The 576,716-nt window shown below is 43.9% G+C and overlaps 3 protein-coding genes across 3 annotated transcripts; 1 reads left to right on the forward strand and 2 right to left on the reverse strand.

The window, feature by feature from the left end:
• The first annotated feature begins 910 nt into the window (after positions 1-910).
• EPB41L4B (erythrocyte membrane protein band 4.1 like 4B) lies at positions 911-253,665 on the forward strand. The gene is made up of 16 exons (XM_069730489.1): positions 911-1,979; positions 94,844-94,948; positions 132,727-132,769; positions 136,976-137,054; positions 154,983-155,027; positions 160,940-160,992; positions 176,099-176,219; positions 178,338-178,425; positions 180,085-180,173; positions 184,791-184,860; positions 184,957-185,126; positions 189,448-189,557; positions 195,199-195,232; positions 214,275-214,308; positions 222,969-223,036; positions 250,791-253,665. Exons 1-16 carry the CDS (start codon positions 1,692-1,694, stop codon positions 250,936-250,938), a joined length of 1,545 nt encoding a protein of 514 aa, XP_069586590.1. The 5' UTR covers positions 911-1,691; the 3' UTR covers positions 250,939-253,665.
• On the reverse strand, positions 111,798-117,503 carry LOC138642266 (uncharacterized). Its single transcript, XM_069730330.1, has 4 exons — positions 117,471-117,503; positions 113,267-113,408; positions 113,019-113,169; positions 111,798-112,589 (listed from the first exon to the last, which is right to left on the reverse strand). The coding sequence occupies exons 1-4, from the start codon at positions 117,501-117,503 to the stop codon at positions 111,911-111,913; spliced, it is 1,005 nt and encodes a 334-aa protein (XP_069586431.1). The 3' UTR covers positions 111,798-111,910.
• On the reverse strand, positions 149,692-151,902 carry LOC138642370 (uncharacterized). The gene is made up of 3 exons (XM_069730491.1): positions 151,714-151,902; positions 151,381-151,543; positions 149,692-150,627 (listed from the first exon to the last, which is right to left on the reverse strand). Exons 1-3 carry the CDS (start codon positions 151,808-151,810, stop codon positions 149,880-149,882), a joined length of 1,008 nt encoding a protein of 335 aa, XP_069586592.1. The 5' UTR covers positions 151,811-151,902; the 3' UTR covers positions 149,692-149,879.
• Positions 253,666-576,716: the final 323,051 nt, after the last annotated feature.

Here is a 576,716-nt window from a genome sequence, read left to right on the forward strand (position 1 = left end):
AACTGTGGTTTAGTGAGAGCTTGCAGCAGAAGGTCTGCGCCTCTAACTCCATTCCATGGAGTCTTATAAGAACTAACTGCTTTCTTCTATCTCAGTAATGGGAAGGTTTGTTTCCACTGAATACAGATTTTACCTCAGAAGTGAAGGAGGAAGTGGTGGATATCTTTGCTGCTACAACGCTGCTTATTTCCGTGTGTACTATTAAGGCCTCTTTCACATATCAGTTTTTCGCCGTTAGGCTAAATCCGGAGAATTGTTTGAAAAACGTATCCGTTGCAAATGGTGAAAAACTGATGTGACGGATCCGTTTTTTTTATAACGAGAGAGAGCAGAATGGAAAATGCATGATTTCAATGGGAAAATGCATGAAAAACTGACGTTGGGGGCCGGATTCATCATTTCACCTCACGCTTCATATGTTTTTAGCCGGATCTGTCGCTGGGCGTTTTTTCGCGCGACAGAAAAAAAACGTTCCTATGAATGTTTTCTCCGGCCACCGGAAAAATAATTTTCAACGGATCTGGAAAAATACGGAAGAAACGTGAGGCAACCCGTCACAATCCGGCGCTAATACAAGTCTATGAGAAATAAAACGGATCCGGTGGAAACTTTTGCTGGATCCGTTTTTTTTTTTCAAAATTCGCTGGATTGTGCCTGATGGCAAAAACCTGATGTGTGAAAGGGGATTATGGAGCCATGAATTGCAGGACACACTCCATGCAAGAAGCCAACGTCAGCCGTGTCCTCCCCAGCCTGCGGCGCTGACAGGGTTAAAACACCTGCTGCCTGGTCACCAGAACGGCTGGGAAGGGAGCCAAACTCCGGTGAGGGAGGAGACACACGACACTCGGGAGAGGAGGAGGCCGAGGAGGAGGAGGAGGAGGAGGGTGCGCGGAACAAACCCGTGTCTGTGTCATTCCAGTTCTGTGGGAGACGAGGACACATCCAACAAGTGACTGCCACAGGAGGTGCGCTGCTGGGGAAGTGGCCGGCGGCAGCGGTCCTCTGTGCTGCACACTGCTGGGGAAGTGGCCGGCGGCAGCGGTCCTCTGTGCTGCACACTGCTGGGGAAGTGGCCGGCGGCAGCGGTCCTCTGTGCTGCACACTGCTGGGGAAGTGGCCGGCGGCAGCGGTCCTCTGTGCTGCACACTGCTGGGGAAGTGGCCGGCGGCAGCGGTCCTCTGTGCTGCACACTGCTGGGGAAGTGGCCGGCGGCAGCGGTCCTCTGTGCTGCACACTGCTGGGGAAGTGGCCGGCGGCAGCGGTCCTCTGTGCTGCACACTGCTGGGGAAGTGGCCGGCGGCAGCGGTCCTCTGTGCTGCACACTGCTGGGGAAGTGGCCGGCGGCAGCGGTCCTCTGTGCTGCACACTGCTGGGGAAGTGGCCGGCGGCAGCGGTCCTCTGTGCTGCACACTGCCGGGACACGGAGCCGTCGTCTCCCCGGGATGCTGCCTGCACTCCACGCATTAGAACACGCACTTGGCATGTCCGTGGCGGAGTGACGTGACCGTGAAACTTTCCTCACCGCCGTTCTCCGGGGCTGACACTGCTCCCCGTGCACCGGGACACTGCGCTCACCTGCTGCTCACTCCCTGGAAAGCTTCCTATTGATTGCTCAGCGCTGAGCTTTGGTATCCAGGAAGAGCAGGAAGGGTTAAAGAGGGAGGAGGGAAGCCGGGAGGTGGTGAAGGATGATGCTGCGGTTCCTGCGGAGGACCTTTGGCCGGCGGTCGATGCAGCGGCACGGAGGGAGAAGTGCAGCCACAGTGCACGGTGCCGGTGGCCGGGATGAGAGGGATGCAGGAGCCATGGTGATGAGAGCCCCTGCCGGAGCGCTATACCCACACCACAGCCCGCTGACGCCCCCAGTGGTCGGTGGAGGAGCCACAGTTCACATCCCTGCGGCCGGGGACAGCAAGGCGGTGCTGACCTGTAAGGTGCTGCTGCTGGACGGCACGGACATCAGCGTGGAGCTGCCGGTAAGTGCTAGGGACTGTGTGAGTGTGACCGCTGCAGGCAGTGTGACCGCTGCAGGCAGTGTGACCGCTGCAGGCAGTGTGACCGCTGCAGGCAGTGTGACCGCTGCAGGCAGTGTGACCGCTGCAGGCAGTGTGATGTGTAAGGTGAGCAGGTCTCGTCCTCACACCTGGCTGCGCCGTCCGGCACTGGCCTCTGCCCCAGGCATCATTTCCACTTATTGAAGTCACTTTTTGCACCAAAATGTTGTTCACATTTGACAAATTTGACTCAGTATGAAAGATAAAATGCTCTTTAGTTTTCTCTTAAACATTTTCCAAGACTTTAAAAAAATTGTAAAACCCGTATAATGATTCCTCTTTTCTAGACAAGTTAAAAAAAAGTCTGTCAGAAACCTCCAGACTGAGACTGGGGACCGTGCATCAAAAATGGGGCCTCAGAAACCTCACTCCAGGCTCAGACTGGGGACCGTGCCACAAAAATGGGGCCTCAGAAACCTCACTCCAGGCTCAGACTGGGGACCGTGCCACAAAAATGGGGCCTCAGAAACCTCACTCCAGGCTCAGACTGGGGACCGTGCCTCAAAAATGGGGCCTCAGAAACCTCACTCCAGGCTCAGACTGGGGACCGTGCCTCAAAAATGGGGCCTCAGAAACCTCACTCCAGGCTCAGACTGGGGACCGTGCCTCAAAAATGGGGCCTCAGAAACCTCATTCCAGGCTCAGACTGGGGACCGTGCCACAAAAATGGGGCCTCAGAAACCTCACTCCAGGCTCAGACTGGGGACCGTGCCACAAAAATGGGGCCTCAGAAACCTCACTCCAGGCTCAGACTGGGGACCGTGCCTCAAAAATGGGGCCTCAGAAACCTCATTCCAGGCTCAGACTGGGGACCGTGCCTCAAAAATGGGGCCTCAGAAACCTCACTCCAGGCTCAGACTGGGGACCGTGCCTCAAAAATGGGGCCTCAGAAACCTCATTCCAGGCTGAGACTGGGGACGGTGCCACAAAAATGGGGCCTCAGAAACCTCAATCCAGGCTCAGACTGGGGACCGTGCCACAAAAATGGGGCCTCAGAAACCTCAATCCAGGCTCAGACTGGGGACCGTGCCACAAAAATGGGGCCTCAGAAACCTCAATCCTGGCTAAGACTGGGGACCGTGCCACAAAAATGGGGCCTCAGAAACCTCAATCCAGGCTCAGACTGGGGACCGTGCCACAAAAATGGGGCCTCAGAAACCTCACTCCAGGCTCAGACTGGGGACCGTGCCACAAAAATGGGGCCTCAGAAACCTCACTCCAGGCTCAGACTGGGGACCGTGCCTCAAAAATGGGGCCTCAGAAACCTCATTCCAGGCTGAGACTGGGGACCGTGCCACAAAAATGGGGCCTCAGAAACCTCAATCCAGGCTCAGACTGGGGACCGTGCCACAAAAATGGGGCCTCAGAAACCTCAATCCAGGCTAAGACTGGGGACCGTGCCACAAAAATGGGGCCTCAGAAACCTCACTCCAGGCTCAGACTGGGGACCGTGCCACAAAAATGGGGCCTCAGAAACCTCATTCCAGGCTGAGACTGGGGACTGTGCCACAAAAATGGGACGTTTAGTGTTGTGCATTTCATGAATCTGTCCAGGTAAAAGATGACAAAGAAAAAAAAAAAGACACCTGAAAAAGTGGTGCGAATTCTAAAGGCACTAAAAAGGAGCAAAGTCCCCGAGGGAAGTGGAGAAACTGCAGGGATGATTCAGGGCTCATGTTTGAAAAGCATCTGTATGACTGTAGTCAATCTATTCCGATCGTGCCGTATGTAGATAGGTATAAACACATGGATCTATATGGGTATCCAGCTACAGATTCTACAGCAGTTGTGCATGTGTATATGTATGTATGTATGTATTTATATAGATAGATTCACAGAGACAGATACATATCGATACTGTCTATAGATAGATATATATTATTGTGTGTGTATATAATATATCTGTGCATATAGATTGTGTGTGTGTGTGTATCATAGACATATCATATATCATAGACATATAATATGGCATGATATGACATATGTCTATATCTGTCTGCCTATATATGTCTATCCATAACATATATATATATATATATATATATATATATATATATATATATATATATATATATATATATATATATATATATATATATCTCTCAAACGCGTGTATATATGTGTGTGTTCATATATAATCGTGTGTGTATATATATATATATATATATATATATATTATTATTATTATTATATTATATATATATATATATATATATATATATATATATATATATATATATATATATATATTTTTTTATTTTTTTTTTAACCCGTTCTACGCCCGGGTGGCGAGCATTTCTATTGGTGTATGGTCTCCATCCTGGTGTGTGCTGCTCCCATCTTGCGCCCCCATCCTGTCATGAGCTGCTCCATCCTGCGTCCCCATCCTGTCATGTGCTAGTCCATCCTGCGCCCCCATCCTGTCATTTGCTGCTCCCATTCTGCGCCCCATCCTGTCATTTGCTGCTCCCATCCTGCGCCCCATCCTGTCATGTGCTGCTCCCATCCTGCACCCCCTTTCTGTCATGTGCTGCTGCCATCCTGCACCCCCTTTCTGTCATGTGCTGCTCCCACCCTGCGCCACCATTCTGTAATTTGTTGCTCCCATCCATATGCCCCATACGCTTCTCCATAAAGGTTCATGGCCCCCATAAGATGCTCCATAGTATATGCCCCAGTACACTGCTCCATTATGGTTGATGGCCCGCATAAGATGCTCCATTGTATACGCCCCGTACACTGCTCCATTATGGTTGATGGCCACCATAAGATGCTCCATAGTACTGTATATGCCCCCGTACACTGCTCCATTATGGTTGATGGCCCCCATAAGATGCTCCATAGTATATGCCCCGTACACTGCTCCATAAATGTTGATGGCCCCCATAAGATGCTCCATAGTATATGCCCCGTACACTGCTCCATAAAGGTTTATGGCCCCCATAAGATGCTCCATAGTATATGCCCCGTATGCTGCTGCGATATATAACTAAAAAAAAAACATTCTCACCTATCGTCGCTGGGCGCCAGGTGCTGGGGGGCCTGAGCAGGCGGGGACACCGGCGCGCTGTGGGGGTCACCTGTCCCGTTCCAGCGCTGCGCGCCGCTACATCTTCCGGATCCTCTGGCTGTGACTGTTCAGTCAGAGGGCGGCACGCATAAAGCGCGTCATCGCGCCCTCTGAACTGTGAACGTCACAGGCAGAGGACCCGGAAGATGGAGCGGCACACAGCGCTGGAACGGGACAGGTGAATATAGCTCCACCCTCCTGGCGGTCCATGCTTCTCCGTTGGAGATCGCGGTGTGCGTTCAGTGCTTACGCATACCGCGATCTCCTGGGCTGCGTCACTCTGTGGGGTCCAGACTGCGCTTGCACAGTCTATAAAGGGTTCGGACAGAGTGACGCTCCCAGTGTGTGTGTGTGTGTGTGTGTATATAAGCTTAGACGTACCTTCTCATTTAAATATATATTTTTCTGTATTTTCATGACTATGAAAATTGTACATTCACACTGAAGGCATCAAAACTATGAATTAACACATGTGGAATTATATCCTTAACAAAAAAGTGTGAAGCAACTGAAAATATGTCTTATATTCTAGGTACTTCAAAGTAGCCACCTTTTGCTTTCATGTCTGCTTTGCACTGCTTTTCATTCAAACTTTTGGTCTATACTGTATATGATACAGGGGGTGCGTCTTAGAAAGTGAACATGCCTTACCAGGGGGTGTCCGGGTGTCCGGTTGCTGCTGGTGTCTGCGGTGCTGCGTGGGTGTCCCGCGCTGCCCGGGGCTCTACCATCATTTTGCGACAGGCCAGAGCCCCGACACTTCCAGGGTTCCACGTGCGCTGGTCTCCAGTAATATGGCCACCGCCGGGCGCATGCGCTGATGGTGATCTCGAGATCAGGATCTCGAGAGATGAGAGTTCAGCGCTGGATTGCAATCTAATCCATGTATATTGTTCTCATCTCTATCTGTGCATTACATTGCAATGGAATACCACATGGAGCTCGTGCAAGTGCACAAGTACCGTAATTCCATGTGACTGCTCTTGGACAGCACAAGGACATTAGTCTAGAAATCTTTTCACATCTCTATATCATTTATTTATTTATTTGTGGATAGACAGTCTGCCGAAAAAATAAACTGAAACATATCCTACTTTTGGTTTGAAAAAGAAGTTAACAAAATACGTTCTGGAAAGCAGACGATATATGTCAAAATTAAGATTGATGTATACAACACATATAAAGCGAAGAAAGGTACTGAAATATCTGCTACATAATGAATGGTAGACTACTCTGAAACATAGTAGAACCAAAAGAAGAAACATTGAACATGTGGTCATAAACCCAGATCAAGGCAAGTCTTGCCACATACCCCAGTATTTGATCATTGTGCTGATTTTGCAAGTTTCCCCATCTACAAAGAATGAAGAAGTCTGTAATTTTATCGTAGGTACAATTCAACTGTGAGAGACAGAATCCGGAAAGAAAAAAAAGAGAAAATTGCATTGTATGATTTTTACATAATTAATTTGCATTTTGTTGCGTGAAATATATGTATTTGATACCATAGAAAAACAACTTTAACCCCTTTCTGACCTCGGACGGGATAGTACGTCCGAGGTCAGATCCCCTGCAGCTTTGATGTGGGCTTTGGCGCTGAGCCCACATCAAAGCTGCAACACGTCATCTGTTTTGGACAGCTGACATGTGTGCGCAATAGCGGCGAGTGGAATCGCGATCCACCCGCCGCTATTAACTAGTTAAATGCCTCTGTCAAAAGCTGACAGCGGCATTTAACTACCGCTTCCAGGGTCGGGGGTTGGCGGTGCGTCAGGATAGTAACCATAGAGGTCCTTGAGACCTCTATGGTTACTGATGCCGGTTTGCTGTGAACGCCCCCCTGTGGTCGGTGCTCATAGCAAGCCTGTAATTAAGCTACATAGGAGCGATCTGATGATCGCTGCTATGTAGCTGAGCCGATCCACTTGTGCCAGCTTCTAACATGCCAAAAGTAAAAAAAAAAAAATGAAAAAATATAAAAGTTTAAATCACCCCCCTTTTGCCCCATTCAAAATAAAAATAAAATCAAATATACACACATTTTGGTATCGCCGCTCTCATAATCGTCCGATCTATCAATAAAAAAATGATTAACCTGATCGCTAAATGGTGTAGCAATAAAAAAAAAAAAAATTGAAATGCCAAAAATTACGTTTTTTGGTCGTTGCGACATTGCATTAAAATGTAATAACAGGCGATCAAAAGAATGTATCTGCACCAATATGGTATCACTAAAAACGTCGGTTCCGCACGCAAAAAATAAGCCTTCACCCAGAACCAGATCATGAAAATTGGAGATGCTACGGGTATTGGAAAATGGCACAATTTTTTTTTTTTTTTTTTTTTCTCTTTTTAGCCAAGTTTGGAATTTTTTTTCACCACTTAGATAAAAAATAACCTAGTCATGTTTGGTGTCTATGAACTCGTAATGACCTGGAGAATCATAATGGTAGGTCAGTTTTAGCATTTGGCGAACCTAGCAATAAAGCCAAATAAACACGCATTGGATTGCACTTTTATTGCAATTTCACTGCACTTGGAATTTTTTTCCCATTTTCTAGTACACGTCATGGTAAAACCAATGATGTCGTTCAAAAGTACAACTCGTCCCGCAAAAAATAAGCCTTCACATGGCCATATTGACGGAAAAATAAAAAAGTTATGGCTCTGGGAAGGAGGGGAGTGAAAAACGAACACGGAAAAATGGAAAATCCCAAGGGCATGAAGGGGTTAATATTTGGTACAGAAACCGTTGTTTGCATTTATAGAAGTCAGATGTTTCTTGTAGTCCTTGACCAAGTTTACACACTCTGCAGCAAGGATTTTGACCCACTCCTCCATACAGATCTTCTCCAGATCTTTCAAGTTTTGGAGCTGTCGCTGAGTAACAGATTTTGTATTGGAGGCTGGCTAGGCCACTCCAGAACCTTAAATGCTTCTTACCGAGCCACTCATTGGTTGCCCTGGCTGTGGGCTTCGGGTCATTATCATGCTGGAAGACCCAGCCACGACCCATCTTCAATGTTCTTACTGAGGGAAGGAGGTTGTTTGCCAGAATCTCTCAATGCATGACCCCATCCATCCTTTTTTCAATACAGTACAATCGTCCTTTCCCCTTTGCAGAAAATCACTCCCAAAGTATGTTTCCCCACCATGCTTCACGGTTGGGACAGTGTACTTGGGGTATTGCTCATTCTTCTTCCTCCAAGCACGGAGAGTGGACTTGAAAGAAATTTTTTTATTTTGGTCTCATCTGACCACATGCCCTTCTCTCATGCCTCCTCTGGATCTTCCCTAGATGGTCATTGGTGAACTTCAGACTGGCCTGGACATATTCTGGTATGAGCAGGGGGACCTTGTTTGCCCTGCAGGATCTTAACTTCTTAATCCCATATGACGTACTATCCTGTCGAGGTGACCTGGGACTTAATTCCCAATGACAGGATAGTACGTCATACGCGATCGGCAGCGCTCACAGGGGAACACGGCTGATCGCCGCCGGGTGTCAGCTGATTATTACAGCTGACATCCGGCACTATGTGCCAGGAGCGGTCACGGACCGCTCCTGGCACACAGCGATCAAAGATGATCGCAGTATTCCGGCAGCATAGGGAAGCATCGCGCAGGGAAGGGGCTACCTGCGTGCTTCCCTGAGACCCTCGGAGCAACACGATGTGATCACGTTGCTCCGAGGGTCTCCTACTTCCTCCTCCCTGCAGGCCCCGAATCCAAAATGGCCACGGGGGGGGGCCTTCCGGGTCTTGCAGGGAGGTGGCTTTCAAGCGCCTGCTCAGAGCAGGTGTCGGGAAGCCTCCCTGCACTGCCTGTCAGATCGCTGATCTGACACAGTGCACTGCAAAAGTGTCAGATCTGCGATCTGATAATATATAGTGATGTCCACCCCTGGGGGAATGTAAAAAAAAAAATTACATGTGTTAAAAAAAATATATATATATTGTTCCAATAAATACATTTCTTTATCTAAATAAAAAAAAACACTAAAAGTACACATATTTAGTATCGCCGTATCCGTAACGACCCGACCTATAAAACTGGCCCACTAGTTAACCCCTTCAATGAACACCGTAAAAAAAGAGGCAAAAAACAACACTTTATTATCATACCGCCGAAAAAAAGTGGAATAACACGCAATCAAAAAGACGGATATAAATAACCATGGTACCCCTGAAAACGTCATCTTGTCCCACAAAAAATGAGCCGCCATACAGCATCAGCGAAAAAATAAGTTATAGTCCTCAGAATAAAGCGATGCAAAAATAATTATTTTTTATAAGTTTTTATCGTATAAAAGAGCCAAAACATTAAAAAAAATATAAATGAGGTATTGCTGTAATCGTACTGACCCGAAGAATAAAACTGCTTTATCAATCTTACCAAACATAGAACGGTATAAGGGCTGCCCCAAAAGAAATTCATGACAAGACAAATTCAAAACAAGACCTCACATGACTCTGTGGGCCAAAATATGGAAAAATTATAGCTCTCAAAATGTGGAGACGCAAAAACTATATTTTGCAATAAAAAGCGTCTTTTAGTGTGTGACGGCTGCCAATCATAAAAATCTGCTAAAAAACCCGCTATAAAAGTAAATCAAACCCCCCTTCATCACCCCCTTAGTAAGGGAAAAATAATAAAATTTAAAAAAATATATTTATTTCCTTTTTCTTGTTAGGGTTGGGGCTACAGTTAGGGTTAGGGTTGGGGCTAAAGTTAGCGTTTGGATTACATATACAGTTGGAATTAGGGCTCGGATAAGGGTTAGGGGTGTGGTTGGGATTAGGGCTAGGGCCATTTTCGGGTTAGGGGTGTGATTATGGTTAGGGTTGGGATTAGGGTTAGGGGTGTGTTTGGGTTAGGGTTTCAGTTAGAATTCGTGGGTTTCCACTGTTTAGGCACATCAGGGGCTCTCCAAATGCGACATGGTGTCTGATCTCAATTCCAGCTAATTCTGCGTTGAAAAAGTCAAACGATGCTTTTTCCTTTCCAAGCTCTCTCATGCGCCCAAACGGGTTAACCCCAACATATGGGGTATCCGCGTACTCAGGACAAATTGGATAACAACTTTTGGGGTTCAATTTCTCCTGTTACCCTTGGGAAAATACAAAACCGAGGGCTAAATAATAATAATTTTTGTGGAAAAAAAGGATTTTTTATTTTCACGGCTCTGCATTATAAACTGTATTGGAACACTTGGGGGTTCAAAGTTCTCACAATACATCTAGATAAGTTCCTTAGGGGGTCTACATTCCAAAATGGTGTCACTTGTGGGGGGTTTCTACTGTTTAGGTACATCAGGGGCTCTGCAAATGCAACGTGACGCCTGCAGACCAATCCATCTAAGTCTGCATTCCAAACAACGCTCCTTCCCTTCCGAGCTCTGCCATGCGCCCAAATGGTGGTTTACCCCCACATATGGGGTATCGGCGTACTCAGGACAAATTACACAACAATTTTGGGGTCCAATTTCTTCTGGTACCCTTGGGAAAATAAAAAATTGGGGGCGAGAAGTTCATTTTTGTGAAAAAAATTATTTATTTTTACGGCTCTACATTATAAATTTCTGTGAAGCACTTGGTGGGTCAAAGTGCTCACCATACATCTAAATAAGTTCCTAAGGGGGTCTACTTTCCAAAATGGTGTCACTTGTGGGTGGTTTCAATGTTTAGGCACATCAATGGCTCTCCAAACGCAACATAGTGTCCCATCTCAATTCCAGTCAGTTTTGCATTTGAAAAGTCAAACGGCGCTCCTTCCCTTCCGAGCTCTGCCATGCGCCCAAACAGTGGTTTACCCGCACATATGGGATATCAGCGTACTTAAGACAAATTGTACAACAACTTTTGGCATCCAATTCCTACTGTCACTCTTGGTAAAATAAAAGAAATTAGAGCTGAAGTACTTTTTTTGTGAAAAAAAGTTAAATGTTCATTTTTATTTAAACATTCCAAAAATTCCTGTGAAACACCTGAAGGGTTAATAAACTTCTTGAATGTGGTTTTGAGCACCTTGAGGGGTGCAGTTTTTAGAATGGTGTCACACTTGGGTATTTTCTATCATATACACCCCTCAAAGTGACTTCAAATGTGATGTGGTCCCTAAACAAAAAAATGGTGTTGTAAAACTGAGAAATTGCTGGTCAAATTTTAACCCTTATAACTCCCTAACAAATAAAAATCTTGCTTCCAAAATTGTGCTGATGTAAAGTAGACATGTGAGAAATGTTACTTATTAAGTATTTTGTATGACATATCTCTGTGATTTAATTGCATAAAAATTCAAAGTTGGAAAATTGCTAAATTTTCAAAATTTGCCAAATTTCCATTTTTTTTCACAAATTAACGCAAAGAATATCAAAGAAATTTTACCACTATCATGAAGTACAATATGTCATGAGAAAACAATGTCAGAATCATCAGGATCCATTTAAGCGTTCCAGAGTTATAACCTCATAAAGGGACAGTGGTCAGAATTGTAAAAATTGGCCCTGTCATTAACGTGTAAACCACCCTTGGGGGTTAAGGGGTTAATCCATGGCTGCATAGTGTTACTAACAATAATGTTTGAGACTGGTCCCAGCTGTCTTCAGGTCATTTACCAGGTCCTCCCATGTAGTTCTGGCCTGATTCCTGACATTTTTTAGAATCATCCTTACCCCACGAGGCGAGCTCTTGCATGGAGCCCTAGGCCGAGGAAGATTGGCAGCCATCTTTTGTTACTACTTCCGTTTTCTAATAATTGTGCTAACAGTTGTTGCCTTCTCACCAAGCTGCTTGCCTATTGTCCTGTAGCCCATCCCAGCCTTGTGCAGGTCTACAACTTTGTTCCTGATGTCCTTAAGTCGGTTTCACACGTCAGTGGCTCCGGTACGTGAGGTGACAGTTTCCTCACGTAGACACATTAAAATCAATGTGTCTCTGCACATGTCAGCGTATTTTCACTGTGTCCGTTTGGAAAACACGGAGACATGTCAGTGTTCGTGGGAGCGCACAGATCACACGGACCCATTAAAGTCAATGGGTCCTTGTAAAACATGTACCGCACACGGGTGTTGTCCGTGTGTAGTCCGTGTGCCGTGCAGGAGACAGCGCTAATGAAAGCGCTGTCCCCCCCCCCCCCCCCCCCCCCGTGTGTGGTGCTGAAGCTGGAATTCATCCCTTCTTCCCAGCAGCGTTCTTTTTTTTTTTTTTTCCCCTTAAAAATAAAGTTTGTGTGTTCTCTCCCGCCTCTCATCCCCTGTGCGCCCCCCCCCCCCCCGCTTGCCAGGAAATACTCACCGACACCCAGCGATGTCTCCTCTCAGCGGCTGCAGCCTGTGCTGTGTGAGCTGTCACGTGGTCCCGCTCATTACAGTGAGGAGTATGCGCATATTCCTCACTGTAATGAGTGGGACCACTTGACCGCTCACACAGGGCCTGCTGCCGGCGCTGAGAGGAGACATCGCTGGAGCTGGGTGATTAAAATACTCACCTAGCTTCCGGATCTCTTGCCGCAGCGTCCTCTTCTTGCCGCATCATCTCCTGTATGCGGTCACGTGGGGCCGCCGATTACAATCATGAATATGCGGCTCCACCTCCCAAAGGGGCGGAGCCGCATATTCAGTACTGTAATCGGCGGCCCCACGTGACCGCATACAGGAGAAGCTGCGGTCAGAAGAGGATGCTGCGGCGAGGGATCCGGAAGCTAGGTGAGTATTTTAATCACAGCTGGGGGGGCGCACAGGAGGTGGGAAGGGGGGGGACCTGGATCTGCATTTTAAACACTAATATTCGTATCTTCCCTGCAGCAAACCTGCTGCAGGGAAGATATGAATGGGGCTTCAGCACGATGCCGGGGACAGCAATAAACTTTAGCACTGTCTCCGGCACGCTCCGTGTGGTACCCAGTGGGCACACGGGCGGCACACGTGTGCCACACTGATGTACCACAGAAACGTAGGGCACACGGACACGGATAATTCCGGTACTGATTTTTTTCCGGTACCGGAATTATCTGGACGTGTGGGACTGCCCTAAGCACACGGACACTGATAATTCCGGTACCGATTTTTCCGGTACCGGAATTATCTAGACGTGTGGGACAGGCCTTAGACAGCGCCTTGGCCATGGTGGAGAGGTTGGAGTGTGATTGAGTGAGTGTGTGGACAGGTGCCTTTTGTACAGGTAATGAGTTTAAACAGGTGAAACTAATACAGGTTATGAGTTCTGAGTAGAGGGCTTCTTTTTGTGCCACCTTCTAACCAATTGACTGTTTTAAATAAAAATTATTATTTTTTTTTTAACTTCAGAATTCATCTTACCTTGATCTGGCTTATGATCACATGTTCAATGTTTTTTCTTTGGATTGAAAAATAAAATCCTCCAAAACCACACACGATTGACGTCCGAGTTTCCGCTATACGCTGTCTTTTTCACTGCCTTGGTAGGAGAAGCTGAAGGAAACTTTCATCGGGGTGTTTTTTTTTTTTTTATCATGGATGGCAAATGTGGCCACAAAGATTAAAAATGTATGATATAAACCGATTCCGCACACTGAAATAGGGTCTATTCCTTTCCAGAAATGAATGATCTGGGTAAGGCCAATTTGGCAGAAAACATGTGATTTCAGCACATCTAGCCTCATAAGTGGCCTTGCTTTTGAGTAACCGTCATTTTATTTTTTTCATAAATCAATAGTACAAGAAAAAATAAACTTTTTAATATATTTTATTAGGGATATCTACTTCTGTCTTCTGGACTGATGTTTGCTCGCAATTCATCTGCTTTCGGTAACGAAAGGTCTTCAGCTCATTGAGGCATAAGATCACATTTGCTGTTTATAGAATCTATGGAGAGGGGAGACTAATGAGCCATGGCCAGAAAGTAACAAGTTTGTTGGCATGATGGCTATATATTAGACAATCCTGTATGTGCTCAGTCCGCTGGGATCATCGCCTGTCAGTAGCTCTGTGAGATGGGTGGCAGCGTGCATGCCTTTCATATAGTGGTATCTCTGTGATGTACCTACCAACTTATCCATTGTACTCTAGGCCTTTTTGTCATATTGAATAAGTTTCTGTCTCTAATATTTCTTGCTGCTGTAAAGTATGCTGGCCTAACTCATCTGCAAGATTTTGTGACCTTATTGTTCATTCTTAGTGTACACATCAATCCCAGGCATAAACATTGGTTACTGGACAGTACCTGGTGACTTTGTAGCATATCTTTGTCATATCTGGCTTTTGTCTGTAGAAATAAAAAAAAATGAAAATAATGTAGGAGTTGTGTGGGGTCTATATAAATGGCTCTATGACTGGTAATCTGTGCTCAGACAGCTTTGCATCCATGATTTGCAGCTTTTTAATGCAGATGCACAATACGGACGAGAAAATGCTCATGTAGAAGTGGTCAAAGATCATTTAATATGTGACAGATAAGACATTTCTCAAAAAAATGTTTTCTGTATTTGTAATCTTTAATTTAAGGAATCTATCAGGTGTTTCCTGCCTCCCAAACCACGGGCCGCATGAATCGTAGCCTCACTGCGCAATTGTTCCCTGAAACGCTTTGGCATTTCACAGAAAATGCACTGAAGATTCAGCTGGAAACATGCGATGGAGCGACCTGGTGATGGGAAGAAACGGTCAGGGTCAGAGCTGGGCTAGTCTCGTTTTGGGCTGTGGTTCCTGTGTTTATTTTATATTTTACATTTGTAGAGTGGCACAAAAATGATTTTTGGGACTCTGGTCTAGTGGCCACATCAGTAGTCCATGGTCCAGCAAACCTTCTCCAACCTGCCATCATTCCTGGCACTTCTTCCAATTAGTTGGTCCAGCGTGCCGGTCATATGTGCCTCACGCTGCAATAATCCCACCTTGCTGACCGACTAATCAGAAAAGGTGTGGTGGATGATGGAAGATTCGCATGGCTTTGGTTTTGTACTTAGACTGCAGCTGTGGCCGCTAGACCAAGGCCCTGCAATTGTTTTTGCTGAACTCTTTAATTTTGTAATAGGGTTATTCCTGCAGGAAAAATGGATTTCTGATAGGTCTAAAAAAAAAGGAAGTACACACGGCACTCAAGGCTCCTCGGTGTTGCACAAGTCAGGTTTCCAGCCCGTCAGTAAATAATAACAAATCACTTGGCACTCAAAGATTCTTTTGCAAGATGAAGATGAACATTTCGTTTATTTTGTGCTTCCAGTTCAAAGATTTCCCGGGTACATTTATGCGCAGGCCTTCTGGGCATATATACCGTGCTATTTGGCTTCCAGTATTGTCAAAGATGTTTCTGATGAAGGTCTTGTGATTAGACCGAAAACGTTTAAATCTTTGAACTGGATGCACAAATAAACAAAATGTTCATCTTCATCTTGCAAAAGAATCTTTGAGTGCCAAGTGATTTGTTATTCTTTTCTGATGGGTCTAGTCGGATGAATGGGATATTTACTAAAGTGTCTGTAACTGGTCTGCCATGTGGCATGTTGGTCTCATAAGCATTAAGGTGTCATACATTGGAATTAGTCAATAGTTAATCTTCATATATAGGTTTACCTTTGTGAAGCTGTTGCTGGCTGCCTATGGTTTAGTACGCCCACAAGGCTGCAGTTGGGTGCTTACTGCTATTGAATTTTGCAGTATTTATACTTGTTTGCACAAACTATATTTGTCTATGTTTTGTTTTTATAGCAACTGTTGTGAATGCGTACAACTGAGGGACGTACTGTATGCAAAATAACATGTTACATGCTACAAGTCACCTGTCGGCACTAAAATGGGTTCAGGCGAGCGAGTTCATGAAAAATCGTCTGTTTTTCATCCAGAAAATAACTATTTTCATCTCTCTTCCATCTGTATCACGCCTGTTTTTGTGGCACCCCTAGGGGTATTTGCCACAAAAATAGTTACTGACAGTAAGTACAAATACTAAAATAGCAAGACTGCACTACCACCTCCGGCCAGAAGGGGGAGCTCCAGAGACTCCCCTTGATCCATTCTGGTCTGAGAGAAGAAATGGCAGTTGGGCTAAGGAGCTGATAGTGAGAGGTCATACAGTTGAATCTCTAACAGCCCTGTGACTGTTACCAGGCCTAAATCACCGGCCTGAGGAGAAGAGGGATAGAGAAAAAGGACATTGTGAGAACCGGGTAGCATTAATCACTACCCAGAACAGGCGCAAAGACGGATACCGGATCCGTGGCTGTATTCATTATATATAATACAGCAACCGGAAAAACGTGAGGTGATATCAGCTTCACTAGGGTCGGATGCAGCAACAGACACAGAGTTCAGCGGTACTCCCAGAGGGGGTAAACCGATAAAAGGACTCGGGTTGCCCGTCGAACCAGGACCCGGAGGGGACAGATTGGGCCGGCAGCCAGTTCACATACAGCAGCAGGGCCACACAGAAATTGCGCACAATAAGAGGCGAAGACCCCGGCAGGGTCAAAGTAACTCAGAGTTCCCATACAGACTCCGGTGACAGGACTGGTTGTAAATCCTTTTATGTTAAAGTAAACTGGTTAAACGTTTCAGTGCCTCAGTCTTTCATTTGGACAATAGCCATCTATCCAGGATCGAGATCGTCACCGCTGGGAGAACCTGCTGCTGATCAAGTAAGTGCCTGTCCCCTCATGATACCCCTTACACTGTGCATTGCCTGAGGCCACAGCACCGGGTCAAGCCACCCGTGACATCCCCCTCAAGAGACAGACTCCATTGGTCCGGTGCTGGGTATCCCGGTCTCCTGGGCGTCACATTTTTATACAAAACTGTTCAGGCCCAGATGTTTCCTAACTTAAAAATTGCAATGTCTTAAGTGTAGTGTAGATGATGAATAGCAAATTCATTTTGACTGTTTTTTGTGTGACTTGAATAGGTGAGTCTAATCTGAAAAACTGAAAAGAATAGTGCGGCTGCGTCCTTTTTTTTTTTTTCTTTTTTTTTCTTTTCTTCACTCGGCCCTTGTGAAGAAAAAAAAAAAAAATGTTAACAGCCCAATTCAGTAACACAGCTTTATGTATGCATGTACGATCTGATTTTAACACAAGTGTGCATAGGTGTAACAGTTGTGGGAGCAAATAGATTACTCCCTAACATGCAAGAGTTAAATGTGTTTTTATGCATTTACGTGTGGTAGAGGTACAATATCCCCTGGGGCTGCAGTTAGGTAGGACAGGGTTAACTAAATTGGCCTAGGCAGTTGGGAGGAAGAGCTGAGTGTTAGTGACCAAGGCAGGAAGTGTCAGTTCAGCTAATGCAAGAGCAGCAGTGAGTAGGCAGCAGAACTTTGGGCTGCTAGGGACAACATGAGCCTAATATTCGGGGCAGTGGATTGCCTCAAATACCTATCTGTGTGATTCCGTCTAATGGCCAACGGCAGCCTTGAGTTGGATGTCGGGGGCCAGGATCATGCTCAGCTTGTGATGCTACAGGAAAAAATGGACTCGGACCATATGGGGCAGAAGGTATTGCAATCCAGATGTACTGCTAGAGGTGTGGAAGATCCCCCAAGGGCTACGAAAGCCAGAGAGGGGGATATGCCACTTATCTCAAGGACCAGGGCTAAAGTTCTATCCGGTACCTGTGGGAAAGATGACAACCCGTTGGGCCTTATCTTTTGTACCTGCTTGTAAATACTGTACAGACTGCCATTTTCAAAGTAAAAGTTTTTTTTTTTTATTGACCACGTGTCCCCTGGATTATTTGCTGCCCTGGTTCCAGAAGAAGGATTCCTGGAGTCAGAAGAGGCCTGCAGGCCAGAAGTAAGATGGACGCACCATATACACAGCAGCACACTTTTGTCTGCAGAATACCAGAATGAGTGGGGACCAAAGCTCACCCACGACTACCTCGCTTGGGCGTCTTACATTTGTACAGTGGCTGCAAAAAAAAATCTTTAAAAGTCCAATGAAACAGCAAAATCTTTATGGAGCGCCCCAACCAGGGAGCGGGGTACTCAGTACCGGGTCCTGTCTTAAAGTGGATGTCATGGTGGCTGTGACGCGGTCCGTGGCCCTGGGCGTCAAATTAAAAGGGGGAAGGTCTTTTAAGGGGAATTGTGGTAAAGTCTGTCGTGATGCCACCTGTGGTGTTCGGTCAATAGTGGGACCGACGCTGCGTTAAAGGGACCCTGTTACCCCCAAAATTGAAGATGAGCTAAGCCCACCAGCATCAGGGGCTTATCTACAGCATTCTGTAATGTTGTAGATGTAGATAAGCCCCTGATGTAACCTGAAAGATGAGAAAAAGGTTAGATTATACTCACCTCGGTGGGCGGTCCGATCCGATGGGTGTCGCGGTCCGGCCCGGGGCCTCCCATCTTCATAGGATGACGTCCTCTTCTTGTCTTCACACTGCGGCTCCTGCGCAGGCCTACTTTGTCTGCCCTGTTGAGGGCAGAGCAAAGTACTGCAGGTGCCGGACCTCTCTGACCTTTCCCGGCGCCTGCGCACTGCAGTACTTTGCTCTGCCCTCAACAGGGCCGACAAAGTACGCCAGCGCCGGAGCCGCAGCATGAATACAAGAAGAGGACGTCATCGTAAGGAGATGGGAGGCCCCGGACTGGACTCCGACACCCATTGGACTGGACCACAGTGGGACCGCCCCTGGGTGAGTATAATCTAACCTCTTTTTCTCATCTTTCAGGATACATTGGGGGCTTATCTTCAGCATTGCAGAATGCTGTAGATAAGCCCCTGATGTCGGTGAGCTTAGCTCATCTTCGATTTTGGGGGTGACAGGTTCCCTTTTAAAGGGGTCCCTAAGGTGTGTGGCAAGGTGGTGAATGCCGTGTGCCGGTAAATGAGTAAAGGACACAAGTTGTAAGTCTTTACCTTGTTTACTGTAGTTAGCAGGCCACAGTCCAGGATACCAGGCACGGATGATGGTATGGTCCCGCCGGCCCAGAGGCCATAGAGCAGTGCTCCCCAACTCCGGTCCTCAAGAGCCACCAACAGGTCATGTTTTCAGGATTTCCTTAGTATTGCACAGGTGATGGCATTACTGCCTTTCCAGGTAATGCAATTATCACCTGGGCAATACTAAGGAAATCCTGAAAACGTGACCTGTTGGTGGCTCTTGAGGACCGGAGTTGGGGAACACTGCCATAGAGGGTTCCCTTGTTCCAGCAGAGGTCTGTGAGCCTTTCCAACTAGCGCTTGCTGTATGTGACGTCCCTGCTGCCTGAAGCTTCCTGCAGAGTCCTCTATTCCCCCTGTCCTGAGACAGGTACCTGCATGACGGCAGCTTGAGCCTTTTTACAGGTACTCTATCATGCCCCGGTCTCCTCAGGTGCCGCTGCGTCTCAGGTGAGGTGTGGGCAATGTCTGTATGATCTTATGCCCTCCGGTTCTGCCAAGTGTCGTACAGTTCCACTAAGGCCTCGGGCTCCCGATACCTGGCTTCTGCGCTATGGCTCTGAGGGTGCCCGGTCACAGTTCCCCTCTGAGCCCTGTTCTTCTCCTTTGCTCCTTCCCTTCCGGCTCCTCCACATTCAACCCCTCGGGTCTTTCTCCTTCCAGAGGCTGCAGCTCCCTCATGGCTGCCAGGCCTCTCTGTCTGCACTCAGTTCCAGAATCCTTCTACTTCAGTGTCTCTGAACAACTAACTTAGCTCCTCCTCCAGGTCAGGATACATATAGCTTAGTGAAGCATAGCTTAGGGAAGCTTCCCTGAATCCGGGTCCTCCGCTCCCCCTCCTGGCCTGGTTTTGGAATGTGTTGTGTGTGGGTGCCTTACCTGTGAAGAGAACTCCATTGCCTCTGAGCATGACATTACTCTCCCTGAAGGAAAGGCAATATTACTGCAGCAGCCGGTCACCTGGGGTGCTGCATTTACATATAACTAATCAGAGCCCAGCTATCATTTTACAAGAGCAGTATGAGAAGTGAAAGTGATGAGCTTTGATTGGTTCCTATAGGCAACTAAGCCAGGTTCGCTATTGGACAGTTCTTGATTATCTCCTCCTTAAGAAGTGAAATAATGATGCAGATTTTGTAAAGTTTGTTTTTTTCTTTTTTGATAGCACTGAATAATACTCATCTGATCGGATGCCTACACTTATTTTATACCTCTGCTCTTTCTAGGATTGTCGGTCCTGTTAGTGACTGGCAGCCTTCCTTGTATAAGAGTGCTAGCAAACATAGCTGGACTGAAAATTATGGAAAGAGCAGAGGATTACATGATTAACCCCTTTCTGCCATTAGATGTACTATTCCGTCCATGTGGGGTGGGCTTTAATTCCCAAGGACGGAATAGTACGTCATAGGCGATCGGCCGCGCTCACGGGGGGAGCGCGGCCGATCGCGGCCGGGTGTCAGCTGCTTATCGCAGCTGACATCCGGCACTATCAGAATAAAGCGATGCAAAAATAATTATTTTTTCTATAAAATAGTTTTTATCGTATAAAAGCGCCAAAACATAAAAAAAATGATATAAATGAGGTGTCGCTGTAATCGTACTGACCCGAAGAATAAAACTGCTTTATCAATTTTACCAAACGCAGAACGGTATAAACGCCTCCCCCAAAAGAAATTCATGAATAGCTGGTTTTTGGTAATTCTGCCTCACAAAAATCGGAATAAAAAGCGATCAAAAAATGTCACGTGCCCGAAAATGTTACCAATAAAAACGTCAACTCGTCCCGCAAAAAACAAGATCTCACATGACTCTGTGGACTCAAATATGGAAAAATTATAGCTCTCAAAATGTGGTAACACAAAAAATATTTTTTGCAATAAAAAGCGTCTTTCAGTGTGTGACAGCTGCCAATCATAAAAATCCGCTAAAAAACTCGCTATAAAAGTAAATCAAACCCCCCTTCATCACCCCCTTAGTTAGGGAAAAATAAAAAAAATTAAAAAAATGTATTTATTTCCATTTTCCCGTTAGGGCTAGGGTTAGGGTTAGGGCTAGGGTTAGGGTTAGGGCTAGGGTTAGGGCTAGGGTTGGGGCTAGGGTTATGGTTAGGGTTAGGGTTAAGGCTACAGTTAGGGTTAAGGCTACAGTTAGGGTTGGGGCTAAAGTTAGGGTTAGGGTTTGGATTACATTTGCGGTTGGGATTAGAGTTAGGGGTGTGTCTGGGTTAGAGGTGTGGTTAGGGTTACCGTTGGAATTGGGGTTAGGGGTGTGTTTGGATTAGGGTTTCAGTTATAATATGGCGAGTTGTTAATGCCAAAATTTTTGTCTCATCAGACATGACTAGCACCTTCTCACAATCACTCACACAATCATCCAGGTGTTCATTGGCAAACCAGACTGGCCTGCACATGTGCCGTCTTGAGCAGGGGGACCTTGCGGGCACTGCAAGATTTTAAACCTTTACGGTGTAATGTGTTACCAATGGTTTTCTTGGTGACTGTGGTCCCAGCTGCCTTGAGATCATTAACAAGTTCCCCCGTGTAGTTTCAAGGTGATTTCTCGCCTTCCTCGTGATCAAGGATACCCCACAAGGTGAGATTTTGCATGGTGCCTCGGATCGGTGTCGATTGACAGTCATTTTGTATTTCTTCACTTTTCTTACTATTACACCAACAGTTGTCTCCTTCTCTCCTTCTTCTTTTGTAGCCCAGTCCAGCTTTGTGCAGGTCTATGATCTTGTCCCTGACATCCTTAGAAAGCTCTTTGGTCTTGCCCATGTTAGAGTCTGACTGACTAATTGAGTCTGTGGACAGGAGTCTTTTATAAAGGTGACTATGTGCTGTCTTTTAGGCTATGTGCACACGTTCAGGATTTCTTGCAGAAAATTCCTGAGAAAAACCTGAAATTTTCTGCAAGAAATCTGCATGCGTTTTTTGCCACGTTTTTGGTGCGTTTTTGATGCGTTTTTTTTTCCGGACATTTCCCAATGCATTTTATAGTGAGAAATCCGCAAAAAAACCGCAAAATTAATGAACAATGCTGCGTTTTTACCACGATGCATTTTTTTCGTGGAAAAAAAAAAGCATCATGTGCACAAAATATGCGGAATTCATTCTAAATGATGGGATGCATATTGTATGCTTTTTTTTTTTTGTAGTTTTATAGCGTTATCGTGAAAAAAACGCGAAAAATCAGCAACGTGTGCGCACAGCCTATGCAGGTGACAAGTTGATTAGGAACGTCTGTAGGAGCCAGAACTCTTAATAGTTGGTAGGGGATCAAATACTTACTTCTCACTGCAAAATGCAAATACATTTACCGGTATGTAATTTATACAATGTGATTTTTCTGGATTTTATTTTTGATATTCTATCGCTCATTGTTAAAATTAACCTAACCTTTAAAATTATACACTGTTCATGTCTTTGTCAGTGGTAAACTTACAAAATCAGCAATGGATCAAATAATTATTTGTTTCACTGTATGGTTCCCTTTAAGCTATACATTGGATATCCATAAGCTAAAAATTCAGACTGAAAATCTTTACTGATATATTGTAAATTGTGTAATTCTTTGAAAATAGGATGAAGAAAAAACAACCAATTGAGGCTAAGATTCCAAATTTATTCAAAAAACAAAAGAAAAAATTAAAATCACAGTTGAATCCAATATGCATGAATTTCATCACAAAAACTCATAATATGACTCCGTAGTGGGTATAGCCCCAGCTTGCCTATTTGTGCTCTCTATAGCATCTGCTCCTCCATGAGAAGACGGATGGTGTCCTGGGGAATATCCTTCTAGAACTTGATCGGGGCATTGGTCAGGTGGTGGAGATACTTAGCAGTGTTGGATGCACTGACGCATATTTTGTAAAGGTTCTCAATTAGTTTTGGATCTGGGGACATAAGGGCCAGTCAATCACATCCACACAATTCCTACACATTTTTTGGCCACATGAGTGCGGGTATTGTCCTGCACAAACTGAAACCAAGAACCTACGTCACCATTCTAATGCCTGAAAATGGCTCTGAGGATTTCATTCTTAGGCCAGCGTCACACTAGCGTACTGCATCCGATGCGAGAACATCGGATGCAATATGCTAATGACACTCGGCTCCTGCTCGCAGCAGAGCAGGAGCCGAGTGTCATGCGTCTGTGCTCCGATTCTCTCGCACAGGGAGGATCGGAGCACAGCTGCGGAGGAGGCGGAGAAATGAATTTCTCCATCTCCTCCATTGCTGGGGTCCGCTTATAGCGCACATCACTCGGATGATATCCGAGTGGTGTGCGCTGTCTCACTCGCACCCATAGGCTTATATGGGTGCGAGTGAGCCGAGAGTTTTCCTCGGTCCGAGACAATCGCAGCATGCTGCGATTGCCTCGGACCGAGGAAAACGGCCGACAAAAAGTCGGCTGGTGAGAGCGGCCCCATATGGTAACATTGGTCCGAGTGCAATGCGATTTTTTTTTTTTTTTTTTTTTTTTTTTTTTTTTTTATCGCATTGCACTAGTGTGACCCGGCCTTATACTTATCACGAGAAGGTTTGTATGACATCTAAGGATATGCCTCACCAGGACATTCCTTGTCCGTTTTCAAACCATTCATGATGTTGCAGATAACATAACTTTCATGGCTAAAGCTAGTGTGAATTAATTTGCATGTCTCACTCCATCCACCACAACAAGCAGTGGTCTCTGGACGCTGGAGATGGAGTAGTGCCTTTTAACTGCTGACATTCTGCCTCTTTTTAAGTGGCTTGAGCTGACATCATCATTGTGGCGTGATGCACATGTGACGTTACGTCGGGCCAGTTAATCAATAGGTATGCACTTCAGCTAATCAATAGTTATGCACTCCTCAGATTTTCAGCAGCCACAGACAACCGTCATGGCCAAAGTAGCCTGGACTGTTGAGTCGGGAGTCGGCTTCCATTTTGGTGGCATTGAAGTCAGTATAAAATGGACCGACTCGAATTCCTAAGCTATATAATAAATGGAGTACAGTAGTTCAATGCAGTATGTGCTGAATATATTTTCATAAAAATTTGGGAAAGTTATGAAATGCTCTATAAACGACTATTCTGTTCCCGATCTATGGTTCTCTGCTTATTAGTTGAGATGAATTTGTTCTACACTTTATGTGTATGCTCAGTAGTGAAGCATTTAAGAGGGAGTTGGGGAAATTGAGGAGTCGGGGAGTGAAAGGTTTTGCTTACCAACTACACAGGCCTGAATGTAACACACCTGCTGTTTAAGACCTCTCCAGACTTTAGTGTTTGTCACAATCGGTGTGAACCTGCTGTCGTCTGTGAAGAGAACGGATTGCCAGTTGTAACACCAGAATTGGCAAATGTACAAGTGCTTCTCACTAAATTAGAATGCCATCAAAAAGTTAGTTTATTTCAGTTCTTCAATATAAAAAATGAAACTCATACATTATGTAGAGTCATTACAAACGGAGTGATCTTTTTGAAGTGTTTATTTCTGTTAATGTTGATGATTATGGCTTACAGCCAATGAAAACCCCAAAGTCATTATCTCAGTAAATTAGAATACTTTATAACACCAGCTTGAAAAATTATTTTACAATCCAAATTGTTAGCCTACTGAATTGTATGTTCAATTTCAGTAAATGTGCTCAATACTTGGTGAAGGAGCTCCTTTTGCATCAGTTACTGCATAAATGCGGTGTGTCATGGAGGCAATCATCTTCAGCTCAATTGCATTGTTGGGTCAGGTGCCTCGCATCTTCCTCTTAATACCCCATAGATTCTCCATGGGATTAAAGTCAGGCGAGTTTTCTGGCCAATCAAGCATGGTGATGTTGGTATTTTTGGCAGTGTGGACAGGTGCCAAGTCCTGCTGGGGAATAAAATTTCCATCTCTGAAAATCTTGTTGGCAGAGGGGAGCATGAAGTGCTCTAAAATTTCCTGGTAGACGGCTGCGCTGGCTTTGGTCTTGATAAAACACAGTAGATGTACACCAGCAGATGACATGGCTCCCAAACCATCACTGATTGTGGAAACTTCACACTAGACCTCAAGCAGATTGGACTGTGGCCTCTCCACTCTTCCTCCAGAATCTGGGACCTTGATTTCCAAATGAAATGCAAAATTTACTTTCATCTGAAAACATCTTGGACCACTGAGCAAAAAATCCAGTTCTTTTTCTCCTTGGCCCAGTTAAGAAGTTAAGACGCTTCTGGCATTGTCTATTGGTCATGAGTGGCTTAACACAAGGAATGAGACACTTGACTTTTGGGTTTTATTTTGCTGTAAGCCATAATCGTCAACATTAACAGAAATAAGCACTTGAAATAGATTACTCAGTTTTTAATGACTCTATATAATGAGTTTCACTTTTTATATTGAAGAACTGAAATAAATTAACTTTTTGATGATATTCTAATTTTGTGAGAATCACCTATATGTTGCTGATAAATAACGATTAAGATGCTGCTGTCATTCACTTATCGGCATTTAAAGTGATTGCTGGTGCTAATGGGTTATCATAGGAGCCAAGGGGCCTGTTATATTGGCAATCCTTTGTAACGCACCCACAGGCTGAGCTTCAAAGGACACCATAATTTACACCATTTACTATGATATTGCGGTATAAAGAGCAAGTGATCAAGGGATTGCATGCTAATGTCCCCTAAAGAAAAAAGTAAAAAAAATGCATTCTTTCCCAGGTTAAAGTAAAGAATTGTAAATGTGTTTTATTTATTGGAGTTCTGGAATCTTAGTTTCATCTATGACAATCTAACATCCTTATGATGCAGAAGATTTAGATATTGTTGGACATGCATGCAATCCATGTACTAAATGATGTTTGTCAAACAATTAGAGAACCTTCAGACATATTGCATGTAAGTCATGAGGACAATTTACCAGAATGGTGCTGTAGAGAGCATCGGTGCAAAGCCCTGGAGGTATCCTAGGTTCAAATTCCAAAAGGACAATATTTGTAAGGTCTCCTCCCACATTCCAAATGCCTATGGATAGAAAATTTAGAATGTGAGCCCCAATGGGGACAGTGAGGATGTTTGTAAAGCTCTGTGGAAATTAATGCCACTATAGATATGAGTAAAATAAAATCATTGCTGCATCCTTAAAAGATAAATGTATCAAAATGAGTAATTAACCAATACATTAAAAGCCATACAAACAGGAACAAAATGCATTGCCACAGACAATACTGGTCCACACCTTCCTTTCCTGGCTTTTCCAGCACCGCTCTAAGTGATTGAATGGTCTCTAGCTATGTGTGAAATCTATTCATCACCTTCAGCATTGATGGGAGAACTCATCCGAGAGCGAAAGCTTTGTGGACTTTGAGGTATCTTTTGGGATCATTCTCATTTTGATAGATCCAATGACACTCAAGCTATAGCTCCCTCAAAGAAGGCATGACATTTTCTCTTGCTTACTTCTTGCCTTACACATGCTGCAAAGAAAGTACCGTAAGTCATCCCCACATCTTCACCTAGCCAACAACATACTTCCCTGTAGGTAGGATTCTTTTTTCAGAACATACGCTTTATTCCTCCTCTACTAATACTGCAGATCCATTAGCCCAAAAAGTGTGCCAGTTTTGTTTCATCGCTCTACAGATCAGGATTCCAGAACTTCTATGACTAATTGACATGGTTTTAGGCAATTTGAGCTAATTCTTCTTGATCTTTTTGGTGTATTTCTAAATGTTTGTGGCTGGAGAACTTCAACTTTTAGTAGTTGCACCCTGAAACCACAGATGCTTTGTCCAACAAGGTTCTGCTGCAGATATTTTGCAGTCACTCAATGGTTTTTGACCACCTGCCTCTTCAAATATCTGGTGGCTTCCAGAGATGGCATCCTTTTTCTGCCAAGACCAGGTAGTGTATCTAGTGTTCCCTTTAAATTTGAACTTGAAAATTGTGCTCACAATTGTTTCTCATTCAATGGCATTGCTAACTTTTTCTATCATTATCATTATTTGTGCACGTTACTGACCTCTCCTTACCATTTTTCATCATTCTCTCATCAACCCAATAAAGTTAATGACCTGGAGGTCATTTCCCATGAAGAATGGGAAAAGATTTCTCAAACACTTCTAAAAGTTTGAATCATGTTAGCAGAATGTCATAAGACAATGTTCCACTTTACACTAAATTAATGTGTGTAATAAAAAAAAAAAAATATATATATATATATATATATAAAGAGGAACAGCATCAAAATATTACCTTAAAAAGACGTGCAAAGCTTTCCAAACCACTGTTGTAGGTGGTAAAAATATAAAAAGAAAAAAGGAAAACAGCACAACAAAATGAAAAAAAAAAAGTGGACTTTATTGCCTGAACGGCGTGGCAACGTTTCAGATATACTATCCTTTCTCAAGATATATACACATACACACACGGCAAGTGGGAAGAGCTGGGCAAAGCACCGGAACTGGCGCATCTGCCTTTTCTGGGGTGGCTGCTTGCTGCTATTTTTAGGCTGGGGGATCAATATCCATGGCCCCTTACCATCTTTAGAGTACCAGCCCCAGCTGTCTGCTTTAGCTTGGATGGTTGTCAAAAATGGGTGGAGCCCCACTCCGTTTTAAATTATTTAAATAAAAAAAGGCATATGGACTCCTCTATTATTGATAACCAGCTATGATAAAGCTGACTGCTGAGGGTTGCATTCCGCAGCTATCAGTTTTGCCTTTGCTGGTTATAAATAGTAATGAGCGAATATACTCATTACTCGAGATTTCTTGAGCACGCTCGGGGGTCCTCTGAGTATTTTTTTTTTTTTTTTTTTTTAGTGCTCGGAGTTTTAGTTTTTCTTCCTGCAACTGAATGTTTTACATCTGATAGCCAGCATAAGTACATGTGGGGGTTGCCTGGTTGCTAGGCAATCCCCACATGTAATCAAGCTGGCTAACAGATGTAAAACATTCAGCTGAGGTGAGGAAAACTAAAACTCCGAGCTCTAAAAAATACTCGGAGGTCACCAGTGCGTGCTCGAGAAATCTCGAGTAATGAGTATATTCGCTCATCACTAGTTATCAACAATAGAGGGGAACCCACTTCATTTTTTTATTTATTTAAAGTCCAGGTGCTAGTTGTTAAATACTTCCATCAGCCGGCGACATCAGCAGGCGGATGTTCCGGCCCCCATTCATCTGAATGGAGTGCCAGTGCGGATTCTGTTCTGGTACACAAACCAAACTTTTTTTGTTTTAACGGTTAGGTTGAACTCTGGTTCCAGTGCAGTCATACTTCCAGTTAAGTGACAACTACAGTGTCAGTTATGTTGGTTAATAGAACACTGCAAGATGTTGCTGACACTCTAGTTGGCACATGACAGCAAGTGTGCAAAGCGAATACTTGTGGTTATGCGATAACTAGGGTTGAGCGACTTTTCTTTTCATAGGATCGGGTCGGGTTTCACGAAACCCGACTTTCTCAAAAGTCGGGTCGAGTGAAATCGGCCGATCCTATAGAAAAGTCGGGGTTGGCCGAAACACGAAACCCAATGCAGTGCATTGGGATACTAATGGTTCCCAGGGTCTGAAGGAGAGGAAACTCTCCTTCAGGCCGTGGGATCCATATTTAAGTGTAAAATAAAGAATCAAAATAAAAAATATTGATATACTCACCCTCGGACGCGCCCTGGTTCTAACCGGCAGCCTTCCTTCCTAAGAATGAGCGCCTGAAGGACCTTCGATGACGTCGCGGCTTGTGATTGGTCGCGTGAGCGGTCACATGGGCGGTCACGCGACCAATCACAAGCCGCGACGTCATCTAAGGTCCTTCAGGCGCTCATTGTTAGGAAGGAAGGCTGCCAGTTAGAACCAGGGCGCGTCCGAGGGTGAGTATATTCCTATTAGGAATATACTCACCCTCGGACGCGCCCTCGGACGCTTCCTTCCTAAGAATGAGCATCTGAAGGACCTTAGATGACGTCGCGGCTTGTGATTGGTCGCGTGACCACCCATGTGACCACTCACGCGACCAATCACAAGCCGCGACGTCATCGAAGGTCCTTCAAGCGCTCATTCTTAGGAAGGAAGGCTGCCGGTGAGAACCAGGGCGCGTCTGAGGGTGAGTACATCAATATTTTTTATTTTTATGCTTTATTTTACACATTAATATGGATTCTGATACCGATTCCCGATATCTTAAACATATCGGAACTCGGTATCGGAATTCCGATACCAGATCAGAAGATCGCCGACCTCATGGCCGACCCCACACAGGGATCGGGTCGGGTTTCATGAAACCCGACTTTGCCAAAAGTTGGCGACTTCTGAAAATGACCGACCCGTTTCGCTCAACCCTAGTGATAACTGCTGGAGCCAGCAGAGCAGAACATATATGTAATGCTTTACATCATATGTCTGGTATCTGTATCATCTGGTATCTACGTTATTCATTGTCTGTGTAACTGATGGAAATAGCCGAGCACAACGCTCAGCAGCTCTAAAGATAATGCATGCAGATGCACGAACATATACTGTACATACACATATGGTACATATACCAATCACACACACTGGACAGACACACACACACACACACACACACACACACTTACAGTGGGGAAAATAAGCATTTCCTACACTGCTGATTTTGTAAGTTTTCCCACATACAAAGAATGGAGAGGTCTGTAATTTTTATCATAGGTACACTTCTACTGTGAGTCTGAGACATAACTAAACTGCTCAAAAAATAAAGGGAACACTTAAATAACAGAATATAACTCAAAGTAATTCAAACTTCTATGAAATCAAACTGTCCACTTAGGAAGCAACACTGTTTGACAATCAATTTCACATGCTGTTGTGCAAATGGAATAGAAAACAGATGGAAATTATTGGCAATTATCAAGACACACTCAATAAAGGAGTGGTTCTGCAGGACAGGACCACAGACCACATCTCAGTACCAATGCTTTCTAGCTGATGTTTTGGTCACTTTTGAATGTTGGTTGTGCTTTCACACTCATGGTAGCATGAGACTGACTCTACAACCCACACAAGTGGCTCAGGTAGTGCAGCTTATCCAGGAGATTTGGAGGGTGCCATAGACCCAGCAGCAGGACCGCTACCTCGGCCTTTGTGCAAGGAGGAACAGGAGGAGCACTGCCAGAGCCCTGCCAAATGACCTCCAGCAGGCCACAAATGTGCATGTGTCTGCACAAATGGTTAGAAATGGACTCCATGAGAATGATCTGAGTTCCCAACGTCCACAGATGGAGGTTGTGCTCACAGCCCAACACCGTGCAGGACACTTGGCATTTACCACAGAACACCAGGATTGGCAAATTCACCACTGGCGCTCTGTGCTCTTCACAGATGAAAGCAGGTTCACATTGAGCACATGTGACAGATGTGACAGAGCTTGGAGACGCCGTGGAAAGCGATCTGCTGCCTGAAACATCCTTCAGGTGGCATTTCTTTGGAGGGCCGCACAGCTCGCCAGAGTTTGCCTGACTGCCATTAGGTACTGAGATGAGATCCTCAGACCCCTTGTGAGACCATATGCTGGTGCAGCTGGCCCTGGGTTCCTCCTAATGCAAGACAATGCCAAACCTCAGGTGGCTGGAGTGTCAGCAGTTCCTGCAAGATGAAGGCATTGAAGCTATGGACTGGCCCATTCCCCAGACCTGAATCCGAATGAACACATCTGGGACATCATGCCTCGCACCATCCACCAACGTCATGTTGCACCACAGACTGTCCAGGAGTTGGCGGATGCTTTAGTCCAGGTCTGGCAGGAGATCCCTCAGGAGACCATCCTCCACCTCATCAGGAGCATGCCCAGGCATTGTAGGGAGGTCATACAGGCACGTGGAGGCCACACACACTACTGACCATCATTTCCTTGTTTTGAGGCATTTCCACTGAAGTTGCATCAGCCTGTAATTTGATTTTCCACTTTGATTTTGAGTATCGTTCCAAATCCTGGCCTCCGTGAGATATTAATTTTGATTTACATTGATAATTTTTGTGTTTTATTGTTCTCAATGCTTTCCACTATATGTAGTGAATAAAGATTTAGAAGTGAAATATTTTATTCAGTGATATGTAGGATGTGGTATTTTAGTGTTCCCTTTATTTTTTTGAGCAGTATGCATACATACTATACATGCATACATACATATAGATGAACTTGTCTTTCTGTTTGGGATAACTTGTTTTTAAGAGGCAACTATAGGCATTCTCTGGTTATTGCTCTTAAAATCAGTTGTATTGCAGTTGTGGTACAATATAGTCGTTCCATGTGGTAAAGGAGAAGAACATTTCTCCAGTTAATATTTTGAAATATATTGTGTGTTCAGCAGAACTAGATTTTTATTACCTGTCCTGCCAACAAAGGCGATACTATCAGTTGTGCGGTGTTTCAGATGGCCTGTAATTATCATGTGATTCATTCAGTTTATTATACGTCTTTTATCACATAGAAACTGAACTTTGCTCTTACTCTCCTGGTCTTAATTTAAAAATATGACTATGAAAAATATAAAGCTGAACTTTTATAATCCAGCATTTCATCTGTTTGGGCAGTGTCCTGGTGGTCTGGAGTTTTCAGAGTCATCAATGTATGAGAGAAGTCCTGAGTGTATATATGTGTCTATATTTTTAGCTATTTATATTTTTTACTTATGACAATTATAATGCTGGAGAATTCCATTTTAAATAATCTCATGGGCCCTGACTGATTCATTCGCTTTTTATGTCACATTTTGTCTTGTTAGTTGCCATTTGTGGTGCCAAATTCATCACGTGATTCATAAATTTGGCACAAAGCCAGAAATGGGCTTTCCTCATGTCTTTAGCTGTTTATTTGTGACTTTTAGCCCCAAGTAGCATGACGTATATGTCTTTTCCTAATTCTAGATGTTCCTCGTCGAGTAGTTTCCAATACTCTGATATTTAAAGGGATTGTTCATTCCTGAATTTTCTTTATAACATGGCCAACATAGTGTGAAAGAAAAACTAGAAAACCCCCCAAACATTTTCCTTTTAAAGATCCTTGTCACTCACTTCTAATCTTGTCCAGATACCTTTGTAAATTGGTCACTTTGCTTCCAGTTCTGGCCGGCGCTGGCATGACAGCACATCACTGTAGCAGCCAGTCTATGAAGCACACGTGAGAGGTGGGGAACCTGGGAAATGCTGGAAGAGCAGCCGCTGAGATCAGAAACACTAGGATTCTTTCTTTCTTTAGATTGCACCATGCTCATGGAAACCTTTTTACTTAGATGGAGAGTGTTTGTGTCCGTGTATTGCAAGGAACAAGTTGTATACCGTGATTGTCATCTAGAGGTTTACAAGCTTTTAATATCAAATATGGCCTGTGTTAAAAATTGCAACTGAATTGATGGAATTTGCTAAAGCAAAATAACCTGTGTGACCATGTACTGTATGTATGTATGTATGTATTAGGTCTACAGTATATGGTTTTTGCTAATGGTCCTCTTTCTCCTGACACTGTAACATTTAATGGCAAGCCATAATTCTAGCAGCAGTAATTTGTGGTCTGTTTCACGGAGATGAAGACTTTGGTAGCAGACTTGCAGTAGTTTCTCTGCCACCTTGCATAATGAAGAACATGACTTTCTTCTAAGTCTCCTTGTAAGCGGTATGTCCCTGCTCAGCTGTATGGTTTCTCTTATGGGTCGCAGGAGAAGGGTGCGTGTGGCCGACGTCAGCAGTCATTTGTATCCTCTGGACATGCAGTCTGGCAGGTTCGGTCAGCGACTAACCTTCTGGCCTTTCTGTGCTTGGCTTTTCAGTAAAATTACATAACCATTTGTTTGTGGTTGTTAAATAAACGTGGCAGGCCTTCGGCAGATCTATGAAGCTCTCTGAATGAATGCTTAAGCCATTTTATGTGTGAAGTCGAACTATGAAGAGAAAAGGATTATGTCTATCCACATCAAAATGATTTTTCCAATCTATCAGTCGGACGGTAGCTGTAGCATTGCCAGTATGGTCAGGCGGCGTTACATCTCTCTGCACTGTAGGCCGGGGTCACACAACCGTAGAGTCTGTCTTCCAAGAGAATTGGGCCCATTATGCTAATTGCATTCCGAGTTTGATTACAGTGTTAGTACAGTATGATCCGAATCTCGCACACTGTGAGGAGAAGATGGAGAACATGTTTTTGTTTTTTTACATGTTCTTCATTCTGTCCACAGAAATCAAACTGCATTTGGATGTTCTCTGAATGCAGTCTGATGATTTCCACGCTCCATATACTTGATTGGGTGAGTCTCATCTGATTTACGCGTCCAATCAAACCATGCTACAAGTTACTCCTCATGACGAATCCGTACGAGAAAAACCTTCATCACCACTGCCCCATTACATACCATTGGTCCAAGTGCTGTTAAATATAATGAATCTGATGGCACTCGTCCGAATAATACGGTGGTAGGAGAGAGCTCTTAAAGGAATTTGGATGAAGAGACTTCTAATTTTGAGTTATTTTAACCGTGACGTGAAGAAAGAGCTATCCCCAAATATCCTTATGGGGTTCTTGGCCCAAATCTACGTGACGTGGTTTCTGTTTATTGCTGATACAATAATTTTGCTATTCTTATTGTTCAGCCCTGTGATTGTATTGTGACCTAGAAACACCCATGTTTTTACATGCGTTCAGGTTTCATGATATTATTTAGGGCAACATCTGTCATGCAAAATGGCAGTGTCCCAAGTTTGTTTTTCAGTTGGGTGGTTCCAGTTCTGTTCTGAATTTCCAACAGTTGTTAAAAATAAAAGAACATTACATGTGCAGATAACCTTATTATACTGTGACTAAGGGCTAAAGATTGCCACTTAGTAATCATTCCAACATATACATACGGTAAATATTTTTCTGATAGGCTCATTAGCTGCTTTTTAGGTCTGCATGTGTAAGCACAAAACCTATTACCGTATTCGAATAGACAATAAAGACTAATTCTATCTTGATTAGGACAAACAAGGCCCCGTACCTTTTTATAGCACTGGTACATCGAATGTATAACCTGCTGAAAATATATATATATATATATATTTAAAAAAAAAAATTTTTCTACCTTTTTACCTTTCTTCAATAGTCCCCTTAGGAGACTTAAAGGCGCGGTCTTCCAGTTGTGTGTGTTGCATATAGCAGGGCATACATTTTTCAATTTTCAGTCGATGAGGCTGTGTGAAGGCTTATTTTTTGCGCCCTGAGCTGATGTTTTTTATTACAATTTTGGAGAACACGTGTGATGCTATTGTGATGGCCAAAAAAACTGCGAACTGGTTTTACATTTTTTTTTTCTTCTTGTTATGGTGTTTACTGATTGGTAAATTTTATATTTTGATAGACTGGACTGTTGTGGATGCAGCAATGCCACTTTTTTTTTCTAATGGTGGAAAAAGGAGGCGTATAATTTGAATATTTATTTTGAAATTCCATTTTTTTTGTTAAATTTTGTATTTTATAGTCCCCTTACGGGACTTGAACCTGCAATCTCCTAATTGCTTATACTATGCGCAGCAATACTACAGTCTCCTAAAGGAGACTCCAAGTAGTTTGACTTTAACAGACAGTTGAGTTTTTCGCTGACCGCCAGGTTTCCTTGCAACCCATCAGCACCCTGCGATCTCATTGTAGGGGGGCGGATGGGGGGTTAGAACAGTGTTCCCTGTTGCTGATCTTTATAAATGCTGATGTCCTTGATTGACAGCAGCATTTCACAGGTTAACAATCACAGCGGAGCTGTTTGCATCAGTAAAGGTGTGGCTGACATTATCTTTCAGATGACAACGTGACCATGTAAACAGTTTGTGGGGAGAGCGTTCTGACAGATTCCATTTTAAAAACTGGTTCAAAATAATAGAAAATCTAATCCCCCTGACTGATGCCCTGCAGGTCCTGTCACAGTATGTACCCAGGCTCTTCTAGTCTGTGATTTCTGGTGTGGAGGGCTGGACTGGGAAGCCCATGCCAATGGTGGATTGCTGAGAGGGAGTATCATGTCTTTTCTTTTATGCACATTCTCGATTGGCGGGTAAACCATTTATCCCTGCTCTGTAGTAACAGCACAGGCTTTCTTGTAAGCCTTTTCTTTTCTGAGCCACACATTTTCTCACTTCAGTTTATGACAGTAGCAGCTGCTGTCTTCCATGGAATCAATATCCAGGCTGCAGAAAATCCTCAGTCTGTGTCACATTGCCCTGACAATTAAGTGCTGTAAGACAACCTTCGCCATGTAAGAAGTGCTTGATTCAGTCTTCACCGGGAACTGCTTTTTTGTGTTGAGCTTTGAGTTTATTACGTTATTGTAAAGTTTCTCTACATTTTCAGGTTTTCTTTGCATTGTATAGTACCGTAACTATAAATGTGTATGTGGTGAATGGTGCTGAATGGACGATCCCCTCCTAGTGAACTAGCCGCCACTATACTTGTTTATTTATCTTACTCATTTATTCCACAGCGCTTTACAGACATTATCATTGCTGTCCCCGATGAGGCTCACAATCTACATTCCCTATCAGTAAACCTTAGAACCCAGAGGAAACCCACTCAAACACGGGGAGAACATGCAAACTCCTTGCAGACGTTATCCTTGGTGGGATTTGTACCCAAGACCCCAGTGCTGCAAAGCTGTAGTGCTGACCACTGAACCACCGTGCTGCCCATTTTGAGCAGTGTTATCCATTGATGAGAATGATATAGTGGAAGAAAGTACGGTATTTGATATCTAGGTTCCCTGATATAGAGTTAAGTCCATATATATTTGGACAGAGACAACATTTTTCTAATTTTGGTTATAGACATTACCACAATGAATTTTAAACAAAACAATTCAGATGCAGTTGAAGTTCAGACTTTCAGCTTTCATTTGAGGATACCCACATTAAAATTGGATGAAGGGTTTAGGAGTTTCAGCTCCTTAACATGTGACACCCTGTTTTTAAAGGGACCAAAGTAATTGGACAGATTCAATAATTTTAAATAAAATGTTCATTTCTAGTACTTGGTTGAAAACCCTTTGTTGGCTACGACTGTCTGAAGTCTTGAACTCATGGACATCGCCAGACACTGTGTTTCCTCCTTTTTGAAGCTGTGCCAGGCCTTCACTGCGGTGGTTTTCAGTTGCTGTTTGTTTTGGGGCCTTTCTGTCTGAAGTTTACTCTTTAACAAGTGAAATGCATGCTCAATTGGGTTGAGATCAGGTGACTGACTTGGCCATTCAAGAATATTCCACTTCTTTGCTTTAATAAACTACTGGGTTGCTTTGGCTTTAAGTTTTGGGTCATTGTCTATCTGTAGTATGAAACGACGACCAATCAGTTTGGCTGCATTTGGCTGCATCTGAGCACACAGTATGGCTGTGAATATCTCAGAATTCATTCGGCTGCTTCTGTCCTGTGTCACATCATCAATAAACACTAGTGACCCAGTGCCACTGGCAGCCATGCATGCCCAAGCCATCACACTGCCTCCACCGTGTTTTACAGATGATGTGGTATGCTTTGGATCATGAGCTGTACCACGCCTTCACCATACTTTTCTCTTTCCATCATTCTGGTAGAGGTTGATCTTGGTTTCATCTGTTCAAAGAATGTTCTTGCAGAACTGTGCTGGCTTTTTTTTGTTTTGTTTTTTTTAGCAAAGTCCAGTCTAGCCTTTCTATTCTTGATGCTTATGAGTGGCTTGCACCGTGCAGTGAACCCTCTGTATTTACTTTCATGCAGTCTTCTCTTTATGGTAGATTTGGATATTGATACGCCTACCTCCTGTAGAGTGCTGTTCACTTGGTTGGCTGTTGTGAAGGGGTTTCTCTTCACCATGGAGATTATTCTGCGATCATCCATCACTGTTGTCATCTGTGGGTACCCAGGTCTTTTTGCATTGATGAGTTCACCAGTGCTTTCTTTCTTTCTCAAGATGTACCAAACTGTAGATTTTGCCACTCCTAATATTGTAGCAATTTCTCGGATGGTTTTTTCTGTTTTCGCAGCTTAAGGATGACTTGTTTCACCTGCATGGAGAGCTCCTTTGACCGCATGTTTACTTCACAGCAAAACCTTCCAAATGCAAGCACCACAGCTCAAATCAACTCCAGGCCTTTTATCTGCTTAATTAAGAATGACAGCTGTAGTTATACTGAGAATAAATTACATACAGGTAGACTCAATTTATTAATTATATGACGTCAGGAGACAATTGCTCACTGTGAATTTTATTTAGGGTTATGAAACTGAATACAAATACTAATTTGTTTTGGCATAAGGCTTAAAGTCCCAATAAAATATTGCTGTGATGTAGAAGGGTTAATGTTTTTCCTCTCTGTTCTACATTTTGCTTAGTAGTAACCAGCCTTATAGTCTCATAGTCGATGTTTTCCTTCTTCATCTAATGCTTTCTTATCTCATATGCAATGTTTTTTGAGGTTCTGCAAAAATTCTGTTATGGGTACATTATGAATAAAAGTTATCAGACCAGGGTAACAGAGGGGCGGCGGGTGGAGATTCCTAAACGAGTATTAGGACTATAAATGGTATAAGGAGAAGCATTCACAGACGAATAAACAGAATTGTTTTGCTGACAACAAGTGTGCATTCGTTTCTCCGAGCGCTCGTTATTTGCAAGGACTAATCTCTTAATTCAGCTCCACTGGTGATTCGGCATATCTGACTTTGGATCAGAGCAAAACGGCTACAACAGCTGTCAAGCGAAAAAGGTGGAAAAGTTAATGGAGTATGAATACTTTGTGCACTATTTGCACACAACAATGATATTGTTGTTTTTGCATCTACTATATCATGACCAGTTTAACTTTTCATCATGCGGTACTAGCATTATAATATTATAATCAGTGGCGTAACTACCACGGTCGCAGCAGTCGCCACTGCGACCGGGCCCGGGGGAAGTCAGGGGCCCCGGCAGGTCAGATGCACGCCGACACCAGCAAAAAGTTAAAAACTGTTGCCGTGCAGGTGATTCCTCCCGCACGGCAACAGACAGACCGGCCCTCCACCTGACCTGCCGGGCGCACACATCAGATCAGCAGCCGACGCCTGATCTGAAAGGAAGAGCTGAAGATCCTGTGGTGACGTCATCACTATCATAGGGCTTTCACCATTTATCAGCTCCGCCTCCTGATCACATGACGATGACGTCACCACAGGTCCTTCAGCTCTCAGCAGCTCAGTCCTGGTTGTGTGCAGCTCGTGTTCTCTGGTATCAACCAGCAGCAGATTTCCGGTTCCTGCTGTTCTGGTGAGATGTGGAGACAGGGGCAGAATGTGGAGACGGATGGGGCAGAATGTGGAGACGGATGGGGCAGAATGTGGAGACGGATGGGGCAGAATGTGGAGACGGATGGGGCAGAGTGCGGAGTCGGATGGGGCAGAGTGCGGAGTCGGATGGGGCAGAGTGCGGAGTCGGATGGGGCAGAGTGCGGAGTCGGATGGGGCAGAGTGCGGAGTCGGATGGGGCAGAGTGCGGAGTCGGATGGGGCAGAGTGCGGAGTCGGATGGGGCAGAGTGCGGAGTCGGATGGGGCAGAGTGCGGAGTCGGATGGGGCAGAGTGCGGAGTCGGATGGGGCAGAGTGAGGAGTCTGATGGGGCAGAGTGAGGAGTCTGATGGGGCAGAGTGCGGAGTCTGATGGGGCAGAGTGCGGAGTCTGATGGGGCAGAGTGCGGAGTCTGATGGGGCAGAGTGCGGAGTCTGATGGGGCAGAGTGCGGAGTCTGATGGGGCAGAGTGCGGAGTCTGATGGGGCAGGAGCATGGGCAGGATGTGGATTTGGGTGAAAAATATTTTGGCGGGGGGGGCCCCATTTGAAAGTTCGCACCGGGGCCCATAACTTTGTAGTTACGCCACTGATTATAATCATGTAGTACATACAGTATATACACATTATGGAAGAGTGGCATGAAGAAAGCCATTTTTGAAAGCAAGCCATAAGAAGTGCAGTTTGCAAAAAGCCATATAGAGGACACAGCTAGCATGCTGAAGAAAGTGCTCTGGTCAGATGATACTTTTTGGCAGAATAATGATACTTTTCTTCAGCAGGGACCATGAAGCTAGTCAGAGTTGATGGGAAGATGGATGGAGCTAAATACAATCTTGGAAAAAAACCTGTTAGAGGCTGCAAAAGACTTGACACTGGGCCGTAGGTTCACCTTCCAACAGGAAGCAAACATACCGCCACAGTTAGGCTATTTTCACATGTGGCGTTTTTGCTACCTTTTTTTCTGCTAACAAAACCTGCTCTTGACAGTAAAGGAGCTGCTTACTAAAAATCACTTTTTGTTGTTTTTTGGTGTTTTTTTTTTTTATTGCTGCGTTTTTGTCTCTTGTACAAGGTGATAAAGTTTAGTGGCCCCCCCAAAAAAACATGATCTAACTTCCTTATGTTTTTGCACCAAGAATGCAGCAGCGCTTTTGCACTTAGCCATTGTTTACTATGGGTGAAAAAATGCTTCTAAAACGCAACGTGTGAACATAGCCTTGTGATGCAAAGGCTTAGATTATTATTATTATTATTATTATTATTTATATAGCACCATTGATTCCATGGTGCTTTACATGAGAAGAGGTTACATACAAGTTACAGATATCACTTACAGTAAACAAACTAACAATGATGGACTGATACAGAGGGGCGAGGACCCTGCCCTTGAGGGCTTACATTCTACAGGATTAGGGTTGAGCGAAACGGGTCGAAATTTTTCAAAAGTCGCCGACTTTTGGCAAAGTCGGGTTTCATGAAACCCGACCCGACCCCAGTGTGGGGTCGGCCATGAAGTCGGCGATCTTTTGAATCTGGAATCGGAATTCCGATACCGATTCCCGATATGTTTAAGATATCGGGAATTGGTATCGGAATTCAGATTTAAGTGTAAAATAAAGAATTAAAATAAAAAATATCGCAATACTTACCCTCTGACGCGCCCTGGTACTAACCGGCAGCCTTTCTTCCTTAGAATCAGCCTTCCAAGACCTTCGGTGACGTCGCGGCTTGTGATTGGTCGCGCGGCGGTCACATGGGCGGCCGCGCGACCAATCACAAGCCGCGACGTCACCGAAGGTCTTGGAAGGCTGATTCTAAGGAAGAAAGGCTGCCGGTTAGTACCAGGGCACGTCAGAGGGTAAGTATTGCGATATTTTTTATTTTAATTCTTTATTTTACACTAAAATATGGATCGCAGGGCCTGAAGGAGAGTTTCCGCTCCTTCAGACCCTGGGAACCATGGAAACCCAATGCACTGCATTGGGTTTCGCGTTTCAGCCGACCCCGACTTTTTTATAGGATCGGCCGATTTCACTCGACCCGACTTTTGAAAAAGTCGGGTTTCGTGAAACCCGACCCGATCCTATAAAAGCAAAGGTCGCTCAACCCTATACAGGATTATGGGGAAGGAGACAGTAGGTTGAGGGTAAAAGATAGATGAAAGCATATTCGTGTGTCATGTGTATGGCTCTCCGGCTACTTATCAAGTTATCAGTGAGAAGAGATGTTGTGTAGAAGCTGCCAGTGAATCAGTAGTGGTGCGTTCACATCTACATGTTGGAGGTATATTCACAATGTAAGCCAGCAACATATCCCACTGTACAGTCAGATTTGGTGCTATGTAGTCCACTTCGCCCTTTCACAGTTATTCAAATATTTTTTGCTTAAAAATCCTGGAACAACAAAGCTCTTAGTGGTTGAGTTGCCCATGTCACCTTCACCTCTGACACTAGTCCTCATTTCACCCTCTTAAGGCTACTTTCACATTTCCATCGGTAGTCGGCCGTCACAAAGCGTCGGCGCGACGTACCGGCAGACGTTTGGGAAATGGTGGCAGTGGATGCAGTGTTTCAACGGTCCGCTGTCCGGAATGCTAAAGTCTAAAATCCCAGGGAGGGGAGAGAGATTTCCTGCCGGGCATGTGCAGTAGGAAACACAGGATGCAACGTTTTTAGCAGACGACGGTCCGCCAAAATGCACATGGTCCAGTAAACGACGGACATAACGTGTGCCCATACGTCGCTAATACAAGTCAATGGGAAAAAACTGGATCCTGCATACAAATTTGCAGGATCCTGTTTTTTCACAAACCGATGTATTTCGACGTGTGGAGGAAGACGAAAATGTGAAAAGCCTAAGGCAGGGTTGCGGAACCTCAGGCCCGCCGGCCGTTTATGGCCCCCCATGACCTTTTATCCGACTACCGAGACAATTCCCGGGGACTGCAGTGCTTGGGCCGGCAGCTGTATTTTGCTGGCCGCCAGCCCATTAATATCTGCTTTCTCTGTGATAACGCAGGGGGCATGCAGTGAGGGGCGTGCAGTGAAAGATTGCGTACCGACTCCAGTGCCAGCGCCAGGATGTACTTTGTAGGTGGAGTTAGTGCACAATTTGTATGGCACCCAAAGGATGGTATAAATATTCAAATGGCTCGTGGAATAAAAATGATTTCCCTCTCCTTCCTAAGACAGCTACACAGTCAGGTATGATGGTGGGAGTGCCTTCCTCCAAGGGACTGGTTGGAGTATCGAGTAGTACTGCTGGCCAATGGAAAGTTTCAAGTATTACTACTTAGAAATTTAAATAAGATAGATATATATATATATATATATATATATATATATATATATATATATATATATATATATATTTTTTTTTTTTTTCTTTTACATGGAACATGACAGCTAATCCATTCTGCCTGATCCCCTTGTAGCATGTATCAGACGCTAGCTGTATGATTTCAGTCATATGTCTAACTGAATGCTGTGGCGTTTCAGAGGAAAACCTAGTTTAATAGCTGCAGAGCCATACGGGAGTCTAATCGGATAGGCGAGTATTCGGCGGCTTTTCCTCGCCCACTCCCCTGGAGTAACAGGTCTGTTCCTATACATGCACACAGGGAAAGACTTGTCAGTCACCGGCAGCAGGTGGAAGAAGCCTCCGGGGACCCGCCTGTCCAACTAGTCTCTTGTGGATAGAGATCATGTAGCCCATCTCTGATACATGCGTCCGATTGGTCAGGCAGCATGTATCATTTCAGGTTCCCTTTAGAGAGTCTGTCACCCCACATTTATATTTCAAACTAACTAAATTGCCTTTAAGGAGTTGCAGCAACAGTAAAAATATATTTTTTGTTCTTAAATCCGTTCCTCTGTTGCCCCCCAAAAGCTTAATTGTAATTAGCAAATGAAGGTGCTCAGTGCCCCCTTGGCATGGCTAGATGAATCCGCATACCGTTTCATCTACTTGTTTAGATTACTGCCACGCCTTCTGTGCTGATTGACAGTGCAGCTATCCTAGGGCCAGCCAGATGATAATCCTCTGTTATGTGATCACGGTCCCTGTGCAGGAGAGGGCACACAAATCACTCTCTCCTCTCTTCTGACATTGTATGCTCTGCCCTGCTCTGTAGTGATGGTAGAGAGGAGATGGGCAATGTTCTTTCCTCTGCACAATAATGGAGGTTTATCTTCCGACAGCTGGCACTGTAGACAAGGCTGGGCTGTGTACGAATCTAGAAAGGGTGTCTGTAATCTACATAAGTGGTGGAGTGGTGCACCGAGACATTTAGCTGTGCTGAGCACCCATATTTCCATATTACAAAAAAGGTGTTCTTGAGACCGTGTAGGAACAAAGAATGAGTTTATTGCGATACAGATGTTTGTTGCTGCAACCTGAGTCTGTGTGATTAGTCTGAAGTGTAAGTTTGAGGTCCCAGAGTACCCTTATTTGTGCTTCAATATTTTCTACCAAAAGTCAGCTAAAACTTCGATTGAATAACACGTCTTTGAAAGTCAAAATCTTCTGAAGCAAAGCCGCTTGATTTACAAGCATTTTAAACAAGCCAATCTTACCGTTTCCACTAATGTGAGGTTTATTAGAAATAATTGCTGCCGCTACGATTCTAATTAACAGGTCTGCATGAAGATTACTTAGCTGCTTTCCCTAAGAACAGAGTTTAGAATTATTAAAATATTTTAATCACTAACCTTCAATGCTGGCAGACTATGTAGTGTGCTTGAAATGTGTTTTCCTATTAATTATTTCTTCGATTACTTCAAGAGCTTGAATTTGATTGGCACTCACCACTAAAAACGTACATCTGTTTCAGCTGTTTGATTCGTAGAAGGAAAATGTTGCTCTTCAGTTTATGCCCCTAAACTCGGGGGGAGTTTATACATTGTATAACCTAGGGGTCATATATCTGGTACACCAGTGGTTTGGGAGTTCTTTTCCCCTCCGGTATATATTTCTACAGTGCAGAGCTTAGAATGCAATTTGTTTCTTCAGAAATAATTGAATAGTGTGATAACTTACTTGTCCAAGTAGTATCTGTTGGAAAATAGTAGCTGTCATCAGGTTTTTACCATGTAGTGGTAGAGATCCTGATTCTAACAGTGTGTCACTTACCGAGCTGCTTGCTGCAGCTTTGGTAAAAACGAAGTCCCCGGGTAACCAGGGTAAACATCGGGTTACTAAGCGCAGGGCCACACTTAGTAACCCGATGTTTACCCTGGTTACCGTTGTAAAAGTAAAAAAACAAACATTACATACTTACATTCCCGGTGTCTGGCCAGGTCCCTCGCCTTCAGCTTCCAGCAGTGACTGAGCGCCGGCCGTAAAGTACAGCGGTGACGTCACCGCTGTGCTCTGCTTTACGGCTGACCGGCGCTCACCAGTCAGTGCGGGAAGCTGAAGGCGAGGGACATGACCAGACACCCGGAATGTAAGTATGTATTGTTTGTTTTTTTACATTTACAACGGTAACCAGGGTAAACATCGGGTTACTAAGCGCGGCCCTGCGCTTAGTAACCCGATGTTTACCCTGGTTACCAGTGACGACATCGCTGAATCGGCGTCACACACGCCGATTCAGCAATGTCAGCGGGAGATCCAGCGACAAAATAAAGTGCTGGACTTTCCCCAGCGACCAACGATCTCCCAGCAAGGGCCTGATCGTTGGTCGCGGTCACACATAACGATTTAGTTAACGATATCGTTGCTACGTCACAAAAAGCAACGATATCGTTAATGATATCGTTATGTGTGACGGTACCCTTAGTCGGGAGGGGGTGGGGGCAATAACCATGGTCCCTCTCTATGCTATTAATATCTGCCCTCAGTCACTGGCTTTCCCTCTCTGGCACAGAAGAATTGACAGGTTTTTTTTTAGTGAAAACATTCTTTTATTTAAATACATACAGGTCCCAAATTTTACACACATACTACTAACAGTATTAGTCACTGACCTAAATAAATCTAAAAGTTCTGCAATGGTTTACTGTATGTAAACCATGTCTCCTATCCCTTCGGCTTCTGCAATGATTTTGCGTAAGCTCACAAATGAATCATCGGCTACTCTGCTACATATTATATTCTAACCTATTCTATACTGTATGTGGCATCTGCCAGCTTTTAATGTGTGTGTGTGTGTGTGTATGTATATATATATATATATATATATATATATATATATACATACATACATACATACATACATACATACATACATACATACATACAAAAAGGTTTGGGCACCAATCTTAAGGTTAAAAGGACTCTGTCACCTGAATTTGGAGGGAACAATCTTCAGCCATAGGGGCGGGGTTTTCAGGTGTTTGATTCACCCTTTCCTTACCCGCCGGCTGCATGCTGGCTGCAATATTGGATTGAAGTTCATTCTCTGTCCTCCGTAGTACACGCCTGCGCAAGGCAAGATTGCATCCCCTGCGTAACTTCAACTTTGTCACTGATTCATGAACATTATTGTCAAGAATCTGCTGATACTGAGAGGAATCCATGCGTCCCTCAACTTTAACAAGATTCCCGGTGCCAGCATTGGCCACACAGCCCCAAAGCATGATGGAACCTCCTCCAAATTTTACTGTGGGTAGCAAGTGTTTTTCTTGGAATGCTGCGTTTTTTGTCCGCCATGCATAACGCCTTTTTGTATGACCAAACAACTCAATCTTGGTTTCATCAGTCAACAGGACCTTCTTCCAAAAAGAAATTGGCTTCTCCAAATGTGCTTTTGCATACCTCTGCCGACTCTGTTTGTGGCGCGCTGGCAGAAATGGCTTTTTTCGCATCACTCTGCCATACAGCTTCTCCTTGTGCAAAGTGCGTTGTATAGTTGACCGATGCACAGTGACACCATCACAGCTCTCTGGAGGTGGTCTGAAGATTGTCCTTGACTGATCTCACCATTCTTCTTCTCTGCCTTTCTGATGTTTTTCTTGGTCTGCCACTTCTGGCCTTAACAAGAACTGTACCTGTGTTCTTCCATTTCCTTACTATGTTCCTCACAGTGGAAATTGACAGGTTAAATCTCTGAGACAGCTTTTTGTATCCTTCCCCTGAACAACTATGTTGAATAATCTTTGTTTTCAGATCATTAGACAGTTGTTTTGAGGAACCCATGATGCCACTCTTCAGAGGAGATTCAAACAGGAGAAAAACTTGCAAGTGGCCACTTTAAGTAGCTTTTCTCATGATTGCATACACCTGGCTATGAAGTTCAAAGCTCAATGAGGTTAGAAAACCAAAAAAAGTGCTTTAGTAAGTCAGTAAAAAGTAGGTAGGAGTATTTAAAACAAGAAAATGATACATTTTCTGTTAGTACAATAAACCTCATTTCAAGGCAGAAACATTACTGTGTCCAACAGTTATTAGATATATGAAACTGAAATAGCTGTTGCAAAAAAACAATTTTTATAAAACATTAAGCTTAAGATTAATAGGGGTGCCCAAACTTTTTAATATACGGTATATTCAGATTATTTGTTTTTAAAATTGTGTACAGTTGTATTTTACGATGTGATTTTTAACATTAGCTTTTACATACAGAGAATAGCTTTTACATACAGAGAATTGCTGTATGTCAAACCACATGTTATAATCGCATTGCATACGCATTTCATATGGGTGTTCCGTAGAAAAATTGCACTGAAATCGCATTACACTCGCATAACCCTCGCATGACACTCACATAGCGCTCGTCTGTTTTTTTTGGTCCAGAAATTGGACCGTTTTTATTTTCTCGCATGCGAGTATGAGCCCTAAAAGACTTCCAGCTAACACACAGACTATAGAGTAAGCTAGCTAGTCGCAATTGTGGTGATGTCACTCAGAATAAAAAAAATATTTATGGGCGTTCTTATCTTAACCACCAAGCATATTGCATCACTTATTTACTGTAACCATCAAGCCTGTTGTGCTTCTCGCTGAGAAAAACATTATTTTCTATTAAAAAGTGCCCCCCAACATTTCCATTTGGGCATAGCCTGACCTCCGCATATATCCATCAAATTTCTGTTACATAGGAAATTCTTGCTGCTCTTTACTGTAGTTTAAGTTAGACAGGCCAAACACAAATTCTGAAAGTATTTTATGCCAGTGGTGTTGCTTCCTATTCATATTGGGCATGTCAGTCTGGTGCTATAAATATAAGTGGTCTTTCCTGCTGCTTTCAACATTCCCATCAGACAGTGAGTGATCAATGAGCGGAAGGTGGGGAGTTCTCCTTCAATGGAAGTCTTCAAACAGAGGTTAGACAGACCTCTTTGGGAGATGTTTTAGTCAATCCTGCATTGAGAAGGGGGTTGGACATGATGACCCAGGAGGTCCTTTCCAATTCTAGCATTCTACGATTCTATGACTGAGCTAATGTTTGCACGCCCCGCTTACTTTATTTCCTGGTGATAGTCTCTTAAATTGAATAACTTTGCCCTGACTAGCAAACAACCACTTTCATATCTGGAAGACCTGCATACCTGCAGTATAAAATCAATTAGCATACTAGAGAGGCAATTACTTTTCGTTCGATTTTCATGTGTTTATTTTTATGTACATATATCAGTAAATCTCTTTTCTATTGTGTTCCTGCTATTCTGATGAGAATGATGAGGATGCAGACTAAAACAACCTTGTTTGGATGCTAGGTCACTTCCTTAGTATCTGTCACTTGAAAATACTGGACACATGAAGATTTATGGATTCAATTACACAGATACCTGTTTTATGTGCAAAGTGGATTTCAATATCTTATGACATGACCCTTAGAATTAGCGCTCTGTAGGATTTTACAATTCCGTCCTGTTGTATTAAAGAATAATGTACACCAAATATGCATTTTTATTTTTGATTTCTTTATCACTGAGGAAACGTCATAAAATTCTAAATAAATGTAATGGTCTGTTTATTCACTGGGTGACTCGTGTGTCAGATACAAAGGAATACAAGACTGTGTGTAGTATACAGCAGAGGTAAAAGCATTTTATTAGATTGGTAGAGAATGAGAAGCGTGTTTAAACACTTGGAAGCAAATTGCTTGTGGGATTTTATTTGCAGAAGGATTAGCTGAAGCACCTGGGCCCTAATACAAAATTTGAGTACCCATGGTCAGGTGCAACTGCTATTTCTGCACCTGCTAAGGGTATAATTCTGGCGTTATGTTAAAGGTTTTGTCCATATTAAAGCGAACCTGTCACCTGAATTTGGCGGGCCCTTTTTTCGGTGTGATGGGCGGTGTTTTCGGGTCTTTTATTCACCCCTTCCTTTCCTGCTTGCCGCACGCTGGCCGCAATATTGTCTTGAAGTTGAATCTTGCCTTGCGCACGCGCAGTATGCTTTGCCCAACTGCGGGCAAAGCCGAAAAGCATTAGTGCGCATGCGCCGGCGCACTATGTCCCGGAAGTATTTCGCTGTGTTCCGGGACATAATGCGCCTGCGCATGCGCAGTAATGCTTTTCGGCTTTGCTGTTATGTTTGCTAATGACAGGTGTTATGAAGGCAATCCAGAAACACAGTGTGCTTGGCGATCAGAGCGCACACAGTGATCTGACAAATACCCAAAAATACAAGAACGAGCTCTGAGACGTGGAAACTCTGTAGACTGCACACCTGATCCTATCCTAAACACAACTTAAAGCGGCTGTGGATTGCGCCTAACAACTACCTAGGCAACTCTGCACAGCCTAAGAAACTAGCTAGCCTGAAGATAGAAAAATAGGCCTGACTATTCCCCAAAGGAAAAGGCAGCCCCCCACATATAATGACTCTGAGTAAGATGAAAAGACAAAACGTAGGGATGAAATAGATTCAGCAAAGTGGGACCCGATATTCTAGGACAGAGCGAGGACAGTAAAGCGAACTTTGCAGTCTACAAAAAACCCTAAAGCAAAACCACGCAAAGGGGGCAAAAAAAACCCACCGTGCCGAACTAACGGCACGGCGGTACACCCTTTGCGTCTCAGAGCTTCCAGCAAAACAAAAGACAAGCTGGACAGAAAAAAAGCAACAAAAAAGCAAAAGGCACTTAGCTATACAGAGCAGCAGGACACAGGAACAATCAGGAGAAGCTCAGATCCAACACTGAAACATTGACAAGGAGCAAGGATAGCAGCATCAGGCGGAGTTAAGTAATGAAGCAGTTAACGAGCTCACCAGAACACCTGAGGGAGGAAGCTCAGAAGCTGCAGTACCACTTGTTACCACAGGAGTGAATTCAGCCACAGAATTCACAACAGTACCCCCCCCTTGAGGAGGGGTCACCGAACCCTCACCAGAGCCCCCAGGCCGACCAGGATGAGCCGCATGAAAGGCACGAACAAGATCGGAAGCATGAACATCAGAGGCAAAAACCCAGGAATTATCTTCCTGAGCATAACCCTTCCATTTAACCAGATACTGGAGTTTCCGTCTAGAAACACGAGAATCCAAAATCTTCTCCACAATATACTCCAATTCCCCCTCCACCAAAACCGGGGCAGGAGGCTCAACAGATGGAACCATAGGTGCCACGTATCTCCGCAACAACGACCTATGGAATACATTATGTATGGAAAAGGAGTCTGGGAGGGTCAAACGAAAAGACACAGGATTGAGAACCTCAGAAATCCTATACGGACCAATAAAACGAGGTTTAAATTTAGGAGAGGAAACCTTCATAGGAATATGACGAGAAGATAACCAAACCAGATCCCCAACACGAAGTCGGGGACCCACACGGCGTCTGCGATTAGCGAAAAGTTGAGCTTTCTCCTGGGACAAGATCAAATTGTCCACTACCTGAGTCCAGATCTGCTGCAACCTATCCACCACAGTATCCACACCAGGACAGTCCGAAGACTCAACCTGTCCTGAAGAGAAACGAGGATGGAACCCAGAATTGCAAAAAAATGGAGAAACCAAGGTAGCCGAGCTGGCCCGATTATTAAGGGCGAACTCAGCCAACGGCAAAAAGGACACCCAATCATCCTGGTCTGCAGAAACAAAACATCTCAGATATGTTTCCAAGGTCTGATTGGTTCGTTCGGTCTGGCCATTAGTCTGAGGATGGAAAGCCGAGGAAAAGGATAGGTCAATGCCCATCCTACCACAAAAGGCTCGCCAAAACCTTGAAACAAACTGGGAACCTCTGTCAGAAACAATATTCTCAGGAATGCCATGCAACCGAACCACATGCTGAAAGAACAAAGGTACCAAATCAGAGGAGGAAGGCAATTTAGCCAAGGGCACCAGATGGACCATTTTAGAAAAGCGATCACAGACCACCCAAATGACTGACATCTTTTGAGAAACGGGAAGGTCAGAAATGAAATCCATCGAAATGTGTCCAAGGCCTCTTTGGGACCGGCAAGGGCAAAAGCAACCCACTGGCACGAGAACAGCAGGGCTTAGCCCTAGCACAAATCCCACAGGACTGCACAAAAGTACGTATATCCCGTGACAGAGATGGCCACCAGAAGGATCTAGCCACTAACTCTCTGGTACCAAAGATTCCAGGATGACCAGCCAACACCGAACAATGAAGTTCAGAGATAAGTTTATTAGTCCACCTATCAGGGACGAACAGTTTCTCTGCTGGACAACGATCAGGTTTATTCGCCTGAAATTTTTGCAGCACCCGCCGCAAATCAGGGGAGATGGCAGACACAATGACTCCTTCCTTGAGGATACCCGCTGGCTCAGATGAACCCGGAGAGTCGGGCACAAAACTCCTAGACAGAGCATCCGCCTTCACATTTTTAGAGCCCGGAAGGTACGAAATCACAAAGTCGAAGCGGGCAAAAAATAACGACCAACGAGCCTGTCTAGGATTCAAGCGCTTGGCAGACTCGAGATAAGTCAAGTTCTTATGATCAGTCAATACCACCACGCGATGCTTAGCTCCTTCAAGCCAATGACACCACTCCTCGAATGCCCACTTCATGGCCAGCAACTCTCGATTGCCCACATCATAATTACGCTCAGCGGGCGAAAACTTCCTGGAAAAGAAAGCACATGGTTTCATCACTGAGCAATCAGAACCTCTCTGTGACAAAACCGCCCCTGCTCCAATCTCAGAAGCATCAACCTCGACCTGGAACGGAAGAGAAACATCTGGCTGACACAACACAGGGGCAGAACAAAAACGACGCTTCAACTCCTGAAAAGCTTCCACAGCAGCAGAAGACCAATTAACCAAATCAGCACCCTTCTTGGTCAAATCGGTCAATGGTTTGGCAATGCTAGAAAAATTACAGATGAAGCGACGATAAAAATTAGCAAAGCCCAGGAACTTTTGCAGACTTTTCAGAGATGTCGGCTGAATCCAATCCTGGATGGCTTGGACCTTAACTGGATCCATCTCGATAGTAGAAGGGGTAAAGATGAACCCCAAAAATGAAACTTTCTGCACACCGAAGAGACACTTTGATCCCTTCACAAACAAAGAGTTAGCACGCAGGACCTGAAAAACCATTCTGACCTGCTTCACATGAGACTCCCAATCATCTGAGAAGATCAAAATGTCATCCAAGTAAACAATCAGGAATTTATCCAGATACTCACGGAAGATGTCATGCATAAAAGACTGAAACACAGATGGAGCATTGGCAAGTCCGAACGGCATCACTAGATACTCAAAATGACCCTCGGGCGTATTGAATGCAGTTTTCCATTCATCTCCTTGCCTGATTCTCACCAGATTATACGCACCACGAAGATCTATCTTAGTGAACCAACTAGCCCCCTTAATCCGAGCAAACAAGTCAGATAACAATGGCAAGGGATACTGAAATTTAACAGTGATCTTATTAAGAAGGCGGTAATCAATACACGGTCTCAGCGAACCATCCTTCTTGGCTACAAAGAAGAACCCTGCTCCCAGTGGTGATGACGATGGGCGAATATGTCCCTTCTCCAGGGATTCCTTCACATAACTGCGCATAGCGGCGTGTTCGGGCACGGATAAATTAAATAATCGACCTTTAGGGAATTTACTACCAGGAATCAAATTGATAGCACAATCACAATCTCTATGCGGAGGTAGAGCATCGGACTTGGGCTCTTCAAATACATCCTGATAATCAGACAAGAACTCTGGGACCTCAGAAGGGGTGGATGACGAAATCGACAAAAATGGAACATCACCATGTACCCCCTGACAACCCCAGCTGGATACCGACATGGAATTCCAATCCAATACTGGATTATGAGTTTGTAGCCATGGCAACCCCAACACGACCACATCATGCAGATTATGCAACACCAGAAAGCGAATAACTTCCTGATGTGCAGGAGCCATGCACATGGTCAGCTGGGCCCAGTATTGAGGTTTATTCTTGGCCAAAGGTGTAGCATCAATTCCTCTCAATGGAATAGGACACCGCAAAGGCTCCAAGAAAAACCCACAACGTTTAGCATAATCCAAATCCATCAGATTCAGGGCAGCGCCCGAATCCACAAACGCCATGACAGAAAACGACGACAAAGAGCATATCAAGGTAATGGACAGAAGGAATTTGGACTGTACAGTACCAATGACGGTAGACCTAGCGGACCGCTTAGTGCGCTTAGGACAATCAGAAATAGCATGAGTGGAATCACCACAGTAGAAACACAGACCATTCAGACGTCTGTATTCCTGCCGTTCAACTCTAGTCATAGTCCTATCGCACTGCATAGGCTCAGGTTTAACCTCAGGCAGTACCGCCAAATGGTGCACAGATTTACGCTCGCGCAAGCGTCGACCGATCTGAATGGCCAAAGACAAAGACTCATTCAAACCAGCAGGCATAGGAAATCCCACCATGACATCCTTAAGAGCCTCAGAGAGACCCTTTCTGAACAAAGCTGCCAGCGCAGATTCATTCCATTGAGTGAGTACTGACCATTTCCTAAATTTCTGGCAATATACTTCTATATCATCCTGACCCTGGCACAAAGCCAGCAAATTTTTCTCAGCCTGATCCACTGAATTAGGCTCATCGTACAGCAATCCGAGCGCCAGGAAAAACGCATCGACACTACTCAATGCAGGGTCTCCTGGCGCAAGAGAAAATGCCCAGTCTTGAGGGTCGCCGCGCAAAAAAGAAATAATAATCAAAACCTGTTGAATAGGATTACCAGAAGAATGCGGTTTCAAGGCCAGAAATAGCTTACAATTATTTTTGAAACTTAGAAACTTAGTTCTATCTCCAAAAAACAAATCAGGAATAGGAATTCTTGGTTCTAACATAGATTTCTGATCAATAGTATCTAGAATTTTTTGTACATTTATAACGAGATTATCCATTGAAGAGCACAGACCCTGAATATCCATGTCCACACCTGTGTCCAGAATCACCCAAATGTCTAGGGGAAAAAAAAAAGTGAACACAGAGCAGAAAAAAAAAAAATGATGTCAGAACTTTTTCTTTCCCTCTATTGAGAATCATTAGTATGGCTCCTTGTACTGTTATGTTTGCTAATGACAGGTGTTATGAAGGCAATCCAGAAACACAGTGTGCTTAGCGATCAGAGCGCACACAGTGATCTGACAAATACCCAAAAATACAAGAACGAGCTCTGAGACGTGGAAACTCTGTAGACTGCACACCTGATCCTATCCTAAACACAACTAAAAGCGGCTGTGGATTGCGCCTAACAACTACCTAGGCAACTCGGCACAGCCTAAGAAACTAGCTAGCGTGAAGATAGAAAAATAGGCCTGACTTGCCCCAGAGAAATTCCCCAAAGGAAAAGGCAGCCCCCCACATATAATGACTGTGAGTAAGATGAAAAGACAAAACGTAGGGATGAAATAGATTCAGCAAAGTGGGACCCGATATTCTAGGACAGAGCGAGGACAGTAAAGCGAACTTTGCAGTCTACAAAAAACCCTAAAGCAAAACCACGCAAAGGGGGCAAAAAAAACCCACCGTGCCGAACTAACGGCACGGCGGTACACCCTTTGCGTCTCAGAGCTTCCAGCAAAACAAAAGACAAGCTGGACAGAAAAAAAGCAACAAAAAAGCAAAAAGCACTTAGCTATACAGAGCAGCAGGACACAGGAACAATCAGGAGAAGCTCAGATCCAACACTGAAACATTGACAAGGAGCAAGGATAGCAGCATCAGGCGGAGTTAAGTAATGAAGCAGTTAACGAGCTCACCAGAACACCTGAGGGAGGAAGCTCAGAAGCTGCAGTACCACTTGTGACAACAGGAGTGAATTCAGCCACAGAATTCACAACACTTTGCCTGCAGTTGGGCAAAGCATACTACGCAACGCAAGATTGCCTTGCGCACGCGTGTTCTACGGAGGAAAGCAAATCAACTTCCAGACAATATTGCGGCCAGCGGGAAAGGAAGGGGTGAATAAAAGACCCGAAAACACCGCCCATCGGACCAAAAAAAGGTCCCGCCAAATTCAGGTGACTGGCCAACCTTCCTTAAAGGGAACCTAACGCTGTGTAAAATAACAATTTTAGCAGGTACTCTCCCTGGGTTCAGTTAAGGAGATCTTCTGCCGCTCTAATCTTGGTGTTTTCATAGCTTTTTAAGGTTGAAGGTAGGCAAAGTCCATAGAGATCAAGCTGTAGCCTAACATGTTGATCTAGAGCAGTGTTTCTCAACTCCAGTCCTCAAGACCCTCCAACAGGTCATGTTTTCAGAATTTCCTTAGTATTGCACAGGTGTTAATTTCATCACCTGCTCAAGCAATAATTCCATCACCTATGCAAAACTAAGGAAATCCTGAAAACCTGACCTGTTGGTGGGTCTTGAGGACTGGAGTTAAGAAACACTGATCTAGAGGAAAGCAAAAATTCCATGAGGCAAGTGCTGAGAGCCCCATATTAGAGGAAATAGTTCTTGCCAGCTTGACACATAGCAATCAGTCTAGTTCCATTGATCAACATCCCTTTCCTCTAGAAATAGGTATGAAAAGATCATTAGAAAGATCTGTTTTGTCCCTTCATTTACTTCTACATTATAATAAGCATTTGTATTTTTCAAACTGAATAACCGCAAGTTTGAAGTTTAAAGTTCAAAACCTTGTTACCCTTTTGCTCGTCAGTGTACATCACATAGGAGACACCGATACTGTTGTCTATACATCACATAGGAGACATGGGGCTGCGGCATAAACCTCACAGGAGATGTGAGGTCTATACCGTAGCCCTAGCAGGAGATGCTGGGGCTGCGGCATAGACCTCACAGGAGACGCTGGGACTGATATTGTTGATATAGGTATATAAAATGCTTCAGATATATTGCAGACTTCACCTTTCGCTTTGCAATGTGTAAAAGTGGTTTATGTGGATAGAAATCATTTTTGTAAGCCTAAATCAGGAGTGAGACAAACAACAAGTACAATAAACCTCTTCTAAATTTCTGACCCATTCCTGATTTTCGCTTAGAAATACTGTGAATGTGGCCTTAAAGCGATAATCAACACCTGTAGGTGAGTGTAGTGGTTGAGTTGTGGACACTGTTCTTCCATAATGAAGTTATGTCTACAGGGAGTTTGAGATGGTCCAGAATATGGTCTTCTTCAGTACATGGAAACTTTGCTTTCAAAAGGGCAGGCTAGATAGGGTTATATACATTGTGGTCTGGTCATATACATCGTGGTCCGGTCCTCCATCGTGGTCCTCCAGTTCATGCTTTGGGCCACCGTGCATATAGCTTAACCCCTTTACCCCCAAGGGTGGTTTGCACGTTATGGACCGGGCCAATTTTTACAATTCTGACCACTGTCCCTTTATGAGGTTATAACTCTGGAACGCTTCAACGGATCCCGGTGATTCTGTTTTCTCGTGACATATTGTACTTCATGATAGTGGTAAAATTTCTTTGATATTACCTGCGTTTATTTGTGAAAAAAACGGAAATATGGCGAAAATTTTGAAAATTTTGCAATTTTCCAAGTTTGAATTTTTATGCAATTAAATCACAGAGATATGTCACACAAAATACTTAATAAGTAACATTTCCCACGTCAACTTTACATCAGCACGATTTTGGAACCAAATTTTTTTTTTGTTAGGGAGTTATAAGGGTTAAAATTTGACCAGCAATTTCTCATTTTTACAACACCATTTTTAATTTTAGGGACCACATCTCATTTGAAGTCATTTTGAGGGGTCTATATGATAGAAAATACCAAGTGTGACACCATTCTAAAAACTGCACCCCTCAAGGTGCTCAAAACCACATTCAAGCAGTTTATTAACTCTTCAGGTGTTTCACAGGAATTTTTGGAATGTTTAAATAAAAATGAACATTTAACTTTTTTTCACAAAAAATGTACTTCAGCTCCAATAATAAGCCCTCACAAAATAAAAACAAGCCCTCACATGACTCTGTAGACCAAAATATGGAAAAATTATAGCTCTCAAAAAGCGTCTTTCAGTTTGTGACAGTCCTGCATGCTGTGCGGAAACATGTTTCTGTAATATGAAGTCAACAAGAACGTAAAGCCAGCTCACCACCTTCCAGGGGCACGGGAACTCCGTCCTGAGACGATATGTAGCAGAGAAAAAAAAAAAAGGTCTCTGTTCCAGCTCCTTAGATAAAATCTTCAAAATTTATTTAATCAGTTAAGGCTATGTGCACACGATGCGGATTTTGCTGCGGATTTTTCCGCAGCGGGTTTTGAAAATCCGCAGTGCAAAATCACTGCGGTTTTCACTGCGAATATTCACGCGGTTTCCTCTGCGGGTTTTCAACTGCACTTTCCTATTGGTGCAGGTTGAAAACCGCTGCGGAATCCGCAGAAAGAAGTGACATGCGACTTCTTTTTTTCCGTGCGGAATTTTCCGCATCATGTGCACTGCGGTTTTTGTTTTCCATAGGTTACCATTGTACTGTACACCGCATGGAAAACTGCTGTGGATCCGCAATGTCAAATCCGCTGCGGATCCGCAGCAAAAACCGCAACGTGTGCATAAGCCCTTAAAGATGACAAAAGACATTCTCCAAGACCGCACCATGTGCACACAGAAACAGCAGGTGACACGTTTCGATCGCAAGAGCGATCTTTATCAAAGCTTTATCAAAGACCTTTTTTCTTTCCTGTAATAATCACTGGGCTATGCCCACCATGCGGGAAGTAAGCAGATCATGTGCGGTTGGTACCCAGGGTGGAGGAGAGGAGACTCTCCTCCACGGACTGGGCACCATATAATTGTTAAAAAAAAGAATTAAAATAAAAAAATCGTGATATACTCACATTCGATGGCCCCCGGAGTCTTCCTGCCTCTCAGCGCTGCACGCGGCCGTTCCTGTAAATGGTGTGTGAAGGACCTGCGATGACGTCGCGGTCACATGAACGTCATCGAGGTCCTGCACACACACCATCTATAGGAACGGAAGCCGCTGAGGAGATCGGCTGTTTGCGGTAGGTGAGTATAACCATTTTTTAATTTTTTTTAATTATTTTTAACATTCTATCTTTTACTATTGATGCGGCATAGGCTGCATCAATAGTAAAAAGTTGGTCACACTTGTCAAACACTGTTTGACAAGTGTGACCGACCTGTCAATCAGTTTTCCAAGCGATGCTACAGATCGCTTGGAAAACGCAAGCATTCTGCAAGCTAATTATGCTTGCAGAACGCTAGTTTTCTGCGGGAATGTGCATGCCAATTCCGCATGCGATATACCCGCGGCAGGAGGCGCAGAATTGCAGCGGAAATTTCCGCGGCATTTCTGCAACGTGTGCACTTAGCCTTAAACTAGTGCAATATGGGACGGGAAATATATGGTCAGGAAAAAGTATTCAGGTAATGAATTCTTTTGAGAACCTTGTGATTAGAAGTGGAAATAAAGAACAAAGACAAAAATTCTAAAATAGAAGAGAAACATTTGTCTAGACACATTTTAGAACATGGGAAACAAACCAGGAGAATTGAATCTGCTAACACAGGAAGAGATATGTCATAGGCATCTCTTAGTTTTGGTGGGATGATGCACATGATTTGGAATACAAACCTTGAAGGCTACGACTTATTTATAAGAAACAGGCTTAACAAGAGGGGAGGAGATGTTGCATTGTATACTAGGAAAGTGTATATATCCACAGATCCCAGCTTCAGGGAATGGTGGAAACTGTTTGGGTAAGAATACAAGGAGAGAAGAACACAAAGGACACTATTGTAAAAAGTATGACATTGTGATAATGGAAGTTTGTAACTATCTAGCTATTTGGAAAATTTATATGACAAAATCAAATTAAAATATGGCTATTCTAGATCGTATCCTGCTGCAGCGCAGGCACCACCGCTTGCATGATGAATGTAATATTTTTTTTCAAACAATAAGATATACAGTATGTAAAATAGGGGCAGGTCACTGAGGGATCAGTGACCTGTCATAAAGATGAATATCTAAGTAGAGCAGCACAAAGACCCCACCCACGGGCATGCCCTGAAACACGAGAATCTCATTAACTAAAACTACACATAAAAATGAAATAACCACAAGATGGATTTCATCATCCAAGGTAACCCACTGTCTGAGCACAAATCTGGTGACAGGTTTGCTTTAAACAATTGGTAAAAGAGAAAAAAGAAATGTATATTAAATGGAAAGAAGGGGGCATATCTAAGGCCTCTTTCACACTTCCGTCTTTTCAGATCCGTTACAATCCGTTGATTTTTGAGAATGCATTTTCCCATAGACTTGTATTAGCGACGGATTGTGACGGATGGCCATCCGTTTCATCCGTCGTGCACTGGATCCGTTGTGGGCCGTCGTGCAGAGAAAACGTTCATTGTAACGTTTTTTGTGTACATCAGAAAATCGGTCAGCAACGCATCCTGCGCTGCCCGTCGTCGGCTACAATGGAAGCCTATGGACGCAGGATCCGTCACTAACCGTCACATACAGGAATCCAGCGACAGATCCAGTTCTGAGCATGCCCGGAAGGATTTTCAAGTCCGGGAAAAAGTCTCTCCCTCTCACCCTCTCTCTCTCCGTCTCTCTCTCTCTCTCTCTCTCCCTCTCCCTCTCTCCCTCTCCCTCTCCCTCTCCCTCTCTTTCTCCTTCTCCTTCTCCTTCTCCCTTTCCCTCTCTTCCCCAGACATTTGAATTCAGGAAATTTTCCCCTTGACAAATCCGAACGACGCATTAGTCATTTCACAGGATCCGTCGCACACGTTTTCCACTATTTTCATGACGTCCGTCGATACGTCATTTCACTGCACGTCGACGGAAACCAAAAAGCGCAAGTATGAAAGTAGCCTAAAGAAGAATATAATGCGGTCTTCATGGAATGTAGGACAAGCGTTATGAGAGCTAAACCAGTAGAAGGCCAAAAGCAATAAAAAAAGGATTTGGGGGATATGTCAAAAGCAATAGAAAAGTAAAAAATTCTATAGGATTTTACAGGATGAAAAGGGTGAAGTGGTAAAAATGATGTTGAGAAGGCCAAACTTTTAAATTCCTGTTTTGCATCTGTGTTCTCGAAAGCAAATCTAGCATCTACTGATCTTTACGGTGCCATTGAAGGATTAAAAGAATCCACACTATCTAATAACAGAGAGATGGTGAGGGAACACTTAGCTAATTTAAATTAATTTAAATCTTCTGGTCCAGATTAATTACATCCTAGGTTACTGAAAGAGTTAGCAGATCAAATTGCAGAACAGTAGCCAGAATCTTTGAAAATTCCTGGAGAACAGAAGTCCCAGAAGATTGGAGAAAGTCTGTGTCCCTGAGTCGCCTGTCAGGAACATGGGGTACTTGGTACCAAGTCCGTTACTTAAAGGGACGTGTCACGGCGGCAGCGACCCGGTCCATGGCCCTGGGTGCCCATGTTAAAGGGATAGTCTTTAAAGGGGTTTTTGAAATCAGGAAAGTTTGTGACGCCACCTGTGGTTCTTGGTCAGAGGTGACCGCTGCTTAAAGGGGTCCTCTGAGGGTGATGGTGCTGCAGCAAAGATGGTGTCCCTTCCCCCAGGTGAAGCGGTGTCCCCAGGGCTCCCGGTGTATTTGGCAGGGATGGTGAATGCCGCAAATAATTTGAGGACACAGGGTTGCAGTCTTTACCTGGTTTACTGAGATGGTATTCAGCCTCAGTCCAGGGTACCGGTAACAGGTGTAGCTGGAGTCCAGGCAGCCTGAAGACAGGTGGAAATCCCATTGACAGGTCAATTTGGGAGCCTTCCACTATACGCTGGTCTGTTGTCCCTTGCTGCCTGTAGCTCTCTAACAAGGCCCTCTTTCTTCCCTGTCCAGGGACAGTACCTGCACGGTAGGCAACTTGAGCCATCTCTTTTGGGTCTCTGTTCACGTTGACTCTGGACCCTGATTGCTGCTGTACCTCAGGTATTATGTGGGCAAGTCCCTTTCAGTTTCCTGCCCTCCGGTTCTGCCGTGGGGCTTGCAGCCTCAGGCTCTCGGTACCCGGTTTCTGTGCTCAGCTTAGAGAGGCCCAGTAGCAGTCTTTCTCTAGCTCCTAAGTACCTCTGTGCTCCTTCACTGTCTGCTACCAACTGTCTGCCTAGCAACTGACTCATCCTCCCGACCATAGAGCGCAGCTCCCCTCAAGTCGGGTGTAGAGCTCCCCCTTATGGCCTGGAGTCAGAATGTGTTGCATGTAAGGTTAAATGCCAAAGGGATTCCTCCTGTCTCCAGGCATGGCATTACCCTCCCCGAGAGGAAGGCAATACCACTGTGGTACCTGAACTCCTGGGGTGCCACATCCCTATCTTCAAAAAAGGAAAGAAGACAGAGCCAGGAAGTTACAGGCCAGTGAGTCTTGTCTCTATACCTGGAAAGATCTTTTATTGTATACTCCTTTGTATACATCCAATTATTTACATGCCATAAGGTTTCATCTGGGATACGTGGGCGGCTGATCTGACTTCCTCTTCATGTTCAATTCATACGAAGGCAGGGACTGTGACGCCAGCATTAATTGGGCTCTGGACTCACATGTCACAATAACCACACGAGAGCCCCAGGAGTACGAGTGCTGACACCACTGTTGCATTTATTTTATCGGGGGCCAAACAATTAGATCAAGAAGGATTCTGAGCTAGAAATGGAAATTTTAAGGACTAAACTCAGGGAATGAGGGGTTTCAAACAAACATTTTAAGAAATACCACTGTTAGACCTGCTACAAAATCAGAAACCTATAAATAAGGTATAAACTGAAATAGTGGATGTACCTATCATTTTGCAATATAATGTCCTTGCTAAAAACCTAAAAACTATTGTAACTAAATACTAAACTATACTACGGAATGACAAGACAATAGGAGAACTTTTACCCGCATATCCACAATTTATTTATAAGAAGGCTCGCACTTAGGTTAACCTTCGTACCTGGACTATCCCTGAGGAAGGAAAGCAATTGTTTCCTAAACGCATAGGAATTGGTTCCTTGCTGCTGCCATGCCATGACTGCTTCGCTGAGGATAATCTACAAACTCCCGTAGTTATTTCACCTGCGAGTAAGCGCTACCGGCCGGAGCACCGCTTGAGTGAGACTGATAGTCGTAGACTCGCATACAAAGTAGTTCACCTCTGACCAACAGGTATGAACATTATTATATTGGACTACCATATATACTGCATGTCATCGATTTGCACTCTATGTGGAGTCTATATGCATAGGCCACCCCCTATGCAGGTGATGCATCCAATTATTTACATGCCATATGGTGTTACTTGGGATATTATTTCAACATTTTTTTGCAAATTGGATGTATACAAAGGTGCAATATACCGTAATTGAATGAATTGGCATATTTGCTCAGTTTATCAGATAGTTTGTTTTATTTTATGCATTTAACTTCAAATTGTTGTTTTATTTTTTTTTAATATCTATATAATTAAAATGGTTTCAGGAATGCAGCAGCCTTTCTGATTTAGGTCACGATCACACATTCAGTATTTTTTTTGCTCACTATTTTATCTCAGTATTTGTAAACCAAAATTAGGAGCCTGGAAGAAATTTTTAACATAAAAAAAAAACTGAAAGTGCATTTCTCAACATCTACACCGCAACTATGATGCATACAGGTAAGACTGGTTTATCCATTCTATTACCTGTATGCCCAGAATAATAGCTTAAAAGCATCCAGGGGGTGAAAGATTCCCTTTAAAAGGATGTGGTTTGCTCTTTGTCTAGTCTCTTGAGAAGGAATATATTTTCCTTGTGTTTTTCTTTTTTTTTTTTTTTTTGTATGGTTTCTTGCACAGACATTGAATTTAATCATAGGCTGATGCAATCTGTATAGTTCTGTTCTGCTTTTTCTCTTTAGCTAGGGGAATATTGGAAATAAAATGACCAAGAAAATATGTTTGGATAGAAGGAGCAAAATAAAAACAATTTCTGAACTGTAGCAAGGTGGACAGAATGTATTAGCGTGGTATACACAAAGTATGTATGCAAAGGTGATCACCTAAAAATATTTTAATTTAACATAACTACAGGTGATAAGCCACAAAGAAAGATTGAAAACAGCTAAAAAGACCATAAATGGCCAGAATACAAAAACACAGACCCAGTCTGAGACTATGATCTACCCCGAACTGTCCAAAAAAAATTCTCTCTAGTAGGTGAAAAGTAGGTATAATAAATAAGATAAGGGTGTCAAATACAAACGGATACTTCAAAATGAAGAAAAATAACCTGTGGTATGCTAGTCAATGTACAATGTACATAAATAGCATGTGCTCCTGATGAAACCGCATTGGTAGCGGTGATACGTGTGGGGGATCACCCCTACTCTCCTAAACTCTTTCTCTGGGCTTTTTTGGTCTTGCTGCTAGCTTTACTAGGGTAATTCCTACATGCATGTAACCTAGATTTTTCATACACTGTTATGTCAATTTGCCACAGCCATATGTATATCTGTTTGCACTTTATATAATTATAGAGCAAAGATAAACTTACATAAATACATTGTTGATATTTGTATACATTGAGTAGCATACAAGTTATTTTTCTTCATTTTGAAGTTTCCGTCTGTATTTGACACCCTTATTTTATGTGTGTATAGCTACATTTCAGCTTATAGAGAGATCATTTTTGGGGGCAGTTAGGGGTAGAGCCTAATCTCACAATAGACTGGTTCTGTGTCTTTGTATTACTTAAATGTTTTTAACCTTTGTTTGTGGCTTATCACCTGTAGTTAGTTACATTAATAAAATATTTTTACGTGATCACATCTGTTTTCTTTTGTGTATTTTGTACAATTTTTGGTATGTCATGGTAGATCGCTACATATGTGGGAGTGGTTCCCTCCACTAATCTTAGTTTAACTTGTGGTGTACACAGTAGAAAACTTTTAAAGGGACTATCCGATAAATATAATGAATATGTATTTTTATTAATCCTTATATGTGTTATTTTTACTTTCATTTCTGTAACGATTCCTTTATGGGATTCTCAAACGGGATGTTATCAGTAAGATGGACTCTGCAGTTGCCTCCCCCCAGCTTTTATTATACCCCACTACCCTCTTATCATTGAAACAGGTCACTAAGTGACTGCAGTGCCAGCCCTGATCACATCTTGTATAACTGCTGCATTCTGCTGTTGTCTGAAATCAATTGTGGAGATAGAAGCAGAGAATTGACCACAGTGTCGCCACACGGATCGTCATCTAGGAGGGCAGCACTGCTGTCGTTCGCCCTGTGTGGTAACAGATGCTGGGTGGCAGTGCTGTGGTCTCTGCTTTTCACTGCGATTGATTGCGGACTTCAGCAGAGAGTAGCAGTCATAGAAGATGTGAAAAGTGACCGAAGCGCTGCCCCCGATTTATTGCAGAACTGTTTCTGCCTGCCCCATTCACTTAAATAGGGGTTGAAGAAATCCATACACATGCTGCCAGAACAACTCTATTCAGATGTATGGAATGAGTTACGTTGCAGAAAATTCCGCACAAAGCCGTGTGTGAATTTACCAAAAGATAACCCAGAGTGGAGTGCTCACTAAGGGTGGTACACAAGGCTAAACACTGTAGGTACAGTCGGAGTACAGTTTATGTTGCATGGAGGTGTGGAGCGCTCACTAAGGGTGGTACACAAGGCTAAACATTGTAGGTACAGTTTGTTGCATGTAGAAGTATAGGCTACGGGAGGTGTGGAGCGCTCACTAAGGGTGGTACACAAGTCTAAACACTGTAGATACAGTCGGAGTACAGTTTATGTTGCATGTGGAAGTATAGGCTACGGGAGGTGTGGAGTGCTCACTAAGGGTGGTACACAAGGCTAATCACTGTAGGTACAGTTTATGTTGCATGTAGAAGTATAGGCTATGGGAGGTATGGAGTGCACACTAAGGGTGGTACACAAGGCTAAACACTGTAGGTACAGTTTATGTTGCATGTAGAAGTATAGGCTACGGGAGGTGTGGAGTGCTCACTAAGGGTGGTACACAAGGCTAAACACTGTAGATACAGTTTATGTTGCATGTAGAAGTATAGGCTACGGGAGGTGTGGAGCGCTCACTAAGGGTGGTATATAAGGCTAAACACTGTAGGTACAGTTTATGTTGCATGTAGAAGTATAGGCTACGGGAGGTGTGGAGCGCTCACTAAGGGTGGTACACAAGGCTAAACATTGTAGGTACAGTTTATGTTGCATGTAGAAGTATAGGCTACGGGAGGGTTGGAATGCTCACTAAGGGTGGTACACAAGGCTAAACATTGTAGATACAGTCGGAGTACAGTTTATGTTGCATGTAGAAGTATAGGCTACGGGAGGTGTGGAGCGCTCACTAAGGGTGGTACACAAGGCTAAACATTGTAGGTACAGTTTATGTTGCATGTAGAAGTATAGGCTACGGGAGGGTTGGAATGCTCACTAAGGGTGGTACACAAGGCTAAACATTGTAGATACAGTCGGAGTACAGTTTATGTTGCATGTAGAAGTATAGGCTACGGGAGGTGTGGAGCGCTCACTAAGGGTGGTACACAAGGCTAAACATTGTAGATACAGTCGGAGCACAGTTTATGTTGCATGTAGAAGTATAGGCTACGGGAGGTGTGGAGTGCTCACTAAGGGTGGTACACAAGGCTAAACACTGTAGGTACAGTTTATGTTGCATGTAGAAGTGTAGGCTATGGGAGGTGTGGAGGGCTCACTAAGGGTGGTACACAAGGCTACACATTGTAGATACAGTCGGAGTACAGTTTGTTGCATGTAGACGTACAGACTACGGGAAGTGTGGAGTGCTCACTAAGGGTGGTACACAAGGCTAAACCCTGTAGATACAGTCGGAGCACAGTTTATGTTGCATGTAGAAGTATAGGCTACGGGAGGTGTGGAGCGCTCACTAAGGGTGGTACACAAGGCTAAACACTGTAGATACGGTCGGAGTACAGTTTGTTGCACGTAGAAGTATAGGCTACGGGGGTCTACAAATTACAGGCTAAAACATGCCAGAGATTATCCACATGTCCCACAGCACTTGCCAACCGCCTAAGTACTGCTTGTTTTATGTGGGACTACTGGGTGAATACACATGTCCTTTTGGTAATGCTGAATATATTTATAAAGACCTCTTTTAGGCTAGTTTCACACATCAGTTTTTTGTTTTCAGGCTAAATCCGGATAATTTAAAAAAAAAAAAAAAAATGGATCCAACGTAAATTGTGAAAAACTGATGTGCCGGATCTGTTTTTTAGCTGGATCCGGTCTTCTTTAATACGCATGGATTTTTTTGACTTCCCGGTTTTGGGGGAAGAGAGAAAGAGACACCAGAATGGAATATCTGCATGATTTGCATGGAAAATTATCTGCATGATTTGCATGGAAAATGCTCTGAAAACCGGATCCGTGCGCCGGATTATTGTTTCACACCTCCGTTTCATGTGTTTTTGGCTGATTCCGTCACTGTGCGGTTTTTTCCGCCGGACAAAAAAACGTTGCAGTCGACATTTTCACCATCCGCCGGAAACGACTATATGGACGGATCCGGAAAAAAAATGGATGAAACGTCTGGCCATCCGGCGCTAATACAACTCTATGGGAAAAAAACGGATCTGGCGTAAAAAGATACGGATCCGTTGTTTCCAAAAATTGCCGGATTGTGCCTGAAACAAAAAGCCTAATGTGTGAAAGCAGCCTAGCCCCTTCATAATGAGGCTAATTTCTGTTTTTACTTTTTTTTTTTTTTTGTCCTCTTATTCCCATAACTTTTTTTTTTACTGTCCAAATGAAGGGTTTATTTTTTTGTGAGTTGAGTTGTACTTTTGAATGACATCATTCATTTTACCACATAGTGTACTGGAAAACGGGAAAAAAATTCCAAGTGGGGAGAAATTGTGGGAAAAAAATGACATTTGATTTTGGGGAATTGTTTTTACAGTAACCATTTTTGTGTTAAAAATGACCATGTAATATGATTCTGCTCATCAGTACAATTGCAGTGATACCAAACACGTCAAGTTTTTTTTTTTTTTTTTTAGTGGTGAAAAAAAGTCAAGTTTGTAACAAATTTTTTTTAAATGACTTGAAACTGATACATAAGTAATTTTCAGTTTCAATTTACTGAGTTGTGGTTTGCAAGAAATATTAAAAGTGCAAAAACAAATAGAAATGGCTTGGATAAAAATCTTGGTACCCTTAGGCCTCTTTTCCACTTGCGAGAAAAACGGACGAGTGCAATCCGATAAAATGTTATTCAATAGGTGACATTCCATTTGCAATTTTTTTTTTCTCAGCTGAAGTCGGACTGAGAAAAAAACTGCAGCATGCTGCGATTTGCTGTGAGTCTCGCCAATGCAAGTCAATGGATGCGAGAAAAAAAAAAGCGTGGAATACGGACCATCCATATTCTATCCGTTTTTTAGGGATACCTTACCATTCTTTGGCATAGAACACTGTAAATAGTCCTGTAAATGATTGTATAAAAATAGTAGCAGAGAAAAAAAAACGGATTGCATACGGATGTCATATGGATGTAAAACGGATGGTGCGATTAAAAAAATCGCATTGAACTCGCATGACAAACGCATACTTTCCATCCCTTTTTTTCGGTCCAGATTACGGACCGTTTTTTTTCTGTCAAGTGGAAAAGAGGCCTTAACTACATTTTTTAGTTGCACAACATTTTGAGGCAATCGCTGCAAATAGACAGTTTCTATACCTCTCAAAGAGACTTCGGCACCTGTCCAGTTATTTTGGCCCACTCCTTGTGAGCAAACTGCTCCCGCTGTCTCAGCTGTGAATGGTGGCTTCTTGGCTTCTCCAGACTGCATATTTCAGCTCTTTCCACAGATGTTCACTTGAATTTATATTGGGGCTTATAGAAAGCTACTGAAGGATAGTTCAATGTTTTGCTCTAGTCATTCTTTGTCGATTTTTAGGTATGTTTTCGGTCATTTGAGTCCTGTTGTAGGACCTGCAACTCAGATCGAACTTTCTGAAATTGGGCAGTACATTTCGCTCCAGAATGCCTTCATAGTCTTGAGATTTCATTGTACCCTGCACAAATTCAAGACACCCTGTGTTGGATACAGTAAAGCAGCTACAAAACATAACCAAGTCCCATCCATGTTTCACAGTAGGATACATGGTTCTTTCTTGGTAGGTTTCATTTTTGTGTCTGTGAACATAGACCTGATGTGACTTGCTTAAAGCTCAAATTTGGCTCATTTGTTCAATGGACATTCTCCCAGAATTTTTGTGACTTGAAAGTATGCATTTTGGCAGATTCCAGTGACTTCCTCTTCTGTTACCTTCCATCAAGTCCACTTTGGCCAAGACTGTGATGGATGACGTGATCTGACTCTGATGTACCTTGACTTTGGAATTCATTTCTAATCTGTTTTGAGGTTGTAATGGGCTCTTTCGTTACCCTTCTTAATAGCCGACTCTTCAGTTTGTCATCAATTTTCCTCAAGCGGCCACGTCCAGGGAGGTTGGCTACAGTCCCATAGACCTTACAATTCTGAATATGTGCAACTTTTAGTAGCAGGAAACTCAAATGTTTAGAGATGGTCTCTTATCTTTTACCTTTTAACATGTTTGTCTATAATTGTTGTTCTAATCTGAGACCGTTCTTAACTTGGCTTTCTTTGGTCCATCTTCTGTGTGGTACACTCCATAATATCAAACAGCACTGTGACTACTTTTCACACTTTAAATAGGTAGACTGATTACAAGTTTGTAGACCGTTGTGATTCCATTGGTCAACTTACCAATCTTTCATAGGGGTACCATCATGTTTGACTAATTGATATTCAGTAAATTTGTGTTTCTGTTTTTTTACTCTAACAGAATATTAGATGTATTTAATATTTTAAAAAACTAAACTGTACCAAGATTGTAAGTTATCCCCAATCCACAGGAGAGTATAACTTCCTTATTGGTGGGGGTCAGGGGTCTCATGATTGCTGGGTGTTACAGCAGTCGGACTCATTGTGATCATGAAGTTATTCCCTATGTGACGAATAGAGTAACCAGTCTTGGCACAAACTTTTACCACTGTAAATTTTTTTTTTTTTTTTTAGGAGACTGATAGCAAATATCCAAACACTACCTGATCACAGGTCTGATAATACAATTATCAACCATAATATTTAAAGGGACCCTCCTAAGCTGTTTATATGGGCATCAGATCATACAAGGTTGAATAAAATAATGAGTTTTGCAATCCGATATCTTGTTCCAGAAAACTCCACATTTTTTTTTCCACATTTTTCTGTGTAAATGAGCTATTAAGATCTATGATATTTGTCATAGACACACTTTCTTTAATAAGACACAGAATTACAGATATCAAGGTACATTTTAGTTAAACGCATCTGGTTGTGGAATTTATTATTATTCAAAGTTATATCGATTAAAATTAACTTTGTTCATTAGTAAAAATTATTTAAAGGGATCCTGTCATGAGAAAAAGCTCTATTATACTACAGATATGTGGTTAATCTGCAGGTAATAGCGTTACTTAGCCGAACACTGCAGGGAGAAAATGAACTTTATTCTCCCGGCAGCGTTCCAGATTGTCATGTGGGTGGTGTCAGCGCTTACGCTGACACTCGCTCTGTATCGGGACTGGCTGTCAGTCTGTGCCGGGGCGCAGTGACAGCCGACTATCTGTATTCTCAGAGCAGTGACTGAACCTGAGTCAGCGCCGTCCCCGTGACTGAAATTATTTCAAAATAAGTTCAGAAATATTGCAGTTCTACAGAAATTGCACCAAAAATAACGTAACATGTGAATGCTGTCTCTACAAGACCACTTGCCGTGTTATATGGTTTCTGGCACACAGACTTTAGCAGTAGAGTCTTATAGGGGTTTCCACAACAATTATATTGACCTATCTGACTTGATCAGCTGTCACCATCCTCTGCTGCAGTCACATGTAAACTAAGCACTTAAATTAAATAAGAATTAGGATTCAAAGTTGTCAAAAAAAAATCCTACTTGGTTCTCCTGCACCCACTGTTTCCACCTTGACAGGTGACAGTGTTTTTCACCACTCTTGACAATGTTATAGGTAATCTTCTTGCCATTCCCATTATTTATTTACAGCCTTTATATTTCTACAGTAGGATAAACTTGGTTGGCAGCTTAAATCCTAAGCAATGTCTGGATTTAGTTGATTGGAATGTTAAGTAATAACACATGAAAGGATTACCGATAAAGTGCTAAAATGTAGCTGTACAGTATTGATTCTACTTGATGTGCTGCATACATTACATGTTTTATGTTATTTTGCTTATAATAGAGACACAAAGATAATTCCTACTTATAAACTTATAATCTGTCACAATGACCGGAAAGTCCTCTTGGCACTCGAGTTTGACACATTGCTGTTTGATAGATTGCAGGGACTGGAGAAAACCCAGCGGTCAGGGTGCACATTGGCACCGATGACAAAGTTAGAGGAAGGTCCTTAAAGCGGTGGTCTGAAGGCAAAGCACTTTTCCCTGTCTATCTATTCCCATAATCTAAGCTTGTTTTGTAATATACTTTAAAAATTCCCTACCGTTCCCCAACTACACTATCTAACTACTTTTGTATTTCCTCTCTACTTCCTGTCTGATGACGATTCTTTTGAGTATCCCTACTGCATGCTGGGATTCTCAAACAACGCATCATCATGGGGCAGAGGATGCGGTCACTGTCATGCGCCTGCCCCCTTTCAGAAAGGAGGTGTCATCCGTGCTGCTTGTTTCACGGGCTGTCTGAGTGTCTTCCACATGCACAGTCTCCCCATGTGCAATGTGCTCGGTGTTCACTCTGTTGTCTGGCTAGATGAATAGCAATGAGCCGGCAGCAGACAGCCAACCGGATGCCATGCACATCGCACAGGGCACTGAGGGAGACATTTGGGGACAGGTCAGAACCAGCCCATGAAACGAGAGACAATGCAGATGCTTTGTTTCAGGGAGGGGGCATGGGCTGTTACAATGATCGCAGTCTCTGCACCCCGATGATGCTTTGATTAGGTATCCCAGCATGTACTGGGGAGACTCAAACGGATCCTCATCAAAGAGGAAGTAGAGAAAAATACAAAGGCAGTTAGACATTGTAGTTAGGGAACGGTAGGAGATTTTTAAAGCCAGTATTTTGGAAAATAGCTTAGATTATCTGACTAAATAGGGGAAAATGCTTTGCCTTCGAACCATCCCTTTAAGAGTGATTTAAAGGATTTAGACCGTAAGCTTAAGGCAAGGGGCTCCAAAGGTTATATTTTCTAAAATTCTTTTTGTCTCACAAAGAAACAGTGGGAGATTAGGGAGGTGAATAAGTGGCTCAGGAAATGGTGCAGGAAGGAGAGATTTGGGTTACTGAAGAAATAAGCCAACTTATCTGTTGGCTACTTGCTCTATGCCAGGAACGGGCTGCACCTCTGGGGAGGGTGCAGCGGTGCTGGGAGAGAGAATGGCAAGAAGGCTGGAGGAGTGTTTCATCCATGTACTGGCTGGAGGCAAATGCTGCATAGGAGGGGAAGATAGTGTAATTAATTCCCTGGGCTTAAATAATGAAAGGGTGGAGGAGTTAGAACAGCTATTACAGAGATGCTAGTGCCAGAAGCCTCTCAAAAGATAGAGGAATTGAATTTAATAATATTGGTAGAAGATTCTGATATGGTGGGGATAATGGGGACCTTGCTGGATGACAGCATTAAGTGGGCTTTTAACTTGCAGGGCTATAGGCTTTTTAGGAATGACCGTACACATAAGCGAGGGGGAGAGGTTTGCTTATATGTAAAATTTTCCCTAAAATTGATCTTGCATGATAATATATGTGAGGCCAATGAAAATGTAGAGTTCCTATGGGAAGAAGGGAATGGAGAAGCAATCAAAATATTGAAAGGGGTTTGTTCTAGGACTCCAAGAATAATGCAAGAAGCAGAAAATCTACTCATAAAGCAAATGGATGAGGCAGTGAATAAGGGAGAAGAAATTATTATGGGGGACTTCATCTAACATAGAAAAAACTCAGAAAAAATATATACCATGAGATTCGGCCTTCCCAAAACCCTGTCTGATGACAAATGCACACTTAGCAGGATGCAGCAGGCCTCCACTGATAAAGGCTAGGAGCGGCACAGGTGCAAACTACTTGATAAAAACAGCCACCCCAACCACACATTGCAGGGGTTGGCTGCCTAGCAGAAAAAATGCACATTGATATAACTCACATAGGACGCCAGTCACACTGATCAGTGCGGTGCACAGTGTCTGTATGCAACCTATTGATGACGCCCCTTGTATTAACAGGCGGGCTGCCCAGCACTATAAAATGCAGCGCACAGTGACAGACGCCCCAGAAAAACCTAGCCAACATAAAGAGGCCTGGCCACATCCTGCAGAAAAGGATATGATATAGTGCAAAAAAATGCATGGGACTTCATCTACCCTGATATAAATTGGGGAGCAGAAACCTGCAGGACCAGCAAAGATGATGATGAGATAATTATCTTTCCCAACTGTTTCAGAATCCCATAAGAGGAGAGAGTCTTCGAGACCTAATGTTAGCCAATAGCAGACAGCATATCAAATAGAAAGGCTAGGTGTTAATTGGGGTCAAAATAACATGGCTGTGAAATATCATAAACTGGGACAATGCCCTGAGAAATTAAAATGCACAAACAAAATCGAAACTTTTTATAAGCATCCTGAATTGGACCTGTGCACAATATATACTCCATGGCAGGGATGTCGAATAACAAGGGCCAAAATTAAAAGCTTCTACAAAATCGCAGCCATTTGATAATTGTTAAAAAAGTCTACAATTGTGAAAGTTTTTCCTCATAAAATATAATGATTAAACTTTCTCATATGGAAAAAAATTTAAATGGGTTGTCCCACAAAAAAGTGCATTTTAATTAAGATATTGGAATAATATAATGTTATGTAAGAGCAGTAAAAAGGATATGGCCCAATAGCCCAAATTAAATATGTAATAAGAATTTATAAAAAACCTTGTATAATACAGAAAATAAAGTATGATGTAAATAAAAGTACCCCCAAACACAGTATGATACCCCCACAGTGAATATCTTCCACAATACCATCTACACAGAGTATGATGCAACAACTGTACCACCCTCCCTCAATCCCCCCAATATACTCTGCTCAAAAAATTAAGGGAACACTAAAATCCCACACCCTAGATATCACTGAATAAAATTTCCAGTTGTAAATCTTTATTCATTACATAGTGGAATGTGTTGAGAACAATAAAACCTAAAAATTATCAACGTAAATCACAACTAATATTCCACAGAGGTCTGGAGTTGGAATAATGCTCAAAATCAAAGTGGAAAATGAAGTTACAGGCTGATCCAACTTCAGTGGAAATGCCTCAAGACAAGGAAATGATGCTCAGTAGTGTGTGTGGCCTCTATGTGCCTGCCTGTATGACCTTCCTACAATGCCTGGGCATGCTCCTGATGAGGCAGCAGATGTTCTCCTGAGGGATCTCCTCCCAGACCTGGACTAAAGCATCCGCCAACTCCTGGACAGTCTGTGGGGCAACATGACGTTGATGGATGGTGCGAGTCATGATGTCCCAGATGTGTTCAATCGGATTCAGGTCTGGGGAACAGGCGGGCCAGTCCATAGCTTCAATGCCTTCATCTTGCAGGAACTGCTGACACACTCCAACCACATGAGGTCTGGCATTGTCCTGCATTAGGAGGAACCCAGGGCCAACTGCACCAGCATATGGTCTCACAAGGGGTCAGAGGATCTCGTCTCGGTACCTAATGGCTGTCAGGCTACCTCTGGTGAGCACATGGAGGGCTGTGCAGTTTGTGCTGGCACATGCACATTTCTGGCTTGCTGGAGGTCATTTTGTAGGGCTCTGTTAGTGCTCCTCCTGTTCCTCCTTGCACAAAGGCTGAGGTAGCGGTCCTGCTTCTGGGTTTTTGCCCTCCTATGGCCCCCTCCACATCTCCTGGTGTACTGACCGGTCTCTTGGTAGCGCCTCCAGCCTCTGGACACTACGCTCACAGACACAGCAAACCTTCTTGCCACAGCTTGCATTGATGTGCCATCCTGGATGAGCTGCACTACCTGAGCCACTTGTGTGGGTTGTATAGTCCATCTCATGCTACCACGAGTGTGAAAGCATAACCAACATACAAAAGTGACCAACACATCAGCCAGAAAGCATTGGTACTGAGATGTGGTCTGTGGTCCCCACCTGCAGAACCACTCCTTTGAGTGTCTTGATAATTGCCAATAATTTCCATCTGTTGTCTATTCCATTTGCACAACAGCATGTGAAATTGATTGTCAAACAGTGTTGCTTCCTAGTTGGACAGTTTGATTTCACAGAAGTTTGATTTACTTGGAGTCATATTCTGTTGTTTAAGTGTTCCCTTTATTTTTTTGAGCAGTGTAGTATGATGACCCCATCACAGTATGATTATCCAACTTTTATCCCCACACAGCCCTCCATACAGAATAAGGGCCCCACATAGTGCTCCATAGAGCAGGGGTGTCAAACTGCATTTCTCGAGGGCTGCAACCAGGTCATGTTTTCAGGATTTCCTTGGACTGCACAGGTGATAATTTAATCACCTACACACATGATTGCAGCACCTTGTGCAATGCTAAGGAAATCTTGAAAACACGCATTGTTTGTGGCCCTCGAGGAATGCAGTTTGACACCCCTGCCATAGAGTATAATGGCCCCACATAGTGCTCCATAAACTATAATAGCCCTACCAAGTTCTCCATACAGTATAATGGCCCTAGAGTGCCCCATACATATAATGATACCACATAGTGCTCCATGGAATATAATGGTCCCACATAGTGCTCCATAAAATGTAATAGCCCGATATACTGCTCCATACAGTATAATGGCCGCACATAGTGCTCCATACTATATACTGGCCCCAGATAGTGTTTCATTCAATATAAAGAGCCCCACATATAATACCTCTGCCCGTTCCCCTGCTGCTCCGATTTCTTCATGGTTTCTTTAGATCCAATGCACATGTTGGTACATTTTGTAATGACATAATCGCACCCGCTGTGCTCAGACGGTAGAGGCAGAAGGGGAATTATGGGAGACGGACTGTCAGCTGACGTTTCCTCCATCATTGCTGCAGGAAAGTGCGATGCTGGGTGAAAGTACTAAGCCGTGTGGGAAACCAATCTGATACCGCGGGTCAAATAAACTTGATGGACCCACTCAGCATCAAAGGCCAAATTCACTCACCCTGTGGGCTAGAGTTTGACATATGTGACGTATAGTAATAAACAAGCTAGAAATGGGAGAAAACCACTATGCTAAATAGAGTTGTAAGGGTTGTATTAAATGGCAAAAAGAAATGGTCTGCAATACCAAGACGGGTCATAAAACTTGGGCTTGTTCAGTTTGGAAAAACAAAGGCTTAGGACCATCTTATTAAGGCTGGTGCCACACTTGTGATTGCAAACTCGCCCGAGTCTCTGGCATCAATGCCTGGCGCTGCCTCTGGCACTCAGGACTAGAGCGTGTGGCTGCATGTATCTCTATGCAGTTGAACGCTTCAGTCCCGAGTGCCGGCAGCAGTGCCGGGTATTGATGCAAGAGACTCGTGCGACCCTGGCCTAAAATGTGCAAACATATGAAGGGACAGTATAGAGATCTTAATTTTTTTGTACCTAGGCCGGCAAAGATGACAAGCAGCCATCCTCTACATCTAAGGGCTCATACTCACTTGCGCGAGACTCCGATGAGTCTCGCTTGTTAATACCCGGCGCTGCTGCCGGCACTCAGATCGGAGCGTGCGGCCGCATAGTAATACATGCAGCCGCACGCTCCGCTCCTCTGTGCCAGGTGCAGTACCGGGGTATTGCCGTGCTACACTCATCCGAGTCTTGCGCAAGTGAGTATGAGCCCTAAATCGTAATCACAAACGTGGATTCTTTACTGTAAGAGCAGTGAGACTATGGAACTCTCTGCCACATGACGACGTAATTGTTAATTCATTACAAAAGATCAAGGAGGGCCTGGATGCCTTTCTTAAAAAAAAAAAATTAAAATATTACAGGTTATGAGTACTAGATTATGTGCTGGGACAGTGATCCAGGGAACTAGTCTGATTGCTGTATGTGGAGTCAGGAAGGAATGTTTCCCCTAATATGGGCAACTAGTGTAAGCCTCTGGATTATCATGTTAGGTTATAAGGTGATGTTTTTGTTTTTTCCTCAACCTGAAAACTAACACTATGAATTTCCCCAAAGACACACCCCTGTCAGTGTTTTTTAAATCAGGAATAACCTTTTAATAGCAATCTTAGCAGGTTACCAAATGGATGGAGATAATAGAGTACATCATTCGGCTATATCCGGCAGTCCGCTGGGAAACTGAGCTCTGTTTTTGAGATCTTCAGGGGACCTAGCAATTAGCAGGTTATCAAACGGAGTGTGATTACTTGCTGAGCTGGGAATAACCCTTTTTAAGCTTTCAATACATCCACCATGTGTCTGCACAAATAGGCCATCCGCTTCTAGCTCTTATTGTGCACGGTAATGCTATGTAGGATATTTGCCCCAGGTTTCCCCATAGTGACACCATCTACCAACTCTCACAAATCACTACAGATTACCAGTTCCTTGCGTTCTGTCAGATGACTGTACCATCAGCTCACATCATCCATTGAGGATGGGCTTTCCTCACAAGTTACCAAAAGTTTCACCTCTCTCCTATACAAAGCATAGGGTTACACTACTTCCAGAGAAGATGCACAAAGCATCCTGTCCTGTTACCATAGCAACATAATAAAGAGAACCAAGTGGCCCTGTCTAGCTCTCCTACACATACGCTTCCATACTTAGAAGCCAAACACATCACATCTGTCACTGACAGTACAGAAGCTCCACAGCCAAAACGGTACTTTCTGGACAGACGTGTTGGCACACATGCACATTACACCTGCGTTCGCTTTTGACATCTTTATATAACATGTAATCCATAAGCATTAAAATGGTTGTTCCAGGCAAAATGAAAATCTCACACATGGATTCCAGCTATATAATAGTAAGCTCCATTTATCCCCACCTGGATGACGAGCTGCTGAATTCACTTGATGTCTGTAGCCAATCACAGGCTGCAGCGGTCCTGGTGCCATCTCCCCTCCTGTGTAACCCCATGGAGCGGCCTGCGCTGTATCCAGCAGGCGAGTACAAGCTAGTTTATTACTCTCTACAGCTGCAAGCTGCATGTGACATTTCCATCTTGCTTAATATGAAGATGTTCCACCGTTTGCAGCTATAAATGTTATGTGAAAGCCTTCTACAATATTTTAAGTGTCTGTGGGAATTTTTGCTTATTTATCCAGGGCCAGTATTAGCCTAAGTGTGGCTCTGAGCAAAAATGAAAAGTGGGGCCCAAAATAGTATGTTGCACTATGGCACAAAAACATTTAGGGTGTTTTTAAGAGCAATAAAAGCACTGATTGACTATTTTTATTCATCAGGGATATTGAAACTTGTTTTAGCAGTCTCTCTACAGAGGCTGACAAGAATGATGGGGCCAGAAAGATTGCCGATATGCTCGATCTGGAAAGGAGAAGGCAGCAGGGACCAGAAAAGATTTTACCCCAGAAATCTGCATGGGTTGGGCATGAAAAATAGGTAAAAAGGCAGAGATTCTTATCTGCCCAGGCCTCCAAACAAATGCACTAACAGGATGCAGTGGACCCATATAGAGAAGGCTAGTTTCACATTTGCGGTAGAATCCGCAGCGTTTAATCCGCATCCACAAGTGCAGGAAAAAACGCATAGAAACACGTACAAATGCAGCGTTTTATAGACGCATGCGGGGAACGCATGCGGTTAAAAAACGCCGCGTTTGTACGTGTTTCTATGCGTTCTTTTCTGCGTTTGCGTTTTTGGTGCGCAGGGTGAAAAATTTAACAGGAGAAAAATCTAGATAACCAGACAGCACCAATGGGACTACAGAGGGCGTGTATTATGGTATTTCTATATATAGACCCTTGAACAGCTGAAATCTTCAGATTTTGCTCCTGTATGCTGTGTCATAATGGATCTTCGCATGGAGAGCTTTTATTTCAACCTGGATTTAAGCATCAAGCTGTTTATTGCCTGTGCATTTGCTTGGGAGCAAGACAGAAATCACGAAAGATTGAGAAGGAGACAGCGTAGATGTTTTTGGAGACACCCCATTATTGAATTATGTGAGAGAATTGGAGCCTATCACACTGTATGGCGAGCTTAATGCCTACCTGGAGAAATTCCAAGAATATACAAGGATGTCGCAAGACTTGTTCTGGGATTTGCTTGCTCGTGTCCAAGGAACCATACGAAGACAGGACACCCAGCTCCGTAGAGCGATTCCACCCGAGGAACGTCTGCTGGTTACATTAAGGTATGTTCCAAATCTAAACCAATGACAGTCCAAATTTTGGGTGTTCAGACATGTATTTTTTGGGTATTTTCCTTTCTGTCTTTAGCATAACCACACCATAAATAGAATAGATTGTAAATTTCTTTTTTCTTACAGATTTCTGGCCACCGGAAAGAGTTTATCATCCCTCCGCTTCCAATACCGGCTTGGAATTTCCACCCTGTCTGGAATAGTTGCGGACACCTGTCAGGCTTTGTGGAATGTTCTCCGGGATGAGTTTATACCCCTACCCACCTTGGACATGTGGCTTGAAATTGCGGAAACATTCTGGAGTGTGTGTGATTTCCCCAACTGTTTGGGAGCGGTTGATGGAAAGCACATCCGCATTATAAAACCAGCCAGAACAGGATCGGAGTACTTCAATTACAAAAAATATTTTTCTGTTGTGCTCATAGCAATAGCTGATGTGGACTGGCGCTTCATTGCCGTGGACATTGGAGCTTTTGGCCGTGGCAACGATTCCCAGACTTTTAAGAACGCTGATATGGGCCACCGTGTGTATGGCAAAAATTTTAATTTTTCACGGACACAACCGCTCCCCAACACTCAAGGTCCACCGATGCCATTTGTTATGGTTGGGGATGAGGCCTTTCAGATGTGTGAAAACCTACTGAAGCCATATTCCAGTTGGGACTTGAACCACACTAAAAGGATCTTTAACTACAGACTGACCAGGGCCCGAAGAACAGTAGAGTGTACCTTTGGCATTCTGGTTTCAAAGTGGCGCATTCTTGCATCAGCCATTAATCTAAAAATGGAGACAGTCGACGAGGTGGTCAAAGCCTGTGCGGTTCTGCACAATTACATAATGGCTAAGGAGCAACCCAACATTGAACTGGATGAACCAGATGAACCAGTTGCACACCCACTGCCCGATTACCATCATCACCCGCTGCGGTCAACTGCTGAAGTTGGTCACATGCGGGACCAATTTGCCGCCTTTTTTGATTCTGATATTGGACGTGTGTCACGGCAGGACAATGTTGTGTAAATGTCCTGTTGTAATTTTATCTGTACCAATAATTTTCTTACATGTTAATAATATTTCTCATTAATAAACTTTATTTTTTGTTGTCTTGACCATGTCTATGTATTTCCTCTACAAACCAAGGCTGTCCTCAAACTAGCAGTATTTGGTCTGTATTTAATATCAGTATTTGTAATCCAAAACCAGGAGTGGGTGATAAAGGCAGAGGTGCAAGTTATGTTAATATTATAATTTACCTCTAATTGTTTCACTCCTTGTTTTGGCTTACAAATACTGATATAAAACACTGACCACATACTGCAATTGTGACGTCAGCCATGTTGCTTTACTGGTAAGGTTGACGTCATTGCGTCCTGATTCTGTTCTGCTATGCAGTATCCATTGGACACAGACTGAAGAGACAATGACTGTCATACAAAACAGATCTATACTCATCAAGTCAGGTGTCAGAAATAATGAATTCATGATGCACATATAATTTTAAGGGGATTAATAGGGCTAGGGTGAAGTTGAACAGGGCGGTTGCAAAGTTTGTATCCAGGGACGAGGGTATAAGTGTTCGGCATTTTGATTTGGAAGCGAGTGTGGGTAATTATTGGAGGGAAGACGGGGTTCACCTGAATGAGATTGGCATTGACTTGTGGGCCCTGTCAATACAGGAAGGAATTGAGAGAGCTGTGGTAGCGTTGGGGCACTCACAAGCCTGAGGTGTTCAGGGCTGTGAGTTTTGTGGCGGGGGGTGGGGTTCTTGGAGTTGATGCGGATTCAGCGGGGAAGGAATTTGAAGGAAATTCTGGACAGTTAAATGGGTTTATTCTGGCATTTTGGTTACAGGCTCTGGACGGGGTTTTACCCTGGGAGCTGGTGGTGGTTAATTTTTTCCCCGGAACGGGAATTATGGTGCCCTAGAGCTGGTGGTACGGCTGAGGGTAAATTGAGGTGTTTAAGTTCTGTTTTTGGTTTTGCCAAAATATTTTAAGCCAGAATTTATTCCCGGTGGTCTCCAAGAACCCTCCCCTCAACTTTTTGCATAAATGTATGTTAATGCTTAAAGTAAATGTTTGTTATTGTTTTAATAAACTGGACGCTGTGGCCAAAATTATCCAAAAGAAGCTATTGTGTTTCGTTTTTATTTAAAGTTTGGTGTTTTGTGTACACGGGTTAGTGGGTGACGGTTTTATAGGTAAGAAGGAGCCATATTGGCCATACACGGTCAAGCCCCTGTTTTCTGCAGATCTAGCAGTTCTCTGTTCTGTGTGTATGTGTGCGCATCGGTAGAAAATGCTGATTAGTGGGGATGCGGGGTTACACAGCATGAGGACTACATGGCACGAGGAACTAGTCCTCTAGTGATTATTTTCTGCTAATAAAACTACAACAAGCAGCGCTGTAAGTGACTCATCCCTGGAATGCACTAAGATTAAATAGCAAAATTCCCATTTTAGGGATCTATATAGTAATGGTTATTTAAATTGTGATCTCTACTTTAAAGAAAATTTATCACCTGATCAAAAATGTCCAGTTTTTCTTATTGTATCCAACTGATCCTGTTTTTTTTTTTTTTCTTAAATCCGCTCTGGGCATTTTTATTTAGTGCTAATTTTTATGGCCTTTACCAAGACTGCATTGGTCAGAGTACTAATGGAGAATAGCTTAAAGGGAACCTGTCACCACCCCCCAGGGCCTATTAAAGTAAAATAGACACCTTCAGAAGCACTAATGCTGCATTCTGTGAAGGTGGCTCTTATGTTTTTTATCCCTAGGAAAGCTCAAATAATGACTTTTATAAATTTCCCACCATACCTCTATTGAGTCAGGGAGGTATGTTTTCTCCCCCGGTGTCAATCGCCTCCAGCCGTCCATTATCCAGCTCTGTCCTCCGTTCGCCACCTCTTCTCTTTCTTGTGACGTCACAGGCGCCTGCGCTCTGCAATCAGTTCTCGGGCATGCGCCGTGCGCGTTGCCCATGAACTAACATCAGGTGCCTGCATCTGCATGTAGCGGAGCCCCCACATCCCGCCCCGCAGTGTATTATGATGCATTCACACTGTGGGGCTGGGAATCTGGCGCCTGCACAGTGGAGCGAGTCACCGTGCTCCATTCAAGTTAGTGCCGATATGTTGTGAGATTTCTGAAGTCTCGCGAGACTACGACACTTCTATCGAGGAGCACGGTGACCCGCTCCACTGCTCAGGTGCCTGATTTTCAACCCCACAGTGTGAATCCATCATAACATACTGTGGAGCAGGATCTGGGGCCTCCGCTACACGCAGGTGCAGTCACCTGATGTAAGTTCGCGGGCAGTGCGCAAGAAAGCGAGGAGGTGACGCACAGCGGACAGAGCGGGATGATGGACGGCAGCGCGGCGGTTGAGTCAGGGGGATAAAACATACCTCCCTGACTCAATAGAGGTATGGCGGGAAATTTATAAAATTCATGATTTCAGCATTCCTAGGGATAATAAACATAAGAGCCACCTTCACAGCCTTAGTGCTGCTGAAGGTGGCTATTTTACTTAAAAACACCCTGGGGGTTCCCTTTAAAGATAGGCTTCAAGGAATCCTATGAGCCATGCTCCTCTGGGCCATATATCTGGGACTGTAAGGCCAACAAAAAAAAAAAAAAAGAGAAAATTTAATATTTGGGAGCAACATAAATAAAGAGCAAACTATGTTGATCGGGTGACTGCTTCCCTTTAACCCCTTAATGACCAGTTTTTGAATTTCCTTTTTTTGCTCCCCTTCTTCCCAGAGCCATAACTTTTTATTTTTTGTCAATATGGCCATGTGAGCGCTTGTTTTTTGCGGGACAAGTTGTACTTTTGAATGACACCTTTGGTTTTAACATATTTTGTACTAGAAAATTGGGAAAAAAATTCCAAGTGCAGTGACATTGCAAAAAAAGTGCAATTCCACAGTTGTTTTGTATTTTTTTTGCCATGTTCACTATAGGCTAAAACTGACCTGCCATTATGATTCTCCATGTCATTATGAGTTCACGGACACCAAATAGGTCTGTTTTATTTTGTAATGGGTGAGAGGGTTGATTTGTACTTTTAATATATATATATTTTTTTTTTTAAACTTTTTTTTTTCTTTTTGCATGCTTCAGCAGTCTGTTTGTTTGCCTGTGTGTAGCAGAGGTGGTCATCAGATCACCTGTGTGTAGCACAAATGCTCACTTGCCATGAGCACCGACCACGGGGCGGCGATTATAGCAATCTTGCAATGACAACCATAGAGGTTTGCTGCAGACCTCTGGTTGTCAAGCCGACCTGCGATCACGTGTTGGGGTCACCGATGGGTGGGATTAGTGACGTACTTCTGTAAGCGTGAGTTTAACTAGTTAACAGTCATGGGTCGATCGCAATTTCACTTGCGGCTGTTGCCCGCACATGTCAGTTGTATAGATCAGCTGTCATGTACCTGGAAAGGTGTGGGCTCAGCACCGGAGCCCGCACCAAACAGGAGGAGTCCAACATAGGCGCACTATTACATATAATGGGGCTATGTTATTGAATAGCAGACATTATCAGCACTGCCCGCATTGTGGCTCACAATCGCAATCCCGATCAGTACGGTATGACTATGGAGTGTGGGAGGAAACAACGATAACTGGAGAAAACCCCTGTAAACACTGGAACAACTCCCTGCAGACATTCTCTTCGTTGGACTTGAACCCAGGGCTAACCACTGAGCCAATGTGCTGTCCCATCTAACTTGTCCAGGCTTTCACTACACTACCTGGGTGCCGTGTGGTAGGCACTGTACTGAATTCAATATTTATTCTAAGGCTTGGGTCCCATTGCGTTAATGGGAACGCGCTAACGGACAGCGTTGCACGGCGAAATTAACGCCGTGCAACGCGTCCGTTAGCGCGCCCATTCAAGGCAATGGGAACGTGCAGCACTAGCGCGTGCCATGTTCGGCACACACTAGCGACGCGCCGGTGTTTCCTGGCGCGCCGCGGACGCTGCTTGCAGCGTTCGAGGCGCGCCCGCGGTCCGTTCCCCGCTCTCGCAGATCGGGGATCTGCGAGAGCGGGGACGTTACCGTGACCCCGGGACGCGGCCCCATTAAAAACATTGCGTTAGCGCAACCCCGCTAGCGCTAAACTCATTGCAGTAAGGCAATGTGACCCTAGCCTAATAAGTGGAGCAACAGACAAAGAAAAAGGCATATTTCCTGATGTACCACTTATGTGAGGACTTTCTGAAAACATCTGCTGTAATGTGGTTGTTGGTAAAATAATGAGCAGAGTTTATGCCATACGTACTTTAACGTGCTTTTATCACAAGAGCGCTGCTCTGAATGAAAAGCTGCTATGTTTTCCGAATGGAGACAAAAGATTGTCTGTAACCTATGCAAATGATGGCTACTTCTGCCAAAAAATTGGAAGGTGATTGGAAGGTGATGTTCTTACTGTTTTTTTTAATATGTATAATTAGAAATAGTTCAACCAGTCATCAAGATATCCTAGCCTTTCAGACATGTTTTACAGACTATATAAACTTGTGTCTGTATAAAGGGTCATTTGGACAGAAGTTCTGGAATATCAGATAGTGACACTATGACAGCGTCTTAGGCCAGTAAATTCAACCGTCAGCACTCAGCTTGAAGGATGCACGCTCCAAGGTCCAAGGATCCAATTAGACCAGGAAAACACCAAAGAAGAAAAGAGAGCAGCATCCACATCAGGTGAAGAAAATATCCAACAGGTGCTTTATTCTGCCATAAAGTGTTACTATGACAGCGTCTGACTGGAGCACCTTGGACCCACCAGAGAAAATCATTCTTAGGGCCCACTATGTAGCTACATAGATATAGATACAAGACCACCAATTGTGCGGTAAAAAGCGCTAATATCAGGGTATAATATAAGGTAGTTCACATCTTAATTATGTAGCAAGGGTTGGGGTAGCCCCCTCACAGAATATAATGTAGCCCCCTCATAAAATATAATGCAGTCCCCTCTCATAGAATATAATGCAGCACCCCACAAAATATAATACAACCCCCTCAGGTATAACGTAGTCCCCACCATAGAATATAATACAGCCCCCTCAAATAGTAAAATGCAGCCCACCACAGAATATAATGTAGTCCCCTGAGAGAATGCAGTCCCACCACAGAATATAATGCAGCCCCCCATAGAGTATACTGTAGCAACTTTATATAGTATGATGTAGCCCCCCATAATATAATGTAGTGTAGTCCCCTGAGAATAATGCAGTCCCCCCACAGAATATAATGCAGCCCTCTCCACCCCCATCATTGTCTTCATCACCACCTCCATCATTGCCTTCTCCCCCTCCACCCCTATCATTCTCCCCACCACCTCCATAACTAGACTATTGAAGCAAATAAAAAAAAAAAAAAAAAAAAGTTTGTTAACCCCTTCCCGACCTTTGACGCCACGTAGGCGTCATGAAAGTCGGTGCCAATCCGACCCATGACGCCTATGCGGCGTCATGGAAAGATCGCGTCCCTGCAGACCGGGTGAAAGGGTTAACTCCCATTTCACCCGATCTGCAGGGACAGGGGGAGTGGTAGTTTAGCCCAGGGGGGGTGGCTTCACCCCCTCGTGGCTACGATCGCTCTGATTGGCTGTTGAAAGTGAAACTGCCAATCAGAGCGATTTGTAATATTTCACCCATTATAACGGGTGAAATATTACAATCCAGCCATGGCCGATGCTGCAATATCATCGGCCATGGCTGGAAATACTAGTGTGCCCCCACACCACCCCTCCGATCGCCCCCGCAGCCCCCCGATCTGGCCGGTACACTGCTCCGGCTCCCCTCCGTCCAGTGCTCCGCTCCCCCCCGTGCTCGTGTCCGCTCCCCCCGTGCTCCAATCACCCCCCCGTGCTCCAATCACCCCCCCTGCACTCCGATCCACCCCCCCCCGTGCTCCGTTCCACCCCCCGTGCTCCATTCCAGCCCCCCCGTGCTCCGTTCCACGCCCCCCGTGCTCCGTTCCACCCCTCCCGCGCTCCGATTCCCCCCCCCCGTGCTCCGATCCCCCCCCCCGTGGTCCCCCCCCACCCTATCATACTTACCGATCCAGCCGTGGTCCCGTCCGTCTTCTCCCGGGCGCCGCCATCTTCCAAAATGGCGGGCGCATGCGCAGTGCGCCCGCCGAATCTGCCGGCCGGCAGATTCGTTCCAAAGTGCATTTTGATCACTGAGATATAATCTATCTCAGTGATCAAAATAAAAAAAATAATAAATGACCCCCCCCCCCTTTGTCACCCCCATAGGTAGGGACAATAAAAAAATAAAGAAATTTTTTTTTTTCCACTAATGTTAGAATAGGGGTAGGGTTAGGGGTAGGGCTAGGGTTAGGGGTAGGGTTAGGGGTAGGGTTAGGGTTAGGGCTAGGGTTAGGGGTAGGGTTAGGGGTAGGGGTAGGGGTAGGGGTAGGGTTAGGGCTAGGGTTAGGGTTAGGGTTAGGAATGTGCACACGTATTCTGGTCCTCTGCGGATTTTTCCGCTGCGGATTTGATAAATCCGCAGTGCTAAACCGCTGCGGATTTATGGCGGATTTACCGCGTTTTTTTCTGCGCATTTCACTGCGGTTTTACAATTGCGATTTTCTATTGGAGCAGTTGTAAAACCGCTGCGGAATCCGCACAAAGAAGTGACATGCTGCGGAATGTAAACCGCTGCGTTTCCGTGCAGTTTTTCCGCAGCATGTGTACAGCAATTTTTGTTTCCCATAGGTTTACATTGAACTGTAAACTCATGGGAAACTGCTGCGGATCCGCAGCGTTTTCCGCAGCGTGTGCACATACCTTTAGAATTAGGCTATGTGCACACGGTGCTGATTTGGCTGCGGATTCGCAGCAGTGTTCCATCAGGTTTACAGTACCATGTAAACATATGAAAAACCAAATCCGCTGTGCCCATGGTGCGGAAAATACCGCGCGGGAACGCTGCGTTGTATTTTCCGCAGCATGTCAATTCTTTGTGCGGATTCCGCGGCGTTTTACACCTGTTCCTCAATAGGAATCCGCAGGTGAAATCCGCACAAAAAACACTGGAAATCCGCGGAAAATCCGCAGGTAAAACACAGTGCCTTTTACCCGCAGATTTTTCAAAAATGGTGCGGAAATATCTCACACGAATCCGCAACGTGGGCACATAGCCTTAGGGTTAGGGTTAGGGTTGGAATTAGGGTTGTGGTTAGGGTTAGGGGTGTGTTGGGGTTAGGGTTGTGGTTAGGGGTGTGTTGCGGTTAGGGTTGTGATTAGGATTATGGCTACAGTTGGGATTAGGGTTAGGGGTGTGTTGGGGTTAGTGTTGGAGTTAGAATTGAGGGGTTTCCACTGTTTAGGCACATCAGGGGTCTCCAAACGCAACATGGCGCCACCATTGATTCCAGCCAATCTCGTATTCAAAAAGTCAAATGGTGCTCCCTCACTTCCGAGCCCTGACGTGTGCCCAAACAGTGGTTTACCCCCACATATGGGGTACCAGCATACTCAGGACAAACTGCGCAACAAGTACTGGGGTCCAATTTCTCCTGTTACCCTTGTGAATCTAAAAAAATGCTTGCTAAAACATAATTTTTGAGGAAAGAAAAATGATTTTTTATTTTCACGGCTCTGCGTTGTAAACGTCTGTGAAGCACTTGGGGGTTCAAAGTGCTCACCACACATCTAGATAAGTTCCTTTCGGGGTCTAGTTTCTAAAATGGGGTCACTTGTGGGGGGTTTCTACTGTTTAGGCACACCAGGGGCTCTGCAAACGCAACGTGACACCCGCAGACCATTCCATCAAAGTCTGCATTTCAAAAGTCACTACTTCCCTTCTGAACCCCGACGTGTGCCCAAACAGTGGTTTACCCCCACATATGGGGTATCAGCGTACTCAGGAGAAACTGGACAACAACTTTTGGGGTCCAATTTCTCCTGTAACCCTTGGGAAAATAAAAAATTCTGGGCTAAATAATTATTTTTGAGGAAAGAAAACGTATTTATTATTTTCACGGCTCTGCATTATAAACTTCTATGAAGCACTTGGGGGTTCAAAGTGCTCACCACACATCTAGATAAGTTCCTTTCAGGGTCTAGTTTCCAAAATGGGGTCACTTGTGGGGGGTTTCTACTGTTTAGGCACATCAGGGGCTCTGCAAACGCAACGTGACGCCCGCAGAGCATTCCATCAAAGTCTGCATTTCAAAACGTCACTACTTCAATTCCAAGCCCCGGCATGTGCCCAAACAGTAGTTTACCCCCACATATGGGGTATCACCGTACTCAGGAGAAACTGGACAACAAATATTGGGGTCCAATTTCTCCTGTTACCCTTGGGAAAATTAAAAAATTCTGGGCTAAATAATTATTTTTGAGGAAAGAAAACGTATTTATTATTTTCACGGCTCTGCATTATAAACTTCTATGAAGCACTTGGGGGTTCAAAGTGCTCACCACACATCTAGATAAGTTCCTTTGGGGGTCTAGTTTCCAAAATGGGGTCACTTGTGGGGGGTTTCTACTGTTAAGCCACATCAGGGGCTCTGCAAACGCAACGTGACGCCCACAGAGCATTCCATCAAAGTCTGCATTTCAAAACGTCACTACTTCACTTCCGAGCCCCGGCATGTGCCCAAACAGTGATTTACCCCCACATATGGGGTATCAGCGTACTCAGGAGAAACTGGACAACAACTTTTGGGGTCAAATTTCTCCTGTTACCCTTGGGAAAATAAAAAATTGCAGGCTAAAAGATCATTTTTGAGAAAATAATTTTTTTTTTTATTTTCATGGCTCTGCGTTATAAACTTCTGTGAAGCACTTGGGGGTTCAAAGTCCTCACCACACATCTAGATTAGTTCCTTTGGGGGTCTAGTTTCTAAAATGGTGTCATTTCTGGGGGATCTCCAATGTTTAGGCACACAGGGGCTCTCCAAACGTGACATGGTGTCCGCTAATGATTGGAGCTATTTTTCCATTTAAAAAGCCAAATGGCGTGCCATCCCTTCCGAGCCCTGCCGTGCGCCCAAACAGTGGTTTACCCCCACATATGGGGTATCAGCGTACTCAGGACAAACTGGACAACAATATTTGGGGTCCAATTTCTCCTATTATCCTTGGCAAAATAGGAAATTCCAGGCTAAAAAATCATTTTTGAGGAAAGAAAAATTATTTTTTATTTTCATGGCTCTGCGTTATAAACTTCTGTGAAGCACCTGGGGGTTTAAAGTGCTCAATATGCATCTAGATAAGTTCCCTGGGGGGTCTAGTTTCCAAAATGGGGTCACTTGTGCGGGAGCTCCAATGTTTAGGCACACAGGGGCTCTCCAAACGCGACATGGTGTCCGCTAACAATTGGACCTAATTTTCCATTCAAAAAGTCAAATGGCGCGCCTTCTCTTCCGAGCCCTGCCGAGTGCCCAAACAGTGGTTTACCCCCACATATGAGGTATCGGCGTACTCGGGAGAAATTGCCCAACAAATTTTATGATCCATTTTATCCTACTGCCCATGTGAAAATGAAAAAATTGAGGCGAAAATAATTTTTTTGTGAAAAAAAATTACTTTTTCATTTTTACAGATCAATTTGTGAAGCACCTGAGGGTTTAAAGTGCTCACTAGGCATCTAAATTAGTTCCTTGGGGGGTCTAGTTTCCAAAATGGGGTCACTTGTGGGGGAGCGCCAATGTTTAGGCACACAGGAGCTATCCAAACGCGACATGGTGTCCGCTAACGATGGAAATAATTTTTCATTCAAAAAGTCAAATGGCGCTCCTTCCCTTCCGAGCCTTACCATGTGCCCAAACAGTGGTTTACCTCCACATGTGAGGTATTGGTGTACTCAGGAGAAATTGCCCAACACATTTTAGGATCCATTTTATCCTGTTGCCCATGTGAAAATGAAAAAATTGAGGCTAAAAGAATTTTTTTGTGAAAAAAAAGTACTTTTTCATTTTTACGGATCAATTTGTGAAGCACCTGGGGGTTCAAAGTGCTCACTATGCATCTAGATAAGTTCATTGGGGCGTCTAGTTTCCAAAATGGGGTCACTTGTGGGGGAGCTCCAATTTTTAGGCACACGGGGGCTCTCCAAACGTGACATGGTGTCCGCTAAAGAGTGGAGCCAATTTTTGATTCAAAAAGTCAAATGGCGCTCCTTCCCTTCCAAGCCCTGCCGTGCGCCAAAACAGTGGTTTACCCCCACATATGAGGTATCAGCGTACTCAGGACAAATTGGACAACAACTTTCGTGGTTCAGTTTCTCCTTTTACCATTGGGAAAATAAAAAAATTGTTGCTAAAAGATAATTTTTGTGACTAAAAAGTTAAATGTTCATTTTTTCCTTCCATGTTGCTTCTGCTGCTGTGAAGCACCTGAAGGGTTAATAAACTTCTTGAATGTGGTTTTGAGTACCTTGAGGGGTGCAGTTTTTAGAATGGTGTCACTTTTGGGTATTTTCAGCCAAATAGACCCCTCAAACTGACTTCAAATGTGAGGTGGTCCCTAAAAAAAATGGTTTTGTAAATTTCGTTGTAAAAATGACAAATCGCTGGTCGAATTTTAACCCTTATAACTTCCTAACAAAAAAAAATTTTGTTTCCAAAATTGTGCTGATGTAAAGTAAACATGTGGGAAATGTTATTTATTAACTATTTTGTGTCACATATCTCTCTGGTTTAACAGAATAAAAATTCAAAATGTGAAAATTGCGAAATTTTCAAAATTTTCGCCAAATTTCCGTGTTTATCACAAATAAATGCAGAATTTATTGACCTAAATTTACCACTAACATGAAGCCCAATATGTCACGAAAAAACAATCTCAGAACCGCTAGGATCCGTTGAAGCGTTCCTGAGTTATTACCTCATAAAGGGACACTGGTCAGAATTGCAAAAAACGGCAAGGTCTTTAAGGTCAAAATAGGCTGGGTCTTGAAGGGGTTAAAATATTAAAAAAATAAAAAATATATAACAGTTCAAATCACGCCCCCCCCTTTCGCCCCATTCAAAATAAAACCATAAAAATCAAATATACACGTATTTGGTATCCTTCATTCTATCAATATAAAAAAAGAATCCAATCGGTAAACTGCGTAGTGAGAAAAATTTTTTTTTCATCTTTTGGAACAAGTGTGCCAATACTTTCGGCCATGACTGTATGTATAAAATGTCCTTCAATCATATTTGACAATGATCCCTGGGAAAAATCAAAGTAACTGTCGATATCCATAAACGTTTTCATTAGGAAACTTCCTTCTGCGGTGGTGATCAAAATGTGATTTTTGTTAGAGGTATCCATTTCATACTACATTTCTTTAATACATTTTTTTTAATGAAGCTGTCATCAGAGAATGACCTTATGTTTAAATTCATTTTTTTCATTACCTATATTTAAAAAAAAAAATAAATAAATATATATCACATTCTTTTATTTAGAAAAAAAAGTGATCCAAAGCAGGATTAACGTAGAGAAAGATGCTCCACTGGACAAGAACTGCTTCGTCACAATACATGACATTGTGGAACTCCGTTCTTCAACCTTTGAAGCTTGAGTAAATTATGTTGTTGCTTATTGTTCTTTGATTTATTATTTTAATATTGTTATATATTATAATATTTTTATATTTTAATTATTTTTTTTGTCATTTGCTTTTGATCTTTTTTTGCTTTGTCTGTAGGAACCTTGTATTATCAGTGTCATTGGTTTTGTAAGCAGCTTATGTACTATGTATGTACTATCGTAGCTCCTCTTTTCCCTTTCCAGTCTAGACTGTACCTGTAACATTGCATAAACATAAAGTACACAAATCCAAAGTTTAAGAATACTTTCTGCAGATGTTGCCAGAACAACCTCTAAAGCCAAACAGAGGAAACAGTATCAACATTCAGTGAAACTGGAAAGGTGACCACAGAAACTAAAACAATGTACTTTGCTTTTTTTTAAGTAAATGTAAACACAAATGTACAATTTAGGTATTTTTATAAATTGTGATAAGAGTTGTACAATGAGCAACTTATATCACCTATTGACTATATTAGGGTCCGATTTTTTTTTTTTTTTTTTTTTTGAGCATAATGGTACCGTCACATTAAGCGACGCTGCAGCGATCCAGACAATGATCCCGATCGCTGCAGCGTCGCTGTGTGGTCGCTGGACAGCTGTCACACAGACAGCTCTCCAGTGACCAACGATGCCGGTAACCAGGGTAAACATCGGATTACTAAGCGCAGGGCCACGCTTAGTGACCCGATGTTTACCCTGGTTACCAGCGTAAACATAAAAAAACAAACACTAGATACTTACCTTCCGTGTCTGTCCTCCGGCGCTGTGCTTCTCTGCACTGACTGTGAGCGCCAGCCGGAAAGCACAGCGGTGACGTCACCGCTGTGCTCTGCTTTCCGGCTGGCCGGCGCTCACAGTGCAGAGAAGCACAGCGCCGGGGACAGACAGCGGAAGGTAAGTATGTAGTGTTTTTTTTTTTTTTACGTTTACGCTGGTAACCAGGGTAAACATCGGGTTACTAAGCGCGGCCCTGCGCTTAGTAACCCGATGTTTACCCTGGTTACCAGTGAAGACATCGCTGAATCGGCGTCACACACGCCGATTCAGCGATGTCTGCAGGAGGTCCAGCGACGAAATAAAGTTCTGGACTTTCTGCTCCGACCAACGATGGCACAGCAGGATCCTGATCGCTGCTGCCTGTCAAACTGAACGATATCGCTAGCCAGGACGCTGCAACGTCACGGATCGCTAGCGATATCGTTCAGTGTGAAGGTACCTTTAGTCACACATGCTGTATGTGCAATTGGTGCTATTGTTTTTGGGACTGATGGTGATAACTAGTGTGTTCTCCTCCCAAAGTCCATGAATTGAGCAGTAATGTGTCTGTATGGCTGTTGTTCCATTCAAGAGGAGGGGGCATGGGATCCCCATTATTGAAATTGATGTAAGTTTCCTTGAAAGGGAACCTGACTTTTTTTTATTTTCATCCTTTCAACCTTTCAATGGGCAGCATGACAGAGCGATTGACTCCCTCTGTACAAAGAAGAGTGTTCCGCTCTGAATTTGGGCAGCATTTGTGATAACCGTTTTAGAATGAGCTGGCCAATGTATAGCGTTCTGCGGGTGTCCCTCTCTGGTTCACCCCTCTTATTTAGGTTTTATTGGCAATTCTGTACTACATCATTCTGAAATGCAGGCTCTCTGGCTCAGCGAAAATGGTCTAGCTAAGAAACTATTGTATTCACTTGTAACACAGCTGCTAAACAGGGTCCTCATTCGTTCACAACAAAGTTAGTTTTCATAAATAGACAAAGGGAAATATGATGAAAGCTAGAATATTTGCTTGTGAAACCCCCATGTTTCAGCACTAGCACCCTGGTACTCCCTGCTGTTCTCAGATTACTTGACTGCTGCTTTAAGTAAGCCAGCCAAACGTGATCACTGCTGTCAATTACTGTTTGTGCTGTACAATGATGAGGCCAGTGATTGGCTGCAGCAGTTACATGTGAAGTCGGCATGTCATTCTTACAGCCAAGTAATCCTCCCCCCCCCCCCACCAAAAAAAAAAAAAAAACACAGTGGAGAGGATCAACATGGCAGCATTAGATCTTCATAGCTTTTGACAGCAAAGTACTGTATCTTTTATTACATTACCACTTTTCTCCCTCTTACGTTTTTTTTTTTTTTTCAGAAAGCACAAAACTCCATTTCTAAGCCACTTGTTAAAATGTACTGAAATTTCCCTTGAACTGGTTTGTCACTGTCTGCTACTGGTTCTATCTGCCTGGCAGAGGATTTGGCAGGTTACTGGTTCAGGCAGTGAAAACAGATGATAAATGATTCCCTTCATTCTCACTTAACCGTTCGCTTGGCAATGATGGTTCATATCAAAAACTACCGATAGTGAATTGTCAAAGTACCTTCTTGACTGCCAGCAGAGGGCATGACAAACATTGGTTGATGTATGGAAAGTGCCATCTTCCAGCAGGTAGTCTGTAGTGCTGGTTGTCAGAATTCAATCTCCAAAGGGGGGGAAATACTGCACAGATAACTGAGAAGGTCCAGGTACAACGAGTGCTGTATATATTACTTTTCCATGGCTGGCTCCAGGCTGAATGTAACAGATTTGCTTGATTGATCAAATGACCCTAGTTCTGACTATAATGCAGAAACAACACAAGGATATCGGAAGGAGATATAAAAGGGGAGACAAGGGGCGCAGAGTCTAAGTGTAGGTGTATATTCACAGCAAGAAATATATATTGTTACACTCACCCTTTGGATGTCTTGTATGTACATTCAATTGATCCACGATGGATCCACGATGAATTGCAAATAATTTAAGTCGTTCTTTGCCTTAAAAATTAACCTAATCACAAAAAAATAATTTCAACTCAATTTCAGCCCTGCCACAAAATGATCTGCTTGCGTCATTTCAGTGATCTTCTTGTTAGATGAGGAGAAAGTGTTAAGGAGGGCAAGGCAGCTGATATCAGTTAACTGATAAGAGCAGATTGGTTACTATAAAGCAGGGATGTCAAACTCAAACAGAGGGCCAAAATTAAAAGCTTGGACAAAGTGGGGGGGTCAACCCTCCTCCCTAAATCTACCCTACAAAGAATGGTGACTCCATCACAGTATGATTCTTAAGGTACCTTCACACATAACGATATCGTTGCTTTTTGTGACGTAGCAATGATATCGTTAAGGAAATCCTTGTGTGTGACAGCGACCAACGATCAGGCCCCTGCTGGGAGATCGTTGGTCGCTGAGGAAAGTCCAGAACTTTATTTCGTCGCTGGACTCCCTGCAGACATCGCTGGATCGGCGTGTGTGACACCGATCTAGCGATGTCTTCACTGGTAACCAGGGTAAACATCGGGTCACTAAGCGCAGGGCCGCGCTTAGTAACCCGATGTTTACCCTGGTTACCAGCGTAAAAGTTAAAAAAACACTACATACTTACCTACCGCTGTCTGTCCCTGGCGCTGTGCTTCTCTGCACTCCTCCTGCACTGGCTGTGAACGTCGGTCAGCCGGAAAGCAGAGCGGTGACGACACCGCTCTGCTTTCCGGCCGCTGTGCTCAGTCAGTGCAGAGGAGTGCAGAGAAGCAGAGCGCCGGGGACAGACAGCGGTAGGTAAGTATGTAGTGTTTGTTTTTTTTTACTTTTACGCTGGTAACCAGGGTAAACATCGGGTTACTAAGCGCGGCCCTGCGCTTAGTAACCCGATGTTTACCCGGGGACTTCGGGATCGTTGGTCGCTGGAGAGCTGTCTGTGTGACAGCTCTCCAGCGACCAAACAGCGACGCTGCAGCGATCGACATCGTTGTCGGTATCGCTGCAGCGTCGCTGAGTGTGAAGGTACCTTTAAACTGTAATCCACACACAGGCCCCCATACAATCTAATGGACACAAAAAGTGCTCCATACAGTATAATGACCCCCAGAGTGCTCCATACAGTATAATGGCCTCACATTGTGCTCCACACCAGTGTAAGGATGTGGGATTATGGTGCCATACAACTCAGATTGCACTGAGTCGTAGCACATTTCTGTGAGTGTTTTCAAAGTATGCCCTCTGTTCTAGAAGAATTGCTAAATTATAGAATATGTATTCTGATGCATAGGCTTAATCTGAAGTAAATAAAGCTTGTTAGAAGTATAAAATGTCTCAAAGATTTCAATATTGTATATCTAATGTTAATGTAATTCTTTCCTTGTTTCCTGACCTGATCTGTAAAGTGAAAGTTAATGCTGTGTACTGATCTCATTAGATTGGAATCTGAGTTTCACCTTCTGCTTACATCTGCTTCCTGCGCTCGTTTTCCTTGCTTTCTGTGTCTGGACAAATCTACCTCATTACTGAAATTAATTTGATTACTTTTCTTATTTTACACATTTTATTAATAGATATAATGGTGTGTCTATGTGTATATGTGTGTACTAGTGGCATTACTATGGGTTATCTCCCTGTATAACTGCCATGATACTGCTTCACTCCTTCTACTCTCCCTTATTTTATGAACTTTAACAGAGAAGTGAAATTGACAAATGTGTTGTGATAAATGTTATAGTATAAGTAGAATACAACTTGTGTTTATCAAGCAAGGTAAATTCCTTATCTGAAGGTCTGGAACTCCTGAACATCCAACCACCAAGTGGTATAGCCAGTAAGGAAGTGCAGTGAAGGGTGAACATATAAAACCCAAACTAGAATGAGAAAGGATAAACTAAAAAGGGAAAATGAGAAACATGGGGAGAGAAACAAACCAAGAAGGGAAATCAAAGTATATTGAAACCATCAGAATTTGGACAGGAAAGAATGGGTAATGGCTCAACAGACAGGGGAACCGACCACTCAGGAACAGGTCACAGAATTCCCACACCTTCCCATGACATCCATAATACAGGCAAGTTTTATGAAGCCGTAATATGATGCCTGCAGACTTCAATAGCACTCATACTGTATAAGCATATGTCTTATTTCATGTAGGTTTTAGTTTGTCAGGTTCTGTGCAAAATCCCACTGAGTTGCTTTTGTTTGCTGTCTTTTTTAAGGGGATATTTTCCCCCAGAAACATTGATATCTACATAATATATTATAGAAGCATCATATGGTACCATGTATGGGGGCCTTGTACCTCCTATATGAGCTTGCTCTCCATATGTTTGAGTATAAAACTTTATAAAGAGTGATTTTGAATGTGGATACTCCAATATTCTGTTGTTGGACAGGTTCAGATATGAAGTAAAATGACTAGACTATTAAGAAACAAATGATGTACTAAAGTGTGCTCTTCTTTGTTTTAGAAACAAGCCAAAGGGCAGGATTTATTTGACCAGATTGTATACCATTTGGACTTAGTGGAAACTGATTATTTTGGCCTTCAGTACATGGACGCTGCCCAAGTGCCGGTATGTATCTTCCTTATCACTACACGCTACTTTTACAAAAGTACATCATGTTGAGAAGCCACTGGGATTTGTGATAAAAATACAAATTGGAACAGGAATGTTCAAGAGGCTGCATTTCAAAATTAGAATTTAATTAATAATCAGTTTTTCAGTCTGTTCTTTTTGTTGTGTCACAAAGTCATTATATGCAATTTTCTACATAATTACAGCAAATATTTTTTGGATGAGTCTAGTTGAATACAATGGTCCCAAGTGTAAATGAAGCTTTATTTTCTTATTTGTTGATACCTAATTTTCATATATATCATATATTGATTTATTGATCTATAAGCTGCTTATTTGTATCCCTTAGTGGTAACGATTGTGGTAGCTCACCGTTAGAGATTAGTTTTCATGAATGGATGTGAAGCCATGCAAGTAGATGATTTTCAGAAGGAAATCTAGTGCATGAGCTAAAAGAGCTAAAAACAAATACGGTAGTTAAAAACCACATGGTCTGTAGTCCTAGAACGGCCTATGGGTATATGTTCCTGTCTGGGGACATCCTGTGAAAACTGTTAATAAAATTAGAAAAATATCAGGTAGTAATCATTGTAGGATTTAAGTAAAGATACAAATTACTTTATCATAAGATTCATTATGTACATAGCCTATTTCAGTTTTAGAAATGGATGTAACATACTGATAAAGTATGACAGTGAAAAAAGGTTCTTCTTAAAGAGGTTGTCCAAACCAGAAATCCAAATTTTGTTTTGGAAAGTTAGTCTGTCCTGTATTGTAAGAACACCCCTATAAATTTTGCTTTTTGTTTCTATCTTGCGTTCCTCCTGAATTTCTGCATCCACTTTATTTACATGCAGCTCTACCAAACTTGACAGCTCACTGTGCTTTATTATCAAACCTGACAGCCAGAGCTGATACCGCCGCCCATCCTCAGTATCCAGCCACGCCCACTGCGCACTCATTGGCTGTCAGTAATCTGCCCCTGTGCTGACCTGTATGATCACAGTATTAGAAATGGGAGAGGAGTGTCCTGTGTCCTCAGCTGTGGAAAGCAGCACAGTCACTGCACTCCACAGCGCATCCACAGTGGTGATAGAGGGGCGCCAGTCCCCATAATCATATCCACAGTGGCATCACCTGTCCCCATATCACATCTATAATGGTGATAGAGCGTCACCTGTCCCCATATCACATCCATAGTGGTAATAGAGCGTCACCTGTCCCCATAATCATATCCACAGTAGTGATAGAACGTCACCTGTCCCCGTATCACATCCATAGTGGTGATAGAGCGTCACCTGTCCCCATAATCATATCCACAGTAGTGATAGAGCGTCACCTGTCCCCGTATCACATCCATAGTGGTGATAGAGCGTCACCTGTCCCCATAATCATATCCACAGTAGTGATAGAGCGTCACCTGTCCCCGTATCACATCCATAGTGGTGATAGAGCGTCACCTGTCCCCATAATCATATCCACAGTAGTGATAGAGCGTCACCTGTCCCCGTATCACATCCATAGTGGTGATAGAGCGTCACTTGTCCCCATAATCATATCCACAGTAGTGATAGAGCGTCACCTGTACCCGTATCACATCCATAGTGGTGATAGAGCGTCACCTGTCCCCATATCACATCTATGATGGTGATAGAGCATCACCTGTTCCCATATCACATCTATAATGGTGGAAGAGCGTCACCTGTCCCCATATCACATCCATAGTGGTAATAGAGTGTCACCTGTCCCCATAATCATATCCACAGTAGTGATAGAGCGTCACCTGTCCCCGTATCACATCCATAGTGGTGATAGAGCGTCACCTGTCCCCATATCACATCTATGATGGTGATAGAGCATCACCTGTTCCCATATCACATCTATAATGGTGGAAGAGCGTCACCTGTCCCCATATCACATCCATAGTGGTAATAGAGTGTCACCTGTCCCCATAATCATATCCACAGTAGTGATAGAGCGTCACCTGTCCCCGTATCACATCCATAGTGGTGATAGAGCGTCACCTGTCCCCATAATCATATCCACAGTAGTGATAGAGCGTCACCTGTACCCGTATCACATCCATAGTGGTGATAGAGCCTTACATGTCTCCACATCACCTCTGACACAGGAGAATTGTGAAGTGAAAATCTATAATGATGTGTGTGCAAGAGTGTAACTGTGTGTGTATATCTACATATATACCGTAACTCATAATAACCTCAAAATACACCTCACTGCTACATAACCTTATTATAGACCTCTCAGATGCTGCAGAACCTCATTATACACTCCTCAACTTCTGCAAAACCTCAAAATACATTTTAGGCCTTTTTCATATGTATGCGTGAATATGTGACACGGTCTGTTTTTACTATCTGTGTGTACTGTATTTGCGACACGTACCGGAATAAAATGCATTCAAAAAATGACTGACTATTATGTGCTAAAACGGAACCTGTCACCAGAAAAAAAAGCACTATGTTGATAATCTGCAGGTTGATAGCATTGTTACCCTGCCCGGAGCCTGCACTTAGGCTGGTTTCACAGTAGCGTACGGGAGTACTGCGGATGGCAGCGTACTTCCTCCCTTCTTCCTCCCTGAAACCACGCCACCTAAGCCTCCTGCGGTGCCCTGCGTACCTATCTTTATCATTGGGTGCGCAGGGACGTACGCTGTTTGCAGATGCCTCCTCATGCGCTATTTGGACGCTGCGCCGATCGCAACAAAATGCTACATGTTGCATTCAGCGCAGTTCGGCGCAGCGTCCAAACTGCGCATGTGGAGGCATCCGCAAACCGTGTACATCCCTGCGCACCCAATGATAAAGATAGGTACGCAGGGCACCGCAGGACGCAAGGAGGCGTAAGTGTGGTTTCAGGGAGGAAGAAGGGAGGAAGTATGCTGCCATCCGCAGTACTCCTGTATGCTAGTGTGAAACCAGCCTTAGCCGAACTCTGCAGCGAGAAAATTACCTTTATTCTCCCCGGTAGCATTCCGGGTTCAGTCTCTGGGGCATTGTTGGTTGAGTATAGAGAACCTGACACTGGCTCTGCAATAGGGCTAACTGTCAGTCAGAGCCGGGATCGGGAGCGCGGTTACAGTCGCAGTTCTATATACTCAGAGCTGTGACTGAACCGAAGCCGCCCCTGTGACCGAAACCGGAACGCTACCGGGAAGAATAAAGTTCATTTTCTCCCTGCACTGTTCGGCTAAGTGCGGGTGTCAGGAAGGGTAATAATGCTATTAACCTGTAGATTAACATATTTGCAGTTTAACCCCTTTACCCCCAAGGGTGGTTTGCACTTTAATGACCAGGCCAATTTTTACAATTCTGACCACTGTCCCTTTATGAGGTAATAACTCTGGAACGCTTCCATGGATCTCGGTGATTCTGACATTGTTTTCTCGTGACATATTGTACTTCATGATAGTGTTAAAATTTCTTTGATATGACTTGCATTTATTTGTGAAAAAAAAACAAAACAGATATTTGGCAAAAATTTGGCAATTTTCCAACTTTGAATTTTCATGCCCTTAAATCACAGAGTTATGTCAAACAAAATACTTAATAAGTAACATTTATCGGTCGTCCATGACAGCACTACGGAGAGAGGGGATCCGCCCTTCAGGAACAGGAAACCTACAGATACATAAGGGCGGCACCTCTCCCACGCATCAGTTGGTTTCCTGTTCCTGGTGGACAGGATTCCCTTCAGATACGACTTCATTTCACCCATCAATACCCAGGCCGGCTGTCCGACCCAGGTAGCGAGGGGGTCTCCTACCTCGGGCAGTGCGGGCCCCTGGAAGCGCCACGGTGCGTCTGGGTAGGACTCCACGATAGTGAGCGGTGCAGGGGAGAGCGGCGTCTGGAGGAGGTCCGTCCCCAGAGGCCAGCGAGGTGAGTATGCCCCCCCGGGGTCCGTTCACCCTCCTGGGCCTCGGTCTTCCCCGCCTCTGGTCCTCATCGGTGCGGTGCAGGCTTCTGCGCTCCTTTCGGTTCGGGGGACCGGGGGTCGGGCACCAGCTTCTGCCGCGATCGCCGTCGTGCTGCGGCCGCAGGCGGCGGTGGTATGGCGGCGGGCTGCTGGGGGTCCGGTGGCGCCGTCCCCGGCTTCTAGGCGCGTCCCTGAGCGCACTGCCGGCTTTTTGCTGAGAACGCCGCTGTCCTGCATGCGGCGGAGGTGGGGGGGGGGGCGATTGCAGGCGGAGGAGGGTGGAGCAGGGATCTGCACGTGGGGGGGTGGATTTGGCCACGCACCTGCACATGTTCCGGATCCGGGGGAAGGGCTATATATAGCCAAACAGAACGCTGCAGGGCTGCTTGTGAGCCCATCTGCAACTATGGATGAGCCGGAAGCTACCGTCGGTCTGCTGGAGCAGGAGCAGGACAGAGCCTCGGAGAGGTCCCATGCGAACCCCCAGCCGAAGACCCACGGATGCAGTGATCAGCCCAGTCGCAGATCTAAACAGAAGGATCTGGACCGACCCCCCAGTAATCCGGTACCTACCGCTACTGCCTGGGTAAGAGGTCTTCGTGAACGTACCCTGATGCAGTCTTTTCCTATGTTTATTTCCTTAGGGGAAAAAATGCGCTGGTAAGGTAAGAAGCAAGGAGTGCGCACTATGCGCTTGCCCTTTGCCGGACGCCTACCCTAAAAGACTTTGTCAGTCGTGTATGCGTCAGACGGTAGGGAATAGATTGATAGGAACACTGTATAGCAGTAGCACCGGATAAATTACATAGCCTTTTTCTCCGCTCCCATAGGTGGCGGAAGAGTCTCCTGATTTTACGTCAAACCTTAGGGAGATTATCAAGAAGGAGGTGAAAGATTCCCTGAAATCCCTGTCCCGGGGGAAGCCTTCTAAAAGAAGAAGGGAGCCTAGCGCCTCAGATTCGGATTCGTCCGCTGGCCCTAGAAGGGAGAATGATTCAGAAACCTCTGTCTCCTCATTCTAATCATTTCTGTTTCCCGCTGGACCAGATGGACAAGCTGATCAAATCAGTTAGATCCACCATGGGGGTGGCTGACGAAAGGCCAGAACTTTCAGCGCAGGACCTAATGTTTGGCGGTTTAGACCCAAAAAATTGTAGGTCATTTCCGCTTAATGACAAGGTTCAGAACCTTATCAAAAGGGAATGGAAAAAGCCAGAGAAAAAAGGCAGCTTTCCACCGGCCTTTAAACGTAGATATCCCTTTGAGGACCCCCTGGTGAACACATGGGATAAGGCACCAAAATTGGACGCAGTGGTGGCTAAGGCATCTAAAAAATCTATTCCCTTTGACTACATGGCTTCCTTAAAGGATCCTCTCGATAAGAAGGCTGACTCATTTCTTAAAGGGACATGGGAGATGTCGGCGGGTGCGCTAAGACCTGCAGTGGCTGCGACATGTGCAGCCAGATCAATGATGATCTGGCTGGATCAACTAGGGTCCAAATTGGAAGAGGGAGTCTCCAGAGAATCTATGTTAAAATTCCTGCCAACAATTCAGAATGCCGCTGCCTTTCTCGCGGACGCATCTGCAGATTCTGCAAGAATGGCGGCTAGAGCGGCAGGATTGTCAAACGCAGCACGCAGGGCCCTATGGCTGAAATGTTGGCCGGGTGACCTTCAATCCAGATCTCGTCTGTGCTCTATCCCATGCAAAGGGGAATACCTGTTCGGTCCAGTCCTAGACGAACTGCTGGAGAAAGCCGGAGACGAGAAGAAGAAATTTCCCAGGCTACCGACTACTTCTTACAGGCGTCCCTTCGCAGGGAAAAGGTTCTTTTGAGGGAGACCAGCTAGAGACCAGAGCAGATGGGACGATAAAAAAGAAAGGTACTGGAATTATGTTTGGAGGAGGAGGACGTCAGAAGCCATCCCGTGAGGTCAAAAAACCACCCCAATGATTAGTCGCCCCGGTAGGAGGTAGACTATCTGCCTTCTACCTGGCCTGGTCCAAAATCTCCAGTAGCGATTGGATTTTGGGAATAATAGCTACGGGTCTGCGGCTAGAGTTCTCCTCTATCCCTCAGAATTTTTTCAAAATTACGCCACTCAGGTCCTCTCCAGTAGAACAGGCGGCCCTGGAAACGGAAGTTCACGACCTGCTCAATAAGAATGTCCTATCAGAGGTTCCGGAAGGAGAACAGGGTAGAGGATTCTACTCTCCTCCATTCCTGATACGTAAACCTGACGGCTCCTTCAGAACAATTATTAACCTTAGGGCTCTTAACAATTTCCTGACCGTACAATCATTTAAAATGGAGACTATTAACACCGCAATAAAGCTACTGTTTAAAAACTGCTTTATGGTAGTATTGGATTTTAAGGACGTCTATTACCATATCCCCATTTATGCAGGACACCAGTGATTCCTGAGGGTGGCGGTACGGTTGGATGGGGTTGTCAGACACTTCCAGTATAGGGCCCTCCCCTTTGGTATATCGGTCGCCCCTCGGGTGTTTACCAAGGTAATGGCTGAAGTTATTGCACACCTACATGAGTCTGACATTCTAATAATCCCCTACCTGGACGATCTCCTTATCGTAGGTAAAACGGTGGATCACTGTCTGGAACAGTTACATAAAGTAATGTCGGCCCTGGAGCATCTGGGGTGGATGCTAAATGTTAAAAAATCATGGTTACAGCCCATGACGGTGCAGCGATTTTTAGGCCTGACCCTGGATTCCCAGGTTCAGGAATGCTGTTTGCCTCACGAGAAGATTGATCGCCTGCACCTTCAGGTGCTAAACGCCTCTAAAAACCCCACCATGTCCCTTAGAAGAGCCATGTCCCTGTTAGGCTCTCTCTCATCCTGTATTCCAGCGGTCCGATGGGCCCAGTATCATATGAGGATACTTCAGGGCGAGGTGCTATTACAACAAAAAAGGTTGGGGGGGATGTCTGGAGAGCCTGCTAACCCTATCCCAAGACGCTATTGTATCCCTCGAATGGTGGCTAGACCAAGAGAACCTGTCCACGGGGGTCCCCTGGGAATATAACGTAACTCGTATAGTCACCTCAGATGCTAGCCCTTCTGGGTGGGGGGTTCACATGGGGGATATTTTGGTACAGGGGCTTTGGGATCAGTGTCAGATGGAAATGTCCTCCAACCTGAAGGAGTTAACAGCAGTGGAACAGGCAGTTAACACTCCTTGTCTATCTACAGGGCCACCACATGCGGGTATTCTCGGATAATCGGGTCACCGTGGCATATATAAACCACCAAGGCGGGACCCGTTTCAAATCCCTAATGTGCGTAGCAGATCGTCTGTTCCAGCTAGCAGAGCAACATCTTCTCTCATTGACGGCTCTTCACATAAGAGGAGCAGAAAACACTATGGCGGATTTCTTAAGCCGCAACACGTTGAGGCAGGAAGAGTGGTCCCTGAACGGCTCCATCTTCGACCTCATCGTGGAAAGGTGGGGTCAACCGGAGGTAGACCTGTTTGCCACAAAAGAAAACAGAAAAGTGACACAATTCTGCTCTGAACCCCAGAGAAAATCCTCGGTCAGTAGACGCCCTCCTCATAGACTAGAACTTCAGGCTAGCTTACGCCTTTTCTCCCCTGTCTCTACTTCCTCTGGTGGTGAGGAAAATCAGGAAGGACAAGGCCACAGTGATAGTAATTGCCCCCTTCTGGCCCAGAAGGACGTGGTTTCCATGCCTAAGGGCTATGTCAATATCCAACCCATGGGTCTTGCCAGACATCCCGGATCTCCTATTCCAGGGCCCAGTCTACCATCCTCGGGCGGTTGGCCTTCATCTGACAGCGTGGATTTTGAGCGGGTGCTGTTAAAGGATAGGGGGTTCTCTCCGGGCCTCATTAACACTCTGCTGAAGAGCAGTAAAAAAATCACCACAAAAATTTATGTCAGGATCTGGAAGAGATTTCTTCAGAACTCGGGGGTAATAGCTGGTCAGTCAATACCGATAGACCAGATTTTGGAATTCTTACATAAGGGGTTAGATATGGGGTTATCCCCAAATACTCTTAAAGTGCATCAGCCTCAGGGGCCCTCTTTGGCTGCAACATTGCTGAGAATTACTGGGTTAGCAGATTCATCAAGGCGACAAAACGGTCTAGGTCAATGGTGAAGAATAGGGTCATGCCATGGGACCTGAACCTAGTCCTCTCAGCCATGACAGAGGCCCCATTTGAGCCAATTTCTTCAGCCTCTATTAAAAATCTATCTCTTAAAGTAGCCTTCCTGGTGGCCCTAACATCGGCACGTAGGATAGGCGACATCCAAGCATTATCCAGGGTTCCCCCTTACATGCAGCTTAGGGATGATAGATTAATACTGTCCCCTGATCCAGCATATCTTCCTAAGGTTGTGCCAAGATACCACAGAACACAGGAAATAGTTTTTCCATCTTTCCTCCCCAATCCTACTAACGATAAGGAAAGGAAGCTACACACTTTAGAGGTAAAAAGATGTATCCTGGAATATCTAGCAGTAACCGATCCCTGGAAGATATATAACGCCATATTCGTGTCCTATCAGGGTAGTAGGAAAGGTCATAGAGCATCGAAATCTACTTTAGCTAGATGGGTCAGGGAGGCTATCTCGCTGGTATACATCTCAAAGGGCAAGCCGGCGCCTGAAGGTCTAAAAGCGCATTCCACTAGAGCTATGGCGGCTTCGTGGGTGGAAAGATTGGAGGTGTTGATCGACCAAATTTGTAAGGCTGCTACTTGGTCTTCTCCAACACATTCTATAACCACTATAGATTGAACCTGGGTGCCTCTTCTGACCTCTCTTTTGGTGTAAGGGTGCTGCAAGCTGTAGTCCCTCCCTAGTTAGTTACTCTCTGTAATTCTCTCCGTAGTCCTGTCATGGACGACCGATAAAGTCTTAGTTACTCACCGGTTAACGGTGTTTCTCGGAGTCCATGACCGCACCTGTACATACCCTCCCGTCTTCTTACGTTCTGGGTGTACACCTCTTCCTTTATTTATATAATTCACGGGTAGTGAATAGTTAGTTATTGTATCATTGTTTATTATGTATGCTATTAACCTTGGTGGTCCTCTTGTGCTCTGTAAATCAACTGATGCGTGGGAGAGGTGCCGCCCCTATGTATCTGTAAGTTTCCTGTTCCTGAAGGGCGGATCCCCTCTCTCCGTAGTGCTGTCATGGACTCTGAGAAACACCGTTAACCGGTGAGTAACTAAGACTTTCCCACATGTCTACTTTACATCAGCACAATTTTGGAGCCAATTTTTTTCTTTTGTTAAGAAGTTATAAGGGTTAAAAGTTTAAACAGCGATTTCTCATTTTTACAACACCATTTTTTTTAGGGACCACATCACATTGGAAGTCACTTTGAGGGGTCTATATGATAGAAAAGACCCAAAAGTGACACCCTTCTAAAACTGCACCTCTCAAAGTGCTCAAAACCACATTCAAGAAGTTTATTAACCCTTCTGATGCTTCACAGGAATTTTTGGAATGTTTTAAAAAAAAAAAATGATCATTTTAACTTTTTTTCACAAAAAAATTACTTCAGATCCAAATATTTTTTTATTTTTTCATGGATAACAGGAGAAATTGGACCTCAAAAGTTATTGTGCAATTTGTTCTGAGCACGCTGATACCCGATATGTGGTGCTAAACCACTGTATGGACACACGTCAGGGCTCTGAAAAGAAGTAGTGATGTTTTGGAATGCAGACTTTGATGGAGTGGTCTGCGGGCATCATGTCACATTTGGAGAGCCCCTGATGCGCCTAAACAGTGGAAACCCCACACAAGTGACCTCATTTTGGAAACTACACTGTGTGCTGAATTATTAGGCAAGTTGTATTTTGATCACATGATACTTTTTATACATGTTGTCCTACTCCAAGCTGTTCAGGCTTGAGAGCCAACTACCAATTAAAGGGAACCTGTCACCGGAATTCGGCTGGACCGGTTTTCGGTCATATGGGCGTAGTTTTCGGGTGTTTGATTCACCCTTTCCTTACCCGCTGGCTGCATGCTGGCTGCAATATTGGATTGAAGTTCATTCTCTGTCCTCCGTAGTACACGCCTGCACAAGGCAATCTTGCCTTGCGCACACGCAGTATGCTTTGCCCAACTGCGGGCAAAGCCGAAAAGCATTAGTGCGCATGCGCCGGTGCACTATGTCCTGGAAGTATTTCGCTGTGATCCGGGACATAGTGCGCTGGCACATACGCACTAATGCTTTTCGGCTTTGCCCGCAGTTTGGCAAAGCGTGTTGTCTGCATAGCCTTTTCTGGTAAGTATAGGGGAATCCCACGTCATTTTAATAGCCAGTAAAGGTTAATTATACAGCTGTGACCTGATATTAATAGCCTGGGAAGCTCCATGGGTATTACCCTCTTCCCAGGCTATAAACATCTGCCCCCTGCTGTCGGCTTTCCCTCTGTTGGTTACAAAAATTACGCAGGAGCTCGCGCCATTTTCTTAAACATAATCTTTTATTAATTAAATACATGTACAGTAAGCTGAACTCACACTGTACTAATTGTATATGTCACTGACAGCTATATTTCTACCTATTCTATGTGTATTTACTGTATATAATCCATCTATTCTATCCTGTCAGCTCCTGCTGTGATTTTACACTACGCGGCTGAATTGCTGGCTTTTATTCTATCTAAAATGTATATGTTTTGAAGAATATTTCCTTTGAAAATGATGTTTAAATAACTTAGAGAATTTCTGTATGTAAAAGCTCATGTTAAAATCGTATTGGAGTCAGATGGCAATCACACTGCATTCGGACGTAAATCAGATGTTAGGAGTGAAAAATCAGATTGTACTCGCGGGAAAAAAGCATGACACTTGCATTACACCCGTCCGACTCGCCAGCATCAAAATCGGACCAATTTTAAAATCACTAGTGTGACTCCAGCCTAACAGTTGTCTTTCAATAATGGATAACGTTCAGACCACATTATTTAAATAAAGTTGAGTTAATTTTATTTGGCTATCCTTTTATATGAATAATATCCAGCTGAATCTTGTTCATTTGCATATCTATCTACTAATCAATTTTCATTGTTAGAAAAGAGTAAACTTGTACAGTACATGCCAACCAAGAACACTCCTTTGGCATACATTTACCCATGGAAAAAAGCTATGCATATAACCCAGCATACTTTAGAACAAACTAATATTTCTAATGTATGAGGACAACCTGGAGTGTACATAACATTAGTATCTATATATGCATACATTTTAACAATTTATTGGCAAAGTTTGAAGTCTTGTTCGCTGTTAAACTTTTTTTCAGCAAGTCTCCAACATGGTGTATAAATAGAAAAACAAGTCTTATTTTCCTTACTAATACAACTACCTCTCCTCTTCTATTGCTTCCTGGGTCTTTCAAGAGTGTGTGTATCCAGTTCTTTTAGAATGGACTTGTGACCACTGCAGTCATTCACCGCTACAGCAAGTGATTGGTTGCAGTGGCCATATGCTCATCCTGTCGTAAGAGCACACCAGCAGGGAACAATGGAAATATCTTTATAGTCATCAATGGTGTGTACTATAAGTTGAAGTTATCTACAGATAGCCTTTATTCAAATATTGTTCTTGTGAAACATGAAACCTAGAAGTATGCAGTGTGTAACCACTCCAGTTTTTCTTTGCTGAATTTTTAAGAACTGTTCACCACTGAGAATAAAGATGGGTGGAATTAAAGGAGATGGTGTTGTAGATTCAAACTGTAGGTTTTGACAAGGGCTAGAAGGGGATTAATTACCTGGTAGTTAATTATTACCAGATTTTATTATTTGAGTTTTCATTTGTATTATTTACTTTTTAACTTTTACCTCTGATATTGATGTAGTAGAACAAAGACATAGGCTAGGGTCACATTGCGTTAGTGCAACCCGTTTAGCGCTAGCGGGTTGCGCTAACGCAATGTTTTTAATGTGGCCACGTCCCGGGGTCGCGGTAACGTCCCCGCTCTCGCAGATCCCCGATCTGCGAGAGCGGGGAACGGACCGCGGGCACGCCTCGGACGCTGCAAGCAGCGTCCACGGCGTGCCAGGAAACACCGGCGCGTCGCTAGCGCTGCGCGTTCCCATTGCTGTGAATGGGCGCGCTAACGGACGCGTTGCACGGCGTTAATTTCACCGTGCAACGCTGTCCGTTAGCGCGTTCCCATTAACGCAATGGGAACCAAGCCTAAGAAGGGCACAATTCTTCATTTGCATTTTTATTCTTCCCCCATGACTGCATCACGGAGAGAGGGGATCCGCTCTTCAAGGACAGGAAACCTACAGATAAAAAGGGCGGTACCTCTCTCCCGCATCAGGCATTAGTTGATTTCCTGTACTTGATGGGGGACCTACAGTCGACGTACCTACAAAGGAGGCATACCTGGGTGCCAGAAGAGATCATCGTGGGATGCCAGGCCCCACCAGACCGATCCAGGCATCAGGGGTTCCTTGCCACGGCTGTCGCGGTGTCCTGAGGTGCCACCGCCGGGGTCAGCAGTTTAGAGGATGGAGAGGGACTCGGATACATCCGAATCATCATCATCATCATCATCATCTTTATCCAGGGACTGGGAGTGTCCCTGGAAACAGCCTCGTCAAAGCAGTCATGGCCACCATCGGGCCCTTGTCCAAAAAGATCAGTTCAGGACATAATGTTTGGAGGACTTGAACAAAAAAATAGATCTTTCCCCTTAAATGAGAAAATCCAATCCCTAATTAAAAAAAGAGTGGAAGAAACCAGAGAGAAAGGTCTTTTTATCTCCAAAGAGGAAATATCCATTTGATGACCTGGCATTTTCTTCTTGGGAGAAGGCTTCAAAGTTTGACTTGGCAATTGCCAAGGCTTCCAAAAAGTTTTCCCTTCCCTTTGAGGACATTGAGGTATTGAAGGATCCCATGGGCAAAAAAGCGAATACCTTCCTGAAAGCTTGATGGGAGGCCGCCCAGGGGTGGGACTAAAACCTGCATTAGCTGCCACTTGTACATGCAGGTCACTGACTGTCTGGCTAGACCATCTGGAATTGCAGCTGAGATAGAAAACCTCTAGTAACACTATACTGGACTCCATCCCAGTAATGAAAGGAGCTGCTGCTTTCTTTGCTGATGCACCGGGGAATCAGTCAGACTGGCAGCCAGATCGGCAGTATCTTCTAATGCAGCCCGGCGAGTCCTCTGGCTTAAATGTTGGCCAGAAACTGATTCCCATAGGGAAAAATGATGTACTAGTCCATAAAATTACCATAAATCTTTATTTAGTACATTAAAATACAAAAAGAGAAACATGAACCAGGTGCGTGTCAGTTGACAATAAGAAAACAAAAATTACACCAAGGGCCCCACCCCCACCGGTACCCCACCATAAGGTGCTAAACTATTACACCTTTTACCAGAGTAATCCTATAATAAACAATATTCCCATATCTATTATAAATCGTAGTTATGGTCCGCTGTACACAGTCCCTCTAGGAGAACCTGTATACATTATTATTGCACCTCCTAGTACCGGCCCAAAGTACCTATCTCATCTAAACCGGCGCAAAGCGCCCGGTCACATTAGAATCCCCGGGGAGAATCTCCCTTCAGGGAATAGGGTCCGGTATCAGACATCAGGGGTGCCAACCTAACAGGCCTCTTTGCCAGGAGAAATAGCTCTGATACTTACATAATTGCAAGGTGCACAGCAGGTGGGGAACCAGGGGGGGTGAGTGCCCGCCCCAACGCGCGTTTCGGTCCCGTCCTTCGTCAGGGGGCCAGGAGATCTCCAGACAAAGTCAAGAGTATGCTCCATTCCTTGTGAGGGTGACTTCTGTTTCACCTTATGCTTGATGATATTTTGGATAAAGCGGGGGATAACAGAAAAAAGCTTCCTATCATCTCCAGAAGCTCTTACAGGAAATCCTTTCGGAGTAGGAAATTTATCCGGAGGAAGCCCCCCAGGAACCAGGATAAGTGGGAGGATAGAAGGGGAAAACCAAGGCTTTCTTGTTCAACAGGCCCCCCCCTCAGTGAAAACCAGAAGACATCCTAATCAGGGTTTTCCCCAGGTGGGGGGAAGTTATCTCTTTATGTTCCAGCCTGGGAAAAAAAACGGTTGAGATTCACACCCACATGGTTCGTGCTGAAGTTTGTACCATCTATGTTACAAGTTTGTGAATTAAGAAATTTTATCTTCACGGATTCGGTGGAGCTGGACATTTTTCTTCTTCAAAATTACATGGTTCATGAATTCTCTTTATTTTTGTCTTCAACCATTTTGTGACTTGGCAGATCACACAAATAAGATGACTTTCAATTTGTAAAAGTTTCAGACTCGCAAAATGTTACTCTGTGCGACTGCAGTACATTTCTGGAAAAAATTATCAACATTTCAAAAAGTCACAACTGATGGATCAGCGACAAACCTCTGATTACCAAGAAAGAAAACCCAAAATAGTGAACTTGCAAAAAAGGAGCCAATTAAAAGAATTTGGGGCAAGTAAAAACCAGCTTAAAATAGGGAGAACTAAACAAAAAGAAGGTACACATGTAATAATAAAATGGGTCCATGTTTTCTTTTTTATTTATTTTAACTGATTGGAAAAAATTGCAGTAACAGACATGGAAAAACTATGACATAAGACGGGGGTCATCTTATACGCCCAGTCATCTTAGGCTATGTGCACACATTGCAGATTTTCCAGCTTTTTTTTCTGCACTAAAATCTGCAGCTCATAACAGAAAACGCAGGTGCGTTTTTGGTGCGTTTTTGGTGCGTTTTTGGTGCGTTTTTCAGTGCGTTTTTTAGTGCGTTTTTTAGTGCAGATTGTCTGCGTTTTTTACCTAAATAAAGCTCTGGAAACTTGACAAACTTCAGTTACAAAAAAAAAAAAATAATGATGTCATTTCCTTGTCCATCCCCTTCTTCTTTCATCCTCCATTTTGTGCAAACATGAGTGGAAGTTACCAAAATATGCCGCAGGTACACGTCCGCAGGCCGCACCGGATACTTATGCTGGGGTTGCTGCTGCAAATCTTGAATATGCATAGACAGCAGGTAAGCTGAAGTGCATTTTTTTTTTTTTTTACGCTACACATATTCTACAGCGCTTTACCGACATCTTGATTTTTCTTAATTTTCACAGTGTTGTGTTGTAAAAAAAATGTATTTTTTTTTATTTTAGAGGCAGCAGCAGGAGAGAAGACGGAAAAGACTGTGGGTGCACCCGCTTGTTGCAGAACGTACACAAAAAGGCCACTGTTATGTGCTTTATAATGATTTGCGGAAGTAAGTAGAAATTCATGAAAATACAAAGTAATGTTTTTCCACAAATGTTATGATATGTTATGTAACATTTTTTTTTTTTTTACATTTTCAGATACCCGGAAAAGTTCGTTTCATTTTGCCGTCTGCCAATCCTGGAGTTCGACCAACTTCTGGCAATAGTTTCCCCCCATCTCACACTGCAAGACACTTTTATGAGGAAGGCCATCTCTGCTGAGGAAAGGCTGCTCATCACCTTGCGGTAAGTAAATAATTTTTGGGTTGAATGTTATTAGGGCTCTTTCACATGTCCGTGTGTCTGGTATGTGTGATGAAAGTTTTCACATGTCTCGGAGACACTGACAAACTAATAAAGGTACCGTCACATTTAGCGACGCTGCAGCGATCTAGACAACGATGTCCATCGCTGCAGCGTCGCTGTGTGGTCGTTGGAGAGCTGTCACACAGACCGCTCTCCAGTGACCAATGATGCCGAAGTCCCCGAGTAACCAGGGTAAACATCGGGTTACTAAGCGCAGGGCCATGCTTAGTAACCCGATGTTTACCCTAGTTACCATTGTATAATTGTAAAAAAAAAAAAAAAAACATTCCTGTCGCGTCCCGCAGCGTCAGCTTCCCTGCAGTAAGTGCGCTGGACGGAAAGCAGAGCGGTGACATCACCACTGTGCTCTGCTTTATGGGCAAATACTTTACGGGCAAATGCTTTACCGGAAATATCATGTTTATAACACGCCAGGAAAATGTAAACATTTTTGTGTGCTACCAGATGTGCCCACTGTATTTTATGCCTTATCTACAGAATTCTATAATTTGGGCCCTGGGTCAGTGGAGATACATCATACCCGTGTGTGTGTTTTGTAATGTTATCCCATCTTGCTGTGTCCAGTTTGTGCGCCTCCCTTCTTGCGATACCTCTCTTCTGCGCAGATGTACTTTCTGGTCCTGATGAGGATAGAGCAAAGTGCGCAGATGTGCATGCGCTGGGCCTGTCTCCTTTTCTTGCCTTCGCTCACTGCAGGACTTACTTCTGCCCTCAACAGGCCGGATTAGTGCGTTGAAGGAAGTAGGAGGGTGGTGTCGTTGGCTAAACATTGGAGTGGCTGGACACGGACCTGCAAGTCCCTTCTGATGTGACTGGTGGTTTATTTATTGATACCCTTGTGTTGTGCCGTGTTACTAAGGGCAGCATTATAGAATACTTTAGATAAAACATGAAAGGGGCTGAACACATATTATAGCGCCCATAACTGCTGACATGTTTTATTGTATTTTTGTGTGACATTTCTAATATTCATTTTTGTTTCTTTGCAGATTTTTGGCCACAGGAGAGAATTCAACATCGATATTCAATTTTGTTTGTTGTATTTTTTTGGGGAACAAAATAATTTGTAATTTTTATTTATGGTTAATAAAAAAATTCTTATTTTAATTTGGTTGTTTTTGGATTGAATAAGTATTGTATATATAAAATTCTTAACTAAGAATTATTCTCCATCCCATTGTCCAGTGCGCATACAGCCATCACACTATGTCCATCCCATAGTCCAGCCCCCATATAGCCATGACACCGTACACCTGTCAGCTAAGTATGTAAAGTATCTAAAAATCAGAGATGACATTTGATCAACATTAATTTATTTAACAAGCAACTAAATTTTTCCAAACACTTGAGAAAAATTTTTTCAATATGAAAAACTGAACTAACTTTTTCAAAAACAATTGCATCTTAATGCAAGTAGGTGTATTCCTGGGAACACCCATATGAGCTACTTGTGTCAGTCATGAAAGATTGACTTGCTGATGGTCCCAGGCTTGTGTTTCCTCCTCCAGAAAAATTCTGTGCCGGTTGGGTGTAGGAAGACACTCTATAGTGCGGTTCACTGGGTTTCGGTCGTGGGCGAAAGAGTCCGAAAACCCCCGTCAAAACCTTCTCGTATGACTCAATTGGAGCAGGGTCCTCCAGAGCGGTGAGGGATGTTTGGCACAGAGACATGAAGAGAGACTGCCTATCCGGTGGCAGTGAGCGTGCCTTTCGGGCAATGGTCAATGCAAAAAAGTCACACTGGTCCTCACTTGAGGATTGTTTCAGTAAATCAAGTGTGTCACTGGCCATCTTCTCAGTTTTATCCTCATTTTTTTTTTTTTTTTTTTTAATGGACTCTCCTGCCACCGGATAGGGAGCTCTCTTCTCTGTTACCACAGCTTCTGACGAACCAGATGATCCAACAGCTGCTGCAGTTGATGTGCCTGCAGCAGCTGCTGGACATGCGGCCTCAGCAGAAGCTGTGGTAAGAGATGGAAAAATTGTCCCTCCCGCTCCCGAGGAAGTGCCTGCTCCATCAGTGCCTGCTCCATCTTCGGAGTGGTCATCCACAGGAGGCGGGTTGGAAAGGTTTCCCTCAGTCCTGTGTGAGAAAAGGAAAAAAATTATTAATCATGACCGCTGCGGAGGAGCAACATTTTAGGAACAGCATAAAGGCCGATTACTCCTAAACGCAGTTAATTTTTTTGCATGTGTGCTGATAATGCATGTTTTGATTTAACACATGCGTTATCACAACATGCTAGCCAAACAATGTGCTAGTTATCTTGCGCAGTCAAAGTGCCAACACAAGATAAATAGACACGGTGTAGTGCCATACCTCTCACAACTCCATCTGTTGAATCATAGCGCAGACAGGATTTTGGAAAATGCTCTCTTCACTATGGTATAAATTCTGGATGCTGTGTATTGAACGCTGCGGCAGGACACAGGGTTCAATACGCAGTCAACTGTGCTACACCACATGGCAACATTGATGAGGCTACATATATATTAGTGGTTTATAACCTACCTCCGCAAAGTCCGGCTTGTGAGCAGGAACTGCAGTTCATCGTAAAAAGGAAAGGTTATTCGACTTGGAGAAGATCCACTCCGGTCACATGTATTGATGAATTTATTGTACCGGTCACGAACTGACCTCCATCTCTGCTTGACATTTTTTTCTAAGAAACAAAAAAATATATATATATTTTTCAAAGTAAATGTATCATAAACTCTAATAATAATAATATTAATAATAATCGGTAACAATATAATTACCAATTTCCAATTGGTTTGCAATGGACAGGGAATCCCACTCCGGATAGAGGTCCCTCACAATCTTGGTCCAGCAATGGTCTCGGAAATATTTGTCCTTGTAGGACACATCAGCGGCATCCCATATACAAGGTATATCGCGAACCTACAATGAATAGAATAGTGTCATTACATACTATATCCAAATGATAAGTAATCTAAAAGGGAACCTGTCACCCCCAAAATGGGAACTGTAGATAAGCCCTCCATGTTTCCTCTAAGATGATCAAAAGAGGTTAGATTATAGTGACACAGGGGCGGTAACGGACCGATGGGCGTTGCTGTCCGGTCCATCCTCTCCCATCTTGTTGTTATGATGTCCTCTTGTATTCACACTGCGGCTCCTGCGCAGGCGTACTTTGTCTGCCCTGTTGAGGGCATTACGTTGCATTACTGCAGTACGTTGCTGTGCCCTCACCAGGGAGATGAGCCACAGCGTGAATACAAGAGGACGTCATCATAAGAAGATGGGAGGGGCTGTACCAGACCGCCACGCTCATTGGACCGGTACCGACCCTGGGTGAGTATAATCTAACCTCTTTTAATCATCTTTGAGGATACATCGGGGGCTTATCTACAGTATACCAGAATGGGTAGATAAGCCCCTGATGCCGGTGGGCTAAGCTCAACTTCCATGTTGGAGTTAAGAGGTTTCCTTACAGCACAAATGTTTAAAAATTTGACATTGCATTTCACACGTCAGTGGCTCCGGTACGTGAGGTGACAGTTTTATCACGTACCTGAGACACTGACTCACGTAGACACTTTAAAATCAATGTATCTCTACAGATGTCAGCGTGTTTTCAAGGACCGTGTGTCCGTTTTCAAAACACGGAGACATGTCAGTGTTTGTGGGAGCGCACGGATTACACGGACCCATTAAAGTCAATGGGTCCGTGTAAACACGTACCGCACACGGATGTTGTCTGTGTGCCATCCGTGTGCATTTTTTCTGTCATAGTGTTAACATTGAAAAAATTGTTGCAATGCAAGGACACAGACACAAAAGCAGACACACGGACATCACACGGATCCCTCCAAAATAAAAATACGTAGGGTCCCCCTATATTTTTAGGCCTGAAAGGCTAGGCAGACAGCCGTGGGCACCCTAACCCTAAAGGGATCCTACCCCTAACCCTACCCCTAAAGGGATCCTAACCCTAAAGGGATCCTACCCCTAAAGGGATCCTAACCCTACCCCTAAAGGGATCCTAACCCTACCCCTAACCCTAAAGGGATCCTAACCCTACCCCTAACCCTAAAGGGATCCTAACCCTACCCCTAACCCTAACCCTAAAGGGATCCTAACCCTAACCCTAAAGGGATCCTAACCCTAACCCTACCCCTACCCCTAAAGGGATCCTAACCCTAACCCTACCCCTAAAGGGATCCTAACCCTACCCCTAACCCTAAAGGGATCCTAACCCTACCCCTAACCCTAAAGGGATCCTAACCCTACCCCTAACCCTAAAGGGATCCTAACCCTACCCCTAACCCTAAAGGGATCCTAACCCTACCCCTAACCCTAAAGGGATCCTAACCCTACCCCTAACCCTAAAGGGATCCTAACCCTACCCCTAACCCTAAAGGGATCCTAACCCTACCCCTACCCCTAATCCTAACCCTAACCCTAAAGGGATCCTAACCCTAACCCTAACCCTACCCCTACCCCTAAAGGGATCCTAACCCTACCCCTAAAGGGATCCTAACCCTACCCCTAACCCTAAAGGGATCCTAACCCTACCCCTAACCCTAAAGGGATCCTAACCCTACCCCTAACCCTAAAGGGATCCTAACCCTACCCCTAACCCTAAAGGGATCCTAACCCTACCCCTACCCCTACCCCTAACCCTAAAGGGATCCTAACCCTAACCCTAAAGGGATCCTAACCCTAACCCTACCCCTAAAGGGATCCTAACCCTACCCCTAACCCTAAAGGGATCCTAACCCTACCCCTAACCCTAAAGGGATCCTACCCCTACCCCTACCCCTAACCCTAAAGGGATCCTAACCCTAACCCTAAAGGGATCCTAACCCTAACCCTAACCCTACCCCTACCCCTAAAGGGATCCTAACCCTAACCCTACCCCTAAAGGGATCCTAACCCTACCCCTAACCCTAAAGGGATCCTAACCCTACCCCTAACCCTAAAGGGATCCTAACCCTACCCCTAACCCTAAAGGGATCCTAACCCTACCCCTAACCCTAAAGGGATCCTAACCCTACCCCTACCCCTACCCCTAACCCTAAAGGGATCCTAACCCTAACCCTAAAGGGATCCTAACCCTAACCCTACCCCTAAAGGGATCCTAACCCTACCCCTAACCCTAAAGGGATCCTAACCCTACCCCTAACCCTAAAGGGATCCTAACCCTAACCCTAAAGGGATCCTAGGGTTAATGATAGGGTTGCTATTGTAAGGTGGCATTAAGCACGGTTAATAATGGAGAGGCGTCAATAAGACGCCTATCCATTATTAATCCTATTAAAGGGTTACTATAATATATGTGGACCCCCTAAAAAAAAATACATAGGGTCCCCCTATATTTTTAGGCCAGAAAGGCTAGGCAGACAGCCGTGGGCCAATATTTGAGGCCCGGGAAGGGGTTAAAATACCCATGGCTGTTCCCAGGCTATGAATATTAACCCACAGCTGTCTGCGTAGCCTTTCTGGCCCTAAAATATAGGGGGCCCCCAAAAAAAAAAGTGTTGGGGTCCCCCTATATTTTTAGGCCAGAAAGGCTAGGCAGACAGCCGTGGGCCAATATTTGAGGCCCGGGAAGGGGTTAAAATACCCATGGCTGTTCCCAGGCTATGAATATTAACCCACAGCTGTCTGCGTAGCCTTTCTGGCCCTAAAATATAGGGGGCCCCAAAAAAAAAAAGTGTTGGGGTCCCCCTATATTTTTAGGCCAGAAAGGCTAGGCAGACAGCCGTGGGCCAATATTTGAGGCCCGGGAAGGGGTTAAAATACCCATGGCTGTTCCCAGGCTATGAATATTAACCCACAGCTGTCTGCGTAGCCTTTCTGGCCCTAAAATATAGGGGGCCCCAAAAAAAAAGTGTTGGGGTCCCCCTATATTTTTAGGCCAGAAAGGCTACGCAGACAGCCGTGGGCTTATATTCATAGCCTAGGAAAGGGGCCATAGATATTTGCCCCCCCCTGGCTACAAATATAAGCCCGCAGCCGCCCCGGAAAAGGCGCATCAAAAAGATGCGCCAATTCCGGCACTTAGCCCCTCTCTTCCCACTCCCGTGTAGCGGTGGGATATGGGGTAATAAGGGGTTAATGCCACCTTGCTATTGTAAGGTGGCATTAAGCCCGGTTAATAATGGAGAGGCGTCAATAAGACGCCTATCCATTATTAAGCCAATGAAAGGGTTAAAAAAAAGACAAACACTTTTTGACCATAATTTATTGCACGCTTAAATCCGTCCTGAAGACCCTCGACCTGAAAAAAAAGGCAAAACAAAAAAACAAATTCATACTCCCTGGCCCTGTCCGCAGAAATCCATCGAGGGTCCCACGAAGATCTTCCATGGAGAACAGACACATCCAGAGATGTGTCTGCTCTCCATGGCTGCAGCAACACACTGACAGGAGCCATAGTTCCTGTCGGTGTGTTACTGCGCATGCGCGAGCGAGTTTACCGGCGGTCATTGACCCCGGCACTCTCGCTTACCGGCAGTGCTGCGTGGGAAAGTTCAACGCAGCTGTACTGCCGGTAACCGAGACGCCGGCGCCATTGAGCTCCGGGACAGTACGCGATACACTGCTAGGAGCTTCGCTCCTGGCAGTGTATCACCGGAGAGCAGCCGATCGTCGTGGGACAATCGTTTTATGGATTCTGCGGACAGGGAGTATGGATTTGGTTTATTATTTTTGGATTTTTTTTCTATGGACGAGGGCTTCGCCTACAAGTGTGGTGTTGGTGAGTATATACTCTATGTTTTATGTACTGTGTGTCATGTATGTCACGTTTATTGTGTGTGTATTGTGTGTGATGTGTGATGTGTTTTGTTTTACCGTACAATTGTGCTAAAGTCGCCGGACACAGGGACAACTCTCCCATCCTAATATCGGATGGGAGTAGTAGTCCCATACGGTGATTTAACACAATTGGGTGGCACTATCGTCGCATGGGGACACACATATACACATACATACCAAATCGATCAAGCGACCGACATCGATCCCCATGCGACGATATGCCTCCATCATGACAGCCACACTCCGCCCACGCACTTCCGCCCACGCACTTCCTCCTGCTTCCCCGCACTTCCGGCTGTAGCGGTTTCTGCACCACCAAACCGCAGAAAACCCGCAGATATTTTTTCATCTGCGGGTTTTACTGCGGGTTTGACCCTCACAATGGAGGTCAATGGGTGCAGAACCGCTGCAGTTCCGCAAAAAGAAGTGACATGCTGCGGAATGAAAACCGCTGCGTTTCTGCGCGGTTTTTCCCGCAGCATGTGCACAGCGGTTTGCGGTTTCCATAGGTTTACATGGAAATGTAAACGCTGTGGAAACTGCAGCGGACCCGCAGCGGCAAAATCGCTGCGGTTCCGCGGTAAAAACCGCAACGTGTGAATATAGCCTTATACGGCATGTGGTTCCCAGGGTCTGGAGGAGAGGCCCGCGACGTCACTGAAGGTCCTTCACTCACCGCATTCTAAGGAACAGAGGGAGACGCTTGCAGCGCTGTGATCCAGGGCCCGTCCGAGGGTGAGTATATCCATGTTTTTTATTTTTATCCTTTAATTTTTAACATGAATATGGATCCCAGGGCCTGAAGGAGAGTCTCCTCTCCTCCAGACCCTGGGAACCACACGCCGAAATGCAGGATCGCTCCCTGCACACGCTGTACCCGGCGTATAAGACGACCCTCGACTTTTGGGACAAGTTTTAGGGGTCAAAAAGTCGTCTTATACGCCGGGAAATACGGTGTGTATGTATATGTGTGTGTGTGTGTGTGTATATGTGTATATATATATATATACACACACACCGTATTTCCCGGCGTATAAGACGACTTTTTGACCCCTAAAACTTGTCCCAAAAATTATATATATAATCAGTCCATCACTACTTTAGACAGGATGGGCAGTCAGTTTGGAGATTGCTAGAACCTTGAACGTATCTTCAAGTGCAGTCCTGGAAACCCTCAATTACCGTGATGGAATTGGCTCTCATGGGGACCGCCTAAGGAAAAGGGAGAGGAAAACAAAGAATTACCTCTGCTACAGAACATAAGTTCATTATCCTCAGAAACCATTACTTTACAGGACCTCAGATACAAGCAGTCATAAATGATTAAATGCAACCTGACCATTGTCTGTAGGATCACAGCCAAGTATGTGTGACTCTGAAATGCTGCGGCGTTTCAGAAAAAAACATACATTCATAGCCATCTGTGACTGATCAGTGTGCAACGCCCCAGAGTCCTGGTCGTTGCAGTAATATCATTCTCCTCTAGGAGGGAGTGATGTTACGTTTGGAGGCAATAAAGGAGATCTCTTACCAGGTAACACAAATATACAACACATTTCATACTCCAGTCCACCAGGGGGAGCTATGCTCCTATTTATTAGGGCACTCTTCACAATTAGGTAAAACTGGTGGCCTGGATAGGAAGTTAGTCAGAAGCTGGCTGAGCTTTGCTCAGGCAGTTGCTATCTGACCTCCGCTCAGGTAGTGGGTCCCTGACAGGAGTGGGATCCTGTCAGAGGCCTAGACGGAGGGACACAGAGCTGTGCCTGCCCCGCGTGTGGCAGTTCCTAAGAAAGGACACGAACATGTATAAGGACATGTACATGTAAGAACTGTATTGTAGAGAGTGAGAAGAAGTCATAGCAAAAGGAGTGGAAAACCAGAAGGAGTTCTGCCCTGCACAGGATGCCTCCTTCTGAGGTGCAGGATCCGGTAGCTGGAACACCGAGGGAGCAACAGTCCTTTTATGCCTTGCTCCAGAGACCGGCAGGACAGCTAATTGCAAGTTACTGATCTGCCATATACCCAGGAGGCACGGTGGCAACTCTCGGAGGCCGGGGCATGCTAGAGTCCCTGTAAAAAGCCTCAAGCCACCAGTCATACGGGTTTGTCCTATCCATCTGGGGACAGAGAGAGACATAACATCTAGAACAGTTGTGAGGACCTTATGAGAGGCTCAGCAATAAGGTTCTACAACACCCAGGCGCTAGAGAAAGGCTACTGATTTCCACCTGGATAAGGGGACTCTGGATTTGCCTCCAAACCGGCCGGACTCTGCCTGCCCTGTGATCTGGTGCTCTGGACTGTGGATGCTTAAGCTTTCAGTAAAGGTGAAGAGACTGCAACCTTGTTGTCCTCTTTCTTCACTGCGCCTCACACCATCCACCATCTACACACTGGGAAGCCCTGGGGACACACTTCACCTGTGGGAAGGTATACCATCTAGCTGCCATAACCTCACCCCAGCGGACCCATAAGCAGTGTCGGTCACCCTGACCGAATACCACAGATGGCGTCACGAACATTATCCCTTTAAAGACCTTTCCCTTTTTACACGGACGTCCCAGGGCCACAGACCGGGTCAGTCACCGTGACATCCCCCTTTGAGAACCAAAGGACCCGGTACCGAGTACCCCACTGCCCTTGGGGGCGATCCAAGTGCTCTGTACTAGTCAGACACACTGGTCCTCAGCAGCTTCTTCCAGCTCATGTATAAACATGTAGGCAGAGATCTGTCATTCAAGGTCAGCGGGCTGTCGGGGACCCGCCGGTCTGACTAGTGTACAGTGCGCCTCGGTCCCCGGCACTATTAAACTTGTTTTTTTTTTCTGAAAAACTGGGGTGTTTCATAGTCAAATATACCTGTCTGGTATAATACAGCCAGTGGCTGAAACAAGAAGGGACTTGTGTGAGCTAAGCAACACAAGAACTGGACATTAGTCAGTGGAAATAAATACTGTGACCGAGGAATCAAAATGACAGATTTTTGGTACGAACCGCTATATCTTTGTGAGATGCAGAAAACTAGCATGTGTGTAGCCCACCATGAAGCATGAAAGGGGTTGGTGTGGTGATACGGGGGTGCTTATCCCAAACCATCAAAAAAGCCATGCTGGGTGAGTTAAAGCACAGCGTGAAGACAAAGCAGTCAGCAAGTTCTCAGCATCTCTGGGAACTATTTCAATATTGTTGGAAAGCCATTCCAAGTGACTAGCCTGATGAAGCTGTTTCAGTGAATACCAAAGGGATGTAACGCTTCCTTCAGAGAAAAGAGAGTACCGGTACTTTGAAATCTAAGGTTAAATACACATACTGTTTGTGTTAAACCTGTTTTTTTTTGTAATCCTTATTTCTATATTTAAATATACCGTATTTTATATGTATGTGCGAAACTTTTGACCAATACTATATACTCTATTTTTCACAGTGCAGCTTAGATGTACTTGGACTATGGCTTGGAGTCAGAAGGAACAGAAATGGGAACTTGTTAGGGCAGAGACAGACTTCCGTATTTCTTGTGCGAGAATTGCATGGTAAAACTCATACTGGCTGTGGGCTCTCCTGACCTGAGCTTGACAGCTGCATAGTAATCCATCCTGCTGTCATGCTCAGGTCAAGAGAGGTGCCGGCCAGTCCCTGCAGTGCATGCGATTCTCTCTCACGAAAAATACGGCAGTGTATCTCTGCCTTTAGACCAAGTTCTTATAGCACCGCTAGGAGCAATCCTTGTTATATTTTCAAACCGAACAAGAGGTTCAAAAAGAATCAATGACTCCTGCCTGTAAAGGGTTATATGTATCACTGGTCTCCTCTTACGGGGGAAAATGTACTGTTTTGGCCTTCTTTGGCTCTGAGACTTGGACACCTGCATAACCTGTTCACCTATTATAGTACATGACCCTGGGGTTAACTGTACTCCAAACTGGCATCTAATTTTTTCTTCTTCTTTTTTTTTTTTAAGAGGAATTGGCATTTGTAAGAAAAGATTAATTTGTGCTCCATAAGCTTTGGAAAGCAAAAGTGAAAAGTCTGGAACTACTGTTGTCCATTTTCTACTGATTTAGTGTATTTAATTGAATGCAGACCTCAGGTTTCGGGCTCTTAACAGAAAAAGTGGTTCAACTGGTTTATTGCTCTTCGTTTCATTCACTAACAAATCTCAGCTAGTTTGAGAACAAAATTTTGCAATAACGAGTGTAAACCTGGCAAAGTTTCAAGGCTCGTTCCCACATTCAACCTTTTCATATAACCATCAAAATTAATTGTGCAAATTTAAAGTGTTTTCAGCATTGATATTGTGGTTACTCACAATGATCATATCTATTAAATATAAAATTTGGTGAATTATGAGTGCAAATGCTAGCCCCAAAATTTTATGGGATTTACCATCTGTTAAGGACCTTTTTCTATTTTTGTATTTACACTGAGCATCTTGTACTATTGCTACTGGAACTGTTTTTCTTTTTTCTGTGACCCTTCTTTTCAAAGTTATTATTGATTCTAGTGTTTAAAAAAGCCAAAAATGTCTTTTAAAAGGAGACTGTCACCATGTGAGATCACCATCACCATCTGAGCGCAGAATGGAGTAGGAGCTGTCAATTATTGGGTTTTGGGATTCTGTTTCAATAATATGAGTGTTTCATCAGCAGGAGATAATCACTTTCTGACTAGCTGCCTCGTGCTTGCTGGTCCAGCCATGCCCCCACCACTGATAGCAGCTCTTTGTCAATATGCAATGTACAGAAAAAGCTGACACAGTGGGGTTGGCAGGGCTCAACATTCAAGCTCTGCTAAATATGCAGCATAGAAACTGTGTTTCTGTCATAATAACTGTAAGTTGCAATCACTGTCTCTCTCTGTATCAAAATAATGTCAGATTACATAGCAAAAATGAGCTGACAGATTCCCTGTAAACCAGCTATATGTATAACGATTATTTCTGTGGGCATTTGATTTTTCTCCTCTAATTCCAAGTTCACACTAGGCATTTTTGCTGCAATTTTTCTGCAGCAAAACCTGCACTCTTGGCAGAAAACAAGCAGTGTCAAAACCACATGTTTTGGTGTGTTTTTGGTGCTGTTTTGGTATGGTTTTTAAGGATCCCAAAGTTCAGCTTTGCTTCCATCACAGAAGTATGAACACATGTCCCAATACAAGACATATGTTTTTGAAAAAATATACAAACAAAAGTAACGGCTGAGGGAGTCTTGAATTAGTGTGGAATAATTTACCTAAGACCCTGGCAGTGCATTGAGTTTATAGGACACTGTTTACTTTTGCGCATCGCTAATTTAATTCAACTGTACTAATCCCAACTGCCATCTAAGGTGACAAAGACAAGTAAATCTGGAAAAATCACAAAAATAAATGGGTGTCATTTACTGCTGCACTTGCGTTTTTTCATTTTGTCAGCATTTTTTTTCATCGCCTATTGCTTTCAATGGGTGAAAAAAACGCTGAAAGAAATGACATGCTCTATGTCCAAAAAAAATTGCAAAGCACAAAATACTGATGACAAAAAAGTGTGTGCATGAGATATCTGAAATCTCATAGGCTTTGCTGGTACTGTAAAACGCAGCTGAAAATTAGCATAAAAAAGCATAAAATAACGCTGCAAAAACACCTAGTGTACCCTTAGCCTAATAGGAGTTTTGTGGTACACATCCAGTTGGTTGAAATGCAAATTTGCTTCTTTATTTTCTTAACTAGCTGAGAGCCCGGCGTTGCCCGGGCATAGTAAATATCTGTAGTCAGTTATAGCACCTCACTTCTCTTATTTTCCCATCACGCCTCTCATTTTCCCCCTCACATTTCTCATTTTCTCCCGCACTCCTCTCATTCTCCCCTAACACTTGTCATTTCAACTTCACATCTGTCATTTTCTGATCACTCCACTATTTTTCCTCACTCCTCTCATTTTGCACTCACACCTTTTCATTTTCACCTCACACCTCTCATTTTCACCTCATCACCTCAGTATATACATGTTTGTCATCTCCCTTATATATAGTATACATCTGTATGTCATCTCCTGTATATAGTATATACCTGTATGTCATCTCCCCTGTATATAGTATATACCTGCTGTCATCTCCCCTATATATAGTATATACCTGAATGTCATCTCCTTCTATATATAGTATATACCTGTATGTCATCTCCTCCTGTATATAGTATATACCTGTGTGTCATCTCCCCTGTATATAGTATATATCTGTCATCTCCTCCTGTATATGGTATATACCTGTATGTCATCTCGTCCTGTATATATATGTACCTGTATGTCATCTCCTCTATATAGTATATATCTGTGTGTCATCTCTCCTGTATATAGTATATACCTGTGTGTCATCTCCTCCTGTATTAGACCTCGTTCACACGTTATTTGCTCAGTATTTTTACCTCCGTATTTGTAAGCTAAATTGGCAGCCTGATAAATCCCCAGCCAACAGGAAGCCCTCCCCTGGCAGTATATACTAGCTCACACATACACATAATAGACAGGTCATGTGACTGACAGCTGCCGTATTTCCTATATGGTACATTTGTTGTAGTTTGTCTGCTTGTTAATCAGATTTTTATTTTTGAAGGATAATACCAGACTTGTGTGTGTTTTAGGGCGAGTTTCGTTTGTCAAGTTGTGTGTGTTGAGTTGCATGTGGCGACATGCATGTAGCGACTTTTGTGAGATGAGTTTTGTGTGGCAACATGCGTGTAGCAACTTTTTGTGTGTCGAGTTGCATGTGACAGGTTAGTGTAGCAAGTTGTGTGCAGCAAGTTTTGCGCATGGCGAGTTTTGCGCGTGGTGAGTTTTATGTGTGGTGCCTTTTGAGTATGTGCAAGTTTTGTGTGAGGCAACTTCTGCATGTGTTGCAATTTTTCCGCGTGTGCAAGTTTTGCGTGTGGCGAGTTTTTCCATGAGGTGAGTTTTGCACTTGTGGCGAGTTTTCCATGAGGTGAGTTTTGCACTTGTGGCGAGTTTTGCAAGAGCCTAGTTTTTGCATGTGGCAAGTTCTGCGCGTGGCGAGTTTTGAGTGGCGACTTTTGTGTTTCGACTTTTATGTGGCGAGGTTGGTGTATGTGTGGTGAGATGTGTGCTGTGGGTAATATGTGTTCAAGCACGTGGTAGTGTGTGGCGCATTTTGTGTGTGTGTTCATATCCCCGTGTGTGGTGAGTATCCCATGTCGGGGCCCCACCTTAGCAACTGTACGGTATATACTCTTTGGCGCCATCGCTCTCATTCTTTAAGTCCCCCTTGTTCACATCTGGCAGCTGTCAATTTGCCTCCTACACTTTTCCTTTCACTTTTTTCCCCATTATGTAGATAGGGGCAAAATTGTTTGGTGAATTTGAAAGCGCGGGGTTAAAATTTCACCTCACAACATAGCCTATAACGCTCTCGGGGTCCAGACGTGTGACTGTGCAAAATTTTGTGGCTGTAGCTGCGACGGTGCAGATGCCAATCCCGGACATACACACACACACACACACACACACACACACACACACACACACACACACACACACACACACACACACACACACACACACACACACTCAGCTTTATATATTCGATTACATAACTTTGGAACATAGGGGCACAGGGAAAGGAAGATGATATTCTAGAATCAGTAAAACAGTGGTATTTGAATGAAATACCTGTTTAAATTAAATTTAAAATCCAGAGACTGTCCTTGTTTAACCCCTTCACCCCGAAGCCCATTTTCACCTTCCTGACCAAGCCAAGTGACCACTGTCACTTTATGAGGTCAGAACTCTGGAACGCTTCAATGGATCCCACAGATTCTATGATTGTTTTTTTGTGACATATTGTACTTTGTGATAGTGGTATTTGATAAGACTTGTTTATTTGTGAAAAAATTGAAAATTTGGCAATTTTCAAACTTGTATTTTTTATGCCCTTAAATCAAAGAGTCAGGTCAGACAAAATAGTTAATAAATAACATTTCCCAGATATCTATTTTACATCAGCACAATTTTTTAAGCATAATTTTCTGTTAGGAAGTTATAAGGGTTAAAACTTGACCATCGATTTCTCATTTTTACAACAAAATTTACAAAATCATTTTTTTAGGGACCACCTCACATTTGAAGTGACTTTGGAGGGCCTATATGTCAGAAAATACCCCAAAGAGATACGTTTTTAGTTTCACATTGGTAACAGGAGCAATTGAACCCCAAAAGTTGTGCAATTTCTCCTTTGTTTCTGCAATTTCTCGGATACCCTATATATGTGGGAAAACCATTCTTTGGGCTCAGGGCCAAGGAATGGAGCATCGTTTTTACTTTTTGGTCAGAATTGAGAGTGGACGCCTTGTTGCACAGACCAGGATTGTTGGAGAAGGAGTTGCATTGATAAGTGGTGTCCTTGCTTATCCACTTCTGTAACACACTTGGCACCTCTTTTGCGACCCTTTTTTTTTTTTTTTGTGCTCTGATAGACCTCCATGGGGAAATGTTGGTCTGGTATGATAGGAGCACCTTCAGTTTCGAAAGTACTGGAGGGGCTTAATCACTACCTTCTGGAACTCAAGGTACAACATACATGGTTTGGCCTGCACATCGAGATAGCACAAAAGCATTGTACATTGCTATCTGTAAGATGTGCACAACCAGCTTGTTTTATCACACCTTGGCTTTTCTCATGGCACTGCATGGCTGGAGGACTTGAACATAGAGATCAACTCCCCCCATGCTCTTATTGTACTCCACTACACAGTGTGGATTGTGGACCAGTGTAGAGGTACCTTGTACAGTTCTGGGAATGCTACCATCACCATGTGTGGTGGTCAAGGAAAGGACATCCCTCTTGTATTTGAACAGCAGCATGTTATTGCTACATGGAGCTTTCTGTCACCCTTTATGAGCAGCTGCCAAATTAGCGTCCTAGGGAGGCCTCTCTGATTTTTGCGCACAGTACCACAGGCTGTTGTGGCTCGCGAAGATAGGGACTTGAGCAGTGGGCGCTGGTATAAAAGCTATCTACTTAAAAGCAATAACCTTGATCCAGCAGTGGATACACCAAATCCCACACAATTTTCCCACTCACTCCTTGAGCTGGGGGGCATTTTGTTGGGTTCAGTCCAGGAGTCTTTCCTTTCATAAGCCCTTAACTAGCTTAATTCCATACCTGACCCTCTTCCTGGGCAGATATTGATGGAATTTGAGCCTCTCTTTGAAATGGATTGGGGACTCATCCACGCAGATGTCCCTTTGGGGCAAGTACACCTCAGCAAACTTTTTGTTCAAGTGCTCAATGACCGTCCGAACTTTGAAAAGCGGTCAAAGTTGTGATCAGGACAGACATTGTTCATTATCATTGTAATGCAAGCATTTCTCAAGGTTCTCAAAATGTTGCTGGTCCTGACCATGCGGAATGGTGTAGTGCTGTATAAAAAATCAAGACTCCAATATTGCCGAAGTCTTGTTTTCTTCACAATCCTTATGTGAAGAACCAGGCCCCAAAAGCTCATCATTTCTACTGTCTACAGGAGTCCAGTTAGAAAATGATGAAGGACGGATTTTGTTCCTGAAATTACTGGGCATACATAGTTAGTAAGGCCAAAAAAAGACATTTGTCCATCCAGTTCAGCCTATATTCCATCATAATAATTTCCCAGATCTACGTCCTTCTACAGAACCTAATAATTGTATGATACAATATTGTTCTGCTCCAGGAAGACATCCAGGCCTCTCTTGAACCCCTCGACTGAGTTCGCCATCACCACCTCCTCAGGCAAGCAATTCCAGATTCTCACTGCCCTAACAGTAAAGAATCCTCTTCTATGTTGGTGGAAAAACCTTCTCTCCTCCAGACGCAAAGAATGCCCCCTTGTGCCCGTCACCTTTCTTGGTATAAACAGATCCTCAGCGAGATATTTGTATTGTCCCCTTATATACTTATACATGGTTATTAGATCGCCCCTCAGTCGTCTTTTTTCTAGACTAAATAATCCTAATTTCGCTAATCTATCTGGGTATTGTAGTTCTCCCATCCCCTTTATTAATTTTGTTGCCCTCCTTTGTACTCTCTCTAGTTCCATTATATCCTTCCTGAGCACCGGTGCCCAAATAGTAACATAGTTACATAGTTCAAACAAATTTGTTTGAAATACAATGAGGTTTACAAATTCCTTAGAGCAAAAGACTTTCTGTGAGGCTGATGTCAAATTTGATTCCTGATTGCGCCACAAAATCAGGAATTGGTGGCTCATAATCTTCAGAGGGTTGGGTCCTTACGAGGTCAGTAACGGTTGGCGCTGGTTGATTTTTTGTCTTGAGGCATCTGTGTGGTGGATCAGTATCATTTGAGGAGGAGGAAAAATAAAGGAGGGTGGGATTCTCTTATCGGTGTTGGAGGCAAGGAAGGTGTTTGCTTCCTCCACTGAATACTGGTTTGGGATGAGCGGGGAATTTTTTTTACCTATGTGTGGTGTTTGTGTGAGTACAAAATTTTATTCAGGTGTGTGTGTCCTTGGTGTACACTTTTTTTAACTTAGAACAGAAAGATAATGATGAAAGAAAAAAAAACAACCACCAGAGGTTGATCAATGATGTGCGATTGTAGCTGCTGTGATTGAGGCCGGTTGTTAATCAGGGCTGGGGTCGTGGGTAACAGCCACGGTTCTGTATTGACTGAACGTGTGTGTGTGGCAGCCCTAAAAGGCGGTGGCCACATCTTATAGCGGCAAAATCTGCTGACAGGTTCCCTTTAACTGCATATCTGCAGATTAATAGCCTTATTTCTGGTGACAGGTTTCCTTTAACATAGCACAAAAATGTACCAATGAAAATGCTTGCCAACCGGGCGTAATACGGGTTCACTAGCTCGTCCTGGTATATGGTCCCCCATCCTTGTATATTCTCCCCCAGCCTGGTATATGCTCCCCCATCCTATTACAACCCCTGACAAAAATTATGGAATCACCTGTCTTGGAAGATGTTCATTCAGTTCTTTAATTTTGTAGAACAAAAAAAAGCAGATCACAGACATGGCACAAAACTAAAGTCATTTCAAATGGCAACTTTCTGGCTTTAAGAAACACTAAAAGAAATCAAGAACAAAAAATGTGGTAGTCAGTAATGAATAAATTTTTTTTTAACCAAGAATAGGGGAAAAATTATGGAATCACTCAATTCTGAGGAAAAATTATGGCATCATAATCATAAAATCATAAATCAAACAAACAAAAAAACACTCCAGCACATCACTAGTATTTTGTTGCACCTCCTCTCGCTTTTATAACAGCTTGCAGTATCTGAGGCATGGACTAGAGTGTCAAACAGTACTTTTCATCAATCTGGCTCCAACTTTCTCTGATTGCTGTTGCCAGATCAGCTTTGCAGGTTGGAGCCTTGTCATGGACCATTTTCTTCAACTTCCACAAAAGATTTTCAATCGGATTGAGATTCAGACTATTTCCAGGCCATGACATTGACCTTATGTGTCTTTTTTCAAGGAATGTTTTCACAGTTTTTGCTCTATGGCAGGATGCATTATCTTGAAAAATGATTTCAAAATCCCCAAACATCCTTTCAATTGATGGGATAAGAAAAGTGTCCAAAATATCAACATAAACTTGTGCATTTATTGAAGATGTAATGACAGCCATCTCCCCAGTGCTTTTACCTGACATGCAGCCCCATATCATCAATGACTGTGTAAATGTGCATGTTCTCTTCAGGCAGTCATCTTTATAAATCTATTTGGAACGGTACCAAACAAAAGTTCCAGCATCATCACCTTGCCCAATGCAGATTCGTGATTCATCACTGAATATGACTTTCATCCAGTCATCCACAGTCCACGATTGCTTTTCCTTAGCCCATTGTAACCTTGTTTTTTTCTGGTAAGGTGTTAATGATGGCTTTCGTTTAGCTTTTCTGTATGTAAATCCCATTTCCTTTAGGCGGTTTCTTACAGTTCGGTCACAGACGTCGACTCCAGGTTCCACCCATTCGTTCCTCATTTGTTTTGTTGGGCATTTCCTGTTTTGAAGACATATTGCTTTAAGTTTTCGGTCTTGACACTTTGATGTCTTCCTTGGTCTACCATTATGTTGGCCTTTAACAACCTTCCCATGTTGTTTGTATTTGGTGCAGATTTTAGACACAGCAGACTGTGAACAACCAACATATTTTGCAACATTGCCTGATGATTTACCCTCTTTTAAGAGTTTGATAATCCTCTCCTTTGTTTCAATTGACATCTCTCACGTTGGAGCCATGATTCATGTCAGTCCACTTGGGGCAACAGCTTTCCAAGGTGTGATCACTCCTTTTTAGATGCAGACCAACGAGCAGATCTAATTTGATACAGGTGTTATTTTGGGGTATGAAAATTGACAAGGTGATTCCATAATTTTTTCCTCAGAATTGAGTGATTCCATAGTTTCCCCCCTATGCTTGGTTAAAAAAAGTAACCATTCCTGACTACCGCATTTTTTGTTCTTGATTTCTTTTAGCGTTTCTTAAAGCCAGAAAGTTGCCATTTGAAATAACTTTAGTTTTGTGCCATGTCTGTGATCTGCTTTTTTTTCCCTACAAAATAAACAACTGAATGAACATCCTCCAAGGCCGGTGATTCCATAATTTTTCCAGGGGTTGTATATGCTCCCCCAACCTGCCTGTGCTGCTGTTGTTCAGTACGTACATACAAAAAAAATAAAATAAACACTCCTACTGACTTTTTCCCCGCTCCCCTGCAGTGCATCGTCTGCGTTAAATATTTAAATAAAAAGGCTGGGCCATAGAATACTAGCACTTTTTACTTATTGTGTCTCAAATATTTCCCCAAACACTGTAAGCTTGTGAGCAGGGCTCTCACTCCTGTAACTGTTGCAGTGTCACCCTGTAAGGTTTTATATTGCTTGCACATGTCCTCTCTGAATTGCTATGTGAATAAATGTATTTTTACTAACCTTAAAACTATGAAATTTGTCATTAAAAGATACATTCTAGTACTGCGAGCAGATCAATAAATAATGCTCATTCATTACCTACCGCCGAAGATTTGTCACGAGCATGGCAAGATAAATAAGCTATTCTCTTTTGTGAACATTTGCCATCATTGTTTTTATTTTGATCAGTCCTCTATTACAGTTTGCACTGGTTAGGTGCAGTAAAGAGAAATTAAATGTCATAGCAATTTACTGGTGAGACATAAATTGGCTGGAAAAGAGTGTTTGCCACAGGATTCGAGCTGTCTGATCTCTTGAAGGCTAGGTTCACATCGCGTTAGGGCATTTCGTTTAAGGGATCCATTAAACGGATGCGCTAGTAATAGAGTTCAATGCTTGCGTTCGCTGTGCGTTCGCCGTAACTTCCCTGAAAATGCTGTAGTCCATGATCGAAGGTGCCTCACAAAGTAACGGACTGTCGCTAACGCATGCCAATTTTGACATGCGTTAGGATGCGTTACGCTAATAGAAGTCTATGAGCGCCTTTAACAGATCCGTTACATAGCATTAGTGCCGCTTAGAAACGGATCCGTTAAACAGAATGCCCTAACGAGATGTGAACCTAGCCGAAGGGATTACGGATCCAGTAAATGTCCAGGAATTGTTTATCAGAGGTATGATTAGCAGCAGGAAGGCTACACTACGTCACAGCAGAGAAGCTGAACTGAACCTTCATCAGTGCCCGGACATACCAGACCGAACATCCCAACTGGCATCACAAACCTTTTTATTAACCATATTATTAAACCCACAATTGACAAAGACTGGCGCACGCCTCCGGTAAGATTGAGCCAGCACTCGCAACTGCCGTGGTCCAGTACCGTTACCGCAACGGCCCAGCCGGTGCTGTACAAGTGTAACAGGCCTCGTTCTGTTGAGGAAATAAAGCAGAGTGGAACTTGCCATCCCTAATTGGGCTGCATACGTCGGGGTTGATAGAAACCAACCCAGATGCATATCAAATGCTAAGAGAATGGGGCACCTATGGTGGCCCACCCTAAAACAGCTACACCAACTCCAGAAAACATGGCAAATAGGAGAAAAAGGAGTACCAGGTGATAAATTTACTAAAAAACAGTAAAAATCTTTATTAAATATCAAAAAGAATAAATAAACCACATTAAAGAAGGTAACCTATACTCCACGGAGGTACAGAAAGGAAGAGAGGTAACCACCTCAGCAGTGCAAGGTATCAAGCATTACATTATAGTCATGGTGCAAAAACAAGACCATGGAAAAAGGAAGCCCACATATTAATTAAACAAACACACATCACACAGGATAACACCTAAAAAGTGCAAGGGGCCAAGCTTACCCAGGTCTGTAAGAAAGGTGGTCACCCCAAGGACTGATGTCAGCCCCGACACGCGTTTCGCTGGCACAAACGCAGCTTTCTCAAGCCCATTGCATGAAAGGTCTGGAGAATAGGAGTGGCACTGGATATGCCAGGGCAAGGCGAAGTGCGTAGGCCATGTATAATAATAGTACTCTGAAGAGGGTAGAAGAACTTGTCTTAGCACTTCGGAGTATAGATCAACCTTACAGCAAATGTCAGCTGCTTGTTCAGTTCCCGTAGTTAATGAGTGCCCTCTTTTTTAGCATTGATGGGACCATACAAAACCTATTGAAATCAAATAAAAATCATCTGCCTTAACTCATTTCGATCTTTTTTATGCCTTATCTCCACATTTCTGATATATCAACAAAGGCAACCAAATGCCTAATGTCGTTTTATTGTGATGTGATCGTTTGACTGACGTAATCCTAAAAATGATGCATGTATGAAAGCAAAAAATACGGTAGATTTCCTTTTCTCCCTCTTTTAACGATTGCATTTACAGAGCAGCTACTGGGCTGCGTTGCCTCCTGCACACAGTAGTACCATGCGTACGTTCTGCTCATAAGCATGAGGCGTATAGAACCTCCATACCGGGAATATCAATCCAGACCACACAATCCTTCTGCTTTTCAATCATTTCCATTCATTTTAAGGGAACAGAGCCTTATGGCTTTGTGCTGTTGAGGTGTTTTGTAGCAATGTCAACCTTTTTATATATTTGAATATTTTACAAAAATGTTTAAGAACAAAACCGAAGAAAGAAACCACAATTAGCATATACCTTGTAGTAAGTAAATAAGCCAATAGTAGTAGTCCATGTAAATATCTTGGGCTACTTGGTTATAACACTATTTTCATCGAAAAAGTGTAATAGCCATCCCACCACGACAAGGTTATCTTGGGTTTTGTCTGTAAAATGGCCACAGTGTGAATGTGCTTCTTCACATTGCACGTACAACAACTTGTGCTCTGGCTCATTTCCGTGGTTTCGCTAAATATTTATGGGTATTAATTTGTACCACAAAACTTGAGCAAGTATATTGATATAATGTTATATAGTGGTATTCACACAGTTAATCGAAATGTGTTTTTTTTTTTCCTCACCAATTTTAGCACTGGCTGGATCATACAAAACCTATTAAAAAACAAATAAAAAGTAAGTACCTTTTGCATGACATATATAACAAATAATCTCACTTTAGGTGATATTTAAAGGACCCCTGCAGGTTTTGTCTTATTTCCCCAATAATGTATGTGCAGTGTATGAATTCTCAGTCTTACCGGACTCTGTCTTCTGCCGTTTGCAGCACTGCTGCCGACCTCTTCTCGTTCATATGACCAGCCGACTCACACATATTTACAATGAGAAAGTGACATCCAGACCACACAGAAATGTTGTTGTGAGGCGGCTGGTCACCGCTGTGGTAGCATGATACAAAGGTGGACTGGACCGAAGCTGCAAACGGCAGAAGCCAATGACAGATGTTTTAGCGCACTCACTGAATTTATTTATTTCTTATGCTTATATAGCGCTATCATATTCCACAGCGCTTTACAAAAATTATCACTGTCCCCATTGGGGCTCACAATCTAGAATACCCAGTATGTCTTTGGAGTGTGGGAGGAAACCGGAGAACCCGGAGGAAACCCACGCAAACACGGAGAGAACATACAAACTCCTTGCAGATGTTGTCCTTGGTGGGATTCTTTACTGATGGCAACTTGTGTACATACAGATATATAGAGGTAATTTGCAGGTGAATAATGGTTAAATCCTGTCTGGCAGGCTTAGTGGATCAGCCATTGCAGGGTAAAAATGAAGTTTGGGGGTGGTGCAGGGAGCTGTTACAGTCACCACTCCCTACATAATGACATAATGAGCATAGTGTCATCACTACACGACACAAGGATTGCCTGCCCACTCTTCAGTGTGATCACAACGCAGGCTGTCATTCAATGTGGCCAGGCAGTGATCTCGCTGTGCAATGAGCAATGACTGTTACCGCTCCCTTCACTACCCCGATGACTGGTAGCAAGTGCCTGCAGCGAGAATAGAGCTTCATTTTCTCCCAATAGCCGCTGCTCCAGGAAGACTGCCAGTCATGTTTTAAACGCCATTTACCTGAAGATTACTATGTAGCTATAAGTAACTAGCGGTTCTGAAGGTGACTGGTTCCCTTTTAAAGAGACTGCCTGAATTAGGGCACATGCATAGGACAGTGTGCTGCAGCTATATCTGGGGCCATCCAAGTGTGGTGTATACAGTAAATGAATTTTGTATTTTTTTATGCAATGGCTGAAGCGGTCGAACTCCCTTGTTGCCTCTTGTGTAGGCCTTGCAATGGCATGTCTGATGTCAATGTGAGATTGACTCACAAGTACAGTCATGGCCAAAAGTATTGACACCCCTGCAATTCTGTCAGATAATACTCATTTTCTTCCTGAAAATGATTGAAAACACAAATTCTTTGGTATTATTGTCTTCATTTAATTTGTGTTAAATGAAAAAACACAAAGAGACTTGTCCTAAAGCCAAATTGGATATAATTCCACACCAAACATAAAAAACGGGGTGGACAAAAGTATTGGCACTGTTTGAAAAATCATGTGATGCTTCTCTAATTTCTGTAATTAACAGCACCTGTAACTTACCTGTGGCACCTAACAGGTGTTGGCAATAACTAAATCACACTTGCAGCCAGTTCACATGGATTAAAGTTGACTCAACCTCTGTCCTGTGTCCTTGTGTGTACCACGTTGAGCATGGAGAAAAGAAAGAAGACCAAAGAACTGTCTGATGACTTGAGAAACCAAATTGTGAGGAAGCATGAGCAATCTCAAGGCTACAAGTCCATCTCCAAAGACCTGAATGTTCCTGTGTCTACCGTGCGCAGTGTCATCAAGAAGTTTAAAGCCCATGGCACTGTGGCTAACCTCCCTAGATGTGGGTGGAAAAGAATAATCGACAAGAGATTTCAACGCAAGATTATGCGGATGTTGGATAAAGAACCTCGACTAACATCCAAACAAGTTCAAGCTGCCCTGCAGTCCGAGGGTATAACAGTGTCAACCCGTACTGTCCGTGGGCATCTGAATGAAAAGGGACTGTATGGTAGGAGACCCTGGAAGACCCCACTTCTTACCCCGAGACATAAAAAAGCCAGGCTGGAGTTCGCCAAAACTTACCTGAAAAAGCCTAAAATGTTTTGGAAGAATGTTCTCTGGTCAGATGAGACAAAAGTAGAGCTTTTTGGGCAAAGGCATCAACATAGAGTTTACACGAGAAAAAAAAAAAACATGGTGGAGCTTCCCTGATGTTTTGGGGTTGCTTTGCTGCTTGTGGCACTGGACTGCTTGACCGTGTGCATGGCATTATGAAGTCTGAAGACTACCAACAAATTTTGCAGCATAATGTAGGGCCCAGTGTGAGAAAGCTGGGTCTCCCTCAGATGTCATGGGTCTTCCAGCAGGACAATGACCCAAAACACACTTCAAAAAGCACTAGAAAATGGTTTAAGAGAAAACACTGGAGACTTCTAAGGTGGCCAGCAATGAGTCCACACCTGAATCCCATAGAAGACCTGTGGAGAGATCTAAAAATGGCAGTTTGGAGAAGGCACCCTTCAAATATCAGGGACCTGGAGCAGTTTGCCAAAGAAGAATGGTCTAAAATTCCAGCAGAGCATTGTAAGAAACTCATTGATGGTTACCGGAAGCGGTTGGTCGGAGTTATTTTGGCTAAAGGTTGTGCAACCAAGTATTAGGTTGAGGGTGCCAATACTTTTGTCTGGCCCATTTTTGGAGTTTTGTGTGAAATGATCTAGGTTTTGCTTTTTGCTTCATTCTCTTTTGTGTTTTTTCATTTAAGACAAATTAAATGAAGATAATAATACCAAAGAATTTGTGTTTGGAATCATTTTCAGGAAGAAACTGAGTATTATCTGATAGAATTGCAGGGGTGTCAATACTTTTGGCCATGACTGTACTTGTGGATGTAATTTCTGTAATTATAGTTTAGCGAGATATCACCCACTGATCTCGGTGAGATAGGATTGTGTAATGTAGTCATTAAAAATGCCTGATCACATCTGCAGTGGATTAAACCGACCAATGCAAACTGTATTCTGGATTCTGTTCATGTAAAGCATGATATGGCGACTAGTTGTCCTCAGCAACACAAGATCCCGATGTTTCCCATTCAGTTGTGATCAGCTCCTCATTCCTCATTCAGCTGAAACCATGTAAACAAGTTTGGATTTTAAAAGGAATCTGTCACCTAGTTTTGCTGCACCCTCTGAGAGCAGCATGATGCCTAATTTTAACAAAAATGACTTATCTGCTTTAGATCTGCCAGTTTTCAAATACTGAGCTCTTTATAACCTCACCCACACCACTGATCAGTAGCTTTCTGTGTGCACTGTCCATAGGTAGAAAGCTGCCAATCAGTGGTGCAGACGGGGTTCTACAGAGCTCAGCATGAAGAGAATCGATATATTTGAAACAGCGGTTTCATAAAAACTGCAGCAATCGGCCCGGTAAGCGACATATTACTGGATTCAGGGTCTCTGTGTCTACATTATGCTGCTCTTAGAATAGGTGGAAAAATATGGTGATAGATCCCCTTTAAGACGCTGTATCAGTCACATGACTACTTTTTAGTAGTATGGTTAGTTGATGACCACATCCACCATTAGAGACTACGCATGTAATCCTTTGTTTTAGGCTGCTTTCACACATCAGGTTTTTGGTTTCAGGCACAATCCGGCAGTTTCAGGCACAATCTGGATCAGTTTTTTTCTGATGCCTGATCCGTTTTTTCCCCCTAGAGTTGTATTACTGCTGGATTGTGCCTGAAGGACATCCGTTTCATCCGTTTTGTGCCGGATCCGTCCCTTCAGGCTTTTTTGCTGGATACAAAAAACATCTCCTGCAACGTTTTTTGTGTCCGGCGAAAAAGCCTGAAGGGACGTTTCCAGCAATAAACGCATGGAACTGATGTGTGAAAGAACATTTCCGGCGACCGAATCCGTTTTTAACACACTGAGCATGCCCAGAAGCTTTATTTTTGATTCTAGCACGGACAAATATCTCTCTCTCTCTCCCTCTCCCTCCCTCTCTCTCCCTCTCTCCCTGTCTCCCTCGCCCTCAAAAAACATGCGCAGTACATAGAGCCGGATCCAGCTAAAAAAACGGATCCGGTGCATCAGTTTGCATCCATTTTTTCACTATTTACACCGGATCCGTTTTTTAGCACATTTGCCGGATTGGGCCTGAAGCAAAAAACCTAATGTGTGAAAGCAGCCTTAAACTATTATTATGCACTGTAATCATTTTTTTTATCACGCTCTTGTATTTTTAACAGTTGGCCCTCCATATACTTTGCACTTTCGAATTAAATATTATTCCTCAGAACCAAACAATCTACATGAAGAGTTTACAAGGTATGTTTTGTGTGCATGTACGATGGAGGATGGCATAGCATTGTACTACTGTCACAGTTTTAATAAGATTCAAATCTATTCCAATCACCGACTAATGACTCATGTTTACCTCGAGCTATCTTCACATTTATTTCATTGAGAACTTTCCCGGTACAAGCCATACACCTAAGCTGTCCAGTGTATGAGGAGTATATGAGTATATATGAGGAGTATACTGGGTGAATGGTGCCCGATGGGATGAAGCTGGTTTGTTTTTCTGTTCTTTATAGCTTGTATAGAATGTAAGCCATATTTTCAGTACCACTGCACTCAGGCCACTGTTATGCCATAGGTCTGCTCAAATGATGTTTTGTTTGTTTTTTTTTACACTGAATGTCCATGTGAAAAAAAAATTGCAGAATGCACTAGTCTTTATCCTATTTCAGATAAGACTCGCCTACTCACCGTGGTCCCAAATAAATCATCTTTGCAGAATCCAAGTATTATGCATACAAAGTCATTAACACAGAAAACTGTATTTGGTATTGTAAATTTTATTAACTGCTGATGTATAAAAAGTATGTCCTATGAATGCCAAATGGATGTTTTAAAAATAAAAATACGGATCACAATATAGATGCAAGATTTTTTTATACTCTTGTGAATTTACGCTGTAGTATAGCTTAGCCTTAGGCTATATAGTCAGTGGTATATATTGCAGCCTAATGTTGGAGGTATATGTCCGGAAATACTCTGCACATAAACTATGCTTACAAATATTGGACAATTTGCAGTTTTGTTGATTAATTTTATTATTGAACAACTACAGTTCTGCCGGTCATTAAAAAAGGTTAATAAACCAGAATATTTAAATAAGTAACAGTGAGGTTTTGTCTTTCTTAGGCCGGTGTCACACTTGCAACTGCAATGCGAGAAACTCGCACGAGTCTTTCTCTTCACTACCCGGCACTGCCGCTGGCACTCTGGATCGGAGTGTGCGGCTGCATGTATTTCTATGCCCTGAATGCTCCGGTCCAAACCGCCGGCGGCAGTGCCGAGTATTGAGGTGAGACTTGTGTGAGTTTCTCGCATTGCAGTTGCAAGTGTGACACCGGCCTTAAGGGAACATCTGTGCATAATTATTGGGCAAATGTTAGTGTACATAATTATTATGTAACTGAATGAAAAACGGAAATTTTCTTATCTCAATTGTCTGTTTTCATCTGTAAAAGTGATAATAATAACCAAACAATTAAAAATGTAGAAAAATTATCTTGGACATTAAAAAAACACAGTCACCAATATAGCTTCCCCTTCGTTTCAATAACATTCATAAGTCTTCATTCCATAGAGTCTGATCTGTCAGTTTCTTAATCTGTTGACAATCACCATGTTTGGGTAGCACCATCCACAGCCTCCAAGATCTCAATATAGTTTAGGCCAGGTGAGAAAAGGGCCATGTCATTATTTTTTCATCTTTAAGGCCTTTGCTGATTAGCCAAGCGGTTGAGTATTTTGATTCTTGTGATGGAGCACAGTTCTGCATAAAAATCATTTTCTTGAAAGATGCAGACTTTTTCCTGTGCCACCCCTTGAAGAGTGTTTTCTAAAAACTGGCAGTAGGTTTGGTAGTTGCGTCCATATTCGACCTGAAAAAGTCCAACTATCTCATTTTTAATAATACCAGCCCATAACACTCAGTGATTGACAAGATCACCTTCTCTGAGCACTAATTTCACATATCTTTTTACAATTATTGTTCATTCAGACTGCAAAAAATACAGTGGAGCTGGGAGATATTTCCTTGGAACAACGGAAATTAATTCTTGAACTAATTCCAAGGATATCTCCTTTTTAATCTTAGACTATTACAAATATGTCTTGTCCCATATGGTGGAGCCCAGAAGATGTATACTGGGTCTTTTGGGGGAAAATATAGACATAGACTGTCCAATGGCTCTGGGCATCTCAAGGATTCTTTTTCAGGCACGTAAACTGCTGGCGTATCATTGGTTAGATTTAAACCCTCCAGCCTGACCAGAATTGGAGAGTAAGATGAATTTTCAAGGATATCATTAACACACCACCTCTTCTTCTCACCCTCTATCTGTTAGTGTCCTCCAAGGTTCAGTTCTAGGACCCCTGCTCTTCTCCATCTGTACCTTCGGCCTGGGGCAGCTTATAGTCCCATGGCTTTCAATATCATCTCTATGCTGATGATACAAAGATCTACCTCTCGGAACCTGATATCGCCTCCATAATAACTAGATTCCCACAATGTCTGTCCTAAAACTTAAAGAGGTTGTCCACTGCTTCTACATTGATGGCCTGTCCTTAGGATAGGTCATCAATGTCTGATCGGAAATTGACAAACAGAATTTATCATCTTTCCCCCATCTCACTCAGTTTCCCCAACAGACTTATCCCTCAAAGTCAATGACTCCTCATTCTCCCCAGTAGCTTGCTGCTTTTGGGTAACCCCTGACTCTCTCCTTCAAACCACATATCCAACCCCTTTTCACCTCTTGCCGACTCCAACTAAAAAATATTTCCCGGATCCATGTATTCCTTCACCAAGAATCTGCCAAAACAACTGCATTCCCTCATCTCCCGTCTTGACTACTGCAACTTCCTGATCTGTGGCCTCCCTTCTAACTCTCTCGCACCCCTTCAATCTTTCCTAAACTCTTCAGCCTGACTAATCAACCTGTCCCTCTATTACCCAGCCTCTCCTCTCTGTCAATCTCTTCACTGGATCCCCATCGCCTAGAGACTCCAGTTCAAAAAATCTAACCATGACATATACGAAGCTATCTGTAACATGTCTCCTCCATACATCTGTGACCTACTCTCCCAGTATTTACCTGCATGCAACCACTGATCTTCACAAGATCTCCTTCTCTACTCTCCTCTTATCTCCTCTTCCCTCAATCGCATACAAGATTTCTCCCTTGTATCCCCTCTACTCTGGAACTTTCTAACACAACATATCAGACTCTCGCCTACTGTGGAAACCGTCAATAGGAACCTGAAGATTTACCTCTTCCAACAAGCCTACAACCTGCAGTAACCCTCATTCCACTATACTGCTGCACGACCAGCTCTATCCTCACCTACTGTATCCTCACCCATCCCTTGTAGACTGAGCCCTCACGGGTAGGGTCCTCTCTCCTCCTGTATTAGAAGAGAAACTGCATGTGTGAATGAGTCAATGTGGGGACTCTGGTTGGATATTCCCTATATGTCTTTTTACATACTGATAAGAGGGATCCTTTTGGTGAAGAGTATGAGGGGGATTTAATGTCATGCACATCAACTGTATCATATCTGAGATTACATTTCTCCTTCAAATTGTGCAGCTGTAGCAGGACACATGGCTCAGCAGGTGGTCCAGCCTCATCAGCTTTAAAAAAAAAAAAAAAAAAAAAAAAAACACCCCCAGCAATTTAACTTGTACCAAGGATCTCCATACAGGATTACTCCCTGGGGTCCACACTGTGTAACTGCTTCATTCTAACTTCCCAGATGAGGGTTTCATGATTTTTAAGGAGAATATGAAGTTATGGTACTTCTTACATGTACAACAGTTATATTTTTGATATCTCTGAAACGGCCTGACAGAGTCCCAATCCGCTCTATCACCCCAGAGTGGGGAGATACACAGAACAGCTAGCAGAAGCCAGGTAGAAAAGCAGTGTCTTGTCTCCAAGCATAACAGGAGCCCAGCCGGATTGCTTGGCACCAAAACTGCCGCCCTCTCTCACTCCCTGTGCCTCCCTGCGGCTTTATGGAGAAGGGGCTGTCTGTGTAAAATTATGCTAAGCTGACCTTGTGTGTCTTGCGGAATGTCACATTGGTGAAAATGGGGAGACCGTACCATGTGATCCCTCTGACATAATAGTAACATCAGGTGGAGGTGTGGTTCATCACACTTTCTTTCTTTTAAACATTTCTTTATTGGGTTATATAACACAAATAAACAATAATATAAAACTACATAACAGGGTGTGTGTGTTTTTTCAATAGAATGTTATCAAAAGTTCTTTCATTAGGTCGTCACATAGTACATGTTAAGATTAATCATAGTAGAAAGTACAATCTTTCATTCCACAAGTTTGTCTTCATTTTCCTACTTTTTTATAAGAAAGGAGTCTAACCCAATGTGTACACACCTATAGATCTTAAATTATTACATTGATGTAGAGAGACGGATAGAAAAAGTAGGGTGGGGAAAATCAGATGAAGGAGAGGAGGTAGGGGAGGGCAGGGGAGTACTCCATGTAAGAATGGATATTGGTATAGGTGGTTAGTGCCTTACAGCGTCATGAGACCTATGTAACAAGCATTAATCTCTCATGAAAGCCTGTTAGTTTTTAGGGTGGACGCCAGATCTTCATTCAGTCGCTGTGTGAGACTGCTGACTCATCATCCTTAAGTATTCTTCCGATTCTCTATACAGAACCCATGGCTTCCATGTTACCCCAAACCTGTCTCTTGAGAAGTTTGTGAAAGCTCCAATTTCCTCTACATAATAAAGATGATCAACTTTTTGGAGCCAATCAACAACGCTCGGGCTACTCTGAGAGCACCATTTTGTGGAAATAATTACTTTGGCCACTGCTAATAAAAATAAGAGTAGTGATTTGAACTTAGTCTGTGAAATATCGCTAGACCAGTTCAGAAAGATGAGGTTCGGCCGTGGGGGGTTTGAAAGTTTGCACAACTTGGTAATAATTTTCAAAACACTATTCCAAAACGGTCTAATCTTATCACGACCACCAAATGTTCAGGAACTCCCCTTTATCTTTATTACATCTCCAACAGGCTGGGGGTATGTCATCAAACTTTCTATTATGCGTCCTCTTACAGTTAGGCCTTGAAGTAATAAAAAAAAGAAGGAATAATTGAAATTAGAATCCTATGACAGAACAGTGAATGAGATTCAACTCTTGGTTAGATGAATATTGTCACTGGTGAAGTCACACATAGTCCAGAGTAACTCTGCTGCCCCATTAGTGAGTGGGTCGTGTATCCCACAGGGATTTCATCTGGATCACGTATTTTGTAGATTTAGATGGAAACCCCGATGTCTGTGCTCAGTATAGCGCACAAAATAAATGTAAACTGATCCCAAATGTTTTGTACCTTAAAATGCCACCAATAAACGCTTCTACTCAACCCACAAAAAACAAACCCCCACTCTGATCCATCATCTGTTAACAGAAATATAGGGGGTGTCCATGTTACTCTGGAAAAGTGAGATGGCTTCCACCAAAAGAAATTAAGCGAAATCTGTGCTCACAAATCCAAATATCCCCTTCCTTCTAAGCTCAACAGTGTCTAAGCCACAGTTAGTATTCACTTGGCATTACTGCAGTGAGGAGAGCCCACTAAATTTATAGGGTGTGTGGCTCTAGAAGCACGAGCTGGGAACAACATACGGACACTACAATGTCATATTTGCATCTTCATTCTGCAACATTCATTGCTGCTTGTTTCTTGAAAACACCAATGGAATCCAAATCATCAATACACCCATAGATGAATTTCCAGAAGGGTGTAATTTTAAAATTGGGGTCATTTGAGGGGTGGTTTTGCTCTTCTGGCAACTACGGGCACTGCAAACAGTCTGCAAGCTATTCTAGGAAATTCTGCACTGCAAGGGTCAGATAGCGCGCCTTCCCTCTCGGGTTTGAAGTGAGACCAAACAGTACAGTACATCTGCATGTGGGGTATTGCCATATTCACAAGAAATTGTCACAAATTGTGGTCACGTATACCCGTTTCCCAAACATTTAAAATTTAATAACATTTTAGTGGTAAAAATATAATATTTTTTTTCACCTCCCAATGGTATAACATTTAGTGAAACACTGGTGTCAGTATGCTCACACACCACTAGATGATTTCATTAATAGGTGTAGTTTGTAAAACGAAGTAACTTATGGGGGGTCTGCGTCCTGACACCTCAAATTCTCTGTCAGAGTGACATGGCAGCTGTAAATCTGAGATTTCCATTGTGCCAGAAAAGCAGTTTCCAAATACATATATGGTGTATTGCCATACTCGGGAAAAATTGCATAACTAATTTTGTGGACAATTTTCTCCTATTAGCCCTTTTGAAAATTTGGGGCTAAAATAACATTTTTGTGGAAAAAATGAAATTTTACATTTTCACAGCCCAGTGTTAATCAATTCTGTGAAATACCTGTCTGTTTAAAATGCTCACTTCACCCCTAGAAGAATTCTCAAATAGGTGCAGTTTCCAAATTAGGGTCTTTTGTGGGGGTTTCTTCTGTTATGGGCATCTCAGGAGCTCTATCAATGTGACATGGTTTCCACAATCTGTTCTAGAAAAACTTGTGCGCCATATGTTAAATTAAATGTGCTCCTTCCCATGCTGAGCCATGCTGTGCGTACTCAGGAGCAATTGCACAACAAATTGTGGTCCATTTTCTCCTGTTACCTTTTGTGAACAATAAAAATTTGGGGCTAAAACATTTTTTTGGGGAAAAAATTTAATTTTTATTTTTCATAGCGCAACATAATAAAATCTTGTGAAGCACCTGTGGGTTCAAAATGGGGTCAATTCTAGGGTTTTTCGGTGTTTAGACACATCAGGCGCTCTGCAAATGCGATATGGCGTCTATCTATTCCAGCCAATTTTGCGTTTCAAAAAGTCAAATGATGCTCCTTCCCTTCCAAACACTGTCTTTCACTCAAATAGTACTTTTTCACCACATACGAGGTATCTATTTACTCAGGGGAAATTTCACAACAAATTGTATGGTCCATGACTGCAGTATTTTAGAGGCTTCCCTCCAACTTTCCCTTTTAACCCCTTAGTGACAGAGCCAAATTTTTGAAATCTGACCAGTGTCACTTTGTGGTAATCACTCTGGAACGCTTCAACAAATCCCAGTGATTTTGAGACTTTTTTTTCGTGACACATTATACTTTATGATAATGGTAAATTTGTGTTTATTTATAAAAAATATCAGAAATTTGAAAAAAATGTTAAAAAATTTGCAATTTTCAAACTTTGAGTGATTATCCCTTTAATCCCGATAGTCATACCACAGCAAAACATTAATAAATAACATTTCCCACACGTCTGCTTTACATCAGCACCATTTGCAAAACGTTATTTTATTTTGTTAACATTTTAGGAGGTTTAAAAATGTAGCAACAATTTAAATTTTTTTCAAGGAAATTTGGGGGTCCTATATAAAGGGAAATCCCCACTAGTGATAGCATTTTAAAAACAGCACCCCCTGACATATTGAAAACTGCAGTCAGGTAGTTGGTTAACCCTTCAGGTGATTTTCAGGAATTAATGCAAAGTGGCATGAGAAAAATTTAAATGTGTATTTTTACCACCTAAATGTCACTAACTTCTGAACAGAATACTATAGCCATCAGACTCTAAGGCCGCTATTTGGTAGTTAATTGCTATGACAAACATCAGGACCACGCAATCATGATCTGAGACCACCAATTGGGATAAAGAGGAAGCCCCCCCACTCTGATAACCATTTATAATGATGTAGTCACTACTGACAGCAGCATCTAAGGGGTTAAATACATTTGGACAATACAAACACTGATCATGGCTGATACAGCAAGTTGTCAGCTATAGTGTACAGCTGACAGCTGCTGGATTGTCACCTGTATGGGGATATAAGTCTCTTATATCTCAGGTCAGTTAAAAGGCGTATTGGCGGTCACTAAGGGGTTAAACATCCCCCCAGAGGCGTAGCTAGGGCTTTGCTTCAGGGGGGAGTGAAACCGGTGAAACTGGCCCCTAACCAGATAACCTTTATTACAACTGGGTGACACACCCTAATAGTGGATGTAGGAGAACCTCAGCAAATGATTGCACTGTAGATATATCTACTAATAAATAATCTCTATATAAAAACCAACATGGATATTAACCCCTTATGGTCAGTGGTAAATACCAGTCCTACGGAACATATAAGAGATTACTGCACAGTTCTAGATGGTGACTTACAGAGAATGTTCTTTCTGATGCAATCATTCACTTTTCCCATCTTTTCCATCTGGCCCAGACCGACATGACAACTTCTTCCAGCCAGGACTCGGCTGCAGAGATTACAACAAAGATGCATTTCACGTCTCATATTTTCAGCACTGTCCACATCTATCCCCAACCTGCACAAACTCCTTTTCCTGCTGATACCCCAATGCTGAGCCACTTCACCTACTGTGTGGTACTCTGTGCCCTCTAAATTCTAAAGCAACCCTCTAGAATATAGTAATGCCGGATGCAAATGCCCTAGAAAACGGTGCCCACATTTTGTCCCCTAGAAAGTAATAATGCTCTGTGTGCCCCTTTGACAGTCACAGTAACCTGAGTTCCTCTATAACAAGAAGTTCCTACTTTAGTCTAAGTTCACATTTGCGTTGTGCGCCGCAGCGTCGTCGCCGCAACGCACAACGCAAACAAAAACGCACCAAAACGCATGTACAACGCAGCGTTTTGCGCCGCATGCGTTCAACGCATGCGTCGCAAAACGCTGCGGGTTTTTGAAACGCAGTTGCGTTTTTACCAAAAAACGCAGCGTTTTTAGACGCATGCGTTTTTAGTGCAGTGAGTCATTCATCATCCCCCACCCACAATAAAAAGTGTCTACACAATAGATAAAGAACCACCAATGGCTAGAAGAGGGTTGGTGTTAACAAATGTGTATATACCCTGGCAGAGATGAATTCCTCCCATTTTGCTGGTATTTATGATGGAGCGAACCATGAACAGTATCTACATGGATATGGAGATGGAATTTGCCTTGGCTCATGCCTATGCTGTTGCCTGTTTTAATAAAAGGGAAAGGGAAAAACGGAGATGGAGTCGTCGCCGCTTTTGGATCCACCCTATAGTTGAAGTCCGTGAGAGTCGTGGAGCATACCATTGCTTGTTTGGCGAACTGAATGACAACCGGGAAAAATATTTCGAATATACCCGGATGTCACAGGAGAGCTTCCGCTATCTTCTGCGTCGGGTGGAAGGATCCATTAGCAGGCAGGACACGCAGCTCCGGAGAGCTATTTCCGCAGAGGAACGGCTGCTGGTGACTCTACGGTACGTTGCTGTTTGAATGACTGTGATATGTATTTACTTTTTATTTTATTTTATTAATTTTTTTCAATTGTAATGGTCAATGTACTTTTATAAATTATAATGTGCTTTATTCTAAATTTCTTTATCTTCTTTGCAGTTTCCTGGCTACCGGAGAAACGTTGAGGTCACTTCATTTTCAATTCCGGATTGGAGTCTCCACACTTTCAGGAATTATTGCAGAGACATGCCGCGCTTTGTGGGATAATCTCCGGGAGGAATATTTACCTGTCCCTACAAGTGCAATCTGGGAGGCCAACGCACAGAAATTCAACCAAGTGTGTAATTTTCCAAACTGTATTGGCGCTGTCGATGGAAAGCACATTCGGATTACCAAGCCTGCGAAAAGTGGATCCCTTTTCTACAATTATAAAAAATACTTTTCAACTGTTCTCATGGCAATTGCCGGTGCGGACTGCCGTTTTCTCGCAGTGGACATTGGTGCATTTGGGCGTGCAAATGACTCGCGCACATTTACAGTGGGGCAAAAAAGTATTTAGTCAGTCAGCAATAGTGCAAGTTCCACCACTTAAAAAGATGAGAGGCATCTGTAATTTACATCATAGTATAATAGCTATAATTTGTAAAGCGCTGCGGAATATGTTGGCGCTATATAAATAAAAATTATTATTATTATTATTATTATTATCATAGGTAGACCTCAACTATGGGAGACAAACTGAGAAAAAAAAATCCAGAAAATCATATTGTCTGTTTTTTTAACAATTTATTTGCATATTATGGTGGAAAATAAGTATTTGGTCAGAAACAAAATTTCATTTCAATACTTTGTAATATATCCTTTGTTGGCAATGACAGAGGTCAAACGTTTTCTGTAAGTCTTCACAAGGTTGCCACACACTGTTGTTGGTATGTTGGCCCATTCCTCCATGCAGATCTCCTCTAGGGCAGTGATGTTTTTGGCTTTTCGCTTGGCAACATGGAATTTCAACTCCCTCCAAAGGTTTTCTATAGGGTTGAGATCTGGAGACTGGCTAGGCCACTCCAGGACCTTGAAATGCTTCTTACGAAGCCACTCCTTCGTTGCCCTGGCAGTGTGCTTTGGATCATTGTCATGTTGAAAGACCCAGCCACGTTTCATCTTCAATGCCCTTGCTGATGGAAGGAGGTTTGCACTCAAAATCTCACGATACATGGCCCCATTCATTCTTTCATGTACCCGGATCAGTCGTCCTGGCCCCTTTGCAGAGAAACAGCCCCAAAGCATGATGTTTCCACCACCATGCTTTACAGCAGGTATGGTGTTTGATGGATGCAACTCAGTTCTCTTTTTCCTCCAAACACGACAAGTTGTGTTTCTACCAAACAGTTCCAGTTTGGTATCATCAGACCATAGGACATTCTCCCAAAACTCCTCTGGATCATCCAAATGCTCTCTAGCAAACTTCAGACGGGCCCAGACATGTACTGGCTTAAGCAGTGGGACACGTCTGGCACTGCAGGATCTGAGTCCATGGTGACGTAGTGTGTTACTTATGGTAGGCCTTGTTACATTGGTCCCAGCTCTCTGCAGTTCATTCACTAGGTCCCCCCGCGTGGTTCTTGGATTTTTGCTCACCGTTCTTGTGATCATTCTGACCCCACGGGGTGGGATTTTGCGTGGAGCCCCAGATCGAGGGAGATTATCAGTGGTCTTGTATGTCATCCATTTTCTAATTATTGCTCCCACTGTTGATTTCTTCACTCCAACCTGGTTGGCTATTGCAGATTCAGGCTTCCCAGCCTGGTGCAGGGCTACAATTTTGTTTCTGGTGTCCTTTGACAGCTCTTTGGTCTTCACCATAGTGGAGTTTGGAGTCAGACTGTTTGAGGGTGTGCACAGGTGTCTTTATATACTGATAACAAGTTTAAACAGGTGCCATTACTACAGGTAATGAGTGGAGGAAAGAGGAGACTCTTAAAGAAGAAGTTACAGGTCTGTGAGAGCCAGAAATCTTGATTGTTTGTTTCTGACCAAATACTTATTTTCCACCATAATATGCAAATAAATTGTTAAAAAAACAGACACTGTGATTTTCTGGATTTTTTTTTCTCAGTTTGTCTCCCATAGTTGAGGTCTACCTATGATATAAATTACAGACGCCTCTCATCTTTTTAAGTGGTGGAACTTGCACTATTGCTGACTGACTAAATAATTTTTTGCCCCACTGTAAAGAGTCGGATATGGGCCAAAAGTTATATGGAAACAATTTTAATTTCCCACAGCCACGACCTCTTCCCCACACCGAAGGCCCTGCGATGCCATTTGTTGTGGTAGGGGATGAGGCATTCCAAATGTCTGCCAACCTATTGAAACCCTACTCCAGTCGGGGCTTGGACCATACAAAAAGGGTTTTCAATTACAGACTGTCCAGGGCCAGAAGGACTGTGGAGTGCGCCTTTGGCATCCTTGTTTCCAAATGGCGGATATTGGGATCGGCCATTAATCTTAAAATTGAAACAGTGGATGAGGTGGTGAAGGCTTGTGTGGTTCTCCACAATTTCATTATGGCCAAAGAGAGAATAAATGTTGAACTGGATGAACCCATAGCCAACCCCTTGCCCGATTACCATGATCATCCTCTGAGGACAAGTGTGGAAATTGCGCAGATGCGTGATCGTTTTGCGGCCTATTTTGTGTCAGATGTTGGCCGTGTGTCATGGCAAGATCAAATGGTGTAGTAATGTTACTTTTGGACTGTCTTCTGATTGTAACTACACCAATAATACCTCTACTGTGACAGTTAGAAATATATTAAAAAAAAATAATTTTCCGTTAAATGTGCAATAAAAGTTCCATTTAGGTTGGTTTGGTATATGTCAAATTGTGCATCTAAGTATAGTTCACAAATTTAATGTTCCTATAAAAACTTGAACCTGTTGTTTTTAAAATATTAAATAAAAAAGTTTTTAAATTCTATACCGATTCAAATACAATTTTTATACCATAATATTACATATACTTGTTTGTCTGATCGACCTGTATCTTTGTGTTTTACCTGATAAGCAACGATAACAGCGATGTTTTCCAATTGAAACCAGGGTAAATATCTGAAGCGTGGCCCTGCGCTTATCAACATGATGTACGTGGGCCTCTGCATCGTTGTTCGCTGGAGAGATGTCTGTGACAGCTCTCCAGGGACCAACCAGCGGACGCTGCAGTGATCTGCATCATTGTCTGTTTCGCTGCTGCATTAAGTGTGAACACCTCATACAGCAATGAGAGACACCCAAAAAAAGGCAAACTAAAAATTGAAAAAATAGTGTCTGACATTGCATATATGAGGTGTTTGAAGCACAAAATATGTGTAGACAGCACATGGCGTGATTTGCCGAGATAAATTATGGAAAATAATAGCATAAATAATAACAAATAGTGTTTTTTTTAAATAAAATTTTTTATTGGGGGAAAACAGAAAACAAAAAGGGTTCTTAAACTTAGGGGGTTTCCACCTGTGCCACCAGGGGGGAATGGTAGGTGTCTTCTCTGGAATAGTGAGAGCAATGGGAGGATGATGGAGAAGATGACGATGATGGCGAAGATGAGGATACATAGTCAAGTAGACTTGATGGGAGATCCAAACCCTCCCCAGGGTATACTGGGGAGGAAACCGCCACCTCTGTAGGGGAGGGAGGAGGCAACACAAGCCTTGTTTGGCCCTGGCTGCTCCTACTGCGACTCGAGCCCCTACGGACAGTTGGTGTTGTCACTGGAACAGCAACCAGAGCCTCTGTGTGTGCCCGTCTGTGTTTCCTCTTTTTTTTTTTTTTTTTTTTTTGGGTCCTGTGGCAGGTTCCCCAGCATGATGACGCCTACGGGAGGATGAAGGCATGGCAGGAGCAGGAGTCGGCGGCACTATGTTATGGTGCCTGTGGTGGCGTCGCTCGGCACGTGGACCACGGTGGGGTGGCTGGAGTGGCTCTCCAGCAGGAGTGGGAGTCATGCTTGCCAGCGACGGCACTACTGCCATTGTCGCTGACTGCATGACCCCAGCCTGCTGGAGAGCCCTCACGTAGGAAGTGTTGCAGGACTGCATCACTGAAATCTGTAGTTCCGGCGTAAGGTGTTCCACCATGCCCTTAGCAATGGTACTAAAAAAATGTTTTGCCGGATTTGAGAGCTCGGTTTCAATTGTTTCAAGGCGCCGGTCGATATTGGACAGACGAGTGTCCATGTTATCGCTCAACGCCTTGAAACAGTTCTGGAAAACCGTGCTCAAATGCAAAAATTCGGGCATGGTTGGCCTGTCCGAGGCCCGCTGGCGCTGTCGGGAATACCCAAACGAAGGTGCGCCAGAGGCCTCGGCCAGGGGAACACCTGATGTACCGGCTGCCGGTTCACCAGATGGTGGTGCAAGCCTGCTGTCGCTGTGGGAGGGCTGTGATGGATCAGATGGCGATTCATGAAGGACCGCTTCTGCGGGGCGAGCTCTCTCGAGGGTGCTGCTGTGTGTCCTGTGAAAAGATAATGAAAAAATTAGTCTTCAATGAATAACCTCTCCCATACGCCAACTCCTGGAATAAAAATAGCATTACATTACACAATAATACAAATCCTCGGTCTCACAGTCTGTGTGGCCAATAATTAATTTCTGATTGTTATCGCCAGCTGACCGTTAGGGCCGACGATAACAATCATGAACATTCCCGCTGTCAAAGCATTTTGACCGTATACCACTGTGGGTATAAAAATTTTGTAATCGAAAACTTTCTGCCTATGCCACAAAAATAGTTGAAAATTTAATGTCAAGATAAAAAATTAAATTAAAAAAAAACCAGTGATTTCACTGATCTGATTGCAGGAACGACCATGATGTTAGGATCATGTGATCGAGACTTCATCATTATTCCTGCAATCAGAACTACCCTGACTCAGAACTTAACCTGTCATGGACTACAAGGACTCACGCTTAACCCAAAAAATTAACTAATGGCCTATATAGCATTTTAATAGGGATACATTTACGTGGATGGCCAATATGTTACGCTGACTACATGGATGGGCAATACGTATGTGCCTGGGAAATATACTATGTGGATACGTGGCTAGAACGTGTGCTATGTGGCTGCGATATTGTTACCTGCCAATATACTATGTGGATGCACAATGTACGTGGCTGGGCAATGTACTATGTGTTTGTGCAGTAGGCTATGTGGCTGGGCACTGTAATGGGGCTGTGCAATATGTTTTGTGGACAAAATACTTACTGACGGCGGCCAAGGACTGGTCTTAAGAACTGTAAACATTTTGAATATTTATAGGGCACAGACTTGGCCGCAGCAGCACCACTCTTCGAGCGCTCCTCCTCTGCCCGTAGCCCCTTATTGAAACTGTCCTTGATGGATCGCCATCTGATCCTCAACCTTTTAACTGTGAATGCAAAGGAAAAAAAAGGTTACATATGTAGCATTTGAAATGGATAAAACAACCGTGTGCGATGCAAAACTTTAGGCGTTTATTGCATCACACACGGTTGTGTTTATCCTGGAAAGATGGTGGGTCATAGCAACGTATCTGCACGGCGTATCAGCAATACTCACCAAAGTTGGCTTTGTCCTTTGCAGGAGCTATGTCAAAGCCCTCCCACAGCGACTTTGCCACCTCTACCCACAAACGCCTCAACACCACCTGGTCCATGTGCCGGGAGTCACGGCTGTCCCACAACGGGCCACGCTCCTGGATGCTTGATATGAGGAGCTCCACATCAATGACTCCATGGTCCCGTTGTGAAACCTAGAAAAATTACAAACAGAAAAGGTTACAAATATGCAAATATTAACAAACACCAGCACCTGTCATGATATGTACCTTGGCCCTATCCTTTGTCATTTGATATATGTATATTGATGGTTTCTACACCTGTATTTTTGAATGTTTTGGTTGTTTCACCTTTGTTACCTTCCCCCAATACTTGCTACCCTGAAAAGTTTGAATGTAAGCTTACTAAACATCCCTAGTGAAAGCAGGATGCTAATCAACAAAAAAAAAGAAATTGTTTAAAAAAAATACTCACTCGCCGTGCTGACGCCACACCTTGGCCCTGACCTCTCTGCTCCCGCTGACTTCCTTCACCCTCACTTGAAGAAGCCTGTAAAAATTGTATAAAGAAATTATTTTAAAAACTACAAATGACTGCGAATAGTAAGGAAATTGACATAATTACTCACCACGCTCCCCTGCGCCGATTGGCTCGATTCTGACACAGTGGCCATTCTAGCACGTTTGTTCTGGCATGAAAAAATGAAAAAAAAAAATCAAAACTAAACCTAAATATGGCACATACAATAAAATATGCCCTAAATTTTTTACAACAACCACAATTTACTTTTGACTGATCGGACAAAGCAAAAATAAGAAAGCGACACCACAACGCCATACATTGCAAGAGAAGACAATCAATAGAAGAAACTATACAAGAATAGACCCAAACCAAAAAGCAAAAATAGACACCTATGTCCAAAAATGGACATATCAAAACTTTCGGAAAAAACATTACAGGCACAAAAATACAATGAAAGAGCAAAATAATGAACGCAATACTTTACAATTGCAACAAGACATGATCCTAAAAAACAACATCTTGTGACATCTAACCACAGAAAGACAAAAGGCAATAAAAACCATTCTAGATAACAAGCAATAAACATTACGGGACAACCGCTGTAAAAATATACAGCAACCCAAAGATAAACCATAGCCAAATAGAAAAGAAAACACATGGAATTTTTAAAAAAGGCCACCACCAAAAATAATATAAACAAATAAAAATTATACTACACACTTCGCAATGCAATCAGTCAATGAAGGAACATATATGCCATACGGAAAACGACGTAAAAACATCAGCGATATTTTTTAAAATAAAGAGAAAGTACAATTGAAACTATAATGGCATAGCAGCAGCACGGAACTATACAATACAAAGACATCATAAATGTTGCCCCCCCACCAGCAAAAAAATACACTCAAGGAAAGAAAAAATAAAGCCAACAGCATAATCCAAAACACAGCAAGACATGAGCCAAGAAAATGCCACACAGTTACCACCAACAATAGAAACTAGAAAAACATGCACCAGAAATTTTACAAGACAAAATGAGCAAAAATCAATACATTGAACAACCACATGACACAAGAACAAAACACATAACCAAACACAAACTAACGTAAAAAAAAAAATAAAAGAAAAAAAAACAAAAGAAAATAAATGCAATCCTATTAACCCAGAAGAACATCAGAACCAGAAAAACAATTTTTCAATAACAACCCATAACCGTAATAGCACAGACCAAACATTACAAAAATATAGACAAATCAAGAAATAAAACACAGAATACAAAATGTGCAAAGAGAAATATATACTTACAAGTTTGGAAAGCAGATTCTCCTCTCAGTCTTGTCTTGTGTGATGACTTGTGAAAGACAATGGCAAACCCCTCGTTTCTTTATATATATAGGTTGTTTTTTTTGTGTCTAGACAAAGTCTAGACAATGTTTTGCATTTTTTATTGGAAAACGCATGCGTCGTACAACGCACCACGACGCAAGTACTTGCGTCGTCTGCGTTGTCAATACAAGTCAATGGGAAAAAAGGCGCATCGACGACGCAAACACGACGCATGCGTTTTTTAAAAGGTCAACGCCGCCAGAAAAATGCAACATGTTGCGTTTGCCGCGCCCAGACAGGTGCGCCCTAACGCCGCATGCGGCGTAAAACGCAACACAACGCATGCACATGCGGCCCCATGCGGCGCCAATGTTAAAGATAGGGCCGCACGACGCATGCGTTTTGTTGCGGCGGCGACGCTGCGGCGCAAACCGCAAATGTGAACGTACCCTTACATATACTGTAATAATGTCTTGAGTCTCCCCCCTATACAGCTCACCTATACACAGTATGATACTCTTATACACAGTATAATGCCACCTCACAGTATATATACTGACCTCTTATTAGTATAATGCACTATGTAGTATAATGCACTCCCCATAGGCAGACTCTATATAGTGTAATGCACGCCCCATAGGCAGACTCTATATAGTATAATTCACTCCCCATAGGCAGACTCTATATAGTATAATTCACTCCCCATAGGCAGACTCTATATAGTATAATTCACTCCCCATAGGCAGACTCTATATAGTATAATTCACCCCCCCCCATAGGCAGACTTTATATGGTATGATGCACCCCCATAGGCAGTCTCTATATAGTATAATGCAGCCCCTCATAGGCAGACTATATGGAATAATGCAGCCCCCCAATAGGCAGACTCTATAGTATAATGCAGCCCCCCAGAGGCAGACTCTATATTGTATAAGGGTATGTGCACACATTGCGGATTCCATTGCAGATGTTTCTGAGCGGATTCTGCTGAATCCGCAGGTAAAACTGGACATTATTTGGACACCTCTGCTGGATGCTATCCATTTTTCAAGGAAAAGTTTGATTGATAGTCTGAATGAGACTGAATACTTTCTTTTTTCATTTAATATTCTTGTTCTGCATATTTCCCCCTCTCAATTCTATATTATTTAACATTTCTACAATTCTAAACTTAGTCTACCTTACGTTCGCTGTCACAGCTTTAGTTCAATGGACTGTTATAGTCTTTTCCCATTTATCATGCCAAGCCAGGTTATTAAAAAAAGAATGAGAATGGAAGATAAAATTTGAGAACTGAAAAAAACATACTATTAAACTATATCCTTATTTATTTAAAATTACTTATATTTTTCTTCTCATTAGGAAAAGAATGACATTGTACTGTTCTGAATAATTTTTTTTCTTCAAATTTTTTTTTTACAGGTACTTATTTGTATTACAGCTTAGACAAGACATCTTATCGGGAAAGTAAGTAACTTTTTAGACTGTTTTGTAATATTAAATGCGTATGTAATGATCAGGCCATGCATTCCCTGCTATCCACCCCCATGCGGTGTCCGCAGCCGAAGGAATTATTACACACACTGGTCTCGGGGATAACAGTTGCTTTTACTTCAGCAGGAATGGGAAATGTAAATTGGAACAAATAAGAAACAGTCTCGTGTGAGTAGTCCATGGCGAATACAGTTCACACGTAGATGCGGACACAGAATTTAGGTTCCGGAGCTTTAAGAACCTGTATTAGTTAGAAGCGGTACTTGCAGGTAACTAAAAGAGGGTTCAAAGTCTTTTGGGGCATATAAGTAGTAGAGGAAATATATAGTAAGGGTATTTACAGACCTGGTGTCCTGTATCCATTTCACAGCTTGTCGCGGTCTGTGCAGAAATATACTTGAAGTAAATAATGGATAATTTGCTCTGAGGCGGGAGACCCTCAATTTCCACAACATGCGGGGCAATAGGTTCTTCTGTGCACTTCAGTGCGACCTAAGTCTTTAGGCATCTTGGATGTAGAAGCCAATGGAAAAATCCTAGGAATTAGGCCTGGCTGTAAGTCTTTAGATGAATAGCATGAAGAGAAGGATGAACTTCCAGGCATGGAGCCTGGAGGGGGTAAGGAGACCCCTCAACTGAGGTCTGCTCTGAGTCACATCTTGTACCAGACTCCCTGAGGACTTTTCAGATCTCCGTCTTGTCTAGACGGAGACTTGAGGTCGCTCCTCTTATTGAATCTTGGTGACAGGGTCACTGACCAATAGGATCTATACCCAATTCTGTGTGAGATCATACATTGTGAGAATAATATAAATCATACATTTCACCAGCAAATGGTGCTAGAACACAGCAAATGAGAAATACTACTGAGGAACACCTTGAAATAAAACACACATGAGAGTTGCATTGAGTCTAAAATGGAGGAGACTAGATATGGATAATTACAGCTCACTCACAAATGCAGGGAATTAATGTAGAGTGACAGCTAGAGAGTGAGCTGTAGTGTACAGTCATGGCCAAAATTTTTGAGAATGACACCACAATTATATTTTCACATGATCTGCTGCTGCTGGTTTTTTATTAGTGTTTGTCTGATGTTTATATCACATACAGAAATATAATTGCAATCATAATATGAGTACCAATAGGTTATATTGACAGTTAGAATGAGTTAATGCAGCAAGTCAATATTTGCAGTGTTGACTCTTCTTCTTCAAGACCTCTGCAATTCTCCCTGGCATGCTCTCAATCAACTTCTGGACCAAATCCTGACTGATAGCTGTCCATTCTTGCATAATCAATGCTTTGCATTTTGCCAGAATTTGTTGGTTTTTGTTTGTCCACCCGTCTCTTGATGATTGACCACAAGTTCTCAATGGGATTAAGATCTGGGGAGTTTCCAGGCCATGGACCCAAAATCTCTATGTTTTGTTCCATGAGCCATTTAGTTATCACCTTTGCTTTATGGCAAGGTGCTCCATCATGCTGGAAAAAGCATTGTTGGGTGCCAAACTTCTCTTGGACGGTTGGGAGAAGTTGCTCTTGGAGGACATTCTGGTACCATTCTTTATTCATGGCTGTGTTTTTAGGTAAGACTGTGAGTGAGCTGATTCCCTTGGCTGAGAAGCAACCCCACACATGAATGGTTTCAGGATGCTTTACAGTTGGCGTGAGACAAGACTGGTGGTATCGCTCACCTCTTCTTCTCCAAATAAGCTGTTTTCCAGATGTCCCAAACAATCAAAAAGGGGATTCATCAGAGAAAATTACTTGGCCCCAGTCCTCAGGAGTACACTCCCTGTACCTTTTGCAGAATATCAGTCGGTCCCTGATGTTTTTTCTGGAGAGAAGTGGCTTCTTTGCTGCCCTCCTTGAAACCAGGCCTTGCTCAAAGAGTCTCTGCCTCACAGTGCGTGCAGAAGCACTCACACCAGCCTGCTGCCATTCCTGAGCAAGCTCGGCACTGCTGGTAGTCCGATCCCGCAGCTGAAACAATTTTAAGATACGGTCCTGGCGCTTGCTGGTCTTTCCTGGGCGCCCTGGAGCCTTTTTGACAACAATGGAAGCTCTCTCCTTGAAGTTCTTGATGATGCGATAGATTGTTGACTGAGGTGCAATCTTTGTAGCTGCAATACTCTTCCCTGTTAGGCCATTGTTGTGCAGTGCAATGATGGCTGCATGTGTTTCTTTAGAGATAACCATGGTTAACTGAAGAGAAACAATGATACCAAGCACCAGCCTCCTTTTAAAGTGTCCAGTGATGTCATTCTTACTTAATCATGACTGATCACCAGCCCTGTCCTCATCAACACCCACACCTGTGTTAATTGATCAATCACTAAAACGATGTTAGCTGCTCCTTTTAAGGCAGGACTGCAATGATGTTGAAATGTGTTTTGGGGATTAAAGTTCATTTTCTGGGCAAATATTGACTTTGCAAGTACAGTCATTGCTGTTAAGCTGATCACTCTGACATTCAGGAGTATATGCAAATTGCCATTAGAAAAAATGAAGCAGTAGACTTTGGAAAAATTAATATTTGTCTCATTCTCAAAATTTTTGTCCATGACTGTACAGAAGCTACTCCCAGTCCAGAATTACTTAAAAGAATAAACACACACTCTGGATCTGGTCACTACACATATCTTATGCATATCTCATTGTGTGTCCTATCATTAGTGTTTGTCATAATCTAACCTGAAGTTCTTCCACACCAAAGTCATTCCTTTATATTGCACAGGAGAAGAGTCATGCTGAAACCGAAAAGGATTGTCAATATCCTTAGTTGGGTGCTTTATGAGAACTTTTCAGTCCAGAAACAGATAACACTTGAAGTAGAGAAACCGAAAATATGAGGACATGTCCTCCAATAATGAAGACAAGTGAGCAAAACATTCACTGCAGAACCATGGGTCTGCATTATTGGAGATCCTGTCTTTATATTTTTGGTTTTAGGACTGAGTAAAACCCTTGGACCCTTGGAATTTATACTACTCTGCTACCTGTGGTGGCGAGAGGGTGTGAGTTATCAACGTTATCAATATTGAATGGTCTTTGTTTCTTGACTGGAAAATCCACTAAGTTCTCATATTGCGCTTGCCTATTGATAAATGTGACCATTTTCTGCCTGACTAGTTTTTTGGGGTTTGCAGCAAGGAATACTTTACTATTGTATCCGTATTTACCTTGTGGATAAAAAGAGGGCCATCCCAAACTCTAATGCTTCTGCAAAACAAGACATTTTGTATGCTTTTAACACTTAATCCTTGAAATATATAGATATCCCTAACCATAGGTAATAACTCGTGGATTGTTGGAGGTCCACCTGCTCTGACTCCTAGTGATTCTGAGATTGGGACTCTGCTCCCACAAGAATGGGGCTTTCCACTCCCATACTGAAAGACATGAAAGTGCTCGTGCTTGGCCTCCGCTATATCCATTTTCTATGTGACTGCAGAGTACAGCACTTGGCTATTTCCATAGGCAATGAATACAGTGGAGGTCTCTAGCATGTGCATCTGCACTCCATTCAGTATGGGGCTGCGGAGCCCTGATCTCGAGATTGCTGGTGTGAGCGGTCAAACTCTGTGATCAGCAAGTTGTCACCTATCCAGCACCTGCTTAAAACACTTTATACAAGCTTGACTTAAGGAAATCTGTCAGTAGTATCAATCCACCCACCTAAGCGGTCTATCTCGAAATGTAGGTCACAGAAAGTTGAATAAAGTGATACCTTGATATCTACAATCCAATGTCTTAACAACTCATTTGCATGTAAGAAAACTTGATTTTTTTCTGGATTAAGATCTGTTTGTAGAACACTGTTCTGTATGAGAAACTGCCTCCAGAAACTTATTTAAAATCTATCTGGACTTTACCATTGTGAGACATGTAATAACTGACACTTTTCTCTGTTAGTTCTGGTCTCACTGGAAAGTGGTGTGTGTTTAATACAGTACAGTAGAGCTAACAGTACAGCAGAAGTGAATGTTGTCTCATTATACACATTTACAGCAGCCTGTGTTCTCTTAGTGGTGGCAGCTCTGCTGCACAGCTGTGTCTGATTGTAACTGGCTCAGTACAGCATAGTTGACATTTGTCTCAGTACAAACACAATATGAACTTCTGCAGTTTTCTCAAAGTGCTGTCAGTCCTGCTGTATTGCCTTCCCCCACACTGGCTGGCTGTGAGATAGAAGCTAGAACACTGTGAGAGGACAACTGCAAATGTTTTTGTAATGAGAGATACGTTGTAGACTGTGTGCGAGTATGAAAGCAAAGTGTCAGTCATTACATGTCACGGTGGTAACACCCTCATTAATTTAAAATCAGCTCTGGGGGCATATTCTTGGGGACATCAGTGTCCATCTTATAGATCTTAACAGCTCATTTCTACAAGGTAAATTATGGCTTTCTTTGGGATAGGACATCCGATCACAGATCATTCTACCCTGCTCTGCCAGTGAGCAGAGGAGAATGATGAGCGTTATATTAAAGTCTGAACGACAACAGGTGGGGGCTTTTGGGACTCTTACCCCCATCATCCGACACCTGCTGCCACTAATAACAGTGACAGTAGGTGCAGATGATCGGGGTATTCCACAGCTGCCGGCTGCGATCTAAGGAAAGAAATTAATGGAAAAACCCGACGTGGGCATTTTCTTGAACCAAACAGACAAACTTCCCAGCTGGGGGCTGCAACCCCCAGATGTCAGCTTCTGCAAAGTTGATTATCAAGAAAAGAGGGGTCCCCCACGCTGTTTTTTTAATTAATTAAATAATAAAAAAAAACAGCGTGGGATCCCCCATTTTGACAACCAGCCTTGCTAAAGCTCACAGCTGGGGCTGCTATTCTCAGACTGGTAAGGTGACAGCTGACATCAAGCCCACCTAATTCCCCGACGCTCTCGATCTCCTGTAATAAAAGTAAAATAATAAACCAACAATATACCATACCTGTCCGTCGTTGTGTCCCACGCTGTAATCCATGTCTGGGGGCTAAATAGTTTTCAACCAGGACAGTGCCAAGATGCGACCGTCCTGGCTGAAAACCACTGGTGAAATAAGCTGCTGAGAGCGCAGCATCATTCACCAGTGGTGACATCATCGAGGCCGGGCTGAACTGCGCTGACCTCAGGAAAGTGGGAAAAAGCCGGTGATATCACCGCTGGTGAATGATGCTGCAGTGGTTTTCAGCTTTGGAATACCCCGATCATCCGCACCTACTGTCAACTGTCACTGTTAGTAGCGGCAGAAGGTGTCAGATGATGGGGGTAAGAGTCCCAAAAGCCCCCACCTGCTGGTGTTTGGACTTTAATATAACACTCTTGATTCTCCTCTGCTCGCCGACAGAGCAGGGGAGAATGATGAGAGCCGGACTCCGCACCTGCCGCCTGGGAAGAGCACTTACTGTAGTTCATTTGAATGGGTCTACATGTGTACGTGCCCCCGGTACATGTGAAAACTGTTACCACACGTACCCGAGACGCGGACGTGTGAAAGAGTCCTTAGAGCGCGTCCACACATTATGGCCCCAATTTTTCTTTTTCTTTTTGGCAATGACCTTTTTGCTGCAATTTTTTAAAATCACATCAAAATAGTACATTTCTGCTGCAGTTACTTAAAACAGAACATGACTGCAACATGTAAACATAACCTTAAAGAAAACAGTAGAGTTGGATTTGCGTTGATTGCAAGCATCATGATTTTTTAATATTAAATATTTAGTTGGCTTTTGACGTACGGCAATACTGACTTTTTAGCTAAACTTGGGTTCAAATGTGTTGTCCAAAAACACCACCTCGTGACATGCTTAGTGAGTCTGAACTTACACTTATCTCATTTACATCTTACATGAATATTTGTGCTTTTTTTCTTGTTTTATAGATTGAAATGTCCGTATGAAACTTCCGTAGAGTTGGCCGCTTTCTGCTTGCAAGGTAGGAGTATAGAAATAAGTATATGGAATGCCACAGTTTAAAATCTACTATATAATTGTCTAAGGTCCACTTCCGTCTTTCTGTCTGTCTGTCTGTAACGGAAATCGCAAGTCGCTGATTGGTCGCGGCAAAACAGCCACGACCAATCAGCGACGGGCACAGTCCGGCAGCAAAATGGCGGCTCCTTACTCCCCGTAGTCAGCGCCCGCTCCATACTCCCGTCCAGTCAGCGCTCACAGAGGGTTAATGGCAGCTTTAGTGGACCGGGTTATGCCGCGGTGTAACGCACTCCGTTAACGCTGCTATTAACCCTGTGTGACCAACTTTTTACTATTGATGCTGCTTATGTAGCATCAATAGTAAAAATCTAATGTTAAAAATAATAAAATAAAAAATAGTTATATATTCACCGTCCATCGGCCCCACGGATCCACAACAGGCCTTTCCCGCTCCTCGCGACGCTCCGGTGACCGCGCTATGCATTGCGATCTCGCGAGATGATGGCGTAGCGGTCTCGTGAGACCGCTACATCATCTCGCGAGACCGCAATGCACTCTTGGGACAGGAGCGCGCGAGGAGCATCGGTAAACGCTTCACCTGGATCCGGGGGCCAACGGAGTATATAACTATTTTTAATTTTAATTCTTTTTTTTTTTTAACAGGGATATGATGACCACATTGACTATATACTATGTGGGCTGTGCAATATACTACGTGGGCTGTGCAATAGACTACATGGGCTGTTCAATAGACTACATGGGCTGTTCAATAGACTACGTGGGCTGTGCAATAGACTACGTGGGCTGTGCAATAGACTACGTGGGCTGTGCAATAGACTACGTGGGCTGTGCAATAGACTACGTGGGCTGTGCAATAGACTACGTGGGCTGTGCAATAGACTACGTGGGCTGTGCAATAGACTACGTGGGCTGTGCAATATACTACGTGGGCTGTGCAATATACTACGTGGGCTGTGCAATATACTACGTGGGCTGTGCAATATACTACGTGGGCTGTGCAATATACTACGTGGGCTGTGCAATATACTACGTGGGCTGTGCAATATACTACGTGGGCTGTGCAATATACTACGTGGGCTGTGCAATATACTACGTGGGCTGTGCAATATACTACGTGGGCTGTGCAATATACTACGTGGGCTGTGCAATATACTACGTGGGCTGTGCAATATACTACGTGGGCTGTGCAATATACTACGTGGGCTGTGCAATATACTACGTGGGCTGTGCATTATACTACGTGGCTGTGCAATATACTACGTGGCTGTGCAATATACTACGTGGCTGTGCAATATCCTACGTGGGCTGTGTTATACACTACGTGGGCTGTTATACACTACGTGGGCTGTGTTATACACTACGTGGGCTGTGTTATACACTACGTGGGCTGTGTTATACACTACGTGGGCTGTGTTATACACTACGTGGGCTGTGTTATATACTACGTGGGCTGTGTTATATACTACGTGGGCTGTTATATACTACGTGGGCTGTGTTATATACTACGTGGGCTGTGTTATATACTACGTTGGCTGTGTTATATACTACGTGGGCTGTGTTATACACTACGTGGGCTGTGTTATACACTACGTGGGCTGTGTTATACACTACGTGGACTGTGTTACCTACTGCGTGCTTGGGCTGTTATATACTACGTGAGCTGTGTTATATGCTACATGGGCTGCTATACACTACGTGGCTGTGTTATATGCTATGTGGGCTGTTATACACTATGTGGGCTGTGCTATATACTACGTGGCCGGCCGCAAACAATCAGCGACGGGCACAGTTTGGCCGCGAATTGGCGCAGGATTTGAACCATGCTTCACTAATTGGTCGTGGCCGAATCCTGTGTATTCAATGTATTATTCTAAAATCTTCATAAATAAACTACATACATATTCTAGAATACCTGATGCGTTAGAATCGGGCTACCATCTAGTAAATATATAAATATACATATTGTAAGGAGGCTGTCAGACACATAATGGATTTAGGACATTTAGGGCTAAGGGATCAATCGGCCACGAAATGCTGATTGTGAGCAGCTTGAAGAGTTGGGAGATGGCTGCTCACCATGTCTGGGTGTGGTTCCCTTTGTAAAATGAGGACGATTTGTCTCACATATGTCTGTGTATATAGAGGTGTGCAGTTATCCTGGATTGAGTGCCTTTGCTGAAAGGACTAAGAATCTGGTCTCTAACCCTGGCGGGGAAACCTCCACTGTTGTATGGATTTTTTTTGCTTTTTAATTTACTCTGTGCCATACAAGGGCTGTATTTGAGTTTTCCTGTGATATGATTTATGAGGACTGAAATAAACCAGATGAACTTTTAAATAAAAACTGTTCCTGTGATACCTCATATCGCTCCCAAGTGAGTAGCATTGTTACAATATATACAGTTCTTTGAAAAGTATTCATACTCCATTAACTTTTCCACATTTTTTTCACGTTACGCCCATGGATTTTAAGTGATCTACCAACACAAAGTATCAATAAAATCCTGAGTGATAAATTCCTTCCAGAACTCAAATAGCTGGCAACTTGAGTCCACCTGTGTGTAATATATTGCCAGTCTAACTACAGCTGTTCTGTGAAGGCATCAGAGGTTTGTTTCAGAACATTAGGGATCAAACAGCATTATGAAAAGAAAGAAACACTCGAGATAGGTCAAGGATAAGGTTGTGGAGAAGGGTAAACCAGAGTTAGATTCTAAAAAAAATATCCCAAGCTCTGAACATCTCATGTAGCACTTTCTAAACCAGCATTCAATAATAGGAGTATGACACATCTGCAAACCTACCAAGACATGGTCGTTCACTTAAATCGACATCCTAAGCAAGGAAGTCACTAATTAAAGAATCAGCTAACACCATGTTCACTCTGGGGGAGCTACCGATAATCAAGCATCGGGGTGCTCAGGCACGCTCGTTACTCGAGTATCGTGAATGCTTAAGCGCCATGCTAGAGTCCCCACTCCGCATGTTTCGCGCTTGTTAACCAATGAACATGCAGAGATTGCCCACCATACATCATAATGCTGTGTGTTAAGGAAGAGTTGTTAAAGGAGGGAGCGCATATTATACGGCATGATATGTCAGGGTTTAATATTGCTATTGCAGTACTTTTATACTACTGCTGCAGCATTAAAACAATCCTGGTCAGGGCTAAATATTTTCCTTTCTGTAGTAAAACTGCTGTTAGCTGCATTCAGTGGAGGGAAAGTCTATGATTAGAGGCATCTAGGCAGGGTTTAATATTGCTATAGCAGTACTTGTATACAGCTGCTGCTGCATCGTTAAAACAGTCCTTGTGAGGGCTAAATATTTTATTTTTTTATATTAATGCCAGAGAGTTTCCAGGAATATATACCTAATTTAAAATGCACAAGGCTTGCAGTAAGGGACAGGAAGTGAACGTGCTGCTGATGGTGCAAGCAGAGGCAGTTGGCCAGGTTAAACCGTGCCTGCTGCGGAAGCCCAACAAACTTTGCAGGGGGAGCGTGGAACACCAATCTTGAAGCCAGAACAGTGTGAACAGCTGGTCGGCCTGATGGCAGATAATGCTTCCAGAATGTTCCCCAGCACCACACCCTGTCTTCCACAAAGTCCTGTCTCATTAGCCAATCGTCAGGACCACATAATCCTCGCCCTGATCCTCCTTCCACCCACCATGGCGAGTCCAAGGAGACATGGGATGCCACATTCGGACACTCTAAGGAGCTCTTTACATTTTCGTTTATCAATTCTAACCTCACACCGCACATTTCAAGAGGGACATTAGGAGCTTTTGTGTAGTGATGACCAAATATTTGAGCAGCCATGGTCAGAAGAAGATGATGGTGGGGAATGGCAATTAGTGTCTTGAGGTACATTATGAAGAAACAGATGCCAAAAAGTAATGTTAAGTCAACAAGTCAGGAGGACCAAAGAGCTTAAGTGGAAGGTGAGGTGGTGGACGATGAAGTTACTGACCCAACCTGGGAAGGTGTCATGTAGAGCGAGGCCAACAGCGCAGAGTCGGAGGGATCTACAGCACCTAAACAGGCAGGAAGAGGCAGTGGGGGTGGCCAGAGGGAGAAGTTGGACAACTGTTCCCCAGAGAAATCACACATGTCAAATTCACAGGCCAAGGGTTAGGTATTTCCTAGTCCCCCAAACACTAATCGGGCACATTTCCAGACTGTTTGCCCAGAAAATGTTGCAGTTTAGGCTTGTAGACACTGAGGCTTTCCGCAGCCTCATGACTGTGGCCATCCCTTGGTCCCCATTACTTGGTAGGTCCAATTAACCACCTACACATGGACAAGTTCTTGTGGCTAGATGCACTACATTTCCCTGACGGCACACTGGGTGAACTTAGTGGAGGCCGGGACCAGATCGGACCCTGGGACAGCACACGTGATACCGCTGCTGAGGATGGCGGTCCCTAATTCAATCCGGGTTACCTTCACCTCCTACACCAGTTCCTGCACCCCTTCCTCCTCCTTCATCTCCGAATTGTCATCTCAAAGCATGCCATAAATGTTAGTCACAAGCTGGAAGCACTGCAGCACTGCCTCAGGAAAGTGGCAACAGGCTCTGCTAAAACATATTTGTGTAGGTGACAAACTGCACACTGCCTTAGAGTTGTTGCAAGGTGTAACATATTAGACAGATCTGTGTCTCTCGCTGCTGAACCTACAATCAGGCACGGTGGTGAGTGATAATGGCCGTAACCTGTTGGCGGCTCTGAAGCTTTGCAACATGCCTGGCTCAAGTGCTTAACTTTGTGGTTTAGCGTTTTCTGAAAACCTACCAATATTTGCCTGAGTGACTGGTGAAGATGCTCCCTGTGTGCGCCTTTTTCTGCAAGTCAGCTGCAGCCGCTGCTGGTCGTCTGGCAGTGCTGCAGCAGCTCTTACAAATGCCAGCTCACCTACTGGTGCGCGACATTACCACTCGCTGGAACTCCACATTGCCAATGTTGGCAAGGCTTTGCGAGAAGCACAGGTCAGTAGTTGAATATCAGCTACAACATGCCAGTCGATATTCTGGTCAGCATCTGCACATAACCAATGAGAAGGCATGGATATCTGACATCTGTGAGTATGGCACACATGGCTGACTTTATATCCCGCTGCCTTTCCTGCAACCCTTGCATTTTATGTAATTTAACAAACACTGATTACTGGTTGTTCACTCTTCTCCACCCACGGTACAAAGAGAACTCTATCTCTCCTTTCTGCAGCGGGGAGGGCTAGTAAAATGGTGCAATAACAGAAGGCCCTAACCTAACAATTCGTAAAGAAAAAAAAATCCCATCTGACCTGCCCTGCCTCTTGTGTTTTGTCAGAGCGGGTTTTTAGTGTCGCCGAGGGCATCGTATATTATAGGCGCATCCGCTTGTCAACTGAAAATGCTGACAGGCTGACTCCTATCAAAATGAACTAGCACTGGATTGGCCCAGACTTCTCAATCTCACCGGATGACAGCAGCAGAATGTAAAGCCAATTCAAATATAGGGTCATCAGGCGGCACTCACTCAAAATCTTTATAGGGTCAACAGGTGTCCTTCACTCAAAATCTTGAGGATCATCATGTGACCCTCGCTTTTAATCTTGCCAGGGTGTGTATGATGCCCTACTTAATAATTTGCACAGAATGTGTATGAGGACTACCTCTACAATTCATATGTTTATATGTATGTATGTATACCCCTTCACCCAACCAGGCTAAATGTTTTTGAGCGCTTACACCTAGTGCAAAGGCTTTATCAGTCTAGGAGTCCCAATCCTTAAAAATGGGAAAAGAATGTTTTCTGATGCCCTCCTCTATTTGTCTTTCAGGGTGTATTGCAGTTTTTTCTTCAAATTTTTGGCAGCCCTTACACTTATTCAATAGGCTTTACTCCCACTACCTAACAATTTTAACACAATGTGGTATAATACCCTCCTTTATATCTAATACAGGATGTATCGGAGTCGCTCTTCCTTCTAAATTTTGACTGTTCTTGGATTCTATACATAGACTTTGTGAGTTTGAGACCCTCCTTAATAAATTTAAACAGGATGTGTCTGACAAATTCATACACACCACCAGGATGGATTTGATTTAAATCTAACTGATTTAAATCACGATTTAAATCACGATTTAAATCACTAGTCAGTAAGGCTTGATTTAAATCAGTGATTTAAATCAAAGTTTCTACCTAAACTAGTTCTTGCTACTTTAACATGCAAGTAGATGAAGATTTTTAGAATCACTTACTTTTTTCTCCCCAGTTTAATGGGTTAATCATTCATATTTGGACACCACTGTTCTGTTGTACTTAGGAAGGAGAAAAATAATCCTGACCTTAATAACAATTTAAATAGATTTATTCAACTGAAACAATAACAACATTACAGCATAAGTTATTTGCTTAAACAAACATCCATGTTTGTTAACTAATTTGGCTAAACAAAATATATATATATTATAAGAAACTTAGACTGTCAGCCCAGCCGACACATGAAAAACTTAAATACTACTGTCCCTGCTGTCCTCTGTAGCTCACTTGTCGTCATCTTCATCATCATCTTCTTCTTTGTTCCTATTCATAATCTGGAAAAGAAAAACAAGCTTTCCTGCTTTATTGGGTCCCAACCGATTTCTCAATTTAGAATGAATGAGTCCAAAGGAAGAGAATATTCTTTCATAGCCTGCAGAAGAAGCTACTGCTGTTAAAAGTGAAATCATTACTTGAACAGTCTCTAAATCCAAGCGCTTAAGTGACTTCCACCAGTTTACTGGTGTGACCTTCCTTAAAATATCTTCAGCAAACATATATTTCTTGAATGGTTCCCCCTTAGCTCTGAAGTTTATTATAGTTGGCATTAAAGATGGATGATTGCTGGATACCCATGTCATAGTTAACTCCTCTTCCTCAGCACTTAGGTTTTGACCCTGATATTGGATATTGACAATATTTGCCAAAAAATGAGCTGGAGTCAGTGCTTGTCCCATTCGTTTGTTTACTGCTTGTAATTTAATTCTGTCCATGTGTAGTTCTGTTTTTAAGTGTTCACTCAGTTCCTTCCAAATTTCAACAGCGTCCGCAATAAAACAGCTATTTTTCTGTATTTTGTTTAAAGCTTGAGAGATGGGTTTCAGGAAGCTCAGCATATGTTCAACATTTCTCTTAAGCCCAATGTTGAGGATTTTGGCCGTGACAGCGCCATCTATTTTATCTCGATTTTCTTCACAAAGTGTCATCAGAATAGGACAGTTTTTGATATACAGCTCAAAACAGTCCACCACAGAGTTCCATCTAACATCTTGTGGGAGCGTTAGCTTGGTTCCACCCATCCTTTTCAGAGCTGCTGCAGCAAAATGATTATTACGGAAGTATTTAGCAATTTCAACAACATTAGCCTTTATTTCTGGAACACTTAAGTCTTTGGCTAGGAGGTGCAGCAAATGAGCACTGCAACCATATGTTATTAGCAGCTTTGTATTCCCTCCCTGCTTTTCTAAATCTCTTCACATCTTGGATACGTTTGCAGCATTGTCAGTGACCAAACTGCATACTAGACATTTGAATTTTTGTTCACATGTCGTTATAGCTTTTACTGCCACTTCTTGTAAGTATTCTGCTGTGTGTGCATTTCCTGACGTATCAGTTGTTTGTGCAAGGAAGACTTTACCTTCTTCTGTTGTTATACAAGCACATACAATAGGATCATTGTGGACATTAGTCCACCCATCAATACTTAGGTTAACAATTTTACCCTCCAGAGCTGTTGCACATTGCTCCATTTCTCTGTCATACACTTGATCCAGCAGTTTCCCTGCAACATCAGCTCTGCTGGGTGTACTGTATCCTGGTCTCAGTGACTGAACTATATTAATGAAATGTGGGTTCTCAGTCAGACGGAAAGAAGAGTTCGTTGCATAAATAAACTGGGCAATTTTTTCATCAATCAACTCTTTTTCTAATCTGCTAGTTCTTATCGCAAACCTATCTATGGTGGTTCCAGGAGGTAAATGTTTTTTCTTCCTTTTCGGTGATGGTGATATGTGGCTGTGGGTGTCTGATGATGATGCTGCTGCTGCTAATGAAGCACTATCCTGGATGGATAACTCTGAAACTGTAGAACAGGATGATGGTGATCTTGAAGGTGGATAGTTTCCAGAATCCATGAATTCCCCTAAACAAAAAAGTCAATGCTGTTATTTTATTGTTTATACAATTTCTGCTTATTGTACACAACACATCACTGCCCCTGCCCCAAAAGGAATATTTGTTTTTCTTCATAACTGTACCAAATGACAGTAACATGCAGTAATAATAAGAAATATAATTTTTCTCACACATGACAGTTCAGTCTTTAGAAATAGGATTCAATAAAAATGTTTACCAACCTGAAGATCCTGCCTGTTCAGAAGTGTTTCTTTGGTCATCTTCATCACCGCACTTCTCATGATGTTGCCTCATTCGCGCCACCAGGCCTTGCATCTCTTTGTTGCATCGTTTGCATTTTGCACGCATGTCTGCCTTACCGATAGGCGAAGGAGCTTCATTAAAATATTCCCAAACTGGGTCTCTTTTACGGCCTGCTGCCATTATAAGGAAAGAATGTAATAAACCTCAAATCATACACACAAACAGATCTAGACTTGTCTGTCTGTGGCTATGCTGCAGTATTGTGCTCAAAGTTTCACTTTCATTTTCTTGTCTGTTTGCCCTTCCTCCTCCTCACACTTAGATTCACATTCTTCTTGTGTTGTGCAGATCTATTCCACTCCAAACAATCAGAAACTTATTGTCTAACTTCTTGGACTTGGCACTGAAGGGGTTGATTCTGTATTCATAGGTTTGTAGAACAATAGGATTAAGGTCTTTTTCTCAACTCTGTTCATGTTGTAACATTTTTGCCGTGAAGAAGAGGCTGGGACCTCTGCGGAGTCAAATTCAGTTTTGAGAACTGCGTAAGTAAAGCGACCGTCTGTGATAATATAGGAGAGAAACTGCCCACTAATCCTACAGAAACCTCTGGTAGAGCATGGCATTGTGAATGTTACACATATACAGCCTTTATTCTACTGAGTTAAACAACTCAGCTTTATCTCATGATGGAAGAACCTTTGGATGGTAAAATATTTTCCTCAAAAAGCAGTTTATTGAAAAAAATCCGATTTAAATAAAAAAAATCTGATTTAAATAAAAAAAATCCGATTTTTTTTATTTATTTATTTTTTTTGAAAAAAAACACATTGATTTTTATCCACCCTGCACACCACACCCTGCCAGATAATGTAGTAAAATTTTAAAATTACATTGTCCTGTGACTACCGGCAGGGGTAGTTTTATTTCCTCCTCTGCTGTGTCATTTACTGTAGGTAAATGGTTCAAGGTACGTGACCCCTGCGTCTCCACCTTTCTGGGTAATCCGAGGGACAGGGATAGACTAGGACCCTCCGTAGTTTAAGGATCAGGTAGGCGCCCACCATCCCTAGTCACTAGTTAACAGTGGATCATCATGAAGACCAGATTAGTAGCTGATGTGCTGTGTTGTGAATTCTGTTGTCAAGCTCCCTCCTGTGGTCATGAATGGTACTTCGGCTGGTTCTGTCCATGGGCTTCCTCTGGTGGTTGTGAGTGGAGCTGCGGCTTCTGAGTTTCCTTCCACAGGTGACGAGGTTAATTCATTAGCTGGCTGCTCTATTTAACTCCACTTAGATCATTGCTCCATGTCAATGTTCCAGTATTGGTCTAGTTCTCTCCTGGATCGTTCTTGTGACCTGTCTTCCCAGCTGAAGCTAAGTTCCTGCTTGTTTTTCTCTGGTTTGCTATTTTTCTGTCCAGCTTGCTATTTTGATTTTTTGTCTTGCTTGCTGGAAGCTCTGGGACGCAGAGGGAGCGCCTCCGCACCGTGAGTCGGTGCGGAGGGTCTTTTTGCGCCCTCTGCGTGGTCTTTTTGTAGTTTTTTGTGCTGACCGCAAAGTTACCTTTCCTATCCTCTGTCTGTTCAGTAAGTCGGGCCTCACTTTGCTAAACCTATTTCATCTCTGTGTTTGTAATTTTCCTCTTTACTCACAGTCATTATATGTGGGGGCCTGCCTTTTCCTTTGGGGAATTTCTCTGAGGCAAGGTAGGCTTATTTTTCTATCTCTAGGGCTAGCTAGTTTCTTAGGCTGTGTCGAGTTGCATAGGGAGCGTTAGGAGCAATCCACGGCTATTTCTAGTGTGTGTGATAGGATTAGGGATTGCGGTCAGCAGAGTTCCCACGTCTCAGAGCTGGTCCTATATTATTAGTAACTATCAGGTCATTTCGTGTGCTCTTAACCACCAGGTCCATTATTGTCCTTACCACCAGGTCATAACAGTGCTGCAAGGACAGCATCATTAGTAGGTTTTCTATCTGGTGGCAGAAAGACCCTCTGAAAATGGCAACTGCTATCACATGGAGATGTGTGCATGCAGCCATGCACCTTTCCAGGAGCTAAAAAATAAGTGTTGTGATGTCACATCCGGGTTGTATACTGGAAATGACTTGGCTGTGGTTGACATTGAATGGCACTGGGAAGACTCTAAGGGTATGTGTCCACGTTCAGGATTGCATCAGGATTTGGTCAGGATTTTTCATCAGTATTTGTAAGCCAAAACCAGGAGTGGAACAATTAGAGGAAAAGTATAATATAAACATATGCTCCACTTTTGCATTTATCACCCACTCCTGGTTTTGGCTTACAAATACTGATGAAAAATCCTGACCAAATCCTGATGCAATCCTGAACGTGGACACATACCCATATGGTGTTGGAGCGGTATGAGTCCCAGCCATGGTGTAGCATGGTTGGCAAAGAATGGCACTGGGGAGATGTGTGGTTCCATGAACAGGAAATGTCTTAAGCTCATAGTGACCTCATTTCCTTTTAATGGCCAATTGATCTGATTTGAAATCAGTCTCCTCTTCCAGAAAATTATGACCTCCTTTAAAAATCAGTCTGAGAACCCAATGATTGTCTTGTGTAAACAGATATCCGAGACATCTCCATTGTAGGGAAAGAGGTTTTTTTATTAAGATGATTACAACAGCTGGAGACAAGAATGTCTTTCATTTACCTGACATTCTTCTGCTATTTCAGTTCTTGTGTTTTTGTAAATATTTGAAACCTAGTACACCTACTTAGTTGCTTGTGACAGTTAACTGATTTTGTGCCATTTATATATTCTGCTCTTGTACTTCATGTAAAAATATCAGTGCAGTTATTTGCAGAGTATATATGGCATACAAAGTTGAAGGCCGCACAAACTGGAGACAGAAGAACAAAGACAACTATTATAAGTTATTATAGCAATTCTTTAAACCTTGTGATTTCTGCAGAATTTAATAGGTCATATGGCATGTAATTGTGTAAATAAAATGCCTCTTAGTAGAAATGACAAATATTGTATTGTGTTGTTGTCATGGGAACTGGTGCAAGAGACTAATTTTTCAATGGTAAACATTGCTATCTGTTGCTAGTTTCATTGTGGATTATAGACTGTATGGACATGTAATATTGATGACCTATTCTGATAGGTCATCAATATCAGATCAGTGGGTCGGAGCGTTGCTCTCTGCGCTGCTCTCCGCCGGCGCCAGACTGCCCTGCTTCGCGCAATTTTTCCTCTTATACTTCCGACACTGCGTGCTCTTAACAGGATCTCCCCACCCTCCTGGGACAGCAGGAAACTCCGTCTCACCAGAGCTTCCCCCAGGCTGCAGGGGAAGGTCTGCCTCCTCACAGCTTTCCCCCATGAAGAGAGGATGCAGCCCTTTTAGTTCCGTACCCGTGGTCCGGTCAACCTCCTTACATATGCATGGCTCCTCATCCCTATCCTCGTATGCCTGGCCCCTATGAGCAAAGCATAAAAAAAAAAAAACACATCCTACTTTCCTTCGCTGCGTGCCTTCGCTGCATCTTGTTCCGGTGCACACAGCTCCAGCGGCCAGGCGATCACATATCCCCACTCATTAAGATAATGAATATTTACTCTACTCCACGCCTATGGGAATGGAGAGATGTGAATATTCATAACTCTTAAGTAGCGCACACCCGTGATTGCCCGGCAGCTGCGGCGGACATGGTGTGCACTAAAAGAAATGAGTCTTCACTGCCAGAGCAGTGAATATTATTTTCTCTTTGGCAGCGGGCACAGGCTTTAGCCAGAGCAGCCAACTCCTGCCTCCTGTGACCCGCCTCTCCTCCTCCGCCGTCTTCTGGGACAATGACTCGAGTATAAGCCAAGGGAGGCGTTTTCAGCACAAAAAATGTGCTGAAAAATTTGACTTATACTCGAGTATATATGGTAACCACTTTGAGTCTCTGCTAATTCACATTATTTAAGGGGTTTATTCACTTGCATCTGATACCTGATGTTAACCCTTATAATTAGTTATACAGCTACCATTTACATCAGACCTGGGCAAGATGCGGCCGCGGGCCGCATCCGGCCTGCCTGATGATTTTAAACGGCCCGCGCAATGTGAGCAGCAGAGCCGGGTTGATCACCTGTTTATCGGTGGTGGCGGCCATCTTCCCGAGGCTGCGCGTGCGCAGATGGAGTGCTCTGCTTCATGGGGCTTCAGGAAAATGGCTGCGGGAGGCCGCATGTGCGCAGATGGAGATCGCGGCGGCCATTTTCCTGAAGCCGAGTTTGCAGATTTAGATCTCGGCTTTAGGAAAATGGCCGCCGCGATCTCCATCTGCGCACGCGCGGCCTCCCGTGACCATTTTCCTGAAGCCCCGTGAAGCAGAACACTCCATCTGCGCACGCCCAGCCTCGAGAAGATGACCGCCGCCACCGATATTCAAGCCGGCTCTGCTGCTCACATTGCATTCCGGGCCGCTGCATCACCTCACCGGTGGAAGGGACCCTGCGCATGCCATACTGCACCTCTGCCGCCGCACCACCACTGCTGCAACCCCCCATGGACACCAGGCCATGGCGTCGCCCACCTAAGCAGGAAGGGACCCTGCTCAGGTGCATGCCACACTGCATCACCCCACCTCTGCCGACACCATGCCTCCTGTGACCCTGCTCTGCCACCGCCAGCCCTCAGGTAAGATACTGTAAATTCGGACAATAAGACGGACCCCCATCTTATAAAAAATCTTTTTTTCTGCAATTTTCACTCCAAATTTGGGGTGCGTCTTATAGTCCGAAAAATACGGTAATTATATTAGTCCGGCCCTCTAAAACATCCCAATTTCTCATGCGGCCCCATGGCAAAATTAATTGCCCACCCCTGATTTACATGATTTGAGATTGTTTGTAAGACTGTGTTGTGATTCTCAGGTGATTTTTCTCCTAATGTTCCCAATAAAACTTAAAACTTTCACCTACTGCATATTGGGATAGGATCTTTAAAATGGAAATACCTCCTGAACCCCTTTGATTTTTGCATTTTCATTTACTTCTTGTCTTGTGTTGTTTGGATTTAATAATTATATATTTACATGGAAGATTTTATTCCATACCTCTGTGTTTAGGTTGTATTAAATTGTTCTAGCATTTGGGAACACATCACTTCAGTACATGTTGATGTTTCTTAATTACACGTCGGGCTAAAATACTTTTATCTTTAGTAGCTTTAGCGTAGATTCTTTACCAGTTCCTTTATAGTTTGCATTTTCTTTATTGCATCTTTTTTTTTTTTTACCTAGTTGAAGTTAACAAAATGCTTAATTACGGTACATTATTTGTATGAAATGCATTTTACCATGTGTCATTCAGTTCCCTATTTTTTTAAGGAGTTTTTCAATTTCTCATCAATCTCTTAAATTCTTCAGTGGTTATTTAGATTAATAAATTTCAGAGTTTGGGGTGGGCAATTATTGTGGGTAGTATATTATCAGAATAAATAAGCTTTTGGTGAGTTTTTGATGTTATAGATTCTCTGCACCATTTCTGCAACTATTAAGTAAATTAGGTTATTTGCATTTTTTCATTGCATTTTGGAATGCGTTTCTTTATGTGCGGTTTTATTTCATTTTTGACGCTGCAGTTTTTATCTTTTCTTGGTGTCATGTTTTACATTTTTTTTTATACTTTATGGTATTTGGCTTTGAAAAAACTTTGATATAGTCATGTGTGGAATACATGTTTTATAATGCGTTACCGCCAGATGTTTGTACCTGTGGATTTTCCCATATTTAATGCAAGTCTATGGGAAAAATCTGCACATGAATCTGTGTACCCGCAAGAGAAATTGACATATTTTGGATTTAAAACATTCACCATTGGTCAGTTTACCCAGAGTAAAATAAAACCACAGTGGGCATGAGATGTCTAGAAATCCCACCTACTTTGTTGGAAATGTAAGCCAATGCATTTTTTATGCAGCAAAAATACACAGTGCCAAAAGCTTATCATGGGACCACAGCCTAAAGATCTTTCAGAAAGTTTTAGTTTTTTTATAATTCAAGTCTCATTTGCTGTGTGTGCTAGGTGTAAGCTGAGAGCCAGCGGTCTAGAGTACAGCTGTCTTACCAGCTTTAGGATAGTCTTTTTGTTATTAATTTGAACTGTATGCCGGTGGGTTTTCAAAGGCCGCTTCCAATGACTAACAGGTATCTTCCTGCCTGCGTATGTAGGGAGAGACATGTCACTCTAGGGAAGTGGGCAGAGAGAAGCTGCTGAAGATCCGCCTATCCAACGAGTCTCCTGGGCATCTTGTTACTGATTGTATTTACACCTTCAAAAACTTCCAACCTGGTCTGTGTGTGATTTATATGGAACTTGCTTTAGTCATCTCATGTTTGACCTTTGTGGTTGTAGAATATCTTCAGCTAGTCACACATGGCCTGGCTTTTCTGATCAATCAAACTAGTGGGCAGATAATGTAAGGGATCCGTAAACAAGCATTTTTCAATATTTGAACGCTACATATTTACTCAAATGAGGTTTTCAGCATGTATATTTTTTGAAGTTCTTAAACAATTTTGTAATTAAAAGGGAAAGATTAACATCACAAGGGTTCCAAGGCTTGTCAAAGTCTGATAAACATTCTACAGCATTGAATGTCCAGATTTAGATTTTACGTTAAGTCTGATAAAGTTTTATCATGTTACAGCTGAGCTTGGCGAGTGTGAACATCCAGAGCACACACCAGAACTGGTGTCTGAATTTCGATTCATTCCAAGCCAAACTGAAGCTATGGAGCTTGACATCTTTCAGAAGTGGACAGAATGCAGGTATATAGTAAAGCTGCTGCTTTTTTACTTCACTGTAGCTGTGCCTCATCGGAATAGCTGCAGAGTATACAAAGTTTGCCACACGATTAGCACACAGAGAAATGACTCTTTCCTCCAGGATTGGATGGTTATAGAATACAAAACCAGCATTGTATAATTGCCCCAAATTAATATTGGTAGGAGGCGGTCCAGAGAGTAAATTTAAGTATTTTCCCCCTTTCCAATTTCTTCAATTTTTTGCTCGTTTGTCACACTTCACTATTACAGATCAAACTATTTTATTACTGGTTCAGATTATTTCCCTGATCTGCGCTGCTCCTCCATCCTGAGTCTTGTATTCCCTTGCTGGTCTTGGAACCTAACAGTGTCCCTTGAATGCTGCGGCAAACCTGTGGCCTCTAATCTGCTGCAGTCTTTCCAATTCCTTTGAACCTGGTTCTCCTAAATCTTGTGGCTTTTTTTTATTATTTGTTTTTCTATTAATTCTTGCACTTTTGTTCTTGAAATATGGACCAAACCTTAGTCAGTGGACATTAAAACTTTCACACTCCTTATTTACGAACTGCACCAGTATTTACATCCTCAACCATTCTCCCCTTCCGGTGGATAGTGGGGTAAAACTTGTTGGATTTAAGTCACCTTTGTATTGTCTGTTGACATCAAGCCCACGGATTAGTAATGGAGAGGCATCTACAAGACACCTATTCATTACTATCAGAGTCAAGACAGAAAAAAGTCAAAACCGCACCCTTTTTTTTCTTTATAAATAAAGGTCTCAGCGGACACAGGGGCGCACGTCCAGAACCAGGGAGCCCATCCCGGACAACGTAACAAGACTTCAAAGAAAAAAGACAGTGCCACAATGGATGGTGAAAAAATAAAAACTTACATTTATTCTGCCTTCTGTAGCGACATTTCGGTCAACAAACCTTTATCAAGCATGATTGATAAAGGTATGTTGACCGAAACGTCGCTACAGAAAGCAGAATAAATGTAAGTTTAAATTTTTTCACCATCCATTGTGGCGCTGTCTTTTTTCTTTGAAGACCTATTCATTACTAATCCTATAGTTTGTATGGTAAATAAAGACACAGCAAGTACAGTATAAAGTCTCTTATTTCAAATGAAAACAAAAAACACATTTCCATGTTTATTTAAAAATAAAAAACACAGCTGTACTCACCTAATGCCCATTCCATTGAAGCCAACGTCTCCTGTAATAAATCAAAAATAAAAACAATATTGGTTACCTGTCCGATATTCTGTCCCATGCCGTAATCCATGTCTGGGGATTCATAGTTTTTCAACCTGGATGGTGCCAAGATGCGACCATCCAGGATAAGATCCACTGATGAATGAGCTGCTGCGAGCGCAGCGTCAGTGAGCAGCAATGATATCATTGAGGTTATCGCTGGTCACTGAGGCTGCTTTCCCATTCGGGCTGAACTGTGGTGACCTCAGCACCATGACAAAAAGCCACTGAGTTCACCGCAGTTCAGCTCAGCAAGTTGACCGCAGATCTTTGATCTTTGAATACCTTAAAAAAAAAAAAAAAGCGCAGGGGCCTGTCTATTCTTGACCTGCCTTGCTTGAGTGTTGCAGCCCGCAGCTGTGAGTTTTGCCTGGCTGGTTATCAAAAATATAGGGGAAGCCATGCTATTTTGTTTATTTACAGCACAGTTGGAAGCTAATGAATATTCCCATCAGCCGCCACCTGCTCTCGCTGTTATTAGCCGCAGTAGGTGTAGGCTAATGGGAGTAATAGTCCCATCAGCCACCACCTGCTTTCGCTTTTATCAGTTGAATATAACTCTCAACATGTGAGCGGTCATCAGTACCCGGCGCCGGGGAACAGCACTAACTTGAATGGGTCTACGTGTGAAACCTAATCCCGTGTGTGTGAAAACTGTCACCACACGTACTGGACACACTGACGTCTGAAAGAGCCCTAACATAGTACAAATATATTATTGATTTTATTACAACTAACCATAATATTTTGTGAATTTTTTTTTTAACCCAAAGAGACAAGTTCTTGAAAGGGAATGGACCTTTTATATACAATTTATATACAATTTATACACAATTTTTAAAAGATTTTCATTTTCTTTTACTTAGGGGGAAAACACCAGCACAGGCGGAGCTCTGCTATCTGAATAAAGCCAAGTGGCTGGACATGTATGGTGTGGATATGCATGTAGTAAAGGTAAATGTTATAATATTTTTTTTTCTTTCTTTCCTTTTTAGTTTTTCTCTTTTATAGAAGAGAAGAAATACTTGATGCCATGTATATTTTATTAGCCCCTCCAGGGCGCACCACTTTTTTTTTTTTTTTTCATTTTTGCACTGGAAATGTTTTGGGTACATAGAATATTAAGTTTTCATGTATCTGCACAACCCCTTAGAGTGATTAGACCTGAATGACCATTTGATTTTTTTGCAGTTTGTGCCTCTCCTGTTCATTTTCATTTTATTGACATGTCTGTATGAGGCTTTGTTTTATGTAGAATAAATTAGAATATTCTTAGCGCTGTTTTGGTGTACATATACATTTCTGTGTAATTTTATGTATGGTATTTTTTTCCAGTACAAACCTATATAAAAAAGCATTTTTTTTCATAGTTTATTATTCATGTTCCCAGTTTATTATGGTAATATGCACACTCGTTACTCGAGATTTCCCGAGCATGCTCGGGGGTCCTCCGAGTATTTTTTAGTGCTCGGTGTTTGTTTTTCTTGCCGCAGCGGAATGTTTTACATCTATTAGCCAGCTTGATTGCATGTGGGGATTCCCTAGCAACCAGGCAACCCCCACATGTATTTAGTGCAGCTGGAGTGATATGCCTTCTTTTAAGAATTGTATTTTGCACATTTCTTCACACTCATATTTGCATTTCAGAACCTCCTCCCCCTTCCCAGCTGGTATCTCTAAAGTACCCATACACATTTGATGGATGTTTTCTAAGTTTGCCAAATTCCACAGAGCAGATGACCATCCAGCTGTTTAGTGGCAGATGTCAAAGTGTAAATCTAGTTTTGTTTTTCTTCACTTTAAAAAGATGTCTGTACAGCCTTGAAACCCATTGTGAATAAAAAGCCTTTTCCTCTTCATCTTTTCTGAAGAATTGCTACACTCCAGCGGCGTAGCCCACCCCCCAAAGCATGCATGGTTTGGTTCGGAGAAAAACTTGTTACTTGAATGAAATCTTGCCAAGTTATGTCACTTTAAAGGCTCATTCACACTTGCATCTAAAACGGATGAGTGCAATCCTATATAAAATTGGATTGCACTCGGACCAATTTTTTCAATGAGGCCGTACAGATCTGCATATTTTTTTCTCCTCTGTATTCAGCATTAGAAAAATTTTTAAACATGCTGCGCTTTCACTCTGGAATCAGACAGTGCGAGAAAAAACATTGCATGCCGTACTGACCATCAGAGTGGCATCAGATTTTTATGGATACATTATAATTCTTTAGGGAAGGAAGCTGTAGCTGCCAAGTAAGAAAACAAATTGTATACGAACAGCACACGGGCAACAAGTGAGAAAAAATCGTCTCGCTCTCCTGCATGAGAATGGGACCTATTTTTTATTATTATTTTTTTTTAATACATACATTAGTGAGAAACAGCCCATATACTGTGAAAATAGAGAGGGGAATGCAGAGAGAGAGCTGAAATGGCTAGGAGCAATGTGCTGTCAGATCTATGTCAGGAGCAGCAGGAACATTGAAATGCAGACTCTGCAACAATCATATTGAAGAAAATTGCCTGTTTTTGCATTTTAGAAACAAATAAAGAATGTGGACACCTTTGCATGGCGTTTTCATTCTCAAACATGCTAATCCTGTTTTTATTTTCTAGGGTAAAGATGGCTGTGATTATGCGCTTGGATTAACACCAACCGGAATATTAATATTTGAAGGTTCAAACAAGATAGGCTTATTCTTTTGGTAATCGTCACCCCTTTACTTATCTTTCATAGTTTTAAAGATTACCAGTTGTTTTAATTTTCTTTTTACATATAACATAAATTAGTAATGTACGGAAAAATAAGAAATTTTGTAATACCTTACATATATTTGTTTCCTTTTTCTGAACTAAACTTTCATGTTTAATATTTTTAATGCACGAGTAAAAAAATGTCTTCAGTGAATATTGATTTGACGGTGAGTTCTCATAAAGCTGGGGAGTAGCTAGAGGCATGCACAGACATCCTGCTGCACTTAAAGGGAACTTGTCACCTGCAGGATAATAGCGTTAGTCATTACCCTTCCCGACATCTGTGCTTAGCCGAACACTGCCGGGAGAAGATGAACTTTATTCCTCCCGCAATGTTCGGGTTTCAGTCACAAGAATACAGAGCCAAGCCTGTAACCGCACCCACCTCCATGACTGCCAGCCGGCCCCAAACGCAGAGCCAGTGTCAATCAGGGCCGTGGGTGCGGTTGTTCCCTCCGTTCTGTATACTCAGAGCTGTGACTGAGCCCACACCGCGCTCGTGACTGATACCGGAATGCTTCTGAGGGGTAATAAAGCCCATTTTCTCCCCACAGAGTTCAGCTCAGTGTGGGTGCCGAATCACTTATAACGCTATTAACCTGCAGATCAATAACATATCTGCAGATTAATAGCATTTTTTGACCCAAAACTCATTCACTGAAGCTATGACTGAGCACAGTGAAGATGATGTCAGTCATTTTGAGTAAGCCCAATTACAGCACCTAATGCCAGCATTAGTCAGAGAAAATAATTCCCGCCACATTGGCATATCTCGAGCAGAGAAGCAAGTATTTTTGCTGCTCCTATCTCCAGAGCTTTCTCACACCAGACACTTGATTATAACACATGGATAGGGTTCTAAATTATATTGGTGGCGTATGCTACTGAATAAGTTCCCTTTAACATTATTTCAATAGAGAGAAAGGAAACTTCTCGACCACAGAAAGAAAAATAAGAATTTATTGTACAGTTGAGAGACTTAGCTTTTTGTTGAATTAATTGCCAACAGCTGTTTTCTGTATGGCTGACTTTGAACCAAACCTGGGCAAACTGCGACCCACGGGCCCCAACCGGCTCTCTGGCTGTTCCAGTTCAGCTTGCAAACAGAGACTGCCGAAGGGCTGAAAACAGTGACCCAATGTTCACCCTCACCATCCTCGGGATGCAGATAGCGGTAAATATAATGGTGGAGTGGTGGCTAGTGGGTTCTTCTTTCACCATTCTGCATGAGAGAACAAACGTGATCATGTCTCCTGTGCGGAAATTCAGTGCACATCAAAGTCTGGAGCAAAGCGCTGGAGGAACAAAATCAAGGTGAGTATGTGTTTGTTTTTTTTGTGTGGAATCTATATGTGTATGGGGATCTATGTGCGGGCTTCTACTGTATATAATAGAGCTATGTGGAGCTTCATGCTGTATATGGGGAGCTATGTGAGGGCTTCTACTGTATATAATAGAACTATGTGGAGCTTCATGCTGTATATTGGGAGCTATGTGAGGGCTCATCCTGATACTGTACATACAACCTGGAATGTCACTTTTTTTGTTTTAGGGTTTCCATAATTTTATGTAAGGAACATGCCTACAACTGTGAAAATTTTGGTTTTCTTTTTACGGTAACAACTGAAAGTTTCAGTGTGTGCATGACTACAGTTGTGCTCAAACATTTACATACCCTGGCCCAATTTTTGCTTTCTTGGCTTTTTTCAGAGAATCTTAATAATGTAATGTCTTGTAATGTCTTCACTTACTGTTCCGTCCAGATGTGTCCGGATCCTAGAATTCCAAGCGGCAGAAGTTCACCAACCTCCATATTGGGACACCCAAGTGATGGGTGTCTCAATATGGTAACTGATGGTGGTACCAGCCTTATGCACGGTACCACCAGCGGAACACCATCATGCACCACACACACACACACGCACGGTATACGCCGTATGCACCACACATACTGTATACGTCGTATGCAGCCTCTTGCGCGGTACCACCAGCGGGACACCGTCACGAACACACTGCCGCCGGGATCGGCTGAATGATTCACTGACTGCTACCATCTTTGTACAGGAGGAGCGAATGCGCAGTTTTAATGTGACTGCTTCTATCTGTCTGCACAAAGATGGCGGCGGTCTGATTTACTGCGCGAAATTCGGCTGATCCCAGCAGCAGATGCACAACGTGTCTACAGGGAGAGGAAAATGGTCACATTAAAGAGGTTTTCCCACAAACAAAGTTAATTTAAAAAATTGTGTCTGAGTATATCTACGGAGTATATCTACTGGGCAGGCCCGACAATACTGACATTACCCCAGGGGATCGCAGAGGATTTCTTTTGTCAGGTAAAATATTTCACTGACTGTTTTTAAACAAACAATATTTTACCTCACAAAATGTATCCTCTGTGATCTCCTGCTGTAATGTCAGTATTGTATTTGCTTCCTCCCCTACCCAGGAGCTGTGGTATGTTCTGTACACTGTCAGACAGACAATTTTTAAAATGAACTTTCGCTCGTGGGAAAACCCCTTTAAAAAGCAAATATTAACGCCAACATGGCTCATATGCCAATGACAGTGAAAGGAAAGCAGCAAAGGCACAATGTCGCACATGAGGTTCACAGGTCAAAGAAGAGAGCACAGATGGGAGAAGTCATCACATGAGGAAAGAGAGAGTGGATAGGTGGGTGAGCACATGGGGGAAAGATTCTCAGCACTGCAAAGCCTGCCCCCATCGTGACATTACCGCCCTCCTGATGCGATATCATCGGGCCTCCATCTAGTATGAATGATGGCACCAAAACACTTTCTCCACTCATAATTAGTGGTTGGGAGAAGCCATTTATTGTCAAACTACTGTGTTTTCTCTTTTTAAATCATAATGACAACACAAAATATCCAAATGACCCTGATCAAAGGTTCACATACTCTGGTGATTTTGGACTGATAACATGCACAGAAGTTGACACAAATGGGTTTGAATGGCTACTATAGGTAACATCCTCACCTGTTTGCTTGTAATCAGTGTGTGTGTGTGCATAAAAGCGGAGTGAGTTTCTGGGATCCAGACAGATTCTTGCATCTTTCATCCAGCCACTGACATTTGTGAGTCATGGGGAAAGCAAAAGAATTGTCAACGGATCTACGGGAAAAGGTAATTGAACTGTATAAAACAAGAAAGGGAAAAAAGATATCCAAGGAATTGCTAATACCAGTCAGCAGCGTACCGGGGTATGTAATCTTTTGAGCACAACTGTATATAAAAATGTATCAGGTTTTTTACATTGATTAAACCGATTAGTATATGGGTTTTCCATCATTTAGCTCATTATGTCATGGTATTTTGTGCTAATATGACACTGTTTTCATTATATCGTATGAATTAATGAAGGGCTTCTTATTATGTAATTCACTATGTCATGATATTTTGTACCAATATGACACTATGTTCTCATTGTATGGTATAAGTTTCTATTTTATTTAACACATTCTAACTTCATCTAGCAGTGTATTACTTAAGACTTTTTACTCAGGTAATAACCTCTTTCTCCTGTATTTGTATTCCTGTTTTTTTTTTTCTACATATTTACTTTTTTTTTAATCTATTGTTATAAAGATGTTTTTAGCCTTCTATAAAAAGCCTAATCTCTCTTAGTGTTGGTTTTAGATGTACTTTTTTGGCCTAATTATTTTGGATTGAGGATATTGGTGTAGCTAATTTACATATTAAAAATGTGGATTTCTCAGGAATTAGTAAGCTGATTGCATCTATCAAGGTATCATTTTATTCCGCTTTCTATGAACTATATGCCCACATAGACGGTTTAGGAGGCTTGATACTACTGTCCGATCTTGGAGTAGTGGCTACAGAGCTGAAAAACATTTTTATTGTTTATTTCTCCTCTTCGTTGCACAGATTTAGCTAGTAAAGTTTAGGTTCTAGTTGATAAGCCTAACTGGTTGTTACCAGAGATTCGTGTCTTGTGGGCATCTACTTTTCTTTTTCAATTGAATGGGACAGTTGTAGATTTCTGAAATAAAATCAGCCATGTCATTGTGTGCATTCACCCCTAGAGTTTTCTGTTTCTCAATAGTAATTATTTTCTAGCGCTCAGGAGGTGCCAGTAATTCTTTATGTAGCTTTTCAGCCAGTGCTGTGACAAATAGGTCACCTAGCTTTTAGGCCTCCTGCCCACAGCCGAGCCATGGACATAGAATCTTGATGCTGGAACTGTAGTCATAGGCTAGTAAAGCCCTTGGAAGAGGATACATAATACAGCAATTTCTGTTTCTATAGCACCAACATATTCCACATCGCTTTACAATTTTGAGGTAGCTTTACAAACAAAATATGGCATGACCGTTACACAGTGAGGGGTGAAGGCCCTGTTCCCAAGCTTACAATACGTCATAAATGCAGAACACGGTTGCTTCTGTTGGATTGTGTGAAACAGAAAGAATGCTACATATCATGAGAGAAACACTTGGTAGATACAAAACCTAATCCTTCAGACTTCATTGCGTTGCTATTTTTGAATGTTACTTTCTGTTTTAGAAGTTTTTCTTTGTTTTATTAGGCCTAAAATCACCAAAATGGACTTTAAGAAAAGCAAGTTAACCCTTATTGTAGTAGAGGATGATGAGCAGGTAGGCATAATATAAGTTTGTGTATGAAGTAAAGACAAGCTATCTGAAGAATGAGTTGTAATATCACACCTTTTCTTTTTTTTTTTTAAATTGTAGGGTAGAGAACAAGAACATACATTTGTTTTCCGCCTGGATAACTCTAAAGCCTGTAAACATTTGTGGAAATGTGCAGTGGAGCATCACGCATTTTTTAGGCTCCGAAGTCCAGCAAATACTAAACCAGCTCGACCTGACTTTATTAGATTGGGGTCAAGATTCCGATTCAGGTAAATGTATGATTTGTAAAAATAAAAAATAGTATTTGTAGCTGTAAATCTGCAATTAAACTGGTTGAAAGAAAGCATAATTGCTGAATAAAGATTTTCATTTTGTGTGTTTAATGCACGTTGGTTTCCTAGTATAAGGACACTTTAGAATAGACTAAAAATTTATTTGCCACTTTAAACTATATTTTTAAAGTAAGTTGGTTTTTTTTTTTCAACATAAATTTCAGTTTTTGTCGTGTTAAGTTCTGACAAGGAGTTTTTGGTCAGTTTTTGATGTTTGACGCTAGATATTTTTATTATGCCAAAAACATAGCATCATACAATTCCAGCAAACTATCTAGGATTTATAGAAATTTCATGTCCACCGTGCTTTTTCAGTTTTGTTGTACAGTGTAAACTGACCTGCGGTGCATATTTGAAATCTGCAACACGTCAATTTCACTTGCGGGTTTGCTGAGTTTTATGTGTGGATTCTCCATATAAAATTGTATTAGATGCAGAAAATCCACAAGTAGGAAATGTATGTAAGCCATGCATAACTGTATCACTAAAGTTTTGTTAAAGGCAAATACCAGAAAGCATAAAAAATAAAGCTGCTTTAAAACATGACATATCAAAGAGTCAAAAACTCAATATAAACACATGTAAACAAAAAACCTCAAAAATACCACTAACCAAACTTCCAAATTTAACTGAAAGATTTTGAAATGTTTCAGAAAATGTGCAACCATAAAAATGCCACCAAATACTCATCATAGGAATGCAGTTTTAATCGAATAAAAAAAGTTTTTTTTTCAAACAGAAAAAGTTTAAATCATTAAATTAATTAACTAAATAATAATTAGATAAATAATAATGACAATGAAAAAAATTGTATTTATTTTTTAAACCTGGAATTTTTACATGTAGGGCTCATATCCATCACCCTTTAAAAAATCGGTTTGATGTTGTTCCTGAAAAGTCTGACAAGTGTCATGTGATTTTTATCACCTATCATCATGACATGTGAATGCAATCTGTATGCAATGCCATTTTAACATGAACTTTTACATAGAGTAATTATCTGTCACTTCAAAATAGTTTTCCAAGGAAATATTCTTTAATATATAATCTATACATATACCGTATATACTCGTGTATAAGCCGAGTTTTTCAGCACCTTTTTTGGCTGAAAAAGACCCCTCTTAGCTTATACATGAGTCACGATTCCACTTGCCTGTTCTCCAATGCAGTGCAGAGGTCCCTGGTGTCTCCGGATCGTCTGCGCTCCCCCCTGCAGCCTCGGTAAGTATTCCGGTGGCTGCTGACAGGGTCGGCATTGTCATTGGGACAAGTGCCTGGGTCCTGAGCAGGTGTGGACACCGGCGTGCTATGGGGGCCAGGTGCCTGTGGCACCGCTTGCTCGTGCCCCTGGTACTTGCGATATTCACCCGTCCCCTTCCAACGCTGCGCTGTCTTCCCCGTCCTCTGGCTGTGATGTTCAGGTCAGAGGGCATGATGACATGATTAGTGTGTGCCCTCTGCCTGAACAGTCACTGCAGAGAGTCGGGGAGGTGAGTATGTAATTTTTTTTTTTATTGCAGCAATATAGGGTACTGTATATGACCAACTTAAACTGCATTCTTGAGCATTATATGAGCATCTTATATGGCCCATCATATTTATGTAGCATTATATGGGGAATATTTTTGTATGGAGCATCTTATGTGGCCCATCATCAACTTTATGGAGCGTCATATGGGGCATAGTTTTGTATGGAGCAACTTATGGAGCCCATCATCAACTTTAAGGAGCATTATAGGGAACATATTTTTTTATGGAGCATCTTATGGGGCCCATGTCTCAATCAGTGTAATTTTATTGGTATCTATTTTTATTTTTGAAATTTACCAGTTGCTGCTTCATTTCCCACCCTAGGCTTATACTTGAGTCAATAAGTTTTCCCAGTTTTTTGTGGTAAAACTAGATGGTTCGGCTTAAACTCGAGTATATACGGTGTGTGTGTATGTGTGTGTATGTGTGTGTATGTGTGTGTATATGTGTGTGTATATATAGATAGATATAGATATAGATATATATATATATATATATATATATATATATATATACGTGTTTCAGATATATAATCAGTGCTTTGCATGTGTAGCTTACTGTAAATGTATTGTAGTATTTTATGAAAAAAAATGGCGTGAGATCCCCCCCCAAAATTTTATTAAACAGCCGAGGGAAAGCTGACATCTGTGGGCAGCAGATGTTTAAAACCTGGGAAAGGGGTAATACACATGGAGCTTCCCAGGCTGTTAATATCCGCTCACAACTGTATACTAAGCCTTTACTGATTATTAAAATGAGGGACCCCCAGCAAAAAATGATGTAGGGTTCCCCTATAATTATTAACCAGCAAAGGAAAGGCAGACAGCTGCGAGTTGATATTAATAGGCTAGGAAAGGGCCATTGATTTTGGCCCTGTCCCAGAATAAAAACATAAGCTTTCAACCACCCCAGAAATGACGCATGCGTCAGTTGCACCAATTTTGTCACTTAACCTCCCTTTCCCACTTGTCCTGGTGCACTGGCAAATGAGGTAATAGTTGGGAGAGTTGATGTCTGCTTAGTATTGGCCGCTGACATCAAGAGAAGGGGTTAGTAATGACGAGGTGGCTATAAGACGCCCCCATTATTACTGTACTGTAAATAAAAAAACACCCTGAATAAAGTCCTTAATTTGAAATAAAAACACTGACTTGTTTAATATAAAAATAAAAAAGCAAGCTTATACTCACCTTTACGCCCAATCCACGGATGCCCATGTTCCCTGTAAAAGAAATAAAATAATAGACAACCATATCCTTCACCTATTCATGACTTGAAGATTATCCTCTGATGCCCTGCCCATGTCCCCTGTAAAAAAGTTAAAAAAAATAAGGAATAGTGATGGAGCGAGTGTACTCGTTGCTCAGGTTTTCCCAAGCACGCTCGGGTGACCTCCGAGTATTTGTTATTGCTCGGAGATATAGTTTTCATCGCCTCAGTTGCATGATTTACGGCTTCAAGATATGCTGAATACATGTGATGAATGCCTGTTTGTTAGGGAATTCCCACATGTATTCAGCTTATCTGGAAGCCGTAAATCATGCAACTGAGGCGGTGAAAACTATATCTCCGAGCAATAACAAATACTCGGAGGTCACCCGAGCAACAAGTATACTCGCTCATCACTAATAAGGAACCATGTTCTTTACCTCTCCGATGAGAAAATAATAATCCATTTGTCCATAAATGACTCTAGCTATGCTACATCTTTTTGCCATGCTGAACACTGCCATGATGTGAGCGTTCAGCATGTTAGGCAGCTGAGACACTGAGCTGCACGCGCTTGCACGACAAGAAGGTGAGCAGGGTTCATATCTGATGAACTCTGTTCCCCTCACTGACGTCACCTTGAGCATGAGAAAGTTCTCACGCTCGCGATGCCATGAGAAATGTCAGCGGTTTTCATATCCAATGAAATCCGTTCACCAAAATGACTTCAGCTGTGAGAGTTTTCCCACGGCACACACGCTGACATCATTGAGGTGAATGGAGTCCATTGGATTTGAACCCAGCTCATCTTTTTCCCCATCACCGCGAGGTACTAATTTTTTTTTTCAGTCCGATCTGCGCAGAGAAAAATTGCAGATGAGAAGGGACTCGTAGATTAACGTTAGACAGAGTACAATCCGATTCTTTATTGGATTGCACTTGTCTGTTTTTCTCAGACAAGTATGAGGCCTTTTTCATATATGCTTAGACCATGCAGCAGCACACTGCGATCACTGAATACACGAACTCCACTATTGCTGTAAACGTTAAAAATGCACTTGGCATTTTTTTTTATCAAAGAGCACAAAAGTCATCCAACCATTTCAAGGTCTATCTAAATATGGATAGTCCCTATCGCTAATGTCCTACATCTCTGTGCCAAACCAAGCCTCATCTGAATGGGGAAATGAAAGAAACCTAGGCAATTAAAACCTTGTATGGGAAAGATGGGAAGATAAGAGTGCTGAGCTCTGGAGGGGCACACATGCGCTATGTGGCTAATATACTAAAGATGTGCTGTATTCTTTTTTTTTATTATTATTATTATTTTGTAGTTTCTTTAGACTCCAACTCCAAAGCCCTGTTTTTTTACTTTTAATAAAATGTATTCTTTTAAAATGTAGGACGTATATATTTTTTTTTTTTATAGTTCGTCATGATTGTAGTCCTTGAGTAATATTTTCTTAAATATGCAACACCTTTTGAAATAACCATTGTATCGTTTTTGTTTATTTTCAAGTGGGCGAACAGAATACCAGGCAACCCATGCTGGTAGATTAAGAAGAACCAGTACATTTGAAAGGCGTCCTAGCAAACGATATCCTTCAAGAAGGCAATCTACATATAAAGGTTTTCATTCTTTTTATATATATAAACTAGAGTAGCAGCACGCCTTCTAAACCCCAATCCGCCAGGACAATTGTTTCACAATTTTGATGCTTGATGCAGATGTGTTTTCCCCACACCTAATACTTTGTGAAAGACACCAGGCAGTTGATAAACTGCCATCACTTTTCAAGCACTTGTGCCTTAATGCAATTTTGCATTAACCCCTTCATGACATGCGCCATATATGTAGGCGTTAAGGCTCTGGGAAGAAGGGGAGCAAATAACGGAAATGCAAAAATGAAAATGGGCTGTGGCATGAAGGGGTTAAAGCATAATGTTTAGTAAAAAATGCATAAACCTTTATGCTTGTGACTAAAATTCTGAGCCTAACAAGAATATAAGAGGCACTACAGCTCCTAAATATCAGTCTGTTTGCATGGTTTGACGCTCTGACAATATGACCGCCGATGCGTAAACTTTTACCGATCGGTGAGCGTTTGAATCCTTGTTTGCACAGGCAGGCCAAAGAAAAACGTTGCGCATGGATCGATATATATTAGATCGCTTAGTGTACATAGGCTGCCATAGTTTTTGGAATAACAAGTCCTGTTAGCACAGAACTATACACTGCTAAGAGGGATGATCTTTTATGCTGCACAAATGATTTCACCTGATGAATGAGCTTTTTGTTTATTTATTGGTTGATCAGTTACCTGTTTAAACAGCAAGAAAATTGTGACACTAGTGTTTTCAACAATGCTCGATCACAATTATTTTGCAGTATTTAATGTCCAGATTCTAGCTCCTCATTAGAAAGCACATATCTTCTGTCATTGACAGGAGAGAGGTGATAAGATGAAGAAAAGTTCCTTTACTTCTCCCCGGGCCATTGGAGGCTGTACAGAGAGACAGTTCTGTCCATTTACACTGCACAATTATCATGAACGAGTGTTCCTGACACTGGTCATACAATGAGAATCATGCAGATTAAACAGGCTGCCCATGGACAATCAAAATGTTCATTCACTAGGTGAAGTGATCGTTTGCACAAAAGATCTTTGCTCTCAGCGGCACTTGTCCTGTTTCCACAGGGTGATGAGCTGCTGAGAACAATGTCAGACATCAGACTCTGTACAGAACCATCTATTAGATTGTTCAATGTACACTGAAAACCGTGTATTAAACAACTGCCGATCAGCAGTCATATTGTACTAAGCAGACCCTTACAGTTACTTTCTAATATCACTTGTTCTTTTTTCCTCCTCCGCTCACAAAAGACTACAAAACATTTTGGGTTTAGCATTTGTTTGAAACTGGGAAGCAAAGATTTTGTGCTTGATTATAATATCTAAGCGGTACACTTATTGTTTTTACCACAGCAAGCGTTAAAAGTCTGCGCTTTTGTCCTTGGTTATGAAAGCGTTAGTTGGGTTTTCTATTTTAATGATAATGATCAATCCTTAAAGAAGCCTCCCACTACATTTTTATTATTCTATATGTGTGTATGTGCATGTAATGTAGTGTGAGTGTGTTAATAAAGTCATCTACAGCTACTCTCTCCGGTGTCCAGCAGCGTTCTGCTCTTCTCAGTGACTTCACTGCAAATAGACTATCCGGCCCACTCTATGCTCTATGCGCTCGCTGGAAGTCACTGTTACAATGAAGGCCTACATAGCCGTTTCTGACACTCCGTAGACTTACATTGTAAAAGCCATTCCCGGGTGACGCAGATCGCAGCATGACCCGAAGGAGACACCAGAGAGGTGACGTCATTCAGAAGAGCAGAAGACCATCACTGGATCCCGGAGAGAGCAGCGGTAGGTGAGTATATTAATACACTCACACTACATTACATCCACACACACACGTAAACAATACAAATGTTTACAGAAACCTTTTAATTAAAATGTTTTGTTTCCACTTTTTTAGGTATTTGTGGTGTGCACAGTTCAGATGTTGGTGCACAAACTGATGGCTTTTTTCTCCATTCATTGGAATCTGGTCCTCCCCTGCACCATGTAACCACCAATGAGATGAGCTGGATCATTCAGTGTGTTCTGTGTTGTCAATAATATTCATATCGAGGTTCTTATAGAATTGCATAGACCCAGCTTGTCCCATTGGCAATTGTGTGGTGATGAAAAGGACCAGACTGGTGTTGATAATTAAAGAAGGCAGCAATCTGTAGATATATATCACATGCACTTAATTTTTACCCTTTATTCCCAATTTTCATGGGAGTACTTCCCTTTCTGATAAGTAGATGTTCAATCTTCAGAGACCCCCACCAGTGACCAGAAAGAATGGAGTGCAGCTGTCCGATGAACGTTTATCCAGGCATAGTGGCAGAGTTGCAGTACTTGGCATATACTGTACATACAGTACAGACCAAAAGTTTGGACACACCTTCTCATTTAAAGATTTTTCTGTATTTTCATGACTATGAAAATTGTACATTCACACTGAAGGCATCAAAACTATGAATTAACACATGTGGAATTATATACTTAACAAAAAAGTGTGAAACAACTGAAATTATGTCTTATATTCTAGGTTCTTCAAAGTAGCCACCTTTTGCTTTGATGACTGCTATGCACACTCTTGGCATTCTCTTGATGAGCTTCAAGAGGTAGTCACCGGAAATGGTCTTCCAACAATCTTGAAGGAGTTCCCAGAGATGCTTAGCTATGTTGGCCCTTTTGCCTTCACTCTGCAGTCCAGCTCACTCCAAACCATCTCGATTGGGTTCAGGTCTGGTGACTGTGGAGGCCAGGTCATCTGGCGTAGCACCCCATCACTCTCCGTCTTGTTCAAATAGCCCTTACACATGCTGGAGGTGTGTTTGGGGTCTTTGTGCTATTTAAAAATAAATGATGGTCCAACTAAACGCAAACCGGATGGAATAGCATGCCACTGCAAGATGCTGTGGTAGCCATGCTGGTTCAGTATGCTTTCAATTTTGAATAAATGCCCAACAGTGTCACCAGCAAAGCACCCCCACACCATCACACCTCCTCCTCCATGCTTCATGGTAGGAACCAGGCATGTAGAGTCCATCCGTTCACCTTTTCTGCATGGTGGTTGGAAACAAAGATCTCAAATTTGGACTCATCAGACCAAAGCACAGATTTCTACTGGTCTAATGTCCATTCCTTGTGTTCTTTAGCCCAAAGAAGTCTCTTCTGCTTGTTGCCTGTCCTTAGCAGTGGTTTCCTAGCAGCTATTTTGTCGTGAAGGCCTGCTGCACAGTCTCCTCTTAACAGTTGTTGTAGAGATGTGTCTGCTGCTAGAACTCTGTGTGGCATTGACCTGGTCTCTAATCTGAGCTGCTGTTAACCTGCGATTTCTGAGGCTGGTGACTCAGATAAACTTATCCTCAGAAGCAGAGGTGACTCTTAGTCTTCCTTTCCTGGGGCGGTCCTCATGTGAGTCCAGTTTCTTTGTAGTGCTTGATGGTTTTTGCAACTGCACTTGGGGACACTTTCAAAGTTTTCCCAATTTTTCGGACTGACTGACCATCATATCTTAAAGTAATGATGGCCACTCGTTTTTCTTTAAGTAGCTGCTTTTTTCTTGCCATAATACAAATTTTTACAGTCTATTCAGTAGGACTATCAGCTGTGTATCCACCAGACTTCTGCACAACACAACTGATGGTCCCAACCCCATTTATAAAGCAAGAAATCCCACTTATTAAATCTGACAGGGCACACCTGTGAAGTGAAAACCATTCCCGGTGACTACATCTTAAAACTCATCAAGAGAATGCCAAGAGTGTGCATAGCAGTCATCAAAGCAAAAGGTGGCTACTTTGAAGAATCTAGAATATAAGACATATTTTCAGTATTTTCACACTTTTTTGTTAAGTATATAATTCCACATGTGTTAATTCATAGTTTTGATGCCTTCAGTGTGAATGTACAATTTTCATAGTCATGAAAATACAGAAAAATCTTTAAATGAGAAGGTGTGTCCAAACTTTTGGTCTGTACTGTACATTACATATGTAGTTGCTGGATATAGCAGTATTCACTGCTTATTGGAGTGCCACGGCCCTTTCTTTGTTAACAAGTGATAGTTCAAATGCCCACCATTCACATGTTACTACTTTCTAAGGATATTCCTCAGGAACCCGGACGTTCCTACAAAATGTGGCATTGGAGACAGCGAGGACCCTTTAGTTGAACATAGTGTGAAATGATATATTATGTTATATATTTTTCATAAGTGTAGCGTTTGTCCTTTATTCATCAGAGTTTTTGCCAGATTGCTGGAGTATAACACTCAAAGCTGCTTAGCCATTTTGCAATTTTTTTGCGTTTTGACCACAGTTTGTACCAGGTCTGCCAAAGTGGGCATTTCTGGAAGCACATGCCAGTGTTGAGATGTTCCTAATTTATTATGTGGCAAAGTGCCTCTTAATAAATTAGGTGCTTCTTATCCCCCCACACCCATCATTAAGATTGGCGTACTAAACACCAGTATTAACCCCTTCACGACATGCACCGTACTAGTACTGCGCATGTCGTGTCTCCCCCTTTGATGTGGGCTCCAGTGCTGAGCCCACATCAAAGTCGCGACATGTCAGCTGTATTGGACAGCTGACATGTGCGCGCAATAGCAGCAGGTGGAATCGCGATCCACCCGCCGCTATTAACTAGTTAAATGCCGCTGTCAAACGCTGACAGTGGCATTTAACTACCGCTTCCGGCCATCGGGCCGGAAATGCACGCATCGCTGACCCCGTCACATGATTGGGGGTCAGCGATGCATTGGCATAACAACCAGAGGTCTCCTTGACACCTCTATGGTTGTTGATGCCGGCTTGCTGTGAGCACTTGGAATTTCTTTCCCATTTTCTGGTACAAAACATGGGAAAACCAATGGTGTCGTTCAAAAGTACAACTCGTCCCTCAAAAAATAAGCCCTCACATGGACATATTGACGGAATAATAAAAAAGTTATGGCTCTGGAAAGGAGGGGAGCGAAAAACGAAAATGGGCTGCGTCTTGAAGGGGTTAATAAATCTATCCCCTTTTTTAAACAATATTTGATGCCACATTATTTTATTTTTTTATTGTTTACTGAGAAATCTCTTCAATAAAGGGTATTTCATGAAGACAACTCATTTTCATCTGCTCTATGGACATCATTATGATATCAGAGTAGTGGGGTCCCCTGCTCGAGACCACCCTGCAGAAGTAAGGACAGCCTTCTGAAGGAGCTGTTTGTATTTTAGTGGATTCCAGCTATTCATGTATTACAGAGGACATACCTGACTGGTCAGTTCCCCACAGAAAAATCTATTTGCTTTGAGTGCCAGAAAAGTGATGGCCACCACATTTTAATGATATGTTTCAGTTGAGGCCAAAATCTATTTTTTGACCCTGCTCTTCTGCTGTAGGTTGTATCATGGACCTCAATAAGTTTGCTTTTCTGTTTTTAAGATGCTGTGTTTTTCTTTTTTCTTAAATGGTGCAGTTTAAGGTAAAATGTAATTTAAGATGGATATACACCTTTTTTTTTATTATGCCCCCACATCCCAGGATAAGCTATAGTTCCAGAAAACCCATTCCATAAAGTTCAGTCATTATTTTGAAAAATAGTTCACCGTAATGTACAGTATATGAGAAGTAACATCTATTTTTCTTTTTGACTGTAGCTAGCAACCCAATGATGAAGGCTCCTCAACTTAGGTATGTTGCTACTACGTTTTCTTTATGTAATATAGTGTAACGTTATTTGACTCATGGTTAAAAAAGGAGGTCAAAGTAGATTTGCTTAACAGCTGATGTCTTCCTTCTGTAGATAGTAGTATGTATCTGTATATGAACTTAAATAATTTAATATATATTTGCTGGTCATTTGCTTGTGTTAATATGCTATTACTGAGAAGACAGAATTGTTTCAGTGTATATGCAGACAATCAGGAATTATTAGCGCTATGGACGCAGCGTATGTCCACTGCCGGCCAGTTCTGTATCTAGGGCCATTCATCCCATTGACATGATGCCCCTCAGCCATAATTCTCAGCAGCTCTTTGCACGCTTTGCTTCATAGAAATGCACTAGGGTGTCTGTGCTTGTACGGAAGAACAAATTTGTACTGAGCAAAGATGAAGGTAAAGGTGTACTGCGCTTGTGTGACCACTAAATCACAACTGTGCTGGGGTACATGATGGTGACTGCTCTCTTAAACAACTTTATAATGCTGTAATTTGCAGAAATGAATTTTTTTGATCTATGATTTTTTTCCCCTGGCATCTGTGAAATAAGCCATCATTAGATGAGCAAAAAATCCTTTTAATATTAGATGAAGGAAGAGTCTATCCCACGCAATTCTGTGCCAGAGCTTGTCCAATACTTTTATCACATTTTTATGAAAGTGAAGCGAGATGGCGAAAAAAATGTTTCCCGTCTGGGAATAGTACAGGACAGATGTGACTTTTCTCTATTGGATTTAAAAGGACCATATGTGCTCTGTATTTTCTGGGTTACTGGGGGCTTTAGTTTAACAGTGTGAGTAGCATATTTCTCTATGCCTTAGGGCAGCATTACGGCTGATAAGTAAAGTGAAATATGCTGGCTTGTACATCGATGACAGCATGGTGGTCATTTTAAGCCACATGAAGTACTAATGCCATGCTTGAAATCTGTAAGATCTGCAAAATAGATTCCTTTTGAAGGTATTAAAGATAAGTGTTATGGGCAGAGGGTAATTCTTCATGTAGTACGTCTGCTGAATGTTAAAATGGCTGGTATAAATTGGGCTTTTGACTTGAGCCATGTCATTGTACATTACTAGAAAAAGATATGCATATTCTGCATGTGAAAAAATTGCTCTTACATTTATATGTTTAAATGTTTTCAAAAGGTTTTGATTTTGCTTGTTTCCCCTCTTTTCCTCCTCCGCTTCCTTTTCCTTCCGGTCTACTTTATAAAACGGGTTTTCCAGGTTAAACTTAAATTGCTGCAGTCAGCCTGCCTGCAGATTGCCAAATCCTGAGAGTATGCCATATGCACATTCTGCTGTCTTCACGTGACTGATCCTTTGTGATTTGCATACAGAAATAGGCGGCATGTGACTGCCAGAATGCATATCACCTAATAGATGTATCGTAACTACTGTTTGAGAAGGAACTAAAAAGAAATCCTAACAGTGGACATACAGCACTCACTGTCAGGATTCCCCTTTGTTGCCCATTCAAGCAGCTGTCACGTGAGCAGTCACATGTGATTGCAAACTGGAACATGACTGCCAGTATACAAATTTTCCCTTTCTTCTCTCAATAGAATTTGAGTCAATTTGCAATTCATATATGAGCAATCAGTCAACTGCTCAAGGAGCAACACAAGGGAATCCTAACAATGTTCACATGGCGCATGGTCAGGATCCGGCAATCTGCAGTAATGTAGACTAAGGCTACAGATTGCCAAATCTTGACAGTCTGCCTTGTCCATATTGTCAGGATTCTCTTCTGTTGCCTGTTTCAGCAGTTGTCTCATATGCACATTGCATAATGAAGGTCACATTCTGTGAAGCAGGAAACATTGCAAGTTGGCATGTGACCACTGAAATGCAATTTGGAATCTGGCGGTCACGTGACGACTGCCGGAGTAGGCAACAGAAGGGAATACTGACAGTGTACACATGATACATTTAGGATTAAGGCAATCTGCAGTCAGTGACTACAGAAATTTAAGCTTAACAAAGGTGACAGGAGGAAAGGTAGAGAAACTAGCATAATTAAAAAGGTGTATATGTGTTATTCATACTGCCGTCCAGTGGGCGCAGCTGAGCCCCATACACTCCAGTCAGCCACACCCAGTGGACTGCCGCGTCACTAGTGGAGGTGAAGCCTTGTTCAATACAAGTGTATGGCATGAGGCACACCCACTAGACAGGCTCTGGCTGGGAGTATGTATAACGCATACATACCCTCCGGTCCCATCTCAGAAACCGGTGAATTCCCGCGGCGCACAGTGCGTGCACTGGGGGGGATTCAGAGTGCAGAGTTATCAATTTGGACCCGACAACCCCTTTATGTTTAAAAAACCTTTTAATGATTAGCTGATGCCTTTTTAGTCTAATTGATATAACCTTGAAAAATGATCATTTTTAGGCGATCAAAAAAGATTGAATGTTCAAATTATTTATTTTTAAAGAACCTTTTAATTCCATGGTGGTGTCCATGTGAAGAGGGTTTACATACAAACTACATACCGCATATGAATTACAGTGAATAAAGGAACAATGACAGACTGAGGGATGTACAGAGGGATTGAGGACCCTTCCCTAATGGGCTTGCTATTTACAAGATATGGGGGAAGAAAACTAGGTCAGGGGGTTGCAGCTGTTCTGGCAGTGATGAGGTGGCAGTGCTGTTATTGTATGTAGGCTTTTCTGAATAGATACGTTTTCAGGTTGCTTTTGAACGTTTCCGTGTCAATTGTGGAAGACATTCGGATATGCTGAGACATTGAATTCCATAAGATGTAGAATGCTTAGGAAAAATCTTAGAGTTGGTTAGGTGAGGAGGAACGTGGATATCATTCATACTCTTGTGAGTGCTGTGCGTTGTCACTCGCATCCATAGACTTATATGGGTATGAGTGAGCCAAGACTCGGCTGAATCTCTGTGCCAGTCGCAGCCTGTGAAATGATGACATAAACAACATTTTTTTTTTTTTACTTTCAAATCTCCCCCAAAATTTTCATCTCTTCACCCCTTTACAACCTTGAACATATAGTTACGGCCAAGGTCGCCTCCCTCCCTTTGATAACGGGCTCTGTCGAAGAGCCCGCTACTATTTTGGTACATGTCAGCGATCTACTATATCTACACCAAAATGGTATCCATAAAAGTCAGCTAAGCACGCAAAAAAGAAGCCATCACTCAACCCCAGATCACGGAAAATTGGACACTACGGGTCTCGGAAAACGGCGACTTTTCTTTACAAACTTTTGGATTTTTTTTTTTCACCTCTTAAATAAAAAAAGAACGTAGACATGTTTGTTATCTACGAGTCATAATGGCAAGTTAGTTTTAACATTTAGTGAACATGGTAAAAAAAATAAAAAATAATTTGGAATTGCTCTTTTTTTTGCAGTTTCACTGCACTTCGAATTTTTTCCCAGTACATTATATGGCAAAACCAATGGTGTCGTTCAAAAGTACAACTAGTCCCGCAAAAACACGAGCCATCAAAAAACATAGAATCTTCTGGGAATGAAGGGTTTAACCCCTTCCCGACCTGTGACACAGCGTATGCGTCATGAAAGTCGGTGCCAATCCGACCTGTGACGCATATGCTGTGTCACAGAAAGATCGCGTCCCTGCAGATCGGGTGAAAGGGTTAACTCCCATTTCACCCGATCTGCAGGGACAGGGGGAGTGGTAGTTTAGCCCAGGGGGGGTGGCTTCACCCCCTCGTGGCTACGATCGCTCTGATTGGCTGTTGAAAGTGAAACTGCCAATCAGAGCGATTTGTAATATTTCACCTAAAAAAATGGTGAAATATTACAATCCAGCCATGGCCGATGCTGCAATGTCATCGGCCATGGCTGGAAATACTAATGTGCCCCCACCCCACCCCTCCGATCGCCCCCCCAGCCCCCCGATCTGTGGCCCGCTCCCCTCCGTCCTGTGCTCCGCTCCCCCGTCCTCCTGTCCGCTCCCCCCGTGCTCCAATCACACCCCCCGTGCTCCAATCAAACCCCCCCGTGCTCCGATCCACCCCCCCTGCACACCGATCCACCCCCCCTGCACACCGATCCACCCGCCCGCACACCGATCACTCTCCCCCATGCTCCGATCCCTCCCCCCCCGTGCTCCGACGCCCCCCCGTGCCCTGATCTCCCCCCCCTGTGCCCTGATCTCCCCCCCTTATACTTACCGATCCTGGCGGGGTCCGTCCGTCTTCTTCCCCGAGCGCTGCAATGTTCCAAAATGGCGGGCGCATGCGCAGTGCGCCCGCCGAATCTGCCGGCCGGCAGATTCGTTCCAATGTGAATTTTGATCACTGTGATATAATCTATCACAGTGGTCAAAATAAAAAAACAGTAAATGACCCCCCCCATTTGTCCCCCATAGATAGGGACAATAATAAAATAAAGAATTTTTTTTTTTTTCCACTAAGGTTGGAGTTAGAACTAGGGTTAGGGTTAGGGTTAGGGGTAGGGTTAGGGGTAGGGGTAGGGTTAGGGGTAGGGTTAGGGGTAGGGGTAGGGGTAGGGTTAGGGGTAGGGTTAGGGTTAGGGGTAGGGTTAGGGGTAGGGTTAGGGGTAGGGGTAGGGTTAGGGTTTCGATATGTGCACACGTATTCTGGTCCTCTGCGGATTTTTCCGCAGCGGATTTGATAAATCCGCAGTGCTAAACCGCTGCGGATTTATGGCAGATTTACCGCGGTTTTTCTGCGCATTTCACTGCGGTTTTACAACTGCGATTTTCTATTGGAGCAGTTGTAAAACCGCTGTGGAATCCGCAGAAAGAAGTGACATGCTGCGGAATGTAAACCGCTGCGTTTCCGTGCAGTTTTTCCGCAGCATGTGTACAGCGATTTTTGTTTCCCATAGGTTTACATTGAAATGTAAACTCATGGGAAACTGCTGCGGATCCGCAGCGTTTTCCGCAGCGTGTGCACATACCTTTAGAATTAGGCTATGTGCACACGGTGCGGATTTGGCTGCGGATCCGCAGCGGATTGGCCGCTGCGGATCCGCAGCAGTGTTCCATCAGGTTTACAGTACCATGTAAACCTATGGAAAACCAAATCCGCTGTGCCCGTGGTGCGGAAAATACCGCACGAAAACGCTGCGTTGTATTTTCCGCAGCATGTCAATTCTTTGTGCGGATTCCGCAGCGTTTTACACCTATTCCTCAATAGGAATCCGCAGGTGAAATCCGCAGTAAATCCGCAGGTAAAACGCAGTGCCTTTTACCCGCGGATTTTTCAAAAATGGTGCGGAAAAATCTCACACGAATCCGCAACGTGGGTACATAGCCTTAGGGTTAGGGTTGGGTTGGAATTAGGGTTGTGGTTAGGGTTAGGGGTGTGTTGGGGTTAGGGTTGTGGTTAGGGTTACGGCTACAGTTGGGATAAGGGTTAGGGGTGTGTTGGCGTTAGAATTGAGGGGTTTCCACTGTTTAGGCACATCAGGGGGTCTCCAAACGCAACATGGCGCCACCATTGATTCCAGCCAATCTTTTATTCAAAAAGTCAAATGGTGCTCCTTCCCTTCCGAGCCCCGACGTGTGCCCAAACAGTGGTTTACCCCCACATATGGGGTATCAGTGTACTCAGGACAAACTGGGCAACAATTACTGGGGTCCAATTTCTCCTGTTACCCTTGAGAAAATAAAAAAATGCTTGCTAAAACATCATTTTTGAGGAAAGAAAAATGATTTTTTATTTTCACGGCTCTGCGTTGTAAACGTCTGTGAAGCACTTGGGGGTTCAAAGTGCTCACCACATATCTAGATAAGTTCCTTGGGGGGTCTAGTTTCCAAAATGGGGTCACTTGTGGGGGGTTTCTACTGTTTAGGCACACCAGGGGCTCTGCAAACGCAACGTGACGCCCGCAGACCATTCCATCAAAGTCTGCATTTCAAAACGTCACTACTTGACTTCCGAGCCCCGACATGTGCCCAAACAGTGGTTTACCCCCACACATGGGGTATCAGCGTACTCAGGACAAACTGGGCAACAATTACTGGGGTCCAATTTCTCCTGTTACCCTTGAGAAAATAAAAAATTGCTTGCTAAAACATCATTTTTGAGGAAAGAAAAATGATTTTTTATTTTCACGGCTCTGCGTTGTAAACGTCTGTGAAGCACTTGGGGGTTCAAAGTGCTCACCACATATCTAGATAAGTTCCTTGGGGGGTCTAGTTTCCAAAATGGTGTCACTTGTGGGGGGTTTCTACTGTTTAGGCACACCAGGGGCTCTGCAAACGCAACGTGACGCCCGCAGACCATTCCATCAAAGTCTGCATTTCAAAACGTCACTACTTGACTTCCGAGCCCCGACATGTGCCCAAACAGTGGTTTACCCCCACACATGGGGTATCAGCGTACTCAGGACAAACTGGGCAACAATTACTGGGGTCCAATTTCTCCTGTTACCCTTGAGAAAATAAAAAATTGCTTGCTAAAACATCATTTTTGAGGAAAGAAAAATGATTTTTTATTTTCACGGCTCTGCGTTGTAAACGTCTGTGAAGCACTTGGGGGTTCAAAGTGCTCACCACATATCTAGATAAGTTTCTTGGGGGGTCTAGTTTCCAAAATGGGGTCACTTGTGGGGGGTTTCTACTGTTTAGGCACACCAGGGGCTCTGCAAACGCAACGTGACGCCCGCAGACCATTCCATCAAAGTCTGCATTTCAAAACGTCACTACTTGACTTCCGAGCCCCGACATGTGCCCAAACAGTGGTTTACCCCCACATATGGGGTATCAGCGTACTCAGGACAAACTGGGCAACAATTACTGGGGTCCAATTTCTCCTGTTACCCTTGAGAAAATAAAAAATTGCTTGCTAAAACATCATTTTTGAGGAAAGAAAAATGATTTTTTATTTTCACGGCTCTGCGTTGTAAACGTCTGTGAAGCACTTGGGGGTTCAAAGTGCTCACCACATATCTAGATAAGTTCCTTGGGGGGGTCTAGTTTCCAAAATGGGGTCACTTGTGGGGGGTTTCTACTGTTTAGGCACACCAGGGGCTCTGCAAACGCAACGTGACGCCCGCAGACCATTCCATCAAAGTCTGCATTTCAAAAGTCACTACTTCCCTTCTGAGCCCCGACGTGTGCCCAAACAGTGGTTTACCCCCACATATGGGGTATCAGCGTACTCAGGAGAAACTGGACAACAACTTTTGGGGTCCAATTTCTCCTGTAACCCTTGGGAAAATAAAAAATTCTGGGCTAAAAAATTATTTTTGAGGAAAGAAAACGTATTTATTATTTTCACTGCTCTGTGTTATAAACTTCTGTGAAGCACTTGGGGGTTCAAAGTGCTCACCTCACATCTAGATAAGTTCCTTTCGGGGTCTAGTTTCCAAAATGGGGTCACTTGTGGGGGGTTTCTACTGTTTAGGCACACCAGGGGCTCTGCAAACGCAACGTGACGCCCGCAGACCATTCCATCAAAGTCTGCATTTCAAAAGTCACTACTTCCCTTCTGAGCCCCGACATGTGCCCAAACTGTGGTTTACCCCCACATATGGGGTATCAGCGTACTCAGGAGAAACTGTACAACAACTTTTGGGGTCAAATTTCTCCTGTTACCCTTGGGAAAATAATAAATTGCAGGCTAAAAAATCATTTTAGAGAAAATAAAATTTTTATTTTATTTTCATGGCTCTGCGTTATAAACTTCTGTGAAGCACTTGGAAGTTCAAAGTCCTCACCACACATCTAGATTAGTTCCTTTGGGGGTCTAGTTTCCAAAATGGGGTCATATGTGGGGGATCTCCAATGTTTAGGCACACAGGGGCTCTCCAAACGTGACATGGTGTCCGCTAATGATTGGAGCTAATTTTCCATTTAAAAAGCCAATTGGCGTGCCTTCCCTTCCGAGCCCTGCCGTGCGCCCAAACAGTGGTTTACCCCCACATATGGGGTATCAGCGTACTCAGGACAAACTGGACAACAACATTTGCGGTCCAATTTCTCCTATTACCCTTGGCAAAATAGGAAATTCCAGGCTAAAAATCATTTTTGAGGAAAGAAAAATTATTTTTTATTTTCATGGCTCTGCATTATAAACTTCTGTGAAGCACCTGGGGGTTTAAAGTGCTCAATATGCATCTAGATAAGTTCCTTGGGGGGTCTAGTTTCCAAAATGGGGTCACTTGTGGGGGAGCTCCAATGCATAGGCACACAGGGGCTCTCCAAACGCGACATGGTGTCCGCTAACAATTGGAGCTAATTTTCCATTCAAAAAGTCAAATGGCGCGCCTTCCCTTCCGAGCCCTGCCGTGTGCCCAAACAGTGGTTTACCCCCACATATGAGGTATCGGCGTACTCGGGAGAAATTGCCCAACAAATTTTAGGATTCATTTTATCCTATTGCCCATGTGAAAATGAAAAACTGAGGCGAAAATAATTTTTTTGTGAAAAAAAAAGTACTTTTTCATTTTTACAGATCAATTTGTGAAGCACCTGAGGGTTTAAAGTGCTCAATATGCATCTAGATAAGTTCCTTGGGGGGTCTAGTTTCCAAAATGGGGTCATTTGTGGGGGAGCTCCAATGTTTAGGCACACGGGGGCTCTCCAAACACGACATGGTGTCCGCCAACGATGGAGATAATTTTTCATTCAAAAAGTCAAATGGCGCTCCTTCCCTTCCGAACCTTACCATGTGCCCAAACAGTGGTTTACCCCCACATGTGAGGTATCGGTGTACTCAGGAGAAATTGCCCAACATATTTTAGGATCCATTTTATCCTGTTGCCCATGTGAAAATGAAAAAAATTGAGGCTAAAAGAATTTTTTTGTGAAAAAAAAGTACTTTTTCATTTTTACGGATCAATTTGTGAAGCCCCCGGGGGTTCAAAGTTCTCACTATGCATCTAGATAAGTTCCTTGGGGCGTCTAGTTTCCAAAATGGGGTCACGTGTGGGGGAGCTCCAATTTTTAGGCACACGGGGGCTCTCCAAACGTGACATGGTGTCCGCTAAAGAGTGGAGCCAATTTTTCATTCAAAAAGTCAAATGGCGCTCCTTCCCTTCCAAGCCCTGCCGTGCGCCCAAACAGTGGTTTACCCCCACATATGAGGTATCAGCGTACTCAGGACAAATTGGACAACAACTTTCGTGGTTCAGTTTCTCCTTGTACCATTGGGAAAATAAAAAAAATGTTGCTAAAAGATAATTTTTGTGACTAAAAAGTTAAATGTTCATTTTTTCCTTCCATGTTGCTTCTGCTGCTGTGAAGCACCTGAAGGGTTAAAAAACTTCTTGAATGTGGTTTTGAGCACCTTGAGGGGTGCATTTTTTAGAATGGTGTCACTTTTGGGTATTTTCAGCCATATAGACCCCTCAAACTGACTTCAAATGTGAGGTGGTCCCTAAAAAAAATGGTTTTGTAAATTTCGTTGTAAAAATGAGAAATCGCTGGTCAAATTTTAACTCTTATAACTTCCTAGCAAAAAAAAATTTTGTTTCCAAAATTGTGCTGGTGTAAAGTAGACATGTGGGAAATGTTATTTATTAACTATTTTGTGTCACATAACTCTCTGGTTTAACAGAATAAAAATTCAAAATGTGAAAATTGCGAAATTTTCAAAATTTTCGCCAAATTTCCGTTTTTATCACAAATAAACGCAGAATTTATTGACCTAAATTTACCACTAACATGAAGCCCAATATGTCACGAAAAAACAATCTCAGAACCGCTAGGATCCGTTGAAGCGTTCCTGAGTTATTACCTCATAAAGGGACACTGGTCAGAATTGCAAAAAACGGCCAGGTCATTAAGGTCAAAATAGGCTGGGTCATGAAGGGGTTAAAATGAAGCTGCCTTGTATTGGAAACTTCCTGTTACTTAAGTCTGATAAAACTTTGATAGTCATGTGCAAATTACATGTGGTGGTGTTGCTCTTCCGCAGAAAAAACTCAACAATGCATATAAATTTTTTTACTTGTGGATTTTCATTGTCATTCAAGTCTGTTGGAGAATTCTGCAAATAAAATGTATACTTACAGCAAGAGACATAATGCACATTTCAAAACCATAGCACGTCGGCTTCTGTAGCATAATAAAAAAAAAAATGGTGACCGAGTGACAAAAGGTCATTATTATTATTCAGACATTTGTTACTATGTTGAATAGAGGGGCAGTCAGGATTGTTGTTTTTTTGTTTTTGTTTTTTATTTTTTTTATTTTTATTTTTTAACAAAACGCTCAGTAGAAATGGTGACCTGTCCCGGTTACAGAAATCCTTGTCCTTTGGGGAGGTATTTGTCAAATATATATTTGTAAATGTATTTGAGACTTCATGAAATCCTTTTTGCATGGTATAAGTATAGAGATATAAGCAGAAAAGTACAGAAAAATATAAATTTTTCTAAAGAAGCTAAAATCCAGCCAACTTTGAAATAGCGCAGAAGTAATGTAGTGGAAAGAGTCTCTGGAACTCTGAACCCATTTCTGTGAGACGTTCCAGTTTGCGTACATTTTCAGCATCTGTAGTTATGGTAAGAGATTGGTGCATCCAAAAAGTAAAGTTCGGCATCCATACCGAACACCTACTGTTTGAGCACGAACACCGAACACGGACCAGGAAGTCCGAACACCGGGTGTTTGTCCCATGTGCATGACAGCGCGGCAAACACTGCTTCTGATCGGCGGTGAAATCATCAAAAGACAGCGTGATAGTGCAGCTGTGATCGGACGTAGAAAGTTTATTTCCGGTCATTGGTGGCTGATGAAACTACTGCTCCCATCAGCTGACACCTGCTGCCGCTAATAACAGCATGGCTTTCCACACATTTTTGGCAACCAGCCTTGCTATAGATATTGATCCCAATCATAAAAAGAGCAGCCTGCAGCCACCCAGAAAAGGCACATCTATTAGGTGCGCAATTCTGGCGCTTTGCCCAGCTCTTCCCACTTGCACTGTAGTGGTGGCAAGTGGGGTTAATATTTGTAGGGTTGATGTCAACTATGTATTGTCCAGTGACCTCAATCCCACAGATTAGTAATGGAGAGTCGTCTATAAGTCACTTATCAATTACTAATCCTAAAGTTATATGGTAATTAAACACACATCAGAATAAAGTCCTTTATTTGAAGTAAAACAACACACTTTTCCTTTTTGATGTAAAAATAATCCTAAAGTTATATGGTAATTAAACACACAGCCAGAATAAAGTCCTTTATTTGAAGTAAAACACACTTTTCCTTTTTTATGTAAAAATAACAAACACCGTTATACTCACCTAATGACTAATTCCACTGAATCTCTCGTCTCCAGTAATAAAACAAAAATAAAAAACAACAATATTCTTCAGCTCTCCGTCGTTCTGTCCCACGCCGTAATCCATGTCTGGGGGATAAACAGTTTTTAACCTGGAAGGTGCCAAGATACAACCGTCCATGGTGAGAACCACTGGGAAAATGCACATGACAGCGTGGCAAACACTGGAAGGGGAACAACCAATGGAAGGTAGTGACATATTCGACAACAGAGACACATTGGGAGGTGAGAGTGGAGGTGATAGGACCATTTTTGACTGACATTTCTTGCTCCTGGTCTTCATTTTCCGATGCGGCACCAAGTCATTAGTGGGAGTCTTTCTGAGTTTCTTTGTTGTATGAGTGGGAGTTTGGCAGAGTGGCCTTTGTAGCAGTGCGTGGTGCTGGACTGTGCAGCGTGATGGATGCTTCTTGCTGCAGTGGTGCTGCACTCTGTAGCGAGGTGGCTGCTGCTTGCTGCGGGGATGCTGCACTCTGCAGCGTGGTGTAGCTGTGAACTGGGGGAACTGGCCAGTGATGCTGTGCTTGTTGATGCTGGGAAAATCCAGCCTGCGGCTGATAGCTTTTGGACTGCTGCTGCTGTAATGCCTGGCTGTAAGCAGCCTGGCAGGCCTGCATGGCGTTCAGCTGGAGTTCAGGTGTAAGGTTTTCCGACACGCCCGGCTCTATTGCTGGAAAAAAAAACTTCCCGTCGGTCTCTGAAGGTCGGCTTCCAGGCAGTCAAGGCATCTGTGGACATCCTGGAAAAGTGTGTTCACTTGAGTGAACCCACTGTCCAGTCTATCTCCAATCACCTTCATTTCATCCTGGAAGACCGAGCTTAAGTGAATAAACTCGGGCATGACTGACCTCTCCCAGGCCCATTGCCGCTGACGAGAAGTCCCAACAAAAGCAGTGGCAGAGGGCTAGGAGAGGGAAAAACCTGATGGACCGGCTGCCTGTTCCCCAGCCTGTGAAGCCTGCCTGGTTTCTAGATCGCTGGTGGATGATTGGGACAGTTCGTTGGCTGGTCGATGAGGGGCCGCTCCAACAGAGGAAGATCCAAGTTCTATAGTACTGTTCCATGTTGTGTGTAAAAGAAAAGCATTACTAAAAAAAGTAATGTTTATATAATAGACAACAGAAAAGATTCACTCGCTGAGCAAGCACAGGCCTCAGAAAAGACAGAATGCGATTGTATTTGTACTTCGGAAGCTTTGGAGCAGCACCACTTTTAACCCGCATCTCCTGTCTGATATACACTTCTCCAAAAAAAATAAAGGGAACACTTAAACAACAGAATATAACTCCAAGTAAATCAAACTTCTGTGAAATCAAACTGTCCACTTAGGAAGCAACACTGACAATCAGTTTCACATGCTGTTGTGCAAATGGATTAGACAACAGATGGAAATTCTTGGCAATTATCAATACTCACTCAATAAAGGAGTGTTTCTACAGGTGGGGACCACAGTCTACATCTCAGTACCAATGCTTTCTGGCTGATGTTTTGGTCACTTTTGAATTTTGGTTGTGCTTTCACACTCGTGGTAGCATGAGACCGACTCTACAACCCACACAAGTGGCTCAGGTAGTGCAGCTCATCCAGGATGGCACAACAACGCGAGCTGTGTAAAGAAGGTTTGCTGTGTCTGTCAGCTTAGTGTCCTGAGGCTGGAGGTGCTATAAGGAGACAGGCCGGTAACCAGGAGATGCGTAGGGGGCCATAGGAGGGCAACAACCCAGCAGCAGGACCGCTACCTCAGCCTTTGTGCAAGGAGGAACAGGAGGACCTCAGCCAGAGCCCTGCAAAATGACCTCCAGCAGGCCACAAATGTTCATGTGTCTGCACAAATGGTTAGAAACCGACTCCATGAGGATGGTCTGAATGCCTGACGTCCACAGATGGGGGTTGTGCTCACAGATGAACACCGTGCAGGGTGCTTGGCATTTGCCACAGAACACCAGGATTGGCAAATTCACCACTGGCGCCCTGTGCTCTTCACAGATGAAAGCAGGTTCACACTGAGCACATGTGACAGACGTAACAGAGACTGGAGATGCCGTGGAGAGCGATCTGCTGCCTGCAACATCCTTCAGCATGACCGGTTTGGCAGTGGGTCAGTAATGGTGTGGGGTGGCATTTCTTTGGAGGGCTGCACAGCCCTCCATGTGCTCACCAGAGGTAGCCTGACTGCCATTAGGTACCGAAATGAGATCCTCAGACCCCTTATGAGACCATATGCTGGTGCGGTTTGCCCTGGGTTCCTCCTAATGCAGGACAATGCCAGACCTCATGTGGCTGGAGTGTCAGCAGTTCCTGCAAGATGAAGGCATTGAAGCTATGGACTGGCCTGCCTGTTCCCAAGACCTAAATCCGATTAAACACATCTGGGACATCATGTCTCGCACCATCCACCAACATCACGTTGCACCACAGACTGTTCAGGAGTTGGCGGATGCGTTAGTCCAGGTATGGGAAAAGATCCCTTAGAAGACCATCCTCGGCTTCATCAGGATAATACCCAGGCATTGTAGGGAGGTCATACAGGAACGTGGAGGCCGCACACTCTACTGAGCATAATTTCCTTGTCTTGAGACATTTCCCCTGAAGTTGGATCAGCCTGTAACTTCATTTTCCACTTTGATTTTGAGCATCATTCCAACTCCAGACCTCCGTGGGATATTAGTTGTGATTTACATTGATAATTTTTAGGTTTTATTGTTCTCAACACATTCCACTATGTAATGAATATAGATTTTCAACTGGAATATTTCATTCTGTGATATGTAGGATGTGGGATTTTAGTGTTCCCTTTATTTTTTGCGCATTGTACTTATTGAAGCGATCCTTCATCGAATTCCAACAAACGTTTACTCCCTTCACTGTGAAGGGGGAAGAAAAAAAAATAATTGTAAAAAAGACAACATTTACAGCAAAACAGAGACCACATTGCAATACTTACGAAAATCCTTTCTGGCTTTTGTCCTTGCATGGTCCCAGTCATCCAACAGCAATCTGGCCACTTCTTCCCAGAGTCGTTGAATCAATACTGAGTCGGAATGATTGTGATCACAGGGGTCCCACAACACTACAAGCTCTTGAACCAGTGGAATGAGTAGGTCATTGTCAATGACATGTTGACCTTCCTCACGTTGTTGAACCTATAGATTAATTAAAATAAGAAAAAAAAATTATAAGTCATACAGATTTAAAGATACAAACCTGAAAAAAAATCAAATTACAAGTCTGATAATGAAAAAAATACTTACACCCTGACTTTCCTTCTCAGGAATTTGAACCCGACGACCCTGAAAGCCCACCCTCCGGATATGAGCTGCCGGGTGTACTTGCACTTGCTTCATCTACACACTGCTTGTGTGCAGAGATGCAGAACACCTTTCTGGCTTCCGAGGCTCCTTGGCATGTTACTCTTGCCACAATACTATCATTTGTGACCATTCGTAGGAGCCCACCACTAAATAATTAGTCTTGCGAACTTAATTAAAAAGGCAAAATATATAGATGGATTAAGTTGTGTAAAGTCTGTAAAACTGTAAAATACAGGAATAACACAGTAGTGGCATTTATGTGGGGCAAATTTATGTAACAAGTTCCCTTTAACTCGTTACCGATGTGTGATGTAGCACACATCAGGTGCAAGTGTTTGGAGCACCACTAAAGCGGTGACCAGAGCTATCTCTGCCGGTTTTCAACCCCTAAATGATAATTGTGTAATCAATTGGTTGTGATCCAGATGGCATGCGGTTTTGGACATCCAAGATCAGATTCCGTGACCACCACAGTGGCCTGCAGAAGTCCCCATGGCTGCTGTCTTGGCTCTCTTGTGAAGCCCATAATTTTCTTTATATACAGCAATGTTCTGGTATTTCAGCATATAGAACAAGTGATCATATTCAGGTTCAAAATCCCTAATGAGGCTAAAAAAAAGTCAAGTCAATATAAAATTATTTCACCAGTGTAGTAAACAACATAAAGCAAAAAGAAAGTTATTCACAAGAGTTGCCTGGCCTCAATCACTGTACCACACACCCCTTCCCCCCCAAAAATGCAATTAAAATCGATCAAAACATATGCATCCCAAAATTGTAGTGGCAGACTGTGGCTTTCTCATAGAGAACATAGCGCTTGGCCGAATGAGTGCTCCTGTGTATAGGAGAATCGGCCTTGTTGGCCGAAGATCAATCGGGGTATTGCTCGGCTGACAGCCATATCATGAGTATGGGGCTCTATTCTGTTGAATCCAATTTAATCATATCTTTGTTACTTCAGGCAATTGACAATATTCTTAACTGATTCATTTCGCCTAATCGTGACTGTAACGGGGTCTACTGTGCTGTAGTACCTCTTTCAGCACCCCCTGTGTTTCAGGAGGTCCACTCTGCTTTTGCTGGATTCTGAATGAAGGACGCTGGCTGGAATTCCTTGATTACGTGAGAGCATATAAAAGCTGACTGCTACTCCTTGTATTTCCAGTCTAAAAGAACACACTTTATTCACAGCACACAGAATATATCACACAGATACACAGGGCAGGCCAATAGAAAAAGCAGGCCAGACATACATTACAATAGCCGCAGGGGGCCGGAGCCTGCTGATATTTACTGTGCGAACAGGGCCGTATTTAGAGTTTCTGCTGCCCTAGGCACTTTTAGTGCTGCCTCCCCCATTGGTGAGTATGACACTATCCGCAGTGACTTTGGCAAGAATCGCTGTTGTGAAAGTCGCCTTTTGCAGGAGATCAGGCAGTTTTTCTGCATCTGCCACGTAACGGATCACTTACGGCAACACTGCGTTTGGTTTCATTCATTTCCTATGAGATTTGCGGCACTTGCTGTGATCTGGGAAATGCGGTACCATACCTCCCAACTTTTGAAGAAGGGAAAAAGGTGTAAAGGTTGCGGCGCACGTAGTGCGCCGTGGCAAATTTTAGGCCACGCCTCTGACCACACCCATTTCACAACTAATCACACCCATATCCAAGTCCCAACCACACCCATTCAGCACTGCTGATCACACTGTTTCATATACAATAATTAAAACCAAAAAAATATGGCCACGCAGTGCTCCATACTGTATAATGGCTACGCAGTGCTCCACATACTGTATAATGACCTTACATGATGCTCCATACTGTATAATGACCTCACATGATGCTCAATACTGTATAATGACCTCACATGATGCTCAATACTGTATAATGACCTCACATAATGCTCCATACTGTATAATGGCCACACATGATGCTCCATACTGTATAATGACCTCACATGATGCTCCATACTGTATAATGACCTCACATGATGCTCAATACTGTATAATGGCCGCACATGATGCTCAATACTGTATAATGGCCACACACATGATGCTCCATATTGTATAATGGCCACACATGATGCTCCATACTGTATAATGACCTCACATGATGCTCCATACTGTATAATGACCTCACATGATGCTCAATACTGTATAATGACCTCACATGATGCTCAATATTGTATAATGACCTCACATGATGCTCAATACTGTATAATGACCTCACATGATGCTCCATACTGTATAATGACCTCACATGATGCTCCATACTGTATAATGGCCCCACAATGCTCCATACTGTATAATGACCGCACATGATGCTCCATACTGTATAATGGCCACAGATGATGCTTAATACTGTATAATAACCGCACACGATGCTCCATACTTTATAATGGCCCCACATGATGCTCCATACTGTATAATGACCTCACATGATGCTCCATACTGTATAATGGCCCCACGTGATGCTCCATACTGTATAATGACCTCACATGATGCTCCATACTTTATAATGGCCCCACATGATGCTCCATGTTGTATAATGACCGCACATGATGCTCCATACTGTATAATGGCCATGGCTTATATCCCCCCCTCCTCCTTTATGCATGGCTCATAATCCCCCCCCCCCGTATGCATGGCTGATGGCTCATAATCCCCCCCCCTGTATGCATGGCTGATGGCTCATAAATCCCTCCCTCCCTACCTATGCATGGCTGATGGCTCATAATTCCCCCCCCCCTCCCTCCCTATGCATGGCTGATGGCTCATAATTCCCCCCCCTCCCTCCCTATGCATGACTCATCTCTCTACCCCCTCCCCCGCTCCTTCTCCCGGGCCATCTTGCATGGCGCGGGTGGCTTACCATCCTTCCCCCGCCCCCGTCCCTCATACTCACCTGTCAGCTGCCTGTCCCACACGCCGCACCGACATCCCTCTGGCTCCAGCTCTGTCCCGCCGCAGCGCCTTCTTCCTGAGTGAGCGGTCATGTGGTACCGCTAATTAAGGTCATGAATATGCGCATATTCATGACCTTAATTTGCGGTACCACATGACCGCTCACTCAGGACGCGCTACAGACGCTGAGACCAGGCATCACTGGAGCAGGTGAGTATCGTCTTCAAGGAGGGTGGGTGGGACTCGGAGGCGGGGGGACTCGGAGGCGGGGGGACTCAGAGACTTGGAGGTGGGGGGGACTCGGAGGCGGGGGAGTGGGGCCGTTGGTCGCATTTTTGACCTGGGACTTATGGAAAAAAAAAAAACTAAAAACACCTTGCTCAGGTGCCGCCCCCCGCAATGTCGCCGCCCTAGGCACGTGCCCTCGCGTAGTTGTGGCAAATACGGCCCTGTGTGGGAATTACCAAGGTGGGGGAGGTCAGAAGGAGAATATCTTGTCCCCTCTGACCAGGGGCGCAGCCTGTGGACTGATGCATTTCACATGGAACCTATTATACATAATATATACTGCATAACATATTCTTGGTGCTGGGGGTTCTGTAACAGTGACCTAAAACTTATTCACACATCCTTATTTTGCAGTCCATTATGGACTGGCCGCGTGTCTCTGAAGCTGAACTTGACAGCCCATGGACGCTGCATAATATTGCGTTTTTCTTACAGCTTTGTTCCACTGGAAATTAATAGCTAGGAAGTTTTCTCACTATAAAATCCACATAACCTGTTCATGGCCAGAAGTCTAAATGCTTAGAAAATAAGTAATGTCAAAAGACCATTTACGGTATATGTATATTTTGTCTTTTCATTTTTGACAATGTTTTTTTTTATTTTCATATCACAATCTGTATTCAAAGTGAAAATAAAAATAGAAGACTTGAAATTTTCACATTTGCAACTGGGATTTTTTAAAACTCCTGTTTTTCCAAGAATCAACTTTAGACAGAGAATTTAGCAAGAAATAAATAAATGCTGGTGGGTTGGAGGGCACAGGGTGACCTGACAGATTTACCACATAAAATTGCATTAGATGCAGAAAATCCACAGTTAAAAGTTCATGTAAGTTCTTGATGCTTTTCCACAGCAGAAATATACTTATGACGCATGTAATCCACACATGACAAAACCATATTCTGACAGTCAAGCCCAAATGTTAATAGGTATCAAAACAAAGCCGCTTACGGTAATTTAAAACATGACATACAAAATCGAGACAGACATAAAAGAATACTCAAAAACACAATGAAAAAGTGCAAGTAACCTAATTTACCCAAGTAGTGCAAATAATCTGCATCAAAAACTCACTAAAACTCATTGTGAGAACGTAATCTGAATGTGTTAATTGATTTATAGGGTTAATTTCATATAATATTGTAAGAAAATGTAATGTACATGTGTGAATATAAATGAAAATTGTATTGATGCAAAATTTATGGAGGGGAAAAAAATAATGTCTTCCTTTTTTTTTTTCTTCTTAAAGTGCTAAAAATACTCCTGAAATTCAGAACTACCAGGTAAGATTTTTTTTTTTTTAAGTTTCTGGTTTGTTAGTTTTTTTTTAATGCATTTATTGAGTATGGTTCATTACATGATCTTGTTATGGGTTTTGGAATGCAAGAAGATAAAAGATTATTATTTTACAGAGAAGAAGAATAAAAAAAAAATCCTAAAACACAATACAGCTGTGTCCTTTTGGGCTTAAAGAGGACTTTTCACCATTTCTTTCTTGTTGACTAGGGCACGCAATGTAATAGTAGCTGCAGAGCAGATTAACACTTTTTTTTAAGTTTATTTTTCCTCTCCGATAAGAAGATATTAGCTAGGTACAGTCATGGCCAAAAGTATTGACACCCCTGCAATTCTGTCAGATAATACTCATTTTCTTCCTGAAAATGATTGCAAACACAAATTCTTTGGTATTATTATCTTCATTTAATTTGTCTTAAATGAAAAAAACACTAAAGAGAATGAAGCAAAAAGCAAAACATTGATCATTTCCGACAAAACTCCAAAAATGGGCCAGACAAAAGTATTGGCACCCTCAGCCTAATACTTGGTTGCACAACCTTTAGCCAAAATAACTCCGACCAACCGCTTCCGGTAACCATCAATGAGTTTCTTACAATGCTCTGCTGGAATTTTAGACCATTCTTCTTTGGCAAACTGCTCCATGTCCCTGATATTTGAAGGGTGCCTTCTCCAAACTACCATTTTTAGATCTCTCCACAGGTGTTCTATGGGATTCACGTGTGGACTCATTGCTGGCCACCTCAGAAGTTTCCAGTGCTTTCTCTCAAACCATTTTCTATTGCTTTTTGAAGTGTGTTTTGGGTCATTGTCCTGCTGGAAGACCCATGACCACTGAGGGAGACCCAGCTTTCTCACACTGGGCCCTACATTATGCTGCGAAATTTGTTGGTAGTCTTCAGACTTCATAATGCCATGCACACGGTCAAGCAGTCCAGTGCCAGAGGCAGCAAAGCAACCCCAAAACATCAGGGAACCTCCGCCATGTTTGACTGTAGGGACCGTGTTCTTTTCTTTGAATGCCTCTTTTTTTTCTCCTGTAAACTCTATGTTGATGCCTTTGCCCAAAAAGCTCTGCTTTTGTCTCATCTGACCAGAGAACATTCTTCCAAAACGTTTTAGGCTTTTTCAGGTAAGCTTTGGCAAACTCGAGCCTGGCTTTTTTATGTCTCGGGGTAAGAAGTGGGGTCTTCCTGGTTCTCCTACCATAGAGTCCCTTTTCATTCAGATGCCGACGATTAGTACAGGTTGACACTGTTGTACCCTCGGACTGCAGGGCAGCTTGAATTTGTTTGGATGTTAGTTGAGGTTCTTTCTCCAACATCCGCACAATCTTGCGTTGAAATCTCATGTCAATTTTATTCTTTTCCGTCCACATCTAGGGAGGTTAGCCACAGTGCCATGGGCTTTAAACTTCTTGATGACACAGGCACATTCAGGTCTTTGGAGATGGACTTGTAGCCTTGAGATTGCTCATGCTTCCTCACAATTTGGTTTCTCAAGTCCTCAAACAGTTCTTTGGTCTTCTTTCTTTTCTGCATGCTCAATGTGGTACACACAAGGACACAGGACAGAGGTTGAGTCAACTTTTATCCATGTCAACTGGCTGCAAATGTGATTTAGTTATTGCCAACACCTGTTAGGTGCCACAGGTAAGTTACAGGTGCTGTTAATTACACAAATTAGAGAAGCATCACATGATTTTTCGAACAGTGCCAATACTTTTGTCCACCCCCTTTGTTATGTTTGGCGTGGAATTATATCCAATTTGGCTTTAGGACAATTATTTTTGTGTTTTTTTTAATTTAAGATAAATTAAATGAAGATAATAATACCAAATAATTTGTTTGCAATCATTTTCAGGAAGAAAATGAGTATTATCTGACAGAATTGCAGGGGTGTCAATACTTTTGGCCATGACTGTATTTGACTGTATTTGGCACTTAATGAGTTTTTTTTTCCCTGAGGTCATGGACTTCTTCCGCCCATGTTTGATACTGGCCAGTCATGAGCAGGCAGCAAAACTCAAAGGAAAGATGAACATGCCCCCTCAATAGTTTACAGTGGGTTTCTCAGTGTGACATATAAGAATACAGCCTTGATTTTGTAATCTAACCTCCTGCATGATTTGAAAGCACAGATGACTTACACCGTTCAGATATGGACCTTGTGGGGGAATGGGCAGCACATCTGAGTTTTGCCGAGTTACATTACAAACCCTACAGTTCTACTGTATTGCACCTCCCTCCACACTGCCTGTCCAGAGATTTCCGTGATTAATATATTTATGATTTCTTTGAGGGTAGAGGAAACTCCATAAAACCAAGGATAAGCATGAGGCTGTGATCACACATTGTGACTCATTGCTGCTGTGCATTCTTTCTTCCATTTTCCTAAATTGCAGCAAAGCTAGTTATTTTGTCATGATTTTGCAAAAATTTGACAACACACTACAGTTAAAACATGTGAATCTAGTCTAAGGGTATGTGCATACGTTGCGGATTTGGCTGCTGATCCACAGCGGATTTGGCCCTGCGGATTCGCAGCAGTTTTCCATGCGTTGTACAGTACCATGTAACCGTATGGAAAACCAAATCCGCAGTGCACATGCTGCGGAAAATACTGTGCGGAAACGCTGCAGTTTATTTTCCGCAGCATGTCAATTCTTTGTGCGGATTCCTCAGCGTTTTACGATCTGCTCCATAATTCGAATCCGCAGGAGTAAAAACGCATGGGAAAACCGCACAAAAACCGCGGTAATTCCACAGGCAAAAAGCAGGCCATTTTACCTGCGGATTTTTAAGATTCTACACGGAAAAATCCGCACACAAATCCGCAACATGTGCATATAGCCTAAAATGTCAAAAGACGTCTCTATAAAAATAGGTGTGGTCAAAATTGTTGGCACTCTTGATTATTATTTAAAAATCTTCAATAATTAATGTGTATCGTGGATCATTGGAATATTTTATTAGCTTGTCCAAATAAATCTAATCAAAAACTTGATGTGTCAATATACATGCTGTCATTTCAGAAAAGGAAATAAAAAGGAAAATTAGTTTAATGCTGTATACAACATATACAGCACGGTGGCTAAGTGGTTAGCACTGCAGCCTTGCAGCTCTGGGGTCCTCGGTTCAAATACCTTCAAGGACAACATCTGCAAGAAGTTTGTTCTTCCAGTGTTTGCATTGATTTTCTATTGGTACTCTGCTTTCCTCCCACACTCCAAAGACGGGGCTCACAATCTGGATTCCCTACTGGGCCTATAATGTCTGTAAATCGCTGCGGAAAGTGATAGCTCTATGTAAGTGAGTTAAATAAATTAATTAATGAACAGTACAGGATTAAAGTTAATCAATCCTAATACTTGGATGTACAAGCTTCTGTAGCAGTGTCTGCCTCCAAACATGTTAGTAGACATCTTTCAAGTTCTTACATCTGTCTGCTATTTGCCTAATTGCTGTTAATTACCTGCAAGAAAAGTGTATGCCTCATGAATAGTAAAACAAGTAGACTGAAAACAGAAGAAAATCTGATCAGAAACACTAAGGGTACGTGCACACGTTGCAGATTTGCCTGCATAATTTTCTGCACCGAATCTGCACCTCTTGGCAGAAAACGCAGGTGAAAATCCATGCGTTTTTTCATGCTTTTTTTTTCATGAGGATTTGTATGCGTTTTTGTAACCTAAATAAAGATCTATTTAAATAAAAAAACATTTGTGATGTAATTTCTTTGTGCAACCTCTTATTTTACATACTCCATGGAAGAATAGTGTTGACAGACAGATAATAGATAGATAGGTAGATAATAAATAGGTAGATGATAGGTAGATAATAGATAGATATATGTATATATAGATAGACAGATATAGATAGATAAAATGGTGCATAAATAGTTAAAGACACACACACACAAAATCTGAACTCGATATCTTTAATGTAAAAAAATTAAATGGCGTGGGCTCCAGCACAATTTTCTGCGCCAGAGAGGGAAAGCAGATGGCCGTGGGCCAATATTTCTAGCCTGGCAAGGGGTTAATACCCATGGAGCTTCCCAGGCTATGAATATCCACCCACAACTATATATTTAGCCTTTACTGGCTAATAAAATAGGGGGACCCCAAAAAAGAAAACGGACGTGGGGTCCCCCTATAATTTATAGCCATAAAGGCTATGCAGACAGCTGCGGGCTGATATTCATAGCCTAGAAATGGGCCATGGATATTGCCCCCCGCCCCCACCCCCAGCTAAAAATACCAGCACCCAGCCACTCCAGAAATGGCACATCTGTACGGTGCGCCAATTCTGGCACTTAGCCTCTCTCTTCCCACTGCCCTGTAGCGGTGGCATATGGGGTAACAAAAGGTTGTCACCTTTGATTGTAAGGTGACATTAAACCTGGTTAATAATGGAGAGGCATCAATAAGACAATCCATTATTAATCCTATAGTTATTAATGGGTTAAAAAAGACACAGCCATAAAGTATTTTAATATAATAAAACACTACACATTGTTTCATCATTTTTATTCCACACCTAATCAAATCGAAGCCATTGATCACCTGCAAAAATTTTTTAAAAAAACGCAAATACTCCCTGTTCTGACGTAGTCCCTCTTTAACCCTTTAATGACCCCAGCTATTTTTGGTTTTGCGTTTTCGTTTTCCGCTCCCCTCCTTCCCAGAGCCATAACTTTTTTATAAACTTTTTTTTCCATCAATATTGCCATGTGAGGGCTTATTTTTTGCAAGACAAGTTGTACTTTTGAATGACATAATTGGTTTTAGCATGTCGTGTACTAGAAAACGGGAAAAAAATTCCAAGTGAAATGAAATTGCAAAAAAAGTGCAATCCCACACTTTTTTTGTTTGGCTGTTTTGCTAGGTTCACTGAATGCTAAAACTGACCTGCCATTATGATTCTCCAGGTCATTACGAGCTCATAGACACCAAACATGTCTACGTGACTATAAGGCGCACCCAACATTTTTCCCCCAAATTAGAAAAATATGGTACATAAAAAAATAATCTTTGTTTTCCTAAAATCTAAATTATAATTATTAGCAAACCCCTAAAAACGGTGGTGGGATTGCTGTGTTTTTCTTTTTTTTGTTCAAGCCTCCATTGATATTGTTTTCCATTCATCAGTACATTGTGTGGTTAAATGAATGGTGTCATAGACATCTACAACATAAAAAAAAAAAAAAAAAAAACGAAACCCCACATATGGTTGTATCAAATGAAAAATAAATGTAAATGTATGGCTCTTTAAAAAGAACCTGTCAGTAGGATTGTGCACAGTAACCTACAGTCCTTGTCAGATCAGTGCCATTATACTGTTTAAAATGATACATTGGTTCATGAAATCCTTCTTGTGGGTGTTTTTTAATCTTTATTTTCAGTCTTTAGTTAATAATATGCTTGTGCCCCTGGGCGGGCCTGAAGGGGGTCTTCATGTGGTGCTCTGATTAGGTATTCATAATGAAGACTGCTGGTAGGTCATTGCTTCTTCAGTGACCTGCCCCCTAGTTTGCATAATAAATACCTGTACATAGTGAAGAAAAAGAAAAAAAATCTTCTGCAGGCAGGTGCCAGCCGTTTCACCTGCCCTGCAGCATAATTGCATGTTTACCGTGTAGAAACTACAGCTTTTCCTGAGGTGTATAACAAAAAAAAATTGAAAATGGCACCCGCGGCGCCTGCGCAGTAGCAGCTATCTGTGTACATAGCTGTGATCCGATAGCTGCTATTGCGCATCTTCCTAGAGAAGAAAAGCAAATTTCCTCCTCCAAGATGGTGCCGCCTGCGCAGTAGCAGTTTTCGACGACCTATAGCTGCTGCTGCGCCGGCGTGCCATTTTCAATTTTTTTTTTGTTATACACCTCAGGAAAAACTCAACCACATGTAGTAACTACACAGTAAACGTGATTATGCTGCAGCGCAGGTGCCACGGCCAGCACCTGCCTGCAGAAGGTTTTTTTTTCTTCACTATGTACAGATATTATGCAAACTAGGGCGCAGGTCCGTGAGGCATCAGTGACTTGTCAGCATTATGAATACCTACTCAGAGCACCACATAAAGACCTCCCCCCACAGTCCCACCACGGAGCTCGAGCATATCATTAACTAAAAACTGAAAATAAAGATTAAAGAACAGCCACATGATGGATTTCATCAACCAAGTTAGCATTTTAATCAGTATAACGGTGCCAACCTGACAATAGTTGCATCAGGTCTCTAGTAATATTGACCACAGCTGTATTTATCTGGCTGCAGCTGGTTAGACCTGAACCTATTTGTATTGTGCTATAGCTGGTATTCATTGTACTTGCCTGATCACTAATAATTATCAGTTCCATAAGCTGAACATGGTTTCTGAGTAGCAATTCACTTTCTGTGAAGAATTAGTGTGTACATCTTGTGTACAAAACACTGTGATCAAACTTTGGTTGCTATTCCATGTACTTGTTTCATGAACAAATTACATTAATAAAGCTAAAGATGATATCTCGCCTGTGCCACTAACACACATCTTAGGTCATCTCTATTAATATCAGCCAGATAAATTCTTTCAATTTTGAGCTCAGAACTTGTCCCAACAACGTGGAAAGTTGGCCATCAGCTGGAGAGCACGCCGGACTATTTGATCTATTCAGAAAATAAACTGCTTCCACATGTCTGCCTCCTATTGTTCATCTATACCCAACTCCAGCAATATTACTAACCAATGTAAGGATCATCTACCAGTCAGTGGCTGACATTGCAATGAAGACCTGATAACTGCAGAGGAGCACTAATTTGGATGACGTCCATATTGACTATTCACTTTGACTGAGAATATAAAGTTATTAGTGGTTGTCATAGAAAATATGACCAGAGAGGGGGCATTTACCCCTTCCCTCCTTCTCTGTCACACAGAATTGCAGCACGAAACAGGAGCTGGCAATCTAGCTGACACTCTTAGAAACAGATTTACAAATGGGCATAAAGTAGGAATTTAATATGCGGGATATCCTTTTGAAGCCAAAGTGCCAACGAGAATGCCTTTTGTGCGTAGACAAGAGTTATAGTTTGGACAGGTAATTGAGATTTAGAATAGACAGGAGAACGCTTGGACAATTAGGTAAGACAAGAAAAGTCTATTTTATTTTTGAGAGGATTAACACTAGGACTACTGGACTCGTGACCCCGACAAGAACTACTGAAGTGCAAGTAGTCAAAATGACTATACCAGTAGTCCTAGTGTTAAAGTGAATATCTCACACCCTATAGAGATGGCTATTGTTCTTCACAGGTGCACATTCCTTTCATCCAAACATCTTTGTCAGATGCTGGGGGACAGGAAGAAAAATATGAATATTAGGTACCTTTTCAGTTTCAGGGGTCATAGAGGAAGACTATGCATATTTTTTTCTAAACTGTAACCCCTGCTTATAAGCCAAAAATCAATAGTGGGCAGACTGCTGACAACAGCCATGCCATGTTTTATCTCTGAGTTAAGGTAAAATGCCGATGAAAAATATGGCAGTGATCGCGAAGTTCTGCAATTATCAGGACTGAAGTTATCGCATAAGTCAAGAATTTCATAAAATCATGAAGGGCTGATGACTTCCCACCACACGGCCCACATGAGGTCATCACGGGGGAGGGGGGTTTGTGGTTGTAATGTGGGTGCTGATAAAAGCTCAAGTCGAATTATGATCTTGGTTCCTGTAAAGAGATACATTTCTGTGTATGCATGTTTCCCATCCGCTGGATGTTCTTCAAGCGAAGTGCTCTAATTCGCTATGCCAAATCATATCTGTGATCAGTTTAGTAAGTTTCCTTTGTTCTTCATCTATTTTATTTGTGACTGTATAGTCTGTATTGTTTTGTCCCCTTTGTAAAATCTTTTGTGTATGTATGTATATATATATATATATATATATATATATATATATATATATATATATATATATATAATGTATATATATTATAAACAGTGACTCATTTTGGATTAAATATAAAATGTAATAGGTCAGCTTCTTTTGTTCTGTAAACCGCACCATCAAAGTCATACGGCACCTCCCAGGTGTCAAGTCGGACTGGATATATAAAAAAAAAGACTGGTGGTGGAACCTAAAAATCTTTCATGGGTTATTGTTGAGCTCGCAGTGACCATATCAGAGGTATATACATATATTGCATATGATGTAATTGGAGGTGTATATACCATACACTCACTGTTAGCTTCCCATTAACTAACCTATTAGTGGAAACAGCCTGCAGCCTCATCTGCAGATCATCGGTCAATCGTGTAATTGTTCGAACAATAGGGGTCAGCAGAGAGCTGTTCGACACAAAAATCACAGCGAGTGGTTCTGCGTTACTTTCCTGGGCTGCGATATCTTGACAGTGGTTGATATTTTCTGAACCGCATTTGGAAGAAGTTTACCTCACTCGCAGATATTAATGGTGATGATGCTGTTTGGACTGTGCGGGATCATAAAATTTAGATATTGGTGTTTGCTAATGTTGCAGCAGGTTAACACAGTTGCCCTCATCCTGGATATTTTAGATGTGGCACCAAAAATGTTGCTATTTGTGAACGAGGTTTGTGATTACTAAGTGAAAATTAACAAACCTTTATTTCTCTTCTTCAAGCAACAATACCTTCCAAATATCCAGCAGAGTCAGCAACATTGGCACCCTCATACGTCCCCAAATATCAGGTTGGTTATTTTTTATATATATATGTTAAAGTGAACCAAATCACGGACAGCATAAATCTGACCCAATCTACATTTTTGCAGTTGTGTATGTTCTACTTTAAAACACTGCTGTACTTAAGTGAAGATATACTTTGAAAATCCATTTGGGGATCATAACGAAGTCTATGGTGGGATTCCCACGGCTTCTTCACACCCCAATTGACTGATCTTTCCCTATGTTTGAGTAGGATGAGACCCATCAGCAAGTGACTTTGCGCTTTGACTAGTCATCCTAGACTTATAGTCCCCGGAAAACTTTTCACGGTATATTTTATCTTAAACACTGCAGATTTTCAGACTAAAACCTACACGGCTGAAATAATGCCTGAAACACGGGCAGCATGAATCTGATAGGTTCCTTCTTTTTAAATATTAAATATTTATTATATTAAATGTTAAATATATGCATAAGTAATGTCGTTGGAAATAAAGGACCTTTGTTTCTTTTTCTTGCGTTCTTACTTTTCTAGCTTTGTGATACATGAAGTGTCTTGTTTGTACATACCGTTAAATATGAATGAATGATACTGTTTAAAGTGAGCATGAACTGCATTTTATTCTAAGATTATTTACGCAGCTGTAGAAAAGTTTTGCTTATGAATAGGTGTTAAAATTGTCATACAAAAACTTTGAAATTGAAAACTGCTTTACTATGTACATACTTTTTCTTTTTAGTTAACATTTACAGTTCTGACGAAAAATGTAACTAAAGAAAGCAAAGCTACAGCAGAAAGCACAGCTAGGGTATGAGTATCTTGAAAAGAGCTTCAAAAGCGCCCCATAAAATGAGCATAGTGCAATATAAAATCAGTGCTCTGTACAAGTTCCATAACTTCTTTTAACCACTGCAGGGTTCAGAAACTGAAGCCGACAAAAGGAGTAACATGCTCTTTCTTTGGAAGGCTTTCATTGGAAAGGCGCCTGCTCTTTATACTTGGCAGTGTAGCGTGAAAGCATGAATGCGGGCAAAGCCACTTCAGGAAAATGACTGCTGCGGTTTTTCTGAGCCCAGTCGTTTTCCTGAGCAGCTTCACCTTGGTAAACTCGGAAGCTGTGTGAGCATTTAAATGTCTACTTGGCCACCTACCCTTACATTCAAAAAAACGAAGCTACTAAATGTCTTCAAATCAACAAAGTTTGATATTTAGTCTTTTATACTGAGTGAAAACTACTAGGGTTGTTATTTTCCCGTTTGGTTTTCTGTCCAAAAACTACAATCCGCTGTGATTTTTAACTAATATTTGGAAATTCTAGAATTAAAGGGGTTGTCAAGGATGACCTATCGGTAGAGTCTATTTGATGACCTATCGGTAGAGTCTATTTGCTTTGGCGGCTGGGTGTAAACACTGTTCAGAGTCTGTACAATGCTGCTCCGTACATTGTTGAATGGCCACTCTCAGTAACTCCACCTTAATCTCTCTTCCGTTTGATAGAAGAGGACACTAAACATTGTACAAAGCCTCATTGTTCTAGCTCTGTGCATTGTCATATACTATGTGTATCCTAGTCCTGGAAATCCATGGAAGGGGAAAGAATTGTTAGGCAAAATGGACACAACTTCCTCTGTAAATTGCACCAAAAACATGTTTATATGCTGTACTCCCAATTTATTATGTATTTTAAGATCTGTATAAGCATCACTAGATCGTTTTAAGTGTCTTAATCAGCGGAGATGGCTAAGTAGGGTATTGAAATGTGCCAGATTTATTGTAGGCAGCATATATTGCCATAAAACCTATGAAGTAAATCAAGAAGAAGAGAAATTTGTCTATAGGATGCTGTTCATAGGAGATCTTCAGTAACAGTCACGGGAGTCTTCTGCAGACCCACAGCTGTCATGCAATCAGTCAGTGTTCTACGATCATGTGACACAGATGCTGATGGAGGGGAACTGTGACGTGTTTCCGGTAAGCACAAGTTGACAGCGGCATTTAACATTTTAATAGCCTCCACCCGCAGCAGTTAGAGGCACATGACAGCCGCCGATCAAATCAGCTGCCATGTGCCTGAAAAGATGTGGGCTCAGCAGTGGACCCGCATCAAATGTGGATACATAACCTATGACGTACCTATAAGTCATAGATCGTGAAGAGTGTAAACATTTTCCTAAATACCTTTATTTATCAAAAAGGTATCTTTATTTACTGTATTTTGTCAGGATTTTAAATTTGCCAGGACATTCAGCAGGACGGACTGTGTGAAGCACAAGACAGACATGCTAAAGAGATGGATAATAATTCTCAGTCAGCTCCACTCAGTGTCTTGTAAAGTTGACTGATCAGAGGAATGTGCATTCACGATACCTGATGGGACACTGCTCTGACATGACCTGTGTCATGTGCTTCACTGCAGCTCGTTCAACTCCTACTGTGTGTGCTCTCAGATCTAGGACTGTTTGTGATTGATGGTAGCTGCCATCTTGAAATCCTGACAGTGCAGTAGATACCTGTAAAGAATATTTGAGATATATTTTCATGTCAATTATTTGTATCCTATATGGCAAGGGATTATAAAACCCCCTTCAGCCTGTAGCTGTATGAGAAAGCTTGCACCTAGCTCCGCCAGGGACCAAGCCTCAAAGGCTGTGAGTAACAGATCTCACATTGAGGCCAGCTCATAACAGGACAAAGGCATTCTATAGAGCAAGAAAGTCCTGCTGAAGCTGGAGACAACTTCTAGAGCATTGCAGGAACATAATTCCATGAGGAGTTATGAAGATACTATACGTCCCAGCCGTACATTGTGTATATTTCTGAAATCCCAGTACATGGTGAACGCCTGCCTTGATCTTGACCCCGTTTTAGTAACCAGTGGTATGGAGATACATAGAACAGCTAGTAGAATCCAGATAGCAAAGCTGTGTTTGGTCTTAACCCGCCTCCCTAGGACCGTCTATTACGGAATTATGACCCATCTTAGATTTTAGCATTTTTAGCTTCAGAGGCAAGGGGAGGGGATTTAGGTTCAGCCCAGGCAGGAGGGGAGTGACCCAAAGGCTAGTGTATGGCCATGTGGTCTCTTTTCTGCATGTGGTCCACTTAGACAGTGGGGGCCACATTGAGTAACGTGTTATGAAGGACCTAGGAGCCAGCTGGCAGCCCATGCTCCCTGCAGCCCAGCGCACATATGATGGAATGTCACCCGATAATTGACATTATCCATCTGCTTATAACTTTTGTCCTACCACTGTTGTATTTGCATATCTGACCATTGTATTTGTATAACCACTGTGTATATAGTGTATTGTCTAGGGGGCCCTTAAGGCAATTAAATATATAATTTAACCTTGGGTTGTTCTCTTATCTCGATACACTCGTCCATTTCTCGGTTTAACTTTCCATGCTACCGGGGCTATTCAGTTAATGTTTTTATTTTATTTTTTGCGCCGTGCAGAAAAGTGATAAAACCGATTTGTTCGTTGGGTCGGTGCGATTACAGAAATACTAGATTTTTATAGGTTTTTTTATGATTTGCTCTTTTTACACACTAAAAACAATATTTTAGCAAAATGAATTAGTTTTTGCATACTACTGTTCTGAGAGCTGTCATTTTTTTTTTTTTTTGCTGAATGAGCCATATTAGTGCTTGTTTTTTGCATGTCGGTTTGGTGTTTTCATTTTTTTCACATGACTTTTTAATTGCTTTTTATTCACTTTTTTGTGAGACACTGAGACGAAAAAGCAACATTTTTTCATGTTTTTTATTTATGGCATTCGCCAAACTGAATAAATAACGTGGTTATTTTATAGAGTGTGGTTACCAACACGACGATACAAATTGTGTGTACTTTTTTTGTTTAGAATTGTTTTGTCAGAAACGCTGCGTTTTAAGTGGCAAAACGAATTTTAGTGATTTTATTTAACTTTTTTTAATTTCTTTTATACTTTTTCACCGTGGGACATGTATAATTTTTACTTTGATCAATGGTCACATACACTGATGTGCCTAAACAGTGAAAACCCACCCCAAAATCACTCCATTTTGGAAACTACACCCCGCAAGGATTTTATCCTGGAGTATAGTGAGCATTTTGAGCTACGGGTACAACATAGAATTTGATAACATTAGATCCTCATATTGAAAAAGTTGGTTTTTTTTTTCACAAAAATGTTGTTTTCGCCCCAAATTTGTAATTTTCACAGTGGATAATAGGTGGAAATTACCCCATAATTTGTTGTGCAATTTGTTGCAACTATACCCCATGTGTGGTCAAAAACTTCTGCTCAGGCACATGGCAGTGCTGGAAAAGGAAAGAGCGCTATTGTGAATGCCATGTCGCATTTGAAGATCCCCTGACATGTGAAAACAGATGAAACCACACACAAGTGACCTTATGTTGGAAACTAGACCCCTCAAGGAATTCATCAAGGGGTGTAGTGAGTATTTGAACCCATAAGTGACTCACAGAATTTTATAACATTGAGTTGTGGAAATGACATTTTAGTGGTAAAAATGTAATTTTTGTATTTGCTGCAAATTTGTCAGGAACAAAATGCTTAATAGGTGAAACTAGACCCCACATTTTATTGTGCAATTTCTCCCTAAGGCCGTGATTCCCCATGTGTCGTCAGAAGTTACTGTTAGGCCAGACGTCAGGGCTAAGATGGAAAGAGCGCTATTTGGCTTTTGGACCACAGACTGTGTTAGTATAGTTTAAGGACGACATTTGCAGAGCCCCTGAGGTGCCAGAACAACAGAAAAAAACAAAAGTGAACCCATTGTAGACACTGCACATCTCAATCAACTCCTCTACAACTGAAATTACTATTTTGTAAAACCAGCGAGGTTTTTTTTCTGGAGAATTTCACATCCGGCAGTCTAGTTCCCATACATTGTGTCCCCAAACATTGTAGAGCCTCCCTATATTGTAGTGCGCCCCATACATTGTGCAAAACTTGTCCTTCTGGCGATAAACTGTAAAATTAAGTGCCTTCTCTCGATTACAATAATCCCAAATATGTGGTCGCTTATTGTGGTTTAGGGCTCAGAAGGATTTGGGAGTGCAGAATTCACTAAATTTTGTTTGAGGGGGCGAAAGCCATTTCGTTGTTCCAAAGTCTTTTTTTCTACCAGTAACGTGGGAACCTCCTGTAGTTCCAGTGACAGATGATAAACCTGAGTGGGGGCTGGATAAGTTAGAGTTTTTATAGATAACATTTTGGGGCTCATAACATTTTTTGATCTCTTCCAGAATAAGGCTGAGGCTGGATCAAATTTTTGTGCTCTACACTGAACACTTATCTCAAGGTTTCCATGTAAATGCCACAAAAATGCTATTCAGACAAAGCCCTCAATACATCCACCCACCATAAGGCTGGGGTCACATTGCGTTTTGGTCAGAGCGCTAACGGACAGCGTTGCACGGCGAAATTAACGCCATGCAACGCGTCCGTTAGCGCTCCCATTGCCCGCAATGTACCAGTGCATTGCTAGCGCGTGTCATTTTTGGCACGCGCTAGCGACGCGCCGGTCTTTTGTAGCGCACCTCGGACGCTGCTTGCAGCGTCCGCGGCGCGCCCGAGGTCCGTTCCCCGCTCTCGCAGATCGGGGATCTGCGAGAGCGGGGACGTTAACGCGACCCCGAAACGCGACCCTTTAAAAACATTGCGTTAGCGCAATCCGCTAGCGCTAAACCGATTGCACTAACGCAATGTGACCCTAGCCTAAGGCTGAGGCTGGATCAAATTTTTGTGCTCTACACTGAACACTTATCTCAAGGTTTCCATGTAAATGCCACAAAAATGCTATTCAGACAAAGCCCTCAATACATCCACCCACCATAAGGCAGATGGAGAGACTTTGTACTCTGTTTGGCATCTTTTCTGGTGGTATCCATCTTTTTAGCTGTTCACAGATCTGTGGTTGCCCAAATGAATAAAATTTTGGGACACTGCTGGAGCACAGACCAGTCCAAAGTAACTCCATCTGCCTCATAAGTGAATGTTTCCGTCCGGGGTTTTGTCTGAATCGTGGTTTCAGGGAATTTACACAGAAACCCCGACGTAAGCGCTCAGCGGCGAGATAAAGGATAAATTTGAGCCGAGCCTTATTCTGATTTTTGGGAGGTAGAATGAGCAAATACACAGCAATACAAGAATAGTTCTTATTTTTATTTTGCGATTACAGCGATACCAGATTTATATTGTTTTTTTTTTAAAGGTTTTGCTGCTGTCACACAGTAAAAATGCTTTTTTATAGACAGTAGTTTTTTTTGTCATCATATCCTGAGAGAACTGTAAGGAGGTTTATTTTTTGCAGTACGAGTTGCAGATTTTTTTTGCTATTTTCGGGTACATAATATTTTTTTATCACTTTTTAATAAAATTTTACAGACACAGAATCAACAAAACCAGCAATTCAGTTATTGTTTTATTTAATTTTTTTTGCACCCTTCACCATGACAAATTTGTTTATCTAGTTGGTACGATTACAGTGACAAAAGATTTACCGTATATACTCGAGTATAAGCCGAGATTTTCAGCAGCCCATTTTTGGGCTGAAAGTGCCCCTCTCGGCTTATACTCGAGTCACGGTCGGCAGTGGGGTTGGTGGGTGAAAGGGAGAGAGGTCTGAGGCATACTTACCTGCTTCCGGGGCTCCTGGCACTCCCCCTGCCTGTCCCATGGTCTTCGGGTGCTGCAGCTCTTCCCCTATTCAGCGGTCACGTGGGACCGCTCATTAAAGTTATGAATATGGACTCTACTCCCATAGGGGTGGAGCCGCATATTCATTTCTCTAATGAGCGGTGCCAGTGACCGCTAACAGAGGAAGAGGCTGCGGCACCCGAAGATCTTCTGTCCGGGATAAGGAGCCAGGGATGCCGGGAGCAGGTAAATATGTCATAGTTACCTGCCCACGTTCCACACGCCGGGCGCCGCTCTGTCTTCGCGTCCTCTTGCAGTGACTGTTCAGGTCAGAGGGCGCGATGACGTACTAGTGTGCGCGCCGCCCTCTGCCTGAATAGTCAGTGCGGAGAGACGCCGAGACTGGACGCTGAGGAGCTGCAAGCAAGAGAGGTGAGTATATCATTTTTTTTTTTTTTTTATTGCAGCAGCATTATATATGGCACAGCTTTATATGGCACATCTATGGGGGAATAATCAACGGTGCAGAGCACTATATGGCACAGCTTTCTATGGCACATCTATGGGGCAATAATGAACGGTGCAGAGCACTATATGGCACAGCTTTCTATGGCACATCTATGGGGCAATAATAAACGGTGCAGAGCACTATATGGCACAGCTTTCTATGGCACATCTATGGGGCAATAATCAACGGTGCAGAGCATTCTATATGGTACAGCTTTATATGGAGCATCTATGGGGCCATAATGAACGGTATAGAGCATTATATGTGGCACAGCATTATACGGAGCATCTATGGGGCCATAATGAACAGTGCAGAGCATTATATGTGGCACAGCTTTATATGGAGCATCTATGGTGCAATAATGAATGGTATGGAGCATCTATTTTTATTTTTGAAATTCACCGGTAGCTGCTGCATTTTCCACCCTAGGCTTATACTCGAGTCAATAAGTTTTCCCAGTTTTTGTGGCAAAATTAGGGGGGTCGGCTTATACTCGGGTCGTCTTATACTCGAGTACATACGGTATATATATTTTTTATTCTTTGCTCTTTTTACAGACTAAAACCAATATTTTACAAAAATGAATTTATTGCATTATAATTTTATGAGAGCTGTAACTTTTTTTATTCTTTTGCTAATTACAGTACAGACCAAAAGTTTGGACACACCTTCTCATTTAAAGATTTTTCTGTATTTTCATGACTATGAAAATTGTAAATTCACACAGAAGGCATCAAAACTATTAATGAACACATGTGGAATTATATACTTAACAAAAAAGTGTGAAACAACTGAAGAACCTGGAATATAAGACATGATTTCAAAGTAGCCACCTTTTGCTTTGATGACTGCTTTGCACGCTCTTGGCATTCTCTTGATGAGCTTCAAGAGGTAGTCACCGGGAATGGTCTTCCAACAATCTTGAAGGAGTTCCCAGAGATGCTTAGCACTTGTTGGCCCTTTTGCCTCTGCGGTCCAGCTCACCCCAAACCATCTCGATTGGGTTCAAGTCTGGTGACTGTGGAGGCCAGGTCATCTGGCGTAGCACCCCATCACTCTCTGTAACGCTCGCGCTGAGACTGGTTGGCGCGGGTGTCTGGGGGTGTGGCCTCACTGGACCACAGACCAAACTTCCCTGGAAGGGGCGTAACTAAGTAGCTTCCTAGGTGTTCGCTGGAGCTTCTGATGGTGAGGTCAGACTTTTGCAATAGGAAGCTACCAGGTGCCACTCCAGGGTGGAGTCTGACTGTGGATGCTGATCCCACCGGGGACGAGAGGCAGGCAGGCACGAATGTGACACTGGCTGACGGATGGGTACGGCAGAGGCCCTGATGGGCAGACTGGCTTGGCGGAGATACAGGCAGACAGACGGGCACTCTGGCAGACAGGCGGGCACGGCTGGCACTCAGGCAGACAGGGTTGAAACTCTGGCAGGAACTGGTATACAGGCGGCTGTATGAAAACAGGTAAGAACCTGTTCAGACTGGAGAGTATATGGAAACGGGTAGAGACCTGTACGGCAAGTTACTGAACAGAGATAGAGCTAGAGCGGATGCAAAGCAGAACCACAGGAGGCTGAGAAAGAGCAGAGAAGGAGAAGGCAGAGCTAAGAGCAGAGAAGGAGAAGGCAGAGCTAAGAGCAGAGAAGGAGAAGGCAGATCTAAGAGCAGAGAAGGAGAAGGCAGAGCTAAGAGCAGAGAAGGAGAAGGCAGAGCTAAGAGCAGAGAAGGAGAAGGCAGAGCTAAGAGCAGAGAAGGAGAAGGCAGATCTAAGAGCAGAGAAGGAGAAGGCAGAGCTAAGAGCAGAGACGTAGAACCGCAAGGAGCGGAGCCACAGAGCGAAGCCACAGAATGCAGAGCAAGGTTACAGAGAGAAAAGCCGAGAGACACAGAACCACTGGTTGTGGTAGAACTGAGCAGAGAGAAGCAGAGCCACAGACAGTGTCGAACAGAGCAGAAAGATAAGGCGGAAGTACACACAGCAGAGTGGGAAATGACTTGTGACAAAGGAGGAGCAGGACATAGACCAGAGTACAGACAGGAACGGACATAGAAACAACACAGATTAAGGCCTGCAATTGCAGCCCTCAGAGACAGGAAACAGACACGACCTGGCAGCTCAGTAGCAAGTGCTAACTGAGGGAAATAGTTTGCTCAGGCATCCTCCAATGGGCAAGGATGCCTTAAGTATCAGAGGCCTCAAGGCTATTGGCCAGGAGCACCTTAGGGAGGTGCACACAGTCTCAATAAGAATCCGGAGTTGCTGGCGCTGCCCCCCTATGCACACAGCCAGGAAGTGTACACAGAGCAAGCGGTCATGGAGCACATGGCATGGAGCCGGCGGCAGACAGATCTCAGCATGGCATAGGGTGAGTGAGTAGATGTAATAGGCAGGTGGGTAATGGAAGGCCATGCAATGTTGCCGGCAGGGTTGTTACACTCTCCTTCTTGGTCAATTAGCCCTTAAACAGCCTGGATGTGTGTTTGGGGTCATTGTCCTGTTGAAAAATAAATGATGGTCCAACTAAACGCAAACCGGCTGTAATAGCATGCCGCTGCAAGATGCTGTGGTTGCCATGCTGGTTCAATATGCCTTCAATTTTGAATAAATCCCCAACAGTGTCACCAGCAAAGCACCCCCACACCATCACACCTTCTCTTCCATGCTTCACGGTGGGAACCAAGCATGTAGAGTCACCTTTTCCGTCGCACAAACACAAGGTGGTTGGAACCAAAGATCTCAAACTTGGACTCATCAGACCAAAGCACAGATTTCCACTGGTCTAATGTCCATTCCTTGTGTTCTTTAGCCCAAACAAGTCTCTTCTGCTTGTTGCCTGTCCTTAGCAGTGGTTTCCTAGCAGCTATTTTACCATGGTCTCTAATCTGAGCTTGCTGTTAACCTGCAATTTCTGAGGCTGGTGACTTGGATAAACTTATCCTCAGAAGCAGAGGTGACTCTTGGTCTTCCTTTCCTGGGGCGGTCCTCATTTCATGCACTTGGGGACACTTTCAAAGTTTTCCCAATTTTTCAGACTGGCTGACCTTCATTTCTTAAAGGAATGATGGCCTCTCGTTTTTCTTAGCTGCTTTTTTATTGCCATAATACAAATTCTAAAGGTCTATTCAGTAGGACTATCAGCTGTGTATCCACCAGACTTCTGAACAACACAGCTGATAGTCCCAACCCCATTTATAAGGCAAGAAATCCCACTTATTAAACCTGTCAGGGCACACCTGTGACCCGGTGACTACCTCTCGAAGCTCATCAAGAGAATTCCAAGAGTGTGCAAAGCAGTCATCAAAGCAAAAGTTGGCTACTTTGAAGAATCTAGAATATAAGACACAATTTCAGTTGTTTCACACTTTTTTGTTAAGTATATAATTCCACATGTGTTAATTCATAGTTTTGATGCCTTCAGTGTGAATGTACAATTTTCATAGTCATGAAAATAAAGAAAAATATGAGGTGTGTCCAAACTTTTGGTCCGTACTGTATATGCATACGATCGATCGAACACTAGGACAGATTTCTACTAAACATTATTTTTGCCTTCTTGGTTATTAAAACAAATTCATACAAGTAGATTTCTTTTATTTATGAAAAAAATTACATCACAGAATAAGAATTAAACATGCCTAAAAAGTTGGCATTAAAGCACTGTTCATTTACTAGGATAACTCACAAAAGCGATTCTTTCATGACATGTCGCAGTGACCAGCAGTAATCCGCCATCATGTGGGTTTCCCAGTGTCCTCTTTCTTCTATAGTTCTTTAGGCTATGTGCACATGTTGCGGATTCCATTGCGGATTTTTCCACGCTGATTCTGCAGAATCCGCAGGTAAAACGCCCTGCGTTTTAGCTGCGAATTACCTGCAGATTATCTTCGGATTTTATGCAGATTTTGTGTGAATTTTGCCTGCATTTTTACACCTGCGGATTCCTATTATGGAATAGATGTAAAACGCTGCGGAATCCGCACAAAGAATTGACATGCTGCGGAAAATAAACCGTAGTGTTTCAGCGTGGAATTTTCCGTAGCATGTGCACTAAGGATTTGGTTTTCCATAGGATTACATGGTAGAGCACACCGCATAGAAAACTGCTACGGATGCACAGGGCCAAATCCGCAACGTGTGCACATACCCTAAATCTTGGTGGAATTGTTCAACCTACTCTTCACTTAGGTAACCATGATTTTATGGAAAATGATCCAAGTGGCTATGGAGATAATTCATCTTGATACTCATTATACAGCCAAAGTGACGGAAACAAGATGGCATTCTTTCTACTAATTCATTGTAGTTATCTGCTATAGTTCCCAAGAAAATTCTGTACAACCATAGTTAAAGAAGACCCAGCATCTGCCTTAGCATCATTCAGTTAATCTTTGAAGTGTGGATCCTTCAGGTCTCCTCTAATTTGAGGATCGTCAAAAATAATAATAATAATCTTTATTTTTATATAGCGCTAACATATTCCGCAGCGCTTTACAGTTTGCACACATTATCATTGCTGTCCCCGTTGGGGCTCACAATCTAAATTCCCTATCAGTATGTCTTTGGAATGTGGGAGAAAACCGGAGTACCCAGAGGAAACCCACGCAATCACGGAGAGAACATACAAACTCTTTGCAGATGTCGTCCTTGGTGGGGTTTGAACCCAGGACTCAGCGCTGCAAGGCTGCAGTGCTAACCACTGCGCCACCGTGCTGCCCATCCTGCTTTTAGCTTCTTTTTTCTGAAGATGTAGTCAAAGCATCTTCCTTGAGAGCTTTTACAAACTACTTAAAGGGACTCTGTCGCCTGAATTTGGCGGGACTGGTTTTGGGTCATATGGACGGAGTTTTCGAGTGTTTGATTCACCCTTTCCTTATCCGCTGGCTGCAATATTGGAGTGAAGTTAATTCTCTGTCCTCCATAGTACACGCCTGCGCAAAACAATCTTGCCTTGTGCAGGCATGTACTATGGAGGACAGAGAATTAACTTCACTCCAATATTGCAGCCAGCGGGTAAGGAAAGGGTGAATCAAACACCCGAAAACTCCACCCATATGACCCAAAACCAGTCCCGCCAAATTCAGGTGACAGGTTCCCTTTAATTAAACAAAATTTGATGTGCACATGTTGCGGATTCCATTGCGGTGGTAAAATGATCTTGTTACGGTCAACCAATGGCTCTACTATTAGTCTTTTTTCCTACTGCCAGGTGTTCTATCAGAGTAATAATAATCTTTATTTTTATATAGCCATAACATATTCTGCAGCACTTTACAGTTTTCACACATAATCATTGCTGTCCCCAATGGGGCTCACAATCTAAATTCCCTAACAGTATGTCTTTGGAATGTGGGAGGAAACCGGAGTGCCCGAGGAAACTCACGCAAACACGAGGAGAACATACAAACTCCTTGCAGATTTTGTCCTTGGTGGGTTTTGAACCCAGAACTCCAGCGCTGCAAGGCTGTAGTGCTAAATACTGAGCCAACGTGCTGCCTCTGTTTTCACACCCAGTGATCATTTTTTGATCTACTATCCCAAAGACAAATAAAACCGGGATATTTAGTGTTTTCACTCCACTCCTGTTGTCCCAGTAGAATATTCACCATTTTAAGGCTGTGTGCACACGATGCAGATTTGGTGCAGAATTTTCTGCATAAAATCTGCACTAAATCTGCATCTCCTGGCAGAATCCGCAGGTGCGTTTTTGATGCGTTTTTTATGCATTTTTTATGAGTTTTTTGTGCACAAATCTGCACAAAAAACGCATCAAAAACGCACAAAAAACGCATAAAAAACGCACCTGCGGATTTCTATTATGGAGTGGTGCAGAAACGCTGCAGAACTGCACAAAAGAAGTGACATGCACTTCTTTGAAATCTGCAGCGTTTCTGTGCAGATTTTTCTGCACCATGTGCACAGCTTTTTTTTTTCACATTGATTTACATTGTACTGTAAATCACAGTGCAGTTCTGCAGCGTTTCTGCTGCAGAAAAATCTGCTGCAGTTCTGCACTAAATCTGCATCGTGTGCACATACCCTTAGATCCACACAGATTGGCTACTGGTGAGCGTGGCAGGATGTTTTCTGTAGCATCAAAGCAATTGTGCTATTGTTTTGCTCTTAAATGACCTATTGGGATTGATAATATTTGTTTCAATTATGTAAAAGCGCACATTTTAGGTTCCACCTAGAACTGTGAGCAGTCGTCATTCGCTTGGTTGATATTGTGATATGACCATTATCTCAAAAACTAGCATTGCTACAAAAATAAGTGACATTTTCTGATTCAGAGGACTGAATATACCTAAATTAATAGTTTTGCTATCTAAAACATTCCAAATTATATATGGTATTTTCGGACTATTGGAAGCACCAAACCATAAGACACACCCCAAATTTTGGGGTGGAAAATGGCAAAAAAAAAGATTTTTCTAAGATGGGTTCCATCTTATTGTCTGAATTTAAGGTATCTTACCTGAGGGCCTGCAGTGGTAGAGTGGGGTCACAGGAGGCATGGTCCCTTCCTTAGGAAGCCAGCGGCGGCAGAAGTGGGGTTATGCTGTCCCGGGGTATCTCAGCGGTGCGATGCTGTGGGTCCGGTGTCGGTGGTGAGGCAGAGCAGAGTGCGTTGCATGGAGCAGGGTCCCTTCCTCAGGATGCCAGCTGCAAAAATGTGGCGATGCTGCGGCCCGATGCCCATGGTGACCAGAGCCGAGTGCATTATTGGCTCTCTGCGGCCATTTTCCTGAAGGCGAGATTCTCTGAGTTCTCAATCTGCACACATGTGGCCTCCAGCAGCCATTTGTTGTGAATTCTGTGATCAAGCTCCCTCCTGTGGTCACAAGTGGTACTGCGGCTTCTGAGTTTCCTTCCTCAGGTGATGAGGTTAAGTCGTTAGGTGCTGCTCTATTTAACTCCACCTAGTGCTTTGATCCTGGCCTCCAGTCAATGTTCTAGTATTGGTCTTGCTTCCTCCTGGATCGTTCCTGTGGCCTGTCTGCTCAGCAATAACTAAGTTCTGCTTGTGTTACCTTTGTTGCTATATTTTCTGTCCAGCTTGCTTTAATTTGTTTTTCTTGCTTGCTGGTAGCTCTGAGACGCAGAGGGAGCACCTCCGTACCGTTAGTCGGTGCGGAGGGTCTTTTTGCCCCTCTGCGTGGTTGTTTGTAGGTTTTTGTGTTGACCGCAAAGCTATCTTTCCTATCCTCGGTCTATTCAGTAAGTCGGGCCTCTCTTTGCTAAATCTATTTCATCTCTGTGTTTGTACTTTCATCTTAACTCACAGTCATTATATGTGGGGGGCTGCCTTTTCCTTTGGGGTATTTCTCTGAGGCAAGGTAGGCTTATTTTTCTATCTTCAGGGCTAGCTAGTTTCTCAGGCTGTGCCGAGTTGCATAGGGAGCGTTAGGCGCAATCCACGGCTACCTCTAGTGTGGTGTGATAGGATTAGGGATTGCGGTCAGCAGAGTTCCCACGTCTCAGAGCTTGTCCTATGTTTTTTGCTTATTGTCAGGTCACTTTGTGTGCTCTGAACTTCAAGGTCCATTGTGGTTCTGAATTACCTATTCATAACAGTACTGGAGGCCCAAAGTACTATGCTTCTCAATAGAGGGAAAAGAGAAGTTCTGAGACCATTTTTTTTTCTTTGCACTGTGTTTTGCCTTTTTTTCCCCTAGACATTTGGGTGGTTCAGGACACAGGTGTGATGATGGACATTAAAGGTCTGTCTTCATGTGTGGATCTTCTCACTGCAAGAGTACAAAATATTCAAGACTTTGTGGCTCAGAATTCTATGTTAGAACCAAGAATTCCTATTCCTGATTTGTTTTCTGGAGATAGAGCTAAATTTCTGAGTTTCAAAAATAATTGCAAACTGTTTCTGGCGTTGAAACCTCGCTCCTCTGGTGACCCAGTTCAACAAGTTAAGATCATTATTTCTTTATTACGTGGCGACCCTCAAGACTGGGCATTTTCCCTTGCGCCAGGAGATCCTGCATTATGTAATATTGATGCGTTTTTTCTGGCGCTCGGATTACTGTACGATGAACCTAATTCAGTGGATCAGGCAGAGAAAAATTTGCTGGCTCTGTGTCAGGGTCAGGATGAGGTAGAGATTTATTGTCAGAAGTTTAGAAAGTGGTCTGTGCTCACTCAATGGAATGAATGTGCTTTGGCAGCAATCTTCAGAAAGGGTCTCTCTGAAGCCCTTAAGGATGTCATGGTGGGAATTCCTATGCCTGCTGGTCTGAATGAGTCTATGTCTTTGGCCATTCAGATCGGTCGACGCTTGCGTGATCGTAAATCTGTGCACCATTTGGCGGTATTATCTGAGCATAAACCTGAGCCTATGCAGTACAATAGGACTTTGACCAGAGCTGAAAGGCAGGAACACAGACGTCAGAATGGGCTGTGTTTCTACTGTGGTGATTCCACTCATGCTATCTCCGATTGTCCTAAGCGCACTAAGCGGTTCGCTAAGTCTGCCACCATTGGTATGGTACAGTCGAAATTTCTTTTGTCCGTTACTTTGATCTGCTCTTTGTCTTCCTACTCTGTCATGGCATTTGTGGATTCAGGCGCTGCCCTGAATTTGATGGACTTGGAGTTTGCTAGGCGCTGTGGGTTTGTCTTGGAGCCCTTGCAGTGTCTTATTCCATTGAGAGGAATTGATGCTACGCCTTTGGCCAAGAATAAGCCTCAGTATTGGACCCAGCTGACCATGTGCATGGCTCCTGCGCACCAGGAGGATATTCGCTTTCTGGTGTTGCAAAATCTGCATGATGTGGTCGTGTTGGGGTTGCCATGGCTACAAGTCCATAACCCAGTATTAGATTGGAAATCTATGTCTGTGTCCAGCTGGGGTTGTCAGGGGGTACATGGTGATGTTCCATTTCTGTCTATCTCATCATCCACCCCTTCTGAGGTCCCAGAGTTCTTGTCTGATTACCGGGATGTATTCGATGAGCCCAAGTCCAATGCCCTACCTCCGCATAGGGATTGTGATTGTGCTATCGAGTTGATTCCTGGTAGTAAGTTTCCTAAGGGTCGACTGTTTAATTTATCTGTACCTGAGCACGCCGCTATGCGGAGTTATGTAAAAGAATCTTTAGAGAAGGGTCATATTCGCCAGTCGTCATCGCCATTGGGAGCAGGGTTCTTTTTTGTGGCCAAGAAGGATGGTTCGCTGAGACCTTGTATTGATTACCGCCTTCTAAATAAAATCACGGTCAAATTTCAGTACCCCTTGCCGCTGCTATCTGATTTGTTTGCTCGGATTAAGGGGGCTAGTTGGTTCACCAAGATAGATCTTCGTGGTGCATATAATCTTGTGCGTATTAAACGGGGCGATGAATGGAAAACTGCATTTAATACGCCCGAGGGCCATTTTGAGTACCTAGTTATGCCATTCGGACTTGCCAATGCTCCATCAGTATTTCAGTCCTTTATGCATGACATCTTCCGAGAGTACCTGGATAAATTCCTGATTGTGTACTTGGATGATATTTTGGTCTTCTCGGATGATTGGGAGTCTCATGTGAAGCAGGTCAGAATGATGTTCCAGGTCCTGCGTGCTAATTCTTTGTTTGTGAAGGGGTCAAAGTGTCTCTTTGGTGTTCAGAAGGTTTCATTTTTGGGGTTCATTTTTTCCCCTTCTACTATCGAGATGGACCCTGTTAAGGTCCAGGCCATTTATGATTGGACTCAGCCGACATCTCTGAAGAGTCTGCAAAAGTTCCTTGGCTTTGCTAATTTTTATCGTCGCTTCATCTGTAATTTCTCTAGTATTGCTAAACCATTGACCGATTTGACCAAGAAGGGTGCTGATGTGGTCAATTGGTCTTCTGCTGCTGTGGAAGCTTTTCAAGAGTTAAAGCGTCGTTTTTCTTCTGCCCCTGTGTTGTGTCAACCAGATGTTTCGCTTCCGTTCCAGGTTGAGGTTGATGCTTCTGAAATTATAGCGGGGGCTGTTTTGTCGCAAAGAGGTGCTGATTGCTCGGTGATGAAGCCATGCGCCTTCTTTTCCAGGAAGTTTTCGCCTGCTGAACGAAATTATGATGTTGGCAATCGAGAGTTGCTGGCCATGAAGTGGGCATTCGAGGAGTGGCGTCATTGGCTTGAAGGAGCTAAGCATCGCGTGGTGGTCTTGACTGATCACAAGAACTTGACTTATCTCGAGTCTGCCAAACGGTTGAATCCTAGACACGCTCGTTGGTCGCTGTTTTTCTCCCGTTTTGACTTTGTGGTTTCGTACCTTCCGGGCTCTAAAAATGTGAAGGTGGATGCCCTGTCTAGGAGTTTTGTGCCCGACTCTCCGGGTTTGCCTGAGCCGGCGGGTATTCTCAAAGAGGGAGTATTTGTGTCTGCCATCTCCCCTGATTTGCGGCGAGTGCTGCAAAAATTTCAGGCTAATAAACCTGATCGTTGCCCAGCGGAGAAACTGTTCGTCCCTGATAAATGGACGAGTAGAGTTATCTCTGAGGTTCATTGTTCGGTGTTGGCTGGTCATCCTGGAATCTTTGGTACCAGAGATTTAGTGGCTAGATCCTTTTGGTGGCCGTCTCTGTCGCGGGATGTGCGTTCTTTTGTGCAGTCCTGTGGGATTTGTGCTCGGGCTAAGCCCTGCTGTTCTCGTGCCAGTGGGTTGCTTTTGCCCTTGCCGGTCCCGAAGAGGCCTTGGACACATATCTCTATGGATTTTAATTCGGATCTCCCCGTCTCTCAAAAAATGTCGGTCATTTGGGTAGTTTGTGATCGCTTCTCTAAGATGGTCCATTTGGTACCCTTGTCTATATTGCCTTCCTCCTCTGATTTGGTGCCGTTGTTCTTCCAGCATGTGGTTCGTTTACATGGCATTCCAGAGAACATCGTTTCTGACAGAGGTTCCCAGTTTGTTTCGAGGTTTTGGCGAGCATTTTGTGCTAGGATGGGCATTGATTTGTCTTTTTCCTCGGCTTTCCATCCTCAGACAAATGGCCAGACTGAACGAACCAATCAGACCTTGGAAACATATCTGAGATGTTTTGTTTCTGCTGATCAGGATGATTGGGTGTCCTTTTTGCCGTTGGCTGAGTTCGCCCTTAATAATCGGGCCAGCTCGGCTACCTTGGTTTCGCCGTTTTTCTGCAATTCTGGGTTCCATCCTCGTTTCTCTTCAGGGCAGGTTGAGTCTTCGGACTGTCCTGGTGTGGATACTGTGGTGGACAGGTTGCAGCGGATTTGGACTCATGTAGTGGACAATTTGACCTTGTCCCAGGAGAAGGCTCAACGTTTCGCTAATCGCAGACGCTGTGTGGGTCCCTGACTTCGTGTTGGGGATTTGGTTTGGTTGTCATCTCGTTATATTCCTATGAAGGTTTCCTCTCCTAAGTTTAAGCCTCGTTTCATTGGTCCGTATAGGATTTCTGAGGTTCTTAATCCTGTGTCTTTTCGTTTGACCCTTCCAGATTCTTTTTCCATCCATAACGTATTCCATAGGTCATTGTTGCGGAGATACGTGGCACCTATGGTTCCATCTGTTGATCCTCCTGCCCCGGTTTTGGTGGAGGGGGAGTTGGAGTATATTGTGGAGAAGATTTTGGATTCTCGTGTTTCGAGACGGAAACTCCAGTATCTGGTTAAGTGGAAGGGTTATGGTCAGGAAGATAATTCCTGGGTCTTTGCCTCTGATGTCCATGCTGCCGATCTTGTTCGTGCCTTTCATATGGCTCATCCTGGTCGGCCTGGGGGCTCTGGTGAGGGTTCGGTGACCCCTCCTCAAGGGGGGGGTACTGTTGTGAATTCTGTGATCAAGCTCCCTCCTGTGGTCACAAGTGGTACTGCGGCTTCTGAGTTTCCTTCCTCAGGTGATGAGGTTAAGTCGTTAGGTGCTGCTCTATTTAACTCCACCTAGTGCTTTGATCCTGGCCTCCAGTCAATGTTCTAGTATTGGTCTTGCTTCCTCCTGGATCGTTCCTGTGGCCTGTCTGCTCAGCAATAGCTAAGTTCTGCTTGTGTTACCTTTGTTGCTATATTTTCTGTCCAGCTTGCTTTAATTTGTTTTTCTTGCTTGCTGGTAGCTCTGAGACGCAGAGGGAGCACCTCCGTACCGTTAGTCGGTGCGGAGGGTCTTTTTGCCCCTCTGCGTGGTTGTTTGTAGGTTTTTGTGTTGACCGCAAAGCTATCTTTCCTATCCTCGGTCTATTCAGTAAGTCGGGCCTCGCTTTGCTAAATCTATTTCATCTCTGTGTTTGTATTTTCATCCTAACTCAGTCATTATATGTGGGGGGCTGCCTTTTCCTTTGGGGAATTTCTCTGAGGCAAGGTAGGCTTATTTTTTTATCTTCAGGCCTAGCTAGTTTCTCAGGCTGTGCCGAGTTGCATAGGGAGCGTTAGGCGCAATCCACGGCTACCTCTAATGTGGTGTGATAGGATTAGGGATTGCGGTCAGCAGAGTTCCCACGTCTCAGAGCTTGTCTTATGTTTTTTGCTTATTGTCAGGTCACTTTGTGTGCTCTGAACTTCAAGGTCCATTATGGTTCTGAATTACCTATTCATAACAGCCATTTTCCTGAAACCGAGGACTGCCGAGATCTCAATCTGCGCAAGCATGGCCTCCGGCGGCCATTTTCCTGAAGCCCACAGCCTCAGGAAAATGGAGTGTGAGATACCCAGCCGAGATCTCAGTCCACGCACACGCCGCCTCTGGCGGCCCACGGCTTCAGGAAGATGGCAGCAGGTAACCAATGATGCACTCCGCACTGCTCACCGCTGAAGGCTGAGCTTCAGCATCGCCACACTTCTGCCGCTGCTAGTTCCCTGAGGAAGGGATGCTGATACACCACTGCCGCAACCCCCCGTTAAGCCTGCATTCGGACTATAAGATGCACCCCCAATTTTCCTCCCAAATTTTGGAAGAAAAAGGGAGTCTTATAGTCTGAAAAATACGGTAAGTAAACAGTGAAAAAAAAATGAAAAAACTACAGCTTCCGTGAAGACTTCACTTTATTGGAAAAGGTAAAAATTACATGGCATCATTACCGTAGCAACGTGTTTCGAACACTGTATGTGTCCTTTGTCAGAACTCTGACAAAGCTCTGACAAAGGACACAGTGTTCGAAACGCATTGCTGCTTTATTGATGCCATGTAATTTTTGTGTTTTCCAATAAAGTGAAGCCTTCACAGAAGCTGGACTTTTTCCATTTTGTTTCATTGTTTCTTCCAAGCAGTCGCTTGCGCTTCAATATGCCATGTACAGGGTGAGTTGGTTTTCTTTATTTTTCTTATAAGTAAACAGTGTTTCATTTATTTAAATTAATTAACCCCTTTCAAAAGAACGTATCTGCACCAAAATGGTGTAATTAAAAACGTCTGCTCGGCGTGCAAAAAAATAAGCCCTCACCCAACCTGAAATCACAAAAAATGGAGACGCTATGGGTATCAGAAAATGGAGCAGATATTTTTTTTTCTTTTTTAACAAAGTTTGGTTGTTTTTTTTTTTTCACCACTTAGATAAAAAAAGATCCATCCTATACAGGTTTGGTGTCTATGAATTTGTAATGACCTGGAGAATCCTAATGGCAGGTCATTTTTTGCATTTAGCGAACCTAGTAAAAAAAGAAAACAGAAAACAAGTGTGGGATTGCACTTTTTTTGCAATTTCACCGCACTTGGAAAAATTAAAAAGTTATAGTTCTGAGAAGGGGAGCAAAAAACAAAAGCGTATAACCGAAAATACCTCACTGGGTTAAAGGGTTAAAAAGGCGGCCGCACAGCAAACTTATTCCCTCATGGTTTGAAAACGTTGATCGGGAATAGAACTGTATAGCCCCAGAGTCGGAAAATCTCCAGGATCTCCGCTACCGGGGTACTGGAGATCCCAGAGAAAACATGATCAGGGCCAGATTTTCTGGTCCCCGATCACACAAAAAAGGTGTGCCCCCCTGTTAGTGATTTCTTTTCTGACATGATATAACCCTGGATAAAATTCTTGAGGGGTATGTTTTCTAAAATGGGGTCACTTGTGGGCGGTTTCTCTGGTTTAGGCACATCAGGGGCTCTCTAAATGCAACATGGCATCAGCTAGTTATTCCAGCAGATTTTACATTCAAAAAGTCAAATAGCGCTCCTTCCCTTCCAAACCCTGCCATGCGCTCAAACAGTAGATTCACCTCACAAGTAAGGTATCTGCATGCTCAGGAGCAGTTGCACACCAAATTTTGGGTTCCATTTTCTTCTGTTACCCTTGTAAAAATAAAAAAGTTTGGGTCTAAAGTAAATTTTTTGTTAAAAAAAAATTAAATCTTAATTTTTTCCTTTCACATTGCTTTGGTTCCTGTGAAGCACCTGAAGGGTTAATAAACTTCTTGAAAGTGGTTTTGAGCACCTTGAGGTTTGCAGTTTTTAGAATGGTGTCCTTTTTGGTTATATAGTCCCCTTAAAGTCACTTCAAATGTGATGTGGTCACTAAAAAAATAATAATTATTTTGTACATTTTGTTGAAAGAAATTGCTGGTCAACTTTGAACCCTTCTAACTTCCTAACAAAATTTTTCCAAAATGTTTCCAAAATTGTGTTGATGTAAATTAAATTTGTGTGACACAACTCTGCTTCAAGGGCATAAAAATTTAAATTTGAAAATTGCTAAATTTTCGCCAAATTTCTGTTTTTTTTTTTTTTTTTTTACTATTAAACGCAAGTCATATCACTATCATGAAGTGCAATATGTCATGAAAAGACATCCGTTGAAGCAATCCAGATTTATAACCTCATAAAATGACAGTGGTCAGAATTGGACAATCTCGCTTGGTCATTAAGGTGTTCTGGAACAACATCTAGTAGAGTGAAGTAACTTTTGGATAATGCTTGTCACATTTCATATATATACAGTATATGGTATAATAATATGGAAAAATTGGAACAGCACCATTCAAATACCTCAATAATGTGCACGCTGCTCCAGCCATCAATCCAATGACTTCTTGTAATATAATAAAAAAGGAAAAACAGCACAAAAAGTTGTAAAAAATGGACTTTATTGTCCAATGGCGTGGCTACGTTTCGGATATAGTATCCTTAAAAACAATAACAATAAAAAAGCATCAAACCTACACATATTTGGTATAGCAGTGTTCAGAATCGCCTGCTCTATTAATAAAAAAAGAATTAACCTGATTGCTAAACGATGTAGCAAGAAAAAAATTTGAGACGCCAGAATTACGTTTTTTTGGTCTACGCTAGATTGCATTAAAATGCAATAACGGGCGATCAAAAGAACATATCTGCACTAAAATGGTATCATTAAAAAGTCAGCTTGGCACGCAAGAAAGAAGCCCTCACCCATCCGCAGATCACGAAAAATGGAGACCCTACGGGTATCGGAAAATTGCATATTTTTTTTTAAAGCAAAGTTTGGAATTTTTTTTTACCACTTAGATAAAAAAGAACCTAGACATGTTTGGTGTCTATGAACTCGTAATGACCTGAAGAATCAAAATAGCAGGTTAGTTTTAACATTTAGTGAATCTAGCAAAAAAGACAAACAAAAAACAAGTGTGGGATTGCACTTTTTTTGCAATTTCACCGCACTTGGAATTTTTGTTCCCGTTTTCTAGTGCACGACATGCTAAAACCAATGATGTTGTTCAAAAGTACAGCTTGTGCCACAAAAAGTAAGACCTCACATGGCCATATTGACGGAAAAATAGAAAAAGTTATGGCTCTGGGAAGGAGGGGAGCGAAAAACGAAAACCCATAACCGAAAATAGCTGGGGTCATGAAGGGGTTAAATATTGTGGTTTTTACTTTTAACGGTTTACAGTAAATGCTGCCACTCATTTTATATCCACATACTGAAGTACAGACATATATTTATAAGCCACAATAATTTTTCCAATTACAGTACTTTAAAATAAAAATACAGACACTGACTTTTTATATATATTTTCCAGAAAGAATGTCAGATTGACAACCCTGCTTTTAGGTAAATTTATCTGATTGTTATTTCATGAATGGGATGTGCTGATGAAATAACAATTATCCAAGAATCTTCGTATTGATCTGTGTTCAAAAATCGTTCATTGTCCAATCCAGTTTAACATAGTGTTGCTGTACACAACCATGTGCACACTTTGAGTGCGTTATTTTGGACCCTACAGTTTTCTTGATTTTAAAACATGCCTGTGTGTGCGTATTTAAATTACTTCTGTTCCTCCATATCACTTTCTATTAGGTATTCACACTTTAGCCTGGCAAAAAATTAACTTTTTGGTTATTCAGATGGGTTATGATTTGTGATTCTACAGAAAGCTACCTGCTAACAACTGTTGTTTCTGCCCTCTGGCAACATTCTGCAATTGTTCTAACAAAGGTCTGGGCACTCTGTGTGTGTTTTACGCATTTACATGTCATTATCCACAATAAGCTTAAACAAATGGGACAATATTTTGTCAGCAAAGCTCAATTAATGTTTTACCTACTTCTACTCTGTCAAAGAGATTCAATGTCATTGACTTTTATTTTTTTTCTCAAATCCCTCTACTGAGCATTATTTTATTAGGCCATAACTTGCATGGTTTCGAATATACCCCTTCTTTACCTTTTTATGCTCGCTTACTAATTTTATACTTTTGTGCTTGGTGTTTAGTGGAACCTTCTGAAATGGTCTACAAGTAATCATATGTTTATGTAGTTGCAATCCCTGCCAGTGACTGCAAAGATGTAAATTGAGAGGTTTGTTTTGTTATACAGTTGTATTGACAAGCATAATGGATTAAGGTTAATTACATAGTAAGGACTGTGTTATGCAAATTTATTTCTGCTAAATGTTTTCCCAAATGTTACCTTAAGGTACCGTTACACTAAACGACTTACCAACGATCACGACCAGCGATACGACCTGGCCGTGATCGTTGGTAAGTCGTTGTGTGGTCGATGGGGAGCTGTCACACAGACAGCTCTCTCCAGCGACCAACGATCAGGGGAAAGACTTCGGCATCGTTGAAACTGTCTTCAACGATGCCGAAGTCCCCGGGTAACCAGGGTAAACATCGAGTTACTAAGTGCATGGCCACGCTTAGTAACCCGATATTTACCCTGGTTACCATTGTAAAAGTTAAAAAAAACACAAAAAAAAACGTACATACTCACATTCCGGTGTCTGTCACGTTCCCCGCCGTCAGCGCTGGCCGTAAAGCAGAGCACAGCGGTGATGTCACCGCTGTGCTCTGCTTTACGGCCGGCGCGCTGACAGTCAATGCCGGGAAGCTGAAGGTGGGGGACGTGACAGACATCGGAATGTAAATATGTACTGGTTGTTTTTTTTTTTTTTTTTACTTTTTCAATGGTAACCAGGGTATATATCGGGTTACTAAGCGCGGCCCTGCGCTTAGTAACCCGATATTTACCCTGGTTACAAGTGAACACATCGCTGGATCGGCGTCACACACGCCGATCCAGCGATGACAGCGGGTGATCAGCGACCAAAAAAAGGTCCTGATCATTCCCCAGCGACCAACGATCTCCCAGCAGGGGCCTGATCATTGGTCACACATAACGAGATCGTTAGCGGGATTGTTGCTACGTCACAAAAAGCGTGACGTTGCAACGATATCGTTAACAAAATCGTTATGTGTGAACGTACCTTTTAGTTTGTTAGCTTAAAGTTAAAGTTGAGTGGATCAATTTGTGGGACTACAGTGCAATGTTGAGGTCAGAAGCACCTGGCATCTAGACAGGAGGTTCGCAATTCTCTTACAATCTCTTACCTTCTGTCTTCCCCAGCACAGACTTTTATTAGCCAGGGCTGGTATGGCTTCCTCTGTGTCTCATGTCGCACAGATGATGTCACGCCAGCCATTCGAAATCAAGTGCCGTGACGGGGACCCCAGAAGGTTAGAGATTAAAATGACGCTTTTAGATTTGCTGTGTATTTAGCTTAAAGGGGTATTCCCATCTTAAAAGATCATATCTCAATATATTGTAAAAATAATATTCGCAAATACTTTCTATCCATAGATACGACTAGAGTTGAGTGAATTTGATCGGGTGTCTGCTTATTCGGCAAGCTATAGTGCTTGCCGAATAAGCTGCAGAGGGAACCCGGATATATGGAGCGCGCCGGATTATCAGCTGTCCGGCGCCACAGCTGCTGTGTCAGTCACAGCACATGCATGGAGGGCCCAACAAACAGGCTGTCCATGCATGTGCCATGACTATGACACAGCAGCCGAGAGACATGCAGCTGCGGCGCCGGACAGCTGATCAGCCAAAGCTATCCCTCTGCAGCTATAGCTTGCCGAATAAGAGGGAACCCGATCAAATTCGCTCAACTCTCTAGTTTCGACCACTAGCAACTAGCTAACTGTCACTATATCAGTGGTCGTATCTAGAGTTGAGCGAATTTGTTTGGGTGCCTGATTATTCGGCAAGCTATAGCTCTTGCCAAATAAGCTGCAGAGGGAACCCGGCTTCCTGGATCGCTTTGGCTGATCAGCTGTCGGGCGCCACAGCTGCATGTGTCATGGCTGTGTCACAGTCACAGCACATGCAAGGAGAGCCTGTTTGTTGGGGTCTCCATGCATGTGCTTTGGCTGTCACACAGCCGCGACACATGCAAATTTGGCGCTGATCAGGAGCGATTCAGGAAGCCATGTTCCCTCTTCGTCATATTCGGTAAGCGCTATAGCTTGCATAATAAGAGCAAAGAACATAACCCGAACAAATTTGTCAACTCTGGTTATAACCATGGAAGCCTAAGGCCTGCAATGCCTGCACATGAGGAAAGAAACATAGCGGAATCTGAAAAACTATACTAAATTTGTAATTGATGGTATTTGCTATTATTATTATTACACCTACTACATATTTGGGAAAGGATCTTGGAAATGGGAATACTCCTTTAAGGGCAGATGCAGACGAGCATATGTATACTCTTGCGAGATGTGATCTGAAGATGGAAAGAATTTCTCCATCTTCTCCATTCTGTCAGTCCGTAGAAATCTGACACTACTCAGATGTCATCCGAGAGTAGTCCGATGTTTCCAGAGACCCATTGACCTGCATGAACGAGATCTATCCGAATATCGGATAAAACTAGGGTATGCTGTGATTTTTTTTTTTTTTTTTTTTACTCGAACATAGTATATACCGTAGGACATGTGCAGGGCCTCATAGAATGATTGGTCGAGTGCTATCCGATGTTTCGTTGGATCGCACTCGTACTGAAAATACGCTGGTCTTCACAAGCCTTTACGCTGGCAAAAGTTACAATATGTTCAATGCATTGTGACATACATAGTCCTACGAAGGCCTCATTATGACATACTTTTTTTCCTACGAGAAAAAAAGTCCCATTTCTTCATCAGTGTCCTGGATCCAACTCTCATCAACTTTTTTTTTTGTCAATTTTCTGTTTCTGTCATCAGTAAGACATCAGTTTTTCTCGTATGCAAAATACTTTAATAAATTTGCAGACATTAACATGAATGGGTTTTTGATTTGCAAATTGCATAAGAAAACTGATGTGTCCCAGTTTTTAATCTTCGCAGACAACTGAACTGCAAATAAAACAACCTGTAAGGCTATGTGCACACGTTGCGGGTTTTGCTGCGGATCTGCAGCGGATTGGCCACTGCGGATTCACAGCAGTTTTCTATGCGTTGTACAGTACCATGTAAACGTATGGAAAATAAAATCCGCAGTGCCCATGGTGTCATGGTGTGGAAAATACTGCATGGAAACGCTGCGTTGTATTTTCCGCAGCATGTCAATTCTTTGTGCGGATTCCGAAGCGGTTTACACCTGCTCCTCAATAGGAATCCGCAGGTGTAAAACCGCAGGTGGAATCCGCACAAAAACCGCAGGAAATAAGCGGTAAATCGCTGTGCATTTTACCTGCGGATTTGGCAAAAAGTGTGCGGAAAAATCCGCACACGAATCTGCAACATGTGCACATAGCCTAAACATCCTCCAAAAACTATAATTGGTACGTGTTTTAAGAACATGAATCAGTGACGTGTGAGAGAAGTCTATATTGTAGATCTGTTTATTCATCCAAAGCAGGGGTCCCCAACTCCAGGCCTCAAGGGCCGCCAACAGTGCAGGTTTTCAGGATTTCTTTAGTATTGCTTCGGTGGTAATGTGATCATCTGCACAGGTGATGATTCCAACCCCTGTGCAATACTAAGGAAATCCTGAGAACCTGCACTGTTGGCGGCTCTCGAGGCCTGGAGTTGGGGACCACTGATCCAAAGGGTCACTTGCAAGGTGTCGCATTCTGGTTATGTCCTGCCTCTTCTCTTCCTCACTACCTTCCACTCTGTTCTTGATGCCTTGGGTTTATCACTGGTCCTCTTAGAATGGTACACTTGATCCATCTGCTAAATGTTATTTGATCATTTATTGGTGATTGGCAATAGCAAATTGAGATTAGTGTCTGCTGTATAGCAAAACGCAGCCATGTTCTTTGTCATAACATTCTAAACTTTTGTAGACAACTACCGTAATTATATAAAGATTTTAGTGAAAATAATTTTTCTGCGTTTTTCTTTTTATTGTTCAAGTGTTTTGATGCTTATTCATAACTTAGAGTGTATTTAGATTAGTTCCATTTGTAACTAACCAATGACTGTGCAAATGGCACAGGCCATCTTCTCATGATGACAGGGCATTTTGGAAACCAGTCTCCAGTGGGGAAGGCAGAAACACACGATATATCCAAGATCAAAACCAAAGGAATTTGGGAGGCATTCAAAGCATTCTTTATCAAGACAAACTCATGACAACTCTGTGAAAACCATAAGACTAACTCCAGCCATCATCAGATTCCCATTACATTCATGAACTCATCTGTCTGTCACCATCCGAATCCAAGTATTGTGTAAAGTACAAATGCTTAAGTTTTCAAGCTAATCTCTCAGGTAGAAAAATGTTTATTTTTTAGTTGTATGAATTTCACATAATTTGTTTATTGGGAAAGACTGTTAAAATGTATTTGGCATATTGCATTTCAATATAGTGAATATGTGAAGACAATGAATATGTATATTAAGGCCAAAATGCTATAGGCAATCTCGATATGTATTTATTCTATTACTGTTGCTTTAAAAAAAAAAACAACAGAGTTTGTTGGTCCTTAAATCTACATATAGTGCGATGATGAGTTGATTACGACTATCGCCAGGTCAAATATAAAATCCTGAAATTGATCTTTCCCAAACATTTGGTAAGTACTATGCACTTCATGCACATTTGAGCTATGCCATTGTATTTAGCATTATGTATCATTATGGATTGAAGTAAATTGCTTAACTTTTAGAACTCAAAAACACTTGGATGCTAAGATATTGGACAACTTACAATGCACTTTTTATAGGAAGCATCTGAAACGCTATATGTGCCCTAATGCATAATGCAATTTTTTAGTTTCATGAAAGATTTAACCTTTCAAGGACTTGTATAGTAATATGATATTGATGACCTGTTCATCTGATAGCTTATCAATATCTGACCTGTTCGGGTCTGATTCCTGGCACCCCCTTCGATCAGCCATTATCAGCACTCTGGTCTCCAGATGTAGACAATGAATGGAGATGCACTGAACAGCTCTAATCCATATGTAGCAGTCACTGCAAGGACTGCTGATCAACTCTTATTCTCAAGGAAAAAGTACTCAGCTATTCTCAAAAGAATAGGAGCTGATCTGCAGTACCTAGCAGTAGTTGCTACACATCGAATGGAGCTTCACCATGCACCTCCATTGAATTTTTGTATTAGTCATTGATTGGAGCTAATTTTCAGTTATAGGAAATGCAATATGTCATCCATAAACTTCAGGTAAAAAAACTGATGCTTGTTAGAATGCCCAATTAGTGGTTGATCTGCTGATCGTTCCTCATGCATTATCTATGAAATACAAAAATCCATCCCAACCAAAATAAATTGCAGATTCTCCTCCTTATATAGCTGCTAACTTGTGTGACACAAGCATTTATGACAAATGATTGAGGAATCTTGTTAACAGCACCCTGTTTTGAATTACTTTAACATGGCTGGTCCATTCCTTCATTACTGAGAAATCAGCATTTGAATTTATAGGCAAATGAGGCTGTGGATCTGGAGCTTTTATCACTTCAGCGCTTTTCACCGACTGCTGCTGACTGTTCCTTCTTGTCCGAACACTCATTTACCTGAAGTCATACAGCATAGAGGATGTTAGTCAAGTAAGTGGAGGCACTGCTGGTCTGGGAATAGAGCTGGAGTGACAGAAGCTTCAGATCTACCATATCCATTTGCATATCAATTCAAACACTGATTTCTCAGTAACTGAGGCATGGACTGGCCATGTAAAGGTATTCTATGATAAAGGAATCTGGAACTCAGTAGGATTACAATTCACCGTTCACTCCTGGCTTCTGACACTGTTGGCCCATTACTTGCTTTGTTCATCTTGCTGCATTTCTATTTAATTTATGTCTGCTGAAGGTTAGTTAGACCGAAACGTCACACACCTATAGACTATTTAACATGAATAAATAACACCTTTTTATCCTACTAAGTGCCAGATTCCTTTATCATTGGTTATTTATAGGGTATGACCTGATCCGTGCAGCTGAAAGCCCCATTAGTGGACTTGTTTCTCAAATGGCTGCATGCACATATGAATAGTTAGCGTTGTGAAATCCTGCTGATAGTTTGCCTTTTCCCTGGAATTACAGGTGTGACTATAGAAGTCACTCCTTAGGTCTCTTCTTGGCTGTAGTCATATTAGGTGGAGCTTTAAAGCTCCAATTTTGAGGAAAATAATGAATTGCAATTAAACCTGTTAGCATGTCACACACAAGCAGTCACGCCTGAATAAAATGGAGTGAGATCTGCAGCCAGAATTTCAGGTTTTGATTCGGGCAATACATGCAATAATTTTTAATAAATTATGTTGCTTTAGTATATAATTTTATTTATTTCTTGAGTGTATATTGTTTTAACTTTAGAATGAAAAATGGTAATACTCTACTTATGACCTGCCAACAGTGACTGCATGATTGGAAATATGCATTTGCTTTGTTATATGGAGGCATAGGAACACTGAGCAAGTGGAAGGAATCTAGCAGATCCAGTTGTTAGAGCGCTGTCCATTAGACAGTATCTGAGTTACCATGGCACACCCATAGTCTTGGTTTTGACCTTATCTTTCAACCTGGTGCTGATTTCAGAATTGTTTTCATTGGGTACTATAGATGGATGGCATTATCTGTGGTCATGCAGTTCCACATTTGCACAAGTGGCGTACAAGTTTCAAAGGGATTTTCCACTTTCCTTGACTTGGAAGCATACAAACTTCCCTATGCACAGCTGGTTAGAGACTGTAAACCTATAAGACTTGAACTTTTATTGTATTCTGCAAAAAAAAAGCTTGCTTAACTGATGGAGATAGAACCTGCTGCTGTGACGACAGGGATTTTTTTTTTTACTACTCGTGCCTTTTAAGATAGTTTATTTATGATTAAACAAATCAATCTTTTTAATGTTTTAACTTTTTCTTTTAATGTTTCACATCTATTGTAAATAATGTTGTTTCATTGTTAGGTTAATGCACAACTGGTTGCTCTTAAATAAATAAAGAAAAAAATACATTATTTTTGTATATTAGTGCCATTATAGCCTTATCTTAATTTTATCATATGGAAAGAAAACAAACACTGAAATACCATTTTAAATGTGTACAGATATAACGTACACTGGAATATTGGTTTATATCGAAGAGGATATTGTATTGTCACTGAATTTGCAGTAATATTTTCCAGTCATTGTATAGCTTACAATTTCCATAACGGATAAAGAAAATGAAAGCTACACTTTGGATTTTATGTGCATGAAGATTAGTTTTTTGTAAGACTGCTTTGAATAAAGGAGGCCCATTGTTTTCTTCTATTACAGCACTTGATTTATGTTGCAGAGTTTCACCATCTTTTATTTGTTCTTTATTCTTGAAAGCGATCTGCTCAGACCTTAATGGCATACACTGTTGAGAGTTACCAAGTAATTAGTCACCCTAATGTATAAATACACGTTCAAGCACATTTAACAGGGAACATGGCTCTTTATCAAATACGACAAATGGAAGAACTTGCCTCGTTACGCACATCCATACTGCGCTGAGCATTTTTTCATCTCTGTTCACAATTGTGTATTTCTTCTCTTTGTAACTGAATCCACAGTGTTTTGTCAAATGCAGAAAAATGGTGCTCAACAGTCTTCCTTCACATGGGGTCTTCCGATTAGATGGGCAAAATATCCCTGATGGAGCAAGGCCCCAAAACGATTCGACTGCAAAGGTGAACATGGCTCAGATAGTTTTACACACTGTAGAAACAGCACAATTTTTGGCAGTTCTTCATTCTTTTTTTTTTAGTTAGTTAGGCTGTGTGCCCACATTGCATTTTTTAAGCGTTTTCGCCGCGTTTTTCCGCTGCGAAGATGCTTAAACGCTCACAAAACGCATCCCATTCATTTTAATAGCATTCCGCAATTGCTGTGCCCATGCTGCGTATTTTTCCGCAGCAAAATTGCATCGCAGAAAAATACGCAGCATGTTCATTAATTTTGCGGAATTGCGGCAATTCCGTCGCCATAGAGTTGTATAGGAAAACGCTTGGAAAAAAAGCATGAAAAACGTGACAAAAATGCTTGAAAAATGCAACAAAAACGCATTCAAATCCACAAGCGTTTTCCTGGACAAAGGAGTGTGGATTTGAAGCAGAAAAATCTAATTCTATTCTGCAACGTGGGCACATAGCCTTAGCGTTTGCAGTAAAAGAAAGTAGAAGTCATTCTTTTTATATTTCCCATTATCTTTGAATCTACTTTTTGGTCTGCCTTAAAACACTGACTGAAAAACTCCTTCAAGTACTGTTTTGCTAACCATGAAAACTCTACTTGAATTAGTTTCCATGAGCAACTAGGCCAACAGTTGTACTAGATTATTTTGACAAGAGGCCCATTTTGTGTTCTGTAGTTTCAGATAAATAAGTATATAGCTGTATGTAATATATATAAAGATCTATATTCATATACACTACTATATAGTTGTGTGTATGTACAATCTGTGCAAAAATTCAGTGTGTAAAAAATGCTGCCAAATAAGAATGCTTTCAAGAATAGAAGCGTTAATAGTTTATCAATCCACAAAGTACATGAACAAAATAATCTAAATCAAATTAATATTTGGTCTTCCCACCGTTTTGCCTTAAAAAAAAAAAAACAACAAAAAAAAAAAACATTAAGGCATCAATTCTTGTAATTACACTTGTACGGTTTCTGAAGGAACTGGGAAGGCAAATTGTACTATTATCTTGAAGAACCCACCCTTATGTGGGGTGCAGTCTTGTGGAAATCCTTTTTGCCTCTTTGTACAATCCCAGACAGATTTGATGATGTTGCGTTCAGGGTTCTGTGGGGGCCATGACATCACTTCCAGGACTAGTTGGCCTTTTTACGATGAAGATAGTTCTTGATGATATTGGATCTTTGCATGGGATTCTTGCTACAGAATAAATTTTGAGTCTATTGGACATTTTCCTGAAGGTATTTCATGTTGTATTTCTCAGCATTTGAGGACACCATTAATCTTTACCAAATTCTAAACTCCTCTGCAAACACTTTATTGTACTGGTCTTCAGCCCTTTAGCAAACGAATTGCCTTTTGTACCAGATATTACAAATTTTGACTCCAGAGTACTTGCTGCCATTTTTTTCTGCACCCCAGTTTGTGCTGTAATGCATAATTTATCCACTTGGACAGACTTTTCCAAACGGTGGAGGAGTGTAGCTGAGTTCTACTGCTTGCTGCCAGTTTGCCAGTTCTGATCTCACATCTTCGTTTTTCAATGGGAAGCATGATGTGTCTTTCATTTGGTGGACTAAATTTCCTTGGTTGACCACTGCGTACATGGCCTTCAACATTTTCATTTCCTGTTGTCATTGGTGCTGAGTAATATAGGTAGATATTTTTCGATCATACAATACCATCAGAGAGATGTCTGTTTGGCTGTATGTATGGGGTTGTTAACCTGCTCAGAATAATTTTGGAGTCGATATCATTAAGGACTATCTTCAACGTGAAGATGAACAAAGAGTCCTGGAGGTGAAGATATGGACCCAGAGAGTCCTGATCTCACCATCGCATCTTTCTGGGATTACATAAAAAGGCAGAAGAATTTGCATAAGCTTACATTCATAAGGATATGTGGTTAGTTCTCCAAGAGAACTGGCTCAATCTCCTTTCTGAGTTCTTTCAGAAACTGTATGAAAAAGTACCTAGAAGAAATCTTGCGGTCTTGAAGGCAATAGGAGGTTACACCAAATATACAGTACTCTGCAAAAGTTTAGATGTGAAAAAAATGCTGCAAAGTAGGAATGTTTTCAAATCTAGAAATGTTACTAGTTTATTTTTATCAACGAGCAAGTAATAAAAATAAACAATTAACATTTCTAGATTTGAAAACATTCCTACTTTGCAAAAGTTTTAGATGTGAAAAAAGCTGCAGAGTACTGTATATTTAATGAAGAAACACAAACTAACAACCACAGTTCCAACATTTAATATTAAAGGGAACCTGTCACCCCCCCAGGGCATATTTTAAGTAAAAGAGCCACCTTCAGCAGCATTAAGGCTGCATTCTGTGAAGGTGGCTCTTATGCTTAGTATCCCTAGGAATGCTGATATAATCAATTTTATAAATTGCCCGCCATACCTCTATTGTGTCCCGGAGGTATGTCTTCTCCCCTGGTGTCAACCGTCTCCAAGACGTCAATCATCTCCCTCTTGCGTCTGTGCGCCGCCTCCTGTGTTTCTGTTACATGCCCAACACTGCGCTCTACCAACATTTCTCGGGCATTCGCCGTGCGTGCTGCCCGTTAACTTAAATCCTGCGAGAAATGTTGGCAGAGCGCAGGCGCCGGGCATGTAATAGAAACACAGGAGGCGGCGCACAGACGCAAGAGGGAGATGATTGACGTCTCGGAGGCCACCAGGGGAGAAGACATACCTCCGGGACACAATAGAGGTATGGTGGGCAATTCATAAAAGTGATTATTTCAGCATTTCTAGGGATACTAAACATAAGAGCCACCTTCACAGAATGCAGCCTTAGTGCTGCTGAAGGTGGCTGTTTTACTTAAAAACGCCCGGGGGTGACAGGTTAAAAATCTATAACTCACGGAATATTGCTGATTCTAAATAACTGATAACTTTTTCTACACAGGGAATTTCTACATATTCAGTGTTTTCATATTAAAAAATTGGCTATGAATGTTTGTTTACAGTCCTATCCCCAACAATATTTTGTGTGACTCTTCATTGTATGTGCTAGGTACAAATAAAACTAATTGCTTTTAAATATTACAAATTTGCTTTTCATTGATGTGTGTCTGTTATAATTCACAGTTCTGTCTTTACAGCCTCACCCAGCATATGATTGAGTCAGCCATGCCTGGTTTGCCACATTCACCAGCTGCTTTATTGAAACACATTACATTGTAGTTTACTCTTTGGACTCTGTAGAATTTATTTTATCCAGATGCCAAAAAATGCCTTTTTTTAAATTAAATAGATATTTTAAGAACTATATTTTTCTCAATGTTCAGATCATCCTTTTAGTGTATGTAAAGGTGACATATATCCTTTATTCTTCTGTCCTACCGTTATGCGTCTTTTACATGTGTAGGCTATGACCCAAAAGAAGTGTTTACCTCTATCGACATCTACTTTAGGAATTGGAACTAAATGGCTAGGATACAAAAAATGGGTGTTTTTGCAACCTTAACATAAATACTTCTCAGCATCGAATTTACAACACCAATAAAGAAAAGTTGTGGAAATATGGAAATCACAGGATCGATAGACATGTTATTGATATGATAATGATGAAAATGGGAACGGTTGTCAAAATACCTGAATTTATTCAAGATAGAGTATAAGCAACACACAAAGAAATATTCATTGGCATGATATCAGTGAGGATATGTAATGGTTGCTGAGGAATGTTCTGTCACACAAAATTTCATTTGGGCATGCAAATCATCAAAATCTGCTACTGGCAGCTTCCTTTGCAATTGCTGAACATTGCTGTCCCATATGTGCTTGATGGGAGACAAGTGCTAAGACTCTGCAACCCGTGGTAGACTGATTAGGCCACACAGGTTTCTCAATAGCACGAACAAACTGCTCTACCTCAGTTACTGGTGATTTTCTGCCATAAAGGGCAATATATTTTCATATAAGTAAAGCCAGCATCATCATTTACAGTGTATAATATAGTGTATTATAGTGCCTACCAAAAAATTAAAAAATCATCAGTAGTCTTCTAGCCATAGTGATTGCTGCAGGCCAGAAAAATGTCAACATTTATCACTATGACTATGTGAAGAGAAGCTATGGATTTATATTACAAATTTTGATTCAACGTTTTGGAAATATTTTTCACCTAATCTGTAAAGAATTTTGAGCCCAAAATGTTTATAATTTGAGGTGCACTAAATAAAGGCTGTAATGTTTGTCTAAAAACAGCAACTGCCATAGTTGGCAGATTGTAGGGAAAAGCTCAAATTAGACAAGATCGCGAGAACCGAATACAGCTGCTGAGCTCCTCTTTAGGCCGGTTTCACACGTCAGTGGCTCCGGTACGTGAGGTGACAGTTTCCTCACGTACCGGGAACACTGACTCATGTAGACACATTGAAATCAATGTGTCTCTGCACATGTCAGCGTGTTTTCACTGACCGTGTGTCCATGTGCAAAACACGGAGACATGTCAGTGATCGTGGGAGCACACGGATTACACGGACCCATTAATGTCGCTGTCCATGTGCTGTGCAGGAGACAGCGCTACAGTAAGCAGGGATCTTTATTTTAAACACGAAAAAACAAAAAAAAAAAGGATTTTACATATCTTCTCTCCAGCGAATGCTGCTGGAGAGAAGATATGAATGGCGGCTTCAGCACCAGATGCAGGGGACAGCGCTTATCTCTAGCGCTGTCTCGTGCACGCTCCGTGTGGTACCCAGTCGGCACACGGGCGGCACACGTGTGCCGCATGGATGGCCTACGTGAGCTCACGGACACGGATAATTACGGTACCGGAATTATCTGGACGTGTGAGACTGGCCTTAGACACGATAAGAAGCAGAATGTAATGTCAGGAGAACCCTGGACTCCCCCTCTGGACAACTACCTAGTGTAGGGGTGTCAAATTAAAATACACAGAGGGCCAAAATTAAAAGCTTGGAAAAAGTCGTGGGCCAACCTTAATATTTATTAAAAAATGTCTACAATTGAGGAAGTTTTTACAGATCATCAAATAGAACGATAAACTTATTCATATGGAAACAAGCAAGTTGTCCTACCATGAAATGCCGTTTTTTAAAGCTAATCTGTGCTGTATTGTAATATACATTACCCCTATAGATTTTTTTCTGCTTTTCGTTCTGAATTTCACTTTAGTCACTTTGTTTACCTGCTACTCTATGAAACTTGACCGCGCCTGTGCTTTATTATCTAACCTCACAACCAGTGCTGGCACCGCCCAGCGTCAGCGTCCAGCACCAACCTCGGCCCACCCGCTGCACACTCGCACCAGTATTGGCAATAACAGAGCAGTCTGCTCATCTGTGGAAAGCAGCACAATCACTGCACTCCACATATAGTTGTGCTCAAAACTTTACATACCTTGGCAGAATTTTTGCTTTCTTGGCCTTTTCTCAGAGAATGTGAATGCTAACACCAAAACTTTTTCTCCACTCATGGTAATTGGTTGGGTGAAGCCATTTATTGCTAAACTATTGTCTTCTCTTTTTAAATCATGACAGCCCAAAACATCCAAATGAGTTCACATACCCTGGTGATTTTGGCCTGATAACATGTACAGAAGTTGACACAAATGGGTTTGAATGGCTACTAAAGGTAACATATTCTCTGAAAAAGGCCAATAAGGCAAAATATTGCCGGGGTATGTAAAGTTTTGAGCACAACTGTATATATATACTGTATATACCACATAATATACCTCAGCTGCTGCAGAACTTCAGTCTACTATAGATGGATGAGGGCTGGAGAGATGGAGGTATGAGGGAGGGATTGATGAGGGGATGGATGGACACATCACGTTTTATTCACCTATGTTGAAGCCTTTTCCTTCCTGGTTAGTCTGATCAGCTGTCATTCCCCTGCTGCGTTGCGCTGTGTGCTGCAGGGGGAGGGTCTCGTAGGGACTAGGGGTGGTATCTGTTGCAACATCTCTGCCACACAGGAAAACTTTAGTCAGGGAGTGAACCACTCTTCAAGAATCCGAAGAGAGCTGCTCACATGATGAAGTGTGCTATCTAGAACACCATGCAGAATGCTGACAGGGAGTATATTACAAACTGTCAACATTCTGCAGCCTAGATACATACACAAATTATACCAAAAGTCTGGACAACGCCTTTAAAGGGATTGTCCTACCAACAAAGTACATTTGAATAAATAGATATTTGAATAATATGTTATGTGAAAGTAGTAAAAAGCATATGGCCCAAAGGCCTCATTTAAATATATAATTTCAAATGATAAAAAATCTTGAATAATACAGATAATAAAGTATTATGCAAACAAAAATGCCCCACAGTATGATAACCCCACAGCGAATTCCTCCTCTGTACCCTCCACGCACACATTATGATTACCCTTATGCCCCCATGACAAAGAATAGTGAGCCCAACACAGTATGATTCTCCACCTGTAATCATCACACAGCCCTCCATACAGCATAATGACCAAAAAAAAGTCCTCCATACAGTATAACAGGCCCTGCATTGCCTTCTATACAGTATAAGGGCCCCACACAGTGCTGCATGGGGTATAATGGCCCTACATAGTGCTGCATACATTATAATGACAACAAAAAGTGTTCCTTACTGTATAGTGGCCCCACACGGTATAGTGGTCTCAAAAAGTGTTCCATGCAGTACAATGTCACCACAGATTGCTCCATACAGTATAATGGGCACAAATAGTGTTCCATGCAGTATAATAGGCCCCACATAAAAAAAATAAAAACCTAACATCTGTCTGTTCCCTTGGTTCTACTGCCTCTTCATAGTGTATTTAAATCCTCTGCACATCTCAGTACATCAGGCATGTTACAATGATGTCAGCGTGCCCTCTGCACTGAGATATCAGACTCAGAGGGAGAATTATGGTAGAGGGAGCGTCAACTGATGCTTATTCCTCCATCATTGCATTCAACTGTATCTGTATTTAGGATGCCAATATAGTTTAAATTGCAATGCTGGGCCAAATATACTCACCCTGAGAGCCAGATGTGGCCAGTGAGCAAGAGTTTGACATGTGAACTAAAGGGTACCCTCCCATACCTTGCAAATCAGTGTAGGGCCTTTTATCAGTTGTTGAAGCACAAACAAATTAAATAAGCAGCTAGATGGCCAGTGAAAGACTTGGTCACTGTAATATGAGATTATTAGGACTGTCTGAATGTACTGCATGAACCTACTCTCCAAGCAGCTCGTTGGAGGATGTAATAATTACAACTATGGTGGGCACAAATTCTCTGCTTTGCTTCTTATACAAAGGGTACACTGTATACTGCCATAACCTTCTACACTGGGGCAAAAAAGTATTTAGTCAGTCAGCAATAGTGCAAGTTCCACCACTTAAAAAGATGAGAGGCATCTGTAATTTACATCATAGGTAGACCTCAACTATGGGAGACAAACTGAGAAAAAAAAATCCAGAAAATCACATTCTGTTTTTTTTAACATTTTATTTGCATATTATGGTGGAAATTAAGTATTTGGTCAGAAACAAAATTTCATCTCAATACTTTGTAATATATCCTTTGTTGGCAATGACAGAGGTCAAACGTTTTCTGTAAGTCTTCACAAGGTTGCCACACACTGTTGTTGGTATGTTGGCCCATTCCTCCATGCAGATCTCCTCTAGAGCAGTGATGTTTTTGGCTTTTCGCTTGGCAACACGGACTTTCAACTCCCTCCAAAGGTTTTCTATAGGGTTGAGATCTGGAGACTGGCTAGGCCACTCCAGGACCTTGAAATGCTTCTTACGAAGCCACTCCTTCGTTGCCCTGGCGGTGTGCTTTGGATCATTGTGATGTTGAAAGACCCAGCCACGTTTCATCTTCAATGCCCTTGCTGATGGAAGGAGGTTTGCACTCAAAATCTCACGATACATGACCCCATTCATTCTTTCATGTACCCGGATCAGTCGTCCTGGCCGCTTTGCAGAGAAACAGCCCCAAATCATGATGTTTCCACCACCATGCTTTACAGTAGGTATGGTGTTTGATGGCTGCAACTCAGTATTCTTTTTCCTCCAAACACGACAAGTTGTGTTTCTACCAAACAGTTCCAGTTTGGTTTCATCAGACCATAGGATATTCTCCCAAAACTCCTCTGGATCATCCATGTACTGGCTTAAGCAGTGGGACACGTCTGGCACTTCAGGATCTGAGTCCATGGTGGCGTAGTGTGTTACTTATGCTAGGCCTTGTTACATTGGTCCCAGCTCTCTGCAGTTCTTTCACTAGGTCCCCCCGCGTGGTTCTGGGATTTTTGCTCACCGTTCTTGTGATCATTCTGACCCCACGGGGTGGGATTTTGTGTGGAGCCCCAGATCGAGGGAGATTATCAGTGGTCTTGTATGTCTTCCATTTTCTAATTATTGCTCCCACTGTTGATTTCTTCACTCCAAGCTGGTTGGCTATTGCAGATTCAGTCTTCCCAGCCTGGTGCAGGGCTACAATTTTGTTTCTGGTGTCCTTTGACAGCTCTTTGGTCTTCACCATAGTGGAGTTTAGAGTCAGACTGTTTGAGGGTGTGCACAGGTGTCTTTTTATACTGATAACAAGTTTAAACAGGTGCCATTACTACAGGTAATGAGTGGAGGAAAGAGGAGACTCTTAAAGAAGTTACAGGTCTGTGAGAGCCAGAAATCTTGATTGTTTGTTTCTGACCAAATACTTATTTTCCACCATAATATGCAAAAAAATTATAAAAAAACAGACAATGTGATTTTCTGGATTTTTTTTTCTCAGTTTGTCTCCCATAGTTGAGGTCTACCTATGATGTAAATTACAGACGCCTCTCATCTTTTTAAGTGGTGGAACTTGCACTATTGCTGACTGACTAAATACTTTTTTGCCCCACTGTATATCTGGTTCCCCACTTAGAATCTTTTATTGCAGAGTTCCTGAAGTACCAGGGAAAAGTCACTAGACGTTAAATGCAAAATCTTGGACTTCAGATGGAGAGGTTCTCTCAACACCCAGCCAGCGGCTGATGGATTCTCACTGCAATGTATAACATATATAATTTTTAATTTTGACACATCTTTCTTGCTTTTTGATTCTTCTTTTCTCTTTTGACTTTGTGGTAATGGGAACATTTCAAAATAGTCAGTATATGCAAACTATTGGCTTATGTTAATAGTATTTGTCATTAGGGTAGAATTAATGACCCCCACTAATTCTTCATAGAACTTGAGTTTCTCTACTAAAAGAATATATATTCCCCCTTTGGAAAATACTAGTTACAAAAAAATGTGTAGCTCACGTGTCATCATCACCCTGCCTGTAATGTGGACATAGAATATCTGTCAGAGGTGAAAACACTTTTACGAATCTGGGCCTTAATTTTAAAAAGGGTAATTTCCTCAGGTTGAAGGCTGAACTTCAAGTCATTGACTGGAAGCAGATGATGATGATGATGATTTATTATTTAACAGCTTTCAGCTCGATCTTGAGGCATGGCGACTTGATGGATGAACTATCTGTAGGAAGATATTTAGGCTTGCACAAGATCTAGGTCCTCTAAAGTCTCCTCTGCCATTATCTTGATTGTACCAAGCTATCTGGCTACTGGTATTCCTCTTCACCTTGTTCATTCTATTCTTCTGACCATGATGTCCTTCTCCAGTGATTGCTCTGTTCGGGTGATGTGTTCAAAGTAGGCAAATCATAGCTTTATGATCCTTGCTTAGAGTGACATTTTTGGCTTGATGTGTTTCAAAATTGATTTGTTTGTTCTTTTTGTCATGTATTATATTGATGACATCCTGCTCCAGCACCATATTTAGAAGGTGTCAATTCTTTTTCTGTCTTGTTTCTTTATCATTCAAGTTTCGCATCCATATGTTACTGCAGGAAACAACAGACTATGTACGAGTGTCTTAGTTGCCAGTGAAATCTTCCTCAATTTGAAGACCTTGTTTAGTGACTTAATTTTTAATTTTCCCGTGGCCATTCTCCTATTGATTTCCTATGCCATCCAATAGCTTTATCATCTTTGTTTTCAGCAGTACCATTCGAGCTTTCCATGTTGATACTCCGTAATAAGTGCTACATTCCGCTATGTTTTTTGCTATCAATGTCATATAGTCTGCGTACTTGATTGTTGATGATTCGGCGAGCAATTTTGAATCCTTCTTTTTCGGCAAGTTCAGCCATACTGAAAATAGCTTCTGCATATAAAGTAAGAGAAATAGTGACAGGATGCAGCCATACCGAACGTCTTGCTCTACTTTGAACCATGCCTTTTCGCCGTGATCCGTTTGGATTGTTGCTTCTTGGTTGATGTATAGGTTCCTAATGAAACTATTCAGATGGTTCGGTACACCCATATCCTTCATAGCATTCCAAAGTTTCTGGTGATCAACAAAGTCAAAGGCTTTGCTCTAGTCGATGAAGCAAAAATAGATCTCCTTGTTGTATTCTTTGGCCTATTCCATTATCCATTTAATGTTAGCAATTCCATCTCATGTTCCTCAGCCTTTTCTGAATCCTGCTTGTTCCTCTGGCAACTTTGTCAAAGTAAGGTTGTAACAGTCTTTCTAGGATCTTCAGTATTTTGCTGGCATGAGATATGAGATTCCACAGTCGGTAGCATCTCCCTTCTTGTGAATAGGAAAAAACACTCATCTTGGCCAGTCCTTGGTCCATTTTTGAGTTGTACATATCTGTTGAAAAAGGTGTTTGATGACAAAAACTGCTGCTTCCGAAGACTTTATTAGCTCTGTGAGAATATTGTCACATCCAGGTGCTTTGTTTGAAAAAAGCGTTATCACCGCAACAATTTCATCTTTCAAGATGTTTGGTTTTCTATCATGTCCAGGCTTAGTATCTCCCCATGTCAGAGTCATTCTTGTAGAGGTGCTCCATGGAACTCTTTCCATCTTTCCTTGATCTGTTGTGGCTCAGTTTGTTCCTGTTGGTGACCTTCAACATGCCCACTCTTGGTTGAAGCTTTTGTCTTATCTCTTTGATCTTTTAGTATGCCTTCCTGACCTTTCACCTCAGATATTCGCTTTCTATCTCTCCACATATCTACAAATGATAAATGGGAGACCTTTTAAATTTGTATGGTTATTCAGACTGCCAAATGTACTCCTAAAGGTAAGAAGTACAGGTGACAAAATGTAAACACCACATGGCTCATACCTGTAAGCAAGACCATTAATAAAAAAAAAAAGCATTTATTTCCTGATTCATCAATGCAATTACACCAGGAGGATAATCTGTTCCTGATCACTTGACATTCTATGCGTCTCAAATCGTTGTCAGTCAATGTGTATCTTGTTTTTTTTTTAACTTGTTTTTTTGCAACCCTGTTGATTTGCAATAAAACGTTTTGTTCCATCATCTTGCCAAAATATCTTATAAATTTCAAGAGTACGTACGGTAATCATTAAACCAGAGTTTAACGCTCATGCACAATATTTGAGTGTAAATGCACCCTGAGGGTGGTTTCACATTTGCGTTTTTTTTTTTGCGGTAAAAAACGCAAAGAAACGCATGCGTTTTTTTCCCTATACTTAACATTAAAAACGCATGCGTTTTTTGCATGCGTTTTGACGCGTTTTTGCAACGCATGCGTTTTTTCACTGCATGCGTTTTGTTGCAGAAATGCAACATGTAGTAATTTTAGCAGCGTTTTTTTGCCGCAAAAAAAACGCATGCGTTTTTTCGCAGTAAAAAAAACCCATTGATGTCTATGTAAACGCATGCGTTTTTAAGCACATGCGTTTGCATGCGTTTTTATAGAAAAACACAAGAATACACACTTATAAGCCATCCCCCAACCCTAACCCTAACCCTAAAACACAAACTCTAACCCAAACTGTAACACAAACTGTAACACAAACCCTAACACAAACCCTAACCCTAAAACACAATCTGTAACACAATCTGTAACACAATCTGTAACACAATCTGTAACACAATCTGTAACAAACTAACACAAACTGTAACACAAACTCTAACTTTAACCCTAGGGATCCTAACCCTAACACAAACCCTAACCCTAGGGATCCTAACCCTAACACAAACCCTAACCCTAGGGATCCTAACACAAACCCTAACCCTAGGGATCCTAACACAAACCCTAACCCTAGGGATCCTAACACAAACCCTAACCCTAGGGATCCTAACCCTAGCCCTAACCCTAGGGATCCTAACACAAACCCTAGCCCTAACCCTAGCCTTAACCCTAACCCTAGGGATCCTAACCCTAACACAAACCCTAGCCCTAACCCTAGGGATCCTAACACAAACCCTAACCCTAGGGATCCTAACCCTAACACAAACTCTAACCCAAACACAAACCCTAACCATAACCCTAACACAAACCCTAACCCTAGGGATCCTAACCCTAACACAAACCCTAACACAAACCCTAACCCTAGGGATCCTAACACAAACTCTAACCCTAGCCCTAACCCTAGGGATCCTAACCCTAACACAAACCCTAACCCTAAAACACAAACTGTAACACAAACTGTAACACAAACTGTAACACAAACTCTAACCTTAACCCTAGGGATCCTAACCCTAACCCGAGGGATCCTAACCCTAGCCCTAACCCTAGGGATCCTAACCCTAACACAAACCCTAGCCCTAACCCTAGCCCTAACCCTAACCCTAGGGATCCTAACCCTAACACAAACCCTAGCCCTAACCCTAGGGATCCTAACCCTAACACAAACCCTAACCCTAGCAATAACCCTAGGGATCCTAACCCTAACACAAACCCTAACCCTAACCCTAGGGATCCTAACCCTAACACAAACCCTAACCCTAGCCATAACCCTAGGGATCCTAATCCTAACCCTAACACAAACCCTAACCCTAACACACAAACTCTAACCCTAACCCTAGGGATCCTAACCCTTTGGGTTAGGGTTATGATCCCATAGGGTTAGGGTTACGGTTAGAGTTAGGGTTTGTGTTAGGGTTAGGATCCCTAGGGTTAGGGTTTGTGTTAGGGTTAGGGTTTGTGTTAGGGTTAGGATCCCTAGGGTTAGGGTTTGTGTTAGGGTTAGGGTTTGTTAGGGTTAGGATCCCTAGGGTTAGGGTTTGTGTTAGGGTTAGGATCCCTAGGGTTAGGGTTTGTGTTAGGGTTAGCGTTTGTGTTAGGGTTAGGGTTAGGATCCCTAGGGTTAGGGTTTGTTAGGGTTAGCGTTTGTGTTAGGGTTAGGATCCCTAGAGTTAGGGTTTGTGTTAGGGTTAGGGTTTTGGTTAGGATCCCTAGGGTTAGGGTTTGGGTTAGGGTTTGGGTTAGGGTTAGAGTTTGTGTCAGGGTTAGGATCCCTAGGGTTAGGGTTTGTGTTAGGGCTAGGGTTAGAGTTTGTGTTAGGGTTAGGATCCCTAGGGTTAGGGTTTGTGTTAGGGTTAGGATCCCTAGGGTTAGGGTTAGGGTTTGTTAGGGTTAGGGTTTGTGTTAGGGTTAGGATCCCTAGGGTTAGGGTTTGTGTTAGGGTTAGGATCCCTAGGGTTAGGGTTAGAGTTTGTGTTAGGGTTAGGATCCCTAGGGTTAGGGTTTGTGTTAGGGTTAGCGTTTGTGTTAGGGTTAGGGTTAGGATCCCTAGGGTTAGGGTTACGGTTTGTTAGGGTTAGGATCCCTAGGGTTAGGGTTTGGGTTAGGGTTAGGGCTAGAGTTTGTATTAGGGTTAGAGTTTGTTAGGGTTAGGATCCCTAGGGTTTGGGTCAGGGTTAGAGTTTGTGTTAGGGTTAGGGTTAGGATCCCTAGGGTTAGGGTTACGGTTTGTGTTAGGGTTAGGATCCCTAGGGTTAGGGTTTGGGTTAGGGTTTGTGCTAGAGTTTGTGCTAGAGTTTGTGCTAGAGTTTGTGCTAGAGTTTGTGCTAGAGTTTGTGCTAGAGTTTGTGCTAGAGTTTGTGCTAGAGTTTGTGCTAGAGTTTGTGCTAGAGTTTGTGTTAGTTTGTTTTACAGTTTGGGTTAGAGTTTGGGTTAGAGTTTGGGTTAGGATCCCTAGGGTTAGGGTTAGGGTTTGTGTTAGGGTTAGGATCCCTAGGGTTAGGGTTACGGTTTGTGTTAGGGTTAGGATCCCTAGGGTTAGGGTTTGTGTTAGGGTTAGGATCCCTAGGGTTAGGGTTATGGTTTGTGTTAGGGTTAGGATCCCTAGGGTTAGGGTTTGTGTTAGGGTTAGGATCCTTAGGGTTAGAGTTTGTGTTAGAGTTTGTGTTAGGATCCTTAGGGTTAGGGTTTGTGTTAGGGTTTGTGTTAGGGTTAGGATCCCTAGGGTTAGGGTTTGTGTTAGGGTTAGGATCCCTAGGGTTAGGGTTACGGTTTGTGTTAGGGTTAGGATCCCTAGGGTTAGGGTTAGGGTTTGTGTTAGGGTTAGGATCCCTAGGGTTAGGGTTAGGGTTTGTGTTAGGGTTAGGATCCCTAGGGTTAGGGTTAGGGTTTGTGTTAGGGTTAGGGTTAGGATCCTTAGGGTTAGAGTTTGTGTTAGAGTTTGTGTTAGGATCCTTAGGGTTAGGGTTTGTGTTAGGGTTTGTGTTAGGGTTAGGATCCCTAGGGTTAGGGTTTGTGTTAGGGTTAGGGTTAGAGTTTGTGTTAGGGTTAGGATCCCTAGGGTTAGGGTTTGTGTTAGGGTTAGGATCCCTAGGGTTAGGGTTTGTGTTAGGGTTAGGATCCCTAGGGTTAGGGTTTGTGTTAGGGTTAGGATCCCTAGGGTTAGGGTTTGTGTTAGGGTTAGGCTAGGGACACATTGCGTTAGTGCAATCCGTTTAGCGCTAGCGGATTGCGCTAACACAATGTTTTATATGGGGCTGCGGTCGGGGTCGCGGTAACGTCCCCGCTCTCGCAGACCCCCGATCTGCGAGAGCGGGGAACGGACCACGGGCGCGCCTCGGACGCTGCAAGCAGCGTCCGCGGCGCGCCAGGAATCTCCGGCGCGTCGCTAGCGCGTGCCGATCATGGCACGCGCTAGTGTAGCGCGTTCCCATTAGAGTGAATGGGCGCGTTAACGGACGCGTTGCACGGCGTTAATTTCGCCGTGCAACGCTGTCCGTTTAACGCGGTCCCATAACACAATGGGAACCCAGGATCCCTAGGGTTAGGGTTTGTGTTAGGGTTAGGGTTAGAGTTTTTGTTAGGGTTAGGATCCCTAGGGTTAGGGTTTGTGTTAGGGTTAGGGTTTGTGTTAGGGTTAGGATCCCTAGGGTTAGGGTTTGTGTTAGGGTTAGGATCCCTAGGGTTAGGGTTTGTGTTAGGGTTAGGATCCCTAGGGTTAGGGTTTGTGTTAGGGTTAGGGTTTGTGTTAGGGTTAGGATCCCTAGGGTTAGGGTTTGTGTTAGGGTTTGTGTTAGGGTTAGGATCCCTAGAGTTAGGGTTTGTGTTAGGGTTAGGGTTTGTGTTAGGGTTAGGATCCCTAGGGTTAGGGTTTGGGTTAGGGTTTGGGTTAGGGTTAGAGTTTGTGTTAGGGTTAGGGTTAGGATCCCTAGGGTTAGGGTTTGTGTTAGGGCTAGGGTTAGAGTTTGTGTTAGGGTTAGGATCCCTAGGGTTAGGGTTAAGGTTTGTGTTAGGGTTAGGATCCCTAGGGTTAGGGTTTGTGTTAGGGTTAGGGTTTGTGTTAGGGTTAGGATCCCTAGGGTTAGGGTTTGTGTTAGGGTTAGGATCCCTAGGGTTAGGGTTTGTGTTAGGGTTAGAGTTTGTGTTAGGGTTAGGATCCCTAGGGTTAGGGTTAAGGTTTGTGTTAGGGTTAGGATCCCTAGGGTTAGGGTTTGTGTTAGGGTTTGTGTTAGGGTTAGGATCCCTAAGGTTAGGGTTTGTGTTAGGGTTAGGATCCCTAGGGTTAGGGTTAGAGTTTGTGTTAGGGTTAGGGTTAGGATCCCTAGGGTTAGGGTTTGTGTTAGGGTTAGGGTTAGAGTTTGGGTTAGGGTTAGGATCCCTAGGGTTAGGGTTACGGTTTGTTAGGGTTAGGGTTAGGATCCCTAGGGTTAGGGTTTGGGTTAGGGTTAGAGTTTGTGTTAGGGTTAGAGTTTGTTAGGGTTAGGATCCCTAGGGTTTGGGTTAGGGTTAGGATCCCTAGGGTTAGGGTTACGGTTTGTGTTAGGGTTAGGGTTAGGATCCCTAGGGTTTGGGTTTGTGTTAGGGTTAGAGTTTGGGTTAGGGTTAGGATCCCTAGGGTTAGGGTTTGTGTTAGGGTTAGGATCCCTAGGGTTAGGGTTTGTGTTAGGGTTAGGATCCCTAGGGTTAGGGTTTGTGTTAGGGTTTGTGCTAGAGTTTGTGCAAGAGTTTGTGCAAGAGTTTGTGCAAGAGTTTGTGCAAGAGTTTGTGCAAGAGTTTGTGCAAGAGTTTGTGCAAGAGTTTGTGCTAGAGTTTGTGCTAGAGTTTGTGCTAGAGTTTGTTTTACAGTTTGGGTTAGAGTTTGGGTTAGGGTTAGGATCCCTAGGGTTAGGGTTTGTGTTAGGGTTAGGATCCCTAGGGTTAGGGTTTGTGTTAGGGTTAGGATCCCTAGGGTTAGGGTTTGTGTTAGGGTTAGGATCCCTAGGGTTAGGGTTTGTGTTAGGGTTAGGATCCCTAGGGTTAGGGTTAGGGTTTGTGTTAGGGTTAGGATCCCTAGGGTTAGGGTTAGGGTTTGTGTTAGGGTTAGGATCCCTAGGGTTAGGGTTTGTGTTAGGGTTAGGGTTAGAGTTTTTGTTAGGGTTAGGATCCCTAGGGTTAGGGTTTGTGTTAGGGTTAGGGTTTGTGTTAGGGTTAGGATCCCTAGGGTTAGGGTTTGTGTTAGGGTTAGGATCCCTAGGGTTAGGGTTTGTGTTAGGGTTAGGGTTTGTGTTAGGGTTAGGATCCCTAGGGTTAGGGTTTGTGTTAGGGTTAGGATCCCTAGGGTTAGGGTTTGTGTTAGGGTTAGGATCCCTAGGGTTAGGGTTTGTGTTAGGGTTAGGATCCTTAGGGTTAGGGTTTGTGTTAGGGTTAGGGTTAGGATCCTTAGGGTTAGGGTTTGTGTTAGGGTTAGGGTTTGTGTTAGGGTTAGGATCCCTAGGGTTAGGGTTTGTGTTAGGGTTATGGTTAGGGTTAGGGTTTGTGTTAGGGTTAGGATCCCTAGGGTTAGGGTTTGTGTTAGGGTTAGGATCCCTAGGGTTAGGGTTTGTGTTAGGGTTAGGGTTAGAGTTAGGGTTAGGATCCCTAGGGTTAGGGTTTGTGTTAGGGTTAGGGTTAGGATCCTTAGGGTTAGGGTTTGTGTTAGGGTTAGGATCCTTAGGGTTAGGGTTTGTGTTAGGGTTAGGGTTTGTGTTAGGGTTAGGATCCCTAGGGTTAGGGTTTGTGTTAGGGTTAGGATCCCTAGGGTTAGGGTTTGTGTTAGGGTTAGGATCCCTAGGGTTAGGGTTTGGGTTAGGGTTAGAGTTAGGGTTAGGATCCCTAGGGTTAGGGTTTGTGTTAGGGTTAGGATCCCTAGGGTTAGGGTTTGTGTTAGGGTTAGGATCCCTAGGGTTAGGGTTTGCGTTAGGGTTAGGATCCCTAGGGTTAGGGTTTGTGTTAGGGTTAGGATCCCTAGGGTTAGGGTTAGGGTTTGTGTTAGGGTTAGGGTTTGTGTTAGGGTTAGGATCCCTAGGGTTAGGGTTAGGGTTTGTGTTAGGGTTAGGGTTAGGATCCTTAGGGTTAGAGTTTGTGTTAGAGTTTGTGTTAGGATCCTTAGGGTTAGGGTTTGTGTTAGGGTTAGGATCCCTAGGGTTAGGGTTTGTGTTAGGGTTAGGGTTTGTGTTAGGGTTAGGATCCCTAGGGTTAGGGTTTGTGTTAGGGTTATGGTTAGGGTTAGGGTTTGTGTTAGGGTTAGGATCCCTAGGGTTAGGGTTTGTGTTAGGGTTAGGATCCCTAGGGTTAGGGTTTGTGTTAGGGTTAGGGTTAGAGTTAGGGTTAGGATCCCTAGGGTTAGGGTTTGTGTTAGGGTTAGGGTTAGGATCCTTAGGGTTAGGGTTTGTGTTAGGGTTAGGATCCTTAGGGTTAGGGTTTGTGTTAGGGTTAGGGTTTGTGTTAGGGTTAGGATCCCTAGGGTTAGGGTTTGTGTTAGGGTTAGGATCCCTAGGGTTAGGGTTTGTGTTAGGGTTAGGATCCCTAGGGTTAGGGTTTGGGTTAGGGTTAGAGTTAGGGTTAGGATCCCTAGGGTTAGGGTTTGTGTTAGGGTTAGGATCCCTAGGGTTAGGGTTTGTGTTAGGGTTAGGATCCCTAGGGTTAGGGTTTGCGTTAGGGTTAGGATCCCTAGGGTTAGGGTTTGTGTTAGGGTTAGGATCCCTAGGGTTAGGGTTAGGGTTTGTGTTAGGGTTAGGGTTTGTGTTAGGGTTAGGATCCCTAGGGTTAGGGTTAGGGTTTGTGTTAGGGTTAGGGTTAGGATCCTTAGGGTTAGAGTTTGTGTTAGAGTTTGTGTTAGGATCCTTAGGGTTAGGGTTTGTGTTAGGGTTTGTGTTAGGGTTAGGATCCCTAGGGTTAGGGTTTGTGTTAGGGTTAGGGTTAGAGTTTGTGTTAGGGTTAGGATCCCTAGGGTTAGGGTTTGTGTTAGGGTTAGGATCCCTAGGGTTAGGGTTTGTGTTAGGGTTAGGATCCCTAGGGTTAGGGTTTGTGTTAGGGTTAGGATCCCTAGGGTTAGGGTTTGTGTTAGGGTTAGGCTAGGGACACATTGCGTTAGTGCAATCCGTTTAGCGCTAGCGGATTGCGCTAACACAATGTTTTATATGGGGCTGCGGTCGGGGTCGCGGTAACGTCCCCGCTCTCGCAGACCCCCGATCTGCGAGAGCGGGGAACGGACCACGGGCGCGCCTCGGACGCTGCAAGCAGCGTCCGCGGCGCGCCAGGAATCTCCGGCGCGTCGCTAGCGCGTGCCGATCATGGCACGCGCTAGTGTAGCGCGTTCCCATTAGAGTGAATGGGCGCGTTAACGGACGCGTTGCACGGCGTTAATTTCGCCGTGCAACGCTGTCCGTTTAACGCGGTCCCATAACACAATGGGAACCCAGGATCCCTAGGGTTAGGGTTTGTGTTAGGGTTAGGGTTAGAGTTTTTGTTAGGGTTAGGATCCCTAGGGTTAGGGTTTGTGTTAGGGTTAGGGTTTGTGTTAGGGTTAGGATCCCTAGGGTTAGGGTTTGTGTTAGGGTTAGGATCCCTAGGGTTAGGGTTTGTGTTAGGGTTAGGATCCCTAGGGTTAGGGTTTGTGTTAGGGTTAGGGTTTGTGTTAGGGTTAGGATCCCTAGGGTTAGGGTTTGTGTTAGGGTTTGTGTTAGGGTTAGGATCCCTAGAGTTAGGGTTTGTGTTAGGGTTAGGGTTTGTGTTAGGGTTAGGATCCCTAGGGTTAGGGTTTGGGTTAGGGTTTGGGTTAGGGTTAGAGTTTGTGTTAGGGTTAGGGTTAGGATCCCTAGGGTTAGGGTTTGTGTTAGGGCTAGGGTTAGAGTTTGTGTTAGGGTTAGGATCCCTAGGGTTAGGGTTAAGGTTTGTGTTAGGGTTAGGATCCCTAGGGTTAGGGTTTGTGTTAGGGTTAGGGTTTGTGTTAGGGTTAGGATCCCTAGGGTTAGGGTTTGTGTTAGGGTTAGGATCCCTAGGGTTAGGGTTTGTGTTAGGGTTAGAGTTTGTGTTAGGGTTAGGATCCCTAGGGTTAGGGTTAAGGTTTGTGTTAGGGTTAGGATCCCTAGGGTTAGGGTTTGTGTTAGGGTTTGTGTTAGGGTTAGGATCCCTAAGGTTAGGGTTTGTGTTAGGGTTAGGATCCCTAGGGTTAGGGTTAGAGTTTGTGTTAGGGTTAGGGTTAGGATCCCTAGGGTTAGGGTTTGTGTTAGGGTTAGGGTTAGAGTTTGGGTTAGGGTTAGGATCCCTAGGGTTAGGGTTACGGTTTGTTAGGGTTAGGGTTAGGATCCCTAGGGTTAGGGTTTGGGTTAGGGTTAGAGTTTGTGTTAGGGTTAGAGTTTGTTAGGGTTAGGATCCCTAGGGTTTGGGTTAGGGTTAGGATCCCTAGGGTTAGGGTTACGGTTTGTGTTAGGGTTAGGGTTAGGATCCCTAGGGTTTGGGTTTGTGTTAGGGTTAGAGTTTGGGTTAGGGTTAGGATCCCTAGGGTTAGGGTTTGTGTTAGGGTTAGGATCCCTAGGGTTAGGGTTTGTGTTAGGGTTAGGATCCCTAGGGTTAGGGTTTGTGTTAGGGTTTGTGCTAGAGTTTGTGCAAGAGTTTGTGCAAGAGTTTGTGCAAGAGTTTGTGCAAGAGTTTGTGCAAGAGTTTGTGCTAGAGTTTGTGCTAGAGTTTGTGCTAGAGTTTGTGCTAGAGTTTGTGCTAGAGTTTGTGCTAGAGTTTGTTTTACAGTTTGGGTTAGAGTTTGGGTTAGGGTTAAAGTTTGTGTTAGGGTTAGGATCCCTAGGGTTAGGGTTTGTGTTAGGGTTAGGATCCCTAGGGTTAGGGTTAGGGTTTGTGTTAGGGTTAGGATCCCTAGGGTTAGGGTTAGGGTTTGTGTTAGGGTTAGGATCCCTAGGGTTAGGGTTTGTGTTAGGGTTAGGGTTAGAGTTTTTGTTAGGGTTAGGATCCCTAGGGTTAGGGTTTGTGTTAGGGTTAGGGTTTGTGTTAGGGTTAGGATCCCTAGGGTTAGGGTTTGTGTTAGGGTTAGGATCCCTAGGGTTAGGGTTTGTGTTAGGGTTAGGGTTTGTGTTAGGGTTAGGATCCCTAGGGTTAGGGTTTGTGTTAGGGTTAGGATCCCTAGGGTTAGGGTTTGTGTTAGGGTTAGGATCCCTAGGGTTAGGGTTTGTGTTAGGGTTAGGATCCTTAGGGTTAGGGTTTGTGTTAGGGTTAGGGTTAGGATCCATAGGGTTAGGGTTTGTGTTAGGGTTAGGGTTTGTGTTAGGGTTAGGATCCCTAGGGTTAGGGTTTGTGTTAGGGTTATGGTTAGGGTTAGGGTTTGTGTTAGGGTTAGGATCCCTAGGGTTAGGGTTTGTGTTAGGGTTAGGATCCCTAGGGTTAGGGTTTGTGTTAGGGTTAGGGTTAGAGTTAGGGTTAGGATCCCTAGGGTTAGGGTTTGTGTTAGGGTTAGGGTTAGGATCCTTAGGGTTAGGGTTTGTGTTAGGGTTAGGATCCTTAGGGTTAGGGTTTGTGTTAGGGTTAGGGTTTGTGTTAGGGTTAGGATCCCTAGGGTTAGGGTTTGTGTTAGGGTTAGGATCCCTAGGGTTAGGGTTTGTGTTAGGGTTAGGATCCCTAGGGTTAGGGTTTGGGTTAGGGTTAGAGTTAGGGTTAGGATCCCTAGGGTTAGGGTTTGTGTTAGGGTTAGGATCCCTAGGGTTAGGGTTTGTGTTAGGGTTAGGATCCCTAGGGTTAGGGTTTGCGTTAGGGTTAGGATCCCTAGGGTTAGGGTTTGTGTTAGGGTTAGGATCCCTAGGGTTAGGGTTAGGGTTTGCGTTAGGGTTAGGATCCCTAGGGTTAGGGTTTGTGTTAGGGTTAGGGTTTGTGTTAGGGTTAGGATCCCTAGGGTTAGGGTTTGTGTTAGGGTTAGGATCCCTAGGGTTAGGGTTTGTGTTAGGGTTAGGATCCCTAGGGTTAGGGTTTGGGTTAGGGTTAGAGTTAGGGTTAGGATCCCTAGGGTTAGGGTTTGTGTTAGGGTTAGGATCCCTAGGGTTAGGGTTTGTGTTGGGGTTAGGATCCCTAGGGTTAGGGTTTGTGTTAGGGTTAGGATCCCTAGGGTTAGGGTTTGTGTTAGGGTTAGGGTTAGGGTTTGTGTTAGGGTTAGGGTTTGTGTTAGGGTTAGGGTTTGGGTTAGGGTTTGTTTTAGGGTTAGGATCCCTAGGTTTAGGGTTTGTGTTAGGGTTAGGATCCCTAGTGTTAGGGTTTGTGTTAGGGTTAGGATCCCTAGGGTTTGGGTTAGGGTTAGGATCCCTAGTGTTAGGGTTTGTGTTAGGGTTAGGATCCCTAGGGTTTGGTTTAGGGTTAGGATCCCTAGGGTTAGGGTTTGTGTTAGGGTTAGGGTTAGAGTTTGTGTTAGGGTTAGGATCCCTAGGGTTAGGGTTTGTGTTAAGGTTAGGGTTAGAGTTTGTGTTAGGGTTAGGATCCCTAGGGTTAGGGTTTGTGTTAGGGTTAGGGTTTGTGTTAGGGTTAGGATCCCTAGGGTTAGGGTTTGTGTTAGGGTTAGGGTTTGTGTTAGGGTTAGGATCCCTAGGGTTAGGGTTTGTGTTAGGGTTAGGATCCCTAGGGTTAGGGTTTGTGTTAGGGTTAGGATCCCTAGGGTTAGGGTTTGTGTTAGGGTTAGGATCCCTAGGGTTAGGGTTTGTTAGGGTTAGGATCCCTAGGGTTAGGGTTTGTGTTAGGGTTATGGTTAGGGTTTGTGTTAGGGTTAGGATCCCTAGGGTTAGGGTTTGTGTTAGGGTTAGGATCCCTAGGGTTAGGGTTTGTGTTAGGGTTAGGATCCCTAGGGTTAGGGTTTGTGTTAGGGTTAGGGTTAGAGTTTGGGTTAGGGTTAGGATCCCTAGGGTTAGGGTTTGTGTTAGGGTTAGGATCCCTAGGGTTAGGGTTTGTGTTGGGGTTAGGATCCCTAGGGTTAGGGTTTGTGTTGGGGTTAGGATCCCTAGGGTTAGGGTTTGTGTTATGGTTAGGGTTAGAGTTTGTGTTAGGGTTAGGATCCCTAGGGTTAGGGTTTGTGTTAGGGTTAGGATCCCTAGGTTTAGGGTTTGTGTTATGGTTAGGATCCCTAGTGTTAGGGTTTGTGTTAGGGTTAGGATCCCTAGGGTTTGGGTTAGGGTTAGGATCCCTAGGGTTAGGGTTTGTGTTAGGGTTAGGGTTAGAGTTTGTGTTAGGGTTAGGATCCCTAGGGTTAGGGTTTGTGTTAGGGTTAGGGTTAGAGTTTGTGTTAGGGTTAGGATCCCTAGGGTTAGGGTTTGTGTTAGGGTTAGGGTTTGTGTTAGGGTTAGGATCCCTAGGGTTAGGGTTTGTGTTAGGGTTAGGGTTTGTGTTAGGGTTAGGATCCCTAGGGTTAGGGTTTGTGTTAGGGTTAGGGTTTGTGTTAGGGTTAGGATCCCTAGGGTTAGGGTTTGTGTTAGGGTTAGGATCCCTAGGGTTAGGGTTTGTGTTAGGGTTAGGATCCCCAGGGTTAGGGTTTGTGTTAGGGTTAGGATCCCTAGGGTTAGGGTTTGTGTTAGGGTTAGGGTTAGGATCCCTAGGGTTAGGGTTTGTGTTAGGGTTAGTTTGTGTTAGGGTTAGGATCCCTAGGGTTAGGGTTTGTGTTAGGGTTAGGATCCCTAGGCTTAGGGTTTGTGTTAGGGTTAGGATCCCTAGGGTTAGGGTTTGGGTTAGGGTTAGAGTTTGTGTTAGGGTTAGGGTTAGGATCCCTAGGGTTAGGGTTTGTGTTAGGGTTAGGATCCCTAGGGTTAGGGTTTGTGTTAGGGTTAGGATCCCTAGGGTTAGGGTTTGTGTTAGGGTTAGGATCCCTAGGGTTAGAGTTTGTGTTAGGGTTAGGGTTAGTATCCCTAGGGTTACTAGGGATCCTAACCCTAACCCTAAGTATTTATGTTTATAGTGGGTTTTCTAGTTGATTTTGATGATTGGCAGCTGTCACACACTTCTCATTATGCGTTGCAAAAACGCAAACGCAGGGAAAAACGCGTTTAAACCCAAAAACGCATGCGTTTAAAAACGCGTTTTTTTAAACGCGTTTTTGCATCAAATGCGTTTGCGTTAAAAACGCTGCGTTTTAAAACGCAAGTGTAAAACCAGCCTTAGAAAGAAAGGTTTGTAATTAAATTTAAAATTGGTTCAACTAATACACCTGCAGAGCTGTGGTTAATGACATCAAGGCTGGAGTCACACTAGCGATTTTAAAATCATGTCCGATTTTGAGGCAGGAAAGTCGGCCGAGTGTAATGTGTCATGCGTTTTTCATGTGAGTACAATCCGATTTTTCACACCTAGCATCGATATACATTCGAATGTAGCATGATTGCTATCCGACTGCAATGCGATTTTAACATGATCTTTTACATAGAGAATTTATCTAAGTCATTTACACATAATTTTCAAAGGAAATATTCTTCAAAATATACAGTTGAGCTTAAAAGTTTACATACCCTGGCAGAATTTTTGCTTTCTTGGCCTTTTTTTCAGAGAATATGAATGATGACACCAAAACGTTTTCTCCACTTATGGTTAGTGGTTAGGTGAAGCAATTTATTGTCAAACTACTGCATTTTCTCTTTTTAAATCATAATGACAACCCAAAACATCCAAATGACCATGATCAAAAGTTTATATACCCTGGTGATTTGGCCTGGTAACATGCACGGAAGTTAACACAAATGGTTTTGACTGGCTACTAAAGGTAACATCCACAACTGTAACCCATTTGCTTGTAATCCGTGTGCACATAAAAACGGAGTGAGTTTCTGGGATCCAGATAGAATCTTGCATCTGTCATCCAGCCACTGATGTTTCTGGATTGTGAGTCATCGGGAAAGCAAAATAATTGTCAACGGATCTATGGGAAAAGGTAGTTGAACTGTATAAAACAGGAAAGGGATACAAAAAAAGATATCCAAGGAATTTGCCAGTTAGCAGTGTTCAAACTGTAATTAACAAGTGGAAAATCAGGGGCAATGTAAAAACAAAACCATGGTCAGGTAGACCAACCATAATGTCATCCACACCTGCCAGGAAAATTGTTCGAGATGCAAAGAAAAACCCACAAATAACAAAATACTGGACTATGAAAACTAGCGGTGTGGCTGTTTCAAGATGCACAATAAGGAGGTACTTGAAGAAAAATGAACTGCATGGTTGAGTCGCCAGAAGAAAGCCATTACTGCGCCACAAAGTATCTTGCCTACAATACGCAAAACAGCACAGAGACAAGCCTCAAAACTTCCAGTAAGGTAATTTAAAATGATGAGATCAAAATTGAACTTTTTAACCACAACCATAAATGTTACATTTGGATTGAGTTCAACAAGGCCTATGAGGAAAGGAACACCATTACTACTGTTCAGCACCGGTGGATCGCTGATGTTTTAGGGATGTGTGAGCTACAAAGGCACTGGAGGCAAATTTTCAGTCATCAGCTCGGAAGCTACACCTGGGACGTACTTGGACGTTCCAGCATAATGATCCAAAACACAAGTCTAAATCGACCTATCATTGGCTACCACAGAACAAAATGAAGGTGGCATCTCAGTCTCCTGTCCTCAATATCATTGGGTTGTCATTATGATTTAAAAAGAGAAAACACAGGAGTTTGACAATAAATGGCTTCACCCAACCACTAACCATGAGTAGAGAAAAAGTTTTGGTGTCATCATTCAAATTCCCTGAAAAAAAAGGGCCAATAAACTAAAATTATGCCGGGGTATCAAAACTTTTGAGAACAACTGTATATGAATATGAGAAGCTGGAGAAATACCAGAGCCTCAAAGGAGAAACTGGAGAAGATGTGAAAGGTGAAGGCAACAGTGCTTCCAGTGGTGGCTGGAGCAGTGACCCCTAAGTTGGAAGAATGGCTACAACAGATCCCAGGAGCAACATCTGAACTCTCTGTCCAGAAAAGCGCAATACTGAGAACTATGATCCTGCGCAGAACCCTCAAACTCCCAGGCCTCTGACAGAGGACCAGAGAATGAGAAAGGACAACAAAGACCACCCCCATTGGGAGTGAGATTGAAGTTTTTTTTTAAAATATCACACACATATATTCATGTATATAGATATGATAGAATAAAAGATGGCAATTCAGCAGCCGCATAGTGTAAAGTCAGAGCAGGAGCCCACAGGATAGAAGAGATGGATTACATACAGTAAATACAAATAGAATAGGTAGAATATGGCAGTGATATATACAATTAGTACAGTATTTTTGCAGGTTACTGTACATGTATTTAATAAAATATTATTTTTGTGAAGAAAAATGATGTGGGCTCCTGTGTAATTTTGTTAACCAGCCGACGGCTGGAGGGCAGATGTTTATAGCCTGGGAAGGGGGTAATACCCATGGAGCTTCCTTGGCTATTACTATCAGCTCACAGCTGTAAAAATTAGCATTTACTAGCTATTAAAATGTGGGGTTCCCACAAACCAACAAAGCCTATGTAGACAGCTGATAATAGCCTAGGAAGGGACCATGGACACTGGCCCCCAGGCTAAAAATATCAGCTTTCAGCCACCCCAGAAAAGGCATATCTCTTAGATGTGCCAATTCTGGCACTTAGCCTCACTATTCCCACTTGCCCTATAGCTGTGGCAAGTGGGGTGATTATTTGGAGTGTTGATGTCACCTTTGTATTGTCAGGTGACATCAAGCCCTGAGATTAGTAATGGAGAGGCGTCAATAAGACACCCCCATTACTTTACCCCATAGTCATAGTATAAAAACACACAAACCCAGAATAAAGTCCTTTAACCCCTTCATGACCCAGCCTATTTTGACCTTAAAGACCTTGCCGTTTTTTGCAATTCTGACCAGTGTCCCTTTATGAGGTAATAACTCAGGAACGCTTCAACGGATCCTAGCGGTTCTGAGATTGTTTTTTCGTGACATATTTGGCTTCATGTTAGTGGTAAATTTAGGTCAATAAATTCTGCGTTTATTTGTGATAAAAACGGAAATTTGGCGAAAATTTTGAAAATTTCGCAATTTTCACATTTTGAATTTTTATTCTGTTAAACCAGAGAGATATGTGACACAAAATAGTTAATAAATAACATTTCCCACATGTTTACTTTACATCAGCACAATTTTGGAAACAAAATTTTTTGTTGTTAGGAAGTTATAAGGGTTAAAATTTGACCAGCGATTTGTCATTTTTAGAACGAAATTTACAAAACCATTTTTTTTAGGGACCACCTCACATTTGAAGTCAGTTTGAGGGGTCTATATGGCTGAAAATACCCAAAAGTGACACCATTCTAAAAACTGCACCCCTCAAGGTACTCAAAACCACATTCAAGAAGATTATTAACCCTTCAGGTGCTTCACAGCAGCAGAAGCAACATGGAAGGAAAAAATGAACATTTAACTTTTTAGTCACAAAAATTATCTTTTAGCAACAATTTTTTTATTTTCCCAATGGTAAAAGGAGAAACTGAACCACGAAAGTTGTTGTCCAATTTGTCCTGAGTACGCTGATACCTCATATGTGGGGGTAAACCACTGTTTGGGCGCACGGCAGGGCTTGGAAGGGAAGGAGCGCCATTTGACTTTTTGAATTAAAAATTGGCTCCACTCTTTAGCGGACACCATGACACGTTTGGAGAGCCCCCGTGTGCCTAAAAATTGGAGCTCCCCCACAAGTGACCCCATTTTGGAAACTAGACCCCCCAAGGAACTTATTTAGATGCCTAGTGAGCACTTTGAACCCCCAGGTGCTTCACAAATTGATCCGTAAAAATGAAAAAGTACTTTTTTTTCACAAAAAAATTCTTTTTGCCTCAATTTTTTCATTTTCACATGGGCAGTAGGATAAAATGGATCATAAAATTTGTTGGGCAATTTCTCCCGAGTACGTCGATACCTCATATGTGGGGGTAAACCACTGTTTGGGCACATGGTAAGGCTCGTAAGGGAAGGCGCGCCATTTGACTTTTTGAATGGAAAATTAGCTCCAATTGTTAGCGGACACCATGTCGCGTTTGGAGAGCCCCTGTGTGCCTAAACATTGGAGCTCCCCCACAAGTGACCCCATTTTGGAAAACTAGACCCCCCAATGAACTTATCTAGATGCATATTGAGCACTTTAAACCCCCAGGTGCTTCACAGAAGTTTATAACGCAGAGCCATGAAAATAAAAAATAATTTTTCTTTCCTCAAAAATGATTTTTTAGCCTGGAATTTCCTATTTTGCCAAGGATAATAGGAGAAATTGGACCACAAATATTGTTGTCCAGTTTGTCCTGAGTACGCTGATACCCCATATGTGGGGGTAAACCACTGTTTGGGCGCACGGCAGGGCTCGGAAGGGATGGCACGCCATTTGGCTTTTTAAATGGAAAATTAGCTCCAATCATTAGCGGACACCATGTCACGTTTGGAGAGCCCCTGTGTGCCTAAACATTGGAGATCCCCCAGAAATGACCCCATTTTGGAAACTAGACCCCCAAAGGAACTAATCTAGATGTGTGGTGAGGACTTTGAACCCCCAAGTGCTTCACAGAAGTTTATAACGCAGAGCCATGAAAATAAAAATAAAAAATATTTTCTCAAAAATGATCTTTTAGCCTGCAATTTTTTATTTTCCCAAGGGTAACAGGAGAAATTTGACCCCAAAAGTTGTTGTCCAGTTTCTCCTGAGTACGCTGATACCCCATATGTGGGGGTAAATGACTGTTTGGGCACATGCCGGGGCTCGGAAGTGAAGTAGTGACGTTTTGAAATGCAGACTTTGATGGAATGCTCTGTGGGCGTCACGTTGCGTTTGCAGAGCCCCTGATGTGGCTTAACAGTAGAAACCCCCCACAAGTGACCCCATTTTGGAAACTAGACCCCCAAAGGAACTTATGTAGATGTGTGGTGAGCACTTTGAACCCCCAAGTGCTTCATAGAAGTTTATAATGCAGAGCCGTGAAAATAATAAATACGTTTTCTTTCCTCAAAAATAATTATTTAGCCCAGAATTTTTTATTTTCCCAAGAGTTACAGAAGAAATTGGACCCCAAAAGTTGTTGTCCAATTTCTCCTGAGTACGCTGATACCCCATATGTGGGGGTAAACCACTGTTTGGGCACATGCCGAGGCTCGAAAGTGAAGTAGTGACGTTTTGAAATGCAGACTTTGATGGAATGCTCTGTGGGCGTCACGTTGCGTTTGCAGAGCCCCTGATGTGGCTTAACAGTAGAAACCCCCCACAAGTGACCCCATTTTAGAAACTAGACCCCCCAAGGAACTTATCTAGATATGTGGTGAGCACTTTGAACCCCCAAGTGCTTCACAGACGTTTACAACGCAGAGCCGTGAAAATAAAAAATCATTTTTCTTTCCTCAAAAATTGTTTTAGCAAGCATTTTTTTAGATTCACAAGGGTAACAGGAGAAATTGGACCCCAGTAATTGTTGCGCAGTTTGTCCTGAGTATGCTGGTACCCCATATGTGGGGGTAAACCACTGTTTGGGCACACGTCAGGGCTCGGAAGTGAGGGAGCACCATTTGACTTTTTGAATACGAGATTGGCTGGAATCAATGGTGGCGCCATGTTGCGTTTGGAGACCCCTGATGTGCCTAAACAGTGGTAACCCCTCAATTCTAACTCCAACACTAACCCCAACACACCCCTAACCCTAATCCCAACTGTAGCCATAACCCTAATCACACCCCTAACCACAACCCTAATTCCAACCCTAACCCTAAGGCTATGTGCCCACGTTGCGGATTCGTGTGAGATATTTCCGCACCATTTTTGAAAAATCCGCGGGTAAAAGGCACTGCGTTTTACCTGCGGATTTTCCGCGGATTTCCAGTGTTTTTTTGTGCGGATTTCACCTGCGGATTCCTATTGAGGAACAGGTGTAAAACGCTGCGGAATCCGCACAAAGAATTGACATGCTGCGGAAAATACAACGCAGCGTTTCCGCGCGGTATTTTCCGCACCATGGGCACAGCGGATTTGGTTTTCCATAGGTTTACATGGTACTGTAAACCTGATGGAACACTGCTGCGAATCCGCAGCGGCCAATCCGCTGCAGATCCGCAGCCAAATCCGCACCGTGTGCACATAGCCTAATTCTAAAGGTATGTGCACACGCTGCGGAAAACGCTGCGGATCCGCAGCAGTTTCCCATGAGTTTACAGTTCAATGTAAACCTACGGGAAACAAAAATCGCTGTACACATGCTGCGGAAAAACTGCACAGAAACGCAGCGGTTTACATTCCGCAGCATGTCACTTCTTTGTGCGGATTCCGCAGCGGTTTTACAACTGCTCCAATAGAAAATCGCAGTTGTAAAACCGCAGTGAAATGCGCAGAAAAAAACGCGGTAAATCCGCCATAAATCCGCAGCGGTTTAGCACTGCGGATTTATCAAATCCGCAGCGGAAAAATCCGCAGAGGACCAGAATACGTGTGCACATACCGAAACCCTACCCCTAACCCTACCCCTACCCCTAGCCCTAACCCTACCCCTAACCCTACCCCTAACCCTAACCCTATTCTAACATTAGTGGAAAAAAAAAATTCTTTATTTTTTTTATTGTCCCTACCTATGGGGGTGACAAAGGGGGGGGGGGTCATTTATTATTTTTTTTTTATTTTGATCACTGAGATAGATTATATCTCAGTGATCAAAATGCACTTTGGAACGAATCTGCCGGCCGGCAGATTCGGCGGGCGCACTGCGCATGCGCCCGCCATTTTGGAAGATGGCGGCGCCCAGGGAGAAGACGGACGGGACCCCGGCTGGATCGGTAAGTATGATGGGGTGGGGGGGGACCACGGGGGGGGGGGATCGGAGCACGGGAGGGGGGAATCGGAGCGCGGGAGGGGTGGAACGGAGCACGGGGGGCGTGGAACGGAGCACGGGGGGGCTGGAACGGAGCACGGGGGGGTGGAACGGAGCACCGGTGGGGGTGGATCGGAGTGCAGGGGGGGTGATTGGAGCACGGGGGGGTGATTGGAGCACGGGGGTGAGCGGACAAGAGCACGGGGGGGAGCGGAGCACAGGACGGAGGGGAGTGGGGCAGTGTACCGGGCAGATCGGAGGGCTGGGGGGGGCGATCGGAGGGGTGGGGTGGGGGCACATTAGTATTTCCAGCCATGGCCGATGATATTTCAGCATCGGCCATGGCTGGATTGTAATATTTCACCAGTTATAATAGGTGAAATATTACAAATCGCTCTGATTGGCTGTTGAAAGTGAAACTGCCAATCAGAGCGATCGTAGCCACGAGGGGGTGAAGCCACCCCCCCTGGGCTAAACTACCACTCCCCCTGTCCCTGCAGATCGGGTGAAATGGGAGTTAACCCTTTCACCCGGCCTGCAGGGACGCGATCTTTCCATGACGCCACATAGGCGTCATGGGTCGGATTGGCACCGACTTTCATGACGCCTGCATGGCGTCATGGGTCGGGAAGGGGTTAATTGAAAGAATGACAGACTCCTTTAATAGATCTTAATTAAACCATACTTACGACCTCGCCCATTTCACCGACGCCACTGTCTTCTGCAAAAGAGTTTAAAAAAACAAGCAACAATATTCCTAACCTTTCCACAGAGAAGATGATAATCCATTTGTCCCACGACGGGTCTAGCTCTCCTACATCTAGATGGCAGGCTGCATGGTTGCATGATGTGACCATACAGCCTGCCATTCAGCAGAACACTGAGCAGCGAGCAGCATCTGCTATCACTATCCAGTGTCTCCCTGTGAACTCCTATTTCCTGTCTGACGGCACCGCGAGTGTGAGAAAGTTATGCTCGTAGTGCCGTCAGACAGGTCCTGGTAGTTCACAACCAATGAACTCGCTTCACATAGCTGACCTCAGCGTACGCACCGTGGGAAATGGAATAAAAAGAAATTGGCATGGAAGGCAGTGAATACTCATTTCTCTTGCCATGTGCTGCTTACAAGCATAAAGCAGCTGGCTGGCACTGGAACAAGACCCTGCGAGGGAGCGTGGGAAGGTAAGTGTAATGTTTTGGGGGCCCTGCATACCAAGATAGGGACACCACATTAGAAGTGTCGCAGCTGAAATTACCTGGTATCTTGTAGTCCTGATGTAAATTGGGGATCTTTATCTTGTCCGTGGTCATTATAAATGGACAGGTTTTCTGATTGCAAGGAAAGGTACCTGCAGCTGTTGGAGAGGACAGGGAGCTCTTTACAATGATGCTTCTTAGATTTGGGGGCTACCTAAAACACAGTAGTGGGGGGTCTGGAAAAATGGATTGTAATCGGGCATCTTTTTGTAGTAAAGGTTGTAATTTCCATGCAGCTCCCCTTAACACCTCCAGATTTGGATTGTAGGTAACTACTAGAGGTACCCGGTTATTTTCTTCTTTAGCTTTGTAATGTAGCAGGTGATTCCTTGATATTCTGGTGGCTCTTGAAATCTGGTTTAAAATTATTCTTGGATGGTAGCCCTGATTCAAAACGGTCTTTCTGAGGCTACCAAGGTGTTCATCCCTGTCCATTGGGTTGGAACATATACGATTGTATCTGATGGCTTGGCTGTAGACAATGGAGTTTTTTATGTGTTTTGGATGGAAACTGTTCCATTTAAGGCATGTTGGACGGTCGATTGGCTTCTGATACAGTGATGTCTCCATTTTATTGTTCTGCAGCTTAATGATGGTGTCCAAAAAGTTAATTTCAGTACAGGAGTAGTGGAGTGTCAAGTTGATGGTAGGATGAAATTGATTAAACTGTTCATGCTGTTAAGCTGTGCTCAGACTCCGTCCAGATGATAAAAATATCATCAATGTAGCGGTAGTACGCCAGAAGCCTGATGGGACATGAGGACAAAAAGTCGCTTTCAAGCTTGGCCATTAAAAGATTTGCATACTGTGGAGCCATTTTACTTCCCATTGCTGTGCCAGTCTCCTGTAGATAGATCTTCTTGTCAAATTCAAAGTAAGGGCCTGATGCAAATTCTGTGGTGACACTTATAAAATTCATCCTCACCCACAATTACTTTGAATTTGACAAGAAGATCTATCTACAGGAGACTGGTACAGCAATGGGAAGTAAAATGGCTCCACAGTACGCAAATCTTTTCATGGCCAAGCTTGAAAGTGACTTTTTGTCCTCACTCGCCTTCTTGGGCAAATAGCCCTAATATCAACTGACGTTTATAACAGTTTGTGAGGTTTACAGTAATTGATGGGTTAACCAGAGTTGTTGTAAGTTATCAAATACAGAAATCAGAGTCTGAACATATAGCAACAGTAGAAGCATGTATCCTGGCAGAGTCCAAACACAGTACTTTATTAACGCTCTGACACAGGAGTGTGCCCAACTAGGCCTGAAAAGGTCAAGGAGATGTCAGTGAGACAATTTGTAAACGCCAATTTGGATCACATCAAAGTCCTGAGTGTTGGCTGGGCTGGGTTCTACTCCCAAGTCAAGTTGTTAACACTTTGGAACATTGTAATACATAATCCACCTTAGAAAAAAGAATGATTTAGTATATTTCTTTGGAAGAACTTGTTCCTGATGCAGTGCGGCCAAGATGCCCTTCTTCCTGCTCTCACTATTGTGCTGCATGAAGTAGGAAGCATGTGCTCTCTGCGGCTGATGCTGCCTCCTGATGGTTGCTCTTCAAATAAATAGCTGACAAATTTAGTATAATAAACACATACTGGAGAAAGTGTTCCTGTGTTTGGGGGATGCTTTTGTTTAGTTTTTTTTTGAATTTTTGACTATCTTTGTTTTAGTACAGCAAAGAGAGACAATTTGGGAATAATGAAAGGAGATATATCCAAATCTTCCTTCACCTCCTCTACCCATAAAAGGGAGGGCATGTACATGTGTGATTAAACCATCATAAACAGCCATGACAGTAGTAAAACTAAAAAATTAAACCTAATATTTTATGTACCAATCAAAAGTTTGGGCACATCTGTCGATTCATGTTTTTTCCTTGTTCTTATTTAAAGTTAAGCATTGTGGTTTTGCTGCCTTCAGTCTGAATCTACAAAGAAGCACATATGTAAACAAAGTGTTAAGAATGTGTGAAAAAAACAAGAATGTGTGTTAAATCTTACATGACCCCACTATACTCTGACAGTTTTATACACCTTTAGAGTATCTCAAGCAGCTTTATCGGGTAAGTCATCAGTTCATTGTGGAATCTCCTACCTTCAGTTGTGTTTTGCAGAATGAGTGTTGGTACACAGTTCAATACAGTGTTGAGCCCTATAACACAATGCTCAAAGTCAATATATAGCAAGAACTACTCAGAGTTAAGACCGCCCTTTATTACTTTAGGACATGAAGATCAATCTCTCCTGAATATCATGTTTCTCTGAAAATAAGACAGTGTTACATTATTATTTTTTTTGCTCTGAAAGATGGCTTAGGGCTCATTTTCAGAGGATGTCCTATTTTTTTCATGAACAACAATCCACATTTATTCTTGAACAAAATATATATATATAATTATCATCACATTCTGGTACACTCTCCAAACTCTGAATTGTATTATGAACTAGCTGTACTACCCGGCTTCACCCAGGTTAATAACTGTTGTTAGCAAAATAGAATGTGTTAGCAAAAATTTATTCTGCACACAAAAACCACAAAACAAATAGAGATAAATGTAATTATTAAAAGGCAAAACTAAGCTAATAGAAGCATTTCACAACATATATTTCAACACAGATTTAACTAAATTGGCCAAGTAATGTGAAGTTATCTACTACTTATTCAAGAGCCTTTTGATAAACAACATTCTTAGTTTTTCCTTCAGGTGCAAAGACGAAAAGATTTTTGGCTGTTCCATCTCTTGAACAGGCCACAAAGTTGACCATGAGAAAAGCATGGAGATTGTAAATCGATTCCAACTACTTTCAAGGACTGTCCCTGAGCCTTGTTGATGGACATAGCAAATGCCAGTCGAACAGGAAACTGGCGGCGTTTACAATCAAAAGGCAAATCAGATGGAATGAGAGGAATTGTTGGAATGAAAACCTCTTCTCCTGTGGCACATCCTGTCAAAATGGTTGCCTCAATTACATGTAGAAACAGGTTCTTAATCAAGAGTCTTGTTCCATTACACTTCTTTGGTGGATCCAAATTTCTCAATAGCAGAATAGGTGCTCCAGGTTTTAGAAAGGGGTTGTGAGGAGGAAGTCCTTGTGGCTCCAAGGAATTGAGGAACTCAGTTGGATAAAATAATGCTTGAGTAGGGTCTATTACTGTATCCACTGACTTGTAGGTTGTGCACACACCTGGAAGGAAATTTAGAATTTGAAGATTGATCTTGTTGATGCTGTCATTTTTGGGAGCTAGAATAGCCCTTTCACACAGCTAGCCAGAATTTTTGAAGTGGAGTTGAATGTTTGGAAAAACCTTTGCTTTCAACTCCTCAATGGAAGTCACAATGCAACAAAAGTTGCTTGGGAAGGTGATTTGTCCAGTGGTTGAGTTTACTGGTGCCTTGCCATCTCCAATAGCTAACAGCTGGCTCAAAAACAGTCCAGCAGAAATATCGCCTGTCATGTAAACCCTCATGTTTTTGTTCAGTGACATTTTCTTTCATTTTCTCCAAAGGTACGATGCTTTGAGACAGGCATGGAGTTCGTCTGCAGGGGTTGATCTTGGAATAACAGGTAGTGTTTGGCGGAAGTCTCCTGCCAAAACAACTACTCCTCCCATGATATATTTGTTGCTACACAGGTCTTGCAGCAGTCTGTCCACTGCTTCCAGAGCCCATTTGTGTGACATGGTGCATTCATTCCAAATGATGGCACTGCATTTTTGAAGCAATTTGGCCAGTCCTGATCCCTTGGCAATATTACACACGGGGCTGTCACTATGAGACAGGTTAGGTGGTAGTTTGAATGTCGAATGTGCTGTCCTTCCACCTTTTAAAAGCGTAGCTGCAATTCCAGAAGATGCCACTGCAAGTGCAATCTTTTTTTTGTTGTCAAAATTTTGCCAGGAGCAAGTTGATTACAAATGTCTTTCCTGTTCCACCTGGAGCATTAAGGATGACAACCCCACCTTTGTTGGTTTCACTGAAACAAAATGTAGTTATAGGCTTCCCTTTGATCCGGTACCAATATTGGCTCGTACTGAGACACAAATGCTGTCAGTTCATCAATATTGTAGTTTGTTTCTATGAAAATCTCCCTTAACATTTGGATACCTTCAGGATTTCTTATTGGAGCAGGCAAACCAAGCAACTGTAAGGCTTTTTCTGACATTGCTATGCACTGATCTTCAAGGAGCTGTGATGCAGTGACCCCTGTAACAGGTAGGGGGCGCTGCATGGTCTCCCCAGTATGCGCATGGAGGCGTATTGAAGCCGTGAGAGTGCGTGGCAGTTGTGTGCATGGATGTGATAGTGAGACAGTGTCCGGCATTGTGGTGAAAGGCCGGTATGTGTCGCAGAGGAGGAGGTCTTCTGCGCTGTAAGTCTCCCTTGATATGGGGAGATGCTCCCTACATTGCAACCCGGAGTATTTGGTCTTTGGTGCACATGAGTACTAAGATGTAGTTTAGTGAATCTGGGTCCAGGGTGCGGGTAGCTATGAGAGATGGGAGGGTCTGGCTACCCACATACCTCACCACTGGGTGAGGGTGCTCACTGTACCCCTTTTTCCTATTCGGCAGTGCGGGTGTTTTAGGACCTGCAATGATGTCAGGATCACGTGACCAGCCCATGTGATCCATACATCACCTGTGGGAGTGGTTACAGGTATATAATGTGACCAGGGTGTGGGTCAGAGTGTCCTGTAGTTCCTGTATGCTCTGAGTGTGGACCTGAGTGGTTCTGTGCTGGAAGGTCCTGGAAGCCTAAGTGTTGGGAGTGTTGACTCCCTGGAAAGCACATGGTGGGACTCTGGTACTGGTGGCCTGGGGTGTTGGACGGTCCCAGCCGGGCGACAGACGTCCTGAAGATCACCCGGACAGGTCACCTGTGGTGAGGACCATGGACTGACAAGGAGTCAGCCTGTGGATCAGGTGCTCCTACGAGGTAACCCCGGGTATGGGGAAAGGACTATGTGCCTTAATGAAGGTCAGTTACTGAACTGTGCGGCATGCAGTCACCCAGTTCAACTGGACAAAGTAAGGTCCTGCAGGTTTACTGACTGTGCTTCAAAGCTGTATACCCGTGGTCCCCAACTCCAAGCCTCGAGGGCCGCCAACAGTGCAGGTTTTTAGGATTTCTTTAGTATTGCATCGGTGGTAATGTGATCATCTGCACAGGTGATGATTCCAACCCCTGTGCAATACTAAGGAAATCCTGAAAACCTGCACTGTTGGTGGCCCTCGAGGCCTGGAGTTGGGGACCACTGCTGTATACCGTGAAGTGCTAAGTATTATGTGAGGTCTGTGATGTGGTTTATGCTGAGTGGATAATAAACCACATGGGCTATTTATGTGAAAAAAACGTGCCCGTGTCCTTGAATCCGGTGCCAAGCGAGTAATTCCCTACCCGTTAGTAAGTGCAACCTTACAGAGCATTAAAATTTCATTGAACATTTCCTCAGTGAAGTTGATGAGTTGTTGAGGATTTTCCCTTCTAATCTGCATGAGGATGTTCTCACTGTGTTCAGTTTTGTATTTTGTCCCAATCTCAAGAGGATTTGAAATGCTACAGGTTGTTAGAATAATAGCAAAGAGGTGTCTTAGTCGCTTTGGGGTTTGTGTGGCTGCTGCTTCACTGAGGGTCATGTCGCAGTGTCCATCATTTTCCAGAAGTCCTTTTCTTTGGCAAGCTTTCCTGAATGTTTCACACACATGGCCTCCGATGGTCTTCAGGTCAGAAAATAATGTAGGGCCTTTGACAATATGAAGTAACATGCGCAGGTAGAAGCACTCTGCATTTGACAGATGAACAGTGTAGACGCGACCCCTGGATAGCCTTCAATATCAAGCCCTCGTTTCCTCCGTTCCAGTGTTTTTCTGGAGGCATTCCAAATGTGGTACTTTGGTAAATCACAGTAGAGAATTATTTTTGCAAGAGGATCTTGTTGACACAGCTCAAAAAATGCCAAGAGGGTGGTCTTAGGTGGTGTTAGGAGCTGCTGCTGTAAGTTTGCTGGGTTAAATTAAATTCTCTGTCCATTTTCCAAGTGCACACTCAGATGCAGATGCACAACTGGTGGGTAGCGCTCATGAATGGAGAATCATAGTATTCCCCAAACAGCTTCATTGCTGCTTATGTACCTGCCCATCAGGAATACCTCCACTTCATCAATAATAGGTCCATTTTTCTGGAGTTCAAAAACTGCTTGATCACGTCCTTTGTGGACATATTTGCAGATATACTTGATTAATTTCACAGAGTGGAAAGATTCAACATTTATGTGGGCCTGGAAGATTTTTGAGAGCAAAGGGTTGTAAGGCACTACCCACCTGTTGTTAATTTCTATCTCTTGGAGTAATGATCCAACACGCATTTTGAGCTTTGCTGTGAAACCACCAACCCCTTTCTTTCTTCTTCAGTAGACTGGATATCCATCTTGTCCTGTTTGGGGTTCTTTGACCAGGGATCGTGGGTAATGCTTTGAACACCTGCCATCAATCACACAGGGATAATTTTTGTTGAGACTCCCACACAGACCATGGATCATGTTTTTTGTGATAGTGTCAAACAGCAATGGGTCAATCTGAAGGTCTGGCAATTTGGCACTGATGATATTGTCAATTTCGATAGGCTGTATTTTTTGCTTCAGCCAGATCAAGATGTGGGCGTGAGGAAGGCCTCTTTTTTGCCATTCAACTGAATACATCCAGCACTGTGTCTCACCATAAATATGTGATTTTGTGATGAGATTAGTCATTTTTGAAAGTTTCTGTTTGAAAACCTGAGCAATAAGATCATGGCGATTCACTGTTTTTTGGCCCGGCAACAGGTGCCCTCCAATTTCCTCCCAGGCAGGATTGCAAGTAAAAGTGATGAAAAGATCTGGACGGCCATACTTTCCCACATAAGTAATTGCATCCTGTGTGTATTCATGCATGTGTCATGGGCTTCCAGCGTGAGTTGATGGAAGAATAACCATTTTCCCCAACTCTTTTGGATCAGCATCATTTGCAACAGCATCTCTATGGTGAATATATTCCTCTGTCCTTAGCTTCTTTTGATTTAATCGGATATATAAAAGACGTTCACTCTCAATCTTTGCATACATGTCAACAATAAATTGGCGGAAGAGGTGTTTGCATTTCAAGATGTGATTTTCCTCTGCAAATCTTGTCATGATCTCATATGCATAGAAGTCCATGGCAGACACTTTTTTCCTGAAGGGTTGCCTGTTGTAGGATCTGTCTGAAGTATTCCAAAGTGATAGCCATCCTGTCCCTGCCAAAAGATGATTGGATATTGCAGACCATCATAGAACCTGTGAGTTTCTGCTACTCGTTGCAAACTATTGTTCCTTTTCTGGAGCACAATGTCACGGCTTTGCAAATCATTACCTACAATCAAGATGGCTACTTCATCAAATGTGGGAGCATTGAAATTTCACTGATGTTCACCTTGTGGTGTTTTGTCAGCTCGAATGACAACCTTGTAATTGTCATTTGGCATGCATTCAAGTGCAGTCTTGAAAAGTTGATTCATATGGATTGTTGGAGTGAAGGAACTGCTGCAAAATAGTGACAATATCAAGCTGAGTGTTAGGAATTAATAAGCATCTCCGCTGAGCCTCTGCTTCTGCATTTCCCATGAAAGAGTTGAAGAATTTGATGTTCTTCTCTTTGTAATGGAACCAGTGAGCCAATTGAGTGGTAACCCTGTCCTTGAACTTTAAATGTCGGCATAAATCTTGTTGTAAATGGGGCACCCCCAGACGCAGGGCCGCGGGGTACTCGGTACCGGTCCTCTCTGTCTCGGTCCTGAGGTTGTCACGGTGGCTAGACCCGGTCCGTGACCCTGCTAAGGGGCGTCCAATGAAAAGTGATGAAAGTTTGTCAAGTATTCGTGACGCCACCTGTGGTATTCAGTCAGGGTGACCGACGCTGCTTAGGGGTCCACTGGGGTGATGTAATGGAAGCTAGATGGTATACCTTCCCACAGGTGAAGTATATCCCCAGGGCTTCCCAGTAGTGTAGGTGGTGATGATGTGAGACGCAGTTAATAACGAGGACGCAGGGTTGCAGTCTATTTACCTTTTTACTGAAGACTTCGGGATCCACAATCCAGAGCACTGCTAACAGGGCTGGCTGAGACCGGCCGGTCCGAAGGCACATCCAGAGTTCCCTTTGCAGGTGGAAATCAGTGCCTACCTTCTGGCGCCTGTGTGTTGTAGTCCTTCCCTGTTGAGCACCACGGGATAGTCCTCACAACTTTCATATTCGATCTCTCTCTCTCCGTCCCCCAGATAATATGGATAGGACGCACCCGTATGACAGGTAGGCCTGGAGTTATTCTGGGACCCTAGAGACGCCCCTCTCCCACAATTGCCTCCTATGTCTGCTTAGGTGATGTAAGGTAGACAGCCAACCTATAATTAACTGTCCTGCCGCTGTTTGAAGTAATGCTTGGAGTCAGTTACTTCCTCGGCATTCCGGCCACCGGCTACGCGCCTCCTACTGGTTCTATCGCCTTATTGCTGTGATCTCATTTCTCACTTCTCCACAATATACTTCACTTCGTGCCCTTCCTTAGGATGCCGCCTCAAGGTAGTGCAGGCGCGGCTCCGTAACGATCTGTCCTTTCTGCTAGGCCCCTGCCAGGAACCCACCCCTGACAGGTCCTCCCTGGAGCTCTCCCAGGCTGCTTTCTCACTAACTTCCTATCCAACCCCCAGTTTTACCCGAGTGTGAGGAGTGGCCTAATACATAGAGCCTTTTGCTCCCCCTGGTGGCCGGAGTGTGAAGTGTAATGTGTGACTGTGATACCTGGTCAGGTGAACTCCTTTAGTGCAATCAGACATAACATCACTCCCCTTAGTGGCAGAGCGACATTACTGCAACGACCAGGACTCTGGGGCGCTGCATAAACATTTCTTTTGTTGCACCAAATGATGTCATTTGGAAGCAGGAGTTGTACTTCCTGATGTTGTCCAAGAAATGCTTTGATATTGTACTGGTACCTGTCATCAGAGACTGTAGGGGATCTGATGGTGACAGGAGAAGTGGAAGTTTTATCTTGCCATTTGCACAGCATAAACCTGGTGGTTCATCTTTCCATTTCAGGACATTGCAGTACATGCAGACCACATCCATTTTTCCTATCTGAACTTTAGGATTATCCTGATAGTTTATGTCTGACAACAAAAGGCAGCATGTTTCAAATCTCCAACCATTTCCTGTGCCCTGGTGGAAGAAATAGCAATTCTCTTAGTGGCAAGTCGGCCTTCTCTCTGCTGAGATGACTCATTGGCCCTTGAGGAAGCAGCTCTTCTCTTATCTACAAGCCCTGCTTCCCTCTCCTCAGAAAGTTCATTGGTTCTTAAGGAAGCAGTTCTTGTTCTCTTGTCTGCAAGCCTCACTTCCCTCTCCTCAGAAAGTTAATTGGTTCTTAAGGAAGCAGTTCTTGTTCTCTTGTCTGCAAGCCTCTCTTCCCTCTGCTCAGAAAGTTCATTGGCAGCTGCTGTTCTTATGTGTCAGCCTTGTTTCTCGGTCTTCACATTTTTCATCGGCTAGTAATGCAGCTTTTCTTTTCGCATCAGCTGACATTCATGCCATGGAATTCCTTTTCTTGAGGCATTATTGGGGTAAAAATAATCTGTAACTGGCAGTTTCTATATCCTCTCACATAGAGGTAATGTGACTGACATCAGCCTTTCCACCAACACACCCTAACTGACATGCTATTACCTCACACAAGCTTTGTTATACTGAGAATGTCATTTGTTGCCTATATTAACCAATCAGAGCTCAGATTAATTAACTGTAGCAAAATAGAAGCTGGGTTGTGATTGGTTGCTTTTGGCAGCCTGATAAATCCCCAGCCAACAGGAAGCCCTCCCCCCTGGCAGTATATATTAGCTCACACATACACATAATAGACAGGTCATGTGACTGACAGCTGCCATATTTCCTATATCGTACATTTGTTTCTCTTGTAGTTTGTCTGCTTATTAATCAGATTTTTATTTTTGAAGGATAATACCAGACTTGTGTGTGTTTTAGGGCGAGTTTCATGTGTCAAGTTGTGTGTGTTGAGTTTTGTGTGGCGACATGCGTGTACCAACTTTTTGTGTGTCGAGTTGCATGTGACAGGTTAGTGCAGCAAGTTGTGTGCAGCGAATTTTGCGCGTGGCGAGTTTTATGTGGTGCATTTTGAGTATGTGCAAGTTTTGTGTGAGGCAACTTTTGCATGTGTTGCAACTTTCGTGCATGTGGCAATTTTTCCGTGTGTGCAAGTTTTGCATGAGCCTAGTTTTGCATGTGGTGAGTTTTGCACGTGGTGAGTTTTCAGTGGTGACTTGTATTTCGACTGTTATGTGGCGAGGTTGGTGTATGTGTGGTGAAATGTGTGCTGAGGGTGGTATATGTGTTCAAGCACGTGGTAGTGTGTGGCGCATTTTGTGTGTGTTCATATCTCCGTGTGTGGTGAGTATCCCATGTCGGGGCCCCATCTTAGCAACTGTACGGTATACACTCTTTGGCACCATCGCTGTCATTCTTTAAAGAGAACCTGTCACCCCGTTTTTTCAAGAAGAGCTAAAAATAGCGTTAAATAGGGGCAGAGCTGGGCTTTACATTACACACTCTCACACACACACACACACACACACACACACACACACACACATTCAGCTTTATATATTAGATTTCTTGGGTATCCAATTTCATTTTTCCATGTACAACAATCTACTCTTTGCATAGCTGACAAAGAATGATCACTAATAGATAATTCTGTCTCTATGCATGTCATGGTTATCGGCAGCAAATCTATTTACACTGGGCAATATGCTAAAGAGAACAATGGCCCTGATTCATTAAGACTGGTGTTGTACAGGCTACTTTTAATGAATGGGGCCTCTGGAGTAAAGGTACAATCACACTCAGCAACTTTGCAAAGAGAATGACAACAATCCGTGACGTTGCAGCGTCCTGGATAGCGATCTCGTTGTGTTTGACACGCAGCAGCGATCTGGATCCCGCTGTGCCATCGCTGGTCGGAGCTAGAAGTCCAGAACTTTATTTCGTCGCCAGGTTGGCGTGTATCGTCATGTTTGACATCAAAAGCAACGACGACAGCAACGAGCATAGGGCCCCTAGATGTGTGTCGGATCGGTACACTCCGGCTGTTTGACATGGAGCTAACAACCAGCGAGAACGAGAAGTGAGTTGCCGTTACATCACTGGATCGCTCCTGCATCGTTCTGGAGTTGCTGTTTGATGTCTCTACAGCGACCTAAACAGCGACGCTCCAGCGATCTAGTTTAGGTCGGCTCGTTGTCTATATCGCTGCAGCATCGCTGAGTGTGACGGTACCTTAAGATGCACCCAATTCATTCAAAGGTACTACTTCCTCTGAGAACAGCATTATGTAGACCGGTACCCTGAATCCAATGATGTAACACTTAGATTACAGGATGCAGCTGTTCTAACACCGTTTTTAAATTTAACATGAAGCAGAGCTGAGAAAGAGGACCTTGCCCACAACAGGCTCTGTATATAAAATGTCTATAGACCCTGAGCTGCTTATCACAGGAGGGGGTGGGGTCAGGCCAGAAGGAGTGTGCTGCTGTGTCCCAGCAATGATAAGCTCCTGGTGCTAAAACAATCATTGCAAGAAAGCAAAATTGAGCTTGATAAGAGAAACCTGTTTTAACCCATACAGCACACTTTCTTCAGATTACATGGCAAAAACCTACTGACAGATTCCCTTTAAAAGATGCACACCGCTTAACAAATTGGGAATCTAACAAGTACCATATGCTTCTGGCAGAACTGTACGTATACATGTATATACAGACACTGCACGTGCACATGTGTGTGTATATATGCAAACACTGCACAAAAAGTACCATATCAACCTATCTCCTCATCAGTTCCAGATTCCTGCAGTTGGGAGCTTTGGTAACATCATTGTTACATGACTGATGCCACCAAAGGTCCTCAAGCAGGCCTGACCTCAGAATAGAAATGCTGAGTGGCCCTGAGAGAGAGAGGGGGCTCTGAGAGAAAAGGGCCCTGAAAAGTTACTCAGTTTGCCCAGAATTCTCCTTGGCGTTGGCCCTGCATACCAGCCTATGTACTGTTTAGCTCTCCAGATGAGAGCTTTGGTGACATTATGGTCATGTGACTGTGAAGTCACCAAAAGTCAAGCAGTCTCAACCTCAGAATAGCAATGCTGGGATTCCTTGGCGATTGCCCGGTTTGACTCCTAGACTTGGCCCTGGCTGTAACTAGGGCTTTTTAGACCATTATTTCTAATCTTTAAAGACTCCATAATAACAGGGTCTGTACCACAGGACTGGCGTATAGCAAATCTGGTGCCAATATTCAAAAAGGGGACAAAAACTGAACTCGGAAATTATAGGCCAGTAAGCTTAACCTCTACTGTAGGTAAAATCCTGGAGGGTATTCTAAGAGCTATGCTGGAGTATCTGAAGAGGAATAACCTCATGACCCAATATCAACATGGGTTTACTAGGGACCGTTCCTGTCAGACTAATCTGATCAATTTCTATGAAGAGGTAAGTTCTGGACTTGACCAAGGGCACCCAGTGGACGTAGTGTATATGGACTTTTCAAATACTTTTGATACTGTGCCACACACAAGGTTGATAAATAAAATGAGAATAATGGGGGAAAATATGTGTAAGTGGGTTAAGAGCTGGCTCAGGGATCGGAAACAAAGGGTGGTTATTAATGGAGCACACTCTGACTGGGTCGCGGTTAGCAATGGGGTACCACAAGGGTCAGTATTGGGCCTTCTTCTTTTTAACATATTTATTAATGACCTTGTAGGGGGCATAAAGAGCAGAATTTCAATATTTGGAGATGACACTAAACTCTGCAGGGTAATCAATACAGAGGAGGACAATTTTATATTACAGGATGATTTATGTAAACTTGAAGCTTGGGCTGATAAACGGCAAATTAACTTTAATGGGGATAAATGTAAAGTCATGCACTTGGGTAGAAGTAATAAGATGTATAATTATGTGCTTAATTCTAAAACTCTGGGCAAAACCGTCAATGAAAAAGACCTGGGTGTATGGGTGGATGACAAACTCACATTTAGTGGCCAGTGTCAGGCAGCTGCTACAAAGGCAAATAAAATAATGGGATGCATTAAAAGAGGCATAGATGCTCATGAGGAGAACATAATTTTACCTCTATATATAAGTCACTAGTTTGACCACACTTAGAATACTGTGCACAGTTCTGGTCTCCAGTGTATAAGAAAGACATAGCTGAACTAGAGCTGTAGCAGAGAAGAGCGACCAAGATTATTAGAGTACTGGGGGTTCTGCAATACCAAGATAGGTTATTACACTTGGGGCTATTTAGTTTAGAAAAACGAAGGCTAAGGGGTCATCTTATGTTAATGTATAAATATATGAGGGGACAGTACAAAGACCTTTCTGATTATCTTTTTAATCATAGACCTGAAACAGGGACAAGGCGGCATCCTCTACATCTGGAGGAAAGAAGGTTTAAGCATAATAACAGACGCGGATTCTTTACTGTAAGAGCAGTGAGACTATAGAATTCTCTTCCGTATGATGTTGTAATGAGTGATTCATTACGTAAATTTAAGAGGGGACTGGATACATGTATAATGTTACAGGGTATATATACTATATTCCTTGTTAGGGTGTTGATCCAGGGAACTAGTCTGATTGCCGTATGTGGAGTAGAGAAGTTATTTTTTTCCCCAATGTGGAGCTTACTCTTTGCCACATGGGATTTTTTTGCTTTCCTCTGGATCAACATGTTAGGGCATGTTAGGTTAGGCTATGGGTCTTCCTTCAACCTTAATAACTATGTTACTATGTTATATTGTAAGCATACTGCAAAAATCCCGTAAAATCATGCTATGACTTATTTTTGGAGAAGGTGTTTTTTTTTCGGTTAAACATGATATTGATAGAACCTTCACAGTATCCTCCAGTGTACTCATAAAAACTCTCAGTCCCTAAGATGACGCATACCCTAAGGCCGGCTTCACACTTGCGAGTTTTACGGACATAAGAGCGCAGAAACTACGTCCGTAAAACTCGCAAAAAATATGGCACAATTATTCTCTATGCCCCTGCTCCTATCTGCCGTATTAAACTGATCCGTATTATACGGCTTTCTACGGCCGTAGAAAATCGCAGCATGCTGCGTTTGTCACCGTATTGCGCAAATAAAACGTCAATGAAAGTCTATGGAAGCCCCAAAAATACGGATTACACACGGACCAGCAGTGTGACTTGCGAGGAATACGCAGCGCTGTTAGAGAGAAAAGCCGGTAATTCAGTGCGGTGTACAGTAAAATCACACTGACAGCTTACAATAGAATAGGTAGAATAAATGTGTACACATAGAATAGGTATATATATACTAGATGGCAGCCCGATTCTAAAGAATCGGGAGTCTAGAATCCATATATACTTTATTTATTCAAATGTAAGAATAATACAATTAATAAATAATAGTAAGAAAGAACAAAAAATGGCTGCACTCACCAGCTCTTGACAATTCTTGTTATTTAAGGTACAGTTACACAGGATCCATGAACATGCTTATGAGGGGAGGGATGAAAGACATCAGACGACAACTTTGCGTGTTTGAATGCAGATATTAATAAATAGGCAGTTTATATTGCAGAGAAATTGCTGGGCAATAATGGACAATGTCCTTATGTGGCAAATAATAGAGCAATATACCCAATGTGGCAAAGAAGAGGTTAATAAACGGCAGTCTCTCAGTATATCAGTCAGTGAATAATAGGCAGTATATGGAGAAAACACCAAACAAAAGTTCAAAATTGGTGTGAAAATGTCACTGAACCACTTCACAACTAAATATATATAGTTTTGGTAAATGGTATTATAATTTTTTTGACGAAATTCGGCAGGAGCTTGAAGAGCAACGTCACTGGGCCCGCCTCCACGCAGTAGAAACTTGCTGTGAGGTAAAAATTCAAAAATCACACCAAAATGGCGGGCGGAGTGTGTCACAGTACGGCACGTTTCTGATTGGTCGCTCGCAGCAGGCGGCAACCAATCAGACACTGGACACTGTTGACGTCACTTATCTCCGGACATTATCTCCGCACATTAGCTCCGGACATTAGCTCCGGACAAAGCCACGGAAGTTGGCACAAATTGCAGGAAGTAGTATTCTAGGCAATTATATATTAGATATATATATATATATATGTCAGTGAGACACATATACAGTGGGGCAAAAAAGTATTTAGTCAGTCAGCAATAGTGCAAGTTCCACCACTTAAAAAGATGAGAGGCGTCTGTAATTTACATCATAGGTAGACCTCAACTATGGGAGACAAACTGAGAAAAAAAAATCCAGAAAATCACATTGTCTGTTTTTTTAACAATTTATTTGCATATTATGGTGGAAAATAAGTATTTGGTCAGAAACAAACAATCCAGATTTCTGGCTCTCACAGACCTGTAACTTCTTCTTTAAGAGTCTCCTCTTTCCTCCACTCATTACCTGTAGTAATGGCACCTGTTTAAACTTGTTATCAGTATAAAAAGACACCTGTGCACACCCTCAAACAGTCTGACTCCAAACTCCACTATGGTGAAGACCAAAGAGCTGTCAAAGGACACCAGAAACAAAATTGTAGCCCTGCACCAGGCTGGGAAGACTGAATCTGCAATAGCCAACCAGCTTGGAGTGGAGAAATCAACAGTGGGAGCAATAATAAGAAAATGGAAGACATACAAGACCACTGATAATCTCCCTCGATCTGGGGCTCCACGCAAAATCCCACCCCGTGGGGTTAGAATGATCACAAGAACGGTGAGCAAAAATCCCAGAACCACGCGGGGGGACCTAGTGAATGAACTGCGGAGAGCTGGGACCAATGTAACAAGGCCTACCATAAGTAACACACTACGCCACCATGGACTCAGATCCTGCAGTGCCAGACGTGTCCCACTGCTTAAGCCAGTACATGTCCGGGCCCGTCTGAAGTTTGCTAGAGAGCATTTGGATGATCCAGAGGAGTTTTGGGAGAATGTCCTATGGTCTGATGAAACCAAACTGGAACTGTTTGGTAGAAACACAACTTGTCGTGTTTGGAGGAAAAAGAATACTGAGTTGCATCCATCAAACACCATACCTACTGTAAAGCATGGTGGTGGAAACATCATGCTTTGGGGCTGTTTCTCTGCAAAGGGGCCAGGACGACTAATCCGGGTACATGAAAGAATGAATGGGGTATCATGAGATTTTGAGTGCAAACCTCCTTCCATCAGCAAGGGCATTGAAGATGAAACGTGGCTGGGTCTTTCAACATGACAATGATCCAAAGCACACTGCCAGGGCAATGAAGGAGTGGCTTCGTAAGAAGCATTTCAAGGTCCTGGAGTGGCCTAGCCAGTCTCCAGATCTCAACCCTATAGAAAACCTTTGGAGGGAGTTGAAAGTCCGTGTTGCCAAGCGAAAAGCCAAAAACATCACTGCTCTAGAGGAGATCTGCATGAAGGAATGGGCCAACATACCAACAACAGTGTGTGGCAACCTTGTGAAGACTTACAGAAAACGTTTGACCTCTGTCATTGCCAACAAAAGATATATTACAAAGTATTGAGATGAAATTTTGTTTCTGACCAAATACTTATTTTCCACCATAATATGCAAATAAAATGTTAAAAAAACAGACAATGTGATTTTCTGGATTTTTTTTTCTCAGTTTGTCTCCCATAGTTGAGGTCTACCTATGATGTAAATTACAGACGCCTCTCATCTTTTTAAGTGGTGGAACTTGCACTATTGCTGACTGACTAAATACTTTTTTGCCCCACTGTATGTATATATATTAATATTTCATCCAGCGCGATATAGCAGAAAGCCGGTAATTCAATTACCGGCTTTTGCTTTCTCCTTCCTAAAACCCGACATGATATGAGACCTGGTTTACATACAGTAAACCATCTCGTATCCTCATTTTTTTTTTGCATATTCCACACTACTAATGTTAGTAGTGTGTCTATGCAAAATTTGGCCGTTCTAGCTAGTAAATTAAGGGGTTAAATGGCGGAAAAAATTGGCGTGGGCTCCCGCACAATTTTCTCCGCCAGAGTGGTAAAGCCAGTGACTGAGGGCAGATATTAATAGCCTGGAGAGGGTCCATGGTTATTGCCCCCCCGGCTAAAAACATCTGCCCCCAGCCACCCCAGAAAAGGCACATCTGGAAGATGCGCCTATTCTGGCACTTGGCCACTTGCTTCCCATTCCCGTGTAGCGGTGGGATATGGGGTAATGAAGGGTTAATGCCACCTTGCTATTGTATATATATATATATATACAGTATATATGGGTTTTTTTTATGGGTCTCATATCATGTCGGGTTTTAGGAAGGAGAAAGCAAAAGCCGGTAATTGAATTACCGACTTTCTGCTATATCGCGTTGGATGAAATATTAATATATATACATGTGTCTACTGATATATATATGTATATATATATATATATATATGTATATATATATATATATATATATATACATATACATATATCAGTAGACACATATGTATATATATTAATATTTCATCCAACGCGATATAGCAGAAAGTCGGTAATTCAATTACCGGCTTTTGCTTTCTCCTTCCTAAAACCCGACATGATATGAGACCCATAAAAAAAACCCATATATACTGTATATATATATACTGTATATATATATATATATATATATATATATATATAATATGGTTTTTTTTTTTTTTACACATGGATCCCTTGTATAGCCGTATGTTGGTTTTGCAAGCCTGCGATAAAAACACGCATTACGGCTGCCATACGGATTACATACGGAGGATGCCATGCGCAAAAAACGGTGACACACTCTGCCTACGGAGGAGCTACGGACCACTATTTTCGGGACTTTTCAGCATATTACGGCCGTAATATACGGACCGTATTTTCATACGCTGTGTGTGACGCCGGCCTAATAAGGATGGCTCCAGTAAAGGAAGACCGATAATTACCTCTGCTACAGAAGATAAGTTGATCAGAGTTACCAGCGTCACAATCAGAAAAATGTCCAATATGATTGTGACAAAATACAATAAATACAATGCCCCAATGGGGGGGTCGGTCAGTGGATGCCACAACAAACACACAACAGGATGGAAATGGGGTGAGGAAGGCCCTACTTAGAGGAAAATGAGGGATGGACACCTCTTGCTCAAACCTGACCTTGTCCCTGCACTCCCCTAACCCCCTAAGTGGATCCTTCCCCCACCTCCGTCAGGAACCTCATCCCTCGCTGTCACCCAACACTGCCCTGGCTAGTACCCTGGCTGGCAAGGGCGCTAGCCTCACCACTGCAGATTGAACAACACAGGGGACAGTGACAAACATGAGGCAGACGAGAAAACACCACAGCTTCCAGACTCCGCTGCCAAGCTCCACAACGCAGTTGACACAAACAGGACTTCAAACTCCAGAAGTAGCTGACACCAGAGAGCTGCAACTGCACTGCTGGTCTCCATAAAATAACTATCACCAACAGTCAGCTGATGCACCAGGTGACCATTTAAAGATTGGTTGGAGTGGTCAACACCTATATCAGCTGACTTAACAACTCTGCAGTTGTAACAGATTGCCAGCAAGGGAAACTGACATTAACCCCCACTGGTCCTGAAAGGAAAAAAGCTACATTTAAAACATAGTGGAACCAGAACTGCCACGAATCCAAAAATGGATCATGTCAATGATCTTGGGAAAGGAAGAGAGCGGGGAAGAGAGTAGAAGCACCTCAGATAATGGACTTAATAAATGATGCATGGACATCAAGTAGCAGACACATCTCAACATGAACTTTCCAGAAAAGATTGCGAGAAGGCTTTTATGGTCAACTTGCTGTGAAGAAGCCACTACTGAGAACTGGGCTAAGTTGCATAAAGCCTTGAAATTAGTTCAGTGGAAATTTGTACTTTGATCTGATGAGTCGATATTTGAGACACCAAACCATCATGTTTTTGTGAGACACAGAAAAGGTGAACAAATAGTCTGCATGCGTGCTGCCCACCATACAGCATCAAACCAAAGGTGGGGGTTTGCATTGCTGGTGACACTACTGGTAACTTATTCCAAATTTAAGGCACATTTGCTAGTATGACTACCATAGTATTCTGTAGCAACATGCTATCCCCTCTGATCAGCACTTAGACCATTATTTCTTTTGCAATTGGACAATAATCCAAAACACACCTACAAGCTAGGGACTATGTGACGAAGCAGGAGAGGGATGGCATTCTACTTCAGATTACCGTGGCCTACATAATCACCTCATGTCTAATTGAGATGGTTTGGCATAAGTTGTTCTACAAAGTGAAAGCAATGTATAAAGTAAACATTCAGCACCTCTGGTAACTCAAGACTGTAGAAAAGTCATTCCCGGAGACTACCTGATGAAGCTGCTTGAGAGTGGCAAATATGTGTACAGTTATAATCAGTAAATATGCAAATTGCCTCTTTAGAAAGGAAAATGAATTGAACTTTATAGCGCCACCTGTTGGATGCAGTAATCCTACAAGTTACTATTGACCCTTTAATGAGTCTTGCAACGTGACTTAGGATAAAAACCAAATCAGAATCTCAATTTGCAGACACAGTGTTTTGGGCTATTGGCCCTTGTCAGTGCAAAGTATGAGAACTGATTTGGCGAGGTGAGAGGCTCTGGACTGAGTTCTAAGTGGTAACTTTTCTCCTTGTGGAGAGTGACATACCGCATCTGGCATGCTCAGGTAAGGAGGCTCATTTGCCGTGCAATGCTCCTCTTGGAAATTTAATATGCAAATTGCCTCTTCAGAGAGGAAGAGGACTTTAACTCTATAGCGCCATCTGTTGGAAGCAACAATCCTACAAGTTACTATCAACCCTTTGAGTCTTGCAATATGACTTTGAATAAAAACCAAATGAGAGTAACAGCAGGGACTTTGAGGAATCTAAGATCTAACACATTCAGGGTTTTTTTTTCCACATGTTTTTATTCTTGTTTCTATAAAGTTTTCCTTCATGGTTTTGCAGCCTTCACATTGGTTGGAACCACTTGGACCACTTGCTGTGACATGTAGCAGGTTGAACATTCTTTTTTTTATTTAACAAAATATGAAAAGGAGTTTGTTTTTTTTTAGCAAAATCATCCTATGACTCCTTATTTCTATTCTTCATCAGAAATTAATAAAACTAAAAGGAAAATATATTCTGAGCAGTGGACTTGATGAATTGTGGATTGTCAACATACTTGGATTGCCAGATTCACAAATAGATGTATACCTATGTTTTTCAGCTTCAGAAACATGTCCAGCAATTACTTGGCTATTTATGTGACTACTAATTATAGTGACAGTTATTGCTTGGCAATCAGCTATTTATAGGGGCCTATTTAAATCTGCACTGGTTCGTTTCATTTCACGGTCCATATCCATCTTCAGTAAAGACTGGTTAGCACTGCAGCTCTCAGAGTAATCAAATTACAATGTCTGCCAACTGAGAGGAGAGATGGGAAGCAAGAAGGAGCTGGCTTGAGACAGACAGAGAGAGATACAAAACAGTTTTTCAAGTTTCTAAGAAGTATTTTAACCCCTTCAAGACCTTGCCCTTTTTCATTTTTGCATTTCTGTTTTTCACTCCCCTTCTTCCCAGAGCCATAACTTTTTTATTTTTCCGTCAATATGGCCATGTGAGGGCTTGTTTTTTTGTGGGACAAGTTGTTCTTTTGAAAGACACCATTGGTTTTACCATATCTTGTACTCAAAAACAGGAAAAAAAATTCCAAGTGTGGTGAAATTGCAAAGAAGTGCAATTCTACAATTTTTTTTGGATTTTTTTTCCATGTTCACCAAATGCTAAAACTAACCTGTCATTATGATTCTCCAGGTCATTCCAAGTTCATAGACACCAACCATGTCTAGGTTCTTTTTTATTTAAGCGGTGAGAAAAAATCCAAAGTTTGTTAAAAAAAAAAAATTGCGTAATTTTTGAGACCCGTAACGTCTCGTCTCCATTTTTTGTGAGCTCGGGTCTGTATGTAGTAGAATACCTCACTTGTTAGGAGCGCCCACCACCAGGCGGCGCTCATAGCAATCCAGCAGTGACAACCATAGAGGTCTCCAGGGGACCTCTGATTGTCATGCCAACCCATTGGTCACCCGCGATCATGTGACGGGGTCACTGATGGGTGGAATTTCCAGCATGATTGCCGGAAGCACATGTCTCCTTTGCCTTTGCATTTAATAAAGCAAGAAATAACTGCATTGGTGAGTACCATCCATTATTTTCTTCATTTATTGTGGATTTTCTGCATGTTTTTTTTCCATATGGATTGAGCACCTGCAGCGGTATTTTTGGAGGCTATATGGTGTTAATGATTTAGTGTGGGTAACCTCATTTCATATCTTTGAGGGTAAAGGCGACGCAGTGGTGCCAAACATTTTTCTGCTGTTGGCTTATTTTACAGTAAACTTTATGCTGTTTTGATATAAACCCTGTGACTGTGTATTCAAGTGGCTACCAGAGAGTTGAACCCCTACAACCCACAAACTTACTGTAAATGTATTTTATTGGGAATTTTTTTCTGATTTACCAACACAAAGTTGCAAGTATTGGTGAAGTGTAAAGGAAATTATATATGGTTTTATAATTATTTTAAAAATAGAAGTCTGAAAATTGTGGCATGCAATTGTATTCTGCCCCATATAATCTGATACCCCTAAATATAATCCTGAGTGACCTATTGCATCAAGAAGTGACATAATTGGTAACCGGAGTCCATCTCTGTGCAACTTATTCTCCGTATAACTACAGCTGTCTTGTAAAGGCCTCAGAGGTTTGTTTGAGAACATTAGGAATTAAACTGCATCATGAAAACCAAGGAACACACCAGACAGGTCATGGATAAGTTGCGAAGAAGAGTAAAACAGGGTTAGGTTATTTAAAAAAAAAAAAGCTCAAACTCGGAACATTTCACAAATACTCTGTTCATTCTAGCATTCAGAAATAGGTTTGCCGTTGTGCCAAACTCCTAACAAGACAGGGCTGTCTGCCTAAATGGATATCCCAAGCAAAGAGAGCATTAACTAGAGAAGCCAAAAGGCCCAGGTCACTCTAGAGAACCTGCAGAGATCCACAGCTCAGGTGGGAGAACCTGTCCAAAGGACAACTATTAGTTGTATACTCAGCAAATTTGGCCTTAATAGAAGAGTGGCAATAAGAAAGCCATTTTTTAAAGCAAGCCAGAAGAAGTCCCATTTGTAAAAAACCATGTAGGGGACACCACTAGCAAAAAGGTGAAAGAAGGTGCTCTGATCAGATGAGATCAAAGTATAACTTTGGGGGCTAGATACAAAACATTGTGTTGAAAAGTAATGCTGCACATCGCCCTGAAAACTGCATCCCCACTAGTGTTGAGCCACCCCCCTAGTGTTCGAGTTTGGTTTGGTTGGTCGAATTGGGGCGTGTTCGAATGTTCGTCGAACGTTCGATGAACACCGTCGAACCCCATTGAAACCAATGGCAGGCAAACACAAACACATACAAACACATAGAAAACACCTTAAAAGGTGTCCAAAAGCTGGCAAACTGCTCAGAAGACAAACACATGGAAAAGTCACAAGTACATATAGTCATGCGAAAATAAAAGAGGTGGAGGAGTAAAAGGAGGAGGATACACAGATATAGACATGTCATGCCCTTCTAAAATCAAGAAAGACTGGAAAAAATCTAAACTCACCCTACCAACACCCAGACGTCGTGACAAAAAAATTTAAAAAATAAATATCTTTAGGTGGAATGGCGGGTCCATTCAGAACACTTTCCTTAGAAGATGTAGTGGTATCCCCGTTGGGAGTTGTGCCAAAAAAGGAACCCAATACGTTCAGACTAATCCACCATTTGTCATATCCAAGGGGCAGGTCAGTAAATGACAATATCGACGTGGAACCAAGTTCAGTACTATATACTGTACGTCCTTTGATGAGGCAATCAGGTGGGTCAAGAAGTTGGGAAGGGGCACCCTAATGGCCAAAATAGACTACCTGTTCGGAGTTACTACCTGTGCCTCCGAATAGTGTCTGCCTATTGGGCTGCTTCTGTGAAGGCGCATACTACATAGATTGCTGTTTGCCCATGGGGTGCTCCATATCCTGCTCACTATTTGAGGCGTTTAGTTGCTTCCTCGAATGGGTCGTCATGGACGTTTCTAATAGGGCACATATTATCCACTACCTTGATGACTTCTTATGCCTGGGCCCAAAAGATTCGCCACAGTGAATACACGCGGTAGTCCACCTGTGAGAAGGAGAGAGCTGGAGGGAGAGTGGACACCCCAGAGCCGAGGGGTTTGATTGAGAAAAGAAGAAGGCGGTGTAGCTTGCTTCATGGGTGGGGTACTCTGCTGAGTAGCAGAAACTGCTACTAGGCCCAAAGTATTGCCTGGGCTAGATGCAGTTAAAAATCAGTACTTACATAAACAGGCAGTGTAGCTTGCTTCATGCGTGGGGTACTCTGCTGAGTAGCAGAAACTGCTACTAGGCCCAAAAGGATTTCCTGGGCTAGATGAAGTAAAAAATTAGTAATTAGATAAATAGGCAGTGTAGCTTGCTTCATGGGTGGGCTACTCTGCTGACTAGCAGACACTGAAGCTTTGGAGCAGACCTCTGAATCCCAGGCCACAGTATGAGTAAACAGCTCTGCAGACTCAACCATCTGTGTTACCCCAAGCCATAGTGTATGTGGTTTCTAAAGGTTCTAAAGGTTAAAAGAGGGGGGGCGACCCCACCCACCTGGAATTGACGATGCCAACGTCATGTAAAACACAGCAAGGGGACTCCAAAAAGAGCCTCCATTTTTTCAAAAATTGGGCCACAGACACTACTTAAGTGGCATCAATTTCGCCAGTGTTTCTTAAAATGGTTGGTGAGGTGATTTTCAAAAATCATCAAGCTTTTAGTCTCCCCAGGATGACACAGGGGTAGAAAAGTCCTTGCGGATTCAGGATTTGTTCTTCTTGATGAACGTTAGTCTGTCTACATTGTCACTGGACCGCCGCATGCGCTTATCTGTCAGCACACCACCAGCAGCGCTGAACACACGTTCAGAGAGAATGCTGGCTGCGGGACACGACAAGATCTCCAAGGTGTGAGTGGCATTTTTCCAGATTGGAAGTCCAAAGTGAGCAAGGGTCCAGTTCCACAGTCATGGCATCGATGTTAACTTGGAGATACTCCTGTACCATCCTCTCTAGGTGTTGGCTATGCGTCAGACTTCTTGTCTCCTGTGGCATTGCAAAGGATGATCTAAAAAATTCTTGAATCGATTGGAAAAAATTGCTGTTACCACCAGATGTTACGGTTTGAGTGATGACTCGATAGTCCCACGGTTGGCAAGTTAGAACTCAGGGATTCACTATGTGCACCACTGGTGTTTTGTGGAAAAGTAGACGTAAGATTCTGTAACAGTCTCTGCTGATACTCTTGCATGCGTGAATCCCTTTCTATGGCAGGAATTATTTTGCCAAATTTACTTTTGTACCAGGGATCTAAGAGTGTGGCAACCCAGTAGTCGGCATTACTTTGGATTCTGACAATCCGAGGGTCATGTTGCAGGTAGTGCAGCAAGAAGGCACTCATGTGTCTTGCGCATCCAGGAGGACCAAGTCCTTGTTGTCTTGGTGGTGGCGAGGTGAGAATCATGCTTCCTTCCTCTGCCCTCTCCTCCCAACCTCGCACAACAGAAATTTGATCACGGTCTCCCTCATCTGATGAGTCTTCCATGCCCAGCGCCAGTTCGTCCTCCACTTCTTCCTTGGCTCCTGCACCTTCTTCAACAGTTTGCAGTTTGGCTGCTACCATGCGCCCTCGTTAATCCCTCTCCCCCAGCCTCCAATGCCAACCACCTTGGTGCTGCCAACCGTGTGGACCTTGGAGATATTATACCTTTTGCATACGGCTCCTCCTGTTCCTCCTCCTCTAGTCCCACCACCTGACTCCGAATACTGTTTAAGGTGTGCTCCATTATGCAAATGACCGGAATAGTCATGCTGATAATGGCATCTTCAGCACTAAACATCTTCGTCGCTATTTCAAAACTGTGCAGAAGGGTGCATAGGTCCCTGATCTGAGACCACTCCTGCAGCGTGATTTGCACCACCTCTGGATCTCGTTGGTGCAGGCTATACGTCATAACGTATTGCATGAGGGCTCATCGGTGCTGCCAGTCGCTGCAACATGTGCAGAGTTGAATTCCACCGTGTGGGCACATCGCATTTCAGCCAGTGAACTGGCAGGCCCAACGACTTCTGAAGAGATGCAAGTCGTTGAGCTGCAGGATGCGAACAGTGGAAGTGAACACACAGCAACCGTGTCCTCTGCAGAAGCCCATTTAGTCCCGGATAGCGGGATAAAAACTGCTGGACAACCAGGTTCAAAACCTAAAAGCCATACAAAGCATGTGTGTAACATTGCCCCGGTGAAGGGCTGCACCCAGGTTTGCAGCATTGTCGCACACGGCCTTCCCTGGCTGCAGGTTCAGTGGAGACAACCATTGATGGAAATCGGTCTCCAGAGCTGACCACAACTCCTCAGCTGTGTGACTCACATTTCCCAGACATTTCAAGGTAAACACCGCCTGATGCCGTTGAGCCCTGGTGACAGCATAGTAAGGAGGTGTGCAGGATTCCTTCTGCGCAGTTAGAACGTGGATGGCATTACCAAATAGGCTTTGGGTGCAGGTGGAGGACCGAGACGAGGTTGAGGAGGCAGAAGCAGTGGAGGAACTTATAGATACAGAGGATCGACGCACAACTCGTGGGGACGGCAAGATTTGGACAGCAGCCCCTTCTCCTGATGTCACCTTAGTTACCCAGTGCCCAGTCACCGACATGTAATGCCCCTGTCCATGTCTACTCGTCCAAGTGTCTGTGGTGAAATGCACCCTGTCACACACAGAGTTTCTCAAGGAAGTGGTGATGTTGTGTGCGACATGCTGTGTAGCGCAGGGACAGCTTTCTTTGAGAAGTAGTGGTGACTGGGCATCTGGTACTGGGGCACTGCAACAGACATAAGGTCTCGAAAATCCTCTGTGTCCACCAGGCGGAAAGGCAGAATTTCTGTAGCCAACAGCTTGCAGATGGTGAAATTCAACCTTTTAGCTTTGTGATGGCTAGGAGGAAATGGTCTTTTACTTGTCCACATCTGAGGGACCGAGGGCTGGCTGCCGTGCTTAGACGGAGTTGAGTAGGGCGTCCCCGGCAAACTGCTGGTCTGTGAGGAAGGTGCAGGCAGAGATGTTATGTTGCCTTGATCAAAATGTGGTGGTCTCAATGTGGAGAGCGCTCAACACCAGCAGGTGTTTCCACTTGCAAATTTACTGATGACCTGCCAATCACACTGGCTGTTGCGGGTAAAGAGATGGAAGGTCTGCTTCCAAAACCATGTGCCACTGCTGTCCCCACAGTTACAGAGGATGAAGAGGCCGCGGATGCACTTAATGGGGCACATGGTGGTTTGCTTGGCCCACTAGGCCACATTGTAGCACAGTGAACTTCCCACTGCAACTTATGCCTCATATCCATGTGATGGTTCATGCATGAAGTACTCAAACTAGTCATTTTTTGGCCTCTACTGATATTTTGGTGACAAATCTTACAGACAACATGAGTTGGGTCATCCTTTGCGATCTCAAAAAATGCCCAGGCTATGCAAGGCTTAGAGCCCATGCGACCTGAAGAGCCACCATGACTTGTGCTCAGAGGCACAGTTGTGAGTGAGGATGCAGTTGTTGACGTGATTCCAGTACTCCGTCTCTGTCCAGGAAGGCGCAACCTAACCTCGTTGTCAGACTCGTCACTAGCATCCTCTTACACCTCCTCTGCTGACCTCATGGACTGGCGGACTGTGGGTTGATAGTAAGTGGGGTCTCCAACCTCATCATCATCACCCTCTGTGTTCTCACACCCGTCATCCTCAGAGCCAACCTATTCTTGCCCTGACCGAAAAGTCAAGTTTTCGTTCCAATCAGGTATCTCAGTCTCATCATCATCTTCCTCATTGTCTCCACCAACCCAACAGGAGTTAGTTTGGCAGCGAGGGTCTATACTATGCTCAGAATCTTCTTCATCTGGGCCTTGATCTGACTCACAAAGATTCTGGGCATCAGTGCAGATCATTTCCGCGTCTGGATTCACAGACACTCTGGAGCAGACCTCTGATTCCCAGGCTATAGTATGAGTAAACAGCTCTGCAGACTCAACCATCTGTGTTACCCCATACTTAGATGGGCGGCTGGAGACTTGGGAGCTGTGAGGAAGCAAGTGTGATTGGGGTGACACCTCTGAGGATTGGAGTATTTGTGATGTTGAAGTTGACATGGAGGAGAGCACACTTGAATGAGCACTTGATATCCGTTCAAGCACCTGCTGTTTTTGTGCCTCATCTGGAATTAGTAGCGATGCTCATAGCGATGGTCGTAAGAAAGGGATCATATCCGATTGTCCACGAAAAGAAGTAGACATCTTACTTTGGCTTCTTTCTTTCTTCTGCAGATGTTACTGTTGCTTTACCACTCACCCCATGGACACAACCTTTTTTTCCCTTTCCAACACGCCTATTCCCCTTTCCACCAGCAGCAGGCCTTTTACCACTCATTTTGGTGCTTTACTAATTGGCAACTCTGTAGTTGTTGGCACAAAAAACGATGGATGGAAACCGAGTAGCGCTGAGTGGCCAAACTGTGGTAGTAGGCCCAAAGCGATTTACTGGGTTAGATGCAGTGAAAATTTAGATACACAGGGTATGTATCTTCAAAGGCGGGCTACTCCGCTGACGTGCAGACACTGCTCCTAGGCCCAAAACGATTTAATGTGTTAGATGCAGTAAAAATTTAGATACACACACAGGCTTCCAACAAAGTGTTCCTACAAAGTATTGACTCAGGGGGACTGAATACAAATGCACAAGACAACTTTTTAATGTATTTTTAAAATAGTTAGAAAACAATATATAACTTCATGTATACTCCACAAATACTTGCTACTTTGTGTTTGTATATTGCACAAAATCACTATAAAATACATAAATTTGTGGGAGTATTGTGTAAAAATATTATTGGTAAAAAGCATATGTGCCTAAAAAGGTAATGAGAGGACTGAATGTTCAAAAGCAAAATTAGATATATAATCCAAAAATGTATTGATATAGAAAGTCCTTCGTCCAAAGAGTAATCCAAATAAATCATTACAGCATTGTCAAAATAGATGTATGAATGTATAAATCCACAATTCATTTTCAAATAAGTGTATCAATATGAATAATTTGAATCAATCCACACATCTTTAGGTATCATTAGAAGTAAACAACCACTCATTTTCAATTGAGATTGAGATCTGATATAAGGGAGGTGACTGAACTGGGTGACTACATAACAGGAATCCCTCAAAGTTTTCAATTAATCATTCTCCCAGATATGGTTAATGATAATTCATAGACTTAATTAAATTCCACTATTTCTTCAACAGGTATGACAATAGGACAGAGGAAAGATTATAGATGTCCTGTCAGGTGGACACAATTCACATTGTTTTGGAGATTTTGGAAGGAATAATTCAACTGCTCTTGTTCAGAGAGACCATTTTCGGGAAGAGCAAATTAATTGCAGATTATCAGAATGCAAACTATATGCTGCGGGTGAAATAAGTATTTAACACACCACCAATTTTATATGTAAACATATTTATAAAGGTGCTATCGACACAAAATTATCACCAGATATCTGTAACAAGTTCAACCCATCCAACCCACACAGGCAAATAAATGAAACCATGGATGTCCATAAATTGTGTAATAATGAGAAATTACATTGGAGAAAAAGTATTGAACACGTGAAAGAGAGGTGCAAAAAGCCATGGAGAGTCATGACACCAGCTGAAATCGATCAGTAATTAGAAAGTACACCTGCCACTTAATGAAAAATATGAGCTAGTTCAACTGATGGCCTATAAAAGGTGTCTCATTAACAAGGTGCTATGCAAGAAACATCTCATGATAGGAAAAACCAGTGAGCTGTCTCAAGACCTTCGCAACCTCATTTTTTTAAAACATTCTGATGGCATTGACAGAAGAATTTCAAAACTACTGAAGTTTCCAGTGGGCACTGTTGGGTCCATAATCTGGAAGTGGGGAGATAATCACTTCACCATAAACCGCTCATGATCAGGTGCTCCCCACAAGATTTCAGAGAGAGGAGTGAAAAGAATTATCAGAAGTGTTGTCCAAGAGCCAATGGCCACCTGTGGACATCTACAGAAAGACCTGGAAAGAGCAGGTACAGTTGTTTAAAATAAAACTATAAGTAATGCACTCAACCTCCACAGCCTTTATGTACACTCACCACGCAAGACTCCATTGCTGAAAAAGCATGTTCAAGGGAGTTTAAAGTTTGCTCAACAGCATTTAGACTAGCCTCTTGAATCCCGGGAGAATATAGTCTGGTCAGATGAGAGCAAAATTGAACTCTTTGACACGTTAAGTGCCAAACCAACAATGAAGTTTGGAAGTGAGAATATCATGATGTGGGGCTGTTCATCAGCATATGGCACTGGCAAACTTCATGTCATTGAAGGAAGGATGAATGGACAAATGTACAGAGACATCCTATAAAAAAAATCAGCCATCTACCAGAGTGAAGACGATGAAACGAGGGTGGACATTTCAGCAAGACAATGATCCCAAACACAGCCATGGAAACTCTCAATTTGTTTCAGAGAAAGAAAACAAAGCTGCTAGATTGGCCCAGCCAGTCACCTGATCTGAGGTCAATAGAAAACTTTTGGAAAGAATTAAGCTCAGCGTTCATAGGAGACCATAGAATCTTTAGGATTTGAAGAGTTTGTGTGGAAGAATGGGCCAAAATCACATCTGCGCAATGCATGCAACTAGCTTCTCCATACAGGAGGTGTCTTTAAGCGGTCATCACCAACCAAGGCTTGTGATTGAAGTATAAAATGCATTTCAGTTGGCCTGTTCAATACTTTTCTGTGTCAAATTCTGCACCTTCTTATGCTGCTTGGAGAATCACATGAATTGTGACTCGTGTTATACTTTTTGAAAAGTGATAATTGCATTTTGGTTCAATTTTCAAAATTTTTTACTAAATGGAATGCTTAAAATTACCTTGTCCGCGCATTATTGTAATGTAAAGTAAAGACATGGCTGTAATGATGCTGTAAAACAGATTACATTGATACCTTTGCTTGAAGAAATCTGCTTTCTTCTTTTTTACTCACTATTTGAAATGTTCTGCCAATCAGATTTTTGTGCATAAAAGTGGTGAAATGGGTCTTTTCCTCCCTGGATCCTCTGCCTGCCTCGGTCTTTGAATAATAGGTCACTGCTTTTTCAATGTCCTGTCACCTCTTTTTAAATTTCCAATTCAAACCGAGATGGCAAAAGCACTGGCAGGAAATCACAGACAGTGAGGAGACGACCCATTGTGCGGTCCAACCCTTGTGCACCAAAATGTAGTTACCAAAAACATTTACATGTTGATTTGAAGTAAAAGTATTTATTTCATCATTAAGCACCATTACAGCCATGTCTTTACATTACAAAATCGTGCTGGCAGGTTCTCTTCATGTAGCCCTGAATGAATTTCCATGGGTTTGGGTGATTGGGGTCAGGAAGTTGTTTTTTGGGGGATATTTAGAAAAAACTTTATTGTCTATGCTTTTATAAATGTTGCATATATTGTAGATTTGTAATTAATAAAGATGCATTTAAAAAAAAAAAACTAAATACAAATGGACTAGTTCCTGTTGTGCATGCACTGGCTCTCAACTCCCCCAACCCACTCAACGTAATTGTGTGGTGCTAATTAATTTCCATGTCTGCTTGAGGGGCCATCTTGAGCTTCGTAGCAAATTATCAATTTTTTACTAAATATATATTCGATATAAAATATATTAAAGTTTAAATGACCCCTCTCTTTTTCCTGTTTAGAAATTAGAAAACGTATTTATTGTCACATCCGTAACAGGTCCAATCTATATAATTACTTAAACTGTATGTTAAATGCCAAAAAATGAATTGGCGTTGCTCAGTCACCCCATTTCCTTCAAAAATTGCACACAAAAAAACTATCAAAACAATGAATGTACCCAAAAATATCAATAAAAATACCAGCCGTGTGCAGAAAACAAGCTTTAACACATGTCTATCGATAGAAAAAATAAGTTGCCCATCTCCGAAAAATGGCTACACAAACCAATTTTTTTTGCAATGTTCTGAATTCTTTGTAATCACTGCATTTTGTAAGAATAGTACACGAGTTTGGTATCGCTGTAACTGGACTGACCGTGAAAATCATATTGGCAGCTCATTTTTGATGTAGGGTAACAGCTGAACTTGTAAATATGAAATGCAGTTTTAAAACCTTTTAATAGGTATAAAACTTTTTATTTAAGAAAAACCATAATGGATTTCTTTTTAATGCATTTTTTACAAAGCCTGGCCTTGAGCAGTTTCAGAACGTGCTATTCTACAGGGAGTCAGATGAATGTAGCCTGGAGTTTCGATGTTGCTACTTTCATTAAGGATGGTTGCTGTGGAAACCGGTTTATATAATACTGATTAAGCTTTGCGAAGTGCAAAGGTTCAAGCATTTGCTCAAACATACACTTAGTATGTGGCTGCAGTCTTTCATCTTTTCTATGGCACTTATAGTTTGAAAAACTTGGATCTACACTAAAGTTATCATTATTCTCATCACAACATGACTGAACTTAGTTCCTGATAAAAGTAAATGTGACCTCCTCAAAATGTGTCAGAAGAGGGTGTTTTTTGGTTTTTACATAGACCTTCCATACCACCTAATTTGTGACCTTTCCTTTTTATTAACCAAAAGTGAAAGCAACACAAATGTGCAGACGCCCAACAACACAAGTCATCTGTAGGGGGTTTCCTGCCCGCTCAGTTCTCTAGTACACACTGGCTTCTGACATAGTTGCTGGCTTGCAACTGCTTTTATTGTTCAATTTATTAGTGTCCATTTATGAACAGATTTCCAAGAAAAATAACAGACCACTAAAAAAAAAATTCTGTTCAACAAGTATTTTATGGGGAAATATTTACTAAAAACTTCACATCAGTGCAACTGACAGATCTTCGTAAAGTGAACATATGACTTTTTTTACTGATTAAAAACTAATAATTCTTTTTTTCTAGGTTTTTTTTATTGAAGTCGGCTTTCGGCTTGGCCTCCCAGGAGAGTTTTGTGTGTCAGTACATAGCCAGTGTTGTGTGAAGGGGACTGGATGACTGGCTTAAGCTGATTTCACACTTGCGTTGGGCAGAGCTGCGAAGGGCTGCATAGTTCCTCCAGTAAGCCCCTCCCACTGCCGCACCTCTTCCATTCAGCTCCACCTACATCGGCATGCATCCTGCGTACCTATCTTTAACATTGGGTACGCAGGGCATGCGAAAGTATGCGGATGCATCCGCATACGTCATTTTGACGCTGCGCCGACCGCAACAAAATGACTCATGCGGAGGCATCCGCATACATTCGCATGGCCTACGAACCCAATGTGAAAGATAGATTTCCATGTGTCCAGGCTGGACACTAGAGTGGTCTGTGTGCAGAGAGGGTGCAGTGTGCCCACAGGACTGAGGAAGCAGAACCCAGCTAAGGACATGTTGGTATTGTTTTGGCCTGCTCTGAAGGACGCTTACCTTTTTGTTTTGCTTATGGGGTTATGAAGTAAATAAACCTGCACGGGCTTTATCCAGGAACACACCTCCTGTTTTCATCATGATGCACCTGAGTGAGTACAGGCCCCCTACAGTTGGTGCTAGATTGCAGGCATCGGTCCAGTTTTTTGTCTTGGATTGCCCTTTTGTACTTTCTCACAAAAACAATCTATTTATGTGATTTTGTGTATTATTTGATCTATTGAATAAAATTTGTTACATTTTGATACACACGTACAGACTATTATATTGCCTCTTTTTTCTCTATGTAGCCCGGGATGCACTAAACAACATCATTATGTTGTTGCATATCTAGGACTATATGGTTATAGGTAACATCAGTCCAGGAGGTACCTGGGAGGATTGCAGCGGGCGACTTGCAGTGAATCGGCGGATCCATGATCTCCGGGCAGCTGCTGTGGATCGCCATTCAGAGCGGAGCCTTGCAGAGCGGAGCCATACCGAGCCGTGTAGAGCAGTGCGGAGCCTCACTGTGCGGAGCCTGAGAGGGCCATGGGGAGTCCATAGTGTGCACCCCAGGGAGGTATGGTTGCCCAAAAGGGGGTGAAGTCCCAAAAGGGGGCAGTGACCCAAACAGGTAGTTGCCGAAAAAGAGGCGGATTTCCAAAAATGGGTGTTTGCCTAAGGAGAGGCAAAATCCCAGGGAGGAATGGGTGCCCAAAAGGGCAGAGTCCCAAAAATGTGTGGGTTCCCAAAAAAGGGTGGCGCATCCCAAGTCCCAAGGAGCAGTGTCCCAAATGGGGGCGGGTGCCCACAAATGGGCAAAGCATCCCAAAACCCATGAGACAGTGGCCCAAAAAGGGGCGAAGCCTTTCAAAGGGGCGGCACCTGTTACGTCAGTGGATGTGTTTGAGGACAGATGCTGCAAGAGATGCCAAGCTTCAGGACATTCAACAGATTAATGTCCCCTGATGACTTCAAAGGTGAATTGTGCTTGGGAACGCTAGTGTTTGTGTTACTCTTATTCTGCGTGCGGCATAGACTTTCCATGTGACGAAAGCCCACAAGTATGTACCGTGATGTTAAATTGTGAAGGAGTCTCTGGACTGCTTAATTCAAAGAGTCCGGTGACTTTGATGGGAACTCCACTGTCTGACCGAATAAAAGGTCAAGGTTCGCTGCATCCATGGGGTCACTGCGGACTATGTGGTGGAAAGAGTGACCATTGAAATGTCCAAAAGTTTTGAGTGACAAGATGTCGGTGTAATACCGAACTTGTTGTACCCCTTTGTGAGGGGCCAGGACTTTGTGTTATTTGAGGACTTATGGGAAGTTTGATGTAGTGTTCGGTTGCTCAGAGAAGAGCCAGAGTACTCATAAGGGAACCCCACCACAGCATGTGGCTGAAGGAGCTCCTATTCATACTTTGATGAGTAAAGGGGTGGAGCTAGTGTCTCCCTAGGTCGACAGTCATAAGTTAGTGGTGACTTGACAGACTGATGGCGCTGACCAACTTACGGACCTGACGTTGGTAAACGTAAATGTCGACAATACTGTGACCGTTGCTAACGTGGAATTATCTTGAGACAAGGGGGTCGACACCTGCTTGGGTGGGGACTTGTTGTTCCATGGTACCAGGGTGAGTGACAATGACCCCAGTCTGAACTGTGACTCTGACAAAGTTGAAATGGGGTGCAGTGCAGTGATGAAAAGCCAAGTAAAAAGGGCCAGTCCTCCGCCAGTCGTTGGAAACGCAATAAGTGCAGAGAGGCAGAACAGGCTGCATTCTCTGTAACTTTGAGTCAGGAAGTTAGGTTGCCAGAGACAATGGGTGCTTCTAAGGATAACAGTGGTATGCAAAAAAATAAGGAACTGACACATTGTAATGACAGGAGTCCACAAGGAGAAGTTGAAGAGAAGGAGCCAACAAATTGATGGTGGTGTCCTCAATGGTTTCTGAGATAAAGGTGGACGTTTGTCGGTCAGGAGCGCCATAGGACAAGAGTTCCTAGCGAGTGTGAATGGAGGAGACATCCTAGAAAGATACGGAGAAAAGTCCCATGATGCACTTGGCTCTGAGGAGTTGGTTGGCGACATCAGCGCTGAAGTTCCTGAAGGTAAAGAGGACCGCAGTGAGGGGCATGATGACTGAAAAATGTAAAATAACCTAAAATGGGAATGGTGAGGTTTCAGTGAACCCAGTAGGAGTTAAAGGTAACACTGCTCAGGGTGATGATGATGCTGCAGAGTTGCAAGAGAAAGCGGAAGCCCTAAAGGAAGTCTCACTAGAAGCTGAAAGCTTAAAGGGAACCTGTCACCTCAAATTGGCGGGATATGTAACTGCCTCTTTTTTCGGTCCGATGGGTGGCGTTTCGTCTTCATTTCTCCACCCCATCTGTCCCTGTTGTCTGCAATATGTTCGTGAATTAGAGTACTTGTCCTCCATAGTTTGCGCGTGCGCAATGAAATCTTCGCTCACGCACGTGCAGTATGCTTTGCCCAAATGCGGGCTAAGCCGGAAAGCATTAATGCGCATGCGCCCATGCACTATGTCCCAGAACACAGCAAAATACTTCCAGGACATAGTGCGCAAGCACATGCGCAGTAATGCTTTTCGGCTTTGCCCGCAAACAGCAGTGGGAAGGAATGCCTCAACTGTTCATGGACATATGTCCGGGAATGAAAAGGACCGAGGTCATAGAGTTCCCCATTATAATTCTAGTAGCAATCAAAGCTCTGGAGCTGAATGCGGAAGAAAAGATGTCTCCGTTGACAAGTCTCCACTTGGTGAAGGAGTTAGTCACCAATAGGGAGACTGCAGAAAACTGTTTCGATGTGAGAGTACGGAGTGGTTCTAAATATGTCAAAGCCTCTGTCAGCACAAGGCTGAAGCACCCAGACAGTAATCCCAATAACTCACGTGATAACACAGCCAGACCAGTCGGTAGTTGGTGTAGTGACAAGGTTGGGTGGTGACTCAAGGGTTGAGGTTCTCCATTGACAGAGACGTGTCTCTGGTCGGGTAATGATTAGTGAAAAGCCCAGCGACTTTTGTCAGGGGAGTGGGATATGTGACAGGGTCCCTGAAAATGTATTACTGTATGTAATCAGATGTGTTTGGCACATGGGGTGGAGTGTTTTGGGAGTCTGACAGGGTGGACAGATTTCCATGTGTCCAGGCTGGACACTAGAGAGTGGTCTGTGTACAGAGAGGGAGAAGCCTTCCTGTGTGTGTGTCTCCAGACCAAGCCTACATTCTGGACATTGCCCAGCCTGTGTGCCCACAGGCCTCAGGGAGCAGAACCCAGCTAAGGACATGTTGATATTGTGTTGGCCTGCTCTGAAGGACGTTTACATTTCTGTGTTTGCTTGTGGGGTTATGAATTAAAAACACCTGCATGGACTTCGTCCAGAAACGCGCCTCCTGTTTTCATCCTGATACACTCGAGTGAGTACAGACCCCCCTACAGTGTAAATAAAAAAAATAATTCTGCTAACCCCTTTGTATAAGCAAATGTCTCAGCGAACACATTTGTAACATCTTAAATAGCATAGATCCCAAGGATACTAATAGTGAAAGTACACATATTAATGCCAAATGTGACAGACTATGATGGTAGGCCAAATCACTAACAATAACAATCAACCACAAAGAAACCAACGATCAAAGAGGCCAAAAAGTATAAAAGTTAGAAAAAACTTTATTAAATACAAATATAAATAACAGGTGTGCCAGTGGGTACTCCCACAAAGCATATGTGCAATTCAAACAGGAAGATGGGACATGGGGGGACAGGCAAAAAATAGGACGAATAATTCACTTAAATATACGGACCAATAAAATATTACTATTAATACCCCTATATATGATAGTGTGGTAGTCTAAAGTAGTAGTATTTATACCATCAATATATATGGCCTTCAGGTCGCATGAAAAGAGCAACAATAATACTGAAGGTAAAAAATCTTACCTGCAGCAGCAATAAAGAATGTATCCACATATCTTACCCAAAGGATAACCAAGGACCACCAAAGAGGTAAAGGGGGAGCCTGTCTGTACCACCCACGTCACCCTGACATGCATTTCGGCACAGCCTTCGTCAGGGGGCATGTTTGAAGACTAAAGTGCGTGCATTAAAAAGGAAACCGGAACCAATAGGAGTCACCCGGAAGTGATGTCATGTCACCATAGCTACCAATATACATTAGGATTAAACGCGGTAGTCAAAAAAAGTCAGGATATGCGTGAGAACTCAATATATATATATAGTGAATACTGCGTCAGAGGCACAACAAAATTATATTATTAGCCAGTGACGCATGCGCAGGCGCAATCTGAACCCTGTCGATCGGCGTGGGCGGTGGACGGAGCCAGGACAACAGACACCAAGAAACCGGAAACAATAGGAGTCACCCGGAAGCGATGTCATGTCACCATAGCTACAAATATACTATTATATACTATTTCTAACTTTTATACTTTTTGACCTCTTTGATCGTTGGTTTCTTTGTGGTTAACCCCTTTGTATACATACTTTCAGGATACATTTGACCATATAGATCAACAAACACTCTTGCCACATTGACACCCCTTTAGATGAATATCCTAGATAAATAACCTGTTTCTGGTCACCAAAGTCATCCTCTACCCTTCCCCACTCAGGAACGGTTCTCTCTCATCCAATAAGAGAGCACTAGTGCCACCCACAATCGAGCCTAGAGTAATCACAATAAAATATGCTGTATCGAAAAAACTGACTTGATAGAAGAAAACAACCGCAGTTTTGAAATCAGCATATCTATTTTAGTCTAAAATATCAGAAAAATCAAACTCAGCAAAAATTGTTAAATTGTTCCCAAGTGAATTGCTCGGATCTCTATTGCCTCACTTTTAAAAGAAATTATTCACTCTTCTGGATGCAATTCCAGAACTACTTAATCTAATATTGATCTCCAGGCCTGAAGAGTGCCTGTTAGCTTTATACTTTTACACTTCCTACTGATTCTACCCCAATCCAAACAACATACTGTGACATAGTGAGCTACATAAAACAAGATAGACAGTCTTGTGGATTTCTGTCACTGGTATAAAAATAGCAATATTTCAAGGTTACTTACATAAATAGTGAAAAAAGAGAATTTGTATTTAGGGTTTTGCTACACCAGCCTACAGCAGAATAAAGTTAAGACAAAGACACACGATTCCAGTAAGGTGTTAACTCATTGAGCTTGGCGGGGAAAACAATTCATCATTGTGAAGAATAGCAGATAGTTCAGTCAAATCAAAATGACACCAAGAAGCCTGTGTGGGTGGTGTCCTTCACAGTGCCCACGGAGCCACATGTTGAGTTTGATGTCTCTTGTGTTTTTCTGCCTTCTCCTGTCTGAAGCGTTAAGCCCCCATATACTGTAGATCATTTGTCCAGCAGCTATCTCATGCGATTCTCCAATACACAAATGCTTGCCTGCCAAGCGCTCCTGTGTTTTGTATGAGACTCAATGCCAAACATTTCTGCATGTGACTCATCAGAGAATAAAACGATCTGCAGTTCAAAATAGGACCTGCTGGATTTTTCTGTCCCCCAATGCATCTGTCAAGGGACAGTCTGAAGCTCACCTGCCGAACTGGTCAATGTCTGTCAGTTTGGCAGATATTTGTCTAATGTACATTGGGGCCTATATTTTACTGTTCTGTTTACAAGTCTGATACCCAGCTAACTTACAGGCTTATCCATCTGTTTTAGAAATGTAATCCAATGTTTTAAGAGGTTTTTTTTTTTTTAAATTAAAAATAAAATGAAAAGTTAAAGGTCATAACCTACTTTAACCATCGTTATTTTGTTTAAAACGAACCTGTCAGCAGAATTTTGCTAAGTAAACTACATGCATTATCGGCTTGTCAGGTACGCAGTGTTAAACTGGATAAATGATACCTGGGGTGAAGAATTTCATCTTGTGGTTCTTGTGTAATCAGTGTTAGAAGTTTGCAGCTAATGATATGCTCGTTCTCCAGGGCAGACTGTAGGCAGAGTCTTATTTTCTTGCTCTAAGCCAGAGAAACCAAGAAAGACTTGCCCACAGGCCGCCCCGAAGGACAAACATGTTCCTCATTGTAGAGACAAACATATGTGATGGACTGTACTCGATATAACGTTCAAAGTAAAAGATTTGTGCAGATTTTTCAAAACGGAGTTGCCAAACTACAGTGAATCAGATTCCTCAAATTTCAAACAGGCTTCTAAAATAAAAGATTTGGAATTTGGTTGGTACCTATAAACAAATGTTCCACTTTTTTTTGTACCAGTTTTGATAAATCTGCCTGTTACATATGCATGGAAAAATAAGTAAAAGTTCAAAGCGGTACCTTCCTCACAACTTAGGAAAAAGTATCAAAACTCTACCTTGTTAGTAACTATTCACTTGCCTAACTGTCAAGTTTCCAAACAGATATTTAGAAACAGGATTGCCTCAGTTTGCTTATTCTCACTCCTCATCTCCTCCGATTCACATGTTAAAATTCTTAGCAGCCCAAACTAAACTTAATTCTGTGGCTTCCAAAAAATCTTCCATAATATGGCTTCAGGCAAACGTGTTGCATGTCCATATTTGGGGTCAACGTCTTGAGCTGGTTGAAATTTAGCCCTATCCTCCACTGAGACTGGGCTTTATAAATAAAAAAAATCAAGTTCAGTAGCCGCCTTACTCACCACTTGATAAAAACCCATTCTAACAAATCTCTTCCTCTTTTTTTTTTTTATACTGCAATTTTTGATCGTATATCAATTTCTAAAACGTACCCTTGAATTTGATGTCTATCAAAACATCCAAGCAACTCTCTATCTGTAGATGTTAAAATTGTCAACCTATAATTGTTTAGCTTTAAATAAAAAAATAATATATATATATATATATATATATATATATATATATATATATATATATATACAGTGGGGCAAAAAAGTATTTAGTCAGTCAGCAATAGTGCAAGTTCCACCACTTAAAAAGATGAGAGGCGTCTGTAATTTACATCATAGGTAGACCTCAACTATGGGAGACAAACTGAGAAAAAAAAAACCAGAAAATCACATTGTCTGTTTTTTTAACATTTTATTTGCATATTATGGTGAAAAATAAGTATTTGGTCAGAAACAAATTTTCATCTCAATACTTTGTAATATATCCTTTGTTGGCAATGACAGAGGTCAAACGTTTTCTGTAAGTCTTCACTAGGTTGCCACACACTGTTAACAATAAGAGAACAAAGAAGGACTACCGATCCAATGTATAAAGATATATAAACAACAAATTTTATTAATACATATAATACATATAGAAAATACAAAAGAATATGGATACTTGGCAGATAGGACAGTACATAGACCAATATGTGCACGAAACACCGATGCCACAATGTATATATGAAAGGAAGACAGCAGTATATACTAATCGTAATAATAACTCCCTATAGAGCATAGGAGATATATGTATATTATGATAAAATATCCAAAGAACATCTACCTATAGCTCAAATAAATATACCTAGCCTGCTATCCACCAACAGATGTAATACCAAAGGTATAGCTAGCTGCATATATGGCTGTTGCTATATAGTAACCATACAACACTAAATAGACTGAAAAGGCGACCAGCCATAATACAAGAAATAACCTCAGTACATATTGCTACAAAAACTATACCTGTAGACATGGCGGCAAAGGTGCACGCACACTTGTGTACGTGCACCTTTGCCGCCATGTCTACAGGTATAGTTTTTTGTAGCAATATGTACTGAGGTTATTTCTTGTATTATGGCTGGTCGCCTTTTCAGTCTATTTAGTGTTGTATGGTTATTATATAGCAACAGCCATATATGCAGCTAGCTATACCTTTGGTATTACATCTTTTGGTGGATAGCAGGCTAGGTATATTTATTTGAGCTATAGGTAGATGTTCTTTGGATATTTTATCATAATATACATATATCTCCTATGCTCTATAGGGAGTTATTATTACGATTAGTATATACTGCTGTCTTCCTTTTATATATACATTGTGGCATCGGTGTTTCGTGCACATATTGGTCTATAAACTGTTCCATCTGCCAAGTATCCATATTCTTTTGTATTTTCTATATGTATTATATGTATTAATAAAATGTGTTGTTTATATATCTTTATACATTGGATCGGTAGTCCTTCTTTGTTCTCTTATTGTTTGCTGTTTATATAGAGTTGAAGGGATCCCCTTATATTATGAGGCAATCTATTGGTGTAATGCCACACACTGTTGTTGGTATGTTGGCCCATTCCTCCATGCAGATCTCCTCTAGAGCAGTGATGTTTTGGCTTTTCGCTCGGCAACACGGACTTTCAACTCCCTCCAAAGGTTTTCTATAGGGTTGAGATCTGGAGACTGGCTAGGCCACTCCAGGACCTTGAAATGCTTCTTACGAAGCCACTCCTTCATTGCCCTGGCGGTGTGCTTTGGATCATTGTCATGTTGAAAGACCCAGCCACGTTTCATCTTCAATGCCCTTGCTGATGGAAGGAGGTTTGCACTCAAAATCTCATGATACATGGCCCCATTCATTCTTTCATGTACACGGATCAGTCGTCCTGGCCCCTTTGCAGAGAAACAGCCCCAAAGCATGATGTTTCCACCACCATGCTTTACAGTAGGTATGGTGTTTGATGGATGCAACTCAGTATTCTTTTTCCTCCAAACACGACAAGTTGTGTTTCTACCAAACAGTTCCAGTTTGGTTTCATCAGACCATAGGACATTCTCCCAAAACTCCTCTGGATCATCCAAATGCTCTCTAGCAAACTTCAGACAGGCCCGGACATGTACTGGCTTAAGCAGTGGGACACGTCTGGCACTGCAGGATCTGAGTCCATGGTGGCGTAGTGTGTTACTTATGGTAGGCCTTGTTACATTGGTCCCAGCTCTCTGCAGTTCATTCACTAGGTCCCCCTGCGTGGTTCTGGGATTTTTGCTCACCGTTCTTGTGATCATTCTGACCCCACGGGGTGGGATTTTGCGTGGAGCCCCAGATCGAGGGAGATTATCAGTGGTCTTGTATGTCTTCCATTTTCTAATTATTGCTCCCACTGTTGATTTCTTCACTCCAAGCTGGTTGGCTATTGCAGATTCAGTCTTCCCAGCCTGGTGCAGGGCTACAATTTTGTTTCTGGTGTCCTTTGACAGCTCTTTGGTCTTCACCATAGTGGAGTTTGGAGTCAGATTGTTTGAGGTTGTGCACAGGTGTCTTTTTATACTGATAACAAGTTTAAACAGGTGCCATTACTACAAGTAATGAGTGGAGGAAAGAGGAGACTCTTAAAGAAGAAGTTACAGGTCTGTGAGAGCCTGAAATCTTGATTGTTTGTTTCTGACCAAATACTTATTTTCCACCATAATATGCAAATAAAATGTTAAAAAAACAGACAATGTGATTTTCTGGATTTTTTTTTCTCAGTTTGTCTCCCATAGTTGAGGTCTACCTATGATGTAAATTACAGACGCCTCTCATCTTTTTAAGTGGTGGAACTTGCACTATTGCTGACTGACTAAATACTTTTTTGCCCCACTGTGTATATACAGGTCCTTTTCAAAAAATTAGCATATAGTGTTAAATTTCATTATTTACCATAATGTAATGATTACAATTAAACTTTCATATATTATAGATTCATTATCCACCAACTGAAATTTGTCAGGTCTTTTATTGTTTTAATTCTGATGATTTTGGCATACAACTCCTGATAACCCAAAAAACCTGTCTCAATAAATTAGCATATTTCACCCATCCAATCAAATAAAAGTGTTTTTTAATAACAAACAAAAAAACCATCAAATAATAATGTTCAGTTATGCACTCAATACTTGGTCGGGAATCCTTTGGCAGAAATGACTGCTTCAATGCGGCGTGGCATGGAGGCAATCAGCCTGTGACACTGCTGAGATGTTATGGAGGCCCAGGATGCTTCAATAGCGGCCTTAAGCTCATCCAGAGTGTTGGGTCTTGCGTCTCTCAACTTTCTCTTCACAATATCCCACAGATTCTCTATGGGGTTCAGGTGAGGAGAGTTGGCAGGCCAATTGAGCACAGTGATACCATGGTCAGTAAACCATTTACCAGTGGTTTTGGCACTGTGAGCAGGTGCCAGGTCGTGCTGAAAAATGAAATCTTCATCTCCATAAAGCATTTCAGCTGATGGAAGCATGAAGTGCTCCAAAATCTCCTGATAGCTAGCTGCATTGACCCTGCTCTTGATGAAACACAGTGGACCAACACCAGCAGCTGACATGGCACCCCACACCATCACTGACTGTGGGTACTTGACACTGGACTTCAGGCATTTTGGCATTTCCTTCTCCCCAGTCTTCCTCCAGACTCTGGCACCTTGATTTCCGAATGACATGCAAAATTTGCTTTCATCAGAAAAAAGTACTTGGGACCACTTAGCAACAGTCCAGTGCTGCTTCTCTGTAGCCCAGGTCAGGCGCCTCTGCCGCTGTTTATGGTTCAAAAGTGGCTTTACCTGGGGAATGCGGCACCTGTAGCCCGTTTCCTGCACACGCCTGTGCACGGTGGCTCTGGATGTTTCCACACCAGACTCAGTCCACTGCTTCCTCAGGTTCCCCAAGGTCTGGAATCGGTCCTTCTCCACAATCTTCCTCAGGGTCCGGTCTCCTCTTCTCGTTGTACAGCGTTTTCTGCCACATTGTTTCCTTCCAACAGACTTACCATTGAGGTGCCTTGATACAGCACTCTGGGAACAGCCTATTTGTTGAGAAATTTCTTTGTGGGTCTTACCCTCTTGCTTGAGGGTGTCAATGATGGCCTTCTTGACATCTGTCAGGTCGCTAGTCTAAAGGTACTGTCACACTAGACGATATCGCTAGCGATCCGTGACGTTGCAGCGTCCTCGCTAGTGATATCGTCCAGTGTGACAGGCAGCAGCGATCAGGCCCCTGCTGTGATGTCGCTGGTCGGGGAAGAAAGTCCAGAACTTTATTTCGTCGCTGGACTCCCCGTAGACATCGCTGAATCGGCGTGTGTGACACCGATTCAGCGATGTCTTCACTGGTAACCAGGGTAAACATCGGGTAACTAAGCGCAGGGCCGCGCTTAGTAACCCGATGTTTACCCTGGTTACCAGCGTAAAAAAACAAACAGTACATACTTACATTCAGCTGTCTGTCCCTTGCCGTCTGGTTCCTGCACTGACTGCTGGCCGTAAAGTGAAAGCAGAGCACAGCCACAGCGGTGAGTCACCGCTGTGTGACTCACCGCTGTGCTGTGCTTTCACTTTCACTTTACGGCCAGCAGTCAGTGCAGGAACCAGACGGCAAGGGACAGACAGCTGAATGTAAGTATGTACTGTTTGTTTTTTAACGCTGGTAACCAGGGTAAACATCGGGTTACTAAGCGCGGCCCTGCGCTTAGTTACCCGATGTTTACCCTGGTTACCGGGGACCTCGGGATCGTTGGTCGCTGGAGAGCTGTCTGTGTGACAGCTCTCCAGCGACCAAACAGCGACGCTGCAGCGATCCGGATCGTTGTCGGTATCGCTGCAGCGTCGCTAAAGGTACCTTCACACATAACGATATTGTTAACGATATCGTTGCTATTTGTGACGTAGCAACGATATCGTTAATGAAATCGTTATGTGTGACAGCGACTAACGATCAGGCCCCTGCTGGGAGATCGTTGGTCGCTGAAGAAAGTCCAGAACTTTATTTCGTCGCTGGACTCCCTGGAGACATCGCTGGATCGGCGTGTGTGACACCGATCCAGCGATGTCTTCACTGGTAACCAGGGTAAACATCGGGTAACTAAGCGCAGGGCCGCGCTTAGTAACCCGATGTTTACCCTGGTTACCATGCTAAAAGTAAAAAAAACAAACACTAGATACTTACCTACAGCCATCTGTCCTCCAGCGCTGTGCTCTGCTCTCCTCCTGTACTGTCTGTGAGCCGGAAAGCAGAGCGGTGACGTCACCGCTCTGCTTTCCGGCTCCCAGACAGTACAGGAGGAGAGCAGAGAAGCAGAGCGCAGCGCTGGAGGACAGACGGCTGTAGGTAAGTATCTAGTGTTTGTTTTTTTTTACTTTTAGCATGGTAACCAGGGTAAACATCGGGTTACTAAGCGCGGCCCTGCGCTTAGTTACCCGATGTTTACCCTGGTTACCGGCATCGTTGGTCGCTGGAGAGCGGTCTGTGTGACAGCTCTCCAGCGACCAAACAGCGACGCTGCAGCGATTCGGATCGTTGTCGGTATCGCTGCAGCGTCGCTAAATGTGAAGGGGCCTTAAGTGTGACGGTACCTTTACCCATGATGGGGGTTTTGAGTAATGAACCAGGCAGGGAGTTTATAAAAGCCTCAGGTATCTTTTGCATGTGTTTAGAGTTAATTAGTTGATTCAGAAGATTAGGGTAATAGGTCGTTTAGAGAACCTTTTCTTGATATGCTAATTTATTGAGACAGGTTTTTTGGGTTATCAGGAGTTGTATGCCAAAATCATCAGTATTAATACAATAAAAGACCTGACAAATTTCAGTTGGTGGATAATGAATCTATAATATATGAAAGTTTAATTGTAATCATTACATTATGGTAAATAATGAAATTTAACACTATATGCTAATTTTTTGAGAAGGACCTGTATATATATATAAGTCTTAAGTAAACTTTAATTTTTTTATTATAATGCCCAGTATGGAGGGTTAGTAAAGTTTGTATGTGAATTTATTAAATAATTTTGTTTCCTTCCTGTTCTAAAACATTGGGAGCAAACACATTCCTGAAGTGTTGCCCCCATTATTTTGACAAGATGTGAATAAGAAAAACATGAAGAAAGCCAGGGGTTTGGGGGATACCTTGATCATATTTTTGAACAAGGAAGAAGCCAACTCACAAAATGAATTTGCACCAAGTTTCAGACTTCAATCTCCATTCCATTATTTATTTTCAGGACCCTGTGTTACACAGTTTGCAGCTTATGCTCAGCTTCAGATTTTTCAGTTATGGGACATTCCCTCCCAGTAAAATATCTGTCTGTCTAGGTTTCTGTTGACTTCCTTAAATTTTATGAACTAACAAATTAACAAAAAAGATGAAATGTCACTGTGAAATTGTCCATAGAGTGTCATCAGGAGCTGAGTGGCAAATTTTAGCCAGCGGGGCAAGCACTCTGCATTGGTCCATGAGTGGTGCCCATCCTTAACTTGTTTCCTTCCTCTATTTAACAGCAAATGGATCCATTCAATGATAAAAGAGTTGACTTATGCTGTTTTTTTTAAATTCTGGATCACATGAATGTGCAATATAAGTTGGTTAAATACATATATACTACAACAGAATCAAGCGTACTGCATAGATTCAGGAACAGAGCTGAGCTTACTATATAGACAGGGCCGGACTAGGACTAAATTTCAGCCATGGCATTTGAAGGTACACAGGCCCACTTGTCACATGGTGACGGTATAATATCTTTGTACACTTGTAGGTTACAAGAAGTGAGGGGAGTGTAACATGACTATATAACATACTGTATAATCACAGCTGTATCCAGCATTACAGCTCAGTCCTATTTATTGCTTTTAGTTGCAGTACCAAGAAAAGCCGCTACTTTACCTACATAACTGGATTTCGTAGATAATGAAGGGATGAGACGACCAAAGGCTATGGAACCTCATTCTGATGCTCCATATATGTTGCCTGCAGCCACTTTTGGTTCCGCTGCGCAGCACGAGACCCGGTGACTCTGAAGAGCGGTGACATCAGTAAGTCACTTCTCTTCATATATTCTGGGTCTTGCGCTGAGCTCGGCGACTGTGAAGAGCGCTATTGTTACTACCGTCACCGCTCTTCAGAGTCGCTGGATCTCGCCAGGTCTGGGCTAGTAGTGGGGGTGTCTGATAGACACCTCTCCATTACTTACACCAGGGATTGATAGCAGCTGACAATACGCAGCTAACATGAACCCTAAAAATCATTACACATACCAGAATTAAATGCTCTGGCGTTAGCGCTATTCCCAGGCGTCGGGTGCTAACTAGAACTGTCATCATCCTTGCCTGGTCTCCCTGCGAAGCATTTCTGCTGTATTTACATGCACTGATCTCAGACCACTAAACGAGTGTGATCGACAATACTGAAGTCGTTCGCTTGTTTCCCTCTTTACATCGGCTGAGAAAGAATGAAGGGAACAGAACAATCACAATTAGATCAATCTGTCCCCATACAGCATCATGTTATCAGCAGCACAGCTACAGTTTACACCGGCGATGTGCTGCTGAGAACAAGGATTTCTGTTCCCACATAAACAATCCAATCACTCGATGAATAGGCAGCATTTTGCTTGTTTAGTATAATACACCCCATAGTCCTTCATATATTATAATGTGCACCTCAGTCCTCCATATAGTATAATACACGCCTCAGTCCTCCATATAGTATAATACTGTCATGCCGTTCTGTCTGTTTCTGGTTTTTGGCGTGGCAATGCATATGTTTGCTTTAACCCTTTACTCTTTTCCCCCTAATTTGAGCTGGGATACTGTTGGCTGTTACCTGGATGGAGCCTTCTCAGTTCCCTGCTCTGCTGCGCAGCCGTACATGGGTGGTTAGGTCTTTTCTATTGCATGACCTTCCTCATGTGTGGTCCATGGTTGCTGCTGTGGAAGCTGTCCATGGGTTGCGAGGTCATTTGCAGCTGGTGCATGACTTTCCACGTGTGTCAGTACTTGCAGTCACAGCCTGGTACCCTGAGCCTGATGTCTTGTCTGTATCCTGATGTCTTGCCTGTGCCCTGATTTTGCCCCACGCCTTCTGAGGTTGGTCGGCTTGCGGGCGTCTATGGGCTGGGCCGCATCTGCAGCTGATCGTGACAGAAGCTCAGGCCCCACCCATAGGGCAGGGGAACTTTACATAGGTGCTGCCCCTCAGCAATTGGCTTGGGACAGCATTTCAATTACACACCCTAACCCTGATAAAAGCAGGGGAGGTGTGGCCACGCACGCCCTAAGCACAAACAGAAACCACTACAGCACAAACAGTGCAGGAACTGAGACTCAGGACACCTCTGAGCCTTTTCAATTGATCTGGCATCACTGTATGCAGTATGTACAGTATGATTTTAGGTCAGGACCAAAAGCTAGAACAGTTGCCCAAGGGGGTGACTACAGCTGTTGAGTAGGCTTGAGCGAAACGGATCGTACAAATTCAAAAGTCGCTGACTTTTGGCAAAGTCGGGTTTCATGAAACCCGACCCGATCCTAGTGTGGGATCGGCCATGCGGTCAGCGATCTTCACGCCAAAGTCGCTTTTCGTATGACGCATTTGGCGCCATTTTTTCAGCCAATGAAGGAGCGTGGGCAGAGTGATGACATAGGTCTTAAGGGCGTGGACGCCTATCGCCATCTTGTCGCTTGTGCGCTGTAGCGATTTGCAATGTGTAACACCAGCTTTTCTGTTCAGGGATGGAGGAGAGAGAGAGAGAGAAAAAAAAAAAGATTTCCCATTGACTTTGCATTGGGTTTCGTGTTTCGGTCGATCCCCGACTTTTCGCCATAATCGGCCGATTTCACTCGTCTCGACTTTTGAGATAGTCGGGTTTCGTGAAACCCGAGTCGACCCTAAAAAACTAAAAGTCGCTCAACCCTACTGCTGAGTCCTTGTTCACTTGAATATGCGAACAAAACCGAGAGACAAAAGACAACAGTCATAAAGCCCATTAGAAGTAACCAAAGTATAAATCTTTATTATTATCATCAAAACAGGAAAAAGGGACAAATGGGGCTAAAACGAGTAAAATCATCAGATGTTAACAGCATCCAAAAAGAACGCTAAGAGCAGGCATGTCACAAACGTTGAATACATATATCAGCAATACACATGTACAATCCAATATAACAGGCAATCCAGAAGCAACAACCCATAATAATAAATACAAATACCTTAAGGGATTGCAATAGCAGGATCACTGTGGCACGCCCGTCCACCCCGATGCACGTTTCGGTCAAAAGACCTTCCTCAAGGGGCGTGCTCCATGTGTGTTGCTGATATATGTATTCAACGTCTGTGACATGCCTGCCTTTAGCGTTCCTTTTGGATGCTGTGAATATCTGAATTTACTCATTTTAGCCCCATTTGTCCCTTTTTCCTGTTTTGATGATAATAATAAAGATTTATACTTTACTTACTTCTAATGGGCTTGATGACTGTTGTCTTTTGTCTCTCGGTTTTGTTCGCATATTGTTGGTTGCAGTTGGCCCTTATTATAGTCCATAGGATGTGATGTGGAATTATTTTTATTCACTATTCTACTATTGTTGGTGTAAGGCTACTTTCACACATCCGTTTTTTGTTTTCAGGCTAAATCCGGACAATTTTTTAAAAAACGGATCCGGCGCAAATTGTGAAAAACTGATGTGCTGGATCCGTTTTTTAGCTGGATCCGGTCTTCTTTAATGCGCATGGATTTTGTGACTTCCTGGTTCTGGGGAAGGAGAGAGAGAGAGAGAATCAGCCTGATTTGCATGGCAAATGTTTTGAAAACCGGATCCGGGCGCCCAATCATTTTCACATCTCCGTTTCATGTGTTTTTGGCCGATTCCGTCACTGTGCGTTTTTTTTCCGCCGGACAAAAAAACGTTGTAGTGGGCGTTCTCTCCATCCGCCGGAAACGACTATTTGGACGGATCCGGAAAAAAACAGATGAAACGTCTTGCCATCAGGCACAATCCGGCGCTAATACAGCTCTATGGGAAGAAAAAACGGATCCGGCGTAAAAAAAGGATCCGTTTTTTTCAAAAATTGCCGGATTGTGCCTGAATCAAAAAGCCTGGTGTGTGAAAGTAGCCAAAGTGGAGGTTTTCCTCCAATTTTTCCACTACACTATGCTTGCCAATAACATTATTTGTTATTTCACTTGAATATGGTAAGGGGCACTGCAGGACTTCATTTTGCACAAATGTATGCCTTTGTGTAGAACATTAGACAATGGCAGAACAAGGCTCTAAAACTTAAGAGGGTGGATTAAAACTATTGGGGAATCTATATTCCATTACCTGACAGGCGTATCCAGTTGTTAGAAGGAAATGTAGATTGTGCAATGTAACTCCTGTCAGAGGAAAAACATATCACTCTTTAGAAAGTACGGTACCTCAATATATTTGTGGTGCAAGTCCAGTCGAGTACAGCTATGTTCACATTTCTGTTTGCACTTTTCGTTTGTTTTGTTTTTAGGAACAGACAAATTACGTTTGTTCAGAATAGATCCTTTACATAACTGATGCACACAGGCGCAGAGGACCTAATTGATTTTTATAGGGTATGTCTGTTTTTTTCTGAACAGATTGAAAAACTTTGCTCAGTTTTAAAAAGAAACATCAAATGAACCCCAGACTGCCCACGTAATAATCTACGGGGTAGTGTGCTTCCATTTGCATCAGTTACGGTAAGGATTCATTTTACTCAGGAATTCCCTGTGTCTGGTCCTCTAAATGAAACTGACAAATGGAACCTGCAAAACAGAATTGGTAAAATATGAATCATGTTTATAAATACATATATATGTACATATGTACAGTACAATGTGGAAAATTTTGTGGACACTAAGACACACTTGCATATGGGCTCACACATATTCACACAAATTGCACATAGAGGACTGTGGCAGCTCAAACAGGCACAAGGAGTAGTACTCGAATAGACAGGAGATGTACAGGGATGAGATGGGCCTTAGGACAAACGGGAAGACCTGCCCTTCATAATGATCCAACAAATAGCTGACTGTTCTGCACAGGATGTCAGTTGTCTCCTTAACCCCTTAGCGACCGCCGATACGCCTTTTAACGGCGGCCGCTAAGGGTACTTCAACCACAGCGCCGTTAATTAACGGCGCTGTGGAAAAAGTCCATAGCGCCCCCCAGAGGCCGATTTTCTCCGGGGTCTCGGCTGCCGAGGGTAGCCGAGACCCCAGAGAACATGATTCGGGGGGTTTTTAACCCACCCCGCATTTGCGATCGCCGGTAATTAACCGTTTACCGGCGATCGCAAAAAAAAAAAAAAAAAAAGCGATCTCTTTTTAATTTCTCTGTCCTCCGATGTGATCGCACATCGGAGGACAGAGAAAAGGGGTCCCAGGTGGCCCCCCAATACTCACCTAGCTCCCCCGATGCTCCTCGTGTCTCCCGGTTTGCGCCGCCATCTTCAAAATGGCGGGCGCATGCGCAGTGCGCCCGCCGGTCGGCACCGGGAGAATCTTTGGGGTCTCGGCTGCCGGGGGTAGCCAAGACCCCAAAGAGCATGATCGGGGTCGGTATTACCGACCCCTGTTTTGCGATCGCCGGTAATTAACTGTTTACCGGCGACCGCAAAAAAAAAAAAAAAGTAAAGTGTAATTCTCTGTCCTCTGATGTGATCGCACATCAGAGGACAGAGAAATAGGGGGATTCGGGGACCCTAGCATACTCACCTAGGTCCCTGGATCCTCTTGCTGATCCTCCTGGCCGCCGGCAGAAGAACATGGCGGACGCATGCCCAGTGCGCCCGCCATCTGTCTCCATCTGCCGGCCGGCAGGAGAACAGCAGTTGGGGCTAAAATTAGGGTTAGGGGTAGGGTTAGGGGTAGGGATAGGGTTAGGGGTAGGGTTAGGGGTAGGGTTAGGGTTAGGGCTAGGGCTAGGGTTGGGGCTAAATTTAGGGTTAGGGTTGGGGCTAAATTTAGGGTTAGGGTTGGGGCTAAACTTAGGGTTAGGCTTCTTTCACACTTACGTCGGTACGGGGCCGTCGCAATGCGTCGGCCCGACATACCGACGCACGTTGTGAAAATTGTGCACAACGTGGGCAGCAGCTGTAGTTTTTCAACGCATCCGCTGCCCAATCTATGTCCTGGGGAGGAGGGGGCGGAGTTACGGCCACGCATGTGCGGTCAGAAATGGCGGATGCGACGTACAAAAAAACGTTTCATTGAACGTTTTTTTGTGCCGACGCTCCGCCAAAACACAACTAATCCAGTGCACGACGGACGCGACGTGTGGCCATCCGTCACGATCCGTCGGCAATACAAGTCTATGGGCAAAAAACGCATCCTGCGGGCACATTTGCAGGATCCGTTTCTTGTCCAAAACGACGGATTGCGACGGAATGCCAAACGACGCAAGTGTGAAAGTAGCCTTAGGGCTAGGGTTAGGGTTGGGGCTAAAGTTAGGGCTAGGGTTGGGGCTAAAGTTAGGGTTAGAGCTGGGATTAGGGTTTGGATTAGGGTTGGTATTAGGGTTAGGGTTGGCATTAGGGTTACGCTTGGGATTAGGGTTAGGTTTGGGATTAGGGTTAAGGTTAGGGTTGTGATTAGGGGTGTATTGGGATTAGGGTTAGGTTTGAGGTTAGGGTTGAGATTAGGATTAGGGGTGTGTTGGATTTAGGGTTTTGATTAGGGTTATGGTTAGGGTTGACATTAGGGTTGTTTTGGGGTAAGGGTTGTGATTATGGTTAGGGTTAGTGATTAGGATTATGGATCAGGTTGGGATTAGGGTTAGGGGTGTGTTGGGGTTAGGGTTGAAGCTAGAATTGGGGGGTTTCCACTGTTTAGGTACATCAGGGGGTCTCCAAACACGACAGCCAATTTTGCGCTCAAAAAGTCAAATGGTGCTCCCTCCCTTCTGAGCTCTGCCGTGCGCCCAAACAGTGGGTTACCCCCACATATGGGGCATCAGCGTACTCGGGATAAATTGGACAACAACTTCTGGGGTCCAATTTCTCTTGTTACCCTTGTGAAAATAAAAACTTGGGGGCTACAAAATCTTTTTTGTGAAAAAAAAAAAATATTTTTTATTTTCACGACTCTGCATTCTAAACTTCTGTGAAGCACTTGGGCATTCAAAGTTCTCACCACACATCTAGATAAGTTCCTTGGGGGGTCTAGTTTCCAAAATGGGGTCACTTGTGGGGGGTTACTACAGTTTAGGTACATCAGGGGCTCTGCAATCGCAACATAATGCCCACAGACCATTCTATCAAAGTCTGCATTCCAAAAAGGAGCTCCTTCCCTTCCGAGCTCTGCCGTGCGCCCAAACAGTGGTTTACCCCCACATATGGTGCATCAGCGTACTCGGGATAAATTGGACAACAACTATTGCAGTCCAATTTCTCCTGTTACCCTTGTGAAAATAAAAACTTGGGGGCTAAAAAATCTTTTTTGTGGAAAAAAAAAAAATTTTTTATTTTCACGGCTCTGCATTATAAACTTCTGTGAAGCACTTGGGCATTCAAGGTTCTCACCACACATCTACATAAGTTCCATGGGGGGTCTAGTTTCCAAAATGGGGTCACTTGTGGGGGATTTCTACTGTTTAGGCACATCAGGGGCTCTCCAAACGCGACATGGTGTCCGATCTCAATTCCAGCCAATTCTACATTGAAAAAGTAAAACGGCACTCTTTCTCTTCCAAGCTCTGCGGTGCACCCAAACAGTGGTTTACCCCCACATATTGGGTATCGACGTACTCAGGAGAAATTGCACAACAACTTTAGTGGTCTAATTTCTCCTGTTACCCTTGTGAAAATAAAAATTTGTGGGCAAAAAGATCATTTTTGTAGAAAAAATGCGATTTTTTTTTTTTTTTTCACGGCTCTACGTTATAAACTTCTGTGAAGCACATGGGGGTTCAAAGTGCTCGCCACACATCTAGATAAGTTCCTTAAGGGGTCTAGTTTCCAAAATGGGGTCACTTGTGGGGGGTTTCCACTGTTTAGGCACATCAGGGTCTCTCCAAACGCGACATGGCGTCCAATCTCAATTCCAGCCAATTCAACATTGAAAAAGTTAAACGGCGCTCCTTCATTTCCAAGCTTTGCGGTGCGCCCAAACAGTGGTTTACCCTCACATATGGGGTATCGACGTATTCAGGAGAAATTGCACAACAACTTTTGTGGTCTAATTTCTCCTGTTACCCTTGTGAAAATAAGAATTTGTGGGCGAAAAGATCATTTTTGTGTAAACAAAAGCGATTTTTTTATTTTCACGGCTCTACGTTATAAACTTCTGTGAAGCACTTGGGGGTTCAAAGTGCTCACCACACATCTAGATAAGTTCCTTAAGGGGTCTAGTTTCCAAAATGGTGTCAATTGTGGGGAGTTTCCACTGTTTAGGCACATCAGGGGCTCTCTAAACGTGACATGGCGTCCGATCTCAATTCCAGCCAATTCTGCATTGAAAAAGTCAAACGGCGCTCCTTCACTTCTAAGTTCTGCGGTGCGCCCAAACAGTGGTTTACCCCCACATATGGGGTATTGGCGTATTTAGGAGAAATTGCATAACAAAATTTATGGTTACATTTCTGTTTTTACACTTGTGAAAATAAAAAAAATGGTTCTGAATTAAGATGTTTGCAAAAAAAAGTTAAATGTTCATTTTTTCCTTCCACATTGTTTCAGTTCCTGTGAAGCACGTAAAGGGTTAATAAACTTCTTGAATGTGGTTTTGAGAACCTTGAGGGGTGTAGTTTTTAGAATCGTGTCACACTTCATTATTTTCTATCATATAGACCCCTCAAAATGACTTCAAATGTGATGTGGTCCCTAAAAAAAATGGTGTTGTAAAAATGAGAAATTGCTGGTCAACTTTTAACCCTTATAACTCCCTAACAAAAAAAAATTTTGTTTCCAAAATTGTGCTGATGTAAAGTAGACATGTGGGAAATGTTATTTATTAACTATTTTTTGTGACATATCTCTCTGATTTAAGGGCATAAAAATACAAAGTTTGAAAATTGCAAAATTTTAAAAATTTTCGCCATGTTTCCATTTTTTTCATAAATAATCGCAAGTAATATCGAAGAAATGTTACCACTAACATGAAGTACAATATGTCACGAAAAAACAATCTCAGAATCAGTGGGATCCGTTGAAGCGTTCCAGAGTTATAACCTCATAAAGTGACAGTGGTCAGAATTGCAAAAATTGGCCTGGTCATTAAGTACCAAATTGGCTCTGTCACTAAGGGGTTAAACAGGCAATTTTATACAATATCGTATGAATAAAGTCCCGACAAGTGTATTCTTCATATAGAAGAATACTGATGAAGGGGGGACCTCTGAAACATTGCACAGGTGTGCAGGCACCCTGCTCCTCCTGACAGTGTCTCAGCATATGGGAGTTTCTCCTGTAGATTTATAGCAATGTTCATTTAAGTAACCAAAGAAAGGGTCGGTCAAAAGTAAATCAAACTTCCTATCATAACAGGGATCCTAAAAATAAAACGGAACTAAGGAGCGAACTAGTACATGGCTGCAGAGATAAAATGTACAGTTTAGAGCCCATAGACAAATGAAGGCAAACCCCCCAAAGAAGCCGACGCGAAACGCGTGTTGGGGTTTGCCGCACCTCACTGCCAGGTAATACCTTAGGCACTTTGCCTTCATTTGTCTGAGTTCTAAACTGTGCATTTTATCTCTGCAGCCTGAGGGACTGTTTGTATGATACAGGATGTACTTCATTTCCATCTATCTAGGCATTTATTAGCAACTAGATGGTGGCCCGATTCGAACGCATCGGGTATTCAAAAATATGCATGTTCACGTAGTATATTGCCTTGCCCAGCTACGTAGTATATTGCCCAGCTACGTAGTATATTGCCCAGTGACATAGTATATTGCCCAGCCACGTAGTATATTGCCCAGCCACATAGTATATTGCCCAGCCACGTAGTATATTGCCAAGCTACATAGTATACAGCACAGAGCCACGTAGTATATTGCGCAGCCACGTAGTATATTGCCCAGTCACGTAGTATATTGCCCAGTCACGTAGTATTTTGCCCAGTCACTTAGTATATTGCCCAGCCACATAGTATATTGCCCAGCCACGTAGTACTCAGCACAGAGCCACATAGTATACAGCACAGACACGTAGTATATTGCCCAGCCACGTAGTATATTGCCCAGCCACGTAGTATATTGCCAAGCCACGTAGTATATTGCCAAGCCACGTAGTATATTGCCAAGCCACGTAGTATATTGCCAAGCCACGTAGTATATTGGCCAGCCACCTAGTATATTGGCCAGTCACGTAGTATATTGCCCAGCCACGTATTTAACAGGTTAAAAAATTAAAAAATAAACATACTCGCCTTCTTAAGGGCCCTTGTAGTCCTGTCGCCTGTGTGCAGTGCAAGCGGCAGCTTCCGGTCTCAGGTTTGGTATGAGCGCAGGACCTGTGATAACGTCGCGGTCACATGACCGTGACGTCATGGCAGGTCCTTCTCGCATAGCATCCTTAGCACTGGAACCTGCCTCTTGCACTGCCGAGGACAGGACGACACGTCGGAGGGTGAGAATAACGTTTATTTTTTTATTATTATTATTATTTGTAACAGTAGATCTTTTTACTATTGATGCTGCATACGCATCATCAATAGTAAAAAGTTGGTCACACAGGGTTAATAGCTGCGTAACCGGAGTGCGTTACACCGCGCTCTGGTAACGCGGGCATTAACCCTGTGTGAGGGCTGACTGGAGGGGAGTATGGAGCGGGCACTGACTGCGGGGAGGAAGGAGCGGCCATGTTGGCAATGGTCGTGGGCGTTTTGCCACGATCAATCAGCGACTTGGATTTCCATGACAGACAGAGGCCGGCCCGCGACCAATGAATATCCATGACAGAAAGACAGACAGACAGACAGATGGAAGTGACCCTTAGACAATTATATAGTAGATGTTTTATACAGAGTGAACTGATGGTTGATTGAGCTACAGTGCCTTAACTTTACTTAGGATTCCCTCCTTGTGATTTGAGCACCTGTAATGTAGCACTATATTATTACTTAATAATTGTCTTACCAGTTCTTTTGCTCCGTAGTTTATTTTGTACCATTGGACACCCTCTCCCCTCTCCTGGGAAAAGTGGGATACGGTGATTTATCCTGAATTTCTCCATGAAAGCCGTCCCACTGACAGATCTTCTCAAGGGCACAAAGACGTCGATGGCCAATTGGTCCTCAAAAGCAGAAATGGCATTTCGGCAGTTGAATCTCGCCCTGTGCAAACAGCCAGTCTTGGCCGCATCGGATTTCACTAAGGAGTTTGTGCTTCAGACAGACGCCTCCGGTGTCTGGGTGGGAGCTGTTGTCCCAGGAGATAGATGGAGACAAACATCCAGTCCTATATCTGAGTAGGAAACTCTCCTCCTGTGAAAAGAACTATGACATTGTAGAAAAAGAGTGCTTGGCCATTAAGTGGGCATTCAACACCCTGAGATACTACCTATTAGGCAGGAAGTTGTCTAGGGCAAAGAAGTGGAAGAATGCCCTTGTGACTAGATGGCTTTTAGTGCTCCAGGACTTTAATTTTCAAGTTGAGCACAGGCTAGATAAGCTGCATGGGAACATAGATGCCCTTTCCAGATTCCCCTGTTTGGCGAGTAAAAATGCCAAAACCCCCAGCTTTGGGCAGAGGTGACAAAGTTACTGGTAAAGTGCTGGAGGAGAGATATGTTTCACCGTGCTTAATGGCGTCAGTGTTAAAAATAAAAAAGAGATTTTCTTCCAGCACACTTAAGTGTGGTGATGGTTTAGCAGCTAATTTGTATAATGGGCTGAGTTTTATGTGGACATCCATAGAGCCAGTGAGAGGATGTCCACCTTATCTCCACTCCAGGGTATGGTCTGGTGCTTAAATAGCTGGCCTCTAGAGACAGTCTGTGTTCAGCAAGGCTGGAGAGAGGATCTCCAGTGGTTTGTGCCCTGAAGAAGAAAGGCTGAACCTGTACTATCCCTGAGTTGCTTTAGAGCGGACTGCTCCCTGAAAATGTATGGACTGTTACAGTATTTCGCTATTTTGTTTTCCTGTCCTGAAAATGTATGGACTGTTACAGTATTTCGCTATTTTGTTTTCCTGTTTTGCCCGAAGTGCTGTTTATTTTTCCCTTCATGTTGGTTTATGCCATCTCTCTAATAAACCAGCAGAAGATTTAAAGAGACACTGTTCCTGTTTTCTACCTCCATGTACCGCTGAGTGAGCTGAACTACCAAACTTATACATTTTAATTTTTAATTATAATTGATTGAGCAAACTAGTTACACAATTATGTATAGAAATAGGAGAAGTACTAGACTACTTTCAATGGAAAAAAAATGACAGCACTCTTGGGCTATTCAGATGACCATTTATTTTACAACGACCAAATGCCCGTGTGAGAAAAAATATGCAGTATGCACCAGTTCCGCTTGGTCTCTTGAGAGCAACTTGCCTATTCAAGTATTTGAGTGCCCCCCAAAATTGCATCCCATATGGATCAGTCATATAGAATTAGATTTTGACGAATACATTGCCATTAGGGTTGAGCGAAATGGATCGGACAAATTCAAAAATCGCCGACTTTCCGCAAAGTCGGGTTTCATGAAACCTGACCCGATCCAAAGTCGCGTTTCGTATGACGCTTTCAGCGCCATTTTTCAGCCAATGAAGGAGGACGCAGAGTGTGGGCAGCGTGATGACATAGGTCTCGGTCCCCACCATCTTAGAGAAGGGCATGACAGTGATTGGCTTGCTTTCTGTGGCGTCACAGGGGCTATAAAGGGGCGTGCATGCCAACCGCCATCTTACTTCTGCCGATCGTAGCTTAGGGAGAGGTTGCTGCAGCTTCATCAGAAGAATGGATAGAGTTAGGGAGGGAAGATTAAGCCCCGAAACTGCTTGTGCTGTAGCGATTTCCACTGTCCAACACCACCATTTGTTTGAGGGACAGTGGGGGCTATATTTTTGTGCATCAGCTCTGTAGCTTATTAGGCTGCCTTATAAGGCTCCCTGATAGCTGCATTGCTGTTTGCATGCCGCTGTGCAAACCAACTGCTTTTTTAAAAGCAAAAATTCTGTTGCTCCTTTCTGCACAGTTATCTTGTTTATTTGTCCACACTTTTGTGTGCAGCACTCCTTTTTCTCTAGTCACCTTCCACGACGGCATATGGAGGTTGTCTCTTTGCCCTAATGGGGAACAGGAAACACAGAGAGGTTTAAAAGGACCTCCCACCTCCCACCTGCCAGTGTCTTTCCTGTTCCCCATGGGACAGGGAGAGGTCTCCAGGTGCTGTTGTGGCCGGCGACTGCGGTACCTTTGTGCAGGCTCTGCCTGTTATAGCCGGGCAGCTGATGGTCGCGCTCCGCCTCCTCCCCTGCTGCTCCCGTCGTCCTGCTATGCAGGTGCCTCAGGGACCCCCTCCCGGCCTTCCCGCGCCCCCACGAGGGCAAAGCAGGCCTGGGATCCCTCGCCGGGCTCCTCCATGAGCTGCTCGGCGTTCTCCCCCTCCATTGCCGGCTCGGCGTTCCGGATGTGACGTCGGCGGTCTCGCGCGTCACTTCCGGTCCTTCGTTCTCCTGGAGGCCGCTTCTTCCGGGTTCGCCGGCCGGCGTGTCGGACTGATGGCGTCCCCTCACATGGATCCCGGAGGGGGAGGGGGAACTGTTGATTTCTGGAGGCAGGTGCGGACAGCGTTCTTAAACCCTGCTGAACCACCACTGAGGTAAGACTATTTTTCCCAGTATGGATGGTTCCTTGTGCCCTGCATCTGCGGAGCCCAGTGCTACCCCTGCTACAGTAAGTGTTTTGCAGGGATAGGATCCGTGAGGTAGTACCTATAGGGGGTTTAATGTCCTCACTCCCCTCTCCCTTGTCATTTCAGGGAGAGAAGTCTGCCCCTAAAGCCGCTATTAAAAAGAAGTGCCCAGTCTGTTCTACTAAATTCCCTCTTAACTGGGACAAAAGACTCTGCCAGCCATGTACTGACAAGATTGTAAAAGCTGAGCAACCATCTCTGCTGGATGAAATTCGCTCCTTAGTAAAACAGGAGGTGCAATCTTCGTTAGCAGCTTTTACTACTCCTCCACCTCCGCCACCACATTCCCCAGCTAAAAAGAGAAAAATTCAGGTGGTCGAATCGGACTCTGATTCAGATCTCTCCCATACTTCATCTGTGGGCTGGAAAGATCCTGTATCACCTAAAGCTGAGGTCAGGAAATACCTCTTTTCCTCAGATTATATTGAGGATTTAGTATCTGCTGTCCATAATACTATGGGCCTAGAAGAGGAATATGAACCACAGTCTGTACAGGATCAGATGTTTGGTGGACTCAGATCGGAGAAGAGAGTGGGGTTCCCGGTGCACGCTAACATCATTAGTATGATTAATCAGGAATGGGAACAGCCTGAGAAACGCCTCACTACCCCTGCAGAAATGAAGCATAGATTTCCTCTAGAGGGTGAAGTAATCAAATTGGACATTCCAAAGGTTGATGTGCAGGTGGCTAGAGTCGCCAAAAGAACAGCACTCCCTTTTGAGGATTCTTCACAATTAAAGGATCCTATGGACAGAAAGATTGAAAGTCTCCTAAAGAAATCTTGGGAAACTTCTACGTCTATCCTTAAGGCCAATGTCGCTTCCACTTGTGTTGCCAGGGCCCTCTCCTGCTGGTTGGAGAAATTAGAGTCTCATATATCTCAGGGTACCCCGAGAGGTGAGTTATTAGATTCACTTCCCATCCTGCATAGAGCCTCTGGGTTTCTGGCTGACGCTTCTCTAGAATCTGTTAGAGTGGCTGCCAGATCTCTCGTACTCTCCAACTCTGCTAGAAGAGCCCTCTGGCTTAAAATATGGAGCGGTAATATCACCTCAAAGGCCAAGTTGTGTGCTATACCCTTTAAGGGAGATTATGTTTTCGGTCCGGCCTTAGACGATATTCTTGACAAGGCTACTGACAAGAAAAAGGCACTCCCGGAGCAAAAACAACCGAGAAAACGGTTTTTTCGTGCCCCACAGTCTCAGCCCCCTCAAAGAGGGAAAGGCAAAACCGGCAGGTGGAGTTACGCAAAAGGTAGAGGGAAAATATTTTTGTCCCCCAGCAGCAGCAGCAACAGTCCCAACAGGACAAGCAATGACTCCGACCCGGTAGGGGGGAGACTCTCGAAATATGTGGGTCAGTGGGAAAATATCACCAGTTCCCACTGGGTCCTCAATGTCATCAAGGAGGGCCTATTAATAGAGTTAATTTCTTCCCCCCCTCAGGGTCTAAAAATTACTACCCTGCCGACTTCAAGAGATCACAGTTTATTGACTCTAGGTCTCAGGGATCTTATGAAATCAAATGTGATCTCCCCAGTTCCACTTTTGGAACAGGGAAAAGGACATTATTCCCGGCTGTTCTTAGTACCCAAACCCTCAGGGGATGTAAGAATTATTATAAACCTAAAGGGTCTAAACCAACATGTGAAATATCGCAAGTTCAAGATGGAGTCTGTAAGATCTGCAATTCCTCTGATAGGACATCACTCCTTTATGGCAACCATCGACCTAAAGGATGCATATTTTCACATCCCTATCCACCCGAGACACAGAAAATACCTCAGGTTTGCGATACAGGGGAGTCATCGTGTGGAGCACTATCAGTTTGGAGTCCTTCCCTTCGGCATTTCCTCAGCACCAAGAGTATTCTCCAAAACCATGGCAGAAGCAGTGTCATTTATCCGGAGTCAAGGTGTCTGCATAGTGCCCTACCTGGACGATCTCCTGATAGTAGCCCCCACCGAGATGACCCTGATGTCCCATGTGTCAACCACTTTGGAGATATTGAAGTCTCTGGGTTGGATTCCAAATATGAAGAAATCACAGCTTCAACCCTCAAAAACCAGAACGTTCTTGGGTGTGGTTCTGGACTCAGCAAAACAGATGTCCTTTCTCCCAGACGATCACAGGCTACCATTAGTAGCAAAAGTCAGAAGATTCAAGGAGACGAGATTTCCTACTCTTCGGGAGGGAATGTCTCTCTTATGCTCCATGACAGCCTGCATACAATCAGTGGCTTGGGCTCAAGCTCACTCGAGAATTCTTCAAACCCACATTCTAGACAGATGGGATGGTCGTCCTGGCACTCTAATAAAAAGGATTCACACACCCGGTCGAGTGAAAGCATCCTTAACATGGTGGATGAATTCCACAAACCTCCTGAAAGGTGTAAGTTGGATTCAGCTTCCGCTAGTCACAATCAAGACAGATGCCAGCAGGAGGGGCTGGGGAGCCATAATAAATCATGTTCCTTACCAAGGTCTTTGGAACCAGTCAATCAGCAACAAATCGTCAAATTTCAGAGAACTCAAAGCTGTGGAAGAGGCCCTGTTGGCAGCAAGCCGTCAGATTTCTGGTCAACATGTCCAGATCTATACAAGACAATATGACCACGGTGGCTCATATCAAGCACCAGGGCAGTACAAAAATCCTCAGTCTGAAAAAGATCTCCGCTCGAATTTTTTATTGGGCCGAAAAACACTTGCTGTCCCTGACGGCAATTCACCTAAAAGGGACTGCAAATATTCAAGCAGATTACCTGAGTCGCCAGGACATTCATCCTGGCGAATGGAGCCTGGATCTTCAGACGTTCAATATGCTAGTTCAAAAGTGGGGTCTTCCAGAGGTCGACCTCTTTGCCTCTTACCAGAACGCAAAAGTCAAAACCTTCTTTTCCTTGAACCCAAGAGGCAATCCCAGAGGTCTGGATGCCCTAGTCCAAGATTGGCACTTCCAGCTTGCCTACGCATTTCCGCCAATCCCAATCCTGGCAAAGGTTCTAAGGAAGATACGATCAGAAGGGACTCCGACTATCTTGATAGCTCCTTTTTGGCCCAAGAGAAGTTGGTTCAACTTGGTCATCCAACTACAAGTGGATGGACCGGTAATATTACCTCAAAAGAACAATCTCCTCTCTCAGGGTCCTATTCTCCACGCAGACCCTCAGAAATGGAACTTAGCAGCGTGGTTACTGAAGCCCACGTGTTGAAAGCAAAAGGTCTATCGGACCCCGTCATAGCTACTCTCCAAAAGTCGAGAAAGCCAGTAACCAACGCCATATACAACAAAATATGGAAAAAGTTTTTGTCTTTTTGTTTACCTAACCTTCCAGACCCTCTCAAGCCTAATATAACTAACATCTTAGATTTTTTACAAAAAGGCTTAGAAATGGGTCTTAGGCCCAGTACTCTCAAAGTCAAGGTCTCGGCACTTAGCTCCTTTTTTGATCAAGATCTAGCAGGTCATCGCTGGATCAAAAGATTCTTAACATCAGCAACTAGGATGAATCCTAGAAAACAGATAATAGTTCCCCCATGGGATCTTAATGTGGTGCTTCAAGGTCTTACAGGCCCGCCTTTTGAACCTTTGTCCTCCTGCTCTCTTCAAAATCTTGCCTATAAAACTGTGTTTTTGGTAGCCATAACTTCGGCTAGAAGAGTGGGTGAACTACAAGCCTTATCTATAAGAGAGCCGTATCTTCTAGTGAGAGATGACTCAATAGTACTTCGTCTAGATCCTTCTTTTCTTCCGAAGGTAGTCTCTGATTTTCATCGTTCCCAAGAGATTGTTCTACCAACCTTTTGCCATAATCCTGCAAATTCGGAAGAAAGAAGATTCAACACTCTGGACGTCCGACGTATTGTGCTGCAATACTTAGATCAGACCCGTGCTTTCAGAATCGATCATAACCTCTTTGTCCATCCCTCTGGGCAAAATAAGGGTAAAAAAGTAGCTAAAAGTACCATTGCTACATGGATCAAAAAGGCTATAACGGAAGCCTACCTTGCTCAAAACAAAATACCTCCAGTAGGGATCAAGGCCCATTCAACAAGATCTACGTCAGTCTCCTGGGCAGAAAGAGCAGGTGCATCCCCAGAGCAGATCTGCAGGGCAGCAACGTGGTCTTCACTTCATACTTTCTCTAAACATTACAGATTAGATGTATTGTCCAATAAGGACTTAGTCTTCGGCCGTAAAGTTCTGCAGGCCGTTGTCCCTCTCTAGTGCCAAATTAGTTGGTATTCCTCCATATGCCGTCGTGGAAGGTGACTAGAGAAAATAGAATTATTCTTACCGTTAATTCGGTTTCTAGGAACCTTCCACGACGGCACTAATTTCCCACCCGATACATATTCCTGGACTAGTTCTGGGATTCAGAAGGTAAACCGGTGCTATGGTTTCAGTTGTAAGTCACTGGCAGGTGGGAGGTGGGAGGTCCTTTTAAGCCTCTCTGTGTTTCCTGTTCCCCATTAGGGCAAAGAGACAACCTCCATATGCCGTCGTGGAAGGTTCCTAGAAACCGAATTAACGGTAAGAATAATTCTATTTTTTTGCTGCCTTACTTTTCCTGAGATCATTGTAGGGAGATTGAAATTGTACTACAGTCCTTGTATTTTTTCATATATCTTCCAGCCACTTTCTGCCACTTAGATTGTGTTGTTTTATACACTGGGCCTAAGTTGTGGTTCAGTCTCCCCCCAAAAAAGGGGAGATTCAAATTCTCACAAAGTGGATATACTTCTGTCCTGTTAGTTTGCTGTATATCAGCCAGCCACTTTCTGCCACTTAGATTGCGTTGTTATATACACTGGGCCTAAGTTTTGGTTCAGTCTCCCCCCAAAAAAGGGGAGATTCAAATTCTCACAAAGTGGATATACGTCTGTCCTGTTAGTTTGTCGTATATCAGCCAGCCACTTTCAGCCACTTACATTGTGTTGTTTTTTGCACAGGGCCTGATTTTTTGTTCAGTCTCCCCCCAAAAAAAGGGAGATTTAAAATCTCAACACGTTTATATACACCTTCTGCATTGTTTTACAGTACCATATAACGGTTGTTATTTTTGTTAGATTTTCCAAAAAATGAGGAAGTCAGGTGGAAGAGGCCATGGGCAGTGGTTGCGAGTTGGTAGTGATGGTGGTGGTGGTGCATCTGGTGGTAGTGGCAAAAGCACAATGGCACCTAAGGCTGGAGGTGTTGAGCCAGCGTCATCGTCTGGCTACACAAGGCCTCGAAGTCTCCCTTTTCTGGGAGTAGGAAAACAGCTTTTAAAGCCGGAGCAGCAGGAAAAAATTTTGGCTTTCCTTGCTGACTTAGCCTCTAGCTCTTTTGCCTCCTCTTCAGAAAGTTCCAAATATAAAAGCAGCGAGTCGTCAGTCGATGCTCCCGGTCAGGAACAAGACGTTTCCTTGTGTCCTTCACCCAAACCAAAAGTGAAGGATGCATCAGGCAACACTGCAGGTTACTCCATGGAGCTCTTTACACATACCATGCCTGGGTTATAACGGGAAATTATTAACTGCCTATTACAAGATGAATCGGACATGGAGTGCACTGATGCACAGCCACAGCTAGATTATTATGCTGTTCCATTGACTCAGATCACTACATTGCCCTCGCAGTGTACTGAGCCAGAATCTGACCCTGATGAGACTATGGTGCCCCGTCCCGAACGCTATAGCACTTTACACGGTGGCACAGAGGAAGGTGCACATGACATTGAAGAGGAGGTGATAGATGACCCAGTTGTTGACCCAGATTAGCAGCCATTGGGGGAAGAGGGTGCCGCTGCCAGTAGCTTAGAAGCAGAGGAGGATGATCCGCAGCAGCCATCTACATCGCAACAGCTGTCATCTGGCAGGCCCGTATCAGGCCACAAACGTTTGTCAAAAACAAAAACAGTTTTAGGGCAGCGTGGCCATCAAGTGAAAGTAGCACAGCGTGCAATGCCAGAAAAGGTATTTCATAGTAGGAAGAGTGCAGTGTGGCAATTTTTTAACCAAGATCCGAATGATCAGTCAAAAGTTATCTGTAAGAAATGCTCAAAGACCTTTAGCAGAGGGAAGAATCTTCAAAATTTAAATACAACGTGCATGCTTAGACATTTAACCAGCAGGCACTTGCAAGCCTGGACTAACTACCAAACATCCCGTACTGTTGGAGCACCTGCTCAGAATGAAGGTAGTCAGCAATCCTACATTGCTTCCCTCACTGTAAGCCCACCGGTTAGGACACCACCAGCAGCAAATGTGGAGGTATCGTCGCAAGGCCAAAGCAGTCAGGGAATCACAAGGTTATTGGTAGGTACAAGAGACTCTCGTTAGGAAAAGAAAGTACTCATCCTCTCATCCGCGTACACAGGGTTTGAATGCCCACATTGCTAGACTAATCTCATTAGAGATGATGCCCTACCGGTTGGTTGAAAGCGAAGCTTTCAAAGCCCTGATGGCCTACGCAGTACCACGCTATGACCTACCCAGTTGACACTTCTTTGCGAGAAAAGCCATCCCAGCCCTCCACCAGCATGTCAAAGACCACATTGTCCATGCACTGAGGCAATCAGTCAGTAGAAAGGTGCACCTGACAACAGATGCATGGACCAGTAGGCATGGCCAGGGACGTTACGTGTCCATCACGGCGCACTGGGTTAATGTGGTGGATGCAGGGTCCACAGGGGACAGCCATAGAGGGACAGTTCTACCTAGCCCACGGTCTAGGAAACAGTTGGCTGTAGGCGTTCGCCACCCCTCCTCCTCCTCCTCCTCATCCAGAAGTGAAAGCTCGTCCACAGAGCGCAGTCGCATGACCACTCCATCCGCAGCTGCCAGTGTTGCACACGAGGTGTCCCATTATCGAACAGCTAGTGGTAAGCGTCAGCAGGATGTGTTAGAAATGAAGTGTTTGGGCGACAATAGACAAACCGTGGAAGTACTGGCTGAGTACTTGCAGCAAGAAACTCAGTCATGGCTGGGCAGTGTACATCTTGAGGCAGGCAAGGTAGTCAGTGATAACGGAAGGAATTTTATAGCTGCCATAGCCCTTTCAGAACTTAAACACATACCTTGCCTGGCTCACACCTTGAACCTGGTGGTGCAGTACTTCCTCAAAAATTATCCGGAGTTACCAGCCCTGCTCCTGAAGGTGTGAAGACTTTGCTTGCACATCCGCCGGTCGCCCGTACACTCCAGCCGTATGCTGAACCATCAGCGATCGCTGAATCTTCCCCAGCACCGCCTAATAATCGACGTTGCAACAAGGTGGAACTCCAGACTGCACATGGTTCAGAGGCTGTGCGAACAGAGGCGTGCTGTAATTAATTTGTGGGAGGATACACATACACGGACAGGCAGTTGGATGGCAGACATGGAGTTGTCTGGTGTGCAGTGGTCGAAGCTCCAAGACCTCTGTCAAGTCCTTCAGTGTTTTGAGGAATGCACTCGGCTGGTAAGTGCAGACGACGCCATCATAAGCATGAGCATCCCCCTAATGCGTATGCTGATGCAAAGTTTGACGCACATTAAGGATCTGGCGTCTGCAGCCGAGGAGGAGGGAAGCCTTGATGACAGTCAGCCATTATCTGCTCGGGGAACTCTCCTGGACGAGGTGGCGGACGAAGAGGAGGGGGAGGATGATGATGGGGATGAATATTTATGGGAGGAGGATGCTTCACAGAGGGCAATAGAAACTGGTGGCATTGCAAGGTCAGGTACAGGGTTTTTGCGGGACACAAGTGATGTTGATTTGCAAGAAAGTGCTCCTCAACCCAGCACAAGCAGTGAATTGACACCTGGAACATTGGCCCACATGGCTGAGTATGCGTTGCGTATCCAAAAAAGGGACCCCTGCATTATCAAAATGATGACCGATGACGATTACTGGTTGGCCTGCCTCCTGGATCCACGATATAAAGGAAAATTACAAAATATCATGCCACATGAGAACCTTGAGCAAATATTGGCTACCAAACAAGCAACTCTTGTAGACCGTTTGGTTCAGGCATTCCCAGCACACAGTGGCGGTGATGGTTCTCACACAAGCCGTAGGGGGCAACATGGCAGAGGTGTTAGAGGTGCACAAATCCGAAGTGGCGTTGGACAGAGGGGTTTTATGACCAGGTTGTGGAGTGATTTCGCAATGACCACTGACACGACAGTTAGTGCTGCATCGATTCAAAGTGACAGGAGACAGCATTTGTCCAGTATGGTTACGAACTACTTTTCCTCCCTTATCGATGTTCTCCCTCACAGGTAATTCCCCTTTGATTACTGGGCATTTAAAATAGACACCTGGCCTGAATTGGCAGAATATGCATTACAGGAGCTCGCTTCCCCTGCTTCTAGTGTGCTATCAGAAAGAGTCTTCAGTGCTGCTGGTTCAATACTGACCGAAAAAAGGACACGTCTGGCTACCCAGAATGTTGATGATCTAACCTTCATGAAAATGAGCCAATCATGGATTTCAAATAATTTGCCCCACCTTCTCCTGCTGACACGTAGCTTGCCTGAAAAATGTCTTGCTTTTGGCCTCCTCTTACTGACTTCTCCAATTCCGCCATTTGCAGCTGCTGAATGTCCACCATAGGCCATTTTTATACCTCCCTAAATGGGCTGACTCCCCCCACAGGGCCGTGGTCACCACCTGGCGCAAGCACCCGTGCGAGTGCCGTTTGCCTGGACAGGAGGGTGCGCCCACTCTTGGGCGACTGCACTGGCACAGGGTCCCTCATAGTACAATGAAGTGTCTCTGATGGTGGTAGTGCACAACCAACGTCAGACACACCGTCGTAATATGATGGGCCCTGTGCCTGTACCGTCGCCCACGAGAGAGTGTTCCCCCTCAGCTCGATCAGTGCTCTACCACTTGCAATACTTACCTCTCCCTTCTCCACCACTGTGTAGTCTGTGCTGTTAAATCCTTCAATGGCACTGCCAATACAAATTAATTGAAATGATAGTTAAAATATACAGGGGCCCTGGCCTTCATTTAGACCAGTTAATACTTTGCGCCTACTACCACTGTCTGCTACTCAGCAGAGGAGCCCACCCCAGTACCTAGCTATGCCGCCTGTTTAGTCCTGTTACCAATTTTGAACTGCATTTAGCCTACTTTTGTATTTCGGGCCTACTACCTGTGTCTGCGCCACTCATTACAATTGTCCTCCACTTAACAAAGCTATGCCGCCTGTTTAGTCCTGTTACCAATTTTGAACTGCATTTAGCCTACTTTTGTATTTTGGGCCTACTACCTGTGTCTGCGCCACTCATTACAGTTGTCTTCCACTTAACAAAGCTATGCCGCCTGTTTAGTCCTGTTACCAATTTTGAACTGCATTTAGCCTACTTTTGTATTTTGGGCCTACTACCTGTGTCTGCGCCGCTCATTACAATTGTCCTCCACTTAACAAAGCTATGCCGCCTGTTTAGTCCTGTTACCAATTTTGAACTGCATTTAGCCTACTTTTTTATTTTGGGCCTATATCTGTTTTTCCTCCTCATCCTTCCCATTGCCCAGCCACTGCTAGATGAGTCTGCTGGTACATTGACCCAGACCACTACATTCCCCTTGCACTCTACACAGCCAGAATCTGACCCTGCTGAAAGTCAGGTTCCCCTTCCCGCATACTATACCACCTTACACGGGGACAAAGAGGAAGATGCAGATGAAAGTGCAGGTTCCTTCATCAGGTGGGGGAGGGGGCATACTTGTTGGCACTGGCACAGGACCCCTCATAGTACGCAAAAGTGTCTCTGGCAGTGGGAGGCGCCACCCGCCGTCTAACACATCGCCGTACTATGAGGGGCCCTGTGCCAGTGCCAACTAGTGGGCCCCGCCTGCTTGCTCAGGATCACAGCACTTGCAAAGTTGAAATACTTACTTCTCCCTGCTCCACTGCTGTGTTGTATTCTGCGTTTCCTGGGCCCACTAAAATCTTGAGCCAGCCCTACCCCCCTACAACTTTAGCCAAATGACCCCATGTTTTCAATGACTAACTATTATTAAAAAGTAAATTAAGATTGACAAGCTTAAGAAATAAGAATTGATGTTTTTGGCATTAAAATGGGCACTGTAGGTGTTTTCCTGTCCTCCACTCACTGCCGACTTTGATTCCCCATTGACTAGCATTGGGTTTCGGGTTTCGGTCGGCCCCCGACTTTTCGCAATAATCGGCCGATTTCACCCGACCCGACTTTTGACAAAGTCGTGTTTTGCGAAATCCACCTCGATCCTAAAAAAGTAAAAGTCGCTCAACTCTAATCATTAGTATAGACATAGGATTCCCAGGCTATATTATATGGTTATATGGGGAGGGGTGTGAGCAGGTTGCGGGATTCAGTATTGGACCGGAGGCAGAGCAAGGGTTAATGTGGAATTTATTCTAACAGTGGATACGGAGGGAGAAAAGGGAATTAAACTGATTTGAGCAGTAAATGTTAACTTGGAATAAACAGGTTTGGGCAACTTAAAGGGGAAGTTCAAGGTTTTGGCACATAAAGGGTCTGGCGTCATCCTGAGGAAGATGGCGTTCTTGTTCCTGATAGTGGTGAATCCTTGTCATCCTGACGGGGGTACTGGCGGTGGCAGTGTATCCTCGCTGTCCTGCCGGGGTCCTGGGCCAAGAAGACAGAGAAGAGGTACCGTCACAGTCTCTAACACTGCCAGAGTATGATGTTACTCGGCAGATGCAAGCCGGTGGATCAGGATACAATTCACAGCGGGTCAGCCAGTGTTCTTGTCTCAGCACACGCACGTCTAAGTCCTGACCGGGGACTTTGTAACTCATGATTTCCGGTGTCGCCGTGTACTTCACTGGCCTCTGTTGGCAGTCTCTGTTTGAGGATCTGTAGTGAGCTGGCCGGCTGTGACTGTTCTGTTATCATTGACATAGAATCTGTGACAGACACTGCCCCCGTGTGGCCAGAGGTTATACCTATGCCAAATGTGATTACAGAGGGACAAACTGTATTGGCAAAACTTCCCCCTGTGATGTCATGTGAACAGGAAGGGGAGGAAAAGAGAAAGCCCGGGAAACTGGTGTGTGCAGAGAGAGGTCTGTGTCTGCTGGCGTCCTCCTGTAGATGCGATATAGAAGATTGCCTGGATGACCGCTATCTCTTGGAAGCCGACATCCAGATTGTTCCCAGCTCCCACACTGCGGAGCACCCAACGGTGACATCTTCACAGATCCTGGAGCCCATGAACTGTAAGCGGGTCCTCTGTTGAGAGGCCGAACATTCCACCCTTACCTGTTGAACCCTAAGGACTACAGTCTGGACCTGAGAGACGGAGTTTTGTTCAATCCCTGTTGTTTTTCTCTTCGGCTGGAGCGTCCCCCTGCAGTGACAGACAGGCCTGCGACGTGGGAAGATAACCTCTTGGAACAAAGGAACTGGTAACGTGTGGATAGGGAAAGTGAGGGACAGTTTGTTATTACACGTTATCTCTGTGAATAGGCATATTTTGTACTGTATATTATTGTGTTCCGCTGTGTTAAAGAAAATGTATAACAGTAAAGATACGGTTGTTAAAATAGAATCTGAGTGTGGAAGTTTTGCTGGGCCAGATCATGGATATACATGGGCGACCTTGCCCTCGGTCACTTCAGATCTGAGACCCTTTAGGCTTGGGCTTGCTCTGTCCCATTGCACACTGGTCGGAGCCCTGACTATGTCCTCCTGCGTGCTGCATGTTCCCGCCAAGTCTGCTCTGCTTCCCACGCTCTTCAGCTTCTTTTTTTTATAGTCGCGCCCCCTAATACTGAGTGCAAAGTTTGGTCCAGGGTTTTATGCTTGAAAGTTCCAGGTCCATAACGGAAAAGGTATGCCTGGTCCAGTTCTTCTCCTTACAGGGGATTGTTCTGTGTGATTTAATTAACTGTTGTCCGCATAATTTTTCTTTTTTGGGGATTAGTGGTTTCTGCCTTTTTTTTTTTTTTTTTTAGACCGGAGAGGCGGAGAATAACACTTGGGAACAAGGATTACAGCATTGTGAGCACACTTCTGAGTTTCACACTGATCATGAAACCTAATGTATAATAAAGCTTTTTATTTGTCATAGCCCTAGCATGGCCACTACCCAACTTGCACCTTTAGGCTATGTGCACACTTTGCTGTTTTTACTGCGGATCCGCAGCTTTTTTGACGCTGCGGATCCGCAGCAGTCTTCCATGTGGTGTACAGTACCATGTTAACCTATGGAAAACAAAAACCGCTGTGCACATGCTGTGGAAAAAAATGCGTGGAAACGCAGCGGTTTATTTTCCGCAGCATGTCAATTCATTGTGCGGAATCCGGAGCGGTTTTCCATCTGCTCCAATAGAAAACTGCAGATGGAAAACCGCAGCAGAATCCACATTAAAAACCACGGTAAATCCGCAGTAAAAACAGCAGCGGTTTTTCACTGCGGATTTTGCAAATCCGCTGCGGAAAATTCCGCAATGGAATTCGCAACGTGTGCACATAGCCTTAGGGTATGTGCACACGTTGCGGATTTTTCTGCTGATTCGCAGCGGTTTTGATGCTGAGGATTCGCAGCTGTTTTCCATGAGTTTACAGTACCAGGTAAACTTATGGAAAACAAAATCCGCAGTGCACATGCTGCGGAAAAAAACATGCAGAAACACTGTGTTGTTTATTCTGCAGCATGTTCATTCTTTGTGCGGATACCGCAGCGGTTTACACCTGCTCCATAATAGGAATCCGCAGGTGGAATCCGCACAAAACTGCATAAAATCCGTGGTAAATCCACAGGTAAAATGCAGTGCTTTTTACCTGTAGGTTTCTCAAAACAGGTGCGAAAAAATCCGCAGAGGTCCCATCTACGTGTGCACATACCCTTACAAGCCCAGTAAGTGACGCAGCTCTGGAATGGAGGTCTTTGTCCATTTTCTGTTCCCTCAAATTATTTAGACATCAGTGATATTTCTTCTCAAGCATTAAAACCGTCTTGCGTTTGATCAATGTTTTCCATCAGCGTGTAATCACATTAGCTCAGTGTGTCAGTTTTTACCATCAGATTCATTCGTTTTTCTCGGATGTAAGAAAAATGTTGACTGTTTCTCAAGCTTATGCTATCAAATTGCCCATGAAAAACAGACAGCACACAGATGGCATTCAAGTGCTCACCAATTTTTTCATGGACCCATAGACTTGCATTCTTAAGATTGAGCAAAAATTGTGATGAAAATTGGACATGTTTCCGTTATTTTGTGCAGACTACTTGGTCTGCTAAAATATATGGTTATGTGCACAGTCCATAAAATATAAAAGGTACAAGTTATATCTATGAAAAATATTGATAGAACTTGCACGCAAAAAACTGATTTCTGAATGAGTCCTAAGAAACAGAAACCTGATGATTAGGGTTGAGCGAAACGGGTCGAACATTTTCAAAAGTCGCCGACTTTTGGCTAAGTCGGGGTTTCATGAAACCCGATCCGACCCCTGTGCGGGGTCGGTCATGCGGTATGCGACTTTCGCGCCAAAGTCGCGTTTCAATGACGCGAAAAGCGCCATTTCTCAGCCAATGAAGGTAAACGCAGAGTGTGGGCAGCGTGATGACATAGGTCCTGGTCCCCACCATCTTAGAGAAGGGCATTGCAGTGATTGGCTTGCTGTCTGCGACGTCACAGGGGCTATAAAGAGGCGTTCCCGCCGACCGCCATCTTACTGCTGCTGATCTGAGCTTAGGGAGAGGTTGCTGCCGCTTTGTCAGAAGCAGGGATAGCGTTAGGCAGGGTCCATTAACCACAAAACCGCTTGTGCTGCAGCGATTTGCACTGTCCAACACCACCCTCGGTGTGCAGGGACAGTGGAAGTTTTTTTTTTTTTTTTTTCCCCCTCAGCGCTGTAGCTCATTGGGCTGCCCTAGAAGGCTCCCTGATAGCTGCATTGCTGTGTGTACGCCGCTGTGCAAACCAACTGCTTTTTTCAAAGCACAAATCCTCTTGTTCCTTCCTTTCTGCACAGCTATCTTTTTTGTTTGTCCACACTTTTTATTTCATTTGTGCATCAGTCCACTCCTTATTGCTGCCTGCCATACCTGGCTGAGATTACTGCAGGCAGGGAGATAGTAGCTGCCTGCCATACCTGGCTGAGATTACTGCAGGCAGGGAGATAGTAATTGTAGGACATTCCCTGTTTTTTTTTTTTTTTTTTTTTTTGGTGGGAGATTAAGATTGGCAATTTGGCATTTCTGCTAGAGTGCCATCCCTGTGTGTGCCATCTCTCTCACATAGTGGGCCATAGAAAGCCTTTTCATTTTTCTGTATTTTTTTTTGTGGGGTGTATAAATTCTCCCTGATAAAAATACAGTGGGAGATTAATATTGGCCTTTGGGCTTGTGTGCCAGTCCTGAGTGTGCCATCTCTCTCACAAATAGTGGGCCATAGAAAGCCTATTTTATTTTTTTTTGGGTTTTATAAATTCTCCCTGAAAAAAAGGGAGATTAATATTGGCCTCTGGGCTTGTGTGCCAGTCCTGAGCGTGCCATCTGTGCCAGCCCTGAGCGTGCCATCTCTCTCACAAATAGTGGGCCATAGAAAGCCTATTTAATTTTTTTTTTGGTTTTATAAATTCTCCCTGAAAAAAAGGGAGATTAATATTGGCCTCTGGGCTTGTGTGCCAGTTGTGAGCGTGCCATCTGTGCCAGTCCTGAGCGTGCCATCTCTCTCACAAATAGTGGGCCATAGAAAGCCTATTTAATTTTTTTTTTTGTTTTATAAATTTTCCCTGAAAAAAGGGAGATTAATATTGGCCTCTGGGCTTGTGTGCCAGTTGTGAGCGTGCCATCTGTGCCAGTCCTGAGCGTGCCATCTCTCTCACAAATAGTGGGCCATAGAAAGCCTATTTAATTTTTTTTTTGGTTTTATAAATTTTCCCTGAAAAAAGGGAGATTAATATTGGCCTCTGGGCTTGTGTGCCAGTTGTGAGCGTGCCATCTGTGCCAGTCCTGAGCGTGCCATCTCTCTCACAAATAGTGGGCCATAGAAAGCCTATTTAAATATTTTTTTGGTTTTATAAATTCTCCCAGAAAAAAAGGGAGATTAATATTGGCCTCTGGGCTTCTGTGCCAGTCCTGAGCGTGCCATCTGTGCCAGTCCTGAGCGTCCCATCTCTCTCACAAATAGTGGGCCATAGAAAGCCTATTTTTTTTTTTTTTGGGGTTTTAGAAATTCTCCCTGGAAAAAAAAAGGGAGATTAATATTGCCCTTTGGGCTTGTGTGCCAGTACTAAGCGTTCCATCTCTCTCTCTCTCTCAGTCAGTGGGCCATAGAACGCCTATTTTTGGTTTTATTTGTTTTCTAAATTCTCCCTGAAAAAATCATTTTATTTTATTTGGTTTCTAAATTCTTCCTGATAAAATCATATTTTTTTTATTATTTTTTTTTCTAAAGTCTCCCTGAAAAAAAAAAAAAAAAACAACCAAAAAAAACAGTGGGAGATTAATATTGGCCTTTCTGCTTGTGTGCCAGTCTTGACTCCTGGGTGTGCCATCTCTCTCTCTCTCTCTCTCTCTCTCTCTCTCCAATTGTGGTCCATAGAAAGCCTATATTTTTTTTCCTTGATTTGGGTTCCAAAATCTACCAGAGAAAATAACTACATCAATCATTGGTAGAAAAATATTGGCCTCTGGGCTTGTGTGCCACTCCTGACTCCTGTGTGCGTTATCTCTCAGTCAGTGGGCCATAGAACGCCTATTTTTGTTTTTATTTTTTTTATAAATTCTCCCTGAAAAAATCATTTTATTTTATTTGGTTTCTAAATTCTTCCTGATAAAATCATATTTTTTTTATTATTTTTTTTTCTAAAGTCTCCCTGAAAAAAAAAAAAAAAAAACAAACAAAAAAAACAGTGGGAGATTAATATTGGCCTTTCTGCTTGTGTGCCAGTCTTGACTCCTGGGTGTGCCCTCTCTCTCTCTCTCTCTCTCTCTCTCTCTCTCTCCAATTGTGGTCCATAGAAAGCCTATATTTTTTTTCCTTGATTTGGGTTCCAAAATCTACCAGAGAAAATAACTACATCAATCATTGGTAGAAAAATATTGGCCTCTGGGCTTGTGTGCCACTCCTGATTCCTGTGTGCGTCATCTCTCACTCAGTGGCCCATAGAAAGCATATAGTTTGTTACATTTGTTTTCTAAATTCTCCCTGCAAAAATCTATTTTTTTTTTTTGGGGGGTTTCTAAAGTGTTCCTGAAAAAAATAAAAATAAAAAAAAAATAATAGTGTGACATTAATATTAACATTTGTGCTTCAGTGACAGTCCTGCGTGTGGGGCATCTCTCTAATTTGCAGCCACCAAAAAAAGAGTGTGTAACATTGGGCCTGATTTTCGCTGTGGTCTCACCAACCTGTAAAGGGGTAGCTAAATCATACTGAAGTTATAGCTCACCGTGTAAGTTGTGTGACTGCAACAAATAACGTTAGTTTGGTTACGTTTTTAAAACAATGAGGAAGTCTAGTGGAAGAGGTCGTGGCCGGGGGCGTTCATTGTCAGCTGGTAATGAGGGTAGTGGTAGTGGTGGAGCATCAGGTGGTCGTGGGGAAAAAAATATTGCACCTAAGTCTGGAGCTGTGGAGCCAGGTTCGTCGTCCGGCTACACAAGGCCTCGAACGCTCCCTTTTCTGGGATTAGGAAAACCGCTTTTAAAGCCGGAGCAGCAAGAGCAAGTTTTGGCTTATCTTGCTGACTCAGCCTCTAGCTCTTTTGCCTCCTCTCGTGAAACTGGTAAAAGTAAAAGCAGCGCGTCGTTAGTGGATGTTCACGGTCAGGGACAAGTCACTTCCTTGTCCTCTTCAGCAAAAACAACAACAGAGAAGAATGCAGCAGGCGACACAACGGGTTACTCCATGGAGCTCTTTACACATACCGTCCCTGGCTTAGAAAGTGAAGCAGTTAACAGTCCATGCCCATTACAAATTGAATCTGACATGGAGTGCACTGACGCACAGCCACAGCCAGACTACTATGCTGGTCCTTTGACTCAGACCACAACATTGCCCTCGCAGGGTGCTGATCAAGAATCAGACCCTGATGAGACTATGTTGCCCCATCACGAACGCTATACCACCGAACGACACGGTGACACAGACGAAGTTGCGCAGGAGGTACAAGAAGAGTTATTAGATGACCCAGTTCTTGACCCCGATTGGCAGCCATTGGGGGAACAGGGTGCAGGCGGCAGCAGTTCTGAAGCAGAGGAGGAGGAGGGGCCGCAGCAGGCATCAACATCGCCACAGGTTCCATCTGCCGGGCCCGTATCTTGCCCAAAACGCGTGGCAAAGCCAAAACCTGGTGGAGGACAGCGTGGCCATCCGGTTAAAGCTCAGTCTGCAATGCCTGAAAAGGTATCCGATGCTAGAAAGAGTGCAGTCTGGCATTTTTTTAAACAACATCCAATTGATCAGCGCAAAGTCATCTGTCAAAAATGTTCTACTTCCTTAAGCAGAGGTCAGAATCTGAAAAGTCTCAATACTAGTTGCATGCATAGACATTTAACCACCATGCATTTGAAAGCTTGGACTAACTACCAAACGTCCCTTAAGGTTGTTGCACCCTCGGCCAATGAAGCTAGTCATCAACGCAACATCCCTTCCGGCAGTGTAGGACCACCATTTAGCGCACCACCTGCTGTATCTGTGCAGGTATCTTTGCCAGGCCAAAGCAGTCAGGGTCAGGGAATCACCAGTTTCGTAGTAGGAAACACTGCATCTAGGGCACCGGCGGCAACAATACCATCTCCCACCGTCTCTCAGTCTGCCATGTCCACCGGCACCCCCGCTAGTTCCACGATCTCCATCTCTCCAGTCCAGCTCACCCTACATGAGACTATGGTTAGAAAAAGGAAATACTTAGCCTCGCATCCGCGTACACAGGGTTTGAACGCCCACATAGCTAGACTAATCTCGTTAGAGATGATGCCCTACCGGTTAGTTGAAAGCGAAGCTTTCAAAGACCTGATGGACTACGCTGTACCACGCTACGAGCTACCCAGTCGACACTTTTTTTCCAGAAAAGCCATCCCAGCCCTCCACCAGCATGTTAAAGAGCGCATCGTCCATGCACTCAGGCAATCTGTGAGCACAAAGGTGCACCTGACAACAGATGCATGGACCAGTAGGCATGGCCAGGGACGTTACGTGTCCATCACGGCACACTGGGTAAATGTGGTGGATTCAGGGTCCACAGGGGACAGCAAGTTTGGGACAGTTCTGCCTAGCCCACGGTCTAGTAAACAGTTGTCTGTAGCCGTTCGCACCCCCTCCTCCTCCTCCTCCTCCTCCTCGTCCTCCTGCAGAAGCAAGAGCTCGTCCACAGACCGCAGTCGCACAAACACTCCATCCGCACCTGCCACTGTTGCACACCAGGTCTCCCATTATGGGGCAGCTACTGGCATACGTCAGCAGGCTGTATTGGCTATGAAGTGTTTGGGCGACAATAGACACACCGCGGAAGTTCTGTCCGAGTTCTTGCAGCAAGAAACGCAGTCGTGGCTGGGCACTGTAGATCTTGAGGCAGGCAAGGTAGTGAGTGATAACGGAAGGAATTTCATGGCTGCCATCTCCCTTTCCCAACTGAAACACATTCCTTGCCTGGCTCACACCTTAAACCTGGTGGTGCAGTGCTTCCTGAAAAGTTATCCGGGGTTATCCGACCTGCTCCTCAAAGTGCGTGGACTTTGCGCACATATCCGCCGTTCGCCTGTACACTCCAGCCGTATGCAGACCTATCAGCGTTCTTTGAACCTTCCCCAGCATCGCCTAATCATAGACGTTGCAACAAGGTGGAACTCAACACTGCACATGCTTCAGAGACTGTGCGAACAGAGGCGGGCTGTTATGTTTTTGTGGGAGGATACACATACACGGGCAGGCAGTAGGATGGCAGACATGGAGTTGTCAGGTGTGCAGTGGTCGAAGATTCAAGACATGTGTCAAGTCCTTCAGTGTTTTGAGGAATGCACACGGCTGGTTAGTGCAGACAACGCCATAATAAGCATGAGCATCCCCCTAATGCGTCTGCTGATGCAAAGTTTGACGCACATAAAGGATCAGGCGTCTGCACCAGAGGAAGAGGAAAGCCTTGATGACAGTCAGCGATTGTCTGGTCAGGGCAGTGTACATGACGAGGTACCGGGCGAAGAGGAGGTGGAGGATGAGGAGGATGATGGGGATGAGTATATTTTTAATGAGGAAGCTTTCCCGGGGGCACGGGAAATTGGTGGCGTGGCAAGGCCGGGTTCTGGTTTTTTGAGGGACACAAGTGACGTAGATTTGCCTGCAACTGCCCCTCAACCAAGCACAACCGCAGATTTGACAACGGGAACTTTGGCCCACATGGCGGATTATGCCTTGCGTATCCTCAAAAGGGACACACGCATTACAAAAATGATGAACGATGACGATTACTGGTTGGCCTGCCTCCTTGATCCTCGCTATAAAGGCAAATTGCAAAATATTATGCCACATGAGAACTTGGAACTAATATTAGCAACAAAACAATCAACTCTTGTTGACCGTTTGCTTCTGGCATTCCCTGCACACAGCGCCCGTGATCGTTCTCACACGAGCTCCAGGGGCCAGCAGACCAGAGGTGTTAGAGGGGCAGAAATCAGAAGTGGCGTTGGCCAGAGGGGTTTTCTGACCAGGTTGTGGAGTGATTTTTCTATGACCGCAGACAGGACAGGTACTGCAGCATCAATTCAAAGTGACAGGAGACAACATTTGTCCAGTATGGTTACAAACTATTTTTCATCCCTTATCGACGTTCTCCCTCAACCGTCATTCCCATTTGATTACTGGGCATCCAAATTAGACACCTGGCCAGAATTGGCAGAATATGCATTGCAGGAGCTTGCTTGCCCGGCAGCTAGTGTCCTATCAGAAAGAGTATTCAGTGCTGCAGGTTCAATACTAACAGAAAAAAGGACTCGTCTGGCTACCCAAAATGTAGATGATCTAACCTTCATTAAAATGAACCACAACTGGATTTCAAAATCTTTTGCCCCACCCTGCCCGGCTGACACCTAGCTTTCCTATGAAAAGGTCTTGCCTGTGGACTATTCTGAATGACTTTTCCAATCTCGTAATTTTCTTCACCTGATTGTCCAGCATACGACATGTTTCCACCTCACGAAATGGCCAAACTCCCCACACGGGGCCGTGCTATCGCCACTTTGCGCTTGGACCCTTGAGAGTGCTGTTTGTCTGAAGAGGTGGGTGTGGCCGCTTTTGGTCGACGGCACTGCCACTGGGTCCCTCATAGTACAATAAAGTGTCTCTGGCGGTGGTGGTGCGCACCCAACGTCAGACACACCGTTGTAATATGAGGGGCCCTGTGCCTGTACCGCCGGCCACAAGACAGTTCCCCCCCCAGCTCAAACAGTGCTCTACCACTAGCAAAATTATCTCTCACAGCTTCACCAATGTGTAGTCTAGGCGCTGACATCCTTCAATGCCTGGCACTGACAATACCATTGTTTTGACATTTTTGTTATGTTAGGCCTTCGAAGCCTGTCTGCGGTCCCTTCTTTCTACAACTACTACACTGACCAGGCCACTGCTGGCCGTGTTACCCTGGAACCAATTTAAAAGTGCCTACAGTCAGCCCAATTTTGTTATGTTAGGCCTTCGAAGACTGTCTGCCGTCACTCCTTCCACTAGACTTCCACTGACCATACACTGCTGCCCATGTACCCCTGGAACCAATTTAAAGTGCCTACAGCCAGCCCAATTTTGTTATGTTAGGCCTTGGAAGCCTGTCTGCGGTCACTCCTTCCACTAGACTTCCACTGACCAGACCACTGCTGCCCGTGTACCCCTGGAACCAATTTAAAAGTGCCTACAGCCAGGCCAAGTTTGTTATGTTAGGCCTTCGAAGCCTGTCTGCGGTCACTCCTTCCACTAGACTTCCACAGACCAGACCACTGCTGCCCGTGTACCCCTGGAACCAATTTAAAAGTGCCTACAGCCAGCCCAAGTTTGTTATGTTAGGCCTTGGAAGCCTGTCTGCGGTCACTCCTTCCACTAGACTTCCACTGACCAGACCACTGCTGCCCGTGTACCCCTGGAACCAATTTAAAAGTGCCTACAGCCAGCCCAAGTTTGTTATGTTAGGCCTTGGAAGCCTGTCTGCGGTCACTCCTTCCACTAGACTTCCACTGACCAGACCACTGCTGCCCGTGTACCCCTGGAACCAATTTAAAAGTGCCTACAGCCAGCCCAAGTTTGTTATGTTAGGCCTTCGAAGCCTGTCTGCGGTCACTCCTTCCACTAGACTTCCACAGACCAGACCACTGCTGCCCGTGTACCCCTGGAACCAATTTAAAAGTGCCTACAGCCAGCCCAAGTTTGTTATGTTAGGCCTTGGAAGCCTGTCTGCGGTCACTCCTTCCACTAGACTTCCACTGACCAGACCACTGCTGCCCGTGTACCCCTGGAACCAATTTAAAAGTGCCTACAGCCAGCCCAAGTTTGTTATGTTAGGCCTTGGAAGCCTGTCTGCGGTCACTCCTTCCACTAGACTTCCACTGACCATACACTGCTGCCCATGTACCCCTGGAACAAATTTAAAAGTGCCTACAGCCAGCCCAAGTTTGTTATGTTAGGCCTTCGAAGCCTGTCTGCGTCCCGTTCTTTCAACTACAACTACACTGACCAGGCCACTGATGGCCGTGTTCCCTTGGAACCAATTTTAACTTGCCTACAGCCAGCCCTATGTTATTATGTTAGGCCTTCGAAGCCTGTCTGCGGTCACTCCTTCCACTAGACTTCCACAGACCAGACCACTGCTGCCCGTGTACCCCTGGAACCAATTTAAAAGTGCCTACAGCCAGCCCAAGTTTGTTATGTTAGGCCTTGGAAGCCTGTCTGCGGTCACTCCTTCCACTAGACTTCCACTGACCAGACCACTGCTGCCCGTGTACCCCTGGAACCAATTTAAAAGTGCCTACAGCCAGCCCAAGTTTGTTATGTTAGGCCTTCGAAGCCTGTCTGCGGTCACTCCTTCCACTAGACTTCCACAGACCAGACCACTGCTGCCCGTGTACCCCTGGAACCAATTTAAAAGTGCCTACAGCCAGCCCAAGTTTGTTATGTTAGGCCTTGGAAGCCTGTCTGCGGTCACTCCTTCCACTAGACTTCCACTGACCAGACCACTGCTGCCCGTGTACCCCTGGAACCAATTTAAAAGTGCCTACAGCCAGCCCAAGTTTGTTATGTTAGGCCTTGGAAGCCTGTCTGCGGTCACTCCTTCCACTAGACTTCCACTGACCATACACTGCTGCCCATGTACCCCTGGAACAAATTTAAAAGTGCCTACAGCCAGCCCAAGTTTGTTATGTTAGGCCTTGGAAGCCTGTCTGCGGTCACTCCTTCCACTAGACTTCCACTGACCAGACCACTGCTGCCCGTGTACCCCTGGAACCAATTTAAAAGTGCCTACAGCCAGCCCAAGTTTGTTATGTTAGGCCTTGGAAGCCTGTCTGCGGTCACTCCTTCCACTAGACTTCCACTGACCATACACTGCTGCCCGTGTACCCCTGGAACCAATTTAAAAGTGCCTACAGCCAGCCCAAGTTTGTTATGTTAGGCCTTGGAAGCCTGTCTGCGGTCACTCCTTCCACTAGACTTCCACTGACCATACACTGCTGCCCATGTACCCCTGGAACAAATTTAAAAGTGCCTACAGCCAGCCCTATGTTATTATGTTAGGCCTTCGAAGCCTGTCTGCGTCCCGTTCTTTCAACTACAACTACACTGACCAGGCCACTGATGGCCGTGTTCCCCTGGAACCAATTTTAACTTGCCTACAGCCAGCCCAATGTTAGGCCTTTGATGCCTGTCTGCCGTCACTCCTTCCACTAGGCCTCCACTGACCTGTCTATTGCTGCCCGTGTACCCCTTGAACCAACCTAATAAAATATTTAAAAAATTAATTTGATTATAAAAAATAAGATCGTGTTGAGATCTCAAATGCAGACATTTTAACAATCAAAACAAACACACAACAAATATCTGGAACTGTACTACAAAGGTCCAACAGCTACAATTTCTTTCTCCTGCAAGAAGTTAACTGAAAGTTTTTTGGAGTTGTTAACACAGATATGGCATCCACCGAGTGTTGTCCTGTCGCGTCTCCTTTAAATTATTTCCAATAAGATGTTAAACTATTAATTTAATAAAATCAATAATTAAAAAAATCATTGAGTAAGTCAAAAGCACATTGCAAATAAACATTAATTACAAATCAAGAAGCATGGCGCGTCCGAGGGTGAGTAGATACCGAATAAGAATATAATCACCCTCGGACGCGCAATGCTTATTTACAACAGCCTTCCTTCCTAAGAATCAGCCCTTCCGTGGTGTAGAGAGAGGTTGTGTTACACTCCAAGGTGTTCCCCAGGTTGCCTTTCCTGAGCTTCGATCTTCCGGCTCTCGTTTAGTAGCTGTTGGAAACTACGCTGCATTAGGCCTACTAATTGTGTATGGGTGAAACAGTGGCGCATCTGCGGTCCCTCCTTCCACTAGGCCTCCACTGACCTGTCTACTGCGGCCCGTGTACCCCTTGAACCAACCTAATAAAATATTTAAAAAATTAATTTGATTATAAAAAATAAGATCGTGTTGAGATCTCAAATGCAGACATTTTAACAATCAAAACAAACACACAACAAATATCTGGAACTGTACTACAAAGGTCCAACAGCTACAATTTCTTTCTCCTGCAAGAAGTTAACTGAAAGTTTTTTGGAGTTGTTAACACAGATATGGCATCCACCGAGTGTTGTCCTGTCGCGTCTCCTTTAAATTATTTCCAATAAGATGTTAAACTATTAATTTAATAAAATCAATAATTAAAAAAATAATTGAGTAAGTCAAAAGCACATTGCAAATAAACATTAATTACAAATCAAGAAGCATGGCGCGTCCGAGGGTGAGTAGATACCGAATAAGAATATAATCACCCTCGGACGCGCAATGCTTATTTACAACAGCCTTCCTTCCTAAGAATCAGCCCTTCCGTGGTGTAGAGAGAGGTTGTGTTACACTCCAAGGTGTTCCCCAGGTTGCCTTTCCTGAGCTTCGATCTTCCGGCTCTCGTTTAGTAGCTGTTGGAAACTACGCTGCATTAGGCCTACTAATTGTGTATGGGTGAAACAGTGGCGCATCTGCGGTCCCTCCTTCCACTAGGCCTCCACTGACCTGTCTACTGCAGCCCGTGTACCCCTTGAACCAACCTAATAAAATATTTAAAAAATTAATTTGATTATAAAAAATAAGATCGTGTTGAGATCTCAAATGCAGACATTTTAACAATCAAAACAAACACACAACAAATATCTGGAACTGTACTACAAAGGTCCAACAGCTACAATTTCTTTCTCCTGCAAGAAGTTAACTGAAAGTTTTTTGGAGTTGTTAACACAGATATGGCATCCACCGAGTGTTATCCTGTCGCGTCTCCTTTAAATTATTTCCAATAAGATGTTAAACTATTAATTTAATAAAATCAATAATTAAAAAAATAATTGAGTAAGTCAAAAGCACATTGCAAATAAACATTAATTACAAATCAAGAAGCATGGCGCGTCCGAGGGTGAGTAGATACCGAATAAGAATATAATCACCCTCGGACGCGCAATGCTTATTTACAACAGCCTTCCTTCCTAAGAATCAGCCCTTTCGTGGTGTAGAGAGAGGTTGTGTTACACTCCAAGGTGTTCCCCGGGTTGCCTTTCATGAGCTTCGATCTTCCGGCTCTCGTTTAGTAGTTGGTGGAAACTACGCTGCATTAGGCCTACAAATTTGGTATGGGGTGTAGAGACAGGTTGTGTTACACTCCAAGGTTTTCACCAGGTTGCCTTTCCTGAGCTTCGATCTTCATGCTCTCGTTTAGTAGGTGTCGGAAAGTAGGCTGCATTAGGCCTACAAATTGGGTATGGGGTGGAGAGAGATGGTGTGTTACACTCCAAGGTGTTCCCCAGGTTTCCTTGCCATTGCTTCGGTCTTCCGACTCTCGTTTAGTAGTTGTAGAAAAGTACACAGCATTAGGCCTACAAAATGGGTATGGGGTGGAGAGAGATGGTGTGTTACACTCCAAGGTGTTCCCCAGGTTGCCTTTCCTGAGCTTCGATCTTCATGCTCTCGTTTAGTAGGTGTCGGAAAGTAGGCTGCATTAGGCCTACAAATTGGGTATGGGGTGGAGAGAGATGGTGTGTTACACTCCAAGGTGTTCCCCAGGTTTCCTTGCCATTGCTTCGGTCTTCCGACTCTCGTTTAGTAGTTGTAGAAAAGTACACAGCATTAGGCCTACAAAATGGGTATGGGGTGGAGAGAGATGGTGTGTTACACTCCAAGGTGTTCCCCAGGTTGCCTTTCCTGAGCTTCGATCTTCATGCTCTCGTTTAGTAGGTGTCGGAAAGTAGGCTGCATTAGGCCTAAAAAATGGGGAATGGGGTGGAGAGAGATGGTGTGTTACACTCCAAGGTGTTCCCCAGGTTTCCTTGCCATTGCTTCGGTCTTCCGACTCTCGTTTAGTAGTTGTAGAAAAGTACACAGCATTAGGCCTACAAAATGGGTATGGGGTGGAGAGAGATGGTGTGTTACACTCCAAGGTGTTCCCCAGGTTGCCTTTCCTGAGCTTCGATCTTCATGCTCTCGTTTAGTAGGTGTCGGAAAGTAGGCTGCATTAGGCCTACAAATTGGGTATGGGGTGGAGAGAGATGGTGTGTTACACTCCAAGGTGTTCCCCAGGTTTCCTTGCCATTGCTTCGGTCTTCCGACTCTCGTTTAGTAGTTGTAGAAAAGTACACAGCATTAGGCCTACAAAATGGGTATGGGGTGGAGAGAGATGGTGTGTTACACTCCAAGGTGTTCCCCAGGTTTCCTTGCCATTGCTTCGGTCTTCCGACTCTCGTTTAGTAGTTGTAGAAAAGTACACAGCATTAGGCCTACAAAATGGGTATGGGGTGGAGAGAGATGGTGTGTTACACTCCAAGGTGTTCCCCAGGTTGCCTTTCCTGAGCTTCGATCTTCATGCTCTCGTTTAGTAGGTGTCGGAAAGTAGGCTGCATTAGGCCTACAAATTGGGTATGGGGTGGAGAGAGATGGTGTGTTACACTCCAAGGTGTTCCCCAGGTTTCCTTGCCATTGCTTCGGTCTTCCGACTCTCGTTTAGTAGTTGTAGAAAAGTACACAGCATTAGGCCTACAAAATGGGTATGGGGTGGAGAGAGATGGTGTGTTACACTCCAAGGTGTTCCCCAGGTTTCCTTGCCATTGCTTCGGTCTTCCGACTCTCGTTTAGTAGTTGTAGAAAAGTACACAGCATTAGGCCTACAAAATGGGTATGGGGTGGAGAGAGATGGTGTGTTACACTCCAAGGTGTTCCCCAGGTTGCCTTTCCTGAGCTTCGATCTTCATGCTCTCGTTTAGTAGGTGTCGGAAAGTAGGCTGCATTAGGCCTACAAATTGGGTATGGGGTGGAGAGAGATGGTGTGTTACACTCCAAGGTGTTCCCCAGGTTTCCTTGCCATTGCTTCGGTCTTCCGACTCTCGTTTAGTAGTTGTAGAAAAGTACACAGCATTAGGCCTACAAAATGGGTATGGGGTGGAGAGAGATGGTGTGTTACACTCCAAGGTGTTCCCCAGGTTGCCTTTCCTGAGCTTCGATCTTCATGCTCTCGTTTAGTAGGTGTCGGAAAGTAGGCTGCATTAGGCCTAAAAAATGGGGAATGGGGTGGAGAGAGATGGTGTGTTACACTCCAAGGTGTTCCCCAGGTTTCCTTGCCATTGCTTCGGTCTTCCGACTCTCGTTTAGTAGTTGTAGAAAAGTACACTGCATTAGGCCTAAAAAATGGGTATGGGGTGGAGAGAGATGGTGTGTTACACTCCAAGGTGTTCCCCAGGTTGCCTTTCCTGAGCTTCGATCTTCATGATCTCGTTTAGTAGGTGTCGGAAAGTAGGCTGCATTAGGCCTACAAATTGGGTATGGGGTGGAGAGAGATGGTGTGTTACACTCCAAGGTGTTCCCCAGGTTTCCTTGCCATTGCTTTGGTCTTCCGACTCTCGTTTAGTAGTTGTAGAAAAGTACACAGCATTAGGCCTACAAAATGGGTATGGGGTGGAGAGAGATGGTGTGTTACACTCCAAGGTGTTCCCCAGGTTGCCTTTCCTGAGCTTCTATCTTCAGGCTCTCATTAAATTGTGGTTAAATGGAACAACTGCATTTGGCGTACTAGTTGGTTTGGGGCCTACTATCGGTGTCTGCCACTCCTTGCTGTTCTCCTGGTTTCCTGTCCTGAAATACCATTTTCAGCCTCTCGTTAAGTAGTTGTTAATGTTAGACTGCATTTGGCCTACTAGTTGGGTTGGGGCCTACTATCGGTGTCTGCCACTCCTTGCTGTTCTCCTCCACTGAACAAAGCTGTGCCGCCTGTTTACTACGGTTGCCAATTTTGAACTGCATTTCGACTACTTACTGATTTGGCCCTACTCTCTGTGTCAGCCTCTCATTCCAGTTGTCCTCCACTGCAATGCCCCCTGGTTATTCCTGTGTTACCAATTTTGAACTGCATTTAGCCCACTTTCTTCTTTGGGCCTATATCTGTGTTTCCACTTCATCGTGCCCATTGCCCAGCCAGTGATAGATGAGTCTGCTGGTACATTGACCCATAACGCAACATTCCCCGTGCACGCTACACAACAACATTGTGACCCTGCTGAAAGTCAGGTTGCTCTTCACGCATACCATACCACCTTACACGGGGACAAAGAGGAAGGTGCAGATGAAAGTGCAGGTTCCTTCATCAGGTGGGGGGAGGAATACTAGTTGGCGACGTCACTGGCACAGGGCCTCTCATAGTACGCAAAAGTGTTGCTGCCGGTGGGAGGCGCCCCCGCCGTGCAAACACACCGCTGTACTTTGAGGGGCCCTGTGCCAGTGCCAATGCCAACGAGTGGGCCCCCCCTGCTTGCTCAGGTTCACAGCACTTGCAAAGTTGAAATACTTACCTCTCCCTGCTCCACTGCCGTGACGTGGTCCAGATTTCCTGGGCCCACTAATTACTTGAACCAGCCCTACCCCCCACAACTTTAGCCAAATGACCCCCAATTTCAAATGCCTTCCAATTATTATAAGGTAAATTACGCTTGACAAGCTTCATTAAGAAGAATGGATGGTTTTGACATTAAAATGGGCACTCTAGGTGTTTTCCTGGCCCCCACTCACTGCCGACTATGCTGCCCCATTGACTTGCATTGGGTTTCGTGTTTCGGTCGATCCCGACTTTACGTCATAATCGGCCGATTTCACTCGACCCGACTTTGGACATAGTCGGGTTTCGCAAAACCCGGCTCGACTCTAAAAAGGTCAAGGTCGCTCAACTCTACTGATGATGCCAGGATATGTATTAGATATTGATATAAGAATGACAGCTTTATTAGAAAAATATACATAATTTTGTGTTTTAAATATGTTTAATTATATGTACATAACTTATCTTTCTGAAATACCAATAAGATCTTAATAATGTGCATACTTGCATTTACTAGTTCCATTATATCTTCGAATTACTGTTTATCTTACTGTTTTACGCTCCACTAGTTCAACAACTGGGAAATATCTTGTCTAAAAATTTGCTGCTCACATTTTTAATGAACAGATGGTCCATTTGTTAATTAAGTAATACAGTAAAATATTTTGAAAATACAATATTGTAGAAAATTTTCCAACTAACTATCCCATATGTTCATTCAATTTCTTCATGTTTTTTTTGTTTGGTGAACTCTATACCTGTATTAATATGACATAAATAATCAAAGTAAAAGTACTGTATTTTTCAGGCTATAAGACTCACTTTTTTACTCCAAAATTTTGGAGGAAAGTGGAGTGTGCGTCTTATAGTCGGGATGTACCTTACATATATACTGTATGTCCAATGTGGTTGTGGATGGGAAACAAGCAGCGGCAGAGGAACGAGTCACAGGAGGCAGGAGATGGTGGCTGCAGCTAACACTGTGCCCGCTGCTAAAGAAAATCAATATTCACTGATCCCCACGCCTATAGTCCCTCCCACCTCTATGTACTGAAGCAAGCGCTGAGTAATGAATACTCATTCTGTTTAATAGCGGGCACAGTGTTACCTGCAGCCACTGGCTTCCTGCAGCAGTTGTGCGATCACGTGTGCCCGCTGCTAAAGAAAATGAATACTCACTGCTTTCCATACACATGGCATTTTGGTGATGTCATGTGCTGTTACACACTGAAATCAGCCTATGGCATCATAACAGGACACCACTGCAAGGGAATGGAGGGAAGTTAAGTAGAATTGTTTATTTTTTTATGTATGCAGCATGATGGGGCCTATGTATACCAGAATGGGGGCCATGTATACCAGTATGGGGATGAAGAGATCCATGTACACTAGAATGGTGGATGGGGGCCATGTATAGCAGGATGGAGATAGGAGCCATATATAGCGGGATGAAGATGGTGGCCATATATAGCAGGATGGGGATGGGGCCATGTATACCAGGATGGGGGGCCATGTATATCAGGATGGGATGATGGCCATGTATGTCAGGATGGGGGATGGGGCCATGTATACCAGGATGGGGATGGTGGACATATATAGCAGGATGGGGATGGGTAGCTATGTATACCAGGATGTGCATGGTGGGCCATGTATACCAGGATGGGGTTGGTGGCCATGTGTACCAGGATGGGGATGGTGACCATGTATACCAGGATGGGGGGCCATGTAAACCATGATAGCGATGGGGCCAATGATACCAGGAAGGGGGGCCATATATACCTGGATGTGGACATACAGTATATACCAGGATTGGGGATATTACCCCTATAGTAGAGTCAGCAGCTCCCCCCCGATAAGAGTGTATCATGACCATATTTTTTGCTTCAATTTGTTTTCTATTTTCATCCTCTAAAACCTAGGTGCTATTTATGGTCCAATTAAATTTTGATTGGCAGAACAACAGAAAAGAAGCCAATTGAATAAAAAACAAATAAACAATAGCATGAGACGAATGTCAGCGCATACGTCACATACTACCATAATAATAATAATAATAATAATAATTATCTTTATTTATATAGCGCCAACATATTCCGCAGCGCTTTACAGTTTAACAGTTTCAAACACAACAGTCATAGGTAACAAAGTTAACAATACAATAAAGCAAAATAAGACGACCCTGCTCGTGAGAGCTTACAACCTACAATGAGGTGGGGGAGATACAAAGTACTGGTGTGTATTTACAATGATGTATTTACAATGATGGTCCAGCCATCTTCAGGGGGTGGGGGTAGATGGAGATGGTGAATGGGCTAAACACACAAACATGAAATGACTTTGTATTTGATTAGTTAACATGGTAGGCCGCTCTGAACAAATGTGTTTTGATCAAGCGTCTAAAACTATGCTGTGGATGGTCCTAATATCTTGGGATAGAGCATTCCAGAGGATTGGCGCAGCGCGGGAGAAGTCTTGGAGTCGGGAGTGGGAGGTACAGATTAGTGCAGAGGTTAGCCGAAAGTCATTTGCAGAGCGCAGCGGTCGGCTTGGCTGATAGACCGAAATGAGGGAGGAGATGTATGGGGGTGCCGCACTGTGGAGAGCTTTGTGGGTGAGAACAAGTACTTTGAATTGTATCCTGTAATGAATGGGCAGCCAGTGTAATGACTGGCGAAGAGCAGATGCATTTGAGTAACGATTAGCCAGATGGACAACCCTGGCTGCCGCATTAAGGATGGACTGGAGAGGGGAAAGTCGAGTGAGGGGGAGGCCAATTAATAGAGCGTTGCAGTAGTCCAGGTGGGAGTGGATCAGGGTGACAGTGAGGGTTTTTGTTGTCTCCATGGTGAGAAAAGGATGGATTCTAGAGATGTTCTTTAGGTGTAAGCGGTACGAGCGGGCAAGAGATTGTATGTGGGAGGTGAAGGAGTCAAACATAACACCCAGACAGCGTGTCTGCTGCCGGGGTGTTATTATGGTGCCACCTACGGAGAGGAAAATGTCAGATTTAGGGAGGTTAGTAAAAGGCGGGAGCAGAAGAAGTTCAGTTTTGGAGAGGTTGAGTTTTAGATAGAGAGCGGACATGATGTTGGAGACTGCAGACAGTCAGTGGCGTTCTGTAGTACAGCGGGGGTAAGGTCAGGGGATGACGTGTATAGTGTTGTGAATTCTGTGGTCAAGCTCCCTCCTGTGGTCATGAGTGGTACTTCGGCTGGTTCTGTCTATGAGCTTCCTCTGGTGGATGTGAGTGGGGCTGCGGCTTCTGAGTTTCCTTCCTCAGGTGACGAGGTTAAGTCGTTAGATGCTGCTCTATTTAACTCCACCTAGTTCTTTGTTCCTGGCCTCCAGTCAATGTTCCAGTATTGGTTTTGCTCTCTCCTGGATCGTTCTTGTGGGCTGTCTGCCCTGCATAAGCTAAGTTTTGCTTGTGTTACTTTTGTTTGCTATATTTTCTGTCCAGCTTGCTATATTGGTTTTTCTTGCTTGCTGGAAGCTCTGAGACGCAGAGGGAGCACCTCCGTACCGTTAGTCGGTGCGGAGGGTCTTTTTGCCCCCTCTGCGTGGTTGTTTGTAGGTTTTTGTGCTGACCGCAAAGCTATCTTTCCTATCCTCGGTCTATTCAGTAAGTCGGGCCTCACTTTGCTAAAATCTATTTCATCTCTGTGTTTGTATTTTCATCTTAACTCACAGTAATTATATGTGGGGGGCTGCCTTTTCCTTTGGGAAATTTCTCTGAGGCAAGGTAGGCTTATTTTTCTATCTTCAGGGCTAGCTAGTTTCTCAGGCTGTGCAGAGTTGCATAGGGAGCGTTAGGCGCAATCCACGGCTACCTCTAGTGTGGTATGATAGGATTAGGGATTGCGGTCAGCAGAGTTCCCACGTCTCAGAGCTCGTCCTATGTTAGTAACTATCAGGTCACTTTGTGTGCTCTTAACCACTAGGTCCATTGTGGTTCTGAATCACCTGTTCATAACAGTATAGTTGTGTGTCATCAGCATAAAGATGGTACTGAAAGCCAAATTTGCTGAAGGTCTGTCCAAATGGGGCTGTGTAGAGGGAGAAGAGAAGGGGGCCAAGGACTGAGCCCTGAGGTACCCCGACAGTGAGAGAAAGAGGAGATGAAGTGGAGCCAGAGAACAGAACACTGAAGGAGCGGTCAGAAAGGTAGGAGGAGAACCAGGAGAGAGCAGTGTCCTTAATGCCTAGTGACTAGAGCCTAAAGAGTAGGAGAGGGTGATCAACAGTGTCGAAAGCTGCAGAAAGGTCGAGGAGAATAAGCAGAGAGTGGTCACCATTACATTTTGCTGTCAGAAGGTCATTGGTCACCTTGATGAGTGCAGTTTCTGTCGAATGTAGGGGACGGAAACCGGACTGTGAAGGGTCTAGGAGGGAATGAGTGGAGAGGTAACGGGTAAAGCGGGAGTAGATCAGGTGCTCCAAGACTTTTGAGATGAAGGGGAGATTGGAGACCGGTCTGTAGTTGTTTGTGCAGGATGGGTCGAGGGTAGGTTTTTTTTAGTAATGGTGTAATGATAGTGTTTGAAGGAGGAGGTGAAAATGCCAGAGGAGAAGGAGAGATTAAAGATTGTAGTTAGGTGAGTTGTGACGACTGGAGAGAGAGACTGGAGGAGGTGTGAGGGAATGGGGTCGGTGGTGCAAGTAGTTGGACGAGAAGAGGAGAGGAGCTTGGAGACTTTTTCTTCTGTGATGGGATCGCATGTGGAAAGTGAGCTAGGAGCGGATTTAATGACGGATATTGTCTATTCTCTATAAAGTGGGAAGCTAGGTTATCAGCACAAATGTCTGTGATAGGTTCTTGTACTTTTAGCCTGAGGAGGGAGTGAAAGGTGTTAAAAAGTTTCTTGGGGTTGTTGGATAGTAAGGAGATCAGGGTGGTGTAGTAGGTCTGTTTGGTGAGGTGAAGGGCAGAGTTATAGGTCCTTAACATAAATTTGAAGTGTATGAAGTCTTCTGGTGTGTTTGTTTTCCTCCATAAGCGATCAGCACTCCTAGAGCATAGCTGGAGAAATCGAGTTTGCGATGTGAGCCAGAGCTGTTTTACTCTGTGTTTGGAGGTTCTGAGGGTGAGGAGAGCTACTTGGTCAAGGGTGCTTCTAAGAGTGTCATTGTAGTGATGTACAGCCAGATCATGACAGGAAAAAGAAGAGTTTGGGGACAATGATGAGTGTAAGGAGTCTGAAAGTGTATGAGGGTTAATGGCATGTATATTTCTGAATGTGTGGTAGGTAGGAGAGTGCTGGGGTGGGCGAGTAATTGTGAGTGTGAAGGATAGAATGTTGTGGTCAGAGAGGGGAAGCGGTGAGTTATCTAGGTAGGAGATTGAACAGAGCCGGACAAAGACCAGTTCCAGGGTGTTACCGTCTTTGTGTGTTTCAGAGGTTGAGAGCTGTGAGAGGCCTACAGAAGTGGTTAGTGATAGAAGCTGGGATGCAAATGTGGAAGTGGGGCTGTTAATGGGGATGTTGAAGTCTCCCAGGATAAGGGTTGGGAGTTCTGAGGACATGAAGTGCGGCAGCCAGGCAGAGAAATGGTCCAGGAAGTGGGTGGGTGAGCCTGGGGGCTGGTATATGACCGCTACTTTGAGGGAGAGGGGACAGAAGAGCCTGATTGTGTGGACCTCAAAAGAAGGGAATGAGAGTGATGGAACTGGGGGTATAACCTGGAACGTGCATTGTGGGGACAAGAGTATGCTGACTCCACCACCAGGTCTGTTTGTGGGTCTCGGGGAATGGAAGAATTGTAAGCCACCATGGGAAATGGAGCAGGGGAGACAGTGTCAGAGTCCTGGATCCAGGTTTCAGTGAGGGCCAACAGATTCAGAGAGTTGTTAACAAAATAGTTGTGCAGGAAAGGAAGCTTGTTACATACAGAATGTGGATTCCAAAGGGCACAATTGAAAGCGAGAGATGAGGGAGTGCAAGGAATATTAATAAGGTTAGTATGGTTTTGGTATGAGGTAGGGTAGCGGTTGAGGATGGGGGAACGGGGTTGGGGGAGATGTCACCTGAAATCAGTAGGAGTAAGAAGATAAAAATCAAGTAGTTTTTGGAAGTGTATGAAGTTTTTTTGTGCAGTGTGTTTGGGAAAGATGGGCTGAGGTTTTTCAGGAAGGTGAGAAGTGCATGGGAGCTGTACATGGGAGAGAGAAGGAGAGAGGAGCTGATGTATATGAGTCGTGGTGGAGGTGGGATTGGGCGGTGAATGTGGATTGCAAGGGAGCATAGGAGGATAGGAATAAAGCACATGGATAGACGGGAGTGCAGAGTGTGGGTTACCTGACTCCTGCCCTGACTAACTGCCATGGAATAACTGCTGTATCATGACGCTTATCTTCTGGGATGCTTGCATGCACCCCCACATGTGTGCACCCCTAAGGATGGTTCTAAATTTATATTTCAGACTGCTGGGTCAGAAGAGATGGATTGTGGGACCTGGGTGGGGATAATTTGGCAGCTGGGGCCAGCACACCAGGGGGTGGCTAAATGATCAAACACATTGTGGCTGGCAACAGGCTATGACACCTTCCACCTGATAGTATCTAGAATGGCCACAGTCATGGATATACATCAAACAGTGAGTAAATCTTACAATGCAACCAATGAATTATACCAATCATTAAGCAGGCACATTAAAATATGTTGCTAGATGGTAGAGTGGCAAATAGCAGACAGCAAGCAGATGGAGTTTATACCATTAGAGTCTATTGCAGCAGATGAGACAGCTATCAGAGGTAGGAAGTTGCACCATTTGAATGTATTGCAGGAGACAGCAAGCAGAGGGAGTTTATACCATTAGAGTCTATTGCAGCAGATGAGACAGCTATCAGAGGTAGGAAGTTGCACCATTTGAATGTATTGCAGGAGACCGCAAGCAGAGGGAGTTTATACCATTAGAGACTATTGCAGCAGATGAGACAGCTATCAGAGGTAGGAAGTTGCACCATTTGAATGTATTGCAGGAGACAGCAACCAGAGGGAGTTTATGCCATTAGAGTCTATTGAAGCAGATGAGACAGCTATCAGAGGTAGGAAGTTGCACCATTTGAATGTATTGCAGGAGACAGCAAGCAGAGGGAGTTTATACCATTAGAGACTATTGCAGCAGATGAGACAGCTATCAGAGGTAGGAAGTTGCACCATTTGAATGTATTGCAGGAGACAGCAAGCAGAGGGAGTTTATACCCGTGTGAAGAGAGAAGATGGATGTTAGTTCTTTTCTTCTGAAGTTCTCATAATTGGCCAAATACTCTCTGAAACGGGTGATGTCTTCTTGGATCCCCTCCAGAGAGTCCAAGAATACGTGCGGGTTGTCAGTCTGAGAAGAAAGCGAGGTGCGGTACTTTTGCTCTGGAGGCTCCACTCTCCCTTGGTCCTAAAGCGTGGTACCGATGACCCTATTAGGGCAAAATTTAGAGTCCCCGACCATAAAATGAGCTAAATCTTTAAAGAGCTGTTTGATAAACGATTCAGAAGCTCTTTCCACGTTTGGTTGTTGGGAAACCGATATATTTGGTTCATAGCTAGTATGATTGTTGCCCTTCTTCACAGTATTTGTAGATGTTAAGAGTTCCTTTTGGTCTCCTGGGATATTGTTATCTTTATTGGATGATTCCATAAGAGAGATAATATGGGTTTTTTGGGGAGGTATTGTAAGGTGAGACTAGAGAGGCATATTTATCTAATTTCAGAGGAGATTGTATGATGTTACATAGTTATTAAGGTTGAAGGAAGACTATATGTCCATCTAGTTCAACCCATAGCCTAACCTAACATGTTGATCCAGAGGAAGGCAAAAAAAACCCATGTGCAAAGAGTAAGCTCCACATTGGGGAAAAAAATTCCTTCCCGACTCCACATACGGCAATCAGACTAGTTCCCTGGATCAACGCCCTATCAAGGAATCTAGTGTATATACCCTGTAACATTATACTTTTCCAGAAAGGTATCCAGTCCCCTCTTAAATTTAAGTAATGAATCACTCATTACAACATCATACGGCAGAGAGTTCCATAGTCTCACTGCTCTTACAGTAAAGAATCCGCGTCTGTTATTATGCTTAAACCTTTTTTCCTCCAACCGCAGAGGATGCCCCCTTGTCCCTGTTTCAGGTCTATGATTAAAAAGATCATCAGAAAGGTCTTTGTACTGTCCCCTCATATATTTATACATTAAAATAAGATCACCCCTTAGTCTTCGTTTTTCCAAACTAAATTGCCCCAAGTGTAATAACCTATCTTGGTATTGCAGACCCCCCAGTCCTCTAATAACCTTGGTCGCTCTTCTCTGCACCCGCTCCAGTTCAGCTATGTCTTTCTTATACACCGGAGACCAGAACTGTGCACAGTATTCTAAGTGTGGTCGAACTAGTGACTTGTATAGAGGTAAAATTATGTTCTCCTCATGAGCATCTATGCCTCTTTTAATGCATCCCATTATTTTATTTGCCTTTGTAGCAGCTGCCTGACACTGGCCACTGAATTTAAGTTTGTCATCCACCCATACACCCAGGTCTTTTTCATTGACGGTTTTGCCCAGAGTGTTAGAATTAAGCACATAATTATACATCTTATTACTTCTACCCAAGTGCATGACCTTACATTTATCCCCATTAAAGCTCATTTGCCATTTATCAGCCCAAGCTTCTAGTTTACATAAATCATCCTGTAATATAAAATTGTCCTCCTCTGTATTGATTACCCTGCAGAGTTTAGTGTCATCTGCAAATATTGAAATTCTACTCTGAATGCCCCCTACAAGGTCATTAATAAATATGTTAAAAAGAAGAGGGCCCAATACTGACCCCTGTGGTACCCCACTGCTAACCGCTACCCAGTCCGAGTGTGCTCCATTAATAACCACCCTTTGTTTCCTATCCCTGAGCCAGCTCTCAACCCACTTGCACATATTTTCCCCTATCCCCATTATTCTCATTTTATGTATCAACCTTTTGTGTGGCACCGTATCAAAAGCTTTTGAAAAGTCCATATACACTACATCCACTGGGTTCCCTTGGTCCAATCTGGAACTTACCTCTTCATAGAAACTGATCAAATTAGTCTGACATGAACGGTCCCTAGTAAACCCGTGCTGATACTGGGTCATGAGGTTATTCCTCTTCAGATACTCCAGTATAGCATCCCTTAGAATGCCCTCCAGTATTTTACCCACAGTAGAGGTTAAGCTTACTGGCCTATAATTTCCGAGTTCAGTTTTTGTCCCCTTTTTGAATATTGGCACCACATTTGCTATACGCCAGTCCTGTGGCACAGACCCTGTTATTATGGAGTCTTTAAAGATTAAAAATAATGGTCTATCAATGACTGTACTTAATTCCTGCAGTACTCGAGGGTGTATCCCATCCGGGCCCGGAGATTTGTCAATTTTAGTGATTTTTAGACGCCGCCGCACTTCCTGCTGGGTTAAGCAGGTGACATTTAATTGGGAATTTTTATCACTAGACATTTTGTCTGCCATGGGATTTTCTTGTGTAAATACTGATGAAAAAAAGTCATTTAGCATATTGGCTTTTTCCTCATCCTCATCCACCATGTATTATGTAGCATTGGCGAAATTGTTTTGGCTACTTGATAGCCTGGTCCCCTCCTTCCTGTCCGACTTCTCCTCAGGCTCCTCTCCCTCCCCATTGCTGTTTCTGTCCGATTGTCTCTCATTTATCCTATCCCCCTTATTGGTAGTGAAGTCACAATGGTGGTCAGGGGTGAAACAGTCAAATATATGGTGTGGAGGTTTTGTAGGGTTAAATGCAAGAGGTGACGTTCCACTCACCGATTTGCAAGTACTTTGCAGAGCCTGCAGCGGCTGGGCTCCTTCCTCCCCCTTCACAGCTCTTCCTTTCTCCGGCGCTGATGTCCACTGACTCTCCCCGGTCTCCTGCTCTGGTCTCAGTTTCCTGTTGTCGGCTCTTAGAGTGGCGCTTTCCTCCTCCTTGTTGAAGCTCCCCTGGCGCTCCGTCACATCGTTCCCATCTGTGTGCAGCGATGCAAGCTGCGGCCGTGTCCCAGCCTGCTCCGCCGACACTGCTCTCAGTGTCCGGGGTCCAGCTGCTGCCCAGGTCTTCGGCACAAACTCCTGTGCCCTGTGCTTCAAGCCGCTCCTCCGGCTCTGTCTGAGCGGCTGCATCAGATGTGTCATGCCGGGCGCCACTGGGTCTTGTTCCACAGCTGCCTCCCGCAATAATACCGGCATGCCGCTCCTCCTCTCGGTCTCGCAGAGGCAGCTTGATGTCCTGCTTCTTCGCTGCCGTGGCCTGCAGCGGTGATTCCGTAGCCCCTCACGGCCTCGGCACAAGCTCCGGAGAGCAGCACCTCGGCCACGAGGGCGCGGCCGCCATCTAGGATTTCCCAGCCCGCTGAGCTGTCGCATCGCTCCGGCCTCTGCTATCGGCGCCGCGGGTTTGTGCTGATGCCGGGGGAAGCCTCTTACCGCTCGGGGTCCCATGGTGCTGCGGTAGTCCCTGCTGCATAGTGTCGGGCTTGGAGCTGGGAGGACAGGGCTTTGTGGCTGCATGTCTGGTCTGGGTCTCTCCGGGTGCTGTGAAGCCTCGGCTCCTCTTCATCTCTCCCTGGCTCCATTTAGCAGCATTCTTTATGGGATCAAGTCCCTTCTGCATCAGTTTGCTCACTGGCATATTATAAATGCCTCGGCAGTCCAAAAATCCACTTTTGTAAGCTTTTAGTATGCTTTTTAAGGGAAATTAGCAGGAGCTCATATGAAGCACGTCTGCTCTTTTCCCCTGGCAAACCACAGATTTAACAGATTCATTTTTAGTAAAGAGAACTGTCATTTTACAAGACATATAAACCAATACAGAAAATGATAATATTGGGCTATCAAGAGATTTCACATGTTGCCATGCTTCAATACTAAGTTTCCATGCTAAGAAAACCTTTGAGACCATTACATAAACTATCCTTATTAAACATTTAGTATTAACTTTTAAAGCGAAGGCAGTAAGATATATTATAGTTATAATATGTTCCCTTGAATTCAGACTTAAAAAGTCAGTGCATGAGAGGTAAAAATTGATCCATCATTTTGTCCCAGAGTAGGGCAGGGAATGGAAGGTGAGGTGTCAATCCACACTTCCCAGATATTAACAAATTTATGCAGGACATTCCTTTTCAGGTAAACATTGCTTTGCAATGGGATTATACACTGCTCAAAAAAATGAAGGGAACACTTACAACAGAATATAACTCCAAGTATATCAATCTTCTGTGAAATCAAACTGTCAACACTGTTTGACAATCAATTTCACATGCTGTTGTGAAAATGGAAAAGATAGCAGATGGAAATTATAGGCAATTATCAAGACACACTCAATAAAGGAGTGGTTCTGCAGGTGGGGACCACAGACCACATCTCAGTACCATTGCTTTCTGGCTGATGTATTGCTCACTTTTGAATGTTGGTTGTGCTTTCACACTCGTGGTAGCATGAAACGGACTCTACAACACACACAAGTCACTCAGGTAGTGCAGCTCATCCAGGATGGCACATCAATACGAGCTGTGGCAAGAAGGTTTGCTGTGTCTGTCAGCATAGTGTCTAGAGGCTGGAGGTGCAACCAGGAGACAGGCCAGTACACCAAGAGACGTGGAGGGGGCCGTATGAGAGCAACAACCCAGCAGCAGGACCGCTACCTCTGCTTTTGTGCAAGGAGGAACAGGAGGAGCACTGCCAGAGCCCTGAAAAATGACCATCAGCAGGCAGCAAATGTGCATGTGTCTGCACAAATGGTTAGAAACCAACTCGGTGAGGATAGTCTGAGTGCCTGACGCCCACAGATGGGGGTTGTGCTCACAGCCCAACACCATACAGGATGCTTGGCATTTACCACAGAACACCAGGACTGGCATATTAGCCACTGGTGCCTTGTGCTCTTCACAGATGAAAGCAGGTTCACACTGAGCTTATGTGACAGAGTCTGGAGAGGGCGTGGAGAGCAATCTGCTGCCTGCAACATCCTTTTGCATGACCAATTTGACAGTGGGTCAATAATGGTGTGGGGTGGCATTTCTTTGGAAGGTCGCACAGACCTCCATGTGCTCGCCAGAGGTAGCCTGACTGCCACCAGGTACCAAGATGACATCCTCAGACCACTTGTGAGACCATATGCTGTGTTGTGAATTCCGCTCTTGTGCTCCCTCCGGTGGTTGTAAGTAGCATTTTTGTGAGTTCTGCTCTTTGGCTCCCTCCTGTGGTTTTGAGTGGTATGGCTGCTTCTTGGATTTAGCTTCAGCAGCTGTTTTCACTGATCGTCTTTCTGGCTCGGCTATATTAGTCTGGCCTTATCCCTCATTCAACGCCAGTTGTCAATTGTTCCTGCCTGGAGTCATTGCTCTTAGGACTTTCCTGACACTCTGACCAGTTCATCAAAGCTAAGTCCTTGCTTGTCCTTTTGCGGTTCTCTTGTTGTGGACTTTGTTGTTCAGCACTTTCTTTGTTTTTGTTCATTTGTCCAGCTTTTCAGTATGGATCTATTCAGTTAAGCTGGAAGCTCTGGGCAGCAGAGTTTGCCCTCCACACCTTTAGTCAGGTGTGGAGATTTTTGCATTTCTCTGCGGTGGACTTTTTCTAGTTTTTATTACTGACCGCACAGCGTTCTGTTCTGTACTATTTCTATCTAGCTAGTAATGGCCTCCTGTGCTAAATCTTGTTTCATACTACGTATGTCATTTCCTTCTCCTCTCACAGTCATTATTTGTGGGGGCTAATCTATCCTTTGGGGATTTTCTCTGAGGCAAGATAGTTTTCCTGCTTCTATCTTTAGGGGTAGTTAGCTCTTAGGCTGTGACGAGATGCCTAGGCAGAGTTAGGAGCATTCCACAGCTACTTCTAGTGTTGTGTTGAGCTTAGGGACTGTGGTCAGTATAGTTGCCACCTGCTCAGAGCTAGACGCATGTCGCTCCTTAATCACCAGATCATAACAATGCTGGTGCGGTTGGCCCTGAGTTCCTCCTAATGCAGGACAATGCCAGACCTCATGTGGCTGGAGTGTGTCAGCAGTTCCTGCAAGATGAAGGCATTGAAGCTATGGACTGGCCCGCCCATTCCCCAGACCTGAATCTGATTGAACACATCTGGGACATCATGTCTCGCACCATCCACCAATGCCACGTTGCATTGCAGATCAATGTTAGGGGAGGGAATCTATCCAAACGTCTAGCGCAGTTAGAGTCCAAGTGGATTTGGACGTTACGGACTATCCACCCGCATGGACTTAATGACAATATTTCATTTGCGCCATTTCTGTGAGCACCCGCTATCATAGTGAGATGTTCTGTTGGCATGTATTATGTTTTTACTTATGTTTTATCATTTTATAGGTAGGTGCACGCTACAATGTGTTGATTATCTATCTTCATGGATTCTAGGAACATCTCACTGACAGTCCTGGCATCTGTGTCAAGTCTCGTTTCCTGTTTGGGCCCTACTATGTACTATATATACACTGTTGGTAGATATTACGATTGTCATGAGTGTTAGGGAATATTTTCTTGTTTTGGGGAATATAGTGTTTTGTATGTTTGATGCATCTTTATGATGTGTCTAGGGTGGGTGTTTTGTTTTTATATGTGCATTTATGTGTTGGCAATAGTCTGTGTTTGTCTTCTTTGTATATTTTTTTTGCATTTTTTGTTAGCATTATTGCTTATTCACTATTATCCTTTCTATTTGTATTTTTTCTTATGTTGTTTTTGGCATTTTTTGTATGTATATAGGTATGTATGTGTATATATGTGTATATGTGTATGGATATGTATATATATATACATGTATTTTTTCGTTATGTTTATTATTTTTTGTTTACACATTGTTTGTACTGCTGTAGTTGTCTGTATAATAATTTTTCCCAGAATTTTTGTGGTCTCTCCCGGTGTATTTTTTGTCATGTTATTTTTATGTTATGTATTTTTTTGTGATGTGTATGCTCACACTTTATATTATTGTTTGGCATTATGTTTTGGTATCTTTTGTATTTATTTTTGTATTATTGTGGTTGTTCTGTCATGTGGGTATATTTATTATTTTGTATCCATCTGTATATATCTGTTTATTTGGATATGTGGTGCTTCGCTGCTGCTGTTTTTCGTCTTTATCTTTGGGCACCTACTCTGTTGGCGTATTTGTCTATTGTACATTTCTTTATGTGCCATTTATATAGTGGGTGATGTTCTACGGGGCAGCTGCACCATTTATGACGGTCTAATGTTGTTTCCTCCTGTATATTTTGTTTCATGTCACTGACATCTCTCTTTTCCCCTCCCTCCCCCCTTCCCTCTGTTTGGCCCTTTTCGTTTATGGTATCTGTTAAATTATGAGAACAGGCATCTGTCTGCGGAGGTTATTTGCCCTTTCCTTCGCCCACACTTTATATGGCGCCTGCCGCTCACCCCTGCGCATGCGCCCGCCTGTGCTCTATCTATGCTGGCGTCCGTGTCATGTGGCGCTCGATCACGACGTGGGGCCCGCGTGTTTCCGGTTCCGGATGGCAGCGGTGCGTTGGCTGGCGGCATGGGCGGGAGGTGCGCTTTACATTAAGGGTGAGTTCCGGTACCTATGTATTTATATAGACGTCGCGGCATCTATCACGCACACCCCCTGAGGAAGGAGCCCCCTTAGGCTCCGAAACGCGCATCGGGGTTGGCTCAGGTCCCCCGCCGGCCAGCAAACATCAGGTAAACGCCTTCTTGTACTCTATGCTGGTACTTGGCCGGTATGTAGTGACTCTTATGCTACATGTGCACTTGCACCTTATTGCTCGTATATGGTTTCTGGCCTTAGTGTTAGCTATCAGTGCCCTGCCATGTGTGCTTGCTTTAATTACCCATTGGAGTGTATATTATCATATATGATGTGCTGACACGGTGGGGAGTATCCTGTAGCCCTGTGTTTTACTGCCGTACAGTTCTCACTAGCCCCCACTTGTCCCGATGTATCTTTTCCGTTGCTCAATTTTAAAATTTTGTATGTTTAATAAAGGTATATTTTATGGGATTTATGGACTGTGGTTCTTTGTGGAGCATTAAGATGAAGGCATTGAAGCTATGGACTGGCCCGCCCATTCCCCAGACCTGAATCTGATTGAACACATCTGGGACATCATGTCTCGCACCATCCACCAATGCCACGTTGCACCACAGACTGTCCAGGAGTTGGCGGATGCTTTAGTCTAGGTCTGGGAGGAGATCCTTCAGGAGACCATCTGCCACCTCATCAGGAGCATGCCCAGGCATTGTAGGGAGGTCAATACAGGCACGTGGAGGCCAAACACACTGCTGAGCATCATTTCCTTGTCTTGAGGCATTTCCACTGAAGTTGGATCAGCCTGTAACTTCATTCTCCACTTTGATTTTGAGCATCATTCCAACTCCAGACCTCTGTGGGATATTAGTTGTGATTTACGTTGATAATTTTTAGGTTATATTGTTCTCAGCACATTCGACTATGTAATGAATAAAGATTTACAACTGGAATATTTCATTCAGTGATATCTAGGATGTCGTATTTTAGTGTTCCCTTTATTTTTTTGAGCAGTGTAAATCCAAAGAAAGGGATTTCCTCAACTGAGAACATACACTTCTCTGGTTTGACATACAATTTATTGTCAAATAGTATGTTTAAGACCTGCCTGACATGTCCCTGATGTGTCTCAAGGTCAGGTGAATAAATAAGAATATTGTCCAGGTAGCTCACAAAGAACCTGCCTGCCAGATGATTATAGATGACATTAATTAAGTGCTGAAAGATGGCGGGCATGTTCGTCAGACCAAAAAGCATTACCAGATTCTCATAGTGTCCTTCTGGCATATTGAACGCAGTCTTCCACTCATCCCCCTCTTTAATGTGGATGAGGTTGTATGCCCCCTGAGGTCCATCTTAGAGAACCACTTTGCCTCAACAATTTGATTAAAGAGGTTAGGGATCAGGGGAAGCGGATATGGATCACCGACAGTGATACAGTGCTGTGCAAATTAATTGGGACAAAGCATTTTTAAGTAAAATCGTAAGTTGATTAGCAGTCAGTGATTCAAACCAGTTTTAATATATAATATGAAGCAAAGTCCAGCTCACCATAGTCGACATCCTGTGGAACTTGGAGCATGGAACCGCTGTGTCAGGGCGTAGAAGAACCAAGGAAATGATGAGGAATCCAGCTCAACGAGTTAGTGAAAAAAAAAACTTCCTTTATTCACTTCAAATCATATTCAGTGGAGGATAAAACATCGTTGAGCTGGATTCCTCATCATTTCTTTAATATATAATACATAAATCTTGGTCAACTAGCCAGTGGAAAAAGGTAATTTTCAGTGATGAAACCCATATTTTTGTTCAAGGGTACAGAGCAAGTGTTAGATGAAGCAAAAATTTACCATTGCGAGCTGATCATATTCAACAAACTGTAAAACACCCTCAAAACAGATGTTTGGGGGCTTTTTTTTACAGCTGATGGTTATTTCCTGTTGATGGTATGATGAATTAATCCAAATACATAGACGTTTTAAAACATTTTATTGTGCCATTCATGCGTAAATTTGAAGGGACATTCCAACAAGATTTGGCTCAATTCCTAGTGTGTGAAGAAATTCCTGGAAGAAAATAAAGTAAAAGTGCTGGACTGGCCTGGCAATTCACCAGACTTAAATCCTATAGAAAATATGTGGAGCATTGTGAAGAGACGTCTTGACAAAATGGACTGTACAACCAAAGAACACATGATAAGCATTGCCATACAAGTGTGGTTCCATGATGAAGAATTGAAGAATTTATGCAAAAACTTGGTAGAATCAATGCCGAAATGCATCAAAGATCTCATATCTGCTAAAGGAGGACATATTTTTTTACTACAATTAGTATGTAACAGTGCATTATAACAGTTTATTATTAAATATTCAAAAATATGTGTTTTTTTGCTTTGTCCCAATTAATTTGCACAGCATTGTAGCATTGAGTTCCTGGAAATTGAGGCAAGGACGTAATCCCCATCTTTTTCTTGACAAAAAAAGAACCCCGCAGCAATGGTAGATGAGGACGGTCTGATATGACTCTTAATCAGACTTTCCATAATATAGTCCTTCATGGCCTGCCTCTCTTGACCTGAGATGTTATAGAGTTTGCTCTTGGGCAGCTTGGCACCAGGAACCAGATTGATGGCACAATCCTAAGGTCGATGGGGGGGGGGGAGTTCTTGGCTCCCCTGCTCAGAAAACACATCCCCAAAGTCTGACAGGTAATTGGACATGGACTGTGAATCCACCCCAGCCAACTGGGTACCCAAGCAGTGTCCTTGACAGTATGTACTCCACTTAACTACTTTCTGTGTCTGCTAATCAATTACCAGATTATTTAGAGCAAGTCAAGGAAGTCCAAGTACCACAGGTGAGGGCAGGCCCTCAAGCACGTAGCATTTTAACACCTCAGTGTATGGACCCCACCTGTTGCCGCAAATCATGCACCACCTGCGTAAAGTGCCCCTGTCTTAGGGGGGAGCCAATTGCAATAATGGGTATAGGTCTGGACAATGTATGTGTGACAAGCCCTTGGTCCCAGATGAACCTACAACCCCTGGCAAAAATTATGGAATCACCGGCCTTGGAGGCTGTTCATTCAGTTGTTTAATTTTGTAGAAAAAATTCATATCACAGACATGGCACAAAACTAAATTCATTTCAAATGGCAACTTTCTGGCTTTAACCCCTTAAGCCCCGAGGGTGGTTTGCACGTTAATGACCGGGCCAATTTTTACAATTCTGACCACTGTCCCTTTATGAGGTTATAACTCTGGAACGCTTCAACGGATCTTGGCGATTCTGACACTGTTTTCTCGTGACATATTGTACTTCATTTTAGTGGTAACATTTATTCAATATAACTTGCGTTTATTTGTGAAAAAAACGGAAATTTGGCGAAGATTTAGAAAATTTCGCAATTTTCCAACTTTTTATGCCCTTAAATCACAGAGATATGTCACGCAAAATACTTAATAAGTAACATTTCCCACATGTCTACTTTACATCAGCACAATTTTGGAACCAACATTTTTTTTTGTTAGGGAGTTATAAGGATAAAAAGTTGACCAGCAATTTCTCATTTTTACAACACCATTTTTTTTTAGGGACCACATCTCATTTGAAGTCATTTTGAGGGGTCTATATGATAGAAAATACCCAAGTGTGACACCATTCTAAAAACTGCACCCCTCAAGGTGCTCAAAACCACATTCAAGAAGTTTATTAACCCTTCAGGGGTTTCACAGGAATTTTTGGAATGTTTAAATAAAAATGAATATTTAACTTTTTTTCACACAAAATTTATTTCAGCTCCAACTTGTTTTATTTTACCAAGGGTAATAGGATAAAATGGATGCCAAACGTTGTTGTACAATCTGTACTGAGTACGCTGATACCCCATATGTGGGGGTAAACCACTGTTTGGGCGCATGGCAGAGCTCGGAAGGAAAGGAGCGCCATTTGACTTTTCAATGCAAAATTGACAGGAATTGAGATGGGACGCCATGTTGCGTTTGGAGAGCCCCTCATGTGCCTAAACATTGAAACCCCCCACAAGTGACACCATTTTGGAAAGTAGACACCCTAAGGAACTTATCTAGATGTGTGGTGACCACTTTGACAAACCAATTGCTTCACAGAAGTTTATAATGCAGACCCGTAAAAATAAAAAATCATATTTTTTCACAAAAATGATCTTTTCGCCCCCAATTTTTTATTTTCCCAAAAGTAAGAGAAGAAATTGGACCTCAAAAATTGTTGTCCAATTTGTCCTGAGTACGCTGATACCCCATATATGGGTGTAAACCATTGTTTGGGCGTATGGCAGAGCTCGGAAGGGAAGGAGCGCCATTTTACTTTTCAATGCAAAATTGACTGGAATTGAGATGAGATGCCATGTTGCGTTTGGAGAGCCCCTGATGTGCCTAAACATTGAAATCCCCACAAGTGACACCATTTTGGAAAGTAGACCCCTTAAGGAACTTATGTAGAGGTGTGGTGAGCACTTTGACCCAACAAGTGCTTCACAGAAGTTTATAATGCAGAGCCGTAAAAATAAAAAATCATATTTTTTCACAAAAATTATTTTTCGCCACCAATTTTTTATTTTCCCAAGGGTAAGAGAAGAAATTAGACCACAAAAGTTGTTGTGCAATTTGTCCTGAGTACGCTGATACCCCATATGTGGGGGTAAACCACTGTTTGGGTGCATGACAGAGCTCGGAAGGAAAGGAGCGCCATTTGACTTTTCAATGCAAAACTGACTGGAATTGAGATGGGACGCCATGTTGCGTTTGGAGAGCCCCTGACGTGCCTAAACATTGGAACCCCCCACAAGTGACACCGTTTTGGAAACTAGACCCCCTAAGGAACTTATCTAGATGTGTTTTGAGAGCTTTGAACCTCCAAGTGTTTCACTACAGTTTATAATGCAGAGCCGTTAAAATAATTTTTTTTTTTTTTCGCAAAAATTATTTTTTAGCCCCCAGTTTTGTATTTTCACAAGGGTAACAGAATAAATTGGACCCCAAAAGTTGTTGTCCAATTTGTCCTGAGTACGCTGATACCCAATATGTGGGGGGGAACCACTGTTTGGGCGCATGGCAGAGCTCGGAAGGGAAGGAGCGCCATTTGGAATGCAGACTTAGATGGATTGGTCTGCAGGAGTCACGTTGCATTTGCAGAGCCCCTGATGTACCCAAACAGTACAAACCCCCCACAAGTGACCTCATATTGGAAACTAGACCTCCCACGGAACTTATCTAGATGTGTTGTGAAAACTTTGAACCCCCTAGTGTTTCACTACAGTTTACAACGCAGAGCCGTGAAAATAAAAAATCCTTTTTTTTCCCACAAAAATGATTTTTAGCCCCCCAAATTTTTATTTTCCCAGGGATAACAAGAGAACTTGGACCCAAAAAGTTGTTGTCTAATTTGTCTCGAGTACGATGATACCCCATATGTTGGGGTAAACCCCTATTTGGGCGCACGGGAGAGCTCGGAAGTGAAGGAGCACTGTTTTACTTTTTCAATGCAGAATTGGCTGGAATTGAGATCGGACGCCATGTCATGTTTGGAGAGCCCCTGATGTGCCTAAACAGAGGAAACCCCCCAATTATAAATGAAACCCTAATCCAAACGCACCCCTAACCCTAATCCCAACTGTAACCCTAACCACACCTCTAACCCAGACACACCCCTAACCCTAATCCCAACTGTAACCCTAACCACACACCTAACCCTGACACACCCCTAATTCTAATCCCAACCCTAATCCCAACCGTAAATGTAATCCAAACCCTAACCCTAGCCCTAACCCTAGGCCTAACCCTAGCCCTAACCCTAACCCTAGCCCTAACCCTAATGGGAAAATGGAAATAAATACATTTTTTTTTAAATTTTATTATTTTTCCCTAAGGCTAGGTTCACATTGCGTTAGGGAAATCCGTTTAGCGCTAGCGGATTGCGCTAACGCAATGTCTTTTTAGGTGTCGTGTTTAGTGGTCGCGTTAACGTCCCCGCTCTGGAAGATCGGGGATCGGACCTCGGGCGCGCCGCGGACGCTGCAAGCAGCGTCCGAGGCGCGCCACAAAAGAACGGCACCTTGCTAGCGTGAGCCGAAAATGGCACGCTCTAGCGATGCGCTACACCCGAAAATCACATTGCTGTCAATGGGTGTGCTAACGGACCCGTTGCACGGCGTTAATTGTGACATTTTCGCCATGCAACGCTGTCCGTTAGCGTTAACCCATTAATGCAATGTGAACCTAGCCTAACTAAGGGGGTGATGAAGGGGGGTTTGATTTACTTTTATAGCGTTTTTTATATCGGATTTTTATGATTGGCAGCCGTCACACACTAAAAGACGCTTTTTATAGCAAAAAAGTTTTTGCATCTCCACATTTTGAGACCTATAATTTTTCCATATTTTGGTCCACAGAGTCATGTGAGGTCTTGTTTTTTGCGGGACGAGTTGACGTTTTTATCGGTTACATTTTCGGACACGTGACAGTTTTTGATCGCTTTTTATTCCGATTTTTTGTGAGGCAGAATGACCAAAAACCAGCTATTCATGAATTTCTTTTGGGGGAGGCGTTTATACCGTTCCGCGTTTGGTAAAATTGATGAAGCAGTTTTATTCTTCGGGTCAGTACGATTACAGCGATACCTCATTTATATCTTTTTTTTTTTTTATGTTTTGGCGCTTTTATACGATAAAAGCTATTTTATAGAAAAAATAATTATTTTGGCATCGCTTTATTCTGAGGACTATAACTTTTTTATTTTTTTGGTTATGATGCTATATGGCGGCTCGTTTTTTGCGGGACAAGATGACGTTTTCAGAGATACCATGGTTATTTATCCGTCTTTTTGATCGCGTGTTATTCCACTTTTTGTTCAGCGTTATGATAATAAAGCGTTGTTTTTTGGCTCGTTTTTTTTTTTTTCTTACGGTGTTCACTGAAGGGGTTAACTAGTGGGCCAGTTTTATAGGTCGGGTCGTTACGGACGCGGCGATACTAAATATGTGTACTTTTATTATTTTTTTGTTTTTTTTTAGATAAAGAAATGTATTTTTGGGAATAATATATATTTTTTTCTTCTTTATTTAGGAATTTTTTTTTATTTTTTTTTTTTACACGTGTGGAAATTTTTTTTTTTACTTTTTCACTTTGTCCCAGGGGGGACATGCACAGCACTCTATCAGATCGGTGATCTGACATACAGCCGGGCAGGATTAGAGCTGCAGCTGCAGCCTGATCCTGACCCGGAAGTGCTCCCTGCAGGACCCGGATGCAGCCATTTTGGATCCAGGGACTGCAGGGAGAAGACGTTCGGTACACGGTGAGCACATCACCGTGTACCGATCGTCTCAGGGAAGCCCGCAGGGAGCCCCCTCCCTGCGCGATGCTTCCCTGCACCGCCGGCACACCGCGATCATCTTTGATCGCGGTGTGCCGGGGGTTAATGTGCCGGGAGCGGTCCGTGACCGCTCCTGGCACATAGTGCCGGATGTCAGCTGCGATAGGCAGCTGACACCCGGCCGCGATCGGCCGCGCTCCCCCTGTGAGCGCGGCCGATCGCATATGACGTACTATCCCGTCACTGGGAATTAAGTCCCAGGTCACCTGGACGGGATAGTACGTCTTATGGGATTAAGGGGTTAAGAAACACTAAAAGAAATCAAGAACAAAAAATGTGATAGTCAGTAATGGTTACTTTTTTAACCAAGCATAGAGGAAAAATTATGTAGTCATTCAATTCTGAGGAATTGCTAACTCAGACAAGGACTTGGTAATGGAGCCCAGATTTTAAAGGGGAAAGGAGTGGCTAACTGAGTGCAGCTGAATGCACGAATTTTCAACATGGCTGATTAACCCCTGTTCTGCTGAAAGAAATAAACCCGTTTAATACACTGGAGAAGTGCTTCTTCTCAGTGGCACAGTAGGAGCCATCCGACGCTGCTGTCTTCTGGCTCCATTCTGTTGCGGTAACCCCGTGATACTGTGAGTGTGTGTACAGGTGTCTTTTATACAGGTAATGCGTTCAAACAGATGCAATTAATTTGGGTAATGAGTGCAGAGTAAGAGGTCTTCTTAAAGAAAAATTAACAGGTTTGCGAGAGGCAGACTTCTTGCTGGTTGTTAGGTGATCAATGCTTATGTATTTACAGTATATGCACTATAATGCAATTTAATTATTTAAAAATCAGAGTGTAATTTTCAGTTTTTTATTTTTACATTCTGTCTCTCACAGTTGAAGTGTACCTACGATAAAAATTACAGACCTCTACATTCTTTGTAAGTGGGAAAACTTGCAAAATTGGCAGTATATTAAATACTTATTTTCCCAACTGTATCACCAGGCTAGATGTTCACTTTAGTCAGTCAGCTGGGGAAAGCGAACCAGACTGGATTTGTTGGCACTAAAGAGAGAGACAAACCAGAAACTCTTTCTGAGAAGAGACTGCACAGGCCGTGTACAAACTGCAAATAAAACTGTAAGAGCGAAAAAATGCCTTACATAATAAACACGGTGGACTATTATACAACAGAAAACCTATGTACAGAAGAGAAAGTACTCCAAGCACAAGTTATATAAAGAGTAAATCATTTATTAGAACACACAAAAGATTTTAAAAATCGTACTCACCCCTTCTGAGGAAGAAATCAACGAAACGTTACACTGGAACTCTCTGGACTCTGGGTATTTATATGTTTCCTGGCTTGGCCTTATTTATATGTCTCTATGTGATACTACCTACCTACGGTACTTTGACTTTGAGCTATGGTGTGCATCTTTTTGACGCTGGATTCTCCTATGAATCACCTAATCTATGTCACTCAATTTGCCTACTATAAACTTCATTAGGAGTTACCAGAGGCAAAAACCCCAGCATTGTCCAGTTACCGGTAATTTATTTATATCCTTCTTTGTACCTTAATTCTTTACACCTTACATTTTATTCACTAGAATGCTACTCTTTATTATTTCATGCATTTGCTCATATGTGAATTAGTCTATTCTGCAATAGACTCTAGATGTACTTTATGCATACTCTTGGATATAACTTACCCATCAGTCCAGTTTTTTTTCTTTCTTTCATTTTCTGTATGGTTGGTTTACATCTCCATTTTTTTAAAAATGTTTAATTGTGTGTTCTAATAAAATTGTATATAGAAAAAAATACTCAAGTGCTCACTGCCTAAATAATATCCTCAGCAGCTGGAATCAAGACAGGTAGGTGCCAAAACTGTCATATAGTATAAACAATAGTTCTAGTGGAGCCGATACCGCTCTTGAGGATATGCCAACCATGAAAAGACATGAATGAAAGGGTAAAAAGATCCACCCACTATGTCTACTGTTTTGTGCCCAGAATGTGGGCACTGACTCTGATGCTGTTAACAAATTTAGTATTAAGGGAAACATTACATGCTATACTACAAAGGTCATCTACTTATGGTACAAATCAAAGAACACTTTACAAACATCCAGAAAGGTTACATACTTTAGGTCACCCCCTTTCATGCCATTTTAAGGAGAAACATAATAAATCAACAAAAGGCGTATGCTTCCAGAGCATTCAAAGAATCCAACAAAACTCAAGAGGGAGCAATCTCATACAAGCCATGTCTAGAGCTGAATCGAAATGGATATTCTCTCTTGACTGCCTGGCACCAAAAGGCCTGAACTATGGGTTATAACTATATGCCTTCTATAATAATATGTCAGCACTAAAACCCATGATTACCATTTTTCTCTTCCAGCAGTAGAAATAGCTGGGATTACCAGGGGAGTGGTAACCCTGATGAGGAAGGATGCAGTTCCTTCGAAATGCGTTGGATAACTTTATTTGTCCCAGCGCCGCTCCGTAGCCTCTGTGAATGTCACACACTAGGCATCCCCACCGCCCATCTTTTTCCTCGCTTGTCAGTCGGGGCTTTCCCTAGCTCTGCATACCTCCACTGCATCCCTGCAACCAGCTCGCCTCTAAACCTACCATCTGCATGTCAGGACTGCCACCACAGGACCTGACAGGCAAGGTACGCACTAAGAGATCCTTGCATCCGGAGTCTGGTGAGTCCACAGCCGGATTGACTGGCGCATATTACTATAGACGCCGCGCATGGTAACACATACGCCACATATTTACACCTCACAGTGTGCAGGGTATGCTATTTGAGACACATTCTGGGCACAATACAGTAGACATAGTGGGTGGATCTTTTTACCCTCTCATGCATGTCCTTTCATGGTTGGCATATTCCCAAGCGCGGTATCAGCTCCACTAGAACTGTTCTAATAAAATGATTAACTCTTTCTAAAATTTGTCTTTAGAGGACTTTTTCTTCTCTACATAGGCTTTTTGCAAATAAAACTGGTAGCTACAGTATGAATGATAGCTGTTTTGCTTGACTCAATTGGTACTAGCTCAGTTGTGTATGAGTAGCCAAAGTCTGTATTGTTTAGTCAGCACTGGATAAGGCTCGGGACATATGTTTATGATTTTGCTGGTTATTGTGCAACGATTGAAAAATATGAAAAAATGAAAACCCTAAGGCTAAGTGCACACATTGCAGAATTGCCGCGGAAATTTCTGCGGCAATTCCGCAACTCCTGCCACGGGTATATCGCATGCGGAATTAGCTTGCGTATTCTCGCTAAACACTAGTGTTTTGCAAGCATAATTAGCTATGCTTCAGATCTCTTGGAAAACTGATTGACAGGTTGGTCACACTTGCCAAACATAGTGTTTGACAAGTGTGACCAACTTTTCACTATTGATGCTGCCTATGCTGCATCAATAGTAAAAAGAGCTAATGTTAAAAATAATTAAAAAAAATAAAAAACATGGTTATTCTCACCTTCCGACGGTCCCCAATCTCCTCAGTGGTGGACGCGGCAGCTTCCGGTTCCCTGGATGCAGTGTGTGAAGCACCTGGGATGACGTCACGGTCACGTGACTGCGACGCCATCGCAGGTACTCCGCACACAGCATCCCGGGGAACGGAAAGCTCTGCGTGCAGCGCTGAAAGGCGGGAAGACTCCGGGGGCCATCAGAAGGTGAGTATATCACTATTTTTTATTTTAATTCTTTTTTTTTTTTTTAACAATTATATGGTGCCCAGTCCATGGAGAAGAGTCTCCTCTCCTCCACCCTGGGTGCCATCTGCACATGATCCGCTTACTTCCCGCATGGTGGGCATAGCCCCATGCGGGAAGTAAGCGGATCCTATGTGTGCGTAATCCCCGTGATTCCGCAAATTAATGAACATGCTGCATTTTTTTCCGGAATGCGCTTCCGCTGAGGAAAAAAACGCAGCATGTGCATACAAAATGCAGATTGCATTTTTTTAATAGGATGCTTTTTTTTCTCGGTTTTATCGCTTTTTTATAGCGAAAAAAAATGCAAAAAATTCAGGAACGTGTGCACACAGCCTAATGATCCAAAGTGATATCCAAATCAAATACCTAGCAATCAAGGGACTGAACTTCTGACCAGAAAGGCTTAACCAGGGAGCACTCCCAATAAATATGAAATAGGGAGCCTCTGGAAAATATACACCACCAGCAATAGGGATAAATTACTGAATTTAAACAATGTAGATTTTTCGGTCTATGCTACTATAGGAAAATAATTTGATATTGGTTTTCTTTAGAGCTAATGCATGACACAATAATGGCTGCTCTTTTTCACACAATTATCCATTCAGCATCAGATGGGCCATCCCAGGTACCCCTCCCATATGAGCATATAATGTTTAGTCAAGCAGTCAGGTTTAGGATTTTGTAAGATGCAGGACTTGGTCAAAAAGGATGTCAAACTTAATGAGAAACTCAGGTGGAATAAAAAAGATGTTTGCGGTGAATTAAGGGAGGACAATTTACTTTTTGTGTGCATAGTTTCAAAAAATGTCTAGTAAGAATCTTCGATCCCAGAAGATCACGTGAGGGAGTATTGTAAGGATTATTACAAACAACTAAATAAACCCCTAGTTACCAAGCTAATTTTTACCTTAAAGGGAACCTGTCACCCCCCCAGGCGTTTGAAACTAAAAGAGCCACCTTGTGCAGCAGTAATGCTGCATTCTGACAAGGTGGCTCTTTTAGTTATTGGTAGATTTCAAAACAGCGCTGAGGAGGCGGCGCCCGGCACCAAGAAGACTTGAGTGACGGCTGTGAGGCGTCTGCAGCAGGGGGGGAAAGACCTGCCTCCAGGACTGAAGACAGGTATTTCGGACAAATTACAAAACGGATTATTTCTGCATTTACAGCACCAATAACTAAAAGAATGGGGGGTGACAGGTTTCCTGACCAGGCCAAATTTTTGAAATCTGACCAGTGTCACTTTACATGGTAATAACTCTGGAACACTTCAAAGGATTCCAGTAATTATGAGATTTTTTTTTGTGCCATATTGTACTTTATGTTGGTGGTAAATTTTGGTCGATATGATGTGTATATCTATGAAAATATCAAAAAATGTGAAAATTTTCCATTTCAAACTTTAAATTTTTACCACACAAGATAATTAATAAATAACATTTCTCACGTGTCTACTGAACATTAGCACAAATTTTGAAACATAATTTTTTGTTGTTAGGAAGTTACCGTAGATTGGTTAAAAGTTCACCATTGATTTTTCAATTTTCCAACACAATTTACCAAACCATTTTTTATGTCTATATAACAGAAAATAGCCAAAATTGATACCATTTTAAAAACTGCGCCCTCAAAGTTCTTAAAGCCACATACAAGAAGTTTATTAACCCTTTAGGAGCTTTACAGGTATTAATGGAATGTGGAAGGAAAAAAATTAATAATTTACTTTTTTTCACAAGATTTTTTTTTAGCCAATTTTTTTTATTTTCACAAGGATAACAGCAGAAAATGAACATCGAATTTTTTTTGTGCAATTTCTCCTGAATATGCCAATAGGAAACTACGATTTGGGCACATGGCAGATCTCATAAGGGAAGCAGCAAAAATGGCTGGAATCGATAGCGGATGCCATGTTGCATTTGGAGAGCCCCTAATGTGCCTAAACAGTGGAAACCCTCAACAAGTAACCCCATTTTGGAAAATACACCCCTTAAGAATTTGATAATATTTTGTTGTCATATTGTCATATTAGGTTGTCATATTGAATATGTCGTCATTAGTGGAAAGCGCAAGTGCTCGCTTCTCAAGTTTACATCAGGGTGCTCTGGTATGCACCAAGTATTACATATGCTCAATCAACCCAGATGCAAACTTGAGTAGCGAGCATCTGCACTCAACACTAGTCATCATATTGTCATAATTTTTTTTTAACCCAGACCCAGAAAAAAGAGTATTGGAGATATCAGTATCTGTGTATTCGTATGTGTAATGCTTGTGGCATACATGTGGAAACTATGTGCTGCATCAGTACCACAGATACCGACGCTTGAGATGCAGCAGTACAGTTAAGGCTGTTTCCCGGCACCGGGTGCTGAAAACAGCTCTCATCATTCTCCTCTGCTCTGTCAGTGATCAGCGCAAGCAGGGGAGAATGTTAAGACTAATATTCAACTGATAACAGCAAGAGCAGGCGGCAGCTAATGGGACTATTACTCCCATCAGCCTACACCTGATGACACCAATGTCAGCGAGAGCAGGCGGCAGCTTATGGGAGTATTCATCAGCCACCACCTGCGCTATAAATAAATAAATCAGTTTGGGTTGGCAGCTGATGAATACTCCCATCAGCTGCTGCCTGCTCTCACTATTATTAGCGGCAGCAGTTGTAGGCTGATGGGAGTATTAGTCCCATCAGCTGCCACCTACTCTCACTCTTATCAGTTGAAAATAAATCTCAACATCATCCCCTGCTTGTGCTAATTGCCAGCATAGCAGGGGAGAATGATGAGAACCTTCTTCAGCACCAGGCGCTAACTGTACCGCTGCATTCCAGTCACTGGTACATATCACACTGATGATACAGGGATATCATCCGTGTGTCATTTGTGTGCACATGTGTGGGATGTTTTGAAGTCTGTGCTGCTATTACAAAACAGACACGGTCCATGGAAATGTGGTGCCCCTGAGAGTCCAGTTGCCACAGAGGTGCTGCCGCTCAGCCAGAGGTGTGGTGCCCCAACTCTCTGGTAAGGAGGGGACACTATACAGAACCCTGACACTAGCACCCATCACTAGACCTCTCCTGGCCAGGGAGGGATTAGGTAGAGGGTGTGGGTGGAGAAAACAGAAGGAAATGACAGTGAGAGGAAGAGGAAGGGAGTTGGTGCTGGGGACTGGAATGAGAGGAGCTCATCCCTGGACCAGAAGACAGAGTAAGAGAATGTCAGACGTTGAGAGAGGAAATAGAGGAAAGCACAGTCTCATGAGGGAGTGAAGGGAGTGAAGGGAGAGAAGCTCCCAGAAGGAACAAAGGGGTCTGAGGGGCATGGGAAGTGTAGAAACCACCCGGGGGGGGTGTATGTAGTGCCCCTGAGGGTCCAGTCACCACAGAGGTGCTGCACCTCAGCTAGAGGTGTGGTACCTCAACTCTCTGGTAAGGAGGGGACACTATACAGAGCCCCGACACTAGCACCCATTACTAGACCTCTTCAGGCCAGGGAAGGATTAGGTAGAGGGTGTGGGTGGAGAAAATAGAAGGAAGTGACAGTGAGAGGAGGAGGAGGAAGAGAGTTGGTGTTGGTGACTGGAGCTGAAAGGAGCTCGTCCCTGGACCAGAAGACTGAGAGAGAAGGTCAGACATTGGGAGAGGAAACAGAGGAGAAAACAGTCTGAGGAGGGAATGAAGGGAGAGAAGCTCCCAGAAGGAACAAAGGGGTCCTAGGGGCACGGGAAGTGTGGAAACCACCCGTGGGGCCCGCATGCACAGTGACCGTCATCAGGTGGAGGGACCAGGTTGCAGTAGAAGACCGGCCCCGAACTAGTGGAGGAACTACAAGTCCCAGCTAGAGATACGGAGGCTGTCGTATCTGAATGTGCGACAGCAAGATCCACACATATCTCGCTAAAAAGGGAGCCATAGATGGTCAAGGGGACAGTGAGGACATCGCCCGACAGGATCCGCAGCAATCAGCTTAGGACACTGTGTGTGAGGCGAAGGGCAGGAGAGGTGGAAGCCAGCTCAGTGAGTTGGCCAGGAAAGGAAACACATTAAGGTGGGTCCTGTACAAGTACCCCAAACAACCGGAGAGTTGGCTGGATCACTGACCCGGAGGACACAGCACCCGGCTGAGTACCGTACTCTGAGAACTGTGAGTAAAACATGAAGACAGTACCTTACTGTGACCTCTCAATTTTTTCCTGCAACACTTGCCCTCAGGGCTGCCACTAGAAATTTCAGGGTCCCATACTGGCAAATTTTTCAGGGCCCCCTTGAGACTCCACCCAGGCTCCACCCCAGCCCCACCTCCATGCTCCAACCCTCAAACTGTCACAGTCCCACCGCTTTCTCTTGGAAAAACTCCACTTCTCACCTATCACACATTAACAGTTCCCATCACCAGATCACACATATAGCTGGCAGCTTTTGTGTTGGCCAAAAGATTTTTTAAGCCACCACCATAACACGGTTGACACTTTTGGCTCGGCCCTACTCTGCTGTAACCTATTTAATATTTGTTAAAATATGCAATAGAATTTAGGTATATTTTTATTTATTTTTCAATTTTTAAAATGACCAATAAGATCACATACAAGGTACAATGTTATGACCTGGTGGCCTTGGAGCAGCATGAGACGTACTCTGGAGAAGGTGGTCCCTGTACTGACCGCAAACCCTGAACCTAGCAGCGCAACTAAAAGTAGCCGTGGGGGGTACCTGACTCTCCCTAGACCCCTCGGCACAGCCTAAGATCTAACTACCCCTAAAGACAGAAACAGGAAACCTATCTTGCCTCAGAGAAAATCCCCAAAGGATAGATAGCCCCCCACAAATATTGACTGTGAGAGGAGAGGGAAATAACATACGCAGATATGAAATCAGATTTTAGCATAGGAGGCCATACTAGCTAAAAGGAAAGAATAGAACAGAGTACTATGCAGTCAGTATAAAAACACTAGAAAATATCCACCGCAGAAAATATGGGTCACCACATCTGACTAAAGACATTGGGGGGTATATCTGCATCTCCAGAGAAATAGCTAGGCTGCAAAAAATCCTTCACAGACCAAGCTGGACAAGACAAAAACATGAAAATGCACAGAACTATAAGGTCCACTGCAGGTGGACAGCAAAACCAAAGCCAGGACTCATCTTTGTAGAAAAACACAACAAACTGGAGAGACCAGCAGGGAAGTGAATCCTTCAAGAACAATGGACAACTGGCACTGACTAAAGGATCCAGCAAAGCTATATACCCCAGTCAGTTTTGCAATTAGTAGATACACCTGTCCACTCTTGCAGCCCAGGCTCAACTGCATTACCCTCTACAACCACCGGAGGGAGCCCAATAGCTGAATTCACAACAGAACAAATACCACAACACCATGACATACAAGGGACAAATGCCACCACACCATATCCAGATCACATATTACCACCAGTGACCGAATAATGTCACATACAAGGAGCAAATACCACCACACCATGACCAGGCCACATATTACCACCACAAAGTGGTCAAATAGCACATACAAGGGACAAATACCGCAACACCATGTCCAGACCACATATTGCCACCACATAGTGACTGAATACTACAATACCGATCAGTAATAATAAAAAAAAAACAATACTATCACCATAAGTGCCATTATACACAGGAGATCTGTACTTAGTATGCAGTGTCTGTGTACAGGTAATACAGTGATCACTGGTGACATTATACACAGGAGCTCTGTATATAGTATACAGTATATAGTGTTAGTGTATAGGTAACACACTGGCTCACCAGTGATGTCTCTAGGTGAAGTCCATCATCTTTCAACTTTCATCCAGCACAGGCCACCATCACTTCTTCTAGCCAGGACCTGTCTCTGCAGGAAATAACAGTTATCTCGAGCTCCACTTGCAGAACACATTACTTAATTTTCCCAACTCCTACATTACACCACATGAAGAAAAAAAGGCGACATAGTATCACTCTACACAGTAACAGGACCGCCCCCCCCCCATTTAAAACAGTATACTCAAAAAATGAAATAAATACATCACTGCAGTAATAATATCCTTTAATTAGCCCCTATGGTAATAATATTCCCCATCCTGGCCCCAGTGTGTCTCATTCCTGGCTCCAGCCACATGTTCTCGCATCCTGCCCTCATGAGTATCCATTCTGCCCCATATGATCTTCCCATCCTGTCCAATATGATCTCCCGATCCTGCCCCATATGATCTCCCCATCCTGCCCCGTCTCCATCGTATCCATCCTGCCCCATGATCCTGCACGATCTGTCTCCAATCCTGCCCCAGAGTCTCTAATCATGCCCTCTGTCTTTCATTCTGCCCCGTATCTCCAATCATGCCCGGTATCTCCATTCTGCCCCATATCTCCATTCTGCCCCCTATGTGTCCAGTCCTGCCCCAGTGTCTCCAGTCCTGCCCCCAGTGTCTCCACCATTCTGCCCCCAGTGTCTCCACCATTCTGCCCCAGTGTCTCCACCATTCTGCCCCCAGTGTGTCCAGCATTCTGCCCCCAGTGTGTCCAGCATTCTGCCCCCAGTGTGTCCAGCATTCTGCCTCCAGTGTGTCCAGCATTCTGCCCCAGTGTGTCCAGCATTCTGCCCCAGTGTGTCAAGCATTCTGCCCCCAGTGTGTCCAGCATTCTGCCCCCGGGGCCCCCTGGATTGCCGCTCTCAAAAAAAAAAACACAAGTTCTTATCTGGCTGCGCTTCTGCGATGGTCGGCAAAGCTCCCTCCCTCCACGCAGGTGAAGCGCGCACTCGCCGGCGGCTGACAATGACGTCCGACCCCTGCGAAGTGCACACTGCGACCACGTCAGCTGCCAGCCTCCGATTGGCTGGCGGCTGTTATTTATTGATGTGCGGGAGCGAACCTGCACATCAATAGTGTTAAACTGCCACAGCAGCGGTAGGGTAGGGGCCCGGTGAGTAGATGAGACGGGGGCCCGAAGCGGGCCCCCTCTGCCCACTGGGCCCCATACCCCAGTCAGGGCAGTAATGCCTTGATGGCGGCCCTGCTAGCTCTGCACTGCTACCATCCATCAGTGATTTTACTTAACACCTTTATTAACCCTGGGGTCTAGCTCTACCCGTGGAGAGCTGTAACAACTCAGCTGCATCACCATCTGCCCCAGTGGAACTGAACTGCAGGGTCGGCTATTCCTGGCCAAACACCACGGGTGGCATCACAAACAATTCCCTTATTCCCTAAGGACTTTAATCTCATACACAAATATACCTTTAAACATTTCATTGCACACCCAGGGCCACGGACTGGGTCACTGCTGCCGTGACCACCCATTTAAGAACCATCTGACCGGGTTCCGAGTACCGAATTGTCCAAGCAGGCTTTGCAGAAACACACTTAGGGTACCGTCACACTATACCATTTCGATCGCTACGATGGTACGATTCGTGACGTTCCAGCGATATCGTTACGATATCGCTGTGTCTGACACGCAGCAGCGATCAGGGATCCTGCTGAGAATCGTACGTCGTAGCAGATCGTTTGGAACTTTGTTTCATCGCTGGACCTCCCGCTGTCATCGCTAGATCTGTGTGTGTGACACTGATCTAGCGATCTAGCGATGCGATACAGCGATGCGTTCGCTTGTAACCAGGGTAAACATCGGGTTACTATGCGCAGGGCCGTGCTTAGTAACCCGATGTTTACCCTGGTTACAAGCGTAAAACTAAAAAAAAACAAACAGCACATACTTACATTCTGGTGTCCGTCAGGTCCCTTGCCGTCTGCTTCCCGCACTGTGACTGCCGGCCGTAAAGTGAAAGCAGAGCACAGCGGCTGTGCTTTCACTTTCACTTTACGGCCGGCAGTCAGTGAGTGCGGGAAGCAGACGGCAAGGGACCTGACGGACACCAGAATGTAAGTATGTGCTGTTTGTTTTTTTTTAGTTTTACGCTTGTAACCAGGGTAAACATCGGGTTACTAAGCGCGGCCCTGCGCTTAGTTACCCGATGTTTACCCTGGTTACCCAGGAACCTCAGCATCGTTTGTCGCTGGAGAGCTGTCTGTGTGACAGCTCCCCAGCGACCACACTACGATTTACCTACGATCACGGCCAGGTCATATCGCTGGTCGTGATCGTAGGTAAATCGTATAGTGTGACGGTACCCTTACATGTGCACAGACCCATTTACTTGAATGGGTCTACATGTGTAAGTGTCTCCGGTACGTGTTAAAACTGTCATCACACATACCAGACACATTGACGTCTGAAAGGGCCGTTAGTAAGGTCTATTAGTGTTTCAGAGAAGATCATGTTAAAATCTACTTCTAAAATGATAGCTGCTTGGGATAGATGTGAGACTTTACATAAAATCCCATTGAGGATTTTGATTAAGGCTGTATTTGGAATATAGATATTGCAAATTAAGAGAGGGTTACTTCCTAGGGTTTCTCTCGTTAGGATCCAGATGAAATGCAGACACTTATACCGGAGACGACCTAGTTAAAAGATAGCTACTCATGCTCTCCTTCTGTCCTGAGTAGAAAATAGTTTTATAGGAGAAAATTAGTTTTTTATTAAGTTAAGTAGAGCAATAGGAATATAAAATAGGCCACAATCTTTGCTAATGCAAATCTTATTCTATTATTTTTAGCATATTTTAATTTTCTGGGGCTTTACCACATAATATTGGCATATCCTTAGAGAAAACAGTGTGATAATTGGGATAGAACTTACAATTTACATTTTTTAATTGTATGTTACACTTTCTCAATATACAGTATATATAATGTTACCTAACTACTTAAAATATATATTTAGAACAATGTGGCAGCAAACTGATATGTAGGCAAGATTTACAGTAGTACTGTAGATCAGTTATATGAAAATAAAACCCAATAGAAAAACTTTGGCGAAAGCTGAAACTCTATTTTGCCCAGTGACAGCTCGAAACCTAAAAGATCTGAACAAGATCTGTGTGAAGCAGTAGGCCAAAACTCCTTCTGCTGTGTGTGCAAACTTGGTCAAAAATAACATCTGACCTCTGTAATTGCAAACAAATGTTTCTGTACCAAATATTAAGTTTTGTTTTTCTATTGTATTAAATACTTATTTAATGGAATAAAATGTAAATGAATAATGTAAAAATTCATACAATCTGATTTTTCAGGATTTTTTTTTTTTTAACATTCTGTCTCTCACAGTTAAAGTGTGCCTACGACAAAAATTTCAGCCCTCACCATTCTTAGGAGGGAAAACTTTCAAAATCGGCAGCGTATCAAATACTTAGTACTACAGTACCTCCTACATCTGCCTAAAGCTGTGAGGCTTGGCACCTTCTACAACTAGACACAGGATTTTTGAGAGAACAGCATTACCATGTAGCTGCCCGACTCTATATTCCACAAGGAAGCCGAAATGATACAGGGCTAGAAACGTGCGGGTAGCTCAAGCTTTTTTTTTCCCTTTTTCTCCCTCATAGAGCACTATGACACTAATTTGAACTTTCTCCCTAACAGATAGTCTTGCAATGTGTCCACCTCCCGCTTGATGGCCAGGCATTCCTTTTCTACAATTTAATAATTTCTCACATGCTGACAGTTTCCTACTCAGGCAGAGAAAAGGGTGCTCCTCTCTGTGTATCTCCTGAGAAAGGACTACTCCTAATCTGACTTTTGAGGGGTCCGTTTGGAGTACAAATTTCATTGTCACTTAGCTAAAAACGTACTCTGCCATGGCAAAAGCACAAGAACTCAGTCCCCAGGGCTGAACTGCCTCACACTAACTGACCAGTTGTAGACCCGGAATTGAGCCTTTTGTGCCTGGAGGAGATGTTCCATTACAATAGGCATTACCTTTGCAACCCTCTCTTGCATCTGGGTGAGGTACTCTATGATGCTCCAGTGGGGCATGAGTTCGGCTTCCCAGATTTCCTTCTCCACATCAAGAAGACCCCATGGATGTTGGCTTTACAGAAGTTCAAACAGATAGAATCTGGTAGAGGCTTGTGGAACCTCCCAGGTAGAGAATAACAGATACAGGAGGAGACAGTCCCAGTCTCGTCCTTTTTCTATGACTTTCTTAAACATACTCTTTAAGATTGTTAAACCTTTACACACGGCCATCTGTCTATGGATGGTAAACTGACATCTTCAGTTGTGTAATTTTCAACGCCTTGGTCCGTCAGGATCTCCCTCAGCAATCCTGATGTGGATAAACTTGTGGGCTGTACTTTTCACAAGGGAGTTTCTCAGGGGAACAGCTTCTGAGTACCATGTAGCATAGGACAACCAATATATTTTGATGCCCATGAACAGACTTAACCAGAGGGCCGATCAGGTCCATGGTAATTCACTCAAATGGCACCTCTATGATTGGTAGCGGCATAAGGGGATTTCGGAAGCAAGATGCAGGAGCAGTTAAAGGGACACTGTCACCTGAATTTGGAGGGAACAATCTTCAGCCATGGAGGCGGGGTTTTTGAGTGTTTGATTCACCCTTCCAGATGTGCCTTTTCTGGGGTGGCTGGGGGCAGATGTTTTTAGCCAGGGGGGGCCAATAACCGTGGACCCTCTCTAGGCTATTAATATCTGCCCTCAGTCACTGGCTTTACTATTCTGGTGGAGAAAATTGCGCGGGAGCCCACGCCAATTTTTTCCGCCATTTAACCCTTTAATTTAATAGCTAGAACGGCCAAATTTTGCATATACACACTACTAACAATAGTAGTGTGGAATATGCAAAAAAAAATGGTGATATGAGATGGTTTACTGTATGTAAACCATGTCTCATATCATGTCGGGTTTAGTAAGGAGATAGCAAAAGCCGGTAATTGAATTACCGGCTTTAAAGCTATCTAGCGCTGTATGAAGTAATAATATATACATATATGTGTCTACTGACATATATATATATATATATATATATATATATATATACAGTATATATGTTTTGTTTTTTTTACACATGGATCCCTTGTATAGCCGTATGTCGGTTTTGCAAGCCTGCGAGAAAAACACGCAGTACGGATGCCATACGGATTACATACGGAGGATGCCATGCGCAAAAAACGCTGAAACACCCTGCCTATGGAGGAGCTACGGACCACTATTTTGGGGACTTTTCAGCGTATTACGGCCGTAATATACAGATCGTATTGTCTTACGCTGAGTGTGACTCCAGCCTAACACGTGTGGCTTTACAAAGCATTCAATAGCCACGCCTTAACTCTTCAGTCACCAGGTGACTGCACAGTTCATTACAGTTCATTGCATGTATCAACGGAACATATTAACCACCAGCAATCTGTTCCAATGGCAGCTACGTCTCCGCCGTATATTACAGGTTTTATCCCATACCAGGGGTTACCTCTCAGGAGCTCCGGCTCCACACACTGACTCCTGTCAGTGCTGGTTCACAGGGAAACTGCCTCACTGGGATTACTGTCCTTGGAATCAGGGCACCTCGGATAGTCCAGATGCACAGTAGGAACTGTAGCTTCCCCAAGCACAGAAACCGTCTCAGGCTCTCTAGATGCAGCTTTTCCATGCACTTCCAGGAAGTCCAATCGCAGGCACTTCCAACACACAGGCCATCAGTCCATGATCTTACCAGGTGCTTGCAGGACTCCAGTCCATACCAGGACAATCCAACACCTCGAGCACTCAGTCCATAGCCTCAGCAGTGCTTCCAGGACTCTAGCCCACTTCAGGACAATCCAACACACAGGCTATTGCAGGACTCACTCTTCAGTGCTTCCAGGACTTCTTCAATGCCAGGAGACTCCAACACTGACTGTCCACTAGGTCCACGGTCTCAGGTGCTTCCAGGAAGACTCCACTCACAGGAGCTTCCAACACCGACCGTTCAGGACCTTGCACATGGACCAACCGGATCCATACACTCTGAACCCCCTCTCCATGTGACCCACACCCTGGTTACATTATCTAGGTGTAACCACTGCCCTGGGTGGGAGTGTGGGTGTGTGTGGCTAGTTTGACCCTCCCATCTCTCATAACTAGCCCTGCCAGTCTCCCATTAGAACTACACCATTACTTGTGGGACTACAGGTTCCAGCACACCAACTTAACTTTAGACTGACAGCGCAGAGTGTCTTCCTCTGCAACACACACACACCGTACATTTACACTCCTGCCGGACTGTCTCATCACATTTATGCCTCCAAGCGCATCTTGAAGCACACACACAGCGCCCCCTGGCTGTAACGTGGGTCACTGCACCACAGTAGCTTGAACTGAATTCGTTGGGGAATTGGGAGCCAGAGGAGGGATTTGCAGAGGGGAGAGGCAGAGGAGTAGCGAGGAGAGATGTGGATTAGGCAGGCAGCAGAGTTAAGGACAGACTGGAGTGGTTCAAGAGAGTTAGCGGAGAGGCCACAGAGGAGGGTGTTGTAGTAGAGGAGGCGGGAGATGATGAGGGTATGCACAAGAATTTTAGTTGATTGAGGGCTGAGGAATGGACCGATTCTGGCAATATTTTTGAGTTGGAGGCGACAGGAGGTGGTAAGAGTTTGGATGTGCGATTTGAAGGACAGGGCAGAGTTGAGAGTTACTCCGAGGCAGCAGATTACAGGTGCGGGAGAGAGCATGATACCGTTTACCATAATAGATAGGTCGGGTAGGGGAGATACGCGAGTCGGAGGAAAGATGATGAGTTCAGTTTTGTCTAAACCTATAGTATAACCTATAAATCTCCAAAACATATCATCTCAAAGAGTCAACTTTATATACGTTTTTTCATGATGCAATAGACATAACTGATTTAGGTCAATACCTATCTAGGTCAGTGGGCCTCCATGGCGGTTTTCTCTCATGGATCAGAAAAACAGGGAAAGGGTGACTAATCCAATAAAGCTTGGAAGGAGTAGAGTGGGGGTTCACAAAAAGCAGCCAAACTGCAGCTGCTCATTGAGACCATTCGGGGATACACTATTCATGCAATAGATCCATTTAGCCTCTTTTTGTAAGATCAAACGATCCCAGTCTCACCCCCTTTTTGTGGTGTAACTACCTCCATAGGTATAAAATGGAAACAGCCAGAATCCCCACTGTGTACATCCCTCACATGTCTAGAGATAGGGGTATGTGTGCAGAATTATTAGGCAAGTTGTATTTTGATCACATGATACTTTTTTTATACATGTTGTCCTACTCCAAGCTGTTCAGGCTTGAGAGCCAACTACCAATTAAGTAAATCAGGTGATATGCATCTCTGTAATGAGGAGGGATGTTGTCTAATGACATCAAAACCCTATATAAGGTGTGCTTAATTATTAGGCAACTTCCTTTCCTTTGGCAAAATGGGTCAGAAGAGAGATTTGACGGGCTCTGAAAAGTCCAAAATTGTGAGATGTCTTGCAGAGGGATGCATCAGTCTTGAAATTGCCAAACTTTTGAAGTGTGATCACAGATCAATCAAGCCTTTCATGGCAAATAGCTAACATGGTTGCAAGAAGCGTTTTGGACAAAAAAGGCGCAAAATAACTTGCCCATGAATTGAGGAAAATCAAGCGTGAATCTGCCAAGATGCCATTTGCCACCAGTTTTGCCATATTTCAGAGCTGCAACTTTACTGGAGTAACAAAAAGCACAAGGTGTGTGATACTCAGGGACATGGCCAAGGTAAGGAAGGCTGAAAAACTACCACCTTTGAACAAGAAACATCAAGACTGGGCCAAGAAATATCTTAAGACTGACTTTTCAAAGGTTTTATGGACTGATGAAATGAGAATGACTCTTGATGGGCCAGATGGACGGGCCAGATGCTGGATCAGTAAAGGGCAGAGAGCTCCACTCCAACTCAGACACCAGCAAGGTGGAGGTGGGGTACTGGTATGGGCTGGTATCATCAAAGATAAACTTGTGGGACCTTTTCAGGTTGAGGATGGAGTGAAGCTCAGCTCCCAAACCTACTACCAGTTTCTGGAAGACAACTTCTTCAAGCAGTGGTAAAGGAAGAAGTCAGTATCATTCAAGAAAAACATGATTTTCATGCAGGACAATGCTCCATGACATGCCTCTAACTACTCCACAGCATGGCTGGCCAGTAAAGGTCTCAAAGAAGAAAAAATAATGACATGGCCCCCTTGTTCACCTGATATGAACCCCATAGAGAACCTGTGGTCCCTCATAAAATGTGAGATCTACAGGGAGGGAAAACAGTACACCTCTGGGAGGCTGTGGTGGCTGCTTCACGCAATGTTGATCGTAAACAGATCAAGCAACTGACAGAATCTATGGATGGAAGGCTGTTGAGTGTCATCATAAAGAAAGGTGGCTATATTGGTTACTAATTTTCTGGGGTTTTGTTTTTGCATGTCAGAAATGTTTATTTCTAAATTTTGTGCAGTTATATTGGTTCACCTGGTGAAAATAAACAAGTGAGATGTGAATATATTTCGGTTTTATTAAGTTGCCTAATAATTCTGCACAGTAATACAACCCCTGGCAAAAATTATGGAATCACCGGAATTGGAGGATGTTCATTCAGTTATTTAATTTTGTAGAAAAAAAACAGATCACAGACATGGCACAAAACTAAAGTCATTTCAAATGGCAACTTTCTGGCTTTAAGAAACACTAAAAGAAATCAAGAACAAAAAATGTGGTAGTCAGTAATGGTTAGAGGAAGGAAGAGGAAGAGGTTGAGGAAGAGGTGAAAGCAGAGGAGGATGCAGAAGGGAAAACAATATCTCTAAGTTCCAGACTGTCGTCACATAGGAGGGTGCCATGGGAGGATGGATTACAGCTCCTAATTTAGCTGTTTGGGAAGCTTTTTGTCACCCCTTAAAATGTTGGGTATATGTTTGGTTTGGCCTCACATTGAAATTAAAGGGGTTTGGCAACCGGAACAAACCTTTAAAGGTTCGCTCTTCTCTATTCATAACCTCTGTAAAATTGGTGATGTGATATTTTTGGGATACCCTTATTTTTACACATATTTTCATAATGAGCTTTAATTTGATAGAAATAGGGTATATTGTTCTGAATAGTGTTGAGCATTCCGATACCGCAAGTATCGGGTATCGGCCGATACTTGCGGTATCGGAATTCCGATACCGAGATCCGATACTTTTGTGGTATCGGGTATCGGTATCGGATACATAGAGATGTGTAAAATAAAGAATTAAAATAAAAAATATTGATATATTTACCTCTCCGGCGGCCCCTGGACTCAGCGCGGGTAACCGGCAGGCTTTGTTGTTCAAAATCAGCGCTTTTAGGACCTGAGAATCACGTCCCGGCTTCTGATTGGTCGCGGGCCGCCCATGTGACCGCCACGCGACCAATCACAAGCCGCGACGTCACCGCAAGCTATTAACGCGCTCATTTTTAAAAATGAGCGCGTTAATGGCTTTCAAAGACGTAGCGGCTTGTGATTGGTCGCGGCCACGCGACCAATCACAAGCCGCTACGTTTTTGAAAGTCATTACCGCGCTCATTTTTAAAAAATGAGCGCGTTAAGGACCTGCGAATGACGTCACGGCTTGTGATTGGTCGCGTGGCGGTCACATGGGGGGCCCGCGACCAATCAGAAGCCTGGACGTGATTCTCAGGTCCTAAAAGCGCTGATTTTGAACAAAGAAGCCTGCCGGTTACCCGCGCTGAGTTCAGGGGCCGCCGGAGAGGTAAATATATCAATATTTTTTATTTTTATTCTTTATTTTACACATCCCTATGGATCCCAGGGCCTGAAGGAGAGTTTCCTCTCCTTCAGACCCTGGGAACCATGAGAATACCTTCCGATACTTGATGTCCCATTGACTTGTATTGGTATCGGATATCGGTATCGGCGATATCCGATATTTTTCGGGTATTGGCCGATACTATCCGATACCGATACTTTCAAGTATCGGACGGTATCGCTCAACACTAGTTCTGAATAATGGTGCACTGGTCAATATTTACATATTTATACTCATGTCTTGTCACCTCAGCGGTGAAAGATGCTATTATAGTCTCCGCTCACTACAGTAAAAGTGCTGGTATCACTCTCTGGCACACTGATTGACAGCCTGCTCTGCAACATGTGTGCAGCATGTGTGCACAGTAGATTGTCAATAAATGTGCTGAGTGAGTTCACCACTCTTGCCATATAATGAACTGTGACTGCAACTGCTCCCTTCACACCCCCCATGACTGGAAGTGAAAGGCAACTGAGAAAATGTAAGTTCATTTCTCCCTGTTACCACTGATCCATTAAGCCTGCCAGGCATGATTTATATGCTATGTATCTGCAAATCACCCCTATATCAACAGGTAAATATTTGTTGGGGAAGTGATAGGTTGAATTGATCACATAGATATGCAGCCAGCGGAAAATGGCAGTGAGCTGTAAGTAGCCTTAGTATTGTAGAAGGAAAAGCTCTACACATCCAGGAACAATGTTCTTTGGTATACTGAACATAGGAACTGAAAAGAATACATTAAAAAGCAGTTAATAAACATTGTGCCCAATTAATCTAGATCGGCATTATTCTCGCCAGTCTTGATGAGGAGTGTACTGGAATCAGGCGTCATAATTCATGAAGCGGTGCACGCCTCTTAATAAACCTGAAGCATCTGAAGAGTGGTGTACGCTTCTGTGTGCATGCTACAAATCTTACTTTCTTCGGCCGGTTTCACACGTCCAGATAATTCCGGTACCGGAAAAAAACGGTACCGGAATTATCCGTGTCCGTGTGCCCCTACGTTTCTGTGGCACATCAGTGTGGTACACGTGCGGCACACGTGTGCCGCCCGTGTGCCCACTGGGTACCACACGCACCGTGCTGGGTACCACACGTACCAGCATCTGGTGCTGAAGCCGCGATTCATATCTTCCCTGCAGCAGCGTTTGCTGCAGAGAAGATATGAATAATAGTGTTTAAAATAAAGATCTATGTGCCCCCCGCCCTCCCACCCCCTGTGCGCCCCCCGCTGTTCTGAAAATACTGCTGCAGGGAAGATATGAATCGCGGCTTCAGCTTAATGTAGCGCTGTCTCCTGCAGGGCACACAGACTGCACACGGACAACGTCCGTGTGCGGTACGTGTTTTACATGGACCCATTGACTTTAATGGGTCCGTGTAATACGTGCGCTCCCACGAACACTGACACGGTCCGCAAAAAAATCAATGACATCTGCACAGATGCATTAATTTTTATATGTCTACGTGTGTCAGTGTCTCCGGTACGTGAGGAAACTGTCACCTCTCGTAACGGAGACACTGACGTGTGAAACAGGCCTTCAGGTGCTGGATTGAAATTTCTGGCATAGGGAACCTCACAGCTTGTCCTAAATTAGACAAGCTGTTGCGTTCTTCCCTTGTCGCACTACTGTCATGCCAAAGCTTTGCACATTTTTTCAGAGCTGAAAGAAACTGGTTTGAAAATGGCAAAAGTTGCAAACTTTGGGCGCAACTCCAAATTGCATCTAAATTTTGCAACTTTTCAAAGCTTTTCAGCCTGGCATAAAGGCTTTGGTGAATCAGGCTCAGTGTTTTATAAAGTATGTTGTACTTTTTTATAACCAAAGCACAATTCAAAGAAATAAGTATCCATTACTTTTACCTAAGGATTTGTGCACAGAAGTCTTTTTCAGGCAGCTATGCCCTGTAGCCTGCTGCGGGGTGGGATATGGGGGAAGGGTCTTTTTTTGGTTCTAAATTCCCCCACCAGCCTCCTCAGCTTCTTGTACACGTCACTGATTATTCAGTACCTGCCTCCTTTTTAAATTTTTGTACCGCAGAATTTCGGTGACATGTATAAATAGATGTTGCAGAAAATTCTTGAAAAGATGCCAAAATAGATGACACAAGACAAAAGATGCCGGTGTGTTCTGTATAAGTCAAGTTGTAAGATAATTGTAGCTATACTATTTTTTTTACAGATACCCATTGTCACCAGGTATACAAAACCGTGATCTCCACTTGTTTAATGTTGAAGAAAATGGAGGAACCCCATTTATGTCGAAAGCTTCTGGAAGATATAATCATCATCACCATAAACATCACCACCATCATCACCACTCGTCTTACGGACAACTAGTGACAGACAGCAAAGAAAAAAGTTCTGCAAGTCCCAGTGCAAGCAGTAAGTTTCACAATGGTTGCAAACTGTATATCTGGATCACTCTTTCAGAAAGTTAATTATTATTTGTTCCTATTTTCATTGATTAATTTGTATTTTTTAACATGTTCTACTGCAACTCAAAATGTTTCATAAAAAAAATTAACATATCAACAACATACATCCCACCTTGATTAGTATCAAAGTATTTGTACATGCTTAGTTAGAACATACATCTATAAGTATCTTAATGCCCCAAATGTACACCACCAACACAGTTTCAGCTTCCATGGAGTGCTTAGAGATCACTGGAAATGTTCACTGTATGTGTCATTGCCAGTAGCTCCTGGTGTCTATACTAAATGGTGCGCCCCATGGGGCCGGGGGGTACTCGGTACCGGGTCTGACAGGCAGTTCTTAAAGTCCCTGCAGCAGTGACCCGGTCTGTAGCCCTGGGTGTCCAATAATAAAGCGATGCTTTTGTGGTAAAAGGAAAATGGGAAATGTGAATAAAGTTTATGGGGAGAAGGGAAAATGTTCGTGACGCCACCCGTGGAGTTCGGCAATGAGGTGGTTGCCAACACTGCAGTTCAGATCCTCTGGGGCAGATGGTGATGCAGCAGAGTTGGTGCAGCTCTCCACGGGTAGAGCTAACCCCAGGGCAGATGTAGTGTAGAGCAGGGGTGTCAAACAGCATTCCTCGAGGGCCGCAAACCATTGGTGGTTTCAAGATTTCCTTAGCTTTGCACAAGGTGCTGTAATCATTATGTGTGTAGGTGACTAAATTATCACCTGTGCAGTACAAGGAAATCCTGAAAACATGACCTGTTTGCAGCACTTGAGGATTGCAGTTTGACATCCCTGGTGTAGAGGATATAAGATGGTGGTGGTGACTATGCTGGGCAGGTGTGATTGGAATAACCCAAGCAAAAGACACAGCGAGGTGCAGTTTCCAGACTTTTACTTACAGTTGTTTATGGCACCCAGCTGGGTGTGCTGTGTCATCCGGGTCTGTTGTCCAGCAAACTCCCAGGTAGATTGGGATGCACGTTTCCAGGACTCTTTTCATATGCCTTTCTCTAGCGTTGGCTTCCACTTCTCCTGCCCAGCGCCTTACCCACAGTGTCTAAAACCAGCAGCCACGAGCCTGGTCGGGCAACGTCCCCTGCGTCCTCTTCGGCTGCCTTTTTGGCAAAGTATGGGTGGATGTGGCAGTGACTTTTGCAGATGCCACAGCCTCCGGTATCTTAGCTAGACTTACAGTTTCTCACTAAATTGGGGCCGGTCCCCTTACTGCGACTTGGTACTTCCACGTCTGGATATGGGTCCCATGGATGGCTTCTGTACTTCACGTTCCCATAGGACCCCTTCTGTCCTGCTAGTAATTTCTTTCTGTCTCTAGTTCACTCTTCTTCCATTCTGTCTGTCAGGAGATGCAGAGCTGCATGTCTGCTCAGCTCCACTTTCTCCCTCCTCTCTCTTTTTCCCTCCTAATTAGCTCCTCCCCTACTTTACCTACCCTGCCCACTCCCAACACCCATTCCTATCCAGCCTGGGATGAGGCCTTCCTCCCTAAGGAAGGTGCCCAGGTGCAGTATCTCTGTGGTGACTGGACCCCAGGGGCGCTACATAAACACAAAACGTGGTATGAAAAGATGATGGATACCCTAAAACTTGGGTAGTACATAGAAGTTAGGGTGCACCCACACTATGTGCAGTGAGTGTAAACTTCAATTATGGAAATCTTTAGTACAACTCAAACTGACATTGGAAGAAATAAAAACTTACAGTAATATAAATGTCATTCTAAAATGTATGATAAGCCTCTTTACCCCTGATTAATAGGCTATCTATATGGTGGCCTATCATAAAGACAAAATGTTTCAGTGAGCGTGTTAGAATCAGAACTGAGGGGACAAGATTAAAAGTTTAATAACTTAGAGCAAATCCTAGGAGAGTAATTATATTTCAAGCGACCCAACTATTAACTCCAACATTTTTCTTGGATTTGTGATTTAAGGATGTTAGGGGCACTGATAGGGTCTATAGAGATCTCACTCCTCTCCCTCTCAAAAAATAATACAAATATACTGTACTGTATGTAAAAAACAATGTAGTTTCAAGATTGTAAGATCATTTACTGTATATGCTAATACTGCAAAAAAAAAATAAACTTATATTATCACCATATAATAAAACAAGAAACAAGTGTTATCATAATACTGTTACTGAACAAAATCAAGTGTATACCAAGACCAGTAACAGCAAGAGTACCAGCACATGATGACCAGATATTAGCTTCACAAAGTGACCAAATAATAACATTGTGTACCAATACCAATATTAACACATAATTAACAAAGTGGAAGGGGTATTTTCCCCAGAAAATGCCTCTTGACCCTATGGTTACTTGCAGGGAAAATGTCACATATTTATATTAGACTAGATGGTGGCCCGATTCTAACGCATCGGGTATTCTAGAATATGTATGCGTAGTGTATAGCACAGCCCACGTAGTATATTGTGCAGCCCACGCAGTACATTGCACAGCCCACGCAGTACATTGCCCAGCCCACGTAGTATATTGCGCAGCCCACGTAATATATTGCGCAGCCCACGTAGTATATTGCGCAGCCCAAGTAGTATATTGCAAAGCCCACATAGTACATTGCAAAGCTCACGTAGTATATTGCGCAGCCCACATAGTATATTGCGCAGCCCACGTAGTATATTGTGCAGCCCACGTAGTATATTGCGCAGCCCACATTGTATATTGTGCAGCCCACGTTGTATATTGCGCAGCCCACATTGTATATTGCGCAGCCCACGTTGTATTTTGCGCAGCCCAAGTATTATATTGCCAAGTCCACGTAATACATTGCACAGCCCACGCAGTCTATAGCAATGTGGGCACCATATCCCTGTTAAAAAAAAGAATTAAAATAAAAAATAGTTACATACTCACCCTCCGTTGGCCCCCGGATCGAAGCGGTTACCGACGCTCCTCGCGCGCTGCGGTCGGAAGAGTGCATTGCGGTCTCACGAGATGATAACGTAGCGGTCTCGCGAGACCGCACGTCATCATCTCGCGAGACCGCAATGCATGGAGCGGTCACCGGGGCGTCGCGAGGAGCGTCGGTAACCGCTTCGAACTGGGAGCCAACGGAGGCTGAGTATATAACCATTTTTAATTTTTTTTAATTATTTTAACATTACATCTTTTTACTATTCATGCTGCATAAATGTAACCCCTGCCAATAGGCCACAAATCGATAATGGGCAAATTGCTGACAGCAGCCCTATCATGTTTTGTCTCTGGGTAACAGGAAAATCCCAATAAAAAAATATGGCGACAATCTCAACTTCTGTGACCATTCGAAGAGGAGTTATTTCATAAATTCGGATTTTAATAAAATCCTGAAGGGCTGAGGGCAACCCACAAACCTGCCCAAGTGAGGTCATCATGGAAGGGTGTGTGTGGGTGTAACTCAGGTGCTAATTAAAGATCAAGCCGAATTATGATCTGTATTCCTCTAGAGAGATACAAATCGTGTAAGCAAAAATCATGTTCACTGAAAGGCCCCAAGGAAAGAGCTCTCCTTTGGCTGAGTTGAATCATCTCTGCGAGCAGCGTAGTAAGTTCTTATTGTTAATCCCTTTTATTTTCTGTAACTGTATATTATGTATTGTTTTGTTCCCTTTGTAAAATCTTTTTGTATATTTTTTTTAATAAACACTGCCTCCTTTTAGATTAAACATAAATTTAATAGTTCTGTTCCTTTTGTTCTGTAAACCTAGCATCGAAGCCATACACTATCAGAAAGCAGGCCTCCAGTCAGTCTGTAAAACACGACTGGTGGTGGCAACGAGTAGTCTGAGGTAATCGTGCAGTTAGCAGTGATTGCATGGGGATGTATACATACTTCTTGTGTTGGAAGGTATTTATACAATATGCTCACTGTTAGATTCTATTAACCAGCCTATTAGTAGAGACAGCTTGCAGCCTCCTCCATTAATTGTGTAATTGTCTGGACAATAGAGAGCAGCAGAAAGCTGTTTGACAGAAAGATCACAGAGGGTCGTTCCGCATGACCTTCCCAAGCTGCAACATCTTGACAGTACATAAAAATCCAGCTATTTCTTAGCAATAATTGTTCATTATCCATTTTATTTTTGGTCTACACAAGGGGTAAACAATATTTTTTAGCCCAAGGGCCAAAATCTCATGATGAATCACTTTCAAGGGCCACAAAGAAACTTATAGGGGTACTACTATCAGAAACATTTACGGCAAAATTATATGTCATAATGCTTGATACACTGCTCATAAATAAAAGGAAACACTAAAATCCCACATCCTAGATATCACTGAATTAAATATTCCAGTTGCAAATCTTTATTCATTACATAGTGGACTGTGCTGAGAACAATAAAACCTAAAAATTATCAACTTAAATCACAACTAATATCCCTCGGAGGTCTGGAGTTGGAATGATGCTCAAAATCAAAGTGGAAAATAAGTTACAGGCTGATCCAACTTCAGTGGAAATGCCTCAAGACAAGGAAATGATGCTCTGTAGTGTGTGTGGCCTCCACGTGCCTGTTTGACCTCCCTACAACACCTGGGCATGCTCCTGATGAGGCGGTGGATGGTCTCCTGAGGGATGTCCTCCCAGACCTGGAATAAAGCATCTGCCAACTCGTGGACAGTCTGTGGTGCAACGTGACGTTGGTGGATGGTGCGAGACATAAATGTCCCAGATATGTTTAATCAGATTCAGGTCTGGGGAGCAGGCGGGCTAGTCCATAGCTTCAATGCCTTCATCTTGCAGGAACTGTTGACACACTCCAGCCACATGAGGTCTGGCAATGTCCTGCATTAGGAGGAACCCAGGGCCACCCGCACCAGCATATGGTCTCACAAGGGGTCTGAGGATCTCATCTCAATACCTAATTGCAGTCAGGCTACCTCTGTGTAGCACATGGAGGGCTGTGCAGCACTCCAAAGTCACTAATGTGACTGCTCTCAAAGACAGCCGGCGATACATTGAAACGATGTATTCGCTCCCGTAGTGTATCACTGAGCTGCCGTGAGAGAGTTCACCGGAGTTGATCAGCTGATCAGGTCTGATGATCTCCTTTGCTGCACCACTGCTATGCGTGAAAGTTCTCATGCAGTGGTGCCGTAAGCGAGAGCACCTGAGCTGATCAGCTGACGAACTCCGGTGATCTCTCTGAAGGCAGCTCAGTGATACAGTGTGGGAGCGATTACCTCCTGTCCCCAATGATAACATCTGCAAGGAGTTTGTATGTTCTCCCCATGTTTGCGTGGGTTTCCTCCTGGTACTCTGGTTTCCTCCCACACTCCAAAGACATACTGAAAGGAAATATACTGTAGATTGTGAGCCCCATCGGGGACAGTGATGATAATGTGTGCAAACTGTAAAGCGCTGCAGAATATGTCAGTGCTATTTAAAAAAGAAAAAGAAAAAGAAGTGTATCACCAGTGGCTGGGTAGAGCAGTCACATCTCCCGATGTGACTGTTCTACAGGAGAGATCGCCATGGGACACTCGGGATTACATAGACTATGGCGGACAGGTGAATATATAGTGGATTATTATTTGACATTATTTCTAGGAGACGAGGGCATTGGGGATTTGGTGTTAGGTGAGTATAATGGATTTTTGTTTTTATTTGAATGTGCATGTATTTTATATACTCGAGTATTAGCCGAGATTTTCAGCCCATTTTTTAAGGCTGAAAGTACCCCTCACGGCTTATATTAGAGTCATTGTCCCAGGGGGTCGGCGGGAGAGGAGGAGCGGCAGCTGTCAAATCATACTCACCTGCTCCTGGCACGTCTCTGCATGTCCCTGCTTCCCCGATGCACGCTGCTCTTCCTGTGTTCAGTGGTCACGTGGTACCGCTCATTAAAGTAATGAATATGGATGCGACTCCACTCCCTAAGGTTGGAGCGCATATTCATTAATTTAATGGGCAGTACCAGTGACTGCTGAACACAGGAACAAGCTGCTGGCATCAGAGACCAACGCATCGGAGAAGCAGGGACCACATCGGGAGGGTGAGTATGACGGGGGACGGTGAGCATTGCGATATTCACCTGTCCCCGTTCCACCGCCACGCGCCACTGTGTCTTCCACGTCCTCTGGCTGTGACATTCAGGTCAGATGGCGCGATAACGTGTTTAGTGTACACGCCGCCCTCTGCCTGAACAGTCACTGCAGAGAGATGGAAGACAGAATGGAGCGTGGCGGTGGAACGGGGACAGGTGAATATTGCAAGTGCCGTTGTCTCCGCCTGCTCAGGACAAGGGGTGAGTATGTAATTTTTTTTTAATCGCAGCAGCAGCATATGGGGCAAATGTTTCTATGGAGCATCTTATGGGGCCATAATCAACCTTTATGCAGCATTATATGTGGCACATTTTCTATGGAGCGTCTTATGGGGCCATAATCAACCTTTATGCAGCATTGTATGGGGCATAATATTCTATGGAACATCTTATGGGGCCATAATCAACTTTTGTGCAGCATTATATGGGGCAAATGTTTCTATGGAGCATCTTATGGGGCCATAATCAACCTTTGTTCAGCATTATATGCTGCAAATGTTTCTATGGAGCATCTTGTGGGTCCATAATCAACCTTTATGCAGCATTATGTGGGGTGCATTTTCTATGGAGCATCTTATGGGGCCATAATCAATCTTTATGCAGGATTGTATGGGGCAAATGTTTCTATGGAGCATCTTATGGGGCCATAATCAATCTTTGTGCAGCATTATATGGGGCATATTTTTCTATGAAGCATCTTATGGGGCCCATCATAAACATTATGGGGCATATTTTATTATGGAGCATCTTATGGGGCCAATCGTGAACTTTATGGAGCAAACTGTAAAGCGCTGCGGAATATGTTAGCGCTATATAAAAATAAAGATTATTATTTTTATTATTATATGGGGCGTATTTTGTATGGAGCATCTTATGGGGCCCATCATAAACATTATGGGGCATATTTTATTATGGAGCATCTTATGGGGCCAATCGTGAACTTTATGGAGCAAACTGTAAAGCGCTGCGGAATATGTTAGCGCTATATAAAAATAAAGATTATTATTATTATTATTATATGGGGCGTATTTTGTATGGAGCATCTTATGGGGCCCATCATGAACTTTATGGAGAATTATATGGGCTCCTGATTCAGTATGGATATCCAAAACACAACCTACTGATGTCTCAATTAATTGTACTTTTATTGGTATCTATTGTTATTTTTGAAATTTACCAGTAGCTGCTGCATTTCCCACCCTAGGCTTATAATCGAGTCATTAAGTTTTCCAAGTCTTTTGTGGCAAAATTAGGGGTCTCTGCTTATACTCGGGTCGGCTTATTCTCAAGTATGTACGGTAACTGTGTTACTTTTTTTTTTTTTTTAAAAAGCATAGGTCCCGGCACATGACACTACATCTCCCATCAGCAGTACCTGCTGTCATTGTTATCAGTGACAGCAGACGTAGACCGATGGGAGCAGTAGTCTCAGCACATGCCTGCTGACCTACGGTAAGCTTTTACTGTGGGTCACAGTCAAAGCTGCGGGGTCATGCTGACATCTGAATGCATCATCCCACAGCTTTCTGACCAACGGTCTTACCAGCGTTAGTGTTACCGCCGATAAGAACTACTGCACCGGTGTTTCCCATGCTGCATTACAGATGACAGCTTAGGAAACACCATAGGAATCACTTGACCCGCTCCCATCCCACCTCATCCCAAACCTCACCACAGCCTTCATCCCAACCCTAACCCATCTCTTCAACCTATCACTAACTGGTGTTTTCCCCTCAAGCTTTAAACATGCCTCCATCACACCTATCCTCAAAAAGCCCTCTCTTGACCCATCCTCTGTATCTAGCTATCGCCCTATATCACTTCTCCCTTATGCCTCCAAACTACTGGAACAACACGTTTACCTTTAACTGTCCTCCCATCTCTCTTTTTGCTCCCTCTTTTACAATCTGGCTTCCGGTCACACCATTCCACTGAAACTGCCCTAACTAAGGTCACCAATGACCTCTTAACCGCCAAGAGCAAGCGACATTACTCTGTCCTCCTCGACCTGTCGGCTGCCTTTGACACAGTGGACCATTCCCTATTATTACAGACCCTCTCATCCCTTGGCATCACAGACTTAAAGGAACACTGTCACCTGAATTTGGAGGGAACAATCTTCAGCCATGGAGGCGGGGTTTTTGGGTGTTTGATTCACCCTTTCCTTACCCGCTGGCTGCATGCTGGCTGCAATGTTGGATTGAAGTTCATTCTCTGTCCTCCATAGTACACACCTGCGCAAGGCAAGATTGCTTTGTGTAGGCATGTACTACGGAGGACAGAGAATGAACTTCAATCCAATATTGCAGCCAGCATGCAGCCAGCAGGTAAGGAAAGGGTGAATCAAACACCCGAAAACCCCGCCTCCATGGCTGAAGATTGTTCCCTCCAAATTCAGGTGACAGTGTCCCTTTAACCCTATTCTCAATCTCATCATACCTAACAGACCGGACATTCAGCGTCTCCCACTCACACACCACCTCCTCACCTCGCCCCCTATCTGTCAGAGTCCCACGAGGCTCAGTCCTTGGGCCCCTGCTCTTCTCCATTTACACCTTTGGCCTGGGACAGCTCATAGAATCTCATGGCTTTCAGTATCATCTGTATGCTGATGACACACAGATCTACATCTCTGGACCAGATATCACCACCCTACTAACCAGAATCCCTCAATGTCTCTCCACTTTTTCATCCTTCTTCTCCGCTAGATTTCTCAAACTTAACATGGACAAAACAGAATTAATCATCTTTCCCCCATCTCACGCAACCCCCCCCAATGAACCTATCCATTACAGTAAATGGCTGCCCACTCTCCCCAGTCCCACAAGCTTGCTGCCTCGGGGTAATCCTTGACACTGATCTCTCCTTCAAACCACATATCCAAGACCTTTCCACTTCCTGCCGACTTCAACTCAAAAATATTTCATGAATCTGTTCCTCAACCAAGAATCTGTAAAAACCCTAGTCCATGCCTTCATCATCTCTCGCCTTGACTACTGCAACCTCCTGCTCTGTGGCCTCCCCTCTAACACTCTCGCACCCCTCCAATCTATTGTAAACTCTGCTGCCCGACTAATCCACCTGTCCCCCCCCCGCAATTCCCCGGCCTCTCCTCTCTGTCAATCCCTTCACTGGCTCCCCATTGCCCAGAGACTCCACTACAAAACCCTAACCATGACGTACAAAACCATCCACAACCTGTCTCCTCCATACATCTGTGACCTCGTCTCCCGGTACTTACCAACACACAACCTCCAATCCTCACAAGTAGGGTTGAGCGACCTTGACCTTTTTAGAGTCGAGTCGTGTTTCGCGAAACCCGACTATCTTAGAAGTCGAGTTGAGTGGAATCGGCCGATTATGGCGAAAAGTCGGGTATCGCCCGAAACACGAAACCCAATGCAAGTCAATGGGGGAGCATAGTCGGCAGTGAGTGGAGGCCAGGAAAACACCTACACTGCCCATTTTAATGGCAAAAACATCCATTCTTGTTACAGAAGCTTGTCAATCGTAATTTAGCTTATAATAATTGGAAGGCATTTGAAATTGGGGGTCATTTGGCTAAAGTTGTGGGGGGTAGGGCTGGTTCAAGTAATTAGTGGGCCCAGTAAATCTGGAACACGTCACGGCAGTGGAGCAGGGAGAGGTAAGTATTTCAACTTTGCAAGTGCTGTGATCCTGAGCAAGCAGGGGGGGGCCCACTCGTTGGCATTGGCACTGGCACAGGGCCCCTCAAAGTACAGCGGTGTGTTTGCACGGCGGGGGCGCCTCCCACCGGCAGCAACACTTTTGCGTACTATGAGAGGCCCTGTGCCAGTGACGTCGCCAACTAGTATTCCTCCCCCCACCTGATGAAGGAACCTGCACTTTCATCTGCACCTTCCTCTTTGTCCCCGTGTAAGGTGGTATGGTATGCGGGAAGAGGAACCTGACTTTCAGCAGGGTCACAATCTTGCTGTGTAGCGTGCACGGGGAATTTTGCGTTATGGGTCAATGTACCAGCAGACTCATCTATCACTGGCTGGGCAATGGGCAGGATGAGGAGGAAACACAGATATAGGCCCAAAGAATAAAGTTGGCTAAATGCATTTCAAAATTGGTAACACAGGACTAACCAGGGGGCATTGCAGTGGAGGACAACTGGAATGAGAGGCTGACACAGAGAGTAGGCCCAAATCAGTAAGTAGTCGAAATGCAGTTCAAAATTGGCAACCGTAGTAAACAGGCGGCACAGCTTTGTTCAGTGGAGGAGAACAGCAAGGAGTGGCAGACACCGATAGTAGGCCCCAACCCAACTAGTAGGCCAAATGCAGTCTAACATTAACAACTACTTAACGAGAGCCTGAAAATGGAATTTCAGGACAGGAAACCAGGAGAACAGCAAGGAGTGGCAGACACCGATAGTAGGCCCCAAACCAACTAGTACGCAAAATGCAGTTGTTCCATTTAACCACAATTTAAAGAGAGCCTGAAGATAGAAGTTCAGGAAAGGCAACCTGGAGAACACCTTGGAGTGTAACACACCATCTCTCTACACCCCATACCCAATTTGTAGGCCTAATGCAGCGTAGTTTCCAACAACTACTAAACGAGAGCCGGAAGATCGAAGCTCAGGAAAGGCAACCTGGAGAACACCTTGGAGTGGAACACACCATCTCTCTACACCCCACACCCAATTTGTAGGCCTAATGCAGCGTAGTTTCCAACAACTACTAAACGAGAGCATGAAGATCGAAGCAATGGAGAGGAAACCTGGGGAACACCTTGGAGTGGAACACACCATCTCTCTACACCCCATACCCAATTTGTAGGCCTAATGCAGCGTAGTTTCCAACAACTACTAAACGAGAGTCGGAAGACCGAAGCAATGTGGACGAAACCTGGGGAACACCTTGGAGTGGAACACACCATCTCTCTACACCCCATACCCAATTTGTAGGCCTAATGCAGCGTAGTTTCCAACAACTACTAAACGAGAGCCGGAAGATCGAAGCTCAGGAAAGGCAACCTGGAGAACACCTTGGAGTGGAACACACCATCTCTCTACACCCCATACCCAATTTGTAGGCCTAATGCAGTGTAGCTTCCAAGAACTACTAAACGAGAGCCGGAAGATCGAAGCTCAGGAAAGGCAACCTGGAGAACACCTTGGAGTGGAACACACCATCTCTCTACACCCCATACCCAATTTGTAGGCCTAATGCAGCGTAGTTTCCAACAACTACTAAACGAGAGCATGAAGATCGAAGCAATGGAGAGGAAACCTGGGGAACACCTTGGAGTGGAACACACCATCTCTCTACACCCCATACCCAATTTGTAGGCCTAATGCAGTGTAGTTTCCAACGACTACTAAACGAGAGCATGAAGATCGAAGCATTGGCGAGGAAACCTGGGGAACACCTTGGAGTGAAACACACCATCTCTCTACACCCCATACCCAATTTGTAGGCCTAATGCAGTGTAGTTTCCAAGAACTACTAAACGAGAGCCGGAAGATCGAAGCTCAGGAAAGGCAAACTGGAGAACACCTTGGAGTGGAACCATCTCTCTACACCCCATACCCAATTTGTAGGCCTAATGCAGCGTAGTTTCCAACAACTACTAAACGAGAGCCGGAAGATCAAAGCTCAGGAAAGGCAACCTGGAGAACACCTTGGAGTGGAACACACCATCTCTCTACACCCCATACCCAATTTGTAGGCCTAATGCAGCGTAGTTTCCAACAACTACTAAACGAGAGCGGGAAGATTGAAGCTCAGGAAAGGCAACCTGGAGAACACCTTGGAGTGGAACACACCATCTCTCTACACCCAATACCCAATTTGTAGGTCTAATGCTGTGTAGTTTCCAAGAACTAATAAACGAGAGCCGGAAGATCGAAGCTCAGGAAAGGCAACCTGGAGAACACCTTGGAGTGGAACACACCATCTCTCTACACCCCATACCCAATTTGTAGGCCTAATGCAGTGTAGTTTCCAAGAACTACTAAACGAGAGTCGGAAGACCGAAGCAATGTGGACGAAACCTGGGGAACACCTTGGAGTGGAACACACCATCTCTCTACACCCCATACCCAATTTGTAGGCCTAATGCAGCGTTGTTTCCAACAACTACTAAACGAGAGCATGAAGATCGAAGCAATGGAGAGGAAATCTGGGGAACACCTTGGAGTGGAACACACCATCTCTCTACACCCCATACCCAATTTGTAGGCCTAATGCAGCGTAGTTTCCAACAACTACTAAACGAGAGCCAGAAGATTGAAGCTCAGGAAAGGCAACCTGGAGAACACCTTGGAGTGGAACACACCATCTCTCTACACCCCATACCCAATTTGTAGGCCTAATGCAGTGTAGTTTCCAAGAACTACTAAACGAGAGTCGGAAGACCGAAGCAATGTGGACGAAACCTAGGGAACACCTTGGAGTGGAACACACCATCTCTCTACACCCCATACCCAATTTGTAGGCCTAATGCAGTGTAGTTTCCAACAACTACTAAATGAGAGCATGAAGATCGAAGCAATGGAGAGGAAACCTGGGGAACACCTTGGAGTGGAACACACCATCTCTCTACACCCCATACCCAATTTGTAGGCCTAATGCAGTGTAGTTTCCAACAACTACTAAACGAGAGCATTAAGATCGAAGCAATGGCGAGGAAACCTGGGGCACACCTTGGGGAGGCAGACACCGTTAGTAGGCCCTACCAAAGTTGTACCCCCAATGCAGTTTTAAAATTCCTAGAGGATGAAAACAAGATTATTGACGCTCAGCTTTTTTCAAAGGAACACAGCTGAATTGAGTGGCGCAGACAGACACAGGTAGTAGGACTTAACCCAAAAATGTGGCTCACTGCAGCTTAAAAAAGTTACAGGGGTACACAAGCAGCAGTGCTCTGGGCAGTGGAGGACAATTTCAATAGTGGACCGCAGACAGACTTTGTACGCCTACTATTAAAAAAAGGATGCTCTATGCAATTAAAAATAGGTTCCAGGGGTCCACGGGCAGCAGTGGTGTGGTCAGTGGATGAGTATTGGAAGGAGGGACCGCAGACAGGCGTAGTAGGCCTAACATAACAAAATTAGGCTGTAGGCACACTAAAATTGGTTCCAGGGGTACACGGGCAGCAGTGGTGTGGTCAGCGGAGGAAAATTGGAATTAGGGACTGCAGACAGACTTTGTAGGCTGTCCCCTGTGGACCATGCATCCAACACATTAACCCAGTGCGCCGTAATGGACACGTAACTTTTTGTGGACATGCCTACTGGTCCATGCGTCTCTTGTCAGGTGCACCTTTCTACTGTTTGATTGCCTGAGTGCTATGACAATGCAGACTTTTTCATGCCGGTGGAGGGCTGGGATGGCTTTTCTCGCAAAAGAAATGTCGACTGGGTAGCTTGAACCGTTGCACAGCGTAGTTCATCTGGGCTTTCTAAATATAAAACAAAGAAAAAAAGGAGGCTACATGCACTTTCAGCTGGGTTTCAGGGGTACACGGCCAGCATTGGTCTGGTCAGTGGAGAACTATTGGAAGGAAGGACCGCAGACACGCTTCGAAGGCCTAACATAATAACAGATGGCTGTAGGCAATTTTAAATTTATTCCAGGGGTACACGGGCAGCAGTGGTGTGGTCAGTGGAGGCCTAGTGGAAGGAGTGACCGCAGACAGGCATCGAAGGCCTAACATAATAACACATTGCTGTTGGCAATTTTAAATTGGTTCCAGGGGAACACGGGCAGCAGTGGCCTGGTCAGTGTAGTAGTAGTAGTAGAAAGAACGGACCGCAGACAGGCATCGAAGGCCTAAAATAAAAAAATTGGGCTGGCTGTAGGCAATTTTAAATTGGTTCCAGGGGTACACGGTCAGCAGTGGTGTGGTCAGTGGAGGCCTAGTGGAAGGAGTGACCGCAGACAGGCATCGAAGGCCTAACATAATAACACATGGCTGTAGGCAATTTTAAATTGGTTCCGTGGGTACACGGGCAGCAGTGGTGTGGTCAGTGGAGGCCTAGTGGAAGGAGGGACCGCAGACAGGCTTCGAAGGCCTAACATAAAAAAATAGGGCTGTTGGCAATTTAAAATTGGTTCCAGGGGTACACGGGCAGCAGTACAATGGTCAGTGGAGGCCTAGTGGAAGGAGGGACCGCAGACAGGCTTCGAAGGCCTAACATAACAAAAATGTCAATACAATGGTATTGTCAGTGCCAGGCATTGAAGGATGTCAGCGCATAGACTAAACATTGGTGGAGCTGTGAGAGATAATTTTGCAAGTGGTAGAGCACTGTTTGAGCTGGGGGGGGGAACTGTCTTGTAGCCGGCGGTACAGGCCCAGGGCCCCTCATATTACAACGGTGTGTCTGACGTTGGGTGCGCACCACCACCGCCAGAGACACTTTATTGTACTATGAGGGACCCAGTGGCAGTGCCGTCGACCAAAAGCGGGCACGCCCACCTCTTCAGAAAAAAAACAGCACTCTCACGGGTGCTGGCGCCAAGTGGCGATACCACGGCCCCGTGTGGGGAGTTTGGCCATTTAGGGAGGTGTAAACATGTCGTATGCTGGACAATCAGGTGCAGCAAATTACGATATTGGAAAAGTCATTCATAATAGTCCACAGGCAAGACCTTTTCATAGGAAAGCTAGGTGTCAGCCGGACAAGGTGGGGCAAAAGATTTCGAAATCCAGTTGTGGTTCATTTTAATGAAGGTTAGATCAACTACATTTTGGGTAGCCAGACGAGTCCTTTTTTCTGTTAGTATTGAACCTGCAGCACTGAATACTCTTTCTGATAGGACACTAGCTGCCGGCCAAGCAAGCTCCTGCAATGCATATTCTGCCAGTTCTGGCCAGGTGTCTAATTTGGATGCCCAGTAATCAAATGGGAATGACGGTTGAGGGAGAACGTCGATAAGGGATGAAAAATAGTTTGTAACCATACTGGACAAATGTTGTCTCCTGTCACTTTGAATTGATGCTGCAGTACCTGTCCTGTCTGCGGTCATAGCAAAATCACTCCACAACCTGGTCAGAAAACCCCTCTGGCCAACGCCACTTCTGATTTCTGCCCCTCTAACACCTCTGGTCTGCTGGCCCCTGCAGCTCGTGTGAGAACGAACACGGGCGCTGTGTGCAGGGAATGCCAGAAGCAAGCGGTCAACAAGAGTTGATTGTTTGGTTGCTAATATTAGTTCCAAGTTCTCATGTGGCATTATATTTTGCAATTTGCCTTTATAGCGAGGATCAAGTAGGCAGGCCAACCAGTAATCGTCATCGTTCATCATTTTAGTAATGCGTGTGTCCCTTTTGAGGATACGTAAGGCATAATCCGCCATGTGGGCCAAAGTTCCAGTTCTCAAATCTGCGGTTGTGCTTGGTTGAGGGGCAGTTTCAGGCAAATCCACGTCACTTGTGTCCCTCAAAAAACCAGAACCCGGCCTTGCCGCGCCACCAATTTCCAGTGGCCCCGGAAAAGCTTCCTCATTAAAAATATAATCATCCCCATCATCCTCCTCGTCCTCCTCCTCCTCTTCGCCCGCTACCTCGTCCTGTACACTGCCCTGGCCAGACAATGGCTGACTGTCATCAAGGCTTTCCTCTTCCTCAGCTGCAGACGCCTGATCCTTTATGTGCGTCAAACTTTGCATCAGCAGACGCATTAGGGGGATGCTCATGCTTATTATGGCGTTGTCTGCACTAACCAGCCGTGTGCATTCCTCAAAACACTGAAGGACTTGACACATGTCTTGAATCTTCGACCACTGCACACCTGACAACTCCATGTCTGCCATCCTACTGCCTGCCCGTGTATGTGTATCCTCCCACAAAAACATAACAGCCCGCCTCTGTTCGCACAGTCTCTGAAGCATGTGCAGTGTTGAGTTCCACCTTGTTGCAACGTCTATGATTAGGCGATGCTGGGGAAGGTTCAAAGAACGCTGATAGGTCTGCATACGGCTGGAGTGTACGGGCGAACGGCGGATATGTGAGCAAAGTCCACGCACTTTGAGGAGCAGGTCGGATAACCCCGGATAACTTTTCAGGAAGCACTGCACCACCAGGTTTAAGGTGTGAGCCAGGCAAGGAATGTGTTTCAGTTGGGAAAGGGAGATGGCAGCCATGAAATTCCTTCCGTTATCACTCACTACCTTGCCTGCCTCAAGATCTACAGTGCCCAGCCACGACTGCGTTTCTTTCTGCAACAACTCGGACAGAACTTCCGCGGTGTGTCTGTTGTCGCCCAAACACTTCATAGCCAATATAGCCTGCTGACGTTTGCCAGTAGCTGCCCCATAATGGGAGACCTGGTGTGCAACAGTGGCAGCTGCGGATGGAGTGGTTGTGCGACTGCGGTCTGTGGACGAGCTCTTGCTTCTGCAGGAGGACGAGGAGGAGGAGGAGGGGGTGCGAACGGCTACAGCCAACTGTTTCCTAGACCGTGGGCTAGGCAGAACTGTCCCAAAATTGCTGTCCCCTGTGGACCCTGCATCCACAACATTCACCCAGTGTGCCGTGATGGACACGTAACGTCCCTGGCCATGCCTACTGGTCCATGCATCTGTTGTCAGGTGCACCTTTGTGCTCACAGATTGCCTGAGTGCATGGATGATGCGCTCTTTAACATGCTGGTGGAGGGCTGGGATGGCTTTTCTGGAAAAAAAGTGTCGACTGGGTAGCTCGTAGCGTGGTACAGCGTAGTCCATCAGGGCTTTGAAAGCTTCGCTTTCAACTAACCGGTAGGGCATCATCTCTAACGAGATTAGTCTAGCTATGTGGGCGTTCAAACCCTGTGTACGCGGATGCGAGGCTAAGTACTTCATTTTTCTAACCATAGTCTCATGTAGGGTGAGCTGGACTGGAGAGCTGGAGATCGTGGAACTAGCGGGGGTGCCGGTGGACATGGCAGACTGAGAGACGGTGGGAGATGGTATTGTTGCCGCCGGTGCCCTAGATGCAGTGTTTCCTACTACGAAACTGGTGATTCCCTGACCCTGACTGCTTTGGCCTGGCAAAGAAACCTGCACAGATACTGCAGGTGGTGCGGAAAATGGTGGCCCTACACTGCCGGAAGGGATGTTGCGTTGATGACTAGCTTCATTGGCCGAGGGTGCTACAACCTTAAGGGACGTTTGGTAGTTAGTCCAAGCTTGCAAATGCATGGTGGTTAAATGTCTATGCATGCAACTTGTATTGAGGCTTTTCAGATTCTGCCCTCTGCTTAAGGTAGTTGAACATTTTTGACAGATGACTTTGCGCTGATCAATTGGATGTTGTTTAAAAAAATGCCAGACTGCACTCTTTCTAGCATCGGATACCTTTTCAGGCAATGCAGACTGAGCTTTAACCGGATGGCCACGCTGTCCTCCAACAGGTTTTGGCTTTGCCACGCGTTTTGGGTAAGATACGGGCCCCGGCAGATGGAACCTGTTGCGATGTTGATGCCTGCTGCGCCCCCTCCTCCTCCGCTTCAGAACTGCTGCCGCCTGCACCCTGTTCCCCCAATGGCTGCCAATCGGGGTCAAGAACTGGGTTATCTATTACCTCTTCTTGTAGCTCGTGTGCAACTTCGTCTGTGTCACCGTGTCGGTCGGTGGTATAGCGTTCGTGATGGGGCAACATAGTCTCATCAGGGTCTGATTCTTGATCATTACCCTGCGAGGGCAATGTTGTGGTCTGAGTCAAAGGACCAGCATAGTAGTCTGGCTGTGGCTGTGCATCAGTGCACTCCATGTCAGATTCAACTTGTAATGGGCATGGACTGTTAACTGCTTCACTTTCTAAGCCAGGGACGGTATGTGTAAAGAGCTCCATGGAGTAACCCGTTGTGTCGCCTGCTGCATTCTTCCCTGTTGTTGTTTTTGCTGAAGAGGACAAGGAAGCGACTTGTCCCTGACCGTGAACATCCACTAACGACGCGCTGCTTTTACATTTACCAGTTTCACGAGAGGAGGCAAAAGAGCTAGAGGCTGAGTCAGCAAGATAAGCCAAAACTTGCTCTTGCTGCTCCGGCTTTAAAAGCGGTTTTCCTACTCCCAGAAAAGGGAGCGTTCGAGGCCTTGTGTAGCCAGACGACGAACCTGGCTCCACAGCTCCAGACTTGGGTGCAATATTTTTTTTCCCACGACCACCTGATGCTCCACCACTACCACTACCCTCATTACCAGCTGACAATGAACGCCCCCGGCCACGACCTCTTCCACCAGACTTCCTCATTATTTTAAAAACGTAACCAAACTAACGGTATTTGTTGCTGTCACACAACTTACACGGTGAGCTATAACTTCAGTATGATTTAGCTACCCCTTTACAGGTGGGTGAGACCGCAAGGAAAATCAGGCACAATGTTACACACTCTGTTTTTGGTGGCAACAAATGAGAGAGATGCCACACACGCAGGACTGTCACTGAAGCACAAATGTAAATATTAATCTCCCACTGATTTGTTTTTTTTTTTTTTTCAGGGAGACTTTAGAAAAAAAAATAATAGAATAAAATGATTTTTAAGGAAGAATTTAGAAACCAAATAAAATAAAATGATTTCTTCAGGGAGAATTTAGAAAACAAATAAAACAAAAAATAGGCTTTCTATGGCCCACTGAGTGAGAGATTACGCACACAGGAGTCAGGAGTGGCACACAAGCCCAGAGGCCAATATTGTTCTCCCAATGATTGATGTAGTGATTTTTTCAGGTAGATTTTGGAACCCAAATCAAGCTAAAAAAATAATAGGCTTTCTATGGCCCACAATTGGAGAGAGAGAGAGAGATGGCACACCCAGGAGTCAAGACTGGCACACAAGCAGAAAGGGCAATATTAATCTCCCACTTATTTGATTTTTTTTTTTTTCAGGGAGACTTTAGAAAAAAAAATAATGAAAAAAAATGATTTTTTCAGGAAGAATTTAGAAACCAAATAAAATAAAATGATTTCTTCAGGGAGAATTTAGAAAACAAATAAAACAAAAAATAGGCTTTCTATGGCCCACTGAGTGAGAGATGACGCACACAGGAGTCAGGAGTGGCACACAAGCCCAGAGGCCAATATTTATCTCCCACTGATTGATTTATTGATTTTTTTCAGGTAGAATTTAGAACCCAAATCAACCAAAAAAATAAATAGGCTTTCTATGGCCCACTATTTGTGAGAGAGATGGCACGCTCAGGACTGGCACACAAGCCCAGAGGCCAATATTAATCTCCCACTTTTTTTTTTTTTTCAGGGAAAATTTATAAACCCAATAAAAAAAATAAATAGGCTTTCTATGGCCCACTATCTGAGAGAGAGAGATGGCACGCTTAGGACTGGCACACAAGCCCAAAGGCAAATATTAATCTCCCTTTTTTTTTTCAGGGAGAATTTATAAAACCAAAAAAAAATAAATAAATAGGCTTTCTATGGCCCACTATTTGTGAGAGAGATGGCACGCTCAGGACTGGCACACAAGCCCAGAGGCCAATATTAATCTCCCACTTTTTTTTTTTTTTTTTTCAGGGAAAATTTATAAACCCAATAAAAAAAATAAATAGGCTTTCTATGGCCCACTATCTGAGAGAGAGAGATGGCACGCTTAGGACTGGCACACAAGCCCAAAGGCCAATATTTTTCTCCCACTGATTGATGTAGTGATTTTTTCAGGTAGATTTTGGAACCCAAATCAAGCAAAAAAATAAATAGGCTTTCTATGGCCCACTGAGTGAGAGATGGCACACACAGGAGTCAGGAGTGGCACACAAGCCCTGAGGCCAATATTTTTCTCCCACTGATTGATGTAGCGATTTTTTCAGGTAGATTTTAGAACCCAAATCAAGCAAAAAAATAAATAGGCTTTCTATGGCCCACTGAGTGAGAGATGGCACAGACAGGGATGGCACTCTAGCAGAAATGCCAATCTTAATCTCCCACAAAAAAAAAAAAAGGAACTGTCCTTCAATTACTATCTCCCTGCAGTAATCTCAGCCAGGTATGGCAGGCAGCAATAAGGAGTGGACTGATGCACAAATTAAATAAAAAGTGTGGACAAACAAACAAGATAGCTGTGCAGAAAGGAAGGAACAAGAGGATTTGTGCTTTGAAAAAAGCAGTTGGTTTGCACAGCGGCGTACACACAGCAATGCAGCTATCAGGGAGCCTTCTAGGGCAGCCCAATGAGCTACAGCGCTGAGGAAAAAAAAAAAAAATGTAGCTTCCACTGTCCCTGCACACTGAAGGTGGTGTTGGACTGTGGAAATCGCTACAGCACAAGCGGTTTGGTGGTTAATGGACCCTGCCTAACGCTATCCCTGCTTCTGACGAAGCGGCAGCAACCTCTCCCTATGCTCAGATCAGCAGCAGTAACATGGCGGTCGGCGGGAACTCCCCTTTATAGCCCCTGTGACGCCGCAGACAGCAAGGCAATCACTGCAATGCCCTTCTCTAAGATGGTGGGGACCAGGACCTATGTCATCACGCTGCCCACACTCTGCGTTTACCTTCATTGGCTGAGAAATGGCGCTTTTCGCGTAATTGAAACGCAACTTTGGCGCGAAAGTCGCATACCGCATGGCCGACCCCGCACAAGGGTCGGATCGGGTTTCATGAAACCCGACTTTGCCAAAAGTCGGCGACTTTTGAAAATGAACGACCCGTTTCGCTCAACCCTACTCACAAGATCTCCTTCTCTACTCCCCTCTTTATCTCCTCTTCCCACAATCGTATACAAGATTTCTCTCGTGTATCACCCCTACTCTGGAACCCTCTACCACAACACATCAGACTCTCGCCTACCATTGAAACCTTCAAAAAGAACCTGAAGACCCACCTCTTCTGACAAGCCTACAACCTGCAGTAACCACCGATCGACCAAATCGCTGCATGACCAGCTCTATCCTCACCTACTGTATTCTCACCCATCCCTTGTAGATTGTGAGCCTTCGCGGGTAGGGTCCTCCTCACTCCTCCTGTACCAGTTATGACTTGTATTGTTTAAGATTATTGTACTTGTTTTTATTATGTATACCCCTCCTCACATGTAAAGTGCCATGGAATAAATGGCACTATAGCAATAAATAATAATAATTATAATAATAATAGGAAGCCGGTAAAACGTAATACAAAGCTCAGCAAAGCCGCAAACATTTTTATTCCTGTGTTTTTACTGCAGATTTGACTGACTCAATTGAAGTCAATGGGTGAAAAATGCAGCATAAACACACAGAATTGACATGCTGCAGAATAAAACGCTCTGCAAATACTCAAGGTAAATTACTGATCATGTGCACAACACTTCAGGATTGTCATTGAATTGGCTTGCATAAGGATTCCATAGCGCTTTTGTCCCATTTCCATGCTGAAAAATGCTGCAAAAATGCAGCAAACATGCACTGTGTGCACACAGCCTGAAAGGGCAAATGATAAACAAAAATTTAAAAAAAAAAAACAATGGGAGGGAAAAATAGAAAAACCTAAAGCTTGCTGTGACACTGTTATTGGCACCCTTTACATTATATTAGTATGGAAACACATTTTGACTCGCCTATGGTAAATCACAAATGAGAATCACCTGTGATTGTCGGTGCCTATGTGACATGAATTATCCAATGAATGATGACTTCAGTATTTAAAAAAAAAACACATGGTAGGTCCTGTCCCTTTGTCACAATGGTGAAGATAAAGGAGCTGTCTGAGGACATCAGAACTGCTATTATTAGCAAACACAAGACTTCCAAAGCGTATAATGCCATTTTTAAAGACCTTGGTATCCCAGTTTCAATACTACATAATGTTTTTAAGAAGTTTGACAAGCATGAAACCATTAAGAACCTTCCTGTACATGGGGAAATAGAAAAATTGACAAGAGATGTCTTCAAAGGTTGGTGTAAATGGTGTTAAAAACATCCAAAGACTTGAAGGTCAACCTGGAACAGCCTGGTGTCATGGATTCAGCAAGTACCATTTGCCGCACACTAAACCATGCAGAGCTATATGGGCGAAGGCAAAGGAAGAAACCATTAGTGAAGAAAATACATAAAAAGTAACAACTGATCTTTGCCAAAGAGTACCTTGACAAACCACAATCCTTCTCGGAAAATGTTCTGTGGACAGATGAAACAAAAATAGAGCTTTTTGACAATGCAAAGCAGCAGTTTGTGTAATAAAGCTTATAAGGAAAAGAACACCCCACCAACAGTTAAGCATGGAGGATCCAAAATGCTGTGGGGTTGCTTTGCTGTGTCTGGTACTGGAGGCCTTGACTGTTACAGGAATCATGAAATCAGAGAATTATCAATAGATTTTAGAGCAAAATCTATAACAAGTGTCGAAGATCATGGGTCTTCCAGCAAGACAATGACAAAAAACACATCCAAAAATGCACAGGAATGGTTAAAAAGAAAAAAATGGACTGTTTCAAAATGGACAATGAATCCTTACCTCAATCAAATAGAAAATCTTTGGGGTGACCTAAAATCGGAAATTGGTTAAAAGAATCATGCAAACATTGAAGCGCTTGAACAAACTGCTAAAGAAAAGTGGCAGAAAATGCCAGCTGAGAAGTGCAAGAAGCTTATAGATGGCTACAAGAAAGGCTGTCATCAATGCCAAAGAATGTGTAACCAAGTACTAATTAGGGGTGTCTTTATTGCTGCATAAGCTGTTCACTGTGTTTCGGCTTTGAAATTGCATCATGTAAGTTGAAAGACAATGTTTTATTGTTGCATTACTTCGGGCCACTAATTAAAAATTCCTGAGGCTATAACTTTGGTACATTTCCATTTATCTCTGAAGTTATAGTACAGTCTATAAAAAAATAAAGGGGTGTCAATAACGATGAGCAGGACTGTAGCAGTAAATTTCCTGTTATTCACAGGCGCCGGGTAGTGATGTCAATGCTCATCGTTCTGGGTCTCACTGAGCACAGTAATGGGCCAATTCTGGATGGCTGTAGTCTTGCATTTTTAGGATGTGAAGGATCCAATAACCAGGGAACTTCCCAGCCTGATAATGTTAGCCAGCAGCTGTCTGCTTTACCTTGGCTGGACACCACGTCATTTTTTTAAAATTATTTATTATAACCACGCTAAAATACCCTAGTAAACGCACTTACAATGCATGTGCTTTTTGAACTACATATGATGGCCCTCTAACAGTTAAGTGAGGATCTCATGATGACCCTCTAAAAATAATGAGTTAGGGCCACATGATGACCCTGATGATATGGTGGAAGACATATGAAGCCCTGAAAAGCACTTTTGTTTTAATGGTGCCGCAGCGGTCTAGAAGTACTGCAATAGCAAATAAACACTGCCTATAAGCCTTCTCTAATCTAAGCTCTCCGTGGGAGATCAACTCTCTCTGAACTGCTCCCAAAGGATAGTTTGCTGAGCATCTCGCCACCTGGAAATATACAAGACCCATTGACGCTCTGCCGCCATCAAATCACAGTAATGCCAGTAGCCAGCATGGCCATCCCATTAGTCTTTATGGAAGGAAATCCCTGCATGTTTATTGACTGTGTAATAACCGCAAAACAAGCGGGACGGGGACCTGAGCATGGGGCTTGAGCTCTATCGATACTCAATCGAGTACCATGCGTGCCAGAGCAATCCGATTGTCACACCAAGTCAGGTGGAGCAAGGTTAGTGAGCTCAATAGACATGATTTTTTTGCATGACAAAAGCATTGGTATCTTAACTGAGGTGTGTAGATTTGATATATCTACTGTATGTACGCTAAATTAGTCCGATTGTAAAATACAACCTATCCATCAAAATAACAAGCCCTCACACTGGTATTTTTTCGGAAGAAAAAATATGGCTCTTTAAAAATGTCAAGGAAAAATTGAAAGAAAAAGATTGCCTGGCCCCTAACATTCTAAATAATTGAGCGGGTAGTCTTATATATTTTATATATAAAGTGTCCTGAAACAAAAATAATAATAATAATGGTACTTAGAATAATGATATAAATAATGATTAGCAGCAGGAAGTTTGGAGAACTTGTATTGTCAATATTATTGATTGAATCAGCTACCTAAAAAATAGTGTATAAGTTGGTGCTTGCAATACATTTTATTTTTGAAAAATAAAGATATCGACAATACCGGAGTATCTGCACTGTACATAATAGTGATTAAATCTAAAATAAATTACGTAATCAAACAATTGCACAAAGTGGGAATGTGGGTGTAAAGTCCTAAGTCATATGTATATTCATGTAACTAAATGACAGTTATGTTTTATAACCACTCCTGAAGAGGTTCAGCATGCAAGGAAAAAATATAATAAATCTTCACCACAAAATAAGATTAAGATCTTGTACAAACCAAAATATATATTTTTCGAATAGCGTTGAAGTTTAGAGCTTTGGAAATGTCACCATCTTTACACTCTTCCTTCGTTGTTTGATTTCTGATAATGGACCTAAAATGTTTGTATCTTATGAATAGCGGAATTGTAATAAATAACACATTTATGTGAGGTGCAATAATTTTTTTAAATCATACCATTAGAGCAGAATATGTCACCTAAAACTCATATCATTTATGCACAGAAAGAATATAATCTTCAATGCATAGAAAAAGAAAAGAAAATCTGAAATACGGTACTTGCTTATTACTCCTCCAGTAATTTTGTACTACATTGATGGATGCATTGTTGAGGGAATGGAAATTTCTTTAGTAAAGGCAAGCAATATGAAACACTTATAACATTATGAAGTAGAAACTGGTTGAACTGATTAACTAGTCAAATGAGAGTAGAAATAACAAAGAGAATGATTAATTAAAGGATTTGTTCAGGAGTATTTTTTACTATGGGCCTAAAAACTAACAAACAGTTATTGCTAACAGAAGCAACCACTCAACTGTTGTACCTAGCGTTTACCGCTGTTGCTGGCGATTCAGTTGCTCCATGTAAGGAGAGCAGCTCTTCTTCTGGACTGATCTACCGCTGCAGCGCAATTGCTGACGTCATGCTGATAGACAGTCGGCTCCCCCATCAACAGAGCAGAGCAGAAGAGAAGCTTCTCCACAGAACTCTCGACCGCCTGGTACCTCTCCACCATGCTCACTAGGTCAAAAGCATTATGGGGATCTCCCTGGGCAACCCAGGATTGCACCGGCCTCTGTTGGTAGTGTATTAACCTGTCCATAACGACCCTCTCCACCCTTTGTGCTGGGGAGGAATATTCAGGTTGAAACAATTTTTTGGACCAGGTGTAGAAGGTGAAACATTTGGGACCAGGAAGTTTGTCACTGCTATAGGCCCAATGATGAACTTGCTTAGTCACTTCTAAGCATGCCAAGATTTCAACTTTCAACTTGGCATACTCTCTACAGTGCCCATTTTAATGCCAAAAACATCAATTCTTATTACCTAAGCTTGTCAATCTTAATTTACTTTAGAATCATAGTTAGGCATTGAAAACCGGGGGTCATTTTGCTAAAGTTGTGGGGGGGGGGAAAGGGGTAGGGCTGGCTCATGATTTTCGTGGGCCCAGGAAACGTGGAATACGTCACAGCGGTGGAGCAGGGAGAGATAAGTTTTTCAACTTTGCAAGTGCTGTGATCCTGAGCAAGCAGGGGGGGCCCACTAGTTTGCACTGGCACAGGGCTCCTCATAGTACTGCGGTGTGTTTGATGGCGGGTGGTGCCTCCCACTGGCAGAGACACTTTTGCGTACTATGAGGGGCCCTGTGCCAGTGACGTCACCAACGAGTATGCCCCCCCCACCTGATGAAGGAACCTGTACTTTCATCTGCACCTTCCTCTTTGTTCCCGTGTAAGGTGGTATAGTATGCGGGAAGGGTAACCTGACTTTCAGCAGGGTCAGATTCTGGCTGTGTAGAGTGCAAGGGGAATGTAGTGGTCTGGGTCAATGTACCAGCAGACTCATCTAGCAGTGGCTGGGCAATGGGCAGGATGAGGAGGAAACACAGTTAGTAAGCCCAAATAATAAAGTAGGCTGAATGCTGTTCAAAATTGGTAAGAGGACTAAAAAGGTGGCATAGCTAGGTACAGGGGTGGGCTCCTCTGCTGAGTAGCAGACAGTGGTAGTAGGCGCAAAGTATTAACTGGTCTAAATGGAGGCCAGGGCCCCTGTATATTTTAACTATCATCTATCATTTCCACAAATTTGTATTGGCAGTGCCATTGAAGGATTTAACAGCACAGACTACACAGTGGTAGAGCAGGGAGAGGTAAGTATTTCAAGTGGTAGAGCACTGTTCGAGCTGGGGGGGAACACTCTCTCGTGGGCGGCGGTACTGGCACAGGGCCCCTCATATTACGACGGTGTGTCTGACGTTGGTTGTGCACCACCACCGTCAGAGACACTTCATTGTACTATGAGGGACCCTGTGCCAGTGCCGTCGCCCAAGAGTTGGCCCACCCACCTGTCCAGGCAAATGGCACTCGCTCGGGCGCTTGCGCCAGGTGGTGACCGCGACCCTGTTGGGGAGTCAGCCCATTTAGGGAGGTATAAAAATGGCCTATGGTGGACATTCAGCAGCTGCAAATGGCGGAATTGGAGAAGTCAGTAAGAGGAGGCCAAAAGCAAGACATTTTTCAGGCAAGCTATGTGTCAGCAGGGGAAGGTGGGGCAAAATAATTTGAAATCCATGATTGGTTCATTTTAATGAAGGTTAGATCATCAGCATTCTGGGTAGCCAGACGTGTCCTTTTTTTGGTCAGTATTGAACCAGCAGCAATGAAGACTCTTTCTGATAGCAAACTAGCAGCAGGGCAAGCGAGCTCCTGTAATGCATATTCTGCCAATTCAGACTCTGTATCTATTTTAGATGCCCAGTAATCAAAGGGGAATGACCTGTGAGGGAGAACATCGATAAGGGAGGAAAAGTAGTTCATAACCATACTGGACAAATGCTGTCTCCTGTCACTTTGAATCGATGCAGCAGTACCTGTCGTGTCAGTGGTCATTGCGAAATCACTCCACAAACTGGTCATTAAACCCCTCTGTCCAATGCCATTTCGGATTTGTGCACCTCTAACACCTCTGCCATATTGCCTCCTACGGCTTGTGTGAGAACCATCACTGCCGCTGTGTGCTGGGAATGCTTGAACCAAACGGTCTACATGAGTTGCTTGTTTGGTAGCCAATATTTGCTCAAGGTTCTCATGTGGCATGATATTTTGTAATTTTCCTTTATATCGTGGATCTAGGAGGCAGGCCAACCAGTAAGGCTGCCGTCACGCTAGCAGCCACCACCGTCAGATACACTTCATTGTACTATGAGGGACCCTGTGCCAGTGCAGTCGCCCAAAAGTGGGCGTGCCCTCCTGTCCAGGCAAACGGCACTCGCACGGGTGCTTGCGTCAGGTGGTGACCACGGCCCTGTGGGGGAGTCAGCCCATTTAGGGAGGTATAAAAATGGCCTATGGTGGACATTCAGCAGCTGCAAATGGCGGAATTGGAGAAGTCAGTAAGAGGAGGCCAACAGCAAGACATTTTTCAGGCAAGCTACGTGTCAGCAGGAGAAGTTGGGGCAAATTATTTGAAATCCATGATTGGCTCATTTTCATGAAGGTTAGATCATCAACATTCTGGGTAGCCAGACGTGTCCTTTCTTCGGTCAGTATTGAACCAGCAGCACTGAAGACTCTTTCTGATAGCACACTAGAAGCAGGGCAAGCGAGCTCCTGTAATGCATATTCTGCCAATTCAGGCCAGGTGTCTATTTTAAATGCCCAGTAATCAAAGGGGAATTACCTGTGAGGGAGAACATCGATAAGGGAGGAAAAGTAGTTCGTAACCATACTGGACAAATGCTGTCTCCTGTCACTTTGAATCGATGCAGCACTACCTGTCATGTCAGTGGTCATTGCGAAATCACTCCACAACCTGGTCATAAAACCCCTCTGTCCAACGCCACTTCGGATTTGGTAGCCAATATTTGCTCAAGGTTCTCATGTGGCATGATATTTTGTAATTTTCCTTTATATCGTGGATCTAGGAGGCAGGCCAACCAGTAAGGCTGCCGTCATGCTAGCAGTATTTGGTCAGTATTTTACATTAGTATTTGTAAGACAAAACCAGGAGTGGAACAATTAGAGGAAAAGTTTAATAGAAACATATGCACCACTTCTGCATTTATCACCCACTCCTGGTTTTGGCTGAGAAATACTGATGTAAAATACTGACCAAATACTGCTAGTGTGACGGCAGCCTAATCGTCATTGGTCATCATTTTGATAATGCGGGGGTCCCTTTTTAGGATAGGCAAGGCATACTCAGCCATGTGGGCCAATGTTCCAGGTGTCAATTCACTGCTTGTGCTGGGTTGATGAGCACTTTCTTGCAAATCAACATCACTTGTGTCCCGCAAAAACCCTTTACCTGACCTTGCAACGCCACCAGTTTCTATTGCCCCATGAGAAGCATCCTCCTCCCATAAATATTCATCCCCGTCATCCTCCTCCTCTTCTCTGCCACTTCGTCCAGGAGAATTCCCAGAGCAGACAATGACTGACTATCATCAAGGCTTCCCTCCTCCTCGGCTGCAGACGCCAGCTCCTTAATGTGCGTCAAACTTTGCATCAGCAGACACATTAGTGGGATGCACATGCTTATGATGGCGTCATCTGCACTTACCAGCCGTGTGCATTCCTCAAAACACTGAAGGATTTGACAGAGGTCTTGTAGCTTCAACCACTGCCCACCAGACAACTCAATGTCTGCCATCCAACTGCCTGCCCGTGTATGTGTATCCTCCCACAAATTAATTACAGAACGCCTCTGTTCGCACAGCCTCTGAACCATTTGCAGTGTGGAGTTCCACCTTGTTGCAACGTTGATTATTAGGCGGTGCTGGGGAAGATTCAGCGATCGCTGATGGTTCAGCATACGGCTGGAGTGTACGGGCGACCGACGGATGTGCGAGCAAAGTCTTCGCACCTTCAGGAGCAGGGCTGGTAACTCCGGATAATTTTTGAGGAAGCACTGCACCACCAGGTTCAAGGTGTGAGCCAGGCAAGGTAAGTGTTTAATTTCTGAAAGGGCTATGGCAGCCATAAAATTCCTTCCATTATCACTGACTACCTTGCCTGCATTAAGATGTACACTGCCCAGCCATGACTGAGTTTGTTGCTGCAAGTACTCAGCCAGTACTTCCGCGGTGTGTCTGTTGCCGCCCAAACACTTCATTTGTAACACAGCCGGCTGACGCTTACCACTAGCTGTTCGATAATGGGACACCTCGTGTGCAACACTGGCAGCTGCGGATGGAGTGGTCTTGCGACTGCGCTGTGTGGATGAGCTTTCGCTTCTGGAGGAGGAGGGGTGGCAAATGCCTACAGCCAACTGTTTCCTAGACTGTAGGCTAGGCAGAACTGTCCCACTATGGCTGTCCCCTGTGGACCCTGCATCCACCACATTAACCCAGTGCGCCGTGATGGACACATAACGTCCATGGCCATGCCTACTGGTCCATGCATCTGTTGTGAGGTACACTGACTGATTGCCTCAGTGCATGGACAATGCGGTCTTTGACATGCTGGTGGAGGGCTGGGATGGCTTTTCTCGCAAAGAAGTGCTGACTGGGTAGGTCATAGCATAGTACTGCATAGGCCATCAGGTCTTTGAAAGCTTTGCTTTCAACCAACCAGTAGGGCATCATCTCTAATGAGATTAGTATAGCAATGTGGGCGTTCAAACCCTGTGTACCCGGATGAGAGGATGAGTACTTTCTTTTCCTAACGAGAGTCTCTTGTAGGGTGAGCTGGACTGGAGAGCTGCATATGGTGGAACTAGCGGTGGTGATGGTGGACATGGCGGATTGAGAGAGGGTTGGTGATGGTATTCTTGATGTTGGCCTACATACAGTGTTTCCTACCAATAACCTTGTGATTCCCTGACTGCTTTGGCCTTGCGACGATACCTCCACATTTGCTGCTGGTGGTGTCCTAACCGGTGGGCTTACAGTGAGGGAAGCAATGTAGCGTTGCTGACTATCTTCATTCTGAGCAGGTGCACCAACGGTACGGGACGTTTGGTAGTTAGTCCAGGCTTGCAAGTGCATGCTGGTTAAATGTCTAAGCATGCACGTTGTATTTAAATTTTGAAGATTCTTCCCTCTCCTAAAGGTCTTTGAGCATTTCTTACAGATATCTTTTGAGTTTTGAATGATCATTCGGATCTTGGTTAAAAAATTGGCACACGGCACACTGCACTCTTCCTACTATGGAATACCTTTTCAGGCATTGCATGCTGTGCTACTTTCACCGGATGGCCACACTGTCCTAAAACTGTTTTTGTTTTTGACAAACGTTTTTGGCCTGATACGGGCCTGCCAGATGAAAGCTGTTGCGATGTAGATGGCTGCTGCGGATCATCCTCTTCCGCTTTTGAGTTACTGGCAGCGGCACCCTCTTCCCCCAATGGCTGCCAATCTGGGTCAACAACTGGGTCATCTATCACCTCCTCTTCAATGTCATGTGCACCTTCCTCTGTGTCACCGTGTAAGGTGCTATAGCGTTCGAGATGGGGCATAGTTTTATCAGGGTCATATTCTGGCTCAGTACACTGCGATGGCAATGTCGTGATCTGAGTCAATGGAACAGCATAATAATCTAGCTGTGGCTGTGCATCAGTGCACTCCATGTCCGATTCATCTTGTAATGGGCAGTTAACAATTTCCCTTTCTAACCCAGGCACGGTATGTGTAAAAAGCTCCATGGAGTAACCTGTAGTGTCGCCTGACGCATCCTTCACTTTTGGTTTGGGTGAAGGACACAAGGAAACGTCTTGTTCCTGACCAGGAGCATCCACTGACGACTCGCTGCTTTTATATTTGGAACTTTCTGAAGAGGAGGCGAAAGAGCTAGAGGCTGAGTCAGCAAGGAAAGCCAAAACTTGCTGCTCCGGCTTTAAAAGCCGTTTTCCTACTCCCAGATAAGGGAGCCTTCGAGGCCTTGTGTGTTATGAAAGGTAATTCAGTACCACAATGGACATAGAGGTCAGCGCACATACAGTGACCTGGAAATAACCCAAAAAACAAGAATGAGCTCTGAGACGTGGGAACTCTGTTGACCGCAATCCCTAATCCTCTCCAACCACACTAAAGGCAGCCGTGGATTGCGCCTAACGCTCCCTATGCAACTCGGCACGGCCTGAGAAACTAGCCTGAAGATAGAAAATAAGCCTACCTTGCCTCAGAGAAATACCCCAAAGGAAAAGGCAGCCCCCACATATAATGACTGTGAGTTAAGATGAAAAGACAAACGTAGAGATGAAATAGATTTAGCAAAGTGAGGCCCAACTTTCTGAACAGAGCGAGGATAGGAAAGGTAACTTTGCGGTCAACACAAAACCCTCCAAAAACCACGCAAAGGGGCAAAAAGACCATCCGTACCGAACTAACGGCACGGAGGTACACCCTCTGCGTCCCAGAGCTTCCAGCAAGCAGAAAAAAACAAATTGACAAGCTGGACAGAAAAAAACAGCAAACAAATAGCAAAGAGGAACTTAGCTATGCAGAGCAGCAGGCCACAGGAACGATCCAGGAGGAAACAGGTCCAATACTAGAACATTGACTGGAAGCCAGGATCAAAGCACTAGGTGGAGTTAAATAGAGCAGCACCTAACGACTTCACCACATCACCTGAGGAAGGAAACTCAGAAGCCGCAGTACCACTTTCCTCCACCAACGGAAGCTCACAGAGAGAACCAGCCGAAGTACCACTTGTGACCACAGGAGGGAGCTCTGCCACAGAATTCACAACAGTCCCCCCCTTGAGGAGGGGTCACCGAACCCTCACCAGAGCTCCCAGGACGACCAGGATGAGCCATATGAAAGGCACGAACAAGATCGGGAGCATGGACATCAGAGGCAAAGACCCAGGAATTATCTTCCTGAGCATAACCCTTCCACTTAACCAGATACTGGAGTTTCCGCCTTGAAACACGAGAATCCAAAATCTTCTCCACAATATACTCCAACTCCCCCTCCACCAAAACCGGGGCAGGAGGATCAACAGATGGAACCATAGGTGCCACGTATCTCCGCAACAATGACCTATGGAATACGTTATGTATGGAAAAAGAATCTGGAAGGGTCAGACGAAAAGACACAGGATTAAGAACCTCAGAAATCCTATACGGACCAATAAAATGAGGTTTAAACTTAGGAGAGGAAACCTTCATAGGAATATGACGAGAAGATAACCAAACCAAGTCCCCAACCCGAAGTCGGGGACCCACACAGCGTCTGCGATTAGCGAAACGTTGAGCCTTCTCCTGGGACAAAGTCAAATTGTCCACTACATGAGTCCAAATCTGCTGCAACCTGTCCACCACAGTATCCACACCAGGACAGTCCGAAGACTCAACCTGCCCTGAAGAGAAACGAGGATGGAACCCAGAGTTGCAGAAAAACGGTGAAACCAAGGTAGCCGAGCTGGCCCGATTATTAAGGGCGAACTCAGCCAAAGGCAAAAAGGACACCCAGTCATCCTGATCAGCAGAAACAAAGCATCTCAGATATGTTTCCAAGGTCTGATTGGTTCGTTCGGTCTGGCCATTAGTCTGAGGATGGAAAGCCGAGGAAAAAGACAAGTCAATGCCCATCCTACTACAAAAGGCTCGCCAAAACCTCGAAACAAACTGGGAACCTCTGTCAGAAACGATATTCTCTGGAATGCCATGTAAACGAACCACATGCTGGAAGAACAATGGCACCAAATCAGAGGAGGAAGGCAATTTAGACAAGGGTACCAAATGGACCATCTTAGAGAAGCGATCACAGACCACCCAAATGACTGACATCTTTTGAGAGACGTGAAGATCTGAAATAAAATCCATAGAGATATGTGTCCAAGGCCTCTTCGGGACCGGCAAGGGCAAAAGCAACCCACTGGCACAAGAACAGCAGGGCTTAGCCCGAGCACAAATCCCACAGGACTGCACAAAAGTACGCACATCCCGCGACAGAGATGGCCACCAAAAGGATCTAGCCACTAACTCTCTGGTACCAAAGATCCCAGGATGACCAGCCAACACCGAACAATGAACCTCAGAGATAACTTTATTCGTCCACCTATCAGGGACAAACAGTTTCTCCGCTGGGCAACGATCAGGTTTATTAGCCTGAAATTTTTGCAGCACCCGCCGCAAATCAGGGGAGATGGCAGACACAATTACTCCCTCTTTGAGAAAACCCGCCGGCTCAGATACACCCGGAGAGTCGGGCACAAAACTCCTAGACAGAGCATCCGCCTTCACATTTTTAGAGCCCGGAAGGTATGAAATCACAAAGTCAAAACGGGCAACAAACAACGACCAACGAGCTTGTCTAGGATTCAACCGCTTGGCGGACTCGAGATAAGTCAAGTTCTTATGATCAGTCAAGACCACCACGCGATGCTTAGCTCCTTCAAGCCAATGACGCCACTCCTCGAATGCCCACTTCATGGCCAGCAACTCTCGATTGCCCACATCATAATTTCGCTCAGCAGGCGAAAACTTCCTGGAAAAGAAGGCGCATGGTTTCATCACCGAGCAATCAAAACTTCTCTGCGACAAAACAGCCCCTGCTCCAATCTCAGAAGCATCAACCTCGACCTGGAACGGACGCGAAACATCTGGTTGACACAACACAGGGGCAGAAGAAAAACGACGCTTCAACTCTTGAAAAGCTTCCACCGCAGCAGAAGACCAATTGACCAAATCAGCACCTTTCTTGGTCAAATCGGTCAATGGTTTAGCAATACTAGAAAAATTGCAGATGAAGCGACGATAAAAATTAGCAAAGCCCAGGAACTTTTGCAGACTTTTCAGAGATGTCGGCTGAGTCCAATTATGGATGGCTTGGACCTTAACAGGATCCATCTCGATAGTAGAAGGGGAAAAGATGAACCCCAAAAATGAAACCTTCTGAACACCAAAGAGACACTTTGATCCCTTCACAAACAAAGAATTAGCACGCAGGACCTGAAGCACCGTTCTGACCTGCTTCACATGAGACTCCCAATCATCCGAGAAGATCAAAATGTCATCTAAGTACACAATCAGGAATTTATCCAGGTACTCTCGGAAGATGTCATGCATAAAGGACTGAAACACTGATGGAGCTTTGGCAAGTCCGAATGGCATTACTAGATACTCAAAATGGCCCTCGGGCATATTAAATGCAGTTTTCCACTCATCGCCTCGCTTAATTCGCACAAGATTATACGCACCACGAAGATCTATCTTGGTGAACCAACTAGCCCCCTTAATCCGAGCAAACAAATCAGATAACAATGGCAAGGGGTACTGAAATTTAACCGTGATCTTATTTAGAAGGCGGTAATCTATGCAAGGTCTCAGTGAACCATCCTTCTTGGCTACAAAAAAGAACCCTGCTCCTAATGGCGACGATGACGGGCGAATATGCCCCTTCTCCAAAGACTCCTTCACATAACTCCGCATAGCGGCGTGCTCAGGCACAGATAAATTAAACAGTCGACCTTTTGGGAATTTACTACCAGGAATCAAATCGATAGCACAATCACAATCCCTATGCGGAGGTAGGGTATCGGACTTGGGCTCATCAAATAAATCCCGGTAATCAGACAAGAACTCAGGAACCTCAGAAGGGGTGGATGACGAAATAGTCAGAAATGGGACATCACCATGTACCCCCTGACAACCCCAGCTGGACACAGACATGGATTTCCAATCTAATACTGGATTATGGACTTGTAGCCATGGCAACCCCAACACGACCACATCATGCAGATTATGCAACACCAGAAAGCGAATAACCTCCTGATGTGCAGGAGCCATGCACATGGTCAGCTGGGTCCAGTACTGAGGCTTATTCTTGGCCAAAGGCGTAGCATCAATTCCTCTCAATGGAATAGGACACTGCAAGGGCTCCAAGAAAAACCCACAACGCCTAGCATACTCCAAGTCCATCAAATTCAGAGCAGCGCCTGAGTCCACAAATGCCATGACAGAATACGATGACAAAGAGCAGATCAAGGTAACAGACAGAAGAAATTTTGACTGTACCGTACCAATGGTGGCAGACCTAGCGAACCGCTTAGTGCGCTTAGGACAATCAGAGATAGCATGAGTGGAATCACCACAGTAGAAACACAGCCCATTCAGACGTCTGTGTTCTTGCCGTTCAACTCTGGTCAATGTCCTATCGCACTGCATAGGCTCAGGTTTAAGCTCAGGTAATACCGCCAAATGGTGCACAGATTTACGCTCGCGCAAGCGTCGACCGATCTGAATGGCCAAAGACATAGACTCATTCAGACCAGCAGGCATAGGAAATCCCACCATGACATCCTTAAGGGCTTCAGAGAGACCTTTTCTGAAAATAGCTGCGAGCGCACCTTCATTCCACTGAGTGAGTACGGACCACTTTCTAAATTTCTGACAATATACCTCTATTTCATCCTGACCCTGACACAGAGCCAGCAAATTCTTCTCTGCCTGATCCACAGAATTAGGCTCATCGTACAGCAATCCGAGCGCCAGGAAAAATGCATCGATATTACTCAATGCAGGATCTCCTGACGCAAGAGAAAATGCCTAGTCCTGAGGGTCGCCACGCAAAAAAGAAATAACGATCCTAACTTGTTGAACTGGGTCACCAGAGGAGCGAGGTTTCAAAGCCAGAAATAGTTTACAATTATTTTTGAAACTCAGAAATTTAGTTCTATCTCCAAAAAACAAATCAGGAATAGGAATTCTTGGTTCTAACATAGAATTCTGAACCACAAAGTCTTGAATACTTTGTACTCTTGCCGTGAGCTGATCCACACATGAAGACAGACCTTTTTTATGTCCATTGCTAACACCTGTGTCCTGAACCACCCAAATGTCTAGGGGAAAAAAAAGGCAAAACACAGTGCAAAGAAAAAAAAATGGTCTCAGAACTTCTTTTTTCCCTCTATTGGGAATCATTAGTACTTTGGGCTTCCAGTACTGTTGTGAAAGGTAATTCAGTACCACAATGGACATAGAGGTCAGCGCACATACAGTGACCTGGAAATAACCCAAAAAACAAGAACGAGCTCTGAGACGTGGGAACTCTGTTGACCGCAATCCCTAATCCTCTCCAACCACACTAAAGGCAGCCGTGGATTGCGCCTAACGCTCCCTATGCAACTCGGAACGGCCTGAGAAACTAGCTAGCCTGAAGATAGAAAATAAGCCTACCTTGCCTCAGAGAAATACCCCAAAGGAAAAGGCAGCCCCCCACATATAATGACTGTGAGTTAAGATGAAAAGACAAACGTAGAGATGAAATAGATTTATCAAAGTGAGGCCCAACTTTCTGAACAGAGCGAGGATAGGAAAGGTAACTTTGCGGTCAACACAAAACCCTCCAAAAACCACGCAAAGGGGCAAAAAGACCCTCCGTACCGAACTAACGGCACGGAGGTACACCCTCTGCATCCCAGAGCTTCCAGCAAGCAGAAAAAAACAAATTGACAAGCTGGACAGAAAAAAACAGCAAACAAATAGCAAAGAGGAACTTAGCTATGCAGAGCAGCAGGCCACAGGAACGATCCAGGAGGAAACAGGTCCAATACTAGAACATTGACTGGAAGCCAGGATCAAAGCACTAGGTGGAATTAAATAGAGCAGCACCTAACGACTTCACCACATCACCTGAGGAAGGAAACTCAGAAGCCGCAGTACCACTTTCCTCCACCAACGGAAGCTCACAGAGAGAACCAGCCGAAGTTCCACTTGTGACCACAGGAGGGAGCTCTGCCACAGAATTCACAACACTTGTGTAGCCAGACGATGACGCTGGCTCAACACCTCCAGCCTTAAGGTACCGTCACACTAGACGATATCGCTAGCGATCCGTGACGTTGCAGCGTCCTGGCTAGCGATATCGTCCAGTGTGACAGGCAGCAGCGATCAGGCCCCTGCTGTGATGTCGCTGGTCGGGGAAGAAAGTCCAGAACTTTGTTTCGTCGCTGGATCTCCCGTTGACATAGCTGAATCGGCGTGTGTGACGCCGATTCAGCGATGTCTTCGCTGGTAACCAGGGTAAACATCGGGTTACTAAGCGCAGGGCCGCGCTTAGTAACCCTATGTTTACCCTGGTTACCATCGTTAAAGTAAAAAAAAAAACCACTACATACTTACCTACCGCTGTCTGTCCCCGGCGCTCTGCTTCCTGCACTCCTCCTGTACTGGCTGTGAGCACAGCGGCCGGAAAGCAGAGCGGTGACGTCACCACTCTGCTTTCCGGCTGACCGGCGCTCACAGCCAGAGCAGAGAAGCACAGCGCTGGGGACAGACAGCGGTAGGTAAGTATGTAGTGGTTGTTTCTCAGTCGCCCATGACAGCACTACCAGAGAGAGGGAATCCGCCCTTCAGGACAGGAAACCTACAGGATAAAAAGGGCGGTACCTCTCTCCTGCGTCAGTTTGGTTTCCTGTCCTGACAGGGAACCCTCTAGGATGGTACCTGAGATCCGGAGCCGACCAGTCGACCTATGACGGCGGGGAGGCCCCTGTCACGGCTGGCGCGGTGTCCGACGCCGCCACTGCTGGGTCCGATGGGGCTGCAGAGTGCGCGGAGGGAAGCGCGGCCGCCTCCCCGGATTGGGGTAGGGGCTTCGGGGACCCGGTGTGCCTCGGCGGCAGAGGCACTTCCTGATTCGGAGCGGTGGCATGGTGTGTGTAAGGACACCAAGATGGCCACCGCACCGGATATAGAAAACACTACTTCCGGGTCCCAGGCAGAGCGTGCATGCTCAGTGATCCAAGGGGGATCAGCGCTTTCCTGGAACGCAGCCCTGGAGGAGGGGGTGAATCGGCGCCAAATATAGTATTTAAACACCGCTGTGGAATCGCTCTTTGCTGCATGCAGTCCTAATAATGGAGGACAGCGACCAGCAGCTCCAGCAGGCGCAGCCCTTACAACAGCAGCAGCAGCAGCCACTGCAGCAGCAGCAGCAACGTCAGCGTCAGTTTCACCACCAGCGCAAGCCAGATGACCAAAAGAAAAGGTCCTCTACAGGCACCCGCAGTACCCGCTCCAGCAGCCATTCCACGCCGCGGAGTAAAGCCAATATGCCTAACCAGCCGACACCACAGACTACGGATCTGACACAGGATCCTATACCTCCTCCAGAACCGGTACCTGTGGCTGCGCAAGATGGGTGAGTGATCTTCGTGAAAGTTCACCAAATAATTGGGGTCCCCCTTTCAGTTTGTTTTTAGGCAAGAAAAAAAACGGAGAAAACTAAGAATAGAGTCTGCCCCTTATGCAGTGAACCCCTGTTGCAAAACTGGGATAAGAAATTGTGTGGCTCCTGTATAGGACAAGTCCTTTGTAAAGAAACCCCTAGTTTCGCCTCTGAATTGCGATCTGTAATAAGATCAGAGGTGGAAACAGCATTTAAATCTCTTAAAGGGGAAGGGGTCACAGAAAAAACACCTGTGCCCTATTCTCACTCTGATTCTTCTAGTTCTGAGGGGGACGCTTCACACAGACAGGGTTTCTCCTCCTCCTCGGATTCTGAGAGTGGAGGCCACCACTGCTTCCCATTAGACGAAGTAGATGCCCTTGTAAAGGCCGTAAGATCAACCATGGGGGTTGTAGATCCACGTCCTGACAAAACAGTACAGGACATTATGTTTGGGGGCCTAGGACAGAAAAGGCGCAGAGTCTTTCCACTTAACGAGAATGTTCAAGCATTAATTAAGAAAGAGTGGGAGAAACCAGAAAGGAAAAATTCATCCGTGCCCTCCCTTAAAAGAAAATATCCCTTCGAGGAAGAGGCTTCTACGTCATGGGACAAGGCACCAAAACTCGACGTAGCAGTAGCCAAAGCGTCAAAAAAATTCGCATTGCCCTTTGAGGACATGGGAACTCTGAAGGATCCCCTCGATAAAAGAGCTGATACTTTCCTTAAAGGGGCCTGGGAATCGACAGGGGGGTGTCTAAGGCCTGCAATAGCAGCCGCATGTACTTCCAGATCTTTAATGATTTGGATAGATAACTTGGAAAAGCAACTAAAAGACGGCGTATCTAGACATAAAATGATTGAATCAATTCCCATGATTAGAGGGGCGGCAGCCTTTTTGGCAGATTCATCAGCCGATTCAATCAAACTTACTTCAAAATCGGCAGCCTTGTCCAATGCAGCTCGTAGGACGCTGTGGTTAAAAAGCTGGCCGGGCGACCTACAGACCAAACAAAAACTCTGTTCAATTCCATGTGAGGGGAAATTCTTATTTGGGGAAACCCTAGATGACATCTTACAAAAAGCGGGGGATAAGAAGAAGGGGTTCCCTAATCTAGCCGCACCATTTGTTAGACGGCCCTTTCGGAGTAGGAAGTTTTTTCAGAGACGTCCCCCAAGGGAACAGAACAGATGGGATGATGGGAGAAGGAAGGATAGGGGCTTCCTCTTTGGTAATTCCCCAAGAGATAAAAAAACCCCTAAGTGACACCTTCCCCAGGGTGGGAGGGAGATTGTCTCAATACCTTCCGGCCTGGGAAAAAATTTCAACCAATACTTGGATTTTAGATCTGATAAAGATGGGACTTCAAATAAACTTTACCTCCCTTCCTCCCCAAAACTATGTGGTCACCCCAATAAAACCCTCACCTCAGCAACAACAGGCCTTGGAACAAGAAATTTCAAAGCTCATAATGAAAGATGTGATCCAAGAAGTTCCCCTACTGGAAAGAGGCAAAGGGTTCTTTTCCCCACTATTTTTGGTCCCAAAACCGGATGGTTCTTTCCGCACAATAATCAATTTACGGAAACTAAACAGTTATGTAAAAAATCAATCCTTCAAAATGGAATCCATAAAATCAAAAATAAAAAACCTGTTTCCGAATTGCTTTATGATAGTGTTGGATCTCAGCGACGCGTACTATCATGTCCCCATCCACAAAAATGCCCAGAAATACCTCAGACTAGCGGTAGTCATGGGAGGAGAAATAAAACAATACCAGTACAAGGCCCTTCCATTTGGCATCTCGGTAGCGCCTCGTATATTTACCAAATTGGTAGCGGAAATGATGGCCCACATAAGAGAAAAAGACATTCTAATAATACCGTATCTGGACGACTTCCTAATTGTCAGCAATTCAGCCCAACATTGTCGCCAACAATGCGACAGAGTGATAAAAATCCTAACAGAGTTAGGTTGGCTCCTAAATCTCCAAAAGTCAAAACTAGAACCGACCAGGGTTCAAGAGTTTTTGGGCCTCACTTTGGACTCAATAACACAGGAATGTCGTCTTCCAGACCAGAAAAAACAGAAAATATCAAATCTTGTGTCCAGAGCTCGTTCAAACCCTCATATGACCCTGAGAGGGGCGATGTCACTGCTGGGGTCCCTTTCTGCTTGTCTCCCGGCAATACAGTGGGCACAAATTCACACGAGGGATCTCCAGTGGGATATTCTGAGGAATCAGGTTACACTGGGGGGACACCTAGAAGGAAACATGTCTCTAAATTCAAACACTATTCGTTCCCTAGCCTGGTGGTTAGATCCCAACAACCTATCAAAGGGGGTTCCATGGGTAATAGACTCATCTCGGATAGTTACCACGGATGCCAGTCCCACGGGGTGGGGAGCTCACCTGGACGACAGTATCACTCAGGGGGTCTGGACAGATCAAGAATACGAGGTATCTTCAAATCAAAAAGAACTTTGGGCAGTGAGTCACGATCTATCATATTTTCTTCCCAGCCTACAGGGGCATCATGTCCGGGTTTTTTCGGACAATCAGGTAGTGGTAGCCTACCTGAACCATCAGGGGGGAACCAGATCCCAAGCCCTAATGAAGGCTACCTTCCAGATCTTCATCTTAGCAGAAGACAACTTCCTATCCCTCTCTGCGCTGCATATAAAGGGGGTAGAGAACCAAAAAGCAGACTTCTTAAGCCGTACCCGGTTAAAACAGGGGGAATGGGCACTAAACCAAAGCATCTTCGATCGGATCACCAAAATCTGGGGGGTTCCTGTAATAGATCTCTTTGCCAGTGCAGAAAACAGGAAAGTAAGGGAATTCTGTTCTCTGAACCCCAAAGGGGGCCCTCGGGCTCTGGATGCATTTACGATCCCATGGACTCAGGGTCTAGCATACGCATTTCCTCCTCACATTCTTATTCCGGCTGTTCTGCGGAAAATCAGGCAGGACAGGGCGAGAATCATCCTAATAGCCCCCTTCTGGCCCAAAAGGGCCTGGTTTTCCTGGCTGAGAATTCTATCGGTCTCCGATCCCTGGGTTCTCCCGGACCTTCCGGATCTCTTATACCAGGGACCGGTGTTCCACCCTCAGTCAGCAAACCTCCACTTGACAGCGTGGAACTTGAAAGGTCACTACTAAGGGCAAGGGGCTTTTCAGATAATTTAGTGTTTACACTATTAAAAAGTAGAAAATCAGTAACCACTAAAATCTACGGTAAGACCTGGAAAAAGTTTTTGTCCACCTCTGGGGTAAAATTACAAGACGGGGTCCAAGTGGTCAAAATATTAGAATTTCTGCAAAAAGGCTTAGATATGGGCCTCTCGGTGAGCACCTTAAAAGTGCAAATAGCGGCCTTAGGTGCATTATACAGTGAGAGTATTGCCTCTAACCCATGGGTAACAAGGTTTATTAAAGCTGCGATACGGTCTAAACCTTTAAAAATCAGAAGCCTTCCGACCTGGGACTTAAATTTAGTCCTATCAGCTCTGACAGAACCTCCATTCGAGCCCATAGATTCATTACCACTAAAAATCTTATCTTTCAAAACGGCCCTTCTCACAGCTTTGACATCTGCTCGTAGAATTAGTGACCTCCAGGCTCTATCTGCGAACCCTCCATTCACACAAATCATGGATGATAGGGTAATACTAAAAACAGATCCCGCTTATCTACCCAAGGTTGCTTCCAATTTCCACAGGTCCCAAGAAATAATCCTTCCCTTCTTTTGTCCAAACCCTAAAAATAAAAAAGAGGAAAAGTTCCACACTTTAGATGTGAGAAGGTGTTTAATACACTACTTAGAATCCTCCCGACAGTATAGGAAGGAAGGGTCTCTCTTTATCTGTTTTCAGGGACCTAGGAAAGGACTCAAAGCCTCCAAAAGCACTATAGCTCGCTGGGTAACTGATGCGATAGCCTTGGCATACTCGTCCACGGGAAACGCAGTTCCTGAAGGGCTCAAGGCGCATTCTACAAGAGCCATGGTGACCTCCTGGGCCGAAAGGTCGGAGGTACCAATAGACAAAATCTGCAAGGCGGCCACCTGGTCATCACCTTCAACCTTCTTTAGGCACTACCGCTTAGACCTGGCCTCTTCGTCTGACTTAGCCTTCGGAAGAAGGGTCTTGCAGGCTGTGGTCCCTCCCTAAAGCAATGATCTCTGTAATTCTCTCTGGTAGTGCTGTCATGGGCGACTGAGAATACGGTAGTTACTTACCGATAACGGTATTTCTCAGAGCCCATGACAGCACCTGCTTATTCCCACCCTATCACGTGTGCGGTGAGCACCTTATTATATGAAATGTGTGTTTCTAATTTAGACACGGTGTAATCCTGATAAGTATTTTGTTAAAATTGTATATTTTCCTGTTGTCACTAACCTGGAGGACCTCTGATGCTATGTAAACCAAACTGACGCAGGAGAGAGGTACCGCCCTTTTTATCCTGTAGGTTTCCTGTCCTGAAGGGCGGATTCCCTCTCTCTGGTAGTGCTGTCATGGGCTCTGAGAAATACCGTTATCGGTAAGTAACTACCGTATTTTTTTACTTTAACTATGGTAACCAGGATAAACATCGGGTTACTAAGCGCGGCCCTGCGCTTAGTAACCCGATGTTTACCCTGGTTACCGGCATCGTTGGTCCCTGGAGAGCTGTCTGTGTGACAGCTCTCCAGCGACCAAACAGCGACGCTGCAGCGATCCGGATCGTTGTCGGTATCGCTGCAGCGTCGCTTAGTGTGACGGTACCTTTAGGTGCTATTGTGCTTTTGCCACTACCACCAGATGCACCACCACCACCATCAGTACTAGCTGGCAACCACTGCCCACGGGCTCTTCCACCAGACTTCCTCATTTTTTGGACAATCTAACCAAAATAACAACTGTTATATGGTAATGTAAAACAAGGTAGAAGGTGTATATAAACTTGTCGAGAATTTAAATCTCCCTTTTTTTGGGGAGACTGAACCAAAACTCAGGCCCAGTGTATAAAGCAACACAATGTAAGTGGCAGAAAGTGGCTGGAAGATATATGAAAAAATACAAGGACTGTAGTACAATTTCAATCTCCCTACAATGATCTCAGGAAAAGTATGGCAGCAATAAAAAGGACTGCTGCACACAAAAGTGTGGACAAATAAACAAGATTACTGTGCAGAAAGGAGCAACAGGATTGCTTTTAAAAAAGCAGTTGGTTTGCACAGCAGCGTGCAAACAGCAATGCAGCTATCAGGGAGCCTTATTAGGCAGCCTAATAAGCTACAGAGATTATGCACAAAAATATAGCCTCCACTGTCCCTGCAAAAAAATGGTGGTGTTGGACAGTGGAAATCGCTACAGCACAAACAGTTTGGGATTTTAATCTTCCCTCCCTAACTATATCCCTTCTTCTGATGAAGCTGCAGCAACCTCTCCCTATGCTAAGGATGGCGGAAGTAAGATGGTGGTCGGCGTGCACGCCCCTTTATAGTCCCTGTGACGCTGCAGAAAGCAAGCCAATGGTGGGGACCGAGACCTATGTCGTCATGCTGCCCACACTCTGCGTCCTCCTTCATTGGCTGAAAAATGGTGCTGAAAGCGTCATACGAAACGCGACTTTTGTGTGCAGATCGCCGACCTCATGGCCGATCCCACACTAGGATCGGGTCGGGTTTCATGAAACCCGACTTTGCCGAAAGTCAGCGATTTTTTTTGAATTTGTCCGATCCGCTTCGCTCAACCCTACTCTTTAGCATCCTGCAATGCCAAGTCATTTCTGCGGTTCACCTATTAAATATGGCGCCTAAACCTCCTCCCACAGTTACATAGGCAATTTCTCCCGCTCCTCCACCCTCGAAAACCGTCAGGAATGCCTCAACGTCATCCCCCGGGGTAATCTTTTGCAATGCTCTTCTTACAGTCTTCCTGGCATATGAGTCATCACCTGGAGTTGGGGAGCAGACTGCCGGCTTCCCACGAAATGCCTCTGCGAGGAGTTCAATCCGCCTCGTTAGCACCTCCTGCTGCTGCCACTGCTGCTGCTGGCGTTGTAGCTGCTGTGCCAACAGCTTTTTCGTTTCTGGCTGCTCCAATTACTGCTGCTGACTGGCGAGCTCTTGCTGCACCTGCACCAAATGCATTACAAGCTCCTCCATGCCATCATATTTCCCTCCTGCAGCTGCTTTCACCGAGGACATGCGGTATCGGCAGTCACACTGCCTCTTGGGATTTGTGCCTGCATTCTTCACTTATTGTTGGAGTCTGTACTCAGTCGGCTGTAGTTGAGGCAGGTACAGGAAGCAGTATTATTGAAATGTCCAGTCAAGTTTATTAAAAACTGCATAAACTGCTTCTGGATAGCCAAAACAAACGAACAGCCTTTTCCGACACAGAGAAAAGCAAACAGAAAAATAATCAGTCCATACAGTACTGAGAGTTCGCCAGCTCAGTTCAGAGTCTTTGGCACACACACACTGAAGGACTCTACACTCAGACACTGAATGAGCCATTTGGCCTCCATTTTATTAGCTAAACCACACTCCTGGGGTTGGGATTCGTGAATGGTCATTCCCACCCATCTCTTATTACCACTCGTAAAACCCAGCCCTGGAAAAAATAATTTGGGTCTAAAATAAAATGCTTGTCAAAAAGTTAAATATTCATTTTTCCTTCCACATTCTAAAAATTCCTGCGAAGCACCTGAAGGATTAATAAACTTCCTGAATGTGGTTTTGAGCACCTTGGGGGTGCAGTTGTTAGAATGGTGTCACTTTGGGGTATTTTATGTCATACAGGCCACCAAAAGTCACTTCAAATGTAACCAGGTCCCTAAAAAAATGGTTTTCTAAATTTTGTTGGAAAAATGAGAAATTGCTGGTAAACTTTTAACCCTTATAACTTCCTAACATAAAAACACCAAGGTTACTTACTGGTAGCCGGTTTTTCCGGAGCCCATGACCGCACACCTGAGAGAGGGATCTGCCCAGTCGGGACAGGAAACCTACTGAAATAAAAGGGCGGTACCTCTCCCTCGCTTCAGTTGGTTTTCAGAGCATGAGAGGCCCCCTTGGTTAGTATACATGGCAATCTACCACCACATCATAATAACAAATAACACCCAACTAAAAAGTGCGCACCAAAAGGGTGAAAGAAAGAAGGGAGGGAATATACAGGTGCTGTCATGGGCTCCGGAAAAAACGGCTACCAGTAAGTAACCTTGGTGTTTTCCCATCTCCCATGACAGCACACCTGAGAGATTTTTGGAGAAGAAACACCTTAGGGAGGGACCACCGCTTGCAACACCCTTCTACCAAAGGTAAGGTCAGTTGAGGAGGATAGATCTAGCCGGTAGTGTCTAAAGAAGGTAGACGTGAGGACCAGGTAGCGGCCTTACAAATCTGATCAATCGATACCTCTGCTTTTTCTGCCCAGGAAGTAACCACAGCTCTGGTGGAGTGAGCTTTGATGCCTTCAGGGATCGGGGCACCACGAGAAGCATAGGACAAGGAAATGGCCTCCCTAATCCACCTAGCAATAGTACCCTTGGATACCCCATATCCCTTCCTGCTACCCTGGAAAGCTATAAATAGGGACGGATCCTTCCTCCACTGACTAGTCAGAGATATACACTGCAAAATAGCTCTTCTTACATCCAGTGTATGAAATTTCTCTTCCCCTGGGTTCTTGGGATTATCACAAAAAGAGGGTAACACAATTTCTTGACTCCTATGGAACTTAAGTACTACTTTCGGCAGATATGCCGGATCTGGTCTGAGCACTACTCTGTCATCAAATATCTGCGTGTAAGGAGGGGAGATAGACAGGGCTTGCAAGTCACTCACCCTACGGGCTGATGTCAACGCTACCAGAAGTACTGTCTTAAGAGTAAGTATTTTTATTGATGACTCCTGCAAAGGTTCAAATGGATCACTAGTCAGAGCCTCTAACACCAGATTCAAATCCCATGGAGGAACCCTCTGAATTACCACTGGTCTAGATCTGCTACAGGATTTAATAAAGCGGGACACCCATCTATTGGAGGCCAGATTACAATTATACAAGGCTCCTAATGCCGACACTTGTACCTTGAGCGTATTAGTTGCTAACCCTAGTTGTAAACCCGCCTGTAAAAACTGTAAAATAGTACCTACAGGAGCCTTGTCCCCCAAAGGTTGCCCTGAAAAATCCAGAAACTTTTTCCATGTTCTGCCATATATCCTTGATGTAACTGGCTTTCTACTTTTCAACAGGGTGGAGACTAACCCTGGTGAAAAACCCCGCCTACTCAGTAATGCCCTCTCAAATTCCAGGCTGCCAGATGGAAGCCCTTCACTTAAGAGTGGCATATTGGACCCTGAGTAAGCAGGTCCGGAATTTCTGGCAGAATCCATGGATCGGTCACTGACATTTGTCTCAGGAGGGGGAACCAAGGTCTTTTTGGCCAAAATGGAGCAATCAAAATTACTCTCGCCTGCTCCATTCTGATCTTCCTTACCACTGTCGGAATCATCGCTATTGGTGGAAACACATACGCGAGACTGAAATTCCATTGTATTTGGAGAGCATCTACCGCGAAGGGTTTCTCTCTCGGGTCTAATGAACAGAAATTCTCTACTTTCCTGTTGTTTAGGGTGGCAAATAAATCTATTACAGGTAAGCCCCAAGCCTGCACTATCTGTTGAAACACCTGGGGATTCAAAGACCACTCTCATTGTTTCAGTGTCTTGCGACTTAGGTAGTCTGCTTTCGTATTCTCGACTCCCTTTATGTGGAGAGCCGAGAGGGATAATAGGTGGTGCTCCGCTAGTTGTAAGAGGACAGACGCTGACTTCATCAGGGAAGGGGATCTCGTCCCCCCTTGGTGGTTGATATACGCAACCACTGCGTGATTGTCTGACATGACCCTGGTATGGTGACCCTGAAGGATGGGAAGGAAATGTTTTACAGCTCTCTCTACAGCCCATAACTCTCTTAGGTTTGACGCCTGTTGTGATTCTAATTGGGACCAAGATCCCTGAACTGAGAAAGTCCCTAGATGAGCCCCCCATCCTGAACCGCTTGTATCTGTGGTGATGATCTGATCTATCGGAGTTATCCACTGGACCCCTGACGACAAATGATCTCTCACGGCCCACCATTTTAGGGAATCCGTTATGTCTAATGAAAGGCATAGTTTCCCCTCTAAATGCCCTTTTAACCACCTCTGCGCTGACAGGACCTCCCATTGTAACTGTCTTAGATGGAACTGTGCCCATCTTACTGCGGGTATACAGGACGTCAGAGAACCCAACAGGGACATTGCCTTTCTCACCGTCATTACGGGGTGGTGAATTGCTGACTCTACAAGATTTTGAATTTTGACCAGCTTGTTTTCTGGTATATGACAAAGCTGACACCTGGAGTCCAGAACTAAACCCAGAAAAGACTGTACTAGCTCCGGCGTCAACCTCGACTTGGCAAGATTTATTTTCCACCCCAACCGCTCTAGCGTTGATATGACTTGTTTTATTTGTGCCTGGCAATGTGTTGATGAGTTCCCTATTATAAGGAAGTTGTCCAGATACGGAACTATAACCACGTTCTGAGAGCGGAGGAAGGACATGACCTCTGACATTAGCTTTGTAAAAATTCTCGGTGCTATTGATAGGCCGAATGGTAGGGCAGCATATTGATAGTGCCTGAGACAAACTTGGACATAAACCGCCACTCTTAGGAATTTTTGGTAGTCTTGATGAATCAGGACGTGGTAATAGGCGTCCTTTAGGTCTATGGCTGCCATGAAGCAACCTGGGAACAAGAGTTTTATCGCCGTATTCACCGACTCCATTTTGAAGGAGCAGTTTACTACTGACCGATTTAGATTTTTTAAATTCACAATGGTTCTCCGAGACCCGTCCGGTTTTCGTATCAAAAAAAGAGGGGAGTAAAAACCTTTTCCCTGCTCTTCCCCCGGAACTTCCACCAGAACCCGTTTTGATACCAGCTCCAGTACCTCTGCCTCCAAGGCTAGCTGCTCCTCCGGGGTTTTTCTTTGGGGTGTTAAAACAAAAGTTTGTCGCGGTGGAAAAACAAAATCTATTTTTAGGCCGTGTTTGATGACCTTTAGAGTCCAATGACTGGGGGAGATGTTTACCCAGGCTGGGAGAAAAGATGAAAGCCTTCCCCCCACCTCCGGCCTGGCGTCATTGGGAGGGCTTTTTTGCAGATGTTGAGGGACCTTTAAACATACATCCAGATCATCTCCTGTCTCTGGAGTCCCAATTCCTTCTATCTCCCGGGGGGCGGCCCCTACTAAATTTGCCCCTCCGAAAATAAGGCCTTCTAAAGTCCACAGGAAAATGAGGAAATCCCTTTTTTCTATCCCCTGCTTTCTCTAAAATGTCTTCCAACTTTTGACCGAAGAGGAAATGGCCGTCACATGGTATAGAACAGAGTCTATTTTTTGAAGGTAAATCACCCGGGCACCCCTTCAACCAAAGAGCACGTCTAGCCGCGTTGGATAAACTTGCGACCCTAGCTGCCAGCCTTCTGGAGTCTGCTGAGGAATCCGCTACAAAGGCAGCTGCACCTTTAGCCAAAGTTACATTCATTAAAATTTCATCTCTCGGGGCTTTCGACCTCAGTTGCTCCTCTATCTGCTGCAGCCAGACAATAAGGGAGCGAGAGACACAGGTCCCTGCGATTGCTGGTTTCAAGCCCCCTGCGGTCGCTTCCCAGGTGTGCCTTAGGAACCCATCCGCTTTTTTATCTAAGGGATCCCTTAATACACCAGAGTCTTCTAAGGGAAGGGATAACTTTTTAGACGATCTAGCAACCGCACCATCGATTTTCGGAACTTTATCTTTGTCCTCAAAGGGGTAACGTCTTTTAGAAGCCAAGGGAAGATTACCCGATTTTTCTGGCTTCCTCCATTCCTTTTATATAAGGGCCTTTATTCTGGAATTAACTGGAAAGGTGCTCTTTCTCTTTTCCTCTAAACCCCCAAACATTATGTCCTCCAGGGACTTAGCCGCTTTCTCATCTTTTAGGCCCATCGAAGCTCTAACGGCTTTTACTAGCTTGTCTGTGTTCTCGGTAAGAAAGCACGGACGGCCCCCAACATCACTATCAGAAGAGGAGCCAGAGGACTTAGGGGAAGAGGAGCAGGGAGATAACGGTTCCTCCTGACATTCCTCGTCAGAAAGAGACACCTCAGAAACCGAAACTGGTTCTGGGTGTTTACTACCCTTTTTCTTAAGGGCTGCTTTTACAGAGTCTTGTACTTCGGCTCTGATTATTGCTCTAAGACTAGAGGCAAAGTCAGGGGTCTCTTCCTGGATAGTCTTTTGGATGCAATCTACACAAAGACTTTTCTGCCACTGGACTGCCAATGGAACTCTACAGAGGGCACATTCCTTATTCTTTGTCTTGGAGCTAGCCTTCCTCGGCGCCTGCCAAGTAAACAGAAAATGTAGCCCATTACCACCAGGGTGACATTCACGTAGATCACTCACCACCCGCTGACCATAAAGGGTACCGGATTCCGAGGCGGACTAGGAGCACGGGGAACGTTCCTCCTGGAGCCTGAAGAGTCCTGAGATGTCCGACTAGAACGATTGCTGCTCCTTCCACTTGAGCGGCTATTCTTGTTAGCATGATGGTGAGCAGGTGTATCACCTGATAAGGGCTCTTGCTGCTGCTGCTGCTGTAATAGCTGCTGCTGCTGCTCTATACGATCCTCCATCTCTGGAAACTCTATGAATATGAGCAGCGATCTTGTGCAGCCACCCCCTTAATAAGGGGTCTTCCACAGCGCTCCCCGACTCTTCCAGTAACCATTTTCACTCCTCTCCCCCTCCGGTATACCGCCGGAAAGCGTACACTATTACCGGCGTTTCATTCCATGGGCGCCGCCATCTTAGATCCGGCGCGCCTCTCTGACGTCACGCAGGAACGCCCATTCCCAGCGTGCTCTGCGCTGAACGCCAGCCGCGCGCCCGGAAGTCGCCCAGCAGAGGGGGAGAGAGCGGCGTGGCAGACGCAGAATGGCCCCCAGAGTTCCGGACTGCGCTGGCCCGACGCCCGTACGTGCGCAAGAGCCCGAAGGATCTGCAGACGGCGCTACCAGCATCCCGAAGGCTGACATACAGGCGCCCTGCCTGCGCTTCAAGTGCCGGGACGGGAGTGGGTAAGTGGATCTTCAATCAACATTCGAACAAAAAAATAAAAAAGTACCGCCGTGATTCCAGCACAAGGGTTCCCATCAGGACAGGAAACCCAACTGAAGCGAGGGAGACGTTATTTCAGTAGGTTTCCTGTCCCAGCTGGGCGGATCCCTCTCTCAGGTGTCCTGTCATGGGAGACGGGAAAATTATGCTTCAAAAATTATGCTGATGTAAAGTAGACATGTGGAAAGTTTTATTTATTTATTAGCTATTTTGTGTGACAGAACTCTTTGATTTAGGGGCATAAAAATTAAAAGTGCAAACAGCAATGCAGCTATCAGGGAGCCTTATAAGGCAGCCTAATAAGCTACAGAGATGCTGCACAAAAATATAGCCTCCACTCTCCCTGCAAACAAATGGTAGTGTTGGACAGTGGAAATTGAAAACATTTTTTAAAATTTTTTTATTAACATATAACTGCAAGTCATATCAAAGAAATTTTACCACTATTATGAAGTACATGTCATTAGAAAATAATCTCAGAATCTGTTGAAGCGCTCTAGTGCTATTACCTCATAAAATGACACTGGACATAATTGTAAAACTTGGCCTGATCATAAAGATGAAAACAGGCTTGGGGTCTGAAGGGGCTTAATGCCTTAACAGCCACCGATATGCCTTTTAACAGTGGCAGTTAAGTGTACTTAAAACACAACGCCATTAAATAACGGTGCTGTGGAAAAAGTGTATAGTGCCCTCCAGAGTCGGAATTTCTGAAGAGTTTCAGCTACTGGAGGTAGCTGAGACCCCAGAAAACATGATTCGGGTCAGTTTTTACTGACACCAGTGTTGGGATCGTCGTTATTAACAGTATAACTGCGACCGCAAAAAAAGTCCGATTTTGTATTTGATTACCCCCTGGTACCTGTGGTATCCAGGCATCCCCCGTGAAGTCTCCCGGGGCCACCAGCATCTTCTTCCCTGGGAGAAAATGGCGGGAGCATGGGCATTGCGCCTGCTGAGATCTGCCGGCACCCGGTACAATAGAAAAATTTTCCTTTTGGTTTATTTTAATCACTGTGATAGACACTATCACAGTGATCAAAATAAAAAAAAAAGTAAATAAAGCCCCCTTCTATCACCCCCTTAGTTAGGGAAAAATAATGAAATAAAAAAAAGATTTCCATTTTTCTATTAGGGTTAGACTTTGGCTAAAGTAAGTTGTGCTAAAGTGAGTTGGGTTATGGTTATGGCTAGGGTTAGGGTTAGGGCTACGGTTAGGGTTAGGGTTAGGATTGGGGTTAGGGGTCTGGTAGGGTTATGTTGGTGGTTAGGGTTATGGTTAGGGTTGGGATTAGGGTTAGAGGTGTGTTGGGTTCGGTGTGTAGTTAGGGTAATGGTTAAGGTTCGGATTAGGGTTAGGGATGTTTTGGGGTTAGGGTTGGAGTTAGAATTGGGGGGTTTCCACTGTTTAGGTACATCGGGGGTCTCCAAATGCAACATGGTGCCACCATTGATTCCAGACAATTTTGCGTTTAAAAAGTCAAATAGTGCTCCCTCCCTTCTGAGCCCTGCCATATGCCCAAACAGTGTCTTTCCCCCAAATATGGGGTATTGGCATACTCAGGAGAAATTGCACAACAAATTTTGTGGTCAATTTTCTTTTGAAACCAGTTGTTACAGTGATGTTGCTTCCTTTCGGGGAGGGTGATGTCATGCTTGGAGGCAAGGAGGATTTCCTTTACCAGGTAAGCACCTACATGCAACACATTCTAAATCCAGGCCAGAAGGGGGATCTCTGAACCCGGATTCAGGGGAGCTTCCCCCAGATATATGTATTCTAGTTTGGAGGAGGAGTTAGGCAGTTGTTTAGAGTCAATGGAGGAGAGAGGAGTGAGAGCAGAGAGTGGGGCCATGCAGCAACGTGTGAGCTGCCGCTCCAGGAAGGGAAGATAACCTGAAGGGTTGGAATGTTAGTGAGCATCTGAGGAAAGGAGCAAAGGAGAAGGAAAGGGCTTAGAGGGGAACTGTGACTAGGCACCATCTGAGCCGAATCGCAGGAACCGGGCATCGGGAGCCCAAGGCTGTGTTGTACTCCAGGTCGCACAGCAGAACCGGAGGGCAAAGGACTTTATGTAATTTGCCCGCACCCACACCTGAAGGTGCAGCAGTACACAAAGAGCCCGGATTGTGATAGAGACCCTATAAAAAAGCTCACACTGCCCACCATACGGGTAACTGTCCCAGAACAGTAGAGAGAGGACTTTGTCAGGGAGCCACAGGCAGCAAGGACCTTGCATACAAGTGCGGTCAGGAAGCCTTATGGACCTCACCTGGGAGAGGGATCCGCCATTGCCTCCAGGCCGGCCGGACCACATCACCACCTGTTGCTGGTACCCTGGACTGTCGCCCGAATCAACCAGTAAACCAGTAAATCCCTAATTCAACCAGTAAATCCCTGCCCAGCACACCGGGAGCCCTGGGGACCCAGCTTCACCTGTAGGAAGCGATACCATCTTGCTGCCGTACCGTCACCCCCAGAGGACCCCTTTAAGCAGTGCCGCTCACCCCTGACCGAATATCATAGGTGGCGTCACGAACTTTAATTGCTTTACAACTCCCTTTAAAAACTATCCCTTTTTCTTGCGCACCCAGGGCCATGGACAGGGTCGTAGCCACCGTGACATCCCCTTTAAGTACCGGACCCAGTACCGAGTACCCCATGCCCTGGCGGGCGACTCAATACACTTGTGAAAATGAAAAAAAAAATGGTTCCAATGTAAATTTTTTGTGAAAAAAGTAAAATGTTAATTTTTTCCATCCATATTTCTTTAGGTCTCATGAAGCACTTGAAGGGTTAATAAACTTCTTGTAGGTGTTTTTGCGCACCTTGAGGGGTGCAATTTTTAGAATGGTGTCATTTTTGGGTATTTTCTGTTATTTTGACCCCCTAAAGTCACTTCAAATGTGAGGTGGTCCCTAAAAAAATGGTTTTGTAAATTTTGTTGGAAAAATGAGAAATCGCTGGGCAACTTTTAACCCCTTCCCGACCTTTGACGCCACGTAGGCATCATGAAAGTCGGTGCCAATCCGACCTGTGACACCTATGTGGCGTCATGGAAGGATCGCGTCCCTGCAGATCGGGTGAAAGGGTTAACTCCAATTTCACCCGATCTGCAGGGACAGGGGGAGTGGTACTTCAGCCCAGAGGGGGTGGCTTCACCCCCTCCGTGGCTACGATTGATCTGATTGGCTGTTGAAAGTGAAACTGCCAATCAGAGCGATTTGTAATATTTCACCTATAAAAACTGGTGAAATATTACAATCCAGCCATGGCCGATGCTGCAATATCATCGGCCATGGCTGGAAACCTTGATGTGTCCCCCCCACCGCCACCGATCGCCTCCCGGGTCCTCCGTCCTGTGCTCCGCTCCCCTCCGTCGTCCTGTTTGCTCCCCCGTCCTCTTGCCCGCTCCCCCTGTGCTCCGATGCCATCTCCCCGTGCTCCGACGCCCCCCCATGCCCCGATCTCCCCCCCTAATACTTACCGAGGCTCCCGGTGTCCGTCCGTCTTCTCCATGGGCGCCGCCATCTTCCAAAATGGCGGGCGAATGCGCAGTGCGCCCGCCGAATCTGCCGGCCGGCAGATTCGTTCCAGGTATATTTTGATCACTGTGATAAAACCTATCACAGTGATCAAAATAAAAAAAATAGTAAATGACCCCCCCCTTTATCACCCCCATAGGTAGGGAAAATAATAAAATAAAGAAAATATATATATTTTTTTCCACTAGGATTAGGATTAGGGTTTGGGTTAGGGTTAGGGCTAGGGATAGGGTTAGGGTATGTGCTCACGGTGCGGATTTGGCTGCGGATCCGCAACGGATTGGCCGCGGATCCGGAGCAGATTGGCCGCGGATCCGCAGCGGATTGGCCGCTGCGAATTCGTATCAGTTTTCCATCAGGTTTACAGTACCATGTAAATCTATGGAAAACCAAATCCGCTGTGCCCATGGTGTGGAAAATACCGTGCGGAAACGCTGCCTTGTATTTTCCGCAGAATGTCAATTTTGTGCAGATTCCGCAGCATTTTACACCTGTTCCTCAATAGGAATCCGCAGGTGAAATCCTCACAAAAAAACACTGTAAATCCACTGTAAATCCGCAGGTAAAACACAGTGCCTTTTACCTGCGGATTTTTCAAAAATCGTGCGGAAAAATCTCACACGAATCCGCAACGTGGGCACATAGCCTTAGGGTTAGGGATGGAATTAGAGATAGGGTTGGAATTAGAGCTAGGGTTGGAAATAGGGCTAAGATTAGGCTTGTGGTTAGGGTAATGGATAGGGTTAGGGGTGTGTTGGGGTTATAGTTGTGGTTAGGGTTAGGATTAGGGTTAGGGTTGGGATTAGGGTTAGGATTAGGGTTAGGGTTGGGATTAGGGTTACGGGTGTGTTGGGGTTAGGGTTGTGGTTAGGGGTGTGTTGGGGTTGGGGTTGTGATTAGGGTTATGGCTAAAGTTGGGATTAGGGTTAGGGGTGTGTTGGGGTTAGTGTTGGAGTTAGAATTGAGGGGTTTCCACTGTTTAGGCACATCAGGGGTCTCCAAACGCAACATGGCGCCACTAGGGTTGAGCGAAACGGGTCGAACATTTTCAAAAGTCGCCGACTTTTGGCTAAGTCGGGGTTTCATGAAACCCGATCCGACCCCTGTGCGGGGTCGGCCATGCGGTACGCGACTTTCGCGCCAAAGTCGCGTTTCAATGACGCGAAAAGCGCCATTTCTCAGCCAATGAAGGTAAACGCAGAGTGTGGGCAGCGTGATGACATAGGTCCTGGTCCCCACCATCTTAGAGAAGGGCATTGCAGTGATTGGCTTGCTGTCTGCGACGTCACAGGGGCTATAAAGAGGCGTTCCCGCCGACCGCCATCTTACTGCTGCTGATCTGAGCTTAGGGAGAGGTTGCTGCCGCTTTGTCAGAAGCAGGGATAGCGTTAGGCAGGGTCCATTAACCACAAAACCGCTTGTGCTGCAGCGATTTGCACTGTCCAACACCACCCTCGGTGTGCAGGGACAGTGGAAGTTTTTTTTTTTTTTTTTTTCCCCTCAGCGCTGTAGCTCATTGGGCTGCCCTAGAAGGCTCCCTGATAGCTGCATTGCTGTGTGTACGCCGCTGTGCAAACCAACTGCTTTTTTCAAAGCACAAATCCTCTTGTTCCTTCCTTTCTGCACAGCTATCTTTTTTGTTTGTCCACACTTTTTATTTCATTTGTGCATCAGTCCACTCCTTATTGCTGCCTGCCATACCTGGCTGAGATTACTGCAGGCAGGGAGATAGTAGCTGCCTGCCATACCTGGCTGAGATTACTGCAGGCAGGGAGATAGTAATTGTAGGACATTCCCTGTTTTTTTTTTTTTTTTTTTTTTGGTGGGAGATTAAGATTGGCAATTTGGCATTTCTGCTAGAGTGCCATCCCTGTGTGTGCCATCTCTCTCACATAGTGGGCCATAGAAAGCCTTTTCATTTTTCTGTATTTTTTTTTGTGGGGTGTATAAATTCTCCCTGATAAAAATACAGTGGGAGATTAATATTGGCCTTTGGGCTTGTGTGCCAGTCCTGAGTGTGCCATCTCTCTCACAAATAGTGGGCCATAGAAAGCCTATTTATTTTTTTTTTTGGTTTTATAAATTCTCCCTGAAAAAAAGGGAGATTAATATTGGCCTCTGGGCTTGTGTGCCAGTCCTGAGCGTGCCATCTGTGCCAGCCCTGAGCGTGCCATCTCTCTCACAAATAGTGGGCCATAGAAAGCCTATTTAATTTTTTTTTTTGTTTTATAAATTTTCCCTGAAAAAAGGGAGATTAATATTGGCCTCTGGGCTTGTGTGCCAGTTGTGAGCGTGCCATCTGTGCCAGTCCTGAGCGTGCCATCTCTCTCACAAATAGTGGGCCATAGAAAGCCTATTTAAATATTTTTTTGGTTTTATAAATTCTCCCAGAAAAAAAGGGAGATTAATATTGGCCTCTGGGCTTGTGTGCCAGTCCTGAGCGTGCCATCTGTGCCAGCCAGCCCTGAGCGTGCCATCTCTCTCACAAATAGTGGGCCATAGAAAGCCTATTTAATTTTTTTTTTTGTTTTATCAATTTTCCCTGAAAAAAGGGAGATTAATATTGGCCTCTGGGCTTGTGTGCCAGTTGTGAGCGTGCCATCTGTGCCAGTCCTGAGCGTGCCATCTCTCTCACAAATAGTGGGCCATAGAAAGCCTATTTAAATATTTTTTTGGTTTTATAAATTCTCCCAGAAAAAAAGGGAGATTAATATTGGTCTCTGGGCTTGTGTGCCAGTCCTGAGCGTGCCATCTGTGCCAGCCAGCCCTGAGCGTGCCATCTCTCTCACAAATAGTGGGCCATAGAAAGCCTATTTAATTTTTTTTTTTGTTTTATCAATTTTCCCTGAAAAAAGGGAGATTAATATTGGCCTCTGGGCTTGTGTGCCAGTTGTGAGCGTGCCATCTGTGCCAGTCCTGAGCGTGCCATCTCTCTCACAAATAGTGGGCCATAGAAAGCCTATTTAAATATTTTTTTGGTTTTATAAATTCTCCCAGAAAAAAAGGGAGATTAATATTGGCCTCTGGGCTTCTGTGCCAGTCCTGAGCGTGCCATCTGTGCCAGTCCTGAGCGTCCCATCTCTCTCACAAATAGTGGGCCATAGAAAGCCTATTTTATTTTTTTTTTGGGTTTTAGAAATTCTCCCTGAAAAAAGGGAGATTAATATTGGCCTCTGGGCTTGTGTGCCAGTTGTGAGCGTGCCATCTGTGCCAGTCCTGAGCGTGCCATCTCTCTCACAAATAGTGGGCCATAGAAAGCCTATTTAAATATTTTTTTGGTTTTATAAATTCTCCCAGAAAAAAAGGGAGATTAATATTGGCCTCTGGGCTTCTGTGCCAGTCCTGAGCGTGCCATCTGTGCCAGTCCTGAGCGTCCCATCTCTCTCACAAATAGTGGGCCATAGAAAGCCTATTTTATTTTTTTTTTGGGTTTCAGAAATTCTCCCTGGAAAAAAAAAGGGAGATTAATATTGCCCTTTGGGCTTGTGTGCCAGTACTAAGCGTTCCATCTCTCTCTCTCTCTCAGTCAGTGGGCCATAGAACGCATATTTTTGGTTTTATTTGTTTTCTAAATTCTCCCTGAAAAAATCATTTTATTTTATTTGGTTTCTAAATTCTTCCTGATAAAATCATATTTTTTTTATTATTTTTATTTCTAAAGTCTCCCTGAAAAAAAAAAAAAAAAAACAACCAAAAAAACAGTGGGAGATTAATATTGGCCTTTCTGCTTGTGTGCCAGTCTTGACTCCTGGGTGTGCCATCTCTCTCTCTCTCTCTCTCTCTCTCTCTCTCTCTCCAATTGTGGTCCATAGAAAGCCTATATTTTTTTTCCTTGATTTGGGTTCTAAAATCTACCAGAGAAAATAACTACATCAATCATTGGTAGAAAAATATTGGCCTCTGGGTTTGTGTGCCACTCCTGACTCCTGTGTGCGTCATCTCTCAGTCAGTGGGCCATAGAACGCCTATTTTTGGTTTTATTTGTTTTCTAAATTCTCCCTGAAAAAATCATTTTATTTTATTTGGTTTCTAAATTCTTCCTGATAAAATCATATTTTTTTTATTATTTTTTTTTCTAAAGTCTCCCTGAAAAAAAAAAAAAAAAACAGTGGGAGATTAATATTGGCCTTTCTGCTTGTGTGCCAGTCTTGACTCCTGGGTGCGTCATCTCTCAGTCAGTGGGCCATAGAACGCCTATTTTTGGTTTTATTTGTTTTATAAATTCTCCCTGAAAAAATCATTTTATTTTATTTGGTTTCTAAATTCTTCCTGATAAAATCATATTTTTTTTATTATTTTTTTTTCTAAAGTCTCCCTGAAAAAAAAAAAAAAAAAACAACCAAAAAAAACAGTGGGAGATTAATATTGGCCTTTCTGCTTGTGTGCCAGTCTTGACTCCTGGGTGCGTCATCTCTCAGTCAGTGGGCCATAGAACGCCTATTTTTGGTTTTATTTGTTTTATAAATTCTCCCTGAAAAAATCATTTTATTTTATTTGGTTTCTAAATTCTTCCTGATAAAATCATATTTTTTTTATTATTTTTTTTTCTAAAGTCTCCCTGAAAAAAAAAAAAAAAAAAACAACCAAAAAAACAGTGGGAGATTAATATTGGCCTTTCTGCTTGTGTGCCAGTCTTGACTCCTGGGTGTGCCATCTCTCTCTCTCTCTCTCTCTCTCTCTCTCTCTCTCTCCAATTGTGGTCCATAGAAAGCCTATATTTTTTTTCCTTGATTTGGGTTCTAAAATCTACCAGAGAAAATAACTACATCAATCATTGGTAGAAAAATATTGGCCTCTGGGTTTGTGTGCCACTCCTGACTCCTGTGTGCGTCATCTCTCAGTCAGTGGGCCATAGAACGCCTATTTTTGTTTTTATTTGTTTTATAAATTCTCCCTGAAAAAATCATTTTATTTTATTTGGTTTCTAAATTCTTCCTGATAAAATCATATTTTTTTTATTATTTTTTTTTCTAAAGTCTCCCTGAAAAAAAAAAAAAAAAAAAAAAAAAAAAAAAAAACAGTGGGAGATTAATATTGGCCTTTCTGCTTGTGTGCCAGTCTTGACTCCTGGGTGTGCCATCTCTCTCTCTCTCTCTCTCCAATTGTGGTCCATAGAAAGCCTACATTTTTTTTCCTTGATTTGGGTTCCAAAATCTACCAGAGAAAATAACTCCATCAATCATTGGTAGAAAAATATTGGCCTCTGGGCTTGTGTGCCACTCCTGATTCCTGTGTGCGTCATCTCTCACTCAGTGGCCCATAGAAAGCATATAGTTTGTTACATTTGTTTTCTAAATTCTCCCTGCAAAAATCTATTTTTTTTTTTTTGGGGGGTTTCTAAAGTGTTCCTGAAAAAAATAAAAATAAAAAAAAAATAATAGTGTGACATTAATATTAACATTTGTGCTTCAGTGACAGTCCTGCGTGTGGGGCATCTCTCTAATTTGCAGCCACCAAAAAAAAGAGTGTGTAACATTGGGCCTGATTTTCGCTGTGGTCTCACCAACCTGTAAAGGGGTAGCTAAATCATACTGAAGTTATAGCTCACCGTGTAAGTTGTGTGACTGCAACAAATAACGTTAGTTTGGTTACGTTTTTAAAACAATGAGGAAGTCTAGTGGAAGAGGTCGTGGCCGGGGGCGTTCATTGTCAGCTGGTAATGAGGGTAGTGGTAGTGGTGGAGCATCAGGTGGTCGTGGGGGAAAAAATATTGCACCTAAGTCTGGAGCTGTGGAGCCAGGTTCGTCGTCCGGCTACACAAGGCCTCGAACGCTCCCTTTTCTGGGATTAGGAAAACCGCTTTTAAAGCCGGAGCAGCAAGAGCAAGTTTTGGCTTATCTTGCTGACTCAGCCTCTAGCTCTTTTGCCTCATCTCGTGAAACTGGTAAAAGTAAAAGCAGCGCGTCGTTAGTGGATGTTCACGGTCAGGGACAAGTCACTTCCTTGTCCTCTTCAGCAAAAACAACAACAGAGAAGAATGCAGCAGGCGACACAACGGGTTACTCCATGGAGCTCTTTACACATACCGTCCCTGGCTTAGAAAGTGAAGCAGTTAACAGTCCATGCCCATTACAAATTGAATCTGACATGGAGTGCACTGACGCACAGCCACAGCCAGACTACTATGCTGGTCCTTTGACTCAGACCACAACATTGCCCTCGCAGGGTGCTGATCAAGAATCAGACCCTGATGAGACTATGTTGCCCCATCACGAACGCTATACCACCGAACGACACGGTGACACAGACGAAGTTGCGCAGGAGGTACAAGAAGAGTTATTAGATGACCCAGTTCTTGACCCCGATTGGCAGCCATTGGGGGAACAGGGTGCAGGCGGCAGCAGTTCTGAAGCAGAGGAGGAGGAGGGGCCGCAGCAGGCATCAACATCGCCACAGGTTCCATCTGCCGGGCCCGTATCTTGCCCAAAACGCGTGGCAAAGCCAAAACCTGGTGGAGGACAGCGTGGCCATCCGGTTAAAGCTCAGTCTGCAATGCCTGAAAAGGTATCCGATGCTAGAAAGAGTGCAGTCTGGCATTTTTTTAAACAACATCCAATTGATCAGCGCAAAGTCATCTGTCAAAAATGTTCTACTTCCTTAAGCAGAGGTCAGAATCTGAAAAGTCTCAATACTAGTTGCATGCATAGACATTTAACCACCATGCATTTGAAAGCTTGGACTAACTACCAAACGTCCCTTAAGGTTGTTGCACCCTCGGCCAATGAAGCTAGTCATCAACGCAACATCCCTTCCGGCAGTGTAGGACCACCATTTAGCGCACCACCTGCTGTATCTGTGCAGGTATCTTTGCCAGGCCAAAGCAGTCAGGGTCAGGGAATCACCAGTTTCGTAGTAGGAAACACTGCATCTAGGGCACCGGCGGCAACAATACCATCTCCCACCGTCTCTCAGTCTGCCATGTCCACCGGCACCCCCGCTAGTTCCACGATCTCCAGCTCTCCAGTCCAGCTCACCCTACATGAGACTATGGTTAGAAAAAGGAAATACTTAGCCTCGCATCCGCGTACACAGGGTTTGAACGCCCACATAGCTAGACTAATCTCGTTAGAGATGATGCCCTACCGGTTAGTTGAAAGCGAAGCTTTCAAAGACCTGATGGACTACGCTGTACCACGCTACGAGCTACCCAGTCGACACTTTTTTTCCAGAAAAGCCATCCCAGCCCTCCACCAGCATGTTAAAGAGCGCATCGTCCATGCACTCAGGCAATCTGTGAGCACAAAGGTGCACCTGACAACAGATGCATGGACCAGTAGGCATGGCCAGGGACGTTACGTGTCCATCACGGCACACTGGGTAAATGTGGTGGATTCAGGGTCCACAGGGGACAGCAAGTTTGGGACAGTTCTGCCTAGCCCACGGTCTAGTAAACAGTTGTCTGTAGCCGTTCGCACCCCCTCCTCCTCCTCCTCCTCGTCCTCCTGCAGAAGCAAGAGCTCGTCCACAGACCGCAGTCGCACAAACACTCCATCCGCACCTGCCACTGTTGCACACCAGGTCTCCCATTATGGGGCAGCTACTGGCATACGTCAGCAGGCTGTATTGGCTATGAAGTGTTTGGGCGACAATAGACACACCGCGGAAGTTCTGTCCGAGTTCTTGCAGCAAGAAACGCAGTCGTGGCTGGGCACTGTAGATCTTGAGGCAGGCAAGGTAGTGAGTGATAACGGAAGGAATTTCATGGCTGCCATCTCCCTTTCCCAACTGAAACACATTCCTTGCCTGGCTCACACCTTAAACCTGGTGGTGCAGTGCTTCCTGAAAAGTTATCCGGGGTTATCCGACCTGCTCCTCAAAGTGCGTGGACTTTGCGCACATATCCGCCGTTCGCCTGTACACTCCAGCCGTATGCAGACCTATCAGCGTTCTTTGAACCTTCCCCAGCATCGCCTAATCATAGACGTTGCAACAAGGTGGAACTCAACACTGCACATGCTTCAGAGACTGTGCGAACAGAGGCGGGCTGTTATGTTTTTGTGGGAGGATACACATACACGGGCAGGCAGTAGGATGGCAGACATGGAGTTGTCAGGTGTGCAGTGGTCGAAGATTCAAGACATGTGTCAAGTCCTTCAGTGTTTTGAGGAATGCACACGGCTGGTTAGTGCAGACAACGCCATAATAAGCATGAGCATCCCCCTAATGCGTCTGCTGATGCAAAGTTTGACGCACATAAAGGATCAGGCGTCTGCACCAGAGGAAGAGGAAAGCCTTGATGACAGTCAGCGATTGTCTGGTCAGGGCAGTGTACATGACGAGGTACCGGGCGAAGAGGAGGTGGAGGATGAGGAGGATGATGGGGATGAGTATATTTTTAATGAGGAAGCTTTCCCGGGGGCACGGGAAATTGGTGGCGTGGCAAGGCCGGGTTCTGGTTTTTTGAGGGACACAAGTGACGTAGATTTGCCTGCAACTGCCCCTCAACCAAGCACAACCGCAGATTTGACAACGGGAACTTTGGCCCACATGGTGGATTATGCCTTGCGTATCCTCAAAAGGGACACACGCATTACAAAAATGATGAACGATGACGATTACTGGTTGGCCTGCCTCCTTGATCCTCGCTATAAAGGCAAATTGCAAAATATTATGCCACATGAGAACTTGGAACTAATATTAGCAACAAAACAATCAACTCTTGTTGACCGTTTGCTTCTGGCATTCCCTGCACACAGCGCCCGTGATCGTTCTCACACGAGCTCCAGGGGCCAGCAGACCAGAGGTGTTAGAGGGGCAGAAATCAGAAGTGGCGTTGGACAGAGGGGTTTTCTGACCAGGTTGTGGAGTGATTTTTCTATGACCGCAGACAGGACAGGTACTGCAGCATCAATTCAAAGTGACAGGAGACAACATTTGTCCAGTATGGTTACAAACTATTTTTCATCCCTTATCGACGTTCTCCCTCAACCGTCATTCCCATTTGATTACTGGGCATCCAAATTAGACACCTGGCCAGAATTGGCAGAATATGCATTGCAGGAGCTTGCTTGCCCGGCAGCTAGTGTCCTATCAGAAAGAGTATTCAGTGCTGCAGGTTCAATACTAACAGAAAAAAGGACTCGTCTGGCTACCCAAAATGTAGATGATCTAACCTTCATTAAAATGAACCACAACTGGATTTCAAAATCTTTTGCCCCACCCTGCCCGGCTGACACCTAGCTTTCCTATGAAAAGGTCTTGCCTGTGGACTATTCTGAATGACTTTTCCAATCTCGTAATTTTCTTCACCTGATTGTCCAGCATACGACATGTTTCCACCTCACGAAATGGCCAAACTCCCCACACGGGGCCGTGCTATCGCCACTTTGCGCTTGGACCCTTGAGAGTGCTGTTTGTCTGAAGAGGTGGGTGTGGCCGCTTTTGGTCGACGGCACTGCCACTGGGTCCCTCATAGTACAATAAAGTGTCTCTGGCGGTGGTGGTGCGCACCCAACGTCAGACACACCGTTGTAATATGAGGGGCCCTGTGCCTGTACCGCCGGCCACAAGACAGTTCCCCCCCCCAGCTCAAACAGTGCTCTACCACTAGCAAAATTATCTCTCACAGCTTCACCAATGTGTAGTCTAGCCGCTGACATCCTTCAATGCCTGGCACTGACAATACCATTGTTTTGACATTTTTGTTATGTTAGGCCTTCGAAGCCTGTCTGCGGTCCCTTCTTTCTACAACTACTACACTGACCAGGCCACTGCTGGCCGTGTTACCCTGGAACCAATTTAAAAGTGCCTACAGTCAGCCCAATTTTGTTATGTTAGGCCTTCGAAGACTGTCTGCCGTCACTCCTTCCACTAGACTTCCACTGACCATACACTGCTGCCCATGTACCCCTGGAACCAATTTAAAGTGCCTACAGCCAGCCCAATTTTGTTATGTTAGGCCTTCGAAGCCTGTCTGCGGTCACTCCTTCCACTAGACTTCCACTGACCAGACCACTGCTGCCCGTGTACCCCTGGAACCAATTTAAAAGTGCCTACAGCCAGCCCAAGTTTGTTATGTTAGGCCTTGGAAGCCTGTCTGCGGTCACTCCTTCCACTAGACTTCCACTGACCAGACCACTGCTGCCCGTGTACCCCTGGAACCAATTTAAAAGTGCCTACAGCCAGCCCAAGTTTGTTATGTTAGGCCTTGGAAGCCTGTCTGCGGTCACTCCTTCCACTAGACTTCCACTGACCAGACCACTGCTGCCCGTGTACCCCTGGAACCAATTTAAAAGTGCCTACAGCCAGCCCAAGTTTGTTATGTTAGGCCTTCTAAGCCTGTCTGCGGTCCATTCTTTCAACTACTACTACACTGACCAGGTCACTGCTGCCCGTGTACCCCTGGAACCAATTTAAAATTGCCTACAGCCAGCCCAATTTTTTTATTTTAGGCCTTCGATGCCTGTCTGCGGTCCATTCTTTCAACTACTACTACACTGACCAGGTCACTGCTGTCCGTGTACCCCTGGAACCAATTTAAAATTGCCTACAGCCATGTGTTATTATTTTAGGCATTCGATGCCTGTCTGCGGTCCATTTTTTCAACTACTACTACACTGACCAGGTCACTGCTGCCCGTGTACCCCTGGAACCAATTTAAAATTGCCTACAGCCATGTGTTATTATTTTAGGCCTTCGATGCCTGTCTGCGGTCACTCCTTCCACTAGGCCTCCACTGACCACACCACTGCTGTCCGTGTACCCCTGGAACCAATTTAAAATTGCCTACAGCCATGTGTTATTATTTTAGGCCTTCGATGCCTGTCTGCGGTCACTCCTTCCACTAGGCCTCCACTGACCACACCACTGCTGCCCGTGTACCCCTGGAACCAATTTAAAATTGCCTACAGCCAGCCCAATTTTTTTATTTTAGGCCTTCGATGCCTGTCTGCGGTCCATTCTTTCAACTACTACTACACTGACCAGGTCACTGCTGTCCGTGTACCCCTGTAACCAATTTAAAATTGCCTACAGCCATGTGTTATTATTTTAGGCATTCGATGCCTGTCTGCGGTCCATTTTTTCAACTACTACTACACTGACCAGGTCACTGCTGCCCGTGTACCCCTGGAACCAATTTAAAATTGCCTACAGCCATGTGTTATTATTTTAGGCCTTCGATGCCTGTCTGCGGTCACTCCTTCCACTAGGCCTCCACTGACCACACCACTGCTGCCCGTGTACCCCTGGAACCAATTTAAAATTGCCTACAGCCAGCCCAATTTTTTTATTTTAGGCCTTCGATGCCTGTCTGCGGTCCATTCTTTCAACTACTACTACACTGACCAGGTCACTGCTGTCCGTGTACCCCTGGAACCAATTTAAAATTGCCTACAGCCATGTGTTATTATTTTAGGCCTTCGATGCCTGTCTGCGGTCACTCCTTCCACTAGGCCTCCACTGACCACACCACTGCTGTCCGTGTACCCCTGGAACCAATTTAAAATTGCCTACAGCCAGCCCAATTTTTTTATTTTAGGCCTTCGATGCCTGTCTGCGGTCCATTCTTTCAACTACTACTACACTGACCAGGTCACTGCTGTCCGTGTACCCCTGTAACCAATTTAAAATTGCCTACAGCCATGTGTTATTATTTTAGGCATTCGATGCCTGTCTGCGGTCCATTTTTTCAACTACTACTACACTGACCAGGTCACTGCTGCCCGTGTACCCCTGGAACCAATTTAAAATTGCCTACAGCCATGTGTTATTATTTTAGGCCTTCGATGCCTGTCTGCGGTCACTCCTTCCACTAGGCCTCCACTGACCACACCACTGCTGCCCGTGTACCCCTGGAACCAATTTAAAATTGCCTACAGCCAGCCCAATTTTTTTATTTTAGGCCTTCGATGCCTGTCTGCGGTCCATTCTTTCAACTACTACTACACTGACCAGGTCACTGCTGCCCGTGTACCCCTGGAACCAATTTAAAATTGCCTACAGCCATGTGTTATTATTTTAGGCCTTCGATGCCTGTCTGCGGTCACTCCTTCCACTAGGCCTCCACTGACCACACCACTGCTGTCCGTGTACCCCTGGAACCAATTTAAAATTGCCTACAGCCATGTGTTATTATTTTAGGCCTTCGATGCCTGTCTGCGGTCACTCCTTCCACTAGGCCTCCACTGACCACACCACTGCTGTCCGTGTACCCCTGGAACCAATTTAAAATTGCCTACAGCCAGCCCAATTTTTTTATTTTAGGCCTTCGATGCCTGTCTGCGGTCCATTCTTTCAACTACTACTACACTGACCAGGTCACTGCTGCCCGTGTACCCCTGGAACCAATTTAAAATTGCCTACAGCCATGTGTTATTATTTTAGGCATTCGATGCCTGTCTGCGGTCCATTTTTTCAACTACTACTACACTGACCAGGTCACTGCTGCCCGTGTACCCCTGGAACCAATTTAAAATTGCCTACAGCCATGTGTTATTATTTTAGGCCTTCGATGCCTGTCTGCGGTCACTCCTTCCACTAGGCCTCCACTGACCACACCACTGCTGTCCGTGTACCCCTGGAACCAATTTAAAATTGCCTACAGCCATGTGTTATTATTTTAGGCCTTCGATGCCTGTCTGCGGTCACTCCTTCCACTAGGCCTCCACTGACCACACCACTGCTGCCCGTGTACCCCTGGAACCAATTTAAAATTGCCTACAGCCAGCCCAATTTTTTTATTTTAGGCCTTCGATGCCTGTCTGCGGTCCATTCTTTCAACTACTACTACACTGACCAGGTCACTGCTGCCCGTGTACCCCTGGAACCAATTTAAAATTGCCTACAGCCATGTGTTATTATTTTAGGCATTCGATGCCTGTCTGCGGTCCATTTTTTCAACTACTACTACACTGACCAGGTCACTGCTGCCCGTGTACCCCTGGAACCAATTTAAAATTGCCTACAGCCATGTGTTATTATTTTAGGCCTTCGATGCCTGTCTGCGGTCACTCCTTCCACTAGGCCTCCACTGACCACACCACTGCTGTCCGTGTACCCCTGGAACCAATTTAAAATTGCCTACAGCCATGTGTTATTATTTTAGGCCTTCGATGCCTGTCTGCGGTCACTCCTTCCACTAGGCCTCCACTGACCACACCACTGCTGCCCGTGTACCCCTGGAACCAATTTAAAATTGCCTACAGCCAGCCCAATTTTTTTATTTTAGGCCTTCGATGCCTGTCTGCGGTCCATTCTTTCAACTACTACTACACTGACCAGGTCACTGCTGTCCGTGTACCCCTGTAACCAATTTAAAATTGCCTACAGCCATGTGTTATTATTTTAGGCATTCGATGCCTGTCTGCGGTCCATTTTTTCAACTACTACTACACTGACCAGGTCACTGCTGCCCGTGTACCCCTGGAACCAATTTAAAATTGCCTACAGCCATGTGTTATTATTTTAGGCCTTCGATGCCTGTCTGCGGTCACTCCTTCCACTAGGCCTCCACTGACCACACCACTGCTGCCCGTGTACCCCTGGAACCAATTTAAAATTGCCTACAGCCAGCCCAATTTTTTTATTTTAGGCCTTCGATGCCTGTCTGCGGTCCATTCTTTCAACTACTACTACACTGACCAGGTCACTGCTGCCCGTGTACCCCTGGAACCAATTTAAAATTGCCTACAGCCATGTGTTATTATTTTAGGCCTTCGATGCCTGTCTGCGGTCACTCCTTCCACTAGGCCTCCACTGACCACACCACTGCTGTCCGTGTACCCCTGGAACCAATTTAAAATTGCCTACAGCCATGTGTTATTATTTTAGGCCTTCGATGCCTGTCTGCGGTCCATTCTTTCAACTACTACTACACTGACCAGGGCACTGCTGGCCGTGTACCCCTGGAACCAACATCAGAAAATATAAAAATAAGTATTTTGCTTATAAAAAAGAAAATACTGGTGAGATATCAAATGCAGACATTTTAACATTAAAAACAAACACACAACTCTAATCTGGTACAGTACTAAAAATGGCCACCAGCTACAATTACTTTCTCCTGCAAGTAGTTAACTGAAAGTTTTTTTAAATTGAAAACACACATATGGCATCCACCGAGTGTTGTCCTGTCGCGTCTTCTTTATATTATTGCCGAGAAGATGCAAAATAATGAAAATAATAAAATCATTAATTACCAAAATATTAGAGAAAGTCAACACCACATTGCAAATAAACATTCATTCCAAATAAAGAAGCAGGGCGCGTCCGAGGGTGAGTATATACCTAATAAGAATATAATCACCCTCGGACGCGCAATGCTTATTTCCAACAGCCTTCCTTCCTAAGAATCAGCCCTTCCGTCGTGTAGAGAGACGTTGTGTTACACTCCAAGGTGTTCCCCAGGTTGCCTTTCCTGAGCTTCGATCTTCCGGCTCTCGTTTAGTAGTTCTTGGAAACTACTCTGCATTAGGCCTTCAAATTGGGTATGGGGTGTAGAGAGATGGTGTGTTCCACTCCAAGGTGTTCCCCAGGTTGCCTTTCCTGAGCTTCGATCTTCCGGCTCTCGTTTAGTAGTTGTTGGAAACTACGCTGCATTAGGCCTTCAAATTGGGTATGGGGTGTAGCGAGAGGGTGTGTTACACTCCAAGGTGTTCCCCAGGTTGCCTTTCCTGAGCTTCGATCTTCCGGCTCTCGTTTAGTAGTTCTTGGAAACTACACTGCATTAGGCCTTCAAATTGGGTATGGGGTGTAGAGAGAGGGTGTGTTACACTCCAAGGTGTTCCCCAGGTTGCCTTTCCTGAGCTTCGATATTCCGGCTCTCGTTTAGTAGTTGTCGGAAACTACGCTGCATTAGGCCTACAAATTGGGTATGGGGCGTAGAGAGAGGGTGTGTTACACTCCAAGGTGTTCCCCAGGTTGCCTTTCCTGAGCTTCGATATTCCGGCTCTCGTTTAGTAGTTGTCGGAAACTACGCTGCATTAGGCCTACAAATTGGGTATGGGGTGTAGAGAGAGGGTGTGTTACACTCCAAGGTGTTCCCCAGGTTGCCTTTCCTGAGCTTCGATCTTCATGCTCTCGTTTAGTAGTTGTCGGAAACTACGCTGCATTAGGCCTACAAATTGGGTATGGGGTGTAGAGAGAGGGTTTGTTACACTCCAAGGTGTTCCCCAGGTTGCCTTTCCTGAGCTTCGATCTTCCGGCTCTCGTTTAGTAGTTGTTGGAAACTACGCTGCATTAGGCCTTCAAATTGGGTATGGGGTGTAGCGAGAGGGTGTGTTACACTCCAAGGTGTTCCCCAGGTTGCCTTTCCTGAGCTTCGATCTTCCGGCTCTCGTTTAGTAGTTCTTGGAAACTACACTGCATTAGGCCTTCAAATTGGGTATGGGGTGTAGAGAGAGGGTGTGTTACACTCTAAGGTGTTCCCCAGGTTTCCTTGCCATTGCTTCGGTCTTCCGACTCTCGTTTAGTAGTTGTAGAAAAGTACACTGCATTAGGCCATACAAAATGGGTATGGGGTGGAGAGAGATGGTGTGTTACACTCCAAGGTGTTCCCCAGGTTGCCTTTCCTGAGCTTCTATCTTCAGGCTCTCATTAAATTGTGGTTAAATGGAACAACTGCATTTGGCGTACTAGTTGGTTTGGGGCCTACTATCGGTGTCTGCCACTCCTTGCTGTTCTCCTCCACTGAACAAAGCTGTGCCGCCTGTTTACTACGGTTGCCAATTTTGAACTGCATTTCGACTACTTACTGATTTGGCCCTACTCTCTGTGTCAGCCTCTCATTCCAGTTGTCCTCCACTGCAATGCCCCCTGGTTATTCCTGTGTTACCAATTTTGAACTGCATTTAGCCCACTTTCTTCTTTGGGCCTATATCTGTGTTTCCACTTCATCGTGCCCATTGCCCAGCCAGTGATAGATGAGTCTGCTGGTACATTGACCCATAACGCAACATTCCCCGTGCACGCTACACAACAACATTGTGACCCTGCTGAAAGTCAGGTTGCTCTTCCCGCATACCATACCACCTTACACGGGGACAAAGAGGAAGGTGCAGATGAAAGTGCAGGTTCCTTCATCAGGTGGGGGGAGGAATACTAGTTGGCGACGTCACTGGCACAGGGCCTCTCATAGTACGCAAAAGTGTTGCTGCCGGTGGGAGGCGCCCCCGCCGTGCAAACACACCGCTGTACTTTGAGGGGCCCTGTGCCAGTGCCAATGCCAACGAGTGGGCCCCCCCTGCTTGCTCAGGTTCACAGCACTTGCAAAGTTGAAATACTTACCTCTCCCTGCTCCACTGCCGTGACGTGGTCCAGATTTCCTGGGCCCACTAATTACTTGAACCAGCCCTACCCCCCACAACTTTAGCCAAATGACCCCCAATTTCAAATGCCTTCCAATTATTATAAGGTAAATTACGCTTGACAAGCTTCATTAAGAAGAATGGATGGTTTTGACATTAAAATGGCCACTCTAGGTGTTTTCCTGGCCCCCACTCACTGCCGACTATGCTGCCCCATTGACTTGCATTGGGTTTCGTGTTTCGGTCGATCCCGACTTTACGTCATAATCGGCCGATTTCACTCGACCCGACTTTGGACATAGTCGGGTTTCGCAAAACCCGGCTCGACTCTAAAAAGGTCAAGGTCGCTCAACTCTAGGCGCCACCATTGATTCCAGCCAATCTTGCATTCAAAAAGTCAAATGGTGCTCCCTCCTTTCCGAGCCCCGACGTGCACCCAAACAGTAGTTTACCCCCACATGTGGGGTACCAGCGTACTCAGGACAAACTGGGCAACAACTATTGTGGTCCAATTTCTCCTGTTACCCTTGCGAAAATGAAAAAATTGCTTGCTAAAACATAATTTTTGAGGAAAGAAAAATTATTTTTTATTTTCACGGCTCTGCATTATAAACTTCTGTGAAGCACTTGGGGGTTGAAAGTGCTCATCACACATCTAGATAAGTTCCTTGGGGGGTCTAGTTTCCAAAATAGGGTCACTTGTGGGGGGGGTTCTACTGTTTAGGCACATCAGGGGCTCTGCAAATGCAACATGACGCACACAGACCATTCCATCAAAGTCTGCATTTCATAAGTCATTACTTCCATTTCGAGCCCCGACGTGTGCCCAACCAGTGGTTTACCCCCACATATGGGGTACCAGCATACTCAGGACAAACTGGGCAACAACGATTGGGGTCTAATTTCTTTTGCTACCCTTGTGAAAATAAAAAATTGCTTGCTAAAACATAATTTTGAGGAAAGAAAAATTATTTTTTATTTTCACGGCTCTGCGTTGTAAACTTCTGTGAAGCACTTAAGGGTTGAAAGTGCTCACCACATATCTAGAAAAGTTCCTTGGAGGGTCTAGTTTCCAAAATGGGGTCACTTGTGGGGGTTTCTACTGTTTAGGCACATCAGGGGCTCTGCAAATGCAACGTGACGCCCGCAGACCATTCCATCAAAGTCTGCATTTCAAAACGTCACTACTTCTCTTCTGAGCCCCAATGTGTGCCCAAACAGTGGTTTACCCCCACATATGGGGTATCAGCATACTCACGATAAACTGGGCAACAATTATTGGGTCCAATTTCTTCTGTTACCTTTGTGAAAATAAAAAATTGCTTGCTAAAACATCTTTTTTGAGGAAAGAAAAATGATTTTTTATTTTCACGGCTCTGCGTTGTAAACTTCTGTGAAGCACTTGGGGGTTCAAAGTGCTCACCACATATTTAGATAAGTTCCTTGGGGGTCTAGTTTCCAAAATGGGGTCACTTGTGGGGGGTTTCTACTGTTTAGGCACATCAGGGGCTCTGCAAACACAATGTGATGCCCGCAGACCATTCCATCAAAGTCTGGATTTAAAAAATCACTACTTCCCTTCCGAGCCCCGACGTGTGCCCAAACAGTGGTTTACCCCCACATATGGGATATCAGTGTACTCAGGACAAACTGGGCAACAAATATTGGGGTCTAATTTCTTTTGTTACCCTTGTCAAAATAAAAAATTGCTTGCTAAAACATCATTTTTGAGGAAAGAAAAATGATTTTTTATTTTCACGGCTCTGCGTTATAAACTTCTATGAAGCACTTGGGGGTTTAAAGTGGTCACCGCACATCTAGATTAGTTCCATGGGAGGTCTAGTTTTTAAAATGGGGTCATATGTGGGGGAGCTCCAATGTTTAGGCACACAGGGGTTCTCCAAATGCGACATGGTGTCCGCTAACGATTGGAGCTAATTTTTCATTCAAAAAGTCAAATGGCACTCCTTCCCTTCCGAGCCCTGCCGTGCGCCCAAACAGTGGTTTACCCTCACATGTGAGGTATTGCTGTACTGAGGAGAAATTGCCCAATAAATTTTAGGATCCATTTTATCCTGTTGCCCATGTGGAAATGAACAAATTGAGGATAAATTAAATTTTTTGTAAAAAAAAATTCTTTTTCATTTTTTCGGATCAATTTGTGAAGCACCTGGGGGTTCAAAGTGTTCACTATGCATCTAGATAAGTTCCTTGGGGGGTCTAGTTTCGGAAATGGGGTCACATGTGGGGGAGCTCCAATGTTTAGGCACACAGGGGCTCTCCAAACGCGACATGGTGTCCGCTAACGATTGGAGCTAATTTTTCATTCAAAAGTCAAATGGCGCTCCTTCCCTTCAGAGCCTTGCCGTGTGTACCATGTTGCTTCTGCTGCTGTGAAGCACCTGAAGGGTTAATAAACTTCTTGAATGTGGTTTTGAGTACCTTGAGGGGTGCAGTTTTTAGAATGGTGTCACTTTTGAGTATTTTCAGCCATACAGACCCCTCAAAGTGACTTCAAATGTGAGGTGGTCCCTAAAAAAATGGTTTTGTAAATTTTCGTTGTAAAAATGAGAAATCGCTGGTCAAATTTTAACCCTTATAACTTCCTAGCATTCCTAGCAAAAAAAAAATTTTGTTTCCAAAATTGTGACATGTGGGAAATGTTATTTATTAACTATTTTGTGTCACATAACTCTCTGGTTTAACAGAATAAAAATTCAAAATTTGAAAATTGCAAAATTTTCAAAATTTTAGCCAAATTTCCATTTTTTTCACAAATAAACGCAAAAATTATTGACTTAAATTTACCACTAACATGAAGCCCAATATGTCATGAAAAAATAATCTCAGAACCGTTAGGATCCGTTGAAGCGTTCCTGAGTTATTACCTCATAAAGGGACACTGGTCAGAATTGCAAAAAACGGCAAGGTCTTTAAGGTCAAAATAGGCTGGGTCATGAAGGGGTTAACCCTTATAACTTCCTAACAAAAAAAAATTGCTTCCAAAATTGTGCTGATGTAAAGTAGACATGAGGAAATATTGTTTATTAAGTATTTTGTGTGACACCACTCTCTGATTTAAGGGCATAAAAATTCAAAGATTAACCCCTTACTGACATCGGACGTACTATCCCGTCGAGGTGGGGTGGGCCCCTATGACCACGGACGGGATAGTACGTCCAGCGCGATCGGCGGCGCTCACGTAGGGAGCGCGGCCGATCGCGGCCTGGTGTCAGCTGCCTATCGCAGCTGACATCCGGCACTATGTGCCAGGAGCGGTCACGGACTGCCCCCGGCACACTAACCCCTGGCACACCGCGATCAAAGATGATCGCGATGTGCCGGCGGTGCAGGGAAGCATCGCGCAGGGAGGGGGCTCCCTGTGGGCTTCCCTGAGCCCCCCGCAGCAACGCGATGTGATCGCGTTGCTGCGAGGGTCTTACCTCCCTCCCTGCCTGCTCCAGACCCAGATCCAAGATGGCCGCGGATCCGGGTCCTGCAGGGAGGGAGGTGGCTTCACAGAGCCTGCTCAGAGCAGGCACTGTGAAGCAGCCTGCACTGCTATCAGATCAGTGATCTGACAGAGTGCTGTGCAAACTGTCAGATCATAGATCTGTGATGTCCCCCCCCCCCGGGACAAAGTAAAAAAGTAAAAAAAAATTTTTTCCAAATGTGTAAAAAAAAATATTCCTAAATAATGAAAAAAATATATATATATTATTCCAATAAATACATTTCTTTATCTAAATAAATAAAAAAAAACAATAAAAGTACATATATTTAGTATCGCCGCGTCCGTAACGGCCCGACCTATAAAACTGGCCCACTAGATAACCCTTTCAGTAAACACAGTAAGAAAAAAAAAAAAAAAAAACGAGGCAAAAAACAACGCTTTATTATCATACCACCAAACAAAAAGTGGAATAACACGCGATCAAAAGGACAGATATAAATAAACATGGTACCGCTGAAAGCGTCATCTTGTCCCGCAAAAAACGAGCCGCCACACAGCATCATCAGCAAAAAATTAAAAAAGTTATAGTCCTGAGAATAAAGCGATGCAAAAATAATTATTTTTTCTATAAAATAGTTTTTATCGTATAAAAGCGCCAGAACATAAAAAAATGATATAAATGAGGTGTCGCTGTAATCGTACTGACCCGAAGAATAAAACTGCTTTATCAATTTTACCAAACGCGGAACGGTATAAACGCCTCCCCCAAAAGAAATTCATGAATAGCTGGTTTTTGGTCATTCTGCCTCACAAAAATCGGAATAAAAAGCGATCAAAAAATGTCACGTGCCCGAAAATGTTACCAATAAAAACATCAACTCGTCCCGCAAAAAACAAGACCTCACATGACTCTGTGGACCAAAATATGGAAAAATTATAGCTCTCAAAATGTGGTACCGTAAAAAATATTTTTTGCAATAAAAAGCGTCTTTCAGTGTGTGACGGCTGCCAATCATAATAATCCGCTAAAAAACCCACTATAAAAGTAAATCAAACCCCCCTTCATCACCCCCTTAGTTAGGGAAAAGTTAAAAAAATGTATTTATTTCCATTTTCCCATTAGGGTTAGTGCTAGGGTTAGGGATAGGGCTAGGGTTAGGGCTAGGGTTAGGGCTAGGGTTAGGGTTAGGGCTAGGGCTAGGGTTAGGGCTATGGTTAGGGCTAGGGTTAGGGCTAAGGTTAGGGCTAGGGTTAGGGTTAGGTCTAGGGTTAGGGTTAGGGCTAGGGCTAGGGTTAGGGCTAGGGTTAGGGTTATGGTTAGGGTTAGAGCTAGGGCTAGGGCTACAGTTTGGGTTTGGGCTAAAGTTACAGTTAGGGTTTAGATTACATTTACAGTTGGGAATAGGGTTGGGATTAAGGTTAGGGGTGTGTGCAGGCGATAGAGGTGTGGTTAGGGTTACCGTTGGAATTAGGGTTAGGTGAGTGTTTGGATTAGGGTTTCAGTTATAATTGGGGGGTTTCCACTGTTTAGGCACATCAGGGGCTCTCCAAAAGCGACATGGCATCCGATCTCAATTCCAGCCAATTCTGCGTTGAAAAAGTAAAACAGTGCTTCTTCCCTTCCGAGCTCTCCCGTGTGCCCAAACAGGGGTTTACCCCAACATATGCGGTATCAGCGTACTCAGGACAAATAGGACAACAACTGTTGGGGTCCAATTTCTCCTGTTACCCTTGGGAAAATACAAAACTGGGGGCTAAAAAATAATTTTTGTGGGAAAAAAAATATTTTTTATTCTTACGGCTCTGCGTTATAAACTGTAGTGAAACACTTGGGGGTTCAAAGTTCTCACAACACATCTAGATAAGTTCCCTGGGGGGTCTAGTTTTCAATATGGGGTCACTTGTGGGGGGTTTCTACTGTTTAGGTACATTAGGGGTTCTGCAAACGCAATGTGACGCCTGCAGACCATTTCATCTAAGTCTGCATTCCAAATGGCACTCCTTCCCTTCCGAGCCCTCCCATGCGCCCAAACGGTGGTTCCCCCCAATATATCGGGTATCAGCGTACTCAGGACAAATTGGACAACAACTTTTGGGGTCGAATTTCTCCTCTTACCCTCGGGAAAATACAAAACTGGGGGCTAAAAAATAATTTTTGTGGGAAAAAATTTTTGTTTTATTTTTACGGCTCTCCATTATAAACTTCTGTGAAGCCCTTGGTGGGTCAAAGTGCTCACCACACATCTAGATAAGTTCCTTAGGGGGTCTACTTTCCAAAATGGTGTCACTTGTGGGGGGTTTCAATGTCTAGGCACATCAGTGGCTCTCCAAACGCAACATGGCGTCCCATCTCAATTCCTGTCAATTTTGCATTGAAAAGTCAAACGGCGCTCCTTCCCTTCCGAGCTCTCTCATCCGCCCAAACAGCGGTTTACCCCCACATATGGGGTATCAGCGTACTCAGGACAAATTGTACAACAACCTTTGGGGTCCAATTTCTTCTCTTACCCTTGGAAAAATAAAAAATTGGGGGCAAAAAGATAATTTTTGTGAAAAAATATGATTTTTTATTTTTACGGTTCTACATTATAAACTTCTGTGAAGCACTTGGTGGGTCAAAGTGCTCACCACACCTCTAGATAAGTTCCTTAGGGGGTCTACTTTCCAAAATGGTGTCACTTGTGGGGGGTTTCAATGTTTAGGCACATCAGGGGCTCTCCAAACGAAACATGGCGTCCCATCTCAATTCCAGTCAATTTTGCATTGAAAAGTCAAATGGCGCTCCTTTGCTTCCGAGCTGTGCCATGCGCCCAAACAGTGGTTTACCCCCACATGTGGGGTATTGGCATACTCAGGACAAATTGTACCACAATGTTTGGGGTCCATTTTCTCCTGTTACCCTTGGTAAAATAAAACAAATTGGAGCTGAATTAAATTTTTTGTGAAAAAAAGTTAAATGTTCATTTTTATTTAAACATTCCAAAAATTCCTGTGAAGCACCAGAAGGGTTAATAAACTTCTTGAATGTGGTTTTGAGCACCTTGAGGGGTGTAGTTTTTAGAATGGTGTCACACTTGGGTATTTTCTATCATATAGACCCCTCAAAATGACTTCAAATGAGATGTGGTCCCTAAAAAAAAATGGTGTTGTAGAAATGAGAAATTGCTGGTCAACTTTTCACCCTTATAACTCCCTAACAAAAAAAAATTTTGTTTCCAAAATTGTGCTGATGTGAAGTAGACATGTGGGAAATGTTACTCATTAAGTATTTTGTGTGACATATCTCTGTGATTTAATTGCATAAAAATTCAAAGTTGGAAAATTGCGAAATTTTCATAATTTTCGCCAAATTTCCGTTTTTTTCACAAATAAACGCAGGTACTATCAAAGAATTTTTACCATTGTCATGAAGTACAATATGTCACGAGAAAACAATGTCAGATTCACTGGGATCCGTTGAAGCGTTCCAGAGTTATAACCTCATAAAGGGACAGTGGTCAGAATTGTAAAAATTGGCCCGGTCATTAACGTGCAAACCACCCTTGGGGGTAAAGGGGTTAAAATTGAAATAGTTTCAAAATTTTTGCCATATTTCAGTTTTTTCATAAATAAACGCAAGTCAAATGGAAGTAATGTTACCACTAACATGAAGTACAATATGCAACGAAAAAACATTCTCAGAATCAGCGGGATCTGTTGAAGCGTTCCAGAGTTATTACCTCATAAAGTGACAGTGGTCAGAATTGTAAAAATTGGCTTGGTCATTAAACAGCAAATTGGCTCTGTCACTAAGGGGTTAAAGTTGTCAGTTATACTCAGCAGCCCTCTAGATCATTTAAGTGTATAGAGTAATACTGTCTCCATTCTGGCCTCCATATTTTAATATTGTCTCTTAATTGGAACTATATAGTAATAATGTCTGACAAATGACCCCATACAATAATAATGTCACTCAATTGCCCCTGCTATAGTAATTATGGCCATTGATTGCCCCATAAGCAAATAAATATTATTAATAATAATATAATTTTTAAAAATGCATAATAATTTATAATTTCATTTTGGCATCTATACTGCAATAATGTTTTCTGTCTTGGTCATCATCCTGGAATCATCTTGTAATGATGTTTTCCCATACTTGTCCTTATAGTGTAATAATGCACTCCATCCTATAATAATGTTCCCTTTCCTGTCCAATATCCTGGGCCTAATCCTGGACTAATATACCCCATACTGTAATAATGTCATTCACCCTGGCCCCTATCATGTAATAATGTCTCCATTCTGTTATAATGTCCTCTGTTCTAGTCCCTTTGTTGTAAAAATAGCCCCCATCCAGTAGTAATGTCACCCATCCTGACTCCCATCATGTAATAATGTCCCCCCCTACTGACACCCATTCTGTAATAATGTTCCCTCTCCTGTAATAATGTCCCCTGTCCTGACCCCTATGCTGAAATAATCTCCCCTATTCAATGGATGGGGGGACATTGCAATAATGACTTCTTTCCTGGCAACTATCCAGTAATAATGTGCTCTCATCATTTACTAATGTCCCCCATCCTGACCTCCATTCTATAATAATATCCCCATCCTGCAATAATGTGTCCTTTCCTGTAATGTTGTCCTTCTTCCTGGCTCCATCCTTTATTAATGCCCCCTATTCTGCTGCTCTTCATTTACACTTAAAAAAAGACTCTTCTCACCTGTTTCTGCTCCATGTTCTCTTCTTACTCCATACCCCGTGCAGGGGAACATGGCAGTGCATTGCAGTTATAAACATTCATCTAATTATGCACATTCTGCAGGAAAAAGTGCCAGCGTAGGCGAGTTCCCTTCCTCAACAGTTCCTCCACAATTGTTAATGCCCCTGGTCTCAGGAGCTCAGGTGCCCACAGACTGCAAAATACAGCCTCAGAGGCCTCATGCCGCCTGCTTGATCCCCCCCGGCATAGACCTTGATGTAGCTATAATAATTCTTTTATCAGTGATGAATCCAGAAATACATAATGGTGCGTGTGCTTGCTAAATACTGGCTGGTAATTTTAGGCTATGTTCACACCTTGCATTGTTGCTGCTTTTTTCCTGCAGCAAAGATACTACTTACAAAACGCAGGTTTTGCTGCATTTATTTCCTGCGTTTTTGTTGTCTCTTGTGCATGCTGATAAATTTTAGTGCCCCCGAAAAATCATGATGCAACTTCCTTATGGTTTCTGCACCAAAAATGCAGCAAAACCTAATACCGGCATATTTTGCTGTGTTTTGCACTTACCCATTTCTTTCTATGGGTGAAAAAACGGTGAAAGAAATGACATGATTTCTGTGCCATTGGGGTACAGACAATATATCAGAAAATAGCATTTTACTTCTGAACAGGTAACGAAATGTCTTTGTTGTGGCTTATATGGTATATCCAGTCTGTATATACAATACTGCGCAAGCATTTTCTGAAAAATACCGGTGCTTGTAAATGCAAGATAAATTATATAAATAGCACTGTGCAAAAGATTTAGGCCGGTGTGGAAAACATTTTGCAAAGTAATAGACTTTTAAAAATAGAAGTGTTAGTAGTTTATTTTTATTCATACAGTAATGGAAATGTCACCATTATTTTTATTTCTCTTAGAGGTCTCCTCTGGAGCCCCATGTCTTTATGAAGATCCATCAGGACTTTTGATTACAACTGATGCTGAAACGACAAAAATAGGTTCCCCGTGGCCGGCATTGCGGATCAACACAAAGGTAATAATATATCCATGAAGCTTTACATGAAGTTGTTGGGAATGTGCTTTGTGTTTGTACCAATTGAGGGGGCACCACGGTCAGTGGGATACACACCAAGACCTACAAAAAGACCAATGATAGAACACAAAGAAGCAGGATAGGTCATATAAATGGGGATTACCACACATAAGGATATGACAAATAATTAAACATAGCTTTATTGAAATGACTGCCAAGGGAGCCAGACCGATTGCCCAGACCGATGGAGGAGCATGTGACTCCTCCAATTGTAAAACAGGTCACATGGCAAAGCCGCTTCACTATTGGCGGAGGCTGATGGACAGGACAGGTCCTGCATTATATAGACAGAGGTCCTGGTCAGTTTGTGAGGAAAGTGGCACTAACAAGAGAAAGTGCCCAACCTTTTAAAGGCTGGAGCTGCATGGTTACACGTCATGCAACATGCATACTGCTGGGCCACATTGTAACATTATATCCATTGCTGGTCAATGGGTTGCATGGCACACCACAATCTAATATAGCTGCAATGTGACCATCACCAAAAAATTGTATCTATAAGATTGTTGGCTTTAAACTTTGACACCATACACTTTAATGTACAGAATGGTGCAAAAGCTTTAGGCAGGTATGGAAGAAATGGTGCCAACTAAGAATGCTTTCAAAAATAGAAGGGTAATAGTTCATTTGTTTATCAATTAACAAAATGTAAAATGAATGAACAAAAGAGAAATCTAAATCTAATCACTGTTTGGTGGTATCATCTATTGCCACCAAACTAGCACCAGAGCATCAATTCTCCTTAGCTCATTAGCCCACATACTGTAGTTCCAATCATCTTGGAGAACTAACCAAAGATCTTCTGTGGATGAAAGCTGGCCTAGATCCAAATTTCATCTCATGTGATTCCAGATGGATTTGATGATGTTGAGATCATGGCTCTGTGGGGGGACGGGGGGCATATAATTACTTCCAGGACTCTTTATTCTTCTTTAGGCTGGAGTCATGTTGGTATATGGCATCCAATGCCAGAGCATCAGATAAGATATGCTAATGATACTCAGCTCCTGCTCTGCTGAGTGTCAGTGCTCTGTGCTCCTATCCTCTCGCATGGGAGAATTGGAGCAAAGGTGTAGAATTGCACTGCGCTTGTGTGATATCCCAGTGCAGTGCAATGTTTCACACGCACCCATAGACTTATACAGAGACTCATACAGATGCGTATGATCCGATCCTCGGATGCAAGATGAGAATGCTGTGTTTGATTTTGCATGTTGAATTGGCATGAGAAAATAATCGCAGATGTGAGAGCTGCCCTGCATAGTATCATTGGGCTGAGTGCAATCTGATTTTTTATCTATTGCTCTTGTCCGATTACATAGCAAGCGTGAGCGAGCCCTTATGCTGAAGATTAGGGTTGAGCGAAACTGGTCGGTCATTTTCATAAGTCGCCGACTTATGGCAAAGTCGGGTTTCATGAAACCCGACCCGATCCCTGTGTGGGGTCGGCCATGCGGTACGCGACTTTCGCACCAAAGTCGCGTTTCAATGACGCGAAAAGCGCCATTTCTCAGCCAATGAAGGTGGACGCAGAGTGTGGGCAGCGTGATGACATAGGTTTCAGTCCCCACCATCTTAGAGAAGGGCATTGCAGGGATTGGCTTGCTTCCTGCTGCGTCACAGGGGCTATAAAGGGGCGTTCCCACCGACCGCCATCTTACTGCTGCTGATCTGAGCATAGGGAGAGGTTGCTGCCGCTTCGTCAGAAGCAGGGATAGCGTTAGGCAGGGTCCATTAACCCCCAAACCGCTTGTGCTGTAGCGATTTCCACTGTCCAACACCATCTTTTGTTTGCAGGGACAGTGGAGGCTACATTTTTTTTTCCTCAGCGCTGTAGCTCATTGGGCTGCCTGTTATGACCTGGTGGTTAAGAGGCCACACTGAAATGACCTGGTGGCTAAAACGCAACATGGAACGAGCTCTGAGAAGGTGGTATCTCTACTGACCGCAGTCCCTAATCCTAACAACACAACTAGAAATAGCCGTGGGATGTTCCTGACACTCCCTAGACACCTCGTCACAGCCTCAGATATAACTACCCCTAAAGAAGGAAATAGAAAGCTATCTTGCCTCAGAGAACCCCCCAAAAGGAAAGACAGCCCCCCACAAATATTGACTGTGAAAGGAGAGGGAAATGACGAACACAGAAATGAAATTAGATTTAGCAAAGGGAGGCCAAAACTAAACTAGATAGACAGAGAGCAAAGGATACTGTGCGGTCAGTATTAAAAACTACAAAATCCACGCAGAGTTTACAAAAATGAACTCCACACCGACTCACGGTGTGGAGGGGCAAATCTGCTTTCCCAGAGCTTCCAGCTAGCCTGAATAAGACATAGTGACAAGCTGGACAAAAGAGACAAAATGCAAAGCAATAGAGTCTAAGCAAATGGACAAAACTAGCAAAACTTATCTTTTGCAGACAAGGACTGGCCATATGAGAAATCCAAGGGAAGAATCAAATCCAACCAAGAACATTGACAGCAGGCATGGACTAAGGCCCAGAGCAGGTTTAAATAACAAACCCAGGCAAGGCGATTAGTGAAGGCAGCTGCCACAGCTACCTAACGGAGCAGCAGTTCCACTTGAAACCACCAGAGGGAGCCCAAGGGCAGAACTCGCAAAAATACCATTAGCAACCACAGAAGGGAGCTCCAGAACGGAACTCACAACAGCTGCCCTAGAAGGCTCCCTGATAGCTGCATTGCTGTTTGTACACCACTGTGCAAACCAACTGCTTTTCTCAAAGCACAAGTCCTGTTGCTCCTTCCTTTCTGCACAGCTTCCTTGTTTGTTTGTCCACACTGTTGACTTTTTTGTGCAGCAGTCCACTCCTTGTTATTGCTGCCTGCCATACATTGCTGAGATTACTGCAGGGAGATAGTAATTGTAGGACAGTCCCTTTTTTTTTGTTTCGTTATATCTCTTCAAGCCACTTTCTGCCACAGAAAATATACTCTAATACAGTGGCCCAGATTTATTCACTAGTCTCCCTGAAGAAGAAAAGAGTGCAGGTTAAAATTGGCAAATCTGTATCAGTGGCAGTCCTGTGTGTGGCACCTGTCTCAAATTGTGTGCCACATTAAACCTAGTGTGTAATATTGGGTCAGAATTCCGTTAAATTCTCCCTGAAAAAAAAAAATAGTGGGAGATTAAGATTGGCATTTCTGCTTCAGTGCCACTCATGTGTGTGCCACCTGTCTCAAATTGTGTGCCACATTAAACCTAGTGTGTAATATTGGGTCAGATTTCTTTTAAATTCTCCCTGAAAAAAAAAATAGTGGGAGATTAAGATTGGCATTTCTGCTTCCGTGCCACTGAGCATAACCCTTCCATTTAACCAGATACTGGAGTTTCCGTCTAGAAACACGAGAATCCAAAATCTTCTCCACAATATACTCCAATTCCCCCTCCACCAAAACCGGGGCAGGAGGCTCAACAGATGGAACCATAGGTGCCACGTATCTCCGCAACAACGACCTATGGAATACATTATGTATGGAAAAGGAGTCTGGGAGGGTCAAACGAAAAGGCACAGGATTGAGAACCTCAGAAATCCTATACGGACCAATAAAACGAGGTTTAAATTTAGGAGAGGAAACCTTCATAGGAATATGACGAGAAGATAACCAAACCAGATCCCCAACACGAAGTCGGGGACCCACACGGCGTCTGCGATTAGCGAAAAGTTGAGCTTTCTCCTGGGACAAGATCAAATTGTCCACTACCTGAGTCCAGATCTGCTGCAACCTATCCACCACAGAATCCACACCAGGACAGTCCGAAGACTCAACCTGTCCTGAAGAGAAACGAGGATGGAACCCAGAATTGCAAAAAAATGGAGAAACCAAGGTAGCCGAGCTGGCCCGATTATTAAGGGCGAACTCAGCCAACGGCAAAAAGGACACCCAATCATCCTGGTCTGCAGAAACAAAACATCTCAGATATGTTTCCAAGGTCTGATTGGTTCGTTCGGTCTGGCCATTAGTCTGAGGATGGAAAGCCGAGGAAAAGGATAGGTCAATGCCCATCCTACCACAAAAGGCTCGCCAAAACCTTGAAACAAACTGGGAACCTCTGTCAGAAACAATATTCTCAGGAATGCCATGCAACCGAACCACATGCTGAAAGAACAAAGGTACCAAATCAGAGGAGGAAGGCAATTTAGCCAAGGGCACCAGATGGACCATTTTAGAAAAGCGATCACAGACCACCCAAATGACTGACATCTTTTGAGAAACGGGAAGGTCAGAAATGAAATCCATCGAAATATGTGTCCAAGGCCTCTTTGGGACCGGCAAGGGCAAAAGCAACCCACTGGCACGAGAACAGCAGGGCTTAGCCCTAGCACAAATCCCACAGGACTGCACAAAAGTACGTACATCCCGTGACAGAGATGGCCACCAGAAGGATCTAGCCACTAACTCTCTGGTACCAAAGATTCCAGGATGACCAGCCAACACCGAACAATGAAGTTCAGAGATAAGTTTATTAGTCCACCTATCAGGGACGAACAGTTTCTCTGCTGGACAATGATCAGGTTTATTCGCCTGAAATTTTTGCAGCACCCGCCGCAAATCAGGGGAGATGGCAGACACAATGACTCCTTCCTTGAGGATACCCGCTGGCTCAGATAAACCCGGAGAGTCGGGCACAAAACTCCTAGACAGAGCATCCGCCTTCACATTTTTAGAGCCCGGAAGGTACGAAATCACAAAGTCGAAGCGGGCAAAAAATAACGACCAACGGGCCTGTCTAGGATTCAAGCGCTTGGCAGACTCGAAATAAGTCAAGTTCTTATGATCAGTCAATACCACCACGCGATGCTTAGCTCCTTCAAGCCAATGACACCACTCCTCGAATGCCCACTTCATGGCCAGCAACTCTCGATTGCCCACATCATAATTACGCTCAGCGGGCGAAAACTTCCTGGAAAAGAAAGCACATGGTTTCATCACTGAGCAATCAGAACCTCTCTGTGACAAAACCGCCCCTGCTCCAATCTCAGAAGCATCAACCTCGACCTGGAACGGAAGAGAAACATCTGGCTGACACAACACAGGGGCAGAACAAAAACGACGCTTCAACTCCTGAAAAGCTTCCACAGCAGCAGAAGACCAATTAACCAAATCAGCACCCTTCTTGGTCAAATCGGTCAATGGTTTGGCAATGCTAGAAAAATTACAGATGAAGCGACGATAAAAATTAGCAAAGCCCAGGAACTTTTGCAGACTTTTCAGAGATGTCGGCTGAATCCAATCCTGGATGGCTTGGACCTTAACTGGATCCATCTCGATAGTAGAAGGGGTAAAGATGAACCCCAAAAATGAAACTTTCTGCACACCGAAGAGACACTTTGATCCCTTCACAAACAAAGAGTTAGCACGCAGGACCTGAAAAACCATTCTGACCTGCTTCACATGAGACTCCCAATCATCTGAGAAGATCAAAATGTCATCCAAGTAAACAATCAGGAATTTATCCAGATACTCACGGAAGATGTCATGCATAAAAGACTGAAACACAGATGGAGCATTGGCAAGTCCGAACGGCATCACTAGATACTCAAAATGACCCTCGGCCGTATTGAATGCAGTTTTCCATTCATCTCCTTGCCTGATTCTCACCAGATTATACGCACCACGAAGATCTATCTTAGTGAACCAACTAGCCCCCTTAATCCGAGCAAACAAGTCAGATAACAATGGCAAGGGATACTGAAATTTAACAGTGATCTTATTAAGAAGGCGGTAATCAATACACGGTCTCAGCGAACCATCCTTCTTGGCTACAAAGAAGAACCCTGCTCCCAGTGGTGATGACGATGGGCGAATATGTCCCTTCTCCAGGGATTCCTTCACATAACTGCGCATAGCGGCGTGTTCGGGCACGGATAAATTAAATAATCGACCTTTAGGGAATTTACTACCAGGAATCAAATTGATAGCACAATCACAATCCCTATGCGGAGGTAGAGCATCGGACTTGGGCTCTTCAAATACATCCTGATAATCAGACAAGAACTCTGGGACCTCAGAAGGGGTGGATGACGAAATCGACAAAAATGGAACATCACCATGTACCCCCTGACAACCCCAGCTGGATACCGACATGGAATTCCAATCCAATACTGGATTATGGGTTTGTAGCCATGGCAACCCCAACACGACCACATCATGCAGATTATGCAACACCAGAAAGCGAATAACTTCCTGATGTGCAGGAGCCATGCACATGGTCAGCTGGGCCCAGTATGGAGGTTTATTCTTGGCCAAAGGTGTAGCATCAATTCCTCTCAATGGAATAGGACACCGCAAAGGCTCCAAGAAAAACCCACAACGTTTAGCATAATCCAAATCCATCAGATTCAGGGCAGCGCCCGAATCCACAAACGCCATGACAGAAAACGACGACAAAGAGCATATCGAGGTAATGGACAGAAGGAATTTGGACTGTACAGTACCAATGACGGCAGACCTAGCGGACCGCTTAGTGCGCTTAGGACAATCAGAAATAGCATGAGTGGAATCACCACAGTAGAAACACAGACCATTCAGACGTCTGTATTCCTGCCGTTCAACTCTAGTCATAGTCCTATCGCACTGCATAGGCTCAGGTTTAACCTCAGGCAGTACCGCCAAATGGTGTACAGATTTACGCTCGCGCAAGCGTCGACCGATCTGAATGGCCAAAGACAAAGACTCATTCAAACCAGCAGGCATAGGAAATCCCACCATGACATCCTTAAGAGCCTCAGAGAGACCCTTTCTGAACAAAGCTGCCAGCGCAGATTCATTCCACTGAGTGAGTACTGACCATTTCCTAAATTTCTGACAATATACTTCTATATCATCCTGACCCTGGCACAAAGCCAGCAAATTTTTCTCAGCCTGATCCACTGAATTAGGCTCATCGTACAGCAATCCGAGCGCCAGGAAAAACGCATCGACACTACTCAATGCAGGGTCTCCTGGCGCAAGAGAAAATGCCCAGTCTTGAGGGTCGCCGCGCAAAAAAGAAATAATAATCAAAACCTGTTGAATAGGATTACCAGAAGAATGAGGTTTCAATGCCAGAAATAGCTTACAATTATTTTTGAAACTTAGAAACTTAGTTCTATCTCCAAAAAACAAATCAGGAATAGGAATTCTTGGTTCTAACATAGATTTCTGATCAATAGTATCTTGAATTTTTTGTACATTTATAACGAGATTATCCATTGAAGAGCACAGACCCTGAATATCCATGTCCACACCTGTGTCCAGAATCACCCAAATGTCTAGGGGAAAAAAAAAAAAAGTGAACACAGAGCAGAAAAAAAAAAAAAAATGATGTCAGAACTTTTTCTTTCCCTCTATTGAGAATCATTAGTTTGGCTCCTTGTACTGTTATGTTTGCTAATGACAGGTGTTATGAAAGCAATCCAGAAACACAGTGTGCTTAGCGATCAGAGCGCACACAGTGATCTGACAAATACCCAAAAATACAAGAACGAGCTCTGAGACGTGGAAACTCTGTAGACTGCACACCTGATCCTATCCTAAACACAACTAAAAGCGGCTGTGGATTGCGCCTAACAACTACCTAGGCAACTCGGCACAGCCTAAGAAACTAGCTAGCCTGAAGATAGAAAAATAGGCCTGACTTGCCCCAGAGAAATTCCCCAAAGGAAAAGGCAGCCCCCCACATATAATGACTGTGAGTAAGATGAAAAGACAAAACGTAGGGATGAAATAGATTCAGCAAAGTGGGGCCCGATATTCTAGGACAGAGCGAGGACAGTAAAGCGAACTTTGCAGTCTACAAAAAACCCTAAAGCAAAACCACGCAAAGGGGGCAAAAAAAACCCACCGTGCCGAACTAACGGCACGGCGGTACACCCTTTGCGTCTCAGAGCTTCCAGCAAAACAAAAGACAAGCTGGACAGAAAAAAAGCAACAAAAAAAAGCAAAAAGCACTTAGCTATACAGAGCAGCAGGTCACAGGAACAATCAGGAGAAGCTCAGATCCAACACTGAAACATTGACAAGGAGCAAGGATAGCAGCATCAGCCGGAGTTAAGTAATGAAGCAGTTAACGAGCTCACCAGAACACCTGAGGGAGGAAGCTCAGAAGCTGCAGTACCACTTGTGACCACAGGAGTGAATTCAGCCACAGAATTCACAACAGTACCCCCTGACAACCCCAGCTGGACACAGACATAGATTTCTAATCCAATACTGGATTATGAACCTGTAGCCATGGCAACCCCAAAACGACCACATCATGCAGATTATGCAACACCAGAAAGCGGATATCCCCCTGATGTGCAGGAGCCATGCACATGGTCAATTGGGTCCAATACTGAGGCTTATTCTTGGCCAAAGGCGTAGCATCAATTCCTCTCGATGGAATAGGATACTGCAAGGGCTCCAAGAAAAAACCACAGCGCCTAGCAAACTCCAAGTCCATCAAATTCAGGGCAGCGCCCTATATCCACAAATGCCATTACAGAATAGGATGACAAAGAGCAAATCAGAGTAATGGACAAAAGAAATTTCGACTGTACCGTACCACTGGTGGCAGACCTAGCGAAATGCTTAGTGCGCTTAGGACAATCGGAGATAGCATGAGTGGAATCACCACAGTAAAAACACAGCCCATTCCGACGTCTGTGTTCTTGCCGTTCAGCTCTGGTCAAAGTCCTATCACACTGCATAGGCTCAGGTCTATGCTCAGATAATACCGCCAAATGGTGCACAGCTTTACGTTCACGCAAGCGTCGATCGATCTGAATGGCCAAAGACATAGACTCATTCAGACCAGCAGGCATGGGAAATCCCACCATGACATCCTTAAGGGCTTCAGAGAGACCCTTTCTGAAAATTGCTGCCAGGGCACACTCATTCCACTGAGTGAATACAGACCACTTCCTAAACTTCTGACAATACATCTCTACCTCATCCTGACCCTGACACAGAGCCAGCAAGATTTTCTCTGCCTGATCCACTGTATTAGGTTCATCATAAAGCAATCCAAGCGCCAGAAAAAACGCATCAACATCACGCAATACCGGATCTCCTGGCGCAAGGGAAAATGCCTAGTCTTGAGGGTCACCACGCAACAACGAAATAATGATTTTCACTTGTTGAACAGGGTCACCTGAGGAGCGAGGTTTCAAAGCAAGAAACAATTTACAATTATTTTTGAAATTCAGAAACTTAGATCTATCCCCAAAAAACAAATCAGGAATTGGAATCCTAGGCTCTAACATCGGATTCTGAACCACAAAATCTTGAATGTTTTGTACCCTTGCAGTGAGATTATCCATACAAGAGGACAGTAAAAAAATAGAAAAAAGTAGGCGCGCACTTACCCTGTTGCGGTGAATATCACTTTATTAGGACATATTAATAAACGAAAAGCAGGGAGGGATAGAGTCAGCTACGGACTCAAGAGGACAGACCTTGAATGTCCATATCTACACCTGTATCCTGAACCACCCAGAGGTAAAGGGGAAAAGAGAGACAAAACACACTGCAAAGAAAAAAAAATGGTCTCAGCACTTCTCTTATCCCTCTATTGAGATGCATTAATACTTTGGGCCACCTGTACTGTTGTGACCTGGTGGTAAGGACAATAATGGACCTGGTGGTTCACACGGAATGACCTGATAGTTACTAATAATATAGGACGAGCTCTGAGACGTGGGAACTCTGCTGACCGCAATCCCTAATCCTATCACACACACTAGAAATAGCCGTGGATTGCTCCTAACGCTCCCTATGCAACTCAACACAGCCTAAGAAACTAGCTAGCCCTAGAGATAGAAAAATAAAGCCTACCTTGCCTCAGAGAAATTCCCCAAAGGAAAAGGCAGCCCCCACATATAATGACTGTGAGTAAAGATGAAAATTACAAACACAGAGATGAAATAGATTTAGCAAAGTGAAGCCCGACTTACTGAACAGACAGAGGATAAGAAAGGTAACTTTGCGGTCAGCACAAAAAACTACAAAAAGACCACGCAGAGGGCGCAAAAAGACCCTCCGCACCGACTCACGGTGCGGAGGCGCTCCCTCTGCGTCCCAAAGCTTCCAGCAAGCAAGACAAAATCAAAATAGCAAGCTGGACAGAAAAATAGCAAACCAGAGAAAAACAAGCAGGAACCTAACTTCTGCTGGGAAGACAGGTCACAAGAACGATCCAGGAGAGAATAAGACCAATACTGGAACATTGACAGGTGGCTTGGAGCAATGATCTAAGTGGAGTTAAATAGAGCAGCCAGCTAACGAATTAACCTCGTCACCTGTGGAAGGAAACTCAGAAGCAGCAGCTCCACTCACAACCACCAGAGGAAGCCCATGGACAGAGCCAGCCGAAGTACCATTCATGACCACAGGAGGGAGCTTGACAACAGAATTCACAACAACCTAGTGTGTAATACTGGGCCAGATTTCTTTTAAATTCTCCCTGAAAAAAAAAAATAGTGGGAGATTAAGATTGGCATTTCTGCTTCAGAGCCACTCCTGTGTGTGCCACCTGTCTCAAATTGTGTGCCACATTAAACCTAGTGTGTAATACTGGGTCAGATTTCTTTTAAATTCTCCCTGAAAAAAAAAATAGTGGGAGATTAAGATTGGCATTTCTGCTTCAGAGCCACTCCTGTGTGTGCCACCTGTCTCAAATTGTGTGCCACAGAACATATACTGTATGAGAGTGGGCCACATTTCTTCAATATTCTCCCAGAAATTGTTAGTGTCTGCATCAGTGTCATTCCTGTTAGTGGCATATCTGTCTGCCACTGAAGCTGTGTACTGTTATACATTGGGCCTGATTTTTCCCTGCAGTCTGACCCACCTATAATGGGATATATAAATCCAACAGAAGTTTGAGTTCACCTTGTAACTGGTTTTACAGTAACAAATACCGTTAGTTTGGTTACGTTTTTCAAACAATGAGGAAGTCTGGTGGAAGAGGTCGTGGCCGTGGGCAGTCATTGCCAGCTGGTAATGATGGTAGTGGTGGTGGATCATCAGGTGGTCGTGGGAAAAGCAATATAGCACCTAAGTCTCGAGTTGTTGAGCCAGGTTCGTCGTCTGGCTACATAAGGCCTCGAACGCTCCCTTTTCTGGGAGTAGGAAAACCGCTTTTAAAGCCGGAGCAGCAAGAGCAAGTTTTGGCTTTCCTTGCTGACTCAGCCTCTAGCTCTTTCACCTCCTCTTCTGAAACTGCTAAATGTAAAAGCAGCGCGTCGTTAGTGGATGTTCACGGTCAGGGACAAGTCGCTTCCTTGTCTTGTTCACCAAGAACAACAGAGAAGGATGCGTCAGGCGACACAACGGGTTACTCCATGGAGCTCTTTACACATACCGTTCCTGGGTTAGAAAGTGAAACAGTTAACAGGCCATGCCCATTACAAGTTGAATCGGACATGGAGTGCACAGATGCACAGCCACAGCCAGATTACTATGCTGTTCCTTTGACTCAGACCACAACATTGCCCTCGCAGTGTACTGATCCAGAATCAGACCCTGATGAGACTATGGTGCCCCGTCACGAAAGCTATACCACCGGCTTACACGGTGACACAGACGAAATTGCACACGAGATAGAAGAGGAGGTCATAGATGACCCAGTTGTTGACCCCGATTGGCAGCCATTGGGGGAACAGGGTGCAGGCGGCAGTAGCTCTGAAGCGGAGGAGGAGGAGCCGCAGAAGGCATCAACATCGCAACAGGTTCCATCTGCCAGGCCCGTATCTGGCCAAAAACGCGTGGCAAAACCAGTTGTAGGACAGTGTGGACATCCGGTTAAAGAAGCTCAGTCTGCAATGCCTGAAAAGGTATCCGATAGTAGAAAGAGTGCAGTCTGGCATTTTTTTAAACAACATCCAAATGATCAGCGCACAGTCATCTGTCAAAAATGTTCAACTACCTTAAGCAGAGGTCAGAATCTTAAAAGTCTAAATACAAGTTGCATGCGTAGACATTTAACCACCATGCATTTGCAAGCCTGGACTCACTACCAAACGTCCCTTAAGGTTGTAGCACCCTCGGCCAATGAAGCTAGTCAGCAACGCTACATCCCTTCCCTCACTGTAAGCCTACCATTTCCCGCACCACCTGCAGCAAATGTGCAGATTTTGTCGCCAGGCCAAAGCAGTCAGGGAATCACCAGTTTCGTAGTAGGAAACACTGCATGTAGGGCACCAGCAAGAATACCATCTCCAACCCTCTCTCAGTCTGCCATGTCCACCGGCACCCCCGCTAGTTCCACGATCTGCAGCTCTCCAGTCCAGCTCACCCTACATGAGACTCTCATTAGGAAAAGGAAGTACTCATCCTCGCTTCCGCGTACACAGGGTTTGAACGCCCACATTGCTAGACTAATCTCATTAGAGATGATGCCCTACCGGTTAGTTGAAAGCGAAGCTTTCAAAGCCCTGATGGACTACGCAGAACCATGCTACGAGCTACCCAGTCTACACTTCTTTTCGAGAAAAGCCATCCCAGCCCTCCACCAGCATGTAAAAGACCGCATCGTCCATGCACTCAGGCAATTTGTGAGTACAAAGGTGCACCTGACAACAGATGCATGGACCAGTAGGCATGGCCAGGGACGTTACGTGTCCATCACGGCTCACTGGGTTAATGTGGTGGATGCAGGGTCCACAGGGGACAGCAATATTGGGACAGTTCTGCCTAGCCCACGGTCTAGGAAACAGTTGGCTGTAGGCGTTCGCCCCCCCTCCTCCTCCTCGTCCTCCTGCAGAAGCAAGAGCTCGTCCACAGACTGCAGTCGCCCGAGCACTCCATCCGCAGCTGCCACTGTTGCACACGAGGTGTCCATTATGGGACACCTAGTGGCAAGCGTCAGCAGGCTGTATTGGCAATGAAGTGTTTGGGCGACAACAGACACACCGCGGAAGTTCTGTCCGAGTTCTTGCAGAAAGAAGCTCAGTCATGGCTGGGCACTGTACATCTTGAGGCAGGCAAGGTAGTGAGTGATAACGGAAGGAATTTTATGGCTGCCATAGCCCTTTCACAACTGAAACACATTCCTTGCCTGGCTCACACCTTAAACCTGGTGGTGCAGTGCTTCCTGAAAAGTTATCCGGGTTTACCCGACCTGCTCCTCCAAGTGCGCAGACTTTGCTCGCATATCCGCCATTCGCCCGTGCACTCCAGCCGTATGCAGAACCATCAGCGGTCTTTGAACCTTCCCCAGCATCGCCTAATCATCGACGTTGCAACAAGGTGGAACTCCACACTGCACATGCTTCAGAGACTGTGCGAACAGAGGCGTGCTGTTATGTATTTGTGGGAGGATACACATACACGGGCAGGCAGTTGGATGGCAGACATGGAGTTGTCAGGTGTGCAGTGGTCGAAGGTACAAGACCTGTGTCAAGTCCTTCAGTGTTTTCAGGAATGCACACGGCTGGTTAGTGCAGACAACGCCATAATAAGCATGAGCATCCCCCTAATGCGTCTGCTGATGCAAAGTTTGACGCACATAAAGGAGCAGGCATCTGCAGCCGAGGAAGAGGGAAGCCTTGATGACAGTCAGCCATTGTCTGGTCAGGGCAGTCTACAGGACGAGGTAGCGGGTGAAGAGGAGGAGGACGAGGGGGATGATGGGGATGAGTATTTTTTGTATGAGGAAGCTTCTCCGGGGCCAATAGCAACTGGTGGCGTTGCAAGGCCGGGTTCAGGGTTTTTTAGGGAGACAAGTGACGTAGATTTGCCTGAAACTGCCCCTCAACCCAGCACAACCGCAGATTTGACAACTGGAACTTTGGCCCACATGGCGGATTATGCCTTACGTATCCTCAAAAGGGACCCACGCATTATTAAAATGATGACCGATGACGATTACTGGTTGGCCTGCCTCCTTGATCCTCGCTATAAAGGCAAATTGCAAAATAGCATGCCACATGAGAACCTCGAACAAATATTAGCAACCAAGCAAGCAACTCTTGTAGACCGTTTGATTCAGGCATTCCCAGCACACAGCGCCGGTGATGGTTCTCACACGAGCTGCAGGGGGCAACAGGGCAGAGGTGTTAGAGTTGCACAAATCAGAAGTGGCGTTGGACAGAGGGGTTTTCTGACCAGGTTGTGAAGTGATTTCGCAATGACCGCAGACAGGACAGGTACTGCAGCATCAATTCAAAGTGACAGGAGACAACATTTGTCCAGTATGGTTACTAACTATTTTTCATCCCTTATCGATGTTCTCCCTAAACCGTCATTCCCATTTGATTACTGGGCATCCAAAATAGACACCTGGCCTGAATTGGCAGAATATGCATTGCAGGAGCTTGCTTACCCAGCAGCTAGTGTGCTATCAGAAAGAGTATTCAGTGCTGCTGGTTCAATATTGACTGAAAAAAGGACTCGTCTGGCTACCCAAAATGTTGATGATCTAACCTTCATTAAAATGAACCACTCATGGATTTAGAATTATTTTGCCCCACCTTTCCCAGCTGACACCTAGCTTTCCTATGAAAAGGTCTTGCTTGTGGACTCGTCTTACTGACTGTTCCAATCTCTTAATTTGCATCAGCTGTTTGTCCAGCATACAACATGTTTACACCTCCCTAAATGGCCAAACTCCCCCCACGGGGCCGTGGTCGCGCCACTTGGTGCAAGCACCCGTGAGAGTGCCGTTTGTCTGAAGAGGTGGGTGTGCCCGCTTTTGGTCGACGGCACTGCAGCTGGGTCCCTCATAGTACAATAAAGTGTCTCTGGCGGTGTTGGTGCGCACCCAACGTCAGACACACCGTTGTAACATGAGGGGCCCTGGGCCTGTACCGCCGGCCACAAGAGAGTTCCCTCCCAGCTCAAACAGTGCTCTACCACTTGCAAAATTATCTCTCACAGCTCCACCAATGTTTAGTCTATGTGCTGACATCATTCAATGCCTGGCACTGACAATACCAATTTGTTGACATGTATGATGCTAGTTAAAATAGTCAGGGTCAGTGTCCTATATTGACACCAGTAAATACTTAGCACCAAATTACTATGTTTGAAACTCAGCAGAGGAGCCCACCCCTGTACCTAAGTATGCCACCCTTTTGTTTTTTGGTTTTGTTGTTTTGCGAGACATTAACATCTATTTATTTTTTGGGAGTACTAACTGTGTCAGACACTCCTTCCAATCGTCCTCCGCTGACCACACCAATGCTGCCTGTGTACCTCTGCAAGATAATTCAAACTGCTTTGAGCCTAATTTTTTTTATTTTAGGCCTACTAAGTCTGTCTGCGGTCCCTCCTTCCAATTGTCCTCCGCTGAACACAACAGTGCTGCCTGTGTACCCCTGCAAGATAATTGAAACTACCTTGAGCCTAATTTTTTTTATTTTAGGCCTACTAAGTCTGTCTGCCGTCCCTCCTTCCAATTGTCCTGAGCTGAACACACCAATGCTGCCTGTGTACCCCTGCAAGATAATTGAAACTGCTTTGAGGCTAATTTTTTTTATTTTAGGCCTACTAAGTCTGTCTGCGGTCCCTCCTTCCATTTGTCCTCCGCTGAGCACACCAATGCTGACCGTGTACCCATGTAACTTTTTGTCAGCCTGCAGTGAGCCTACTTTGTGGTGTAAGGCCTACTAGCAGTGTCTGTCTGCACCACTTAATACAGCTGTCCTCCTCTTAAAAAAAATTGGCGGATTTTCAGCTTGTCAGAATTATAAAGCTGCATTGGGGCCACAAGTTTCGTTGTGGTCTACATACTGAGTCTTCCGCTCCAAGGTGTTCTCTCTGTTGCCTCTCCTTCGCTTCTATCTTGAAGTTCTTGTTAAGTAGTTGTTGAAACAACACTGCATTAGGCCTACAAGTTGGGTCTGTGTTGTCGAGACGGTGTCTCCTGCTCCAAGGTGTTCTCCAGGTTGCCTCTCCATAGCTTCAATCTTCATGCTCTTGTTAAGTAGTTGTTGAAACAACACTGCATTAGGCCTACAAGTTGGGTCTGGGTTGTAGAGGCGGTGTCTCCCGCTGCAAGGTGTTCTCCAGGTTGCCTCTCCATAGCTTCAATCTTCATGCTATTGTTAAGTAGTTGTTGAAACAACACTGCATTAGGCCTACAAGTTGGGTCTGGGTTGTAGAGATGGTGTCTGCCGCTCCAAGGTGTTCTCCAGGTTGCCTCTCCATGGTGTTCTCCAGGTTGCCTCTCCATAGCTTCAATCTTCATGCTCTTGTTAAGTAGTTGTTGAAACAACACTGCATTAGGCCTACAAGTTGGGTCTGGGTTGTAGAGACGGTGTCTCCCGCTGCAAGGTGTTCTCCAGGTTGCCTCTCCATAGCTTCAATCTTCATGCTCTTGTTAAGTAGTTGTTGAAACAACACTGCATTAGGCCTACAAGTTGGGTCTGGGTTGTAGAGACGGTGTCTCCCACTCCAAGGTGTTCTCCAGGTTGCCTCTCCATAGCTTCAATCTTCATGCTCTTGTTAAGTAGTTGTTGAAACAACACTGCATTAGGCCTACAAGTTGGGTCTGGGTTGTAGAGACGGTGTCTGCCGCTCCAAGGTGTTCTCCAGGTTGCCTCTCCATGGTGTTCTCCAGGTTGCCTCTCTATAGCTTCTATCTTCTAGCTCTCATTAAGTAGTTGTTGAAACAACACTCCATTAGGCCTACAAGTTGGGTCTGGCTTGTAGAGACGGTGTCTCCCGCTCCAAGGTGTTCTCCAGGTTGCCACATAATCGAAGCTGCATAGAGCCTATTTTGTTATTTTAGGCCTACTAAGTCTTTCTGCGGTCCCTCCTTCCAATTGTCCTCCACTGAGCACACCAATGAAGACCGTGTACCCATGTAACCTTTTTTAAACCAGCATCGAGCCAACTTTGTGGTGTAAGGCCTACTTGCAGTGTCTGGCTGCGCCACTCAATACAGCTGTCCTCTTTAAAAAAAATGACCTGCAATTATCAGGTTTATCGGAATTTTAAAACTGCAGTTGGGCTACTAGTTTGGTTGGGGCCTACTAACAGTGTCTGCCGCTCCAAGTTGTTCTCCTGGTTGCCTTTCCTGAGCTTCTATCTTCAGGCTCTTGTTAAATAGTTGTTAAATGGAACAACTGCATTTGGCCTACTAGTTGGGTTGGGGCCTACTAACAGTGTCTGCCGCTACTTGCTGTTCTCCTGGTTTCCTGTCCTGAAATTCCATTTTCAGGCTCTCGTTAAGTAGTTGTTAATGTTAGACTGCATTTGGCTTACTAGTTGGGTTAGGGCCTACTATCGTTGTCTGCCGCTCCTTGATGTTCTCCTCCACTGAACAAACCAGTGCCGCCTGTTTACTTCTGTTACCAATTTTGAACTGCATTTAGCCTACTTACTGATTTGGGCCTACTCACTGTGTCAGCCTCTCATTACAGTTGTACTCCACTGAACAAAGCAATGCTCCCTGGTTAGTCCTGTTACCAATTTTGAACTGCATTTAACCCACTTTATTCTTTGGGCCTATATCTGTGTTTCCTCCTCATCCTGCCCATTGCCCAGCCAGTGATAGATGAGTCTGCTGGAACATTGACCCATAACGCAACATTCCCCGTGCACGCTACACAGCAAGATTGTGACCCTGCTGAAAGTCAGGTTCCCCTTCCCGCATACCATACCACCTTACACGGGGACAAAGAGGAAGGTGCAGATGAAAGTGCAGGTTCCTTCATCAGGTGGGGGGAGGAATACTCGTTGGCGACGTCACTGGTACAGGGCCCCTCATAGTACGCAAAAGTGTCGCTGCTGGTGGGAGGCGCCCCCGCCGTGCAAACACACCGCCGTACTTGGAGGGGCCCTGTGCCAGTGCCAATGCCAACGAGTGGGCCCCCCCTGCTTGCTCAGGATCACAGCACTTGCAAAGTTGAAATACTTACCTCTCCCTGCTCCACTGCCGTGACGTGGTCCAGATTTCCTGGGCCCACTTAAATACTTGAACCAGCCCTACCCCACACAACTTTAGCCAAATGACCCCCAATTTCCAATGCCTTACTATTATTATAAGGTAAATTAAGATTCAGTAACAAGAATGTATGTTTTTGCCATTAAAATGGGCACTGTACATGTTTTCCTGGCCTCCACTCACTGCCGACTATGCTCCCCCATTGACTTGCATTGGGTTTCGTGTTTCGGTCGATCCCCGACTTTTCGCGATAATCGGCCGATTCCACTCGACTCGACTTTTGAGATAGTCGGGTTTCGCGAAACCCGACTCGACCCTAAAAAACTAAAAGTCGCTCAACCCTACTGAAGATTGTTCTTAAAGGGATTTTGTCAGCAGGTTTTTGCTATGGAATTTGAGAGAAGCATGATGTAGGGACTGAGATCCTGATTCCAGGGATGCACAGTGGGTACAGAAAGTATTTAGACCCCTTTAAATTATTCACTCTTTGTTTCATTGCAGCTATTTGGTAAATTCAAAAAAGTTCATTTTTTTCTCATTAATGTACACTCTGCACCCCATTTTGAGTGAAAAAACAGAAATGTAGAAATTTTTGCAAAACAGAAATATCACATGGTTATAAGTATTCACACCCTTTGCCCAGTATTGAGTAGATGCACCCTTTTGAGCTAGTACAGCCATGAGTCTTCTTGAGAATGATGCAGCAAGTTTTTTTACACCTGGATTGGGGGATCCTCTGCCATTCTCCCTTGCAGATCCTCTCCAGTTCTGTCAGGTTGGATGGTGAACGTTGGTGGACAGCCATTTTCAGGTCTCTTCAGAGATGCTCAATTGGGTTTAGGTCAGTGCTCTGGCTGGGCCAGTCAAGAATGGTCACCGAGTTGTTCTGAAGCCACTCCTTTGTTATTTTAGCTGTGTGCTTAGTGTCATTGTCTTGTTGGAAGGTGAACCTTCGGCCAAGTCTGAGGTCCAGAGCATTGTATAAAACAAGAAAACTGGAGTAATAGTCCATAAAAAATTCAATTTTTATTGATAAACCAAAAATAGACCACAATATTAACAACACAATAAATATTGATACATAAAAATGGTATAACAGACAAATGAATAGCAATGGTAGCACAGATAGAAAACAGCGCAGGGTAAGACTAGTGCCAAATTATCATTCTCATAAAGTGCATAGTGCCGCGGATTCACTCCGGGGGAAAGGAGGCTGGGTAAATCTGATCTAAAAGTTTCCATATATTGCGTCCATGTGGACCGGTAACAGAGCCCTGTACACAGACTCCCACCCCTACGTAATATACTAAAGAATCATATACAAACCCTGGATCCTTACCCCACAGAGATGGCACACAGAAAGACACCGTGCTGTAGCCCCAGCCCCAGCCCCCTGACGAAGCAAACGCGAAACGCGTGTTGGGGCTACAGCGCGGTGTCTTTCTGTGTGCCATCTCTGTGGGGTAAGGATCCAGGGTTTGTATATGATTCTTTAGTATATTACGTAGGGGTGGGAGTCTGTGTACAGGGCTCTGTTACTGGTCCACATGGACGCAATATATGGAAACTTTTAGATCAGATTTACCCAGCCTCCTTTCCCCCGGAGTGAATCCGCGGCACTATGCACTTTATGAGAATGATAATTTGGCACTAGTCTTACCCCGCGCTGTTTTCTATCTGTGCTACCATTGCCATTCATTTGTCTGTTATACCATTTTTATGTATCAATATTTATTGTGTTGTTAATATTGTGGTCTATTTTTGGTTTATCAATAAAAATTGAATTTTTTATGGACTATTACTCCAGTTTTCTTGTTTTATACAATGTAGTTTTGGGAGTGTCCTACTGGTAGTGGCTTTTTTCTGTATTGGGCTCCCCTATTTAGGGTTGTGAGCATGGTGCAGAAGCTTCTTATGATCTTCTTTAATTTGGGCTTTTTATATACTGAGGTCCAGAGCACTCTGGAAGAGGTTTTCATCCAGGATATCTCTGTACTTGTCCACATTCATGTTTCCTTCAATGACAACCAGTCATCCTGTCCCCGCAGGTGAAAAACACCCCATAGCATGATGCTGCCACCACCATGTTTCACTGTTGTGATTGTATTGGGCAGGTGATGAGCAGTGCCTGGTTTTCTCCACACAAACCTCTTAGTATTGTCACCACAAAAAATATCTTCTACTCATCAGACCAGAGAATGTGGGAGTCCTTCATGTGGTTTTTAGCAAACTCTATGCAGGGTTTCATAGGCTTTCTTGCACTGAGGACAGGCTTCCGTTGGGCCACTTTGCCATAAAGGCCTGACTGGTGGAGGGCTGAAGTGATAGTTGATTTTCGGGAACTTTCTCCCATCTCCCTACTGCATCTCTGGGGCTCAGCCACAGTGATCTTGAGGTTCTTCTTTACTTCTCTCCCCAAGGCTCTTTTCCCACGATTGCTCAGTTTGGCTGGACGGCCAGGTCTAGGAAGACTTCTGGTGGTCCCAAACTTCTTGCATTTAAGGATTACGGAGGCCACTATGCTCTTAGGAACCTTGAGTACAGCATAAATTCTTTTGTAACCTTGGCCAGATCTGTGCCTTGCCACAATTCTGTCTTTGAGCTCCTTTGCCAGCTCCTTTGACCTCATGATTCTCATTTGGTCTGACTTGCACTGTGAGCTGTGAGGTCTTATATGGACAGGTGTGTGCCTTTCCAAATCAAGTCCTATCAGTTTAATTAAACACAACTGGCCTCCAATGAAGGAGTAGAACCATCTCAAGGAGGATTACAAGGAAATGGACAGCATGTGACTTAAATATGAGTGTCTGAGCAAAGCGTCTGAATACTTATTACCATGTTATATTTTAGTTTTTCTTTTTTTATTAAATGTAAAAAAAAGTGTACAATAATGAGAAAAAAATGAACTTTTTTGAATTTACCAAATGACTGAAAATAAACAAAAAGGGAAAAATTTAAAGTGGGTCTTTACCCACTGTATCACTTACTGGACTGCCTGTGGTAGTATTGATAGAATCACTGTTTTCTCTGTTGTAGATATAGCATTGATCAAAATGCTGAGCTATGTATAACCAGAACCCTGACTCACAGCCTCCAGTGAACACTGTGCAAGCTGCCAATTGATGATGGGGGCAGGGTTACACAGATTAGTTAGACTGGCTTCCATGTGACATTTAACCCCTTAGTGACAGAGCCAATTTGGTACTTAATGACCGAGCCAATTTTTACAATTCTGACCACTGTCCCTTTATGAGGTTATAACTCTGGAACGCTTCAATGGATCCCGCTGATTCTGAGATTGTTTTTTCATGACATATTGTACTTCATGTTAGTGGTAACATTTCTTCGATATTACTTGCGATTATTTATGAAAAAAACGGAAATATGGCGAAAATTTTTAAAATTTTGCAATTTCCAAACTTTGTATTTTTATTCCCTTAAATCAGAGAGATATGTCACAAAAAATAGTTAATAAATAACATTTCCCACATGTCTACTTTACATCAGCACAATTTTGGAAACAAAATTTTTTTTTGTTAAGGAGTTATAAGGGTTAAAAGTTGACCAGCAATTTCTCATTTTTACAACACCATTTTTTTTAGGGACCACATCACATTTGAAGTCATTTTGAGGGGTCTATATGATAGAAAATAATGAAGCGTGACACCATTCTAAAAACTACACCACTCAAGGTTCTCAAAACCACATTCAAGAAGTTTATTAACCCTTTACGTGCTTCACAGGAACTGAAACAATGTGGAAGGAAAAAATGAACATTTAACTTTTTTTTGCAAACATCTTAATTCAGAACCATTTTTTTTATTTTCACATGTGTAAAAACAGAAATGTAACCATAAATTTTGTTATGCAATTTCTCCTGAATACGCCAATACCCCACATGTGGGGGTAAACCACTTTTTGGGCGCACCGCAGAACTTAGAAGTGAAGGAGCGCCGTTTGACTTTTTCAATGCAGAATTGGCTGGAATTGAGATCGGACGCCATGTCACGTTTAGAGAGCCCCTGGTGTGCCTAAACAGTGGAAACCCCCCACAAGTGACCCCATTTTGGAAACTAGACCCCTTAAGGAACTTATCTAGATGTGTGGTGAGCACTTTGAACCCCCAAGTGCTTCACAGAAGTTTATAACGTAGAGCCGTGAAAATAAGAAATCGCTTTTGTTTACACAAAAATGATCTTTTCGCCCACAAATTCTTATTTTCACAAGGGTAACAGGAGAAATTAGACAACAAAAGTTGTTGTGCGATTTCTCCTGAATACGTCGATACCCCATATGTGAGGGTAAACCACTGTTTCGGCACACCGCAGAGCTTGGAAGAGAAGGAGTGCCGTTTTACTTTTTCAATGTAGAATTGTCTGGAATTGAGATCGGACGCCATGTCGCGTTTGGAGAGCCCATGATGTGCCTAAACAGTAGAAATCCCCCACAAGTGACCCCATTTTGGAAACTAGACCCCCCATGGAACTTATCTAGATGTGTGGTGAGCACTTTGAATGCCCAAGTGCTTCACAGAAGTTTAGAATGCAGAGTCGTGAAAATAAAAAATATATTTTTTTTCCACAAAAAAGATATTTTAGCCCCCAAGTTTTTATTTTCACAAGGGTAACAAGAGAAATTTGACCCCAAAAGTTGTTGTCCAATTTGTCCTGAGTATGCTGGTACCCCATATGTGGGGGTAAACCACTGTTTGGGCGTACGGCAGAGCTCGGAAGGAAGGAGCGCCGTTTTGGAATGCAGACTTTGATAGAATGGTCTGCGGACGTTATGTTGCGTTTGCAGAGCCCCTGATGTACCTAACCAGTAGAAACCCTCCACAAGTGACCCCATTTTGGAAACTAGACCCTCCAAGGAACTTATCTAGATGTGTGGTGAGAACTTTGAATGCCCAAGTGCTTCACAGATGTTTAGAATGCAGTCGTGAAAATAAAAAATATTTTTTTTTCCACAAAAAAGATATTGTAGCCCCCAAGTTTTTATTTTCACAAGGGTAACAGGAGAAATTGGACTGCAATAGTTGTTGTCCGATTTATCCCGAGTACGCTGATGTGCCATATGTGGGGGTAAACCACTGTTTGGGCGCACGGCAGAGCTCGGAAGGGAAGGAGCACCGTTTTGGAATGCAGACTTTGATAGAATGGTCTGTGGGCGTTATGTTGCGATTGCAGAGCCCCTGATGTACCTAAACAGTAGTAACCCCCCACAAGTGACCCCGTTTTGGAAACTAGACCCCCCAAGGAACTTATATAGATGTGCGTTGAGAACTTTGAATGCCCAAGTGCTTCACAGAAGTTTATAATGCAGTCATGAAAATAAAAAATAAAAAATTTTCCCACAAAAAAGATTTTGTAGCCCCCAAGTTTTTATTTTCACAAGGGTAACAGGAGAAACTGGACTCCAGAAGTTGTTGTCCAATTTATCCCGAGTACGCTGATGCCCCATATGTGGGGGTAACCCACTGTTTGGGCGTACGGCAGAGCTCAGAAGGGAGGGAGCACCATTTGACTTTTTGAGCGCAAAATTGGCTGTCGTGTTTGGAGACCCCCTGATGTACCTAAACAGTGGAAACCCCCCAATTCTAGCTCCAACCCTAACCCCAACACACCCCTAACCCCAACCTGATCCATAATCCTAATCACTAACCCTAACGATAATCACAACCCTTACGCCAAAACAACCCTAATCAAAACCCTAAATCCAACACACCCCTAATCCTAATCTCAACCCTAACCTCAAACCTAACCCTAATCCCAATACACCCCTAATCACAACCCTAAACTTAACCCTAATCCCAAACCTAACCCTAATCCCAAGCATAACCCTAATGCCAACCCTAACCCTAATACCAACCCTAATCCAAACCCTAACCCTAATCCCAACTCTAACCCTAACTTTAGCCCCAACCCTAGCCCTAACTTTAGCCCCAACCCTAACCCTAGCCCTAAGGCTACTTTCACACTTGCGTCGTTTGGCATCCGTCGCAATCCGTCGTTTTGGACAAGAAACGGATCCTGCAAATGTGCCCGCAGGATGCGTTTTTTGCCCATAGACTTGTATTGCCGACGGATCATGACGGATGGCCACACGTCACGTCCGTCGTGCACTGGATCAGTGTTTTGGCGGACCGTCAGCACAAAAAAACGTTCAATGTAACGTTTTTTTGTACGTCGCATCTGCCATTTCTGACCGCGCGTGCGTGGCCGTAACTCCGCCCCCTCCTCCCCAGGACATAGATTGGGCAGCGGATGCGTTGAAAAACTTCATCCGCTGCCCACGTTGTGCACAATTTTCACAACGTGCGTCGGTATGTCGGGCCGATGCATTGCGACGGCCCCATACCGACGTAAGTGTGAAAGAAGCCTAACCCTAAATTTAGCGCCAACCCTAACTCTAAATTTAGCCCCAACCCTAACCCTAAATTTAGCCCTAACCCTAGCCCTAATCCTAGCCCTAACCCTACCCCTAACCCTAACCCTACTCCTAACCCTACCCCTAACCCTAACCCTACCCCTAGCCCTAACCCTAACCCTAACCCTAGCCCTAACCCTAGCCCTAACCCTAACCCTACCCCTACCCCTACCCCTAACCCTAACCCTACCCCTAGCCCTAACCCTAACCCTACCCCTAACCCTAACCCTAACCCTACCCCTAACCCTAATTTTAGCCCCAACTGCTCTTCTCCTGCCGGCCGGCAGATGGAGACAGATGGCGGGCGCACTGCTCATGCGCCCGCCATTTTCTTTTCCCCAGAAGACGCCGGCGGCCAGGAGGAGCAGCAGGAGGACCCAGGGACACCGGTAAGTATAATAGGGTCCCCGAATCCCCCTATTTCTCTGTCCTCTGATGTGCGATCACATCAGAGGACATAGAATTACACTTTGCTTTTTTTTTTTTTTTGCGGTCGCCGCTAAACAGTTAATTATCGGCGATCGCAAAACAGGGGTCGGTAAAACCAACCCCGATCATGTTCTTTGGGGTCTCGGCTAACCCCGGCAGCCGAGACCCCAAAGATTCTCGCGGGGCCGGCCGGTGGGCGCACTGCGCATGCGCCCACCGGGAGCCACGAGGAGCACCGGGGGAGATAGGTGAGTATCGGGGGGCGATCGGGGACCCCTTTTCTCCCTTTTTCTCTGTCCTCTGATGTGCGATCACATCGGAGGACAGAGAAATTAAAAAGAAATCACGTTTTTTGTTTTTTTTTGCGATCGCCGGTAAACGGTTAATTACCGACGATCGCAAAAGCGGGGTGGGTAAAAAAAACCCAGAATCATGTTCTCTGGGGTCTCGGCTACCCCCGGCAGCCGAGACCCCGGAGAAAATCCGACTCTGGGGGCCGCTATTTACTTTTTCCACAGCGCCGTTAATTAACGGCGCTGTGGTTTAAGTACCCTTAGCGGCCGCCGTTAAAAGGCGTATCGGCGGTCGCTAAGGGGTTAAGGTACCGTCACACTCAGCGACGCTGCAGCGATATAGACAACGATCCAACCTAAACTAGATCGCTGGAGCGTCGCTGTTTAGGTCGCTATAGAGACGTCAAACACAGCAACTCCAGAACGATGTAGGAGCGATCCAGTGACGTAACGGCGACTCACTTATCATTCTCGCTCCATGTAAAAACATTGCTGGCGTCGTTGCTTTTGAAGTCAAACATGACGATACACGCCGATCTAGCGACTAAATAAAGTTATGGACTTCCAGCTCCGACCAGCGATATAACAGCGGGATCCAGATCGCTGCTGCGCATCAAAGACGAGATCGCTATCCAGGACGCTGCAACGTCACGGATTGTTGTCGTTCTCGTTGTAAAGTTGCTGAGTGTGATGGTACCTTTAGTCTGCAGTGATAATCTCCTGCAAATAAAGCAATAATTGTATGTACAGCACACAGCACAAAAGGTGACACATCCCTCAGCCCCAAAGTCATGTTGTTTTCAGATTAAATAGTAAAAACCTGCTGACAGATTCCCTTTAATTGCATTGGCCATGTGTTTGGAATAATTGGCACAGAGACTTGATCTTAGCATCATTGAGTCTGTCTGGCATAACATAAAGAGACAGAAAGATTTCCACAAGATCTGTGGTTAGTTCTCTAAGATGTTTAGGACAACCTACTTGCCAATATACTTCAAAACCTGTGTGCAATTGTACCTAGAAGAACTGATGCTCTCATACTCTTTAGAAAGCAATGACTTCTCTTTTGTTCATTTATTTTACATTTTGTTAATAGATCAAAATAAACTAATAACACTTCGAGCGTACATCTTGTTTTTTTACAACGAAATCAGAGCTCCAAAAAATAGTGAGCTGCAGATAATTCACATGAATGAGACACAATGCAGAAGGTAACCTATTGCGGATTTTTCTGCGCGGATTCTGAAAACTCTGCAGGTAAAACGCACTGCCGATTTACCACGGATTTTGTGCAGAATTCGCCTGCATTTTTACACCTGCGGATTCCTATGAAGGAATAGGTGTAAAACGCTGTGGAATCAGCACAAAGAATTAGCATGAAAATAAACCGCAGCGTTTCCGCGCTGAATTTTCCGCAGCATGTGCACTGCAGATTTGGTTTTCCATAGGTTTACATGGTACTGTACAATGCATGGAAAACTTGCGAATCCGCAAGGCCAAATCCTCTGCGGATCCGCAGCCACATCCGCAACGTGTGCACATAGCCTAAAGGTTGAGTGACATATATTGTACATTAGGCTTGAATTTCTGTGCTGTAATTTGTTAGACAGTATCGAGAAACCGCAGGCAAAATGAATAAGAGACTGACTGCATGATTGCAGTCAAGTGTATTTCGTCTGAAATTCTCTGGCTTTTCAGAGAAAGTATATTTCAAAGAGCTGACCAAGGATCATAGCCAGAGATGAGAATATTCCAGCTCCATCCCCAGCCTGCTTTTTCCAACACCAATAAAGTTGAATAGCAGATTTCTCCCATAGCAATTCATCTGTCAATCATCTAGACCTGTACTAGGAGAAGTTGGCCTGGGGCAGAGTCGGGGATCAGTCCGTTTCCAATTATGGCAATCATGCAGCCAGGCTATGGTTTATGTTGCCCACAATTTGGACAGCATGAATCAGGTGACAGGTTTCTGTTAAGCACATTGAGGACTGTGAGTGTAAACCCCTGAATTTAAAGAAATGTAACCCCTTCCCGACATACACATTATAAGTATGGCACTACGGCAGCTTTGTTCCGGCAAACTGCCTTGCAGATACTGCCTGACAATTGCACGGGCTGCAATCAAATGTGGGTCTTAGCTCTGAGAGCTGACACCTTGCAGCAATGCCCATGATCGGTCCTAGCATCTATCGCGGGGGTTCAAGCTTTCTGATGCCGCTGTCAATAGTGATGTGGGTGTCTCAAAGGGAGCCCCCTCTGTACTCTCATCAACAAAACACAATTGTGATGTGCCGATGGTCTCCATAGTGACAAGGGACGGTGGTTTGTAAGCTCCTGCTCACATGCTAAGGCTGGCGTCACACTAGCGAATTTTACGGATGTATGAGAGGTGCAGAAAATAGGGATTGCATACGGTACAATGATTCTCTATGGCCCAGCTCCTATCTGCCGTATTTTACTGATCCGTATTATACGTTGTTCTACGGTCGTAGAAAATCGCAGCATGCTGCATTTGTCACCGTATTGCGCAAAAGATCGCCAATGAAAGTCTATGGGGGCGAGAAAATTACGGATTAGACATGGACGAGCAGTGTGACTTGCGAGAAATACGCAGCGGTGTTAGAGAGAAAAGCCGGCAATTCAGTGCGGTGTACATTAAAATCACACTGACAGGTTAGAATAGAATAGCTAAGATAAATGTCTACACATAGTATAGGGGTACAGTATATATATATATATATATATATATATATATATATATATGTCAGTGAGACACACACATATATATATATATATATATATATATATATATATTAATATTTCATACAGCGCTAGATAGCTTGAAAGCCGGTAATTCAATTGCCGGCTTTTCCTATCTCCTTCTCAAACCCGACATGATATGAGACATGGTTTACATGCAGTAAACCATCTCATATCCCTTTTTTTTTGCATATTCCACACTACTAATGTTAGTAGTGTGTATGTGCAAAATTTGGGTGCTCTAGCTATTAAATTAAAGGGTTAAATCGCGGAAAAAATTGGCATGGCTCCCGCGTAATTTTCTCTGCCAGAGTGGTAAAGCCAGTGACTGAGGGCAGATATTAATAGCCTGTAGAGGGTCCATGGTTATTGGCCCCCCCTGGCTAAAAACATCTGCCCCCAGCCCAGTTCATATGAACTTGAGCCTGGGAAAATATTCTGAAAAGTTCCCAGGCTCGAGTTCATATGAGGACATCCAGCAGAGGGCGCATCACTGCAACTCGAGGTAACTACAGGTCATTGACCTACATTCCATTTTTACAGGCAGGGGCGGCTGCATTAGCAGGCTTCTGCTTGGAAAATTAGTTAACCCTTTCAGATGAATTTACAGCGTGGGACGAGATTGATCATCGGAAGGTATAGAATATTGTTGTTTGTTTTGTTTACATTTGTTTCAGGTGACAAGGGTCTTCAGGTGGATTACCAGTATAATAAAATATTACAACAACCTGTGTATTTATTTCATTAAAATACTTTGTAATAATGTGTGTTTGTTTTTTTAACCATTTCATACTGTTGGATTAATAATGGATAGGTGTCATAATTGACGCCTCTCCATTATTAATCTGGCTTAATGTCACCTTACAATAGCAAGGTGACATTAACCCTTCATTACCCCATATCCCATCGCTATACGGGAATGGGAAGAGAGTGGCCAAGTGCCAGAATAGGCGCATCTTCCATATGTGCCTTTTCTGGGGTGGCTGGGGGCAGATGTTTTTAGCCAGGGGGGGGGGGGGGGGGATTAACCATGGACTCTCTCCAGGCTATTAATATCTGCCCTCAGTCACTGGCTTTACCACTCTGGCAGAGAAAATTGCGCGGGAGCACACGCCGATTTTTTCTGCGATTTAACCCTTTAATAGCTAGAGCGCCCAAATTTTGCACATACACACTGCTAACATTAGTAGTGTGGAATATGCCAAAAAAAAGGGATATGAGATGGTTTACTGTATGTAAACCATGTCTCATTTCATGTCGGGTTTGAGAAGGAGATAGGAAAAGCCGACAATTGAATTACCGGCTTTTCAGCTATCTAGCGCTGTATGATATATTAATGTATATATATATATATATATATATATATATATATGTGTCCCACTGACATATATATATATATATATATATATATGTATAGACAGTATATATGTTTTTACGATTATTTGAGCCCATGGATCCATTGTATGTCCGTATTGCAAGCCTGCGAGAAAATCGCGCAGTACGGATGCCATACGGATTACATACGGAGGCTGCCATGCGCAAAATACGCTGACACACCCTGCCTACGGATTACATACAGATCACTATTTTGGGGATTTTTCTGCTTATTACGGCCGTAAATAACGGACAGTATTTTCATACGCTGAGTGTGACGCCGGCCTAGCACGCCTCCTCCCTGCCTGTGAGGCGCTGATTTAATGCCTTGCAGTGCAAAAGCATTGCTGCTTATTGGATCAGTGATCAGTCAGGAAAAGCTGATGTCCCACACTGGGACAGGGTAAAAAAAAATATTTAAAAAAATATAAAAAACAAAATAAAGAACAAAAAAAAGAAAAAATGTTACTCCAATAAATACATTTATTTATGTAAAAGCAAAAATAAGCAAAAAAAGTACACATATTTGGTATCGCCAAGTCCAGAATGACCCTACCTACCCTACTGTCCCACTGGTTAACCCCACCAGTGAACACCGTAAAAAAAATAATACAAAACTAGACAAAAAACAATGCTTTATCATCATACCGCTGAACAAAAAGTGGAATAAAAAAGCGATCAAATAGACGAAGGCAAATAAAAATTGTATCTCAGAAAACGTCAACTTGTCCCATAAGAAAATAAACCACCATCAGTGGAAAATAAAAAAGTTATAGCACTCATAAAGAGATGCAAAAATAATTTTTTTCTATAAAAATATTGTGAAAAAAAAACTATATAATTATAGTATCGCTGTAATCGTCCTGACCTAAAGAATAAAGTTTCCTTATCAATTTTAGCACACATGGAATGGCATAAAAAATCCCAATTAAACTATTCCTGAATTGCTGGATTTTGTTAATTCTGCCTCCCAAAATAAGAATAGAAAGCGATCAAAATATGTCATATGCCTGAAAATGGTACCAAGAAAAATGTGAACTCGTCTCACAAAATACAAGCTATTGCATGAATCTTTCTGCCAAAATGTGGAAAAATTATAGCTATCAAAATATGAGGATGCAAAAACTTGTTTTTACAATAAAAATCACCTTTTAATATGTGACAGCAGCCAAATACGATAGAAATTTGGTATAGCTGTAATTGCACGAACCCGAAGAAAAAAGTTGTCTAATCATTTATAGCATGCGAGGAATGAGGTAAAAAATAAATAAAACCGATTCTTCATCTGCTGTTGATTTGTTCATTCTGCCTCCCAAGGATCGCAGTATAGCTAGGCTCACATTTTTCCTGCGCTCTACGCTGAGCACTTACACCAAGGTTTCTGTGTAAAAATCTGAAATGCATGATTCAGACAGAGCTCCTGGTGGAAGATTTCCTATAATGAGGTAGATGGAGGCACTGTGGACGCCGTCTGACCCCTGATCAGGTGGTGTCTGTCTTTTTAAGCATGTATAAAAGTACAGTCTGCCACAGTTATGTGCATTTCTGAAAAGTAGGACATCGCTGTACAGAGACCAGAGTCTAGTGTAACTCTGCTGTCTCATTATAAGGAATGGACTCCTCGGGGGTTTCATCTGAATCACATCATTTGGAGATGTAGATGGAAACCCCAAAGTAAGTGCACAGCATAGAGCACCGGATAAATGTAATCCCAAACATTATGTAAAATGTTCCTAATAAAAGCTTCAACTCAACCCACAAAACAAGCAAGTCTCCACTCAGGTCCATCATCTATCAATGGAAATATATGGAGCGTCCACATTATGGGTAGTACAAAGGCTCTAGAAAAGTGAAATGGCTCCTCGCCCCCCAAAAAAAATTTCAGCAAATTTTGCACTCCCAAATCTAAATGCACCCCTCTCAGTGTACCTAACACACATTTAGCATTCATGTGTTTGGCATCTCTGAAGTGATGAGAGCCCAACTAATTTACAGATAAATGTCTCCAGAGCAATGTACTGGTCACTACAATGTATTGGGCACTACTATAGCAATGCGATTTTCACTCCGCAATATCCACTGCTGCTTGTTTCTGGAAACACCCATAGAATCACAATTGTCACTACACTTGTAGCTAAATTCCAAAATGTTATTATATCCAAAATGGGGTCACTTGAGGGGAAATTCTGCTCTTTTAGCACTTAGAGGCTCTGTAAATGGCATCAGCAAACTATTCTATAAAATTCTGCGCTCGAAGAGGTAAATACAGTTGTGCTTAAAAGTTTACATGCCCCAGCAGAATTTTTGCTTTCTTCATCTTTTTTTCAGAGAATATGAATGATAACACCAACATTTTTTTCTCCAGTCATGATTAATGTTTGGGTGAAGCCATTGATTGTCAAAATACTGTGTTTTCTCTTTTTAAATCATAATGACAACCCAAAGCATCTAAATGACCCTGATCAAAAGTTCACACACCCTGGTGCTTGTGGCCTGATAACATGCACAGAAGTTGACTCAAATGGGTATGAAAGGCTACTAAAGGCTACATTCTCCCCTGTGGCTTGTTTGCTTGTAATCAGTGTGTGTGCACAAAAGCTGAGTGAGTTTCTGGGATCTAAACAGACTCTTGCATCTTTCATCCAGCCACTGACATTTCTGGATTGTGAGTCATAGGAAAGCAAAAGAATTGTCAATGGATCTACAGGAAAAGGTAGTTGAACTGTATAAAACTGGAAAGGGATATAAAAAGATATCCAAGGAATTGATAATGCCAGTCAGCAGCATTCAAACTGTGATTAACAAATGGAAAATCAGGGGCTCTGTAAAAACACAACCATGGTCAGGTAGACCAACAAAAATTTAATCCACAAGTGCCAGGAAAATTGTTCAGGATGCAAAGAAAAACCTAAAAATAACATCAGATGAAATACAGGACTCTCTGCAAACTAGCAGTGTGGGTGTTTCAAGATGTACAATAAGGAGACTGCATGCTCGAGTCACCAGAAGAAAGCCATTATTGCGCAAATGCCACAAAGTTTCTGATCTACAATACGCAAAACAGCAAAGAGACAAGCCTCAAAACTACTGGAACAAGGTAATTTGGAGTGATGAGACCAAAATTGAACCTTTTGGCCACAACTATAAATGTTACATTTGTAGAGAGGTTAACAAAGCCCGTGATGAAAGGAACAGGAGCCTTGGTCAAAGTTAAAGGAAAGATGAATGCAGCACATTATCAGCAAATACTGGAGGCAAATTTGCAATCATCATCCTGGAAGCTGCGCATGGGAGGTACTTGGACGTTCCAACATGACAACAATCCAAAACACAAGGCCAAGTCGACCCGTCATTGGCTACAGCAGAATAAAGTGAAGGTTCTGGAGTGGCTATCTCAGTCTCCTGACCTCAATACCATTGAGCCACTCTGGGGAGATCTCAAGAGTGCAGTTGATGCTAGACAGACCAGGAATTTACAGGAACTGGAGGCTTTTTGTCAAAAACAGGGGGCAGTTTTACCATCTGTGAAAATAAAGAACCTGATCCCCAACTACCACAAAAGACTTCAAGCTGTCATTGATGTTAGAGGGGGCACAACATTTATTATTATGTATTAAGAAATGGGGTGTTGGGTGTCGAGTTCCAACCTCTGCACAGAGGGAATCTCGAACCATCTCCGCTGCAGTCTCCCATTCTTCTCCAGCCGCAGTGGAGTCTGCTCAGCGGAGATGTCGGTCCCAGCGTCTTGCTCACTCTCACTCTGTGCATAAGGTTACTTCTGCTTTTCCAGCTTCTGCCATTGAAGCCAGTGCTTGGCAGCGGGGAGCAGACGCTTTTGGGACTAAGTCCTGCTTTTCCCCTTCTGAGCATGCCCAGCGCAAGATCTCCTGTTGGAGATCGAGGGTCACATGCTCAGATACTGCAGCATATCCCATTGGATCTCCAGAAAGGTCCTGAAGGTGCTCAACTTCTGTGGCAGCCTCCCATTGGTCCTTCTGGGAAGGTCCTGTACATGCTGCAGCTATATAAGGTTCGTATTACCGCACAGCCATGCGCTTGTGTACATTTGTATACGTGTGTGTGTTGAGAGTGAAAGTCGTTCTTTAAAATCCCCTCCCTATTGTATGACTGCTCGGGTAAGGTGGATGACTGCTATCTAGCGCCCGACTTAGCCATCAGCAGGCAACACACTATACAGCGTCTAATTGCTGTGACCACCAGTGCAGCACCGTGCGCTTTCACAGCGCTTTCCTGACCCAAGCCTGGGTGGTTAGTGGCATCCGCCAGTGCGGCACCGCACGCACTCTCGTGCATCTTTATTATTATTATTTCTGTCTCTCTGACACCCCAGTTGCGGTGTCGAGTGCAAGAGGTCTATTTGAACTCAAATCCTGTGTCTTGGGATTGAGTTCAGAGACTCCTTGCTTGCGCTCTTGGTACGGTACCGCGGCCCTGTGAAGCAACAGGGTTCGTTTCCTTCACACAGGGTGAAGTTAACCCGTGTGTATATTCCCATTGTACCGCCATATAGTCCGTCATTACTTGGCAGCAGGTTCCATCTCTGCACAGTGGACCCCGGGCTGCGAACGCACCTTATTCTATCTTTCATATTATTTGGTGCTTTCCGCTAGCCCTAACATTGCACTAGCGCCAGGGTCTGGCTAGTAATGACGGACAAACAGCAATCCTTGCTGTACATCCAGCAGCTGGAGGGTAGGTTGGCGGCTCTCGAGCGCACAACCTCAGCTGTGGATGTAACCACAGTTGCTGTTCAGGTTGCTAGTGTGGCTGCAGCCACCTTGTCCACTGCCACCCCTTTACCGACTCTATCTCGCCTCCCGCTGCCAGAAAAATGTTCTGGTGATAGTAAGTCTTGTATGGGTTTCGTGAGTCAGTGCTCTATACATCTCGAGCTTCTGGCCTCTCGTTTCCCTACAGAGCGGGCCAAGGTGGGATTTATTGTGTCTCTCCTGTCGGACATGGCGTTGGAGTGGGCTATGCCGCTGTGGGAGAGTGGCGATCATGTGGTGCAGAGTGCTTCGTTGTACCTGAGCACTCTGAAACAGGTGTTTTTAGGACCTTGTGTCACCCATGACACGGCGCTCCAACTGTTGGCATTGTCTCAGGGCTCATCCTTGGTCAGTCATTTTGCTGTTCACTTCCGCACCCTAGCATCTGAGCTGGAGTGGTCGGATAAAGCCCTAATTCCGATACTGTGGAGGGGGCTGGCTGACCACATGAAGGATGCCCTGGCCACTAGGGAGATTCCCGCCACACTGGAGGAGTTAATAGCAGTGTCCACTCGTATTGACCTCTGTTTTCAGGAGCGGAGGTTAGAGCGAGCCCAGTGTAGGCAGAGGTTTCGGCTGGCTCCTACCTTCGCCAAACCTCTGGAATCTCCGGTCCCGGTTCCTGAGACACATGAGGCCATGGAAGTGTCACGAGCGGGATCTAAGTCCCGGAACCCTTGTGCACTCAAGGTCTCTCATGTTTGCCAGCAGTCAGGACATCTTGCCACCAGATGTTCCCAGCGGTCGAGGAAACGTCAGCGTCTAGTGGTAGTAGGTGGAGGTACACTAGACACGGCGACGTTTGCCTCCAAATTGTCCTTTAAGGGGACAATTACAATAGGCTCATTCACTCACTCGGTAGAGCTCTGTGTGGATTCTGGGGCTGAGGGCAATTTTATGTCTTCTGCCTTCACCCAACGTCACACAATACCCCTGGTAATGCTAGCTCAACCAGTAACTGTATCAGTTGTGAATAGGTCAACACTGCCCTCACAGATAACACACCAGACCATCCCTTTCACTCTGTCCTTGTCGCCATCCCATCAGGAGATTATATATCTCTGCTCAGGGCCGGAATCAGCACCCGGCGTCCCCGGGCAAGTGCCGGGGCCCTGGCGAGATGAGGGGCCCATTCAGAACCGGCGTTAGGGGTAGGCAGCTGCCTAGGGCCCCCGCTCCCCCAGGGGCCCTCAGCTAGCGGCACATCAGCAGCCGCTATGGGGCCTCTGTGAGGCAGGGGGGCCCGCCTGTCACCAGCCCCAACTTCCCCGCCACCGCATTGAACTATACCGGCGTCTGCCGGTAAAGTTCAAAGCAAATGATGGAGGAGAGAGCGTCACCTGACGCTCCATCTCCCATCATTCCCCACTCTGCCTCTGACACTGTGCCGAGACCGGAGCAGGGAGCAGCGTGGGCACGTTGAGAGGTGAGTAGTGTTTTTTTTTTCTTTTTAACTATAACAGTGAGTACGGGACTATGGGGCCATTCTTGGGGGGAGGTGGCTGTGATGTATACTACATGTCTGTGCTATATACTACATGGCTGTGTTATTTGCTATGTGGGCTGTGCTATATACTATATGGGCTGTTACATGCTACGTGGGCTGTTATATACTACATGGCTGTGTTATATGCGATCATGAATCGTGGTATGTGTTAAAGGGGGGGCCCAGTGAGACTCTTTAGCCCGGGGCCCTCAAAAACCTGGAGCCGGCCCTGTCTCTGCTCGTCATTCCTGAGGGAATTGATGAGATCCTGTTAGGGATGCCTTGGCTACGGTATCACTCTCCTCATATCGAGTGGTCCACAGGCAGAATTTTAGGATGGGGTGAATCTTGTGGGGGTAGATGTCAGAGGGAGAGCATTCTGGTTGCTACTACTGAGGTACCCGCAGATTTATCCTCTCTTCCCAAGCAATATTGGCCCTATGCAGACGTGTTCTCTAAAAGGGCGGCGGAGACCCTTCCGCCTCACCGCCCATATGACTGTCCTATTAAACTCTTGCCTGGTGCTGAGCCTCCCCGGGGTCGAGTCTATCCTTTGTCTCTCCCAGAGACAGAGGCAGTGTCACAGTATATCCGAGAGAATCTGGCAAGAGGATTCATTAGGAAGTCAGTGTCACCTGCAGGGGCTGGGTTCTTCTTCGTACAGAAGAAGAGTGGAGAACTGCGTCCATGCATAGACTGCAGGGGTCTTAACGCCATCACCGTTAAAAATAAGTACCCACTACCCCTGATATCTGAGCTTTTTGATAGGCTACGGGGGAGCAAGGGTATTTGCTAAATTCGATCTGCGGGGTGCTTACAACCTGATTCGCATCCGTGAGGAGGACGAATGGAAGATGGCTTTTAACACCAGGGTTGGGCACTATGAATATCTGGTGATGTCCTTCGGGCTCTGTAATGCCCCAGCCGTTTTCCAAGACTTTGTAAACGACATCTTCCGGGATATGCTTTCCACCTCAGTCGTAGTTTATCTGGATGATATTCTCATCTACTCTCCAGATATAGACTCCCACCGGAAAGATGTTTGCAAGGTCTTCGACCTCCTACGGGCTACCTCCCTCTATGCCAAGTTGGAGAAGTGTGTGTGTGAGCAGGAGTCCTTGCCTTTCCTTGGCTATATCATGTCTGCCCAGGGATTGGCTATGGATCCTGCCAAGCTACAGGCTGTGATGGACTGGCAGGAACCCCATTCTCTCAAAGCGGTGCAGCACTTTATGGGGTTCATTAATTACTATCGCCAGTTCATTCCCCACTTCTCAACTTTGGTAGCTCCCTTGGTTGCCCTCACCAAGAAGGGGGCAAATCCCAAGTTGTGGTCGAAGGAGGTCTCCAAGGCCTTTCTCTTGATTAAGTCACACTTCGCTAGCGCTCCCATCCTGCATCGCCCCAATGTAGATAGGCCATTTATTATGGAGGTGGATTCCTCATCCTTTGGTGCTGGAGCAGTCATCTTCCAAAAGGATGCTCAAGGTCGGAAGCATCCTTGCTTCTTCTTCTCTAAGACCTTTTCACCAGCGGAGAGGAATTATTCCATCGGGGACAGGGAGTTGCTAGCTATGAAGTTGGCTTTCTCAGAGTGGAGACATCTTCTGGGGGGAGCTCGCTTTCCCTTCCAGGTGTTCACAGACCACAAGAACTTGGTGTATTTACAGACAGCCCAGCGGCTAAATTCTCATCAGGCTAGATGGTCCCTGTTCTTTTCCCGTTCCATTTCACACTCCATTTTCTTTCCGGGGAGAAGAAAGTTCGTGCCGACGCTCTCTCTCACTCTGTAGTGTCATTAGAGGAGGAGGAGCCTCGGCTTATTGTCCCTTCAGAGAGCCTGGGAACGGTGGCTCCGGTTTCACTAGAGTCTGTGCCCCCAGGCAAGACTTTCGTTCCATCTAATTTGCGACCGGAGGTTATCTCTTGGGCTCACTCGTCCATGGTGGGTGGACACTTTGGGACCAAGAGGACATCTGAGCTCTTGGCGAGGACGTACTGGTGGCCGCATATGGCTCGTGACGTCGCAGACTATGTTCGGGCATGTGTCTCCTGTGCCAAGATCAAGTCTCCTCGGCAACAGACAGCTGGGTTGCTTTACCCCATGCAGTGGCAGACAGGCCCTGGGAGATGGTCAGGATGGATTTTGTGGTGGGCTTATCCAAGTCTCGTAGCTGCACCATTATCTGGGTGATCACCGACCATTTTTCCAAAATGGTTCACTTGGTGCCTCTTCCACGGCTACCTTCTGCACGGGCTCTGGCTGCGTTGTTCATCAAACATATCTTTCACCTACACGGTATGCCCAACAAAATTGTTGGTGACCGGGGTCCCCAGTTTGCATCTCGATTCTGGAGAGAGCTTTGTCGTCTACTCAGTATTGAGTTGAATCTCTCTTCAGCATATCATCCCGAGACGAATGGGTTGGTAGAGAGGGCCAACCAGACCCTGGTCACATATTTATTACATTTTGTTTCTGCCAGGCAGGATGACTGGGCATCCTTGCTACCGTGGGCAGAGTTTGCCCTTAACAATGCCGTAGCCGACTCCACCGGTCAGACACCATTCCTCCTAAATTACAGCCAGCATCTGTGTATCCCTGTGCCGATGCCCATGTCTTTCGCCGACTCCAGGGCTGTGGAGGCACGGGACATTTGGGACCGCACTCAGGATGCCATTCGGGCCTCTAAGGAGAGAATGAGGTCCTCCGCCGATGCTCATCAGCGCCCCGCTCCGACCTTTGCTCCTGGCGACTTAGTGTGGCTCTCCGCCCGTAACATCAGGCTGCGTGTTGAGTCCACTAAGTTTGCACCTCGCTAATTGGGTCCCTTCAAGGTCCTCGAACAGGTTAACCCTGTGGTCTACCATCTGGCCCTTCCTCCACGCTTGGGTATCACCGACACCATTCATGTCTCCCTCTTGAAACCCGTATACATGTCCCGGTTTTCTGAGTCATCTGCCCGGACATCGGGTTCGTCTATGGATGATTACGAGGTGAACGCTATTTTGGGGTGCAAGGTGGTACGTGGCAAAAAATTCAATTTGGTAGATTGGAAGGGTTATGGCCCAGAGGACAGGTCCTGGGAGCCTGCTGAACACATTCGAGCTCCACAGCTCATTGCTGCCTTCGAGCGTAGCCAGGTCTGGGGGGCTAGGAGGGGGGTAATGTTAGGTGTCGAGTTCCCGCCTCTGCACAGGAGGAATCTCGAACCATCTCCGCTGCGGTCTCCCATTCTTCTCCAGCCGCAGTGGAGTCTGCTCAGCAGAGATGTCAGTCCCAGCATCTTGCTCACTCTCACTCTGTGCATAGGGTTACTGCTGCTTTTCCAGCTTCTGCCATTGAAGCCAGTGCTGGGCAGCGGCGAGCAGATGCTTTCGGGACTAAGTCCTGCTTTTCCCCCTCTGAGCATGCCCAGGGCAAGATCTCCCGTTGGAGATCGAGTTTCACATGCTTAGATACTGCAGCAGATCCCATTGGTCCTCCAGGAAGGTCCTGAAGGTGCTCAACTTCTGTGGCAGCCTCACATTGGTCCTTCTGGGAAGGTCCTGTACATGCTGCAGCTATATAAGGTTCGCATGACCACACGGCCATGCGCTAGTGTACATTTGTATACGTGTGTGTGTTGTGAGTGAAAGTCGTTCTTTAAAATCCCCTCCCTATTGTATGACTGCTCACGTAAGGTGGATGATTGCTATCAAGCACCCGACTTAGCCATCAGCAGGCAACACACTATACAGCGTCTAATTGCTGTGACCGTCAGTACAGCACCGTGCGCTTTCACAGCGCTTTCCTGACCCAAGCCTGGGTGGTTAGTGGCGTCAGCCAGTGCCGCACCGTACGCACTCTCGTGCATCTTTATTATTATTATTTCTGTCTCTCTGACACCCCAGTTGCGGTGTTGAGCGCAAGAGGTCTATTTGAACTCAAATCCTGTGTCTTGGGATTGAGTTCAGAGACTCCTTGCTTGCGCTCTTGGTACGGTACCGCGGCCCTGTGAAGCAACAGGGTTCGCTTCCTTCACACAGGGTGAAGTTAACCCATGTGTGTATTCACATTGTACCGCCATATAGTCCGTCATTACTTGGAAGCAGGTTCCATCTCTGCACGGTGGATCCCAGGCTGCGAAGGCACCTTATTCTATCTTTCTTATTATTTGGTGCGTTCCGCTAGCCCTAACATGGGGTATGTGAGCTTTTCATCAGGGTCCTTTGGATGTTTTGTGTTATTATGAATTAAAAAAGAGAAAACACAGTAGTTTGACAATAAATGGCTTTACCCAACCACTAACCATGAGTGGAGAAAAAGTTTTGGTGTTATCATTCATATTCTCTGAAAAAATTCTGCCAAGGAATAGTAACATAGTAACATAGTAACATAGTTAGTAAGGCCGAAAAAAGACATTTGTCCATCCAGTTCAGCCTATATTCCATCATAATAAATCCCCAGATCTACGTCCTTCTACAGAACCTAATTGTATGATACAATATTGTTCTGCTCCAGGAAGACATCCAGGCCTCTCTTGAACCCCTCGACTGAGTTCGCTATCACCACCTCCTCAGGCAAGCAATTCCAGATTCTCACTGCCCTAACAGTAAAGAATCCTCTTCTATGTTGGTGGAAAAACCTTCTCTCCTCCAGACGCAAAGAATGCCCCCTTGTGCCCGTCACCTTCCTTGGTATAAACAGATCCTCAGCGAGATATTTGTATTGTCCCCTTATATACTTATACATGGTTATTAGATCGCCCCTCAGTCGTCTTTTTTCTAGACTAAATAATCCTAATTTCGCTAATCTATCTGGGTATTGTAGTTCTCCCATCCCCTTTATTAATTTTGTTGCCCTCCTTTGTACTCTCTCTAGTTCCATTATATCCTTCCTGAGCACCGGTGCCCAAAACTGGACACAGTACTCCATGTGCGGTCTAACTAGGGATTTGTACAGAGGCAGTATAATGCTCTCATCATGTGTATCCAGACCTCTTTTAATGCACCCCATGATCCTGTTTGCCTTGGCAGCTGCTGCCTGGCACTGGCTGCTCCAGGTAAGTTTATCATTAACTAGGATCCCCAAGTCCTTCTCCCTGTCAGATTTACCCAGTGGTTTCCCGTTCAGTGTGTAATGGTGATATTGATTCCTTCTTCCCATGTGTATAACCTTACATTTATCATTGTTAAACCTCATCTGCCACCTTTCAGCCCAAGTTTCCAACTTATCCAGATCCATCTGTAGCAGAATACTATCTTCTCTTGTATTAACTGCTTTACATAGTTTTGTATCATCTGCAAATATCGATATTTTACTGTGTAAACCTTCTACCAGATCATTAATGAATATGTTGAAGAGAACAGGTCCCAATACTGACCCCTGCGGTACCCCACTGGTCACAGCGACCCAGTTAGAGACTATACCATTTATAACCACCCTCTGCTTTCTATCACTAAGCCAGTTACTAACCCATTTACACACATTTTCCCCCAGACCAAGCATTCTCATTTTGTGTACCAACCTCTTGTGCGGCACGGTATCAAACGCTTTGGAAAAATCTAGATATACCACGTCCAATGACTCACCGTGGTCCAGCCTATAGCTTACCTCTTCATAAAAACTGATTAGATTGGTTTGACAGGAGCGATTTCTCATAAACCCATGCTGATATGGAGTTAAACAGTTAAGGCCCCTTCACATTAAGCGACGCTGCAGCGATACCGACAACAATCCGGATCGCTGCAGCGTCGCTGTTTGGTCGCTGGAGAGCTGTCACACAGACCGCTCTCCAGCGACCAACGATGCCGGTAACCAGGGTAAACATCGGGTAACTAAGCGCAGGGCCGCGCTTAGTAACCCGATGTTTACCCTGGATACCATGCTAAAAGTAAAAAAAAACAAACACTAGATACTTACCTACCGCTGTCTGTCCTCCAGCGCTGCGCTCTGCTTCTCTGCTCTCCTCCTGTACTGGCTGGGAGCCGGAAAGCAGAGCGGTGACGTCACCGCTCTGCTTTCCGGCTCACAGCCAGTACAGGAGGAGTGCAGAGCACAGCGCTGGAGGACAGACAGCGGTAGGTAAGTATCTAGTGTTTGTTTTTTTTTACTTTTAGCATGGTAACCAGGGTAAACATCGGGTTACTAAGCGCGGCCCTGCGCTTAGTTACCCGATGTTTACCCTGGTTACCAGTGAAGACATCGCTGGATCGGTGTCACACACGCCGATCCAGCGATGTCTCCAGGGAGTCCAGCGACGAAATAAAGTCCTGGACTTTGTTCAGCGACCAACGATCTCCCAGCAGGGGCCTGATCGTTGGTCGCTGTCACACAGAACGATTTCATTAACGATATCGTTGCTACGTCACAAATAGCAACGATATCGTTAACAATATCGTTATGTGTGAAGGTACCTTTATTCTCATTGAGATAATCCAGAATAACATCCCTCAGAAACCCTTCAAATATTTTACCAACAATAGAGGTTAGACTTACTGGCCTATAATTTCCAGGTTCACTTTTAGAGCCCTTTTTGAATATTGGCACCAGATTTGCTATGCGCCAATCCTGCGGAACAGACCCTGTCGCTATAGACTCCCTAAAAATAAGAAATAATGGTTTATCTATTACATTACTTAGTTCTCTTAGTACTCGTGGGTGTATGCCATCCGGACCCGGAGATTTATCTATTTTAATCTTATTTAGCCGGTTTCGCACCTCTTCTTGGGTTAGATTGGTGACCCTTAATATAGGGTTTTCATTGTTTCTTGGGATTTCACCTAGCATTTCATTTTCCACCGTGAATACCGTGGAGAGGAAGGTGTTTAATATGTTAGCCTTTTCCTCGTCATCTACAACCATTCTTTCCTCACTATTTTTTAAGGGGCCTACATTTTCAGTTTTTATTCTTTTACTATTGATATAGTTGAAGAACAGTTTGGGATTAGTTTTACTCTCCTTAGCAATGTGCTTCTCTGTTTCCTTTTTGGCAGCTTTAATTAGTTTTTTAGATAAAGTATTTTTCTCCCTATAGTTTTTTAGAGCTTCAATGGTGCCATCCTGCTTTAGTAGTGCAAATGCTACCTTGTAACCTTTTAAGCATAACTGTAGCTCTCCTTCCCTCCCGAGTCTCACCGCATGGCTAAGCAGTACTGTACAGCTACATTTGAGGTATTTCTAAATTCAGCAGAAATTGTGGGACAAATTTTGAAGCCATTTTTACCCATTTCCCAATGTGAAAATGTAAAATCTGGCACTAAAACAATATTTTTGTGGTAAAACTGTAAATATTTTTTTCTACACTGTCCAATTGTATAAAATTCTTTGACACAGCTGTGGTGTCAAAACGATCACTGTAAAATGAGGCCACATATTTTTGTGATTTCTGCAGTTATGGCACCTCAGGGGCTCTACCAATGTGATATGGCACACTCAAACCAGTCGAGCAAAATCTGAACTCCAATATTGCACTCCTTCCTTTCTGAGCTTTGCACTGTGCCTCAAAAGTAGTTTATGACCATGTATGGCATATTGATGCACTCGATAGAAATTGTACAACAAATTTTGGGGTTCATCCAGTTACCCTTGTGAAAATAAAAAAAATTTGGGCTAAGAAAACATGTTTGTTGGAAAATGTGATTTTTTTTTATTTTCATGGCTCAACATTATAAATTTCTGTGACGCACCTGGAGTTTCAAGGTACTCACCACATAGCTAGATAATTTCCATGAGGGGTCTAGTTTCCAAAATGGGGTCATTTGTGGAGGGCTTCCACTGTTTATGCACATCAGGGGCTCTCCAAACTCAACATGTCGTCCGCTAATGATTTCAGCACATTTTGCATTAAAAAAGTCAAACTTGCTCCTTCCCTTCCAAGCCCTGCCATGTGCCCAAACGATAGTTTTCTCCACATATGAGGTAACGGTGTACTCAGGAGAAATTACACAACATATTTAAAAGAACATTCTTGGTGGAAAAATGTGATTTTTTTTATTTTCATGGTTCTACGTTATAAACTTCTGTGCACCTGAGCGTATAAAGTGCTCATCACACATCTAGATAAGTTCAATAATGAGCCCAGATCTAATTCTGCAATTTTCATGAAGACCATCGCCGCCGCCCACAGCTAAGTAGGCCCAGTTCAAAATTTAAATGAATCCATGATGATGAATGCAAATGAGGCAACGGGGAGGCCATGGTTGAGCCCTGAGCCGAAGACCCTACCCACAGTCCTGGCCACAAGTCCTGCCCCGAAGCACAATGCACCGAGAAAACTAAAATTTATCATGATGATTTAACAAAAACAAGGCTGCAGATTTTTGCACTAAAGATATGTATTAAGTCAGTTTGACAGCACCATTCTTCCTATACTTTTAGTTTAACATGGATGGTCCCGATGACAGGTTCTCTTAAAGTAACACCCTTTTATAGTGAACTGTCTGACGGACACCAGTTTAATGAATAGTGAGATTTACCTGTGGTTGAATTCTTGTCAATTCAAATACTTTAGTCTAAACTTTAGCTTGCTTCTAAGACTTTCATTGGGCTATACTTATTTAGGCAACAGGCTCTTTACTGAATTTGTTAAAAATTACTCTTTTGTGCAAAATATCAAATCTTGTTTGCAATCAATGGCCCACATTTGTAGGAGTATTTTGTAGTATGGTATCCCACAGAAAATGTTGAATCTGAAAGGAAACTAAAAGGTTTTCTGTCAAATGTATCGGGGTGTATTCTTTTTTTAATTTTGAACACGTCACCAATTTTCCATGTAAATATATTTCTATGGACAACAAATTGCCACCAGATGTCGGTAACAACCCATCCAATCCACACAAGCAAAGAAATCAAACGATATATGTCCATAAATTAAGTTAAATGTAATAATGAGAAATGACACAGGGAAAAGTATAAACACAGGAAAGAGAGGTGACAAAAGCAATGGAAAGTCATGACACCAGCTGAAAACTATCAGTATTAAAAAGCACTCCTGCCAGTTAGTAAAAAAAATATTAGCTGGTTCAACTGATCCCCTATAAAAAGATGTCTCATTACTGAGGTGCCATAAAGAAAACATCTCATGATGGGTAAAATGAGCAGTTTGGACCATAATCCGCAAGAGGAAACAATATCATTTAACTATAAACCTGCCACGACCATGTGCTCCCCACATTATTTCAGACAGAGGAGTAAAAAGAATTATCAGAAAAATGTTAAGAGTCAAAGGTCACCTGTGAGGAACTACAGAAAGACTTGTAATCAGCAGGTACAATTGTTTCAAAGAAAACTATAAGTAATGCACTCAACCTCCATGGCATGTATGCCCGCTCACCACGCAATACTCCTTTGCTGAACAAAAAGCACATTCAAGTTCTTTTAAACTTTATTCAACAACATAGAGACAAACCTGTGAAATACTGGGAGAGTATAGTCTAGTCAGATGAGACAAAAATGTAGTTCTTTGGATGCCATATCACACTGTCACGACTCTGTTGTCGGGTGACTCGGGAACAGGGGTTCCTTCCCTGTCCTTAACACTAGGGGGTGCCCTAGCTCACCCTGTTCCCTGGGTTACTTCTGAAGGTGAAGATGCCGGGGCCACATACTTTGCCTTATCTCCTGAATCCGCTCTCTGTCTCACTGAAGAGGGGAGTAGTTGTGCACCATAGTACACTAACCAAACCAACAAGGTAACACGAAATGGAAAATACCAAACATAAAAATCTTCACTCATGTATAACAGAGGAATGCATCGGAGAGTGGAGGATGGAGTAAAACCAAAGTAGGAGAAGGAAATGCAATTAACCCCACCAAACACCTTTTCATATAGCCACCAATTACTATCCTCCCAGCCATGCAGCATAAGCTATCTCTGACAATGTGTGTCAATCAAGACCCAGATTACATAGGGGATATTAGTGGCTAACCATGCTCAGCTGAGAGCCCTAACTCCCAGAGCTCTTAACTTGGCTGATTAACCCCTGTACTGCCAAAAGAAATTTACACTTTTAAAAGGAAGGTGAAGTACTTTTATTCAGTGCAGAAGTTGGAGCAATCAAATGCTGAGGTCTTCTGGCTCCTCTCTGTCTTGGTAACCCCGTGACACACACTACGTTTGCAGGCCAAAAATGCACTGCATATCACCCCACAAGCACCATACCAACTGTAAAGTTTGAAGGTGGGAACATCATGGTATGTGGCTGTTTTTCAGCATGCAACACTTGTAAATCATTGAAGGAAAAATGAATGGACAAATATTCCAAGATGTTCTCGATAAAAATCTACTGCCATCCACCATGGCATGATGATGATGATGAGGATGAAACAAGGGTGGACATTTCATCAAGACAACTATCCCAAAAACCAAACCAAGGAAACACTCAATTAGTTTAAGTGAAAGAAAAACAGCTAGCATGGCCCAGCCAATCAACAGACCTAAATCCAATAGAAAATGTACCTACTTTAATATGGTTTGATGTCACGTTTCACCATAGAATAAAATTGCACATCAATAAGGATTTGGGTGAGTGCTCCAATTCTTTAATTTCTTATGATTTACCTTATTATAAAACTTCAGATTGCAGTCTGGTCCTAAAGTCATCCCATGCCCTCGACATCCATCTCGGGTTTCCCCAGGCCATTAGACATAATCACACATAAGGGTATTTTCGGCAATCCACTGCCCCGAGTATTAGGCCCATGCTGTCCCTAGCAGGGTCTCGACTTAGTCCTGCTACTTCACACACTGACTGATCCTGTCACTTCTTGGACCTGATACTAACTCTCAGTTCAGGCTCCCAAACTGGGCTGGCTATTAAAATTAACCCTGTCTCAGCTAACTGCAGCACCAGTGGGTATAACACTGTTATGATCCGGTGACCTTGGAGCTGCATGAAACTTTCTCTGGAGTAGGTGGAACCTGTACTGACCGCAAATCCTGAACTGACAATGCAACTAGAAGTAGCCGTGGGGTGTGCCTAACAAACCCTAGACACCTCGACACAGCCGGAGGACTAAATACCCCTATAGATGGAAATAGGAATTCTACCTTGCCTCAGAGAAGAACCCCAAAGTATAGGCAGCCCCCCCACAAATATTGACTGTGAGAAGGAGAGGAAAGAAAACAAGATTTGGCAAAAGAGGCCACTCTAGCTAAAAAGGAAAGGATAGGAAAGAATACTAAGCGGTCAGTATTAAAACCCTTCCAAAAATATCCACAGCAGATGATACAAAAAATTCCACCATCTAACTAAAGACGTGGAACGTATATCTGCAACTCCTGAGAATACAACAAGACTGAGAAAATACTGACACAATCTAAGCTGGACAAGAAAAAAACAAATGAATAGCACTGAATTATCAAGCACACAGCCTGTGTGCCACAGAAACAAAACCAGACACTTATCTTTGCTGATTTGGCAGCAAGGCAGGAGGAACCAGACAGAGGTCTAAAACCTCCCAACAACCATGGACAACTGGCAAGGACTAATGAATCCTGCAAACCTAAATACCCCAGTCAGAACTGCAATTAGCAGATACACCTGACCAGGACTGCAATCCAGGGACAACTGCATTACCACCTACAACCACCGGAGGGAGCCCAAAAGCAGAATTCACAACATAACATACAGTACAGACCAAAGTTTAGACACATCTTCTCATTTAAAGATTTTTCTGTATTTTCATGACTATGAAAATTGTAAATTCACACTGAAGGCATCAAAACTATGAATTAATACATGTGGAATTATATACTTAACAACAAAGTGTGAAACAACTGAAATTATGTCTTATATTCTAGGTTCTTCAAAGTAGCCACCTTTTGCTTTGATGACTGCTTTGCACACTCTTGGCATTCTCTTGATGAGCTTCAAGAGGTAGTAACCGGAAATGGTCTTCCAACAATCTTGAAGGAGTTCCCAGAGATTCTTAGCACTTGTTGGCCCTTTTGCCTTCACTCTGCGATCCAGCACACCCCAAACCATCTCGATTAGGTTCAGGTCTGGTGACTGTGGAGGCCAGGTCATCTGATGTAGCACCCCATCACTCTCCTTCTTGGTCAATTAGCCCTTACACAGCCTGGAGGTGTGCTTGGGATCATTGTCCTGTTGAAAAATAAATGATGGTCCAACTAAACGCAAACCGGGTGGAATAGCATGCCGCTGCAAGATGGTGTGGTTGCCATGCTGGTTCAGTATGCCTTCAATTTTAAATAAATCCCCAACAGTGTCACCAGCAAAGCACCCCCACACCATCACACCTTCTCCTCCATGCTTCGCGGTGGGAACCAGGCATGTAGAATCCATCCGTTCACTTTTTCTGCGTCACACAAAGACAAGGCGGTTGGAACCAAAGATCTCAAATTTGGACTCATCAGACCAAAACACCAATTTCCACTGGTCTAATGTCCATTCGTTGTGTTCTTTAGGCCAAACAAGTCTCTTCTGCATGTTGCCTGTCCTTAGCAGTGGTTTCCTAGCAGCTATTTTACCATGAAGGCCTGCTGCACAAAGTCTCCTCTTAACAGTTGTTGTAGAGATGTGTCTGCTGCTAGAACTCTGTGTGGCATTGACCTGGTCTCTATTCTGAGCTGCTGTTAACCTGCGATTTCTGAGGCTGGTGACTCGGATAAACTTGCCTCTTGGTCTTCCTTTCCTGGGGCAGTCCCCATGTGAGTCAATTTCTTTGTAGCACTTGATGGTTTTTGCAACTGCACTTGGGGACACTTTCAAAGTTTTCCAAATTTTTTGGACTGACTGGCCTTTATTTCTTATAGTAATGATGGCCACTCTTTTTTCTTTACTTAGCTGCTTTTTTTCTTGCCATAATACAAATTCTAACAGTCTATTCAGTAGGACTATCAGCTGTGTATCCACCAGACTTCTGCTCAGCACAACTGATGGTCCCAACACCATTTATATGGCAAGAAATCCCACTTAAACCTGACAGGGCACATCTGTGAAGTGAAAACCATTCCCGGTAACTACTTCTTGAAGCTCATAAAGAGATTGCCAAGAGTGTACAAAGCAGTCATCAAAGCAAAAGGTGGCTACTTTGAAGAACCTAGAATATAAGACGTAATTTCAGTTGTTTTACACTTTTTTGTTAAGTATATAATTCCACATGTGTTAATTCATAGTTTTGATGCCTTCAGTGTGAATTTACAATTTTCATAGTCATGAAAATACAGAAAAAGCTTTAAATGACAAGATGTGTCCAAACGTTTGGTCTGTACTGTACATGAATAACAAATACGTTTAACCCTTGGAGTGTCAGGGATCAGTCCATCAGCCCCAAGACTGCTACACAAGTACAGTAAAATTAATCCTCGTAATATATGTGGATATCATGTGAAACAACAGATTCCAATATGACCAGAACAATGGTATGGTGTGATGGGCATTGATGTTTCTATAATAAGACTATACAATGTATACAGTGCCTACATAAATCAGTACTACATGTAGTGCCCCCTATAAAGTCATAATCTGATAGTGCCGCCAACTCTGGAGGAAAATGAAAGCACCTCCCAAAGTCTCAAAAAATCATATCACTTCATATTATCCATCATCATTGTTCATACAAAGTTAGTAGAAAAACAAACAAACAAACAAACAAACAAACAAAAAGCAACTTACTAAGAGGTTAAAGTAAAAAGGGTTAAGAAAAAAATGAAACCTGAGATCTTCACAGTGCAGGCAAAGCTCTGCTTATAAAACTAGAATATTTGGTTTGTAAGTTAAATTACTGACTAAATGTCATTGGGGGGTTTTAAGCCATTGTTTAAATATTCGCACAAATAACACATGGTCAGTTTGAAAGAAATATGTTATCTAGAAAACCATGTATGCCTCTGTTCAACATCTTTTTATCTACTACAAGAAGAGATTCATAGATATGTCTAAAACTCTGTTCCAAAATAATCTTTAACCCAGCAAATAATTTTCAGAAAAGCAAATAAAAATAATATGAGACATACAGGTGTTTCTCACAAAATTAGAATATCATCCAAAAATTTAGTTTATTTCAGTTCTTCAATACAAAAACGGAAACTCATATATTATATAGAATCATTACAAAGAGAGTGGTCTATTTGAAGTGTTTTTCTGTTGATGATTATGGCTTACAGCCAATCAAAACCCAAAAGTCATTATCTCAGTAAATTAGAATAATTAACAAAAAACACATGCAAAGGCTTCCTAAGCATTTAAAAAGGTCACTTTGTCTGTTTCAGAAGGCTCTACAATCATGAGGAAGGCTGCTGACTTGACAGATGACCAGAAGGCAGTCATTGACACACTCTACAAGGAGAGTAAGCAACAAAAGGTCATTGCTAAAGAAGCTGGCTGTTCACAGAGTGCTATATCCCAGCATATTAATGGAAAGTTGAGTGGAAGGAAAAAGTGTAGTAGAAAAAGGTGCACAAGCAACTGGGTTAACCGCAGCCTTGAATGGATTGTTAAGAAAAGGCCATTCACAAATTTGTGGGGAGATTCACAAGGAGTGGACTGCTGCTGAAGTAATTGCTTCAAGGGCCACCAAACACAGACGTATCCAGGACATGGGATATAAGTGTTGCATTCCTTATGTCAAACCACTCATGACCAATATACAACACCAGAAGCATCTTACCAGGGCCAAGGAGAAAACTGGGCTGTTGCTCAGTGGTCCAAGGTGTTGTTTTCAGATGAAAGTAATTTTTGCATTTCATTTGGAAATCGAGGTCCCAGATTCTGGAGGAAGAGTGGAGAGGCACACAATCTAAGCCGCTTGAGGTCTTGTGTGAAGTTTCCACAACCAGTGATGGTTTGTGGAGCTATGTTGTCTGCTGGTCCACTGTGTTTTATCAAGACCAAAGTCAGCGCAGCTATCTACCAGGAAATTTTAGAACACTGACTTCATGCTTTTCTCTGCCAGCAAGCTTATTAGAGATGGAAATTTAATTCTCCAGCAGGACTTGGCACCTGGCTACACTGCCAAAAGTACCAATTCCTTGTTTAGAAACAACATTATCACTGTGCTTGATTGGCCAGCAAATTCGAATGACCTTTATCTCATAGAGAATTTATGGGGTATTGTCAAGAGGAAGATGAGAGGCACCAGGGACAGACTGGGACTGAAATTCAGCCCTAGCATTTGAAATCACACAGGCCCATGGTGTTCCCACCTCCGAGCCCCAGATGGGGATGTATTACTAATATTACCTTGCCTGGACGAAATCAAGATTTCCTACAAGACCAATATTTCCAATAATACTAATAATATTGCTATATAAGATTAAATAATTATATCAAAATAATAATGTTGCAATATTCCAGACAAATACCAATAAACCATAACCAAATATTACCAGCATATACAGTATTGATAATGCCACCGTACTGATCATTAAAGGAGTTTAGGCTAAAATCTATGTAACTTCAAACTTCTGAATCCTCATAGCGGCGCACACTGTGAGGATTCTTCAGTGCCGGCACTGGGAGCAACCATTCTGTGACCGCAAGTATGCGATTTTCATGCCACATTCCAACTAATTGTACTCGGCTTTGTGTGTTTCACTTGTATTGAGCGAGGCCATGCACGTCTAGTCAGCACGTGACCACATGTATGCAAATCACATAATTTCAGTAGATGCAAGGGTTGCAATCGCACCCAGGCCCTGGAGCCTAGAGGGCTCAAAACGTCCATTTGGCCTATATAAAAAGACCAAAGCTATTAAAGACTTGCAATAATTGGGGACCCCATTAGAGCTTTTGCTTTGGAGCTCATGCTGTTCAAGTTACAACCCTGCACATGATTACCAACTCCCAGTGCCAGCATCGGAGAATTCTCGAAGCGAACTCTGAGGATTCAGAAGGCCGCAGTCACATGGAGTCACTGCAGACTTTAACTTCAAGCTTGGGCAACAACTCTTAACAAAAACCATAGCCTTCAACACAGTATAATATCCACCGCAGCCCCCAATATACAGTGTGAGAGGCACCACAGACCCCCACACAGTATGATGTCCACCACTGGCCCGTATATAAGATCTGATGTCCACTAAAGCCCCCAGACAGTATGAGTACCCTGCAACCCATATACAGTATGATGTCCCCCATAACCATCCCATACAGTATGATGGTCACCACAGCCCCAACATGGTATAATGTATCCCATAGACCTCCAGAAGGTATAATGTCAACCTCAGCCACCCCCACACAGTATGATGTCCACCACAATCACCCTACACAGTAAGCTGGTCCTCCCCACAGCCACCCCACACAGTATGATAGATCCGTCATACACTATTGAGAGCCCCATAGCTAAAATACTATATAACGGTCCCCCACAGCCCCCTATATAGTATGATGGTCCCATCACAGCACCATGCATAGTATGATGGTCCATCTCACAGTCAACCATATAGTATGATGGGCCCTCCAATGTCTCCAAACACCCCCATATTTTATGATGGTACACCTTACAGCTCAATATATATTATGATGGTAAACCTCACAGTTCCTCTACAGTATGATGTGCCACCAACAATTCCCCATATATTATGATGTTTCATCTCATAGTCCCCTATATAGTATGATGGTCCACCTCAAAGCACCCCATATAGTATGATGGTTCCTCCAACAGCCCCCTATATAGTATGATGGTACAACCCACAACCCATTATATATTATGATGGAATCCCTTCAGCTCCTATGTAGTATGATGGTTCACCTCATTGCCCACTATATAATATGATGGTCCACCTCACAGTCCACCTATTTACTATGGTGGTCCACCCCACAGCCCCTTATATACTATGATTGTCCAATTCACAGTGCTCTATATAGTATGATGGTCCCACACAACCACCCAAAGATTAAAAAGTCCCTATAACCACCTAGTTCAGACATCTCATCCATGGCAGTATCTGACTCCTCTTCTATCCATTCTCGCAGTGGATGCTGGTGGCACAATGCAGTGACGTTATTGCACTGCCAACGTCATCTGTTGGTGCTGGCCTATGGCAGGTCGCAGCCAGAAAGGAGAACAGAGGCCTGATGGTACAAGTGACGGAGCCAGAAACTTTCTAGTCCGTCACAACTGTTAACAGTATTGGCGTCTTGAGGATGCAGACTCTGACAAGGTAGCAGACAAGGCCGCCCACGACCAGACATTCCCTTCTGGCATTTGCCAGAATTGCCAGATGGCTAGTCCGGCCCCGAGAGACACCATACTCAACAATCAGATGAGCTGAAGGCTGCTATCAAAGCAACCTGGGCTTCCATAACACCTCAGCACTGCCACAGGCTGATCACCTACATGCCATGCCGCATTGATGCAGTAATTGATGCAAAAGGTGCCCCGACCAACTATTGATTGCATTTACTGAACATACATTTCAGTAAGCCAACATTTCGGATTTTAAAATAATTTTTGAAGAAATGAACACTTGAAATAGATCACTCTGTTTGCATTGACTCTATATAAGAGTTTAACTTTTTGTGTTGAAGAACTGAAATAAATTACCGTATAAACTCGAGTATAAGCCGACCCGAGTATAAGCCGAGGCACCTACTTTTGCCACGCAAAACTGGGTAAGCTTATTGAATAAGTCGGGTATGTATTGTCCCCTCATCCCTTTCCTGCTATGCATGCCTCTCCCTTCCCTGCTTTGGTATGAATGCCTCCCCATTCCTGTCCCTGTTTGCATGCTTCCCCTGTCCCTGTCATTGTATGCATGTCTCTTCCTTCCCTGTCCTCGTATGAATGCATTCCCGTCATATCCCTTATTAATTTATAGGTCAGACTACAGTTAGAAATACTTAATGAGCCTAGAGATAATTTATCTCCAATTTCTCTGTATTTCTTTAGATGTTAAAGTCATATACAGTACAGACCGAAAGTTTGGGCACACCTTCTCATTTAAAGATTTTTCTGTATTTTCATGGCTCTGAAAATTGTACGTTCACACTGAAGGAATAAAAAATATGAATTATGACAGGGCACACCTGTGAAGTGAAAACCATTCCCAGTGACTACCTCTTGAAGCTCATCAAGAGAATGCCAAGAGTGTGCATAGCAGTCATCAAAGCAAAAGGTGGCTACTTTGAAGAACCTAGAATATAAGACATAATTTCAGTTGTTTCACACTTTTTTGTTAAGTATATAATTCCACATGTGTTAATTCATAGTTTTGATGCCTTCAGTGTGAATGTACAATTTTCATAGTCATGAAAATCTTTAAATGAGAGGGTGTGTCCAAACTTTTGGTCTGTACTGTATATATATATATATATATATATATATATATATATATGTATATATATATATATATACACAATGGGGCAAAAAAGTATTTAGTCAGTCAGCAATAGTGCAAGTTCCACCACTTAAAAAGATGAGAGGCGTCTGTAATTTACATCATAGGATAAAAGCTCATGGCAAGGGATATAAAGATTCATAATATTCTTAGTAAACATAAGGTATGCAATTTGTGTATATAAGATGTTATATATATCCCATAATGGACGAAATAACGGACAAATCGGAAAGAGATATATGCAAAAGAAAGAGAACAAAAAAACCGAACAAATGTCCAAATAAATTAAATAGATTTATTAGAAATAAATATACCAAATGGTAGAGTGGAAGGAAAACCAAAAAGAAGGCACAACACCAAGAAGACGGGGGCAAAAATATATATATATATATATACATATAATCACATTGTAATCATCAGTACATGATATAAAAATCTGTTCAAAAGAAGCCCTACAACACTGAAAATTATTGAATACAAAAGATTGCACAAAAAATAAGAAAATAATTAATCATATATGGCCATGCACCTTTTTTAACCCCTTAGTGACAGAGCCAATTTGGTACTTAATGACCAGGCCAATTTTTGCAATTCTGACCACTGTCACTTTATGAGGTTATAACTCTGGAACGCTTCAACGGATCCCGCTGATTCTGTTTTTTTTTTTCGTGACATATTGTACTTCATGTTAGTGGTAACATTTCTTCGATATTACTTGCGATTATTTATGAAAAAAACGGAAATATGGCGAAAATTTTTAAAATTTTGCAATTTTCAAACTTTGTATTTTTATGCCCTTAAATCAGAGAGATATGTCATGAAAAATAGTTAATAAATAACATTTCCCACATGTCTACTTTACATCAGCACAATTTTGGAAACAAAATTTTTTTTGTTAGGGAGTTATAAGGGTTAAAAGTTGACCAGCAATTTCTCATTTTTACAACACCATTTTTTTTTAGGGACCACATCACATTTGAAGTCATTTTGAGGGGTCTATATGATAGAAAATAATGAAGTGTGACACCATTCTAAAAACTACACCCCTCATGGTTCTCAAAACCACATTCAAGAAGTTTATTAACCCTTTACGTGCTTCACAGGAACTGAAACAATGTGGAAGGAAAAAATGAACATTTAACTTTTTTTTGCAAACATCTTAATTCAGAACCTTTTTTTTTATTTTCACAAGTGTAAAAACAGAAATGTAACCATAAATTTTGTTATGCAATTTCTCCTGAATACGCCAATACCCCATATGTGGGGGTAAACCACTGTTAGGGCGCACCGCAGAACTTAGAAGAGAAGGAGCGCCGTTTGACTTTTTCAATGCAGAATTGGCTGGAATTGAGATCGGACACCATGTCACATTTAGAGAGCCCCTGATGTACCTAAACAGTGGAAACTCCCCACAAGTGACACCATTTTGGAAACTAGACCCCTTAAGGAACTTATCTAGATGTGTGGTGAGCACTTTGAACCCCCAAGTGCTTCACAGAAGTTTATAACGTAGAGCCGTGAAAAAAAAAATTGCATTTTTTCTACAAAAATGATCTTTTTGCCCACAAATTTTTATTTTCACAAGGGTAACAGGAGAAATTAGACCACTAAAGTTGTTGTGCAATTTCTCCTGAGTACGTCGATACCCAATATGTGGGGGTAAACCACTGTTTGGGCGCACCGCAGAGCTTGGAAGAGAATGAGTGCCGTTTTACTTTTTCAATGTAGAATTGGCTGGAATTGAGATCGGACGCCATGTCGCGTTTGAAGAGCCCCTGATGTGCCTAAACAGTAGAAATCCCCCACAAGTGACCCCATTTTGGAAACTAGACCCCCATGGAACTTATCTAGATGTGTGGTGAGAACCTTGAATGCAGAGCCGTGAAAATAAAAAATATTTTTTTTTTCCACAAAAAAGATTTTTTAGCCACCAAATTTTTATTTTCACAAGGGTAACAAGAGAAATTGGACCCCAAAAGTTGTTGTCCAATTTGTCCTGAGTATGCTGGTACCCCATATGTGGGGGTAAACCACTGTTTGGGCGCACGGCAGAGCTCGGAATGAAGGAGCGCCGTTTTGGAATGCAGACTTTGATAGAATGGTCTGCGGGTATTATGTTGAGTTTGCAGAGCCCCTGATGTACCTAACCAGTAGAAACCCTCCACAAGTGACCCCATTTTGGAAACTAGACCCCCCAAGGAACTTATCTAGATGTGTGGTGAGAACTTTGAATGCCCAAGTGCTTCACAGAAGTTTAGAATGCAGAGTCGTGAAAATAAAAAATATTTTTACTTTTACTTTTACTTTTACTTTTTACTTTTACTTTTGACTTTTACTTTTTTAGGGTCGAGTCGGGTTTTGCGAAACCCGACTATCTCAAAAGGCGAGTCGAGTGAAATCGGCCGATTATCGCGAAAAGTCGGGGTCGGGGATCGACCGAAACACGAAACCCAATGCAAGTCAATGGGGAAGCATAGTCGGCAGTGAGTGGAGGCCAGGAAAACACCTACAGGGCCCATTTTAATGGCAAAAACATCCATTCTTGGTACTGAAGCTTGTCAATCTTAATTTACCTTATAATAATAGTTAGGCATTGGAAATTGGGGGTCATTTGGCTAAAGTTGTGGGGGGTATGGTGGTTCAAGTATTTAGTGGGCCCAGGAAACATGGACCACGTCACGGCAGTGGAGCAGGGAGAGGTAAGTATTTCATCTTTGCCAGTGCTGAGATCCTGAGCAAGCAGGGGGGCACACTCGTTCGCATTGGCACTGGCACAGGGCCCCTCAAAGTACGGCGGTGTGTTTGCACGGTGGGGGCACCTCCCACCGGCAGTGACACTTTTGCGTACTATGAGGGGCCCTGTGCCAGTGACGTCGCCAACGAGTATCCCCCCCACCTGATGAAGGAACCTGCACTTTCATCTGCACCTTCCTCTTTGTCCCCGTGTAAGGCCGGGGACACACACAACGTATAAAAAAACGGTCCGTTTTTGTCGGACGAGAATCGCACACATTTTTACAAAACAGTGATCCGAGTCCAGTGCGAGGATGCGATTTTCTCGCATCAAATGATCCGTGTGACATCCGTATGGCATCCGTACTGCGTGTTTTTATCGCAGGCTTGCAAAACCAACATACGCCAATACAAGGGATCCATGTGTCAAAAACAAACAAACATATATACTGTCTATATATATATATATATATATATATGTCAGTAGACACATATATGTATATATATTATTATTTCATCCAGCGCGATATAGCAGAAAGCCGGTAATTCAATTGCCGGCTTCTGCTTTCTCCTTCCTAAAACCCGACATGATTTGAGACCTGGTTTACATACAGTAAACCATGTCTTCTCCCCATTTTTTTTGCATATTCCACACTACTAATGTCAGTAGTGTGTCTATGCAAAATTTGGCCGTTCTAGCTCTTAAAATAAAGGGTTAAATGGCGGAAAAAATTGGCGTGGGCTCCCGCGCAATTTTCTCCGCCAGAGTAGTGAAGCCAGTGACTGAGGGCAGATATTAATAGCCTGGAGAGGGTCCATGATTATTGGCCCCCCCTGGCTAAAAAAATTTGCCCCAGCCACCCCAGAAAAGGCACATCTGGAAGATGCGCCTATTCTGGCACTTGGCCACTCTCTTCCCATTCCCGTGTAGCGGTGGGATATGGGGTAATGAAGGGTTAATGCCACCTTGCTATTGTAAGGTGACATTAAGCCTAATTAATAATGGAGAGGCGTCAATTATGACACCTATCCATTATTAATCCAATTGAATGAAAGGGTTAAAAAAAACACAAACACATTATTTAAAATTATTTTAATGAAATAAAAACAATGGTTGTTGGAGTATTTTATTCTACGCCCAATCCAGTCACTGAAGACCCTCGTTCTGAAAGTAAAAAAACATAATAAACCAACAATATCCTTACCCTCCGCAGATCTGTAACGTCCAACGATGTAAATCCTTCTGAAGGGGTTAAAACATTTTGCAGCAAGGAGCTCCCAGGCTTTCAAGGAAAGTTCCCACGATCTATGAACATCCAGCAGAGGGCACCTCACCGCAAATGAAGCTAAATATACAGGTCCTTCTCAAAAAATTAGCATATAGTGTTAAATTTCATTATTTACCATAATGTAATGATTACAATTAAACTTTCATATATTATAGATTCATTATCCACCAACTGAAATTTGTCAGGTCTTTTATTGTTTTAATACTGATGATTTTGGCATACAACTCCTGATAACCCAAAAAACCTGTCTCAATAAATTAGCATATTTCACCCATCCAATCAAATAAAAGTGTTTTTTAATAACAAACAAAAAAACCATCAAATAATAATGTTCAGTTATGCACTCAATACTTGGTCGGGAATCCTTTGGCAGAAATAACTGCTTCAATGCGGCGTGGCATGGAGGCAATCAGCCTGTGACACTGCTGAGATGTTATGGAGGCCCAGGATGCTTCAATAGCGGCCTTAAGCTCAACCAGAGTGTTGGGTCTTGCGTCTATCAACTTTCTCTTCACAATATCCCACAGATTCTCTATGGGGTTCAGGTCAGGAGAGTTGGCAGGCCAATTGAGCACAGTAATACCATGGTCAGTAAACCATTTACCAGTGGTTTTGGCACTGTGAGCAGGTGCCAGGTCGTGCTGAAAAAATGAAATCTTCATCACCATAAAGCATTGACCCTGTCCTTGATGAAACACAGTGGACCAACACCAGCAGCTGACATGGCACCCCACACCATCACTGACTGTGGGTACTTGACACTGGACTTCAGGCATTTTGGCATTTCCTTCTCCCCAGTCTTCCTCCAGACTCTGGCACCTTGATTTCCGAATGACATGCAAAATTTGCTTTCATCAGAAAAAAGTACTTGGGACCACTTAGCAACAGTCCAGTGCTGCTTCTCTGTAGCCCAGGTCAGGCGCTTCTGCCGCTGTTTATGGTTCAAAAGTAGCTTTACCTGGGGAATGCGGCACCTGTAGCCCATTTCCTGCACACGCCTGTGCACGGTGGCTCTGGATGTTTCCACACCAGACTCAGTCCACTGCTTCCTCAGGTTCCCCAAGGTCTGGAATCGGTCCTTCTCCACAATCTTCCTCAGGGTCCGGTCTCCTCTTCTCGTTGTACAGCGTTTTCTGCCACATTGTTTCCTTCCAACAGACTTACCATTGAGGTGCCTTGATACAGCACTCTGGGAACAGCCTATTTGTTGAGAAATTTCTTTCTGGGTCTTACCCTCTGGCTTGAGGGTGTCAATGATGGCCTTCTTGACATCTGTCAGGTCGCTAGTCTTACCCATGATGGGGGTTTTGAGTAATGAACCCGGCAGGGAGTTTATATAAGCCTCAGGTATCTTTTGCATGTGTTTAGAGTTAATTAGTTGATTCAGAAGATTAGGGTAATAGGTCGTTTAGAGAACCTTTTCTTGATATGCTAATTTATTGAGACAGGTTTTTTGGGTTATCAGGAGTTGTATGCCAAAATCATCAGTATTAAAACAATAAAAGACCTGACAAATTTCAGTTGGTGGATAATGAATCTATAATATATGAAAGTTTAATTGTAATCATTACATTATGGTAAATAATGAAATTTAACATTATATGCTAATTTTTTGAGAAGGACCTGTAGATCATTGATCTATTTTTAGCCTCATTCTCCGGGGTTTTGCAGCAAGGAGCAGCCTGCATTAGCGGAACTCCTTGCTGCAAAATGTTTTAACCCCTTCAGAAGGATTTACATCGTTGGACGTTACAGATCTGCGGAGGGTAAGGATATTGTTGGTTTATTATGTTTTTTTTACTTTCAGAACGAGGGTCTTCAGTGACTGGATTGGGCGTAGAATAAAATACTCCAACAACCATTGTTTTTATTTCATTAAAATAATTTTAAATAATGTGTTTGTGTTTTTTTTAACCCTTTCATTCAATTGGATTAATAATGGATAGGTGTCATAATTGACGCCTCTCCATTATTAATTAGGCTTAATGTCACCCTACAATAGCAAGGTGGCATTAACCCTTCATTACCCCATATCCCACCGCTACACGGGAATGGGAAGAGAGTGGCCAAGTGCCAGAATAGGCGCATCTTCCAGATGTGCCTTTTCTGGGGTGGCTGGGGCAGATTTTTTTAGCCAGGGGGGGGCCAATAATCATGGACCCTCTCTAGGCTATTAATATCTGCCCTCAGTCACTGGCTTTACTACTCTGGCGGAGAAAATTGCGCGGGAGCCCACGCCAATTTTTTCCGCCATTTAACCCTTTATTTAAAGAGCTAGAACGGCCAAATTTTGCAGATACACACCACTAACATTAGTAGTGTGGATTATGCAAAAAAAATGGTGATATGAGATGGTTTACTGTATGTAAACCATGTCTCATATCATGTCGGGTTTTAGGAAGGAGAAAGCAAAAGCCGGTAATTGAATTACCGGCTTTTTGCTATATCGCGGCTGTATGAAGGAATAATATATATACATATATGTGTCTACTGACATATATATATATATATATATATATATATATATACCTATTCTTTGTGTACATATTTATTCTACCTATTCTACTGGAAGCTGTCAGTGTGATTTTACTGTACACCGCACTGAATTACCGGCTTTTCTCTGTAACAGCGCTGCGTATTTCTCGCAAGTCACACTGCTGGTCCGTGTGTAATCCGTATTTTTGGGGCTTCCATAGACTTTCATTGGCGATTCTCGGCCGAGAAACGCTGACAATCGCAGCATGCTGCGATTTCACTCGGATCCTGAATACAGCCGAGAAAATATCGGATGATGGGAGCTGCCCCATTGATTAACATTGGGACGAGTGCTATGCGATTTTTTATCGCATTGCACTCGTCCGTATTACGGTCTAGTGTGACCCCGGCCTAAGGTGGTATAGTATGCGGGAAGGGGAACCTCACTTTCAGCAGGGTCAGAATCTGGCTGTGTAGCGTGCAAGGAGAATGTAGCGGTCTGGGTCAATGTACCAGCAGAGTCATCTAGCACTGGCTGGGCAATGGGCAGGATGAGGAGGAAACACACATATAGTTCCAAATACAAAAGTAGGCTAAAAGCAGTTCAAAATTGGTAACAGGACTAAACAGGCGGCATTTTTTTGTTCAGTGGAGGACAACTGTAATGAGAGGCTGACACAGTGAGTAGGCCCAAATCAGTAAGTAGTCTAAATGCAGTTCAAAATTGGTAACAGTAGTAAACAGGCGGCACTGCTTTGTTCAGTGGAGGAGAACAGCAAGGAGCGGCAGACAGCGTTAGTAGGCCCCAACCCAACTAGTAGACCAAATGCAGTGTAATATTAACAACTACTTAACGAGAGCCTGAAAATGGAAGTTCAGGACAGCAAACCAGGAGAACAGCAAGGAGCGGCAGACACCGTTAGTAGGCCCCAACCCAACTAGTAGGCCAAATGCAGTGTAATATTAACAACTAGTAAGTGTAAAAATATATACAGTGGCGCTCAGTGACCAGCTATGGTATAATGCTGCAGATTTAGACAACAACCACTAAGTTGTCATGAATAAGCCTATGTATAAAATAATAAATAAATAAATCCGCGCAAAAAACAATATAGAAAACCCAACAATTTTACTGGACAATATAATAAATACCTTACACATATAGATATTACACTTCCCCTATTTAGATAATATGGGTGTCAATGAAAACAATATGCACGTAATCTACAAGGTAAAACACCAACCAAAAAAGGACATGTTCACTGTTATGGAGTCCACGTGGATACTAATGTTCAATGGCCATATAATATATAGTCTTTGTGTACCAACCTACAAGTACCTAATCAGAGTCGGAAAAAGGAGACTGTGAGTCTATATTGTGGAGCACAGAGAGATCTCTCTCATACAACCCTATTAAAAAACAGCGAGCAGAAACAACGGAAAAAATAAATGAAAAGAAGAAAAAAAGTGTGCGGAAACTGGATGAAACACTATGAAGCTGCCCCGGCCGGTAGCGGATGTTTCAAAGAATCAGGAGTAGCAACGTGTGACAGCCGGGTTAACCGGGTCGGAAACCCGCTGTACGTTCTTCGGTATACCTCCGCTGGAGAAATTCCTGGATCCTGGGCTGATGATGTGGTCACGGCTTCCAGGCGTTCACTGCTTTGGTCCATGAGGTGACCCGTACTTACTGAACGTTCAGCTCTCAAGCTATTCTTCTTTCCACGTGACTGGTGACGTCACGCCTGGAAGCCGTGACCACATCATCAGCCCAGGATCCAGGATTTTCTCCAGCGGAGGTATACCGAAGAAAAGACAGCGGCATCATACGAGCTCCATATAAAGTAACAGGAGGCATGTACAGCGGGTTTCCGACCCGGTTAACCCGGCTGTCACACGTTGCTACTCCTGATTCTTTGAAACATCCGCTACCGGCCAGGGCGGCTTCATAGTGTTTCATCCAGTTTCCACACACTTTTTTTCTTTTTTTCACTTATTTTCTCTGTTGTTTCTGCTCGCTGTTTTTTAATAGGGTTGTATGAGAGATCTCTCTATGCTCCACAATATAGACTCAGTCTCCTTTTTCCACCTCTGATTAGGTACTTGTAGGTTGGTACACAAAGACTATATATTATATGGCCATTGAACATTAGTATCCACGTGGACTCCATAACAGCGAACATGTCCATTTTGGTTGGTGTTTTACCTTGTAGATTACGTGCATATTGTTTACATTGACACCCATATTATCTAAATAGGGGAAGTGTAATATCTATATGTGTAAGGTATTTATTATATTGTCCAGTAAAATTGTTGGGTTTTCTATATTGGTTTTTGCGCGGATTTATTTATTTATTATTTTATACATAATATTAATAACTACTTAACGAGAGCCTGAAAATGGAAGTTCAGGACAGGAAACCAGGAGAACAGCATGGAGCGGCAGACACTGTTTAGTAGGCCCCAACCAAACTAGTAGCCCCACTGCAGTTGTTCCATTTAACAACTATTTAACAAGAGCCTGAAGATAGAAGCTCAGGAAAGGCAACCAGGAGAACACTTTGGAGCGGCAGACACTGTTAGTAGGCCCCAACCAAACTAGTAGCCCCACTGCAGTTTTAAAATTCCGATAGACTGAAAACCTGATAATTGCAAGTCCTTTTTATTAAGAGGACAGCTGTATTGAGTGGCGCAGTCAGACACTGCTAGTAGGCCTTACACGACAAAGGTGGCTCTATGCACTTTTAAATAGGATCCAGGGGTACACAGGCAGCATTGATGTGGTCAGTGGAGGACTATTGGAAGGAGGGACCGCAGACAGACTTAGTAGGCCTAACATGAAAAAGGTGGCTCTATGCACTTTTAAATAGGTTCCAGGGGTACACAGGCAGCATTGGTGTGGTCAGTGGAGGACTATTGGAAGGAGGGACCGCAGACAGACTTAGTAGGTCTAAAATAAAAAAAGGTGGCTCAATGCAGTTTCAATTATCTTGCAGGGGTACACAGGCAGCATTATTGTGGTCAGCGGAGGACAATTGGAAGGAATGTCGGACACAGTTAGTACTCCAAAAGAATACATAGATGTTAATGTCTCGCAAAAAAACAAAAACCCCATAAAAAGGGGGGCATACTTAGGTACAGGGGTGGGTTCCTCTGCTGACTTTCAGACATTGTTATTTGGCGCAAAGTATTTACTGGTGTAAAAGTAGGACAGGGCCACTGAATATTTTAAGTAGCATCATACATGTCAACAAATTGGTATTGTCAGTGCCAGGCATTGAAGGATTTTACCGCATAGACTAAACAGCGGTGGAGCAGTGACAGATAATTTTGCAAGTGGTAGAGCACAGTTTGAGCTGGGGGGTGGGGGCACTCTGTCGTGCCCGGCGGTACTGGCCCAAGGCCCCTCATGTTACAACGGTGTGTCTGATGTTGGGTGCGTGCCACCACTGCCAGAGACACTTCATTGTACTATGAGGGACCCAGTGCCAGTGCCGTCCACCAAAAGTGGGCACACCCACCTCTTCAGAAAAAAAAGGCGCTCTCACGGGTGCTTTCGCCAAGTGACGAGACCACGGCCCCGTGGGGGGAGTCAGCCCATTTAGGGATGTGTAAGCATGTCGTATGCTGGACATACAGCAGCTGTAAATGGAGAAATTGGAACACTCAGTAAGACCAGTCCAAAAGCAAGACCTTTTTAAAGGAAAGCTAGGTGTCAGCCGGGAAAGGTGGGGAAAAATAATTAGAAATCCATGAGTGGTTCATTTTAATGAAGGTTAGATCATCAACATTTTGGGTAGCCAGACGAGTCCTTTTTTCGGTCAGTATTGAACCAGCAGCACTGAATATTCTTTCTGATAGCACACTAGCTGTTGGGCAAGCAAGCTCCTGCAATGCATATTCAGACAATTCAGGCCAGGTGTCTATTTTGGATGCCCAGTAATCAAATGGGAATGACGGGTAAGGGAGAACACCGATAGGGGAGGAAACATAGTTAGTAGCCATACTGGACAAATGTTGTCTCCTGTCTCTTTGAATTGATGCTGCAGTACCTGTCCTGTCTGCGGTCATGACAAAATCACTCCACAACCTGGTCAGAAAACCCCTCTGTCCAACGCCACTTCTGATTTGTGCACCTCTAACACCTCTGCCCTGTTGCCCCCTGCAGCTCGTGTGAGAACCATCACCGGCGCTGTGTGCTGGGAATGCCTGAATCAAACGGTCAACAAGAGTTGCTAGTTTAGTTGCCAATATTTGTTCAAGGTTCTCATGTGGCATAATGTTTTGCAGTTTCCCCTTATAGCGTGGATCCAGGAGGCAGGCCAACCAGTAATCGTCATCGGTCATCATTTTTATAATGTGGGGGTCCCTCTTTAGGATACGCAAGGCATAATCCGCCATGTGGGCCAACGTTCCAGTTGTCAATTCACTGCTGGTGCTGGGTTGAGGAGCACTTTCGGGCAAATCAACGTCACTTGCCTCCCTCAAAAACCCTGAACCTGGCCTTGCAACGCGACCAGTTTCTATTGCCCCCTGAGAAGCTTCCTCATCCAAAAAATACTCATCCCCATCATCCTCCTCGTCCTCCTCCTCTTCGCCCGCCACCTCGTCCAGTAGACATCCCTGACCAGACAATGGCTAACTGTCATCATGGCTTCCCTCGTCCTCGGCTGCAGACGCCTGCTCCTTTATGTGCGTCAAACTTTGAATCAGCAGACGCATTAGGGGGATGCTCATGCTTATTATGGCATTGTCTACACTAACCAGCCGTGTGCATTCCTCAAAACACTGAAGGACTTGACAGAGGTCTTGTAGCTTCGACCACTGCACACCTGACAACTTCATGTCTGCCATCAAACTGCCTGCCCGTGTATGTGTATCCTCCCACAAATACATAACAGCACGCCTCTGTTCGCACAGTCTCTGAAGCATGTGCAGTGTGGAGTTCCACCTTGTTGCAACGTCGATGATTAGGCGATGCTGGGGAAGGGTCAAAGATCGCTGATGGTTCTGCATACGGCTGGAGTGTACGGGCAAACGGCGGATGTGCGAGCAAAGTCTGCGCACCTTCAGGAGCAGGTCGGGTAACCCCGGATAACTTTTCAGGAAGCACTGCACCACCAGGTTTAAGGTGTGAGCCAGGCAAGGAATGTGTTTCAGTTGTGAAAGGGCTATGGCAGCCATAAAATTCCTTCCGTTATCACTCACTACCTTGCCTGCCCCAAGATGTACACTGCCCAGCCATGACTGAGTTTCTTGCTGCAAAAACTCGGACAGAACTTCCGCGGTGTGTCTGTTGTCGCCCAAACACTTCATTGCCAATACAGCCTGCTGATGCTTGCCACTAGCTGTTCCATAATGGGACACCTCGTGTGCAACAGTGGCAGCTGCGGATGGAGTGGTCGTGCGACTGCGGTCTGTGGACGAGCTGTCGCATCTGCTGGAGGATGAGGAGGAGGGGGGGCGAATTCCTACAGCCAACTGTTTCCTAGACCGTGGGCTAGGCAGAACTGTCCCAATATTGCTGTCCCCTGTGGACCCTGCATCCACCACATTAACCCAGTGTGCCGTGATGGACACGTAACGCTCCTGGCCATGCCTACTGGTCCATTTATCTGTTGTCAGGTGCACCTTTCTACTCACAGATTGCCTGAGTGCATGGACAATGCGGTCTTTTACGTGTTGGTGGAGGGCTGGGATGGCTTTTCTCGAAAAGAAGTGTCGACTGGGTAGCACGTAGCGTGGTACAGCATAGTCCATCAGGGCTTTGAAAGCTTCGCTTTCAACTAACCGGTAGGGCATCATCTCTAATGAGATTAGTCTAGCAATGTGGGCGTTCAAACCCAGTGTACACGGATGAGAGGATGAGTACTTCCTCTTCCTAACGAGAGTCTCTTGTAGGGTGAGCTGGACTGGAGAGCTGCATATGGTGGTACTAGCGGGGGTGCCGGTGGACATGGCAGACTGAGAGAGGGTTGGTAATGGTATTCTTGCTGTTGGCCTACATACAGTGTTTCCTACCAAGAACCTGGTGATTCCCTGACTGCTTTGGCCTTGCGAAGAAACCTCCACATTTGCTGCAGGTGTTGTGGTAAACGTTAGGCTTACAGTGAGGGAAGGGATGTAGCGTTGCTGAATAGCTTCATTGTGAGAGGGTGCAACAACGTTAAGGGACGTTTGGTAGTTAGTCTAGGCTTGCAAGTCCATGGTGTTTAAATGTCTATGCATGCAACTTGTATTTAGACTTTTAACATTCTGACCTCTGCTGAAGGTCCTTGAGCACTTCTTACAGATTACTTTGCACTGATCATTTGGATGTTGGTTAAAAAAATGCCACACTGCACTCTTCCTACTATTGGATACCTTTTCAGGCATTGCACACTGAGCTACTTTAATCGGATGGCCACGCTGTCCTACAACTGGTTTTGGTTTAGCCACACGTTTTTGGCCAGATACGGGCCTGCCAGATGGAACCTGTTGCGATGTTGATGCCTGCTGCGGCTCCTCCTCCTCCACTTCAGAGCTACTGCCGGCTGCACCCTGTTCCCCCAATGGCTGCCAATCGGGGTCAACAACTGGGTCATCTATGACCTCCTCTTCTATGTCCTGTGCACTTTCCTCTGTGTCACCGTGTAAGCCGATGCTATAGCGTTCGTGACGGGGCTCCATAGTCTCATCTGGGTCAGATTCTGGATCAGTACACTGCGAGGGCAATGTTGTGATCTGAGTCAAAGGAACAGCATAAGAATCTGGCTGTGGCTGTGCATCTGTGCACTCCATGTCCGATTCGTCTTGTAATGGGCATGACCTGTTACCCAGCAACGGTATGTGTAAAGAGCTCCATGGAGTAACCTGTTGTGTCGCCTGACGCATCCTTCTCTGTTTTTCTGGGTGAAGAACACAAGGAAGCGACTTGTCCCTGACCGGGAACATCCACTGTCGACGCGCTGCTTTTACATTTTGCACTTTCTGAAGAGGAGGCAAAAGAGCTAGAGGCAGAGTCAGCAAGGAAAGCCAAAACTTGTTCCTGCTGCTCCTGCTTTAAAAGCGGTTTTCCTACTCCCAGAAAAGGGAGCGTTCGAGGCCTTGTGTTGCCAGACGATGACGGTGGCTGAACAACTCGAGACTTAGGTGCTATATTGCTTTTCCCACGACCACCTGATGCTCCACCACCACTACCATCATTACCAGCTGGTAATGACCGCCCACGGCCACGACCTCTTCCACCAGACTTCCTCATTCTTGGAAATATGTAACCAAACTAACAAACGGTATTTGGTACTGTAAAACCAGTTACAAGGTGGACGCAAAATTGTTGCGAATTTAAATCTCCCTTTATAGGTGTGTGAGAGTGCAGGACTGACGCAGATGCACAGATTTGCCAATATTGATCTCCCCTCCTTTTTTTTTGGGATGGGAGATTAGTGAATCAATCTGACCCACAGTTTTACAGCAGTGTTTCAGTGGCTGACAGATATGCCACTAACAGGACTGACGCAGATGCACAGATTTGCCAATATTAATCTCCCCTTCTTTTTTGGGGGGGATGGGAGACTAGTGAATCAATCTGGCCCACAGTTTTACAGTAGTGTTTCAGTGGCACAAAATGACAGACCGATACCACAGACTGGACTGGCACAGATGCACAGATTTGCCAATATTAATCTCCCCTTTTTGTTTTTATATGGAAGACTAGTGAATAAATCTCGCCCACTGTTTTACAGTATTGTTTCTGTGGCACAAAATGACTGACAGATACAACAGACTGGACTGACACAGATGCACTGATTGGCAATATAAATCTCCCTTTTTAGGTGTGGGACAGTGCAGAAAAATACAGGCCCACTGTTTCACACTACACAGTTTCAGGGGCAGAAAGTGGCTTGAAGATATATATATAAAAAAAAAAGGGACTGTACTACAATTACTATCTCCCTACAGTAATCTCAGAAAAGTATGGCAGGCAGCAATAAAAAGGACTGCTGCACACAGAAGTGTGGACAAACAAACAAGATAGCTGTGCAGAAATGAAGGAACAACAGGATTTGTGCTTTGAAACAAGCAGTTGGTTTGCACAGCGGCGTACAAACAGCAATGCAGCTATCAGGGAGCCTTATAAGGCAGCCTAATAAGCTACAGAGCTGATGCACAGAAATCTAGCCTCCACTGTCCCTGCAAGGAAAAGGTGGTGTTGGACAGTGGAAAGTGGTTTGGGGGTTTATATTCCCTGCCTAACGCTATCCCTGCTTCTGACGAAGCGGCAGCAACCTCTCCCTATGCTCAGATCAGCAGCAGTAAGATGGTGGTCGGCGGGAACGCCCCTTTATAGCCCCTGTGACGCCGCAGAAAGCAAGCCAATCACTGCAATGCCCTTCTCTAAGATGGTGGGGACTGAGACCTATGTCATCACGCTGCCCACACTCTGCGTCCTCCTTCATTGGCTGAGAAATAGCGCTGAACGCGTCATATAAAACGCGACTTTGGCACGAAGGTCGCGTACCGCATGGCCGACCCCACACAGGGATCGGGTCGGGTTTCATGAAAGCCGACTTTGCCAAAAGTCAGCGACTTATGAAAATGACCGATCCGTTTTGCTCAACCCTACTGTATATATCTATATATAACCATATCGATCATATGACGTCATATTTTTAACATTCATGGGGAAACTTATTCCCATAATGTATAGCCTACCAGCAATAAAGTGTTTGTACCCTACAACCTTGATTGTGCATCAGAATATTATCCCTTATCCTAATGGGATAAGTATGGCTTAGTATACCATAAGGAAGCCAGAAACCATATTACATGATATCTGCATATCTGATGTTAAAATCCCTGAGATTGAATATGCATGAGGTGTTCCTCGATATACAGATTGATATTAATGTGAATATATTTATGCAGAACACATTTTTACATATAAACTTATTTTCCCTCATAAGTTATAGACTAAGTCATATATATCATTATGTTGTCATGAACTTAGTCACAGGAAACTGCCAAAATTGAAATTCTAATTCAATCCATGGGGGTTAACTGTACAGAACCTAAATATTCACTCACTTTTTAAGAGTATTGAGTCTATGTCCCCTCCTCTGATATTCAATTTGATCTGGCAGATTGCCCATCCCTGGAGTTCTTTCCAGCGTAACCCATGTTTGTTTTTTAAACGGTTAACATTAGGAGTGGGGTTGAATATTTTTTTCTGTTCATGACTGGTCTGTTCATCTCCATCAAAATTGACTATATACCTGATATGTTCCCTTATAGGAGTTTTCAAGTCTCCGGTTGTTTTGCCTACGTATCTTAACCTGCATGTGCACTCCAGACAGTATACTACTCCTACTGAGCAGCAATTAAGGTGTTGATGGAAACGATATATCTTCCCAAAAGCATCCAAAGATTTTTTTGGTAACAAGATTTGACATGCTAAAAAAAAGCAGGCAGCACTCCATAAAAATTCCTTTGTGAAAAAGCGGACTTTATTATCCCATACAGTGTGCCAACCATTATCAAGCTGTGAATAAGTGACAGCATGAAGCATATATAGCAGCATTTCATTACATTCAATTAACAAATTCATTAGTGAAGTATTACATATAAAGCATTAATGTAAAATGTGATATCAATTATACATGATATACAACAATATACATCCACATTCTCATAAGAAATTGATATTCATGATTAATTTAATAATATGGTGCATGTATATAAAGGGCTTTGTGCCATAACAATAAAGTGTTCTCATATGTGAACGGAATAAAATATAATTTGCCCATACATATTATCACAGTGTACACTGCTGCTAACTGCCGTATACACTTCTTATTGTTAAGTAATATATAGTGTTGAAGTCTGAAATGTGCTTTTAGCTGTGATAAATTTAAACAAAGATAAAGTAGATATGTTCAAGAACATCTCAATTATGTAATGTAACATTGAAGTCTTTATGTAATGCACATTCACTACACCTTTTTAAATACAGGGTGAAGAAAATAAATTACATGAAAAGCCTCTTCACTCTCCGTTATCTCCACCTTCATCTGCTAGTTCTGAACACATGAAGTGCAATATAATCAAAGCCCAGATGGAAGTCGCCTTCAGAGTGGGACCTCAGGTGTGTAGGCAGCATCATTCCTTCTCTTCTAATAAGTGTGCTGTAGTCGAGATAACAGAATTATTATTGCTGGCTCATTTGTTTTGTCTTAGGCTTTGTTCACATCTGTGCAATTATTTCTATATTTCTGTGCTTTTATAAGGACAAAAAGCCAAAAATTGTCAGTTTCAGAACTCACAGGAGACACGCCAACAGAAATTCACGGACGCCGTAGAAAATAGGGGAGTTCTCCGGGGTTTTCAGCATGGTACTCGACATTTCACTGGACAAAATAGCACATGTTATTGATGTAAAAAGACATAAATCCATGTGACACATTCATTCCTGCACTAAGTGTTTCAAAGGTCATCATAAGTTATGACGACCTTTGACACTTAGTGCAGGAATGAATGTGTCGCATGGATTTATGTTGTTTTACGTCAATTAAGGAATTTGCACTTCAAACCATGTGGGGTCATCATAACAGAACCAGACCCCAATCAGAGGACAACAAAACATTCACTCCTAATCTAGGAACTTTCCAATATTTATGGACACAACTGTTTATCACTTATCACTCTCCCATAATGACAATTCTGTGCTGTGTATAAATATGTGACTCTTCATAATTTTCTTTAGTCTGTGCCTGATGAAGAGACCTTAGTAGTCTCAAAAGCTTGCAATTTGTTACCATCTTTTCAGGTAGCCATTAAAAGGTATTAACCATTTAGGACTCTCAATTCTAAATATTTTTCTATCTACTGGCTAACACGGTACCAAGATATTTATCTTTCCTGTATCAAGAGTGTACAAAGCAGTCATCAAAGCAAAAGGTGGCTACTTTGAAGAACCTAGAATATAAGACATATTTTCAGTTGTTTCACACTTTTTTGTTAAGTATATAATTCCACATGTGTTAATTCATAGTTTTGATGCCTTCAGTGTGAATGTACAATTTTCATAGTCATGAAAATACAGAATAATTTTTAAATGAGAAGGTGTGTCCAAACTTTGGTCTGTACTGTATATATACAAATACTGTTTTCATATGTACATTATATGGCATTGTAACCAAGGCAGTGAAGGCCTTTAAAGTTATATATGATAATTACTTGATAGCATTAACCATGGCCTGGAGATCTGCTTACCTGTTTACCCCTGTACTGAACAGTAAAACATATTTTGGATTGTATTCTCATGGTTTTATGATTGAAAGAAGACACACGTTCATCAAGTTCAACATAATCTATCACTGATCCAAAGGAATTCAAAAATCTCAGGTGTCAGATGCTAATTTCCAATTTACGGCAATCAGATTAGTTCCCTGAATCAACATTCAATCTCCCGAATTGCGGAATTATACCCTGTAATATTATATTTTTCAAGAAAGGTATCCCAGACCTCATTGAACTTTTTTAGTGATTTGACCATGGAAGCATGTTGTGACAGAGTGGTTCATCGTCTCACTGCTCTTACAGTAAAGATTCGATGTATGTGATGTTGATTAATCCTTCTTTCCTCTAAACAGGATGCCCCTTGTCACAGTTACAGGTCTAACTGTGAAAAGATCATTAGAAAGATCGCTGTACTGTCCCTTCATATATTTGTATATTGTAATAAGATCGCCCCTAAGCATTAAGTTTCTCCAAGCTGAATAACCCCAAGTTTAATAACATGTCTTGGTATTGTAGTTCACTCATTCTCTTAATAACCTTGGTTGCTGTTCTGTGCACCCGCTGTAATTCAATGCTGTCCTTCTTATACATTGGAACTAGTGATAAGCGAATACATTCGGCATCAATCTCCTGTATGCAGTCACGTGGGGCCGCCGATTACAGGCAATGAATATGCGGCTCCACCTCCCATAGGGGTGGAGCCGCATATTCATTACTGTAAATGAGGGGCCCCACGTGACCGCATACAGGAGAAGATGCGGCCAGAACAGGAAGCAGCGACAGCCAACGAGGGAGCTGGGTGAGTATTTTCAGAACAGCGGGGGGGCACAGTGGGTGGGGACATGGAGCTTTATTTTCAACACGAAAAACCACTAAAAAATGGATTATTCATATTTTCTTTACAGCAAACGCTGCTGCACAGAAGATATGAATCGCGGCTTCAGCACCATGTGGGGGGGACAGCGCTTACTGGAGCGCTGTCTCCTGCACGGCATACGGACTGCACACGGACAACGTCCGTGTGCGGTACGTGTTTTGCATGGACCCATTGACTTTAATGGGTCCGTGTAATACGTGCGCTCCCACGAACACTGACATGTCTCCGTGTTTGGCACACGGAGACACGGTCCGCAAAAAATCAATGACATCTGTAAAGATGCATTGATTTTAATGTGTGTACGTGTGTAAGTGGCTCCGGTACGTGAGGAAACTGTCACCTCACGTACCGGAGCCACTGACGTGTGAAACCGGCCTTACTCTGTGAGTAATTAGCTATTTGCCTCGGTATATTTGAATGACCCGCCCAGCATGTTTGCCACTTTATGTGCAGCCAATGAACATGCTTGACTTGCTTGACAATCACAGTTATGCCGGCTCCATCTTTGTTGTGGCAACACTGTGATTGGCTGGCCTTACTGTGTCATAAGTAATATTTAATCCCTGTGGGTGCCATCTTGCGCACATTACAGCTGGAAACAGTGTAGTGTGAGCGTAGGAAGAGTGGAAGTAGCAAATAGGGAGGGTTTGTGATTACAAAAAGCTCGTTTAAGAGCTACTGAGAGTGAAGATTAGTTCTCTGTTAGATGGAGATAATGTAGGAAGAGATTTAATACAAGGAAGAGGAAAAGGCCGGCACCTGGGTGTTATCATTGCAAGTACATGCTGCAGATCTCAGCTAGTTTGCATTGTGTTGTGTAGCGTAGGAAAAGACGTGGGATTAGGGAGAAGAGGCAGGGTTTCATCCAGTACCATAATATACAAAACAGCTCTTTTAAGAGCCAAATAATATTACTCAGTACCAGCATACACTAAACAATTTTTTTTTGGAGCTACATAAAATTCCTGCGTACCAGCATATACTAAACTGCTTTTTTACCTCTAAATAATATTCCTCAGTGCCAGCATATACTAAACATCTTTTTTAAAAGCTAATTGCTAAATAATATTCCTCGCCTATTGCTGAAATAGCAAATATTTAGCTAGCAGTTGTGTGACTGGCGCAAAACCTGCTGACATATGCAAACACCACTATTTACCAGTGCCAATAATTTTCCTGATTCTGCTGTTGGCTTGTGTCATAAAAGATATATATATGTATATTCTGTTGGTTACATAAATAGCGCATATTTATCTAACAGTTGTGAGACTGGCACAAAGCCTGCAGAGATAAGCAGACATCACTATTTACCAGTAATTTCCCTGAGTCTGCTGTTGGCGTGTGTCATAGTGGTTTGTAGTCTGCCACACATTGCAGAGTTCATGTCCAGATGCCTTTCCCAAGACCCTTGCGTGAAAGATATTTTGTCCACCATGAAATACTGGCTGTGCACTTTTCTTGACCCATGGTACAAGGAGAAATTTCCTTCTCTCATGTCGGATATAGGCATGCCATTTTCATTGCATTCATACCAGAGGGCAGTTATTAAAGAGCTGCAAAAAAAGATTTCCCTCTGACAAAGCTGCTGGCCGAGGTACCACCTCTTTTCACCCACAAGGATTACAGGGGAGAGCCACACCAGGTGCAACTCGGGGGGAATGTCCCCCAACTGGGCACTGGGCCATTTTCATGAATCAGTCACATCAGCAAGGGCTGTGTATCTGTCGGTATAACTATGACAAGGAGGGAGAAGTTGATCAAGATGGTGAAGGAGTGCTTAAGTGACGATACCAGCGTCCTTCCTAATTCTTCAATGCCCTTTAACTGTTGTTGGTCGAAGCTGTACTCTTGGCCCGACCTCCCCTTGTATGCCTTGAAGGTGCTGCCATACCCTCCCACAAGTGTGTTATCTAAGCGGGTTTGTAGTTTGACGGTGCAACCATAACAGATATGCGCACACACGGAAAATCCAGACAGGCTGACTCTTCTAAAATTGAAAAAGGGCTGGATTTCCTCCGACATTGTAAGCCTTACAAATGACAACAACCCAACGTAAATGCAGCCCACATGACCTGTTTTGGAATTTGTCAACTAACCACCCAAACCTATCTTGTTCTGGAAATCACGTCCTACTCCTCCTGCTTCTGCTACAAGTACTCAGTGGTCATTTATGTATATACCACGTAGGTAATGTTTTTACATTTGTAAAACTGTGTACATTGTGCAATGGTGAAACTTGTACCCCCTATATCTATCAATTATTATAACTGCAAAATTTATTGTGAGGGGTCTCTTTTGGCGTCTATTTTACAGACCCCTTGGGTAGTTTTTGGAAACCTTTGTACATTTTGCGATGGTGAAACACACCCTCTCTATCTCTAGCAATTATAATAACTGAAACTTTTATTGTGAGGCCACCATCATGGTCTCTTTCAGTGTGTATGATACAGACCCCTTGGGTAATTTTTGGAGACCTTTGTACATTGTGCAATGGTCAAATTTTTACTGTCAGTTTCCACATATTCTATTATAATTTTTTTTATTGTGTTGCCCTTATCACGGTTTCTTTAAGCATGAATCTGGGAGCCTGATGTTAATTTTTGGGTCTGCCCTTGGACATTGTGGAACATCAATGCATTAATATGCTACACACACTTCTTCAGGTTTGAGCCTTACACAGAACAATAAAATGAGTAATGAAACATGCTCTACATATATGTTGCTAGTTCAAAAATGTTACCCACACATCCCTTTGTAAAGGGAAATTCAACATAATATGTGGCACCCCAGGAGTCTAGTTGCCACAGTGGCATTGCCTCCCTCACAGAGGGTGATGTCATGCCTGGAAGCAAGGAGGGATCCCCGTACCAGGTAATACCATCATCCAACACTTTCCTACTCCAGGCCAGAAGGGGGAGCTCTAACACCTGGTTTCAGGGGAGCTTCCCTATAAGTTCTGGCCTGAATGCAGAGTTAGTCAGTGTAAGTCTAGTGAGGAAGCTGAGAGGAGAGCATGAAATTGAGGGGAACCTGGGGAGTGGAGCAGTAGCCAGGCTCAACCCAGTACAGAGCGCTGACAAAAGAGGATGCGAGAGTCCTTGGCTGTGTGGGTGCTGTACGCCCCGACAGCCAAATCTGGAGGGCAGGGAACTGCAAGCTCCCTGGCCACACTGAATGCCTGGAGGCACCACAGCAGACCAAGAGCCGAGGCTCCCAGTGAAAAAGCAGTGCCCGTGATAGGCTCATGCAGTCTGCCATACAGGTTAGAAGCAGCATGCAGGAGAGGAACTTGAGCAGAACTTAAACCAGCAAGGACCTAAGAGAATAGTGCAGATTTAAGGCCTCCAAACCCACCTGGCTAGGTGGATCTCAAGTTGCTTCCAGGCTGCCAGGACCCCATCATCATCTTTTATCTGTGTCCTGGACTGCACCTGCACCAACAAGTAAAGGTAAAGGAAACTGCAATCCTTGTGTCCTCCAGTCATTTTCCGCACCTTCAGTCCTGCACCCCATCATCTATGATCCCTTACCAACTATACCTGTAGCACTGGGGCCCCGCTCCACCTGTGAGGAGCAGAACCATCCCAGCTGCGAGACCATCGGCCCTTGTGGTCTCCTTAAGCAGTGTTGGCCATCCATTGCCATAAACCACAGGTGGCATCACAAACTAACTCCCTATAGATTCTATTTCCGCTTCATTTCATTCCTTTTTTTTGGAGGCCCTTGGCCATAGACCAGGTCTCTTCCGCCGTTACCGCCCCCTTAAGAACTGTCAGAACCGGCCCGAGTACCCCATGGCCCTAACAGGCTCTTCAAATACCTCCGCTAGCATTTGCCATATACTGCTGACATACGCAGCACCTCAGTAGGTGGGCGGAACACCTGGGTACAAAATGTGTGTTTGAAGGTAAAACCAGTGGCCCCTCCCCTTTGTTACATCCTTCCCAATCTGCTATCCAGGAAGCAGGCACTGATGCCTCTTGCCCTCAACCTGAAGTTGTACAGACACAACAGTCAGCAACCACGTCCAGTTTGTTGTCCCAGCGCTGCATTCAGTTGTCCCTTGTCAACATATATGTCTCTTCCCAAATTGTTAGAATAGGGCATACATATTCGTTAGCACTTTACATTGCCAGTGCTGGTCAAAGACCATTCCTGGCTTTCCTAGGCTCCTAAATGAGACTTGAGTCTCTTTAAAAACTGTTGCTTAACTTAAGTTTTATAAATTTTGATTAAAAAAAATGGTGGTGTGGTATTGGACAGTTTCTGTACATTTTAAGCAGGTCGAAGAGACTGGGTTAATAAGCTCCACCAACCTATTCAGGCCGTAGCCTTAAACATATTGGCACATGGTCATTGCCAGCCTAATGCCTTTGCCTGAGCACTGTAGTCACCTGAGTAATAAACTCCACAAACCTCCTCACTCTCTGGGACATATCCTGTAACTGCTCGATTGATGCTCAAAACCATGCAAAAAATGAATTCTGCCAGGTTGGGTAGTTTCCAGAAGAAGTGTGTAAACTTGTGCAGATTGATCAATGACATTCCTATCTCTTTCCCTTGAGGAGGCTGCTTCCAAGTAAAATGAGGTTTGTGCATTTTCCTGAAATGGGTTTCAGGCCTGACAGACTGACCACAATACAATTACTTGCATTGACTGTATTCAGAATTTAATTCTAAGGCCGGCGTCACACTTGGCGTAAGACAATACGGAACGTATTATACGTCCGTACTACGCGTTCAATACGCCACAATGTCTCCGTAATCGACTTCCGTAGTTAATGCGTTTCTTAGGTGTGGTCGCGTATTTTGCGCATGTGCTTGTGCGTGTGTAATCCGTATGTAATCCGTATTGCGTATTTTTCACGCACCCTCACAAAATGGACATTTAACGGTTTTCTGGCCTGCAAAGCATTTAAATCATCATTAAACACACTATTTAAGCCCTCTACAACAGGTGGACCCCTCCCATCTGCCCTATATGTTCTCTAGCATATTTTGGCTGTGTTGCTTGGACCTTACAAACATGTCTGACCATGTGTATTTAAGCACAACTCAGCGGGTGTTGCTTCACTGGGTGTTGTCTCGTCGCTTTGGCCAGCCATATCCGGTCAATGTTGATCCGCGAAGGTGGAGACGAAGATTGTGGGTCCATCCTCTATTGACCCAACGCCAGAGTAAAGGACATTTCCAGAGACTATATTCAGCTTTGAGGGCACATCCTGACAAGTTTTACCTGTATAGTCGCATGTCCATCAGGACTTTTGACATGTTGTTGGAGATCTTACATCCTGGCCTCACCTATCAGGACACCTGGATGAGAAAAGCCATCTCTGCTGAGGAGCGTCTGCTCCTAACCTTACGGTATGTATTCCACATTCGCCCATACTGTTTTTTGTTTGTTTGTTCAAAACTGTGTGGTGTCCTACTATGTTTCAGTAACTTAACTTGGACATGAAGCCACAAACACATATAAAAGAATGTTGTTAATATGCTAATATTTTAAGATAGTAAAATTTACCTTTTTCTATTGTAAATAATGTCCTAGTAAATGAAATATACACTTGTGCTTATTCCTGTTTTCGTAGTCATCATGTTAATTTTTTTTTACCTTTTTCTTGTATTGCAGCTTCTTGTCCACAGGCTTGTCCTATGCGGGTCTACACCTGGAGTTTCTGATTGGGCGGTCGACAATTTCAGGCATTGTTAGGACAACCTGTTCCCAAATATGGCAGAAACTTCAGGAAGTTGTGGTGCCTGAGCCCAAACTGGAGGATTGGCTCAAAATCGCCACTGGTTTCAAAAATACTTGTGACTTCCCTAACTGCATTGGAGCTGTGGATGGGAAACATATCAGGGTGCATAAGCCGCCGAACTCTGGTTCCCAATTCTAGAATTACAAACAGTTTTTCTCTGTAGTTCTGCTAGCAGTTGCTGACAGTAACTACAGGTTTATAATTGTAGTCATTGGGGCCTATGGGCGAACTGGAGACTCTAGGGTCTTCAATTCGTCCATAATGGGTCGGCGGCTACGTGACAACCAGTTGAACCTCCCACCACCACAACAACTCCCAGGCTCCAATGCGGAAGCAGTGCCTTTTGTTTTTGTTGGAGATGAGGCCTTCCAACTGACGAGGCACGTCATGAGGCCTTACCCCAGGCGCAACCTTGACCACCGGCGGAGGGTGTTTAATTTGAGACTTGCAAGGGCACGGAGACTGGTTGAGTGCGCCTTTGGGATTCTTGTTGCCAAATGGCGTGTTCTTCAGTCTGCCATCCAGCTGAGTGAGGCTACAATCAATGAAGTGATCAAAGCCTGTGTAATTCTACATAATTTCACAAGAATACATGATTGTTCCTCTCCAAATTTTGAAGATCACCTCATGAACAATGTTAGTAGGCCTACCCCATATGTCCCTCCTTCGCGCCGTCCACTTTCTGGTCTTAAAGTTCGTGATGTCTTTACAAATTATTTTTTGAGTCCTCAAGGTGCTACTCCCTGGCAAGACTATGCATTTTTGCATGTTTAATTATTTGGATCTACGAAGTATGTGTTAACCAATTTAAAAACTCGGTCTGTTGTATTTAATTATTTCACATATGGTTGTCAGCATATCATGTGCGTGTGATGGTAGAATGATTCGAGCGCATCCAGACTTTGATTGGTAGTAATATAACTTTTTACTGTAGAACATTTGTTATGGTTTTTTTTTTTTTGGCCCATAACAAGATTTTGGCATCAAATTGGCCTTTTTTTAGTGGCAACAAAATTATTTACAACATCCACAATTAAGACTGCTATGTATGCACAATCTAAACCAATATTGTGGATAAAAGAATATAAACCACAAAAAAATAACAAGGAAAATTAAAAAAAAAAACACAAAAAAATTACAAGTCCTGGTAGGTTGGTGCAGGAGATGTAGCTTGCTCAGGGTCAGCATCAGGTGGCCTTTGTAGGCCCAATTGTCCAGCACCCTGTGCAGATGTTGTAGTGGCCTGAGGGACATTAGCCCAGCTATGATGCTGGAAAGTTTGAAGAGTGGGCCGAGGATTTGGGACATACCCCTGCTGTTGCTGACCATATGTCCGGGAATCATACCCCAACCCAAAATGACCATATTGTCCATACCCAGGTTGGGACCAGCCTCCAGCACTAGGTGAGGACAAGTGGCCATATTGGGTTGTTTGATGATATCCTGCCATATGTTGCTGAGGTTGCCATTGTGGGTTCGTTGTGGGTTGGGGTTGAGGGGTTGGCTGACGTTGAGGGGGTGCTTCAGATCCTTGTTGAGCAGCCAGGCCTTGTAATCTCTGAGGCCGCAGAATATTTTCAGGTGACATCTGCCACTGTTCAATCATCTGCAAGAGATTGTATGGGTTATTTGGGGGGGTGCATGCGTCAATAAGGATCTGAAAACACCCTCTCAAACGCAGCCTCAACTCCCGCTCTATGGACCTTAAGTACTGGGCAAGGCTCCTTGTAAATCCCTCCTCCCCATCATCCTCTCGAACCCGTGCCAAATAGTTCATGACCCCAGCATCAACGTTTCGC

The sequence above is a fragment of the Ranitomeya imitator genome, chromosome 6 (genome assembly GCF_032444005.1).
Source record: "Ranitomeya imitator isolate aRanImi1 chromosome 6, aRanImi1.pri, whole genome shotgun sequence".
In the NCBI taxonomy this organism is placed as follows: domain Eukaryota; kingdom Metazoa; phylum Chordata; class Amphibia; order Anura; family Dendrobatidae; genus Ranitomeya; species Ranitomeya imitator.

Excerpts from the sequence above, each read along its gene's own strand:
- EPB41L4B (XM_069730489.1), top strand. The coding sequence starts at position 1,692 with ATGATGCTGCGGTTCCTGCGGAGGACCTTTGGCCGGCGGTCGATGCAG. Across the intron at positions 155,028-160,939 it reads CAAGACATCTTATCGGGAAA|ATTGAAATGTCCGTATGAAA; the intron begins GTAAGTAACTTT and ends CTTGTTTTATAG. Across the intron at positions 160,993-176,098 it reads GGCCGCTTTCTGCTTGCAAG|CTGAGCTTGGCGAGTGTGAA; the intron begins GTAGGAGTATAG and ends ATCATGTTACAG.
- LOC138642266 (XM_069730330.1), bottom strand. The coding sequence starts at position 117,503 with ATGGGGATCGATGTCGGTCGCTTGATCGATTTG. Across the intron at positions 113,409-117,470 it reads TCGGTCGCTTGATCGATTTG|GTTCGCGATATACCTTGTAT; the intron begins GTATGTATGTGT and ends TATTCATTGTAG. Across the intron at positions 112,590-113,018 it reads ACAAGCCGGACTTTGCGGAG|GACTGAGGGAAACCTTTCCA; the intron begins GTAGGTTATAAA and ends TTTCTCACACAG.
- LOC138642370 (XM_069730491.1), bottom strand. The coding sequence starts at position 151,810 with ATGGACCAGGTGGTGTTGAGGCGTTTGTGGGTAGAGGTGGCAAAGTCG. Across the intron at positions 151,544-151,713 it reads AAAGGACAAAGCCAACTTTG|TTAAAAGGTTGAGGATCAGA; the intron begins GTGAGTATTGCT and ends TTGCATTCACAG. Across the intron at positions 150,628-151,380 it reads CCAGTCCTTGGCCGCCGTCA|GACACACAGCAGCACCCTCG; the intron begins GTAAGTATTTTG and ends ATCTTTTCACAG.